At 43.6% G+C, this 493,954-nt stretch overlaps 6 protein-coding genes, 1 long non-coding RNA gene, 1 other non-coding gene and 2 pseudogenes across 23 annotated transcripts in view; 5 read left to right on the forward strand and 5 right to left on the reverse strand.

The window, feature by feature from the left end:
• Positions 1-72,304, forward strand: part of LOC115174867 (protein 4.1) — a 104,655-nt gene extending 32,351 nt beyond the window's left edge. Inside the window, exons 1-23 of one of the 12 annotated variants that reach the window (XM_029733833.1) lie at positions 6,118-6,285; positions 11,824-12,392; positions 13,183-13,413; positions 36,309-36,413; positions 38,257-38,299; positions 45,702-45,777; positions 48,701-48,919; positions 50,118-50,205; positions 51,374-51,526; positions 51,844-51,941; positions 54,112-54,284; positions 56,664-56,761; positions 59,148-59,201; positions 59,336-59,368; positions 59,958-60,020; positions 63,678-63,836; positions 65,517-65,579; positions 65,876-66,574; positions 67,660-67,788; positions 67,885-67,983; positions 68,640-68,720; positions 69,437-69,552; positions 71,219-72,304. In XM_029733833.1, the coding sequence (XP_029589693.1) occupies positions 11,838-12,392; positions 13,183-13,413; positions 36,309-36,413; positions 38,257-38,299; positions 45,702-45,777; positions 48,701-48,919; positions 50,118-50,205; positions 51,374-51,526; positions 51,844-51,941; positions 54,112-54,284; positions 56,664-56,761; positions 59,148-59,201; positions 59,336-59,368; positions 59,958-60,020; positions 63,678-63,836; positions 65,517-65,579; positions 65,876-66,574; positions 67,660-67,788; positions 67,885-67,983; positions 68,640-68,720; positions 69,437-69,544 (3,327 nt within the window). In that variant the 5' untranslated portion in view covers positions 6,118-6,285; positions 11,824-11,837 and the 3' untranslated portion in view covers positions 69,545-69,552; positions 71,219-72,304. Of the gene's footprint in view, positions 1-6,117; positions 6,286-11,823; positions 12,393-13,182; positions 13,414-36,308; positions 36,414-38,256; positions 38,300-45,701; positions 45,778-48,700; positions 48,920-50,117; positions 50,206-51,373; positions 51,527-51,843; positions 51,942-54,111; positions 54,285-56,663; positions 56,762-59,147; positions 59,202-59,335; positions 59,369-59,957; positions 60,021-63,677; positions 63,837-65,516; positions 65,580-65,875; positions 66,575-67,659; positions 67,789-67,884; positions 67,984-68,639; positions 68,721-69,436; positions 69,553-70,804; positions 70,935-71,218 lie in introns of those variants that run through there. The other 11 variants (XR_003871875.1, XM_029733831.1, XM_029733832.1 and 8 more) reach the window with 11 other exon arrangements.
• LOC115174869 (uncharacterized) lies at positions 71,691-73,565 on the reverse strand. Its single transcript, XR_003871876.1, has 2 exons — positions 73,397-73,565; positions 71,691-72,902 (listed from the first exon to the last, which is right to left on the reverse strand). It is a non-coding gene; the product is annotated as an uncharacterized LOC115174869 (long non-coding RNA).
• Positions 73,566-112,326: 38,761 nt separating this feature from the next.
• On the reverse strand, positions 112,327-123,465 carry LOC115174870 (transmembrane protein 200A-like). Of its 2 annotated transcripts, none has more exons than XM_029733844.1 (2): positions 123,053-123,465; positions 112,327-115,341 (listed from the first exon to the last, which is right to left on the reverse strand). In XM_029733844.1, the coding sequence occupies exon 2, from the start codon at positions 115,319-115,321 to the stop codon at positions 113,822-113,824; it is 1,500 nt and encodes a 499-aa protein (XP_029589704.1). In that variant the 5' UTR covers positions 115,322-115,341; positions 123,053-123,465; the 3' UTR covers positions 112,327-113,821. The 2 variants fall into 2 exon arrangements, with proteins under 2 accessions (XP_029589704.1, XP_029589703.1); XM_029733843.1 differs by lacking the exon at positions 123,053-123,465 and adding an exon at positions 122,582-123,035.
• Positions 123,466-127,407: 3,942 nt separating this feature from the next.
• Positions 127,408-127,480, forward strand: trnaa-ugc (transfer RNA alanine (anticodon UGC)). The gene has a single exon. It is a non-coding gene; the product is annotated as a tRNA-Ala (tRNA).
• Positions 127,481-160,340: 32,860 nt separating this feature from the next.
• LOC115174871 (lethal(3)malignant brain tumor-like protein 3) lies at positions 160,341-201,091 on the reverse strand. 2 transcript variants are annotated; one of them, XM_029733846.1, is made up of 22 exons: positions 200,827-201,091; positions 199,092-199,216; positions 197,303-197,414; positions 194,392-194,557; positions 193,223-193,370; positions 192,527-192,611; positions 192,168-192,262; positions 191,761-191,865; positions 191,273-191,408; positions 190,524-190,615; positions 189,672-189,823; positions 187,606-187,682; positions 185,821-185,906; positions 185,556-185,666; positions 181,812-181,926; positions 179,461-179,563; positions 177,553-177,708; positions 177,112-177,213; positions 171,831-171,922; positions 164,561-164,718; positions 164,406-164,468; positions 160,341-161,265 (listed from the first exon to the last, which is right to left on the reverse strand). In XM_029733846.1, exons 2-22 carry the CDS (start codon positions 199,197-199,199, stop codon positions 161,122-161,124), a joined length of 2,406 nt encoding a protein of 801 aa, XP_029589706.1. In that variant the 5' UTR covers positions 199,200-199,216; positions 200,827-201,091; the 3' UTR covers positions 160,341-161,121. The 2 variants fall into 2 exon arrangements, with proteins under 2 accessions (XP_029589706.1, XP_029589705.1); XM_029733845.1 differs by having other exon boundaries at positions 164,561-164,721; positions 200,827-201,090.
• A 2,149-nt stretch (positions 201,092-203,240) lies between these two features.
• tmem244 (transmembrane protein 244) lies at positions 203,241-206,531 on the forward strand. Its single transcript, XM_029733847.1, has 6 exons — positions 203,241-203,801; positions 204,200-204,285; positions 204,580-204,656; positions 204,789-204,914; positions 205,615-205,659; positions 205,834-206,531. Exons 1-6 carry the CDS (start codon positions 203,697-203,699, stop codon positions 205,929-205,931), a joined length of 537 nt encoding a protein of 178 aa, XP_029589707.1. The 5' UTR covers positions 203,241-203,696; the 3' UTR covers positions 205,932-206,531.
• A 2,586-nt stretch (positions 206,532-209,117) lies between these two features.
• LOC115174873 (rho GTPase-activating protein 18) lies at positions 209,118-273,821 on the forward strand. Its single transcript, XM_029733848.1, has 15 exons — positions 209,118-209,369; positions 250,890-251,092; positions 255,108-255,331; positions 255,686-255,746; positions 262,963-263,129; positions 266,036-266,201; positions 266,900-266,991; positions 267,193-267,270; positions 267,510-267,669; positions 268,039-268,121; positions 268,222-268,428; positions 268,539-268,685; positions 269,168-269,295; positions 269,623-269,678; positions 271,439-273,821. The coding sequence occupies exons 1-15, from the start codon at positions 209,230-209,232 to the stop codon at positions 271,531-271,533; spliced, it is 2,007 nt and encodes a 668-aa protein (XP_029589708.1). The 5' UTR covers positions 209,118-209,229; the 3' UTR covers positions 271,534-273,821.
• Positions 273,822-273,906: 85 nt separating this feature from the next.
• Positions 273,907-275,756, reverse strand: LOC115174874 (enoyl-[acyl-carrier-protein] reductase, mitochondrial-like). Of its 3 annotated transcripts, none has more exons than XM_029733851.1 (4): positions 274,936-275,756; positions 274,539-274,585; positions 274,189-274,261; positions 273,907-274,100 (listed from the first exon to the last, which is right to left on the reverse strand). In XM_029733851.1, exons 1-4 carry the CDS (start codon positions 274,958-274,960, stop codon positions 273,940-273,942), a joined length of 306 nt encoding a protein of 101 aa, XP_029589711.1. In that variant the 5' UTR covers positions 274,961-275,756; the 3' UTR covers positions 273,907-273,939. The 3 variants fall into 3 exon arrangements, 2 of the variants coding, with proteins under 2 accessions (XP_029589711.1, XP_029589709.1); XR_003871877.1 differs by having other exon boundaries at positions 273,935-274,100; positions 274,539-274,610; XM_029733849.1 differs by having other exon boundaries at positions 274,539-275,756.
• Positions 275,757-276,775: 1,019 nt separating this feature from the next.
• Positions 276,776-436,163, reverse strand: LOC115174404 (laminin subunit alpha-2-like; annotated as a pseudogene).
• A 27,401-nt stretch (positions 436,164-463,564) lies between these two features.
• LOC115174405 (vesicular inhibitory amino acid transporter-like) lies at positions 463,565-469,150 on the forward strand (annotated as a pseudogene).
• Positions 469,151-493,954: the final 24,804 nt, after the last annotated feature.

Below are 493,954 nucleotides of genomic sequence, written 5' to 3' on the forward strand. Positions count from 1 at the left end.
TCTTCTGGGTTAGGGTTTAGCCAGGGTAGGCCGTCATTTGTAAATAAGAATTTTGTCACGGTATCTCTGTGCATTCAAATTGGCAACAATAAAATTAAATTGTGTTTGTTGTCCATTGCTTAGGCCTGCCTGCCCATACCATAACCCCACCGCCACCATGGGACACTCTGTTCACAATGTTGACATCAGCAAACCACTCGCGCACACGACGCGATACATGTCTGCAGTTGTGAGGCCGGTTGGATGTACTGCCAAATTCTTTAAAACAACCGAGGCGGCTTATGGTAGAAAAATGTGTATTAAATGCTCTGGTAACAGCTCTGGTGGACATAACTGCAGTCAGCATGCCAATTGCACGCTCCCTCAACTTGAGACATCTGTGGTATTGTGTTGTGACACAACTGTACATTTTAGTGGCCTTTTATTGTCCCCAGCACAAGGTGCACCTGTGCAATGATCATGCTGTTTAACCAGCTTCTTGACATGCTGCACCTGTCAGATGGATGGATTATTTTGGCAAAGGAGAAGTGCTCACTAACAGGGATGTGAACAAATATTTTTGAGGAACTTTTTGTATGGAGCATTTCTTGGGTCTTTTTATTTCAGCTTATGGAACATGGGACCAACACTTTGCATGTTGCGTTTTATATTCTTGTTCAGTATAGTATTACAAACAAGAAGTTAGTCTGAAAGCGCCATTCGGCTCAGTTGGTTGCTTCCTCCCCCTCCCTCACGCCTTGCTCCCGTTTCTCACTCACAGTACAGTACACAAACTGCAAGGCCCCTCTGCCTGCTGTCCCTCGGGCTGTATCAGCTAAGGTTAATAAAGTAGCTTACAAATGGACTGTTCTGCTGCTTCCCTCACTCGGACCCGACTACGTCTATACGGAACTGATCGTCCTCGGGTCCGTTCGGAACAGGTCTCTATTTTGTAAAATGTATTTGTCCGGGTGGGAAAGCCCCAGGTCCATTGTGGAACGGGTACAACTTTTTAGACCTCTACTTGAGGTCCAACATAACAATCCCTGTCACAACAGACAATGCCAGGAACCTATGAATGATGTCACAGAAACTGGACTTGGGCCACAAATAAAATGATTTTTTTGTATTTTGCCAAATAAACAACAATTACCTACAGTAACTGTTGGAATTTCATTTTTCTGCTGTACTGTAACTGAACCGTGACCCAAAAACCACAATACTTACCCAACCGTGGGTTTGGTGAACCATTAAACCCCTATTGAATAGGTCAGGAGCCAAACATGTAACCTAAGTAGGGAGGAAAGTTAATTATTTAGGCTATATTATTAGCCTATTTCAAGGTTCTAGCCTACAAAGAAATAATTTGAAGCATTTGCGAGTGCAACACATTAGGCTGGCAGAAGCCTAAAAATAATAATCCACCCCCAGAAAGACAAGTCATGAAACTCCTGTCAATTTGGTAAAAGCCTATGTTCTATCAGTGGGTAAAATAAAACATTTCTACATGATTTAACTTCTAAGTGGTCGGTCTGTGAAAATCAGGAAATCGTGTAGGAACGTGGCATAGGTACAAAATTCTCGTCACTGGAGATGGTGTCATCCCCTATCACATTTTAATAACGCTTTTACAACAATGACCTGCACTCCAGATTGTCAATTCAGCCAATAGATGGTATGTATGTACGTACTTGTTTAGAATGCATCCATCCGTTTTAGATCATCTTGATAAAGTATATATTTCGCTTAGATGTGCTAAACCTAAACTATTAAACAAACTCAATTATTCAACTGTTTCTCGTCCAAGTACCATGTCGCGATGCACCCTGTATGTCTCTAATCTGTTTCCCACAAAGGAGGCGATAGGAATCCCATTGGGCAATGAATGGAGAAACTACACACCCAACTGACAGTCGACGCGTTGCATTCACTTTGTCATGCTGCGTCACGCGGTTGCTAAGCTAATCGTCACGTTATCCCTTCTCAAAGTCGGGGTATGATTCAAGAAACCTGCCTAATTTCCTCAAGTACGTAGTGTCCCGATTCCAAAGCTAAACTCAGCAAAAAAAGTCCTCACTGTCAACTGCGTTTATTTTCATCAAACTTAACGTGTAAATATTTGCATGAACATAAGGTTCGATTCAACAACTGAGACGTAAACTGAACAAGTTCCACAGACATGTGACTAACAGAAATGGCATAATGTGTCCCTGAACAAAGTGTGGGTCAAAATCAAAAGTAACAGTCAGTATCTGGTGTGGCCACCAGCTGCATTAAGTACTCCAGTGCATCTCCTCCTCATGGACTGCACCAGATTTTCCAGGTCTTGTTGTGAGATGTTACCCCACTCTTCCACCAAGGCACCTGCAAGTTCCCGGACATTTCTAGGGGGAATGGCCCTAGCCCTCACCCTCCGATCCAACAAGTCCCAGACGTGCTCAATGGGATTGAGATCCGGGCTCTTTGCTGGCCATGGCACAACACTGACATTCCTGTCTTGCAGGAAATCACGCACAGTCAAGCAGTATGGCTGGTGGCATTGTCAGGCTGGAGGGTCATGTCAGGATGAACCTGCAGGAAGGGTACCACATGAGGGAGGAGGATGTCTTCCCTGTAACACACATCGTTGAGATTGCCTGCAATGACAACAAGCTCAGTCCGATGATGCTGTGACACGCCGCCCCAGACCACGACGGACCCTCCACCTCCAAATCGATCCCGCTCCAGAGTACAGGCCTCGGTGTAATGCTAATTTCTTCGATGATAAACGCAAATCCAACTATCACCCCTGGTGAGACAAAACTGCGACTTGTCAGTGAAGAGCACTTTTCGCCAGTCCTGTCTGGTCCAGCAACGGTGGGTTTGTGCCGATAGGCGACGGTGATGTCTGGTGAGGACCTGCCTTACAACAGGCCTACAAGCCGTCAGCCCAGCCTCTCTCAGCCTGTTGTGGACAGTCTGAGCACTGATGGAGGGATTGTGCGTTCCTGGTGTAACTCGGGCAGTTGTTGCCATCCTGTACCTGTCCTGCAGGTGTGATGTACCGATCCTGTGCAGGTGTTACACATGGTCTGCAACTGTGAGGACGATCAGCTGTCCGTCCTGTCTCCCTGTAGCGCTGTCTTAGGCGTCTCACAGTATGGACATTGTAATTTATTGCCCTGGCCACATCTGCAGTCCTCATGCGTCCTTGCAGCATGCCTAAGGCACATTCACACAGATGAGCAGGGACCCTGGGCATCTTTCTTTTGGTGTTTGTCAGAGTCAATAGAAAGGCCTCTTTAGTGTCCTAAGTTTTCATAACTGTGACCTTAATTGCCTACCATCTGGAAGCTGTTAGTGTCTTAACGATCGTTCCACAGGTGCATGTTCATTAATTGTTTATGGTTCATTGTTTCCTATGCTTGTTCTGTGTTTAAACCCTTTACAATGAATATCTGAAGTTATTTGGATTTTTACGAATTGTCTTTTGAAAGACACGGTCCTGAAAAAGGGACGTTTCTTTTTTTGCTGAGTTAATATTACAGAGAAGTACATTTTCTCACATCTTGGAAAAAGCTGGCAATGTTGTACTTATTGTAAACGAAATTTGTGCTAATGTTCTTTTTTTTTTTAGCTAGCTCCCAATTGATTCCCATTCACTCCTTGATTTAGAGCGTTCTTTGTCCCAGAATTGCCCAGAATGCACTACGCGGTCCATTGATGAAGCATGGACAATGTAAATAATACGATTCTAATGGAGTTTCCCTTCTCCTCAAAAGTATCTCTTTGGGTAAGAAATGTAATTTGCGCAGCGAGAGCGAGTGAGCGCATTGCATTCTGGGTTTTGTAGTAGACTTGAGCTGCAACAGATTTCTAAAAACGTTTCTACCAACCTTGTTATAACGGCAAAATGAAAATTGTTCAATTCGTTTTCCTCACATTTTTACTGTTAATCATAGGAGTTTGGGGTGGATTATCCCTTTTAAGCGCTCAGCATTTAATCAACACTTCATTGTATTAAATCATAGTCTAAATTGCACATATAGGCTGTGAATTAGTGCCTTTCACTTTTAGAAACACTAGTTTGGCCAGAGTTATGTGATGGTGCCTGGAGAGCAGGCCAGCAGTGGAGGATACCCTCTCTGCGCTTCCGGAGCCGTTCGGGACACTCCGGCCAGCCTGGGTAGGGATGCAGTTTTTGTATTTCTCTATAGCTAGGCCTAAACGTTTTGTGCAAAATAACCCTGTCAAAACAGAAAGCTCCGTGAAAGAGCTAATATGTCAGTCCTATTGGGCCAAAATCAGTGATACCCTATTGTATAGATAATAGAATAAAAATGAACTAAACTTTTAAGAGATCAGATATAAAAAATAAATACTTTGCTACAATGAAACACTTAGCTAGCTACCCACCTTGTTTCTTTATGTTATGTGCACGTACTACACCTTTTGGGATATGTGTCTTTTCAGATTCCACAATGATTCTTTAGTTGTGGACACTACATCACCGCACTCCCTCTCATGCTCTTGGTCCTCATCTTGTAAGTCACCTTGATGTGCACCTGTTTTTATCCCTTAAAAAAAAAAAAATGTTTTAAAGAAAATATTTACCAAACTCCATGACAATACAAAAGCATGCTGAGCCGGGCATGCCCGGAGTTCATTAAATGAGCAGTACTGGAGTGAAATTGGAGCGGGTAAGAAGGCTGACGCTCCAGCCTTTGGGTAACTCGCTCCAATCTCCAGTCAAATTTGTCTCTCTCCGCTCCAGCTCCGCTCACATACTCGGGTCTGAACTCTAGAGCGACATTGATTCAAACAGGCTTTTATCCTGCCGTTGAGACCCTTGCTGTGTGTGTCACTGCCGAGGTAAGTGTGATATGCATGCACAACTGTGAACTTCCTGTTGCTATAGCAACTCTCCTAAATCCCAGATAAAGTTTGGTTTAGACGTGGTACAAAATAAATGCTTCAGTTCTGGAACTTGTGGCTTTTTGCTCTTCCCCGTATCCATTTAACAGCCAAACTCATTGTTTGACCTCCAATAAAGAAATCTGTACTTGGTGTGCTTCGATACAGTCGCCAAAGGCTTCAGAGGAAAGATGAAATGTACACTTCGTGCCATGAGACCCGGGGAAATGAACATCTTTGTCTGTGGTATTTTCATCCTTTGTGGCGTCTGGACATTCCTCTTAGTTTAATCCTGTGGTGACCTTCCCAATGATGGGGCTGTGGCTTCGGCACGACACACAGCTTTGATCTCTCTTGGGACATGGACCCCTTCATAGTGCACACTTTGAGGATACCGACTCTTCAGAGTGCCCCTCCAAAAGTGCTCCATTCTCTGGTGTATTACTGTACCATGTTGGACACATGGCTATTAACTCCCACTATCGTGTGTACTGTAGATCCAGCTGTTTCACTGTACATTGAAATGACTTGAGGCCTTCCATCTGTCACCCAATGTTTTCAAGTTTATTAGTTGGATGTACAGGATACTCATTGTATATATCTTCCAACTAAAAACAGCTTCCTTCTCGACAATGCAACAACAATAAGAAATGATACAAGATAAGAATACGAACATAAAGTAAATGGCAGTAGAATAGAAAAATGTTTGCATAAGTATAAATTAATAGAAGTATAATGTGTGATGTTAGCACTAATACTGGGATAAAGCTTTGGCAAAGTAATTTAGGGCAGCGCCTGCTTACACCATTAGAATAATAGAATTAGAGAACTTTTGATTCTTGTACTGTAAGCCTCTTGTGCTGAGAATAGGCCTACCTCTTGTCTACGCTCTGGAATGGTGTGTAAAACTGGATCGTTTGAGGACTGGCTCCTCAGTTCTTTAAACTCCAGTCATTTAGGTTAGATGGGCGTCAAACCACAGTGGGTCCGCATGTTAAAGCTTGTGGTTAGTTATCTTCTGCTGCACAGAGCTGGTTTGAGACTCTTATTAAACTAGCTTTGGATTGAAGTGTCCCCTGAGGAGACAGGAGAGGACACTACTGACGAGGAGAGAGATCCCTGAATGCAAGTGTCCACTAACAACCCCTCTCTTGGCACATGCACAGCAGGGGTGGGGTCTGCCTCCTTCGTTCACTCTCTCCCTCCTCCCTCCCCATTATCTCTCTCTGTCACGTTTGGCTCCCTCTCTCTCAGCCTCATTCTTCTCTCTGGCTCTGTCTGTCCCCCTGAGTTTGGTGCTGAGTGCGGTAATGACCGCAGCGTGTAGAGCAGGAAGCTGATCAGCTGGAATAGAGCACAGGAAGGTGACAAGAAAGGAAAGTCTGAGTTGGACATCAGAGGGGAGAGATCACGGTAAGGCGCTACTTAGTGCTCGCACCACAGCTGTGCACTGGCTTACTGTACTGAGGCTACTGCTCTGAGGCTGAGGTGGCTGGCTAATAGTCAATGCAGTTCATCATCCGTTCACTTTGATAGAATATTAGTTCAGCTGATTTGAGTTTAGCCGGACACAGTGCTCAGGACGCAGCCATTCCAGGAACTTGTGGTTCATAAGGTTGAGTAGATATGGGGATAAACCAAATATTTTGCTTTGTAATTTGAAAATAATTTCCTGGCAATTTGACTTTAGCTAGTCAATGTACCCGCTTTTAATGAGTTTTGATTGGACTAATCAGTGTGGGGCGTTGTCTTGGTTGTTGTTGCAGTGACATCCTTGTTTTCCCAAGCACATCATTGTCAGGTTGTGTTTGTGTGTGGTTAAGACTTGAGTATTCCTTATGCATGTGTGCTCTGTTGGTGATAGAAAATTCCCCATGTGGTATTGTCACAAAGCGAGGAGATGCGAGGGCGTTTCTTTCAATCGCTTGATACACAGAAACACAACACCGTGCTACAATAAAACAGCTAACCTGTGTCTAAAGATGAAACCGAATGGCAGCAATGGAAGCCATGGCAGCTTTTTCATAGTATTCTAGTGCCACTATTGGGGGATGTCATTTTTATTGGAGGCTGGGGTGGAGTCGTGGGATAAAGGGGAAATGAAAGCCTGCTTGTCGCAGATCCTTTCGAAGCTGCAGCATTCCCGGTACGATATGCATCGTAGGGCGCAGACACTAGGCAAAACAATCGCCAGCCAGCCAGTACAGCAGCACGCTTAGCTGCAGACTGCTCTCTGCACTACCTAGACTATAAGGATTTTCACATTGAACAGTACAATAATGACAAACACACTGCAGTCAATTGGGAATGACCAGAGAGATTGTTTATCACAAACCACGTTTCCATCCAAGTAAAGTCAGAGTATAAAAATTATAAAAAAATCACGACAGCTGTGATGGAAACAGGACGTTTTTGGTACAATTGTATAAATGCCAACAATTTGTTTATCCGACGTGTGGGATCTTTTTGTGTCGGTAAAATGTAGTATGTGAGAGATTGCGGTGGAAACAGTTTGAGCAAATATTGATAAGAACCATCATACCGAAGTAAACTTGAAATCACACAATGATATGGTGTATGTGTGTGGTCCTCCCACTACGACTCGAAACTATGCAGTTTTATTAGGCTTCAAATGAAATAAGGGCTGAACTTCACAGGGTGGTGAAAGTGCACGGTGAGTAAGCTTGATACTCCTTTCCAGGAAATATTGATGGTCTTATTCTGGTGACATAATGATCAACGCTTGACTGCCCTTGATAAATACAAATATGCTCACTCTTATCCATAATCTCATGTAGACAAGACTACCCACACTGTATCTGCGAGTTGTTGGCTAGAGCGCACGTGCCAAGATCAGAGTAGGCACATTTGCTATTTAACGCGGTAGAGTTGAAAATTCAATGGAAACACATGGCACTTTTTTTCCGTAAATGAAAACACAATAAAAAAAGGTCATTTTATGTGCACTTTGTCATTACACACTGATTTTTATCTACAGCAAGTCCATTTGGTGGAGAAACACCATTGGTGAGGAAAATATCTTTATGCAGATTTTTTTAATATTCTCAATTGGATGGAAACCTAGCTAGAGACTGTCACAGTGAGTGTCTGTAACAAGATACAATAATTTCCTTATTGTATACATGTTGTCTGTGCAGTCGGTGTACACTTAATTGTTCAAACGTACCTAATTAGTGTAATGAAGCGATAGGCTTTTGTGGTGAAGGGTTTGATACGACTGGAGATAAGCCAAGTCCCTCATCACTCAACACCTCCATGTAGCCTACACTTGAGCTGGATGTGTACAGCAAACACACACACGCACACGCTTAAAATACATCTGACTGTCACACCCACAGTTCTCCTAGGGTAACTGATGATTATATAGACGATGTAAACCGAGACGCATGTTTTTACAAGCAAAAACACTTTTCTATGACTTCTGGTCTATTGTGTCTACTGGATTATGTCTGTGATGGTATGAGTTTATTAAAGAAAAGATCTGATGGCATGAGATTGGAGCATATCAGTCACATCTCTTTCTATAGAGACACCATTTAGTTTTTTGCTGACAAGGACCTTGATTGGTTCTGACAGGCTGTGTTGTTTCACAAACTCCCATGATGTGCAAGCGTTTGCAGATTTGTGATTTAGCCTGCACACTGCTGGGGTGGCCAGGCCATAATGCCACTGAATGGCCGAGCTAGTCACTCCCCTGTGGCAAGGTTGAGTTTTGAACCTGCAGGCTATAGTATTAAACATAATATTCTATTTCAGGTCATCTCTGTTGTGATTTCATATTCCAGGCTGAGCCTGCCCTACATTTCAAGGGGCATTATTCACAGTGAATTGATGTTTAAACTCAAAATAGTATTTTTTTGATTAGATTAGGCCTAGATGTAGCCTATTTCTTTAGAATAGATTGTGATTTATAGGTCAAATTTGAACAATTTGATGTGATGCTGTGTAGGCCTAGGCTAGTCTTCATTTGTTTCTGTATGTGTGTCCTAAATGTAGCCCACACATCAGTGAGGAAACAGTGTCCATTACGATGCCATTCATTGGGTTAAGTTTCTCACGGTTGATGCATGTCATCAACACAGTTTACTTTTTGGGCTCTGTCATTTTATTTGTTGCAGAGGTCTTTTACTTCAGTTTAACTTCATTAAGACTAATCTGATCTGAAGAAGCCCGAAATATGTCCTAGCCAGTTCATTCCGTTACATTTTGATACCAATGTGTCCCTCGCCCCTTTTAATTATTGCTAGAATAATACTAGAATGTCCTTTCCTTGGTTACATTTTCAACCGTTCCCCTGAGTCTTCTCAGTTGCTGCCTTCCTTAATTCCTGTGTCAATGTTGTCACATGACCTGCTATAAAATTTGCAGAACCCCAAAAATGACCATAAAATGGCTGCTCTCCCTCAACCCAGTGGCCAGTCATGTGTGAGGGACCATTTTCTATTTATAAATCCCCCTGCGTGTTGCCTAGTGTATCTATATGTAGCTAGCTAAGGTTAATCTCTTTTACAAAAAACAATATTTTCAATACAATCACATTTATCAGGAGAAAGGAAATAAACTGATTTAGTCAGGGTAGATGATTTAAGTGAATTCGTCTCTATGGAGACTGGCTGAGTCATTGCTCTAACCTGCAGCACTTTGTCCATTTCATTTCAGAGGGTAGAGTTGAAGTTGGAAGTTTACATACACCTTAGCCAAATACATTTAAACTCAGTTTTTCACAATTCCTGACATTTAATCCTAGTACAAATTCCCTGTCATAGGTCAGTTAGGATCACCACTTTATTTTAAGAATGTGAAATGTCAGAATAATAGTAGAGTGATTTTATTTCAGCTTTTATATCACTTTCCCAGTGGGTCAGAAATTTACATGCACTCAATTAGTATTTGGTAGCATTGCCTTTAAATTGTTTAACTTGGGTCCAATGTTTTGGGAAGCCTTCCACAACTTTCCCACAATAAGTTGGGTGAATTTTGGCCCATTCCTCCTAACAGAGCTGGTGTAACTGAGTCAGGTTTGTAGGCCTCCTTGCTTGCACATGCTTTTTCAGTTCTGCCCACAAATGTTCTATAGGATTGAGGTCAGGGCTTTGTGATGGCTACTCCAATACCTTGACTTTGTTGTCCTTAAGCCATATTGCCACAACTTTGGAAGTATGCTTGCGGTCATTGTCCATTTGGAAGACCCATTTGCGACCAAGCTTTAACTTCCTGACTGATGTCTTGATGTTGCTTCAATATATCCACATAATTTTTCATCCTCATGATGCTATCTATTTTGTGAAGTGCACCAGTCCCTCCTGCACCAAAGCACCCCCAAAACATGATGCTGCCACCCCCATGCTTCACGGTTGGGATGGTGTTCTTTTGCTTGCCAGCCTCCCCCTTTTTCCTCCAAACATAATGATGGTCATTATGGCCAAACGGGTCTATTTTTGTTTCATCAGACCAGAGGACATTTCTCCAAATAGTACGATCTTTGTCCACATGTGCAGTTGCAAACCGTAGTCTGGCTTTTTTTTATGGCGGTTTTGGAGCAGTGGCTTCTTCCTTGCTGAGCGGCCTTTCAGGTTATGTCGATATAGGACTTGTTTTACTGTGGATATAGACACTTTTGTACCCATTTCCTCCAGCATTTTCACAAGGTCCTTTGCTGTTGTTCTGGGATTGATTTGCACTTTTCGCACCAATGTACGTTCATCTCTAGGAGACGGAACACGTCTCCTTCCTGAGCGGTATGATGGCTGCGTGGTCCCATGGTGTTTATACTTGCGTCCTATTGTTTGTACAGATGAACGTGGTACCTTCAGGCTTTTGGAAATTGCTCCCAAGGATGAACCAGACTTGTGGAGGTCTACAATTTTTTTTTATTTTTTTATTTTTTTTTATTTTTTTTTAGGTCCTGGCTGATATCTTTTGATTTTCCCATGATGTCAAGCAAAGAGGCACTGAGTTTGAAGGTAGGCCTTGAAATACATCCAAAGATACACCTCCAATTGACTCAAATGATGTCAATTAGCCTATCAGAAGCTTCTAAAGCCATGACATTTTCTGGAATTTGCCAAGCTGTTTAAAGGCACAGTCAACTTAGTGTATGTCAACTTCTGACCCACTGGAATTGTGATGCAGTGAATTATAAGTGAAATAATCTGACTGTAAACAATTGTTGGAAAAATGACTTGTCATGCACAAAGTAGATGTCCTTACCGCCTTGCCAAAACTATAGTTCACAAGAAATTTGTGGAGTGGTTGAAAAACGAGTTTTAATGACTCCAACCTAAGTGTATGTGAACTTCCGACTTCACCTGTATGTCCTTCTCTCTGGAACATGACGCTTCCAACACAATCTGTCGGATTCACATTCTCCAAGAAACTCCTAACACCATTATCCAGATTCTCGGCTCTGTCATTCCATGATTTTATTTTGAGCTGTGCCCTTTTCTGTGAAACGGGGAGGGGTGTGGCAAACCTGAATCTCTCAACTTTTGATTCCTGTTGTCATGTTGAGTAAGTGCGCTGTGCAGTGCTGCGTCCTTGTCACTGATATTTGGGTTGAAACCTAGTTCTGCCTGTGGCTACTGCTCTTCTCTGGTGGGGGATGCAGTTAACAGTTAGCTCCTTAGCAACCAGCCATCGATGGCCACTGCACATGCCATTTTAGTAAGCTCCAATATTTATGTCAGTGAAATCTGTCAAAATGAATCACGGCTGACAAACGTACAGCTGATATTATTGCGTCGTCTTTGTTTTATCAGTTGTGTTGCATGATAAGAAAAATAACGTGTAGAATTGATTTACACTTTGACCTACCTGCAACATGACATCTACACCCGTTTGCTAATAGACTATCATATGTACTCACATCACTTGCTGTGTTATCTTCTCCTGGTTAAACTCTGTTTCCTATCTCTCTTTCTCTGTGTGAAGTGTGACTGGGGACCATGACGACAGAGGTAGGATCTGAAACGGAGGTGAAAAAAGAGCCGGAGAAGGCGGAGGAGCAGCCTGCAGAACCTGAACCACCAGCCACCAACCAGACAGACGAGGTCAAGGCCGTTGAGGCCGCCGAGCAGTCCAACAAAAGCCCCGCTCTGGCCACAGACTCAGCAGAGGCAAAGGAGAACCAGGAGGAGGCCCAGCCTACCGACAACGCCACAGGACCGGAGGGAGAGGACCCCTCAGCCTCATCACCAGCTTCAGAGAAGAAGGGCATCTCCAGGTTCCTCCCTCCATGGCTTAAGAGGCAAAAGTCTCAGAGCGCGGTGGGACCCAAAGAGAGCCAGGCGACGCCCAAGGAAGAGGGAGATGTGGTCCTGGTGAAGGAGGAGGGTGAGAAGGCGGAGCAGGCCAAAGCAGAGCAGACATCATCGACCACAGCAGCTGAGCCACAGGTTGAAGAAGAGCAAGTGAACGGCGAGGCGGAGCAGGAACAGAAAGAGGAAGTGAATTCAGAGGAACAAGAGGAGAATCATTCCACTGGCAGTGCAGAAACTCGGGTATGCTAGCCTATATTCGCCATATAAATACTCTACACACCCCTTACTGTCTCTCCATTATCTTTGCATTATTTTTTCAATTAAACTATTCTCAGATTTAGACGGATTCCTGGCAGGTGAGAACCCAGATTACTATGTTTACTGTAGCTTTACTTATCGAGATGGTCTGCTTCTCTGCTGGTTTGCTGACAGTAGTGTGTCATAGTTGAATTTGCAGTCACACAACCTGATTCAACCACAGCAAGCCAGCAGAGAAGCAGACCATCTCAATCCACTAGAGCTCTCTGCCAAGGTTCATCCTTTGCAACCCTGAGGTTAGGAGTTATGCGTTATAAACAATGTCTGTTGATACAGTATTATTCAACAGTCACAGAGAAGGTACGGCTCTGTTAGTATAGAGATGTTGCATGTTCTCCATATTGGTCCTTTATAGATATTATTTAATAAGACGTTATGTTGGATCCCTGCAAGCTATTATGCTGCAGGAGAAACATCTCATTGTGCTTGTCGATATTCCAGCCAAACCCAAGCCCTTGTCCATGTTAAAACATTTTATCCACCCGATGACATCATCTGCGGTGATCAGGCCAATGGAAAACACGAGTTCTGCTGGTTAAAAGTGGTGTGTACTGCGATAAAAGTTACACTCATCGTTCTCACAGAGCTGTGCCAACAATCTATGGCACTAAGCAGAACTAGGCTACTCTTTGACAAATTACTGACAAAATGGCCTGCATGGATTTAAAGGGTTGTTCTGTCTCTGATTCTCCTCTTGGTGATTTGTGTCTAGCCTGCTAAGGAGGAGAAAGCATCAGAGAAATCTCAGGAGAAGAGTGCAGCGGAGGAGGAGAAAAAAGAAACAGAGGAAGGAGGAGAGGAGAAGAAAGACCAGGAAGAGAGCTTGAAGCCCGAGGAAGGACGTTATTTTATCAAGTCGCCACTGAAACTGACCAAGAAGGTGAAGCTGGTGATGTGTCATGTGACCATGCTGGATGGAAGCCAGTTCCCCTGTGAGGTGGAGGTGAGTGTCTTTAGTCTCTCCCATTGTTCTAAGCAAAGTAACACGCTCTATATCAAAGTCCAGATCCTGGACGAGACCCCAAATATAATAGTTTCTGATCACGTCAGATCGTATGTGACCGACCGCCTTGATTCGGTCTTATGTTGCAAAATTTGAAATTGTTTTTTTACATTAGATAAAAGTAGAGACTCAGAGCTAGAAAATGGTATATCATACACTGCAGTTGCGGAACAATGGGAAAGTAATTCTGCTTTGAAAGTTGAGAAACTTGCAACCCCACTTTTGAGAAAATGCCCCTTTAATGTTTTGGTACCTACTGGTGAGCTCTTCTTTGTCTCCACCCATTCAGCATCGTTCACACCCTCTTAAGACTTAGTCCCACCCATCTCTATGGATTCACATGTGAGGCCATGTGGTAAACACATAGTGACGTGCGACATATGCCTAGTTTCCTGTAATGAGTCGCATATCGTTGAACATTGGTGATAGAAGTCAGACCAGGCGTTTACTATAGTGTATATTGTGAGGAGGCCCAAGGTTATTTTGAAGCTTGTGGTAATTGCCTTTTTTCTATTTTTCAGAGGAAAAAATAGCCTACCTTTTTAACCCCGTGTTCTGACAGATTAATTGCCTAGTTCACATGTCAAACTCATTCCACTCAGGGCCTGCGGGTTTTCACTCCTCTCTTGTACTTGATTGATGAATTAAGGTCACTGATTATTAAGGAACTCTTCTCATCTAGTTGTCTAAGTCAGGCGTTCCCAAACGTTTTCACTCAGGCCCCCCTTCCAGCATTGGAGAACATCCTGCGCCCCCCACATCTATTTCTATGTGCACAAGCACTGTTCATCACACAAACAGTTCACACCCTTATTGTTGGTGGAGAGACAATTTTGCACGTTTAAAGATTAAATTCTGCAATTTTTTCAATGGGTACAGAGATCATTTAGCAGATTTAAAGTAACATTTTTTGCAATTTATATACATTTTGCCATGTCTCGTGATATTTGAGTGACTCAAACATTACAACAATCTATGGGCTAAAAAATGTTAGCTGACATGGATTAGTTGATTTTGGACATTTCTGACAAGTTCTAAATAGCTCTCTAAGGTATACAATGACTAACATGACGAGAAACAGATGATGCACTACCCAATTACAACTTTCAAGAGTAAGTTGAAGCCGGACTGAGTTTCTCGGGGTGCGCCCCACCATTTGGGAACCACAGGAACTGTGAAATAAAATAAAAAACCTCTGGTCTAGGTCTTAATTGAAAGGGAAAAACCTAAAACCAGCAGACACTAGGCCCTCCATGGAATGAGGTTGACACCCCTGGCTGAGTTGTATCTCTGCGCTAAGAAGATTCAGAACCATTGTCAGATTTACTTAGTATTGTCCCAAGAGAACAGTGCAGTGCACCCATCCCCTGGCTGTATTGGAGCTATCCACAGCACTGCAGCCTCTCCTTATTCGATTTACCTCATTACGATAATGTTGTTTAGTGCAGGAAGAGGAGTATAATCCTGTTGAATAGATTGCCAGGTTTTCATGTCAGGCCCATTTTGTTATTTCCTCCCATGCTACTGGTGGACCCTGGGGCTATTTATAGCTCCTCTGCTGTGTGCTGCTGCTTCTGCAGATGATCTCAACAGGACATCAACCTGTAAACACAGAGGAGAGGAGGTGACTGGGTGATTCTCACCAAACTGGCATTTCACAACAAACAAATATATATGTGTGTGTGTGTGTGTGTGTGTGTGTGTGTGTGTGTGTGTGTGTGTGTGTGTGTGTGTGTTATTTATTTTTTGTTACTTTACAGCCTTATTCTAGAATTGCTGAGGATTTTTATTTAATCAATCTACACACAATACCCCATAATGACAAAGCGAAAAAACAGGTTTTTGTAGAAATGTTTGCAAATGTATTAAAAATAAACATACCTTATTTACATAAATATTCAGACCCTTTGCTATGAGGCTTGAATTTGAGCTCAGATGCATCCTGTTTCCATTGATCATCCTTGATGTTTCTAAAACTTGATTGGAGTCCACCTGTGGTAAATTCAATTAATTGGACATGATTTAGAAAGGCACACATCTGTCTATTTAAGGTCCCACAGTGCATGTCAGAGCAAAAACCAAGCCATGAGGTCAAAGGTATTGTCCGTAGAGCTCCGAGACTGGATTATGTCAAGGCACAGATCTGGGGAAAGGTACCAACAAATTTCTGCAGCGTTGAAGGTCCGCAAGAACACAGTGACCTCCATCATTCTTAAATGGAAGAAGTTTGGAACCACCTAGACTCTCCTTAGAGCTCGTCACTCGGCCAAACTTAGCAATCGGGGGAGAAGGGCCTTGGTCAGGGAGGTGACCAAGAACCCGAGTGTCACTCTGGCAGAGCTCCAGAGTTCCTCTGTGGAGATGGGAGAACCTTCCAGAAGGACAACCATCTATGCAGCACTCTACCAATTAGGCCTTTATGGTAGAGTGGCCAGACGGAAGCCACTCTTCAGTAAAAGGCACATGACAGCCTGCTTGGAGTTTGCCAAAAGGCACCTAAAGGACTGTCAGACTATGCGAAACAAGATTCTCTGGTCTGATGAAACCATAATTCGACTCTTTAGCCTGAATGCCAAGCATCACATCTGATGGAAACCTGCCACCATCCCTACGGTAAAGCATGGTGGTGGCAGCATCAAGCTGTGGGGGTGTTTATCAGCGGCAGGGACTGGTAGACTAGTCAGGATCAAGGGACTGATGAATGGAGCAAAGTACAGAGATCCTTGACGAAAACCTGCTCCAGTGCGCTCAGGACCACAGACTCTGAAAAACCCTTGAATGAGTAGGTGTGTCCTAACTTTTGACTGGTACTGTAAATTAGCAAAAATTTCTACAAACCAGTTTTTGTCATCATGGGGTATTGTGTGTAGATTGGGGGGGTGGGGGGCAATTTAATCAATTTTAGAGTAAGGCTGTAACGTAACAATATGTGGAAAAAGTCAAGGGGTGTGAATACTTTCCCAAGCCACTGTAACATTTTTTAGAACCTATCCATCGTAATTCCTCTTGGATCACTCATATTAGGATCTGTATTTTTCTATTTCATAATTGTTTTTTGATCAGATATTTTGCGTTTTACCACAATTTCCACAACTACAATGCAAAAATGGTAATTACCACCGTTTTTCAGTCCAAAAAATAAATAAACTAATCAATTTCAAAACATTTTGCTCACCTAATAGAAAGGCTTGAGTTAAACACAACACTGCAAACAGATATATAAACATTTTCAGATATTTCTCAACCATTTTTTTTTTCAAAATTACTTGTTGTGTTCATGTTATTTTACTGTACACATTTGGATATTGTGCTTTTTGTTCTCTATCAGATATCTCCTAAATATTGGTGCATTAAGGTAATGATAAGCACATTTCGGAGATGAGAATGCTTGTTTCAGTAATTAATGTTGCGTTGTTTGCCATTAAAACTACTGAGCTCTATTAGAGATTCAGTAACCCAATACATCATCAAACTGTCATTTGTTAATCCTAAATGACTTGAATTTTACTAAAAATCACCCTTTATTTTGGCATAAGTACTATATTTACATGCATGTATTTTCAATGTCAAAAGTGGACTTAAGCATAAAAAAAAAACGAATTTCTCCAATGTCTTTACAGCCACTATTAGTATGTTAGGAAGTGGTTATTTATGATTTTAAGGTATTTTAGATGTGAGTTCTGGTGGGCCTTTGCACTTCAGCAATCAAAGGGATGGTGGGGTGCTCAACAACTTTGACAAAGTTGGAGCACTCCAAAAAAAGCTGAGATTTATTTTGATGTCTTCCACGAGACAGCTTGACAACGAAACGTCATTCACCTACTCGCATCCTGTATAATGGATTATAGTGAGCAAAAATACATCACAGCTTCTTGACTTCTCCAACTCCTCCTTTCTACCTTGAATTCGACTTTTGGATGTTTTTGGTAAGCAATTATGTATTTTAAGAGTATATCTATCTAAATTGAATGGTATCCTATGGGCACATGGCATAACATGATATGCCTATAAAGTATCTAAATATGTGGGGATATTGACAAACCTGTCTTGGGCTCTCAAACTACAGTATAGTTAAGTGCTAAAATGGGTACAATTGTCAAAATGGGGGATATCCTCTAAGTGGCAGGGTTGTTTACTTAAACACAAACTCCAGATGGTGGCTTTAAGTAAATTAAATGGTTTAAACACCCATATTTCTTAACAACCCCTACTTTATCAAATAACTGTTTTACAAAACATCTATACAGTATATAAATAATTAAAGCTACCAGCACACCTATTGACTACATTAGAATTAGCTTATTATCATTACATTAAGTTTCGCATTACCAAAACCAACCTAAAAATTGCTGTAATGAGAAATTTGTGTTTCGGTAATGTCCTTAGCGCAATCTGGAAGTAATAGGAGAACGCAATGACGAGACCACACCACTAAAGCCCTTTTCATGCCTTTTTATTTAACTAGGCAAGTCAGTTAAGAACAAATTCTTATTTACAATCACTGCCTAAACCGGCCAAACCCAGACGACGCTGGACCAATTGTGCGCTGCCCTATGGCACTCCCAATCACGGACGGTAGTGATCCAGCCTGGATTTGAACAAGGTACTATAGTGACGCCTCTTGCACTGAGATGCAGTGCCTTAGACCGCTGCGCCACTCGGGAGAACCATTAAGGTAATGATTCTGAAAGTTTTTCCCATTTTGAGCTTTTTAGTAATTTCGCTAATGAGAAGGTCAAGTGTTGTAAAGGGGGCATTTGAGAAGGCTTAAGTGAAGAAATTTAACTTGTTCTCCTCTAGATGATAAGTGGGTCATTAAATATATATATATTTTTTATAAACGATTAAAGTGTTTACAGCAACTTCAAAAAGTCTTAATGTAACGAGAAACATGTCCAGACAATATTATACGTAATAAAGAGTTTGCTGTAAACTTCAACCAGTATACTATTTTTATGATTTATTGAAAGTTACGTTTTTCTAAAGTAAAATTACCTGCAAATTTAATCTGGACACATTTCGGTAATGTGAATTTGGGTTGGAAATGCACAAAATTCAGGTGAATATGTAACATTGATTTAAAAGATAACTGTGCCATAAACTAGGCATCTTAGTCTTCAGAATGACAGTTGATTGTTGCAGATGCATCATGTTGTTCCAACTCAATTTGCAACTGTCTTGGTTAAAACTGGTTTCATGATATTCACTCAACTATCTAGGGCACAGAGACAGGAACATCAGGGTGATGAGATTTAACCGTTTAGCTGACTCTGCTTCTCTCAGGGACCATGACAACCCAAGTGACGTTGCTAATACTGTATTTGGTAGGTCTAAATCTCAGCCGGATTAAAGGATTTATTGTTGATTTAGGCCCATCTCTGGAATGCAGTAAATTATGATTATTTCACTTTTGGTCTTGAGCCAGGTAATCATTAGCATGGTTGCTTAGTAAATTCTGGTGTGCCCTGTAAGAGGTAGGATAGAGAGGCTGAACACATCAAGGCAGCCAGTCTTGGCTCAATAAATGGCTCTCACCGTCACTGCATGGTATAGCTGTTATTATTGGACAGGTTTGTGACTGAATTCTATATCACTCTAGCCTGCATCTCAAATCAGTTATTTTTCAAACATTTTTTCTGTTTGATGAGATCATGTATTGTTTCTCCAGCTCCACATATCAGATGGTTTTACTCATTATTGTAATGTCAGTATACAGTACCAGTCAAAAGTTTGGACGTCTACCCATTCAAGGGTTTTTCTTTATTTTTACTATTTTTTACATTTGTAGAATAATAGTGAAGACGTCAAAACTATGAAATAACACACATGAAATCATGTAGTAAACACAAAAGTATTCAACAAATCAAATTTATATTTGAGATTCTTCAAAGTAGCCACCCTTTCCCTTTGACAGCTTGGCACACTCTTGGCATTCTCTCAACCAGCTTCATGAGGTTGTCACATATAACAGATGTCTTGTTAAAAGTTAATTTGTCGAATTTCTTAATGCGTTTGAGCCAGTAAGTTGTGTTGTGACACGGTAGGGGTGGTATACAGAAGATAGCCCTATTTGGTAGAAGACCAAGTCTATTAGAACAAGAACAGCTCAAATAAGCAAAGAGAAATGACAGTCCATTACTTAATGACATGAAGGTCGGTTAATCTGGAAAATTCCAAGAGCTTTTTAAGTTTCTTCAAGTGCAGTTGCAAACAGGAAAGGAAGACCCAGAGTTACCTCTGATGCAGAGGATAAGTTCATGTAGAGTTACCAGCCTCAGAAATTGAAGCCCAAATAAATGCTTCGCAGAGTTCAAGTAACAGGCATCTCAACATCAACTGTTCAAAGGAGACTGCGTGAATATGGCCTTCATGGTTGAATTTCTGCAAAGAAACCACAACTAAAGGACACCAATAAGAAGAAGAGACTTGCGTGGGCCAAGAAATACGAGAAATTGACATTAGACCGGTGGAAATCTGTCAATTTTTGGTTTCAACCGCTATGTCTTTGTGAGACACAGAGTAGGTGAACAGATGATCTCTGCATGTGTAGTTCCCACCGTAAAGCACGGAGGTGGCGTGATGGTGCTTTGCTGGTGACACGGTCTGTGATTTATTTAGATTTCAAGGCACACTTAACCAGCATGGCTACCACAGCATTCTGCAGCGCTGGTTTGCACTTAGTCCCACTGTCATTTGTTTTTCCAACAGGACAATGATCCAAAACACACATCCAGCCATTCCTCTTGAAGCTGGTTGAGTGCGTACCAAGAGTGTGCAAAGCTGTCGTCAAAGCAAAGGGTGGCTACTTTGAAGAATCAAAAATCAAAAAATATTTTTTGGTTAACACTTTTTTTGGTCCATACAGTTGAAGTCGGAGGTTTACATACACCTTAGCCAAATACATTTAAACTCAGTTTAACAATTCCAGACATTTAATCCTAGTAAAAATTCCCTGTCTTAGGTCAGTTAGGTTCACCACTTTATTTTAAGAATGTGAAATGCCAGAATAATAGTAGAGAGAATATTTATTTCAGCTTTTATTTCTTTCATCGCATTCCCAATGCGTCAGAAGTTTACATGCTACCAAATACTAATTGAGTGTATTGCCTTTAAATTGTTTAACTTGGGTCAAACGTTTCAGGGAGCCTTCCACAAGCTTCCCACAATATGTTCGGTGAATTTTGGTCCATTCCTCTTGACAGAGCTGGTGTAACGGTCAGGTTTGTAGGCCTCCTTGCTCGCACACGCTTTTTCAGTTCTGCCCACAACTTTTCTATAGGATTGAAGTCAGGGCTTTGTGATGGTCACTCCAATACCTTGACTTTGTTGTCCTGAAGCCATTTTGCCACAACTTTGGAAGTATCCTTGGGGTCATTGTCCAATTGGAAGACCCATTTGTGACCAAGCTTTAACTTCCTGACTGATATCTTGAGATGTTGCTTCAATATATCCACATAATTTTCTGACTTCATGATGCCATCTATTTTGTGAAGTGCACCAGTCCCTCCTGCAGCAAAGCACCCCCACAACATGATGCTGCCACCCCCGTGCTTCACGGTTGGCATGGTATTCTTCAGCTTGCAAGCCTCCCCCCTTTTCCTCCAAACATAACGATGGTCATTATGGCCAAACAGGTCTATTTTTGTTTCATCAGACCAGAAGACATTTCTCCAAAAAGTAGGATCTTTGTCTCCATGTGCAGTTGCAAACCGTAGTCTGGCTTTTTTATGCCGGTTTTGGAGCAGTGGCTTTTCTGAGCAGCCTTTCAGGTTATGTTGATATAGAACTAGTTTTACTGTGGATATAGCTACTTTTGTACCTGTTTCCTCCAGCATCTTCACAAGGTCCTTTGCTGTTGTTCTGGGATTGATTTGCACTTTTCGCACCAAAGTACGTTCATCTCTAGGAGACAACAGAACACCGTTCCTTCATGAGCGGTATGACGGCTGCGTGGTCCCATGGTGTTTATAGTTGCGTACTATTGTTTGTACAGATGAACATGGTACCTTCAGGCATTTGGAAATTGCTCCCAAGGACTAACCAGACTTGTGGAGATCTCCAATTTGTTTTCCTGAGGTCTTGGCTGAATTCTTTTGATTTTCCCATGATGTCAAGCAAAGAGGCACAGTTTGAAGGTAGGCCTTGAAACACATCCACAGGTACACCTCCAATTGACTCAGGCTAATTGACATCATTTATCAGAAGCTTCTAAAGCCATGACATCATTTTCTGGAATTTTCCAAGCTGTTTAAAGACACAGTCAACTTAGTGTATGTAAACTTCTGACTTGAACTGTATGTGCTATTACACAGTTCTGATGTCTTCACTATTATTCTACAATGTAGAAAATAGTAAAAATAAAGAAAAACCCTCGAATGAGTACGTGTCCCAACTTTTGACTGGTACTGTACAGGTGAATTAGCTTTCACTACATTGGACCTTAGCTCAAGTTAAGTCTGGCTCCATTTGGCTTCTTCCATGGGTTTTAATGATGTGGGCTATCATCTGGCATGGCTGTATAATGATCAGTGTTGTGTGTCTAGGGCTAGGAGATCATTGGACTGGACTGGGCCTGTGTCTGGTGGAGGGCTGGATGCCCTCTCTCTCTGGTCCTCGGATGCACATGAAGCCTGAGTATGGGTGGGAGTAATGTGGTGCAATGCACAGGTTCCCAAACTTTTTCACTCCGGTCCCCGTTCCAACATTGGGGAACATCTTGCGAGTGCGCCCCACATCTTGTGCACTGTACATAACCCAAACTGTTCACTCCTCTTGTTGGAAAGAACATTTTGCAGGTTTATGTCCTGCAACTCTGTTTTGTCGTAGGCGCAAAGACAATTTTGCAGTTTTAAAGCAACTTTTCTTGCAATTCCATACATTTTGTCATGTCTAATGTGTGTTCATGTTATATTTTTTTTAATGATTCGAACATTACAACAATCTATGTGGGTAAACCTAGTGAAAAAAGGTTAGCTGACATGAGCTAATTGATCTTGAAATTTATGACACTCCACAGTTTGGGAACCACTTATGTTTTGCACTACTGGGGTAAGCGCTCATACTGATGGAAGTGGGTAAAAGATCAGCCAATGAGCTGATTGAGAGGACCGGCCCTTAACCCCTGACCTTGACGTAGGGATTGGGGCGGGTGACACCCCTGCCCAAGCCCCAGGGCCTGGCTGGGGTAAAAGCAGGGTGGACGGTGGGGGCTCGTCTGGTGTTCACGTCTGGTTCTCTGAAGCCTACCACGGGCAGGGCAGATTAGCGGGGGGTCCTGCGCCCCCCACAGATTAAACCTGTAGCATCTGCTGTCCCCCGCAGACACATGGCAAACCAACCCTCCCTGACTGCAAACTCATAACCAGTCATCATATCCTCCAGTCAGTCAGCCAGTTATGTCTACATATAAAAGAATAAAGGACTAGGAAGAGGGAGAAGTGACAGAGGGCAGTGATCCAATGATCCACTCAGTAGGATAGATGGAGCTTCTTTATTCATAATTACAAGTCAAGTGTTAGAGCTAGTTGGTAGCGGTTGTTGAAGTCTACCTCACCAGGCTCTGATCTGTTATGTTATTGCTTTTGACTGTCTCATTGGTTATTCATGTGTAGGCTAGTCATTTTACTATCCTAGAGGCTAGAGAGGGTTGCACTGTGTGATCGACAGTGTTAATGGTGGATCCCAGGGCCGCTGAACATGCGTTTTGCGATGGAGGTATGGTTTGTGAATGGGGTCCAACACTAATTGCACAGTGCTGTTTGAACAGAGACAGCTTTGTTCGCAGTTTCAGAAAAGCTGAGGCATCAGTACATGCCATTGTTGGGGAGTATTCAGCCAGAAGACAGTGGCAAATTTATAATGAGACTGCAGTGGAGGAATTACATCTATCTGGGAGCGTTTAGAAAATGAATGAGGACAACAAAGCGTTCCAGAGATTAACCTTAATTTTTGGGGGAGAAGCAAAGCAAGCGCCAACACTAACCCTCAGTGGAAAACAATTGCATGTCTCATGTTAACACACTAGGGTCGCTTCAGACATTCTCAACAGTCTCCCTTTGAAAAAATTATTTATAGGCTGCTCTTCTCGTTGTTTAGTTCCTTAATCGTCACTCAACTGCTAGCTAATGTCAATGCAAAATGAGGGCTCTAACTCTTAAAAACACTAGCACAGCCTGAGTTTACTCTCTCTCTGACTCCAAGGTACTCTCTAATCTCTCTACCCTGAGAAGTTGTGCAGAATGGAGCCTGCTGGAACTCTCTGAGGCTCTCCGGGTCTCTCTACCCGCCCTCCCCGTCTCTGCTGGGCTGTGTAGCACCCAGGCCAGGCAGACCGAGCCCATTAGAACTCAGTGGGGCATTGAGGTGTCTCTGGGAGACTGCAGCCTCGGCGGCACCCTCCTCTTCCCCCCTTCTCCTCCCTCCCCCTCTTTCCTTTTCCTCTCTCCTCCTCTTGCCCCTAATCAGTCTCTCTCCCTCTGGGGGTCTGGGCTTCAGGGTGGATCCACTGGTGGGATGGGCCTGGGGTGTGCGTCTGTCATCCAGAGGGATCATCGTGTGTGTGTTATGGGCATGAGGTGCCATTGGGCACGACTCTGATTATCCAATCCTTCATTCTCCTGTCGCCTACTTTATTGATCTTCCATCAATCAACCCTTTCGGTAATGTCAGTGTACTGGAAAATAATATTCATGCATATCTAAAGAGGACTAGCCTATAAATGAATCTCCGCTCACTCTGTAGTACCGGCGAGAGAGCTAATGCATTAGACTCAAGCTATCTTAGAAACACAGTGCTCTGGTACTACACACTACACATGATTCTCAATCACTCTGACAAAGCCCTGCAACTCAAGGTACAGTATATCCTTGTCCTCACGCATACAGTATTTTCCCTTGCGTTGTGAGTGCCTTGCAATATAAGAGTGATGAAACCTCCGTACCTTCAGGCTCTGATCAGGCCCTACACCCAAACAAGGGCACTGCGTTCATCCACCTCTGGCCTGCTCGCCTCCCTACCTCTGAAGAAGCACAGCTCCCGCTCAGCCCAGTCAAAACTGTTCGCTGCTCTGGCACCCCAATGGTGGAACAAGCTCCCTCACGACGCCAGGACAGCGGAGTCAATCACCACCTTCCGGAGACACCTGAAACACCACCTCTTTAAGGAATACCTGGGATAGGATAAAGTAATCCTTCTACCCCCCCCCCCCCCCCCCCCCGAAAGATTTAGATGCACTATTGTAAAGTGGTTGTTCCACTGGATATCTTAAGGTGATTTGTAAGTCGCTCTGGATAAGAGCGTCTGCTAAATGACTTAAATGTAAATGTAATGAAACCATAATATGTTGTGTGTCAACAAACCGTAATGGCGTCTGGGGCTCATTAGAGAGGAGAGGCACAGTCAGTGAGTGCAGCAACACGGTCCTCTCTTCTTCAGCCAGTGGTGTGGCTCTGTGCAGTACAATGTTGCCTCCACTGCGCTTTGCTTGGCTACAGACTCCTGCTGCATTATTTAGCCATCCAGCTCATCGAGCATTAGGGCTCCAGTCCCGATGGATACATTTGAGTCTAATCTGCTGTAACAGCCCAGAGCTCTGGGGATCCAGAGAGACCAGCCTCGCCATCACACAACACACCTCTCTGCAGATAGAAACCAAAAGGCTTTTAAGGGTGTTTGAGTTATTGTCTGTCACATTCTCTCCTTGCCCCACAATTTTCTAGATGTTTCTATGTATGAATTTGATTCTCATCGTTTTGGAGAAGAAGAGGTGGAGTGTTTTCCAGCTGATTCTCTAAAAGCCTATGGGAAATTATAAAACTGCATCTGGATATCAGGGTTCTTGACTTCCAGCCATGGACAGACGGAGTCACATACTCCCCTCTGTCTCTCCCCCACCCTGTCCCTCTCTCCCACCCGGTCTCTAATTCCCCAGAGATGGAACCGTCCCTTCTCTGATTGAAAAACAATATCCAGACCATCAGGAATGCTCCCATAAAGCCAAATGAGTAGAAAGCCTGTGTGGATTCCCAGTGTTTAGAGGCCTCGATTTTTGGCCAAATCTGTCATTTGTTTAGTAGGGCAATGTGTAGGCCTACTTTGGTACTGTTTTTTTTATGGTGCAAATCTGAAAAGGCCTTATGAGAGGTGTACCCTGTGAGTGCCCTTATAGAAATCATAGGGCTGGGAATTGCCAGGGACCTCATGTAACGTAGGTGCCAATACGATATGTATTGTGATTCTCACGATTCTATATGTTTTGCGATTCGATGTTCCAAACATATTGCTCACAATATTCACTCACCACCTCGTTCACAAAAATGGATTGCTCCTACAGACAGTGAGAGACAGGCAATGAGGCATTCAGTTACTGTTCAATTGAATGTTAGAATGGGCAAAACCAATAACCTAAGTGACTTTGAGTGTGGTATGATCGTCGGTGCCAGGCGCGCTGGATCCAGTATCTCAGAAGCGGCCACACTCTTGGGCTTTTCACATTTACTGAAAAATAGTGCGACACCCAAAACACGTCCAGATAGCAGCAGTCCTGTGGGCGAAAACAGCTCATTGAGAGGTGGAAGGAGAATAGCAAGAATCGTGCAAGCTAACAGGTGGGCCACAAACAGACAAATAATGGTGCAGTACAACAGTGGAGTGCAGAACAGCATCTCAGAACTCCCAACTCGTCGAACATTGTTACGAATGGGCTATTGCAGCAGACGACCACCTGGGTTCCACGACTATCAGCTAAAAACAAGAAGCCGCCGCTCCAGTGGGCACGTGATCACCAACACTGGAAAATTGAGGAGTGGAAAATCATCACCTGAAAGATGACAGCGAGTTCAGTTTACTTGAGTGGCCTGCACAGTCCCCAGACCTCAACCCAATAGAACATCTTTGGGATGAGATGGAACGGGCTGTTCGCAGCAGGAATGTACCTCTGCAGCAACTGCGGGATGCCATCGCGTCAGCGTGGACCAAGATCCCTGTGAAACGTTTCCGACACCTTGTTGAATGCCCTGAAGAATTCTGGCGGTTCAGGAGGCAAAGGGGGGTCCGACCCAGTACTAGATGTTTGTACCTAATAGACACTCACTAGTCAGTTTATCTGCTGCACAGAGACGAGAAAATTAGTTTGATCAGTCATTGAAATTAAAGTGCTGAAAAGATATTGGCCCCCTATTTAAAAAGATAGAAAACAAACTATGAAAGAAAAATTTGGTGCAGGTACAGACAATTATCACAAATATTGCGATATTGTCAAAAAGAATATCCCAATATGTAACTATCAAATATGATTATATATATTTTTTAAATACCGTCGCTAAGCAGGGATACAAACATCACTTTTGGTGATATTCGCCGTTTTGATCTCAAAATAGGCCACCCGTGTGAATCTTGTCGATCCAAAGTCTGTTTCTCAAATCGAAGTCATTGACTGAGCACAGAATGCGCCCCTACGCGTTCTACAACGCTATAGGCCTACTACTCTATCGTGATACTTTGCCTGGTATCGCATCACTAGTCCAATTTTGGTATCGTAACGACATACAAATAAGCACAGTTTCTTGCTCTTTACACAGGTTTTTTGTGTTTCCGTGCAGGAAAAATGTCACCTTTTTAGTCCTTCACCAGTTGGCATCCCTGACTAAAATCCTGCTGTAAAGATTCACTCTTGCAAATCAACTAGCCTGCGAACGTTATCCCTACCAGCCTGCGAATGTTACATTAGCACTGAATGAGTCAGCCAGTTGCTATCAACACCTAGCTTACAGCGGCATTCAAGTAAACCAATGTTTTTGAAATACGTCAAAGAATATATCAAAGAATGTTAGTTATATGCAGTTATCTTAGCTAGCCAGCCAGCAAAAAAAAGCTATCCAGCTAACATTAGCTATTTAGCCAACTAACGTTAGCTATTAGCCTAGCCAACCAGCACGGCTATGGTCAGCATGCTCGAGCCTAACTACTGGAGACCAATAGAACACAACTAAAACATAATCCCAGCTCAAAAGAGCAGAATCTTACAGATGGTAAGAGTCTGTGAAAATCTAATAGCTATAGCGCGAAAAATCCTAAATAAATTCTAGATGTCAGCTAGCATGTTAGCACTAAGCCAAGGTCGGACATGTTACCAATCTCCCGTAGCCTACTTCAGAGAACATGCCGAAAAGTTGACATAACAGAAAGGTGAACAGACGAGGTACCATCATTACACAATTAGAGCCAGCAGGTTTGATCTTTCTCTTGTTTTGAGCCCATAGCAAGAAGGCACCAGAGCATACAGTGCTAACGGTTTCCCACTAGATAACACAGCCACAAAGTCAGTAAAGAGCATAAGGTGTAGCTAACGTTAGCCAGCTTGATATATCTACGAGCTACCATACAAACAGTATTGAATTTTTTTAAATACAGATCAACAATTTACATTCTGACATGCTGACCGGACACGTCACGTGCACGAGCATCGCAAAATAAATGTAGAAATCCATGTTATTCACTTATTGCACCCACACTGCTCACTCGTGCGCGCCAACGAGCGTCTGCGTTGCCAAGGGCTAAAATAGAACTCCTTTCTATTTGTGACGCAGATCGCGCTGCAAGTCCTGCCTCTCCCATCTCCTCATTGGTTTATAGAAGCAGGTACCCACGTGCCATCTCCTCATTGGTTATACCCACGTGGGTGATTGAAAGACGAAGTGTTTTGCCGGATGTTGTGGTAATACTATGAAAGTGTAGATGCCAATCACCATATAAGTTCAAAAATGAAAAAGCCTGGAAGGAGGAGAGATGACTAGATACGATTCGGTTGGCCGTTTTATGTGTGGATTAATTATCGGAGTAGAGGACCTTGTGCATTTCAGGTAAAATAATAACTCAATGTTTATATACCAGGATAACTTAGCTAGCAACAGCAAGCTAGCTAAATAGGACAAATTAGCTAGCAAGTGCAAGCTAACTAGCTAAATTGCCATACATGTTTAATGCTTTTCGACCTGTCCCCAAATTAATGTCATTGGTTCAGAGTTTGTTTTGATATTTTAACCTGCATGTCGTGATCACGTTTGGTGTAGGGGGACAAAATACATTTATGCATGATGGCGCACGCGCGCAGCTGGTTTGGGTTCCGTGTTACATCATACAAAACAGAACGCAGGTATTAACGAGAAAATACTGAAACAAACAAATCTAAAGAAAATAAACAATTCTAGTGCAATTGTAATCACTCTGAAAAAAAATTGTAATGATTTAGGAAAATGTTATTCTTGTTATTGTTCACTAGGGTTAATGTTTTAATTAAATAGTTAAATTCAATCAAAAAGAAATGCAATTTTGGTATAGAATTTTGGTTTGTGTATGAAGTATTTGGCAACAAGAAATTCACAATCATTTCAGTGGTCTTGTTATCATTGCAATAGTAACATATATCTTTCATGTCAAAAACATAATGGTAAATAAGTATTTTTGCAAGGTTTTCCCAAAAATTCGGACAAATTTACATTCAAAGAACAAATGAGACAGATCCTCACCTTTTTTCACAAAAAACGCAGATATCATCAATAGCCACAAATTTGGATATCATAGAATTACGTGGAAATATCTTATGTAAAATTTTGAAGTGCACTTCCTTAACTTTGTTTGGTATACAATATTTGTAAGGCCTTAACCATGCATATTCCCAGACAATGTCATTAATAAGCATGTTACAGAAAAACTTTCCTCTCGGTGTAAGTTGGTTTTGTGAATTAAGAATTTGTCTTATATATTTATTACAACAAGATTTCTCAAGTAATCCCACGCCTTCCAGTCTGAGTTTTGGATAAACTTTGTGATCATTACCAAAGCTAAGATGATGAGTTTTCATTAGTGTAGTTAGACCACTGGGAACGGCTTTGATCACAGAAATAAACTCTCTGAAAGGTATTGGAAACTCTTTCAATGTTATAAATTGTTCATATGTGAGAATATTACCCTTGTTGTCGAAAACATCAAGAACAAAGTCAATATTTCTCTCATGCCAGCTGGGGTAGAACAATGACTTATTCCTTACGGTTATGTCTGAATTATTCCACAAAAGAGCTTTGTGGGGAAAAATTGTGCAGGAAATGTATTTTCCAGGCCATTAAAGCTTGTTGGTGAAACCTAGCCAATTTAGCAAGTAATCTTTCAGGAATATAATTACATTTTCATTAAAAACTGAAGACCTCCCAACTTATTAAACACATTATTTGGAATGAAATACCATATTGAATCAGTATTGATCAAACATCTTTTCAACCAGTTTATCTTGAAATTGTTATTTATGTTAACAAAATCCAACACTTCTAGACCGCCTTCAACTCTTTTGTTCGAAAGGACTGACTTTTTTAGTTTGAGACTTATATTTTCAGATGAAGTCAAGAAATGTCTTATTGGTCTCTACAAGTAGCAGGATTTACACATAACGATAATGAGGGGTACACAAAACGAGACAGTCCCTCTGCCTTGGACAGAAGTACTCTCCCAAGTATAGAAAGATCTCTTTGTAGCCAATTATTGAATATACTTTTGGTTTTCTTAATTTTAGGAGAGAAATTCAAATGTCTGACTAAATGGTTTTTTGACAGATGTATTCTTAAATATTTAACACAGTCCTTTCCAGGAATATTTTCTATTTCTTGATCATCAGAGTCAAATCAACATAATATTTCACATTTAGAAAGATTCAGCTTTAATCCTAATGCAATAGAAAATGCAGTTATAGCATTAAGGGCATGGGAGACCTGGTCTTTGTCTCTTAAGAGTAGTATCATCAGCCAGTTGGGAAATTTTGATTTCTTTGTTAAAAATGGTTAAGCCATACAAACGTGCATTATTCATAATATCTAGAGATAGAAGTTCCACAACCAAAATGAAAAAAAAAAAAAGCGAAATTGGGCATCCCTGTCATACACTTCTGTTGATACTAAATCTTTTGGAAGTATTAAGGTTTAGTAACACACAACTATTTATATCTTTGGAAAACATGTGAATTACTTTATCAACTTTTTGGATTTGGTGAAAATGTTAAGAGACCTAAAGTGATTCTTGTTTAATTGTGTCAAAGGCTTTACAGAAGTTCAAAAATAAGACAACCACATCTGAGTCAATTGCATCTGAATAATCTATAAGGTCCAAGACTAAACGAATGTTAGACCTTATGTGACGGCCCTTCATAAATCCTGTTTGAGTCTCATTTATAATGGTATCTATTCCTTTCTTTATTCTTTTTGCATAAACCAAAGCAATCAATTTGTAATCAATATTTAAAGTAATTGGTCTCCAATTGTCAATCAGAGAAGGGTCTTATCGGGCTTCGGAATCAATGAAATAAGGCTCTGTTTCATAGTGGAGACCATTTCCCCACTTTTAATGCAATCTTGAAACATAAAAAATCGGGTCTTCTAGTAACTCCCAAAACTGTCTATAGAATTCAACTGACAGGCCATCAGGGCCAGGTGATTTCCCTTTTTTCATTGAATTCAGAGCCTCTCTAATTTCTTCAATTGACACAGGTGAATTGCAAACTGAGTGGAAATAATCCTCAATTACAGCTTTCACAACCATCTTCCTGAAATTGAGAGCTGTAAAGATTTTCATAAAAGAAATTGACAAATGATGATATTGTAATGGGATCTTTGCATAAAACATCGTCAATTTTGAGTGCAGTTATACATTTTCTTTTGTTTCTCTTTTCAACTGCAAAGAAGTAACTAATGTTTATTTCCCCCTCAATCCATTTTGCTCTTGACCTTACAAAGGCACCCTTTGCCAGATCCGTGTAAAGCTGTTGTAATTCTAGTTGTAAAGACTTGAATACAGACTCCTCTTCTTCAGATTGTCTTTCTTTAGAAAACTGTCAAGCTTGCTCATCTCTTTTTCTCTAAGGTTCTTTAATTGCATCAGCTCTTTGGCACGTTTAATGGCTACCACTCTGACTTTATATTTAAAAAATTACCATCTACTTCCATGACCCAAGTCTTTTCTTGCAAAAATATCTTTAGCTAACGAATTTATGTTTTCAATGAGAGTAGTATCTTTAAGAAGTGTTTAATTTCCAATATCCTCAAGTACCTTTTGATTTTTTTTAGTAGCTTGTAAATTCAGAAAAGGGAGTGATGATCAGAAAAGGGAGCCAACTGATCTACATCTATAACAAATTGTAACAAAAAAGGGGAAATTGGGAATAAATCTATTCTAGATTTACTTGACAGTTTTGTTGGACCAGGTATAACCCTTGGCATCCGGATTGAAATAACGCCAGGCAGATGCATCAGGTGTTTCATTAAAATCCCCTGAAATAATTAGAAAGGCCTCTGAGTATTTGTTGCATAAATCCTGCACTTTCTTGGTAAAAAAGGTCTTATTAGGAGCGTGTGAGTTATGTCCATATACATTACAAATGATGGAAATAGCATTGTCAAATTTAACAGTTACTATGACCCATCTCCCGTATTGTGAAGATGTGGATTCTAGAACGTCACCTTTAAACTTGTGAATAAGTATCAAAACACCAGCAGAATGATTTGATCCATGACTGAAATAGGCCTTATCTCCCCATTTGTGCTTTCCAAAATTTCAAATCACTTTCACCTGAATTAGTTTCCTGAAGGACAAAATCTGTGTTACTGTGTTTACAATATAAAAATAAAGCTTTACTTTTTGTAAGATTTCTCAAATCCCTAGCATTCAGACTAATGATATCGAGTGAATTGATAAACTCCTGCATTAAAAAAAGAAAGAACACAAATTAGATAACACAAGTAGTAATGTGAACAATAAAACAAACAGTGAACCTTGAGAGGATTACTCCAACGGAAAACTACGCTCGGCTGAGGTAGCGGTGGTTAACAGAATAACAAATATATTTACTTGGCAAGTGTTCATCAGTTGTAGTTCGAACGGTACATTTGTTCGTGGCAGTACCTTAACTGTACTCTTGGTAGTACTCACAGTTCCAATTTGGTTAATGTCAACCGAGTTACCCAGTAATCATTCTTCCTTCGATAAACGCGTGTGGGCCGTTGAACCCAGGCTTCTTTCCCTCTTGTCATGCGTTCTGTATAAGCGGCCACAGTTTCTCTCTGGCAGCCTGATCATGCGGTATCAGAGCTTCTTTGATGCGGAGCTTCTTCTCGTCCAGAAACTTGTTACCCTTGGCCATTTTCCAGATGATGTCCCTGTAATGGCGCTTAGTTAAGTGCAAGATGATATTGCGAGGGGGTCCATCAGATCTTCGTTTCCCAAGTCGATGTACCACATCAATCACGTCTCTTAGCTTGTCTGATGCACGGAGCCACTTTTCTTAGGATATTAATGACTGCTTCTCTAATATCCTCTCCATTTACCTCTTTTACACCTTGGATTTTCAGATTCCACCTGCGAGAGTACCTTTTGAAGTTCAGCTACATTCTCATACAGCTCATTATTTTGGGATTGCATTTTCTTCAACTCATTCTCTAGGAATGTTACCTTTTCCTTGTTCTCGCTCACAATTTTGTGTAGCCGATTGACAGTTTCCGACAAATTATCGATCTTCTTTGATGTTTCTTCGGTAGCCTGCTCTATGATGGACACTTTGGAGAGCGTGGCGTCTTATTTAGTGGACAGAGACTGGAATGCAGAGAAAAGTTCAGACATGGAAATGTCGTCTTTTACTTTTTTCACTGGTGGATTTTTAAATGGTCTGAGGTAAAGAGGTTGCAAGGATTTCATCCTGGTCAGTTTTGTTCTCTCTCTTGCTTGAGTTCACGGTTTCTTGTGTATCCATGCTGCTCTGGTTCTCGCTGAGACTAGCTAGCATGTCTGCCGTCTTCTGTGAGACTTGGATATTTCGTCTACTCTTGTCTTTCTGTCGTGTTCTTCCCATTCAACTTGATAAAAACTAACTCTAAACTTATCCCATGTCCCTAAAACAAGTTATAGTTACTTTCTTTCAACATTAATAGCCAATATTAGACTTAACCACCTAACCCTCAATGTTGCTTTGAAGAGTGAGAAAACACTCCTTCTCACAGCGACGCCATCTTGACTTTTCTACCATACAAACTCTGTAGCACAGAGTAGATCATCCATATGATGTTGAGAAATAGTGCATTGTGGGTAGTTCCGAAGATATCCGGAAATAAGTTAAATATAAAAAAAATACAAAATAACTGTAGTTATAGGTAACGAGCGTGACTACAACTACGTTACTAAGTCATTCACCTCACTGTGTTACTTTTGGTGAGTAAAAACTGCTTCCTACCCTTAACCATGTGCTCTGTTAAATCATTAGCAGACAGCCCAGGCCTTTTGCTTGTTCCAACCTGCCAATTTCAATTAGGCTGCAGCCCTGCACCCAGCTCTAACCCATCTCCCCTTGGCCTGCTAGTCCTCCTCACTGGGTGTATTGTTGGCTGTGCCACTGTGTTACTCTATGGGCTGGTTCAGTATGACGATGGAACATGGCACTGTATGCATCATCTCCTGCACCGCTGCATTATTGAACACACTTTTAGTGTGTTTACAGGGCAACTCGCTAGCATTCATAATTCGACCACTCATTTACTGTAATGTGCCAAAGCATGACTTTATGTTTCCAAAGAAGATTTCTGGTGCTCTGTCTACACTCTTGGTAAGTCAAAGCTTGGTGCACAGGTATAGGAAATGTACACACAAATACTGACGTAAAACATACGCAAACTCGCTTGACGTGTGATTGCAAATGAGGTAATGCTCTATGCTCCTTCCGAGGCTGAAGCTGACAGGGCAAAACCCTTGGTCCTGAAGTGCCCTCTGTTAGCATGTTAATGACTGAGCTAATTGACCTGCACTGTAGAGCGCTGGCCAATGGAAGAATCCTAATGAGGCAAGCTAGTAGTTCGCTAGCGTAGCATTGGCCTAGCTACACCTTTTTGACGGGTAGCTTCAGTCCATAGAGACCCATAGTGGATGATCTGCCTCTCATGCACAAGTTTGTTTCCATGGAGCATTGTCCTGGTTACGACAGCCCTCAGGAAGGAGCATTTCTCTCACCAACACTGGGGATTAGGGTCATGTGTGTTTACCTCACCTCCAGTTGAACATAGCGTAAATAACGCTGTGATTTAAAAAAAAAAAATGTTTTTAAGGCTGTAAGAGACAGTGTTAGCCTATTTGGATGGAATGTTCAGTATACGACCTGAAGTATTTTATGAAGCCTTTTGTCTGTGGCTCTGTACTATTACACCCACCAATGAGATTGGGTTGCTTTTCTTGTTCCAATGAGATGTAGCCATCAAACATATTTTATTGGGAATTACATGACATTGAGCAGGAGGCAGTAATTCATATCAGGACTAGTCTGCTTGTGCTGCGGTCTCTCTCTGTTGGACACAATTATCAGCCTAGGGCACAGACAGTTCCATTGCATTTGCACCGTAACCCAAGATTCAATTTGAAGCATCTGAAATCTCTTGCCTAATGGGCAAACTGACATTGTTTTTTTGTTTTTTTTTACAGTGCTGCCTAATGCACTCCAAGGCAATGGCTTCTGCATGATCAGTAGTAAACATGTGTAAAATCCATTTTGTTCTGTGCCAACAATACTTAACGACTGTTGACCAGTCAGCACTAAAGTGCTTTAGTAGTAGAAAGAGCTGGCCCTGAACATTTGTCTTACCCATCAGCCTTGTTTGTTATATTTAACTTATCTAACCAGGCAAGTCAATTAAGAACATATTCTTATTTACAATGTAAATAAAAATTCAACTGCGTTCCTGTTCTGATTGATCAATATGTAGCTCAGAGGGACGTGCCATGGCAGAAGATGCAAGGTCATGTGTAAAGAGGTTTATTTGAAACCAAAGGCAAAACCTTAGACACACACACACAACTCAGAATCCACCTGGTGCCAACTTATGTCTCTCAGGGCTGCTCTCCTCTGGCTACCAGCATGTTGCTGCCTCTCAGCAGATAGTCTGCACACACACTCAACATACTATCTAATGTAACAGTGTCTGTTGTCATAGAGAGGGGAAATTTAAGAGGCATTCAATAAGCCTCAACAGTGTCTTTCTCTGAAGTGGCTGATACCAGCATACCTTAAATGTCTCGACTCTCCCAAGGAGGAGAAACACAAATGCACAGCATTCTTTATTTCCCCCCCTATCCCCCTCTGTCTAGAATGCAGTGTCATTGTTTTTTGTGGACTTATTATGGTTATTGTTCCTTCTGTCTGAGGCAATGTGTTACGCCGAGGAGGTAGTGTGTGGTAGAGTTTGTCCCCTTTGTCCACACTGCAATTCATCTCAAATTGCTCCCTCATTCCACGAGTGTCAAAGGACCAATATGCAGTGATCATGCAGTTCATGGGCTTCTGTGGGGATTTTTCTGTAATGCCCATACTGTGTCTAGTTCTGCTGTGCAGGCGAATACAGGACCAGCTGAAGAGAGCTGCCAAGCTGTCCCAAACTGCTGCATGTTTGTCTGTCTGCAGGGCAAATGTCAGCTCACACCCAAGAGATGCCCCGGGGTAGTGCATTCTCTAGAGTTTCTGACACTTTCCACACACAACCAGCTGTTGCATTCATGAGCCACATAAATCAACCTCCACGTAAATTAACCCTGCCGAAACGAACTGTGAAAGATTGTGTAATTTAAGGTTTTGTAAGGGTGTTTTCCGTTAAATGAAATGCATGAGGAATGATGGGTGGTAGAAATATTTATCCTGAGTCCAGTTCTCTAAATAATCTGCCTCGCTGAGGTTGTAGGTCGTTATTTCTAAATGTCAACTGTTATTTCTAATTGATGATTCATGTAATGGTTTTCATTCTCTTCTCTTTGTTCTTCCCTCTCTGCAGAAACGGGCCAAAGGCCAGTACCTGTTTCTCAAAGTGTGTGAAGCCCTGAACCTACTGGAGAAGGACTACTTTGGGTTGAGTTACAAAGACAACGCTGACCAGACGGTAAAGTATTTTTTTGTACCACATTCTTGTACAGTAAGAGGCTTTTCCAGAACAGCAAACGCATTACAAAATACAAACTCCTCTTGTACATAAAGCCTTCAATCAATTTTTTTTTAATGTTTTGTTTCTGAAGTACCAGTACTACTGTAGGCCTAACTACTTCATAACATGTATCATATAACAACCTTCTCACCTAATGGCACAGATGTTTTTGCAATTATGTCCTAAACGTTTTATATTGTTTCTCTGCTACAATAGCAACAATGACTAATGGCTTGACTTGTAACTGATACCACATAATATTCCTCAAGATCAATATGCGTTCTTTTAGAAATTCTAAACCTTCAGCGGGCCTGATAGACCATATAATTGATCGTTTTAACAAAGGCCTGAATGAACAAACAGGGATTCTTACCTGTGATGGATGATAAAGTACTTCCCTGTGTTTTAAGTCCACCCCATCCTCACAGGATGTCTGAAGTGTGCAGTAAACCTCCAGAGAACCCAGATATGCCTCCAGGGAATAACAGCCGTTATTTTCCATATCTGTGTCGACACGGTTTATTGGAGAGAGCTGCAATATCACTGGTTGGAGACAACGAGGCTCCGCTCACAAACTTCAGTCCAAACTGACTCTGCTCTTGCCCACTGCCAAGCAGGCCTGGTTTAAATAAGGGTTTGGGTCAATTTAATTTAAATTCAGAAAGTAAACCAAATTCCAATTCAAAATGGGCTGAATTTGTCATTTCAGTGTACTTCCTGAATTGAAATGGAATTGATCCCAATACTGGTTCAAATACTATTTTAATTGCACTTTTGGGACTTATGTTGGTTCCATTGCAACAGCCAATCAATCAAGCACACCTTAATATTTGAAATAATTTCAAATAGTAATTGAACCCAGGCTTTGTTCACAGACCGTATCCTCCTCACATGATCAGTAATGTACATTTACATTTTAGTCATTTAGCAGACGCTCTCATCCAGAGCGACTTACAGTAGTGAATGCATACATTTTTATATTTTTTTCCCCCCGTACTGGTCCCCCGTTGGAATCGAACCCACAACCCTGGCGTTGCAATCACCATGCTCTACCAACTGAGCCACACGACATCTTATGGCTTTGGGCCTGGATGTTAAACTCTCCCCTGCACACTGTAATTGGAGCTTAATGACAGACAGTCAACACGCTCCACAGTCTCTGCAGGCTCCAGATCAGTCAGTGAGGGAGACTGTTGGGAGCGAGAACAGCATATTTGCAGTGGGGCTAAATGCTGAGTTTTGTTCCACTTTGAACTGGAAACTGTAGGCTAGCCATGGGGGTGGAGACGTGGGAAGAGGCTAGGCTGTGAAGTTTAGTGGAATGTGTTTTCATCGTGTGTGTTTGTTTGTTTATATGAAAGTGGTGTGCTGAAGTTCAGGGATCAGACCAGTAATGACCACCATGGCTAGTTTTGTTGTCTGTGGTCTGAATTGGTGCTAAATTGAGAGTTATGTTCTTTACAGCAGCTTTGTGCCAAATGCTACCTTCTGTCTTGTTTTTGATTCAACTTTTCTTGACATACCTGATCTACTAAAGTACCTGAGAAGGGAAATAAAAAGGAAGGCCTAGTGTATTTGGATTAGAAACTATGTTTAGGTGGTAGAGTCTGGCCAAGTAGTTCATTGCAATATGAGTGTTTTTAGAATCCAAATCCCAGCTCATTATTCTAACATGTGTGGCCAATCACCATGGTTACTCAACAGGGAAAATATGAAGTCTGTGATTAATTGGTAGAAGTGTGTTAGAATTTTTGTCTACTTGTTAATACCACAGCTAATATCTCCTTATTCTCTTCTATAGTGCTGGCTGGACCCTACAAAGGAGATCAAACGTCAGATCTGCAGTAAGTTGTGTCTTTTTAACCTTTTGAAACTTTCTGTATGAAGTGTCTCATTAACCTTTTAGTGACCCCTTAACACGCGAATCCCGTTAGCGGGATTGATTTGACAACAGCGAGTGAAAAATCAGAGCGCCAAATTCAAAACAGCAAAAATCTCATAATTAAAATTTCTCACACATACAAGTATTATACACCATTTTAAAGATAAGATTCTCCTTAATCTAACCACATTGTCCGATTTCAAAAAGGCTTTACGGCGAAAGCAAAACATTAGATTATGTTAGGACACCACTTAAACAAGAAAAGCCACACAGCCATTTTCCAAGCAACTAGATGCATCACAAATACCAGAAATACAGCAAAAATATTCACAAACCTTTGATCTTCATCAGATGGCACTCATAGGACTTCATGTTACACAATACATGTATGTTTTGCTCAATAAAGTTCAAATTTATATCCAAAACCCCATTCTACATTGGCGCGTAATGTTCAGAAATGTTTTCCCTCCAAACCCTACGGTGAATGAGCACAATGAGCACACATATTACAGAAATACTCATCATAAACTTTGATCAATATAGAAGTGTTATGCACAGAATTATAGATACACTTCTCCTAAATGTAACCGCTTTGTCAGATTTCAAAAAAGGTTCACGGCGAAAGCACAATTTGCAATAATCTGAGTACAGCCCAGAAGACACCAACAACAAGCAAACAGAAACCCGCCATTTTGGAATCAATAAAACTAAGATATTACATTATAAATATTCACTTACCTTTGATTATCTTCATCAGAAGGCACTCTTAGGAACCCCAGCTCCACAATAAATGTTCGATAAAGATTATGTCCAAATACATCCATTTTGTTTGCACGTTAGGTTCACTATCCAAATCCATGCATGCTTACTCAGTCCAGACGAAAAGTCAAAGTTATACTACAGTTTGTAGAAACATGTCAAACGATGTATAGAATCAATCTTTAGGTTGTTTTTAATATATCTTCAATAAAATTCCAACCGGACCTATCCGTTCTCTTTAGGAGTGAATATGAACTCAGCTCGCTTCCAAGTCCTTGCGCGTGACTGAGCCCATGCCTTATAATGGGACACCTACTTCCTTGGGCTGTTATTCCTATCAAATTCACCATAGAATCTTCAAACAACGTTCTAAAGACTGTTGACATCTAGTGGAAGCTTTAGGAAGTGCAAAATTAACCCTAAGTCACTGTATACTGTAAAGGCAATCACTTGAAAGAACTACAACTCAGATTTCCCACTTCCTGGTTGGATTCTCAGGTTTTTGCCTGCCATATGAGTTCTGTTATACTCACAGACACCATTCAAACAGTTTTAGAAACTTCAAGTGTTTTCTATCCAAATCTACTAATAATATGCATATCCTACCTCCTGGTCCCGAATAGCAGGCAGTTTATTTTGGGTACGTTTTTCATCCGGCCGTGAAAATACTGCCCCCTATCCCTAAGAGGTTTTAAGTAACATGGCCACCGGAGTTCACACTAATTGGCTTTACAGTACATACCAACCTAATGAAAGGCTTCCACACTATAGCCTATAATTTCCCCTAACAAAGCACCCCTATCCCCCAAGTCTATTCCAGTAGAACTAATAACTAATGTTACTGTTGCCATTTACTGGATTTTGAGCAGATACGTTATTTATCTTCTCCTTTTGTGACCTGCTCTTTTCACATCTGGTAACTGGATTGCAGTAATTCTGGATGGGGCTGTTGGGGATGTGTTTGGGATGACGTGTGGGGGGAGGCTGCTCACCCGTCCCCAGTCTGATACTTCCAGAGCACTTAGCACTGCCAGTAACACACAGACACGCGTTTATAAACACACAGACTGTATGCCCCGGAGGGAATTCACTCTAGCCATGGGAACGGCAGCTCCGAGCGGAGGTACTTTCCTGTCCAGGGCCTGGGATGCGTTACCCTACTGTTAGTCTACAGCGGACCAAAACTGGCCTCTTTCTCTCTCCTTAACTTGATGTATCCGTTAACATCATGATCAGGGTCGCTGGGCTGGCCTGGTCCCTCCTTCAGTGGAGAGAAAGGGAATGGGATCCTCCCTCTGAAAGATGCAGCAGTCAAGGCTGCTTCATGTGTTGTACCCCTGCCTGGTGCAATAAAGACCCATTGTGCTGCCTGGTAGTGATTTTAATGTGTTATTATCCAAACTCACATCTGCAGGTCACCCAGGACCCAGTCACTGCACCAAGCCAGGCACAGCCATGCTTATTAGTGCCTTTTGGTTGTTCTGTTTTTTTTTTAGTTTTCTGTTTTCTTCTTCCTGGCTGTCCAGCAGCCAAAGCTATGCCTATTTTCTAGACTTATCTCTCTTGTTTGAACCGCTTTAACACCTTGCGTCAATGAGTGAGATACAGATGCCCTATACCTGTCTGTCAGCCACAGTTTGCTCTCTGTGAGATAGTCAAAGGATCTGGAGCACTTTCTGAGAAGTGAGACTACTGACTTGACTGATTCTGGTCTGTAGGCAGGCAGAGTTCACTACCAAGTCTGTAACTGAGATCACTAGGGGTTTATGGTCACTGACTGCCCGTGGGATCCAGGGAAATGGTAGATATTGGGACACTCCATTTTCTTTGAAGGCGGTGTAGCGCCTATTTCTCAATGCCAGAAACGCATATAATAGTAACTTGGAGAACCCCAAGAAAACATTCCCAAATTAAACTCTTTTAAATCAATTGTTATAATATTGTTCTAAACGTTGGGTTTGAGGTTTTCTCCAAATCATCTCTAGCCTCACATGGTGAATTAAAAACGTACATAAAGTAGGATCAATTTGAAAATGAGACGGGCGAATTGGGTGTCTACTCGTCAGTCTGTGGGGCACATTTCATCCCTGACAACTTCCAGGGCTATCAACAATGGAAGGATGACATTAACAAGAAGTTGCTTTTCAAAGTGGATGCTGTCCCTACCACTGTGGCTCTAAAGCAGTTCACTTCTATGCCAGTGATAATGCTCACGGCTGTTTGAGAAAATCTAGCAAGCTTGCTTACCTCTATGGTCTATGGAGTTTTCTATAAGATCTGCCGAGTGCTGGCTCTGCTGAAATGCCATGCTGCGGCCATGGCTTCGGCCATGGATCCGATCACAGATCAGGTGGCGTCTCGGAGAAGCCACGGAGCCATGCTTTCTTTGGAGGGGTGGATTTTAGGATCAATGTGGTCACAGTTGCTTCTTGTTGAAGTGGCAGCAGATAACGTTAGCTTGCTATAGCTAGCTATCCTCTACCTACATTTTTTTATTAATTTAAGCTAGTCATTCTTTCACCATAACAATATTCTCTCTTGAACGGAGTTCCTCGAGTTTCCCAGCCGTAGCCTGCGTAGGCTATATGCCTGTGCTTGAAATCAACAAAGGTAGGCATAAAAGTATTGTTTGCAAAAATGTATTATTGGCAATGGCAGCTAAACTTATTCTAGCGACCCGCACAGACAGCTGTGTGTTATGCTGTTCGTTTGTTGTGTTGTTCTTACCAGTAACCAGTGTTGGCAGGGTCCGACATGCTAGTCAACCTACTATCTGCCAACCATGGGAATGCCTGGAAAGTTCTGGTACCGAGCATCCTTGTGGTTGGTGGAGCACTGCAAGTTTAAGACCATGCTTAGCCATTGTTCTCTCTCAAGTTTTGTCTTAACAAGATATAGTCAGTGTTGTTTTATACTGGGATCCTTGATTTATTTGGTGTGGGCTTCGGCCAAACAGTAGCTTATTTTGAGTTGTTAATAAACGGGGAATTCGTGAACTCAAACCTCTGTCTGGACATTTGTCATGATCTAGCCAGGTCAAATGCTGATGCTCCAGATACTCAACTAGTCTAAAGAAGGCCCGTTTTATTGCTTCTTTAATCAGAACAGCAGTTTTCAGCTGTGCTTTCATAATTGCAAAAGGGTTTTCTAATGATCAATTAGCCTTTTAAAATGATAAACTTGGATTAGCTAACACAACGTGCCATTGGAACACAGGAGTGATGGTTGCTGATAATGGGCCTCTGTACACCTATGTAGATACTCCATAAAAAATCTGCCATTTCCAGCTACAATAGCTATTTACAACATTAACAATGTCTACACTGTATTTCTGATACATTTGATATTATTTTAATGGACAAAAAATGTGCTTTTCTTTCAAAAACCAGGACATTTCTAAGTGACCCCAAACTTTGTAGTCCATCTTTTTTTAATGAATCACATTTTTATTTGGCGTGCCCCCGAACGGCATTGCGCGTTCCCCTGGGGGTATTGCTGCTTGTGGATATGATTCTATGATATGGCTCTCCCCTCCCAATTCCATTTCATGCAAGCTGCTGTGCCTGTGTGCCCTGTAATAGCACTCTATGGTGTGTGTGACTGGGGAATGGAGGCTAGCCTATCACATGAATTGAGGCCTCAGCTCAGACCCATTTATCTTCAGCCTGTGACTCAGACTGGAACGTTTCAAGGATAATTGAAAATCACAAAACAGGCCAGAGATGAGGGGGAGACTGAAATCCCTTGTGCCCATGTCACACCACCACAGCTGACTTCGAAGGTCATCTTTATAAAAACGCTTACTTTGTACGAGTCTGCCCATGAATGCTCACTTAGAAAATTACCCTGATTTCCAAAGCTGTTTCTGTGCTAGTTTTTTGCTCTCGATTTTTGTCCATTCACACCTGAAATACTACACCTAATCAGACCGTTGAAGATACTGTTCTGCACAGTTTTTCTACTGCTCACACACACCAAGAAAGCACTATGTTCTTGGACAGATCCTCACGTTTAAGTGCATCAGTCTTTAAACTGCTCCTTGCTTCCTCAAACGGTCACTGACCTCTCCACTCGGTCTGGCCATAGGACAATGGCTACAATATGACCACAGTTGTAACAGGAGAGGAACAGTGGCAGTTTAGTTTGTGGGGTCATTTTTGGAATTCCTCTTTAATAACATATCCTGTATCTCATGCCCGCACTAAGCATGTGTGAATTTGGCATGGTTTTCCTTCTTGTGTTTTGTAGATTTAAAAAGAGAGCATTGTTTTGTATGATTTTCTATGAATTCTCGATGTTGTGCAGACTTGAAAAGAGAAGTGAATTCCTCCCCAAATGTAATTTATTCCGCACAGTCAATGGAATTCCTTCCTTGCCTGGCTCTTCTTCCCTATGTTCCTTCTCACGAGGCCTAGGGTTCTGGGAAGAAGGAAAAGCGGAGCCATTCAGTTTTGCAGCAAAACAAATGGCCCCCATGGAATCCCTGTATGATTACTCTGTTCCAGCATACTGTCCAGACCAGACCAGTTAAACTCACTCGCCTGCAGCTGGACAGAAAGGACATTACTCTCGCTCTCCACTGATGAGCAGACACAGAAAACCACTTTTTATTATTTCACTATCCCTTTTCTGGACGAAAAAGCCTGAATTCCTCATATGTTTTGGAACATACATTTCAGGGAAAGAGAGTGGGAAGACCATTAAGTCTTATGTCAGGACACGATGGATATTTGTTGTAAATTGAGCCATTGCATAACATCATGTCTCCCACCCAGAGGGTGAGACTGTCATCATCATCCATCTCTTCTCTCCCCGGGTGTAATCAGGCTAGCGCTACCCCCCGACCCACCTCTCTCTTTCTCTCTTAGCTAGCGGTTGCTAGGTGACAGCCAGCCCTACCCTAATGCTGACGAGGCTCTAGGCATCGCCACATCAAGCCAGTGGTCTGTGACTGGACACACACACAGAGATGAGTAGGTAGTGTGTATTAGCACTGCTAATCCTGTCTCATCTCACATGGCGGCTCTCTTATCGCTGACAACAAAGTATAACATGGAGCCCTGCAAAGGGTTCTTAAGCCCATCTGGCCCCCATCTGACCCCAACACTAGTAGTCTCTATAAAAAGTAGGCTACTACTAGAAAGTTGATTGCTTACCGTAATTTCCGGACTATTAAGCGCACCGGAATATAAGCCGCACCCACTGAATTGAAAAAAATATATATTATTTTGAACATAAATAAGCCGCACATGTCTATAAGCCGCAGGTGCCTACCGGTACATTGAAACAAATGAACTTTACACAGGCTTTAACGAAACACGGCTTGTAACAAAAATAAATAGGCTTTAACGAAACACGGCTTGTAACAAAAAATAAAAAAAATAGCAGTAAGCTTTAGTTGTCTTTTTACACTGAGTCAATTCCTCACGCTGCTGTTTCCAACGTCTTATCATCGACTCATTAAGACCAAGCTCCCGTGCAGCAGCTCTATTTCCTTTTCCAACAGCCAGATCAATCGCCTTCAACTTGAAAGCTGCATCATATGCATTTCTCCGTGTCTTTGCCATGAGGAGGGTGACAAAATGACTACCGTAATCAGAATGATGGGAAGTTTGAGAACGCTCGATTTAATCTAAACAGTAAACAAAAAAGTTGTTTGACCTTAACCCGTTCGGCAATTTCATTGGTCTAATGAAAGCTTCATGCCGCCAAAAAACTGAGCACGTCACAGAATGTGTTTTTTTGGAGAGAAAAAAAATTGAAAGCGGGAAAAATCCATATATTAGCCGCGTCATTGTTTAAGCCGCGATGTTCAAAGCGCGGGAAAAAAGTTGCGGCTTATAGTCCGGAATATACGGTATGTAAAACGTGAATCCATATCATGATTTAGTTGAAGATTTGACGTTGATTTTAAAAACCCTTTTGTGGGAGTTGTTGAATGTGTGGTTCTGAAATGTTCTCTGCTAGCTGGTTGAATCCAAATGTCTATTTTACTGATAAAATCCCCCCAGCGTTTCTAATTATGAATACTCAAAATGGAAAAGGAGTGTAATTTTAAAGGCCTTGTTTCTACTCTGCCATTTTAGATTGTCTCTGTGCACGACCAAATCAAAACGACTCTCCTCAGGCTGGCCCATGTCTTTCCAGGCTTGATAAAACTTCCACTTCAAAGCCTCTCCTCGCGGGTCTTAGCTGTTGTGTAATTGCTTACAGCTGCGCCTTCCCGGTGTGTTCTCTTCCTCTTTCCATCTCCTTTGCCCCCTCTCCCCCCCGTCTCTGATTTCTCTCCCCCACCACACCCATACTCCTTACGGACAGTCGATGAGCACAGCTGTTCGAGCAAGGATGTGTTCTTGGCACATCTGGCTCGGGAAGATTCCACCATCGCTTGTTTTTCTTTGTTGGTTATTTGACACTAAACGCATAATTGCCTTCCTCTACATACAGTACAAACGCTCACCCAAATTCTTAGCCGGAGTCTCTTCTTCTAGGCTTGAACACGTGTCCTGGCGCCTCAGAGGAATGTATAATATGTTGTGTTATGATAATGAAGAATGTATTTCCTTTAGTCTTTAAATCAGACGAGTCCTGTTCTCTCTCCACAGATACCTCCTGGCAGTTAGCGTTCAATGTCAAGTTCTACCCTCCTGATCCATCCCAGCTGACCGAGGATATTACCAGGTATTGTACTATCCGTTTCATAAGGAAACAAAGGTCAAACAGCCACTCCTTTTGATTGTGCATTTGATTGTTTGGCTTTATTATGTTAGTCATGTAGCAATGAAATGATCTGCCCAGTTGTGCAAACACAGAATGTATGTATGCTAGAGGTTGACCGATTTATGATTTTTCAACGCCGATACCGATTATTGGAGGGCCGGAAAAAAGGCCGCTTACCGATTTAATCGTCCGATTATTTTATTTATAATAATGACAATTACAACAATACTGAATGAACACTTATTTTAACTTAATATAATACATCAATAAAATCTATTTAGCCGCAAATAAATAATGAAACTTGTTCAATTTGGTTTAAATAATGAAAAAACTAAGTGTTGGAGAAGAAAGTATAAAAGTGCATTATGTGCCATGTAAGAAAGCTAACGTTTAAGTGCCTTGCTCAGAACATGAAAACATATGAAAGCTGGTGGTTCCTTTTACATGAGTCTTCAATATTCCCAGGTAAGAAGTTTTAGGTTGTAGTTATTCTAGGAATTATAGGACTATTTCTCTCTCTCTACGATTTGTATTTCATATACCTTTGACTATTGTATGTTCTTATAGGCACTTTAGTATTGCCAGTGTAACAGTATAGCTTCCGTCCCTCTCCTCGCTCCTACCTGGGCTCGAACCAGGAACACATCGACAACAGCCACTCTCGAAGCAGCGTTACCCATGCAGAGCAAGGGGAAACAACTACTCCAAGTCTCAGAACGAGTGACGTTTGAAACGCTATTAGCTAGCCATTTCACATCGGTTACACCAGCCTCATCTTGGGAGTTGATAGGCTTGAAGTCATAAACGGCGCAATGCATTGCGAAGGGCTGCTGGCAAATGCACGAAAGTGCTATTTTGAATGAACGCTTACGAGCCTGCTGGTGCCTACCACCGCTCATTCAGACGGCTCTATCAAATCATAGACTTAATTATAACATAATAACACACAGAAACACGAGCCTTAGGTCATTAATATGGTCGAATCCGGAAACCATCACGTTTATTCTTTCAGTGAAATATGTAACCGTTCTGTATTTTACCTAACGGATGGCATCCATAAGTCTAAATGTTCCTGTTACATTGCACAACCTCCAATGTTATGTCATAATTACGTAAAATTCTGGCAAATTAGTTCGCAACGAGCCAGGCGGCCCAAACTGTTGCATATACCCTTATTCTGCGTGCAAGGAACGCAAGAGAACTGACACAAATTCACCTGGTTAATATTGCCTGCTAACCTAGATTTCTTTTAGCTAAATATGCAGGTTTAAAAATAAATACTTCTACGTTTTGATTTTAAGATAGTCATTGATGTTTATAGTTAGGTACAGTCGTGCAACGATTGTGCTTTTTTTCGCAAATGCGCTTTTGTTAAATCATCCCCCGTTTGGCGAAGTCGGCTGTCTTTGTTAGGAAGAAATAGTCTTCACAGTTCGCAACGAGCCAGGCGGCCAAAACTGCTTCATATACCCTGACTCTGTTTGCAAGAGAAGTGACACATTTTCACTAGTTAAAAGAAATTCATGTTAGCAGGCAATATTAACTAAATATGCAGGTTTAAAAATTGATGTTTATAGTTAGGTACACGTCGGAGCAAAGACAGTCCTTTTTCGCAAATGCGCACCACATCGATTATATGCAACGCAGGACTGGCTAGATAAACTAGTAATATCATCAACCATGTGTAGTTAACTAGTGATTATGATTGATTGATTGTTTTTTATAAGATTAATGCTAGCTAGCAACTTACTTTGGCTTCTTTCTGCATTCGCGTAACATGCAGGCTCCTCGTGGAGTGTAACGTAAAGCAGGTGGTTAGAGCGTTGGACTAGTTAACCATAAGGTTGCATCCCCAAGCTGACAAGGTAAAAATCTGTCGTTCTGCCCCTGAACAAGGCAGTTAACCCACCGTTCCTAGGCCGTCATTGAAAATAAGAATGTGTTCTTTAACTGACTTGCCTAGTTAAATAAAGGTCTTATTTTTGGTGGCCAAAAATACCGGTTACCAATTGTTATGAAAACTTGAAATTGGCCCTAATTAATCGGCCATTCCGATTAATCGGTCGACCTCTAATGTATGCCCGGAGCAGTCAAAACCTACAGTCTGTTAAAAGGTTGCATTCACACTATTTTGACATCTTTCCACAGTATTTTGTACTCAGGAAATGTAAATAGTTGTTACGGTATGTACAGTACATGTTACTGATTTTCTGCCAGCATGCACACAACTAACACATAAGCAAGCACTGTTATTCACTGTACAACTGTGAATATATAACCCTCTAATCCAGTAAAGGGAGGTGTACTACTGTGCTGCGCAGTAGTTGCACACTGCAGCAGCAACATGCAGTAGACCGCTGGTCGATAAGGTCAGAAGAGCAGAGCACGGAGGGGAGATGTCCGTGTCTTCCCCCAGTGTCTCATCACACTCGGGTCTGAGCCCTCAGCGGGATCACTCTGGTCACTCCCTAATCTAACGTAGAATGCCCTCTTTGATCAGCACCCGTCAAAAGGTTACAGCAATATCGAATGCAGTGGAGCTGTCTTCACCCTCCAGAGTTTAGTTTCAGCACAGCCCCAGATTCAAGGTCACAGGCAATCATCTCACACACCTACCTCTTTTTTTTCTTTGTGTGCCGTTACCACACACGCTATTTCTGCTGTTGTGAGTCTGCAGGCTGCTGGTGTACTATAAGGCACAGGAAACCGCCCTCACACATACCCCTTTCACTTACTGAATGTCAGATCTGAAGTAGTGGGTTAGTGTCATGATAAACATACAGACCAAGTGTACAAAATCTACTTCATGCCCTTTGATTCCATCTCGCTCGCCTCTCTTTCTCACTCTTTCTTCCCCTCCTCCCATCTCTCCATCTACCTATAGATATCTCCTGTGCCTTCAGCTCCGGCAGGACATAGCTTCGGGGCGTTTGCCCTGCTCCTTCGTCACCCACTCTCTGCTGGGTTCCTACTCCCTGCAGGCCGAGCTGGGAGACCACGACCCCGATGAGCAACGCCTCGACTACATCAGCGACTTCCAGTTTGCCCCCTCACAGACTAAGGAGATGGAGGAGAAGGTGGTGGAGCTCCACAAAACTCACAGGTCAGGGCCGTGTGGTGTTAAAGGGATAGGTCAGAGAACTATCCCTTTAAAGCAAGCAAGAGGAAGTGACACTCAAATCGCATTTTATTGGTCACATACACATGGTTAGCAGATGTTAATACTTGTGCTTCTAGTTCCGACTATGAAGTAATATCTAACAAGTAATCTACCAAATTCACAACAACTACCTTATACACACAAATGTAAAGTGATGAATAGAATATGTACATATAAATATATGGATGAGCGATGGCGTGCGGCATAGGAAAGATGGTATAGAATAATGTAAGATTTGTAAACATTATTAAAGTGCCGTTATTTAAGGTGACTAGTGATACCTTTATTAAGTCTATTTATTTACGTGGCTAGAGATTTGGGTCAGTATGTTGGTAGCAGCCTCTCTGTGTTAGTGATGACTGTTTAACAGTCTGATGGCCTTGAGATAGAAGCTGTTTTTCAGTCTCTCGGTCCCAGCTTTGATGCACCTGTACTGACCTCGCCTTCTGGATGATAGCGGAGTGAACAGGCAGGGGCTTGGGTGGTTGTTGTCCTTGATGATCTTTTTGGTCTTCCTGGCAGGTAATTTGGCAGGTAGTTTGCCCCCGGTGATGCGTTGTGCAGACCTCACTACCCTCTGGAGAGCCTAGCGGTTGAGGGCGGTGCAATTGCCGTACCAGGCGGTGATACAGCCTGACAGGATGCTCTCGATTGTGCATCTGTAAAAGTTTGTGGGTTTTTGGTGACATGACAAATTTCTTCAGCCTCCTGAGGTTGATGAGGCGCTGTTGCGCCTTCTTCACCATGCTGTCTGTGTGGGTGGACCATTTCAGTTTGTCTGTGACGTGTACACCGAGGAACTTAAAACTTTACAACTTCTCCACTACTGTCCCGTTGATGTGGATGGGGGGGTGCTTCCTCTGCTGTTTCCTGTAGTCCACAATCATCCCCTCTTCTGACACTGACATTGAAGTCCTCACTGAAGGGGCCTCTTTAAAACCACCCGGCTTTGGGGACAGGGGAAAGACACCTGTGTAGAAATTAGATTGAAAATGACCCCTGTCCTGTACTAAACCCTGTGATTATCATATTTTGAATTCCTTGTTTTCAGCACCTGCCATTTATCTATTGATTTATCATTGACTTGAACTTTTCACCTCTGTTTGTTTTGGATTGTTCTTTGTTTTGTCTACCATTCTAGGGGGATGACTCCTGCTCAAGCAGATACCCAGTTCTTAGAAAATGCCAAGAAGTTGTCGATGTACGGTGTCGATCTCCACCATGCCAAGGTGACTGACACACGGCCCCAGGCACTGGGTTTGAAATGTCCAATCCAACCAGAAATTATGTTTAAGAAATCACTCCTGTATACATTTTTTTGGAAATACATTTTTGATATTTATAAAATGCCCTGTGATGAGAAAATGTCAACCTCATAGCCGTAAAAAATATGATTGAACTGTAAGTTCTTAACAAGGAGGCATAGCCTACTGGTCACTATCCAAACTTAGTTTGTCAAGAAACTGTTCTCCTATGCTCCATTCTTTGTGTATGGAAGTCTGTTGAAACGCCTGTGAGAGCACACAGGACTCAGGGAGGCTCCTTTGATGTAGTGTGCAGTGAGGGGAAGAAAGAGGCAGGCAGAAAACACAAAGCCAAAGCAGAAGTGCATCAGCTGTACAAATACATGTGGTGGAGCCGGAGCTCTTTTCACTGGGCCGTCTGCATGGGAACAGCCCTGTGGAATGAACCCTTCTCTCTCCCGGTGGACTGAACATGGGTTGAAAATACTCCCAGAAATGTTCTGTTGGTCTAGAGCACAGAGGGGTATGGCGAGCGAAGGGGACCGCGAGCGAGGAGGAGAGAGAGAGAGAGAGAGGGGGTGGGGGTGGTCTGTGACCTCTTAGTGCAGATCCCAACTGTCATAAATCAGTGAGAAAAGTGCATGTCAGGCCCTTATGTCCTCTCTCTCTCTTTCGGTAGGTAGACAGCCACGTACAAGGGTTGTGTGGAGAAGCATGTCATGGCCATGTGGAGTGAGAGGGGGTGGTTAAAAACCATGCATTGGTGTCTAATAGTTGCCATGCCCATCAGCGGCAATGGATTTTCCTCCTCGTTTTACAGTTGAATACACAAATCAATAGCCACTCAGTATCAAACTATCCATATGTCCCGGACTTAAAAGACCCTTTATGGCGTCATGCAAGTTCGATAACAACATTACCATTGAGTGGGATGAGTGGTTATGGTGGGATGATTGAATATCCAGCCTTATTCAATTGTATGTAATATGTAATCTTATTCCATTGTGAGCCTTGGCAATATTATAAATCTTCTGGACTGAAATCTGAGAACGTTGTCTGTTCTCTATCTATGTTGTCTGTACTGTTGCAAACGTGACTATGTTCATTATACTTTGCTGAACTGTTGCTTTGGCTGTTGTCTTTGTGTCTGAAGGACTCTGAGGGAGTGGACATCATGTTGGGAGTGTGTGCCAATGGCCTGCTAATCTACAAAGACCGACTCCGGATAAACCGCTTTGCCTGGCCAAAAATCCTCAAGATCTCCTACAAACGTAGCAACTTCTATATCAAAATCAGGCCGGGAGAGGTACAGAACTGCACCGCCCTCAGAGGAAAAACAAGACATTTCCACATTTTACTCTTGTCCTTTCCAAAACCCACTCCAGAGATCAGCTGTAGGAAAGAGACTGTCATTGAGCCAAATACTGACAATGTTAGGACATGGTTTGATTGTGGAGATGGAAATGCTGACATTTAGGTATTTCTTTCTCAAGGCCCAATTCAAACTAGTTTTGTGGAGGGGGGGGGGGGTTGGTCCATACCTCGTTTTTTGTGGAGCATATGTTTTCTAACTTGGCTACTTCTAGTACTCGGGGGAACTCATCTATATACTCTGTCTTCCAGACGGAGCAGTTTGAGAGCACCGTGGGCTTCAAGCTGCCCAACCACCGCTCTGCCAAGAGGGTCTGGAAGGTCTGCGTGGAGAATCACACCTTCTTCAGGTAACAATCACACTCTCAGCCCCCATGTCAATGACACCAACATAGGTTTAACCTCAAACTCACTGCATCAGACTTGTTAGGTCCTCTGAAGTCTGTTGTTTTTGAATGATTGCACCTTTCATTAAAGTGTTCTGTTCTACCTTGCAACTTTATCTATAGGCCCTTTCTAACCTGTTGACTGTGAAATATGTGTATAAGCTAACACAGTTAGTCCAAGCCCATGTCAGTGGAGAGTGTTAAATGGTCCCCAACCCTATGCACTTATTTGTTCAGGCAGCTTCTCTGTCTGAGGCTTAAAGCCATGGCCATTGTCATGCGCTTAAACTCTCTCTTTAGCTTCCACTCTGCAGGGCTGTATCATTAAGGAAGCAAGTGTCCCTAGTTTTTGCCTCAGCCAACACCATCTTCAGATTAGCCTTGACGTCGGTAGCCCTGCCCCCTGGTAAACAATGTATGATTCTTTTCAAGTCTAATATTGTGGGTAATGGAGTCGCCAATAACTAGGGTTTTCAATTTGTCAGAGCTAATGGTGGGAGGCTTCGGCAGCTCAGACCCCGTAACAGGTGGAGGAGAGAGCTGAGAAGCCTCAGCCTCTGACTCCGACTCATTGCTTTGTGGCGAAAACCAGTTGAAAGTTTCTATCGGCTGAATGATCGACACCGATTGAGCGTGCCGACAATATTTATTTCCAGAAGCTGTGGGGACTGCAGGGGGATTAACACTACCTGTATTTATTGGTGGCACAGATGAGAGTTTGATGAAATACTTAAAAGTAAAAAGCAAAAAAAGTTTGGCAGGTAGCCAAGTAGCAACAAACGGTACAGCAGTATGGAGACAATGCGGAAGTGTGTTCCATCACTTAATAAATCCCACCTGCTGCGCCTCGCATTATTTGACCGTTCTTAAGAGGATTGTCGGCACACGCCAAATTGAAACCAGATACAGCATGGAGATCCTCGGCTGTTTAATCGAGTTCTGTTATTCTTGGCACGGACAACGAGGAGGGGAGCCACAGCCTCAACAAACACAAAGCAAAATCACTCACTGCCTTGCCTTCAACCCAACCAGTAATATCCCAAAGCCCTGTAGCGCCCCTCTTTCTCCTCTCATTCAGATCCTCTGTGTGCTAAAGCAACTCCTAGTAATGACTGTCCTTAATCTGTCAAATTTGAATTTCAAACACCGCCATCCACTTTAATGGTCTTGTACACTGATATCAATACCAATGAGGGCTTTTAAATTGTCCCGCTTATTAGCAATTTGGTCCAAAGAGCGGATTTTCTTGGACTGTGTTGTGAGGGCATGATGTCATGACAGACCCAGGCCGTCCCTGGGATGGAGAAGTCATGCTGGGATGCTGAGATCATAATGGGATCCCCAGACACCCTGACATCCCAGCAGCACACCTAGGGCCAGTGTGTTTAAATGGGGTTGAAATCAGCCTTGGCCTGCATGCCCCTGGGTTAAACAACAGAACAGAGCTCTTCCTAGTCTGCCTGTATAACAGCAGAGAGCAGAGCCTTGGAGAGGACCCCAGTATGGCTTAACTTGACACCACTAGAAAGATGCCAGAGACATCTGGACCCCCCCCCCAGCCTGCCGCTCCCTCAGGCTGGGCACATACGTGTGTGTGTGATGTCTGAGTGAGGGGCCCTGCAAAGCAAATGGGGGGAGATGGGTGGACAGGAAAGCCCTGTTTCCATGGGAGATTAAGGATAGGGGCAGGGACGATTTTGAATATCTAGCCCCAAACACAGCTGTTACACAGAGCCAGCGAAGGAGAATAGGAGACCACTTACTGTTCGCCGCCCAGAGTTTGACAGGGTTTACAACTCATGTTCACTTACGGTCGCTGACAAACAATGAGACTATTGAACGGATCCCTTTTACCTAGATTTTCATGACTCATCCATAATCTCTCTATTTACACACAGAGATAGCTAGGATTATCACTTCCGTCTCAGTGGTTAGCCTAGGTCACAGGCAGGACATTTTTATTTTTTTATGATAAAAAAAATATAGTACTCTTTATATAGCCTCACTGTCATTCAGTAAACTGAAATAACATATCCACATGGAGTTTACACACTGCACCAAATACTGTATATGATACAGTATTTGTTTGTTTTCAGAATAGTTTCATCTTATTTTGGTCCTATTCTCGTTCCAGGTTGATGACTCCAGAAGCGCCCGCTAAAGCCAAGTTCCTCACACTGGGCTCCAAGTTCCGCTACAGTGGGCGGACCCAGGCCCAAACACGACAGGCCAGCACCCTCATCGACAGGCCGGCACCCTACTTTGAGCGCACCTCCAGCAAGCGCATCTCACGAAGCCTGGATGGAGGTAGGCAGTGGCACTAGACAACACACACACAGTTGGGATTTGGGTTGATGTGTTGTTATGCCCAGTGCCCACTACCTTGGACTATGGGCAGCGCTGGTATTCTGGTAATGAGTACAGTATGAGTCAGTTAGCTGTCTCTGCAGGCGAGGAGATGAGTGTTACTCAGTGGAGCATAGCCTCTGATCCTGGCCTACACTAGCAGCAGGTCTCTTTGTGATCATGAGAGGGTTCTCATTCAGTCAGCTTAGTGCAGACAACATAGGGGGGCCGTCACAGAACCACAGGCTACCTCAGCCTTGCCATCAAAGAGACATTTAGATAAACTGCTGAAGAAACACTCCCAAAACAGCAAGCAAGAGAAGTAGAGAAAGTAACAAAGGACCCGCAGGATCAGAGGAAAACCATTACCGTGAGATGTACAGAAACGGCCCCGTTCAGATGTCACACGGAACAACGCTCATCAACATGCCTCAGCATGCATTCTGTTCCCCCGCCAACCATTAAAGTTTAGAGGGAACAAACCACTATCCTCCTAGTTTTAGTCAGCTCAAACTGTCTGGTGAGCTGAACTATGCTGGTCTTGCATTTAGTCAAACATGTTACAATGACTGGGGATGAACATTCCTATAGCCTACTATGAGGCTATTTCTCTCTTCCAAGTGTTTTTGGAAGAACCATTTTGCAGTGTCCTGTACAACGTCAGCCAGTGTTTAGCTGTAGGCATGACATATTCCCTCACTGTCATTGCTATTGGCTATATACAGGAAATGGCTCCAACATCTGTTTCCCTTTGTTGGAACTTTGGGAAGGACTGTGGGTGAAACTTGACTCATTCTTCTTGACCAGGGGATTTCAATGTGTTTCTATGGCTAGACCCGGGCTGTATACATTACATTGTACATTTAACATGGGAAAGAAACAGTGGCACTAAAACGTTAACAAGCATGAAGGATGTTCTCAGGCCAAGGCCCTTGTGAATTTGTAAGCCTATGTTCCACCATAAAAGCATTCTAGAAATTGCTCTGAGCAAAACCTAGTGTCTTTGCGTGACATGGGGAATTAGACTAAATTACAGTAATACTGGACTGGCCCGGCTGCTATGCAGATTAAATGCAGGTGATGGTGTAGCTGAAAGTGAAGTAGTAATTAAATGGCGAAGCTTGAAAATGTACAGTGCCTCTTCTGACAAAGATTAGTGTGTTATATTGACTGTTCAGTTTTTTGCTTCCAACGTCAGCAGCACAAATCTAGGAGGAGAATCCTAGATGAACATGAGTCACCAAAGGAATGCTGATCTCCATACTTTACGTTGCCATGAATAGCCTACAATAACATTTAGCAAGATGAGGGCTTTCGCCTTTCTTCCCCCTCTGTCTAGCTTGTAAACTAGGATAACTCAATCAAATACCCCATGTGTACTATGGCCGGGCCATTCATTATTAAAGGGTTACTCGACTCAATCCAGCTGTGGGCTAACCTGGCCTGCTCTGGAATCCCTTTTCTTTGCTTCCTCACTCCTTCTTTCCCCTCCTGTATGTAGGGCCTCTCTGAGCCTCTTGATCATTCATCAGCCCAATGCAGTGTACTATTAATTCCCTCGCCTTCCTCTGTAGTAGAGGCATAAATAAGAAGAGGGCGGGAGGGAACCATTTTGTTTTCCGTCTGGCAAGCCGTGGAGACTTCGCTCTCTCTGCTCTGGCCCCTGACTAGGCCCCCTAGAGCTTCAGATACAGTCACAGCAGGTGTGAGACTGGGACTCTGAATGAGACGGGGCTTGCTGAGGAGAATTTGGTCCTGGTCTCTGGATAAATCCCTCCCTCCCCTCCCAACACATGGCACAACAATACAGGGAGTGGCGGCAGTGCTGTGGGTGGCATGGTCAGTTACTGATGATATCAGGTTCCATATCAAACCCTTACTACTAAACCTCAAGAATCCATGACTACACCACACCGCTGTGTGTGTTGGCACTGCTAAATACACTACTGTACACTACGGCTAGCATGACATGTCAATCATTACTGTAGTTTCACATAGACCGAGCATTTAGCCAAAGAACTGATCCTGTGTAATTTCTCTAACCTCTTTCCATCTGAATAGCTATTGGACATAGGCATTTGCTATACCAAAACAAATAGCCATGACTGGTATGTACTATGAATCCATGCAATTATGGTCTTATCTCCTCCACAATAGGCGGTTACATTTTATTTGTATTTTTTTCATATGGTCCAGATTAAACTGTGCTCTGGGGTTAGAGCGCCCTCTGCTGGCCAGGCGTTGACATTAGCATGATGTGCTGAATTGTGCATAAATGAATGGAGAATATTAATGTTATATAAAGCTTGGATATGTGTCGTCTTGTCTGTGCCCCTTCAGCTCCAGTGATCAACGTGATCGAGGCCCAGGACTCGGCCCCCACCCCTGTGGGGAACGGCAGGGAGCCTGGCCTGGAACTCTCCTCTGACTCCTCCAAGGTGAGAGAGGAGGGAACGGGATGATTTAACTCAATCTCTTGTCTTTCAAGGAAGAACCAAACATCAGACATCCTGTTGTTGAATTGGAAATGAGTAGTCTGTCTGACTAATGCCTAATGATTTTGTCTCAAAGAAACTCAATTCATTGTCTACTGTCTAGCTTAGGATGGGAGGGAGCTTCTTGTTCTGTTTGTTAGATTTATTGACTTAATCTTGGTTTTGTCACCCCCCTACTGTAGCACTGTGGAGTTGAATTAGCCAGAGATATAGGATGACATTCTGAACTGTCTGAACTTGCTCGGCGAATGTTGTCCTGCCATGGTCAGGGAAGATTTCTGGTTCTCTGGGGGGTTTACCTAGAAGTAAAAATTAAGGGGACAGGGCTTAAAAGTAATAGTTTTGAATTCAAATTGAATGAGAACAACCGGAGTATAACTGTGCTGTATCTCTAACTCAATCACAAAGACCTTCCTGTTTTTGAGTTCCTTTAGATTCTTCCCCTTCCTGTCATCTACTCTGACTTCTCTCTGCATCTGTCCACTAGTGTTCTCAGTTCTGATCCTGTTCTTGTAGAATGAGCTTGACCCTCCTCCCCCAGCTCCTCCCCCTGACCTTTGACCCCTGACCTCTCACTGCCCCCACTACGTGACCTCTTGTCTGCACCCGTGTTACTCTGCTGCACCCCTGACCTGACACGTCTCACTAATGGTGTTTCTTTCTCCCCTCTTTTCCTGCGCACACTTTCCTCGTACCGTTTTATCATTTTTCACACACATTTGTTTCTTCTTCTCTTGGTTGTGATTATTGCTTGTGTTTTTCCTCCTCACCGCTTCCTTCCCCGCATGGTGTCTACATGTGGCCTTCTTTCTCTTTCTCTTTCTCTGTATGGGGGAAACAACGGGTTAATCAGTCAATCTTCATGTTCCCCCTGTCCTTATCCTCCTCCAACTCATCCCTCCCTCCCATCCTGGACACCATCTCTGAGCTAGACGTTCTGTCTGACATCTCGGAGGACGACCCCCTGTCCTGGGGCCAGCTAGATGGGGACGGGGACTACCCGGGTATTTGGGATCCTGATTTTACCCCCCAGCAGCATGCAGACAGTTTGGCTGCAACAGGGCACTACCATCACCAGCCTCTAGAAGCCTTTCCTCCTCCCTCCCCCCTGGCCTGTAGCTCAGAGCCCCAGGAAGGGTCACCCGTCCAGGCCAAGGATGCGGCTCAGTCCAGTCTGGGTTTCTCCCTGCTGGGGATGTTGATGGGCCTGGGCCTCCTGCCCTTCTCTCTGCTGGACGAGGATGGCTACCTCTGCTTTCCCAGCCTGCCCCAGGACTGTGCTGCCTGCTTGATCCCCTCAGGGCTGCAGCGCTACCTGCCCCTCTCCTCCCCCTCCCTGGTGCCCTCATTCATGTTCATCTTGGCTTTGCTGCTGTCTGCCTCCCAATCCCTGGCTCTGGCCTTCCTCCTGCCCCTGGCCCTGGCCCTGTCGCTCTGCTACCTGGAGCATAAGGCACCTGTCCCCGCTCATGCCTCTGTGGCCACACCCTGCTCAGATACACACACCGACACACACACTTCCCTGCTGCAGGAAGAGCTGTGTGACCCCGCTGCCTAAATGTCACCATCTCACCACCCCCCTGCTTCTGTCAGCTCCTCCCACCCCTCACCGTAGCCAGCACGTGTTTGTTCTGCACTCCCTCCATCCCCATTACGTTTCACTCTCCCTTTTCCTTTCTTAAAACCCTTGATTTTCTGTATAAAATGACTAAATAGAATTTAAATCTTTCGCTATTCTTTAGAGATCTTAAATGAGTTCTTAAGAACTAATCACACTTATTGTACCAGTATTGGCTGCTCTGTCATAAAAATAATTTAAACCTTTTTAGTCCAAAATGATATTTCTTAATCCTGTGTCCCCATCTGTTTGGCTGTAAATGCCTTAGTCATAAACAGGTAGATTAACAGTGTGTATATATAGCTCTTTTTTCAAGTTAGTTTTGCCCTATAAGGACGTCATTGCCTGTTGCACCCCCTGTCCCGTTCAGTGTTATTAGTCGCCATTTAGTACACCAGAGTTTCTGACATTTAGTACACCAGAGTTTCTGACATTTAGGCAACAATAAGAAACATAAAGTAGGTAATGACAGATGATGCAAAACAGTTGAATCAGCTCTACACAGAAAAATGACCAGTATCCCGAGGCCAGCATGTGCATCGCCCCCATCTCATGTCTCACTCTCATGTGGGCAGAGCCTGGGCGCTCCTCCCTCTGTCACATGGCATGGCACCGTTAGGTGGTGCTGCTGGGAATCAGGCTTTCTCATCATCCATTTCACTTTTTCTTTTCCCCGACAAAAAAAACATTCCCACTACAAAAACCACGCAGGTAGAGGAGGAGCCTAGCGAAGGGGCGGCGGCCACACCTACTGAAGGCACTGAGGTCTGTGAGGGCAGTGGGCATTTTTACCATCATACTGCACCTTTTAAGATTATTTGTAATACAGTGTATATACACGGAGCTCTGGGCAGTGCAGGTATCAAACTAACATGTCCTTTTCTCCTGGGTGCTCACAGATGAAAAGAGATGAGCCAGACTCCTCCCAGCAGGTTGATTGATTAACTGTGATTGGTTGTTTGATGGTGAATTTGTCAATAGATCATCTGGGCTTTTTTACATCTTTCGCTGCTCTTTATTTTGTAACCTGCGTTTCACTTATCCTGCAGGAATGTATGCTTTGTTTTTGGTTTCTTTGTGCTGCTGCCACTGTGATCTGTGACGTGTATGGTTTTTCTCAACACACTGCTGTTCAACCACACGCCACCACAGCTGAACATGCTGAGGATAGGACATTGTTCTGGATAGGACATTGTTCTGGATAGGCTTGCCTTAGCTGCAGCATTCTACGGATTAACACCCAAATAAGCTCTACCTTGTGAGGAGTAAATATTCTCTATCTGTACAGTATTCTAGTTAATCACTACACAGCTAAGGTGACGTGTGGTTTAGACAGGGCCCATCCTGGTCTGCCCTGACCAGTAGTGGACGTCCAGTGTAGTTCTGTCCCAGTCTCCACAGCCTCTGCTCTGAAGTGGAACTGTCCTGACTGCACAGGTTCTCACCTCTGGGCGCTTGGGCATTTTATTTCCTTTTTTTATGTATTTTTCACAAATGCGTCTTCATTTTTTGATTCCACAGAGCGGAAAGTTGAGAGTGCAGGGGGAAAATATATATGTCAGACATAGCAATTTAATGTTGGAGGTTGGTATGACTGTGATAACTATTGGCCCGTAACTAAAGGGAATCAAAGCCCAAGCCTGTGTCCTTTCTCTTGGCTCTTGTCCCAGGCTGTCTTCTCCAGTCTACCTTTCACTCTCAGGCTCTGTGTATCTCTGTGTGTGTGTTTGAACACCATTGCATGATTTTGCATGTGGGATGGGGTGCATGTCTGACCAAACAGGGTTTGTGGTTTATTGGGGCGACGGGGAGCGCTGATGAACGCTCAACCTCTCCTGTTATTGATTTGAAAATTGTTTTGGATATTTAGTATTTTCCGGTGATGTGTTTTTAACAGGACTAATGTTTCCCTAACCCAATAAGGGATTTTCCTGCTCTGGTTTGCTTGATTTGAGTTGTGAATTTGTAATGGTGTGATAACAAACTAAACCTACCCAGAGTGTTCTCTAATCTCACACATTAGAAACGTGGAACTGTCATTAGTGCCCTTTAAAATCGTGTAATTACCAGAATGTCTTTTTACAAAATGGTCTGTAGTGTCGGGAAACGGTTTGGCCTATTATTATGACCCTCTATGGAAAGATGAGACTCTCACGAACACGATTGTGTCTTGGGGCTCGTCTGAAGTCGGCACAGCCGATCTGCCAACATTGGTCTGTAGCGTCTGAACAGTTTGAGCAACAACTACCATGTGGAAAGGTGAGACTCTCACAAACACGCCCACAGGCCTGACAAGACTTGTCTGAATATCCTTCGATACTAGTTGAAAACATTTATGGAAGTACAGTACCAGTCAAAAGTTTGGACATACCTACTCATTCAAGGGTTTTTCTTTATTTTTACTATTTTCTACATTGTGGAATAATAGTGAAGACCTCAAAACTATGAAATAACACATGGAATCATGTAACCAAAAAAGTGTTAAAGAAATCACATCTATTTTAGATTCTTCAAAGTAGCCACCCTTTGCCTTGATGACAGCTTTGCACACTCTTGGCATTCTCTCAACCAGCTTCATGAGGAATGCTTTTCCAACAGTCTTGAAGGAGTTCACAAACACATATATGTTGAGCACTTGTTGGCTGCTTTTCCTTCACTCTGCAGTCCAACTCATCCAAAACCATCAATTGGGTTGAGCTTGGGTGATTGTGGAGGCCAGGTCATCTGATGCAGCATTCCATCACTCCTTGGTCAAATAGCTCTTACACAGCCTGGAGGTGTGTTGGGTCATTGTCCTGTTGAAAAACAAATGATATTCCAACTAAGCGCAAACCAGATGGGATGGTGTATTGCTGCAGAATGATGTGGTAGCCCTGCTGGTTAAGTGTGCCTTGAATTCTAAATAAATCACAGTGTCACCAGCAAAGCACCATCACACCACCACCTCAATGCTTCAGTGGGAACCACACATACGGAAATCATCCGTTTACCTAATCGATGTTTCGAAAAAACACGGCGGTTGGAACCAAAAATGTCAAATTTGGAGTCATCAGACCAAAGGACAGATTTCCACCGGTCTAATGTCCATTGCTCATGTTTCTTGGCCCAAGCAAGTCTCTTCTTCTTATCGGTGTCCTTTAGTAATGGTTTCTTTGAAGCAATTAGACCATGAAGGCCTAATTCACTCAATCTCCTCTGAAAGGGAAAAGGGGATACCTACTCAGTTGTACAACTGAATGCGTTCAACTTCCGCATTTAACCCAACCCCTCTGAATCAGACAGTTGATGTGTGTGTTACTTGACCCTGTGAAGCATTTATTTGGGCTGCAATTTCTGAGGCTGGTACCTCTAATGAACTTATCCTCTGCAGCAGAGGTAACTCTGGGTCTTCCTTTCCTGTGGCGGTCCTCATGAGAGCCAGTTTCATCATAGCGCTTTTTGCGACTGCACTTGAAGAAACTTCTTTACATTTTCCAGATTGACTGACCATGTCTTAAAGTTATGGTCTGTTGTTTCTCTTGGCTTATTTGAGTTGCTCTTTCCATAATATGGACTTGGTCTTTTACCAAATAGGGATATCTTCTGTATATCACCCCTACCTTGTCACAACACAACTAATTGGCTCAAATGCATTAAGAATGAAAGAAATTCCACAAATTAACTTTTAACAAGGCACACCCGTTAATTGAAATGTATTCCAGATGACTACCTCATGAAGCTGGTTGAGAGAATCCCAACAGTGTGCAAAGCTGTCATCAAGGCAAAGGGTGGCTACTTTGAAGAATCTCAAATATAAAATATATTTTGATTTAACACTTGGTTACTTTTTGAATTCTTCACTATTATTCTACAATGTAGAAAATAGTAAAAATAAAGAAAAATCCTAGAATGAGTAAATGTGTGAACTTTTGATTGGGTACTGTATATATGGCGAGTGTTTTGTGGCCAAAAATAAGGGGTAAGTGTGTGTGCACTTATTTTGTTTCCTGATCTTTCAAATCTCTCAGATATACAGTACTGTTCTACAATGTAGAACATAGTAAAAAATAAAGAAAAACCCTTGAATGAGGTGTGCCCAAACGTTTGACTGGTACTGTAGGACACACTTCCTTTAGTCCCCAGAATAGATCTATCTGTTCCATGTATGTAATGAATGTTATTCAATTTAGTTTGTATGGGCTAATGGCAATAAGGCCAAAATACATTTGATCCCTTGAGGGGTCTACAAATTCTAAATCAAATGATCCTTGGTGTGACCTTGAAACATTTCTGTATAGCTTACAGGGCTTAGACTGTTATGGCTTAAATGGCACTTACTATATGACCTTGAGATCAGAAGATTGGAGAAATTTACTTAATAATTGACTCAACTCGTGGTGAGAATTGTAGATGATGAAACCAGCTTTTCAACCTTTCTGGAGTATGTTAAGTGGAAATAAGAATGATATAATTGTATGTATAGTGAAGCCGCCCCCATGTCACTTATCGCCATGGCAACAGCAGGTGCCTATGCGATGTATAATTTTACACCTGCAGACTTGTGTGACAACAAGACTAACACAGGTCAAAGTCAAGCCCTTGTTCAACTATCTCATAAAGGGAAAATGTATCCCTCTGGTTGGGTTCCACTGGCAGTTCCACGTTTTGATGTTCAGGTGTACTACTGAATTAAAGGGTTTAAACTCATAACGAAGCCTCGCCTCACTGATCCCTCTCTCATCACAACCCTTGATCAGTGTGGATGTTTTCTACATCCTCCTCTCTAAAAAGGGTCACAACAAGTTAAACCCAGAGTGCTTTCAATTCGATATTGTTATCTGATAATTAGATTGATGTCTCATTTGGGAGAGTGCGTGACCATTTGACAATAATACCCTGTACATTCTGTGGAGTGATATCGCCTCCTGGTGGCTCCTTGGGAAATGCACTCTTTACTCTGCGCTAGGTCTAAAACGGTTCACCTGTACACACACTAAAACTAACCATAAACGGCCATACACACACTAAAACTAACCATAAACGGGCAGTCAGTGAGGCTTGGCATCCATCTTGTTACTATCATGGTTTACAGACTAATGTACCTGTTGTCCGTTGTTCCCCCACCACCATGTTGTCCTCTCCACCACCATGTTGTCCTCTCCACCACCATGTTGTCCTCTCCACCACCATGTTGTCCTCTCCACCACCATGGCGTCCTCTCCCCCACCATGGCTGTGTGTGGCATCCTCCTGACACCGCTAGGACCTGGATAAGACTCAGGAGGATGTTTTGAAACATCAGGCTAGCACTAGCGAGTTAAAGCGCAGTTTTATGGAGGCCACCCCTGAGACGCGTCCCAGTCAATGGGAAAAGCGCCTCACTGCCAGCCCGGCTACCAGCCTGCGTCTGCAGGCCCAAGGGGTACGTGTCCAGCCGTGTCCTCCTGTCCCACCAGCCTGCCTGCATGTCCTCTACTCTCCTCCCTGTTTCCACCTCTCTCTGATCTGTCTCTAGTCTGCAGGGAGGCCCTGGCTCCAACCTCTGTTCCCTGGTTCTGACTCTCTCTGTTTGATTGATGTGACAGTTGGATATAGAAGTATCACACCTTTTCCCTCTTCCCCCTTCTCCCTGTGTTCCTAATTCCACTAACACTTTGTTTTTTGTAGCTACACATGTCACAATGCACCAACCAATGTTCTTTTGCGCTTTATTTTCTGTGTTCACAATTTTCTCAGCCTCTTTCTTATGTTTTGAAGTTACACTGAACATAAGGGTATATTTGCACTACTGTTGAAAATTCCTTTCTTTCTAAACTTTAATTTTCACTGCTCTATTATTTAAAAATGGCATGATTCATTCATGTGCATCGGTGTAACCGCTCCTCCTCCTTTCAGCTGGACAAGCCTCACTTTTGATTTCCTACTTCGTGTCTCCTCTTGTGATTTCCCACCCTGTGTTTCAGACCTGTGTTTGACTGTTGCGTGACGTACTGCATGCCTCTTGTCACTCTGTCTACACCCAACAAGCAGGTGATAGTGTTCACACACAGGCCTTGGGCCACGTCCTGGACCTGTGTGATAAACAGTGTGTGTGCCATGTCTTTGTGTTACAGATGTGCTGCCTCATTCCTAGAACACAAACCTCCATTATCCCTGTCTCCCTCTTTGTTTCACAGCTGAAAGCTTCTACTGTGGCACCTTTTCCAGCTTTCCTCTCTCCAGTTTCTCTGATGTCAATCTGCCACCCATAGCCACTAAAGTTTTAAGGGCACTTCTATGTCTTCTGTTGTGTTTTTTGAACTGTGTGGATTAGCTTGTGAAAGTTACAACTCGTCTTATCTCCATAAATGTGTTTGTCCAGCGTCTAACTCTGACCTCTTTGCTTTGTCATTCTCTAACCCGCTTAGAGGAAATTACCTCCATTTTATTCAGTAAATTTGCCTGCGAGTCTGGTCTGGTAGACCCTGGCTGTAGCACCATTAAGAGAGCAGCAGAGGGCGCTGGCGCTGTATTCTCTAGCCCAATGGCCTCAGCTTCACTCACTGCCCAGGTGATCCTCAGTACAGATCAAATAAAACCATGCGACAACTAATGTATTGTCCATTGTTCCTTCTCTCTGCTGCTGTAGCAAGTTCATGACCAGTCCAGACCACCACACAAAATCAAAGTGATGGCTGAATTTAGTGTATACACATTATTGTGACAAGATGTGTCATTAGCTTGGCAATGCACAATATGATGCAAATATAATTATTTGCAGATTACCTAATTTTGTACACAAGCTGTAAGAGTGCAAAAAAGGCTGGCCATAAACTTTAATATTTTCTTGACATTTAATTATCTTCTGTCATTCGCCTCTTCTTGTTCTGAATGTTTGTGTTCGGACTTCTTTAAGTGCTCTGAGTGTTACTACACTATGTGTTTATATAGAACTGTTAAAAGTTCCCTTACAGATGGGTAATGAGATGGTAATGTTTGTGCATGGCAGAGTCTCTCCCTCCTAACCCGCTCAGAGGGGAACCTGTACAGTGCTATAGTAGCTAACCCTAGTGATTCCTGATGCCATGCTGATGTGTGAGTGACCGTTGCCTTTGTTCCACAGAGGAGCCCCCCACCCACAACCCAGGATCCTCTCCCTGACCTCACAGTGGACACGGTCTCTAAGGTGGTCCCCCCCCCCCCATCTAACACACCCACCTTCTGCTTTCTCTCCCCCACACATATTCTTAACTGCCAGCTCATCGGTTGTTTTATTCCAGACATCTCTTCTTCCATCCATCCATATCTCTCTGTTTGCTGGTTGCCATTACGCTGGCTGTTCTTCATCTGTTGCCATTTCCATCCCTCCTTATGTTTGTTGCGTTGTATTTTTTTAGTTGGTGGTGTTGTCCATTGTTGGGTTGTGTGGTCATCTTTTATTTTTTTCTCTCTTCCGTTTGTTGTTTTTGTTCTCTGGTTTAGAGTTCAGATGACAAAGAGAAATCAGACAAGACAACGTTGCAGGCAGCAGAGGTTGAGATAGAAGAGACAGTAGTTGTCGAGGAGATCAGGGTGGCACCCAAAGGCTCCGTCATCATCACCACCCCCGAGGTGGTGGTCACCCCTGTCGCCATGGAGACAGAGGTCGAGAAGCCCAAAGAGGATGTGATGGAGGAAGTGATAGAGGAAGTGAAGGAAGAAGTTAATGAGGAGCAGAAGAGGCCTGTGAGCGTGTCCTCGGACAGCCACAGTGAGAGCGAGGAGGAGGCAGGGGAGTACCACTCCCAGGTCACTGTCAGCGCCTCAGTAGACCAGATCAAAGAAGAGCCTGAGGAAGAGGAGGAGGAGGAGGAAGCGGAAGACCATGAAGAACCAGAGCAAGTCGCAGAGCCCGAACCACTCCCAGAGGTTAAGGTAGAGGCCATGCCTTCCCCTGCAGTAGTGGAAGAAACCCCTATGGCAGAGCCAGAGACGGCCCTTGTGGCCGATGCCCTCGCCGAGGAGGAGAGCACCGAGGACATCCTGGTTACCCCCGACGAGGCCCTTAACGGGCATGCTGAGGACCAGTCTGCCCTGGTGGCTGTGGAAGAAGAAGAAGAAGAAGAGGAGGAGCCCAGAATCAACGGGGACGCGTCTCACGCTGAGACGGAGCGCATTCCTCAGGTTATTTGTTGCTCTGAGGTAAATGAATGACTGCGGCCTCACAGAGCTGCGTAGTACTGAGCCGTGCACACTTCTGACCTTCACCTCCCCTCCTACCTACCTACTACATACCTAGCTTACCTACTGTACCTACACACCTACCTGCTGCCTCTGTCTGTCCGTGCTTCTCTCGCTTAGCACCTGAGCGTCATAGCAATGGGCAGCTATCTGAAGGCCTTTCACTTGCACAGCGGTCGCTTGGGCTATTTTTCGAAGCAAGTTGAATGTTGATAAGTGATAATCGTAAGAAATAATGGCTAATATCCCCCAGCAGCAGCACCAGCCATTGTGGATCTGTGCCAAAGTGCTGCCCTCCTCTACTGTCAATCTGCACCCCCCGGACTACTTCACTGTAATCATTACCAAATCAGTGCAGCACGTTTCTGTTGGGGTTTTATTTTGACTCTGCGTACTGTGTCCCTTCATACATTATACATACTGTGAGCACTGTATTGGTCGGCCCTATGTTTGAACGCACTGGCAGAAATGGAGCTGAGAATTGCATGGTAATGAAGGTGTTGTTGTGCACTGCATGTTGTGTTTGTGTTACAGCAGGTGGATTGTGTCTCCTCCTCTGTATAGGGTCTTTATCTGTAAGTGCTTGGGTGAGATGCGTTATTGCTTGGTCGTTGGCATTAATTGGGTTTAGTCACCAACGTGACTGTCTTCAAGGACTCGTCCTCCCAACCACTTAAATGTCACAATGTTCATTTGTGGGCACGTCAATGTATGTCTGTGTCAAGCTGTTGGTAGCCTGTGGCAAAGATCAAAGCAAAAATGCATCGTACAATTACAAAAACCTCTGTATATTATTTGCCTTTTTTGCATTTTCAGTTGGTAACTTAGCTGGCATGCGCTTTGTTGCATGGTTACGCCGAAGAGATTGTAGTTTATAGTTCTGAGTTTTTGTAAAGTTCATTTGCAGCCTTTGCAATAGTTCTGTTCCTTCTACTTTAGCGTTTGTGCTGTTTTTGCCTTGCCTTTGCATGTGGTATTTGGGTAGTGAAGTGGACCAGCATGGAGTGTGTGTGTCTGTCCTGACTATCTCCCTCCTTGCCCCCAAGCCACCTGTGGTGAAGACCGAGATGGTGACCATCTCAGACACGTTTGCGGCCCAAAAGACTGAGATTGCCACTAAGGAGGTTCCCATCGTGCACACAGAGACAAAGACCATCACTTATGAGGCTGCACAGGTAAGACCACTCTTTAGATAGATAGACAACCACCGCTATATAGCTAGTGTTCAGCAGGGTAACATGATGCTCAACCTGGCTCTGTTTGTTCTCCAGCTGGACGGCAGTGGAGACGGTGAACCAGGCATTCTCATGACCGCCCAAACCATTACCTCTGAGTCGCTGTGCACCACCACCACCACACACATCACCAAGGTAAACACACCACAAAGTTAACCACACACACACACACACACATCACCACGGTTACGACACACTTCACCATGGCAATGACACACTTCACCATGGCAACCACACACGTTGCCATGGTAACCTCCAAGCCGTATCGGTCACCATGGTAACGGCCCGGCTCTCCCTGGTCCATTGTGTAAACACCATGGTATGAAAACTGTTGCAGGGAGGACTGGATTCCCATCTGGCAGCATTATTCAGTGTAATCTGTGTGCAAATGAAGAGCAGCCTGCTCTGTAGTGTCGATGCTTGGGGCTGTGACTGGCACCTACCCAGCCCAGGCATCATTCCTCTGTTGTGACTTGATGCCGACTCCTAGATGCCAAGCGCCTGGCTTAAGCAGACACCTGACAGCAGCTGCACTGCTGGACAGTGTTACTAGCAGACTGCTGAAGAACTCTGGTTTTCCTCTGCTCTCATTTATACACATAGCTGGGGATGTTTTCTCTTTAATCCTCCCCCCTGGGAGCACACATGTCCAGAAGGAGATACTTCCAAGATTGGAAGATTTGAATTTGATGAAATTCAGCTCAGTGCATAATGTAAGCCTCCTGGTGGATTTGTTGTTTTACTAGTACAATATGTCTGTGCACTTATCCTGAACATCTGGCTGTTTGCAGACATTAAAAGGCGGTCTCTCAGAAACCAGGATCGAGAAGCGCATTGTCATCACCGGAGACTCAGACATCGACCACGATCAGGTGAGCATCAGTCAGTCACACCAATCAAACACGCCCTCTGGTGGGAACCAATTACACAGTACACCACAGCAGCTTGTACTACTGAATGGAAGTTGTCGGCCTAATACATTTGTCACTTTTGTCCATTTAGTGAACATTTTTACTTAATATGGGAATGAAATGAGAATCTGTCATATTTATCTATCCTATGCCATACTACCAACTGCAACCAATAGCTCGCTCATATTGTGTAGTGAATGTATCAGCTGAAAGAGTTGCATCGATTCCTGTTACAAGACCCAGCTCTCTGATTTATTGTGTCAAGAGTTAGTCTTTTACCTCCCTCCGTATGAGAGCGCTGCTGATTTGTTCTGTTCTCTGGTCATTAAACTAAAGAGTACAGCAGACTGATACACTCCATACAGAAGTCCCTGTAGAACGGACAAATATTTACAGCAACATGCGTTTCCACAGTAGAAGGTCACCCCAAAGGGACAAGCAGGGGCAGACTACCAAGTCATGCTTTCCATATCCTCCTCAACCCCTCCCATCATTTGTCCTCTCATTTGATGATTTGCAGATTTTTTTGTTGCCACCACTACTTTTCTCATCTGTGTCCATAGTGCCTCCATTTTGTTTGTTTTCTGTTCCTTTGTGCTCCATTATTTCCGTTAATGCCATCGTCTCCCTTTCCTTTTGGGTGTGTTGTTGCTGGGGCGTGTTGCCACCCTGGATAGGCCTTGGCCCAGGCTATAAAGGAAGCCAAAGAGCAGCACCCTGACATGTCAGTGACCCGGGTGGTGGTCCACAAAGAGACAGAGCTGGCCGAGGAGGGCGAGGACTGAGGCGCCAGGTAAGGCCCAAGGGTGTGGTGATTAGAGGGGTATAGAGTGAGGGAGGCGTCCCTCTGCTCTGACTCTACAGTAGCCCTACAAGCCCAAACAGACAGCACATCAGCTGGAAATAAGTCCCCCACAGGGTGGAACTGTCTGTCTCCTTGTCTTTGAGTTCTTCATCTTCTCTGTTAACTCTCCGGTTGCTGTGTCTGCATTTATGACTGGGCTATTTTGGTATGAAATGTCACAATTCATACAAAATGTCAGAAAACCAAACATCTGCAGATGTATCATTTTGTCTGAGCAAAATATTTTGTTTTACTTGCTTCGCTAACCTTGTGACATCACTGTCTGTATTCTAACAAGCACAGTGCTGGCAGACTGTGGCACCACACTCCACCAGACAGATGACACTTCATACACATTGGAACAGCAGATTAATGACTATGCTAATTAATTGGTGTAAGGGAGGAGAAAACAAATATTCCCTGTAGGTTGTTAGCTTGAAAGCCCTTTACAATAGCTCTTTCATCAGTCACTCAACTTTGTCAACCATTGGACAGGAAACCATTATAATCCATTGAGGTCTAAAAAAGCTTGGATCAAGCCCAGAGAATTGTTTTGAAAACACCTCAATTACTTCAGTCTCAAAGCAGTATCTATGGCTCATCAAATATGAGTCAGAAGTAGGTCCATACAATAGGATAAAATGTACCCACAGCAAAGCAGAGGCTCTGAGCCAATTGATTGGGACAGTGGATCCATGGGTGCTGGGTGGATCATATGCCTTCATTACTTTGGTATTACTCTGTATAAACTAGCTCATTGCTCTGCCTCCACCCTATCCATATAACGGTATATCCACGGGTCGTTTGGCAAGCTCAGACAGCCCATCATGCCAGTTGTCCGATGCACAGCGATTTGTTTACATTACAGTAAAGCTTTGGTTTACAATCCATCTCCATGTGGAGCCTGCTCTGCACTTCAGCAACGCAATAATTGCCAACAGGAAAGTGGACTGATAAAAGTAGTCAATTTATTTCCACTTCAGAGGTGGCCCAGATAGAGCCCCATCCAGAGCCAGCCAGCCCAGCCCAAGCGTTAGTTCTGTGCCTCTCCAGTTCTGCTGAATTGGGGGGAAATGAGCAAGACTGCGGTGGTTGCTGAGAGTAGAGTAACACTTTGATTGGTGAAGCGGCATGTGTAACCTTCTGTGAGAATGCTGCGGCAGCTGTTGTCAGATCATCAAGTGCTTTTGTCTCGCTGTAGTCTCCCTCCTCTCTACCTACCTGGCATGACGTGAGAGATACCTCTCTCATCAAAAGACTTTGAAGCAGGCGATGGAGTACTAGCTGGTTTGGGTTTGCCCCAAGGAGATGGTGGCTTTAAATCCCAGTAGGCAAGTATCTAATGAAAATCAAATTTATGCTGTTTTAGCACTAAAGCTCAGGATTTGGCCACTTTCAGTGAAGCAGATGAATTCTTCCTAATTAAATTAGAAAATAGTAGATATGATCAACTGTATAATCACTGTTAATCAGTGCAAGGCAGTGGCATTACCATACCAAGCTATTTTAGGTTCTATCAAATAGAGCTCTAGACACAGCTTTAAATTACTCCAGTTGGTGGTAGACTCATTCAGGTTGAAGAGAATATTCATCCCTCTCTCCTTGTCTTTCTCAGAGCTGAAGAGCCTGTGAAGTTCATACATGGATGTTTGAGAAACTCCTGTCATCTCCCAAACCGAGGGTCAACCTGGTGAGAAGACAAGGTGAAGACAACCCAGAGGCTGAACTCCTATGTGTCTGTGTGTTTCATCGCACGCCTTCCTTTTTTTATCACTCAGAAGAGAACCACTTAGCTAACATTTGTAGTGCGTTTTTATTCTTGTGCTTTTTGCTAAAAGAAGAAAAAATGGCTATCATTATTAAAACCAGATAGGATTTATCAAGTGGTCATTTTTATTGTTGAGTAGTATTCACATTCCTAGTATGTACAGACAGCTGGTGTTATGAGAAAGTACATTTCAATATCTAGCTTCCTGGATTCATGCATCTTTATGTGGACAGGAAGTAAGACTAGGTGGATATATTAGCTTTGGACCTAGTCTTGTTCCATGTTGTCTTAGAGCCAGATGTTTATCAGTTTTTTTTGGGGGGGGGGGGAAGAAGAGCACATTAATTTAATTGGGGGAGTTTCCAAGGGACCAGCAAAGGGTGAAGCACTGTGTCATTTTGTACATTGCAATACAGTGCCAACACATGTTCTTCTCTATGCAGTCAAAACTGAAGCATTCCATTAAAGTGCAGGTGCTTTTCCAATACCTCCCTCAGAAGAAAAAAAAATGTAAAAAATAAAAAGCTTGGAAACTTTTTGTTTTCTGTGACTTTCTGGCATCATTAATCATAAATATATTTGTAGAATTTTTTTTGTCTTTTAAACTTTTTTTGTATTTATCTGTAAACTGATTTACTGTAGATGTTGAGGTGTTTGCCCCTTTTAAATATTTTTAATATATTTCAGAGGTTTTTTGACAGCTAAAAGAAACACAATTGCCACCATTTTAATATTTTACCTGTAGATAAAAGAGATGGCTGCCTAGTGTTCTCTGCAGTCTGACCAACCCCACCAAACCCAATGACGGCATCAATTAGCTCTTTGTTTATAGCAGATCATCTTAGATATTCAGCAGCTTGAAAATTGTTTTCCCCCTCCACCACAGACACCTAACCCTCTGTGTTACACTGAAATAAACATTTGTTATTCTCTAATTGGATGACTTTGGTTCCTTTTTACACAACACCCTTCAGCAGCCAAACATCTGAGTTCTTGCTTTCATTCTAGTTGAACCACAAAAAACAGACCATCCTCAAAAAAGTTTTCATTGCTTTAGAGGAGGCTCTGATCTTTTTACAGAAGCTCATTGTGGACTTTTGTGTTATGTGACCTATCAACCATAGGGAATTGTCCGAAAAGAACTTGAACAATTCTTAGAAATAATTGAATACTGATGGTACAATAAACAATGATTTTAGTAATAAAATATGCACATTCTCTGCATTCCAACAGTTTGTAAACAGTGATTTTGAATTCCATATTATCCTTTGCAGGTTGTTGCTTCACTCTGTGTCTTAGCTGGTGTTTTACCCATGATCTGGAGGTGGATAGTAATTGTATTCAGCATCTCCATCCCCTGTGCTCTCCATGTGACACTATTGTGCCTGCATGTCCTGTGAGTTCTCAGAGGTCTGTACTGTACCCAGCAGGGGGCCATCCACAGTTCCCCTTCTCAGGTGTACATCCTGTCGTCTCTGCCTGGGTGAGGCCATGTCCCTGGGGTAAGGTGCTGAAGACAACTCTGCCTCTGCTGATTATAAAGGAAGGAGAGTGTGTGTGTGTGTGTGTGGTCACATCCTCTGTCTGTAGCCAGCCATCTTTGAAAGCTGTGAGGTCAGCCCTGCTGAGAGGCAGAGCTCCATCAGTAATACCATCAATAATGAAGTGGAGAAAATATCGACAGGTGACTGAGCCTTTAAGGCCAGCTCCACACTAAGCTTCTTTCCAAAGACTTAGTTCTCTCAGATGGGAACATTTCTCAAAATGGTGTTTTTGTATGTTTGAAAAGTATGACTGTTTCTATGCTAATGCAGCTGTAATTCAGTAATATGCAGCAGGTCAAATCATACCGGGTTTACACAGGCTGGTTGTCCAGTAACAATATGCTACAAGTAAGATGTTACAGATAGTCAATATCTTTATATCATGTAATTGTATATTGTCTAATTTTAGATCACTGACATTGTCCAAAATCACTAATTTGTTAACTATTATTACAGACCGAGCAGAGTGCAGTTTAAGTACCTTCAGCTTCCAGTTCAGGTAAACAATGATCTGTTACAGCAGCAGAATGACAGGCAGGAAGACCCCAACCCACAGCAGCCATCCAGAGACCTCCCAGAGAACCTCTGACAAACACCAAGCTAGACATACTGATGGTGGTGTCTGGTGAGGGTGAGGCCTTTGGCCCTGTGGCACGCTGCTGTAGAAATACCACTTGTGATTTGGACTTTGTTCTGTTTAAACAACCCAGTGATTACTAAGATTTACTACTGCCTAGTTAATAGTTTACCCAGCCCTGGTGCTGGGTGGCCAATCCAGACGTTAACTCCTGTTATCCTGCTATGATGTCATAAACAGTCTCCACTTTGGATAATTATCATTTCTCTGGGAAAGTATGAAGGGTTTGATGGACATGTCTGGTCTGTTGACGTAAACTGGATATTTGAGAGATTGTAATTGGCCGAACAGAGATTTTGAGTGAAGCTGTTGTTGGAAGGTTTTCTGTGTGAATGTCTATTGATTGGTTTGTTTAGTTGTAGTACATGTGATAGAAATAGATTGACTTTGCTATTATACTGATATCTGACTGTTCAAGTCTCTATACTTCTCCCAAACAGTTACTTATTCAGAATACAATTGAAATCAGAATTGCTAACAGATCACTGCCGTTTGTCTTCCAAATCCCCAAGCTATTTCCAGTTGTTTATATATAGGATTTAAATGGATATTGACTTATTATAAACAGGTGATGTTCCCTAACTTTCATTATTGGCACGATAAGCACTGTTTGCTTCGCGAAACAGGCTTTACTCTCCGCTGCGTCTTTGAACTTAATTAATTTCGGCTATCGAATGCTGTCAATATGCGGTGTGTTTCATGAATAAACATGAGATAATGTTCCCTGAACACTAAAGATATAAAGCCTCTGCTTGATATGATTAGAGGAAGGATTTACAACACTTAATGAGCAATTCTGAACCCAATTTACCCCCCCCTGGGATTGCATTTCATTTTCAATAAGGGGTTCAAGATTACAACCAATTGTTCTGTGTAGGAAGAATGTTATACTGCTTCATCTGGCCAAGTAATGTTCAATTCTTTGCCGTTTGGTTATTTACTTATCCAGTTATTCAAATGAGCCTTTGGGGTTACTGCGATTAAAAAGCCTTTTTCTCAATCATCTGCATATAAGGCCCTTTCTGAGGCTCTCGTTTTTGTGGTTTCTTGTTCATTTGCATAGAGTGAGAAATCCATCAGATGAATCTTTGATCTGCTTTGTGTAATTAATCCCTTGACCATAGCAACAACCGTCACCGCTCAGCTATCAGTTTGCGGGACAGACGCTTTGACCGCTAATTTTGACTTCCAACCATCATGATCAATGAATTAGAATGTCTCCTTCTCCCATTTGATCATTAGCTTATTTTGGCAACAAAGACATTTTGCTCTGCCAGGCATCATTGTTTCTTGGGGATTTCTATAGCAACTAAAGATAAAATCAATTTTGATATCATGGATGGTTAGTCCTTGCATCCATTGCTCTGTCTATGAATTTGAGTGTGGCTACATTTCTCCAGACCCATCTCTCAGCTTTTTCCCAAAACAGAGTATCTGCTTTATTTATTCAATTAAGGATTCTAGCTTTAAGGAATTTTCTGTCTCACTTGCTCTCATGTTCTCCGGAGAGGGGATGTGCTTAACATACAATCACTGTGCTTATTATTGGATACAGAGGTAGAATATTCAATGGCATTCAGCATTGTGGGTGGCTTTTCTATGGGTCCTAGGTCTTGCTATATCATACTAAGAGAATACACCTCCAGCTTGACTTTAGACACCATACCTCCGAGATTAGGTGCGGGTGTGATCTCAATTAAATAGAGTAGGCTATAGCCAATGTATACATGGGCGGAGAAGCACGGGACAGGTTATCTTTCCAAGGAAATGTACTTCCTAAATAGGCCTATGATTAGACTATAGTTTACTACATTGCCTAGAAATAGGCCTAAATATTGATCAACAACTATTCTGTCTGAAAATCATCCCACTCCTAAAAGGTAGGCTATACATATAGCTCAAGAGAAAGTGCAAGTCTCTCCAACTCTGCTCTCTTCAAACTACATCTAGCATATTGGCATCACTCTCCTTCTTGGTCAAACAGCCCTTACACAGCCTGGAGGTGTGTTGGGTCATTGTCCTGTTGAAAAATAAACAATAGTCCCACTAAGCCCAAACCAGATGGGATGGCGTATCGCTGAAGACTGTTGTGGTAGCCCTGCTGGTTAAGTGTGCCTTGAGTTCTAAATAGATCAGTTTCACCAGCAAAGCAACATCACACCACCTCCTCTATGCTTTATGGTGGGAACAACACATGTGGAGATCATCCGTTCACCTACTCTGCGTCTCACAAAGACACAGCGGTCTAATGTCCATTGCTTGTGTTTCTTGGCCCAAGCAAGTCGCTTCTTCTTATTGGTGTCCTTTAGTAGTGGTTTCTTTGCAGCAATTCCACCATGAAGGCCTGATTCACGCAGTCTCCTCTGAACAGTTGATGTTGAGATGTGTCTGTTACTCTATGAAGCATTTATTTGGGCTGCAATCTGAGGTGATTTTAACTATAATGAACTTATCCTCTACAGCAGAAGTCACTCTGGGTCTTCCTTTCCTGTGGTGGTCCTCATGAGAGCCAGCTTCATCATAGTGCTTGGTTTTTGCAACTCCACTTGAAGAAATGTTCAAAGTTCTTGACATTTTCTGAATTTGACTGACCTTCATGTCTTAAAGTAATGATGGACTGTTGTTTCTCTTTGCTTATTTGAGCTGTTCTTGCCATAATATTAACTTGGTCTTTTACCAAGTCGGGCTATCTTCTGTGTACCACCCCTACCTTGTCGCAACACAACTGATTGGCACAAACGCATTAGGAAGGAAAGAAATTCCACAAATTAACTTTTAACAAGGCACACCTGTTAATTCAAATGGATTCCAGGTGACTAACTTATGATGCTGGTTGAAAAAATGCCAAGTGTGTGCAAGGCTGTCATCAAGGCAAAGGGTGGCTACTTTGAAGAATCTCAAATATATTTTGATTTGTTGAACACTTTTTTGGTTACTAAAATGATTCCATATGTGTTATTTCATAGTTTTGATGTCTTCACTATTATTCTACAATATAGAAAGTTGTAAAAAAGAAAGAAAAACCCTGGAATGAGTAGGTGTGTCCAAACATTTGACTGGTACTGTATATACAGTATTAATTCCTGTAGATTACACTAGATTTATATTTCATGGTTTGATTCCGCCCGTCAGTGGTAGAAGAGAGTGCCGCATAATCATTGTTTGCTCTTCAAACACTGCTCTACCGTCAAACAGTGCTCTACCGTACGATTTAATGAGCCTGTTTTGTTTTTATGTTGAGCAATGTGAGGTCAACAGGTAATTATTTTTCACAATGATTACACTTTAAAACTAAACTATTACAATGTTCTGCTATACAGTGCCTTCAGAAAGTATTCATACCTCTTTGCTTATTCCACATTTTGTTGTGTTACGACCTGAATTCAACATTTATTTGACACACAATACCCCATAATGACAAAGTGAATATGTTTTTATACATTTTTGCACATTTATTGAACATTTAATACAGAAATGTCTAATTTATAAGTTTTCACACCCCTGAGTCAATACGTGTTAGAATCTCTTGTGGCAGCGATTACAGTTGTTTGTCTTTCTGGGTAAGTCTCTAAAAGCTTTGCACACCTGGATTGTACAATATTTGCACATCATTTTTTTTAAATCGTCAAGCTCTGTCAAGTTGGTCATTGCTAGACAGCCATTTTCAGGTCTTGCCATATTTTTATGCCGATTTTAAGTCAGAACTGTAACTAGGCTACTCAGGAACATTTAATGTCGTCTTGGTAAGCAACTCCAATGTAGATTTGGCCTTGCGTTTTAGGTTATTGTCCTGCTGAAAGGTGAATGTCTGTGTCTGTTGGAATGCAGACTGAACTAGGTTTTCCTCTAGGATTTTGCCTGTGCATATCTCTATTCTGTTTATTTTTATCCCAAAAACTCCCTAGTCCTTGCTGATGACAAGCATACCCATAAAAAGACACAGCCACCAAAATGCTTGAAAATATGAAGTTTGTCGTGGAAAATTGCAAGATTATGTTATATTGCTCGTATTGCATATGTTTATGTGATATACGTGTCTATTAGAATGTATTTCTAATAGACTAGTGTTGGCAGTTGCATTTCTTCCCTCAGCTGGGGCTCAGTCACTTGGGGCCCAGAGAGGGGAGAGGTCAGGCTTGTCTTTCATATATCCCTGGTGCTATGCAGAATATCAGAAAGGGAAGAGGACAGGATGGAATATTGTCTTCATATGTGAATGTATCTGTTAAACCATGTGAAGGGATGGCGTGATTAATGGGGAACCTATTACTTGTCTCCACAATGTCTGTGCGCAAGTCACTCCCTCCTTTGGCATTGGGGGGAGGTGTATGGCAGTGTCTGGAACCATTGTATGTCCTCTCTGATGTTGCACTTATCCTGGGATAGTGTATGACCTAGAGGCTCACTCCCCTCAGTGAGCTTGTCCAGGAGTGGGGTCAAGGGGGGGTTTACTTGAGATGGGAGTATCTAGAGTTGACAATTGATTTATGCCATTGGATGAGATGGTGTTTTTGTGCTATGAAGTACCAGGAACGGGATTAGAACCTCGTCTTAGGGACCAAACTGAAAGATAATTTATAGCGAATGCTATCTGGCTATGGGATACTCCTCTCTCAAGTAAAAGTCTTTCTTTGGGAACTGTTCCTAAGATCTGTGGTTCGTCATGTAGGTTGAGAGGGGTGTATCTTGGCTATAAAAGATCTTTGTACTTTTGTGTCGTCACTTTCAATGGTTCATTAGAAATGGCGCATCATTGAAAGTCAGTGCTATTTCAAAGCTCTTATTATTAAAGATGTAGTTTAAGTATAAAACTGACTGGTGTGTGAAGTTTGTAACTCTCATTTGGTAATGCAGAAATGAACCACCACAAGTGGTACTCAGATGTGTTGTATTGGATTTGCCCCAAACATAATGCTTTGCATTTAGGACATAAAGTTCTCTTATATTTTTGCCACACTTTCTACAGTTTTTGCAAACAGGATGCATTTGTTTGATATATAAAGACTTCCTTCTTTTCACTCTGTCATTTAGGTCAGCATTGTGAGTATCTACAATGTTGTTGATCCATCTTCAGTTTTCTCCTATCACAACCATTAAACTCTAACTGTTTAAAAGTCACCAAAGTGTAATTAATAACTTCACCATGCTCAAAAGGATATTCAATGTCTTATTTTTTTATTTTTACCAACAGGTGCCCTTATTTGCGAGGCATTGGAAAAACTCCCTGGTCTTTGTGGTTGAATCTATGTTTGAAATTCAATGCTTGACTGAGGGACCTTTATAGATAATTGTACTGTACTTTCCCACATTTTGTTACATTACAGCCTTATTCTAAAATTGATTCTATTGTTTTTTTTCCCTCATCAATCTACACACAATAACCCATAATGACAAAGCAAAAATGTATAATAAAAAAAAAAATGAAATATCACATTTACATAAGTATTCAGACCCTTTACTCAGTACTTTGTCAATGCACCTTTGGCAGCGATTACAGTCTTGAGTCTTCTTGAGTATGACGCTACAAGCTTGGCAAACCTGTATTTGGGGAGTTTCTCACATTCTTCTCTGCAGATCCTCTCAAGCTCTGTCAGGTTGGATGGGGAGCGACGCTGCACCGCTATTTTCAGGTCTCTCCAGAGATGTTCAATCGGGTTCAAGTCTGGGCCCTGGCTGGGCCACTCAAGGACATTCAGAGACTTGTCCCAAAGCCACTCCTGTGTTGTCTTGGCTGTGTGCTTAGGGTTGTTGTCCTATTGGAAGGTGAACCTTCGCCCCCAGTCTGAGGTCCTGAGCGCTCTGGAGCAGGTTTTCATCAAGGATCTCTCTGTACTTTGCTCTTTTCATCTTTCCCTTGATCCTGACAAGCCTCCCATTTCCTTACTCTGAAAAACATCCCCACAGCCTGATGCTGCCACCAGCATGCTTCACCATAGGGATGGTGCCAGGTTTCCTCCAGACGTGGTGCTTGGCATTCAGGCCAAAGAGTTGAATCTTGGTTTCATCAGACCAGAGAATCTTGTTTCTCATGGTCTGAGAGTCTTTAGGTGCCTTTTGGCACACTCCAAGCGGGCTGTCATGTGCCTTTTACTGAAGAGTGGCTTCCGTCTGGCCACTCTACCATAAAGGCCTAATTGGTGGAGTGCTGCAGAGATGGTTGTCCTTCTGGAAGGTTCTCCAATCTTCACAGAGGAACTCTGGAGCTCTGTCAGAGTGATCATTGGGTTCTTGGTCACCTCCCTGACCAAGGCCCTTCTCCCCCGATTGCTCAGTTTGGCTGGGCGTCCAGCTCTAGGAAGAGTCTTGGTGGTTCCAAACTTCTTCCAGTTAAGAATTATTATTATGGGGGCTGAGTCACTGGCTTACTGGTGTTCTTCCATGCCGTCCCTGGGAGGGGTGCGTCACTTGAGTGGGTTGAGTCACTGACGTGGTCTTCCTGTCTGGGTTGGCGCCCCCCCTTGGGCTGTGCCGTGGCGGAGATCTTTGTGGGCTATACTCGGCCTTGTCCCGGGATGGTATGTTGGTGGTTGGAGATATCCCTCCAGTGGTGTGGAGGCTGTGCTTTGGAAAAGTGGGTGGGGTTATATCCTACCTGTTTGGCCCTGTCCGGGAGTTTCATCGGATGGGGCCACAGTGTCTCCTGACCCCTCCTGTCTCAGCCTCCAGTATTTATGCTGCAGTAGTTTGTGTCGGGGGGCTAGGGTCAGTCTGTCACATCTGGAGTATTTCTCTTGTCTTTTCCGGTGTCCTGTGTGAATTTAAATATGCTCTCTCTAATTCTCCCTTTCTCTTTCTTTCTCTCTCTCGGAGGACCTGAGCCCTAGGACCATACCTCAGGACTACCTGGCTTGATGACTCCTTGCTGTCCCCAGTTCACCTGGCCGTGCTGCTGCTCCAGTTCCAACTGTTCTGCCTGCAGCTATGGAACCCTGACCTGTTCGCCGGACGTGCTACCTGTCCCAGACCTGTTGTCCCAGACCTGCTGGAACCCTGACCTATTCACCAGACGTGCTACCTGTCCCAGACCTGCTGTTTTCAACTCTCTAGAGACAGCAGGAGCGGTAGAGATACTCTCAAAGATCGGCTATGAAAACCAACTGACACTTACTCTTGTATTACTGACTTGTTGCACCCTTGACATTTGAACATCTAGGCCATGTGCTGTTATAATCTCCACCCGGCACAGCCAGAAGAGGACTGGCCACCCCTCATAGCCTGGTTCCTCTCTAGGTTTCTTCCTAGGTTTTGGCCTTTCTAGGGAGTTTTTCCTAGCCACCGTGCTTCTACACCTGCATTGCTTGCTGTTTGGGGTTTTAGGCTGGGTTTCTGTACAGCACTTTGTGATATCAGCTGATGTAAGAAGGGCTATATAAATACATTTGATTTGATTTGATTGAGGCCATTGTTTTTGGGGACCTTCAGTGCTGCAGACATTTTTTGGTACCCTTCCCCAGATCTGTGCCTCGACACAATCCTGTCTTGTAGCTTTACGGACAATTCCTTCTACCTCATGGCTTGGTTTTTGCTCTGACATGCACTGTCAATTGTGGGACCTTATATAGACAGGTCTGTGCCTTTCCAAATCATGATCAATCAATTGAATTTACCACAGGTGGACTCCAAGTTGTAGAAACATCTCAAGGATGATAAATGGAAACAAGATGCTCCGGAGTTCAATTTCGAGTCTCATTGCAAAGGGTCTGAATACTAATGTAAATAAGGTATTTCTGTTTTATATTTGTAATACATTTGCAAAACGCATTATGGGGTATTGTCTAGAGGTCGGCCGATTTATGATTTTTCAACGCCGATACCGATTATTGGAGGACCAAAGATGCCGATTAATCGGCCGATTATTATTATGCTTTTTTTTATATGTGTGTGTGTGTGTGTGTGTGTGTGTGTATATACACACACACACACACACAAAGTTCTGAAGTGACAACGATACTGAAGAGTCTGCTTAGGAGACATACTCTCAACTGTTTGAATAATAAAAATAGGGTTTAAGTTACCTGTGATGAATGCTGAAAACAAAAACTGTAATTTCTATATGCAGGAAATCCTATTTTAATAATGGGCATGGTAAGAATTGACTACCAAAGTGCGAGTCATAATTCCCATGACACCTTCTAGCAAAATCTGAAAAGCGGTTCCTTCATTTATTCCATAGGATATTTTTAGATTCACTTAAAATAAGGTCTGTGTTTGGTTTTAGATTCACTTAAAATAAGGTCTGTGTTTGGTTTAGGCTTACACCACCTTGCTTACACCACCACATTTTATAACTGTGTAGATATCCATAGGATATAACTCTGATAAATATAAGCAAAGATACATTTTTTTGTAGAGTGGATTTATGAAAATATGTTGACAAACGTTACCTAGTGAGATTTACACGGGTATCAAAACGCCGAGGCGGTTTAAGCACAAAACACAGACCTTATTTGAAGTAGATCAAGACATTCTCTATGGAAGACATGAACGGTAAAATAACGAAGGAACCCCTTTCAAGTTCAGCCGCAAGTTGTTACAGGAATTATGACGCGGCGACTATTTCTCTCTAAACCATATACCTTTGACTATTACGAGCCTGCTGCTGCCTACCACCGCTCAGTCAGACTGCTCTATCAAATATCAAATTATAGACTTAACTATAATATAATAAACCTTAGGTCATTAATATGGTCAAATCCGGAAACTATCATCTCGAAAACATTATTATTTCTGTGACATACGGAACCGTTCCGTATTTTATCTAACGGGTGGCATCCATAAGTCAAAATATTCCTGGTACATCGCACAACCTACAATGTTATTTCATAGTTCCGTAAAATTCTGGCAAATTAGTTCGCAACGAGCCAGATTCTGTATACCCTGATTCTGCGTGCAACGAACGCAAGAGAACTGACACAATTTCACCTGGTTAATATTGCCTGCTAAAAATATATACTTCTGTGTATTGATTTTAAGAAAGACATTGATGTTTATGGTTAGGTACAGTCGTGCAACGATTGTGCTTTTTTTCGCAAAAGAGCTTTTGTTAAATCATCCCCGTTTGGCGAAGTCGGCTGTCTTTGTTAGGAAGAATCGTCTTCACAGTTCGCAAAGAGCCAGGCGGCCCAAACTGCTGCATATACCCTGACTCTGTTTGCAAGTGACACATTTTCCCTAGTTAAAAGAAATTCATGTTAGCAGGCAATATTAACTAAATATGCAGGTTTAAAAATATATACTTGTGTATTGATTTTAAGAAAGGCATTGATGTTTATGGTTAGGTACACGTCGGAGCAAAGACAGTCCTTTTTCACGAATGCGCACCGCATCGATTATATGCAAAGCAGGACAGGCTAGATAAACTAGTAATATCATCAACCATGTGTAGTTAACTAGTGATTATGATTGATTGATTGTTTTTTTATAAGATAAGTTTAATGCTCGCTAGCAACTTACCTTGGCAACGTAAAGCAGGTGGTTAGAGCGTTGGGCTAGTTAACGTAAGGTTGCATCCCCAAGCTGACAAGGTAAAAATCTGTCGTTCTGCCCCTGAACAAGGCAGTTAACCCACCCTTCCTAGGCCGTCATTGAAAATAAGAATGTGTTCTTTAACTGACTTGCCTAGTTAAATAAAGGTTTAAAAAACACATTAAAAAAAATATATAATAAATCGGCAAATCGGTGGCCAAAAATACCGATTACCGATTGTTATGAAAACTTGAAATCGGCCCCAATTAATCGGCCATTCCGATTAATCGGTCAACCTCTATTGTCTATAGATTGCTGAGGATTTTTTATTTAATCCGTTTTAGAATAACGCTGTAACGTGACAAAATGTGGGAAAAGTCAAGGGTTAGGAGTACTTTCCGAAAGCACTGTAAGTGGGGTACAGAGATGAGTTAGTCATTCCAAAATCATGTTAGACACTATTATTGCACACAGAGTGAGTCCATGCATTTTATTAAACTCATTTTGCTCCTAAACTTATTTAGGCTTGCCTTAAGAAAGAGATTGAGTACTTATTGACTCAAGACATTTCAGCTTTTCATTTTTAATTAAGTTGTAAACATTTTGTGGAAAGTCAAGGGGTGTGAATACTTTCTGAAGGCACAGTATAGGCATTGCAGTGGGTGTCTTGGAGACATTGTTATAAAGTACATCTGTCTGTGAAGAGCTGTTTTAGCCCAGGGTTGGAAGGGATGGCAGTTGAGATTTGGTTCTAATTAGTAGGCTGCTCTTTTGCATTGGGCAGGGTGTTATTGCTGCAATTTTATATTATGGCTTGTTTGAAACCTTTGTGTAAACGGTGTTCCTGAAAACAAGGCTGTGCTGCCAGCTGCTTCAATAGGGTTTGAATGACGCACATTTTTCCATTCTTTCAGCGTGCCAATTAGCCAGGCCCTGAAAGGTTTTTGAGCACGACAAAAGGAGGAGAACAAATAGCAAGTGCTCCAATTAATTTATACTAGCTGTGTTTCTGTTCTGTCCATCAGCCCTGCTGGCTGGTAGGCTCATCTTTGTGGGCTCTCCCAATCTCTCCCAAATGGAGCACAGCCAGACACTGGAAGAAGACAGAATCAGACAGGGCACTGAAAATCTAGGATGAGGCACACCTTCCTATCTGAGGATCATAACATGTTTATCTATTAACTAGTTACTTTGGTAGTACTCCTGGCTTGTTCTCATTTACCAGAGCCTGCAGCTCTCAACCATGTATAGTACATTTGGAGTGTTTACACAGCTGCTTGTGTGATTATACATCCATTTGAAGGAAAGCGAGAGGGAACGGACAGAGAGGGATTCATTATGGAGAAATATAGTTACAGCAGGTGGTGTTCTCTGCAGTAGAAGGTTTGAGTAAAAGTGTTTGACCTCTGCCCTCTGTGTTATCACTCCTCATAGCGAGCCTCTGTACCTTATTGATGGTGTGTGTGTGAACGGCTCTTCTAACCTGTCCCTGATAAACATGTACCTTTCTCTCTCCCTTGAGGTCTCATTAGTTTACGGGATGCATTTAAACCTGTTTTTCATTCTGTAGAAGCTGCAAAGTTGTATATACCATTGTACAAAATATACCAGAATACAAACATGGGTGTAAAATACAGTTCGTTTAAAGATGAGAGAGTGATGTTTTGTGTTGGACACAGGGGACAGTAGGATAATGATTTCTACTTTCATTACTTTGTGTTGGTGAGTAACGGCCTAGACCCAAACAGAATACTTATCAACCATCATTTGATATCATTTTAGTATTTTGTTAATGGATTGTACCTAAGGACTTTCTGTTTTCCCACTTCTGTAAACACTGTTGTATGAGTGAAGCACACTGATACAGTAGGCTGCTTCCGGACTATTCCCTCCCACGTGGGTTATGATAAAACTGTTATGTGTATTTCATTATGATTTGTCTTTAATCGATCTTGTGGTACATCTTTCTGAATGTGATTATGGAGCAATAATATATTCTGACCATCACATGTCATTGGAGTATATCTGTTATCTCGGGCATTTTACAATATATTCATGAAAACGCACTACTTACATTTTTGGGAAAATCTCCCATTTATGTGTAACAAAGCAAAGCAAATCAAAATTCCTGTAGTGTTTTGAAATGCTTGAGGAAACAATGCCTGGTTTTGTTGGGTAACTATGGAAACAGTGCTGGTGTGTAATTGTGACAGAGTTCTAAGCCTGTAGCATATTGTAATTGCAGGAATGATGCATTTAGAGCAACTGTTTGTATTGTAGGCTACAGAGGTGAACTGGCCAGGGGTGTAGTTGATGGCGTTTAGCATTCCGCTGTTTTGTGTTTGGAATAGTAATTCAGCATCTAGACATCTGTGTTTAGTGTGTACAGCCCCTCGATCACCCAAACCCTGGTGGTCTATCGTCCTAAAATAGTTTCATCCTAATGGAACATTTAATTACTGTTGGTCATTCTACATACCATTACAGTACGCACATTTTTCTTATCATAGTACACTACTTTACATAGTTGCATGTACATAGATTGTTTAGCAAATCTAATGATACTGTATGTGTACAAGCTGCAGGACAATCTCCTCTCTGTGGAAAGAAAAACCTGTTAGTGGAGAAGCCCACAGCCTTCCTTTAACCCTCAGGAACAGTCTGCTTTTTGGGTCATAGAGGAAACTCACTAAATATATGTGTTTTTGCCCTCATGAAATGATTACATGCACTATCTTGGCACTGAGAAATGCCAAGTTGTGGGCATGGAGGAAAATCTCATCTGGCCATTTAGAGGATTTGTTTAAAACAACGTGACGTGAGAATTAGGATATCATCTTTTCACTAAGCAAAGATGTGATTGAGACTCATGGCAGTCTTTTTAATTTCATGCCCTAAGACTATATGTTTGACTGAATATAGTCTTATGTTGAAGGGAAATGACACAAGGGCAGGGGTGTTATGGCAACAAAAGGGTTCTGTCCAATGGGAGCCAGCAAGCTACATGACATTGTCACTGTAACAGCTAAATGTTTTGCATAAGCATGGCACATGCTGTAGATTTAGTGACATACAGCTTGACCTCGGTGTAATTGCTATTCCTGACTCCTTTTCTCCTCCTCTTCTCTGAAGAAGAAAGGGATGGTTTCTTTAATACAGCCCATCTGCCATCATATCTGGGACAACATGGGAATTTGTTTGCCTGCTTTGAGGTGAAATATGTTTCATTTTCCAGCCTTTCTAAGTGCCCTGTAACATGAATTGAGAGAGCCATGTATTTTAACTTGTAGCTACAGTAGAGAGCTTAGCTGTCAGAAGGGGATTATTGGGAAAGTAGGGTAAAGTATGGAAACAGTATTACAGAGCTATTGTGTGATGTTAAAGGCTCTAGGGACCACATTTACAGTACAAAACTTTTCTCACTGGTTCCATGTTTACATCTGAGGTTTTCAGAACGGGATAAAAAAGATGTTGACTACAAAAGCACAGTATATAACTGTGAAGGTAAAGAGACTTAATGGAGCCGACTTTAGAGTGAATGAAAACAGCTTCAAGGTCATACTTGATTACGAACACTTAGCACATCTTCATGTAAATGTATGTCTGTTCTGTGTTTATTCTGCTTGTAGAGAACTGTCTGGTCAAACTGTAACTTTCCTTTGAATGCTGTTTTTGACTGTGTACTTTATACCAGTCGTTGCCAGGGAACAGCATTTAGTGGTTAGAACGCAGCTGATCCCACAGGACTGAAGTGTTTTTGGATGGAGGCTGTCTGTCTGTTCCAGGCTGGAGTCTGGGTCTGCTAGGGAAAAGCTGTGGAGAATGTTCCTACTGTATCAGCAGTAGCAGCAGAACATATTCCCTTACTGACTCTACCTGACATGTAATAGCCTAACCCAGATACAGCCTGCCTTCAGGATCTGTCTCAATCTTTGACTTAAAATCTAAGATTAATTTGTTCAGTATACTGTATCCCTCAACTTCTGTCTGAAATGTCTGAATATGCATTGAGATTGTCAATTAAAAGTTGTTAGGTAACTTAATGATTCGCTGTGAATGTGGCATCACAGATTTTCTTGTGCTCTTTTGTAGATTTGTATTCTTCCTATTTGGCAGTGTTTTGTGTTACTGCTTGATTGGTGTCAAGGATTAGAAGGAGATTCCACTCTCTGTAGAAACTTGTTTTTCCATGGTTGGTGTAGCAACCCAATAAATTCATCAGCATGTAATGTGTGGGAGGTTGATTAGAATTCCATCATTGGTCCTGCAATAACATGTGAACTGAAAATACTGTTTTCTCAAATGAACCATGTCCTCAACTTGTTCTGGTTTACGACACGGGGGACCAGTACGGATTATTTTTTTTAAATGTATAAAATGTATGTATTCACTACTGTAAGTCGCTCTGGATAAGCGCGTCTGGTAAATGACTAAAATGTAAAATGTAATATCCAGTGTCATGCATCCCATACTGGTGTACTGACAAGCTCCATCGTCGCAACATCACCAGCTGTGTTGAGTGGCAAGTCTACTGTATGTTGTACTGTATGTTTGTTCACAATGAAAGATGATTTACTGTATCTGTCCTGTATGTACACTAACAGGTTGATGAGCTGGCCACAAAGTGGGCTTCAGACCAAGACCAAGGGAGCACACCAGTCACTTACACCTTGGTATCATGGCCTTTTGGTAGACTCATCTGTCTTTCATCTGCGGCACTTCACTTCACTGATGAGAATGGCCTTTTCATTAAAGCAGATTGCTGTGAAGTCCCCGCAGCTATTTCCCCTGTCAGAAACTTTTGTGTGTGGATTTTTGTATGGTACTGTTACTTGACAGTATAAAAGGTGTGAAGTGGATGGGTTGGCATGTCCACATTCTGAACTACATTTGGAAACTGTTTCAGACACTGAGAGCTACAGTAGTTGGGTGCTACACCTTTTATGGCATAGACAAGCGGATCATTTTCTGACATTGCTCTAGATTGATATCAACATTAATGATTTACTGTTAATTAGATGTTTATGGAAACGTTATAACAACTATCAGTGATTCACCACCTGCTTGACACTTGCCCTTTGTGAGCGTAGAATAACAGTAGCACCTGTTGACTTTCCTGTCTTTTGTTCTAAAGAGACGGTCTTTTCTCAGAGTGGCATAGTAGTACAGGCTGGAAGCTTCATTCCCTCTGGAGCCCACCACTCATCAAAACATTCTGGAAGCGATGATCTATAACGTATAAACTCTAGACTGAAATAGACCCAGTGCCTCCTGCTGCTTCTCCCCTCCCTCTTCTTGTGGCTGTAGCCCACACATTGGTCCTAATGACTCCAGAGCCAAGCCAGATTACTACCTGTCGCCACTATAGGCTTTAATTACAGTGTATTTCCTGGTAAGACCGACACCCCGGAGGTGAGGATTGGTTTAGGGCCAGGCGTCTTATTCTCATCAGCCTCAATCAACACTCCGCTTCATTTTCACTCAGTGCAAAGATTAATCTTATTAGATATCATCCATTCAAAATCCATGATCTTTGGTTTGTTGTTTTTTAAGGTGGTGACATTTTCACTCTAACGAGTATTCATACACACCTTTAGGGTTGATTTTCAAATGGATTGCAGACAATGAATACCCTCATCGAATGGCATCAACCTATTGATACAGTACTGCATTTTTAACATTGTACATGTAATTATAATTACATGGGAAAGGTGCTATATAATATCAAATCATGAATCAAGGAAATCTAAGACCAAAGGGATGTTGGTTCATGAGGTCAATAATGTTCTTACTAAATGATGGGACAGACCAGATGGTTGAAGACTAGAGCTGTGTTCGAATATTGATACATTCTCCAAAATTCTAAGTATCAGGGATGCAAACTAGTCACCTTTCGGCGGAATTCGCCGTTTTGAATCCAAAATAGGTGACCTACGTGGTTCGTGTAGCATTCTATTATAAAGGCTGTCATGGCTAACTGCAATATTAGTGTATTGTTTTTTCTCAAGACGTGTGTCATTTGCAGTAAAGTCTAGGCAACAAATAACATTGGATTGCTTTCAATACATTTTTTAGCTGTGAGTTAGGTTCACATGAACCACTTGTTATTTTACACACAGAGACTGATCATGTAGATCATATTCTTTGTTGTTTATTTAGTTAAAACTTGTATTTCCCCAGCAGGGTTTTTTTTTCTTCATGTTTCATTGAGAAAAAAAAAAGTGTCACCTTTTTGGGCCCTCAACAGTTTGCATCCCTGAAGTATACAAGCAGTGGACACTTTCTGTGCTTTTAGGGCCCATAATACAATTCTTCAGAAAATAGGTGTGGCTTCACAACTTTTTTCTGACGAGGGCAGATACAAATGTAAGTACAACTAGTAAATATTCATTGCTTTAACTAATTATGACAAATGTTTAAAAAATTGTTGAGCAATGTAATAAAAAAAAGTAATGACTTTTCAAACAAGTTGTTAGCTAAGCTACTAGTCTTACGAACCGCATAGCATATCATTACAGCAGTTGCTTGTATGCACCGGTATGTTAGCTAGCTACATAACGTTAGTTGGCTACTAATACATCGAACTTGGCAGTATTTTAACTATTACATAGTTGTATATGGTATGTCTGTCTTGAGTGCATCTCTTGCCGAGTTGAGCCATATAGGTTTTAACATAGGAATGGACACAAATAATGAAACATCAAATCCAGATGGAGGAAAACATTTATTGACTTGATTATTCATGTCATTCTTAGCTTAGGGAAGTGGTATAGTCGTTGTGCTTTCTCAATGGACATTGTTAATGAAGTCTCATGATTTCTAGTTGGTAATTTCTTATGCTTACAAACTAGCAAGATGTTGCATAGCAACAGCATCTACTTCCGGTAGACAGGCGAAGCGCTAGTACAATCAACTGAAAGGATGCTGTTGGTTTACAGTATACTGAAAAATGAACAAATAGTATGTAGTATATACTCATTAAGTATGTAGTATACAGTATGTTAGTATGGGTATTCGAACACCGCTTAGGCATTAGGAGTAAGGGGAAGACTACGCTTTTAGTTCAGGTGTTCTGAGACTGAGACAGCTTGTCTCAGCTGAGAGAGAGGAAGAGTTGATTGTATTATCAAGGGGAGAATCTCAATTGCATACTCCTCGCATCCTCTTTCCTCGCCGCCTCAAAACCCATTAGAGAAGGTCAGAGGGGAGGGACCAATGACTTTCTCATCCAATGGGTTTTGAGAAGGAAGCTAGGAAAGAGGACGCGTGGAGTATACAATTGAGATTCTCCCTATGTGTCAGTGCAGCCATGGTATTTCCTGTGTGTAGCAGAGCTCACAACAAAGGCTGTCTAAGATGCAGGACACTGATCTATATCGCCAAGAGATTCCCTTTGTTCTGACCTGACATCCTTTAATAAGAATGCTATATATAACCAATGCTATTCAATCTGACTGGAAGTCATTATTGTAAAACATACGTATGTTTTTAATCTATATCCAATAACCAGTAATCAGTAATAATAAATGCATGTGAAACTCTGTGTATTCTCTGTGTAATGGAACAAAGACTTATTAAAACAGAATAAGATACTGTATCACCCTGATGCCACAGTGCAGCAGAGTACGGCAATCAGACACACATGGCTTCAGTAATTTCTACATTTATTTCATGATGTTATGCTGAACAGGATGAGGGCATTCAACTGGTGTGGAGTAGGAGGAGAAAAAATCAATTTAGCTCATTTCCACTGCGTTCCTGCCTGCGGTCTGTAATATGCTTAAAAATGCTGAAGCAAAATCTGTCTCATTATTGTATGAAATGGGGAGATAAAAAATACCCAGGATCATTGGCAATTAATCTGCCAATTGCGTGTGATGGCGGGGCTTTTAGCTGACACAATTTCTATGGAGACGGAGGATGTATCGGGCAGGGGTGCATACTTGGGCTGTCTTTGCATAAGGTGGCCAGTCAGTATCAATCCTCCGTAGGTACCTCAGGTTTAGGGACTACAAAGGGAAACCCCCACAGTGGGCAGCCAATCTCCATTTCTGCAGGAATCCAACAGTACCCACTCAGAGTTCCATTGGGTGTTTGTGACGTTAATGTCTGATTGTGTAGTGGTGTATGTTAAAACCAGTTCTATTCTCTCTTAAGAATTTGACTTCTTGAAATATCACATCAAACTGGCGGTGTTTAAGACCACAGCAGAAATGCTACAACATGTACTATACAGACAACATGGCTGTGAATCACAATACCCATTTTTTGTGACCAAACCAACGATTTGCTCAGATACCCTGGACGGATGATGATGATGAATCACATTTGTATTGTAACTGAATCTCATTAGGGAACGAGGGCTGGTTGAAGACAATGAGAAACAATTGGTTTCACCATGTTCAACCAAATAATAATTCCATACTGTCTCCGTAGAGAGGCGCTATATGTGACCTTGTGATACTACAGTATGTAGTGCAATATCGTCATTCCAATGGGACACGCAGTTGCAGATGGCCGGTGCGCATTCTGACGTGAAACAATGGTATGTACTGTCTATTATCTAAGTGTTGCCCAACACTTTAGTTTTACATTGTTTACGTAGAGAAAAGGTCAGGCTGTCAGGATGTCTGTTAGACCTGTTCTGTACCCCGCTCCACTTCTCAAACCTCCAGCTGTTTCTACATTACCACAGCACACTCAGTACTCTCCGCTACTACTGTACAGTACATACCATGAATGAGCTAGATCTACCACCGTTTTCACTGTAACTGAATATCATGTAACCATCTTTCTGAAGATAAAATATCTCCGAACAACAGCAGGCCTATTAGCACCAGCGCTAACACCCCTAGAGGTGAGATCAAACAGGGTTGAGAAATGTACTAGCAGATACTATGAGGACAATGTTGAGGAGCAGGTTGCCATGGGGATATGGTCTCTCCAGCTCTCAGAAGGAAATCAGTGCATTTTTTTCACAACAGCCCTCATCTTTTCAGACATCTGGCCTGCTGGCCTGGCTTTACTGTGTGAAGTTACACAGCTGTGTCTGTAGAGCTACCGCTTCTGTGGAATCAGTTACTGTGAATGACATTTTTATTACATGTCTCTTATTCGAAGAGTAGGAGGATATCTCTGCACTCTGGGAAACCCTGGTTTATTATTTACAATATCATGTAGTCATCATCTGAATGTAATAGCAACAACAACATCACCACTAAGTTACTCTCCCTAGTCCATATTTCCTGTTTGATAGGCGTAATGTTTTCTTGTTCTATTTTAACATCTGATTATTGTAACCTTATTACTGGTTCATACTTGGTCTCCCCAGCAAAATATAATGTTATTAGTCGCATACACATATTTTCCAGATTTTATAGCAGGTGCAGCGAACGTTTACAGTTGAAGTCGGAAGTTTACATGCACTTAGGTTGGAGTCATTAAAACTCGTTTTTTAACCACTCCACAAATTTCTTGTTTACAAACTATAGTTTTGGCAAGTTGGTTAGGACATCTACTTTGTGCATGACACAAGTAATTTTTCCAACAATTGTTTACAGACAGATTATTTCACTTATAATTTACTGTATCACAATTCCAGTGGGTCAGAAGTTTAAGTTGACTGTGCCTTTAAACAGTTTGGAAAATTCCAGAAAATGATGTCATGACTTTAGAAGCTTCTGATAGACTAATTGACATCATTTGAGTCAATTGGAGTTGTACCTGTGGATGTATTTCAAGGCCTACCTTCAAATGTAGTGCCTCTTTGCTTGACAGCAGGGAAAATCAAAAGAAATCAGCCAAGACCTCAGAAATAAAATTGTAGACATCCACAAGTCTGGTTCATCCTTGGGATGAAGACTACTGTTTGCAACTGCACATGGGGACAAAGATTGTACTTTTTGGAGAAATGTCCTTTGGTCTGATGAAACAAAAATAGAACTGTTCGGCCATAATGACCATCGTTATGTTTGGAGGAAAAAGGGGGATACTTGCAAGTCGAAGAACACCATCCCAACCGTGAAGCACGGGGGTGGCAGCATCATGTTGTGGGGGTGCTTTGCTGCAGGAGGGACTGGTGCACTTCACAAAATAGATGGCATCATGAAGTCAGAAAATTATGTGGATATATTGAAGCAACATCTCAAGACATCAGTTAGGAAGTTAAAGCTTGGTCGCAAATGGGTCTTCCAAATGGACAATGACCCCAAGCATACTTCTAAAGTTGTGGGAAAATGGCTTAAGGACAACAAAGTCAAAGTATTGGCGTGGCCATCACAAAGCCCTGACCTCAATCCTATAGAAAATTTGTGGGCAGAACTGAAAAATCGTGTACGAGCAAGGAGGCCTACAAACCTGACTCAGTTGCACCAGCTCTGTCAGGAGGAATGGGCCAAAATTCACCCAACTTATTGTGGGAAGCTTGTGGAAGGCTACCCGAAACCTTTGACCCAAGTTAAACAATTTAAAGGCAATGCTACCAAATAATAATTGAGTGTATGTAAACTTCTGACCCACTGGGAATGTGATGAAAGAAACAAAAGCTGAAATAAATCATTCTCTCTACTATAATTCTGACATTTCACATTCTTAAAATAAAGTGGTGGTCCTAACTGACCTAAAACAGGCAATTTTTACTAGGATTAAATGTCATGAATTGTGAAAAACTGAGTTTAAATGTATTTGGCTAAGGTGTATGTAAACTTCCGACTCCAACTGTATAAGAAATCCCGCTACGCCATCCGACGAACCGTCAAAACAGGCAATTTGTCAGTACGGGACCAAGATAGAATCCTACTACACTGTCTCTGACGCTCGTCGGATGTGTCAGTGCTTGCAAATTGTCACGGATTACAAAGGGAAACCCAGCCGCAAGCTGTCCAGTGACGCGAGCCTACCAGACTAGCTAAATACCTTTTATCCTTGCTTCGAGGCTAGCAACACTGAACCATGCATGAGAGCACCAGCTGTAGCCGATTTGAGTAAAAATTTAAACAGGTTAACATTCACAAGGCCGCAGGGCCAGACGGATTACAGCTGGCACTGTCTTCACTGACATTTTCAACCTCTCCCTGACCCAGTCTGTAATACCTACATGTTTCAAGCAGACCACCATAGTCCCTGTGCCCAAGAACGCCAAGTTAACCTGTCTAAATGACTATCGCCCCATAGCACTCACATCTGTAGCCATGAAATGCTTTGAAAGGCTGGTCTTGGCTCACATCAACACCATCATCGCAGACACCCTGGACACACTCCAATTTGCATACCGCCCCAACATATCCACAGATGACGCAATCTCTATTGCACTCCACACTGCCCTTTCCCATCTAGAAAAAAAGGAACACCTACATGAAATTGCTGTTCATTGACTACATCTCAGCGTTCAACACCATTTAGCCCTCCAAGCTCATCACTAAGCTAAGGACCCTGGGTTAAACACCTCCCTCTGCAACTGGATCCTGGACTTCCTTACCGGCCTCCCCCAGGTGGTGAGGGTAGGCAACAATACATCTGCCACGCTGAGCCTCAATACTGGGGCCCCTCAGGGGTGCGGGCTTAGTCCCCTCGTGCACTCCCTGTAAACCCAGAATTCCGTGGCTGCACACACCTCCAACACCATCATTAAGTTTTCAGATGGCACAACAGTGGTAGGCCTGATCACCGACAATGATGAGACTGTCTACAGGGAGGAAGTCAGAGACCTGGCAGTGTGGTGCCAGGACAACAACCTTTCCCTCAACGTTGAGCTGATCGTGGACTACAGGATACGGCAGGCCGTGCACGCCCCCATCCTTGTCGACAGGGCTGTAGTGGAGCAGGTCAAGCGCTTCAAGTTTCTCGGTGTCCACATCACTAAGGAATTATCATGGTCCAGACACACCTCCGAAGGCCGAAAAGATTTGTCATGGGCCTCGAGATCCTCAAAGTTCTAAAGCTGCACCATTGAGAGCATCTTGACTAGCTGGATCACCGCTTGTTATGGCAACTGCTTGGCATCTGACCGTAAGGCGCTACAGAGGGTAGTGCCCTCCAGGCGGTGTCAAAAAAAATGTATTTGTAAACACTACAGCTACCCAAGTCGTAGACTGTTTTCTCTGCTACCGTACGCCAAGTGGTACACCAAGTCTGAATCAACAGGAACCTGAACAGCTTCTACCCCCAAGCCATAAGACTGCTAAATAGTTCATCCGGGTAGCTATTGGTTAACTATTTAACTATTTGTATTTACCCTTTTTGCACTAACTGTTTTGACTATCCTGTTGCCTAGACTCTTTATCCCTACCTATAAGTACATATCTACCTCAATTACCTCATACCCCAGCATATCGGATTGGTACTGGTACCCCTTTTATATAGCCAAGTTATCATTACTCAATGTGTATTTATTACTCATGTTATTATTTCTCTCTTTTTCTCTCTCTCTGCATTGCTGGGAAGGGCAGAATATCAGAACCTGCGATGTCAGAATCCAGAACATAAATATATATGTATATGATGTTGTGTATAGACATTATGGACTGTATATGAATAGAAAAAGTGGCCTCCCGAGTGGCGCAGGGGTCTAAGGCTGTACCACTAGAGATCCTGGTTCGAGTCCAGGCTCTGTCGCACCCGGCTGCAACCAGGAGACCCATGGGGCGACCCACAATTGGCCCAGCATCGTTCGGGTTAGGGGAGGGTTTGGCCGGCAGGGATGTGGCTCCCTGTGGCTCAGTTGGTAGAGCATGGTGTTTGCAACGCCAGCATGGTGTGTGCAACGCCAGGGTTGTGGGTTCGATTACCATGGGGCGCCAGTACAAAAAATAAAAAATAAAAATAAAAATGCATAAAATGAAATGTATGCATTCACTACTGTAAGTCGCTCTGGATAAGAGCGTCTGCTAAATGACTAAAATGTAAATGTAATGTTCTTGTCCCATCTTGCACTAGCGACTCCTGTGGCGGCCAGGTGCAATGCACGCTGACATGGTCGCCAGGTGCATAGTGTTTCCTCCGACACATTGGTGCGACTGGCTTCCCGGGTTAAGCTGGCATTGTGTCAAGTAGCAGTGCTGCTTGAGTGGGTTGTGTTTCAGAGGATGCACGGCTCTCGACCTTTGCCTCTCCCGGGTCCGTACGGGAGTTGGGGCAAAACGGTAACTACCAATTGGATGTCATGAAATTGGGTAATTAAAAAAAAAAAAAATTAAATTAAATGTATTGAAAAAAAGTGTGTACAATAGTAGTTATATAATAGTTATATAGTAGTTATAGCCAGTCTAAGTACTTAGTCTATCAGCCTCTCCATATTTAGCTTGGAGTCTGTGATTTGGCATACTGAGCAACCTACATGTGGCTTGACAAACATGTTTATCACCGCTATCCTTCTCCACACCCAGCATGCAATGCAGCCAGCCAGGGAGTAAAGGAAGTTAGGAGGGCTGGGGCTGAGCAGCCTGGCCTAAAAAGGACAGCTTTCGCTATTCGGCCAAGTCGTAGTCCAGAAGAAATAGTTCTCCAGGCCACGACGTACGGATGAGTCAACCCCTTTCAAAAGACATGAAGAGAAAACAATGTAAATACATGTTATTACTTTTTATTTGTATTCTCATATGTACTGTATTTTAATAGGAAGCTGTAAAGGGGATTTTCAGGTGAACAAAAAGGAGAGTGGTCATTGATAATATAAAACAAATCTATCGAGTTTATTACAAGAATTCAGGGAGAACACCTCCAAAGCAGAAGCAAAGAAAATGTCTAACCACACAGCACCAAATGTTCTGTAAACACCAGCCCGAGAGGCTTGAAGGTAGTCACAACATCAGCTGCTGCAGAATCACTCAGTGTCACAGATACATTATCAGTGTGACCTCAGCCCAGCCTGGCGTCAACTTTAACCACAACATTCAAAATTGGCAGACATTTGATAATGGCAGTTAAACAGGTCAAAGGTAGGATATTTTTACATGTCTTCATTATTGTGGGGAACCGCAGAGGGACACTAAATGTTATCATTATGTTCAAGTACATTGAAAGCATTGCACAGAAGGCTTTAAGGAGGTCCTCGTACACTTCTTTACGGTTATCGTCCCAGACTTGCACCATGTTGCCTGTACCTTTTTTGTGAATATAGAGTGTTTTTATTCGGTGGCAGTTCTGGAGGCCATAATACCAGTCAAATGTTTTTTCATAGCTGTTTGTGACATTTATAGAAAGCCTCATCTTACACACCACCAGCCCCTAGTTGGAGTTGAATAACTGACTCATGACATACAGTATAACAGAAAGCTTTGTGTGTGTGTGTGTGTGTGTGTGTGCGTGTGTGCGTGTGTGCGTGTGTGCGTGTGTGCGTGCGTGCCTCACGTCTCTATGTGTGTGTGCATTTGCTTTTGTGGGTGCGTATTTAGACCACACATTATCAAAACCCACACACTGTGTGCTGTCCTTTTTAATAGTGGGGGCTTCAACTTTTGAGAAGGACTAACAAAGAGGATTAGTGGTCCACCTATCAGGATTATATATTTTTAATTTAGTTCAATTTGCGACAGCTTTTTGGTGGACACTACCAATGTCCAGTCCTCTTGCTCCAAACCACTGTAAGCCAAATCATTTTCACAAGGCAGTGTCATGATTGATTCCAACCTTTGGATATTGGTCTCTGACGCTTGATAAATACTTCCCATAAAGTCCTTATAGGTGGTTTGACTTTAAAGAGACAACAATTGTATCAATCACAGTTGGCTACATTCATGTCTCATCAGGAATAAGTGATGCAGGGAAAATAAATGGTGGAAGTTACTGGCATTTAGGATTTTATGGTCCAAAATGTTTTTACTTCATGTACACCTGTGCTGTTACATGAATCTTGCTGTTTGCCACTCCGACATCAGCAACAATGCTGCAAAATACAAATTTGATGTCCCCCCTGTCATGAATAACCCTAACCCTAACCCATTTTTCTGACCAGGCGAAATCATGTAGCAGCATCATTACTATATACAATTAGTAAAGGGTTGTTTAATCTCATCTAAATAACCAAAAGGTTCAATATAGGAGCACAAGTAAAAAAAAATCTAAGGGTGTAGAGCAATTATAATTTCAACAGGCAATACATGTGGGAGATAATTTGGTAAATTGAAGAAATGCAATATTCATATCTAACCCCCAGTGGCAGCCTGCTTCTCTTTATTCAGTTCTCATTGTCACATTTGATTGCATTAGAATTAAAACTATACAAACAAAGCATTAATTTAAATATGAAAGGCACCTTGCCACAGTTATATGAAAAGATTTGTAATAGCTTTTGCGACCAAGAACCCGGAGAAATTTCAATGTAGGGTGTCTGTAGAACGTTGACACAGCACACCTCACAGAGCTAGCGAAGGCACACGGGGATAGGCTGTCTAGGGGCAAACAGTACAGATACTATTGAACAATTGACTTTATGGACAAAAACTGGGGACTTAACCTTGATGCACACAGACATTTTAAAGATGCTTTTAAGAGTTGTACTTTCACCCCAAGTAAACAACTGTACATTAAATAGAATATTCATATTTGCTCAAGGTAAACAAACATAAAACACACTGTTTATATCCTCAATAGTCAAATGAGAATTTGTCTGGTAAAATTAGAATTGTTCAACTTTCCCCTGCTCTTACAGAAACACACCAGAAAATGGATTTGTGTTTGGCTGATGGATTCAGGGAATGAGAGAGATAGGAATACAATGGTTGAGAGATATTTTTGGACATTTTTGATAGAATGCGAAACAGTTGCTTTCTGAGTAAATCATTTTAGTCACTGGCTAGTGTACATAATTCATTCATTTGAGCTGGTAACATCTATTGACATATTAATGTCATTATGATGCACAGCTGAATTAATAAAGAAGAGAGGACTGTTGTAAAGCTGCCAAGGCCAACAGAGGGAGGTTTAAACTAAACTGTGCTCTCTCTCTCTCAACAGTGTTGACTGTTTAATTATTGACTATATACAGTACCAGTGAAAAGTTTGGACACACCTACACATTCAAGGGTTTTTCTTTATTTTTTATTATTTTCTACATTGTAGAATAATAGTGAAGACCTGAACTATGAAATAACACATATGGAATCATGTAGTAACCAAACAACTGTTAAACAAATCTAAATATATTTTATATTTGAGATTCTTTAAAGTAGCCACCCTTTGCCTTGATGACAGCTTTGCACACTCTTGGCATTCTCTCAACCAGCTTCACCTGGAATGCTTTTCCAACAGTCTTGAAGGAGTTCCCACATATGCTGATCACTTGTTGGCTGCTTTTTCATCACTCTGTGGTCCAACTCATCCCAAACCATCTCAATTGGGTTGAGGTTGGGTGATTGTGGAGGCCAGGTCATCTGATGCAGCACTCCATCACTCTCCTTCTTGGTCAAATAGCCTTTACACAGCCTGGAGGTGTGTTGGGTCATTGTCCTGTTGAAAAACTAATTATAGTCCCACTAAGCACAAACCAGATGGGATGGCGTATCGCTGAAGAATGCTAAGGTAGCCATGCTGGTTAAGTGTGCCTTGAATTCTAAAGAAATCACTGACAGTGTTAACAGCAAAGCACACCTCCTGCTCCGTGCTCACAGTGGGAACTACACATGTGAAGATCATCCGTTCACCTACTCTGTGTCTCACAAAGACACGGCAGTTGGAACCAAAAATCTCAAATTTGGAGTCATCAGACCAAAGGACAGATTTCCACCGGTCTAATGTCCAATGCTTGTGTTTCTTGGCCCAAGCAAGTCTCTTCTTCTTATCGGTGTCCTTTATAGTGGTTTCTTTGCAGTAATTCAACCATGAAGTCCAGAATCATGAAGTCCTGGGCTCCAGAGTGGCGCAGCGGTCTAAGGCACTGCATCTCAGTGCAAGAGCTGTCACTATAGTACCTTGTTCAAATCCAGGCTGTATCATATCCGGGTGAGATTGGGAGTCCCATAGGGCGGCACACAATTAGCCCTGGGTCGTCCGGGTTTGGCCGGAGTAGGCCATCATTGTAAATAAGAATTTGTTCTTAACTGACTTGCCTAGTTAAATAAATAAAACATTCATTCAGTCTCCTCTGAACAGTTGATGTTGAGATGTGTTTGTTACTTGAACTCTGTGAAGCATTTATTTGGGCTGCAATTTCTGAGGCTGGTAACTCTAATGAAATTACCCTCTGCAGCAGATGGTCGTCCTTACCTGTGGCGGTCATCATGAGAGCCAAGTTCATCATAGCGCTTGATGGTTTTTGCGACTGCACTTCTTGAAGTTCTTGAAATTTTCCGGATTGACTGACCTTCATGTCTTAAAGTAATGATGGACTGTCGTTTCTCTTTGCTTATTTGAGCTGTTCTTGACATAATATGGACTTGGTATTTTACCAAATAGGGCTATCTTCTCTATACCACCCCTACATTGTCACAACACAACTGATTGGCTCAAACACAGTAAGAAGGAAAGAAATTCCACAAATTAACTTTTAATAAGGCACACCTGTTATTTGAAATGAATTCCTGGTGACTACTTTATGAAGCTGGTTGAGAGAATGCAAAGGGTGGCTACTACTTTGAAGAATCTCAAATCTCAAATATATTTGTATTTATTTACTTTTTTGGTTACTACATGATTCCATATGTGTTATTTCATAGTTGTGAAGTCTTCACTATTATTCAACAATATAGAAAATAGTAAAAATAAAGAAAAACCCTGTGTGTCCAAACTTTTGACTGGTACTGTACATTTAAATGGATTGTAGAGGCCAATTTATTATATGGTTATTAAAAAGCTTGCTTTATTTTCTCAAGCTCTCCTCTATGAACATGTTGATGACTTAGCTGTAAGTAAATGGATGAAATTAGTATTTTAGGGCATAAATAAGGAGTTTATTATGCACTAGTATGTACTAAATGTTTGTTTATTATTGGAATGAATCACACTGAAAATAGTTTTTGTGTGTAGTGTGTCTCCTGAGATATTCAGGGTCAGGGACATATTTTAAGTTGTTTGAGTAAGTGATTGTGTGTTGATCTCCACTCAATTATTAATAAGAGGGACCTGAGTAATTCAGAGATTTGACGTTGAAATAAAGTGTATAACAAGCACCACTTGCAGGAGGGATAACAGTGCCGGCAAAGTGGACACATTATGGCAATCAGTGACAGCAATGGAACAGTTACCATGAGAGCTGTGTCAGGTCTTTCTCTCTAAATGTTCACAAATAGTTTCACAAATATGTCTATCACCAGACACTTTAAAATGTACATGTCTTTCTCAGACAATTAAAGGTGACTTAAAAAGCCTTTGCTGTACAATGCAGCCATTCTTGTTGAGCATAATCCACCTTGTTTTAGCCACCTTCTCAAATCGCATGAAATAGATGTTAAATAGCAGTGTCTTTGCTTGTACAAGAGGGAATGAGGTTAACCAATAGGATCTCTGCAACGCTCCGCATTGACGTGCACAGTAAGGCCTATTTCTTTAATGAGGAAGATGAATGGAATGACAGGGTGGGATGATTAGAGCTAGGGATGGAGGAGGAGTAGGAGGAGGAGCGTGTAGCTGGAGAGAGATTCTCTGGGTGCCCTTCGGGTGTTCCCTTCAAGCAGGAATAATTTAATTGCCTGATTAAGAGGAATTGGCGGAGGGGAGTCAGAGCATGGGTCCCCTATGGTCAGATGTGTGGGCAGTACTGGCAGGATATTGTGCAGTACTGCAGTACTGGCAGGATATTGAAGGAAGGAATGGGCCTCAGCTTGAACTCTCCCAGTCTACATTATTCTGTACTCGATAGCCAAACAATGCAGCAGGCCTCAGCAAATGTCATTATATTCATATGATGGGCTGAGGCTGGAATAGGACCACTTTTCACAGGCCCCGTTAACTGTGGCTGTTCTAAAAGTATCCTTCGAAGAATGACTAGGTACAGAATGCCGGCGAAAATTGTTCTGCCAATAGACATGCTCCTTAAAGCTTCTCTTGAATACTGCAACATGCAAACACTCTCCATATTTGTTTAGCCATCCATTTCTCCCCATATTCTCTCTCGGATGTGTCTGCATGTTATTAAAAAGTGTGTGGAGCATGAGTAGCTGGCCGTGAAGTCTTTCCAATTGAATGAACAACAAACACTATCTCACTCTAATTCACTCACTGTATTAATCCAAACATACTGTCATGGCCGGCTCCAGAACGAATCAATTGATTTCTATAGGTTTTTTTAAACGGGACCTCCTGTGTGTATGCGTTTGCTGCAACTCTATACTCAGCTAGGCCTATTGCCACGTGTGCTGCCCACATTTCTGGATTCCCAAGATGTAATCGGCATAGGCCTCTGCACTTGTGATTTGAAACAATCCACAGCTATTTTTTAAAAAGTGGCTAAGTCAAGCTCTCTGCTAAAATATTTTCAATGATTTTTATTTAGACAGGAGTAATTATATAATTTTGGCAAAACATCAATTTACTATTTTTTTTACCCTTATTTTACCAGCTAAGTTGACTGAGGACATTCTAGTTTCAGCAAAGACCTGGAGAATAGTTACAGGGGGGAGGAAGGGGGGTGAATGAGGCAATGGGAAGATTTAGGAACCTTAGATATAATGATATTCCAGTTAAACAAGTGAGCATCACACTCATAGTGTTGTAGACAACGTTACCATCTCACTGAAAAATCACACCCTGTGCAAACAGTGGTATGTGATGGGTTTGACTGTGTGCTGCTCAGACCTTAGTGAGGGACTGATTCAGCTTCACGGTTTCAGACAACCTACACGCCCCCTCTTTACCAGTGATCACAATGCCTTAATTTCCCAGAAGGCTAGGAGGGTGCTGCGCTCTACCCTTTAATGGACTGCTCAGAGGATATTCAGGATTAAGATAAATCTCTCATTCTCATACTGACATTGGTGACGGCAGACACACTATGTATTCATTTCCCTCTTACAGACAAACTAGATATATTTTGTATCAGGTTACTATTTCTGTATTCCATACTGTAGAGAATGTAACTTTACTGACATGGGCCCTGACCTTACAACCAAACTTTTGAACCGTTCAAACTATCACTTGACGACTGCCACTGTAAGTGGCAAATGTTACACAAATAAATATTTCAAACTTTTTAGCACTAATACCAAATACCTATTTAAATTTTATAGGACAAAAGTGTTGTTGCATTCCAAATAAGGCTCACTAACATGTCTAGTATTCCATCCAGGTAAATCACATACATTCTTTGAATCAGAGGAAAGAAAATGAAATGCCAAAGACATTATCTAACTGTTTCTATTGTAGCCTACTATTTCTACTTTAACTGCGTCTGCATTTTATCCTGGTTCAAAAGACGACATGAGAACCAACCTATTACGAAGCCAGACAGGTCCAGAAATAGTACATTGCTTTACACCAACATTACGGGCTTGATTGTTTAAGTTGCAGAAAGCATAGACTATGAACAATAAAGCAAAAAGAAGGTAACAGAGAGAAGCTAGTTCCAGAACAAACGTATGTGCCCATTACGTCAAAAAAGCTGACGGGATTAAAGATAGGGAATATAAACAGAGATGTCTACATACATTTTGTTGCTGTGAACAATACATACTGGAAGATCTCTGAATCATTCATGTAACCCACTCACTCTGCAACAGTTTCATAAAGTGCATGGTGGCACATCCTTTATACCATGCCTTCACATCCTTAGATAGAAGTGACATCACATACTTGGCTTTAAATTTGACAGTTCACAAGTTATTTCTTATTTGTATTTATTATGGATCCCCATTAGCTGCTGCCAAGGCAGCAGCTACTCTTCCTGGGGTCCGGCAAAGTTAAGGCAGTTGTACAATTTAAAAAAACAACAACATTACAATACATTCATTACAGAATTCACAACACACTGTGTGTGCCCTCAGGCCATTATTGATTGTCATTGTTACCGTGCTCATGCATAACAATATGAACACATCAGTGGCCACTGACAAAGAAGTCACTCAAGCCTCCCTGAAGACCATTATGTAGTCAAACTGTGCTCTTACAGACCTTTTCTCAATCAATACAGTATTTAAAAGCAGTATGAAATATTACTTTGCCTATAATAATGATCATTCTCTTGGATCGATCAAGCACACGTTAACACATTTTCCTGAAACACGACTTGACCTCTGAATTTAGAGATGCCTTCAGAATGGGGCAGGAGGATGGGTCAAACTATGTCACTGCAGAAGTGGGCAGAGATTGGTTTAGAATGTAAAGCAGGACCTACCCTAGCTCTTGATCTGTTGGGAGAGTTACAGTATCTGTCTGAAGGATTTTTTTCTCCCCTTTTTAAATGTCTGAAAGAATCCAACATTTTCCTCAGACCTTATGACGTTGCTGCAAGGTCTGGGTTTCCGAGACTATGACCCAACACCATCAGTTCAGTGTGGACAGGACTGGACAGATCTAGCTAGACATACTCAGGTTTTTATGAAATTGGCCAGCTTCAGTTAGCTTCACATTCCAGCTCAGGCTCCATCCATGTTACAAAGGTAGATATTGATCATGCAACCGTCGCTTACTCGAGGCGTGCTTGTAACTATCCGTTCATGTTGAACATGGATAGTCGAACGCCAAACTCTTCATTGAGACAATGCCGAAACATCAATCCATTGGCGAGTCAGTGCCACATTTACATTTTTGCCAAAATCTAAATGAAAGAAGAAGAAAAAACTGCAAAATGGGCTATTAGAAGTGCCATCTTTCTTACGCAAATTGTTTCTTTGGTGTGCTTATCAATGCACAATACACAACTCCAACTCCAGTGAAAAAGCTTTTGGACATCAGAACAGCTATCACTAACCTCCATTTGGATGAGGATTTCTACTTCAATGAGTCGGAGGCATATTGATTATCCTGGAACAGGCGCAAGTCCCCGACACTTGAAGAAGGAGGAGACAGCGCTATATAGTGGAGACTATGTCGGAGAGTGGATAAATCCCTTTTACCCTCCATTCTATTGGCGAACGTGCAATCACTGGAGAAAAAAATGGATGAGCTCCATTCGAGACTATCGTAACAACGTAATCTGAAGGACTGTAATATCCTATGTTTTTCCAAGTCGTGGCTGAACAATATAAATCTAGCTGGTTTTTCTATACATCGACAGGACAGAACAGCTGCGTCGGGAAGCTCAGAGGGTGTGGGTGTTTCTTTGTTAGCAACAGCTGGTGCGTGATGTCTAATATTGAGGAAGTCTCGAGGTTCTGCTCGCTTGAGTTAGAATACCACATGATAAGCTATAGACCACACTATTTACTAAGAGAGTTTATATTTTTCAGAGCTGTCTATTTACCACCACAATGCTGGCACTATGACTGCACTCAATGAGCTGTAAGGGCCATAAGCAAACAAGAAAATGCTCACCCAGAGGTGGTGCTCCTAGTGGCCGGTGACTTTAATGCAGGAAAACTGAAATCAGTTTAACCTAATTTCTACCGGCATGTCACCTGTGTAACTAGAGGTGAAAAAAACTCTAGATCACCTTTACTTCAAACACAGACGCATACAAAGCTCTCCCTCGTCCCCCATTTGGCAAATCTGACCACAACTCTATCCTCCTGATTCCTGCTTACAAGCCAAAACTCAAACAGGAAGTAACAGTGATAATCTCAATATGGAAGTGGTCCGATGAAATGGATGCTAAGCTACAAGACTGTTTCACTAGCACAGACTGGAATATGTTTCGGGATTCATCCAATGACATTGAGGAGTATACCACATCAGTCATCGGCTTCATTAATAAGTGGATCAACAATGTTGTCCCCACAGTGACTGTACGTAGAGTTGAAGTCGGAAGTTTACATACACTTAGGTTGGAGTCATTAAAACTTGTTTTTCAAACACTCCATCAATTTCTTGTTAACACACTATAGTTTTGGCATTTCGGTTAGGACATCTACTTTGCATGACACAAGTAATTTTTCCAACAATTGTTTAAAGACAGATTATTTCACTTATAATTCACTGTATCACAATTCCAGTGGGTCAGAAGTTTACATTCACTAAGTTGACTGTGCCTTTAAACAGCTTGGACATTTCCAGAAAATGATGTCATTGCTTTAGAAGCTTCTGATAGGCTAATTGACATCATTTGAGTCAATTGGAGGTGTACCTGTGGATGTATTTCAAGGCCTACCTTCAAATTCAGTGCCTCTTTGCTTGACATTATGGGAACATCAAAAGAAATCAGCCAAGACCTCAGAAAAAAACTTGTAGACCTCCACAAGTCTGGTTCATCCTTGGGAGCAATTTCCAAATGCCTGAAGGTACCACGTTCATCTGTACAAACAATAGTACGCAAGTATAAACACCATGGGACCCCACAGCCGTCATACCGCTCAGGAAGGAACGGTGTTCTGTCTCCTAGAGATGAACGTACTTTGGTGCGAAAAGTGCAAATCAATCCCAGAACAACAGAAAAGGACCTTGTGAAGATGCTGGAGGAAACAGTTACAAAAGTATCTATATCCACAGTAAAACGAGTCCTATATCAACATAACCTGAAAGGCCGCTCAGCATGGAAGAAGCCACTGCTCCAAAACCGCCATAAAAAAAGCCAGACTATGGTTTGCAACTGCACATGGGGACGAAGATCGTACTTTTTGGAGAAATGTCCTCTGGTCTGATGAAACAAAAATATAACTGTTTAGCCATAATGACCATCGTTATGTTTGGAGGAAAAATGGGAGGCTGGCAAGCCGAAGAACACCATCCCAACTGTGAAGCACGGGGGTGGCAGCATCATGTTGTGGGGGTGCTTTGCTGCAGGAGGGACTGGTGCACTTCAAAATAGATGGCATCATGAGGTCGGAAAATTATGTGGATATATTGAAGCAACATCTCAAGACATCAGTCAGGAAGTTAAAGCTTGGTCGCAAATGGGTCTTTCAAATGGACAATGACCCCAAGCATACTTCCAAAGTTCTGGCAAAATGGCTTAAGGACAACAAAGTCAAAGTATTGGAGTGGCCATCACAAAGCCCTGACCTCAATCCTATAGAAAATATGTGTGTAGAACTGGAAAAAAAAGCATGTGCGAGCAAGGAGGCCTACAAACCTGACTCAGTTACACCAGCTCTGTCAGGACGAATGGGCAAAAATTACCCACATTTATTGTGGGAAGCTTGTGGAAGGCTACCCGAAACGTTTGATCCAAGTTAAACAATTTAATGCTACCAAATACTTATTGAATGTATGTAAACTTCTGACCCACTGGGAATGTGATGAAAGAAACAAAAGCTGAAATAAATCATTCTCTCTACTATTATTCTGACATTTCACATTCTTAAAATAAAGTGGTGATCCTCAGCCTCCAGTATTTATGCTGCAGTAGTTTATGTGTCGGGGGGCTATGGTCAGTCTGTCACATCTGGAGTATTTCTCTTGTCTTTTCCGGTGTCCTGTGTGAATTGAAATATGCTCTCTCTAATTCTCTCTTTCTCTTTCTTTCTTTCTCTCTCTCGAAGGACCTGAGCCCTAGGACCATGCCTCAGGACTACCTGGCTTGATGACTCCTTGCTGTCCCCAGTTCACCAGGCCGTGCTGCTGCTCCAATTCCAACTGTTCTGCCTGCAGCTATGGAACCCTGACCTGTTCACCGGACGTGCTACCTGTCCCCGACCTGTTGTCCCAGACCTGCTGGAACCCTGACCCATTCACCGGATGTGCTACCTGTCCCAGACCTGCTGTTTTCAACTCTCTAGAGACAGCAGGAGCGGTAGAGATACTCTCAAAGATCGGCTATGAAAAAGCCAACTGACCCTTACTCTTGTGTTACTGACTTGTTGCACCCTCGACAACTACTATGATTATTATTATTTGACAATGCTGGTCATTTATGAACATTTGAACATCTAGGCCATGTGCTGTTATAATCTCCACCCGGCACAGCCAGAAGAGGACTGGCCACCCCTCATAGCCTGGTTCCTCTCTAGGTTTCTTCCTAGGTTTTGGCCTTTCTAGGGAGTTTTTCCTTGCCACCGTGCTTCTACACCTGCATTGCTTGCTGTTTGGGGTTTTAGGCTGGGTTTCTGTACAGCACTTTGAGATATCAGCTGATGTAAGAAGGGCTATATAAATACATTTGATTTGATTTGATCCTAACTGACCTAAGACAGGGAATTATTACTCGGATTAAATGTCAGGAATTGTGAAAACTGAGTTTAAACCTATTTGGCTAAGGTGTAGGTAAACTTCCAACTTCAACTGTACATGGAATATCTGCATTGACCCTTCTTGCACTAATTTCTTTTTGACTCATCACATACTCTGCTCTTACTATTTATTGGATATCCTGTTGCCTAGTCACTTTATCCCTACCTACAGTGCATTCGGAAAGGATTCAGTATTTTACTTTTTCCACATTTTGTTACGTTACAGCTTTTTCCTAAAATTGAACACAGTGGCCTACATCATTATTAAATGGTAGAAGTTTAGAACCACCTAGACTGTTCTAGAGCTGTCCGCCGGGCTATACTAAGCAATCGGGGGAGAAGGGCCTTGGTCAGGGAGGTGACCAAGAACCCAATGATCACTCTGACAGAGCTCCAGAGTTCCTATGTGGAGATGGTTGTCCGTCTGGAAGGTTCTCCCATCTCTGCAGCACTCCACCAATCAGGCCTTTGTGGTAGAGTGGCCAGACGGAAGCCACTCTTCAGTAAAAGGCTCTGATCAGGCCCTACACCCAAACAAGGGCACTGCGTTCATCCACCTCTGGCCTGCTCGCCTCCCTACCTCTGAGGAAGCACAGTTCCCGCTCAGCCCAGTCAAAACTGTTCGCTGCTCTGGCACCCCAATGGTGGAACAAGCTCCCTCACGACGCCAGGACAGCGGAGTCAATCACCACCTTCCGTAGACACCTGAAACCCCACCTCTTTAAGGAATACCTGGGATAGGATAAAGTAATCCTTCTAACCCCCCCCCCCCCCTTAAAAGATTTAGATGCACTATTGTAAAGTGGTTGTTCCACTGGATATCATAAGGTGAATGCACCAATTTGTAAGTCGCTCTGGATAAGAGCGTCTGCTAAATGACTTAAATGTAAATGTAAAGGACTCTCAGACCCCTGAAGGACTCTCAGACCATGGAGAAACAAGATTCTCTGGTCTGATGAAACCAAGATTGAACTCTATGGCCTGAATGCCAAGTGTCACGTCTTGGGGAAACCAGGCACCGCTCATCACCTGGCCAATACCATCCCTACGGTGAAGCATGGTAGTGGCAGCATCATGCTGTGGGGATATTTTTCAGGGTCTGGGAGACTAGTCAGGATCAAGGGAAGAATGAACAGAGCAAAGTACAGAGAGATCCTTGAGGAAAATCTATTCCAGAGTGCTCAGGACCTCAGACTGGGGCGAAGGTTCACCTTCCAACAGGACAACGACCCTAACCACATAGCCAAGACAACACAGGAGTGGCTTCGGGGCAAGTCTCTGAATGTCCTTGAGTGGCCCAGCCGGAGGCCAGACTTGAACCCGATCGAACATCTCTGTAGAGACCTGAAAATAGTTGTGCAGCGACGCTCCCCATCGAACCTGACAGAGATTCTCAGGGTCTGCAGAGAAGAATGGGAGAAACTCCCCAAATACAGGTTTGCCAAGCTTGTAGATTCATACCCAAGAAGACTTGAGGCTGTAATTGCTGACAAAGGTGCATCAACAAAGTACTGAATAAAAGTGATATTGTAAATGTGATATTTCAGCTTTATATAGCCAAGTTATCATTACTTGAGAGCATCCTGAGTGGTTGCATCACCGCCTGGTATGGTAACAGCTCGGCCTCCGACCGCAAGGCACTACAGAGGGTTGTGCGCACGGCCCAGTACATCACCGTGGCCAAGCTTTCTGCCATCCAGGAGCTCTATACTAGGTGGTGTCAGAGGAAGGCCCTAAAAATTGTCAAAGACTCCAGCCACCCTAGTCATAGACTGTTTTCTCTGCTACCACATGGCAAGTGACACCGGAGCATCAGGTCTAGGTCCAAGAGGCTTCTAAACAGTTTCTACCCCCAAGCCATAAGACTACTGAACATCTAATCAAATGGCACCCCAGACTATTTGCATTGCCCCCCCCTTTCACTGCTGCAACTCTGTTATTATCTATGCATAAGTCACTTTAATAACTCTACCTACATGTATATATATTACCTCAATTACCATGACTAACTGGTGCCCACGCACATTGACTCTGTACCTGTACCCCCTGTATATAGCCTCGCTATTGTTATTTTACTGCTGCTCTTTAATTATTTGTTACTTTTATTTATTTTTCTTAAAACTGCATTGTTGGTTAAGGGCTTGTACGTAAGCATTTCACTGTAAAGTCTACACCTGTTGTATTCGGCGCATGTGACAAATAAAATGTGATTTGATTTGTTCCTTGTGTTATTTTTCTATTTATTCGTTATTATTTTTTTATTTTTACTACAATACATTTTTTGGGGGGCATTGTTGGGAAGGGCCCATAAGTAAACTGTTGTTTACGACGAATGTGACAAATACATTTTGGTTTGTTTTGTTGTTTAAGCCGCAATGTTTTTTGCTTTTATACTAACTCCAAAGATGGCCTCAGTCAAACTTTATCTTCCTTGTCAAATCCAAAACTATCTCCAACTTTATCTGTATTTTTTTTCTGTTTAGGATGAGGATCAGAGCCGGAGCTGTGTGGACTGTAGCCTATATACTGTAGGCAAGGAACTTCTATAAAAATAGTCTAAATCAAAACAAATGGTACTCTTTATTACTTTGCAAGTATGAATATTTACTACTTAAGAATATCAGAGGATTGATTAGTCAGTGCTTCATCCATACGATACTACCTTGTTTGTAAGTGGTTTGTGGGAAGATGAAACTTTATGAATAACCTACCCAGGCTCAGAGAGCATAACAATGACGGACCAAATCGGCAAGGCAGAGGCTGTATTGTTGAAGACTATGAGAGACTAATTTGACTTTTTTTTTTAAACAGGACTACCTTTTATAGATACACAAAAAGGGCAGTAACTTGAACAAAATAAATTCTCATAAAAGAAAATGATCAAATGAAATCCAATGTCTTTCCAAATGATATAAAATAATATACACTGCTCAAAAAAATTAAGGGAACACTTAAACAACACAATGTAACTCCAAGTCAATCACACTTCTGTGAAATCAAACTGTCCACTTAGGAAGCAACACTGATAGACAATAAATTTCACATGCTGTTGTGCAAGACACTCCCAATAAAGGAGTGGTTCTGCAGGTGGACCACAGACCACTTCTCAGTTCCTATGCTTCCTGGCTGATGTTTTGGTCACTTTTGAATGCTGGCGGTGCTTTCACTCTAGTGGTAGCATGAGACGGAGTCTACAACCCACACAAGTGGCTCAGGTAGTGCAGCTCATCCAGGATGGCACATCAATGCGAGCTGTGGCAAGAAGGTTTGCTGTGTCTGTCAGCGTAGTGTCCAGAGCATGGAGGCACAGATGAAAGCAGGTTCACACTGAGTACGTAACAGACGTGACAGATTCTGGAGACGCCGTGGAGAACGTTCTGCTGCCTGCAACATCCTCCAGCATGACCGGTTTGGCGGTGGGTCAGTCATGGTGTGGGGTGGCATTTCTTTGGGGGGCTGCACAGCCCTCCATGTGCTCGCCAGAGGTAGCCTGACTGCCATTAGGTACCGAGATGAGATCCTCAGACACCTTGTGAGACCATATGCTGGTGCAGTTGGCCCTGGGTTCCTCCTAATGCAAGACAATGCTAGACCTCATGTGGCTGGAGTGTGTCAGCAGTTCCTGCAAGAGGAAGGCATTGATGCTATGGACTGGCCCGCCCGTTCCCCAGACCTGAATCCAATTGAGCACATCTGGGACATCATGTCTCGCTCCATCCACCAACGCCACGTTGCACCACAGACTGTCCAGGAGTTGGCGGATGCTTTAGTCCAGGTCTGGGAGGAGATCCCTCAGGAGACCATCGCCACCTCATCAGGAGCATGCCCAGGCGTTGTAGGGAGGTCATACAGGCACGTGGAGGCCACACACACTACTGAGCCTCATTTTGACTTGTTTTAAGGACATTACATCAAAGTTGGATCAGCCTGTAGTGTGGTTTTCCACTTTAATTTTGAATGTGACTCCAAATCCAGACCTCCATGGGTTGATAAATTGGATTTCCATTGATTATTTTTGTGTGATTTTGTTGTCAGCACATTCAACTATGTAAAGAAAAAAGTATTTCATAAGATTATTTAATTCATTCAGATCTAGGATGTGTTATTTTAGTGTTCCCTTAATTTTTTTGAGCAGTATATATTTGTATATTCATTTGATTAGGATCTCTGGTATCTGATGCCAATGGCAACAGCTAGTCTTAATTCATTTCAGCGAATTGAGAACGTAAAAATATTTATCAGATCCTGACCATTCATATAGCACAGTTTCTGCTGTTCATGTTGACAATATGCAATCCTTGTTTAAATATCATGCTTCCTGGAAGTCACATATGTCTTGGTTGACTCCCCCTCCAGATTGAACCCTCTTATGAGTCTCCTCTCTATTCTGGCAGCTCCCAACTTGGTACTCCCAGAGTTCCTATTGTTCAATATGGGAATGCTATTTACTTCCTTGATAAAGGGAGGACAGTTTCCCTTCTCAACAGACTCAAAGTTTGTGGGTTGAGAAGGAACATTTTTGAAGAATGTCTCGGTTCATTCACCTTGAGAATTCAGTGGACGAAATGAACATCAGAATAACAGACAGGAACTGAGATACTCTGTACTGTTCGACACAGACTTTGTGCAATTATGTTTGTGTTTAAAATGCATGTACTAAGGCCAGGTGACATACTTTTCTGTGAATACATAGCGGATTTTCATAAGGCTGGCGAGAAAAAGTATAGGCTATCATAAAAGACAAATGTTACTCACTGAAAAGCTTAATTTTATTCTGAGAAATGGGTAAACTACATTTACAGGTTAACTCTTTTATTTAAATAGTATTTGTAGAGAACATTACATTATTAAAAGCTCCATAGCAAAATATCTAGCCAACTCTGGTTCGTACACTGACCAGTTTAAACAAACAAAACTGCCTGTTGCAACAATGCAAAGACGAGAAAAATAAACCACATTTTAGTCGTATTGATTTCTGTACCAAGTTCACCTTGAACCTAATTTCAACATTTTGTACAAATTGATTTGATCTGCAATAATCTCACCGTGTGTGACACAGCCCCTCTTTCTTTAGACTCATTGCAAACAGACGGACTACCTGAGCGCGTCATCCCAAAACAACATGTAATCACACTTACAATTAACTATTCAACACTGACAGTGAACAGCTTGAATTGTGATTTGTATTGCAGAAGGATCATGTCACACAAAGAAACACCATTGTTAGAGTTAGGTCCAAGTAGTGGACCATTTACAGTCTGGTCTCAGATCGGTTTGTGCTGTCTTGCCAACTCCTACAGATGTCGAATCTTAATTTGATCAATCATTTGTTGCTGAGAATTTTTCTGCCTAGCAGGAAATACAAACTTGTAGTATATTCAAGGTTTAAAAAGGCTTCTAAAGTTACCAATGTCCACTTTAAAATGTCAGATTTGATTTGCCCTACTGAAAAATGTATCAACCCCTACAAAAAAAATGGCCATTAATTATAATGCACATTTCCTGGTACTGCAAGAATATTTCCTGCTGTAGCTAACTGGCTCAAATTAAGATCCTACATCTGTATGGTCATTTTTGCAAGACAATACAAACATCTGGGACCAGGCTTTGTAAGAGTTTAAAACCTGGTCTCCGAGCTCCCTCGTTTCATAGTGTTGCTCATGAACTGCTCATCATGTTCAAAGCTGAGGTTATTGTGAGACCTGGAGATCATGAGCAGTTTCTCTTTCTTGGTGTAATCCCGTTTGACTGCTACCTGGGGCAGCTGCAGTCTGTCCATAGGATCCTCCTTGTTCTCCAGCTTCATGTAGCCTTTACTGTTGCTGCGGTCCAGTCGGGGCCAGCTGGGATGTTTCCTCTGCTCTGGCTTCACTGTCAGGGTAGTGGGCCTTCGATCCAGGTCCAGAGACTTGGAGTGAGAAGACAGCATGTGGAGGGAGTTGTTGGAGCCAAAGTCCTTCCGGGCCGCCCCGGGGGACAGGTAGCTCCCACTGGCAGAACCTGGGGACAGAGAGCTACGAGAGGACACAGTGTGGGACTCTGTGGCCGAGTTGCTCCTGAGGAGCATGACACCAGGGGGTTTGTAAGCTTTGGCGATGTCCGCCGGGACAGGCACAGCCAGGGAAAGGGACTGCATAGAGGCGGGTCTGGACCTAACCCTCATGTGCTCCAAGTCCTCTGTAATGTTGTCCATGTCAGGCTCATCGATCACACAGTTGTTGAGCTTAATGACAGGCAGGGTAAAAGCGCTGATGGAGGACGAGACGATGGACCTGGTCTGGCATCTCTTGGGGAAGTTGCTCTTCTCATGGCGACTGCCTTCATGCTGCAAGCCAAAGATGGAGCCAGAGCGCTCTCTGCAGAATGAAGGAAGGAGGCCATGCCCCCCTTTGGCCTCGTTGAGAAGACCCTCCTCGTTCTCCGTAGAGCTGGTCCTGCGTGACACCCTCACGTCGTTCCCCACACCGGGGAACCCGAGCAGGGTGTTAGCAGCTAGCTTGGAGGCACACTGGTTCTCATAGGTCCTGACCTCATGCTCCCCATATGGGCCTGAGTAGGCCCCGTTCATGTACTTGTGCTCTTTGATCCGCAGGCTGTGGATGTCGATGACGGTGGAGTACATGTCTCTCATGTGGATCACCTTGGTCTCCCGGTCCCTGTTTTCATGCAGGATGGCATTAGCACAGATGAAGATGAAGATACCAATACCCATGGTGAACGGCCCCAGCATCTTCATCTTCTCAGAGTGCAGGTGCTGCTCAAAAAACTGGATCAGCTTACCGCCCTGCTCCTGGGTCACCCTGGTGTCATTGGTGGATAGCTTGGTGTTGGCTGTTACAAGGGGATCTGTGTGTGGCCAGTAGCCCAGCACGGCCATGGCAACACCCACCATCAGGATCAACACACCCAGGATGAGGAAGAGCCCAGAGGCAGAGTAGAGGCGGATTTTTCCCCTGACCACCACCACGTCGGCCCGGGTTTTACGCCTGGCCTTCCTCTTCTCCTGGATCTCTCCTGGGCCTGGGGACTGGATGGGCAGGTGGTGCTGGGAGCGGGCAGAGTCCTGCCTCTTCAGTGCAGCAAGATGGCCTGTGATCACTCCCCCAGCTGAAATCATCACTACAGCCGTCTATGGCCCTGTAAAGACAAACAGAGAGGGGGAGTGAGAGGCATCTGGTATGTTTATGGATGTCTGTTCTCTGATTGCTGGCACTGTCTTCCTGGTAATCCCACAGTGGGAAGCAGAGCACCATTGACCTTGGGGTGGCTCCATCAAGCTGGGAACAGCATCTGCAGTTAACTGCTCTCATGCTTGCTTTGGTAATTACGACTGATGACAATTATGTTCTAATATTTGTTCTAGTCACAGCTCATAGGAAACAATTAATTTGGCAATCTGGTGTTTTTCCTCTCTAAAAACGAAGGTGGGTATTTTTGGAAACCAAATGATGATAGAAATGGCTAAATGCATTGTTTGTGAGCAGAAGACTCCAAAGTTAACTGTAATACAGCACTGCCTTTTCTGTTCCAGCTGTGTGGGTCTCTGTCACTCTGCTCTCACTTACACACACACTCAGTCCCATTTATGCCATCTAAACTCAGCAAAAAAAGAACCGTCCCTTTTTCAGGACCCAGTCTTTCAAAGATAATTTGTAAAAACCCAAATAACTTCACTGTTAAGGGTTTAAACACCGTTTACCATGCTTGTTCAATTAACCATAAACAATTAATGAACATGCACCTATGGAACGGTCGTTAAGACACTAACAGCTTAGAGGCGGTAGGCAATTAAGGTCACAGTTATGAAAATGTAGGACACTAAAGAGGCCTTTCTACTGACTCTGAAAAAACATCAAAAGAAAGATGTCCAGGGTCCCTGCTCATCTGCGTGAATGTGCCTTAGGCAGGCTGCAAGGAGGCATGAGGACTACAGATGTGGCCAGGGCAATAAATTGCAATGTCTGTACTGAGAGGCCTAAGACAGCGCTACAGGACGGACAGCTGATCGTCCTCTGTTGCAGACCATGTGTAACACCTGCACAGGATCGGTACATCTGAACATCACACCTGCAGGACAGGTACAGGATGGCAACAACTGCCCGAGTTACACCAGGAACGCACAATCCCTCCATCAGTGCTCAGACTGTCTGCAATAGGCTGAGAGAGGCTGGACTGAGGGCTTGTAGGCCTGTTGTAAGTCAGGTTCTCACCAGACATCACCGGCAACAACGTTGCCTATGGGCACAAACCCACCGTTGCTGGACCAGACAGGACTGGCAAAAAGTGCTCTTCACTGCCGTGTCGTGGTGTTGTCTCAACAGGGGTGATGGTCGGATTCGAATGAAGTTACGAGGCCTGTACTCTGGAGCGGGATCTATTTGGAGGTGGAGGTTCCATCATGATCTGGGGCCGTGTGTCACAGCATCATCAGACTGAGCTTGTCATTGCAGGCAATCTCAATGCTATACGTTACAGGGAAGACATCTTCCTCCCTCATGTGGTACCCTTCCTGCAGGCTCATCCTGACATGACCCTCCAGCATGACAATGCCGCCAGCCATACTGCTCGTTCTGTGCGTGATTTCCTGCAAGACAGGAATGTCAGTGTTCTGCCATGGCCAGCGAAGAGCCCAGATCTCAATCCCATTGAGCACGTCTGGGACCTGTTGGATTGCAGGGTGAGGGCTAGAGCCATTCCCCCCAGAAATGTCCTGGAACTTGCAGGTGCCTTGGTGGAAGAGTGGGGTAACAGCTCACAGCAAGAACTGGCAAATATGGTGCAGTCCATGAGGAGGAGATGCACTGCAGTACCTAATGCAGCTAGTGGCCACACCAGATACTGACTGTTACTTTTGATTTTGACCCCTCCCCCCCTTTGTTCAGGGACACATTATTCCATTTCTGTTAGTCACATGTCTGTGGAACTTGTTCAGCTTGTGTCTCTGTTGATTCTTATGTTCATCCAAATATTTACAAATGTTAAGTTTGCTGAAAATAAATGCAGTTGAGAGAGGACATTTATTTGTTATCTCAGGATGATCATCTAATTTCATAATAAAAGGGGTTTTAAAACTAAGATGCTGTTACTTAGTCCTTTTGCAGAGATCTTCAATTAAAGACTGTAGAATTGATTATGACAGTCTTAATGGAGATGATTCAGAAGTGGTCTTTAACTATTTTACAGTAAAAATCCACCCTCAGCATGCACAAGCAGCACTGGTCAGTATTCAGCAGTACATTCATGGGTGGTCTGACTTCCATATTTCAACATTTGCCAATGGAGCACCATACCTTAAGAGAAATATGTTATATTTTTCAGAAGGGTAGTCTCATATTTTATTTCACCTTTAGTTAACCAGGTAGGACAGTTGACAAGTTCTCATTTACAACTGCAACCTGGCCAAGATAAAGCAAAGCGACAGTTACATGGGATAAGCAAACATACAGTCAATAACACAATACACAAATCTATATACAGTGTGTGCAAATCTAGTAAGATTAGGTAGGTAAGGCAATAAATAGGGCATAGTGGTGAAATAATTATTTTAGCATTAACACTGGAGTGATAGATGTGCAAGTAGAGATACTGGGGTGCAAAAGAGCAAAAATAAATAACATGGTATCCAATAAAACACCTTAAAAGTTCCAACAATCAGGCTGAAGTCAGGAGAGGTGTAGTAACATGGTGCTTTACCAACAGGTGTGTGGAGTGAATCATTAACAATCTCTGTCAGCACTAACAGGATGTACTGCAGTGTGGACAAGTTGTCATGTTTACACACCATACTCACAACACGGAGAGAGTATGTCCCAGAACCAAACTATAGCTCTATGTTATGCAGGGATGAGCAGGTGAACCCAAGTGCAGACTCAGACAAGGAGACGGATAAAGTAACCAAGGTATTTAATGAAAAGCAGGGGTGAGATGGGGTGCAGGCCAGGGGGAGCTCGGGCAGGTCGCAGGGAACCAGGAACTGAGGGGAGTAGGGGCAGGGTAAGCAGGTCCGGAGCGGAATCCAAGGAAGCAGTAGAGCGGGGATCCAGGGCAGGGACGCAAGACTGATGAGACAAGGGACTGGCGACAGGGACCATAGTCAGAGCGGACAGAACTGTAGCGGAGAGAAAAGCAGCGTCAGGCTAGGGAAAACCGGCACCAGATGATAACAAGAGCTATGCAGGAACAAATGGCTTGAATTTCAGACTGACTGAGCAGAGGGTACACTCTGGAAGTGGCAGGGCTGAGTATTTGTAGAGGTCTTGATTATGGAACAGGTTGCAGCTGGTGGGGATCGGCTCTGACTCCAGCACACCTCTCCACTCACACAATCAGATACACCCACACACAGAGAGAGAGGGAGAGAGCACTGGGGGAGTGGCGGCAGGTTAGGGAGACATAAGATGAGAAGTAGAGGGTGTGGCAGGGGCAGATGTAACACTCTAAAGGGATAGCATTACAGTGCCTATAGAAAGTCTACACCCCCTTGATTTCTTTTCACATTTTGCTGCCTTACATTTTTTTTTATCTAAAAAGCAATTAAATTAGATGTTTTTCCTACAGATCTACACAATCTACACATGTTCAAAGTGAATAAATAACTGAAATATCATAATTGATTAAATATCATAATCATAAAGTCTCCACCTGCCTGAGTTAATACTTGGTTGAAGGACCCTTGGCAGCCATTAGAGACAGCATTTTCATAAAAACTCTAACTCTGCACGACTCTTAGGGCAACATACTTCACCGAACAGTTTATTAGGTACACCCATCTAGACACATCAGAAAATCTGCTTAAAAAAAGAGGTTTAAATATAACTATCCATCAATGATCCCCAACAACTTTCACTGAACCTAAGCAATTTTGACTAAAACTATGGATATAAAATTGCCTAAGAGTTGTGCAAAGTTGGAAGAATCTTAATGAAAATGATTCACAGCTTAAATGGCTGCCAAATTTGCTTCCACCAAGTGTTAATTAAGGGGGGTGGAGACTTATCCATCTATGATATTCTTTCTGTTTTTTTGTGTTTGGAAAATGTTCTATAACTTTCTTTCACTTTAAAATGTGGAGTAGGTTGTGTAGATCTGTAGGGGGAAAAATCAAATTCAATCCCTTTTTAGATTCAATTTTAAGGCTGCAAAATGTGAAAAAAAGGAGGTGGAGCCTTTCTATAGGCATTGAAGATACAGTGTTGCTTGAAAGTATGTGAACCCCTTATTCGATTACAGATTTTTTTGTTTAACCATGAAATCTTCATTTAATCAGAACCAGTCTTTTTGATCTGACATAACAGGTTAATATTTACCAATTCTTTATGTTGGTGTAGAGGAAATCATGTGTGTAGTAGGAAAACAACATTAAAAAGGAATTAGTGCAGGTGTAAAAATAAGTGAACCCCAAGTTCCATTGGTTAAATCAAGTAGGTAAGTGGAATCAGGTGGTTAAATAATTGTGTACCAAATGAACCAATCAAAGGAGAGATCGTTAGGAAAGAGTTTGGATGGGACTCTGATAAATAGAGATAAGACACCTGGTCAGTTTGGTGTTACCCATCCAGGTGAATGCAAAGCACACCATGTGGAGAGGAAATTAGATATCAGGATGAGGGTAGTGAGAACACATCAGTCTGGGAAAGGCTATAAAATAATCTCAAAAAGATTGAGCTCCATCAGTCCACTGTGAGGCAAATAATTTACAAATGGAGAGCATTTAACATGACAGCAACTCGGCCTAGAAGTGGACGCTCTTCCAAAGTATACCCGAGAACAATAATAAATCAGGTAAGAGCCAACCCAAAAATAAGATCTGGAGATTTGCAGACCTCCCTTGCTGCATCTCAGGTAACTGAGCATGCTTCAACAACAATAAGAAGAACAGAAGGTTGCTAGGAAGAAGCCTAGCAACCCTCAACCCTCGCAACCCTCACTGCTGTCAAAAATAACCAAACTGCCCGTCTTAACTTTGCCAAAGACCACCTGGACAAATTTGAAGATTTCTGGAAGTCCATTCTCTGGACCGATGAGTCCAAAATGGACCTTTTTAGTCAATCAACACCACTATGTTTGGCGAAAACACAACACTGCCTACCACCAAAATAACCTTATCGCAACAGTCAAGCATGGTGGTGGGAATGTCGAGATCTGGAGCTGCTTTTCCTCCTCTGGACCTGGACAACTCCACATCATTAAGGGAACCATGAATTCTGAGGTATACCAGGAGATTCTTGAACAGAACGTTAGGCCATCAGTCAAGGAGCTAAAGCTGGGCCGGAAATGGGACTTCCAACAAGACAACGACCCAAAGCATTCAAGCAAATCTACCAAAGAATGGCTCAGGAGAAAGAAGATTTGTGTTTTGGGTTTGCAAAGTTAAAGTCCTGACCTAAAACCAATTGAGATGGTGTCGCAGGACCTGAAGCGGGCAGTTCATGCCAGACACCCCTCAAACCTCACTCAATTGGCTGAGTTCTATAAGGAGGAGTGGGCAAAAATCCCTCAAAACAGATGTCAGAGACTGATTACTGGCTATAGGAGACGTTTACTCTAAGTTATCGCTGCTAGTGGAGGTGCCACAAGCTATTGACTGAAGTGGTTCACATTTTTGCACACATCAAATCTGAGTTTCTGTTAAATAAACCACTTTTGTTAAATAAACAATGAAAATGTATATTTTTGTTTCTGTCATTTACTTGGAATGTCTTTATTACAAATTGGGAATTAGATAAGGATTCTATGTTTATTTTAATATTTTATAGCAAAATAATGACCAGCCCTGTAGGGTTCACATACTTTCAAGCAGCACTGTATATCCAAGTACATACCTCAAGGCACTGCCTTATTAGCTTAAGGTCAATGCACATGATTGCATGGTGAAAATACTAGATGTCATAATATTCGGATCTAGAAAAAGGTATTATTCCCTTGCAGACGGAGAGGAGACTCCTGGGCGAATGCATGACAGTTGTATGACCTGCTTCTCTGACTGCAGCCCCATACCCAGTACCCAGTACCCACCCCCAGCATTAGGTCTATGAGCAGGTGTGGGCGGTGTAACCTTTTGCTGTTGGCTTATCTAAAGTTCTCTATTAAATACCAGGATGAGCAGGGGGTGGATGGTAGCAATAAAGAAGAGAGTGCAGTTCCTATCAACTTTATTTTCTTATATTTAACAATGTGTTTAGAACATAGAACATTTCTTGAATGCCATGGTTTTGCTCTGTTTTCGAAAAACACAAACAGGAAATGAAATAAGAATATGATGCCCTGTGAGGCTATCATAATGATTAACATCAGTGGACATAAAAAGACTTAGGGACCAGTGAAAGATAAGACTGAATAGATGAAAAACAGACTTGTGCTGTCAGTGAATATACATTTATGTTCAGTGATGAGAACAAAACGTTGTCTTCCCAGATTGAAATAATGTGTCAAACCTGAGATAACCAAAATTAACATATTATCAGAAATGCCCTTGCTATTTTGGCAAAGGATTTTTTGACTGCAGCCATGGCAGATGAGACAAGGAGGAGGACCATGGTCAGGTCATTATTGGTGTGGTCGGGGGAGGGGTTGTTCCAGACACAGTGCATAATGTGTGAATAGTGGATACCATGGAATCTTGTGACACTTGGTTGTTCTAAGAGTGAGGAGAGAGCGAGAGAGAGCAGATATATCCTAAGTATGTAACAACGGTTACACTGCAGCCTACTTCCTATGTAAACTACCATTACACTTATTGTGGTAAGAAACATGTTATGTATTACAAATCCTGTTGTATAGAGAGAGGTATGTTGCCAAGAAAACTCCACGATGATGATAGTCAAATGTGTCAGTAACTTCTAGACAGACGCGAGTGTGTGCGTGGGTGGGCGCTGTTATGGGATCGCTGGTTCCAGGAAAAGGAATAATTTGGACAGTAATTCAATACACAATAATATTATCAATCATAACTACATGTTCGCGTGCAGGATATGCTGCGATATATGTAAAATCTCAAAACACCAGACCAATGTAATATTTGCAGATATCTTCCCATTTTCATAAAAAAAACGCCTATAGCTCGAATAGGGCATAAATAGTAAATGGTTTAAAACAGCTATGAATAATAGGCTGTGGTAAAACGATGAGAAGGAATTTTGAATTCGCCAGTTGTATGATAGAAGATTAAAGTTGAGAAATCAAAGTGATGAGAAGATATAAATTATATTTGATACGAGCGCAATTGCTCCATGATTCTATCCAGTCTATGGATTCGATTGAGAAAAGCATCTGTTGGTTTAAATGAAGGTTGAAATAGAACCAAGCATATCATCTTTACTTTATTGGAGAAGAGGCCATCTAGGCCAATTCATTATTCCTAAAAAATAATGTTACTTACCTGTAAACGAGGGTGCTTCTCTGTAGCTAATGTTATTTGTCCATTACGCATAGGAAAATATAACATAAGCCATGTTTCTCAACACTCATGTTTGACTTGCTATGTCTGTTTGTATTCCCATTACATTTATAATCGGATGCCGACACGAAAAATAATACACTTCCAAAGAAACAAGAATTCGTTATTTCGCTCCATTTCCTAAACGCGCACCCGGACTGTTGGCCACACGACTGTATAAACTGCTCCAAGCTGCCTGACGCGCGGAGAATGACTATTGTTTTGCTTTTAACCGTCTCAACTTGTTGTCACTGATGCCCGGTGATCCACATACAGTCGGCTCATAAACTTCAGTTTCATGTCCAGAATATAATCAAATATGTTTTCAGTTTAGCCTACTAACTTTCGAGTTGGCTTTGGCAGAAAATCTGCACAGAAACATGTTTTTACATTTCTTATGAAGAACATGCATACTTAAAAGTCTTCACATCTGGGGGAAAAGCACTGTCCACTTCATAATCCTTTTGGAGTAGAACCAAGATGTATTATCATGTCCACTTTCTATTCCTCCATCGAATGGTAGCTTGTAGATAAACCTATTCTGCAGCATCTTCAAGATAGAGATGGTCCCTTCAACTCGGAATAATGCATTACTGGGGATGGTAGACTAGGCAAGCTTTGTACTCCCAGGTGATGCTTCACTATAAGTGACGCACAGTGAGACGACAAAAAAATAAACAAAATAAATCATATTTAAATAATTTATGCTTGGAGAAGTCAATGCATCTGAATAGAATATTACCATAGTAGTGTCCAATGCTTCCAATGCAAAGACAGGTTGAGTTAAACCAAGTCCTATGAGGATGGGCATTTATGAACACAATCATTAGGCCTATATATAATGAGATACTGTATGATAATATACCTCCCACTGAATAAAGAGGAAACACAATCCCTGTTCATACTGCCTACATGCTGTGATGTGTAAGCACCCTTGGAGTAAACAACCAACTGTAGTTTATTTTAGCAGGAGCAATTATAGGGTTAAAAAAACAAAGATCAGTATTGAAAGTTGCAGATGTTTTAATCTCTGTCATTTCCTGTGTTTATGCAATGCATATCTGGCTCAATGTGATACCAAAAAACAACATTTTGACAGGGGGCTTGAGGGGCTATAGGGCTTAGGTGGCTGGGTTTCTATATTACATTCCTCTACTGTGATACTGTCAAAAAAAACAGGCATATTTTCTAATTTGAAATGGGACTAACCCAACTTCTTGTATTGTTAGGTTCCACTTCAGCCTTTGGGGTTGAGGGGTTGAGAAGGGTTGACGAGGGGCTGGGTTAGGTCCCACTACTACGCCTGTTCTCTGTCTCCCCACACCTCTGATCCTTGTTAGGAATTCTCAAGGCTTGTTAAATGGGGAGATTGACAGTATGGGGACCTTGATGTTCTGGGTTTTCCAATTGCTCTAAGAGGGAGTGGTCGGTGAACTACGTCAAGGCCCATGTGAGAAATGAGTTGGGCTGTGTCTCAAATAGTACCCTATTCCCTACATAGTGCACTACTTTAAACCAGAGCTCGATGGGCCCTGATCAAAAGTAAGGCGTTATATAGGGAATAGAGTGCCATTTGAGACGCGTAACCTATTTCTATGGAATTTACTGGGGAGGAACTCTGCTGTCGAACTGAGGACACTTTTCTAAGTGTGACAGCCTCAGCTGCTTGTAGTCACATCCCACTGCATAACTGACTAATAACGTGAGTGATGCAGCCAGACTAGTGAGTCTCAGCGAGGGGGAGAAAACAGATTTCAGCCATGCACGTCCTGAGATCTGGATCCACTCCAGCTGTGTCACAGTTGTTGTAAGAGACGGACCAAGGCGCAGCGTGTGTTGAGGTCCACATATTTATTTGACGTGAAACGTCTTCTACAAAACAACTAATAAGCAACAAAACGTGACTACATGGTGCAACAAGCACAAAACCAAACAATATCCCACAAACACAAGTGGGAGAAATGGCTACCTAAATATGATCTCCAATTAGAGGCAACGATTACCAGCTGCCTCTAATTGGGAACCATACAAAACACAAACATAGAAATATTGAACTAGAACACCCCCTAATCACGCCCTGACCTACTACACCATAGAGAACCAAGGACTCTCTATGGTCAGGGCGTGACAAGCTGTAATACGTTATGATGTACTGCATGACACGTGTGACAAATGTGCACATGTACAGCACTATATTTACTGTCTCTCGTGTGTAAATTCACCATCTTGAACCATATTCAATTAACCATATTATGAAGAGGAGTATCTCAGTTTTATGCAGAAAAGCTGCTGCATTGTGTCAGGGATGTCTTAATAAAAGTGGTCTGTCTATTTTTTCTAGGATATCTTACAACTCAATTTGATGGATCATTATCTTCTGTTGATGGCTCAGAAGAATCAAGTTCATTGTGTTCATTTTCTTGAGCTCTCAGTCAGTATATCCCTCAAAGCCTTTTCCAGATCAGTGATGGTGTATGATGTATGCAGAGTTGGGGAGTAACTGATTACTTGTAAAAAACAAACTGTAACTAATCAAATCTGCATTTTTTTGGGCGGTCACATGCGCCAAATACAACAGCTTTAGACTTTACAGTGAAATGCTTACTTACGAGCACGTTCCAAACAATGCAGAGCTAAAAGGTAAGGAAAATATTTGCTAAATAAAAAAGAAGAAAGTAAAAACAATAATGGGGCTATATGCAAGGAGCACCAGTACCGAGTCAATGTGCAGGGGAACGTAGCAGCAGCGTATGTGAAGAGTGTGAAAGTGTGTCTATGTGTCAGTCAGTGTGTGTGTGTGTGTATGTGTGTGTGTTTTGTGAGTGTGTGTGAGCTTCTGCAGTGTGTGTGTGTGTTGGAGTGTCACTGTAGTTTGTGTTAGTGCCTGAGTAGAGTAAAGTTAGTGTGCATAGGTGTGCATAATAGTAAAGGGGGTCAATGTAAATAGTCCAGGTAGCCATTTCATTAACTGTTCAGCAATCTTACGGCTTGAGGGTAGAAGCTATTCAGGAGCCTTTTAGTCCCAGACTTGGTGCTCCGGTATTGCTTGCCATGCGGTAGCAGAGAGAACAGTCTATGACTTGGGTTGATGGAGTCTTTGACAATTTTTTGGTCCTTCCTCTGAAATCGCCTGGTATAGAGGTCCTGGATAGCAGAGAGTTCAGCCACAGTGATGTACTTGGCCGTACGCACTACCCTCTGTAGCGCCTTGTGGTCAAATGCCAAGCAGTTTCCATACCAAGCAGTGACACTTTTTCAATGGTGCAGCTGTATAACTGTTTGAGGATCTGAGGGCCCATGATAAATATTTTTTTGCCTCCTGAGCAGGAATAGGCATTGTCGTGCCCTCTTCAAGACTGTGTTGGTGTGTTAGGACCATGATAGTGGCTCAGTTGGTAGAGCATGGTGTTTGTAACGCCAGGGTTGTGGGTTCGATTCCCATGGGGGACCAGTATGGAGAAACTGAGAAAAAAAGTATGAAATGTATGCATTCACAGTCGCTCTGGATAAGAGCGTCTGCTAAATGACTAAAATGTAAATGATAGGTCCTTAGTGATGTAGACAATGAGGAACTTGAAGCCCTCGACCCTCTCCACTACAGCCCCATCAATGTGAATGGTGGCATGCTTGGCCCTCTGTTTCCTGTAGTCCACGATAAGCTCCTTTGTCTTTCCCACGTTGAGGGAGAGGTTGTTGTCCTGGCACCACACTGCCAAGTGTCTGACACTGCCAGGTCTCAGACCTGTCTCATTGTCGTCCGTGATCATGCCTACCACTGTTGTGTCGTTTGCAAACCTACTGATGGTGTTGGAGTCATACGTGACCAAGAAGTTGTGGGTGAACAGGGAGTACAAGAGGGGACTGAGCATGCACCCCTGAGGGGCCCCTGTGTTCAAATCAAATGTATTTATATAGCCCTTCTTACATCAACTGATATATCAAAGTGCTGTACAGAAACCCAGCCTAAAACCCCAAACAGCAAGCAATGCAGGTGTAGAAGCACGGTGACTAGGAAAAACTCCCTAGAAAGGCCAAAACCTAGGAAGAAACCTAGAGAGGAACCAGGCTTTGAGGGGTGGCCAGTCCTCTTCTGGCTGTGCCTGGTGGAGATTATAACAGAACATGTCCAAGATGTTCAAATGTTCATAGATGACCAGCATGGTTAAATAATAGTAATCAGAGTGAACAGGTCAGGGTTCCATAGCCACAGGCAGAACAGTTGAAACTGGAGCATCAGCACAGCCAGGTGGACTGGGGACAACAAGGAGTCATCGTGCCTGGTAGTCCTGAGGCATGGTCCTAGGGCTCAGGTCCTCCAAGAGAAAGAAAGAAAGAGAGAATTAGAGAGAGCATACTTAAATTCACACAGGACACCGGATAAGACAGGAGAAATACTCAAGATATAACAGACTGACCCTAGCCCCCCGACACATAAACTACTGCAGCATAAATACTGGAGGCTGAGACAGGAGGGGTCAGGAGACACTGTGGCCCCATCCGATGATACCCCCAGACAGGGCCAAACAGGCAGGATATAACCCCACCCACTTTGCCAAAGCACAGCCCCCACACCACTAGAGGGGTATCTTCAACCACCAACTTACCATCCTGAGACAAGGCCGAGTATACCCCACAAAGATCTCTGTCACGGCACAACCCAAGGATGGGCGCCAACCCAGACAAGAAGACCACGTCAGTGACTCAACCCACTCAAGTGACGCACCCCTCCTAGGGACAGCATGGAAGAGCACCAGTAAGCCAGTGACTCAGCCCCTGTAGCTCAGTTGGTAGAGCATGGTGTTTGCAACGCCAGGGTTGTGGGTTCGATTCCCACGGGGGTCCAGCACAGAAAAAAAATGTATGAAATGTATGCATTCACTACTGTAAGTCGCTCTGGATAAGAGCGTCTGCTAAATGACTAAAATGTAAATGTAAATGTAATAGGGTTAGAGGCAGAGAATCCCAGTGGAGAGAGGGGAACCGGCCAGGCAGAGACAGCAAGGGTGGTTCATTGCTCCAGTGCCTTTCCGTTCACCTTCACACTCCTGGGCCAGACTACACTCAATCATAGGACCTACTGAAGAGATGAGTCTTTAATAAAGACTTAAAGGTTAAGACCGAGTCTGCGTCTCTCACATGGGTAGGCAGACCATTCCATAAAAATGGAGCTCTATAGGAGAAAGCCCTGCCTCCAGCTGTTTGCTTAGAAATTCTAGGGACAATTAGGAGGCCTGCGTCTTGTGACCGTAGTGTACGTGTATGTCGGACCAAATCGGAATGATAGGTAGGAGCAAGCCCTTGTAATGCTTTGTAGGTTAGCAGTAAAACCTTGAAATCAGCCCTTGCCTTAACAGGAAGCCAGTGTAGGGAGGCTACCACTGGAGTAATATGATCACATTTTTTGGTTCTAGTCAGGATTCTAGCAGCCGTATTTAGCGCTAACTGAAGTTTATTTAGTGCTTTATCCGGGTAGCCGGATAGTAGAGCATTGCAGTAGTCTAACCTAGAAGTAACAAAAGCATGGATAATTTTTCTGCATCATTTTTGGACAGAAAAGTTCAGATTTTTGCAATGTTACGTAAATGGAAAAAATGCTGTCTTTGAAACAGTCTTGATATGTTCGTCAAAAGAGAGATCAGGGTCCAGAGTAACGCCGAGGTACTTCACAGTTTTATTTGAGACGACTGTACAACCATCAAGATTGTCAGATTCAACAGAAGATCTCTTTGTTTCTTGGGACCTAGAACAAGCATCTCTGTTTTGTCCGAGTTTAAAAGTAGAAAGTTTGCAGCCATCCACTTCCTTATGTCTGAAACACAGGCTTCCAACGAGGGCAATTTTGGGGCTTCACCATGTTTCATTGAAATGTACAGCTGTGTGTCATCCGCATAGCAGTAAAAGTTAACATTATGTTTTCGAATGACATCCCCAAGAGGTAAACTATATAGTGAAAACAATAGTGGTCCCAAAACGGAACCTTGAGGAACACCAAAATGTACAGTTGATTTGTCAGAGGACAAACCATTCACAGAGACAAACTGATATCTTTCTGACAGATAAGATCTAAACCAGGCCAGAACCTGTCCATGTAGACCAATTTGGGTTTCCAATCTCTGCAAAAGAATGTGGTTATCGATGGTATCAAAAGCAGCACTAAGGTCTAGGAGCACGAGGACAGATGCAGAGCCTTGGTCTGACACCATTAAAAGGTCATTTACCACCTTCACGAGTGCAGTTTTAGTGGTATGTGTCACACCCTGATGTGTTTCACCTGTCCTTGTTATTGTCTCCAGGTGTCGCTTGTTTTCCCCAGTGTATTTATCCCTGTGTTTCCTGTCTCTCTGTGCCAGTTCGTGTTGTATGTCCAAGTCAACCAGCGTTTTTTTCCCGTTCTCCTGCTTTTGCTATTTCTCCTTCTTCTAGTCCTCCTGGTTTTGACCCTTGCCTGTTTCTGGACTCTGTACCCGCCTGCCTGACCATTCTGCCTGCCTTAACCTCGAACCTGCCTGCCACTCTGTACCTCCTGGACTCTGATCTGGTTTTGACCTTTTGCCTGTCCACGACCATTCACTTGCCTACTCCTTTTTGGATTATTAAACATCTAAGACTCCAACCATATGCCTCTTGTGTCTGCATCTGGGTCTCGCCTTGAGTTATGAGAGTTATGATGGGTCTAAAACCAGACTGAAGCATTTTGTATACATTGTTTGCCTTCAGGAAGGCAGTGAGTTGGTCAAGGTTTTTCTTGGTCAAGGTTTGGCTTTATTACTGCCACTTTTAGTGAGTTTGGTACACATCCGGTGGATAGGGAGCCGTTTATTATGTTCAACATAGGAGGGCCAAGCACAGGAAGCAGCTCTTTCAGTAGTTTAGTTGGAATAGGGTCCAGTATGCAGCTTGAAGGTTTAGAGGCCATTATTATTTTCATCATTGTGTCAAGAGATATAGTACTAAAACACTTGAGTGTCTCCCTTGATCCTAGGTCCTGGCAGAGTTGTGCAGACTCAGGACAACTGAGCTTTGGAGAAATATGCAGATTTAAAGAGGAGTCCGTAATTTGCTTTCTAATGATCATGATCTTTTCCTCAAAGAAGTTCATGAATTTATTACTGCTGAAGTGAAAGCCATCCTCTCTTGGGGAATGCTGCTTTTTAGTTAGCTTTGCGACAGTATCAAAAATACATTTCGGATTGTTCTTATTTTCCTCAATTAAAGTTGGAAAAAATAGGATGATCGAGTAGCAGTGAGGGCTCTTCGATACTGCATGGTACTGTCTTTCCAAGCTAGTCAGAATACTTCCAGTTTGGTGTGGAGCCATATCCGTTCCAATTTTCTGGAAGCTTGCTTCAGAGCTTAGGTATTTTCTGTATACCAGGGAGCTAGTTTCTTATGACAAATGTTTTTTGTTTTTAGGGGTGCGACTGCATCTAGGGTATTGCGCAAGGTTAAATTGATTTCCTCAGTTAGGTGGTTAACTGATTTTTGTCCTCTGACGTCCTTGGGTAGGCAGAGGGCATCAAGGAATCTTTGGGTTGTCTGAGAATTTATAGCATGACTTTTGATGACCCTGGTTGGGGTCTAAGCAGATTATTTGTTGCAATTGCAAGGACCTAATAGTTCAGGATTATGAGGAAAAACATTAAGATCCACAACATTTATTCCATGGGACAAAACTAGGTCCAGAGTATGACTGTGACAGTGAGTAGGTCCGGAGACATGTTGGACAAAACCCACTGAGTCGATGATGGCTCCGAAAGCCTTTTGGATTGGGTCTGTAGACATTTCCATGTGAATATTAAAGTCACCAAAAATGTGAATATTATCTGCTATGACTACAAGGTCCGATAGGAATTCAGGGAACGCAGTGAGGAACGCTGTATATGGCCCAGGAGGCCTGTAAACAGTAGCTATAAAAAGTGATTGAGTAGGCTGCATAGATTTCATGACTAGAAGCTCAAAACACAAAAACGGCAGGTTTTTTTGTAAATTGGAATTTGCTTTCAGAAATGTTAGCAACACCTCCGCCTTTGCGGGATGTGCGGGGGATATGGTCACTAGTGTAACCAGGAGGGGAGGCCTCATTTAACACAATAAATTAATCAGGCTTAAGCCATTGTTCAGTCAGGCCACAAGATTATGATCAGTGATTAGTTAATTACTATAACTGCCTTGGAAGTGAGGGATTTAACATTGAGTAGCCCTATTTTGAGATGTGAGGTATCACAATCTCTTTCAATAATGGCAGGAATGGAGGAGGTCTTTATTCTAGTGAGATTGCTAAGGCGAACACCGCCATGTTTAGTTTTGCCCAACCTAGGTCGAGGCACAGACACGGTCTCAATGGGGATAGCTGAGCTGACTACACTGATTGTTCTAGTGGCAGACTCCACTAAGCTGGCAGGCTGGCTAACAGCGTGCTGCCAGTCCTGCCTGCACCCTATCTCATTGTGAAGCTAGAGGAGTTAGATAAGATCACCCCTCATTTCATTGTGGAGCTAGGGGAGTTAGAGCCCTGTCTATGTTCGTAGATAAGATGAGAGCACCCCTCCAGCTAGGATGGAGACCGTCACTCCTCAACAGGCCAGGCTTGGTCCTGCTTGTGGGTGAGTCCCAGAAAGAGGGCCAATTATCTACAAATTCTATCTTTTGGGAGGGGCAGAAAACAGTTTTCAACCAGCGATTGAGTTGTGAGACTTTGCTGTAGAGCTCATCACTCCCCCTAACTGGGAGGGGGCCAGAGACAATTACTCAATGCCGACACATCTTGCTAGCTGATTTACACGCTGAAGCTATGTTGCGCTTGGTGACCTCTGACTGTTTCATCCTAACATCGTTGGTGCCGACGTGGATATCAATATCCCTATACTCTCTACACTCGCCAGTTTTAGCTTTAGCCAGCACCATCTTCAGATTAGCCTTAAAGTCGGTAGCCCTGCCCCCTGGTAAACAGTGTATGATCGCTGGATGATTCGTTTTAAGTCTAATACTGTGGGTAATGGAGTCGCCAATGACTAGGGTTTTCAATTTGTCAGAGCTAATGGTGGGAGGCTTCGACATCTCAGACCCCGTAACGGGAGGAGTAGAGACCAGAGAAGGCTCGGCCTCTGACTCCGACTCGCTGCTTTATGGGGAGAACCGGTTGAAAGTTTCTGTCGGCTGAATGAGCGACATCGGTTGAGCATTCCTACAGCATTTCTCTCCAGAAGCCATGAGAAAGTTGTCCGGCTGCGGGTACCGTGCGAGGGGATTTATACTACTATCTGTACTTACTGGTGGCACAGACGCTGTTTCATCCTTCCCTACACTGAAATTACCCTTGCCTAACGATTGCGTCTGAAGCTGGGCTTGAAGCACAGCTATCCTTGCCATAAGGCGATCGTTCTCCTGTATATTATGAGTACAGCGACTGCAATTAGAAGGCATCATGTTAATGTTACTACTTAGCTTCGGCTGGTGGAGGTCCTGACGAACCATGTCCAGATAAAGCGTCTGGAGTGAAAAAGTTGAATGAAAAAAAGTTGAGTGAGGGAAAAACGAAAAATATAAACGGTAATTAAAAAGTAAAAACCGTAAATTTGTCAGGTAGCAAAGTAAGGTTAGCAACAAAACACACAGCAGCACGTAAACAAGTCTGCAAGTTGTGACCGGAGGGTCAGCATGGCGGATGTGTTGTAGCCTACCCTCACCACCTGGGAGAGGCCCATCAGAAAGTCCAGGATCCAGTTGCAGAGAGAAGTGTTCAGTCCCAAAGTCCTTAGCTTAGTGATGAGCTTGGAGGGCACAATGGTGTTGAACTCTGAGCTGTAGTCAATGAACAGCTTTCTCATTCTGGTTGTTCCACTGGATATCATAAGGTGAATGCACCAATTTGTAAGTCGCTCTGGATAAGAGCGTCTGCTAAATGACTTAAATGTAATGTAAATGTAAGTGTAGGTGTTCCTTTTGTCCAGGTGGGAAAGGGCTGTGTGGAGTGGAATAGAGATTGCGTCTTGTGTGGATCTGTTGGGGCGGTATGCGAATTGGAGTTGGTCCAGCATTTCTGGGATGATGGTGTTGATGTGAGCCATGACCAGCCTTTCAAAGCATTTCATGACTACAGATGTGAGTGCTACGGGGCGATAGTCATTTAGACAGGTAACCTTGGCGTTCTTGGGCACAGGCACTATGGTTGTTTGCTTGAAATATGTACTGTAAGTATTACAGACTGGGTAAGGGAGAGGTTGAAAATGTCAGTTGCTTACCTCAAAGCCAGCATAGAAGGTATTTAGCTAGTCTGGGTGGCAGGTAGCCGAGTGGTTAGAGTGTTGGGCCTGTAACCGAAAGGTTGCTGGATTGAATCCCTGAGCTGACAAGGTAAAAATCTGTTCCCCCGGGCGCCGAAGATGTGGATGTCGATTATGGCAGACCCCCGCACCTCTCTGATTCAGAGGGGCTGGGTTAAATGCGGAAGACACATTTCAGTTGAATGCATTCAGTTGTACAACTGACTAGGTATCCCCCTTTCCCTAGGCTCACGCCACTGGGCAGCACCCGGTCAGGTTTCCCTTTGTAATCTGTGATAGGTTGCAAGCCCTGCCACATATGACGAGTGTCAGAGCCGGTGTGGTAGGATTCTATCTTAGTTCTGTATTGATATTTTGCCTGTTTAATGGTTTGTCGGAGGGCGTAGCGGATTTCTTATGAGCATCTGGATTAATGTCCCGCTCCTTGAAAACAGCAGCTCTAGTCCTTAGCTCAGTGCAGATGCTGCCTGTAATTCATGACTTCTGGTTGGGATATGCACGTACGGTCACTGTGGGGATGAGGTTGCCGATGCACTTATTAATGAAGCCGGTGACAGATGTGGTAAACTCTTCAATGCCATCGGATGAATCCCGGAACATATTCCAGTTTGTGTTAGCGAAAAAGTCCTGTAGCTTAGCATCTGCTTCATTTGACGACTTCCATATTGAGATTGTCACTGTTACTTCCTGTTTGAGTTTTTGCTTGTAAGCAGGAATCAGAAGGATAGAGTTATGGTCAGATTTTCCAAAAGGAGGGCGAGGCAGAGCTTTGTATGCGATGTAAGTTGCACAGGTGACATGCTGGTAGAAATGAGGTAAAACAGATTTCAGTTTTCTTTCATTAAAATCACCGGCCAATAGGCGCGCCGCCTCTGGATGAGCATTTTCTCGTTTGCTTATGACCCTATGCAGCTTGTTGAGTGCGGTCTTAGTGCCAGCATCAGGTTGTGGTAATAAATAGACAGCTACGAAAAATACAGATGAAAGCTCTCTTGGTAAATAATATGGTCTACAGCTTATCATGAGGTATTCTAACTCAGGCGAGCAGAACCTCAAGACGTTCTTAATATTAGATGATCACGCTCCAGATGTTGTTGACAAAGAGACAAACACCTCCTCCCCCTGATCTTACCGGAATCTGCCGCTCTGTCCTGCCGATACATAGAAAACCAGCTAAATGTACAGTTCAACCATGTCCTTATACAGCCATGACACCGAGAAGCATAGTATATTACAGTTCTTAATGTCACGTTGATAGGTTAGTCTCAAACAGAGCTCGTCCAGTTTCTTCTCTAGCGACTGCACATTTGCCAATAGAACAGAGGGTAGAGGCGATTTATTCACTCACCACTGTTGTCTCATCAAGGTGCCAGAGTGCCGGCCTCTATAGCGCCGCATTCTCCTTCTACATGTGTCTTGGATATCGGCCTGGTCCAAGATAATCAATATGTCTTTTGCCTCCGACTCATTGAAGTTGAAGTCCTCGTCCAAATTGAGGTTCGTGATAGCTGTTCTGATGTCCAGAAACTCTTTTTGGTCAGGAAACAATGTCAGAAACATTATTACAAAAAAGGTAAGATTAGTGCAAAAAATACACAAAATAGCACAATTGGTCAGGAGCCTGTAAAATGACTGCATTCCAAAGCAGCACCATTCTTCAGTTACGTTACAGACATTTTTTTTGTAATCAGATTACAAATACTTTTGAAAAAATAGATGATTACTTCTTGGATTACTTTTAAATTCAGAAAGTATTTTTTGAAGGGGAAAAAATACGTTATGACACCTTTCTGTTTTCTCAATGACATTCAATTCAGCATTGAAAAAGGGTGCAAGCTTAAATTTCTTATTTATTCTTCTGATGCCTGTTAAAGGGAAAGTAATCCAAAAGTAACGTAAAGTAATCAGTTTACGTTACTGAGTTTAGGTAACCCAAAAGTTACATTACTGATTACAATTTTGGACAGGTAACTGTAACAGATTACATTTAGAAAGTAGCCTACCTAACCCTGGATGTATGGCATCATTTAGGATGCCACGTAGTTTAATTGTGCAAGTGACTGTAATGGTGTGTGAATACATTTTGTCATATATTTTATCTGCATATTGATCAAACATTACAATTACCATGTTCTAATGTTTATAATTACCATGTAATGTTTACAATTACCATGTTGTAAACATTACAATTACCAAGTGAATCCTCCTTGTGTATGCTTCACATGTACATAGTGGCTTACATACTGGTGTCTTGAATGTGATAAATTTAAGACATTAGATGCTGAACAAAACCTATTTAAGAGAAAATTGTGAAATATGTCTTAAAAAAAATGCAGTATTCTGGATTCTCGACCTGGATTCAGCCCTCCACAGTTCCAAATAGAATGCAATGCTTACAGTTCCAAAATCCAGACTCGTGATAAAAATGCAACAACATCCATATTGGAACAGAAAAGTACTTCTCGCGACCTCTAAACAGTGTGCATGTTTTGTTTTTCCTTGACTAAACACAGGTCACGTTATTTTATAGATCATATGGAGTAGATTAACTGGACGGGGACCTATTGGTCAAGTGTCACTAACTAAATTATTGTGAGTCAGAGAGGTTCAGGAGAGGGGAAAGTGCATCACCCTGCTTAACAGAGGATTTTGATGAGGAATCAAAATGGCAGCATCCAGCTAGTTGCTAATTCAAATCCCGGGTCCGACAGGATAAATCTGGTGGGAAGTGAGCTGGAAACCGGAGGGTTGCTGAAATCAGTGAACAAGGCACTTAACCTATAACAAATTTAGGTTGGATCTTGTGTGCAATAGACCAATAAAGTGACAGTCTCCACAGGTGTATTTCCTAATTAGTCACATTCTGCAGGCCGTGTAGGTGTGATCTTAAAACACCTTCGTCTCTAAAGATAGATTACCCTTCTCAATTAACATTTCACACAAAGAAAACTCACTGACCTGACTTATATATAAATAGAATATAATGAGGACTGGGTGAATCTTGTGAAGATAAACGTCTGGCCTGGATTCAGTCAATATTTGATTGACAGTAGTTTGCCATCATTCCTCTCTGTTCTGTAAAGAAGGCTGGGGAAGCTAAAGCTTGATTCTGAGTCATATTTTACCCAGGCAACTTCTTTGAATACACTGTGGACACTGAGTAACTGTTGAGTGATGGGTTGTATTGTGAATCTAAAGGATGTTGTATACTCTTCATGGTCTTGGAGGTATCAGTATGGTTCTCTCTGTTGAATAAACTGTATAGATACCACATACCATTATAAGAAGGTCTAATCATGAAATGTGATATCCTCATGGTTTTATTTTATTCACTGTCTTATACAAAACAAATCAGGAAATGTTTCTAATTAAGCCAATGATATATCTGACAAATCTGTTTACTACTAGTTCTGATCAGCATGACTCATGAGGATCATGCCTTGAGGAAGACTCGCTTGAGCAAACACCAATGATCATCCTAGCCTCCGTGTTGTATTTTCCTCCAGCTACAGTTGCCTCATATCCCCGTAGAGTGCATCTCCTCCCCTCTTCTCCTCCCTTCACTCCCCCTCTCTTCTCTTTGTACAGTAGGTCAAGCTCGAGGCCAGTTTCCTCAATAATGCTTGGTATAAAGGAGACTCCTAAAGGTCAGGGCTGTTGAACTAGAAGGTGAACAGACAGGCTGAATACAATTAGCAAAGGACAAAAAGAGATTTAAACCCTCTGCACCATACATTTTGTATAGTTGGTGGACGTGAAATCTAATTTGCTATTGTGCAAACCTCAGTTACAATGATTCTGTTTATATTAGGTTGTACAAATGTAGAAACATTCTGTTGACAGTGAAGAAGCAATGTATTCACTATAAGAAATATCACACAGAGCATTATGTCAGATGCTCCAAGTCTGAGAACAAAACACACATTTTCCCATTTTCCCTGTTCAAAGTGAAGAGTTTTTACTGAGCTTTCTCATTGTACTACAAGCTGGTACCACATGCTTTCAGGGTAGCCTACATGTATTTGATCTGGCTAATATAGTAAGATGGGTAGTCGTCTAGACCTAACTGGGGAATCTGTGGTCCATCACAGACCGACTCTCCATAGCACGCTGTCAGCTCCAGTTACAGCAGAAGAACTAGCCTGTCTCTCTGGGAAATGTTGGGCTAACAGATACTGACTCACTCTTTGAGAGCTCCAATGGAAACTTGGCTATTTTTATTCGCAAAACTTCAAAAGTCATACTTTCCATACTGTTATCAAAGTGTTTACTGGCAAGTCCATTCTTAACTCGACTAGAGTTAGTCGTAAATTCACGTACTTGGCACTGAGGCTGAGCAGATTTGAGATGTAGCATGGAGCTAAATGGACAAACAACCTTGGCTCAATCACGAACAAGCTAATAGTCATGAAATACTGATCCCCTCAAACATGGTTATAAAACACAAAATATCAGTGTTCTAGCCCTTCCATTGCTTATCAGCAGTCTTAGTCTGGAGGACACTTGAACAATAGACCGCCATACAGATGCAGTGGCAGGCACTGATAGATTGTGCCAGGTTCTAATGTCACTTTCTCTGAAATAAGACATGGCCAAGGTCCAAAAAGTAGTCACTTGTGTAGCTCCATTGTGTCACCACCACAAATTAACATTGTGACGTGTTTAACATAAAGATAGACCATTACTGAATAAATAAGAGATATCTTTGAACTTTGTCTTTCAGCAGATCTCTGTGATTTCATTATAAAATATAAATATTATTGGAGGAAAGCATGTTTAGACACATACTGTATGCACACCCGCCTGTACAGGCACACAAGCACGCACACACATACATGGCATTGATGCCCATCTAAAACACGGAGAACCAGATATGGTGTCTCCATGGTAACGATGATGCTGGTTGCTGTGGCAGCATGGCAGGAAAACATGAGTTAGTTGAAGACCTCAGACAAAGAAAAGCTGTGATTCACACAAACGTATGCTCTGATGCTGAAAAGCGTAGTCTGCCCTGCAATTACTCTAGTCATTTAGATTGAATAATGTGATGTCTTAACATCAAGACGTTCATTAATCTCACTTTGTTTAAATGACATCTGCAACTAGAATATCTTCATTTATTCTGTGTAGATGTAAAGACATTGTGAGTGCTTAAAGTAACCGTGTGCCATAGAGTTATATTATGTTGCTGTGTGGATCATGAGGTCTTATCTATGTTAGTGGGTTTCAAAATGTTTTCTAAACATATACCAAACTACCAACTTACAAATATTTAGGCATAGATGAGTATGCTCCAAATGCCAAAGGCTGGAATTAAATTGACTCTTATTATGTGTAAAATATAATCATAATTTAAGAGACAATTCTTAAATTGGTTACAATGCAAACAGTCAGTATATTTGCCTTGTAGTGTAGGCTATGTTTGCCTCTGTCATTATCCTGGTCATGCATGCATAGACTTGCCCTGGCACTGGTCAGGGGCTCCCAAAGCGACTGCCTAACAGGCTGAGGAAGGTAATAGTGTGGAACATCCGCTCCATCATCAAGGGACAACAGAACTGTAGGCAGCAATAAGCACACACTGGGTCCCTTTCACTGATGTGACTTGAAATAAATCAGAGATGACTTGGAGACAACTGATAAAGCTATACAGATGTAGGATCTTAATTTGAGGCCCTTTGCTACAGCAGGAAAATAATCCTGCAGCAACAGGACATTTGAATTATTTTGTGGATTATAATCAATAGATTTTTTTGTAGGGGTTCATACATGTTTTGTTATGACTAATCAAGTCTGAAATTTTCAAGTGAAAATTACAAACCTATTTTTGTTGTTGTAATTTTACCCCATTTTTCTTGACATCCAATTGCGATCCAATTACGATCTTGTCTCAATGCTGCAACTCGCCAACGGGCTCAGAAGAGGCGAAGGTCGAATCATGCGTCCTCCGAAACATGACTCACCAAGCTGCGCTTCTTAACACCTGCTCGCTTAACCCGGAAGCCAGGTGCACCAATGTGTCGGAGGAAACACAGTTCAACCGACGACAGAAGTCAGCCTGCAGGCGCTTGGTCTGCCACAAGGAGTCGCTAGAGCGCAATGAGCCAAGTAAAGCCCCAGGCTGTAGCGAGGCCGCAACATTGCGCAGCAGTAACTTTGACTGCTGCGCCAATCGTGAGGCCCCTAGAAGCCTTTTTAAACCCCAAATACACAAGTTTGTTTTCCTGCTTTGAAGGAAAATTCTCAGCAACAAAAGAGTGAAATTAAAATCCTACATCTTTAGGTTGTCAGATTTGGCTGCTGTTTCCTGTGTTGCACTATTGGGAGAAGAACTCTGAAGAACTTTGAAGACACGTGATAAGGACAGGCTAGGCCAGTCTAATTAAGCCATATAGTTTTATAATTCTCCCTCTCCTCCTCCTCTCTCCCCCCTTCTCCCCAATCTTTACCCTGGCTTGGATTTGAAGCTGAACTTGGATTGTGGGTATGCATTCTTCTTTTCAGACTAATTTGGTTTAATCCTTGGTAAAGTTAGGATCTTCACCCTGGCTAATCAAAAACTGACATCTGGGCTCAACAGCATCCGTCTATTATGTTTCTGGACCTACTCACTGCCACAGTCATACTCTGGACCTAGTTTTGTCCCGTGGAATAAATAATGTGGATCTTAATGTTTTTCCTCATAATCCAGGACTATCGTACCACCAATTTATTACATTTGCAATCGCAACAAATAATCTGCTTAGACCCCAACCAAGGATCATCAAAAGCCGGGCTATAAATTCCTGGGCAACCAAAAGATTCTTAGATACCCTTCCAGACTCCCTCCACCTACCCAAGGACTTCGGAGTACAAAAATCGGTTAACCACCTGAGGAACTAAATTTAACCTTGCGTAATACACTAGATGCAGTCGCACCCCTAAAAACAAAAAACATTTGTCATAAGAAACTAGCTCCCTGGTATAAAGAAAATACCCGAACCCTGAAGCAAGCTTCCAGGAAATTGGAACGGTAAAGGCGCTCCATCAAACTGGAAGTCTTTTACTACTAGCTTGGAAAGACAGGACCGTACAATTTCGAAGGGCCCTCACTGCTGCTCGATCATCCTATTTTTCCAACTTAATTGAGGAGAATAAGAACAATCCAAAATATATTTGATACTGTTGCAAAGCTAAATAAAAAGCTTTCCCCAAGATAGGATGGCTTTCACTTCAGCAGTGATAAATTCATGCACTTCTTTGACGAAAAGATCATGATCATTAGAAAGCAAATTACGGACTCCAAAGCTCAGTTGTCCTGAGTCTGCACAACACTGCCAGGACCTAGGATCAAGGGAGACACTCAAGTTGTTTAATCCTATATCTCATGACACATTCATGAAAATAGTAATGGCCTCTAAACCTTCAAGCTGCATACTGGACCCTATTCCAACTAAACTACTGAAAGAGCTGCTTCCTGTGCTTGGCCCTCCTATGTTGAACATAATAAACGGCTCCCTATCCACCGGATGTGTACCAAACTCACTAAAAGTGGCAGTAATAAAGCCAAACCATGACCATCTCACTGCCTTCCTGAAGGCAAACAATGTATACGAAATGCTTCAGTCTGGTTTTAGACCCCATCATAACTCTCATAACTCAAGGCGAGACCCAGATGCAGACACAAGAGGCATATGGTTAGAGTCTTAGATGTTTAATAATCCAAAAAGGAGTAGGCAAGTGAATGGTCGTGGACAGGCAAAAGGTCAAAACCAGATCAGAGTCCAGGAGGTACAGAGTGGCAGGCAGGTTCGAGGTTAAGGCAGGCAGAATGGTCAGGCAGGCGGGTACAGAGTCCAGAAACAGGCAAGGGTCAAAACCAGGAGGACTAGAAGAAGGAGAAATAGCAAAAGTAGGAGAACAGGAAAAAACACTGGTTGACTTGGACATACAACATGAACTGGCACAGAGAGACAGGAAACACAGGGATAAATACACTGGGGAAAACAAGCGACACCTGGAGACAATAACAAGGACAGGTGAAACAGATCAGGCTGTGACACATAGCACTGAAACTGCACTCGTGAAGGTGGTAAATTACCTTTTAATGGCGTCAGACCAAGGCTCTGCATCTGTCCTCATGCTCCTAGACCTTAGTGCTGTCTTTGACACCATCAATCAGGACATTCTTTTGGAGAGATTGGAAACCCAAATTGGTCTACACGGACAAGTTCTGGCCTGGTTTAGATCTTATCTGTCGGAAAGATATCAGTTTGTCCCTGTGGATGGTTTGTTTATTGACAAATCAACTGTACGTTTCGGTGTTCCTCAAGGATCCGTTTTAGGACCACTATTGTTTTCACTATATACAGTTGAAGTCGGAAGTTTACATACACTTAGGTCATTAAAACTCGTTTTTCAACCACTCCACAAATTTCTTGTTAACAAACTATAGTTTTGACAAGTCGGTTAGGACATCTACTTTGTGCATGACACAAATAATTTTTCCAACAATTGTTTACAGACAGATTATTTCACTTATAATTCACTGTATCACAATTCCAGTGGGTCAGAAGTTTACATACACTAAGTTGACTGTGCCTTTAAACAGCTTGGAAAATTCCAGAAAATGATGTCATGGCTTTAGAAGCTTCTGATTGACTCAAATGATGTCAATTAGCCTATTGGAGGTGTACCTGTGGATGTATTTCAAGGCCTACCTTAAAACTCAGTGCCTTTTGCTTGACATCATGGGAAAATCAAAAGAAATCAGCCAATACCTCAGAAAAAAATTGTAGACCTCCACAAGTCTGGTTCATCCTTTGGAGCAGTTTCCAAACGCCTGAAGGTACCACGTTCATCTGTATAAAAAATAGTACGCAAGTATAAACACTATGGGACCTCGCAGTCATCATACCGCTCAGGAAGGAGACGCGTTCTGTCTCCTAGAAATGAACGTACTTTGGTGCGAAAAGTGCAAATCAATCCCAGAACAACAGTAAAGGACCTTGTGAAGGTGCTGGAGGAAACAGGTTCAAAAGTATCGATATCCACAGTAAAACGAGTCCTATAGTGACATAACCTGAAAGGCCGCTCAGCAAGGAAGAAGCCACTGCTCCAAAACCGCCATAAAAAAAGCCAGACTATGGTTTGCAACTGCACATGGGGACAAAGATCGTACTTTTGAGAAATTTCCTCCGGTCTGATGAAACAAAAATAGAGCTGTTTGGCCATAATGACCATCGTTATGTTTGGAGGAAAAAAAGTGGGGGCTTGCAAGTCGAAGAACACCATCCCAACCGTGAAGCACGGGGGTGGCAGCATCATGTTGTGGGGGTGCTTTGCTGCAGGAGGGACTGGTGCACTTCACAAAATAGATGGCATCATGAGGTCGGAAAATTATGTGGAAATATTGAAGCAACATCTCAAGACATCTGTCAGGAAGTTAAAGCTTGGTCGCAAATGGGTCTTCCAAATGGACAATGACCACAAGCATACTTCCAAAGTTGTGGCAAAATGGCTTAAGGACAACAAAGTCAAAGTATTGGCCATCACAAAGCCCTGATCTCAATCCTATATAAAATTTGTGGGCAGAACTGAAGAAGCTTATGCGAGCAAGGAGGCCTACAAACCTGACTCAGTTACACCAGCTCTGTGTGACGTTTGTCATTAAGATGGGACCAATGCGCAGCGGGAATGTGTATGCTCATCATCTTGTTTATTGAGAAGAAAACTAAACAAAACACTTAATACAAAAACAACGACGAGAAAACAGTCCTGTGAGACAAACAGCTACACTTGGAACAACTACCCACAAAAACCCATGAAAAAACACCCCTACTAAATAGGACCTTCAATTAGAGGCAACGAGAAACAGCTGCCTCCAATTTAAGGTCAAACCAATAAACTAAGCATAGAAATAGATCAACTAGACACAGACATAGAAATAGACTAACATAGAACATTGCTCAACAAACACCGAAACACATTAAACAAACACCCCCTGCCACGTCCTGACCAAACTACAATAACAAATAACCTCTTTACTGGTCAGGACGTGACACTCTGTCAGGAGGAATGGGCCAAAATTCCCCCAACTTATTGTGGGAATCTTGTGGAAGGCTACCCAAAACGTTTGATCCAAAATAAACAATTTAAAGGCTTTGCTACCAAATACTAATTGAGTATATGTAAACGTCTGACCCACTGGGAATGTGATGAAAGAAATAAAAGCTGAAATAAATCATTCTCTCTACTATTATTCTGACATTTCACATTATTAAAATAAAGTGGTGATCCTAACTGATATTAAACAGGGAATTTTTACTTGGATTAAATGTCAGGAATTGTGAAAAACTAAATGTATTTGACTAGGGTGTTGTAACGGCCGTCTGAAAGAGTAGACCATGGCGCAGCGTGGATAGTGCTCATCATGTATTTATTTCTGGTGAACACTTAAACAAAACCGACAGCCAAACAGTTCTGTCAGGTAATACTCACGAAACAGAAAATAACCACCCACAAAACCCAAAGGAATACAGGCTATCTAAGTATGGCTCCCAATCAGCGACAACGATGTACAGCTGTCCCTGATTGAGAGCCATACCAGGCCAAAACAAAGAAATACAAAAACATAGAAAAAAGGACATAGAATGCCCACCCTAGTCACACCCTGGCCTAACCAAAATAGAGAATAAAACCCTCTCTATGGCCAGGGCGTGACAGGTGTATGTAAACTTCCGACTTCAACTGTACACTACCGTTTAAAAGTTTGGTGTCACTTAGAAATGTCCTTGTTTTTTAAAGAAAAACAACTTTTTGTCCATTAAAATAACATCAAGTTGATCATAAATACAGTGTTGACATTGTTAATGTTGTAAATGACTATTATAGCTGGAAACGGCTGATTTTTATGGAATATCTACATAGGCATACAGAGGCCCATTGTCAGCAACAATCACTCCTGTGTTCCAATGGCACGTTGTGTTAGCTAATCCAAGTTTATCATTTTAAACGGCTAATTGATCATAAGAAAAAAAATTGCAATTACGTTAGCACAGCTGAAAACTGTTCTGATTAAATAAGCAATAAAACTGGCCTTCTTTAGACTAGTTGAGTGTCTGGAGCATCCGCATTTGTGTGTTCGATTACAGGCTCAAAATGGCCAGAAACAAAGAACTTTCTTCTGAATCTCATCAGTTTATTCTTGTTCTGAGAGATGAAGGCTATTCCATGTGAGAAATTGCCAAGAAACTGAAGATTTCGTACAACGCTGTGTTCTACTCCCTTCACAGAACAGCGCAAACTGGCTCTAACCAGAATAGAAAGAGGAGTGGGAGGCCCCGGTGCACAACTGAGCAAGAGGACAATTACATTAGCCTGTCTAGTTTGAGAAACAGACACCTCACAAGTCCTCAACTGGCAGCTTCATTAAATAGTACCCGCAAAACACCAGTCTCAACGTCAACAGTAAAGAGGCGACTCCGGGATGCTGGCCTTCTAGGAAGTTTCTCTGTTCAGTGTCTATGTTCTTTTCCCCATCTTAATCTTTTTTTTTATTGGCCAGTCTGAGATATGGCTTTTTCTTTGCAACTCTGCCTAGAAGGCCAACATCCCGGAGTCGCCTCTTCACTGTTGACGTTGAATCTAGTGTTTTGCGGGTACTATTTAATGAAGCTGCCAGTTGAGGACTTGTGAGGCGTCTGTTTCTCAAACTAGACACTCTAATGTACTTGTCCTCTTGCTCAGTTGTGCCATGGGGCCTCCCACTCCTCTTTCTATTCTGGTTAGAGCCAGTTTGTGCTGTTACTCTGGACCCTGATTTCTCTTCTGATGAGCATATCAAGATTATTTTAGGGACTGCTTTTTTCATTCTTCGTAACATTGCAAAAATCTGAAACTTTCTGTCCAAAAATGATGTCAGCCTTGTCTCAGGGTAGTAAGTTGGTGGTTTGAAGATATCCCTCTAGTGGTGTGGGGGCTGTGCTTTGGCAAGTGGGTGGGGTTATATCCTGCCTGGTTGTTCTGCCTGCGGCTATGGAACCCTGACCTGTTCACCAGATGTGCTACCTTGTCCCGGACCTGCTGTTTTCGACTCTCTCTCTCTACCGCACCTGCTGTCTCTAACTCTGAATGCTCGGCTATGAAAAGCCAACTGACATTTACTCCTGAGGTGCTGACCTGTTGCACCCTCTACAACCACTGTGATTATTATTTGACCCTGCTGGTCATCTATGAACGTTTGAACACCTTGACCATATCCTGTTACAATCTCAATCCGGCACAGCCAGAAGAGGACTGGCCACCCATCAGAGCCTGGTTCCTCTCTAGGTTTCTTCCTTGGTTCCTGCCTTTCTAGGGAGTTTTTGCTAGCCACTGTGCTTCTACATCTGCATTGCTTGCTGTTTGGGGTTTTAGGCTGGGTTTCTGTATAGTACTTTGTGACATTGGATGATGTAAAAAAGGGCTTTATAAATAAATGTGATTGATTGTTTGATATTACAAAGATAATTGCTGATGCAATTAGTCAGTCTGCTGTGTGAGAGCATGACCTATTTTCACTGTAGCTCTAAGGCCAAGTGTTTCTGGAAGGGGGGGGGGGGTTGAGGATTAGCTGTGTGTGTGGGCTAACTGGGTTTCTCCAGCTGTTGGATCATAAGGTGCTCCACAGGAAATCCCAGAACTCCATTCACAACATTCTATGAGGAAATGTTTGTACGGGTCATTACACCATGTGGGAAACTATTTAGAATGTAGGTTATAAGCTGGTGCTTGATTTGAACATACTTTAAAATCTATGCCAGCCTCTTTAAAATATGCCCTAAGTTCTTCTAGCCAATGCAGCAAGAAAAGTGGGCTGAAAATGACAGCACACAAGTTGAGCATAAATTATTTAATGACACCAATTGAACCATCTATTATAATGAGTCAGGATCAATTGTTCATGATAATATTGTATCAGTCACAACAATATGAAAAATGTTGGCTCTCTGCTACCCTACTCTTTTCCAAAATTGAAAGAGGCAATCATGAGATGACTTGCTCATTAGATTCAGTCACATAATAATCATCTGAAATGTATCCTTAGGAACAGAAATCAGAAATAGCTATGATGAGTGATAATTGCATTTCACATCTGATCGTCTCAGTCAGGGCCAAGAGTGGTTATTTTACATTTGGATTCATTATCAGTCAAGTTCATGGATTGTTTTGTGTCTGAGGGCACATGTCAAAATATTCAAGCGGTGTTATAACAATATCGCACTTTGCCCGATCTGTTATAACAATCTAGCACATTGCCCTATCTGTAATTTGCATTGTGCCCTAGCTATCAAATCAAAGTGTATTGTTCTCGTGCAAAGGTGTTAGCTCCAACAGTGCCGTAGAATGTCTTGCAAATACAAAACAACAATGAATCAATAAATAACAATCCAAAGTAGATGTATATTAGAGTGAGCATGTGTGAGAATCCAGAATATAGTATATGTGGGGTATATAGAGCCCCACAGTGGAGGTGTCATACTACCCATACAACTTAGTGGTCAAACAGGGAAATGGTTCCAATGGTATTTTCTAACCACTAATTTTGGGGGATTTTAGAAATTCTTAATTCTTTAGAGTCTAAGATGTGTGTGTGTGTGTGGGGGCGGCACATGGTTTTCATAGAGTGGTCATAATAGTTTGTAGGTCAAACCACAGGAGAGCCCTGGTATAGACAGTATATCATTTGGGAAATATAATGGTATGCACAGTATATACTACTGTACATACACAGTGAGTAAACAACATTATATAAGCAGAATATGAGGTGACCAGCATTCAATGACTCTATATACACGTGGCATTAGTCTCCAGGTGCAGGGCTGAGTACCGGGTAGCCGGCTAGTGATGGCTGTTCAACAGTCTGATGGCCTGGTGACAGAAGCCATTTCTCAGTCTCTCGGTCCAGGCTCTGATGCACCTTATATCTGTCTTCTAGATGGTAGCAGAGTGAACAACAGACCATGGTTCGGGTGGCTGAGGTCCTTAATGAATGTCTTGGCCTTCCTTTGACACAGAGTGCTGTAAATGTCCTGGATGGCAGGCAGTGTGCCCCTGGTGATGCGTTGGGCTTTCCGCTCCACCCTCTGAAGAGTCATGCGTAGGTGTGTAGTGCTGGGGGCGCACGAGGCGAGGCACTCCCTCACTTTTTTCAATTTGAGAATACGCAAAAAATGTATTCTGATCAATTCTAAATAAATTATATTTAATTACCACAAAAATTCCATGAACAACGATTGAATGACAAACCAAATAAACATGTAGGCTACAGCAGCCTGCAGGTAGGTAAATGGGGGTTTCTTCCCTGTCTTCTCTCTGGTAGTGGAGAATAATGAAGAACTGTAGGCTACACTGTGGAGGCCTGTTGGAGGCTTGGCCAATCAGAACGTAAAAAAATAACAATCAAAATTCACCTTGTCTGCCTTGATGTTCATAAAACTCCACCAACCCCACTCTTGCGCAGTGGAACCCAGAAAGATATGTGACCACTTGATTACTACGACACCCTCCTGCCGAGGACATCCAAACCAGAGTAGCCACTGCAAAGCCCAAGAGACTTTAGCTCTGTTCTTTTATAACCATGAAGGGAGCTCCAGTCATTTAAAGAACATTCATCAAGTTCTGTTACCTACGCCTAATAGTCCTACTCAATAGTCCTACTTATTATTATTATTACAAATGAAATATTATCACTACTCACAATGGTGCTAGTTTAGTAAAGTTGAATCTATGTCTCGCAAGATCACATAATGATAAATTAGTATTTTACATAACAGAACTGAATATAATAGCATAGCATAGTAGGCTTATAACGTTACTGTTATGTCACATCCTGATCTGTTTCACCTGTCTTTGTGCTTGTCTCCAACCCCTCCAGGTGTCGCCCATCTTCCCCATTATCCCCAGTGTATTTATACCTGTGTTCTCTGTTGCCAATTTGTTTTGTTTTGTCAAGCCTACCAGCGGTTTTCCCGTGCTCCTCTCTTTCTCTAGTTCCTGTTTTCTAGTTTTCATGGTTTTGACCATTCTGTCTGCCCTGACCCTGAGCCTGCCTGATGTTCTGTACCTTTCGGACTCTGCTCTGGATTACTGACCTATGCTTGCCCATGACCTGTCTTTCGCCTGCCCCCTGTTTTTGTAATAAACTTTTGTTACTTCAAGACTTTCTGTATCTGTGTCTTCTCCTGAGCTTTGACAGTTACACCGAAAACACCTCATTTCTAATGAGATTTTAGGATAGTTAGCTGAAGCTGAATTTCAATATTTTTTTAATCATGAGCCAAAACTCAACAGAGCCACTAGGCGGGATATAGGCTTTGATTGAAACAAAATACAATAAAGGCTAATAGTTTGTTAACACCATCTGCTCTCAGTCACTCACAAAACAGTAATTCAAGAAGATCAAAATGCATAGGCTATTCCTATAAAACAGAATGAGATAAATCAAATGATCATTCACGACTGACAGTGATGATTGCCTATTTTGAAATTAGGGAGCATAACTGGGTGTTTGAGGGTATTAAAGATATAACCTTTTCTTGAGACAATATGTGTGGGCATAGGCAGACATTGCAATTGGAGGATGCATTTTATGCATATTCTACACTGACCAAAAATATAAACACAACATGCAACAAATTCAAAGATTTTACTAAGTTACAGTTAGTTCATACAAGGAAATCAGTCAATTGAATTAAAATCCTTAGGCCTAATCTAGGGATTTCACATGACTGGGAATACGGATATGCATCTGTTGGTCACAGATACCTAAAAAAAAGGTAGACGTGTGGATCAGACTACCAGTGAGTATCTGGTGTGACCATTTGCCTCATGCAGCGCATATATCAGGCTGTTGATTGTGGCCTGTGGAATGTTGTCCCACTCCTCTTCAATGGCTGTGCGAAGATGCGAGATATTGGCGGGAACTGGAACATGCCGTCGTACACGTCGATCCAGTGCATCCCAAACATGCTCAATGGGAGACATGTCTGGTGAGTATGCAGGCCATGTAAGAACTGGGACATTTTCCGCTTCCAGGAATTGTGTACAAATCCTTGCGACATGAGGCCGTACATTATCATGCACTACAATGGCACTACAATGGGCCTCAGGACCTCCTCACGGTATCTCTGTGCATTCAGATTGGCATCAATAAAATGCAATTGTGTTCGTTGTCCGTAGTTTATGCCTGCCCATAGCACAATCCCACCGCTACCATGGACACTCTGTTCACAACGTTGACATCAGCAAACCGCTCGCCCACATACACTTGGTCTGAAGTTGTGAGGCCGGTTGGATGTACTGACAAATTCCTTAAAACGACGTTGGAGGCGGCATATGGCAGAGAAATTAACATTTAATTATCTGGCAACAGCTCTGGTGGACATTCCTGCAGTCAGCATGCCAATTGCACGCTCCATCAAAACTTGAGACATCTGTGGCATTGTGTTGTGTTACAAAACTGCACATTTTAGAGTGGCCTTTTATTGCCCCCAGAACAAGGTGCACCTGTGTAATGATCATGCTGTGTAATCAGCTTCTTCATATGCCACACCTGTTAGGTGGATGGATTATCTTCGCAAAGGAGAAATGCTCACTAACAGGGATGTAAACAAATTTGGGCACACAATTTGAGAGAAATAAGCTTTTTGTGCATATGGAACATTTCTGGGATATTTTGTATCAGGTCATGAAACATGGGACCAACACTTTACACGTTGCATTCATATTTTTGTTCAGTGTTGTTTTTATTCAGTGTATTTTTAACAAGGTGAGATTAACTTTTTAGTGCAAAGTGTAAGAATAGGCCTACATGTGAAATCAGTCATTGACACACACATGGTGGCATAGTAGGAACATCGGAATGAGTTCAAATCCCAGGTGAGGACATATTAAATAATAATTACTGTATGCATAAACATACACAATGTAATCATGCATGTCAACTATGTAAGTTGATGCCGGCAGCCTCGTATAGGGATACCTGATCAGAGGATATCCCCTTGGAGACGAAGCCATTCCCCAAACTATTTAATAAAATATCACAAGCCTGTACTCGATTGAAATGTAAGTTATGAAAGCTCAATCAGGAAGGCTGATCTGAATGCTTGTTTAACTTCATCCTGTAAGCATAACATAATTCACTTGTTTTCCTATTCTAATGGGAATAGTGGGAATGAATAGAAAGGTATCATCAGCATAGCACCCACCTTGTTTCTTTTCCCTCTTTCCTGTTAGCCATGTGTGGAATGTCATTCACCTATTTACCTTACAGCCTATAAGCACGGCACAATAATGCACATTTCTCATGCTTGCTGTTTAACCTGTTATGGCTAGGGGGCAGTATTTTCACGGACGGATAAAAAACGTACCCGATTTAATCTGATTATTACTCCTGCCCAGAAACTAGAATATGCATATAATTATTAGCTTTGGATAGAAAACACTCCAAAGTTTCTAAAACTGTTTGAATGGTGTCTGTGAGTATAACATAACTCATTTGGCAGGCCAAAACCTGAGAAGATTCTGTACAGGAAGTACCCTGTCTGACCATTTCTTGCCCTTCTTGATTATCTCTATCCATTACAGGGGATCTCTGCTGTTACGTGACACTTCCTACGGCTCCCATGGGATCTCAGAAGGCGGCAAAAAGCTGAATCGTGGCTTTGCAGGCTCTGGCTGAAAAAAAGTAGCGCGTTTGGATAGTGGCCAGTCACAGTACTATGAAACTCAGGCTCGTGCACGAGGGAATCCCATGCTTTTATTTTCTCTCTCTTTGTACGTATACACGCTTTCCCGGTCGGAATATTATCGCTTTTTTACGAGAAAAGTGGCATAAAAATTTATTTTAAACAGCGGTTGACATGCTTCGAAGTACGGTAATGGAATATTTAGAAATCTTTTGTCACGAAATGCGCCATGCTCGTGACCCTTATTTACACTTCGGATAGTGTCTTGAACGCACGAACAAAACGCCGCTGTTTGGATATAACTATGGATTATTTTGGACCAAACCAACATTTGTTATTGAAGTAGAAGTCCTGGGAGTGCATTCTGACGAAGAACACCAAAGGTAATCAAACTTTTCTAATAGTAAATCGGAGTTTGGTGAAGGCTAAACTTGCTGGGTGTCTAAATAGCTAGCTCTGTGATGCCGGGCTATCTACTGAGAATATTGCAAAATGTGCTTTCACCGAAAAGCTATTTTAAAATCGTACATATCGAGTGCATAGAGGAGTTCTGTATCTATAATTCTTAAAATAATTGTTATGTTTTTTGTGAACGTTTATCGTGAGTAATTTAGTAAATTCACCAGAAGTTTGCGGGGGGTATGCTAGTTCTGAACGTCACATGCTAATGTAAAAAAGCTGGTTTTTGATATAAATATGAACTTGATTGAACAAAACATGCATGCATTGTATAACATAATGTCCTAGGGTTGTCATCTGATGAAGATCATCAAAGGTTAGTGCTGCATTTAGCTGTGGTTTTGTTTTTTGTGACATTATATGCTAGCTTGAAAAATGGGTGTCTGATTATTTCTGGCTGGGTACTCTGCTGACATAATCTAATGTTTTGCTTTCGCTGTAAAGCCTTTTTGAAATCGGACAGTGTGGTTAGATTAACGAGAGTCTTGTCTTTAAAATGCTGTAAAATAGTCATATGTTTGAAAAATTGAAGTTTTCGGATTTTAGAAGAGTTTGTATTTCGCGCCACGCCCATCATTGGATATTGGAGCAGGTGTTCCGCTAGCGGAACGTCTAGATGTAAGAGGTTTTAAACTATGGGCTCATCACTCTTGTAATGATCGCCTTCCTCTCTCTCAACCAATGGGTATAAATCTTGGGATGTATTTATATATTAACTTACCCTTGTTCTCTCACTTGTTGTTTTTCAGAAAAAGTTTTTGACAACCATCCACCTCCCCATCACCAGCAGCTATAATAACCTTAAGGCTCATCGGTGAAACTCCTTTCCCCCAGCGGAGGGTTTCGATGCCAGCAGCCCCGCATAGGGCTACCTGCCATCACATCATCTGGCTCCGAGGATCATCCGTCAGAGAACAGGCCATTCCCCTAACTATTTAATAGAATGTCATATTGCATTCCATATTTGTTCATTCAGTTAAGCCTGTGCTCAATTGAAGTGGGTCTAGGGTGTTGGGCAAGGTGGAGGTGATATGGTCCTTGACTAGCCTCTCAAAGCATTTCATGATGACAGAGGTGAGTGCTATGGGGCGATAGTCATTTAGTTCAGTTACCTTAGCTTGCTTGGGTACAGGAAGAATGGTGGACATATTGAAGCAAGTGGGGACAACAGACTGGGATAGGGAGATGTTGAATATGTCTATTAACACTCCAGCCAGCTGGTCTGCGCATGCACTGAGTACGCGGCTTGGCTTGCTGTCCAGAGCCAGCAGCCTTGAGAGGGTTAACACGCTTAAAAGTTCTGCTCACGTCAACAACAGAGACAACATGCGTCTGAGCTATGTTGGTTTATTCATATGCATATGTTTATTCATATTCATATGCATTCATAATCTCGTAAGCCTGTGAGCTTGTTATCTTAATTAAGTGGAAAAATAGTCCCCAAAAGTCACAATAAATATTCACAAGGCAAAAATAGATGCCAGCTTCAGCCTGAAATGTCCAAAAGATGCCAACAACTGAAATGCTCTGGCTGCAGAGGTACTGGAGACAAGTGACTCACTGTTTTTCTATAGCTAGCTGCCTTTTGTAGGGTAATATTACATATTCCCCTTATAGCTAGTCCTCTGGACCCAACCTAATCTAGACTCCTCCATGCTTTCCTTAGCACCACCAAACATTGAATTGAGGTAAATCATGAGAATAATCAGGAACCATATCTGTTGCAATGCGTATTCATATTTCCCAATGCTGTTGAAAACATCTTTATGCTTTGCAGTAAATAATACATTTTATATCTGCAATATTGTGTGAGACAAAACAAATCAAAGACGATGATTCCTTAACGAAGATTTCATCTTAGAGTTGTACTTTCAGGGGATTTAGAAGAATGGAGCAGAGACACAATGATCAAACAACAGTTGTCAGATGTTCATGTAATAACAAATACTAGAAAATAAAAGATTGTGTTGAACCATGCAAAAATTAAAGGTATTTACTTTCACTGCATGACAATAGAACAAGTAAATGATGTTTCCATTCTTAGGCTGATTATTCTGACAAGGTGACAGGAGAAAAAAATAACACGGTGTGACAGGATGTGAAAATTATTTGCAATTAGCTAAATAACAGATGCATACTATTCTGTTACTGAAGACTTCAACAAATCCAAAGTGGGTTTAGTGTACACTGAAAGTACAACTTGAGACAGCGGTAACACCTGGGACACAAGTAGACAAGGCAGCCTTAGTGTACTTCTCATTGTATTTATTTGTGAATCAATACAGGTGGAATAAAGGTTTCATCATTATTAAGCTGCAAAAAGCTGCAAGCTCTTTTCCCATTTACATTGCATTGCATAATTCTATACACAGCAGTCTCAGTCACTGGTGTGACAAGAAAGAAAAAGCATTATTAAATCAATAAAAGCAAAACATAAACCAACATTTTCTCTGTAGGCTTCAGTAAAGAGCATTGAAAATAGAAATGGCATATTACAGCCAACTTTTTTCAAGGGCACTAAGTATGCTCTTTGAGATGATCAGCAATGTATCCATTCAATTATATTTAGTGATTGCTTTAAATGCAAGTTCTCAGTGCATTCGGAAATTATTCATACCCCTTGACTTTTTCCACATTTTGTTTCGTTACAGCCTTTTTCTATAATGGATTAGATCGTTTTTTCCCCTCATCAAAAAAAAATCCAAGATGGCACAGCAGTAAGAGGTTTTTGTTTTTCGTCCTATGTCAATATTGTCTTTTTCAGTTTTTTTTTATACATTTCAATCTCTTTTTTCCATTTTCGAAATAAATATACATTCCTGCAACCCGCCTCACCCAATGTGACCTTATAGACCTTATAACTGTAACCTCCATCAAAGGCTAGCCAGCTAATTAGCTACTAGCTATTTAGTCATTGTTAGCCTCTGCTAGCGGTCTTTACCATTAGCCCGGATAATACCTGCCAGTCTGCACAGCGCGATACCAGCCCTGATCATATCGGACTGCTCTTTTCAAATACATCACCGGATTCCTGCCACAATCTCTGGAGCTATTGTGACTAACGCCCTTGTCCAGAAGCATGCGCCAGTTAGCCCGTCTCCTGACTAGCAAACTAAGTACACCAACTACAACAATTCTCTTGCCAATTGGACTGGACCCTTTGTCGACACGGAGCCCTGCCGATCCATCATGACTGGACTGCTGGTCTAGTGACGTAACTCGGCCGATGGGCTCTCAACCGGCCTCTGCGTCGTGGATGTTTGGTGATGATCCATCTGCTAGCCCCGGCCTGCTAGCTCCCTGAATGCTGTGTCTCCCGCTCGCTCAACATAGTAATCGACTACCGAACTGTTCCTTGTCTCATCTAGTGCTGCTCATTGGAACCTATGATCACTCGGCTACACAGCCGATAACTACTGGACTGTCCATTAACACGAACCGGAACCCCCAACAGAAGCTAGCCAGCTAACTAGCCAGCTAACTAGCTACTAGTCAGTTAGCCACTGCTAGCGGTCATCAGCTAACCTTAGCCCGGTCAATTCCTGCCAGTCTGCACAGCACGATTGAACCCAGAGCATACCGGACTGCTTTTTCTCCACCAAATCTCCATATCTCCAGATTCCTACTGCAAGCTCTGAACCTTTTCACCTGGATCAGCGCAGCTAGCTAGCTGCTATCTGAGTGGCTACTCCTGGCTAACGTCTCTGTCCCGAAGCAAGCACCAGTTAGCCGGGAACTAGCCTCGTGCTAGCGGCTAGCTGAAGAGGTCCATCAGCCACTCCTTGGGCTACAATACCTATTTTGCCAATTGGCCTGGACCCCTTTTACTGCCGACACGGAGCCCTGCCGATCCATCACGACTGGTCTGCCGATGTAACTGTCCGAGGGGGCTACAACAGACTCTTCCGCCGTGACGTCCCCCTAAGGCCCTTCTGCTAGCCCTGGACCGCTAGCTATCTGAATTGCCGTGTCTCCAGCTCGCCTAGCTACTCACTGGTCCCTATGACCACTCGGCTACGCATGCCTCTCCCTAATGTCAATATGCCTTGTCAATTGCTGTTTTGGTTAGTGATTATTGTCTTATTTCACTGTAGAGCCTCCAGCCCTGCTCAATATGCCTTAGCTAGCCCTTTTGTTCCACCTCCCACACATGTGCTGACCTCACCTGGTCTAAATGATGTCTCTAGAGACAAAACATCTCTCATCGTCACTCAATGCCAAGGTTTACCTCCACTGTATTCACATCCTACCATACCTTTGTCTGTACATTATGCCTTGAATCTATTCTTCCGCGCCCAGAAACCTGCTCCTTTTACTCTCTGTTCCGAACGCACTAGATGACCAGTTCTTATAGCCTTTAGCCGCACCCTTACCCTACTCCTCCTCTGTTCCTCTGGTGATGTAGAGGTTAATCCAGGCCCTGTAGCCCCCAGCACCACTCCCATTCCCCAGGCGCTCTCATTTGTTGACTTCTGTAACCGTAAAAGCCTTGGTTTCATGCATGTTAACGTTAGAAGCCTCCTCCCTAAGTTTGTTTTATTCACTGCTTTAGCACACTCTGCCAACCTGGATGTCCTAGCCGTGTCTGAATCCTGGCTTAGGAAGGCCACCAAAAATCCAGATATTTTCCGACAAGATAGAACTGCCAAAGGGGGCGGAGTTGCAATCTACTGCAGTGATAGCCTGCAGAGTTCTGTCATACTATCCAGGTCTTTGCCCAAACAATTCGAGCTTCTACTTCTAAAAATCCACATTTCCAGAAACAAGTCTCTCACCGTTGCCGCTTCAGCCCCCAGCTGTGCCCTGGACACCATATGTGAATTGATTTCCCCCCATCTATCTTCAGAGCTCGTACTGTTAGGTGACCTAAACTGGGACATGCTTAACACGCCGTCCGTCCTACAATCTAAGCTAGATGCCCTCAATCTCACACAAATTATCAATGAACCAACCAGGTACAACCCCAAATCCGTAAACACGGGCACCCTCATAGATATCATCCTGACCAACCTGCCCTCTAAATACACCTCTGCTGTCTTCAACCAAGATCTCAGCGATCACTGCCTCAATGCCTGCGTCCGTAATGGGTCTACGGTCAAACAACCACACCTCATCACTGTCAAACGCTCCCTAAAACGCTTCAGCGAGCAGGCCTTTCTAATCGTCCTGGCCCGAGTATCCTGGAAGGATATTGACCTCATTCCGTCAGTAGAGGATGCCTGGTTATTCTTTAAAAGTGCCTTCCTCACCATCTTAAATAAGCATGCCCCATTCAATTTTCTTTTAAACAGGAACAGATATAGCCCTTGGTTCACTCCAGACCTGACTGCCCTTGACCAGCACAAAAACATCCTGTGGTGTACTGCATTAGCATTGAACAGCCCCCGTGATATGCAACTTTTCAGGGAAGTTAGGAACCAATATACACAGGCAGTTAGGAAAGCTGAGGCTAGCATTTTCAAACAGAAATTTGCATCCTGTAGCACAAATTCCCAAAAGTTCTGGGACACTGTAAAGACCATGGAGAATAAGAGCACCTCCTCCCAGCTGCCCACTGCACTGAGGCTAGGAAACACTGTCACCACCGATAAATCCATGATAATTGTGAATTTCAATAAGCATTTTTCTACGGCTGGCCTTGCTTTCCACCTGGCTACCCCTACCCCGGTCAACAGCCCTGCACCCCCCACAGTAACTTGCCCAAGCCCCTACAAATCAGCTGGGCTAGACAATCTGGACCCTCTCTTTCTAAAATTATCCGCCGCAATTGTTGCAGCCCCTATTACTAGCCTGGTCAACCTCTCGTTCGTATCGTCTGAGATCCCCAAAGATTGGAAAGCTGCCGCCGTCAACCCCCTCTTCAAAGGGGGAGACACTCTAGACCAAAACTGTTACAGACCTATATATATATATATTCTACTCTGCCTTTCTAAGGTCTTCGAAAGCCAAGTTAACAAACAGATCACAGACTATTTCGAATCCCACTGTACCTTCTTCGCTATACAATCTGGTTTCCAAAGCTGGTCATGGGTGCACCTCAGCCACGCTCAAGGTCCTAAACGATATCATAACCGCCATCGATACAAGACAATACTGTGCAGCCGTATTCATCGACCTGGCCAAGGCTTTCGACACTGTAAATCACCACATTCTTATCGGCAGACTCAACAGCCTTGGTTTCTCAAATGACTGCCTCGCCTGGTTCACCAACTACTTCTCAGACAGAGTTCAGTGTGTCAAATCGGAGGGCCTGTTGATCGGACCTCTGGCAGTCTCTATGGGGGTGCCACAGGGTTAAATTCTCGGGCCGACTCTTTTCTCTGTGTACATCAATGATGTCGCTCTTGCTGCTGGTGATTCTCTGATCCACCTCTACTCAGACGACACCATTCTGTATACTTCTGGCCCTTCTTTGGATACTGTGTTAACTAACTTCCAGAGGAGCTTCAATGCCATACAAGTCTCCTTCCGTGGCCTCCAACTGCTCTTAAATGCAAGTAAAACTATATGCATGCTCTTCAAACGATCGCTGCCCGCACCTACCCGCCCGTCCAGCATCACTACTCTGGACAGTTCTGACTGAGAATATGTGGACAACTACAAATACCTAGGTGTCTGGTTAGACAGTAAACTCTCCTTCCAGACTCACATTAAGCATCTCCAATCCAAAATGAAATCTAGAATCGGCCTCCTATTTTGCAACAAAGCATCCTTCACTCATGCTGCCAAACATACCCTCGTAAAACTGACTATCCTACTGGTCATTTACAAATTAGCCTCCAACACTCTACTCAGCAAATTGGATGCAGTCTATCACAGTGCCATCCGTTTTGTCACCAAAGCCCCATATATTACCCACCACTGTGACCTGTATGCTCTCGTTGGCTGGCCCTCGCTTCATATTCGTCGCCAAACCCACTGGCTCCAGGTCATCTATAAGTCTTTGCTAGGTAAATCCCTGCGTTGTCTTGGCTCACTGGTCACCATAGCAGCACCCACCCATAGCACACACTCCAGCAGGTATATTTCCCTGGTCACCCCCAAAGCCAATTCCTCCCTTGCTGCCTTTCCTTCCCGTTGTCTGCTGCCAATGACTTGAGCGAATTGCAAAAATCACTGAAGCTGGAGACTCATATCTCCCTCACTAACTTTACGCATCAGCTGTCAGAGCAGCTCAATGATCATTGCACCTGTACATAGCCTGTCTACCCAACTACCTCACCCCCATATTATTATTTTGTTGTTGTTGCTCCTTTGCACCCCAGTATCTCGACTTGCACATTCATCTTCTGCACACCTGTCACTCTAGTGTTAATTGCTAAATTACTTCGCCACAACGGCCTATTTATTGCCTTACCTCCCCAATCTTACCTCATTTGCACACACTGTATATAGATTTTTTTCTATTGTGTTATTGACTGTACATTTGTTTATTCCATGTGTAACTCTGTGTTGTTGTTGTTTGTGTCGCACTGCTTTGTTTTATCCTGGCCAGGTCGCAGTTGTAAATGAGAACTTGTTCTCAACTGGCCTACCTGGTTAAGTAAAGGTGAAATAAAAAATAAATCTACGCACAATGCCCCATAATGACAAAGCAAAAACAGGTTTTTAGACATTTTTGCAAATTTATAATAAAACAACAACTGAAATATGACATTTACATAAATATTCAGACCCTTTACTCAGTACTTTGTTAAAGCACCTTTGGCAGTGATTACAGCCAGTCTTATTGGGTATGACGCTACAAGTTTGGCACACTTGTATTTGGGGAGTTTCTCCCATTCTTCTCTGCAGATCCTCTCAAGCGCTGTCAGATTGGATGGGGAGCGTCACTGCATAGCTATTTTCAGGTCTCTCCAGAGATGTTCGATCGGGTTCAAGTCCGGGCTCTGGCTGGGCCACTCAAGGACATTCAGAGACTTGTCCCGAAGCCACTCCTGCGTTGTCTTGGCTGCTTAGGGTCGTTGTCCTGTTAGAAGGTGAACGTTCGCCCCAGTCTGAGGTCGTGAGCGCTCTAGAGCAGGTTTTCATCAAGGATCTCTCTGTACTTTGCTCTTTTCATCTTTCCCTCGATCCTGACTAGCCTTCCATTCCCTGACGCTGAAAAACATCCCCACAGCATGATGCTGCCACCACAAATCACCGTAGGGATGGTGCCAGGTTTCCTGCAGAATGTGACACTTGGCATTCAGGCCAAAGAGTTCAATCTTAGTTTCATCAGACCAGAGAAGCTTGCTTCTCATTGTCTGAGTATCCTTTAGGTGCCTTCTGGCAATCTCCAAGCGGGCTGTCATGTGCCTTTTACTGAGAAGTGGCTTCCGTCTGGCCACTCTACCATAAAGGCCTGATTGGTGAAGTGCTGCAGAGATGGTTGTCTTTCTGGGAGGTTCTCCCATCTTCACAGAGGAACTCTGGTGCTCTGTCAGAGTGACCATCGGGTTCTTGGTCACATCCCTGACCAAGGCACTTCTCCCCGTTTGCTCAGTTTGGCCAGGCGGCCAGCTCTAGGAAGAGTCTTGGTGGTTCCAAACTTCTTCCATTTAAGAATGATGGAGGCCACTGTGTTCTTGGGCAACTTCAATTCTGCAGAAATGTTTTGGTAACTTTCCCCAGATCTGTGCCTAGACACAATCCTGTCTCGGAGCTCTATAGACAATTCCTTCGACCTCATGGCTTGGTTTTTTGCTCTGACATGCACTGTCAACTGTGGAACCTTATATGTACAGATGTGTGCCTTTCCATATCATGTCCAATCAATTGAATGTACCACAGGTGGACTCCAATCAAGTTGTACAAACATCTCAATGAGAGTCAATGGAAACAGGATGCACCTGAGCTCAATTTCGAGTCTCATAGTAAAGGGTCTGAATACTTATGTAAATAAGGTATTTCTGTTTTTTATACATTTGCAAACATTTGTAAAAACCTGTTTTCAATTTGTCATTATGGGGTATTGTGTGTAGACTGACGAGGAATCTAGACACAATCATCAATTTTAGATTAAGGCTGTAACGTAACATAATGTGGAAAAAGTCAAGGGGTCTGAATGCCACCCGAATGCACTGTAAATAAACAATAGTGAACAACAGTCCACGTAAAGAAATACCATTGTCTATATGGACTTTTAGATTGAATTAATTCAACCAAACCCCTTCCCCAGGGTTAGTACCTTAAAGTAAACAGACACTTGTCACTGCTTCATAGGGTCTGAACAGTACTGATGAGGACATGACTGTACAATACACAGGAGAAAACAGACCAAGGTGACCCATGTTGGTCTTTATACAGGTACTGTATATGGCTATCCATAAAGCATAATAGGTGGGTGCATTTACCAAAGGGAAATTAAATGCAGGGCCTGATGGCTTGTTTTACAGTCTGGTGCCTGTTAGTTTGGTGAATTAATAAAAATCCCTTTCTCCTCTCAGTTATACAGCCACCCCAGCAGTCAGACAGAAGTAACAAGGATAAAAAAGCATGAGGACTTTCTCATGAATGTATTCATTTCTCTGTGCCACTCACCTGGGGAATCACTGAGCTTCCATTCTCAGTTAGAATCTCTCTGACCTGCATGACATCAGCATCCCAGAGAAACCGGAACAGCTAAAGCCCTGTGCAGATGGGACTTTCTACACGATGAAAATGTCAGAGTTGCTGATTGTGATGCACTAAAGGAAATCTGACGCATTTGTTCTACATTTCCAGTTGTAGTTTTTAGGTAGAACGAGCATCCTCGTGGCACCACCCCAACACTAATATAAAAAGAGCCTATACTGTACAATAATATTACACATAATAGACTGATGATTGAAAATGACATTTCTCAAATGAGTCAATCACATTGGAGATTCGCAGTATGCAATATGGCTGTCTTAAAAAAAATATAACTTGTGCAATTCACATGTGCATTCAGTTTGCATGAGATACATCTCTGGGAAGAAGAATGGTTCTTTGTGCTTCACATCCTTATCTGTAGACCTCCTTCTCCTGGCTCTGCTCTGCTCAGGGTAAAAATAGTGGCCTCCGACCTTCGTTAGAGCTCATTACATGCCGATTCCTCTGCCGTCTTGAACATCAAGATGGAGTTGTAGATTTTTATGGCTGGACCCAGCTTGATGCTCATGATCCTCACTAGGTCAACCTGAGTCAACAGAAGGAAGGCTTCACCATCTATTTGCTGGACAAAAACATATGAGGGAGGGAAGAGTTAGCGAAGTCTCACGTTTGAAAATGTCCACCATCAAAGCGCTTTCCTAATGAACATTTTTGCCCAAGGAATATGTTTCACTTTCAACCTCCAAAAACATGCAGCTTAGACATAGCGGTGAATAAAGAATTAACTTCAAAGCCAAGGGTTTTTAAGGATTCTCCACCATGAGGGTAATACAAATGACCATGGCTCATTAGAGGGGGTGTTATTCAGGGGTTGAGTCATATTCTACATTTAACAAGCTGTCGTAATATCGCCCGCTATTAACACTGACAGAATGGCTTAACATGAACATCATTCTATGAGAAGTTAGATTTCTTATGTTTAATTACTTGGATAATCTGTAGAGAATACCTAAATAGGCCTAATTGAGTTTTTGCCTTACACCACAGGCCTCTGGGACAATCCAATTTCTTTTAAAGGGGCAAACAGTAGATGCCTCATCCATTTTTTGACATATACATTGAAGCATATAACTTATAAATGCGTCATGAGCTTAGTTTAAATGTTGTACCCCACCAGAAGCCAAAATATAACCTTGTTTTACTCTAATATTTGTAAATGTATATAAAGTATGGCCAAGTGAAAAGAAAAATGGTGAGGTGTGGTGGTACTTTGATTTTTGTTTTGCATACTTTTAAAAATTACAATATTTCAAGAATAAAGTTGAAATAAAATGTGGCACTATTTCGAGAATAAAGTGGTAATATTTCACACACACACACACACACACACACACACACACACACACACACACACACACACACACACACACACACACACACACACACACACACACACACACACACACACACACACACACACACACACGGTATCCCCAAAGCAATACCATTCTAACGGCCATGGTGCGTTTTCAGACTACGAAGAGACATGGAGTTGCATGCAGACATGGCGCCCTTCGATTTTCTCTACAATGTTATCCTCAATCCCCTGCGTATGTCAACACCGTGCATAGTACATTTGAGAGAGTAACAGCTAGGTCAGCAGCCTATATGTCGAAACGAAAGGTTAGTTTACAAATGTGTGCGTAATGGCATGGTGTTTTATGTAGGCTACACTTCCAATGAAGTAGCCTCATAGGACTAGGCTTATTATCTTGTGAATGTAGGTCACAGATTGCGTGGAGAGGGATTGTGCGTCCTGTCAAGCTCAAGGGCGGCCCCCAAACCCCTGTCAAAGACCTTGCCATGGAGCAGGGGGAAAGCATAAAGCCCCATCTGGATAAAGCCCCATCTGAGACAGTCATTTGACGTTCCATTGTCATAGCTTAACAGCCAACAGGCCTAGGCACTAGCCTCTACTAGGTGAACAAGTGGTAGCCTATGTTAGCGTTATAACTGAGACAAATAGACTATAACGGAGACGGTGCTCTTGTTGTGGGATAACCTATGCATCCTTCATTCCTCCCATCATATAGGGAGACCGATAGATGAATATATTCAAACAGTGCCTCAGATGAGCTGGTTTGCGCATGTAGGAGTGGTCCTTGTGTTGCCTCTCCTCCCACAGACACTTACGTAAAACCCCTGGTTAATTTTTCATTCTTCCCGCAGCCGTTGGATAGGCACATCATTTACTTTCACTTGCCCACTGTAACATACGATTAGCCTAGGGTACTCAATCTATTAGGTCGCTATAGTTTTATAATGGGCTGCAAAATAGTGGTTTTGTAGCGAATTTGGAGAGCAGTTTGACATGGGACATACACACGCATAGTCCCCAGTCTCCAGGATCCCAAGATAATATGTTTTATTGGGTGTGCTCATGTAGCCAACTAGCGTATAGCCGTTAGAAGGATAGTTGCCATAAGGGGGAAATACTACTGTTAGTAAAGCACCATGGATAAGGTCATTAATAGTTGCCATTATGCAAAAACATTTTTGCAAAATGTTCGCCTAGGGTACGCAGCAGAACGTCGTAGCGAATTTCGGAGGTCAGACTGACTTTTTTGTTTGTGTCATAACACTCCATGGTCGTTAGAAGAGTCTATATCTATAGTCTGAAATTGACAGGGGAAACTTGGTGAGTGAGTGCGAGCTAATAGATCATGTGCAGTGACGCCTGTTTGAATGAGTGTATTAGATCATTGGATTGATAAGCGTGAGTGTGCAGTGACGCCTGTTTGAATGAATGTATTAGAGCATTAGATTGATGGCCATTTGTTTGTTTTGCCCCTACTTTTTAGCGCCCACACACACACACACCTGCATACACACACACAACCCGCCCGTCTCTGTATGTAACAACGGTTCCTCCTTCTGAAAAGAATCTGTGGCACAACCTTTTCCAGGTCCTAATACTTATAATAATTATGATTATTACGTGCTTCTTACTAAAGCTAATTCTAAAGTATAGTTTCACCAGGTAATCTACAGTAACTAAGACATTTCAATGGTGGCGTGCACAGCATTAGGGAGCCAAGGAGACATGCACTTAACCAAATCCCCTACGTTAATCTTGAAATATAACAGAGACTTTATTCTAAAAATGTTTACTTTATTTGCAAAATATTGGCACCTTATTCTCTAAATATTGCCATTTCATTCTCTAAATATTGGCACTTTATTCTCAAAACATTGGCACTTTTTTAAAGTACTAGCATGCAAAGAATAATAATTCAAGTACCATCACCGTCACTGTTTATTTGATTAATATTGTGATGCTCCAAATGTAATACATTTAAACTCTATATCTGACATGGTACAGGTGTCTTCTTTTTTAAGTCCATAACCATGGGTGTGAGGTGTGTACTTTTGTTTCAAAGTAGATTTGTTTAGGACTGCCAAGAAACACTCTGTGTGACCCTGATTTAGCCCTCTGCAGTAAAAGTTTCAACTCTGAGGCAGACGCAGATGTGGAGACCACAGAGCGATATTGTGGAGGTAATGCATCTGATGAAACCAAAATGGGATCTTTATAATCCCACAAGCAGACAGTAAATGGGAAGTCCTTTTCCCAGAAGTCAGTGTGTGTGTGTGTGTGTGTGTGTGTGTGTGTGTGTGTGTGTGTGTGTGTGTGTGTGTGTGTGTGTGTGTGTATGTATCAGTGGTCAGTGAGTTAAAAACTGTACTGTACTGAAACTGTACCTCATCTCTGAAAGTGTGCACGTGTTCGTTACAGCCTGGAAGACCTTGGATGAACTCAATCACCTGTAACACATTGAACATCATGGTTAGTACAGTTATCCAAATTATCCAGACAGTTATTTAGACTGCAAGAAACAATGTAAGTTATCCAGTACCTCCTCCACTGTCCACACAGCCACTTTGCTTGAAGTGATGCCAGCCACAGTGGGTAGCAGCTTGCTGTGCTGGTCCCAGCAGAAAGGAGTGCTGCTGGGGGATGGCGAGGTGCATGGCATGAACACTGACTGGTGAAGGGCTTCCTGTAGTGTTAGCTCTACTGTATGGAAAGAGAAGAAAATAAACATACAAAACCTTGAATGAATGAACTTAATTTTAAACAGCAAGGGATCTGTTGCTGTGGCTACCTGTAGATGAACTGCTTGATATTAAATCAGCAAAAGCGATCTGATGGAAGTATCTAGAAATGCTAGAAGAAACAGAATGCAGATGCTTGATGCTCACTCCTAACCATATTAGGAACCAGGGGCAAACAGTCTAATCAGATAGTGGGTTAATGCTGACTGTTACTTTGCTCCAGGCATAAACACATCTTTGAGCATCTTCCAACGTTTATTTCCTAAAATGTATAATTGGTAGTGACAATTCAAGTGAAGCAAAATATTTGGATGTTTTGAGAGTAATTCTAAAGTTTGATGGAACATAAAGATAAATGTTGCCTCAGGAGGAACTAATCTACTGTAGCAAGAGAGGGAGGACCACTTAGAAAGGTTTCAGCCAATAGCAAAGGCCACAGTCACAAACGGATGGGTCATAACTCTTTAGTACGAATTGAATGACAGTTGTGACACCGCAACTTCCTGTTACTTTACTTTGGTGGATGGAGAAAACTAACAACAAAGCACTCAAGGACATTATTATTCATGTTTCAGGGAAATGGGAAGTATTTTTTGGAAGAGTCTTCACTCGCCATTCTGCTGAGTAAATACCGTTGAGACACGGGGTGTTATATATGAAAATGCATGTTAGAGAATGACCACTACTCATTAAATCTATAATATACAGTGAGGTCCAAAATGTAAATTTAATTACATTATATTGTATGCTCCAAAAAATTGGGAAATATTTTTAATTTAATTTTATATTAATACAATTGCTCAGAGAAAGAGATTCTGTATAACAAGTGATACTTTTTTCTCAAAAGGTAGGGCTCAAAATTATTGACACCCCTGTTTTCAATACCTCACCTTGCGAGGATAACGGAACTAAGCCTTTTTCTAAAATGTTTTATGAGTTGGAGAACACATTGGAAAGGATCTTAGCAGTGGCGCCTCACCCATTAAGGCGTTAGGGACGGCACCCCACTTGTGTTAAATTGTTAACAAATATATTATATCATTCATGGATTATATTTTAAAATGCTGATAAAAGTGTGGTAAACGTTTACATTTTCCTCTTTCAAAAATATATTGTTTAAAACAAGCTGTTCAGTTACCTACTACTCAGCCCCTCAGTAGTGCTGAGTGATTAGTGGTTTTTGAGGTCGGTACGGTTTTGATTCGATTATTGAAAAAATAAATAATTTCGGTTTAGATTTTTTTATACATTAAATGCATTATGAAATCGAGCTTTTTAACAAAAATTCCAAACCCCAAAATAATGAGAATTCAATTTCCAAAACATTGAAAATATTGCATTGTCTCTGTCAGGTCCACATTGGGTAGACATAAATAGAAAAATAGGAAATTATTATGAAATACTAAAATATTTCAGTTGTGTATATAACTTAGTTTTTATTTAATAACTTCATTATTTTTCATTCCTTAAAAACATCATCGCATCTCTGCTCATGCAGTAGCAGTCTGCCAGCTAAACCTAATGTTATCTATGTGCTCCCCATACTGTACTGTCTTTAGTCATCCTATTTAGCTAGCCTGCCTAAGTACTGTAGCCTACAGTATGCTGCATGGATGTCTGATTAAATAATTGTACTCGTTTTTCATAGTAGATAAGGCATACTTTCACGAACTGTCTCTGTCCCTCTCGTTGTTGTGTTCTGTACATTCCTCTATCGTGCGGTCTGTGTGGATATCTAACCTAACTTGGCAGGCGTAAAAGTGTATCCATCCAGAGATCTAGAGTACCAGTCAAAAGTTTGCACACACCTACTCATTCAAGGGTTTTCCTTATTTTCACTATTTTCTACATTATAGAATAATAGTGAAGACATCAAAACTATGAAATAACACATATGGAATCATGTAGTAACCAAAAAAGTGTTAAAAAAATCTAAATATATTTTATATTTCAGATTCTTCAAAGTAGCCACCCTTTTCCTTGATGACAGCTTTGCACACTTTTGGCATTCTCTCAACCAGCTTCATGAGGTAGTCACCTGGAATGCATTTTCCAACAGTCTTGAAGGAATTCCCACATATGCTGAGCACTTGTTGGCTGCTACAGGAATGAGTAGGTGTGTCTACTTTTGACTGGTACTGTATATATAATGATGAGATGCTCATGTCTCCGGGACCTAACAATGGGAGTCGTTGTCGAACTAAGTTGAATATTTGCTAAAATGAAAACTACAACTCCCTTAAGCCCAGCATCCCACAAAATTCTTGCCTTGATTTCAGTCATAAATTATTTAATTTCTCTCTAGCGAAACGCCGCATTGGGCTCACTAAAACCCCTGAACTAAATGGAATTAAAGTTGAACCAACGTTGGTCAATTAGTTGTTTAAAACCAGAAAAAACGAAATGTCGGTTAATCGCTCAGCACTACCCCTGTGATTCTGCCAGCAGCAACAGCTCCGCGTGCGCATAGGCCCGGCGAACATTGTTTGGATTGTTTTACCAGCCATTTGCTATGAGGGGGAACTGCCCCAATGAAATCACAGGATTTCATAGCATAAATTATAACAGCACAAAGTAAATGGATCGTCCTGGGGCCCTCAAATGTGGACTCAGTCAAAACTTCTGGGTCTGCTCTAGTCTCCCTCCCAATGAGTCTCCTGCACCAGATGGCTTGAGGTACAGATGGTGCTAAAACTAAAAGCAAATTGTAATTAAATAAATAATCATAACAGTCATCGGAGTCTGGGACCTGATAAACCGGACATCTACATCCAACAAGAGTCGAAGGACAGAGAGATACACTAGCTCGAACCTTCTCATCGTGGATCTGGTAGGACAAAAAAGCATGACAGTGGCTGGCCAATTCCCCCCATGGTATTCAGGTGACAGGGCGACATGTTTTGTGGACTTAAACAGCATAAAACTGGGTGTATCACAAAGCATGATCAAATGAATTAGCCAGCTACAATACATTTTTAGAAACATTGAGAAATAGTTTGGTAAATTCTGGGGTCAAATTAACCAGTTATCTACCTTTGATAAGCAGCTAGCTAGCTATAGCTAGCTTGCTAGCTAGTTAGCTCCCATTCCAAATTCAAGTCTTTCTACACTAATATCTGACTAACTCAGAAATATTAAAGTTGTTTCAGAATGAAACTAGCTAGCGCATCATGCTTTGTGACATGTTAGCTAGCTATCCCCAGTTAGATAATGTATTTTCACTTATTGCATCTGCATTCTTGTTGAGTTCTCCCAGGTGCACCCGTTAGTTCGTGAGCTGGCTGCTCGTTCTAAATAGTATAATTGTCACGTCCTGACCAGCAGAGGGAGCCATTGTATTAGTTTTGGTCAGGACGTGGCAGGGGTTTTGTGTGTTAAGTGTTGTGTTGGTGATTGGACTCCCAATTGAAGGCAGGTGTGTTGAGTTGCCTTTGATTGGGAGTCCTATATAGTAGTGTGTGTTTTTCTTTGGGGTTGTGGGTAGTTGTTCTTGCATTGCGTTTTGTGTGCCTGCAAGACTGTTCCTGTCGTGTGTATTGTTTTTGTCCGGTGGATGCTTTACTCTTTTTTTTAATTAAAATATGAGTATCCACATTCCCGCTGCGCCTTGGTCCATTCTTGAAGACAGTTGTTACAGAACTACCCACCACAAAAGGACCAAGCAGCGGAAGAGGAAGGAGCATCGGGTGGATGAATGGACATGGGAGGACATCCTGGATGGCAAGGGATCCTACACCTGGGAAGAGATCCTGGCCGGAAGGGATCGCCTCCCATGGGAACAGGTGGAGGCACTGAGAAGAGCGGAGGCAGCAGGAAAAGGGAGCGAACGTTATGCTGGAACACGGCTGGGGAGGAAGCCGGAGAGGCACCCCCAATAAAAAAAATTTGGGGGGGCACACGGGTAGTTTGGCCAGGCCAAGGAAGAGCCGTAAGCCAGCTACCCGTGATTACAGGGAGGTGCGTATGAGGTGGAGGGCGCCATGTTTCACTGAGGTACGCACCATCTCGTCTATACATACGCACAGCCCAGTCCACCCTGTACCCGCGTCCCGCATGTGCCAGGGCGAGGTGAGCATCGAGCCGGAAGGGGTGATGCCAACCCTGCGCTCAAGACCGCCAGTGCGCCTCTACGGTCCGGTGTTTCCCGCTATACGCACTAGCATGGAGGTGCGTGTCTGCAGGCTGGCACGTCCAGTACCAGCCCCATGCATCAGGCTGTCTAGTGCGTCAGCCCAGCCTCGCCAGTCAAGAGTCGCCAGAGCTGCCCGCCAGTCAAGAGTCGCCAGAGCTGCCCGCCAGTCAAGAGTCGCCAGAGCCGCCCGCCAGTCAAGAGTCGCCAGAGCCGCCCGCTAGTCAGGAGCTGCCAGAGTGGCCCGACTGCCCGGAGCTGCCAGAGTGGCCCGACTGCCCGGAGCAGCCAGAGTGGCCCGACTGCCCGGAGCAGCCAGAGTGGCCCGACTGCCCGGAGCTGCCAGAGTGGCTCGACTGCCCGGATCAGTTAGAGTGGCTTGTCTGCCCGGCCCAGCCCGAGTGGCCCGCCTGCCCGGATCTGCCAGAGTGGCCCGCCTGCCCGGATCTGCCAGGGTGCCCCGCCTGTCCTTTTTTTGTGTTTTCTTTTGTAAGGTGCATTCCGGGGTCTGCACCTTGAAGGGGGGGGGTACTGTCACGTCCTGACCAGCAGAGGGAGCAATTGTATTAGTTTTGGTCAGGACGTGGCAGGGGTTTTGTGTGTTAAGTGTTGTGTTGGTGATTGGACTCCAATTGAAGGCAGGTGTGTTGAGTTGCCTTTGATTGGGAGTCCTATAGTTGTTCTTGCATTGCGTTTTGTGTGCCTGCAAGACTGTTCCTGTCGTGTGTATTGTTTTTGTCCGGTGGATGCTTTACTCTTTTTTTAAAATTAAAATATGAGTATCCACATTCCCGCTGCGCCTTGGTCCATTCTTGAAGACAATAATTACAATAATCTAATCTGTTCAAAACAGTGGCAGCATATGCAGCATTTGTCATTCGGTTTTTGACATGCAAAAGTGAAATGTATTTATGCTGTTGTTCAAATGCACAAATCACTTATATATCTTCTCAAAGAAACTATCGGTAGTTCGAAAACTTGGCATCATATTTTTGTCATGCTGCTTTGTTGACTACTCCAACGACCCCGCGCCCCTGGTATTTAGCCAATCAGCGGCCACCACTGGATCTTAGATCATTCCTCCATACAGAATCATTCCAAAGCCTTGCTATCCTTCGTCTGCGCTTATGGACTGCCCTCTTCAATTTAAACCATAAGTTTTCAATGAGTTTCAAGTCCAGAGACTGATGCAAAATGTTGATTTTCTGTCGAATTAACCATTTCTTTGTGTAATTTGATGTGTGCTCGGGGTTATTTTGTTGCTGGAAGATCCACTTGCAGCCAGGATTCAGCCTCCTGGCAGAGGCAACCAGGTTTTTGGCTAAAATGTCCTAGTACTGGGTAAAGTTGATGATGCCTTAACCATAACAAGAGCCCCAGGACCAATGGAAGCAAAATAGCCCCATAACATCCACCACCATTTAGTAGGTAGGGGTAGGTATGTGGTATAGGGTTATTTTCTGCTCATGCATTCTAATTGAGACTGCAAACCCACCACTGGAGCGCGTGGTTAAGGAGCTCTATTTTCATGTCATCTGACCAAAGCACCGGTTCCAATCCATGTGCCAATGCCGCTTACTAAACTCAAAAATACATATGTTGGATGACATGAAATACAGCTATTTGGCCAAGCACACCAGGGGTGGGTTTGGCGTCGAAATGAGAATGCTGCCTAAATTTGTTTTGTGTGTAAAAAAAAGATTTTGAAAGAAATAGCGCCCCTTGTGTGCACTGCCGGTAATACCATATACCACGGTATGGTACAGTAATGGTATGAAGGTATGAAAATCTGAACCGCCCAACCCTAACGAAAACGAATTCTGTCTGTCTTTGTATTCAAATAATATTTGCTTCCAGCTTGCTAGCCTTTGATAAGTTTTGACTATAAACTTGAAATATTGTTAATTATCAGGTATTCTATTGAAATATTGAGAGCCATAGTCTGGTTTCTACACCAGAAGTTAATGGTTATCTGTAGGAGGAATGTATATGGTGGAGGCAATTAAGCTTGGAAAGTATTGAGTAAAGGAAAAGCAATCACGTGTGCAGGCATTGATAAGGGTGGAGAGATGTGGTTTAGTGAGGAATGGGGGGCTGAGGTCAGGTCAGGTAAGTTTATTGCCCGCATCACTTAACTTCCTGCCTAGCAATAAAGATGTCATGTTTAGAGAGAAGGAAGAGATTCCAACCAAATTGGGGTATATATACTAACACTGGTGGAAATATGTCTTTGCCTTTTTCAGTTGTTCGATCCTTTGGGTGAATAAACTTGGTTGGAGCTTTTATAGTGTCCGTCAGTTTCTTACTCTGTTATTTAGAACCTAACACCTTCTATCCCTTCAGAAGAGTGAGAACTCACAAAGACACAAAGGACCAGAGCAGAGCCTTTGATGCTCTGACACAGGGACGTCACACAAATAACCCTGAATCCAGAGACTGTATTGTAGGAGTGAGTCATTCCTATTGCTTTAAGGTTATGTTCACACTACACTACAAGGACTGCTTTGGTATGCGGTGCAGTTTGGTTTAATTTGGAGAGGATGTGAATATTGGAATTTTGCTCAATAAATGAACTGAAACCAAAGGAGCTAGGACAAGAAACAAGATATATTATCTGTGCCAAAGACATAAACATTTACATAATTACACTGTGTAAAACTGTTTTGATAGCTTGTGCCTAGCTCTGGCAAGAGAGTAAGGGGAGAGAAATCCCAAGAGGTGTACACATTCAGCATAGTAAAAGACAGAGGAAGTGATGTAATTCTGGATTAATCTACATTACTGATTCATACTGTGAAGGAAGGCACGGGGTAAGATGAGTGGGAGGCGATAGATCAGACTATATTGGGGAAACACTGTGCAGTGATGCTCTTGATATCCTTTTAATGATAAGAACATCTCCAGTGGGAAGAATATAATGTTATTTAGAGACAGTTCAGTACCTTTGGTTTCAATTATGCATGGCACCTCACTCTTCAACTCCTCGTCCTCCACCAGCTCCTCTACCTTCTTCTGCTTGCAAGGCCGCCCAACCCTGGAAGAGAGAAGGGGGTCAATAGAGACACCCAAACAGGGCAGTCTTGCAGGAACTGGGATCACACAATTTGGAAAAACATTTTTCATGACATACTGAGTTATTACTTAATTAATTATCACAGTACATTCCAAGATGTTCTAATACCTTCACTACTCCTGGGGTGAAAATGAAAACAACCACTTTCTCTATGCAAATACCATTACTCAACATTTTAACAATCAACATTTTTTTATGAACATTTTAAGAATAAAGTGAAGTTTTTGGTGAATTTCATGTTAGCCTATATAAATCAAGCTGCCCACATATTCCACATATCAGTTCTCTGAAATGCCAACAGTTCTGTGGCCATGCTTGTGGAGTAGAAATACTGTACATTTATAGTGAAATGGGATTGAGTGCATATTAGTGTAAATACCTGCTGGTAATGACATTAAAGTGTTTTTACAAGAGAAACACAGCATTATGTCATTTATTTATATATTACTTTAAACCTGAGGCAAACAGTGCATGATGGATTTGGTAGTGTATGCTTGAGGAGTAATTTCTACTACTAGGCCTTACATAACCACAATGAAAGGAGGGCAACTGGAGGGCAGGCATTAGTCAGATGACAGTTTGACAAAGGTTGGGGAAGTTGATGTAGAGAGGCTTGGTAAGTAGAGCAATCTTTAATTCTACTACCGTGACTCTGCGGCTCTCTGTGTGGGCTCTCTGTGTAGCTCTCTGTGTGGGCTCTCTGTGTGGGCTCTCTGTGTGGGCTCTCTGTGTGGGCTCTCTGTGTGGGCTCTCTGTGTGGGCTCTCTGTGTGGCTCTCTGTGTGAAAATAGATAGGTGCTGATCTTAGCCCATGAACATTAAACTCTCAAGTCCAGAAAAAAGCACTTAAAGAAATAACCTAAATTGTGTATCGGTCACTTGAAGGAGGACGTGTACACTCATTATTAGGTACACCACCCCGTTCATGAAAATGGATCACTCCTACACAGTGAGTCACGTGGCCGTGGCTTGCTATATAAAGCAGGCAGACAGGCATCGAGGCATTCAGTTACTGTTCGATTGAACGTTAGAATGGGCAAAATTTGTGACCTAAACAACTTTGAGCATAATATGATCATCGGCGCCAGACACGCCGGATCCAGTTCCTCAGAAAGGTTCGTCCTGGGCTTTTCAAGCACAATAGTGTATAGGGCTGTCCCCAACAAAAAAAAGTTTAAAATCTTGGTCGACCAAGAGTCGTCTGTTCGATTGAGCGGAAAAAAATTAAACATGTATTTTTCCATATATACTGTAGACACACCCTATGTGTTTGAATAAAATTAACTAAATGCACTGAACTTGTCTGATACTTTAAGAGCACTACTTGATGAAATAATTAAGACACAAATGACTCAAGAGGGAGCCTGATGGCCACGCTGTGTTAATCTTTTTTACAGCCATTTTGTTTCTCTGAAATCCATTTGTTTAGAAAAAACATTCCCTATTTGCTCAACCCTTGCTCTCTTTATGTGAAACAAGTATGCATCGCATGCATGTGACCAATAGGGCCTGACATACTGAATAGCTTATCATAATAGCCTAGTGGTTAGAGTGTTGGGCCAGTAGCCGAAAGGTTGCTGGATCGAATCCAAGAGCTGATGAGGTAAAAATCTGTCATTCTGAACAAGGCAGTTAACCCACTGTTCCCCGGTAGGCTGTCATTGTAAATAATAATTTGTTCTTAACAGGCTTGCCTAGTTAATAAAAAAATAATAATCACATCAATAAATTGGTTATAACAAACTCTGAATGCCATAACACATGTGACAGCAAAATTGATGCAGAGGATGGGAAATAGGAACTTGAAATGGGCGAATGTTTACTGGTTGCCCAGGAGGGAAAGGGGAAGTCAGATGTATTTGACTTAGTTGTGGAAAATACTGTAGATCATGCAAGCGCACTGTGTGAGTATTATGTGTGCCAAACAGATGCTGTTAGATTACAATATTATATTGTTTCTGACCATTTGGAACAGTGTAAACAACACTAAATTGTGTACCAGTGTCTGTTCTAACCAAAACACTTTTTGTATAAAGCAAAGACAAAAAACAGTTACATGCATTCGTGAATTGCGGTTTATTTATGGTTTAGGCTAATTATTCAGCTCCCTTATTTTATGCTCGATTGCATATCAAAGCATGAATGATTTGTATGCTGTGTGATTTTTATTTTTATTTATTTATTTCACCTTTATTTAACCAGGTAGGCAAGTTGAGAACAAGTTGTAATTTACAATTGCGACCTGGCCAAGATAAAGCAAAGCAGTTCGACAACATACAAAAACACAGAGTTACACATGGAGTAAAACAACATACAATCAATGATGCAGAAGAAAAAAATGATGACATGAACAAATGATTGATTGATACATTAGCTCAGCAGTTCCCAAACTAGGGGTTGCGACGCAATGTGGGGTCGCCTGATGTGAAAATGGGGTTGCGGGAGAAAAACATTTATATACAAAAAATACTATATATTATAAAATCGTCTTTGTATCTCAAAATCATTGCCATATGGATAACCTTAACAATCTAAATGAAAATTACTCAAATATAAAAGATAAAATTCAACCAGAGAGTGCCCTTAGATCATGGGAAAAGGCTGCACTTGACCGTTGCACTTGAATTATTCCCACAGTGTGTCACAACGTCCACAGAAGGTGGCGCCACTCCCCGGTCGGGCAGCACTCGGCGGTCGTCGTCACAGGCCTACTAGCTGCCACCGATCCATGTTTCATGTGTTTGATAGTTATGTCTGTTTTGTGCGCACCTGTTTCGTGTTTATAATTAGTGGGAGGGTATGTAGTTTGTCAGTTTCTTGTTTGGGGTTGTGCGGGATTGTTTCGTGTCTGCTGTTGTAGGTTGAGGAATTTATTTTCCTGTCATTTTTATATCTTAACGTTTAGGCGTTAAGGTTGCTGGGCTGCGTCCCGAATATTTTAGAAGACTGTGTTTGTCTTCCGTTATTGGAATTTTCCCTGCCTTTTCGGCTTTATATTTTGGACTGGTTTTTCCCTTTATTAAAATACTACGTGTTTCACGTACCTGAGTCTCCTGCGCCTGACTTCACCCCTTCCTGCAGAACTATCTTATGACACAGTGAATGGCTAGGCCTGTTACACAATGAAACCACACACTATTGCAGAGACTTTGATATTACTGGCCGCAATTGATATGGTGAAAACAATGTGTGGGGAGACAGAGGCACACAAACACATCAATACCTTTGTCAGATTACATTGTTAAACAAAGAATTTATGCTATTACGAGCAATCAAGAGGAGACTGACTGAATGACTCAAAAACTCCCCAGCTTATGCTCTTATGTTAGCTGTGAGGACCGAGATGCACATGCATTGACTTTAGGTCACTATACATGTCGGGGGATGTTATTCACAAGGACATATTGTTCTGTCTCACGATTCCTGAGAATGAAACAGCACAGGGGATGTTCAGTGTGCTGCATGGCTATATTGATGAAAAATTGATTAATCATGTGACCGAATGCATTCACGGGTCACTACGGAAGAGTTTTGGTTCTTGACTCAAAGGGAATTCCCTCTGATCATGCAACTCAGAATTCCAACTCGGGAACTCAGGCCTCTTTCTAGAGCCCCAACCTTCTAGAGCCCCAACCTTCTGACCTGAAGATCACTGACATCATGATTTGACCTAGTATTTTCAGTTCCCAGTTATCTTGAAAGCACCATAAAACTCACAGTACCCTTTGCCAGCTCATATCTGTGTGAAGCTGGATTCGGTGCTATCGTTTGCATTAAAACCAAATACCGATCCAGGTTGAAAGTGACAGCAGAGATGAGGTGTTTACTGTCGACCACGCCCACTAACTTTGAGAAGATCAAGCTCACCCATCTCATTAGTGGTGGTGAGATAAGATACATTATGTCAGACTAATTTGCAATTCACTGTCATACCATCACATACTTTTAATGTGGGGCTGAGTTGAATAGACCGTCAGAAATACTGTTTTAATGTTGACTGGCATAGCCCCAAATCAAAAAGTTAATTATAGAATTTTTTTTTACATGGTTGGGGTTTGCGAGAATTTTCAGATATCAAAATGGGGTTGTGGGCAAAAAAAGTTAGGGAACCCCTGCAGTAGCCTATATATTGAAATATAGGCCTAAGAAGGTTACGGTATTAAGACTAAACAGGAAGCGCTCTTAGGCCTACAGCTCGGTGCTGGTTATACAAGGCTGCGTGCATATTATGTGTGACTAACATGTGTTGTTAGATCACAATGTTTGGAACAGGGTAAACAACACTAAAACATTTAAAAGTAATACCAGTCTGTTCTAATGGGGAAAAAGCCTTTATTACAGCATAGCAAAGATTTTAAACAGCCACATTTGTGAAATTGCTTTATCCTACAGTTTGTGGTTGAGTGAGGCTTGGTGTTCTCAACACCAATATGCTGGTTAACTTTGCTATTATGCACATACAGAAGCAACATGCAGTACCAGTCAAAAGTTTGGACACACATTCCAGTTAATTTTTTAAAACTATTTTCTACATTGTAGAATAATAGTGAAGACATCAAAATGCATGTAGTAACCAGAAAAGTGAATGAGTAGGTGTGTCCAAACATTTGACTGGTACTGTACAGGGAAAGGCACCAATTCAACGGCAAACTGAAGATTATGTTTCAGAACCGCGGACAGTGACTGCTATCCAACGCGTAATAAATGTTATAAAATATTATATTTATTAGTGTTGCACCATTATTCTTACATAATATAACCATATAAAAAAATTGGGGGGGGGGGCATTTTTATTTTGTATTGTATTTTACTGCCCTTTTCTCCCCAATTTTGTGATATCCAATTGCGATCCAATCACGATCTTGTCTCATCACTGCAACTCCCCAACAGGCTTGGGAGAAGTGAAGATTGAGTCATGTCTCGCAGATTTCACACAAACATCAGAAATTCACAAGCTAGTCACAACCTGTTACGTGACTAGCAAATCAGGTCCTCCACAGTCCTATCAAGAGTCCAACACTGGGCCGGCAGGCAGGCAGGCAGTAATAACACAGTACAGTCTCACACCACTCCACCATCAGATTTAATGCAAGGTCTGGCAGCCATTCCGGAGAGCAGGGCTATTCACATGCATTGTAAGGACCACTCACCTCCTCTTGGGCTCTGTGCCGGCGGGTTTCGCCATGCCGCCGCCAGCCATCTCACCCCTGCCAGGCTTTTCCAGGTGATTTGTGTTGGCGCTTAAGTGCTTGCTAAGAAATTGTCAGAGAGAGGAATTGCTTTTAAGTTGTGCAGAAAGAACATCCATAATAAGAGAGACATGGCTGGCGGGGAACTGTTAAGAATGTTGAGTCACTTCAGACAGAAATAGATGAGGGCTGTTCACACTTATTTGGGTGTTAAGCCGCTAAAATGCTTGAAGGAATTTGGAAATTCAGTTATATTTCAAAATATGAAGCTACACGATGATAGCTTCAGCCAAACTCAGGAATTATATATTTTTCCCCCTACAACATCTGTCTCAGTCTGTCTGGGAATGTTGATTAGTTAAGAGCATTCTGAGCGTTTTCTGGTTACTAATTGGTCCTTACTCTGCAGTGAGAGCTAGAGCTGGGTGGTTCTCTGGGTTGGGTTCTGCCCGTCGGGGTCGGCCCAGTCCTCCTGACCCTGGCATCTCACCACTCAGACGGTCTGGCAGCACTGAGTCCTTGTTGATGTTGATGTCAGAGTATGGGCATCCCACCGCACTGCAAATCAGAACACGGACATTATTACAAATGACTGATTTAAGAAAAAGGACTTTGTGTAATAACAACTTCATAATAGGACTTCATTATAAATTAATAAGGTATTAATAACATATGTCACCGTCAGACAAGATATGATTTCACACATTAATGTTCTTGGGGACAGAATCAATAAAAGCAGTAATAAATCGTGAGAATAAGGAAGCTGTCTCACAATGAGAGCTTGTCACAGACTCTCTTTCCTGTCTAATCGGGCAAAAGATGATGTTGCCATAAAACATGTAAGTTTACATAGTTCCAAGTACTTCTGAATAGTCACTGCAGTAAACCAAAGAATTCTGAGTCGCTGGGGTTGACGTAATTAATTCCAGGGTGATGAATCTCAATTTGGAAGCATTACATTTGCTGCAGACAATAGCAGTGTGCAGACTGTGACTACCTCATTACAGTGCATTATCACCTCCCACCTGTGTAATGTACAACTTCTCATTAACTTTGGGGGAAACATACTTTAACTCCACTAAAAAGGAAATATATAAACAACATATTTGCATATACATGGGGGTATGGATGGTTGAGTAACTGCGACCACTTACTGACGAGAGGAGAGAAATTGAAGCGTTTCTCCCATTCTCCTCTAATCCCTCTCTCATTCCTCCCTGGCCACTGTCACACATTTTTATTAAAATGAGGATCTTTCCCATTATTTCCGTCCATAGCAAGCTGTGGCGCTACCTGTTTAATATGCCAGGTTAGCCCACAAATACTGATAAAGTGCCCTTCATTCCATAGATACATTTTAATAAACTATATTATGTACTCAGACTCCAAGGTTTATCAGCTTACATTACAGATACTGAACCACGGTACAGTGTCCCCATTAAAAAGTGACTCTACAGCAGTATCTATGACCTCAGGTAACTATATAATGTAGGACTTAAATGTCAGAGTCATATTGCCTTTTCTGCAAATATTTTTCTGCTCACATTAGTAGATATACTACACCTGGAGGGGTATATGCTGTAAGAAAGCCAGCTGATGCAGATGCATCATTGTAGGTGTATGGAGAGTGGAGATGTGGTTTCTTAGGAGAAAAGGGAAAGAATGGTGATGAATACTGATGGGAGAGAGTGACACTCATCCGCTTACACGGCTGTGCTTCTAGCTCCACACAGCCAATTATACAGCCTATATACAGCCTCACCTCAAAGGCTTACAGGTACGTGTCGATCATGTGCAATACCAATACTGTTGACATCCAGACCTAACACAGCTGCTGTAGGCATATATTGGGTGTCTTTTGCATTACGGATGTCTATGGTACAATATCCGCTAATACATGTAACCGGTGTATCAATGAGCAAGTTTGACCATTCACCGGCCAGTAGTGATATGAAACCTGTTGGTGTTATTTGTATTTTTTTATTTTTTATTTAAACTTTATTTAACTTGGCAAATCAGTTAAGAACAAATTATTATTTACAATAACGGCCTACCCCGGCCAAACTCTACCCCGGACGACGTTGGGCCAATTGTGCGCCACCCTATGCGACTCCCAATCACGGCCGGTTGTGATACAGCCTGGAATCAAACCAGGGTCTGTAGTGACGCCTCTAGCACTGAGATGCATTGCCTTAGACCGCTCGGGAGCACTATAAGTGTCAATTTCCAGTAGATGGTAGTTTTAATCCTGGCCAGCCAGATTGAGTGCTGTGAGAGAGAGAGAGAGAGAGAAAGAGAGAGAGAGAGCACCTGTGGTGGCCAGAGTAGCGGGCTCCTTTGATGTGGCCCACACCTTTACACCCTGGGGTGGGACATCCGCCCTGCCCTGACGACTCAAACAGCTCCTGTGGACCTTGGGATGAGGAGTGGGGGAGATATTACATTCGGATCTACAGTACCAGTCAAAGGTTTTTCTTTATTTTTACTATTTTCTACATTGCAGAATAATAGTGAAGACATCAAAACTATGAAATAACACATATGGAATCATGTAGTAAGCAAAAAAGTGTTAAACAAATCTAAATATATTTTATATTTGAGATACTTCAAAGTAGCCACCTTTTGCCTTAATGACAGCTTTGCACAGTCTTGGCATTCTCTCAACCAGTTTCATGAGGCAGTCACCTGGAATGCATTTCAATTAACAGGTGTGCCTTGCTAAAAGTGAATTTGTGGAATTTCTTTCCTTCTTAATGTGTTTGAGCCAATCAGTTGTGTTGTGACAAGGTATGGGTGGTATACAGAAGATAGCCCTGTTTGGTAAATAACCAAGTCCATATTATGGCAAGAACAGCTCAAATAAGCAAAGAGAAATTACAGTCCATCATTACTTTAAGACATGAAGGTTAGTCAATCCTGAAAATGTCAAGAACTTTCAAAGTTTCTTCAAGTGCAGTTGCAAAAACCATCAAGCGCTATGATGAAACTGGCTCTCATGAGGACCGCCACAGGAAAGGAAGACCCAGAGTTACCTCAGCTGCAGAGAATAAGTTCATTAGTTACCAACCTCAGAAATTGCAAACCAAATAAATGCTTCACAGAGTTCAAGTAACAAACACATCTCAACATCAACTGTTCAGAGGAGACTGTGTAAATCAGGACACCAATAAGAAGAAGAGATTTGCTTGGGCCATGAAAAACAAGCAATGGATATTAGACCGGTGGAAATCTGTGCTTTGGTCTGATGAGTCCAAATTTTAGATTTTTGGTTCCAACCGCCGTGTCTTTGTGAGACGCAAAGTAGGTGAACAGATGATCTCCGCATGTGTACTTCCCACTGTGAAGCATGGAGGAGAAGGTGTGATCTGTGGGGGTGTTTTGCTGGTGACAGTGTCAGTGATTTATTTAGATTTCAAAGCACACTTAACCAGCATGGCTACCACAGCATTCTGCAGCGATACGCCATCCCATTTGCGCTTAGTGGGACTATCACAGGACTTCCAGGCTGTGTAAGGGCTATTTGACCAAGAAGGAGAGTGATGTAGTGCTGCATCAGATGACCTGGCCTCAACAATCACCTGACCTCAACCCAATTGAGATGGTTTGGGATGAGTTGGACTGCAGAGTGAAGGAAAAGCAGCCAACAAGTGCTCAGCATATGTGAGAATTTCTTCAAGACTTTTGGACAAACAGGCCAGGTAAAGCTGGTTGAGAGAATGCCAAGAGTGTGTAAAGCTGTCATCAAGGCCAAGGGTGGCTACTTTGAAGAATCTAAAATATCAAATATATAGATTTGTTTAACTCTTTTCTGGTTACTAGATGATTCCATATGTGTTATTTCATAGTTTTGATGTCTTCACTATTATTCTACAATGTAGAAAATAGTAAAAATAAAGAAAAATCATTGAATGAGTATGTGTGTCCAAACTTTTGATTGGTACTGTACCTAGTGAGACATTATTCACAACGTGACTTCAGGCAAACCATCCTAGAATAATGTTACAACATCTATTGCATTCATGTATTGCTAATGTGCAGTACAGTGTCCACATTAGGATAGCCTCAGAGTCACAAGGAGTAGGTGTCAACCTCAACTAATGAGAGCCATGCAGGTAGAGAAAAAGCAGATATTTCCCTGGATCTGTCCTTATGACACGAGTGAGCTGCCATGTGAAGCAGTAGCTCTCTCTCTGAGAAACCAGCTCTGTACTCTGAAATATGACGGCAGCATCGACTTCTCCACTCCACGTTTCCATGGACACCATTACACAGGGAGAAATGATCAGGAAGGGGAAGGGGAGGCAGAGGGAAGTTCATTGTTCTGCTCCCAGCATCCTCTGGGTAAAATACAGGATATTGACCACAGAGAGAGGCAGGACTCAGGAGCCATCAAACATCTTGAGTTATTTTGAGCAATTCTTTTCACAAACAAGGCTTCAACTACTTCTTAAATATAATGACGGCAGATCAGATTAAAACAATGCAAAGATGGAACCGTCTTTTCAGGGAAAGCATATTACGCCATTTAGGATGGAATGGGATGAGAAATAGCAGCATCAATGGAGGCCTGGCTCGAAGTGTGTCTGCTAGGAACCGTAGGTCTTGAACTGAGGCAGGGAGCTGGACATGAATAGATTAGGATGAGTCATAAAGCCACTCACTGATCGGGGGCTGGAGGGGGTGGCCAGTCTTAGCACACCAGCCCGCAGGGTGGATGTCTGGACTGTCTGTGTCCACCCAGTAGTCATACTCATCCGTCCAGCCATCAAAATGGATCTAAAGGAACACACAAACCAAGGACAAACAGTCACAGTAAAATAGCTAAATATAGAAATGTGGGGAAAAGAGATTGTCAAAACCATGGTAGACATGATAAGAACATGTCTTGGAGGTAGGAAGCTGAATTACTGATTGCACCAGTCTACCTGACAAGTATTGTCTCTGACTGAAGCCCCTGGAGCTGCCTCTTACAGCTGGCTAGCCCTGCTATCTATGTGAGGCAGACACACAGCCTAGTTGATCACTATCTCTCCCTCAGTTCTGATTCACACTCCTGACAATGAGAGTGTGCTTCACAGTGTGGGGCAAACAAGAGGAGACAGGAGCACACCAGGGAGTTGTGGAAAGGCAGACCCTCCTAGTCTACAGCCTTCTTCCCTCCCTGGCTGAACACCCCTATTACTGTTATACAGTTGAAGACAACATGAAATATGAAGCAAGTGATGGTTTACAGAGGAACTGAGAAGAGGAAGCAGTAAGATAACGCATGTAATTGTTGAAGGACAATGAGAGCATGAAATGCATGTAGTGTTGGTTTGTGTGTGAGTGATAGTGATGGTGGGGATGGAAGGAGATTTAGAGAACACTGCCTTGGAATGGTGGTGGTGGAATGGAAGATAGAAGTCAGGACAGAGGTCCAGATCACATCTAAAGGCTTGTATATAAATGGAGGAGTGAAAGTAGAGTACAGTTTAGGGGTTAGGATTGATTTAATATATTTGTGTGTGAGTGTGGGGGGAGGTAGATCAGCTTTAATGTTGTTGATACGTCTTGGGTTCTATCAATTTCACTGTTTGCATAATTTCTAATTCCCCTTACTTATGTATTTTCCCCAACCTTATCGCCCCTCTCTTGACTGGAGTAAACTAACTGATAACAATACTTCAACTTGTAGCTATTTTCGCTCACATGTACGGTACATGTAGTTGAATAATTATACATCTATTCCTAATTTCCTCATTCTGCAAGTTCTGAATGTTCACCCACAGCGGGTAAATCCACCATTCATTGTGATCTTAACTCCGACCCTCCGATGTCCACAGTCTAGCCCATCTTTCCCAGTATAATACCATTTTGTTATTTCCTTTTGCAATACATCCCTCCATTTGACTGTGATGTGTTATGAGGGTCCTGAACCTCCCTATTTGTAACATTTCTGACGATATTGCCCTAAAAATAAATACTTTACAGAAGAGTAATGATATTTCACATTGACTGATCGCATTTTTTCAGATCCCCTAACAATACAGTTTGCAGGCCCATCTGAACCCTGATATTATGACATGACAACCATTCCTGGCATAACAACCATAACAACTATTCCCCCAAAAGCGAGCTGCCAATGGGCAGTACCAGAACACATGTTCTATTGATTCTGTTTCCTTGTGGCAGAGTCTGCACAATGCTGACTGTTCAATGCCCCATATATTGAGCATTCTTTTTGTAGCAAGGATTTTATATAATAGCTTAAATTGAAATGAATGCCTGCTCTTTCCATGACATAGACTGACCAGGTGAATCCAGGGGAAAAGGGGGGGTTAGTTGCTTGTGTGACATAATTTTACCGTCCTTGTTTACAATGTTCTTCATAAATATTATACCCGTCTTGTAAATGTTTTCCAAGAAAATGGTTGTTTTCTCTATCAGCACAGTGGAGTTTAGCCATATTATTTGCTGTAATATTTGATCTGCCTTTCCTGGAGGATGAAATTGAAATTGTAGCCAAATCTTTATGGCTTAATTTAAAAGGGAGGATACTTAAACAGGGATCCATTGTCAATAAACTGAAAATGTATGGTTTTAATCTGCAAAAAGGAAAAGAGCCCACTCTTAAGCATAGGATGGGCCTCTCTTAGTAACCAGTTTGGATTTAGATATCATTTTTGACTAATGGAGGCTTTAAGAGAGAGGTTTAATGCCTTAATATTGAATAGTTTTAACCTTCCAAACTCATGCTTGTTTTATAAATATGCCTGTTTAACTTTATCTGGTTTTCAATTCCAAATAAAAATAAATATTTTGTCTTGCGTGATTTGAAAAAGGATTCTCCTGGAGTCGGTAGATCCATGAATAAATATGTAAACTGAGAATGAATCAGAGAATGAATCAGGGTAATCTTCCAGTAGGTGGACAGGTAGGGGTTAGGACTTTATAAACCTGAGGGACTGTATAGAGTAGAGATATGCTATGAAGGGTTATTTTTGCTCAATGGACAGAAGGGTTTAGACAGAGATGACTGAACAGTATAGACATAAGTAAGGCTGAGGTAAAGGCATTGTCATACTGTAGGGCCGGAGAGCAGGGGAAAGAAAGACTGCTCTATGGCCCATCAGCAGGAGCAGCAGGTTAGAGAAGAGGAGAGAGGGATGAGAGAAGAAGGGGGAGCTGACACTACTGCCCTCTGCGGATAGATACCTGTCCTGCACTAATGTCCCAGCACAATGCAATCCCCTCATGACTCCCCCCAGGCAGCCGGCTGGCCACTGACACTGACACTGACCTACTGTTCACTTCAGAGTTCATGGAACGTGAAGCTTATAGTGATCCTCAAAATTATCTCACGGAGGAAGTCAGGAAGGTGTTCATTTGACACCACTCGAGTTCCCGAGCGGTCTAAGGCACTGCATCTCAGTGCAAGAAGCGTCACTATAGTACCTAGTTCGAATCCAGGCTGTATCACATCCGGCCGTGATTGGGAGTCCCATAGGGTGGCGCACAATTGGCCCAGCATCGTCCGGGTTTGGCCGGAGTAGGGCGTCATTGTAAATGAGAATTTGTTCTTGACTGACTTGCCTAGTTAAATAAAACAAATTACATAAAAAATGTACTGGGACAATGGGATGTGACAATGCCAGGGACTTGAATAATTTTTCGATTCATTCCCAATGCAGTACATCAGTGCATTTCACGTATTTGCCATATACAGGACACTTTCATTTCCTTCCAACTTTCTATGTGAAATTCCTTTACATTTTTTCAAGACAAATTTTGAAATATAGGCGCTATACAGGGCTCGGATTAGGCATATAATTCTGTAATCTAAGATTATACTCTTTCAAATCTAAAAAGTTACATACTGTAGTTCACAGTGCAGATGAGTGATGTAATGGCTAATCGTCCTGTACAGCTGAACTGAACCACACAAAACACCTGGTGAACCTCATCTCCAGGTCTGAGCTACAAACTAGTGATAGGAGGAAGGGAGCATTCAAAGTTATTGACACAGATAGAAGTGTTGCTACAGCTGAGTGACACTGCCATTCTGAATGAATCCAGTGTGGAGTGCAGATACTGTAGATACCGGTAGACACAGGGGTCAGATAGACACAGATAGATAATGATAGACACAGTGACAGGAGTCATATAAACACAGATAAATAATGATAGACAGTGAGAGGAGTCAGATAGATCATTGTGTCTCACATCTCTCCTTGGGGACCCCCAGACATTTCACTATTTTGTTTTAGCCCTGAACTAGCCCTCCTGATTCACCTACTCATTGGCTTGATGATTAGTTGACAAGTTGAATCAGGTGTGCAAGCTCTGGAATAGATCAAACACATGGAAGGGCTGGGTGCGCGTCCTAAGGAGAGGTTTACAGTAGATAGAGAGTAATATGTTCTCACTTTGATCCTGTGGTCCTCAGTGTCTACCACGGTGGCCACTCTGACAAGCATGGGGTTCCTCTTGTCCACCGTCTCCAGCTTCATGAGTGGCAGGAAGGTGTGGGGGGGTTTCTGTAGAGGGAGAGGGGGGTGTGAGGCCGCATGTCATATGTCACTCTGCAGCAGGCAGACAGCCAGCTAGGCTACTCTAGTAAATTGTGTTTGGATGTGGATGGGGGGGCTGCCACATCGTCTTACGGCCGAGGATAGAGAGAGACAGCCTCACCCCTTTGAAAGCCCTGGCAGGGGCCGGTGATGAGTTGGTCTCCTCCAGATACTTTCCCCAGGAGAAATCCTTGACACTGGGGTAACCTAGAGCAAGGGAAAAGATTGATCCAGATTGAGCATGTTATTACTATATGCTATATTATGTAGTGTGTGGGCGGGCGGGTAAAGTCCCTTGTGCTATCTGGTACTCGAAACCATCTGTCTACTCCACAGTGGAATAACATCATTTATAGATCAGATCATCTGTTTGGAAACTTTTCATGTGTTTTTTTTACTCTAACACGGAACCCAAACCGGCTGCCCGCGAGTGCCATCGTGCATAAATTAATTTTGTCCCCCCACACCAAACGTGATCATGACATGCAGGTTAAAATATCAAAACCAACTCTGAAGCAATGACATTAATTTGGGGACAGGTCGAAAAGCATTAAACATGTATGGCAATTTAGCTAGTTAGCTTGCACTTGCTAGCTAATTTGTCCTATTTAGCTAGCTTGCTGTTGCTAGCTAATTTGTCCTGGGATATAAACATTGAGTTGTTATTTTACCTGAAATGCGCAAGGTCCTCTACTCCAACAATTAATACACACATAAAACGGCCAACCGAATCATTTATAGTCATCTCTCCTCCTTCCAGGCTTTTTCATCTTTGAACTTATATGGTGATTGGCATATACACTTTCATAGTATTACCATGACAACCGGCAAAACACTTCGTCTTTCAATCACCCACGTGGGTATAACCAATGAGGATATGGCACGTGGGTACCTGCTTCTATAAACCAATGAGGAGATGGGAGAGGCAGGACTTGCAGCGCGATCTGCATCACAAATAGAAAGGAGTTCTATTTTAGCCCTTGGTAATGCAGACGCTCCTTGGTGCGCGCGAGCAGTGTGGGTGCAATAATTGAATAACATGCATTTCTAAATGTATTTTGCGACGCTCGCGCACACAACGTGTCCGGTCTGGTCAGCATGTAACTTGCGGTCTGGTCAGCATGTAACAGACCAGACACGTCGCATGCGTGAGCATCGCAAAATAAATGTAGAAATCCTTGTTATTCAATTATTGCACCCACACTGCTCGTGCGCGCCAACAAACGTAAGTGATGCCAAGGGCTAAAATAGAACTCCTTTCTATTTCTGAAGCAGATCGCGCTGCAAGTCCTGCCTCTCCCATCTCCTCATTGGTTTATAGAAGCAGGTACCCACGTGCCATATCCTCATTGGTTATACCCACGTGGGTGATTGAAAGACGAAGTGTTTTGCCGGTTGTCGTGGTAATACTATGAAAGTGTATATGCCAATCACCATATAAGTTCAAAGATGAAAAAGCCTGGAAGGAGGAGAGATGACTAGAAACGATTTGGTTGGCCGTTTTATGTGTAGATTAATTGTCGGAGTAGAGGACCTTGTGCATTTCAGGTAAAATAACAACTCAATGTTTATATACCAGGATAAATTAGCTAGCAACAGCAAGCTAGCTAAATAGGACAAATTAGCTAGCAAGTGCAAGCTAACTAGCTAAATTGCCATACATGTTTAATGCTTTTCGACCTGTCCCCAAATTAATGTAATTGGTTCAGAGTTTGTTTTGATATTTTAACCTGCGTGTCGTGATCACGTTTGGTGTAGGGGGACAAAATACATTTATCACGATGGCGCACGCGCAGCCGGTTTGGGTTCCGTGTATAACTGTATGGTCAGTCATCATTACACACTATATCCTGGTATCATCAGGACAAATAGTGGCAATAATGATTGACAGGAGTTAGTATGTCACCTGGAGGGGTCGTGAGAATCCTGTCGTTGTCTTGACACCAGCCCACTGGGTGGATGTAGGGACTGGTTGCATCACACCTACAGAAGAGCAGGAGAAGAACAGTGGTAAAAATGCCATCAGCTCACCAGTGTCAAATTTCCCCCTTTCCTATTGCTTTGGCGGCAGGTAGCCTAGCCATTAAGAGGGAAAGGGAATATTTAGTCAGTTACACAACTGAATGCATTCAAGCGAAATGTGTCTTCCACATTCAACCCAACCCCTCTGAATCAGAGAGGTGCAGGGGGCCGCCTTAATCGACGTCATCGGCACACGAGGAGCAGTTGTTGGGGGTTAACTACCTTGCTCAAGGGTAGAACAGCAGATTTTTTTTAAACTTGCCAGCTCGGGATTCAAACCAGCGACCTTTCGGTTACTGGCCTAACACTCTTAACCACTAGGCTACCTGCCATTCGGCCAGAAACTGAAAGGTTGGGTTAAATGTGGAACGCATTCAGTTGTGCAACTGACTAGGTATCCCCCTTTCCCCCTGTCTCCATAAACTGTTAAGACATGAAGTTTATGATATGAATCCCCACTGTTATGAGTGATTGAATGAGGATCATGTTAATGACTGAGAATACAGACAGAGGAATAGATCAATTGACAATGTGACAGAGTCTGACCCACTGTGGCGTGCATTTGGCCATGATGGCATGTTATGCAACATACACTTTGATGTATCGGGACAGTCAGGGTGAGAAACTACACTTCTCTCACAGCTTCCTACGAATACTTCTCTGCGCGACAAACATCAGTAGGACAACATTCACCCATCACTGAATGATGGAGGGCACATCATTGACCTGATGAGTAGCATTGTTTAGGTGCAACTACAGGTATTAATACTGTTATGATGCCGTTATTGCATCGGCATTGCTGGATAAATTGCAAGGGGCTTGCAAATCTGTTTAGTATATTGCAACCCTCCTTACTTGTCCAATAGGCTGTTACTGAAATATCTTTGGAGAGTTAAACTGTTTACTATTTCACCATGTACTCAACATACTGTAAAGCCAATCCCTATTGTGGTGTGCCAGTGCGGAATAATCTCAGTAGTGCAATGGGCTTTTACTAGTCCTGTATTAGTAGACCGATTTATAGATATCGTCAGCACAGGAAACCAGAAAAATCTGCATCGCCGCACTCCCCCCAGTGTCCTACTCTCTTGCCAGGCCAGGATTGAGCAGAGTGGAGTGGTTTAGCTGCTCTCTGGCCCAAGCTGTGATGTTGGAGTGGCCTGTGACTGGCTGTGACTGGCTGATGTGATACGTAGTGACACCACGTGTGAGAAAGTCATCTCCCTGGATGAGTCTGCTCCTACCTTAGCCGCTCTGGGCTCTACTCTTTCTCTAACTCCTCTCCTCCTTGACATTTATTGACGATCATCCATCATTCATCCAATACAAGCTCCTGCATCATGCAGATGGAGACTTCCTCCTGGCTGGCAATCTAAATCCACAGCTGGGAGAGGTCAGAGTGGGCACAAATCGACAGTAACGACTGTAACCACACACGCAGTTCTCAGTCAGAAAAAGACACCCAATGGTGACAATCAACAAGGGTTGGAGTGATGAAAACTGAGAGGGGAAACGGAAGCATTAAGAATTGTGAGAGCCAAACAAATGCAATAAAAAACCAATAAAAGGGGGAAAAAATAAGACTAAATAATTGTGAGAAAAGTGATGTGCGTGCCAGTGTTAAAATAATAATTCATGGTACAGACATTTTTGTCTTCCAAATCTGAAAGCAATAATGCAGATTCAAGTGATGTAGCATGTTTGCTTGAGTAAAATATGAATAATAAACACTTGGGTAAGAGGCAATGATTTTCTCCTCCGAGACACAAACCTTCTGTTTTAATAATCTAGCACCATCTAGTGCCCAATTCTGCAACAAGCTAAACCAACACAGACTCCAAAGCAATATGATTATGATATGACATCAGTTAACACAAATCACTGCTGATGATGATACAGTGCTTTGATTTTGAGTACTGAAGGAAATGTAATCACAAAGTTAGACATTACCAGAAGTCATAGCTCTCATCCCAGTTATCAAAGTGCACCAGGAATCGACTGTCCACCATGTCTGTTACTGTGGCAACACAGATGAAGGAGGGGTTCTTCTTGTCAATGGCCTCCAGCTTCATCCCAATTCTGAATCCTAAAGGGGTGACAGTCTGGAAAATATACATAGGACAGTTACTCAGAGGCAAAGGTTACTTCATCCATAACCCTACAGATATAGGATCTTAATTTGATCACCCTGTTGCAGGATAACTTTCCTGCAATGCATGACATTTTAAACTTGCAGTGTATTCTGAAGGCTTCTGAAGTTTGTAATTTCCACTTACAAATGTCAGACTTATGAAAAAATGTATCAACCCCTATAAAAAAAGTAAATTAATTATAATCCACATAATAATTCACATTTCCTGTTGCTGCAGGATTATTTTCCTGCTGTAGAAAACCGCACCTGTACTTTAAACCCTTTAAACTGCACATGCATCTGCGTCAAATATATGTTGAATGGGCTGATGTCAAGTACTGTACGTCAATGATTGATGTGTAGTCTTAACTAAACAGTTGTACCTAGTGGTGGTAAAACAGTACTATTAAAGCAATATGAAAGTGGACACATTGAGATTTTGTGTCAGAGAATTTCGGATAGAGCAAATGCTTTTTAAATGGGATTCATCTGTTGCCGGATGAATGACAACGGAGATGATTGACAAAAAATGAATGCAACTCGTCCGAAAATAGTTTACTTGAGTTGTACTTCTGACAGTCAAAAATGGACAATGATGTATGTCGATTTCATTTGTGTTCATGCATCTGAGTGTGTCCCCGGCCTAATCTAGGTCTGTAGGCTTCTCTTACCGTGTTCTGATTCTCAAACAGGGCCTTGGGAGCTGCCTGGGCTTTGCTCTGTTTGATGTATGACGACCAGCCGAACTCCTCATCCTTCATACCTGTCCATCCATAGAGAAATGACAAGGATTATATTCACATTTCCATAAAGAACTGGGGGGAAATTATTTTACTCCTAATTAAATTTTGCTGGTTACATTTCAAGTATGCTAGTAATTATACATAAAAGTCATATAAATAAAATCTTTGTGTTTTCAAAATAGTTTAGAACTGTTTTCCAGTTTTCCTGTTGCCATGGGTAACCTGCTTGCACACCTGCTTGTCAAAGTATACCCACTATAACCATCCCTAAATGACTAGTCTCACATACAGATGTAGGATATTCATTTGATCACCCTGTTGCAGGAGAACTTTCCTGCAATGCAAGACATTTAAAACATGTAGTGTATTTGAGGTAAAAAATTCTGAAGTTTGTAATTTCTACTTGATTTTCCCTTAAAAAAAATTATCAACCCCTACAAAAATGGCCACTAATTATAATAATAATAATAATAATTCAAATTTCCTGTTGAAGCAAACTGGCTCAAATTAAAACTGGTGAGCAATAAATCAAATACAGCAGTAAGGAAATACTAATGAGAAGAAGATGAGGAAGTCCTAAAGTAACAGTTTGAAAATATCCCATCCAAAATGACAAGCAATCCAGACATTATTATCTTTTCCAGGTGGATATCTGTCAAAGGTAGCATGTCTCTTACCTTTGGGGGGGTGCAGCTTGTGTCCCGTTTTCTCACACCATCCCACAGGGTGGATGTCTGCAGAGTTGGAATTCACCCAGAAGTCATAGCAGTCCAAGTTCTTGTCAAAGTGAAGCCGTATTCGGTGTCCTGAAACCTAAACATGGAAGAAGCATTAAGCATCTTTATACCTAACATGGTAATCCTGTGTTTGCTACACAGAGATGAAGTAGCAGCATACTGACCAGACGTGCACATGATGCCAAAGTAGAAAAGTAGACATAATTCAAAACCAAACAAGCATTTATGGTCGTATAAATACTGTAATTTGCTAAATGCCATTGCATAGCAACACATACAGTACATGTTAGTGAACACAACTATTGCTATGCACTGGAACAAGAACAATGCAGACTTTGCTTCAGATCTTCCCAAAGCTGAAGATATCCATGCCATGAGTTTAGACTCCTCTGAGAGGGCAGCGATGATGAGTCAAGGTGAGAGGTTACCTCAGCTACAGTGAGCACACAGTACATGGAGGGATGTTCTGGGTCCACACCCTCCAGCCTCATCCCCACCCGGAATCCATTCTTACTCTGGGGGAAGGCCTGGTGCTGAAAGGAAAATGGGACATATTCGTTTAAAAGACATATTCCCAGACTTCTGTAGAATAAATAATGAACTTAACAGTGTTGCTGTAGGCAAAGAATAATATGATTAATGAGTTGAATAAATTAACTCTAAACATGCAGGACCCAATGTAGGCCTCGATGTGAAATTGCATATAAACGTTGAATGACAAAAAAAGGAGAAATAGGAAAAAACTAGAATGACTCGAAGGAAACAGAGAATGATAATGGGTTAGACCTCAGTTAATAACCAATTCTAGACAGGCCTGGGGGGTATGATAGCTCACCTCTTTGAACAGTTTAGTGGGGGCAGCGATGGCTTTGTCCTGCTCCAGATAGGAAGCCCAACACCAAGACTTCTTCTTCCCTCCATATGGAACAGCTGCCATAAATAATGATTTGATTGTAACGAGTAATAAATTAAATTACATACAGTTTGTGTGTGTGCAATGGCAGTGATTATATGAATATAGTGATTTGGAAATAGCGAGAAGATTCTGTCCCAAGAGACAGTCCCAAATGGCACCCGATCCCCTATATAGTGCTCTACCTTTGATCAGGCCCCATAGTGCACTACATAGGGAATAGGGTGCCATTTGGGACACACCCCTCACAGGTGTCCCTTCCACTGCCTGTTTCTACTTACTGTGTCTCAGAAGGGCTGCATCCCCCCTCCGCTTCCTCCTGCCTCGCGGAGCTCCACGCGTCGTCTTCCTGCTGTCTTTCTCCTCCTGTTTGATGCACAAACAGCAGGATTTACACACTAGAACACTATAATATTCAGGAACATTCTAATAAGACTAAGAATACTCACAAATACAGTATAGACTAGAGCAATGTGATATGTTGGTGCAGGCAATCAGGACAGTGTTTATGAGGTAGTATCGAAATCATTCTGAATTTGTGTATACATTGAAATGTTTCCATTTTGAAACATTAATGATAAATCAGAGACTATCAGCGAGTTTTCAGCACCAATCAGGTCACAGAATTTTGTGAGAGGTATTCATTTAGTATGAGTTACGACACCTTGGCAGTAAAAGACATGTAAGGCTAATGTATCATCCCTCACAATCTTGTGCAATCTGGAGTGATGCAAAAAATGTACAGACAGAGCTCTGGAACTATTTGTCTATAGCATCTTTAAATCACATAAGCAATATCTACAAAATGTGATGAAATATCAAGAAATATCAGTAAATGTCTTAATGTTGGGAGTGATTTAGTAGGTACCCAATTTCTGTAAAAGTGAGGGGGGGAGCATGGATAAGAATTCCGGATAACAACATTGGTAAAAAAAACTAAAAATCCAATATTCCTTGAAGTATAAAGTAATACTGACATAGTCCTCATCATGGTCCTCAGGCAGGACCTCTGTGGTGTCCATCTTGTCAGCTAGGCTCTCCTTGTACTGCTGCAGAGGTCTCTTACAGCTGACCCCCACCACCTCCCCATTGCTCTTAGACACCTCTTTCTTCAGCTTCAGCTCACTGCAGTGGAAAGAACATAGAGTACCAGTGATTTAGAAACTAGAAGGTTTCTAAAAGGTTATGCAAAAAGGATTATCATTGTTAAAAACTATAGTTTCAGTAATAACTCCACTGGCAAATTTTTCTGTCAAAATATCTAAAGTATGACCAGCACAAAACAGTGTTCATTCACGGCAAATAATTGAAGTCAAAAATGTAAATGAGGACCACATGTATTTCATATTCATAACGCATTGCGCCTACATTGACTTATTCCTGGTGACAGCTGCCTATGAATAATCGTATCATCATCAGCTATAAATGGTCACAATCAAAAAACATTTTTTATTGTAATCTAACTCAAAATATTTCTAATTAAGTGTAATTAACTATTTATTATAGGATGCATAGGCAGTATTTTCCTTTCTCTGTTGCCATGGCAGTAGTAAATCCACAGAGGGAATACCACTTTAAGATGGAACGTTCTGCTGGCAGCTTCTCCTCCTATAAGACAATGGATACATGGGGCCCACGGCAATGCAGCACTGGTTCTCTCTCTCCAGCTCAGAGCATGCATTAGCATCACAACCAGTCTTTACATTAACTAACGGATCGATTATTCCTGGCTTCCACTCTGCATAGAATGGCTGGCCCCAAAAACATTTTAGGAGGGAGACTCATTGATTTTTTTAAGCATATGAAGGATGTTTATAGTTGTTCATATGAGCAAATTGAGAAAGAGAAAATATGATACCAGTAAAAAAAAATCTATATTGGTGTTTCAAAATAGTTTGAACATGATAATTTGGCATCAGTGTATATCAACATTGACTATGTGAGTCTCTCACCACTATTATTTCAGTGTACTGTACATAAGGGAAAGTCATTACAAAAGGAATAATGTCAAAAGTGCAATAAACACCAGTTCAACTACCAGAAAGTAGCATAATATTTTCCCACAGCATCAGGCAGAAACTGCAGTTAGGACCAGACCAGACCCCCTGGACCCTAATAAATCTCTAGTCCTCCCCAGCCCACTCACTCCTGCTGGTCCTGCTGCAGACAGCGCTCGCTGCAGTGAAGGCAGTCAGACAGGAAGTCCACGGGGGAGCCCTTCCTCTGGCAGCGCACACACACCAGGCCTCTCTGGGCCCACTGACCCTCCTGCCTCTCCTCTTTCACCGCCACACACGCACTGTCTGAGAGGGCTGGGGAGGAGAGAGAGAGAGAGAGAGAGAGAGAGAGAGAGAGAGAGAGAGAGAGAGAGTCGCAAAGTCATCCTCACCCATCTCCTGTGTGGCTAATGAAACGTTTCTAAGCTCAGGGTCAATAAGAACAGGGTAATGGAATAATGTCAAAGGATCCTAAAAAATTGTCAAATACTCCAGTCACCCAAGTCATATGCACCGCAAGCGGTACCGGAGCGCCAAGTCTAGGAGCAAAAGACAGCTTCTACCCCGAAGCCATAAGACTGCTGAACAACTAATCAAATGGCCACCTGGACTATTTACATTGACCCTCCCCTCCTTTGTTTTTACACTGCTGCTACTTGCTGTTTATTTTCTATGAATAGTCACTTTACAAATTACCTTGACTAACCTGTACCCCCGCACATTGACTCGGTACCAGTACCCCCTGTATATAGCCATGGAAATGTTTTGTGTTACTTTTTGAATGATTTGATTTATTTTTTACTTTAGTTTATTTAGTAAATATTTTATTAACTATATTTCTTGAACTGCATTGTTGGTTAAGGGCTTGTAAGTAAGCATTTCACTGTAAGGTCTACACCTGTGGTATTCAGCGCATGTGACAAATAAAATTTGATTTGATACCCTATTTGATATTTTTTAACAACAATATAGCCACAAGCTAAACTAACACATACATTAATGGCATTTGAAATGTCATCTAATCAGAAACGCTCAAATAGATAGCTGACAGCTGACCACTTTTAATGATCATGATTCATCACTTTCTTAGCTTTGAGCTCAATTTAACTGATTCTCAAACCTATAAGGTTAGACACAATTATGACAATGTAATATTCTAGAAAATGCATATATCAGAGGTATCCTAAACTAAAAGATGAAAGCATTTTTCAGACAGCACAGTTACCTGATGTAATTACAGTGAGGGAAAAAAGTATTTGATCCCCTGCTGATTTTGTACATTTGTCCACTGACAAAGAAATGATCAGTCTATAATTATAATGGTAGGTTTATTTGAACAGTGAGAGACAAAATAACAACAAAAACATCCAGAAAAACGCATGTCAAAAATGTTATAAATTGATTTGCATTTTAATGAGGGTTATAAGTATTTGACCCCTCTGCAAAACATGACTTAGTACTTGGTGGCAAAACCCTTGTTGGCAATCACAGAGGTCAGACGTTTCTTGCAGATGGCCACCAGGTTTGCACACATCTCAGGAGGGATTTTGTCACACTCCTCTTTGCAGATGTTCTCCAAGTCATTAAGGTTTCAAGGCTGACGTTTGGCAACTCGAACATTCAGCTCCCTCCACAGAATTTCTATGGGATTAAGGTCTGGAGACTGGCTAGGCCACTCCAGGACCTTAATGTGCTTCTTCTTGAGCCACTCCTTTGTTGCCTTGGCCGTGTGTTTTGGGTCATTGTCATGCTGGAATACCCATCCACGACCCATTTTCAATGCCCTGGCTGAGGGAAGGAGGTTCTCACCCAAGATTTGACGGTACATTGCCCTGTCCATCGTCCCTTTGATGCGATGAAGTTGTCCTGACCCCTTAGCAGAAAAACACCCCCAAAGCATAATGCTAAAGAGCTCCATTTTGGTCTCATCTGACCACAACACTTTCACCCAGTTGTCCTCTGAATCATTCAGATGTTCATTGGCAAACTTCAGACGGGCATGTATATGTGCTTTCTTGAGCAGGGGGACCTTGCGGCCCTGCAGGATTTCAGTCCTTCACGGCGTAGTGTGCTACCAAATGTTTTCTTGGTGACTATGGTCCCAGCTGCCTTGAGATCATTGACAAGATCCTCCCGTGTAGTTCTGGGCTGATTCCTCACCGTTCTCATGATCATTGCAACTCCATGAGGTGAGATCTTGCATGGAGCCCCTGGCCGAGGGAGATTGACAGTTCTTTTGTGTTTCTTACATTTACGAATAATCGCACCAACTGTTGTCACCTTCTCACCAAGCTGCTTGGCGATGGTCTTGTAGCCCATTCCAGCCTTGTGTAGGTCTACAATCTTGTCCCTGAATCCTTGGAGAGCTCTTTGGTCTTGGCCATGGTGGAGAGTTTGGAATCTGATTGATTGATTGCTTCTGTGGACAGGTGTCTTTCATACAGGTAACAAGATGAGATTAGGAGCACTCACTTTAAGAGTGTGCTCCTAATCTCAGCTCGTTACCTGTATAAAAGACACCTGGGAGCCAGAAATCTTTCTAATTGAGAGGTGGTCAAATACTTATTTCCCTCATTAAAATGCAAATCAATTTATAACATTTTTGACATGCGTTTTTCAGGATTTTTTTGTTGTTATTCTGTCTCTCACTATTCAAATAAACCTACCATTAAAATTATAGACTGATCATTTCTTTGTCAGTGGGCAAACGTACAAAATCAGCAGGGGATCAAATACTTTTTTCCCTCACTGTATCTGGTGTTGTGAATAGTCATAAAAACAACGCCACCCCTACTGATGTAAAGTCGTTTCTTGAAGACTGTGTATGTGGTACGTGATAAGGTAGTGAAAAATCGTCAGTTAAACATGCCTACTTGAAAGAGGAAGATGAAAGAGTAAATATATGCACATCCCACCAGGTCAGGTGCTAGAGAGACAGGTGCATATTATGTAAGATCCCAATGTGGATACAAACACTGTACATGTGTAGGCTTACATCTCACAAATATATCCCTGTTGGGAGCATATCAAAGTTGTGTACATTGAACCATGCCATCTTACCCTCCTGAGCAGTGGGCACTGCCCATGTAGTGGTGGCATGAGACTTCTTCACCCTCTCATCATCTCCCTCCTCCGTTAGGACCTCCAAGACTCCAAACTCATTCACCTTAAACTGATAAACATAACACACACACGTGAGGAGTAATTATATTTAGATGAATACTGTGATTAGGGCAATGCGACATGGTCATGAAAAACTAAAATGAATTATGATTTTTACAATTTATGATGTATACAATTATATATAACATTGCATTTGTCATTACAAAAACGGCTCATTTAATTTCATTATAATGTTTCCTTTTTCTGCTAGGTATAATACAAATATTTACAGTACCAGTCAAAAGTTTGGACATACCAACTAATTTATTTTTTTACATTGTAGAATAATAGTGAAGCCATCAAAACTATGAAATAACACATATGGAATCATGTAGTAACCAAAAAAGTGTTAAACAAATTCTTCAGAATAGCCACTCTTTGCCTTGATGACAGCTTTGCACACTCTTGGCATTCTCTCAACCAGCTTCATGAGGTAATCACCTGGAATATATTTCAATTAACAGGGTGCCTTATTTAAAGTTCATTTGTGGAATTTCTTTCCTTCTTAATGCGTTTCAGCCAATAAGTTGTGTTGTGACAAGGTAGGGGTGGAATATAGAAGATAGCCCTGTTTGGTAAAAGACCAAGCCCATATTATGGCAAGAACAGCTCAAATAGGCACAGTGAAATGACAGTCCATCATTATTTTAAGACATGAAGGTCAGTCAATCCGGATATTTCAAGAACTTTGAAAGTTTCTTCAAGTGCAGTCGTAAAAACCATCAACCACTATGATGACACCGTCTTTAATGAGGACCGCCACAAGAAAGGAAGACACAGAGTTACCTCTACTGCAGAGGATAAGTTCATTAGAGTTACCAGCCTCAGAAATTGCAGCCAAAATAAATGTTTCACAGAGGTCAAGAAACAGACACATCTCAACATCAACTGTTCAGAGGAGACTGCGTGAATCAGGCCTTCATGGTCGAATTGCTGCAAAGAAACCACTACTAAAGGACACCAATATGAAGAAAAGACTTGCATGGGCCAAGAAACACAAACAATGGACATTAGACTGGTGGAGTCCAAATTTGAGATTTTTAGTTCCAACCGCTGTGTCTTTGTGAGACGCAGAGTAGATGAACAGATGATCCCTGCATGTGTGGTTCCCACCGTGAAGCATGGAGGAGGAGGTGTGATGGTGTGGGGGTGCTTTGCTGGTGACACAGTCATGATTTATTTCGAATTCAAGGCACACTTAACCAGCATGGCTACTACAGCATTCTGCAGCGATACACAATCCGCTCTGGTTTGAGCTTAGTGGGACTATCATTTGTTTTTTAACAGGACAATGACCCAACACACCTTCAGGCTGTGTAAGGGCTATTTGACCAAGAAGGAGAGTGGTGGAGTGCTGCATCAGATGACCTGGCCTCCACAAGCACCCGACCTCAACCCAACTGAGATGGTTTGGGATAAGTTGAACCGCAGAGTGAAGGTAAAGCAGCTAACAAGTGCTCAGCATATATGGGAACTCCTTCAATACTGTTGGAAAAGCATTCCAGGTGAAGCTGGTTGAGAGAATGCCAAGAGTGTGCAAAGCTTTCAATGTAGAAAATAGTTAAAATAAAGAAAAACCCTTGAATGAGTAGGTGTGTCCAAACTTTTGACTGGTACTAATATATATATATATATATATATATATATATATATATAGAACCTTTTTGGCTATTGTGGGGATCTGTACCTTTAGCTCACTCCCAGGTAAGGTTCCAACACCATCACTCCAGTCCATGGCACCATACACGTCAAAGTCAGGGGTTACTGCATTTGTGATGTTTGTAGACTCATCCATATTAAAAATAGTGATATCTGAAATAGACAATGATAGATGAAGCCAAGCCAGACAATAAATAATGCACTGCAGAATAAATATGTCATAGGCCTACTAAATCTACATAAACTGACTTTAAAAGGCTTTTTATAACATTAGCTAACTAAAGTGCAACTTAAATGAAATGAAGAAAAACAAAGTGACGTTCCACAGAGCCGATTGGCAACAATGTTTCAAAAACATTTCACAGAGCTGCTTTGCAACAATGTTTCACTATTGTCGAAACGTAACAGCGGAAGCCATGTGATTGGAACTCGATGACGTGCATCAACCACTAGAGGTCATTGCTGACAACATTAAGACGACTGCGTTTGAAACTTTCAGACCCTATTCAACAATGAAATCACTGAACAAAAAATCGAGACGAAAATGTCTAATGTATTTTATAGAAAATATGAATTATTGATAGTTTATGCAATATGATGCATCAATATTGCTGTCTTTCAAATACAATTCCTGACATTGGGGTAGGGCAGAGGCTATCATTTATGTTTTATGTATGCGCCTATAAGCTATAGACATTCACGCAGTTACAGTAGCCTATATCAACAGCAAATCGTTTACAGTCATTTATGAAATTGCAATATGAAAGTAACTTCAAATTGACGCAAGCATATAATTTAATTAACAACCAAAACTATTTGAAGGATTACTCCTATCTGCTAAGCGTCAAAATTGCATCGTATGCGGGAATACTTTTTGAATGATCCAAAAATATTATTACAAAGGAAAATTCCGCATGTTGACTGTGCACATATTATTCCCCATGTGTGTTAGATTTTATCATCAGATGGTCACTACCGGTTATGAGCGTTATTCATATTTATTTCGAGCTCTTTGAGTCAAATAGTTTTTATTACGAGTGGGATTAAATTATTCGGTTGGGCGCAACCAGTTCGCATTTCCTTTGTGTTCCAACTAGGAGTGTTACAGGTATGTAGTGATGTCCCTTAGCAAGACGCCCAACATGCATTGTATCAGATCTAAACACTTTTCTTTGCTCTGATACTATTTAATGTGTTTTAAAGGCAGTTTCCCAAAATGGCGGAGCTGGAATATACTCTATATAATTCTCACCGGCAGGCCTGCAGACTCGTTGCACTACAACAAAAATTATATTTAACTGCCTTGACAGGTTTTTGGAAGGAAATGGTGATATAAATATTTTAGTCCAAATCGCTTGTCAAGCGCACAGTTCCTCCTTTCCACATCCATAACCGGGAATTACACTGAAGCGCATTATTCTTGAAAGAGTACAATATACCATTATTATATACGTCTCCAAGAGACAAGAAATGTAGCGCAACATATTTTCTATCGATTGCAGTAATTTTCGACGCAACTTTTGTTACAATTTTAGAACGCAATAGATTGACGCTTTACATTAAACCTCTTCCTGGCTGATATTATTGATGACACGTCCAGTCGTTTTGTACTTTATTGCTAAGTTTTGGTCAAATTCCGTCGCAATGAACCTCTCACGAAAGTATTAGACTACACAATAGATCACTAATTACAATAAGACATAATTTCTTGCATTAACTGTTTTATCCTAAAGTACATTTGTTTTAATTTGTCTGTTTCTTACCCAAATTCTCCCACGAGTACTGACAAATTGCCCAGGCAGCCGTCAATGCGCATGAGCGTGGCTCTGAGCGAGTGCTTGCAGTGAGTGCCCCAGCTAGACTGAAGAACACATGATGGCAATATCGAAAGTTTTAGCTGGTTGAGTAACAAAATATTTATAGATTTAACCATTATTTGTCGCATAACGTTGCCATCGAAATAAAAGCACCAGCAAATGATTATTGATGCGTTGTGGATATTTGGAGAATGAAATATGCGATAATGGGAATACAAGAGCACGAATACCATGTTACTAAAAATACAACCCAGTGTGCTTGTCGACAGTGAAACGGGGTGACTTGCGAAATAGCACAAAGAACGTCAGAAAACGTTTCACTACCGACATTGTGTTGTATCCTAGTACGTAGTGCGCCATCAACACATTTTCAATTTTGTGCTTAGGTTTATAGTACGCAGCAAGCTCGTTTTCGTTGCATTTGATATACTAAAATGAATCTGTGCTTGTGAGTCCTGTGCAGAAACCATGCAAATATTGATGTACAACGTTTCTTTATGTCATGCTATAGTTCCATTACTATATACAAATTGGCTCAACTTGATGTAGTAACATCAAAATGAAAAACACTAATAGGCTGTATCCATGGCCTACTTTTTTAATTCAAATACCTTTATTGGACTTCTAGTTAGTTTATCTAGAGTTGTTCCAATAAAAGTAGCAGTACATAATAGAACACATAACGTTAGAGTAGAATACATTATGTATGACTTTCATCAGTAATGGCTGTCTAGAGACAAATGTACAGTAACTATCTCTGCAGATTTGTAGTCAATCATGCTTATCATTACCAATGCATGCAGTTATAAAAAAATGTATGATCATGAGTATGACTACTTTTTCTATAAAATCTTTCATGCTTTGTCATCAGATTATTATGGGCTGCTTTGTGAGAGCATGTCTGGCTAATGCATACTGCATTGGGTGTTAATGCTGTTGCATATCACCATAGTGTACATTTCATTTGATACTTATGGAGCTCAATTCATGGAATGTGCATATTGGAATGGCATGCGGGCAAAGATTTCATTGGGAGCCCTTTCTTGCATATGACTGAGTATTTAACTTAAGACATGCTTTGTGTTGGTGATCTGTCTCTTCTCTAATGCATGATTGGCGTCACCGCACAATCCACTCACTGTATAGAACATTAGTGATTAGTGAGTTACAGTGTCACTAATTCGCTAAAAAGAAAAGAAGCTCAAATGATGCTGTGCTGATGATGCTGTGCTGAGGGTGATTGTCAAAAGACATACTGAAGACTGGGTTTATGACTGGGATAATGATTTAAGTGCTTAGGACTTGTTTGCTTTCCCTCAAAGTTCTGTCATGGTTTTAACAACCGTGTAGCAGGAGCCTGTTCAATGTCTCAACTCTAAACATTCAAGAATATGTCCAGTTTTACAGAGATCACATGTAGTAGCACACACACACACACACACACACACACACACACACACACACACACACACACACACACACACACACACACACACACACACACACACACACACACACAGCAGATTCTCCAGTGTTAAATCAACACTGTAGAGTGTTACATTTAACATTGTTCCAGTGTCTATACAGTCCACACTTTTCAGTGTTAAATTAACACATTGCTAAGTGTAAAGTCTTATTGGCATATTTCCCAGTGTGCCTTTCCTATTGAGTGAATTGTAAAGTTACAACCCATGACTGTATTTGTTAGTGACAGTGACATGGTTGTTGCATTCATTCATTTTCAGTCTTATGGACTTCACCAAGTGAGATCCTAAACGAATATGTTATCATTAAATTGTAATTATTTAAGACAATACAATAAATATTTCATAATGCCTTATTTTGAGGGCCTAGTTGTAACCTAATACAGTGACCTGAAACTCATGCTGGCTTGCAAAGTGATCTGTAATTCCTATTGGAATACAGCTAGACTGTGAATATCCAACATTTGGAATTTGTATTCACCTGCAACCTGTATTCAGAATGACTGCCTGGATTGGGAAGACTAAAATATGAGACTACCTAAAGCATCTAAACTAGAACAACCATTTCAGTAACTGGTGTAATAAGTCCAAGTAACAGATTGGATTAGTTTATTTTTTTTACATTTTATATTTGAGTAGCATAAGATTAATAAATCAATCACTATACATGAAAAGCATAGATATTGAATCAAACTGTTCTAAAAATCAACCTGCAATAGAGCTCAACTCTTATTATTAATGTCAACACTCTGGTTATTTTACACCAATGAGTGTTAAATTAACACTTACAGAGTTAACTTCACTCCTGAATCAACCATAGAAAAGTTACACTGAAAAATCTACACTAGGTAACACTGGCCAATTTGCTGTGCAGTATACTGTAGATCAACTAGCCAGAGAAGCAGAGAATTCCACTCTTCTAAAGAAGTGTGTGACCTATTTACATTTAATTTACTCAGAGTCATGTCTGGCTTGCCTCCTGGTGCTCCAGCAGCTGTTACAGTATATACACCCCAACAGGCCTACACCACACATTAATAGCTTAAAAAATAATACCGTCCAGTGAATATGTATGCAGTGACATCACAGTGATGTGAAGAGAGGTTGGTTGTCACCCCACTCAGGTGTATTTCTAGCCACTGTGTGTTGGTGATGCTGTAGAAGTGGTTTGGGCCTTGGGGCGTGCTTTATCCAGCCTGGATTGAGACAGGAAGCTTTTTGCGTGTGTGTAATCCCATTAACCATTAAGACCAGCCCTCATCCCCTGGTGTGTTTGCTCTACTGTAGGCGGCCTTCTAGCGTCTTCACTGATAAAAGAAAAGGCGGCTATTCATGTTGTTGGACTACTGTTGCAGGTGTTGTGGGTATTGTGGGTCTACTCTGAAGCGCTATGGACCAACATCAGTCAAGATCAAGACCAACATCAGTGAAACATGGGTAAAGGCCTTGGACTTCAGTTTTGGATACCACAGGAAATGTAGTAGTAGAGAACTACAGGAGGTGTACATGTTTACCAGTGTCTACTTAGTGTGGCACTGTGTACATAGGTGCTTCTGTAGTTTTGGCAACACAGCTCACTATTCAAGTTAGAGCATTTGGTATAGAATTCTAATACCTTTCATTGAAATGACTGAACCTATCTGAGTTCAGTTTATGCAAGTATTTCAGTCCGAAACTTTCTAAATGGCCTTCCTTTTTTTGTAGATTTGTGGCAACAGCAATGATCAAATGAATCCATATTATTATGGATCATATTTGAGGTTTTATTAAGAATGACCATCTGACATTTTGAGGGTCTTGTGTGACGGAGTCTGATGTGATGTTATGTATTACAGATTGTTCTCCAGAACTTGCTGATGTGCATAATATCCTTCTATGCTGTTTACTACATAGTGGTCAGTCTCTGCATTGGTATTCTCAGGTGAGTCTAAAATAATAAATCTTTTCCACAATATTAAAATGAAGTATATCCTGTCTTTCATATAGTTTCATTGTCATATGTTGTGGTACATGATTGACGTGTACTTCCTGTCTCATGAACACAGAAACTACCCACAAAAAAATGCACAGTGTCTGCATGGAACTCTCATTCTGGTTTCTGCCAAAAAGCATCACAATATGTCTCCAGTGCAACCTCACACATTTACTGTAACTACAGTTAACAGCAAATATACCATTTATGACCCAAGTTTCTCATTATTCATCATCTCTGCAGGGTACATGAGGTTGACAGCCTTTTAGCACCCTTTGACTACACAACACAGCCATCATGGCAAAGTCCAAAATACCTAGGTGAGTTGATCGAAGACTGCTTTATTCTTGTTATTCAGTAGTTAGCAACATCACTTTTTACTTCCTTGAATTCTGTGTGTTCATGTTGGTAAGCATGTTGGCTGAGGTGTGTAGTTTGTATTTCCTGCATAGTGACAGTGATCTCCATGGAGCTGACCTATCTTTTGGGAGGCCTGATATTTGCGTGGATTGTCGAGGAGTGGGTGTGGGACTACGCCATCACAGTCACACTAATCCACATCGTTCTGACGGTAGCAGGTAAGCAGCAAGAGAGTGAGGCAAGGGGACAAGAATCTCATTGTCCAAGGTTTCATAAATGTATGCTTTTCTGAACAAACCTGATATCACTCAAACCATCAACGACTTGTACTTGGCATATTTACTCTTTAGTCGAACGGTTATTACAAGTATGTACATATGGTCTAATCACTGCCTTGTGTATATGCAGCTGTCTACTTTGTGTTTAAATCTGTGTCAAGCACCATGCTTCAAGAGTCCCTCTTTCTATTGGTTAACATCAATTAATGTCGCTACTGTATAGCAACCAGTCCTATAGTGTGATGGTGTCTGTCTGTCTGGTGCTGCCTGTGCTCTACAGTAAAGCCAGGTTTGATAATAGCAAACACATCAATGACTCCACATGAATCTACTTCCCACCTAAGACACACTTTTTAGTAGATGTTTTAGTACCAGTTTCAGTATCTGCTAATGAATTAGATTCAAATAACAAACAATGTCAATGTTAATCCTATCATTGATTTGCTGGGATTTCAATCTACTGTAGGTTATGTTATTCAAGGTTGTAAGGCCACTTTAGTATAAACAGGCTTGTCAGAAGAACATCATGATCATACAGTTTCACAAGCTGACAGAAAGCTTGATTTGATGTATTAGTTTATTTAATATGGTTGAATATGTGTCATATTCAATTACTATCCTGTCTGTTTCTTTCATCCAGTTATGTCTGATTTCCCGTCAACAAAACATTATTGGATTGCCCTTGGTAAGGAATCATACTTGATTTCAGGCAATTTGGAGCCAATAAAAACATGATTTGTTGTTATATACACAGTATTTTGATCATCACATGAATTAGTCGTTATACATTTATTTTGCAAGTGATTCAATACTTGATGCATTCAAATAGGTCTATCCTTTAAATCCACTTGTGTCACAGGTTCTGGATTGGTGATGATGATTTTCGGAGGCCAACTTGTAGCATACAAGCTTTTCAGGAATAATTTTGTGTATCCGGATGAGCTCCAAAATTTCTAAGAAAAACATTTAGCTTTTCTTCTACAAAATGATGGCGGGTCAAATATTTTTTTATATTCAGTTTTTTTGTACTACACAACTTTGGTACTCTGTAAATCCACACATTATATTTTGCAATTAAAGGTTGTTTGGAAGGAATTGTTGAGAATATTAAACACTTCTTACCAACAATGTTCTTGTTTTTGTGTATCTTGTTGGAAATAATAAGGAATCATTTACTCTTTTTAGAGATGAAATAAACACAAGTGTTATTGCTGTGTTATTAACAAAGTGATACTACTGTAACAAAGTGTTATTACTGTGTTATTACTGTAACAAAGTGTTATTACTGTAACAAAGTGTTATTACTATATCAAAGTGTTATTACTGTAACAAAGTGTTATTACTGTAACAAAGTGTTATTACTGTGTTATTACTGTAACAAAGTGTTATTACTGTGTTATTACTGTAACAAAGTGTTATTACTGTAACAAAGTGTTATTACTGTGTTATTACTGTAACAAAGTGTTATTACTGTGTTATTACTGTAACAAAGTGTTATTACTGTAACAAAGTGTTATTACTGTGCTATTACTTTAACAAAGTGTTATTACTGTATTATTACTGCAACAAAGTGTTATTACATTGACATTTTAGTAATTTAGCAGACACTCTTATCCAGAGCGACTTACAGGAGCAATTAGGGTTAAAACAAAGTGGTATTAGTGTCTTATAACACATTACCTAATTAAAACACTAAGGAACCTTAGGGATAGCACAGTGGTGATTGTTATTAAGCCTGAGCATCTGTTGTCTGTTAAAGCCCTTGGGATTAAGCATGCTTAGAATTACTGAGGCAGTAGCGAGCAGTCAGTCAGTCGCTCCTCCTTACTATTTTGAGTGGTGTCATTTTAGTACTGAAGCGCACATCCACCTCTTGAACGGGTCAGTCTGCTGATCATTACAGTCTGCAATACTGACCCTAGTCACAGTTGTAATCCCAGTGACCCCACATTTACACAGACACACCCCAGACAGTGAAGTAAATCAAAGACTGGAAGTCAACTAAAAGAATTGAAAAGCTACAACAGGAAGTATATCTACCCATAATATGGTTGATCTGCTAAATGTTAGTAATTTAGCAGTCACTCTTATCCATGAGCAATTAGGGTTAAATGAAGGACACAGGCAGATTTGTCACCTAGAGGGATTTGAACCAGCATCCTTTTGATTACTGGCTCAATGCTCTTAACCCCTAGGCTACCTGCCACACCAACTAGTTTCACTCCATTCTTGTACCTGCGGGTGTAGATTTCACCTTGGTAAGAGCTTTGCTCAGATCATAGTGTCCACACCTTTCCAGATGGATTGAGATAGGGCGTTATTCATCTAATATAAAATGTATATAAGGGTTAAAGTCTTAAGTAACATGCCAAGAACATAAATGTTTCTCTTTAGTGAATTGACACAAGGTTTTGTTATATGCCTACTTGTATTTCAAACACTTGATCAGAGTAATAGTAGTATTAGTAGTACTTATTAGGATCCCCAGTTAGCTGCTGCTGAGGCAGCGGATAGTCTTCCTGGGGTCCAAACAGGAATCAAAACATAACAAATAAAATACATAATATACATAATACACAGTACATAGCACTCACTACATGTGCCAGGAGAGATTGAAATGCATGTTATTGACATTCGCCCTCTGTGTACATCACAGTGCAATATGTGCTGCTCTGTCCTGGAAGAACTGCAATTTGCCTATGTCCGTCATTGCCGCACCTGACCACATAACTGGGCAGTAGTCCAGATGCGACAAAACTAGGGCCTGTAGGACCTGTCTGCTTGACTTAGATGTCAAGAAAGCAGAGCAACGTGTTATAATGGACAAACCTCTTTACCAGCAGTAGATTTAGCAGTAGACTTACCAGCAGATCCATTTTCTAATCTGACTATGACTATGAAGCCACGATAAGCACAAAATACATGGCATAATTCGTAATCCGAAAGGTCAACTGCCTGACCAGTCCTAGCCAAACAGTCCATGTGTGATGACTGGTACCAGAGGTATACAGTCATTACCATGTAAAATTCAATACCAACAGTAACACTTCATTTAACCTACTGTGATATTATTTTAAGTTAGTTTGCTTAGTTTAGTAGCTATTAAGTATTCAATTGCGATTAATACTGCCCACATTTTGTTCTATTCACTCCCACTGATAGCCGTTATCGCAGCAATGAACCCAGATCGTTTTTGAGCATCATTACCAGTGATTCGAAAACAAAGGGATTTCCTCTGCTGCACCCAACAGACACAGAACATGTTGTAACCGAGCACCAGATGGCAGTATAGAGGTAGCCCACTAACTTACTGTATTATGGGAGGACTTTATTGTAATGGCCAATGCTGCTCAGATGTCAAACCTATGAGGCGTGTTGGAGCTGGTCTGATAACTTATCACACCAGGAGAAAGGTCTTCCGATTCAGCCTGCCAGGCTAATACATATTTACTAATTGATTGGAACAGAATGTAACAGTTTGTAAGTGTATAATGCCTAATGCCTTTTTATAATACATAATGCCTTTTTCTTCTGGCACGCACAAGAGCCCCCACATAGTTCCTTAATTAAGATATTCTAATTGGGAATATGGACATTTACATAAATCACACAAAATACACAAATTAAATAAGTGTTGTACTGCAGTTATTACAGCATTACTACACAGCTATAAGAGCAAGATAATGCAGGCTTAAAAGCCATGAATCCATAACACTAGGCAATAGTCACAGAGGACCTCAGATCAATATCAGGATCAGAATGGTGAATTCCAATTCACAAAGTACAGGTGGAATGAAAGGGAATACTTCATTATATAGCATTGTAATGCATCATGAATCATGATTACTATCAATGTAGGCCAAGGATGAGCTATAACATACAGTAACTTGGAATATTAGAGCAGTAAAACATGATTGTGCTGTTTTCAGGTCAGTGCCCTGTTACTTGACAAATGAATGCCCCAGGTAGGATATTAATAGTGCTGGGGCCAATTGCTGGTGGACCATATAAAGTAAGTAGATAAGATAGAAGGCTGGGACAAGAAAAAAAGTGATCTTTCATAGGCTCATAGGAGTGGCTCAGCCCAAATTACACGACTCAGCGGCATTCTGGGCGGTGCTTTCAGGCAGCTGTTGATTATCCATGTTATCGGGGAGGCAGTGAGTGAGCTCATTGAAACAGCTCCCCTCTCACACACAGCGTTACTACCCCTAGAGCTGTGTACATTCTAAGTTACCTGCGAACTGCAACAATAATGCAGCATGAGTCGCGCAACATGAATCGCCAGCAGGACGCCAAGGGAGTAATCTTGACCGGGTATTTTAGCAATAGTGAAGTTTTACCTCCCGCCTCGGGTGTCAATAATGCTGAAGAGACCGAGTCTTCATCGTTGAGGTGAGCGGATAGTCTTTTATTGAACATAGCGTACTGTATGTAACATTGCCGCTTGAATAGTAACGAGAGGTGCAGTTGCCTAGCATCTTCTCTTTTTAGTCAGCTATGGCTACCAGTTGTCCGGCTTGTAATCTGACCTCTAACAGAACACCCAGTAGCCTTCAAGCCACCGCTGACTTTTCCATGTGTTGATACATTGTTTTCTATGATGGATATTTGAAATCGAATGAGTTCATAGACTAAACAAGCAGTAACGATACACCCGAGTGTATGACAAGGCAAGCAATATAAATACCAAGTAATTATGCCAAAATTCGACTGTCCACAACCACACTTTTTTTTATTAGACTACAGAAAACTTTAGAGCAAGCTCTTATAGAATATATACTGAACACACATATAAACGCAATATGAAACAATTTCAACGATTTTACTGAGTTACAGTTCAAATAAGGAAATCAGTTAATTGAAATAAATTCATTAGGCCCTAATCTAGGATTTCACATGACTTGGCAGGGGCACAGCTATGGGTGGGCCTGGAAGGGCAGAGGCCCACCCACTTGGGAGAAAGACCCACCCACTGGGGAGCCAGGCCCAGCCAATCAGAATTAGTTTCCTCCCAGTATAGGGCTTTATTACAGATAGAAATACTCCGGGTGGCTGGTCGCAGATGATCCCGCAGGTGAAGAAGCCAGATGTGGAGGTCCTGGGCTGGCGTGGTGACACGTGGTCTGCGGTTGTGAGCTGGACATACTGCCAAATTATCTAAAACGATGTTGGAGGCAGCTTATGGTAGAGAAATTAACATTACATTCTCTGCAGCTCTGGTGGACATTCCTGCAGTCAGCATGCCAATTGCAAGCTCCCTCAAAACTTCAGATAACAATGGCATTGTGTTGTGTGACAAAACTGCACATTTTAGAGTGCCTTTTATTGTCCCCAGCACAAGGTTCACCTGTGTAATGATCATGTTGTTTAATCAGCTACTTAATATACCACACCTGTCAGGTGGATGGATTACCTTGGCAAAAGAGAAATGCTCACTAACAGGGATGTAAACAAATTTGTGTGCACAATTTGAGAGAAGTAAGATTTTGTGCGCATGGAACATTTCTGGGATCTTTTATTTCAGCTCATGAAACATCGGACCAACACTTTACATGTTGCGTTTATATTTTTGTTCAGTATATATAATTTTTTGTTACACAAACATTGTTTTTTCTGCAAATGTTTAAATGACAATATCAAACTCCACGCATAGGCTACAGAGGACATACACACACACACACACACACACACACACAAACCTAAACCTAACCCACATTTTTTTTGCCATTTTTCTCCCCAATTTCGTGGTAGTTACAGTCTTGTCTCATCGCTGCAACTCCCATACGGACTCAGGAGAGGCAAAGGTCAAGAGCCGTGCATCCTCCGAAACAAAACCCAACCAAGCCACACTGCTTCTTGACACAATGCCCACTTAACCCAGAAGCCAGCTGCATTAATGTGTCAGAGGAAACACTGTACACCTGGCAACCGTGTCAGTGTGCACTACGCCTGGCCCTCCACAGGAGGCGCTAGTGTGCGATGGGACAAGGACGTCCCTGCTGGCCAAACCCTCCCCTTACCCGGACGACGCTGGGCCAATTGTGTGCTGCCCCATGGGTCTCCCAGTCGTAGCTGGCTGCAAAAGAGCCTGGACTCGAACCCAAAGCCTCTAGTAGCACTGCGATGCAGTGCCTTAGACCACTGCGCCACTCGGGAGGCCCCTCTAACCCTAATTCTAACCCTAAACCTAACCCCTAAACTCAAAATAACCTTTGTCCTCGTGGGGACGTGGGAAATGTGTTTTATTTGTCATATGCACATGGTAAACACAATCCAATGAAATGCATACTTGCAGGTTCATTCTCAACAATGCAACAACAATAAGAACTAATAAAATATAAGAATACGAACATAATGGCTCAGTAGAATAGAATAAGCATTTAAGCATAAGATTAATACACGAAAGCACACTTTATAGAACAATATTTACACGTGTCAAAGAAAGGGGAGATTGGGGGGATAGTGTTTAAAGGCCCAGGGCAATCAAAAATGTGATTTCCTGGGTTTATACACTGCTCAAAAAAATAAAGGGAACACTTAAACAACACAATGTAACTCCAAGTCAATCACACTTCTGGGAAATCAAACTGTCCACTTAGGAAGCAACACTGATTGACAATAAATTTCACATGCTGTTGTGCAAATGGAATAGACAACAGGTGGAAATTATAGGCAATTAGCAAGACACCCCCAATAAAGGAGTGGTTCTGCAGGTGGGGACCACAGACCACTTCTCAGTTCCTATGCTTCCTGGCTGATGTTTTGGTCACTTTTGAATGCTGGCGGTGCTTTCACTCTAGTGGTAGCATGAGACGGAGTCTACAACCCACACAAGTGGCTCAGGTAGTGCAGCTCATCCAGGATGGCACATCAATGCGAGCTGTGGCAAGAAGGTTTGCTGTGTCTGTCAGCGTAGTGTCCAGAGCATGAAGGCGCTGCCAGGAGACAGGCCAGTACATCAGGAGACGTGGAGGAGGCCGTAGGAGGGCAACAACCCAGCAGCAGGACCGCTACCTCTGCCTTTGTGCAAGGAGGAGCAGGAGGAGAACTGCCAGAGCCCTGCAAAATGACCTCCAGCAGGCCACAAATGTGCATGTGTCTGCTCAAACGGTCAGAAACAGACTCCATGAGGGTGGTATGAGGGCCCGACGTCCACAGGTGGGGGTTGTGCTTACAGCCCAACACCGTGCAGGACGTTTGGCATTTGCCAGAGAACACCAAGATTGGCAAATTCGCCACTGGCGCCCTGTGCTCTTCACAGATGAAGCAGGTTCACACTGAGCACATGTGACAGACGTGACAGAGTCTGGAGACGCCGTGGAGAACGTTCTGCTGCCTGCAACATCCTCCAGCATGACCGGTTTGGCGGTGGGTCAGTCATGGTGTGGGGTGGCATTTCTTTGGGGGGCCGCACAGCCCTCCATGGGCTCGCCAGAGGTAGCCTGACTGCCATTAGATACCGAGATGAGATCCTCAGACCCCTTGTGAGACCATATGCTGGTGCGGTTGGCCCTGGTTTCCTCCTAATGCAAGACAATGCTAGACCTCATGTGGTTGGAGTGTGTCAGCAGTTCCTGCAAGAGGAAGGCATTGATGCTATGGACTGGCCCGCCCGTTCCCCAGACCTGAATCCAATTGAGCACATCTGGGACATCATGTCTCGCTCCATCCACCAACGCCACGTTGCACCACAGACTGTCCAGGAGTTGGCGGATGCTTTAGTCCAGGTCTGGGAGGAGATCCCTCAGGAGACCATCCGCCACCTCATCAGGAGCATGCCCAGGCGTTGTAGGGAGGTCATACAGGCACGTGGAGGCCACACACACTACTGAGCCTCATTTTGACTTGTTTTAAGGACATTACATCAAAGTTGGATCAGTCTGTAGTGTGGTTTTCCACTTTAATTTTGAGTGTGACTCCAAATCCAGACCTCCATGGGTTGATAAATTGGATTTCCATTGATTATTTTTGTGTGATTTTGTTGTCAGCACATTCAACTATGTAAAGAAAAAAGTATTTCATAAGATTATTTAATTCATTCAGATCTAGGATGTGTTATTTTAGTGTTCCCTTTATTTTTTGGAACAGTGTATTTCCACTCTCAGAGGTTGGAATAATACTGGGATTATAAAAATGATGGCGATTTTAGTGTAAGAGCTGTTTGAGCTGTTTTGCTGGGATGGAGTTTTAGCCTGCCTGCTGACATCACTAATAAAAAAGAGAGTTTCAAACCTCTCTGCCAATAACAGCTAGTTTTCATTTTCACTTCCCCACTTACACCACTCCCAGACAGTCGTAACAAAATTCTTGCTTGATAAATTGCTCTTTGCTAAGAAGCAATTTTTTTTTACCATTACTTATTATTTTTAAATCACAGTAATGTACTTAATTGTTACCCAGAAATGATTTGATATTGAGATAAAGACGGCTGCATCGAACCTTTAAATTGTGCAGTATTAGCAATAGTCAATATGATTCTGTCAGCAGCAATTGTGGTGTGTGTGTGTGTGTGTATATGTGTGCTAAAGTGTGGAGAGTCAGTGCAAAGGGTCAGTCCAGTTCAAGTGTTCAGCCGTCTGATGGCTTGTAGATAGAAACTGTGTCTGAGCCTGTTGGTATCAGACCTCAGTCAGTGTCTACCCAACAGTAAGTGGGTAGATGTTCCCTGTATGTTCCCTGTAATCCATGGCTTCTGGTTGGGATATGTAAGTACGGTCACTGTGGGGATGATGTCGTCGATGCTCTTATTGATGAAGCCGGTGACTGAGGTGGTATACTCCTCAATGTCATTGGATGAATCCTGGAACATATTCCAGTCTGTGCTAGCAAAACAGTCTTGTAGCGTAGCATCCGTGTCTCCTGACCACTTCCGCATTGAGCGTGGCAATTCGAAGATTTTAAGTTTGATAGAGGATTTAAGTTTGCCTGCATTAAAGTCCCTGGCCACTAGGAGTGCCGCTTCTGGATGAGCATTTTCTTCTTTGCTTATGGCCTTATACAGCTCGTTGAGTGCTGTCTTAGTGCCAGCATTGGTTTGTGGTGGTAAATAGACGGCTACGAATAATATAGATAAAAACTCTCTTGGTAGATAGTGTGGTCTACAGCTTATCATGAGGTACTCTATCTCAGGCGAGCAATACCTCGAGACTTCTTTAATGTTAGAAATCGCGCACCAGCTGTTATTTACAAATAGACACATACCCCCACCCCTTGTCTTACTAGACATAGCTTCTCTGTCCTACTGATGCATGGAATACCCAGCCAGCTCTTTAGTATCCATGCCGTCATTCAGCCACGACTCAGTGAAACATAAGATATTACAGTTTTTAATGTCCCATTGGTTAGGATAGTCTTAATTGTAGATCATCCGTTTTATTTTCCAGTGATTGCATGTTGGCCAATAGTACGGATGATAGTGGAGGTTTACTCACTCGCCTACGAATTCTCAGAAGGTAGCTTGACCTCTGCTCCCTTTTCTCTGTCTTTTCTTCACGCAAATGATGGGGGTTTGGGCCTGGTCTCGAGAAAGCAGTATATCCTTCGCGTCAGACTCGTTTCAGAAAAGATCATCTTTGTCTAGTTTGCAGTGAGTTATCATTGTTCTTATGTCCAGAAGCTCATTTCAGTCATAGGAGACGGTAGCAGCAACATTATGTACAAAATAAGTTACAAACGACGTGAAAAAAACCAACAAAATAGCACAGTTGGTTAGGAGCCCGTAAAATGCAAGCCATCCCCTCCGGTGCCATTATTATTTTACTGATGTGGACGGAGAGGTTTTTGTCCTGGCAACACAATGCCAATTCACTTATCTCCTCCCTATAGGCTGACTCGTCGTTGTTGGTTATCAGGTCTACAACCGTGATGTCATCAGCAAATGTCATTGAGTTGTCATGCAAAACCATGCAGTTGTTGTCATGGTGTACAGCAGAGGGCTTAGGACTCACCCCTGTGGGGACTCCTGTGTTAAGAGTCAGTATGGAGGAGGTGTTGTTGCCAATCCTTCCAACCTGTGGTCTGCCTGTCAGGAAGTCCAGGATCCAGTTGCAGAGGGTAGTGTCGTCCAGTAGTGATGCGCGCGTTGACTCATGGCGGGTTGAATAAAGAGAAAACAATTGCATAAATGTATATTTCTTGTGCAATTTTATATCTATAGGCTACATTGAGGATTTTCTTTCATTATTTTAGGCTATCTGGCATTAGTGCGTAAGCCTAAGCTTTAGGGTCTAACTGTATGCGTGCCAAATAGCCTACATGCCAATCGCCAAAAGCTTTTGGAAATGGCCAGAAAAAGGTAACGTCGATCCAAGGGACAATGTCATAATTTAATTCAATAAGAGAAAAGCTGTGAAATGGAGAGTTGAAAATAAAGAGAAGGGAGGGGCAGAGAGGAAAGATTTGGTGTTATTGCATTTTCTCCCCGGTCCCTAAACATCTTTGCACCACGAAAGAAGCAGAGATGACTGAGTGAACTTTACAGATGTCAACTAAATCAAATCACATTTTATTTGTCACATACACATGTTTAGCAGATTATTGCGGTTGTAGAGAAATGTTTGTGTTTCTAGCTCCAACAGTGCAGTAATATCTAACAATTAACTACAATACACATAATACACACAATTTAAAAGTAAAAGAATGGAATTAAGGAATGTATAAATAAATAAATATTATGATGAGCAATGTCGGAGTGGCATAGACTAAATACAGTAGAATCGAATACAGTATATACATATGAGGTGAGTAAATCAAAAATATGTAAACATTATTCAAGTGACTAGTGATTTCAAGTCTATGTATATGGGGAAGCAGCCTCTAGGGTGCAGGGTTACGTAACTGTGTGGAAGTCGCCTAGTGATGGCTATTTAACAATCTGATGGCCTTGAGATAGAAGCTGTTTTTCAGTCTCTCAGTCCCAGCTTTGATGCACCTGTACTGACTTTGCCTTACTCATGGTAGCGGGGTGAACAGGCAGTGGCTCGGGTGTTTTGTTGTCCTTGATAATCTTCTTGGCCTTCCTGTGACATCGGTGTCCTGGAGGGCAGGTAGTTTGCTGCAGGTGATGCGTTGGGCAGACCACACCACCCTCTGGAGACTAGATTAAAGAAATAATTTTATTGATTTATGACATTCTGGTAAGCAAGGGTTCTCTGTGGCTCAGTTGGTAGAGAATGTTGTTTGCAACGCCAGCATGGTGTGTGCAACGCCAGGGTTGTGGGTTCGATTCCCACGGGGGGCCAGTACAAAAAAAAAAAAAAAAGTATGAAATGTATGCACTCACTAGCAAGTCGCTAGCAAAAAAAAACAGGCACCTTCTATCAAAAAAATATTTCAGTTGTTCTGACTGTAGCCTTCAGCACATTTTCTATATTTGCGGGTTAGGGTCAGGTTCGGGCCTCAGATTTTCACTTTATCACTGGCCAGTAGCGGAAGAGTTATTAGCAATTGCGGGCGGCTGCAGGTGAACAAACCGCTGACCGGCACACCACTAGTGTCCATACCCAGGGCTCTGAGCTTGGAGGGAACAACAGTGTTGAACCGTAGTCAATGAACAGCATTCTCACATAGGTGTTCCTCTTGTCAAGATGTGTTAGGGCCGTGTAAATAGCGATTGAAATGGCATCTTCCGTGGATCGGTTGGAGCAGTAGGCAAATTGGAGTGTGTCCAGTGTGCCTGGCATGCTGTCATTGATGTGGGCCATGACCAGCCTCTCGACACACTTCATGATGACAGGGGTGAGTGCAGCGGGGCGATAGTCATTTGGGCGTGTCACCTTAGTTTTTCTTGGGCACTGGGACGATGGTGGTCTTCTTGACCCAAGTGGGGACTACAGCCTGGGGACAGGTTGAAGATATCAGAGAAGACACCCACCAGCTGGTCACCGCACACTCTGAGGACGTGGCCAGAGATGCCACCTGGGCCGGTGGCTTTGTGAGTATTCACTCTTGAGAGTTTTCCTCACGTCCGCCTCAGAGAGCGAATACACCTGGTCATCCGGAGCAGTGAGAGCCTTTCTGGAGGGCTCGTTATTATCTGCTTGGATGCGAGCATAGAATGTGTTAAGCTCTTCTGGGAGGGATGCTTCGATGGGCACCACACAGCTAGATTTGCCTTTGTAGTTCGTGATAGCCTGTAGTCCTCGGCACATGCGTTCCGAGTCTGAGTTGTCGAACATCGATTACATTTTGAGTTTGTATTGTCTTTTTGCATCCATAATATTTTTGGGGCGTAGCTTGTACCTGCTTGGCTTGTATGTGTCACAAGCCACCAAGTATCTAGTGTTCGTTCTGCTGACATTGAATGCCACAGTACAGGCTCCAGCAATGTACGGATTTCTCTGTTTATCCAAGGTTTTTGGTTGCGGCACATTATGTCCGGATTGTTATTGTGGGTACAACATCATCAACACATTTCCTAATGAAGCCTGTGACTGACAATGGTTATTCCTCAATGTTGATGGATGAGTCCTGGTTGGATGAATCTTTGAACATATTCCTATCAGTATTCTCAAAACAGTCCTGCAGCATTGAGTCTGCCTCCGCTGTTCAGTGCCTCACTATTCTCTGTGTTGGTGGCTCCCTCTTGAGTTGCTGCTTGTAGGCGAGGAGTAGGAACAGAGATACATGATCTGGTTGGCCAAAGTGGGGGCAGGGGCGGCTTTGTACGAGTCACAGATGTTTGCGTAGACATGGTCTAGCAACCTGCAGCCACCTGTAGGTAGCTGGTAAGACATGTTTCTATAGATTACCACAGTATGACTCATACCCATAAAACCTTGCGGTCAAACAGGGAAATGGTTCCAATCGTTTTTCCATAAATTTTTCCCATATGGGTTTTTAAAAACACAATAAGGGTAGTGTTCTGTGTAGGCTTACCCTGGCGTGACGTTTTGATAACCGGGTAAATCTCTCTAGGACAAGATTCATTTTATCAATATATACGCTTGTATTTAACCCCCCTAAATGAAATGCTAATTAGCTGCTAATATGGCTATCATAAAGAACTAAAAATGCCATGATGATCTGGACGAGACTGCCAAATCAAGGCAAAGGTAAGAATCTCTGGATTAACTCTTTATTAGCTAAATGTAGAAATTAACAAATTGGCTACATTTTTTAAATGGACAATTCTGTGAACTGTCTTGTGCAAGTTTAAAATGTACACAATACCTGTTAGCGAAGGTGTCAGCTAGAGATGACGTGCAGGAGCTTGCAGGGATTTGAAGTCTTGCATGATGTCTACTTTGATGCTAAATAGCATTTTCGAATAGAGCCAAATGTATTGATAAAAGTCGCTTTGTCCTAGAGAAACCTCTAGGTTTTATGGGTATTATGACACCTCCACTGTGTGTCTATAGAGAATACCAGAACACTGCAATTTCCTGTAGTGAAAATCCATGACATTCTAGTAGGGATGCACGATATATCGGTGAACATATCGGAATCGGCCGATATTAGCTAAAAATGCCGACATCAGCCCGATGTCTAGTTTAATGCCGATGTGTAAAACCGATGTCAAAGTTGACGTGCATACCTATATAACATATTTTTTTGCGCTACACGTGCAACACAGAATTCCTAACCTAGCCTACAATGTCTGCTGTGTGGACCGAGCAGTCAGCAAGTCGAGCAGTCATTTGAAAGAGTAAGAACATTTCAGCGAGACAACTCAAAGGCGAAATCCATTAACGCCAAGACAATGGAATTCATTGCCCTTGACAATCAACCGTTCTCTGTTGTGGGTGATGTTGGCTTTCGACAACTGGTCGAGTACCGGTACACACTACCAAGTGCGCTATTTTTCAGATGTTGCCCTACCGGAGTTACACAGTAATAGCGTCACTGCTATTAGCTTCACGACTGACATTTGGACCAGCGATATCAGCCCCATGAGCATGCTGAGTCTGACAGAACAGTGGGTCATCGAGGATTTTGTACTGAGGAAAGTCGTATTGCATGCTCGTGAATATGCTGGATGTCATACCACTGCTGCCATTTCAATGGCATTTGAGAACATGTTTGAAACTTGGAAACATGAACACACTAGCTAGCTCCATTCGATCAACTGACTTGAGAAATAAGCTCATCAACTGTGCCTGCAGCAGACGTGATATCCTCTGTCATGGCATTGAAACGCCTGCTCAACATAACTGCCAACACAGGCTGTGAACAAGCGATTCGGTGGCATTCTCTCTTTACTGTGTCACCATGCTCGATGCTATGTACAAGGACCGCTTCTTCGATGCAGACAAGAAACAGGGTTCACGTGAAATGTTACATACACAGCTGGACGAGATGGAAATGGACACAGTGACAGTGCGCACCGAGGAAGAGAGGCCACAGACAAACAGAAATCCTGGTTGAGAATGAAACGACTAAACAAATGAACAACGAAACAGCACAGCAAGTAAGTGAAAGAAATAGGTTTTGATTATGTTTCAACAAAATAACTTTTTGGTGTGTGTGTGTGTGGTGTGTGTGTAACCTTTATTTAACTAGGCAAGTCAATTAAGAACAAATTCTTATTTACAATGACGGCCTACCCCGGCCAAACCCGGACGACACTGTGCCAATTGTGCGCCGTCCTATGGAACTCTCAATCACTGTTGGATGTGATACAGCATGGATTCGAACCAGGGACTGTATTGACACCTCTTGCACTGAGATGCAGTGCCTTAGACCGCAGCATCCATGTGTGTGTGTTAGCTATTTAACTGTACTAGAATGCATAAAAGGTCGCTAAAATTTTAAATATCAGTTATCGGCATTGGTACCATTTCTTTTGGGGGGGCAAGGAAGATATCGGATATCGGTATCGTCCAAAAAATGTCATTTCGCTACATTCTAGTGATACTTCCCACAATCCAGAAGCAGCTACCTGAGGCTAACTCTCTGGTAATACATGTTGGTTCGAATGACATTAAACAGGGTCGCTCCAAATGCCTGAAACAAGACTTTATGGACCTGATAGGAGCTGCAAAGTATGTAGGCAAGCAGCTACTTATCTCGGGTCTGCTACCCTCAATAGGCCGTGGGTTTAACCACTTCAGCAGACTCCTCCAAATGCACAACTGGCTGAATACTGTACCACAGTGAAAGTGGCTTTCATTGACAATTTTGACTGGTTTTGGAAGCTAGTGGATTGTTTCAATGAAGACGGAATACACCCAAACGGGAATGGAGCACAGCGGCTCTTTTTGAACATAGCACAGCCCAAGCCCCCAGGTAATTCCCGTTATTACTACTCAGTCCCGTGCACGGTCAGCCAGAAATTCTCTCAATTCTAGGGGTGTTAAAATCTGAAATCTAAATCCTGTTGAGCTACTTCCCCTGATAGTACCATTTGCTCTGCCAGTCTTCCCCCTACTTAGACTGTACACTCTCCGGCAGACTTTAAAACATGGCTCGGGCTTGGGCTGATACACATGAATGTACAAAGTATGTTGGACATTTGGGGTCCGGGATACAAATCGCAACATTTTAGTGTGCTCTGAAACATGGTTAAAAGCTCTGTTGATCCATTACACTTCATGATTATAATGTTTACAGATGTGATAGGCCAAAGAAGGGTGGCGGTGTAGCAATTTATGTCAAAAAGAACTTTAAGGGGGGCGTTTTCTCGGTGCTCCGATCCAGGGCGAACAATTTACTATTAATACTTGACGAACACCTCCCACACCGTGTTCATATTGTAACGTTTCATTTGGAATCTAACCCAATTTACTAATGTCTTTTTTTTCTGACATTTTTGGCCTTTTAATCGTAAAATGTCGAGACAACAATGGCTGCGGGCCACAAAGGAGCAGGCTTCTACTGAAGCCTTGGGCTCACCTGACACGGACTCTGATCCCCCCGACCTAGCCATGGTAATGGCGGCTATCATTAAATCTGAACAGAATGGCTAAGGTGGAGTCATTATCTGCTGACCTATCCACACAAATAGCTATTCTCGACACCGAGGTCAACATAAAGATCGACTCCGTTAACCTGTTATGGATAGGGGGCAGTATTTTCACGGCCGGATAAAAAACGTACCCGGTTTAATCTGATTATTACTCCTGCCCAGAAACTAGAATATGCATATAATTATTAGCTTTGGATAGAAAACACTCCAAAGTTTCTAAAACTGTTTGAATGGTGTCTGTGAGTATAACAGAACTCATATGGCAGGCAAATACCTGAGAAGATTCCTTACAGGAAGTGCCCTCTCTGACCATTTCTTGGCCTTCTACAATCTCTTTATTGAAAACTGAGGATCTCTGCTGTAACGTGACACTTCCTACAGCTCCCATAGGCTCTCAGAAGGCGGCAGAACGGTGAATGATGACTTTGCAGCCCATTGCTGAAAAACAGTAGCGCATTTGGATAGTGGTCGATCAGAGAACAATGAGACTGGGGGCGTGTGCACGAGCCGACACCATGTTTTTATTTTTTCGTCTTTGAACGAAAACAGGGTTTCCCGGTCGGAATATTATCGCTTTTTTATGAGAAAAATCGCATAAAAATTGATTTTAAACAGCGGTTGACATGCTTCGAAGTACGGTAATGGAATATTTAGAATTGTTTTGTCACGAAACGCGTCGGGCGCGTCACCCTTCGGATAGTGTCTTGAACGCACGAACAAAACAGAGGATATTTGAACATAACTATGGATTATTTTGAACCAAACCAACATTTGTTATTGAAGTAGAAGTCCTGGGAGTGCATTCTGACGAAGAACAGCAAAGGTAATTCAATTTTTCTTATAGTAAATCTGAATTTGGTGAGGGCCAAACTTGGTGGGTGTCAAAATAGCTAGCCCGTGATGGCGAGCTATCTACTCAGAATATTGAAAAATGTGCTTTTGCCGAAAAGCTATTTTAAAATTGGACATAGCGATTGCATAAAAGAGTTCTGAATCTATAATTCTTAAAATAATTTATGTTTTTTGTGAACGTTTATCGTGAGTAATTTAGTAAATTCACCGGAAGTTTGCGGTGGGTATGCTAGTTCTGAACGTCACATGCTAATGTAAAAAGCTGGTTTTTGATATAAATATGAACTTGATTGAACAAAACATGCATGTATTGTATAACATAATGTCCTAGGAGTGTCATCTGATGAAGATCATCAAAGGTTAGTGCTGCATTTAGCTGTGGTTTGGGTTTATGTGACATTGTATGCTAGCTTGAAAAATGGGTGTCTGATTATTTCTGGCTGGGTACTCTGCTGACATAATCTAATGTTTTGCTTTCATTGTAAAGCCTTTTTGAAATCGGACAGTGTGGTTAGATTATCGAGAGTCTTGTCTTTAAAATGGTGTAAAATAGTCATATGTTTGAGAAATTGAAGTAATAGCATTTCTAAGGTATTTGAAAATCGCGCAACGGGATTCCACTGGCTGTTGAGTAGGTGGGACAATTTCGTCCCACATACCCTAGAGAGGTTAACTAGAAAGTCGGGGCACCACGGAAGAATGTTTATAGAGCCGTTATCTTCCGAATAAACTCTTAAAATACTTAGTAATATTTTACATCGATAGCCGTCATCTTAATCATCTTATTTTCAGTCTCATAATGAAAGTTGTAAATTCTTGGTTATCTTCACGAACCCTGGCTAACAAGTTGAATCAGCAATACAAAATTGGGTTTAATTATTTATTTACTAAATACCTAAACTAATCACACAGAATTACATATACACAGAATACAAATGATGTCATACAGAAAACGTCCCTGGTGGACGGAGCCGACATTTGTTAGACAAAGGAAGGGGGTTGGCTTAAATGAAAGAGCGGGAAGACTTAGGAACAAAGAAACAGCAGCTATGCTATCGTAAATACATTATCTTATGCATTCTAAATTACCGCCCATTTGGAAAAGGAAAATGCAATAAATATTTACTCTGAGCTGCGCTTCGGTATATTGGTCGTAGATGCTGGCCGGGTTGGCCAACAGATCTTCCTGTCCTCGGAAGAATGTCAATGGTGGTAAAGTGGATACGTGGTGGTATCTTTGTCTGTGGTTGTTAGACTGGTTCCGTCGTCCGTCCTTTCCTAGCTCACGTCTACAGCGGCCGCTGCTAACTCAATGGCAAGGAAGTATCACTTCTGTAGTGAATAAGCTCAAAGTTCATACCATTCGCCACCAAAGCTCACGCCGAGGTTGGCTTAGTTCTATACTTGACGTGTGTCCTTCAAACGTAGAGGCTGCAGACCTCACGTACTGGAACATGTGGTTATCTTTTTGTCAAAGGCTTATATAGTGGAGAGGGAGAAGGATGTGTTTCATCGTTTATAACCCCTGTCTATTCACAGAGGCGGGCCACTGATCAAGCAGGGCACTTTCCTTTTCCCGTGTGGCTCAGTTGGTAGAGCATGGTGTTTGCCACGCCAGGGTTGTGGGTTCGATTCCCACGGGGGACCAGTACGGAGAAAAAAATGTATGAAATGTGTGCATTCACTACTGTAAGTCGCTCTGGATAAGAGTGTCTGCTAAATGACTAAAAATGTAAATGTAAAATGTTATGAAAACCCAATTCTCTCATTTGGAAGCTAAAATTACATTTAATCTCCTAACAAACAATTTCAATATCAAACATTTCAATTGCATAACAATTCCATGTGACTCTGATAACTAGAGGGTGTATACTTTCCCAGGTACAGATTATGTCATCCTGTCATCAGTCATAATGTCTCAGATGACAACCAAACTGACATCCATACTCATTACGTTCCAAAGCATATTTCCAACTGGTTTTATTACCAAAATATGGTTCCTTTTCCACATTTGTTTGATGTTCCCAGACTCTCTATATTTAACACAGGCTATTCAACAGTCCTTCAGTAGGGTCAGAAAGAGAGGGGAAGGGAGAAAGGTATTTATGGGGGGGTCATAAACCTTACCCACAGGCCAACGTCATGACACTGTGTATATATATATATATATACACACACACGTTTTAAGTCATCCCAAGTGGATGGGGTTGGTCGGGGGGAACATATACCTATACCTCCTTTTTTATATATTGATTTACTATCCTTCAAATATGCATATTGCATAAGATACCTTGGATGGCTGAGGTGGTTCCCTCCAGAATCCCTTTCCCTAGGTGTAAACTTGATTATGTTCCCCCTGGATAGAGCTCTCCTGAGGTTCAGTTTAACATGGTAGCATTTTGCTCTAGATTAGGAGAGGTAGATGCAGCCTTCCAACAGGGGAAGGCCAGCATAGAGGTCCAAGGTTTTAGTGTTCCTGTTGTATTCGGCGCATGTGACAAATAAAATGTGATTTTTTTTCTTTATATTTTATTACCCTGACCTTTCAGCACACTGGCCATGTGATTATACTAACATTCATTTCTGATTACTATGATTACTATGGCTAACTCACATACTCTAGGCTCCACATGCTTATCAGCTTGAACGTGAAAGGAATTAACCAGGTGGTCAAGCGTAGCCGAGTGTATGCTCATCTTAAGTATTTAAGTCCGAACACTGTTTTTCTCCAACAGACCTATCTCTGGTCCAGCGACCATGGTAAACTAAAGAGAGGATGGGTAGACCAAATATTTCACTCCAACTTTGGTGCTAAGGCCAGAGGGGCAGCCGTCCTTATCAGAAAAGGCACCCCGTTTGTCTCCTCCGAAGTAATTTCAGATACTAATGGAAGATATATTACAGTGATGGTGAAATTGTTTAGCACACAGGTTATTCTGGCTAACCTCTATGGTCCTAATTTGGATGACGCTCAATTTTTCTTTGACCTCATCGCAACACTTCCCGACCTTAATTCTCGTCATCTGATATTGGGTGGAGATTTCAATTGTGTATTGCATCCAAGTCTAGACAGATCCAGACCGAAGTCCAACAACGTAACTTCAAAATCAGGCGCAGTAATAAACTCATTTCTAGAATCCTATAATTTGTCTGATCCATGGAGGAGGAGCAATCCCACTGCTAAACGGTACACCTTTTTTTCTCCAGTCCACCTCTCATACTCTAGAATTGACTTTTTCCTTTTGTAACTGATAACCAATATCACAGCATTGTTATCTCAGACCATAGCCCTGTCCAGCTAGATATCCGCTTTCCGGACCGTACTGTGTCACAACGCGCGTGACGACTTGACCCACTACTACTATCCTGTAGTGCCTTTAAAAAATACATATCAACTGCACCCCTGACGTGTCTCACTCTACTGTGTGGGAGTCGTTAAAAGCATATCTAAGGGTCCAAATTATTTTATACACAGCGTATGACAACAAACAGCACACAAAACGCTTATCGGAGCTTTCTCAACTCAATCTAAATGTGGACAACAGATATGCCTCTTCTCCGACTCCTGAACTCTACAAAGAGAGACTGCTACACCAATCGGAATTTGACAATCTTTCCACCAAACAAATGGAGCAGCTGCTGTTTAAGTTGAGGCAAAAATCCTATGAACACGGAGAGAAAGCTGGCAAGTTGTTATCTCACCAGCTTCGACAATATGCTGCTAGCAGCACCATACCTGAAATCTGTGTTGCAGCTGATTTAATTTCTACCAATCCCAAAGAAATCAATTTAAGCAATTCTATTCTGCTCTTTACTCGTCAGAGGCTCTTCCTGACACATCTCATATGCATGCATTTCTAGACAATCTGGACATCCCCTGTCTCAATTCAGATGAACAAACCAAAATGGATGCCTCAATAAGTGATGATGAAGCTACTCTGGCAATCCAGTCCATGCAGAGCCGTAAAGCCCCTGGGCCTGATGGCTTCCCTATTGAATTTTATAAAGCATTCTCCTCTAAATTATCCCCTATCCTCAGCTCAATGTACAATGAAATCCTTTCTAGTCAGAAACTGCCACAGACACTTACCCAGGCGACTATTTCGGTTTTGCTTAAAAAAGACAAGAATTCCCTAGACTGTGGCTCATACCGCCCTATAAGCCTTTTGTGTTGCGATTATAAAATTCTCACTAAGGTCCTCTCTTGCCGTTTAGAGACAGTGATGCCTAATATAATTAACTCTGCCTACCTGAGATAAATCCGGTTTGGTCAATCTTTCTATAATATGCGCAGGTTATTTAATGTTCTTTATTCTGCCCACTCAACTCTACAGCCAGAGGTCGTCATCTCTCTTGATGCTGAGAAGGCTTTCAACCGGGTTGAGTGGGAATATCTATTTACAGTACTAGAGAGATTTGGGTTTGGCCCGTCATTCCTTTCCTGGATTAAGATGTTGTACTCATCCCCAGTGGCTTCTGTTTGCACCAACAATGTTACCTCCAGCTACTTCCATTTCCATTTACATTTTAGTCATTTAGCAGACGCTCTTATCCAGAGCGACTTACAGTAGTGAATGCATACATTTCATACATTTTTTTTTTTTTTTTTTTTTTTTTTTTTTTTTTCCCTGTGCTGGCCCCCCGTGGGAATCGAACCCACAACCCTGGTGTTGCAAACACCATGCTCTACCAACTGAGCTACAGGGAAGGCTTCCCTCTCCACAGGGGGGCCAGGCAGGGTTGCTGTTTATCCCCTTTCCTTTTTGATATGGCTATTGAACCTCTTGCTGTAACCCTGCGGGCGGAGGAGAGGATTTAGGGAATACTAAGGGGCGACATGCCTCACAAGGTGTCCTTATATGCAGAGGATCTTCTTTTATACATCTCTAACCCTGTGGAGTCTATACCCTATCTCTTGGACATGCTACAAGGTTTTGGGACATTCTCTGGTTATAAGTTAAACCTAACAAAAAGTGTGCTCCTCCCCGTTAAACATTTAGCAGAAGGAATTGGGTATGCCGATTTCAAATGTAAGGTGGAGCATCAGGTCTTTACTTATTTGGGGATAAAGGTCAAACACTCATTTAAGGCTGTTTGAACAAACACTTCTGGAGTGCACTAAGCAGGATTTCATAAGGTAGTCGTCTCTTCCCATTTCATTAACAGGTCGCATTAATTCTGTTAAGATGACTGTACTTCCTTGGCATTTGTACTTGTTCCAAATGATTCCCATTTTTCTGCCAAAGTCGATGTTCAAACAACTGGACAGCTACATTTCCAGCTTCATTTAGAATAAGTCAAATCCATGAATGAGAAATGTATATCTAGAGAGACCTAACCCCGCAGGCGGGCTGGGCCTTCCCAATGTTTTACACTCCTACTGGTCAGCAAATATATCTAAATGTGTTTATTGGGTTTCTATATTTGAAAACAAGGATGGTCCAGCCTGGGCCATCATGGAGATACAGTCAAGCCTTCCAACTTCTCTGGTCTCGCTTCTGTGCTCCCCAATGCCCATGAACCTTGGCACCCATGTTTTGAACCCCATTGTTAAGAACTCCCTTAAAATCTGGTCCCAATTCCGAAGTCACTTTAGCCTTAAACAAGCAAGTGGCTTCTCTCCATTAACATCTAATCATCTCTTCCCAGCATCGCAGATTGACACGACATTCCAGTTCTGGCATAGGAACGGTCTGGTGTTTTTTGTGACCTATTTGTTGATAACACATTAATCTCATTCGATACTCTGAGGGTTGACCATAATATTCTCAATACCCACTTTTTTAGATACCTGCAAAATCGCAGCTTTGCCAAAAAACATTTCCCTTCATTTCCACTCGAGCATAGTAAGTGTCCAGTCGAGTGGTGCTTAGATCTTAACCCTTATCTGAAGGGCACAATCTCCAGATTATACGACATAATACAGAACATTAATCCGCCTTCCTTTGCAAATACAATATCTGCATGGGAGCAAGACATAGGTGGCGAACTACAAGATTATATATGCCAACAAACTATTGAGCTTATCCACACATCATAATTTTGTATAAGGCATGGGCTTATACAGTTTATGGTTTTGCACCATGTCCATTACTCAAATGACGGATTGGCAACAATATAACCAAATGTTGACCCCAAGTGTTTGAGATGCCACTAGAGTCCAGTGACTGTGGGACACATGTTTTGGTCATGCCAATCTTTGAGTGGCCTCTGGGACCCCATTTTTGAGGCATTCTCACATATGTGTAATACAACTGTTAGCCCCAACATGGTCACTGCCATTTTTGGGGTACTTCCCCTAGACCAGAATGCTCGCCGCCTTGTCCTCTTTCACTGGAAGTCTGCAAAGGCGCCCTTCTTAATGCAGTGGGTTAAGGAGGTGATGTCATCTCTGCCCCTGGAGAAGGTTAGATACACTGTACATGGGTCCCAACAAAAGTTTGACTTAACCTGGTCCTCATAAATAAACTCAGCAAAAAAAGAAACATCCCTTTTTCAGGACCCTGTCTTTCAAAGATAATTTGTAAAAATCCAAATAACTTCACAGATCTTCATTGTAAAGGGTTTAAACACTGTTTCCCATGCTTATTCAATGAACCATAAACAATTAATGAACATGCACCTGTGCAACGGTCGTTAAGACACTAACAGCTTCCAGACGGTAGGCAATTAAGGTCACAGTTATGAAAACTTAGGACACTAAAGAGGCCTTTCTTCTGACTCTGAAAAACACCAAAAGAAAGATGCCCAGGGTCCCTGCTCATCTGCGTGATCGTGCCTTAGGCATGCTGCAAGGAGGCACGAGGACTGCAGATGTGGCCAGGGCAATAAATTGCAATGTCCGTACTGTGAGACGCCTAAGACAGAGCTACAGGGAGACAGGATGGACAGCTGATTGTCCTCGCAGGGGCAGACCATGTGTGACAACACCTGCACAGGATCGGTACATCCGAACATCACACCTGTGGGACAGGTACAGGATGGCAACAACAACTGCCTGAGTTACACCAGGAACGCACAATCCCTCCATTAGTGCTCAGACTGTCTTCAATAGGTTGAGAGAGGCTGGACTGAGGGCTTGTAGGCCTGTTGTAAGGCAGGTTCTCACCAGACATCACCGGCAACAACGTTGCCTATGGGCACAAACCCACCGTTGCTGGACCAGACAGGACTGGCAAAAAGTGCTCTTCACTGACGAGTTGCGGTTTTGTCTCACCAAGGGTGACGGTCGGATTCGTGTTTATCATCGAAGGAATGAGCGTTACACCAAGGCCTGTACTCTGGTCTGGGGCGGTGTGTCACAGCATCATCGGACTGAGCTTGTTGTTATTGCAGGCAATCTCAACGCTGTGCGTTACAGGGAAGACATCCTCCTCCCTCATGTGGTACCCTTCCCGCAGGCTCATTCTGACATGACCCTCCAGCATGACAATGCCACCAGCCATACTGCTCGTTCTGTGCGTGATTTCCTGCAAGACAGGAATGTCAGTGTTCTGCCATGGTCAGCGAAGAGCCCGGATCTCAATCCCATTGAGCACGCCTGGGACCTGTTGGATCGGAGGGTGAGGGCTAGGGCCATTCCCCCCAGAAATGTCTGGGAACTTGCAGGTGCCTTGGTGGAAGAGTGGGGTAACATCTCAGCAAGAACTGGCAAATCTGGTGCAGTCCATGAGGAGAGATGCATTGCAGTACTTAATGCAGCTGGTGGCCACACCAGATACTGACTGTTACTTTTGATTTTGACCCCCCCTTTGTTCAGGAACACATTTTTCAATTTCTGTTAGTCACATGTCTGTGGAACTTGTTCAGTTTAATTCTCAGTTGTTGAATCTTATGTTCATACAAATATTTACACATGTTAAGTTTGCTAAAAATAAACACAGTTGAGAGGACGTTTCTTTTTTTGCTGAGTTTATAATAAGTGGAGAGCCTTTCTTACTTTGTCTAACTTTGTATAGTTTGGTAAGCAGTCTTGTCTGTCTAGTGGCCATTTGTGCTGATAAGAATTTTATTTAACTTTTTTTCCATTGTTTTTGTTTCTATTACTTTTTGTTTCTGTTTTTCTTTCCTATTTAGCTTACTTTTATAGATGCCTTGGCGGGTGGGTGGTTTGGAGGGAGAAAGTGGAGGGTGGGAGGGAGTGAAGGGTTGGAGGGAGAGGTAGGTGATGGATGGATGGGAGAATGAGGGTTTGGGGTTGTACTGTTTTTGTTGTTATATCTGAAAATCTATAAATAAAGTAAAAAAATAAAACTTTAAGGCGACCCAATCTCTCAATGACTCGCTTCCGAAGCATTTTGAGCTACTACACAGTTATACATGTTGTTATTTGCCAGAATGTTAATTTCTATGCTGCAGGGACCAATGGCCCCCTCTCTGCCACAGGAGGAGCAATCAATACTGTCTCTGAACCACTCGCCCCATTCATAGCCTCTGAAATAGTGATATTGGAGGATCTGAATCTCGATTGGCTTACACCCTCGTCTGATTGTCTTAAACCTTGTGTAGTCATTTGTAACATTCTGTATACTCCCCTTGTCCTAAGGGTAAAAAATGACCCGCCTTCACTAAACCCCTAAAATAAAGCAGCTTAATTGAATATTAAACCCAAATCTATTTTGCATGAAGAAATAACCTGTCATTCATCACAAACTTTGTGAATATCTTGGTTTTCCCTCTTCACAATGCAGAAAGACTGCATTTAATCAGTGGACATCACTCGTTTTTATTACAACACACCTGTCATGATAGTTTTCTTTACTAAAGTAGAGCTCATCACTAAGCTAAGGAACCTGGGACTAAACACCTCCCTCTGCAACTGGATCCTGAACTTCCTGACGGGCCGCCCCCAGGTGGTGAGGGTATGTAACAACACATCTGTCATGCTGATCCTCAACACTGGAGCTCCCCAGGGGTGCATGCTCAGTCCCCTCCTGTACTCCCTGTTCACCCACGACTGCATGGCCAGGCACGACTCCATCACCATCATTAAGTTTGCAGACGACACAACAGTGGTAGGCCTGATCACCGACAACGACGAGACAGCCTATAGGGAGGTGGTCAGAGACCTGGCCGGGTGGTGCCAGAATAACAACCTATCGCTCAACGTAACCAAGACTAAGGAGATGATTGTGGACTACAGGAAAAGTAGGACCGAGCACGCCCCCATTCTCATCGACGGGGCTGTAGTGGAGCAGGTTGAGAGCTGCAAGTTCCTTGGTGTCCACATCAACAACAAACTAGAATGGTTCAAACACACCAAGACAGTCATGAAGAGGGCACGACAACGCTATTCCCCCTCAGGAAACTAAAAAGATTTGGCATGGATCCTGAGATCCTCAAAAGGTTCTACAGCTGCAACAATATCGAGAGCATCCTGACCAGTTGCATCACTGCCTGGTACGGTATTTGCTCGGCCTCCGACCGCAAGGCACTTCAGAGGGTAGTGCGTACGGCCCAGTACATCACTGGGGCAAAGCTGCCTGCCATCCAAGACCTCTACACCAGGCGGTGTCAGAGGAAGGCCCTAAAAATTGTCAAAGAACCCAGCCACCCCAGTCATAGACTGTTCTCTCTACTACCGTATGGTAAGCGTTACCGGAGTGTCAAGTCTAGCACAAAAAGGCTTCTCAACAAGACTCCTGAACAGGTAACCAAATGGTTACCCGGACTATTTGCATTGTGTGCGCCCCCAACCCCTCTTTTACACTGCTGCTACTCTCTGTTTATCATATATGCATAGTCACTTTAACTATACATTCATGTACATACTACCTCAATTGGCCCGACCAACCAGTGTCTGTATATAGCCTTGCTACTGTTAATTTCAAATGTCTTTTTACTGTTGTTTTATTTCTTTATGTACACACACACACATACCTTTTTCGCACTATTGGTTAGATCCTGTAAGTAAGCATTTCACTGTAAGGTCTACTACACCTGTTGTATTCGGCGCACGTGACAAATAAACTTTGATTTGGTTTATTATTATTATTATTGCTAAAGGTACTGCATAGGTGTAAACAATTTTTTTAGCAAGGGATAGCACTTGTATATCCTAAGAAAGTAGCAGAAATGTGCAGAATATGGTTTTGAATGCATTTTATTGAAGGGAAACAACAGTCTTGAGCTTTTTTGGCAACATAGTGATATATTCTTATATACTGTACAATGAGGAATTCAACTACAAAATACTAGTCTTCTCCTATTTGTTGAACCATTGCCCACACCCACAAGGTGTGTAAACAACAACAACAATGAATAAGAATAAGATAATAGATACAAAACAAAAATGTTAAGAACATAAATCAATCAACTCTAATTAGCACATGTAGGACAGTATGCAAGTGTGTATGCATAGACTTTGTAGATGTATTTCTCACATGTGCAGCACATAGTATTTGTTTTACAGTCCTTCTTTGGGTGGCAGAATTGGCATCTCCTCCTCTTGCCTGCCCCAGCTGCAGCCTCAGGTGGATCAGGACAAGATTCATCCGCCTGAACAGCTTTCACAAGCGCTGCAGAGGCTGCTGTGCAGGGAAGGCGCTCCCTTCTCTGAATACGTGGGGTTACGAGTGCCTTTCCCAGCTGCTCCAGGAACACCCTCCTCTTGTTCCGTTTATCAGGCATCCAGGTAGGGTTGATCTTGTTCCATATCATGAAGGCATTGTATGAGGACACATCAATGATGTTATGGAAGATGACCAGGGGCCAGCGGGCAGTCATCCTCCTGCAGCTGTAAGTTCCAATCACTTTGTCCAGGTTGTCCGTGCCTCCTTTGTTGTGGTTGTAGTCCAGGATTATGGCTGGCTTCCTGTCCTCACGATCACTGCTCTCAACCGTTTTGTGCAGTGTGCTTAGGAGGACCACATTATTGTTCATCTTTGGAGGTAAGAAACTAGAGTGGTGGTGGGGGTGAAGGCAAACTTTGATGAAGGCCCCTCTCCCCCTTGCGAGGGATGCAGGGGGGGAGCACAGGCTTGTTCTTTCTAACTGCCAACCATGGTGATCTTCCTCTTCAGGAGCTGCTAGCTGAGTTCATAAGAGGTGAAGAGATTGTCAGACGTGACATTGTGCCCTCTAAGTCCATCTGTCATATCAGGCACAACCCGCATCCCCTGGTTTTTCTCCGGGGCTCCACTGGTCGGCTTCCCTGTGTAGTCTTGCATCTTCCAAGCGTAGCTGAATTGTGTCTTACAGGCCACCCATATCTTGATGCCATACTTTGCTGGCTTGCTGGGCATATACTGCCGGAAAGGACAGGGACCTTTTGACAAAAGAGATTACTATCAGTAATTAGTATCGGTCACAGAAAACAATCACATAAATCAATGATATTACATTTACATTTTACATTTACGTCATTTAGCAGACGCTCTTATCCAGAGCGACTTACAAATATTACAGCAATACATAATAAAATTAACAGTGGAAATCACTTATATTACAGATATGAAAATAAAAATGTACCTCTGAATGGAACCAGTTGCTCATCCACTGTTACTTCAGGCCCAGGGCTGTAGAGGTATGGCAGATGCTCCACCCACTTCTCCCAGACCTCTCTTATGGCCGCCAGTTTGTCTCTCACACGTCTTGCAGTTCTTGACTCACGGTTATCAAATCGTACCATTCTTGAGAAAGTGGGAAATACTTTCAGTGGCATCATGGCACAGAAAATGCTCTTCCACTCTCTGCATCCCAGAGACTACATGTAGCCTTGCCTCGGGACCTATACTCACCCGCTAAGATTAATTTGCTGTTCTTTGACAAAAATGTCTCTTTCAGCTTGGGGGATTTCTTCTTCGTCTGAAGATGATGCATCATGCTCTGGGTTGTATTCTTCTTCAGATACCTCCTCCTCTTCTAAATAATTATTCTCTTGTTCCTCCTGGACATCTGAAAAAAATCATATCTACGACCTGTTGGGCACTGAAACCTGCACTCATGACTTCACCAAAGAGAGAAATGGGGGGACTGTTATCTGCAGCACCGTTTATAGCCTCTGACTGCATTCCCCATTAGTAAACAATGCTTTCAAGAAATGTTTATTTTATTTTCTGAAATGTTGTTTATTTTGTCTGTGAATTTGAGTCGTGTGGGGTCATGGAGGGGAGATGCTGCACATGCACAAGAACGTTTTAGTTTTGTCTGAGTTCAATCAGTAGCACACAATCTCAGTGTGTGTGTTTGTGTGTCTTTGTGGTGTGTAAATTATTTTATAACTGCCGGGTCAAAAATGACCCTAAGACAATCTTTGTACCCTGGTGGTGTACAGCTTTCATTGAAGTATGAACAAAGGCGATGTTTAACTTTTTCTAATGTTGCGGTCACTCTAGGAAAAGTATTCAAATTTCAAGGTGAAAAAATATCATTTAGGGTGTTTTCTCTGCTGTTAAACTTAGTGACGGGTCATTTTTGACCCTTAAGACAACACAAGGGTTAAATCAGCATATATTGATCTGAACTGATTTCAGAGCCCACTCATTTGAATGTAAAAAGTCCTGCTAAATCAACTCTGATTGATCTCATACTTACAAATAACCCTCATAAATAGTCAACTAGCAGTGTTTTGATATGGACCTCAGTGATCACTGTCCCATAGTCTATGTCAGAAACACAAGTTGTCTAAAACTAAACCACGCCTTGTTATTAAAATAAACTTTAAACACTTCCATGAGCAAGGGTTCTTACATTACCTTTACCATTCAGGCTTACTTGGTGTTAATGACAGTCTGGATGTGGAACTTGCCCTTTAACAATTCTCTAGTATGTTTATCTCTGTATCTGATTAACATGCTTCTATGAAGAGATTAAGAATTAAAGATGGAGCCAACCCTTGGTCAATGCCTGAACTTGCTGAGTTAATTCAGCTAAGGAAGAAAGCTTGGTCTGAAACAAGACACACTGATAGCTCTGCTAACTAGCTCACCTTCAGACAACTTTAGCTTCCATAAAAATAACTAAATCAATCTATTTCATTAATTCCATTCCTGACCCTTGTGACTATTCAGCTATGTTTTGGAAGGCTATTCAATTGCTAAAAAGAAGCAGCCACACCTCTCTACCCAATGAGGTTCTTTTTAACTCCAATACTATAACAGGCTGATACTGAAACAATACAATTTCAGTAACAATACTGAAATAACTGAAGCGTTTAACCAAAATTGTATTGCAGCAGGCCATTTATTTCAAAGGGGAAATAGCAGCAATAAGGACAACTCTGAAAAGACTGTTCATGATACAAGCTCATCTCTAATACACCCCTGTTTAATCACAGACTTGCCTGCTACTTTTTTCACTATCCAAGATGGCGTAGCAGTCAGACGTCTTTGTCCTTCGTCTTCTCGTGTCCCATGTATATATATATATTTACTTTTCTTTCTAAAAACTCAACCTCAAAACACTCTCCTGCAACCTGCCTCACCAATTTAAAAAAAAAAGTATTATTTACCTCAAATCTGAAATCCTCAACAGAAGCTAGCCAGAGGTTAGCCAGAGGTTGGCCAGTTCACTGGCTAACGTTGGAGTTCAGCTAGCCAAGGTTGGCGGTCATCAGCTATCCCTTAACTCGAAAAGCTATCGCCAGTTTTGTACAGCGCGACTCAGACCAGAGCATACCGGACCTATTTTCTCTCCATATCCCCGGATATCTACCGCAGGCTCTGGACATTTACACCTGGATCTTGCAGCTAGCTAGCTGCTACCCGAGTGACTATTGGCTAACGTCGGTCCCAGAGCTAACATCAATTATTCCGGCGCTAGCCAGCTGAAGAGTTCCATCAGCCACTCCTGGGCTACAATCACCTATCCGGACCCGTTTTACTGCCGATGCGGAGCCCCATCGGGCCTTCACGACTGGACTACCGACGTTATCTGCCCGAGGGAGTTATCCAACTGGCCCCTCCGTCGCGACGTAACCTGAACGCCCATCTGCGGCCTGCTAATCGTTAGCTGTCTTATCGGCTGCTATCTGAATAGGTCTATCGGACAATTTTCTTGGGGCACTATAACTATAACTATTTTGCCAATTGGACTGGTTCCCCCTACCACACGGAACCCCACTAATCTACAGACGGAAACGCACGAGGTGGCTAAAAACAGACCTCCCTCCATCTTCTGCCAGCTTGCTACTTATGGCCCTTCTAGCTGTCTGAATCTCACGGGACCCTTATGATCACTCGGCTAAGCATGCCTCTCCTTAATGTCAATATGCCTTGTCCATTGCTGTTCTGGTTAGTGTTTATTGGCTTATTTCACTGTAGAGCCTCTAGCCCTGCTCATTATACCTTATCCAACCTTTCAGTCCCACCACCCACACATGCTATGACATCTTCTGGTTTCAATGCTGTTTCTAGAGACAATATCTCTCTCATCATCACTCAATGCCTAGGTTTACCTCCACTGTATTCACATCCTACCATACCTTTGTCTGTACATTATACCTTGAAGCTATTTTATTGCCCCCAGAAACCTGCGCCTTTTACTCTCTATTCTGGATGTCATAGACAACCAATTCTCATAGCTTTTAGCCGTACCCTTATTCTACTCCTCCTCTGTTCCTCTGGTGATGTAGAGGTGAATCCAGGCCCTGCAGTGCCTAGCTCCACTCCTATTCCCCAGGCGCTCTCTTTTGATGACTTCTGTAACCGTAATAGCCTTGGTTTCATGCATGTTAACATTAGAAGCCTTCTATCTAAGTTTGATTTATTCACTGCTTTAGCACACTCTGCCAACCCGGATGTCCTAGCTGTGTCTGAATCCTGGCTTAGGAAGTCCTCCAAAAACTCTGAAATCTTCATCCCTAACTACAACATTTTCAGACAAGATAGAACGGCCAAAGGGGGCGGTGTTGCAATCTACTGCAGAGATAGCCTGCAGAGTTCTGTCCTACTATCCAGGTCTGTACCCAAACAATTTGAACTTCTACTTTTAAAAATCCATCTCTCTAAAAACAAGTCTCACCGTTGCCGCCTGCTATAGCCCACCCTCTTCCCCCAGCTGTACTCTGGACACCATATGTGAACTGATTGCCCCCCCATCTATCTTCAGAGCTCGTGCTGCTAGGTGACCTAAACTGGGACATGCTTAACACCCCAGCCATCCTACAATCTAAGCTTGATGCCCTCAATCTCACACAAATTATCAATGAACCTACCAGGTACCACCCCAAAGCCGTAAACACGGGCACCCTCATAGATATCATCCTAACCAACTTGCCCTCTAAATACATCTCTGCTGTTTTCAACCAAGATCTCAGCGATCACTGCCTCATTGCCTGCATCCGTAATGGGTCAGCGATCAAACGACCTCCACTCATCACTGTCAAACGCTCCCTGAAACATTTCAGCGAGCAAGCCTTTCTAATCGACCTGGCCCGGGTATCCTGGAAGGATATTGACCTCATCCCGTCAGTAGAGGATGCCTGGTTATTTAAAAAAAATGCCTTCCTCACCATCTTAAATAAGCATGCCCCATTCAAGAAATTTAGAACCAGGAACAGATATAGCCCTTGGTTCTCTCCAGACCTGACTGCCCTTAACCAACACAAAAACATCCTGTGGCGTTCTGCATTAGCATCGAACAGCCCCCGTGATATGCAACTTTTCAGGGAAGTTAGAAACCAATATACACAGGCAGTTAGAAAAGCCAAGGCTAGCTTTTTCAAGCAGAAATTTGCTTCCTGCAACACAAACTCAAAAAAGTTCTGGGACACTGTAAAGTCCATGGAGAATAAGAACACCTCCTCCCAGCTGCCCACTGCACTGAGGATAGGAAACTCTGTCACCTCTGATAAATCCTCTATAATTGAGAATTTCAATAAGCATTTTTCTACGGCTGGCCATGCTTTCCACTTGGCTACCCCTACCGCGGTCAACAGCGCTGCACCCCCCACAGCTACTCACCCAAGCCTTCCCCATTTCTCCTTCTCCCAAATCCAGTCAGCTGATGTTCTGAAAGAGCTGCAAAATCTGGACCCCTACAAATCAGCCGGGCTAGACAATCTGGACCCTTTCTTTCTAAAATGATCTGCCGAAATTGTTGCAACTCCTATTACCAGTCTGTTCAAACTCTCTTTCGTGTCGTCTGAGATTCCAAAAGATTGGAAAGCAGCTGCTGTCATCCCCCTCTTCAAAGGAGGGGACACTCTTGACCCAAACTGCTACAGACCTATATCTATCATACCCTGCCTTTCTAAGGTCTTCGATAGCCAAGTCAACAAACAAATTACCGACCATTTTGAATCCCACCGCACCTTCTCCGCTATGCAATCTGGTTTCAGAGCTGGTCATGGGTGCACCTCAGCCACGCTCAAGGTCCTAAACGATATCGTAACCGCCATCGATGATAAACAATACTGTGCTGCCGTATTCATTGACCTGGTCAAGGCTTTCGACTCTGTCAATCACCACATCCTCATCGGCAGACTCGATATTCTTGGTTTCTCAAATGATTGCCTCGCCTGGTTCACCAACTACTTCTCTGATAGAGTTCAATGTGTCAAATCGGATGGCCTGTTGTCCGGGCCACTTGTAGTCTCTATGGGGGTGCCACAGGGTTCAATTCTTGGGCCAACTCTTTTCTCTGTATACATCAATGATGTCGCTCTTGCTGTTGGTGAGTCTCTGATCCACCTCTACGCAGACGACACCATTCTGTATACTTCTGGCCCTTCTTTGGACACTGTGTTAACAACTCCAGACGAGCTTCAATGCCATTACAACTCTCCTTCCGTGGCCTCCAACTGCTCTTAAATACAAGTAAAACTAAATGCATGCTCTTCAACCGATCGCTGCCCGCACCTGCCCGCTCGTCCAGCATCACTACTCTGGACGGTTCTTACTTAGAATATGTGGACAACTAAAAATACCTAGGTGTCTGGTTAGACTGTAAGCTCTCCTTCCAGACTCACATCAAACATCTCCAATCCAAAGTTAAATCTAGAATTGGCTTCCTATTTCGCAACAAAGCATCCTTCACTAATGCTGCCAAACATACCCTCGTAAAACTGACCATCCTACCGATCCTCGACTTCGGCGATGTCATTTACAAAATAGCCTCCAATACCCTACTCAATAAACTGGATGCAGTCTATCACAGTGCCATCCGTTTTGTCACCAAAGCCCCATATACTACCCACCACTGCGACCTGTATGCTCTTGTTGGCTGGCCCTCGCTTCATACTCGTCACCAAACCCACTGGCTCCAGGTCATCTACAAGACCCTGCTAGGTAAAGTCCCCCCTTATCTCAGCTCACTGGTCACCGTAGCAGCACCCACCTGTAGCACACACTCCAGCAGGTATATCTCTCTGGTCACCCCCAAAGCCAATTCATCCTTTGGCCGTCTCTCCTTCCAGTTCTCTGCTGCCAATGACTGGAACGAACTACAAAAATCTCTGAAACTGGAAACACTTATCTCCCTCAGTAGCTTTAAGCACCAACTGTCAGAGCAGCTCACAGATCACTGCACCTGTACATAGCCCATCTATAAATAGCCCAAACAACTACCTCTTCCCCTACTGTATTTATTTATTTATTTTGCTCCTTTGCACCAGAGTATTTGTACTTTGCACACTCATCTACTGTCAAATCTACCATTCCAGTGTTTTAATTGCTATATTGTATTTACTTCGCCACCATGGCCTATTTATTGCCTTTACCTCCCTTATCTCACCTCATTTGCTCACATTGTATATAGACTTATTTTTCTACTGTATTATTGACTGTAGGTTTGTTTTACTCCATGTGTAACTCTGTGTTGTTGTGTCGAACTGCTTTCCTTTATCTTGGCCAGGTCGCAGTTGTAAATGAGAACTTGTTCTCAACTTGCCTACCTGGTGAAATAAAATAAAAAATAAAATAAAAAATGTCACAACTAGGGAAGTTCTGGATGCTCTCTTAATTATTGATGTAATAAAATCCTCTTGGGCAGACATGCTTGACCTGTGTCTTCTACGGCTTCCTGCATCTCTGATTGTGGAGCCTTAGACACATTTTGTATCTATCCATTCTCTTGGGTATTATTCCTAAGGTGTGGAAGGTGGCCCTTGTTCTCCCACTCCACAAAGGTGGTGAGCCCTGCGATCTTAATAATTATCGCCCAATTTTAAAACGTTCATGTCTAGCGGAAATATTAGAACTCTTGATACGTTCTCAACAGCGGTCCTTTTTTAGATGGAAAATGTATTCTGAATGCTCACCAGTCAGGCTTTAGGCCAGGACATCAATGTCATAGTTATTCATAAATTACATAGTTAACACACTATACAGGAAACATCACTGCTCTGCCCTCTGATTCAGAGGTTAAATGCGGAAGACACATTTCAGTTGAATATATTCAGATGGACAACTGACTAGGTATCCCCATTTCCCTTTATATTGATATGTGGAAAACATTCAATACAGTTGATCATGCACTCTTGCTATGGAGACTATCCAACATTTTTCTAGACCAAGCGGCCTGCCGCTGGTTAAAGAAATGACCTGCACGACAGAAGTCAATGTACAGTATGTCTGCTGATGGCGTTCTTTTAAAGGTCCCAAACAGTCATTCTGATTACCATGTAAAATAGCCTTTTGAGTGGCTAAAATATCTCCCATAATATTTTATGGGGATAGAAATGTATTCTTTTTCATCGAAAAATAACTTTTTCTCTCATGGCTAACTACCAGGAAGTTTGAAAAGACGGACATTCATCAGGTTGATGTGACTGACAACTCTTTGAAATGCCTATGTCAAGTAACTTGGATGCAGTGTTGCAGCAAAATAATTTCAAGTAAATTTGGTAATGCACAAATCAAATCATCAAATCAAATTTTATTGGTCACCCACACATGGTTAGCAGATATTAATGCGAGTGTAGCGAAATGCTCGTGCTTCTAGTTCCAACCATGCAGTAATATCTAACAAGTAATCTAACAATTTCACAACAACTACCTTTATAGGAATGAATAAGAATATGTACATATAAATATATGGATGAGCGATGGCCGAACGGCATAGGCAAGATGGTATAGAGTACAGGATATACATATGAGATGAGTAATGTAGGGTATGTAAACATTATATAAAGTGGCATTGTTTAAAGTGACTAGTGATACATTTATTACATCCAATTTGTAATTATTAAAGTGGCTAGAGATTTGAGTCAGTATGTTGGCAGCAGCCACTCAATGTTAGTGATGGCTGTTTAACAGTCTGATGGCCTTGAGATGGAAGCTGTTTTTCAGTCTCTCGGTCCCAGCTTTGATGCACCTGTACTGACCTCGCCTTCTGGATGATAGCGGGGGGAACAGGCAGTGGCTCGGGTGGTTTTTGTTCTTGATGATCTTTTTGGCCTTCCTGTGACATCAGGTGGTGTAGGTGTACTGGAGGGCAGGTAGTTTGCCCCCGGTGATGCGTTGTGCATACCTCACTACCGTCTGAAGAGCCTTGCGGTTGTGGGCGGAGCAGTTGCCGTATCAGGCGGTGATACAGCCCGACAGGATGCTCTCGATTGTGCATCTGTAAAAGTTTGAACGTTTATGCGTGACAAGCCAAATTTCATCAGCCTTCTGAGGTTGAAGAGGCGCTGTTGCGCCTTCTTCACCACGCTGTCTGTGTGGGTGGACCGTTTCAGTTTGTCCGTGATGTGTACGCCGAGGAACTTAAAACTTTCCACCTTCTCCACTACTGTCCCGTCGATGTGGATAGGGAGGGTGCTCCCTCTGCTGTTTCCTGAAGTCTACAATCATCTCCTTTGTTTTGTTGACGTTGAGTGTGAGGTTATTTTCCTGACACCACACTCCGAGGGCCCTCACCTCCTCCCTGTAGGCCGTCTCATCGTTGTCGGTAATCAAGCCTTCCACTGTAGTGTCGTCTGCAAACTTGATGATTTGAGTTGTAGGCGTGCATGGCCACGCGGTCATGGGTGAACAGGGAGTACAGGAGAGGGCTGACAACGCACCCTTGTGGGGCCCCAGTGTCGAGGATGGAGATGATGTTTCCTACCCTAGTCCCCTCATTATAAGTATCTAGGTATTTGGATTGATGATAAGCGGTCCTTTAAAACACACATTGATAAACTGACTAAAAAGTTGAGAGTAAAGATTGGTTTCTTGAAAATAGGAGGAAGATTTTTCAAGCGACACTTCTCCCAGTAATTGACTATGGCGACTCAACAGTACATGCACGGGTCAGCCTCTGTGTTAAAACCTATAGATTCAGTCTACCACTCCGCATTGATTTTATCACTAGTGATAATTTCCGTATTCATCATTGTCTCTTATATAGTTTTGTTGGCTGGGAGTCTCTGACTACCAGAAGAGAGTATCATTGTCTCTTATATAGTTTTGATGACTGGGAGTCTCTGACTACCAGAAGAGAGTATCATTGTCTCTTATATAGTTTTGATGACTGGGAGTCTCTGACTACCAGAAGAGAGTATCATTGTCTCTTATATAGTTTTGATGACTGGGAGTCTCTGACTACCAGAAGAGAGTATCATTGTCTCTTGTATAGTTTTGATGACTGGGAGTCTCTGACTACCAGAAGAGAGTATCATTGTCTCTTATATAGTTTTGATGACTGGGAGTCTCTGACTACCAGAAGAGAGTATCATTGTCTCTTATATAGTTTTGTTGGCTGGGATTCTCTGACTACCAGAAGAGAGTATCATTGTCTCTTATATAGTTTTGATGACTGGGAGTCTCTGACTACCAGAAGAGAGTATCATTGTCTCTTATATAGTTTTGATGACTGGGAGTCTCTGACTACCAGAAGAGAGTATCATTGTCTCTTATATAGTTTTGATGACTGGGAGTCTCTGACTACCAGAAGAGAGTATCATTGTCTCTTATATAGTTTTGATGACTGGGATTCTCTGACTACCAGAAGAGAGTATCATTGTCTCTTATATAGTTTTGATGACTGGGAGTCTCTGACTACCAGAAGAGAGTATCATTGTCTCTTATATAGTTTTGATGACTGGGAGTCTCTGACTACCAGAAGAGAGTATCATTGTCTCTTATATAGTTTTGATGACTGGGAGTCTCTGACTACCAGAAGAGAGTATCATTGTCTCTTATATAGTTTTGATGACTGGGAGTCTCTGACTACCAGAAGAGAGTATCATTGTCTCTTATATAGTTTTGATGACTGGGAGTCTCTGACTACCAGAAGAGAGTATCATTGTCTCTTATATAGTTTTGATGACTGGGAGTCTCTGACTACCAGAAGAGAGTATCATTGTCTCTTATATAGTTTTGATGACTGGGAGTCTCTGACTACCAGAAGAGAGTATCATTGTCTCTTATATAGTTTTGATGACTGGGAGTCTCTGACTACCAGAAGAGAGTATCATTGTCTCTTATATAGTTTTGATGACTGGGAGTCTCTGACTACCAGAAGAGAGTATCATTGTCTCTTATATAGTTTTGATGACTGGGAGTCTCTGACTACCAGAAGAGAGTATCATTGTCTCTTATATAGTTTTGATGACTGGGATTCTCTGACTACCAGAAGGGCCCAACATTGACTATTATTCGTATATAAAGCAGTTCTCCAGAATATCCCATACTACCTCACCTCACTTCTAAATTGGAAATCTAGTAATTATAAGACTCAAGACTGGTTGGTACTAGAGGTTCCACATGTCTCCTCTGAGTTAGGGAAGACTGCTTTCAGTTACTATGCCCTTCAGTCCTGGAATGTCTGACTTGCCTGACTTGTTTGTCTCATGTGCCAGTTCAGTTGGTCTTGCATCTGTTCTTCTGCATGGGAACAGAAAGAAAAGACAAAAGGACTGACTGCAAGGTGCGCAGGTAGCAGGTAGCCTAGTGGTTAGAGTGTTGGGCCAGTAATCGAAAGGTTGCTGGATCGAATCCCTGAACTGACAAGGTAGAAATCTGTCGTTCTGCCCCTGAACAAGGCAGGTAACCCACTGTTCCCCGGTAGGCCGTCATTGTAAATAAGAATTTGTTTTTAACTAACTTGCCTAGTTAAATAAAAAGTTGTGGTCAATGAATGTTGTTCAGTTTGTTGGAATAATAGCCTACAGTTAAAAGTTCAACAAGAGACTTTGTCACCAGGTTACTGAGTCATTCTGGTCTTACAGTATGAACAAGTCATGTAGACCAATAGAAACGGCGGAGTACATCACTTTTAATTATTTGATAACATAACAGTTTGTGTACACAAGTACAAAGAACGTGATATACAGATATGTGTTGGCGCTTTGTGTTATGGGGATGTGTGAAACTTGTGAAACTTACTCCTCAGCCTGAACTGTCCCCATTTGCGCAGCTGAATGTTAACTTTTCAGTGGCACCAACTGGTAAGACCGATGCTTCAGGAGAGCGGTCACATGTGCTAGCAAGGGAGAGGTCCTGGGTTTTGAGCCTTGTGGGAGCTGAATCAGGAGGAAGTGGTAGTCGCTAAGCAAGCAGTGTGATGTCCTTTACATTTTTTTTTCTTACTGTTTACATGTTCTATGGATGATGCATGAATCAATAATTGATCAAGTCCTTTGGAATTCTTTACATAATGTGGTGGGTCAGGTTATTATACCAAATCAAAGCCAGCATTATGTTAGTTGATAACTCCAATTGGAGTTTCTAATGTTCAAAACAGCAGGGTTAGTGGGTTCAAGTCAAGTGCCAATGAACAGCCTGTGTTATGATTATTTCCTTCGAATCAGGTGAGCATCTGAGTTTAATATGAATGAGATATAATATTAACTCAGGGACCACCTGTCTTAAAATACCTCCAGCAATGTAAACATGAGTCAGCGCACAGAATCAGCATGTTTTATCATCATAGTGTTATTGCCGCTGTTTGTGGTTTTATCGTTTTTACATTGACACAGCAGCACTCTCTTTACATTTCCTGTTGTTCCCTGGTGTTGGAGATTAGTAAAGATTATTCTTACTTGTGTCTCTTTTTACATCCTTTAAAGGGGAAATCTGCCGTTCATCAATAAACCAAGCAGCCGCACCACCACCTTTTTGGGTAAACTGCTTAGGGATGGGGCTGGAGGAATGTAACTACTCTCAGATTCATAGACGGGGCTATGGATGCAAGGACTGACCATACATGAAATCAAAATGATAGTTTTGACTAGGGTTGCACATTTTGGGGAATATTCAGAGGTGGAAACTTTCCGTGGGAATTGACGGGAACATATGGAAATATATGCAAAATAATATAAATACCATTTAAATGTAGATCTTTGTTGCATTGGATATATTTACCATATCATATGGAGACAGAAACATAAACCTTTTACCTTATCATAAGTAGACATAATTGCAAATGATTAAATCCTTCCAATATAAATAAAAAAAACAATTTAGTTACGAATTGAACTTTAACTCTTCACATGGGATGATTTCACTGAACAACAAAAGAAAGGGAATATTGAATGATCCCCAATGATCCATCGCATCTCCCAAAAATGTTTTCAACATACATCTGTAAAATGATAGTCTAGAAACTAAAGCTTTGGTTGTCTTCCTCTCAGGCTTCCATGTGTTCTCCCTGGACCTCCTCAATGTCCACCTCTTGAACATCAGACTCTGAGGCCTCATCTTCACTGTCGCTTTTCAACCTTGTTGAGAATGGCTTGTTGTCAGGCCCAAAAAGCCTCAAATTTGCCTGGATGGCCACCAATTTTTCAACCCTTGTATTGCTCAGCCTGTTGCATGCTTTGGTGTGTGTGTTTCCAAACAAGGACCAGTTGCGCTCTGAGGCGGCTGATGTTGGTAGGATTTGGAGGATGATGGTGGCAACAGGGGAAAGAGACTCAGATCCACAAAGTCACTTCCATCAGGTGGCTGATGAGATATGTTGGCACGACTGCCATATTGCATCTCCATCCCAAAGCCCTTGCTTGGAAGTGTACTTCTTCAGACTGCCAAGAACCTTGCCCTCATCCAGGCCAATGTGGCGAGACACGGTAGTGATGATACCATAGGCCTTGTTGATCTCTGCACCAGACAGGATGCTCTTGCCAGAATACTTGGGGTCCAATATGTACGCTGCGGCGTGTATGGGCTTCAGGCAGAAGTTTTCATGCTTTTTGATGTAATTCAGAACTGCAGTTTCCTCTGCTTGGAGCAACAGTGAAGTGGGCAGGGCAGTACAGATTTATTCTCTTAAATTATCTTACCTTCTGAACATCAGACAGGATGGCATTGTCTCCCTCAATCCGTGCAATGGATAGTGCTATAGGTTTCAGGAGTTTCAGGCTGCTTACCACTCTCTCCCAAAATACATCATCCAGGAGGATCCTCTTGGAGACTCCTTCCCTTCCAGGAGACTGTCAAACATGATGACAACACCACCCCAACGGGTGTTGCTAGGCAGCTTCAATGTGGTGCTCTTATTCTTCTCACTTTGCTTGGTGAGGTAGATTGCTGCTAAAATGTGATGACCCTTCACATACCTAACCATTTCCTTGCCTCTCTTGTAGAGTATCCATTGTTTTCAGTGCCATGATGTACTTGAGGAGCAGATTCAATGCATGAGCAGCACAGCCAATGGGTGTGATGGGAGGGTTGGACTCCTCCACTTTAGACCAATACCTTCTGTGTTCCAAGGTCATTGATGACTGCCTTCAGCTCATCTGCAATGTAGAGACTGGTGTTTCTGTTGTCCCTTGTGTCTGTGCTCTTGTAGAATACTGTTTGAGGGGTGGAGATGATGTCGTTAATTATTCCTTGCCCACGAACATTCGACCACCCATCAGAGATGATTGCAAAACTTTCTGCTTTCTCTATGATTTGCTTGACATTCACTTCAACTCTGTTGAACTCTGCATCCAGCAAATGAGTAGATAAATCATGTCTAGTTGGAGGGGTGTATGCTGGTCGAGGGAACATTCAGAAATCTCTTCCATTACACATTGCCTGTGAGCATCAGAGGTGAACCAGTTGCATACACAGCCCGAGCAAGACATTCATCAGCATTTCTCTGATGTTTCTCCATTGAGTCAAAAGAACGTATGATTCCAGGAGGACCATGAGCTGTTGCTATCGATAAGGTGCCTGATTCATCATTTTCACCTCAAACAGAAGTAGAGGGACTTTTGTCAGCGGTTGCTTGTTGTGAGCGCTGAGGGAACTTTATGCACTTGGCCAGATGATTCTGCATCTTTGTTGCATTCTTCACATATGATTTTGCACAGTATTTGCAAATGTACACAGCTTTTTCTTCTACATTAGCTGCAGTGAAATGTCTCCACACATCAGATAGTGCCCGTGGCATTTTCCTGTAAAGATTAGAAAAAGATGAGTAAAGAAAAACAAGTACAATTCCATGTACAGATAAATAGTTAAGCAGTTAGATTAAACAACTCCTTTGTAAGATGCATGTTTTAAAATGAATCATGTATGGAAACTGTATGTCATATAAAATATATTCACCCCACCGAATATTGTAATCAAAACTTACCAGAAAGCATGTAGTCCTTGGCTCAGACAGTATAGTAGTGTGAGCTCAATAGCATCTCGTTAGTGTGCAAGATCTTGAGAATCAGCTGTACATGTGATGGAAGAGTGCACTGCACATGGGATGGAAGAATACACTGTGCATGCAGAGGGTTGCAATTCCATTGAATTGGGGATAGTTTAACCAAAATATGCCACAAGACCTAGAATTGCCTTGTGTATCCCACAAAAAATAGATTCACTGTTATAAGCTCGCTTTTTTGATGACTTTAAGCAAAATTCCCCAAATTCCCGGGCTAAACTTCCCATGGAAAAATTCCGTAAATCTACCGGAAAGGATCCGACCCTTTGCAACCCTAGTTTTAACCATGTTGTGAAGGTGTACAGTGTTTGTTTACAATTTACAAACAATGGAGTTAAACAACATATTTTATATTTCTGATGGGGTTAAACAGACTGTAGTTAACTGGTACTGGTAGTGTTTGAGGAATTACAAAGGAATACAATCAAGCAATTATTTTTACACAAAAGTACATACAGTATCTCAAAACCCAACCTCCCAGAACCCATCACTGGGGGCTTTCCCATGCAGTCTGTCCAATACAGGTTTGCCTCAATTCTTTGGAACTGTTTCCATGGTGCATCCATTCACTAGGTACTACAGTATTTGCCCCCACATGTTATCAGTAGTAAACCCAGCCAATTCTCCAGTCTTCTGGAAATGAGATGTCCTCTGAGAGTGTACACTACAGAAGAGTGGAGGGCCAGACAGATAAAACCCCAGCAGTAACATTCCATGTCTCTGGGGTTGTCGCAGTAACCAACAGGCATAGGCCCTTGTATTAGCAGTAGTAGATGTTTGAAATGTGTAATATGAGTTAAGTGAAACTTGATTGCTAGTGCATGTGATTGATAGTACTGTAATTCCCTGTTTCCATGCTAAAGCATGCATTTTCTGTCACTACGTAGAAATACTTTTTTACTACACAGTCTCAGATTGAGTAAACCTCGGAGGGGACAGTATACCTGTGTGCCTCTAACCTGACCTGTACTGTCAGATCTTCAGTATGACTGTATTACTATGGCTCCTCCCATTTGTGTCTGTATGCAAAATGACCAGGCCAAACACTAGAGAAAGACTAAATTGTTTCCCCCTTTGTCCTTCTGCACTGGCAGTTTGTAAATCTTGGAGCCAGCAAAATAGCTGACCTTTCAATGGAATGGGGCTGGCTGTGGGATAACGTTGGTGCTGTTTGCATTGTTGGGATACTTGGTTTCCTTCCTGGTCATCTTGAGAGGTTGTGTTCAAACCTTGCATCATTTCTCTTAATGGGGGAGATGCCATTTATATTTCTGTCTTGGGATGGAATACTGACTAACAGTGAAACACATTCCTCTTTCTCGCTGCATTTTCTGGTGGTTGTTGTGTTTATTAAAATGCCCCTCTAAACCAAATATGTGTGCTGTGTTTTGGGTTGTTCCCCATAAAAGGTAATTACAGGCTGAACATTTGAATAAAAAACGTTACAGCACTTATTCTTTTAAAGTTTAAACATGGTGGAAATATTAAAGAAAACTAGAAAGCAAATAGACAGAGCAATTGCTTTGTGAGAGCATTTCCCCACCACTCTCTGAATTTCAGATTTGTGCAAGTATGTTATTTATCCAGGGCCAGAAATGTCAGGTATTACTGATATCCTGTCCAGTGGCTAGGAGGGAGCTGATATTCATTTGACCACCTCCACAGACCTTTAGGTGAGACCTAACAGCCGTACAGGCCTGCAGCTCATTTGTCTTCCGTCCTGTTTATGACAATTCACTGCAAGAAAGACTGTATACCTCACAGCCGTGACGAACACTAAGCTGGAATTATCTTGGCTAATTTGTATTGAGGTCATCACATATTTCTCCTTGCATGCTGACACCTTGGTAGTGTAAAACAAACCTTACTCCTGACTGCTGCATTTAAGCCAAGGTGTAACCTGGCATGACCCAGATTGACTGTGTTTAGTATCGAGTGTATAAAGCAGCAGCAGTCATGGGGAGGCAGGGTAGCCTAGTGGTTAGAGCGTTGGACTAGTTACCGAAAGGTTGCAAGTTTGAATCCCCGAGCTGACAAGTTACAAATCTGTCATTCTTCCCCTGAACAAGGCAGTTAACCCACTGTTCCTAGGCCATCATGGAAAATAAGAATTTGTTCTTAACTGAGTTGCCTAGTTAAATAAAGGAAAAAAAAGGAATGTAAAACTGCTGCGGTTTGATAAAACATTTGCCACTCTAGGTGTCCCTTTAAGTGCAACCACTAGAGATTATAGGGGGAGGGGAGGTTAGCCGCTCTCTGATGCCCATCAGGAGTCCTCTTCAGTGTTTCCCCTTGGAATTTTTCAGCAGAGGTGGCAAAGTAAGCATGAGGGGCGTGGCCAATGGCGCGGTCTCTGACCAAACATTTTAGAGACCGTCCTCTAGGCCGCAGAGCCAAAAATGTTAGTTTTAAAGCTAGTTTCTTACAATTATACACATTTGCCATGGGGCTGAGAGACATAATGGCAGTTATAAAGTTAATTTCCTGCAATTCTACAAATTTTGCCATGGTTTATGCTGTGTTCTTATGCTATATGAGTAACTCAATCATTCTAACAAAACCAGCGTTCATCGTGTGGTCATTTGTAAAAAGCCTAGGAGTTAAGAGGAATGGTTTTAGTTTTGCTGATGATCTTTTTTTTAAATATATATATATAGCTCCATTGTCTTTTATACATACTTTATATTTGTTTTTAGACGTTTAATTTTACCATAAATGTTTCCCCTATATTCATTTTTTTTTAAATCATATATTTTGGCCCACCTCTGCTAAATGAATATAGGGGAAACATTGCCACTTCCTCTGGGTTCAATAGAATGATGTTCATTCTATTTCTATGGTTTACTCGCTCCTGGCATCTGGAGCCCTGGAGCAAGCCAAGCCTTCACCAAGTCAACACAAACAATCATGTAGTATCCTTAAAGATGGAATCCGCATTAGTACGAATTAGCGCCACTGTCCGCCCCACGGTCGTTGTTATTAAAAAAAAGTGTATATATATATATATATATATATGTGTGTATATATATATATGAAAAAAACTGTACATACAGTATACTGCTTTTTATTCAAATCAAAGTTTATTTGTCACATGCGCTGAATACAACAGGTGTAGACCTTACAGTGAAATGCTTATTGCATGTGCAATTTAAAAAAATACTGTGTTCGTTGTTTGCTGTAACTGTGTTGTTTTAATATCGCAAACGGATGTGGCTGTTTCACCAGTAAGGATTACAGCTTTAGACTACTAACTTGGCATTTTGTAATAGGTTAATATAGGGGCTGGTCCTGGGCCAGCTAACAAGCAGCTAAGAAGCAGCTAACAGCAGGGGTGCACAGAGCTACGTGTTTTAGTGTGACTCGGTCAGAGGAAAACATTTCTGCATTGAATGACTGAAATTAGTTAAACCTTCACGTTCATGCTAAACTAACTTCTATGTGGAAAATACAACCATATGTGACAACACAGCATTCATAGAGTTGCAATTAAAAAATATTTACCGGACAACCACAGTTGGTTTTCTCAGAGTTCAGATTGGAAATTCAACACATTGTTGTATGGTATGGCTTGTAGTTTTCATAACTCACTTGAACCCTAATAAAATTCACACTGAACTAGTCCTCATACTTTGTCCCTCTTTCTTCCTCAGTCGCAGGACAGGCCGCTACAGTGTCCAGAGCCGGCTCAAAAATGCCTCAGGAAAGCCCCCATACCACCGCTGTAACTCCCAGGACTCGCTGGACGAGCTGTTCATGGATGAATACTGGACGGAGGTGGAGAACATCACCCTTAGCAGCGAGGGAAAGGGGGATGCAGAGCCACAGGAGGAGGTGCAGCTGAAGGTGCCTGATGGTATGGAGCTCTACACTATAGCAGGAGTATTCATTGAAGTAGAGATGAGATGGGGTTGTCATAGTGGAAGGACTATATGCCCTGCTGCTTCAAAGTAACATTTTAGACCAACCTGCTGAAACAAGACCGAATGAGAGTGACGAGCGGAGAAATAATAATAAATACATATTTTTTCATTATGCCCAGCTTACGAGGCCACTTGATGCAATTGCCTCTTCTGCCTAACGGTAAGTCCGCCAGTGAGTATGTACTATGTACATTAGAAATATAATGAATTCATTCTATTTCTATGGTACAGTATATGACTTGTGATTTACCTAGATCACTGTCTGAAAGGATTCCTTTAGTAGAGCACATACAGTACATACTGGTCTGTTGTAATGACATATTGATAACTGTTAACTGCCTGTAATGATAACTGCCTGTTACACTATGAAACCACACACTATTGCAGAGACTTTCATATTACCAGCCGCAATTGATATGGTGAAAACAATGTGTGGGGAGACAGATGCACACAAACTCACATCAATACCTTTGTCAGATAACATTGTTAAACAAATAATTTATGCTATTTCTAGCAATCAAGAGGAAAGTCTGACTGAACGACTCAAAATCCCCAGTTTATGATCTCCAAATGGACGTTAGCTGTGAGGGCCGAGATGCCCATGCATTTACCTTTGTTCGCAATAAATGTTGGGGGATTTTTTTGCTTTGAGAGAGGAACTGTCATTCACAATGGATGTAATGAAAATGAAATGTCTCCTTGCCTATGTAGCAGACATACAGTATTTGGGAACGAACTGAACGCAAGCATGCAGGGGAAATACAAAAACATTCTACAGATGATCAGTGGATTCAGAGGAAAGAATTCTTATTGGCGAGAATTTTTCGAAAGCCAACCATGCCCCCTTCCCTCAGCTGTGCATGTTTCTAACAGAAAACAGCGTCAGTAAGTGTCCCACACGAGTGAACACTGCTCACCTCCAATGCTTGGAAGACCGCTTTGGGATTACTTTCCAATCCGTTTGAATGGCTCAGTTGACATGCCGTTAAGTGAAGTCAAACAGCTGATCGAGCTGTCATGTGACTGCATGCTGCAGACAACACATTCACGTGTCACTAAGGAAGAATTTTGGTTCCTGTCTCAAAGGGAATATCCTGCTGTCTCCCGTTTAGCATTAAAACTCATGGTACCCTTCAGCGTATATGTCACGGGTGTCGTAGGGTAGAGACCAAGACGCAGCGGGAAAATGTACACATCTTTTTTATTTAGGTGAAGAAGGAAAACACAAACGTATTCAAAACAAAACGAACTTGACAGTCTTGTCAGGCAAACAGCTAAACAAGAACAATCTCCCACAAAATTCCATGAAAAACAAACTCCTAATTATAGGACCCTCAATCAGAGGCAACAATAACCAGCTGCCTCCAATTGAAGGGCTAACCCCAATTAACTAAACATAGAACTACAAAAGACTAGATAGAACAATGACTATGTTAGTATATTTCTATGTTCTAACAAACCCCGGACTAATAAATCAAATAACCCTCTACCTAAACACATACACAAAACACCCCCTGCCATGTCCTGACCAAACTACAATAACAAATAACCCTCATACTGGTCAGGACGTGACAGTACCCCCCCCCCCCCAAAAGGTGCAGACCCCGGATGCACCTCACACAAATAACCAAAATAAACCCCCAAAACAAAATAAATCCCAAAACTAAAGGGAGGGAAGGGAGGGTGGCTGCCGTCACCGACGACTCCTGTGCTACACCCCCCCCCCTCCCCAAACCTCCTACATTGGAGGTGGCTTAGGCTCAGGCCTTAATCCCTTACCTGACCAAACCACCCCCACTGCATATCTTTGCCAGAGGCCAGTCACTGAAGACCCTGGACTGTCCTCTGGGAGCTCTGGACTGTAGGCTGACTCTGGGAGCTCCAGACTGTAGGCCGTCTCACTCGGTTCCGGACTGTAGGCCGTCTCACTCAGTTCCGGACTGTAGGCCGTCTCACTCGGTTCCGGACTGTAGGCCGTCTCACTCGGTTCTGGACTGTAGGCCGTCTCACTCGGTTCCGGACTGTAGGCCGTCTCACTCGGTTCTGGACTGCACACTGTCGCCGGACACTCTGGACGGGGCACTGTCGTCGGACACTCTGGACGGGGCACTGTCGTCGGACACTCTGGACGGGGCACTGTCGTCGGACACTCTGGACGGGGCACTGTCGTCGGACACTCTGGACGGGGCACTGTCGTCGGACACTCTGGACGGGGCACTGTCGTCGGACACTCTGGACGGGGCACTGTCTCCGGACACTCTGGACGGGGCACTGTCTCCGGACACTCTGGACGGGGCACTGTCGCCGGACACTCTGGACGGGGCACTGTCGTCGGAAGCTCGGGACTGGGCTGACGCACTGGAAGCCTAATGCGTGGGGCTGGTAGTGTAGGTAGCAGACTGGGGACACGCACCTCAAGGCTAGTGCGAGGAGCAGGAACAGGCCGAGTTGGACTGGGCTGACGCACTGGAAGCCTGGTGCGTGGTGCTGGTACCGGATGTGCCAGACTGAAGACATGCACCTCAGGGCTAGTGCGAGGAGCAGGAACAGGACGAGTTGGACTGGGCTGAACCACTGGAAGCCTGGTGCGTGGTGCTGGTTTAGGAGACGCCAGACTATGGATACGCACCTCAGGGTCAGCACGAGAAGCAGGAACTGGATATACCGGGCCATGAGTAAGTACTGGAGGTCTGGAGCGCACCTCTTGCACAACCCGTCCTGGCTGGATGGAAATAGCAGCCCTGCACAAGCGGACTGCTGGTACAGGGCGAACTGGGCTTTCCTCCCATGTCCATGATTCCCGACTGTCCTTCTGTTGCTGCTTCCTCCGCTGCTTGGTCCGTAGTTGGTGGGAGATTCTGTCACGGGTGTCGTAGGGTAGAGACCAAGACGCAGCGGGAAAATGTACACTCATCTTCTTTTTTATTTAGGTGAAGAAGGAAAACACATAAACGTATACAAAACAAAACGAACTTGGCAGTCTTGTCAGGCAAACAGCTAAACAAGAACAATCTCCCACAAAATCCCATGAAAAACAAACTCCTAATTATAGGACCCTCAATCAGAGGCAACAATAACCAGCTGCCTCCAAATGAAGGTCCAACCCCAATTAACTAAACATAGAACTACAAAAGACTAGATAGAACAATGACTATGTTAGTATATTTCTAACAAACCCCGGACTAATAAATCAAATAACCCTCTACCTAAACACATACACAAAACACCCCCTGCCACGTCCTGACCAAACTACAATAACAAATAACCCCTATACTGGTCAGGACGTGACAGTATATCTGTGTGTAGCTGGTTTCAGTGCTCTCGTCTGCGTTAAAACCAAATGTCGATCCAGGTTGAATGTGACCGCGTTGATGACGTGAGTACTGTCAACCGCGCCCCCTGACTTTGAGAAGCTCCGACAAAACAGTCATCAAGCACAACTATTTCATTAGTGGTGGTGAGATAAGACATATTCCGTCAGACTAATTTGCAATTGACGGTCATAGCCCCACATTAAAAGTATGTGATGGTGAGTTGAAGACAATCAGAAATACTGTTAGAATGTTTTTTCAATTGACTGTCATAGCCCCCCGCCAAAATTAACATTGGCTGTTAATTACATATGGTTCACATGGGTTGCCAGATTTTTTTGATCAAAATGGGGTCGTGGGACAAAAAAAGTTTGGGAACCCCTGGAGTAAGGGGTTAGGAGTGAGACATCCTTCCCTGTTTCATGTCCTTGTTTGTTTCTATTCCCACTCCTCGGTACAGAGAAATTGCATAATATAATAGTAATTACACAGAAATAATATATGAATTAGTTTGTTTCTTTATTATTCAGTCTTTAGACCTAGACTTTACCATTAACATACTACAGCTCTTTTGGTGTATCATCAACTAATAAGACTCAACCTAACTGAACTTGTGCATCTGTCTGTCTGTCTGTAGAGGGGGAACAGGAGAAGGCATGGCTGACTGAGGCAGGGCTGGCCACTCTGTTTGACGAGTCAGCGTCGGACCCCGAGGACATGATGGGGCTGTTGTTCACACTGACGCGCACACAGGCTGCCGCCGTAGAGAAACGTTTTGAAACCATCAGGAAGAGGAACAAGCACCACCACATACCTGATGTCAGAGACATCTTCAAACTCCCAGGCACACTGGAGTCAAAGGTCAGCCTACCACAGGTCCTGTTAACACGCACAAACCTGGTTTTAGAACTCAGTCATGCCTGAGATGCTTCACTGCAGAAAGAACCCATTGACTTGTTTACCACAGTCAGTTAACATCATTACTAATCACATGGAGATTGTCTGTTAATGGACACCAGAATGTGAGGTAATAGGTAACTGGATATCTTATCCTAATGAGAGTCTTGTCTTTAGTCTGTTCACAATTGGTAATAGAAACATATCGACTTTCTACAATATCAGCAGTTACATAAACTTGTTTGATTCATTAATTGTGCAAAACAAGCTATATTGAATTCTGATGAGAGCCTGTTTTTGTTCTGTATTATGTTGCAGGAGGATGAAGCAAAGTCAACAGAGAGAAGTGAAAACGGAAAAAGGAATATTACGACAGATGGTATGTACCACAAGTTCTAGTATCAAATCAAAATCAAATCAAATTTATTTATATAGCCCTTCGTACATCAGCTGAAATCTCAAAGTGCTGTACAGAAACCCAGCCTAAAACCCCAAACAGCAAGCAATGCATGTGAAAGAAGCACGGTGGCTGGGAAAAACTCCCTAGGAAAAACTCCTGAGAAAGGCCAAAAACCTAGGAAGAAACCTAGAGAGGAACCAGGCTATGAGGGGTGGCCAGTCCTCTTCTGGCTGTGCCGGGTGGATATTATAACAGAACATGGTCAAGATGTTAAAATGTTCGTAAATGACCAGCATGGTCAAATAATAATAATCATAGTAATTGTCGAGGGTGCAACAAGCACGTCCGGTGAACAGGTCAGGGTTCCGTAGCCGCAGGCAGAACAGTTGAAACTGGAGCAGCAGCATGGCCAGGTGGACTGGGGACAGCAAGGAGTCATCATGCCAGGTAGTCCTGAGGCATGGTCCTAGGGCTCAGGTCCTCCGAGAGAAAGAAAGAAAGAGAGAAAGAGAGAATTAGAGAGAGCATATTTACATTCACACAGGACACCGGATAAGACAAGAGAATACTCCAGATGTAACAGACTGACCCTAGCCCCCCGACACATAAACTACTGCAGCATAAATACTGGAGGCTGAGACAGGAGGGATCAGAAGACACTGTGGCCCCATCCGATGATACCCCCGGACAGGGCCAAACAGGCAGGATATAACCCCACCCACTTTGCCAAAGCACAGCCCCCACACCACTAGAGGGATATCTACAACCACCAACTTACCGTCCGAAGACAAGGCCGAGTATAGCCCACAAAGATCTCCGCCACGGCACAACCCAAGGGGGGGGCGCCAACCCAAACAGGAAGACCACGTCAGTGGCTCAACCTACTCAAGTGACGCACCCCTCCCATGGACGGCATGGAAGAACACCAGTAAGTCAGTGACTCAGCCCCTGTAAAAGGGTTAGAGGCAGAGAATCCCAGTGGGAAGAGGGGAACCGACAAGGCAGAGAAAGCAAGGGCGGTTCGTTGCTCCAGCCTTTCCGTTCACCTTCACACTCCTGGGCCAGACTATACTTAATCATAGGACCTACTGAAGAGATAAGTCTTCAGTAAAGACTTAAAGGTTGAGACTGAGTCTGCGTTTCTCACATGGGTAGGCAGACCATTCCATAAAAATGGAGCTCTATAGGAGAAAGCCCTACCTCCAGCCGTTTGCTTAGAAATTCTAGGGACAATTAGGAGGCCTGCGTCTTGTGACCGTAGCGTACGTGTAGGTATGTACGGCAGGACCAAATCGGAAAGATAGGTAGGAGCAAGCCCATGTAATGCTTTGTAGGTTAGCAGTAAAACCTTGAAATCAGCCCTTGCCTTAACAGGAAGCCAGTGTAGGGAGGCTAGCACTGGAGTAATATGATCAAATTTTTTGGTTCTAGTCAGGATTCTAGCAGCCGTATTTAGCACTAACTGAAGTTTGTTTAGTGCTTTATCCGGGTAGCCGGAAAGTAGAGCATTGCAGTAGTCGAGCCTAGAAGTAACAAAAGCATGGATTAATTTTTCTGCGTCATTTTTGGACAGAAAGTTTCTGATTTTTGCAATGTTACGTAGATGGAAAAAAGCTGTCCTTGAAGCAGTCTTGATATGTTCTTCAAAAGAGAGATCAGGGTCCAGAGTAACGCCGAGGTCCTTCACAGTTTTATTTGAGACGACTGTACAACCATCCAGATTAATTGTCAGATTCAACAGAAGATCTCTTTGTTTCTTGGGACCTAGGACAAGCATCTCTGTTTTGTCCGAGTTTAAAAGTAGAAAATTTGCAGCCATCCACTTCCTTATGTCTGAAACACAGGCTTCTAGCGAGGGCAATTTTGGGGCTTCACCATGTTTCATTGAAATGTACAGCTGTGTGTCGTCCGCATAGCAGTGAAATTTAACATTATGTTTTCGAATGACATCCCCAAGAGGTAAAATATATAGTGAAAACAATAGTGGTCCTAGAACGGAACCTTGAGGAACACCGAAATTTACAATTGATTTGTCAGAGGACGAACCATTCACAGAGACAAACTGATATCTTTCCGACAGATAAGATCTAAACCAGGCCAGAACTTGTCCATGTAGACCAATTTGGGTTTCCAATCTCTCCAAAAGAATGTGGTGATCGATGGTATCAAAAGCGGCACTAAGATCTAGGAGCATGAGGACAGATGCAGAGCCTCGGTCTGACGTCGTTAAAAGGTCATTTACCACCTTCACAAGTGCAGTCTCAGTGCTATGATGGGGTCTAAAACCAGACTGAAGCGTTTCGTATACATTGTTTGTCTTCAGGAAGGCAGTGAGTTGCTGCGCAACAACGTTTTCTAAAATTTTTGAGAGGAATGGAAGATTCGATATAGGCCGATAGTTTTTTATAATTTCTGGGTCAAGATTCGGCTTTTTCAAGAGAGGCTTTATTACTGCCACTTTTAGTGAGCTTGGTACACATCCGGTGGATAGAGAGCCGTTTATTATGTTCAACATAGGAGGGCCAAGCACAGGAAGCAGCTCTTTCAGTAGTTTAGTTGGAATAGGGTCCAGTATGCAGCTTGAGGGTTTGGAGGCCATGATTATTTTCATCATTATGTCAAGAGATATAGTACTAAAACACTTTAGTATCTCCCTTGATCCTAGGTCCTGGCAGAGTTGTGCAGACTCAGGACAATGGAGCCCTGGAGGAATACCCAGATTTAAAGAGGAGTCCGTAATTTGCTTTCTAATGATCATGATCTTTTCCTCAAAGAAGTTCATAAATTTATTACTGCTGAAGTGAAAGCCATCCTCCATTTGCGAATGCTGCTTTTTAGTTAGCTTTGCGACAGTGTCAAAAAGAAATTTCGTATTGTTCTTATTTTCCTCAATTAAATTGGAAAAATAGGATGATCGTGCAGCAGTGAGGGCTCTTCGATACTGCACGGTACTGTCTTTCCAAGCTAGTCGGAAGACTTCCAGTTTAGTGTGGCGCCATTTCCGTTCCAATTTTCTGGAAGCTTGCTTCAGAGCTCGTGTATTTTCTGTATACCAGGGAGCTAGTTTCTTATGACAGATGTTTTTAATTTTTAGGGGTGCAACTGCATCTAGGGTATTGCGCAAGGTTAAATTGAGTTTCTCGGTTAGGTGGTTAACTGATTCTTGTCCTCTGACGTCCTTGGGTAGGCAGAGGGAGTCTGGAAGGGCATCAAGGAATCTTTGGGTTGTCTGAGAATTTATAGCACGACTTTTAATCTTCCTTGGTTGGGGTCTGAGCAGATTATTTGTTGCAATTGTAAACGCAATAAAATGGTGGTCCGATAATCCAGGATTATGAAGAAAAACATTAAGATCCACAACATTTATTCCATGGGACAAAACTAGGTCCAGAGTATGACTGTGGCAGTGAGTAGGTCCAGAGACATGTTGGACAAAACCCACTGAGTCGATGATGGCTCCGAAAGCCTTTTGGAGTGGGTCTGTGGACTTTTCCATGTGAATGTTAAAGTCACCAAAAATTAGAATATTATCTGCTATGACTACAAGATCCGATAGGAATTCAGGGAACTCAGTAAGGAACACTGCATATGGCCCAGGAGGCCTGTAAACAGTAGCTATAAAAAGTGATTGAGTAGGCTGCATAGATTTCATGACTAGAAGTTCAAAAGACGAAAACGTCATTGTTTTTTTTTTTTGTAAATTGAAATTTGCTATCGTAAATGTTAGCAACACCTCCGCCTTTGCCGGATGCACGGGGGGTATGGTCACTAATGTAACCAGGGGGTGAGGCCTCATTTAACACAGTAAATTCATCAGGCTTAAGCCATGTTTCAGTCAGGCCAATCACATCAAGATTATGATCAATGATTAGTTCATTGACTATAACTGCCTTGGAAGTGAGGGATCTAACATTAAGTAACCCAATTTTGAGATGTGAAGTATCACAATCTCTTTCAATAATGGCAGGAATGGAGGAGGTCTTTATACTAGTAAGATTACTGAAGCGAACACCGCCATTTTTAATTTTGCCCAACCTAGATCGAGGCACAGACACGGTCTCAATGGGGAAAGCTGAGCTGACTACGCTAACTGTGCTAGTGGCAGACTCCACTAAGCTGGCAGGCTGGCTAACAGCCTGTTGCCTGGCCTGCACCCTATTTCATTGTGGAGCTAGAGGAGTTAGAGCCCTGTCTATGTTCGTAGATAAGATGAGAGCACCCCTCCAGCTAGGATGGAGTTCGTCACTCCTCAGCAGGCCAGGCTTGGTCCTGTTTGTGGGTGAATCCCAGAAAGAGGGCCAGTTATCTACAAATTCTATCTTTTGGGAGGGGCAGAAAACAGTTTTCATCCAGCGATTGAGTTGTGAGACTCTGCTGTAGAGCTCATCACTCCCCCTAACTGGGAGGGGGCCAGAGACAATTAATCAATGCCGACACATCTTTCTAGCTGATTTACATGCTGAAGCTATGTTGCGCTTGGTGACCTCTGACTGTTTCATCCTAACATCGTTGGTGCCGACGTGGATAACAATATCTCTATACTCTCTACACTCGCCAGTTTTAGCTTTAGCCAGCACCGTCTTTAGATTAGCCTTAACGTCGGTAGCCCTGCCCCCTGGTAAACAGTGTATGATCGCTGGATGATTAGTTTTAAGTCTAATACTGCGGGTAATGGAGTCGCCAATGACTAGGGTTTTCAATTTGTCAGAGCTAATGGTGGGAGCCGTCGGCGTCTCAGACCCCACAACGGGAGGAGCAGAGACCAGAGAAGTCTCGGCCTCCGACTCCGACTCGCTTAACGGGGAGAACCGGTTGAAAGTTTCTGTTGGCTGAATAAGCGACACCGGTTGAGCATTCCTACAGCGTTTCCCTCCAGACGCCATGAGAAAGATGTCCGGCTGTGGGGACCGTGCGAGGGGGTTTATACTAAAGTTACTATCTGTACTTGCTGGTGGCACAGACGCTGTTTCATCCTTTCCTACACTGAAATGACCCTTGCCTAACGATTGCGTCTGAAGCTGGGCTTGCAGCACAGCTATCCTTGCCGTAAGGCGATCGTTCTCCTGTATATTATGAGTACAACGACTGCAATTAGAAGGCATCATGTTAATGTTACTTAGCTTCGGCTGTTTGAAGTCCTGACGAACCATGTCCAGATAAAACCTCCGGGGTAGGAAAGTTGAATGAAAAAAAAGTTGAGTGAGGGAAAAAGTAAAAATATACGGTAATGAAAAAGTAAAAACCGTCAGGTAGCAAAGTAAAAACGGCAACAAAAATGCACAGCAGCGTAAACAAGTCTACATGTCAATTTCATCATGTAAAAACTGGCACACTGGCAATATTTGAGGTGTGTCCTTAAAAACAAGCGCAAAAGTGAACATTTCATGCAGCACTAAAGGGAAGTTTTAAGACCCCCAAAAAGCAGGTCCTAACGGGAATGCAGTTGATAATGGCATTGATTTTGAGAGAGGCAGCGCAGCCTGTCCAGCCGTGACGCTCAGTGCCCATTGAAAGAGAGGTGTGTCTTTTGTGCTGGTGAATCTCTTATTTTCAAAACATAAAAAACTATTGTTTTCCCCCCATTTCGTTTATGAGGCAATAAGGCCCTTCATCTACTTCCCCAGAGTCAGATGAACTCGTGGATACCATTTAGAGGTAGTTTCGCTAGCCAATGCTAACTAGCATTTGCACAATGATTGGAAGTCTATGGGTATCTGCTAGCATGCTAGTAGATATTTATAGACGTCCAGTCATCCACAAGTTCACCTGACTCTGGGGAAGTAGATAAAGGGACTAATTGCCAAAATCACAAAGTATCCCTTTAATCAAGGCTGGTTTCACATCGGTGCATCTTTTTATTATGTTGTATTGTCACATACACCAGATAGGGGCCGTGAAATGTGTTGTTTTACGGGGTCAGTCATAGTTGTTCGGAGCAAATGAAGGTTAAATGCCTTGCTCAAGGACACATAGACAGATTTTTATCCTTGTCGGCTCCGGGTATTCGAACCAGAGACCTTTCAGTTACTGACACAACGGTCTAACTAGGCTACCTGCCATTCCATTAGCCAAGTTTGGAGTAAAGGGGTCTTGAATGGTCTACTGAGAGTGCCTTGAAATATTTTGGAGGTTTTTGCCGTCATGCTTTTTCATGATTCACAATACACATACCTGCATACTTCATTTTGCTTGTTCAAGTAGGCTATCCATCCCCATTTTCAAAGAGCACCCCTCATCCGATTACCAAAGACATGATCCTCCAAACTATTCAGTCCTATAATGCCATATCAACGGCAGATTATTTTGAGAATGTGCCTCGCACATAGGTAACGATACGATTGACAGGAGTGTAGTATTTTGTAAAGTCGTGCAAATGTTATGCGTAAAGACATTTAGGCCTACGTGTGCACACAGTGCCATGGAACAAGAGATGCGATTTATGATATCATGCTTCTGACCCCATCCTATTTAGAAATGTTGTTGTTTTAAAAAACAGATGGCTTGTTTTTCATTTGATTAAAAACCAGTTATAGCCTCCCCTCAATGAAGGCAGTTATTTTGTCCTGCCAAATGCATTCGCCAAATAGCAGCATATCAATAAAGGGTTGAAATAAGACTGCTTTGAAATAAAATATGAATCACCAAAGCTTTATTAAAAGATCAAGTTTGGAAGCAGCAAAACAGTGAGCGGACCTCCCCTTTTTATCATTATTTTAGCCTGCACTCGTTATTAATTTGGATGTTCGTAAAAGCCTCCATAGTCTACCTTAATATTATATGCCCACGGGGAGCAATTATGGTGCCTGTAACGGTATTTTGACATAGTCTATATTAAAACAAGTTGTTGTTTCATTGTTTGGGGTTTTAGGCTGGGTTTCTGTACAGCACTTTGAGATATCAGCTGATGTAAGAAGGGCTATATAAATAAATTTGATTTGATTCAAATTGTATTATAATTATTTGCTATCTTTTTTTAAGTCTTATAAATAGTGAATTCAATCTAGCTTATTGACAACGTTTGTAATGTCCATGGCTCAGATTCGTGTGTGTGTGTGTGTGTGTGGTTACAATCCCCCAGTAAATCACTGAACCATAATAAGGGAAACCTCAGGGCAACAAATAATGTGTGTGAAACGTAACATATTAGGGCCATTTAGTGGTTAGATTTGGCTCATCTCTATGTGTGTGTGTCCAGGTCAGGTGGTGGGGCAAGGGAATGGGGCTGGCCCTTCTGAGCAGAGTGTGTCTGAACCTGAGACTGACATCAACCTAGAGCTGTCCTTCTCTGATCAGGCCCTCAGCTATAAGGAGGGCTCAAAGGCCAGCAGTGAGGCTCTGACGGACACAGACGATAAGCTATCTGTGAGTAAACATTAACACCACCACACAGATTGACTGAGCCTCTCAGCTTTAGTAAAGTTTACATGTCAAAACAGGAAGTGTCACTCGTCAAAAATATAAACACAACATGTAAAGTGTTGATCCCATGTTTCATGAGCTGAAATAAAAAATCCCAGAAATGTTCCGTATGCACAAAAAGCTTATTTCTCTCATATTTTGTGCACACATTTGTTTACATCCCTGTTAGTGAGCATTTCTCCTTTGCCAGGACAATCCATCCACCTGACAGGTGTGGCATATCAATAAGCTGATTAAGCAGCATGATCATTACACTGGTGCACCTTGTAATGGGGACAATAAAAGGCCACTCTAAAATGTGCAGTTTTGTCACACAACACAATGCCAAAGATGTCTCAAGTTGAGGGAATGTCCACCAGAGCTGTTGCCAGATAATGTAATGTTAATTTCTCTACCATAAGCCGCCTCCAACGTCGTTTTAGAGAATTTGACAGTACGTCCAACCGCCCTCACAACCACAGACCATGTGTGTGGCGTCATGTGGGCGAGTGGTTTGTTGATCTCAATGTTGTGACAAAGTGCCCCATGGTGGTGGCAGGGTTATAGTATGGGCAGGCATAAGCTACGGACAACAAACACAATTGCATTTTATCGAGTGGCAATTTGAATGCACAAAAATACCGTGGCGAGATCCTGAGGCCCATTATGAGGTACATTTTTTTAAAGGTATCTGTGACCAATAGATGCGTGTCTGTATTCCTAGTCATGTGAAATCCATTGATTAGGGCCTCATTTATTTATTTCAATTGACTGATTTCCTCATATGAACTGTAACTCAGTAAAATCTTTGAAATTGTTGCATGTTGCATTTATATTTTTGTTCAGTATAATTAACATAATGAACAATTCCCATTGAAATCCGTCTGTTTAAACTAGAGATATCATTTTTTTTGTATGGGCTGCGTCTCAATCCACCGCATTCGCCTACAGTGCCATCAGAAAGTATTCATACTCCTTGACTTATTTCACATTTTGTTGTATACAGCCTGAATTCAAAATTGATTAAATAGATTTTTTCTCAACTATCTACACACAGTACCCCATAATCACAAAGTGAAAACAAGTTTATATAAATTTAAAAAAAAATTGAAAATGAAATACAAAAATATCTAATTTACATAAGAATTCACACCCCGTAGTCAATAATTATTGATTACACTCGAAGAGCTTTATTCTTTTCAAAATTCTTAAAGCTCTGTCAAATGGTTGTTGATCATTGCTAGACAACCACTTTCAGGTCTTGCCATAGATTTTCAAGTAGATTTAAGTCAAAACTGTAACTCAGCCACTCAGAAACATTCACTGTCTTCTTAGTAAACAACTAGTGTAGATTTGGCCTTGTGTTTTCGGTTATTGTCCTGCTGAAAGGTGAATTCATCTCTCAGTGTCTGGTGGAAAGCAGACTGAACCAGGTTTTCCTCTAGGATTTTGCCAGTACTTACTCCATTCTGTTTTTTAAAATACTGAAACTCCCCAATCCTTAATGATTACAAGCATACACATAACATGATGCAGCCACCACTATGCTTGAAGATATGAAGATATTTGTGTTTTATTGGACATTCCCCAAACATAACACTTTGTATTGATACACCATCCAAAGTGTAATTAATAACTTCACCATGCTCAAAGGGATATTCAGTGTCTATTTCTTTTATCTGCCAATAGGTGCCCTTCTTTGTGTGGCATTGCAAAACCTCCCCGGTCTTTGTGGTTGAATCTGTGTTTGAAATTCACTGCTCGACTGAGGGACCTTACAGATAATTGTATGTGTGGGGTACAGAGATGAAATGGTCATTCAAAATCATGTTAAGCACTATTATTACACACAGAATGAGTCCATGCAACTTATTATGTAACTTGTTAAGCGAATGTTTACTCCTGAACTTATTTAAGGTTGCCATAACAAAAAGGATGCATGCTTATTGAATCAAGATATTTGTTTGGATTTTTAATTAATTTGTAATTCATGTAATTTATACATTATAATTCATTTGTAAACATTTCTGAACAAAACATAATTTCACTTTAACTATAGGGTATTGTGTGTAGGCCAGTGACAAAGAAATCTATTTTAAATTCAGGATGTAGCACAACAAAATGTGGAAAGATACTTCCTGAAGGCACAGCCTTACGCATCCGCGGTAGAAAGTGGCAGAGCTACAGCGGTGTTTGTCAGACCAGGAGACATCCTGAAAATCGGTCCTCTCACGAAAACGAATGTAGCGTCCCAACTAATATGACCACTGTATGGAAAGATGAGACTCTCATGAACACGATGGTGTTCTCCGTTTTGCCCAGGACTCCCATGAGCCCCATGGGACTCATCTGAAGTCTGTACCGCCGATGTGCCAACTTCTGTCTGTAGCATCCGAACCGTTTGGGCTACAAACGAATGAACTCTCAGCAACACGATGGTGTTCTCCGTTTGTTCTACTACCCTCACAGGCGTCACGGGAATCGTCTGAATGTAACCCGGTATTGGTTTAAAAAATGATTGGAAGTATGGAACTAGTTTTTTGCCCAAAGTTTGTCAACAACAACAACAACAAAAAATCCTGAGCTTTCTTATATCTTGTTTCTTATATCCCCCCTCCGCTTGTGTACTAGTGTAAGTTTTATATGACATTGAATGCTGCCGTTTGCACAGATGATCAATCAGGACCTTTGAGTACTTTTTGTCTAATACATTTCACAGTCCAAACTATTCTAGCCTACTTGTGCATTTTAGTCTCTGGCTCTAGGGACACCTGGTGGTGAAATTAAAGTATAACCACAGATACTCAAATTATGTTGGGTTTGCTAACTTGCCTATGTTAACCTCTGCTTCTCTCTTCTCTGTGTGACAGAACTTCAAGCTAAGCAGAGACAAGACTGGGCTGACCAAGATGGGGGACCTGTCCCCTCAGGATATGAAGAAGGTGCACCGCCTGGTACTGATAGAGATGACCGCTCTGTTTGACACGACAGGCATCGACCTCAAGGCCCACAAAGCAGTCAAACTCAAGGTCAAAGGTGAGCCAGTATGCTACGAATGTTAGCATGGAAGTACTATATAACAGTATATCTAAGTGCCCTAATAACTATCCCATTTTGAGCTATAGTTCGAATCAGAGTTTGATTATTTGTTACATTGTATTTTTTTCATTTGGTCCGGTTGGTTTCACATTGCCAAATGTCAAACAAACTAAAATGCCTAAACAAAACCATGTGTTCATGCAGGTAATTTGTTTATTGGAGAAAAATGCTCACGTTAAATCCATCTACGATTATCAAGAAGCATAACTTGTGTGTCCCAAACTTCATAGGCCTAGTAGGTTTTCCAACAACATATGGGAGGAAACAGCACAATAGCCATAAATGCGCTGCTACTCACATAATGTTTCAGGTATATGAAGTTATTTAATCCAATGCTCGCATTCAAGCAACCAATAATACCTGTGGTTCTTTCCCTGTATTTGGTCTGGACTGTGTTCTCACCTGTAGCGAAACGCACCACGATACGAATGGACCCCCCTTTTTGAGCGAACCATGGTGTATTGTTTAGTGCGCTCCCGAGTGTGGATAGAGTGTTCACACCTGTCCAAACAAACCCAACTAAGGGGGAAAACACGCCAGGGTTTGGAAAAAACGCTCCAAACCAATTTGGTGTGAAAGCCCCCTTAGTCTCAGGAAGCTCTGATGAAATGATGTTTGTTGTGTCTGTGTTCTAGAGTCTGGCCTGTTTGGAGTTCCCCTGGCCACCCTATTGGAGCAGGACCAGAGGAGACAGCCAGGGACCAAGGTGCCAATCATACTGCAGAGGGTGAGCAGCACAACCTCTCAGTAACACAGTCAGGGATCCTGGTTCACTTTAATCTGATCCCGGTTCACATTAATCATACAGTATGTCTAAATGTGTGCCCTGCTGTAGAACTCTCTGCAGTTTGCTGTAGTGGTGATGGTATTCTCATATGTGCTGTTGATTTGGTGGTTAACGCTTATAAGAGTTTTCTATTGTTCCCAGCTCATCTTTCACATAGAAGAGGAGGGTCTGGACACAGAGGGGCTTCTACGGATACCCGGATCAGCCACAAGAGTCAAGGTCATTGTTCATCATTGTTGATAGATGTACTCATGGTTTATGCCTATACGGTGTCTGGGAAAGGATTTGCATGCTGTAAAATCAGCATAATGTAGCTATAGAGAAATGAACATTTGGCTAACGGAAGGGCTAGTGTGGTGACAGACTGTGTGGAATTTATGATGAGTGTTGTACTGTAGGCCTATGTGATGAAGCCTATAATGTATGTGTGTATATTAACATATGTGTCCTGCTGGCAGGCGGTGCATGTTGAGCTGGAGGGGAAGTTCTATGAGGGCCTGTTCTCATGGGAGAGTCTGAAGCAGCACGATGCAGCCAGCCTGCTCAAGCTCTTCATCAGGGAGCTGCCCCACCCACTGCTCACTGTGGAGTACCTCAGTGCTTTCATGGCAGTGCTCAGTCAGTCCCATTATATACTGCACTACATTATGCACCAGACTTTCCTTATGCTACACACTTTCTCACAATGGTGCACTATATGTATACTCCACAGGAGGCTGCTGAGGGAAGAACGGCTCATGATAATAGCCGGACCGGCACAAATAGAATGGTATCAAACACCTGCATGTTGGATGTATTTAATACCATTCCACTAATTCCGCTCCAGCAATTACCACGAGCCCGTTCTCCCCAATTAAGGTGCCACCAACCTCCTGTGGTATACTCGTTCACAAATGTAGCTTGATTCGCTTTGAGTTTTATCATATGTTGAGTTATGGGTTAGTAAACCAATCCGTTGTGGTTGTGAATTGCTGGCTTGCCTTACAGAACTGCCCACTAAGAAGCAACAGCTGCAGGCTCTCAACTTAGTGGTTCTGCTTCTTCCAGAGTCCAGCCGTGATGTACTGAAGGTAGATAGAACTGCTTTCTCTGTGCTAGTTCTCTAGCCAATACAGTGTAGACTCATGGTGTCTGTTGGACACATTGTAATGTATCTTATGATGGTTTCAGGCGCTGATGGAGTTCCTTCAGAGGGTCATAGATCACAAAGAGCAGAACAAGATGACCTTGAACAACGTTGCCGTGGTGATGGCTCCAAACATCTTCATGTTTAAAGGCTTCCGCAACAAGATCAGTATGCAGCAGGAATTATCCATGGCCACAGAGACCGCCAACATTGTTCGACTGCTCATCCGATACCAAAACCTGCTCTGGACGGTACACTCTAATCTTCTACCTTTTTCACATAGATACTTTATAGGCTTACTGTAGTTGAAATTGTACTTTGGTACCATATTTGTAATGTTATTATACATTTTTCACTTCAGATTCCTAAATTCATAATGAACCAAGTCAGGAAACAAAACACGGAGAACCAGAAGAAAATTAGCAAAGACCGTGCCATGAGGAAACTCTTAAAGAAGATTGCTTATGACCGAGAGAAACCCGAAAAACAGGAGAAACCCCCCTCAGAGGTGAGAGCAGCAGAAAACAAAGGAGGACGTCTGTCTAGCACCTGTGTATGGTAACTGAAAAGCAGTTATGGCTGAGGGAACACCCATGCTCCTGAGTGAATCAAGAGGATAATATGTGAATGACTCAACTCAAATGCCTTCTGCACTTCCTGGTTCGACTGAGTTTAAAGGGAATGGCTCCCCTGTGACGCCTAGTGGACATATATAGAATTGCAATGTTTTTGTTTGAAAAATTACTTAATAATGAAGAAACTGCATAATGGTTAATATGGATTTATAATGAAATTGAATAATTTAAAATAGAATTTGAATACCTTCAAAGGATATTGATATTGAAGTGCAATTTTCAAGAAACGCTTGATATGTTGTATAATAATATAGCTGCTGTACAGTTTGTATTGGTGTAGTATGAAGTACAGTAGCTACACTATAGTGTGTACACTATGATGGTTAGCGGAGACATGTCTGTTGTCTATCCTTAGGTGGACAGTAGCTCTCAGGGCTTCATCAGGGTCCAGGCCCCTCAGTTCTCTAAGGTCTCCATGGCTGTCCAGTTGACTGAAGAGCTGCAGGCGTCTGACGTCCTCAGCCACTTCCTCAGCCAGAAGAGGTGAGACCAACACCCCTCCCTCTCCCCTGTCCCCATCCTCCCAGGGAAACTACTGTCACGCCCGTCATACCCCAAAGGATTGCATTCTGAGTGCAGCAAAATTACAGTACAGAGACATTTACACCATGTGTGTGGTATAACTGAGCAGCCAATGGAGACTGTTATTTCTGCTCCAACTCAGTTCAGTGGCACTGCATGGCTCAGATTTCCCCACATCTGTTACAACAAACCTAAAATGTCATAGCTCTGACATTGTATTGGAATGTCACTCTATATTTGTAACATGGGTTTTTATTTATCCCTCACCATGTCGTCTGTGTGTTCTAGCTCTGTGTCTGTGAAGAGAGAAGCCCTGTGCCTTTATGAAATAGGAGGCAATATCAGTAAGTATTCCATAGTGGTGTGCAAAGTCATTCAACACACAAACCATCTCAAACACACTGAGTGTACAGACTGACCAGGTGAACCCAGGTGAAAGCTATGATCCCTTGTTGATGTCACTTGTTAAATCCACTTCAAGCAGTGTAGATTAAGGGGAGGAGACAAGTTAAAGAAGGATTTTTAGGCTTGTAGACAATTGTTTATTTTTACTATTTTCTACATTGTAGAATAATAGTTAAGACATCAAAACTATGGAATAATGTAGTAACCAAAAAAGTGTTAAACAAATCAAAATGTATTTGATATTTTAGATTATTCAAAGTAGCCACTCTTTGCCTTGATGACAGCTTTGCACACTCTTGGCATTATCTCAACCAGCTTCACCTGGAATGCTTTTCCAACAGTCTTGAAGGAGTTCCCACATATGCTGAGCACATGTTGGCTGCTTTTCCTTCACTCTGCGGTCCAACTCATCCCAAACCATCTCAATTGGGTTGAGCTTGGGTGTTTGTGGAGGCCAGGTCATCTGATGCAGCACTCCACCACTCTCCTTCTTTGTCAAATAGCCCTTACACAGCCTGAAGGTGTGTTGGGTCATTGTCCTGTTGAAAAACAAATGATAGTCCCACCAAGCTCAAACCAGATGGGATGGCGTATCACTGCAAAAAGCTGTTGTTGCCATGCTGTTTAAGTGTGCCTTGAATTATAAATAAATCACAGACAGTGTCACCAGCAAAGCACCCACACACCATCACACCTCCTCCATGCTTCACGGTGGGAACCACACATGCGGAGATCATCCGTTCACCCGCTCTGCTTCTCACACAGACATGGCGGTTGGAACAAGATTTCCACCGGTCTAATGTCCATCGCTTGTGTTTCTTGACCCAAGCAAGTCTCTTCTTCGTTTTGGTGTCATTTAGTAGTGGTTTCTTTGCAGCAATTCGACCATGAAGGCCTGATTCACGCAGCCTCCTCTGAACAGTTGATGTTGAGATGCGTCTGTTACTTGAACTCTGTGAAGCATTTATTTGGGCTGTAATTTCTGAGGCTGGTAAGTAATGAACTTATCCTCTGCAGCAGAGGTAACTCTGGGTATTCCTTTCCTGTGGCGGTCCTCATGAGAGCCAGTTTCATCATCCCGCTTCATGGTTTTTGCAACTGCACTTGAAGAAACTTTCAAAGTTCTTGAAATTTTCCGGATTGACTGACCTTGATGCCTTAAAGTTTCTCTTTGCTCATTTCAGCTGTTCTTGCCAGAATATGGACTTGGTCTTTTACCAAATAGGGTTATCTTCTGTATACCACCCCTACCTTGTCACAACACAACTGATTGGCTCAAACGCATTAAGAAGGAAAGAAATTCCACAAATTAACTTTTAACAAGGCACACCTGTTAATTGAAATGCATTCCAGTTGACTACCTCATGAAGTTGGTTGAGAGAATGCCAAGAGCGTGCAAAGCTGTCATCAGGGCAAAGGGTGGCTACTTTGAAGAATATCAAATGTAAAATATATTTTGACTTGTTTAACACATGATTCCATATGTGTTATTTCATTGTTTTGATGTCTTCGCTATTATTCTGCAATGCAGAAAATAACAAAATAAAGAAAAATCCTGGACTATTGACTGGTACTTAAAAAAAACAAGATATGTCAACATGCTACAGTAGACTGTATTCAGACCATATTCAAAGCGTCACCTTCCCAATATGTCAGACAGTACCTGATTAGTTCTTTGCTGTGTGTTGTTCCTGAACAGAGGAGCGCTGTCTGGATGAGGATACCTATATGAAAGACCTGTTGGAGCTGAACCCCAGTGCAAAGTGGGTCATCAAGTGGGTCATCCAGAGATAGGATGCTCACACCCTGCCAGCCATATCTTAAAGGTCCAATGCAGCCATTTATTATCTCAATATCAAATAATTTCTGGGTAACAAATAAAGTACCTTACTGTGATTGTTTTCCATTAAAATGGTAAAAAAGAAACAAAAATTAGCTTATTTGCAAAGGGCAATTTCTCAAGCATGAATTTTGATAGGGCTGTCGGGTCTGAGTGAGTGGCCTAATTGCATGATGGGAGGGATATGTAACCTGATAACTAGCTGTGATTGGCAGAGAGGTTTGAAACTTATACCGCCTGGTGCTGTCGCTAGGCAGGCCTCACTCCATCCCACTGAAACAGGCTGAAATTTCAGGCGGTCTTTTCAAATGGCTCTTACACTAAAAGGGCATTATCATAATTATTCCAACCTCATAGTGTGGAAATATACATTCACTGTCCAGTTTATTAGGTACACCCATCTAGTACCTGGTCGGACCCCCCTTTGCTTCCAGAACAGCCTGAATTCTTTGTGGCGTGGTTTCTACAAGGTGTGGCGTTCAAACGTTGCTCAATTGGTATCATGGGTTCTAATGTGTGCCAGGAAAACATTCACCACACCATTACACCACCGGCACTAGCCTCTACCGTTGACACCAGGCAGGATGGGTCCATGGACTTATGCTGCTAACGCCAAATCCTGATTCTGCCATCAGCATGATGCAACCGGAACTGGGATTCATCAGAGCAGGCAATGTTTTTCCACTCCTCAATTGTCCACTGGAGCTGCTTTATGTTTTTAGCTAATAGGCGTGGAACCCGATGTGGTCGTCTGCTGCAATAGCCCATCCGTGACAAGGACCGACGAGTTTCGAGATGCCGTTCTGCACACCACTGTTGTACTGCACTGTTATTTGCCTGTTTATGGCCCACCTGCTTGCGCGATTCTTGCCGTTCTCCTTCAACCTCTCATCAACAAGCTGTTTTCACCCACAGGACTGCCGTTGACTGGATGTTTTTTTCGCATCATTCTTGGTTAACCCTAGACACTGTCGTGCGTGAAAAGCCCAGGAGGCCCGGCCGTTTCTGAGATACTGGAATCGGCGCGCCTGACACCGATGATCATACCATGCTCAAAGTCCCTTAGCTCACAAATGTTTCCCATCCTAACGTTCAATTGAACCGTAACTGAATGCCTCGATGACTTTCTGCCTGCTTTATATAGCAAGCCACAGCCACGTGTCAAATTGTCTATTGGTGCGATGCATCTTTGTGAACGGGCTATTGTACCTAATAAACTGTCCGGTGAGTGTATATACAACACAGGAAATCACGTTTTTGAGTGCACTGAGCCTTTAAAGGATAACGGATGGGGGTAACGTTAAGGCTGACCACTGGACCCAGCGGGACCGGTATTACAGAAGTGTTAAAGTTGTTGTCCTTTGTGGTGCTGTAGTTTAGAATACAGTTTAAGTAGATGAGGGCTCTTCCTCTGAAATGGATGCCCTGTGGTGTGTTAGGTCCACATGTGTACAGGGTACTTACTGTTTGGGATAAAGCACTCCCCTAATTGACATGTATGCTACTAGAAGTCCAACTGTCAAGAGCTTGAGGAGTTGAGGAGAGCCACTGAACAGTAATCTGTGGTGGTAATGATCAATACAGTAAATGCCCCAAACCAAGAAAACAACAGTTGAGGAAACATTATATTGTAATGGATTGCTTCTTTACTGTGCAGCTTATTCTCCATTGTAAGATAATTAAAACGTAGCATACAGGCCTCCCCAAACTACCAGGGTCGATTCTATTCTATTTCAGTTTCAGTCAATTCAGGAAGTACCCTGACATTCCAATTCTCTTCAATGCTTTTCAATTGGGAAAAATTGGAATTGGAATTTGGTTTACTTTCTTAATTGGCTAGAATTTAAATGGAATTGACCTCAACCCTGCTAGCTAAAATTGTGTCCATATGAATATGTGTTGGGTACATGTGTTGGGTAGAACCGGTTCTCAAGCTGTGGTCCTAAGCTAGCATTCCAGGTCGCTTCCTAATAACATTAACATGTGTAGTTGTCAAAAGGTACTTTCGATGGAGGGATCAGTTTTGAATAATGCAATGTATGTCCGATCATTTCAATTCAGAAAACATGAATAACAATATTTCAGATATGTACTGTATTTTATACACTTTATACACTCTACCTGCCCTTTATGTTGTTCTTGATACTGTGAATATGACTTGAAAGATGTCCCATTTGATGTTGTTATACTGCTTCTGAAATGACCACTAAACTTTTTGTAAATAAATGTGTAATTGCTCCTATTTAGTGTGTAATGTTCTCATTTATACACAATAAAATACATTAAAAACAACAATAATAGAAAATCAAAGGGAACACATTTTTCCCAAAGGAGAATATTGTGTTCTGTTTTGCTTGTGCCTACATGAGTAGTCCATGTTTCCTTTGATGGGCTTGTACGGTGGCCAGGAGGGCTTGGCTGTAGTGGTGGAAGGGGACTTGGACAAACTGAGGTGGCTGGTGCTGGGTAGACTTTACTAGGCCACACACAGAGGTCACCATGGCCTGTAGCCGCCTCACATCTGCAGGGGACACACAGAGAGACACGACACCACATGGTCATATTTTGAAAGTCAAAAGAAAAGAGTGAGCTTTGCGCAGCATGCTAACCTTTACTGTTGTTCCTTTTCCACGGTGCCATCCAGAATACTTGTAATGTGATGTTCTTAAAAATAAGAGATTTCTGTTGGAGACCCAAAGAAAACAGAAATGTCAAGGGTATACTGTAAGCAAGGTTACATTTAGTAGTCTACAATTTACAGGACAATTTGTGAATCATTTGAGATTATGTTGAACATGAAAACAAATGTGAACTCTGCCTGGGGGGGTTATGCGCAAACATCTGAGGGCACAAAGTACATTGGAGAATGTTGAATTCAAACACCTTTTTCTTGCAATCTAGAGACATTATTCAAAATTCAATGTAAAAAAGGTTTATTTTTCTGCATATCTAAGCATACCTCTTGAGCTATCTGTATCCTCCTGACTGCCTCTGTCCTCCATGTACCTTTAAACAGAACCCCACCAAAACACTGCCACACAATGATGTCCACAACACAAATACAACAAGCAGTTTGAGATGTAAATGCTAATGCCGGGTGGAGATTATAAGAGTACATGGCTATTTAGGCCAGATCGTTCTTCAAGACGTTCAAAGATGACCAGCAGAGTCAACAGTTCAACACCTCAGGAGTAAAATCAATTGGCTTTTCATAGCTGAGCATTCAGAGGTCGAGAGAGGTAGAGAATGAGAGCGGTCAAGAGAGAGATCGAAAGAGAGAGTTGTTCTTACTTTGAGCTATGCTATCATGTGCGCTCCAGCTCGAATCCACACACATTTAAGACATCATACCTTACCTGATTGGGTCATGGTGATGTCCATGCTGTCTGTACACCAGTGCTGAGCTGGAGTGGAGCTGCTGTAGAGCTCCAGGGTGGTTCTCCTCTCTCTCTGCCCCTTAATGATCTTCCAGAGCTGCTTGAGTAACAGAGGGCAGTACTTGTAGACCTTGTACGTGACTCCACTTGGTCCAGGAGCTGAGCTAGACCTTGCCCTCTTCACAACTTCCTGTACTTCTTTCAGGAGTAGCTCCCTGTTGTCAAACTCTGTGACTGGTGCTGGTGATTGTATCAAGATGTTACACTGCCCCAACTCCTGCTCCTTGTCACTGTATGTGCTCTGGATGTGCTGGTCAATCTCCTCTTTGGAACAAGCCAGGTTCGCACTGAGCTTCTGTCCTAGTAGCTGCTTTGTGAAACCAAAGGGATTGGCTATAAAGGCAGTTCGCTTCCTGGCTCATTCTTTCTGCCATCTTCTATGCCATTCAGCCCTACGCATCTTTCTCAAGATGCTCCTCACTGGCCTCCTTGTGCTGTTTCTTTGTTTCTTGAGGACCTTCAGTTCCTGCCTGATCTTGTGGATTTTTGCAGCTCTCTAGTTCCTGGTGTACATTGTTCTCATAGGCTTCTGCTCCACTGCGCCAAACCTTTCTGCTGCTAGATTGTTATAGTTTGTAGCCTCCTGTCTGCGTCTCCGTTTGTTGTTGCGTCCAGCACCTTGTCTGTATCCTCGATGAACTGTTACCACACTTGTCTTGCAGGTTTGTGGCCACTTGATGCAAACCTTCTCTGATGATCTTTCAGGAGGGACTTGTTGCAATGCATGGAGGCTCTGGGCTCTGTGGGGTAACTCCGGGCCTGGCTCCTCCTGCTTTTCACCAGGTTTGCTACCTGTGTGTTGTGTTGCTACTTTCCCCTCCAAATATTTAATCCAGAATTAATGAATCTTTGGGCCTTGGGCATTCTTGCAGATCTTTCCACATACACATTCCATGCTTGTAGTCGGTTCTCCGTTTCCATGCGTTTCCATGCCCTGGGGTGTTTCTCAATACAGCTCATAAGAATGAAATTAATCAGAAAAGATAGTTGTTATAGCGCTGAAGACAATTGTAGAGCTGAATTAAGCATTCATACATCATGGTATTATTACAAGAAACAAATGCACTTCCCAATAAAATTACAAACATATCTGTTGCTTAGCATTTTATTTTCACAATTCTTCCCATTTCAGTTCACTGTTTGCTGCATATATATTAGACATAGCCTACTGTAGAATAGACATCAAATAAAGTGTGTGTACCAGATTGACAGTAAGTGTTTCTTGCTTCAGAAGGTTAGGAAGAGCAGCAAACTAAGGCAGTTCCTTGGAGGAAATGTTGCAAGACGAATCTATTGGATATGAAGCAGATGGCAATCCTCCAGATCCCGAGTGTAAGTTAAAGGCCATGGTTTGATATTGTGATAAAGACAATACAATTATTTGATTGCCTTCAAAGCATGTGTTTCAAAATGCTGTTTGTTGTTACAGAGTACAAATTCCAACCACAACATACATACGTTATGCTACATCACATGTAGTTTAGACAGACAGACACAGGTGGCTTAGGACAATAAGGATAATAGTAGAGGATCTATAGTCCTTTAAATGGACCATGATTTTATACTATGTCTTCCTAAAGGTTCCACTCACTTGTATTGTATACTTCACACTCTAAAAAGCAATCTAAACCCTTGGTATAAAGCTGGTTGGCCCGCTGATCCAGAATGAGGAAGAAGTTACAGTCCTGTAAGTTGTGTTTCCATGTGTTTTGGTGCTGCTGCTGTACCTCTGGCAGTGACAGGCTTTGGTAGTCTGTGTTTAGGCTGCATTGGCTGGGCAGGTGAGGGGTTGAACCCCCTTGAACTCCAGGCCCTTGTTGAATTGAACCTCCAACACTTTGGATGCCTATGTTATCTTCAGATTGCGCATGCAGCCTTTGAATGAAGTGCTGGTAGTCAGGCCAAACTGCTTGAGCCCCTCTGGAAAAGAGATAAAAGACAACGGTTGATTTATAACTGTAATTTTCTGCACCATTAAACAAATTCATGAATCTATTTCATAAGTCAGGAAGCGGATGACTGCTGGAGGTTATAACTTTGATTATCTACTGAGGTTTAGATAGGAAGTAAATCACAAACATCTTCAACGTTGTAGTGAAGCATGGTTTGGCACAACTTTAAGGTCCCACACATTATCCAGGGTCATGTTCAGGAGTTAGTATGTAACCTGATTCCAGAGGCATGTCTGTTCTACATGATGTTCTACATGATACAGTTCTAACTGAATGTTTAATGTTCCACAACGGTACCTCTACTGAACATGTCCCAGGTGCCTCTACTGAACATGTCCCAGGTGCCTCTACTGAACATGTCCCAGGTGCCTCTACTGAACATGTCCCAGGTGCCTCTACTGAACATGTCCCAGGTGCCTCTACTGAACACGTCCCAGGTGCCTCTACTGAACATGTCCCAGGTTGCTCTACTGAACACGTCCCAGGGGTGATATGCTTGGTGAGTGCTGTCGTATCATGTACCTGTCCCAGATGTCAGCGGTGTTGGACCTGGCGTTGGGGCTCTCTGCTTCCTCCTTCCTGCCATCCACAATGATCTCCAGCCTATGGTGGAGCTTGTGGGCAGTGACTGAGTGCCACTGACCGTCACAGAGGCCTGCCTCTGCTTCAGGCTGGTACTCGGCTGTGAATCGGCCCACCCAGTTGTCCACGTGGAACAGCAGCTAGGAAAGGGAGAAGACATACTTTACTCAGAATACACCTGACTTGTCCAATAGGCAGTTTGTCACAAAACATGACTGTTATTTATGAACAACCATGATTCTCTTGAAACCCATTATTGAATTTATACAGTACAATAGCTTTGCACACTCATGATTGTTGTTAGGCTTACAGAAGAGAGTGTATAGTCTGGTTAGAATGAAATCTATGTGGGACAACAAAGCTGGATTGTATAGCATTGCATTTTATTGTATTGTAGTGCATGTTTGTGTGTACCTTTCCGCCGTGCAGTACGATGCCCAGGCCCTCCATCTTGGTGTCCACCTGGCTGCTGACCGCCAGCGGAACCCCGTTGCTCCAGGGCATACGGAACTCCAGCTCCAGAGACACGTCCAGACCCACCCTGTAGGAACCCACTGGACCAGAGGAAGGGAGATACAGGGGACAGTCAGAACTGATACCACAAATCCCATGAGATTGAATAATAAGTTATCTATTTTTATTTCACTTTTATTTTGACAAGGAGTCATTATACTGTCATAAAACTTAGATCTGTGAAACTTTGGTGTACAAGGAGTTATTATATTTTGTGATTGATAGGATATATTGCATTGTGGGGTCAGGAGTTTTTCCTGACCAGGATCTTATAGTTATGTTACTATAGCCTGGTCAGGAAAACTCCAGGATCTTATAGTTATGTTACTATAGCCTGGTCAGGAAAACCCCAGCACCTTATAGTTATGTTACTATAGCCTGGTCAGGAAAACCCCAGTACCTTATAGTTATGTTACTATAGCCTGGTCAGGAAAACCCCAGCACCTTATAGTTATGTTACTATAGCCTGGTCAGGAAAACCCCAGGATCTTATAGTTATGTTACTATAGCCTGGTCAGGAAAACCCCAGGATCTTATAGCTATGTAACTATAGCCTGGTCAGGAAAACCCCAGCACCTTATAGTTATGTTACTATAGCCTGGTCAGGAAAACCCCAGTACCTTATAGTTATGTTACTATAGCCTGGTCAGGAAAACCCCTGTACCTTATAGTTATGTTACTATAGCCTGGTCAGGAAAACCCCAGTACCTTATAGTTATGTTACTATAGCCTGGTCAGGAAAACCCCAGTACCTTATAGTTATGTTACTATAGCCTGGTCAGGAAAACCCCAGTATGTTACTACGGCCTGGAGTTCTTCCTATAGTTACGTTCTGACACTCAAAACTTAGAACTATACCTGCTTTAACATATTCAGTGCCATCGAAGTAGGTTCCCTTCTCAGTGCTGATGAAACAGCTGCCCGCTTGGTGGCTGGAGGTGGGTGTGTCCATGTCCAACACAATACCCAGCATCTTAAAGTTCCTGATGCAGCCATTGATACTATACTAGACCTAGAAGAACACAACACACCTTTAACTATGCTATAACATATGACTTTACACTGAGAAGTTTAATTTACTGTTGAATCTATCCCATAAATTGTAAATGATTACTTCCAACATCAACCCTTTCAACTTATCATATGTGTGTATAAGGCTTTGTGTTTTACTTCCTACATATTAAATGTGAGGAAGCGTGTATGAACGTACTGGTCCGATCCTCTTGGTAGTGTAGTTGACAGGTAGGCCACCTATGTACAGCATGCCAACCACATCCAGGATGTCAGCCTTCTTGGGGCTGGTGGTGTGCTTGGAGTAGCAGTTGTCTATCACCAGTACACATCTCAGTTTCTCTCTCCCCATCCGGATCTGAGACAGCAGAAAGGGAAAGATTCAGGGGTAAATAAGGACAATAACAATACATATCTTTAATACATGATGGAAATAAAGAGTTGTAGTTCCTGATTACTTTGTTTGCCTCCTGTTTTGGTCAATGAACTAGTCAAATAGAAAATGTGGTTTTGTAGTTGTGTCATTGTGACACAGTATTTAGCTGTCTGCTCTCACTATCTAAACTCACTCAGACAGTGAAATAGAACTGATGGTAACTGCCAACAGACTGTACACCATGCTAAATTACTATTATGATTGTTTCCCCGGCTGGCTCGAGAGGTACATTAGGTGATCCCAGACCTTGTGCCAGTGTCCGTCGTTGATGATGCGTGGCACGCTGACGGAGGTGTTGCCGTGGCCCAGGTCGTAGCCGAGGTGGGCCATGCCCTTCTTCACCTGAATGGTGGCGAAGTCAGCGTGGTTGATCCTCGGCATGTAGAACACCAGGCCTGACTCTACTGTGGTCCACAGCTCGAACTCTATGATTAGCCTGTAAGCAAACAGATTCACAACAGTCAGTCCGATATGATATTTACAGAACTGACTATTACACATGATCTAGAAAAGAAAGGTCTCATTGGGACTTTTCAAAGCAATGAAAACTCTACATACCTGTTCTTGACCTTTGTGTCATCAAATTCAAATTCAACATGGCTGTTTTTGGAGAAGCCAAACTGGTTATTTTCAGAGACCACTGGAGATGCCTCGGCAACACGGGAGGCTTGTAGGGGACAGGGTAGTAGCAGTTGTCTTAAACAATTCATATTAGCTGACATGATCTCCTTCAAAGAGTGCATTAAAAACACAAAGCAAACATTCATTTTAATATGAATATAGTTGACCTGCTTTCTGTTTCTAGATGAAGTGCTATTCTAACATGCCAATAGATGGTGCTATTGAAAAAGACATGGATTTGCTATTGAGGCTATCAGAAAATGTACATTTGTTTTTGCAAGGCCAACATCTGAATCACTTATTTTGTTCTGTTCAGAACATGAAGATGTCTCTATTCCTCTGACCTTGCATTATACAGTACATCTCTCTCAATGTAGAATGGTCCTTTCTTTCTATATTCTTGTTGAGCCACGAAGGTTCCCATTGCTTAAAGGGGAATTTATTTTACTCTGCATACCCTTATTTCACACTGAAAACAGTACAGCATATATCATATATAGCCTGTTTATAAAGCAGAACTACTGCAACCATATTGATTTACTTAAAAATAAATGATCTTCTAAGAAAATCCCTTTGAAAGTCAAATGTCTTCTGGCAATACTACGAATATGGACATAGAAAGTTTGTGCATGTATATTTCACGAGCAACACATCCTCACACAGAGGGCTTGGCGTTGAAGGTCTATGGCTGAAATCCATTAAAATGAAGGTTCCACAGACACACGTCTGATGTCACTGATGTCATGAATGGCGAAAGTCAGCACAGCAGGTAGCTAGAGGAACAGTGCTAAGAAAAATATTACAGTATGATTACCGAAATGCACATCAGTTCTACAAGAAAATATTGTACTACCAATGGCACTACCACTGTAGCAATCTATTCATTTGCCTACAATGATACATACCATGGAGATATATCAAGAGAATATTTGAAGAAATACAGCTGGTGTTGGCCAATGCAAGGCAGCTTGGTTAGCAGAGAATGAATGAGTCTGGAAGGATGGATGAGAGAGAGCGAGAGACAAACAGAGAGACATAGCGAAGAGGACAGCAAGATCGAGACGGAGAGAGGACAGAGAGAGAGAGAGCGAGGAGGACAGAGACAGAGAGGAGGAAAGGGAGAGAGAGAGAGAGGAGTACAGAGAGACAGAAAGAGAGAGAGAGAGAGCAAGAAGGACAGAGCGAGGACAGAGAGAGTACTGCTACAGTACCTCAGCTGTCAGCCAGAGAGGATAGATGGAGCTATGAGAAAGAGCCCTGTCAACACTGCAGCTTTACCTATAAAGCAGACCTAATGGATTGGAAAACGGCCCATTCTTTATTCCAGCCACATCACCTCTCTGATGGTGTATTTAGACTCAGGGCCAACCGGTCTGTCTGGCTGAGCTGTGCTGGGGACAGATGACAGCTCTTTATGGGGATAATATATCACTCCATCATAGGCTGGGAACTTAGTCCTATAATGTGACTTTTTTTGTCTTTTACTCCCTGGTACCCATAGGAGTGGGACCTACAGTGGGAGATGAGAGGGTCTGTCTGGTGTCGGGGTGGGTGGTGGAGCCTCAGGTTGGACCGTCTGGGACACATCTTCTTCCTTGGCCTTCTCTTCCTCACCAGGCTCTTCCTCTTGGAGGGGAAGCGGGGGAGGGGCCAGGTTGTTACACTGGCCGATCTCTGCGTTCTCAAAGGCCACGGGCTGGGAGAAGTCTGTGAGGCTGTAGGGCATGCACAAGCAAACAAACACACACATGGATGTGCACACACAAATACACACATACACACACAAATACACACACACACACACAGAGAGAGAGAAAGAAAGTGTGTTAATGGGTGATGATGTGTAATCAGTTGAATTATGAACATGGTTATCACAGAGGATAGCCCCATTAAAGCCAACTAAATATGGGTGAACTGTGTTTAGTCCACTGGGAAGCGATAGAGAGCCCTGAGCCTAATGATAGGAATGTATTATCATCCATAGACAAAAACAGTCAAAACAGGTCAAGGTGTCAAATGACTGCATTTACAACCTGTTTAACCTGTCTGGGCAAGGGGGCAGTATTTTCACGGCCGGATGAAAAACGTACCCAATTTAAACAGGTTACTACTCTGGCCCAGAAACTAGAATATGCATATTATTAGTAGATTTGGATAGAAAACACTCTGAAGTTTCTAAAACTGTTTCAATGGTGTCTGTGAGTATAACATAACTCATATGGCAGGCAAAAACCATCCAAGCTGGAAAGTCTGAGAATTGTAGTTCTTCTTTTGATTCTCTATCGAAACTACAGTGTCTGTGGGGGACGTTGCACTTCCTAAGGTTTCCATTGGCTGTCAACAGCCTTCAGAAAGTAGTTTGACCATTCTCCTGTCACTGGGCAGATAATAGGAGCTCAGTTTCTGAGTGGACTGCCTGGCAACAAAGGGATTGGATATGCTCGGTCCCGCGAGCACGCCCCTCCTTCTTTTTCTTCTTGAATGAATATGCTATTGTCCGGTTGGAATATTATCGCAATTTTACGTTAAAAATACCATAAAGATTGATTTTTAACAGCGTTTGACATGCTTCTAAGTACGGTAATGTAACATTTTGACTTTTCGTCTCTGGTTCCGCACTCGCGCGTTATGCCTTTGGATAAGTGATCTGTACTCATGAACAAAACGGAGGATTTTGTACATAAATATGGGTTATTTCGAACAAAAACAACATTTCTTGTGGAAGTAGCAGTCCTGGGAGTGCATTCTGATGAAGATCAGCAAAGGTAAGAGAATATTTCTAATACTAATTCTAAGTTTAGTGGGCCCCGAACTTGGCGGGTGTCTGAATAGCTCGTGATGGCTGAGCTATGTACTCAGAATATTGAAAAATGTGCTTTCTCAGTAAAGCTATTTTAAAATCTGACACTGCGGTTGCATCCAGGAGTAGTCCATCTATAATTCTTTAAATAATAGTTATATATTTTGTCAACGTTTATGATGAGTATTTTTGTAAATTGATGTGCACATTCACTGGACGTTTTGGTGGGAATACATTTTCTGAACATCACGCTCCAATGTAAAATGCTGTTTTTGGATATAAATATGAACTTTATCGAACAAAACATACATGTATTGTGTAACATAATGTCCTAGGAGTGTCATCTGATGAAGATTGTCAAAGGTTAGTGCTTCATTTAGCTTTGTTTTGGGGCTTTTTGACACATGTCCTTGCTTGGAAAATGGCTGTGTGATTATTTTTGTCTATGTACTCTCCTAACATAATCTAATGTTTTGCTTTCGCTGTAAAGCCTTTTTGAAATTGGACAATGTGGTTACATCAAGGAGAAGTGTATCTTTAAAATGGTGTAAAATAGTTGTATGTTTGAGAAAGTTGAATTATGACATTTTGTTGTTTTTGAATTTGCCGCCCTGATATTTCACTGGCTGTGTGCCGCAGGTGTCTCGCTAGCGTCCCACGTAGCCCATAGAAGTTAACTGGGAGAAACCAACGCATCATGAAACAGCTCACAAATACTTCACATTTACAACACTTCTCACATAGCCTTCCATTAATAACATCTACTAATAATGAGCCAATATCTATGATCAGGATAATGAATCGTTATATGGAGATAGTAGGGAGATAATAGGCGCTGCTGAGAGATGTACATGGTAATGATCATGAGGTTCCAGATGCAGCCTTCGAAGGGGACGTTGGATTTCTGGGAGCTGAGCTCTACGTCAGAGGGGATACCCCCGATGAACAGTCTCTTGACGCCCATTAGCTGGTCGTTGGAAAGGGCCTGCTCCTTCTTCCGCTTCTCATCCACCTGGACTGCAAATGACCTGGACAGAGACACGCAGGACAGTGAGACATTTTGAGCCAGCTCTGTGTAGAGACAGCTAAAAACGAATGGCTTGAAACTAGTTAATTAAGACACAAGTTATTGTGCAATGTGAGGCTGTTCAGTGTATAGCAATGTGTGTGTGTGTGTGTGTGTGTGTGTGTATGTGTGTGATCTTACCTGCCGCCCAATCTCTTCCGTTGTGCAGGATGCCCTGGTCAGGCTTGCGGACCACCTTGCGTGGGCTGTGGCTGCCTGTAAACACCAGCACCTCCAGGGCCCCCTTGTTCAGCAACACAGCCAAGAAGGGCTGCAGGGGGCAGGGGAGAAGAGAGGGTGCGTGAGGGGGGACCACCCAATCTAAATGACCAACACCACCTCAGCACAGACTCAGGGACACAGGGTTATACAGAAAATCAATACATAAACACACTCAGTGCATAAAGCCATTGCTTAGAAGACACAATCTGGAGCAAGTCAGGACAGGCTTCATACAATATGGAGCAAGTCAGGGCAGGCTTCATACAATATGGAGCAAGTCAGGACAGGCTTCATACAATCTGGAGCAAGTCAGGGCAGGCTTCATACAATATGGGGCAAGTCAGGACAGGCTTCATTCAATCTGGAGCAAGTCAGGACAGGCTTCATACAATCTGGAGCAAGTCAGGACAGGCTTCATACAATATGGAGCAAGTCAGGACAGGCTTCATTCAATCTGGAGCAAGTCAGGGAAGGTTTCATACAATATGGGGCAAGTCAGGACAGGCTTCATTCAATCTGGAGCAAGTCAGGACAGGCTCCATACAATATGGAGCAAGTCAGGACAGGCTTCATACAATATGGGGCAAGTCAGGACAGGCTTCATTCAATCTGGAGCAAGTCAGGACAGGCTTCATACAATCTGGAGCAAGTCAGGACAGGCTTCATACAATATGGAGCAAGTCAGGACAGGCTTCATACAATCTGGAGCAAGTCAGGACAGGCTTCATACAATATGGAGCAAGTCAGGACAGGCTTCATACAATCTGGAGCCTTGAGTGTTCAAAGACAATAAGAACTTTTTGCCCAGAAACATTAAGAAAAATATGTTCAATAATGATGAAACCTCAGATACTTTGAGAAAGGAAGTCAACTTTATATAATTGCATACCGATATGCTTTTCAACCCTGAGGGCCTGTAGCGTTTATGTAAGTCCTCCATTTCTCTACACGCCTTGATTGGATTCTGTTTGGGCAGAGCTTCAAAGAAAGCACAGCCCTCTCTGAAACATACTAGACGAGAAGTAGATAGATTTAAGTGCCTCTTGTTATGATTAAATTCTCTGTAATCAGTCCAGCGAGATGGTGAGCACATCCCACCACAGCGTTGGAACTGCAGCATGCACAGGGGGAGTTTGCCTGGGGAGAGTGAGGGAGAGTGAGGGAGAGTGAGGGGAAGTGCTACTGCTACAATAACTATGGTCTGATTCAGCACGCGTTCCCCCTGTCCCCTGCGCAAATTGACAGAATGAACGACGAGGACACAGAGACAGATGAGGCCGACATGTACTCATTCGAAATGACACTCACTTAATTTACTAGGTCTAATGATTTTTAAAGGTGACGGTCTGGACCTTTACCAAGGGTCATCGTTAAATTGGACGTGATCCATCAGAGGGCTGTTGTATAATGTATTTCTTACTAACGACACTTGCAGGGAGAATGTTAGAGGTTAAACCCACTATAATTTCCTGCAGCCACAGGCACTAATTGATGTGGTGGTCTGCAGATGAAGAGAAGGAGAGATGGAGAGAGAGATGAAGGGTGCCCTAACAGAGACGTAGAAAGTCATATTTTAATCAAAACTGTCATCGCAAATCTACCAGCCTTTAGCCCTCTGTGAAAGATTATCAATTTTTGTTTGCTGTCGGGTGAAAGTATAATCATTAAACCTCACAGGCAATCCATCTCTTTTATAGTTCATTTAATAAGGAGCCTCGCACACAGCAGGAGTTGATTATCAATGTGCTGTTAGTTTTTCAAAGCAAATCAGCCAGACAGCACAGTGCTCCTTATTCAATTACAGGAACCAAGAAACACCTCCAACAGCCATTCCAGTTCTACTGGGTAATAGGATCCAATGACTTATAAAGAACAAGGAGGTGACATTATAGAGGACTTGGTGCTGTGTTAGAATGCTTTGATAGCTGTAACACTGAAGTGAGTGTTTATATATATGTGTGTGTGTGTGTGTGTGTGTGTGTGTGTGTGTGTGTGTGTGTGTGTGTGTGTGTGTGTGTGTACAGTATATGTATGCATGGGTGCACGAGTGTATGTGTGTGTGTATGCGTGTATGCATGTGTGTGTCTCATCCACCTCCTCTTACCTCCCCAGACTGCCTGTGTCTCCTCTTGGGGAGTTGGAACTGGGAGCTGGTCCCATTGGTGCCCCCACTGCCAAACAGGATGATGCCCTTGTCACTCTTGGTTGCGAAGGACAGGCTGATCTCCGTACCAGCGTCAAAGGACATGGACTTCAGTTCCACGTGGCCTGGCTTGGAGAAGCTCACTGTATGGAGGTTCTGTTAGCGAGAGAGAGACCAGTCATGATATTCATTCACAGCACAATCAATTGCAAGTCATCAGTAATTGGCAGAGTTCTTTTTATTATCTGAATACTGTATAATAGTACAATATAGTATAACGCTGTGTTGTTTTGTTTATAATGTCCATATCAATTTCAGAGTTATATCGAACATAATAATAAACCTTGTCTGTTAGAGTATAGTTTGTTAGCACAGTATGCATTTTCAGATGCATCATCAGGGATTGACACAGGGTCCACAACAAATGGATGTAGGCCTACTGAAGTGAGCGTGAAATCTTGTGAACATTTTACAAACACAACTGAACACAACTGAGACGTACAAGCCAGCCGTTGCTAAATTAAAAATGACTTCTCCCACTCAATTCTTTGCTACACTCTTTTACATTCTGTGTCTGTGGTGTGAATGTGTGTATAAATATTCTCCCCTAACTAAAATAAAAATTTCAGAAGCAGCGATTTCTCTGTTATTTATATGCCTCACTCGTTTTTACTATTCTTATTTTTCCGTAAAATGTTTGGCCATATTTCATGAGTGTGCCTGTACCTCTGAATAATTAAAGGAGTGATGAAAAGAAGAGTGAGATGAAAGAGGAGTGCTAAACTGACCTCTACAGAGCAGCCTTTGGTCAGGCCGGTGTAGTCGGAGCTGCTCAGCAGGTTACAGGGGGTTCTGGAAACCTCAATGTCTCTCATACAGCCAGCATACCTCTTCTTGGTAACATCTGACCTGTAAAGAGAAGAGAGAGTTGTCTCAATTGCAATTTGGACTTCCATTCTGTTCATTGTGGAAGCGCTGTCCTAGTTTTAGGAGCCAATGACTATGTGAGATAAACACCAAACGAACATAATAACTGCATTCATTCTAAATGAATAAAGTCAGGTTTCTGTTTTAAGAACAATTATTTGGTATACCTTTAATCTGGGGTTATTCAAAAGTTATGAACCTTTATCTGAACAATGGAATACAGGTGTGTGTATATGAGTAAGGTTACCGTATCCTTAGTGACAAAGTACATGAGCATGGAGTCGGTGGAGAAGGAGTGGAACTTGAACATGACGGTGGAGACGTTGGGGTTCATCTGGTGGGCCGGCTCACAGCAGCGTAGACCTCCCCATCAGACTGTACCGTCCCCTCCGTGTCTGATGGCTGGGGGCTGTGCAAACACACCCAAACACTCAGCAACAATCAAATCAACAGGTGTAGTTCACCTTACCGTGAAACGCTTACTCACAAGCCTTTAACTAACAATGCAGATCAAGAAATAGAGATAAGAAAATATTTACTAAATAAACGAAAGTAAAAAATAAAATAAAGAGTAACACAATAAAATAACGTGGCTATGCACAGGGGGTACCGGTACCGAGTCAATGTGTGGGGGTACAGGTTAGTTGAGGAAGTGAAATTTTAGTACATCAAAGATTGTATGGTGAACTTTAGAGTGAAAGGTTTCTGAAAGTATATGAGATCTTTTAAAAAAGTGAATCAAGCCCATACACTATAAGAGTGTATTCAATGTGATATGATCATACAGACCAGACCTACTTAACCACACATCCCTTGCAGTCTCCTTCTCTCTCTCTGTAGTTCCACAGGCCGATAGGTTTGTTGTCCAGGTATGTCACTCCCAAACACCCGGAGAAAGTAGTGGTTTTGACCACGTCCGCTTTCTACAAGACAAACAACGAAACACATAGGGAATACCATTGTAACTACCAAAATAGAAATGGGTAAAAATGACTAAATGGCTCCGTGATAAACTACAGTATGACAAAGTGATATCAGCTCCCTTCACACTGCCCAATATGCCACCGACAAACAGGTAGGCATTCTGGTCCACATCCAGGATAGTTTAGCTTTCAGGGGAGGTGCCACTCTTAGAGGTGGGCATGATGCCAGCTCTGGGACCCTCCAGTGCATGGACAGAGATGGTGCCATTAATGCCATTCCTGGGACCAAAACAGAAATTATCAGACGAGAAGTCTGATTTTTGAATAAGAAGCTTACCTGGCACAATCAATGCTAAAATATGAATGAATGAATAAATGAACTGATAGACAAATCTCTCTATCCCTGTATAATCTTTGCTCTGAAAAATATCTGGTATAGAAAATTAAAAAACAATGGTATTCTACCGTGAGGCCTCGATGCGATGCCAGTTGCTGTAGTTTATAGTCGTGTCAGGGTACTCCACCTTACCCACTCCGGAGCCCACATCCCACAGGAAGTTGACCTTACCCTTACGCATCTTAATTGCCAGGAAGTCAATTTAGAGGCAGACAGATGATGAGCCAATAAGATGCAGCACTGCAATCTCCTATCTGATAACATTACAGGTCCATTACTATTCTGTCTCTCTTGGTTGCTGTAGTGTAGTGTAGGTAGCACAGTGCAGGAGAACAGAGCAGGACACATTAGAATAAGATACTGGGGAAGAATCACAGGCAAATCAAGAGATGAACAACAGCAGTGTGATTTCCCCAGGGAAATCAGTGATGAAGACAGATTAAATAGTCCGGTTTGAACTGGCGGCTAATTGCTGTGGTTGCTGTGGTTGTTGTTGCAGTACATAGAGGCAATATCACCTACTCTCTCCTGGGGATCACACAGGGAAACAAATAACCTTTTATTATTTTCTCTCTGACTTTAAGATAATTGGTATTTATCTAGTATGTTGGGAAGTAACCACTGGTGGAATGATTTCAAATGAATTGGCCAACAACACATTACACATCCCAGAATAGAGATGAGCCAAATCTAAACACTAAATGGCCCTAATATGTTACGTTTCACACACATTATTTGTTGCCCTGAGGTTTCCCTTATTATAGTTCAGTGATTTACTGGGGGATTGTATCCACACACACACACACACACACACACACACACACACACACACACACACACACACACACACACACACACACACACACACACACACACACACACACACACACACACACACACACAAAAGGTGACTAACATCCCAGTGTGGTGCTATGTCCTCTGACTCACACATTTGGCACTGCCCAGGTAGAAGAGTCGGTTATCAGGGGAGGTGGTCTTCACATTCACACTGATGGTGTTGTAGCAACCCTTCTTGATTTCTGGTCCATATGCACGGACACAGTCTCCCCCGGAGGACACAGACACTTTAATCACATGGATCACCAGACAGAGAGCACTTAAAAAGCCCACGGAATGCTCAGGGATCTTCTATTGGATGTGTCTGTTTCCACTGAATCCGTAGATGCCCGCTGTTAGTCTGTGAGGTGGATGGAAGCTGAGCTACAGCGGTGTTTGTAACATCTGTAAAGCAATGATTGTATGCTGTAAAGTCTGACCGATTTTAGCTACAAACTGTTATGATCCCATTCTGAATATGTTAGACTCTCAGGAACACCGATATGTTTTGCTCTACGATGCTCACAAGCTAATAGCAATGAAAAGGCCCAAGGAACACTCAGAAAAACACAAGTATGTAGTGACAGAAGTAAAGTACAAGGTCCTTTAAGGCAAGAGAAACAATTTGTTATTTTCACTTTTGTAAAAAAAAAAGCCTTGACATTGATTGAATTTTTCTTTTTTGAACATGTGAACCACAGGGTAAAGCTGGGTGGAGGAATTTACAGGGACTTTAGGAAGAACCAACTATGTGTGACTGAACTCTCCTAGAACGAGTTGTGAATCGGGATTTCTGTGATGACACAATGGCACAATTAGCAGAATGGCCATCTTAAAAGCCACTGATAACAGCCGTGAGAACAGGGGAAGTTGAGAACGAGAGAGAGGGATGGAGAGGAGGAGTGTGACTCACAGAGTTGGCCTGCTTGCGCGCCTGGTTGATCAACTCTTTAATCTGGGAGATATTTTTCTTCAGGTTGTCCTGTAGCTCCTGGATGGGCTTCAGTTTCTCCAGCAGTCTGTCTGCCTTGTCTTTCAGGTCCTTCACCTTGGGCCTCGCTGCATGGACTGATAGACACACACGGGCACGCACACACGCACACACCACGCATGCAGAAGCAGACACACACACGCAAGCACACACCCACACAGGCAGACAGAAACACACACACAGGCACGAACAAACACACTCGCGTAAGGACACACACAGGCTCACGTGCGCACGCACACACGCACACACACACCACACACACACACACACACAGGGAAGAGACATCAGTCTAAAAACATCACTCTTCCTTATTAACTACTGTAGCATGTTCACAGCCACTGCTTTCTGTGAGCCAGGCCTATTAGTCAGAGATCAGCGGAGAGAAGGCGGCATCTTAATCACTTATTTAGAAGCATCAAAGGTAAAGAGCTGAAAGCTGTTATGAGAAGAAAGATTGCTATGCATTCAAGAAGGCCCTGACAAAGGCCATGCAGCCGAAACGCGTCAGATTTTTAAAACTTTGTTTCTATTGAACATGCCATACAAATAAAGGCATTTTAATTAATTATATGAAGAGTGTATTGGTCCTCCTTTCTTTTTGACATACTTATAGCTGTTGGGGTTCAAAAGAAAAATGGGACAGTATCACATCCTGACCATAGTAAGATGTGATTTTCTATGGTAGAGTAGGTCAGGGCGTGACAGGGGGTGTTTTGTGTTTTTCTATGTTTTCTATTTCTATGTTTAAGTTCTAGTTTTTCTATTTCTATGTTGTTTTGGGGGGGTGGGTTGATCTCCAATTGGAGGCAGCTGGTCCTCGTTACCTCTGATTGGAAATCATATTTAAGTAGTGTTTTTTTTTCTTGGGTTTTGTGGGTGATTATATTTTGAGTAGTGTTTGTTTCTCTCTGCGGCACGGTTTGTTGTTTTGTAAATTCGGTTGTTTGTGTTTTGCAAAGTTTCACGGATTTAATAAAATGTGGAACTACAACCACGCTGCACTTTGGTCCGATCCTTTTGACAGCCGTGACAGACAGAAAGAAAGAATATGTGAGATACAGAATTATACAATGTCATTGTCACAACGTCCACAGAAGGTGGAGCCACTCCCCGGTCGGGCAGCACTCGGCGGTCGTCGTCGCCGGCCTACTAACTGCCATCGATCCATGTTTCATGTGTTTGTTAGCTATGTCTGTTTTATGCGCACCTGTTTCTTGTTTGTAATTAGTGGGAGGGTATTTAGTTTGTCAGTTTCTTGTTTGGGGTTGTGCAGGATTGTTTCGTGTCTGCTGTTGTAAGTTGGGGAATTTATTTTTCTGTCCATTTTTATGTCTTAGCGTTTAGGCGTTAGGGTTGCTGGGCTGCGTCCCGAATTATTTTAGAAGACTGTGTTAGTCTTCCTTTATTGGTATTTGCCCTGCCTTTTCGGCTTGATATTTTTGGACTGATTTTTCCCTTCATTAAATTACTGTGTTTCACGCGCCTGACTTCACCCCTTCCTTCAGAACTATTCTATGATAGTCATTGTGTGAGACAAACGTGCCAGAGTAATACAGGTTTGGAAAAAAATAAAAAAAGATGCATTTTGAGTCAGTCAGCTCATGATATGGCACAGATAATAATTTCATATACAGGAGATACTGTAGCTAAGGCTTGACTACCCTTAAGAACTACAACACCCAGAAGATCTTACTGTTTTTCCTCAGGATCCTGGATCATGTTAGCCTTGTTGACGTCATTCTCCAGCTTGCTGTTCCTCTGCAGGCCCATCAGGTTCATGTCTCTCATTCTGGCCAGCACATTGTTGGCTGTGTCGTTGGCATCTCCTGCCTTGGACTTGGTGGCCTGTAGCTTAGCTGCTGTATCTGGATGATACAGTATGTACTCATTTTATCTTGAAAGCAATAATCAAAGTCTTACTGTAAATCAGAGAGAGAATGGTAATCCAACATGTTATGGACTATAGAAGGTAGTCAGTCATACATGACTTACAGAAACCTTTCTGTAAACTGCTGCTCACCTTTCAGATGTTTCTACGGCACCCTACAGCCTGTCTGTCAGTTTCCTCAGTGACTGATACCTTCCCATATTTAACCTGGATTGTGCTGCTTTGACATCTTTCATGTTGGATCTATAAGCATTTCGCTACACCCGCAATAACATCTGCTAAATAAGTATACAGGTATGTGACCAATAACATCTGCTAAACACGTATACAGGTATGTGACCAATAACATCTGCTAAACACGTATACAGCTTTGTGACCAATAACACCTGCTAAACACGTATACAGGTATGTGACCAATAACATCTGCTAAACACGTATACAGGTATGTGACCAGTAACATCTGCTAAACACGTATACAGGTATGTGACCAATAACACCTGCTAAACACGTATACAGGTATGTGACCAATAACACCTGCTAAACACGTATACAGGTATGTGACCAATAACATCTGCTAAACAAGTATACAGGTATGTGACCAATAACATCTGCTAAACACATATACAGGTATGTGACCAATAACATCTGCTAAACACGTATACAGGTATGTGACCAATAACATCTGCTAAACACGTATACAGGTATGTGACCAATAACATCTGCTAAACACGTATACAGGTATGTGACCAATAACACCTGCTAAACACGTATACAGGTATGTGACCAATAACATCTGCTAAACAAGTATACAGGTATGTGACCAATAACATCTGCTAAAAACATATACAGGTATGTGATCAGTAACACCTGCTAAACAAGTATACAGGTATGTGACCAATAACACTTGCTAAACACGTATACAGGTATGTGACCAATAACATCTGCTAAACACGTATACAGGTATGTGACCAATAACATCTGCTAAACACATATACAGGCATGTGACCAATAACACTTGCTAAACACGTATACAGGTATGTGACCAATAACATTTGCTAAACACATATACAGGTATGTGACCAATAACATCTGCTAAACACGTATACAGGTATGTGACCAATAACATCTGCCAAACACGTATACAGGTATGTGACCAATAACATCTGCTAAACATGTACAGTGGGGCAAAAAAGTATTTAGTCAGCCACCAATTGTGCAAGTTCTCCCACTTAAAAAGACGAGAGAGGCCTGTAACTTTCATCATAGGTACACGTCAACTATGACAGACAAAAGGAGGGAAAAAATCCAGAAAATCACATTGTAGGATTTTTTATGAATTTATTTGCTAATTATGGTGGAAAATAAGTATTTGGTCACCTACAAACAAGCAAGATTTCTGGCTCTCACAGACCTGTAACTTCTTTAAGAGGCTCCTCTGTCCTCCACTTGTTACCTGTATTAATGGCACCTGTTTGAACTTGTTATCAGTATAAAAGACACCTGTCCACAACCTCAAACAGTCACACTCCAAACTCCACTATGGCCAAGACCAAAGAGCTGTCAAAGGACACCAGAAACAAAATTGTAGACCTGCACCAGGCTGGGAAGACTGAATCTGCAATAGGTAAGCAGCTTGGTTTGAAGAAATCAACTGTGGGAGCAATTATTAGGAAATGGAAGACATACAAGACCACTGATAATCTCCCTCGATCTGGGGCTCCACGCAAGATCTCACCCGTGGGGTCAAAATGATCACAAGAACGGTGAGCAAAAATCCCAGAACCACAAGGGGGGACCTAGTGAATGACCTGCAGAGAGCTGGGACCAAAGTAACAAAGCCTACCATCAGTAACACACTACGCCGCCAGGGACTCAAATCCTGCAGTGCCAGACGTGTCCCCCTGCTTAAGCCAATACATGTCCAGGCCCGTCTGAAGTTTGCTAGAGAGCATTTGGATGATCCAGAAGAGGATTGGGAGAATGTCATATGGTCAGATGAAACCAAAATATAACTTTTTGGTAAAAACTCAACTCGTCGTGTTTGGAGGACAAAGAATGCTGAGTTGCATCCAAAGAACACCATACCGACTGTGAAGCATGGGGGTGGAAACATCATATATAAACACGTATACAGATATGTGACCAATAAAATGTGATTTGATTTGAGGATGTCCTCTAACCCAATACCTACACCACTATACTACTATCCATCTGCTCTGGTCCCACATCCTGGGCTCAGCCTGATACATTTCTCCAGCAACATCAATGAGAAATATTTAACTTCTTCCTTTAAAACAAAAGTCATTTTATAGTGTTGTTTGTGTGCTTACCATTGGGGATTGCATTCAGCTTCCCTAATGTATTGTCGAGATCTTTCAGCAAGCCCTTGTTCTTCAAGCCACCAGCTGTCACCCGGGCCTGGAGACTGCCCACACTCTCAGCATTCTCTGAAACACAAAGACCGCACCCTCCGCTTGGTTAGGAAACAGTCCTCAGAAAACACAGTTCTTTGAAATATTTCTGCCGTTTATCATCACAGTTAGTGGGTGTTGTAGGGGGGGGACGGGACTGGGTTTACCGTTCACATCACTCCCTAACTTATTGGCTTCGTTCCACAGTTGAACGCTCCTCTGAACAGAGTTCCTGGCGTTATTCTTCAAAGAGCCTTTAGGTCCTGAGGCCTGTGTGTGTGTGTGTGTGTGTGTGTGTGTGTGTGTGTGTGTGTGTGTGTGTGTGTGTGTGTGTGTGTGTGTGTGTGTGTGTGTGTGTGTGTGTGTGTGTGTGTGTGTGTGTGTGTGTGCGCACCAAGAATGTAAGTGTGATTATCAGAATAAGGCATTCTACAGTGACGGAAGAAACATACAGTGGTACTACGTACTCCTGGGTACTGCACAATGTACAAACAGTACACATGCTGATTAATATTCCTCATAGAGAGAACCCCAGGTAAATACAGCTCTGTTTCTTAGAGTTTTCATCATAACTGAATATATTAAAGTACATCAGTTAATAATAAAATACCAACACAGTTTGGAAAACGACCGTAGTCTTTTTCAACATTGTATTAATCATGTGTGGAGTATAAAGCAGTGTTTTTTAACAGAGGACACACGGGCTGAGGAGATTTTCCACAGAGGGGACCAATGTACCCACTCAGACTTCTGAGCTTCTCCCTCTCTCCTTTAGAGAGAAGAAGAGAAGAAGAAAGAGAGGGGGAAAAGGTTTCTCTTCACCTCCGCTGGCTCCTGCTGCAGGAGGGAGAGTCACGATAATAAGGACGACAGCGCTGGGACTTTGATCTCTACAGCGTGACAAATGGAAATGAATAAGGAAATGCAAAAACGTTTGAACGCCAAATCTCTGCTGCTCAGCACATTAGAGACAGAGGTCCTCTTTGAATCCTTACACGCACACACTCTCACACTCTCACTCTCACACACACACACGGTAAAGGGGTGATGTGTGTGTAGGTGTGTGTGTGTGCATGCTCTCACCAGCTGAAGGGCCTCTGTCCCGCGTGCCCTGGCCTGCTTTGCCTCTTTGTCAGCCTCCTCGATGAAGTCCTTGATGTTGCTGTTGAATGCTGCCGTGGTGTCAAAGGACAGGTTCTTGGCTTCCGCCAGGATGCTGTGAGGAGGCAGCAAGAGACTTGGTTAGAACACCATCCAACACATGAACAAAATATTCAAGAACAACAATTACATTCAATCCACCATATCATTATAACAGAGGTACAGCAATCAAAACTACTACCCATCTGATGTATGTGTGTCTGTCTGTGTGTCTGTCTGCCTGTCCCGTACCTGTCCAGGATGCAGAGGACTCGTTGAGCTGGGCAGCATGGTTCTTAGCGTCCTGCAGCAGGTCAGTCAGGGTGTGGTCACTCAGGCCCTTGGTCAGACGGCTCACCCTGTAGTCCAGGTGCTCATGGAGAGAACCCAGCTCACGCTCCATCTCCTCCAGATCCTACACAGAAGAGAGAGAAAGAGGAAGAGAAAGAGAAAGAGAGAGAGACAGACAGACAGAAAGACAAATAGAGCAGGAGAGCAACACAGACAGACAGAAAAACAAACAGAAAGAGAGAGAGAGAAAGAAAGAAAGAGGGAGAGAGATGAAGCTGAACCCCTGGCTTGATGCAGGTGGGACATATGTACAAATAAAGGCCTGGGCGGGAAAAGTTCAAGTCCAATAGTGCTCCAGGCAACATCTGTCTGACATCATAAAAGCATTCCAACAGAGTAAAAGTGTCTTCCTCTCCCAATGACTGGGGCTTGACAGGTCTGACTGGAGTTTAAGATGTGTGTGAGTGTGTGTGGTGTCTAGAGACTACCTCAATCTCCTTATTGATGTTGTCTGAGAGCCCGTTGGCTTCAGCCAGAATGCGTTCTCTGTCTTCCAGCACGTCTTCAGTTCCTTTCTTCACTGAGCTCAAAGAATCCCTCTTTCTCTGCAAGCAGACCAGACAACACAATCAGCCCAACTAACTTTACAGAAACTACAACACAAAACTGTGTATATACCGTAACTGGGAATAGACACCACTACCCATTATCAAAAGGGTGTGTGTGTGTGTGTGTGTGTGTGTGTGTGTGTGTACAAGCTGCTGACCTCCAGGGCAGTGAGGTTGCGCTGGTTCTGTCCAGACAGGGCCCCAGGCTCCCTGCTCTTCCCCTGGGCATCCTTCAGCAGGGCCTGGGCCTCCTCCAGCTTGGCCCGGTGGTCACCCATCTCTGTCACCTCAGCCTTCAGGTCCTCCGTAGCCTGGTGAGGGTCCCCAAAGAGACGCTTCACCTTCTGGTACAGGGCCTCTGCCAGTCTGGAGAGCGAGAGTGGAGGGGGGAATGAGAAGGAGGGAAGAGAAAAAGAGAGAGGGAAGAAGAGAGGGAAAAAGAAGGGGGTGGAGAAAAAGAGACAGAGAGATAAAGAGAGAACGATGGGGAAAGAGAAAGGGGAAGATCAGAGTACTGTATAGCGTGAGGAGGAGAGGAACATGTTCTTTCTCTCTCCTTTCTTTCTTCTTCTCCTCCATCTGTGGATCAGACCAGCCACTAGATGTCCCTCTTTCTTTTTGCATGACTCATCCAGGCTTCAGCCAGAAGGAAACATGAGTAAACTGGTTTGATTAGAATGAATAATATTCCTCATACACACACCTCAGGCAACTTTTAATTAGTTCATTAAGGTTTCACATAAGAAAAGTAAACTTCCTTCATTCAGTTGAGATTTGCTTGGCCGCGAAATTATTTGTAGAATATTTTTAAAAACTGTGAATCAATAAATATGCAAATAAAAAAATTACTACAGTACACAAATATGTTTTTAAATAGATCACCTCTTTGTTTACTGTATGAAAGCATTCATTTAGCTGTGATTAAAGTGGCCCAGGCAAAGCAGGGGATACCTTCCTAAAAATATGAGGTGTGTGGTGTGACCTGTGTCCTGCATATGTGGTGCGACCTGTGTGCTGCAGTGGAGGCTGTTGAGGGGAGGACGGCTCATAATAATGTCTGGAACGGAGAACATGGAATGATATCTAACACATGAAAACCATGTTTGATACCATTACACTAATTCCGCTCCAGACAATACCACAAGCCCGTCCTCCCCAATTAAGGTGCCACCAACCTCCTGTGGTGTGCTGCTATGCTTGGATACACTAGTCCCATCCCTGTGTGAACCATAATAGACTGACATTATAGTCTGTGATCTGATGTTGACTAGAGGTTGGTATCTGGGGTTGACCAGTCAGGCCTTACCCCAGCTCCTCCTCTGAGATGTGGTTCTTGCCTCCCAGCTGACGTTTGCAGAGCTCGGCTACCATGGTCTCAATCTCCTGGTGCATCTCATTCAGGCTCTTCTCTGGAGCTCCGTTCCTGCCCAGAGTCTCATTCAGCTCTGTAGCCTTGACTTTCAGAGCTGGAGGTTAGAGGACATGGGGAAGTCATTGTAATTTTTACACGAAAGCAGGAACACGCACACACACTGCCGTAAGGCACAATTTTCTATTTCCTGACACTCTGTCCTATACTGTCACCTCTAGCTGAAAGGCTGAGAACAGAATGTGTTATAAATCAAACAGTGTTTGATACATGTCTCCTCTCATCAAAACCCAGGTTTTTATCCTGCTGCTGCCATGATGACCATGAGAGAGAGAGAAAGAGAGAGAGAGAGAGAGAGAGAAGAGGAGAGAGAGGGGGAGAGAGAGAGAGAGAGAGAGAGAGGGAGAGAGAGAGAGGGGAGAGAGAGAGAGAGAGAGAGAGAGAGAGAGAGAGGGGAGAGGGGAGAGGAGGGGGGGAGAGAGGGGAGAGAGAGCAAGAGAGAGAGAGAGAGAGAGAGAGAGAGAGGGGGGGAGAGAGAGAGAGAAGAGAGAGAAGGGATCTGAGAGGGCTGTGCGTCTGTTTGCTATGCTGCTAACGTAAAAAAAACATGCCGAATGCACACTGGCCTCTAAACAACCCAAGGGCCAGTTAGTTAGTACAGGAAGTGTGTATTACTACACTACACTAGACGCCATCATCAGCAAAGAGCTCATCTTCGTATGCGTGTTATTTGCGTACAGCCAAGCCTTTGTGTGTGTGTTCGTAGAGCACAGAGGGATGAGCTACAGAAGCAGCTAGCGAGCGCCCAGATTAGATGAGTTGCTCAAAGGCAAGACAGAACAAAGTGGATCACAACAAAAGCACTTTTTACTTTCCATTCAATGGCGATGGAGGCTTCTTAAAAGTTGATTCAAAGACATTCAAATTCTGCTTGGCAGACCAATGTACTGTAATCAAATGAATGTGGTCTTTGAAATCTAAACCCAATCAGTTCAAAAGAAACGGAGAGAGAAGTTGCTCCAATTGGGTTCTAATTTGAATATAAATCATCAAATTGAAAATGAGGCTTAATTGGATGCATTCCCTACATTCCTGAACAGTTCAAACGTAAACACTTAATGTAATTACAAAGACAAAATATATACCTATTAAAGGCGCGGAATAATTACATAGCATGTTTCAATGGCAATTAAACACTTAAATGTTTGGTGGATTGCATAATCAGATTGTCTCCTTTACGAATACATCAGCATGAAAAAACAGTCCAGTCTCTTCCTTAATGCTTTAACAAGACGCTCTATGTGATCACAAATCTCTGTGAGGAAGTCAAGGGAGACATGCTCTGTGCATCCCACTTTGAGTGTGTTCTTTTTTGGAAATCTTTCAGAAAATACTATTTTTATGTAAACGAGGATGGCATCACTGAAGTCAGTCATTGCCTACAATCAGTAGACATGTAAATAGCCCATTTGAACCAGTCCAATCCTCTAATGGGTTAGAGACTGTGTTTGAGGTTCAGTGAAAGTTTGTGTGTGTGTGTGTGTTGCGTTTTGTTTGACAATGTGTGTGTTTGTGTGTGCATGTGGTTTTTGTGTACATTCCTTTGAATGTGTGTGTATGTGTGTCTGTGTATCTGCGCATGCGCGTGTATGTGCCGTATGGTTCTGGCAGTGCCAGTCCCACCTGCTGTAGCATGTACAGTTGAAGTTCAGTAGCATGCACAGTTGAAGTTTACATACACTTAGGTTGCAGTCGTAAAAACTCGTTTTTCAACCACTCCACACATTTCTTGTTAACAAACTATAGTTTTGGTAAGTCGGTTTGTGCACGACACAAGTCATTTTTCCAACAATTGCTTACAGACAGATTAGTTCACTTATAATTCACTGTATCACAATTCCAGTGGGTCAGAAGTTTACATACACTAAGTTGACTGTGCCTTAAAATAGTTTGGAAAATTCCAGAAAAGGATGACATGGCTTTGGAAGCTTATGATAGGCTAATTTACATAATTTGAGTCAATTGGAGGTGTACCTGTGGATGTGTTTCAAGGCCTACCTTCAAACTCAGTGCCTCTTTGCTTGACATCATGGGAAAATCAAAAGATATCAGCCAAGACGTCAGAAAGAAAAATGTAGACCTCCACAAGTCTGGTTCATTCTTGGGAGCAATTTCCAAATACCTGAAGGTACCATGTTCATCTGTACAAACAGTAGTATGCAACTATAAACACCATGTGACCACGCAGCCATCATACCGCTCAGGAAGGAGACGCGTTCTGTCTCCTAGAGATGAACATACAATGGTGCGAAAAGTGCAAATCAATCCCAGAACAACAGCAAAGGACCTTGTGAAGATGCTGGAGGAAACAGGTACAAAAGTATCTATATCCACAGTAAAACTAGTCATATATCGACATATCCTGAAAGGCCGCTCAGCAAGGAAGAAGCCACTGCTCCAAAACCGCCATAAAAAAGCCAGACTACGGTTTGCAACTGCACATGGGGACAAAGATCGTACTTTTTGTAGAAATTTCCTCTGGTCTGATAAAACAAAAATAGAACTGTTTGGCCATAATGACCATTGTTATGTTTGGAGGAAAAGGGGGAGGCTTGCAAGCCGAAGAACACCATCCCAACTGTGAATCACGGGGGTGGCAGCATCATGTTGTGGGGGTGCTTTGCTGCAGGAGGGACTGGTGCACTTCACAAAATAGATAGCATCATGAAGAGGATAATTATGTGGATATATTGAAGCAACATATAAAGACATCAGTCATGAAGTTAAAGCTTGGTCGCAAATGGGTCTTCCAAATGGCCAATGACCCCAAGCATACTTCCAAAGTTGTGGCAAAATGGCTTAAGGACAACAAAGTCAAGGTGTTGGAGTGGCCATCACAAAGCCCTGACCTCAATTCTATAGAACATTTGTGGGCAGAACTGAAAAAGCGTGTGCGAGCAAGGAGGCCTACAAACCTGACTCAGTTACACCAGCTTTGTCAGGAGGAATTGGACAAAATGCATCCAACTTATTGTGGGAAGCTTGTGGAAGGCTAACCAAAACATTTGACCCAAGTTAAACAATTTAAAGGCAATGCTACCAAATACTAATTGAGTGCATGTAAACATCTGACCCACTGGGAATGTGATGAAAGAAATACAAGCTGAAATAAATAATTCTCTCTGCTATTATTCTGACATTTCACATTCTTAAAATAAAGTGGTGATCCTAACTGACCTAAGACAGGGAATTTTAACTAGTATTAAATGTCAGGAATTGTGAAAAACTGAGTTTAAATGTATTTGGCTAAGGTGTATGTGAACTTCTGACTTCAACTGTAGCAGGGATGGTCCATGCTGGCGAGGCTGGGGGAGAAAGGTTCCCTGCTGACACTAATCATGTCACCCACGGTGAGGAGCCACAACGTGCCAGCCCACTCTGATTATACCGCCTTCTCCAGACCCCATCCTCCATCCCTATTAATTAGGCCTTTACATGGCAACACCGCTCCAGCGTTCTACACCGACCAGGCCCTTTATTAACAGAATCATCTTCCAATTTCAACCCAGTAGAAAATGTTACAAAACAATGGAGTGTAATCACAGAGCAGAGAACACAGCACTGAGCCCAGACACTGATTCCCACAACATCCTGACCCTCTGGCCTTTACGACACTGAATCAGTGCTCTGCAGCATTACAGCAGGAATGTCATTTAGATGTACTAGTTTATGGGAGAATCTTATCTTATATGAATGTAGACAAATGTTCTGTACCTTCTGCAGCCAGTAGGTTGTTCTTGACGAATAGTTCCAGGTCTTTGTCTCTTTTGTGGATTCTCTCAGCATCGTTGCCTGTTTGCTCGCCGTCTGCCGACACTTTGGTCACCTGGGAGAGAACACACACACACATTCAATCAGTTGGACGGACAAACCAATCCAGGATGGGCCAGTGTTCAGAGTGTTCATTCAAGATGCACAATTCCCACTGGGCACACGCTGGTTGAATCAACGTTTTTTTATATTGTCAGTTCAATGAAATTATGTTAAACCAACGTTGAATAGATGTTAAATTGTGTTTATACCGCTGCTACTTTCTGTTGTTATCATCTATGCATAGTCACTTTAATAACTCTACCTACATGTACATATTACCTCAACTAACCGGTGCCCCGCACATTGACTCTGTACCGGTACCCCCTGTATATAGTCTCGCTACTGTTATTTTATTGCAGCTCTTTAATTACTTGTTTATTTTTATTTCTTATTCTTATCCATATTTTTTTAACTGCATTGTTGATTAGGGGTTCGTAAGTAAGCATTTCACTGTAAGGTGAAATGTTGTATTCGGCGCATGTGTCTATTACAACTTGATTTGAAATGGTGCCTAGTGTGTTAACTGCACGTTTCCAATCCGGAATCCTGTGGCCCCCAATGGTCTAAGGGACAGCCTCATAGTGACTGGTCCAAAAAATCTATTTCATAACCAGCAGTCAGAGTTGATTTAGACCATTCATAAATGCTAAATCAAGGTCAATAGCTAAGTACTGTTCCTGACTGTGTGTTCGAATCAAAAGAGACAACCTAGGACATACACAAAGAACCAATGTCAATGAAAATATATGGATTTCTTACAATAACCAAGGCTTCAAAAGAAAAGATAAATCTTTGTTTTGCAGCGAGGTACAAAACAACAAGGTCAGGACTATATAATGAGTGAATCACAAAATGGACTAGCTGTGCTTACGTAACAGACTAGGACTAAATCAAACAACCTAACAGAGTGGTCTTGATTAAATATCAATGTCAGAATGTGTTTTCTTGTCAGAGAAATGAGAAGCAGAGATGTCTTATAGACAGTGGGTTGTTTTGGTAACAGAGTTCTATCCAATGATCTTTCTGCAACAGAACATTCTACAGTACCAGCCAAAAGTTTGGACACACCTACTCATTCCAGAGTTTTTCTTTATTTTTACTATTTTCTACATTGTAGAATAATAGTGAAGACTTCAAAACTATGAAATAACACATATGGAATCATGTAATAACCAAAAAAGTGTTAAACATATCAAAATATATTTTATATTTGAAATTCTTCAAAGTAGCCTTGATGACAGCTTTGCACACTTTTGGCATTCTCTCAACCAGCTTCATGAGGTAGTCACCTGGAATGCATTTCAATTAACAGGTGGGCCTTGTTAAAAGTTAATTTGTGGAATTTCTTTCCTTCTTGATGTGTTTGAACCAATCAGTTGTGTTGTGACAAGGTGGGGGTGGTATACAGAAGATAGCTCTATTTGGTAAAAAACCAAGTCCATATTATGGCAAGAACAGCTCAAAACAAGCAAAGAGGAATGACAGTCCATCATTACTTTAAGACATGAAGGTCAGTCAATACGTAACATTTCAAGAACTTTGAAAGTTTCTTCAAATGCAGTTGCAAAACCCTCAAGCACCATGATGATACTGGCTCTCATGAGGACCGCCACAGGAAAGGAAGACCCAGAGTTACCTCTGCTGCAGAGGATACGTTCATTAGAGTTAACTGCACCTCAGATTGCTGCCCAAATAAATAAATGCTTCATAGAGTTCAAGTAAAAGACACATCTCAAAATCAACTGTTCAGAGGAGACTGCGTGAATCAGGCCTTCATGGTCAAATTGCTGTAAAGAAACCACTACTAAAGGACACCAATAAGAAGAGACTTGCTTGGGCCAAGAAACACAACTAATGGACATTAGACCGGTGGAAATCTGTTCTTTGGTCTGATGAGTCCAAATGTTTGATTTTTGGTGCCAACCGCCGTGTCTTTGTGAGATGCAGAGTAGGTGAACGGATGATCTCTGCATGTGTGGTTCCCACTGTGAAGCACGGAGGAGGAGGTGTGATGGTGTGGGGGTGCTTTGCTGGTGACACTGTCAGTGATTTATTTCAAATTCAAGGCACACTTAACCAGCATGGCTACCACAGCATTCTGCAGCGATACGCCATCCCATCTGGTTTGCGCTTATTGGGACTATCAATTGTTTTTTAACAGGACAATAACCGAAAACACACCTCCAGGCAGTGCAAGGGCTATTTGACCAGTAGGTTGTCACCAGGCTACCTAGGTTACATCCGGCCAGCTGCAGGTGCCTCTCCAGCGAATTCTGTGGCGAGAACATGTGCTGTGGGGGAGACACACACACATACACACGCAGAGGGGAGAGAGTCAGAGTGGGGCACTGTGCCGAAAGGTCATCTACCATTAAATCACCACAGGTCTGGCAGGCGAGGTGTGTGTGAGCAGAACCTCAATTCCCTGTGTTTAACTTTGCACCCCAGCCCAATTCATCAGTGTTATGCCAGTAGGCCCCCTGCCATATATCTCCTCACAGACTTACAAGCAGCAGAGCACCAGCGACTGTAAAAGGGCATCTAGCTCAGTGGACTCTAAAAGCCCAGCCTGAGCCAATGATCTGGCTTTCCACAAGAGGGGAGCAATCAAGTGATGTCTTCATTGGCCCCCTCAGGATGCCCTTTAGTAATAATCTGCATCTTTGTTGTGTCTTATATCTCCAGTTCCATCTCCTCTGCTTTCCCAGGATTTGGGGAAAATTCACTCTTGTTATGAAAACCGCTTGTTATCAATACGTTTAAAGGCTGCTGTGTGTGTAATATATCACTGTTACAGATTGTGGTGATTGTGTCTTTGTTCTTGTATGAGAGGGAGAGGTTGCTAAACGGAATGGAGCTATGGTGTCGTCTGGAGGGGATTTGATGCGTGTTTGAAGCTGCTGTGTGTGACGGGCTCTACGTCTCCCACAGAGACACTAACAGCTGAGAGATATTAACACAGCACCTTGTCCAGGTGGGTAACTTAATCACGACTGATTCTGTTCATCTTAGCAAAATCCAAGCTTTTTCTTTTTATATACCAGCTTAGTATCTTTATCTTTAAAATCTAATAATCATATAATTGTTTTATACAGAAATAATGTAGTACTCTCTTTGGAGAGAACACTAAGGGAATTGTTTGAGTGCCTTCTATTCACCTTGAGTTACTCTGTCATGTTCTCAAACTAGTTGAGGACTTTGTATGGCAGTGGTAGAGAGGTGGTAAGGTTGATACTGGTGATGATTTGATGCAATCTTTGCATATCACTAATGAGGAGCCCAGAACAGTCTATATCGCATGCTATAACACACACACACACACACACACACACACACACACACACACACACACACACACACACACACACACACACACACACACACACACACACACACACACACACACACACACACACACACACACACACACGCCACCCTACTGGGGGTCAAGGGGTCAACCCCAAGGGCATGGGGGTGCTAATGGTAGCTTGTTGCTTGGCAACATCTCTACCAGGGTGGCATTACTGTATTTACAAGGGCGACTGTGTTGCCACCCGAGGAGGGGGCACAGCCTGAGAGAAGTGCTTTTCAATGTGATGGACATGGTGGAACGGGTTGAGCTACAGGTCATTCCTCCTTCACCTTGTTTAGTTTAGTTTCATACCATTCCCCCCCACACACCAGTGCTCCCTCAAAAGACACAATCGCTCTTTGAAAACACTTCAAGATCGCCGTCCTTCGTCCTCTATTCTTTAGGCTTTGGAGAATCCTGGAGTTTTTTTGCTGGTTTGAGATTAAACAGGAGCGGCACCGGTGAAGGGATCTCGAGCGTGAAATTTAACATAGAGTGTGAAGCGGCTTTTGGCAGCCCATTATGAGTGTTCAACATGCCACAAGCAATAGGAAAGCAAAACACACACTTGCGGGCACAGTACACACACACACACAAAAAACAAACCATGTGTAGACTTGTCATGTCCTTCCAGTTTCTCCTGAAGAAATGAACATGTTTTTTACAGACCCGCTGTTACATAGGAAGGCCTGACAATCCACACAGAAAGAGGGCACACATCCTGCGAGTGTGAGAGTTTGTGATAAAACAGTCAAATGCACACACTGCATGAAATACATGCACAAGATCACACACCAGTCCAATTCCTGTTACCATCCTCAAAGGCAAGACAATGTGCAGCCAATCAGTTTCACTTGAATCATTTAACATGCAGTCTCAAACAAATTACAGTAATTAAAGAGCAAACAATGTTCAGTGAAACAAGGCTGCTACTTCTTTTTTCCAAATGAAGGTTTGACAGTGTTCTTTACTTCATCTTATTTTTTTACAGAAATAGTGTGGCTGCCATCTTTGTTTACTTTGTGGATTGGAGCTTCTTCGCATGCAGTTGGGGTATAATGATTTGTCTGCCATGTTTTGGCCTTCTCCAGTGGCAAATGATCAGGGTAATTACAAGGGCTTTCCACAGATGGAAGGAGGAGTTGGTTAAAAGTATCTTTCATCTTTCCTTTTCTCCAGATTCACCGCAGTCTTATTTTTGCAATGCTATCGAAATGTCGAATTTCCTGCGTCTCTTTTCCAGGGTCGTATTCATTAGTCGCATTACTCCAAAAAGAAAACATTTTGTAACAAAAACTACAGTTTCTATTGGACGAATGGGTCCCTCCGTATTTTGTTCCGTTTGCTTCCTAGAGTAAACGGTATACGGGTTATTTTTGCATTTTTGCATGTTTTGCAACGGAATCCGACTAATGAATACACCCCAGGTTGAGAATCCTAAAGTGGAGGAAGAATGGCGCCAAGCAAGCTCAAACCTGCATCTCTCAAATATAGACCTACGTCTTCCAAATATAAACTTGGTCCTCGCAAATATAAAAAAACAACTGATGCTGAGTACTTTTTTTCTCTTGTTAATAGTGACCATAGAGGGATTGACACGGAGTTTGAAGGAGTTGAAGAGAATGAGGATGAAGTATTAAATTAAGGAGCGGCTTCGGTGTCTGAAGAGTGGGAAGACCTGTCCACGATGATTCTTTGTTGACTGGAGTACGGTTGAAGGTAAAAAAAAAGTAAATCATGGGGTTATCTGACCCATAAGATGTTTTGATTTGGAGTTTCTCCCTTCTCGGGCAATGTTATGATATGTTAGCTACCCATTTAAAGCATTCATGCCTACTGTGCTGCAGGGATTTCGCTGCCAGATATTTGGTCATGTAGCATCAGTTCGTAGGAAGGAGCAGCCTAGATGTGCCAGATGTGAGGGTTTTCATTTTGTGGAGACATGCCTGGAGGACAAACCCAGTCAGTGTAGTAACTCCAAAGGTAATCATGAAGCCAGGTCTTTAGAGTGCCCGGTAAAAGTGAAACAGATACAGGTAACTAAAGTCAGAATAGGACATGGTGTTACATTAGGTATGTACTGCAGTGAAAATGGTTGGGGTGGACTGGGAGAGAATGCACTCCCCGCCGCTGTTACAGAAGGACCAACGGCAAGAGTGAATGTTCCCATTACAACTTGAGGTCCCCAGAAAATGTGCTTTGACAAATCTAGGTTCCTGGCTTCATCACGATGGTTGTGACTTGTGCTGTGCAAGTAGAACACAGGAAATGTTTATGGAATTTTTTTTGGAAGTTCGAGACATATCTGTGAACCTACAGGAAATGTTGCCAGTAGAAGTGCTGGTCTCCCAGGCCCGGGGAAGGATCTATCTGTATTATGGATAGTGGGATAGGGGTGGGTACTGATTATGTAGTTTAGGGTGGGTTTTAGTTATTTTGGTTTCTTCCAATATATATTTATGTTCATCTGAGTGAGTCTTGTACTCATACAGTACCTGTGAGAGGCATCAATACACTTAAAAATCCACTAGAAGAAGAAGACTACTTTCACCCGCTATTGCGCCGCCGCCCTAACAAGCAACACACTTTTTGCGGCTTGCCTTGCACCAATCAAGGAAAGGAATGAGGCCTACCTAGCTAGCTAATTTCCTGCCGTTTGACGATGAACTCTTCACGACAAATTACGGTAATATAATGTTCAGTAAAATGTTGCGATTAAAAATGATTTATTTATTTTTCTCACCAATTTTAATCTTGACTCATCGCTGCAACTGCCCAAAGGGTAGGCGAAGGTCGAGTCATGCATCCCCCAAAACATAACCCATCAAACTGTGCTTCTTAACACCCACCCGCTTGACCCAGAAGCCAGCCGCACTAATGTGTCGGAGGAAACAGCGTTCAACTGACGACCGAGGTCAGCCTGCAGGTGCCTGCCTACCACAAGAGAGCGATGAGCGAAGTAAAGCCCCCCAGCCAAACTCTCCCCTAACCCGGACGACGCTGGGCCAATTGTGTGCTGCCCTAGGGTCTCCCGATCACGGCCGGTTGTGACACTCGGGAGGCCTGCCATTACATTTGGATAAACGGAAGGAGTTCCTGAGCAGCAATGTCGATTATCGACTTTAATTACGGTCCAAGAGTGTTGTTGTGGAGCACCATACAATCTGCATCCACCTCCAAAAGATGAGGCATGATCATTGAGGTATAAAAGAACTGGAGACTGCTTCCAAGATGGACGCCCGTTGTTTTTTAACGTAATCTACTCACGTTCACATACGCAGTTTCGTGGTCGCTGGCATCTGCTTTACAGAGCCGATAACTCCTGCGAACTAGCGCTCAGTGCGCATTGTAGCAAGCGTGAGCAGCGATGACATCATCACGTCATCCAGAAGCATGGCAGACATTGGATGAATACTAAATGTTCATATCTTCGGCTGTGAGTGATGGAAAAAACGGCCTTGAAGACAATTACTGGAATAATTCAATGGATATTTTTGTCACAAAGGTGATAACGAAAGTGTCTTTTTAGGAATTTTTAAATTGTACTTCTCTGTGGGGCCATCTATGGGATTGTCCTTTTAGCCTCGGCTTCAGCTAAATTGCAGTACCAAAAGTGAGCACAGTGGAAAGCGTACTTCCAGGCCAGAACCCTGGCCCCCTGGGCATGATCCCTTCGGCTTTGGCTCAAAGGAAACATTTGGAGGAAATGCACAAAACAACTGTCATGACTGCACGGCTGACAATGGCTGACAATCACCAGACCCTCTCCCATCCACAAAGGGAGAGAGGAGGGAACTGTGGGGGTTTTGACATCTTCACACACTGGTCGTAAATTCTATGCAGCAGAGAACTCTTGCGCCTTAGTATCAACCAAAGGAATGTCTTCATCTCCAGAAGACTTTTGCAGCCCAAAAACTCTAACGTTCAAAAAGTGGATAATGAAACAATAGTTCTATCATAAAGAATGTGGGAAATGGTCAGTGGGGAGATGTAGAAAACAAATGTCATATTGCTTTTCATTTTGTGATGTTATTAAAAACTGCATGGACCAAATACTGTAACTTGGAATGGATACCCCCTTTATATGTCACGTTTCCATCCAATACGTTGTGCATAGGATATGAAACATTATGAAGATATTTCTGTTAAGATAGGAATGTGATTTTAGGAGTCATAAGAGATAACTTCTAATCATATCCTTTGCACATTAAGTAGCCACGCCCCGAGTGAGGTCAGAAGAGCGTGTCAGATGGACGGAGCCATCCCCTTTGGCCAGAGTGCTTAAAAGGACTGGCTAAGAATGAACATATTAGACCAGAAATCCGTGAGACCGTGGTCCACATGTTGAAATGGTTAGAAACTCGGGAACTCTCAACACGAGGTGAAGAAAATGAAATTACCAGACCAGGACACCGCCAGTCTGCAAATGTGTGTGTAAAGTGGTTTGGAACTTTGACTATCTACCCAAGGAAGAGGAGAAGAAAACTCCCCTCTCAGACAATCACTGGTACGGCTGTTCTTAGGAAACAGCCCATTGGACACTGGACAACTAAGAAGGACATTGTGACCTCTGGTGGACAATCAGAGCATGTACTGTACAAGTGGCCCACAGGAAAGGCTCACCGAAACAACTTTCCAAGAGGGCTTGGTTCCGACCGAGATAAACGATGAACGAACGGCATTCAACGCGTAAATACATTAATTATTTTCTTTTTCCAAACAGGTGGCGGTTCGCGTATAAGGTATATGATTAATGTGAGGACAGTCCAAAAATGTATCCACGATAAATGTACCTTTTTCTCTATTTCTCTATTCTCACCACCCCCTTCTCCATCGCTGTGTAATAAGCCGTCATATCTTGTCAGTACACTAGGGACCTTTGTCTCATGTAAGTGTGTATGTGTATTCTGTGTTATTATTTAGTTAGCTAGTAAATAAATCATTAAACAAATTTTGTGTAGTGCTGAATCAAAAGTAAAGCTGGGGTTCTTGCGGTTCCAAGGAGTATGCGACGTTCCGAATGAGACTGATATGAGGTACTGATTAATAAGTGACTGTTATCAATATATAAATTATATATCTTTGTAACGGCCGTCGTCAGATTGAGACCAAGGTGCAGCGGAGGATGTGTTCATATTAAGGATTTTAATAAACGAATGAACACTATACAAAAAGAAAACACGACAAGGAATGACATTCACCCACAAACCCCAAAGGGAAAACAGGCTGCCTATGTATGACTCTCAATCAGCAACAACGATCTACAGCTGTTCCTGATTGAGAGCCATACACGGCCGAAACAAATTAAACCACCAACATAGAAAATGAACATAGATCGCCCACCCATGTCACACCCTGGCCTAACCAAAAATAGAGGAAAAAACCCTCTCTGTGGCCAGGGCTTTACAGTACCTCCCCCCCCCAAAGGTGCGGACTCCGGCTACAAAACCTGACTCTAAAGGGTCCGGGTGGGCCTTCCTACGGCGGCGGCTCTGGTGCGGGACGTGGACCCCGCTCCACCCTCGGATTGTCCCACTTAGGTGGCGACCCTGGCTGCGCCGGAGGACTGGTGGGCGACTCTGCCTGCGCCCGGATGGCGGGCGACTCTGGCTGCGCCCAGCTGGCGGGCGACTCTGGCTGCGCCCGGCTGGCAGGCGACTCTGGCTGCGCCCGGCTGGCAGGCGACTCTGGCGGCTCCGGACAGGCGGGTGGCTCTGTCGGCTCCGGACAGGCGGGCGGGTCTGGCGGCTCCGGACTGGCTCTGGGCGCAGGCACAGGATTCACCAGGCTGGGGAGACATGCAGGAGGCCTGGTTCTGGGCGCAGGCACAGGACTCACCAGGCTGGGGAGACATGCAGGAGGCCTGGTTCTGTTTAATTCGGGAGATGGTAACTCGTTAAACAACTTCTTCCATGGTGCCCCAAATCCTAATGTGAGAGAGACCGGAGGGGGGGTGAACCATTCCATGCACCAGAGGTGACCGCAGAGGGCACACTGCTGGTCGGTGCTGGGGAGGTTTTCCAGGTAGTCGAGGTGGTAGGCGGAACACTGGAGGTACATCTCAGGTGAGTAGGCACACGACTCACCCAGACCCCCCTGTTGCTCACATGTGGTTATCTATAGGATTTCCGGGGTTTTCTCCGCATTCCCAGCATAAGGCGCTAGTAGATTCAGCCGCAGCTGGGAACTTTATTGATCGGTCCTTGGCCCATATATTAGGGATTCCTATTGTTCCCGTTGATGTTCCCTTCCCTGTACAAGCCCTAGATAGTCGTCCGTTGGGGTCAGGGCTGATTAGGGAGGTCACAGCTCCCATTGCTATGTCTCTTTCTGATTGACGCTCCTGCATTTCCCGTTGTGTTGAGTCTTCCCTGGTTGGCTTCTCATGATCCTATTATTTCGTGGCAACAGAGGGTTCTCAAGGGATGGTCCTGTCAGTGTTCAGGGAGGTGTTTAGGTGTTTCCTTAGGTGCCACTACGGTGGAAAGTCCAAACCAGGTTTCCACCATGCACATTCCTCCCGAATATGCCGATTTGGCAATCGCCTTCTGTAAAAGGAAGGCGACTCAATTACCACCCCATCGACCGGGGGATTGTGCGATAGGAGTCACTTCCCAGGAGTCACGTGTATCCTCTGTCACAGGAGGAGACGGCGGCTATGGAAACATATGTCGTTGAATCTCTTTGACAGGGATACATTCGGCCCTCCATTTCACCCGTCTCCTCGAGTTTCTTTTTTGTGAAGAAGAAGGATGGAGGTTTACGCCCGTGCATTGACTTTCAAGGTTTGAACCAGATTACTGTCAAATACAGTTATCCGCTGCCTCTTATCGCCAGTATGACAGAGTCATTGCTCGGGGCGCGCTTCTTCACAAAATTGGACCTCAGGAGCGCGTACAACCTGGTGCGTATCAAGGGAGGGGATGAGTGGAAGACGGCATTTAGCACTACTTCTGGGCACTATGAGTACCTCGTCATGCCGTATGGGTTAATGAATGCTCCATCCGTCTTCCAATCATTTGTGGATGAGATCTTCAGGGACCTGCACGGGCGGGGTGTAGTGGTGAATATAGATGATATTCTAATATACTCCACTACCCGCGCTGAGCATGTGTCCCTTGTTCGAATGGTTCTTGGTCGACTGTTGGAGCATGACCTTTACGTCAAGGCGGAGAAATGTCTGTTCTTTCAACAGTCCGTCTCCTTCCTTGGGTACCGTTTGTCCGCGTCAGGGGTGGAGATGAGACTGACCACATTTCAGCCGTGCGTAATTGGCCGACTCCAACCACGGTAAAGGAGGTGCAGCGGTTTTTAGGGTTTGCCAACTACTACCGGAGGTTTATCCGGGGTTTTGGCTCCCATTATCTCCTTACTGAAGGGGGGACCGGTGCGATTGCGGTCATCGGCTGAGGCGGACAGAGCTTTTGGTAACCTGAAGGCTCTGTTTACCACGGCTCCAGTGCTGGCGCATCCTGATCCTGTCACGGGCTGGCTCGAGAAAACAACAGGAGAGGTAGAGTCAGGCGCAGGAGACAGAGAGTTCTCGACCACACTTCTTTATTAAAAAACAACTGGATGTGGTCGCCAAAAGTATAGGGGCGCAGCCCTTAAATGATTCTGCGGTGGTGTACAAACAATGAAAATAAGCCACAAGCAGAGGGAAAAAACCCCAGTACACGTTCCTCTAGCACAAAACCCCGGACAAGCAACACAATCACGTACAAACACATACATCCTACGCTAACCTAAATAACCCCCCCTTTCTAATGACTAACCCAAAACAGGTGCGTGCCTACCTAGACCTAACCAAACGAAAGTGAAACAAAAAGGGATCGATGGCAGCTAGTAGGTCGGCGACGACGACCGCCGAGCCCCGCCCGGCCGAGGAGGGGCACCACCATCCGTCACTGTCGTGACAGTACTCCCCCCCTGACGCGCGGCTCCCGCAGCGCGCCGTCGCCGGCCTCGAGGACGCCCCGGAGGGCGAGGCGCAGGGCAATCCGGATGGAGGCTGTGGAACTCCCGGATGAGCGCTGGGTCCAGTATGTCCTCCACCGGTACCCAGCACATCTCCTCCGGGCCGTACCCCTCCCAGTCCACGAGGTACTGCAGGCCCCTCGCCCGGCGTCTGGAGTCCAAGATGGATCGGACTGTGTACGCCGGGGCCCCCCCGATGTCCAGGGGGGGTGGAGGGACCTCCCGTACCTCATTTTCCTGCAGCGGACCAGCTACCACCGGCCTGAGGAGAGACACATGAAACGAGGGGTTAATACAATAATAAGAAGGAAGTTGTAATCTGTAACACACCTCGTTTATTATCCTCAGGACTTTAAATGGCCCCACAAACCACGGACCCAGCTTCCGGCAGGGCAGGCGGAGGGGCAGGTTCCGGGTCGAGAGCCAGACTCTCTCCCCTGGGGTGAACACGGGGGCCTCGCTGCGGTGCCGGTCAGCGCTCGCTTTTTGTCGCTCCCTGGCTCGTTCCAGGGATTCCTGCAATGCTTTCCAGGTCTCCCTTGAGCGCTGCACCCATTCCTCCACCGCAGGGGCCTCCGTCTGGCTCTGATGCCATGGCCCCAGGACCGGCTGATAACCCAACACACATTGGAATGGTGACATGTTGGTGGAGGAGTGGCGCAAAGAGTTCTGAGCCATTTCGGCCCATGGCACGAACCTTGCCCACTCCCCTGGCCGGTCCTGGCAGTAGGACCGCAGGAACCTGCCCACCTCCTGGTTTACCCTTTCCACCTGCCCATTACTTTCGGGGTGAAACCCCGAGGTCAGACTGACCGAAGCCCCCAGCCGCTCCATAAACGCCCGCCACACTCGGGACGTGAACTGGGGGCCTCGATCTGAGACGATATCCTCGGGCACCCCGTAGTGCCGGAAGACGTGGGTGAATAAGGCTTCCGCGGTCTGCAGGGCCGTAGGAAGACCGGGTAACGGAATCAGACGGCAGGACTTAGAAAACTGGTCCACAACGACCAGGATCGTAGTGTTGCCCTGAGACGGCGGGAGATCGGTCAAGAAATCCACCGCCAGGTGGGACCATGGTCGTTGTGGAACCGGGAGGGGTTGTAATTTCCCTCTAGGCAGGTGCCTGGGAGCCTTACTCTGAGCGCACACCGAACAGGAGGAGACATAGTGCCTCACGTCCCTCACCAAGGTGGGCCACCAGTATCTCCCACTAAGACCACGCACTGTCCGCTCAACCCCTGGGTGACCCGAGGAGGGAAGCGTGTGAGCCCACCAAATCAGCCGATCGCGAACACCGAGCGGAACGTACTTACGACCCACTGGACACTGCGGAGGAGTAGGCTCCGTCCGTAACGCCCGCTCGATGTCCGCGTCCACCTCCCAGACCACCGGTGCCACCAGGCAGGAGGCTGGAAGGATGGGCGTGGGATCGGTGGACCGTTCCTCGGCGTCATGGAGACGAGACAGTGCGTCGGCCTTAGTGTTCCGGGAACCTGGGATATACGAGATGTTAAACCGAAATCTCGTAAAGAACATCGCCCACCTGGCTTGACGCGGGTTCAGTCTCCTCGCCGCCCGGATGTACTCCAGATTGCGGTGGTCAGTCCAGATGAGAAAAGGGTGACGCGCCCCCTCAAGCCAATGTCTCCACACCTTCAAGGCTCTGACCACAGCCAACAGCTCCCTGTCCCCCACATCATAGTTACGCTCCGCCGGACTCAACTTCCTAGAGAAGAAGGCGCAGGGGCGGAGCTTGGGGGGGGCGCCCGAGCGCTGGGACAGCACGGCTCCTACCCCAGCGTCGGACGCGTCCACCTCCACTATGAAGGGCAAAGAGGGGTCCGGGTGCGCCAGCACCGGAGCGTCGGTGAACAAAACCTTCAGACGACTAAAGGCCCTGTCCGCCTCTGCGGACCACTGCAACCGCACCGGGCCCCCCTTCAACAGTGAGGTAATGGGAGCCGCCACCTGCCCAAAGCCCCGGATAAACCTCCGGTAGTAATTGGCAAATCCCAAAAACCGCTGCACTTCCTTCACCGTGGTGGGAGTCGGCCAATTACGCACGGCTGAGACGCGGTCACATTCCATCACTACCCCTGATGAGGAAATGCGATACCCCAAGAAAGAGACGGCTGGTTTGGAAAACTCACATTTCTCAGCCTTGACGTATAGGTCATGCTCCACCAGTCGCCCAAGCACTTTACGCACCAGAGACACATGCTCGGCGCGTGTAGCGGAGTAGACCAGAATGTCATCGATGTACACCACTACACCCTGACCGAGCAGGTCCCGGAGAATCTCGTCCACAAAGGATTGAAAGACTGCGGGAGCATTCTTTAACCCATACGGCATGACGAGGTACTCATAATGGCCAGATGTGGTACTAAATGCAGTTTTCCACTCGTCCCCTCCTCGGATACGCACCAGATTATATGCGTTCCTGAGATCCAATTTCGTGAAGAAGCGCGCCCCGTGAAATGACTCCATCGCCGAGGCGATGAGAGGTAGTGGGTAACTGAAACCCACTGTGATGGCATTTAGACCTCTATAGTCAATGCACGGGCGCAGACCTCCCTCCTTCTTCTTCACGAAAAAGAAGCTCGAGGAGACGGGTGAGTGAGATGGCCGAATGTATCCCTGCCTCAAGGATTCAGTGACGTATGTCTCCATAGCCGCTGTCTCCTCCTGAGACAGGGGATAAACGTGACTACGAGGAAGGGCAGCGCCCACCTGGAGGTTTATCGCACAGTCTCCTCGTCGATGAGGTGGTAATTGGGTCGCCTTCGTTTTACTGAAGGCGATAGCCAAATCGGCATACTCTGAGGGAATGCGCACGGTGGAGACTTGGTCTGGACTCTCCACCGTAGTCGCACCGATGGAAACTCCTATGCACCTGCCCGAGCACTCATTTGACCACCCCTTAAGAGCCCTCTGTCCCCACGAAATCTTAGGGTTGTGAGTGGCTAGCCAGGGAATCCCTAGAACCACTGGAAACGCTGGGGAATCGATGAGGAAAAGACTAATCCGCTCCTCATGACCCCCCTGCATTACCATGATCAGAGGTACAGTGAGCTCCCTGACCAGCCCTGACCCTAGTGGTCGACTGTCTAGGGCGTGCACGGGGAAGGGTTGGTCCAACTGGACCAGGGGAATCCCTAACTTAGCCGCGACCCCACGGTCCATAAAACTCCCTGCAGCGCCTGAATCGACTAGCGCCTTAAACCGGGAGTGAGGGGAGAAACAAGGAAATGACACTGACACATACATGTGACGTACAGGGGGCTCTGGGTGAGGCTGGTGCTTACTCACCTGAGGTGTCAAAGGAGCGCTCTGCCTGCCGTCTGGACTCCTAGGGGAGTCTCCCCAGCACCGGTCCACAGTGTGCCCTCTGCTACCACATGAGGTGCAGGAGCGACCTCCCCCTCCAGTCTTCCTGGCTGCTACCCCCCCTATCTCCATAGGCGTGGGAGCAGGAGGGCTGGAGGGTGGAATGAGCAGGGCCCGGGTCGGACGTCCGCGGGCGGCCAGCAGATTGTCCAGTCGGATGGACAGATCCACCAGTTGGTCCAGTGTGTGGGTCGTGTCCCGACAGGCTAATTCCCGGCGGACGTCCTCCCTCAAACTACAATGGTAGTGATCTATAAGGGCCCTCTCATTCCACCCTGCTCCCGCGGCCAGGGTCCGGAACTCGAGAGCGAAATCCTGCGCGCTCCTCGTCTCCTGCCTCAGGTGAAACAGCCGCTCACCCGCCGCTCTCCCCTCCGGGGGATGATCGAATACTGCCCGAAAGCGGTGGGTGAACTCTGGGTAGTTGTCCCTGGCTGAGTCCGGACTGTCCCACACGGCGTTTGCCCATTCCAGGGCCTTACCCGTGAGACAGGAGACGAGGACGCTGACGCTCTCCTCCCCCGAGGGAGGGGGACGAACGGTCGCCAGGTATAACTCCAACTGGAGTAAGAAGCCCTTACACCCAGCGGCCGTTCCATCGTACTCCCTGGGGGGAGCGAGTTTCACCCCACTGGTACTGGGGGCTGTGGGTGCTGGGGGGGGCGCAGGCTGTTGGACTGCCGCGTTCGGGGGGCCGAGAGCGCGTCGGTCCCAGCTCTCCAGGCGCGCCAACACCTGATCCATGGCGTTCCCCAGCCGGTGGAGCAGGGTAGAGTGTTGGTCCACGGTTTCCTCCATGGACATGGCTGGCGCTGAAGCTCCTGCTGACTCCATTACGTTGAGGTACGTGATTTCTGTCACGGGCTGGCTTCGAGAAAACAACAGGAGAGGTAGAGTCAGGCGCAGGAGACAGAGAGTTCTCGACCACACTTCTTTATTAAAAAAACAACTGGATGTGGTCGCCAAAAGTATAGGGGCGCAGCCCTTAAATGATTCTGCGGTGGTGTACAAACAATGAAAATAAGCCACAAGCAGAGGGAAAATACCCCAGTACACGTTCCTCTAGCACAAAACCCCGGACAAGCAACACAATCACGTACAAACACATACATCCTACGCTAACCTAAATAACCCCCCTTTCTAATGACTAACCCAAAACAGGTGCGTGCCTACCTAGACCTAACCAAACGAAAGTGAAACAAAAAGGGATCGATGGCAGCTAGTAGGTCGGCGACGACGACTGCCGAGCCCCGCCCGGCCGAGGAGGGGCGCCACCATCCGTCACTGTCGTGACAGATCCCTCCTTAGCGTTCATAGTTGAGGTGGACGCATCCGAGGCTGTAATAGGGGCTGTGCTATCTCAGCGCTCGGGTAAACCACCAAAACTCCGCCCCTGTGCTTTCTTTTCGAAGAAGCTCAGCCCGGCGGAGCGAAACTATGATGTGGGGGATAGGGAGTTGTTAGCTGTTGTCGGGGCTCTGAAAGCGTGGAGACATTACCACCGAAATCTGGAGTATATTCGGGCAGCGAGGAGACTGAACCCTCGCCAGGCTAGGTGGGCCATGTTTTTCACACGCTTTGTTTTCACTCTTTCCTACAAACCAGGTTCCCAGAACGTCAAGGCAGACGCACTGTCCCGGCTGTATGATACAGAGGAGCGGTCCACAGAGCCCACTCCCATAATTCCAGCTTCATGCCTGGTGGCACTGGTGGTATGAGAGGTGGACGCGGACATCGAACGGGCGTCACGTGCAGAACCCACTCCCTCCCAGTGTCCCGTTGGAATCATGTACGTGCCGTTTGATGTTCGCGATCGTTTGATCTGTTGGGCCCACACGTCACCCTCCTCTGGTCATCCTGGCATCGGTCGGACGGTGCGCTGCCTTACGGGGAAGTACTGGTGGCCCACGTTAGCCAAGGACGTGAGGGTTTATGTCTCCTCCTGTTCGGTATGCGCACAGTGCAAGGCACCTAGACATCTGCCCAGAGGGAAATTACAACCCCTTCCCATTCCGCAACGACCTTGGTCACACCTATCGGTCGATTTCGTGACGGATCTCCCCCCGTCACGGGGTAACACCACGATCCTGGTCGATGTGGATCGGTTTTCTAAGTCCTGCTGTTTCCTTCCTTTGCCCGGTCTCCCTACGGCTCTACAGACTGCGGAGGCCCTATTCACCCATGTATTCCGGCACTACGGGGTGCCAGAGGATATAGTGTCTGATCGGGGTCCCCAATTTACGTCTAGAGTATGGAGGGCGTTTATGGAACGCCTGGGGGTCTCGGTCAGCCTTACCTTAGGATTCCACCCCGAAAGTAACGGGCAGGTGGAAAGAGTCAACCAAGAGGTGGGTAGGTTTCTGCGGTCCTATTGCCAGGACCGGCCGGGAGAGTGGGCATCGTTTATCCCCTGGGCAGAGATGGCCCAAAATTCCCTACGCCACTCTTCCACTAACCTTACCCCTTTTCAGTGTGTGCTAGGGTATCAGCCGGTCCTGGCACCATGGACTCAGAGCCAGATCAAGGCTCCTGCGGTGGATGAATGGTTTCGGCACTGGGAGGAGACATGGAACGCTGCCCATGTACGTCTTCAACGAGACATCAGGCGGCAAAAGGCGAGTGCCGACAGCCACCGCAGTGAGGCCCCGGATTATGCACCGGGGGATCGGGTCTGGCTCTCGACCCGAAACCTGCCCCTTCACCTGCCCTGCCGGAAGCTGGGTCCGCGGTTTGTGGAGCCATTTAAAGTCCTGAGGAGATTGAACGAGGTTTGTTATAGGTTACAACTCCCCCCTGATTATCATATTAACCCCTCGTTCCATGTGTCTCCTCAGGCCAGTGGTGGCTGGTCCGCTCCAGCAGTCTGAGGTACGGGAGGTTCCTCTGCCCCCTCTGGACATCGAGGGGGCCCCGGCGTATACAGTACGAGCCATTATGGACTCCAGACGTCGGGCGAGGGGCCTTCAGTACCTCGTGGAGTGGGAGGGGTACGGCCCGGAGGAGCGAAGCTGTGTACCGGCGGAAGACATCCTGGACCCGTCGTTAATCCAGGATTTTCACCGCTTCCGTCCGGATCGCCCTGCTCCCCGTCCTCCGGGTCGTCCCCGAGGCCGGTGTCGGCGCGCTGCTGGAGCCGCGCGTCAGGAGGGGGGTACTGTCACGACTCCCGCCGAAGTCGGCCCCTCTCCTTGTTCGGGCGGCGTTCGGCGGTCGACGTCACTGGCTTACTAGTTGCCACCGATCGATGTTTCACTGTTCGTTTGGTTTTGTCTTTATTGTGTACACCTGTTTTTGATTTGATTATTTAAACCTCTGCATTTCCTGTTTGTCTTGTCGGTGATTGTTTCCTGTTTTGTGTGGTTGGAGGTGTTTCTCCGAACTATGTATTTTTCTATGAGAAGATTTGTTGATATTTTGAGTAAACACGTTTGTTTACATTTATCCCTGTGTCCTGCGCCTGACTCCTCTACTTCTCTAAAGAAAACCATTACATAATGAGTTAATTGTTACATAAATATTGTTAAATAAATAACAGTCATCAGATTAACGAAAGTCAAGTCACGACACAGCTAAACATGAAAAAACAATGATACGCAACATGCAACAATTTAAACGATTTTACTGAGCTACAGTTCATATAAGGAAATCAGCCAACTTAAATAAACAAATGAGGCCCTAATCTATGGATTTCATATGACTGGGAATACAGATATACATCTGTTGATTACAGATACCTTAACCTCTCTGGGGTATGTGGGACGATTTCGTCCCACCTACGTAACAGCCACTTCAATCCAGTGGCGCGATTTTTGAATCGTTAGAAATGCTATAACTTCAATTTCTCAAACATATGACTATTTCACAGCTATTTAAAGACAAGAATCTCGTTAATCTAACCCCACTGTCCGATTTCAAAAAGGCTTTACAACAAAAGCAAAACATTAGATTATGTTAGCAGAGTACCCAGCCAGAAAAAATCTGACACCCATTTTTCAAGCTAGCATATCATGTCACATAAACCCAAACCACAGCTAAATGCAGCACTAACCTTTTATAATCTTCATCAGATGACACACCTAGGACATTGTGTTATACAATACATGCATGTCTGTTCAATCAAGTTCATATTTATATCAAAAACCAGCTTTTTACATTAGCATGTGACGTTCAGAAAAAGCATAACCACCGCAAACTTCCGGTGAATTTACTAACAGTTTGCTAAATTACTCACGATAAACGTTCACAAAAAGCATAACAATTATTTTAAGAATTATAGATACATTACCCCTCTATGCACTCGATATGTCCGATTTTAAAATAGCTTTTCGGATGAAGCACATTTTGCAATAATCTAAGTACATAGCCCGGCATTACAGGGCTAGCTATTTAGATACCCACCCAGTTCAGCCTCCACCAAAATCACATTTCCTATAAGAAAAATGTTCTTACCTTGCTTGTTCTTCATCAGAATACACTGCCAGGACTTCTACTTCAATAACAAATGTTGGTTTGGTCCCAAATAATCCATCGTTATATTCCAACAGCGACGTTTTGTTCGTGAGTTCTAGACACTATCAGAATGCTTCCTCACGGTCCCGCGCATGGCGCGTTGGCTTGTCAAAAATGTCTAAATATTCCATTACCGTACTTCGAAGCATGTCAACCGCTGTTTAAAACAAATTTTTATGCCATTTATGTCGTAGAGAAGTGATAATATTCCGACCGGGAGTATGCATTGAGCCTAAACAGCCGAATAAAATTTCTCCTCAGAAGCGACTCATGCACGCGCATCATTGAAAGGTCCTCCGAGCATCCACTTACAAAAGGCGATAATATGTTTCAACCTGAGGTTCCCTCGTAAACCTTCAGTTATTTCGCGGGCTCTGAGAGCCTATTGGAGCCCTGGGAATTGTCACGTTACAGCTAAGATCCTTACTTTTCAATAAAAAGAGGTAAGACGCACGACTCCTTGTCAGACAGGGTACTTCCTGCTTGAAGCCTTGTCAGGTTTTTGCCTGCCATAGGAGTTCTGTTATACTCACAGACACCATTCAAACAGTTTTAGAAAATTCAGAGTGTTTTCTATCCAAACCTGAACAATAATATGCATATTCTAGCTTCTGAGTTGGTGTAGGAGGCAGTTAAAAATGGGAACATATTTTTTCCAAAATTCTCAATACTGCCCCCTATACCAAACAGGTTCCTTAAAAAAAAATTACCTCACAATGGGCCTCAGGATCTCGTCATGGTATCTCTGTGCATTCAAATTGCACTCTGTTTACAACATTGACATCAGCAAACCGCTCGCCCACACAACGCCATATATGTGGTCTGCGGTTGTGAGGCTGGTTGGATGTATTGCCAAATCTCTAAAATGACGTTGGAGGTGGCTTATGGTAGAGAAATTAACATTAAATGATCTAGCTCTGGTGGACATTCCTGCAGTCAGCATGCCAATTGCACACTCCCTCAAAACTTGAGACATCTGTGGCATTGTGTTGTGTGACAAAACTGCACATTCTAGTGGCTTTTTATTGTCCCCAGCACAAGGTGCACCTATGTAGTGATATCTGCTTATTGATATGCCACACCTGTCAGGTGGATGGATTGTCTTGGCAATGGAGAAAAATGCTCACTAACAGGGATGTTAACAAATTCGTGCACAACATTTGCAAGAAATAAGCATTTTGTGGAACAGTTCTGGGAGCTTTTATTTCAGCTCATGAAACATGGAATCAACACTTTACATGTAACGTTTAATAGACACAACCTATAGAGGAGCACCCGATTCCTGAAAGGTGGCTTGACTATGACGTAAAGAAGAGAAGGCAACGCTCGGTAGCTAGGCAAGTCGGGTATGGAGATAACATGTAAACACAGATCTAGCTAGGTAGCTAGGTAGCTAGCAGTCAAGTGGGATATGTAGGCTTATAAATACATAATACAGCCTATAGTACCGTCTCCAATATTAACCATGAAATCACTACAAAGTTGTTTGAATTCAATAAACCTAAATGTCAAGAGCAAGGAAAGGGCAATTATGTTATTCCTCAAGTAGATAGGCAGTTTTACAACCGTCCCCAAAGCAATTTTCTTCCACTTAAGACTCACAACAAAGGTGATATAGGGGTCTAAAATCTAAAATAGGATTAGTCTACAATATTGAACGAACATAAAAAACAACAAAGAGAGCTCTACTCAGAAACCTTGATGATTTTCTGTACTAGTAGTTTTGTGTGTGTGTGTATTGAAAACAGTGCATTAGTAAGTTATATTAGTGTGCGTACACATGATCCCAGAGGGCCCACATACATGCCTCTCCATGCACTGAATACAGGTGCGTCCAGTGGCCCAGGGGTGGCAGCGGCACTGGCCTGAGCGGAGGTCACACGGTTGGGGCCATGCCCCGTACGTGTCACACTTACACTGCTCACACTTCCCGCCTGGGGCACGGGGGTCGCTGTGGTAACCCGTGGCACATCTAGAGGAGCGGAAACCATGTTTAGAGTAGATAACTAACAGGAAGTGATGTTCTGTTAGCAATGTGGGATAGCAAGGTCACTGATGAGGTGAGTTCAGTTACAAAACGATTCACAAAGAGCCTCGTGGGTTTTGTATGTTCAGTAGAGAGTTCTTACCTCTCACAGTACTTTCCCACATGGCCCTCAGGGCAGGCAGCACAGTGGTAGTCATTCAATCCCTCTGTCACACAGGAAGGGCTGAAACTAAGAGAAAGAGAGCTCCATATGAGAACTGATTTTATTTTACAGTAGTAGAGCCATTCAACTGTGCCTCTGTGACTTACTTGTTATCATAGTTGGTGAGGGGGCAGGCACAGGGCTTGCAGTCGCCGGGTCTGCCCCTCACTACACCATAGTATTCTGGGGCACAGCGCTCACACCTGTCCCCCTCTGTGTTGTGCTGGCAGTTCTGTAGAGAAAACACACTAATATCATATCCACATTCACAACCATTCACTCTGATGGATGATTCACTTAAAATGAATTCACACCTTCAGAATCTAACTAAACTAAACCCAGTGGTTGTCGGGGTGGAGGGTGGATGTGTCTTAACTGTTGTTTTGAAGTGAGGGCCCTTCCAGAGCCTGAGCTTGGGGCCCTCCCTGTCAGCCCAGGGCCGTTTTCCTTTCCTCTCCTCTATCCACCGCTCTGCTCTGAGAAAAACTGCCAAACTGCCAATTCAGAGCAGCACCACTAATCAGTCAGCAGAAGTTGCGGCCTACTGAGCCGGGGTATTCAAAAGACTTTCATTAACTTCCTGTGTACCTCAATTACCCAAATTACGCTGTACAAACCCATTTAACATTTTCAATTTGCCGGCTCCGTAAAAATGCAAATTATATTGTTATTAGCACAAATGCAAATGAAAGCTGGGATTGAGTTTCAGTTCCAGCCCATAACATGCTCTAGGGGATGATTTGGGAAGCAGAGAAAAAGGTTGGTTTTATCTTGACCAAAGGACCAAAGGACCTTATGGGCACATTATGCTCTGTATTAAACGACATGGACTGCTCTCTAGCACAACGTTCTTGTTAGTATTTACCAGTCAAATCTATTCCAGACACTACACTATGTTCTACTTCCTGGTGCCACTGGACTATGTAGCCTATCAACTGGCTTCTGAACAAATGTGCTGATCCTCTACTCTTATGGGTGTAGTCACAGGGCAGCCTGCCAACTATTGCCAACGGCACCGTCCTCCTCAGATCACAGAGACGTTGTAAAGCACTTACCTGGCAGATGGATGTCTCCGGGTCACAGGCCTCACTGTGCCCGTTGCACTGGCACTGCACACAGCTCCCGATGTCCGCTCTGGAGGCCGCGCAACCGCTGCGGGCAGACGGTACAACCCAGCCACACATTCCTGCCGATGGGCGAAACCCAGACAGACGGTTACCGGTTGGGCTGTTACACAACCCCCCCCCGCTGCCGCCCCCCTGCTCGTGGGAGTCCTGGGCTCCTATGGAGCTCCAACGAGACATCCTCACTGAGAATTAATCGGGTCAATTTGAGGCGCCATCTGTTCCCCGCAAACACGTTAAACGCCTGTTTAAAAATACTTTATTAACTATGTGACAGCTTCAAATTATTGCCATCTGTCTGGTTTTCTTACAGCCACCTTTATGAGGGATCCAGTAGGAGACACATCAGTAACACTCAGGTCTGGATGGAGGTTGTCGTAGTAACACAACAAAGTTCATTAGGAGTGGAGTAGAGACGCACTAAAGAATGGGGGAGCATTCAAGGTGTCTGGGCGGAGGTGTGATAAAGAGGGGGAGAGCTAGCAGTTTTGATGAGAAGGATGTGATCTGTTTCTAACAGGTGTTTCAACCTGACTCCACGGCTGTGGCTCTGATTGGACCGTGACACACACACACACACACACACACACACACACACACACACACACACACACACACACACACACACACACACACACACAGCCCTGTCTGATGGATGACCCTGTCGCCACGGCTGATGGTCTGATGGGAGACACAGACACACAGGACAGGCCGGAGTAGCCCAGGGGGCAGTCACACTTCTCTATCTGGTGAGCCCACTCCCTCTCCACGGACGGCCTTCCCTCCTCTACCACCTCCATAGAAATCTCAGAGATCCTGGGTATAGTGGAGAGAGAGAGGGAGAGAGAGAAAGGAAGAGAAAGGGAGAAAGAGACAGCCATGTGAGCCAATGGCAACAATCCAAAGCTTTTCCATGGACATTCTGCATTCTCTTCTCTATGCTTGAAATATCCGATTATGCTATTGCCCCTAGTTCATTACATGGATTGAACAGGTCAGTGTTGAAGGCAGAGGGTGATCCATGATAACATGACATGATTAAGCTTACAGTGATACTGAAATGAAGAGTGTAGAGTAAACAGTCAATGCCTGAGCTCTCTATCAGGGGTTGTCTCAGTTTAGCCCATTATGTGTTCAGAGACAGAGAGGAGAGCTCACCTGCTATGTCTCATCATGTTCCCATGGGAAGTCTTAATGAGGACGTAGTCAACATAAAACAGCACGTCCATGAAGTCCTCGCGTGTCATGGCCTTCTTGTCTTCGTACTTCTACTCGTTTTGAAAAACAAAACATGTTCATAACATCACTTCAGTGTCAATTTATCATTACTGTATCTTTAGAGGTTAAAATCTTGCTTTGAAAAGCTATTAGGAAAAAGACAAAAGATGCATTGGCATGGCATCCATCACAAAGGCCCATAATTGTTTTAACAACACAAGCGAGTTTTAGTGTCAAATGGATAATAACTGCATTTTCAGAGGTTAGGAAACAGTAATGACAACAAGAGATCCAGCATGTAAGCCCAGGTCCTTACCTCTGTCATGTTGATCTCATGGCGGGTAAGTTGTCCAATCTGCAGTCCCTGCATGTGGCGGACCATCACCTTGTCTCTGTTGGACACTCCCTTTATGATGACCTGGGGTTTGTAGGAGGTGCGGCCTGTCTCGTCACGCCCCTCAAAGTAGATGGCGTACTTCAGCTTGCCGCCGTAGGCTGTGATCTAAAGAGGAGAAACCATCCAAATAACTTGTTAGTACAATACCCATCTCTGAACTCCTGATAAGTGCAAGTTGGATAGTGTTTTAAAGCAGCAATGTTCACCAGTTCTCAATTCAAACACATTAATCAGTCCCAAGCAATTATACAGTATGTCAGCGGTCGATTGTACACTTTTTATCAACTTCTTAAATCATTTTGAGAGGAGGGTGCCCTCACCATGGACGCCTGGAACTGTTCAGGCAGTCTCCAGTAGTAGGGTTCGGTCAACTTCTGGGTGACCAGGTCAGCGTTAGCGATGATCTCTGGGTGCTGGAAGGTCACTCCACGTGTTGTCTCCTGCTGGTTGTCATTGTCCACTAGGGGCAGCTTGGTCTGCTCTGGCTTCAGGGACAACTGTAGCAACACAGAGACAACAAAGAAACAGCATCACTTATGTCACACAAAATACACAGATAATGGGTTGTATTTGAGAAGGTCTTTTCCAAGGATTTGAAGTGGATTATGCAAGGGTATTTCAAAAGAAAAACAGCCTCTGTGACATTGGACAACTCTATTCTCCAATACCACACCAGGACTCAGCCTCTCATATAGTTGTAGATTAAAATGCATTTCACATCCTGAGGCCAGAGACATGTTTCACTGGGCAAATAGAGCATGAATATCTTGAAGAAGCCACTCCTGTACAGTAGGCTATGCCTCTGAGGCCCCTGTTTTAAAGACGTTCTCCAGCGATTTGCGAACTTTTACTGTTAAAAAGCGATATCCCAAGTATAAATACAGTCAAGTAAACACACTAAAGGGTAAAAAATAAATGTTTTGAGCAAAATAGTGTTTTTAGACTTTCTCCTCTCCACTCCCATCTAAATATCTAGCGTAGGGCTCACTAAAGGCTCCAGAGAGGCCGGGCTGTGCCCCTCACCTCACCATGCAATCACACGACTCACTGACTTAGAGAAAATCTCCTGCCTTCCAATAAATGAGGGAGAGGATTCTCAACTGGCTTTCTTTTTACTCTTAGTCTTATAGCAAACAAACTTAGATTAACTTTGGGATGGCAACCTTTATTTAATTTGTTTGTCGTTTCCATTTATATGAAAGAAGGGTCCCTCTGCCAATGTCCTCAGCCACGGTCTCCATGGATACAGCGGGCGGAGAGTTATCAGGTCTGTGGCGCTCTGGCAGGAAATCCTTATTAAAACAAACATGGAAGCTGCAGCTCCCAGACTTTGCCTGCTTTCAAGCCCCCTATACCTCCCTGGTACCAGGCTAGCCTCCTGTTTGTGCCTGGTCTGCCTGGTTCTCTCGACGTTCTCTCGACGTCCCATAAATTACAGCAAAATAAGATGAGGAATAAATACCTGGCCGGGAATGAAGAATGGAGGAGAACCACTCTCATGTAAATATAAATACAAACTGTTGCTTGAAAATAAATGTTGTTGTTTTATCATTACATTTTTGTCATTTAGCAGACACTCTTATCCAGAGTGAGTGAATACATTTTTGTACTGGTCCCTCTTGGGAATCAAACACACAACCCTGGCATTGCAAGCACCATGCTCTACCAACTGAGTCACACAGTACACATATTTCAAGATATGTGTGTGTGTGTGTGCATGCGCGTGTGCATGTTGCGTGTTGTGTGATGTATTTGAGTGCACACACAGTAACTGTATGCTTGTGTACGAATACTGTACCTCAGTCTGTGCCTGTGAGTGGGTGGACTTGCATGTGATGGGGGATGCATGTGCCCACACGGTACATGTGTGCTCTGTGTGCATTTCTGTCACATTTCTTCATGACTCGACTTACCCACATGCGGATGAGGCCCTGTGCAGTTGCTGGTCATACCGAAGCAGTAACACTGACTGCAGCCCAGTGGGTTCCTGGTGCTCAGGCCAAACGTCCCCAACGTACACTTGTCACACTTCAAACCCTGTATATTTGCCTGGGACACAACACACAAACACTCAGCAATAAGACTGCTATTTGCAGTCCTAAATGGCTGGTCATTATTGTCAAATACATAGCAGGGACAGTATTATTGCAGTTTGCAGTAGAGTACACATAAGACCTGAATACAAAACACATCTGAATAGATTTGCAAACATATTACAGGCCTAGGGAGATATCTGATTTAAGACAGAGCCAAGCTATAAATAACCGTGACAGTAATTTCTTGTTCTCTTCACCTTACCCTGCTCTATATTGATCAAAGAAGATTCTATTCAGAAGAATACCAAGGCAGCCATTTGAATAGGTACAGTAGGTGCATTTCAAAGGGGCTCACATGTCACTGAGGAGGAATGATAAGGGGCATACCCCCACATACAGCAGACACAAACAGTGACAGTCCTGATAAGGGTGTATTTTATAGGAAACGTTTCCCTTCGATCTTATCTGATGCTTCCCTAGTTAGTACACTCCTAAAGCAGGGAGAACTGAGAAGCCACATTCATAACAGACATTAAATGTAAAGATGTTTTGTTTACACACCAGTCTGTAAAGAGGATGCTATGGTAGGGGTGTAGAAATCCGTTGATGGCAGGCCAGCAAAAATGTAGGTGGGCCAAAATTTGGCCACTCAAATTATCATTAAAACAAAGCCTACCATATAACCTACTGTAATCGATCGCACACAACAAATCATCTAACGTGTGATTTCGCATTACAGACCAAATAGTCTTGTAAGCATACGTAAATCCATTACTCTTTAACATGCAACTCACATAGACCTACAATAATAATAAACCATACCCCTATAGTTAATAGACTAGAACATAATGCCCTGATATATCATTCATGATCAAAGTGGACAACACTGGTCACCAACCTTTTCTTAGTCAAGATCACTTTGAGTCAAAATGCAAGCAGAGTGCAATTCTCTGCTGGGCGCGGGAGATCAAGTCCGCCTACAATGTATTGTGTGATATCAATTAAATGATCAATAGCATACAGGGCAAAGTGCTATTTCCAATTAGCACTTTCATTCCTAAAAATGATAGGCTATTTACATTGACTTGATTCTTCTCCATGTAGGCTTACTCCTTATTATTAATAACGTAGAGCCTTATATTTCAAAACTCGAGTCTCAAGTTTGGCTATATTAAAACACTGGTAATAGGTCAGTTGTTGTAGCCTATTACTTGCGAGGCACGTCAGAGCATAAATTGACATTTTAATTTGAACTGATGGACTGATAATCATGTCTCAGTGGAGGGACCGAGAGAGTGCGAGTCGAAGTGGAGAAGCATGTTTCATGATTTCTAAAAGTGTTGAATTGGGTGCTGGTCCTTGTCTCTGAATGTACTGAAACACTTCTTTAAGGCCCTCCATTAGAGCAATATAATCACAGATTGAGGGCAAAATCTCTGATTTCAAATAACTCTTTCTTCTACACACAAAGAAAAAAGTATCTTAAAATAATTTAACAGTGAGCTTTGTTTGGCCATTTTACTTCTTTTTGCTAGCCAAGTTGGCTAATGACTCTTAGCTAGCTAGCTATCAATGAGTAGCCTACAACGTGGAGCCTAGCCTATGCCTACTGTTTAATGCACATGGTATCAGTGCATGTGCCAGAACCAGCCCATGATTTTGATATTGCTAAGTTATTAAAAAAAAAAGAAAATGGGGGGGGAGGGGGGGGGTTAATAATCAAATATAATTCAAATTCATTACATAGGCCTATTAGGAAATATCTTTTAAAAACAGCACTAGATTGTTTGTATAATGTCCTTATGTATCCTGAAAGACATTTGCCAAATAAAATGTGTGTACAAACATTAAGAACACCTTCCTAATATTGAGTTGAACCCCCTGCTTTTCCCCTCAGAACAGCCTCAAATTGCTGGGAAAACGACTCTACAAGGTGTTGAAGCGTTCCACAGGGATGCTGGCCCATGTTGACTCCAATGCTTCCCAAATTTGTGTCAAGTTGGCTGGATGTCCCCGTTCAAAGGCACTTAAATCTTTTGTTCCCCATTCAAAGGAACTTAAATATTTTGTTTTGCCCATTCACTCTCTGAATGGCACATAGTCGGAAGTTTACATACACTTAGGTTGCAGTCATAAAACTCGTTTTTCAACCACTCCACAAATTTCTTGTTAACAAACTATAGTTTTGGCAAGTAGGGTAGGACATCTACTTTGTGCATGACACAAGTCATTTTCCCAACAATAGTTCACAGACAGATAATTTCACTTACAATTCACTGTATCACAATTCCAGTGGGTCAGAAGTTTACATACACTAAGTTGACTGTGCCTTTAAACAGCTTGGAAAATTCCAGAAAATGATGTCATGGCTTTAGAAGCTTCTGAAAGGCTAATTGACATCATTTGAGTCAATTGGAGGTGTACCTGTGGATGTATTTCAAGGCCTACCTTCAAACTTAGTGCCTCTTTGCTTGACATCATGGGAACATCAAAAGAAATCAGCCAAGACCTCAGAAAAAGAATTGTAGACCTCGACAAGTCTGGTTCATCCTTGGGAGCAATTTCAAAATGCCTGAAGGTACCACATTCATCTGTACAAACAATAGTACGCAAGTATAAACACCATGGGACCACGCAGCCTTCATACCGCTCAAGAAGAAAACGAGTTCTGTCTCCTAGAGATGAACGTACTTTGGTGCGAAAAGTGTAAATCAATCCCAGAACAACAGCAAAGGACCCTGTGAAGATGCTGGAGGAAACAGGTACAAAAGTATCTATATCCACAGTAAAACAAGTCCTATATCGACATAACCTGAAAGGCCGCTCAGTAAGGAAGAAGCCACTGCTCCAAAACTGCCATAAAAAAAGCCAGACTAGGATTGGCAACTGCACATAGGGACAAAGATCGTACTTTTTGGAGAAATTTCCTCTGGTCTGATGAAACAAAAATAGAACTGTTTGGCCAGAATGACCATCGTTATGTTTGGAGGAAAAAGGGGGAGGCTTGCAAGCCGAAGAACACCATCCCAACCGTGAAGCACGGGGGTGGCAGCATCATTTTGTGGGGGTGCTTTGCTGCACTGGTGCACTTCACAAAATAGATGGTATCATTAGGAGGGAAAATTATGTGGATATATTGAAGCAACATCTCAAGACATCAGTCAGGAAGTTAAAGCTTGGTCGCAAATGGGTCTTCCAAATGGCCAATGACCCCAAGCATACTTCCAAAGTTGTGGCAAAATGGCTTAAGGACAACAAAGTCAAGGTATTGTAGTGGCCATCACAAAGCCCTGACCTCAATCCTATAGAACATTTGTGGGCAGAACTGAAAAAGCGTGTGCAAGCAAGGAGGCCTACAAACCTGACTCAGTTACACCAGCTCTGTCAGGAGGAATGGGCCAAAATGTACCTAACTTGTGGGAAGCTTGTGGAAGGCTACCCGAAACATTTGACCCAAGTTAAACAATTTAAAGGCAATGCTACCAAATACTAATTGAGTGTATGTAAACCTCTAACCCACTCGGAATGTGGTGAAAGAAATACAAGCTGAAAAAAATTATTTCACATTCTTAAAATAAAGTGGTGATACTATCTGACCTAAGACAGAGAATTCTTACTCGGATTAAATGCCAGGAATTGTGAAAAACTGAGTTTAAATGTATTTGGCTAAGGTGTATGTAAACTTCCGACTTCAACTGTATACACAATCTATGTCTCAATTGTCTCAAGGCTTAAAAAATCTTCTTTAACCTGTCTCCTCCCCTTCATCTACAAGTGGCATCAATAAGGGATCATAGCCTTCACCTAGATTCACCTGGTCAGTCTATGTCATGGAAGGATGTACACTTAGTGTGTATCCCTTTAGTTGTCCCACCCCTTTCTTACTGCTTGCTATGAATTCTATCTGATGGTGTATGCATGATTAGGCCAGTGCTTGACTTGGACTGAAATAGGTGCCGGTACTCATTTTGGCTGCCGGTACCATTTACATTTAGGTCCAGGAACTCCTCAATACTTTTGAGTTAATATTCTATAGGAGATGTAGGAACTCAAGCAGAAGAACATTTGAGGTGCCAGTACTCAGTTCCTGTGAGCTCCTGCCCAAGTCAAGTACTGTGCTAAGGTAAAAAGACAAATAATGTCCCGTTTGAAACACTGACAAGTACAGCAAAACAAATAAATATATATTATATATTATATTTTTGGGCCTCAATCTGATTAGGTGAGCCTGGTTCCCCAGTGGGTGGACATGCGCCCACCTAGGCCCAACCGTGCCTTCGCCCCTGTGCTAAGGATGCCAGCAATTCTATTGCTATGGCTTCATGTAACACACAGAGCCATGCCACCCCTCCAGCCGCAGTTGTCCATCTATCCGTCCATCACCGTGACCTTCACTAACGTCCCCCAGACCCTATCAACCTCTTCCCTCTATCCCTCCATCCCTTCATCCCAGTAGTCTAAAATAAACAGTCAGCAAGGAAAGACACACACACACACACACACTAAACAGCACAACAAGAGACCCAACAACACACAGTCTTCTCCTCTTCAAATGTCACTTTTACTTCAGAGTCGAAAGTAGCTTTTTACATCTCTCTGTCTGTCTCTCTCTCTCTCTCTGTTAATGAGGGTCATCACCTCCCATCGCTGGCACTGCGTGACAGCCTGTCACTGCACTGTCACCCTGAGGCAGGGAGCTGGGATGGCAACGCCTGCCTGCCTGGCGCTAGCTGATCTGAATGCCCCCCCCACACGTCAGGTCTATTTCCATCTCACACTCCCTCCCACACACAGACGCTGCGCTGCCTGCCAAAACCTGGCGACAGGCCCCGTGCTGAGCCCAGATAGGGAAGGTACTAGGTAGATGCGGAGAGCTAGAGTGCTGCTGTTGAGATATAGGCTATATGGAGAAATCTGCTATAGTCACGCTAATGTGACATTAACAGGTAATTGCAGTTAGAGGCTTAACATCACGCCTAGTAACGCTATAGAACTCCTACTTCAAAAACAGATAATATTATTTCAGTGCTGGCTAGACATCAGGGAGATGCCAGGAGAGTTGGCTTTGGTTTCTTTTGGGATAATTTCAATGTAGGTGATTGCTGTCACTTATTTGGAAAACTCTGATGCAATCACCTGACAAAGCATCCTGTGATGACTATTCTAAGTGATCGATAGATAGAAAATAGAGTAGACTACAATCAACTGATGGTAGTCGGTTACCTTGCAGCTGCATTGTCCAGTCCTGTCTACACAGGCGCAAACATCCTGGTCTGCATCACAGGTTTGGATGTCCGAAACAGCCACGTTGCAGTTGCAGGAAATACATTGAGGGAAGTCCCGGTAGCCCAACCTACACTCACTGCACTTCTTTCCGTGACACTGTTCCCGGCACAAGCAGCAACCTGTGTTGGGGTTACACTGCTGGGTCAATGAGCCCACCTGGTTACAGCCACAGGCCTGTGGAGGAGAGTGTCAGGTATTCATAATCAATATACCATTAGATGAATCAATACCCAGTCACAAAGGGTTAATCCATCAGCTAAACATTCCACAAACTTTCCACAAGCCAGACCGAACCAGTGTGGAGGCGGGCAGGTGAGATAAGGTGAGGTAAATTTAGGGCTGTGGCGGTTATGACATTTTGTCAGCCAGTTATTGTCATGCAAAATGCTGCCGGTCTCATTGTAATTGACCGTTAATTAACATAAACACGTTTAGCATCTCCAGGCCTCCACACATCCAAGCCGCTGATTCGTCCCTTTGGAACATCGACATTTTAAAAAGTCTAATTAATCAATGTAATATATACCATCACAATAAATCCATTACTTATTTTAGTCAGGTCTGAAGAAACATATGAAGAAAATGTATTTCAGAAGATCAGAATACATGCCATAGGCTGCAGATTTGTTCATTTAGCTGACACGATATGCTTATAAGTCCTGTGCCATTATTTAATTTTATATGATTTTATAATAAGGAGAATATAATTGAACGATAAAATAGGAAGGATAGTTTTCCCATTATGGAGAGAGTGCTCATATGAAGTGGCTATGTTGAGAGTAAAAGTAATCATTTGAAACACTAGATTTAGAGTTATTTGGCAACTTTTGTTGTGAATGATACAAACCTTATAATGTCTTAGAAATCATTACATATACGGTCTTCCCTGTAGCTCAGTTGGTAGAGCATGGTGTTTGCAATGCCAGGGTTGTGGGTTCGATTCCCACGGGCGGCCAGTACAACAACAAAAACATGTATGAAATGTATGCATTCACTACTGTAAGTCGCTCTGGATAAGAAATTCTGCTAAATGACTAAAATGTAAATGTAATGTCTGCATGATGCGACTGTAGGGTATTGATGATTTGAGAAAGTACCAAAGAAAGCTTGCCTCAGGCTGCACAGCTGTTGTCTCATCAAGTGATCATATTTTCACCCATCAGACTATTCTCAATTTAATCCCCTCTTTACTAATATGTAAACTTAGTTTAGATTTAGAATGGCCCATTAATCAAATGGGCAGGAACAGGGACAGGGGAAGAAGACATGTCATCTGTATGCACTGGAACAGCTAATGGAGGCCACACATTTTGTAGGCTATTTCGGTTTTATAGCGGAGCATGTGCTTAATATGAGCAGCTGAGAAATAAATATAAGGACACTTTTTTCAATCCATGCATCAACCACTGTTTGAGAAGCATGCTCTCGCTGCCCCGAAAGGTGATATTCTGCCCAAACTCTGTATGCCATGGGCTCTCCAGCATTATTCCTGCAGTTACCCAGTGCTTAATTTGGGAAACCAAGTGAAATCTGTTCGGGAACATGGATAGTAACATGTTTTCATTAAACTGATGACAGCCCCTCTGTGTGCTGGAGAAAGGAACAAAGGAGAGAGAGGAGGAGATGGAAACACATGGTGGTGAGATATTCTGTATAGCTAAAGATAACAGGTCACCCAATGAATTATGAAAATATAAAATATGCCCTATTACTAGGCTATTCAAAATCAAAGTCACTAACTGTAGGCTAACTGTAAGCTACACTGCACAATCAATGAACCAACAGCATCGCCTAGGGCTATACATTCTCTCCCAGACTCATGGATGTACATTTTGGAGCGTAGCATAAGGTAACCAGTTCATCGAGTATGCATAATAATGCAGTCCACGATTACTGTAATTTGTTTCATTTTGGAGTATAGGCTAGACCAATTATGTACCAAAGACATTTTAAATCAGGTTTGTGTTTTCCTGCCATGCCTAATATGTGGTAGGCAATGTGTTGTCAGGCTTGGGCTCATAAAACTACTGCATATGCTTAAGATCTAATATGCAAATTGGTTGTTTTGATTTAAAGCGCTGTCCATTTTGTTGTTAGGCTTTGAAACAACATCCACAATAACCATGTTTTACAGTGTTTCAACCTGCTGTTGAAGTTCTTTCTTCAAATTGATCGTCACAGTGAGGTGAGTTTTAAAAGTAGTATAGGTCTACAGTTTACGATATGTGTTTGATGTGATTTCCGATGGCATTTGCATTGATGTCAGGTCATTAGGACCTGATATTCATTAGCAAGTTGTGTACTGTCTAAGCATGTCCAGAGTGCTTACAAGGAGAATACCATGACTCAACAGTCAAGTGGAATTTTACTGCGGTCATGACTCATGACTGCCAATGTGGCGGGAATATGGTCACTGCAACAGCCCTAGGTAAGGTGTACCTTGCAGCCTGCCATGATGTCATGACCCCAGTGGTTGGGCACACATTTGTCACATCTCTCCCACACGGTGTTTGGAGGGCAGATGCACTTTCCCGCGTTGCCATCGGAATTATTTCCCACATGGGCACACTGGCATGCTGGGAAGGGGGCAGGAAAAACAGACTCTGGTCAAAACAGAACAGGCTCAGTAGTCCTACTGAAAAAACTTTCTACAAAACTTTCCATTTCAACTGTACAAGAGAAAATACCTTTTTGGTCTGAAGTTATCCAGCATTTATCATCAAGGAAAGCAGTAGTCAAACCCAAAGAAGATGTATTACTTTATTGTATTGACTGTACATCTGTTCTATCTTTACTCAGAGACAATTCTGACAAGAAAGTTATTCATAGACATCAATCAGTAAGATGGCAGTCATTTATTACGTGTGCAGCCACCCTCCTGGAAGTTGAAGTGTCCTGGAGCGCATTGGTCACACTTGGGCCCAGTGACACCAGTCTGGCACTGGTACTGGGCCGACTTGTTACAGTCAAAGGACTTGGACCTAAAGGTGTCACATTTGCTGGGGACACAGCCTCCACGGGACTGAATGTCATAGGTCTAGGGCTGGGGACAGCACAGAGATACAGAGGACATTCAGGGACTACATAGAACTGCCATAGACTGACATACAGATGTCCCACAGGAACAGGAAATGTAAATTATTGGACATTTTTGTAGGAGTTGATACATTTCTCATAAAGAAAAATCATTTCAAAGTGGAAATTAGAAACTTCAGAAGCCTTTTAAACACTCAAATACACTACAAGTTTTACATTTCCTGCATTGCAGGAAAATTCTCCTGCAACAGGGTGATCAAATTAAAATCCTACTGTACATCTGTAGGGTGTTATTACCACAGCAAACAAGTACAGCACACAGTGGCACACTGCAACACACGTGATTCAATACTTCAGACAAAGTATTCAACAACACACATCATATAATATTTATTTTTGAACATACCTTGAAGCAACAATTCAATTGATGGTGGTGACATACAAAATATTAATATTTTGCTGTGGAACGGGCATAGGAAATATCCATGTCTCACCATCAATGCAGAAACATGTGGTGAATAAGTAAATGGGCATTTTAGATGTGCAAGGTGAAGCAGCCTTGTACAGCTAATGAGGAGCCAACAGCTCATGCCTGGCTGGTAAATCTTCATTATTCTCCCTTCAACAGGAGTCAATCACCACCTTCCGGAGACACCTGAAACCCCACCTCTTTAAGGAATACCTGGGATAGGATTAAGTAATCCTTCTAACTCCCCCCCCCAAAAAAATATATAGATGTACTATTGTAAAGTGGTTGTTCCACTGGATATCATAAGGTGAATGCACCAATTTGTAAATCGCTCTGGATAAGAGTGTCTGCTAAATGACGTAAATATAAAATGTAAATGGAAGGAGTGGGGACAGCGGTAGGTAGCACATGTCCCTGGGCCCCTTCCGGGGGAGTCATATGGGAGCTCTCTCTGGGGGTGCTGGGAGTCCTGGCGGGTATGTGTCCAAAGCCCATGTGGATACAGTCGTCTCAGAGGTGGGAGCGGACATGGACGGCTGACTGATTGACAGAAAACATTAGCCACTGAGCAGCAACCAGTTATTGTGTTGGGATGACCGATATGTGTGTCTGTGTGGTAGAAGTGTCAGCTTACTCTTGTTAGCGCAGCTAAATAATAGCCCTGCTGTGTATGTAGAGTGGTTGTGTGTAGTGTGGTTAGTGTTGCATGCAATCTCACCAATCTCACTCAACATGCAGGGATTTTTTAAAACAGAGCTGCATCCATTGTAGCTTTTTACACCACCTCTAGATCAAAGAAGTTCAAAGGTATGTCATTGACTTTAATGGCGTCTGCTTAAAAGCCTTTTCTCCACATGGCTAAAGCCAGAAAGTGATGCTCAAAAGCCATGGATGACTTGTTACCAGTCATGGATATAAATCAAATCAAATCAAATTGTGTCACATACACATATTTAGCAGATGTTATTGCGGGTGTAGCAAAATGCTTGTGTTCCTAGCTCCAACAGTGCAGGAGTATCTAACAATTCACAACAACACACACAAATCTAAAAGTAAAACAATGGAATTAAGAAATATATAAATATTAGCAATGTCAGAGTGGCATTGACTAAAATACAGTAAAATAGAATACAGTATATACATATGAAATGAGTAAAGCAGTATGCAAACATTATTCAAGTGACTAGTGTTCCATTGATATATTTCATATTATACATATTACCATCCGAATGGCCACAGGTCAAGATAAAAGCATATTTATTAAATCTCTTAATCACATTATAGTCTCAACTCTATGGAATTACACGCTGGATAAATATCTGAGACATAGACCTACTTCATAATAGCAACCACAGACCAAGCAGTGGATGCTCCTCAGAGGAGGAATGGGGCCTCCTCAGTGAAATTTCATGAAAATAAAGTGAAACACAATTTATTTTTATTTTTTTACATAAAACTATACTAAATATATTGACGTCACCAAATAATTAATTAAAACACACTGTTTTGCAATGAAGGTCTACAGTAACTTCAACAGCACTCTCTGGGGTAGCACCATGGTGTAGCCGGAGGACAGCTAGCTTTTGTCCTCCTCTGGTTACATTGACTTCAATACAAAACCTAGGAGGCTTGTAGGCCTCACCCCCTTCCATAGACGTACATGGTAATTATGATCACTTCCGGAGGACATCCTCCAACCAATCAAAGCTTTGCAGTATGAACTGTCATGACGTGGCCCTCTTTGGGTATAGCGAGCACTATCCCCCTCTCTCACCACCTCTTTCTTCCCCCTACACCCAGGCTCTGTTATCGCAGGTCATAAATTCCTAGAGGAGTCTCTCTCATGGCCAGGCAGTATAGAGAGAAGGTTTCACAGGAGAACAAAGAAACCTCTTCTCCATCATAGAACTTGAGAACTCAACAATGTCCATGTTTTGGAGAATGTGTACACGGTCGGTGGAGATTCCAGCTACGACCGGTCCATTTAGTTTAATGTTTGTGAAACTCATGAGAGACAATACAGCCACATTACCATAACTCTGTCTATACAAGAGTCTCAGTTGTGAGGCTTGCATCTAATTGTTGTATAAAATGAATGAGTAAAGATTTGTGAAATTATGTAATGTGATTTAAACTGTTTAACCTTTCTGGCGCAGGAGTTTTGCTAGCGACCCACCTCGACAACATCCGGTGAAATTGCAGAGAATGAAATTCAAATGACAGAAATAGAAATATTTAACATTCATGAAAATACAAGTGTAATACATCAAAATAAAGCTTAACTTCTTGTTAATCCAGCCGCTTTGTCAGATTTCAAAAAGGCTTTACGGTGAAAGCACACCATACGATTATCTGAGGACAGCGCCCCGCATACAAAAGCATGAAAAGCATTTTTCAACCAGCCAGGTGCGCCACGAATGTCAGAAATAGCGATATAATAAAAGCCTTACCTTTGAAGATCTTCTTCTGTTGGCACTCCAAAAGGTCCCAGCTACATCACAAATTGTCCTTTTGTTCGTTAAAGTCCTTCTTTATAACCCCAAAAACTCAGTTTAGCTGGCGTGCTTCATTCACTAATCCACTGGTTTCCCTCCTTCAAAATGCATACAAAATGAATCCCAAATGTTAACAATAAACTTCTCCAAACAAGTCAAACAACGTTTATAATTAAACCTCAGCTACCCTAATACGTAAATAAACAATAAAATTTAAGACGGAGAATCGTTATTGTCTTTACCGGAGATAAACAACAAAGAACGCGCTCTCATCCACGCTCATGAAAACACTACAGCCAAAATGGGAGCCACTTAAAAAAACTACAAATTCTAGCTCATTTTTCCAAAAACAAGCCTGAAACTCTTTCTAAAGACTGTTGACATCTAGTGGAAGCTCTAGGAACTGCAATCTGGGAGGATTTCGCCTCATAATAAACATGACAGCCATTGAAAAGAGTGGTAGGCTGAAAATGATGGTTTGTCCTCGGGGTTTTGCCTACCATATCAGTTCTGTTATACTCACAGACATTATTTTAACAGTTTTAGAAACTTTAGAGTGTTTTATATACATATCTACCAATTATATGCAAATCCTAGCCTCTGGGCCTGAGTAACAGGCAGTTTACTTTGGGCACGCTTTTCATCCAGACGTCAAAATACTGCCCCCTAGCCCAAAGAGGTTAACCTCATACGGGACGGACATTCAGCGAAAAATCCGATCGCCATTAGCATAACGAAATTTAATATAAATATTTTTTCAAATATAGGACTATGTTATATCGTTTTATAGATACACCTCTCCTGAATCGAACCACGTTGTCCGATTTCAAAAAGGCTTTACAGCAAAAGCAAAACATTAGATTATGTTAGAGGAGTACATCGTAAAAGAAGCCACATAGCCATTTTCCGACCAACCACATGCATCACAAATAACCAAAAAACAGCTAAATGCAGCACTAACCTTTGACAATCTTCATCAGATGACACTCCTAGGACATCATGTTACACAATACATGCATTATTTTGTTCGATAAAGTTCATATTTATATATAAAAACAGCATTTTACATCGGCGCGTAACGTTGACTATCTATTTTCCCTCAAATGCATCTGGTGAAACAGCGCTACAATTTACTAAATTACTATTCGAAAACATTTTTAAAATGTAATATTGTCATTCTAAGATTTATAGATAAATATCTCTTGAAAGCACCTGTAATGCCAGATTTAAAAATAACTTTACTGGGTAATCACACTTTGCGATAAAAGGGGATGCGATACTCAGAAAATAGGCTAGCAATACAGGTCAGCGCCATCTTGGAACAATCGCATATCAAATCTAGTCTTGTATACTATTGTCAATAATCCCTTACCTTTGATTGTCTTCATCAGAAAGCACTTCTAGGATTCCCAGGTCCACAACTAATGTATTTTCGTTCAAAAAAGTTAATCCTTTATGTTCCAATAGCTTGTTCTTGTTAGCGCGTTCTGAAGGCTGCACCAAAAGTTCTGTCGTGCGCGGGACTACTCTTTCGAAAAAATTCATATTTTTTTTATTTAGGTTCGTTCAAACATGTCAAACGTTGTATAACATAAATCTTTAGGGCCTTTTTCAACCAGAGCTCCAATAAGATTCAAGGGGGACGATTGCATTGTCTTTCAAAACGTTTCGAAAGGGGAGGGTAGCCAGGGGCGCCGGCGTCATAATGGTGATGGCCCTCCTCATGTGACCACTTTCCACAGCGTCTCATTCAGTCAGTTTTCACAGTAGAAGGCTCAAATCACTTTGTAAAGACTGGGGACATCTAGTGGAAGCAATAGGAAGTGCTCAATGAACCATTGCTCACTGTGTGATTTACAGGCAAAGTGCTGAAGTTGAGTCTGCAATTCAGAATTCCACTTCCTGTTACGATCGGTCTCGGGGTTTTGACTGCCATATGAGTTCTGTTATACTCACAGACACCATTCAAACAGTTTTAGAAACTTTAGGGTGTTTTCTATCCACAAGTATTACTTATATGCATATCCTAGCTTCTGAGTTTGAGTAGGAGGCCGTTTAAAATGGGCACTAATTTTTTTCAAAAATCGCTGTAGCGCCCCCTATCCTAGGTGAACGATAAGAGGATAAGCTAAGGTTGTAATGGTTGTTGAAACTCTGAGACTATCGATACCGACAGAATAAGAGCAAATCTTCGATACTAATTACTAGTCTGCAGCTAGGAATTGTGTACAATTGAATGCGAAGGCCGACAACCGCCGAAACATCTATTCTCTGAAGTATCCATTCTAACCACGAAAGACGGGCGGATGAACTTCCAACAGAAAGAAGGACGATTCCAACAGAAATCACGACGACACACTGAGTGTAAATATATATATTGATTGCAATTATTCCCGAATGAGTGAGCGTTCATGTGCAAAGGATTAGCATTTCAATTGTTATAATTATCAACTGTGTAGTGTCTTTTGTCTTTCGCCCGCGTCCCAGTCCCTTTGTCTACCAAGCAGCCATACCGGTTTAGCCCACTAGGGCACATCCCCTATCATTTCCTTGTAACCATATCTACTTTGTTTGTTTGTGCATTTCTGTGATTATTTAGTTAGTTAATAAATAAATGACTGAAACAATTGATGCATGGATGATTCATAGCGAAGACTGGGTTCATGCAGATAACCAACAATTTATGACGTTTGGAATGAGACTAACATGAGGTAAAGAATAATTCATTAATTAGAAGACTAATTGATCAGATATTAAAATATCTGAAAGTTATATTAGTAAAATTATAACTTTGTAATCTGAAGATTTTCCTTGGTGCCCCGACTTCCTAGTTAATTACATTTACATGATTAGTTTAATCACGTAATAATAATTACAGAAAATTGATTTGATAAAATAACAGTCTTCAGTTTAATGATGCCAAAGATACAACAGAACTGACCTATTGTCACGTCCTGACCAGTAAAGGGGTTATTTGTTATTGTAGTTTGGTCAGGACGTGGCAGGGGTGTGTTTGTTTAGAGTGTTTCGGGGTTTGTTGGGCTATGTTCTGTTTTAAGAGGGGTGTTTGTTTAGAGTGTTTCGGGGTTTGTTGAGCTATGTTCTGTTTTGAGTGGGGTGTTTGTTTAGAGTGTTTCGGGGTTTGTTGGGCTATGTTCTGTTTTAAGAGGGGTGTTTGTTTAGAGTGTTTCGGGGTTTGTTGGGCTATGTTCTGTTTTAAGAGGGGTGTTTGTTTAGAGTGTTTCGGGGTTTGTTAGGCTATGTTCTGTTTTGAGAGGGGTGTTTGTTTAGAGTGTTTCGGGTTTGTTGGGTTATGTTCTAGTATGTCTATTTCTATGTGGTGTTTGTTGGGTTGACCTTCAATTGGAAGCAGCTGCTCCTAGTTGCTTCTAATTGAAGGTCCTATTTAAGAGGGGTGTTTGCTATGGGATTTTATGGGTAGTTGTTTCGTGTATAGCTGTATGCCTTACAAGACTGTTATCGTCGGTGTTTTTGTATACGTGTGTTTTGTTTCGGTTTTCCTTCTTTCTGCCTATTAAAAAGAAGATGAGTATACATATTCCCGCTGTGTTTTGGTCTAATCTCTACGACACCCGTGACACCTATGATTGGATGTTGTCCATCCAATCATAGGATTAGGATCAGAGAATGAACCTACTGTTTTGTATTGGGGTTTTATGTGTTGAGAAGCTTGGTGAGTTGGTGACATTATTGGATAGAGATTGAAAAGGAATAGTTTTTTGGATATTACTCAATTCAAATGAGTTTATTCAAATTACAGGAGACAGAGGAGGTATATTATAAATTATTTTCTTGGTTTTAGAACTTTATTTTTGTGCCTAGTTAGTGCAATTTAGTTCAATTTGCCTTGCTAATTTCAGTAGCCAGTAGCTAGCTACATGCTCGAGTGTGTAGTTTTCGTCGTTGAAGAACCCCTTTCATTCTCTGGGGTACACGGAAAAGGTGTGAATTAAATCCCGAGGGTCGACCTCTGCCTGAGATCAGTTTCATGAAGAAGGATGAAAAGGTGCGGGCGTTCAATACCAACGGGTATCAAATGTATAGCTGGTTAACAGGGAGCCTTTCATCAAGCCGCCTGTATTGCTGGCCTTGCCTGCTTTTTGGAATATCTGAGCCTTGGGCGAAAGGGGAGTACAGTGGCTTGAAGAACATCTATCGTTCAGCTAAACGTCAAAACAAAAGCAGGGAGCATGTAAATGCCCACATCAGATTTAAGCTTCTGCATCGATCATGACAAAGGTCTGTGTATTCAAACTGTGCAACACAACAAGAAAGTAAGAAGAAACAGGGATGTTCTCAAGCGGCTTATCAAAACCACTGCGTTTTTGGGCATGCAAGAATAGGCTTTTAGAGGACAAGACGAGAGGGAAAGTTCCGCTAACAAGGGCAACTACAAGGAGCTTGCAGAGGTAGTTGCATGTTACGATGCTTTACTTGCTGAACATATGGAACTTTCGACTGTCTTTTCTGGAATGTCGAAATCAATTCAGAATGATTTAATAGCTTCCATCGCATCATCGATTCAAAGTTTGATTAAAGAGAGAGGTTGACGCAGCTCATTCTTTCACGTGTGCTCAAGTAGGCTTTCCACATTCCTCCAGTATATATTTAGCAAAGATATTAACACATAAACACTCCTGACAGACACAAGCATAAAACAAATTACATAATTGTTGCAGCAGCCCAGGCTACACCTAAACATTAGAAATCTGACATGCTGTATGGAATGAAAACAAGACAATTTTTCAGTCTGATCAACTGAAGACTACTAATAAGAGCAGCTGCATACAGCCTATGTGCTCTGTCCATCTGGTCAGGGTAATTACTTGGTAACGTTATGTATTTATAGTGTTTGTGTGTCAGGAGAAAATGTGAACTTGATAAAATGTTGTTTATATTCTAAATTGGGCTGGCTAGGCTGCCTATATGTTTTCAATACAAAATGATTAACTGGAATGAATCAATCAACATAATAGTGAGGACAGTTGTGAGTACATGTTTTATGGCCTACAGTTGCATAGGCCTGCGTGATGCAAGCATGCATAAAGCAAGCTCAGCTCTGTGAGTTCTATTGTCTATCAGCTGTTGTCTCTGTGTCTGGGTAGAGGAAATCTGGTCTACATTTAATTCATATTGTTGGAATCGGCTAAACTTTGATCATTGAGGTAGTAAATGAATGATAGGAAATGAAAGAGACTGGGTGTTATGTCAGAAGTTAATGGTTCTCTGAAGAAAAACAGAAGGCTTTGGAATGTGTTTGATGGAGGAGAGGAGAGCGATGTGTTGATATAGGGACAACAGATGGATATCTGTGGATTAGGTGAAGGAGGGGTTGAGGTCAGGAGGTGAGGTCAGTTCCCCTTAAGGGAGTAATCAGGGTTAGTATCTGGTTACCTTCTTTTCTGTGGAGCCATAAACTGTAAGGAGGAGGAGTGTCTTAAGTAGGATGTATATAAACTGTGATGTCTGAAATGTTTTGCTGTCTGATTACAGCTGTACAGAACCTTTGGGAATGATTAAACTTGGTTAAAGCTTCTCTAGTGTCCATGAGTTATTTACTCTGAAAAATAAGAACCTAACAGTATGAACAAGTATAAGGTTGATGCAGTTTGACAGGGTGATTAGAAAAAACTGGTCCCATCACAGCCCTTATAAAAAAACTTTTTACAACTGATTAATCACTGTCATTCCTATAGGGTCCAGAGTTTTCCTGGTTAGGTTAACAGATAAGGAAAAACTCTGGGCCCCTGGGGGTAAAAATTGCCCCACCAGACTGCTTGCAGTTGTTAGTTATCATCAGGTATGTGGATGATCAGGGCTTTATTCAGGAACGTTCCTTGAGTTACTTTGATGTGTCAAGTGGGCGAGATGCGCAGTCTGTGTTTGACTTTATGCATTTTGAGATGTCTGAGTTTAACATCATGGAGAAACTTTATTGTTCAAACCTACGATGGCGCAGCTGTAATGAAATGTATCTTCTATCCAGTTCCCTGATTAAGAGGTGATGACCACTCCACTGCACTATCATTGTCAACTCTCTCCTGCGTTGAACTGAAGCCACGTCACATGTGCCCTCTCATCCACTGTCAAATTGAATGTTTCCTCTTCAAGCACTGTGAGTACCCCTATACATTTTATTGAATTACTGTATGTAGAGTCAATCACAAACACAATCACATTATTACACATCAATGATTTTACTTCTTGCTTGGACTAACTCTTTTTTGTAGCTCTTTTGTCTAACTGTGTAGTGTTATGTTATTGTTTGTCTTCCCAGTCAAATCCTGTACTGCACTGAAGTCAAGCCTCTGAACACCTCAACTCATGCCTCATACCCTCTTTCAATTACTGCTGTGATCCCTTTCCATCACTGTGTAAGTAGCCTTCTCATTCCCATTCCCCATAATATTGTACCATAAATGCCTTTATTAAATGCTTTAGGTTAAAATAATTTGTCTTTGACGATTTTTGAAACACACTTTGTCGTCTCCGTGCATTCCATGCCTATACCGTGGGTCTCCCATCCTCCACCATTTTTCAAGTTACCAGCCTCCACTGAGACTAAGGTGAAATAACTGAACTTTTAAATACGGGTTAAATTAAGATGAACCCCGTAAGGTAGACTGAATGATTAATTATCACAGCGTAAAGGGCAAGTCTTGATTAGAGGGCAATTAAATAATAATTTGCTTTTGAAGATCCAAATGCCATGCTAAGGTCTTATTTGTTGATTTCGCCTCAGCTTTTATTAATACAATCCAGCCCTCCAACTTGGCTCAGAGACTGATATACACTTTCTCATTAGATGGATGCCTGGTGCTGTGGATCCTTGATTTCCTTAGCAAAGGGACACAGCAGGTCAAGATGGGATAGTGGATGTTGGACAAGTGCACCACTAGCGTGGGATCTCCTCAAGACTGTGCACTTTCTCTGCTGTTGTACACTAATGACTGTAAAAACTCCTACCCTGGTAAACACCTGGTAACGTTTGCAGACGACACAGCACTGGTCATCCTCCAGGGTGATGAAGAGGAGCACGGGCCAGTCTTGGAGGACTTTTTGACGTGGTGTGACAACTCTCACTTAGTGCTCAATACAAAAAAGACCAAAGAGATGCTCATCGACTTTAGGAAAAAACTTCCCCACAGAATGTTGTCAAGGGGCAAGACATAAAGGTAGTGGAGGAGCAAGGGTGCAACTTTCACTGTTGAGCACCTTCAATTCTGACATTGCATTTTTGGCCCCCTTAGTTTTATTTTTGGAATCTGATACAAAACGAGGCAACGGTGTGCTTTAGGACCATACGGATGCCTCTGGGCGGTCGGTTAGGCTGTTTGGAGTGTTTATCCGACTGAATTTTTAAAAATAATAATAACAATAATTATGTCCCTCCCACTTCTAAAACCGAAGTTGTGTTGAATATAAATATCTGGGTGTTGTACTTGACCACAAGCTACAATGGGGAATGTGTACTAAGAAAGAACAGCAAAAACTCTTTTAATGTTGATCGTTTTCTATTGTCACTGTTTTACAAGTCATTAATTGAAAGTATCTTAACATATTCAATCATCTGCTGGTACGGAAATGCTAATGTCTCTCTGAGAAATATGTTAAGATTTTTTTTAGCTCTGCAAGTAGGGTGCTAGGGGTCAAGCAGATGGGTCTGGAGGTCATTTATCATATAAGAGCCTTCACAAAAGCCCACAGTACCCACAAGGTACTGATGGACCCCAGACATCCTCTTTACCAGGAATTTGAGCTTCTCCACTCGGGGCGACATTGCAGCGTACAAGGGCACAAAACAATAGGTCCAAACTATCCTTTGTCCCAGTGGCGGGCTGGCCTACAGCTAACATTGTAGTTGACAGAGTGTTCTGTTGTTTATAGTGTATAGTGGTTTATAGTGTATAGTGTACAGATGATCATTGATCGCTCATGAACATAACTTTTTCTACCAGTATTTACTGTCTGTATATGTCCTTTGTCTATCTTCCATTATGTGTTATGTATGCACAGATCCACAACAAATTTCCCCATTGGGATAATAAAGTCATTGTCTATTATCACATCGATTGAAGGGTCTTGTGGGGGCTGGATATTTCCAAGAATCCTCTATCACCTCTCTAGAATGTAGATTACAGTATGACTGTGTTTACACAGGCAGCCCAATTCTGATCTTTTCTTCAACTAATTGGTCTTTTGACCAATTAGATCAGAAAAATATGTGATGTGAAAAGATCTGATGTGATTGGTCAAAATACCAATTAGTGGAAAAAAATATCAGAATTTGGCTGCCTGTGTAAACGAAGCCTAAGTGAATGGGTCACATTGTGCATTCAAGTGTTTGTTTAGATGTACAGTCTAAAGAATACTGTTGTACATTCATACCTAACTGCATGTACAGTTGTGGCCAAAAGTTTTGAGAATGACACAAATACTAATTTCCACAAAGTTTGCTGCTTCAGTGTCTTTAGATATTTTTGTCAGATGTTACTATGGAATACTGAAGTATAATTACAAGCATTTCATAAGTGTCAAAGGCTTTTATTGACAATTACATGAAGTTGATGCAAAGAGTCAATATTTGCAGTGTTGACCTTTCTTTTTCAAGACCTCTGCAATCCGCCCTGGCAAGCTGTCAATTAACTTCTGGGCCACATCCTGACTGATGGCAGCCCATTCTTGCATAATCAATGCTTGGAGTTAGTCAGAATTTGTAGGTTTTTGTTTGTCCACCCGCCTCTTGAGGATTGACCGCAAGTTCTCAATGGGATTAAGGTCTGGGGAGTTTCCTGGCCATGGACCCAAAATATTTATGTTTTGTTCCCCGAGCCACTTAGTTATCACTTTTGTCTTATGGCAAGGGGCTCCATCATGCTGGAAAAGGCATTGTTCGTCACCAAACTGTTCCTGGATGTTTGGGAGAAGTTGCTCTTGGAGGATGTGATGGTACCATTCTTTATTCATGGCTGTGTTCTTAGGCAAAATTGTGAGTGAGCCCACTCCTTTGGCTGAGAAGCAACCCCACACATGAATGGTCTCAGGATGCTTTACTGTTGGCATGACACAGGACTGACAGTAGCGCTCACCTTGTCTTCTCCAGACAAGCATTTTTCCGGATGTCCCAAACAATCGGAAAGAGGATTCATCAGAGAAAATGACTTTACCCCAGTCCTCAGCAGTCCAATCCCTGTACCTTTTGCAGAATATCAGTCTGTCCCTGATGTTTTTCCTGGAGAGAAGTGGCTTCCTTGCTGCCCTTCTTGACACCAGGCCATCCTCCAGAAGTCTTCGCCTCACTGTGCGTGCAGATGCACCCACACCTCCCTGCTGCCATTCTTGAGCAAGCTCTGTACTGGTGGTGCCCCGATCCCGCAGCTGAATCAACTTTAGGAGAGTGTCCTGGCGCTTGCTGGACTTTATTGGGTGCCCTGAAGCCTTCTTCACAACAATTGAACCGCTCTCCTTTATTTTCTTGATGATCTGATAAATGGTTGATTTAGGTGCAATCTTACTGGCAGCGATATCCTTGCCTGTGAAGCCCTTTTTGTGCAAAGCAATGATGATGGCACATGTTTCCTTGCAGGTAACCATGGTTGACAGAGGAAGAACAATGATTCTTAAGCACCACCATCCTTTTGAAGCTTCCAGTCTGTTATTCGAACTCAATCAGCATGACAGAGCATGATCTCCAGCCTTGTCCTCGTCAACATTCACACCTGTGTTAACGAGAGAATCACTGACATGATGTCTGCTGTCCTTTTGTGGCAGGGCTGAAATGCAGTGGAAATGTTTTTTGGGGATTCAGTTCATTTGCATGGCAAAGAGGGCCTTTGCAATTAATTACAATTCATCTGAAACTCTTAATTACTTTCTGGAGTATATGCAAATTGCCATTATACAAACTGAGGCATCAGGCTTTGTTAAAATTAATATTTGTGTCATTCTCAACTTTTGGCCACGACTGTATATGTACAGGTCAGTTGAGGCTCATGAGGGGAGGACGGTTCATAATAATGGCAGGAACGGCGCGAATGGAATGGCATCAAACACATGTTTGATGTATTTGATACCATTCAACCTATTCCGCTCCAGCCGTTACCATGAGCCTGTCCTCCCCAATTAAGGTGCCACCAACGTCCTGTGGTACAGGTAACTGCCAAAATAAAGAATACAAAGTATATTGAAAGCAGCTGCTTCGACACAGGTGTGGTTCCTGAGTTAATTAAGCAATTAGCATCCCATCATGCTTAGGGTCACGTATAAAAACGCTGGGCAGGGCATTATTTTGGTTACCATGGCTATGCCCCATAGGATGACAATGCCCCCATCCACAGGGCACGAGTGGTCACTCATTGTTTTGATTATGTAACCCATATGCCAGTCACCAGATCTCAACCCAATTGATCTCTTATGGGAGATTCTGTAGCGGTGCCTGAAACAGCATTTTCCACCACCATCAATAAAACAACAAATTATGCTTCAGGATATCTACTTCCCCAGAGACGGATGAACTCGTGGATACCATTTTTATGTCTCTGCGTGAAGTTGTAAGGAAGTTTCTAACTAGCGCAAATGCTAACTAGCGTTAGTGCAATGACTGGAAATGAATAGGTATATGGTAGCATGCTAGCAGATACCTATAGACTTCACATCAAATCAAATGTTATTGGTCACATACAAGTGTTTTAGCAGATGTTATTGTGGGTGTAGCGAAATGCTTGTTTCTAGCTCTAACAGTGCAGTAATATCTAACAAGTAATATCTAACAATTTCACAACAATACACACAATACACACAAATCTAAGTAAAGGAATGGAATTAAGAAAATATTAATAATTGGACGAGCAATGTCAGAGCGGCAAAGACTAAGATACTGTACAGTAGAACAGAATACAGTATATATATATATATATATATATATATAAGATGAGTAATGCAAAATATGTAAACATTATTAAAGTGACGAGTGCTCCAATTATTAAAGTGTCCAATGATTTCAAGTCTATGTATATGTATATAGGCCTCTAATGTGCTAGTGATGGCTATTTAACAGTCTGATGGCCTTGAGATAGAAGCTGTTTTTCAGTCTCTCGGTCCCAGCTTTGATGCACCTGTACTGACATCACCTCCTGGATGATAACGGGGTGAACAGGCAGTGGCTCAGGTGGTTGTTGTCCTTGATGATCTTTTTGGCCATCCTGTAACATCATATGCTGTAGGTGTCCTGGAGGGCAGGTAGTTTGCCCCCGGTGATGCGTTCAGCAGACTGCACCACCCTCTGGAGAGCCCTGCGGTTGTGGGCGGTGCAGTTGCCATACCAGGCGGTGATACAGCTCGACAGGATGCTCTTAATTGTGCATCTGTAAAAGTTTGTGATGGTTTTAGGTGCGCTGTTGCGCCTTCTTCACCACACTGTCTCTTTGGACCATTTCAGTTTGTCATTGATGTGTATGCTGAGGAACTTGATGCTTTCCACCGTCTCCACTGCAGTCCATAGATGTAGATAGGGGGGTGCTCCCTCTGCTGTTTCCTGAAGTCCACGATCAGCTCCTTTGTTTTGTTGACGTTGAGTGAGAGGTTACTTTCCTGGCACCACACTCCCAGGGCCCTCACCTCTTCCCTGTAGGCTGTCTCGTCATTGTTGGTAATCAGGCCTACTACTGTCGTGTCGTCTGCAATCGTGATGATTGAGTTGGAAGCGTACGTGGCCAGGCAGTCATGGGTGAACAGGGAGTACAGGAGGGGGCTGAGCACGCACCCTTGTGTGGCTCCAGTGTTGAGTATCAGCAAAGTGGAGGTGTTTCCTACCTTCACCATCTGGGGGCGGCTCAGTTGCAGAGGTCAGGGTTCAGACCCAGGGCCTCAAGCTTAATGATGAGCTTGGAGTGTACTATGGTGTTGAAGGCTGAGCTATAGTCAATGAACAGCATTCTTACATAGGTATTCCTCTTGTCCAGACGGGATAGGGCAGTGTGCAGTGCGATCGCGATTGCATCGTCTGTGGATCTATTGGGGCGGTAAGCAAATTGAAGTGGGTCTAGGGTGTCAGGTAAGGTAGTGGTGATATGATCCTTGACTAGTTTCTCAAAGCACTTCATGATGACAGAAGTGAGTGCTATGGGGCCATAGTCATTTAGTTCAGTTACCTTTGCTTTCTTGGGTGCAGGAACAATGGTGGCCATCTTGAAGCTTGTGGGGACAGAAGACTAGGATAGGGAGAGATTGAATATGTCCGTAAGCACTCCAGCCAGCTGGTCTGCGCATGCTCCGAGGATGCGGTTAGGGATGCTGTCTGGGCCGGCAGCCTTACGAGGGTTAACATGCTTAAATGTCTTACTCATGTCGGCTACGGAGAAGGAGAGCCCACAGTCCTTGGTAGCGGGCCGCGTCGGTGGCACTGTGTTCTCCTCAAAGTGGGCGAAGAAAGTGTTTATCTTGTCTGGAAGCAAGACGCCGGTGTCCGCGATGTGGCTGGTTTTCCCTTTGTAGTCCGTGATTGTCTGTAGACCCTGCCACATATGTTTTGTGTCTGAGCCATTGGATTTTGACTCCACTTTGTTTCTATACTGACATTTTGCCTGTTTGATTGCCTCAAGGAGGGAATAACTACACTGTTTGTGTTCGGCCATATTCCCAGTCGCCTTGCCATGGTTTAATGCGGTGGTTCACCCTTTCAGTTTTGCACGAATGCTGCCATCTATCAATGGTTTGCGCTAATGCTAGTTAGCATTGGCTCACAAAACTACCTCTACCTTCCTTCATACTGGACGCAGAGACACAAAATGGTATCCACAAATTCATCTGACTCTGGGGAAGAAGATAAAGGGCCTCATTGCCAAAATCCCAAAGTATCCCCTTAAGAGCTTTGGGCCACTAACCAAAAGGTCGCTGGTTCGAATCACCGAGCCAACTAGGTAAAGAATATGTCGATGTGACCTTGAGCGAAGACCTTAATCCTAACTGCTCCTGTAAGTCTGCTAAATGATGTAAATATAAAATGTAGATTCTGGAGTGGTTCCTGAGACAGCATTTTCCATCAACAAAACACCAAAAGGTGGAATTTCTTGTTGAAGAATGGTGTTGCATACCTCCGATAGAGTTCCAGACACAGAATCTATTCAAAGGCACATTGAAGCTGTTCTGGCGGCACGTGATGGCCCAATGTCCTATTAAGACACTTTATGTTCACGGTTCTTTTATTTTGGCAGTTACCTGTACATATTGTACATAATAGTTAAAATACATTCATACAGTAGCCTTATAGCTAGCTCATATATGTATATAGAACTAGCTCATTACAAATATCTATTATTATGTACTGGCAGTCTCTATGGGGGTGCCACAGGGTTCAATTCTCGGGCCGACTCTTTTCTCTGTATACATCAATGATGTCGCTCTTGCTGCTGGTGATTCTTTGATCCACCTCTACGCAGACAACACCATTCTGTATACTTCTGGCCCTTCTTTGGACATTGTGTTAACAAACCTCCAGACGAGCTTCAATGCCATACAACTCTCCTTCTGTGGCCTCCAACTGCTCTTAAATGCAAGTAAAACTAAATGCATGCTCTTTAACCGATCGCTGCCTGCACCTGCCCGTCCGTCTAGCATCACTACTCTGGACGGTTCTGACTGAGAATATGTGGACAACTACAAATACCTAGGTGTCTGGTTAGACTGTAAACTCTCCTTCCAGACTCACATTAAGCATCTCCAATCCAAAATTAAATGTAGAATCAGCTTCCTATTTCACAACAAAGCATCCTTCACTCATGCTGCCAAACATACCCTCGTAAAACTGACTATCCTACCGATCCTTGACTTTGGCGATGTCATTTACAAAATAGCCTCCAACACTCTACTCAACAAATTGGATGCAGTCTATCACAGTGCCCTCCGTTTTGTCACCAAAGCCCCATATACTACCCACCACTGCGACCTGTATGCTCTTGTTGGCTGGCCCTCGCTTCATATTTGTCGCCAAACCCACTGGCTCCAGGTCATCTATAAGTCTTTGCTAGGTAAACTGGTCACCATAGCAGCACCCATCCCTCCAGCAGGTATAATTCACTGGTCACCCCCAAAGCCAACACCTCCTTTGTCCACCTTTCCTTCCAGTTCTCTGCTGCCAATGACTGGAACGAAGTGCAAAAATCACTGAAGCTGGAGACTCATATCTCCCTCACTAAATTTAAGCATCAGCTGTCAGAGTAGCTTACAAATCATTGCACCTGTACATAGCCCATCTGTAAATAGCCCACCCAACTACCTCACCCCTATATTGTTTTTACTTTTTTGCTCCTTTGCACCCCAGTATCTCTACTTGCACATTCACCTTCTGCACATCTATCACTCCAGTGTTTAATTGCTAAATTGTAATTATTTCGCCACTATGGTCTATTTATTGCCTTACCTCCCTAATCTTACTTCATTTGCACACATTGGATATAGCCTTTTCTATTGTGTCATTGACTGTACGTTTGTTTATTCCATGTGTAACTCTGTGTTTGTGTCGCACTGCTTTGCTTTTATCTCGGCCAGGTCGCAGTTGTAAATGAAAACTTGTTCTCAACTGGCCTACTTGGTTACATAAAGGTTAAATAAAAATAAATAAATAAATGTACAGTCTATCACATATGGCTATTCAGTAACAGGCGCAGGTAAAACCTAGTCTTGCTAACACCGGCCTCTCTACGTCCTTGACTTGAGACACAGCTCTCTGTAAAATCAGGTTAGGCAAAATCAAGGCAGAAAGCAAGTCTATGGATATCTGCTAGCACAATCCCCAGCTGCTTCAAGATGTCCGCTATCATCCCAGTGCCCAAGTAAGGGAAAGTAACTGAACTGAATGACTACCAACCCGTAGCACTCAGCTCCGTCATCATGAAGTGCTTCGAGAGACTAGTCAAAGATCACATCACCTCCGGCCTCCCCTACACACTCAACCCTCTCCAATTCGCCTACCGCCCTGACAGATCCACTGGTGACACAATTGCCATTGTACACTGCACACTGCCCTCAGCCATCTGGACAAAAGGAATGCACATGTGAGGATGCTGTTCATCGACTACAGCTCAGCCTTCAATACTATAGTGCCCTCTAAGCTCAACACAAAGCTCACGGCCCTGGGTCTGAACTCACGGCCCTGGGTCCTGGACTTCCTGTGCAAGGATGACATGGGTCCCATTATGCCTGTCAAAAACCAAACACTGCATTCCACAGTAAGAACCTTAAACCAACGGTCAAGCATGGTGGTGGTAGTGTGATGGTTTGGGGATGCTTTGCTGACTGGACGACTTACCTTAATAGAAGGAACCATGAATTCTGATCTGTATCAGAGAATTCTACAGGAGAATGTCAGGCCATCTGTCAGTGAGCTGAAGCTGAAGTGCTGCTGGGTCATGCAGCAAGACAATGATCCAAAACACACAATCAAGTCTACATGAAAATGGTTAAAAAGCAACACATTTCAAGTTTTAGAATGGCCTAGTCAAAGTCCAGATCTAATCCCAATTGAGATGTTGTGGCAAGACTTGAAAGAGCAGTTCATGCTTGAAAACCCACAAATATCACTGAGTTAAAGGAGTTCTGCATTGTGACACTGGCACCCTGCAGACAGACGAGAGGAGGAGGGGAGGAGATGGGTTGGATATTATCAGATTTAAAAAGGAAGAGTCTAAGTGCAGCCCCAGCCAGAGTCCTCTTAGATAAAGGTATGTGCTGTACAGTACAACCATGTCCTCTTCTGTCCTATTCCTGTGTTGTACTACTGTCTACTATCATCAACTCATACAGAGTACGCAAATCCAAAAGCTTGCAGATTGCTAGACATAGGAACACATTTGCATCGAATAACTGGCTCATTATTTACTTTAAAAAGTCCTAGTGATCTGCAGAGAAAACGCAGGCACAGGTGCTATCCTATAGGACTGGTTAGTGTGGACATCACAGATGGTTTCCTATAGGACTGGTTAGCGGGGACATCACAGATGGTTTCCTATAGGACTGGTTAGCGGGGACATCACAGATGGTTTCCTATAGGACTGGTTAGTGTGGACATCACAGATGGTTTCCTATAGGACTGGTTAGCGGGGACATCACAGATGGTTTCCTATAGGACTGGTTAGCGGGGACATCACAGATGGTTTCCTATAGGATTGGTTGGAGGGGACATCACAGATGATTTCCTATAGGACTGGTTAGCGGGGACATCACAGATGGTTTCCTATAGGACTGGTTGGAGGGGACATCACAGATGGTTTCCTAAAGGACTGGTTGGAGGGGACATCACAGATGGTTTCCTATAGGACTGGTTAGCGGGGATATCACAGATGGTTTCCTATAGGACTGGTTGGAGGGGACATCACAGATGGTTTTCTATAGGACTGGCTGGAGGGGACATCACAGATGGTTTCCTATAGGACTGGTTAGCGGGGACATCACAGATGGTTTCCTATAGGACTGGTTGGCGGGGACATCACAGATGGTTTCATATAGGACTGGTTGGCGGGGACATCACAGATGGTTTCCTATAGGACTGGTTGGCAGGGACATCACAAATGGTTTCCTAGAGGACTGGTTGGTGGGGACATCAGATGGTTTTCTAGAGGACTGGTTGGCGGAGACATCAGATGGTTTCCTATAGGACTGGTTGGCGGGGACATCACAGATGGTATCCTATAGGACTGGTTGGTGGGGTCATCAGATGATTTCTTATAGGACTGGTTAGAGTGGACATCACAGATGGTTTCCTATAGGACTGGTTGGCGTGGACATCACAGATGGTTTCCTATACGACTGGTTGGCGTGGACATCACAGATGGTTTCCTATAAGACTGGTTGGAGGGGACATCACAGATGGTTTCCTATAGGACTGGCTGGAGGGGACATCACAGATGGTTTCCTATAGGACTGGTTAGCGGGGACATCACAGATGGTTTCCTATAGGACTGGTTAGCGGGGACATCACAGATGGTTTCCTATAGGACTGGTTGGAGGGGACATCACAGATGGTTTTCTATAGGACTGGCTGGAGGGGACATCACAGATGGTTTCCTATAGGACTGGTTAGCGGGGACATCACAGATGGTTTCCTATAGGACTGGTTGGCGGAGACATCACAGATGGTTTCATATAGGACTGGTTGGCGGGGACATAACAGATGGTTTCCTATAGGACTGGTTGGCAGGGACATCACAGATGGTTTTCTAGAGGACTGGTTGGCGGAGACATCAGATGGTTTCCTATAGGACTGGTTGGCGGGGACATCACAGATGGTATCCTATAGGACTGGTTGGTGGGGTCATCAGAGGATTTCTTATAGGACTGGTTAGCGTGGACATCACAGATTGTTTCCTATAGGACTGGTCGGCGTGGACATCACAGATGGTTTCCTATAGGACTGGTTGGCGTGGACATCACAGATAGTTTCCTATAGGACTGGTTGGCGGGGACATCAGATGGTTTCCTATAGGACTGGTTGGAGTGGACATCACAGATGGTTTCCTATAGGACTGGTTGGAGTGGACATCACAGATGGTTTCCTATAGGACTGGTTGGAGTGGACATCACAGATGGTTTGCTATAGGACTGGTTGGAGTGGACATCACAGATGGTTTGCTATAGGACTGGTTGGCGGAGACATCAGATGGTTTCCTATAGGACTGGTTGGCGGGGACATCACAGATGGTATCCTATAGGACTGGTTGGTGGGGTCATCAGATGATTTCTTATAGGACTGGTTAGGTGGACATCACAGATGGTTTCCTAAAGGAATGGTCGGCGTGGACATCACAGATGGTTTCCTATAGGACTGGTTGGCGTGGACATCACAGATGGTATCCTATAGGACTGGTCGGCGTGGACATCACAGATGGTTTCCTATAGGACTGGTTGGCGTGGACATCACAGATAGTTTCCTATAGGACTGGTTGGCGGGGACATCAGATGGTTTCCTATAGGACTGGTTGGAGTGGACATCACAGATGGTTTGCTATAGGACTGGTTGGAGTGGACATCACAGATGGTTTGCTATAGGACTGGTTGGAGTGGACATCACAGATGGTTTCCTATAGGACTGGTTGGAGGGGACATCACAGATGGTTTTCTATAGGACTGGCTGGAGGGGACATCACATATGGTTTCCTATAGGACTGGCTGGAGGGGACATCACAGATGGTTTCCTATAGGACTGGTTAGCGGGGACATCACAGATGGTTTCCTATAGGACTGGTTGGCGGAGACATCACAGATGGTTTCATATAGGACTGGTTGGCGGAGACATCACAGATGGTTTCCTATAGGACTGGTTGGCAGGGACATCACAGATGGTTTCCTAGAGGACTGGTTGGTGGGGACATCAGATAGTTTTCTAGAGGACTGGTTGGCGGAGACATCAGATGGTTTCCTATAGGACTGGTTGGCGGGGACATCACAGATGGTATCCTATAGGACTGGTTGGTGGGGTCATCAGATGATTTCTTATAGGACTGGTTAGCGTGGACATCACAGATGGTTTCCTATAGGACTGGTTGGCGTGGACATCACAGATGGTATCCTATAGGACTGGTCGGCGTGGACATCCCAGATGGTTTCCTATAGGACTGGTTGGCGGGGACATCAGATGGTTTCCTATAGGACTGGTTGGAGTGGACATCACAGATGGTTTGCTATAGGACTGGTCGGCGTGGACATCCCAGATGGTTTCCTATAGGACTGGTTGGCGTGGACATCACAGATGGTTTCCTATAGGACTGGTTGGAGTGGACATCACAGATGGTTTCCTATAGGACTGGTTTGCGGGGACATCACAGATGGTTTCCTATAGGACTGGTTTGCGGGGACGTTACATTTACATTTAAGTCATTTAGCAGACGCTCTTATCCAGAGCGACTTACAAATTGGTGCATTCACCTTAAGATATCCAGTGGAACAACCACTTTACAATAGTGCATCTAAATCTTTCGGGGGGGGGGGGGGGGTAGAAGGATTACTTTATCCTATCCCAAGTATTCCTTAAAGAGGTGGGGTTTCAGGTGTCTCCGGAAGGTGGTGATTGACTCCGCTGTCCTGGCGTCGTGAGGGAGATTGTTCCACCATTGGGGTGCCAGAGCAGCGAACAGTTTTGACTGGGCTGAGCGGGAGCTGTGCTTCCTCAGAGGTAGGGAGGCGAGCAGGCCAGAGGTGGATGAACGCAGTGCCCTTGTTTGGGTGTAGGGCCTGATCAGAGCCTGAAGGTACGGAGGTGCCGTTCCCCTCACAGCTCCGTAGGCAAGCAGCATGGACTTGTAGCGGATGCGAGCTTCAACTGGAAGCCAGTGGAGAGAGCGGAGGAGCGGGGTGACGTGAGAGAATTTGGGAAGGTTGAACACCAGACGGGCTGCGGCGTTCTGGATGAGTTGTAGGGGTTTAATGGCACAGGCAGGGAGCCCAGCCAACAGCGAGTTGCAGTAATCCAGACTGGAGATGACAAGTGCCTGGACTAGGACCGGCGCCACTTCCTGTGTGAGGCAGGGTCGTACTCTGCGAATGTTGTAGAGCATGAACCTACAGGATCGGGTCACCGCCTTGATGTTAGTGGAGAACGACAGCGTGTTGTCCAGGGTCACGCCAAGGTTCTTAGCACTCTGGGAGGAGGACACAAGGGAGTTGTCAACCGTGATGGCGAGATCATGGAACGGGCAGTCCTTCCCTGGGAGGAGGAGCAGCTCCGTCTTGCCGAGGTTCAGCTTGAGGTGGTGAGCCGTCATCCACACTGATATGTCTGCCAGACATGCAGAGATGCGATTCGCCACCTGGTTATCAGAAGGGGGAAAGGAGAAGATTAATTGTGCGTCGTCTGCGTAGCAATGATAGGAGAGACCATGTGAGGATATGACCGAGCCAAGTGACTTGGTGTATAGTGAGAATAGGAGAGGGCCTAGAACAGAGCCCTGGGGGACACCAGTGGTGAGAGCATGTGGTGCGGAGACAGATTCTCGCCACGCCACCTGGTAAGAGCGACCTGTCAGGTAGGACGCAATCCAAGCGTGGGCTGCGCCGGAGATGCCCAGCTCGGAGAGGGTGGAGAGGAGGATCTGATGGTTCACGGTATCAAAGGCAGCAGATAGGTCTAGAAGGATGAGAGCAGAGGAGAGAGAGTTAGCTTTAGCAGTGCGGAGAGCCTCCGTGACACAGAGAAGAGCAGTCTCAGTTGAATGCCCAGTCTTGAAACCTGACTGATTAGGATCAAGAAGGTCATTCTGAGAGAGATAGCAGGAGAGCTGGCCAAGGACGGCACGTTCAAGAGTTTTGGAGAGAAAAGAAAGAAGGGATACTGGTCTGTAGTTGTTGATATCGGAGGGATCGAGTGTAGGTTTTTTCAGCAGGGGTGCAACTCTCGCTCTCTTGAAGACGGAAGGGACGTAGCCAGCGGTCAAGGATGAGTTGATGAGCGAGGTGAGGTAGGGGAGAAGGTCTCCGGAAATGGTCTGGAGAAGAGAGGAGGGGATAGGGTCAAGTGGGCAGGTTGTTGGGCGGCCGGCCGTCACGAGACGCGAGATTTCATCTGGAGAGAGAGGGGAGAAAGAGGTCAAAGCACAGGGTAGGGCAGTGTGAGCAGGACCAGCGGTGTCGTTTGGCTTAGCAAACGAGGATCGGATGTCATCAGCCTTCTTTTCAAAATGGTTGACGAAGTCATCCGCAGAGAGAGAGGAGGGGGGGGAGGGGGAGGAGGATTCAGGAGGGAGGAGAAGGTAGCAAAGAGCTTCCTAGGGTTAGAGGCAGATGCTTGGAATTTAGAGTGGTAGAAAGTGGCTTTAGCAGCAGAGACAGAAGAGGAAAATGTAGAGAGGAGGGCGTGAAAGGATGCCAGGTCCGCAGGGAGGCGAGTTTTCCTCCATTTCCGCTCGGCTGCCCGGAGCCCTGTTCTGTGAGCTCGCAGTGAGTCGTCGAGCCACGGCGCAGGAGTGGAGGACCGAGCCGGCCTGGAGGATAGGGGACAGAGAAAATCGAAGGATGCAGAAAGGGAGGAGAGGAGGGTTGAGGAGGCAGAATCAGGAGATAGGTTGGAGAAGGTTTGAGCAGAGGGAAGAGATGATAGGATGGAAGAGGAGAGAGTAGCGGGAGAGAGAGAGCGAAGGTTGGGACGGCGCAATACCATCCGAGTAGGGGCAGAGTGAGAAGTGTTGGATGAGAGCGAGAGGGAAAAGGATACAAGATAGTGGTCGGAGACTTGGAGGGGAGTTGCAATGAGATTAGTGGAAGAACAGCATCTAGTAAAGATGAGGTCAAGCGTATTGCCTGCCTTGTGAGTAGGGGGGGAAGGTGAGAGGGTGAGGTCAAAGGAGGAGAGGAGTGGAAAGAAGGAGGCAGAGAGGAATGAGTCAAAGGTAGACGTGGGGAGGTTAAAGTCACCCAGAACTGTGAGAGGTGAGCCATCCTCAGGGAAGGAACTTATCAAGGCATCAAGCTCATTGATGAACTCTCCAATGGAACCTGGAGGGCGATAAATGATAAGGATGTTAAGCTTGAAAGGGCTGGTAACTGTGACAGCATGGAATTCAAATGAGGAGATAGACAGATGGGTCAGGGGAGAAAGAGAGAATGTCCACTTGGGAGAGATGAGGATTCCAGTGCCACCACCCCGCTGGCTCGATGCTCTAGGGGTATGCGAGAACACGTAGGCAGACGAGGAGAGAGCAGTAGGAGTAGCAGTGTTATCTGTGGTAATCCATGTTTCCGTCAGCGCCAGGAAGTCTAGGGACTGGAGGGTAGCATAGGCTGAGATGAACTCAGCCTTGTTGGCCGCAGACCGGCAGTTTCAGAGGCTGCCGGAGACCTGGAACTCCACGTGGGTCGTGCGCGCTGGGACCACCAGGTTAGAGTGGCAGCGACCACGCGGTGTGAAGCGTTTGTATGGCCTGTGCAGAGGGGAGAGAACAGGGATAGCCAGACACATAGTTGACAAGCTACAGAAGAGGCTACGCTAATGCAAAGGAGATTGGAATGACAAGTGGACTACACGTCTCGAATGTTCAGAAAGTTAAGCTTACGTTGCGAAAATCTTATTGACTAAAGTGACGAAAATGCTAGCTAACTAACACAACACTACACTAATCAAGTCGTTCCGTTGTAATGTAATAGTTTCTACAGTGCTGCTAGTCGGTAGAGGTTGGCTATTATACAAAAGCAACTTTGTAGCTAGCTAACATAACATAACACTAATCAAGACGTTCCTTTGTAATGTATTTAGTTTCTACAATGCTGCTCGTCGGTAATAGTTGGCTGGGTATGGAACAATGGCGTCGCGGGGGACGGAAATAGCTGGCTAGCTAACCTAGCTATCCTAGCTAGCCTCGATAATTACTAAACTACACAATTATCAAGTTATGACAAAGACAGCTATGTAGCTAGCTAGCTAACACTGCACTAGTCAAATCGTTCCGTTGTAATGTAATAGTTTCTACAGTGCTGCTAGTCGGTAGAGGTTGGCTATTATACAAAAGCAACTTTGTAGCTAGCTAACATAACACTAATCAAGACGTTCCTTTGTAACGTATTTAGTTTCTACAATGCTGCTCGTCGGTAATAGTTGGCTGGGTATGGAACAATGGCGTCGCGGGGGACGGAAATAGCTGGCTAGCTAACCTAGCTATTACTAAACTACACAATTATCAAGCTATGACAAAGACAGCTATGTAGCTAGCTAGCTAACACTGCACTAGTCAAATCGTTCCGTTGTAATGTATTAGTAATTACAGCGCTGCTAGTCGGTAGCGGTTGGCTAGCTAGCGGTGTTGACTAGCTAGCAGCTAGCAGGCAGCAGTGTTGACTACGTTAGGAGGACGAAAAAATAGCTGGCCTCGATAATTACTCTAATTACTCTAAACTACACAATTATCTTTGATAGCTAAGAAAAAATTGTTCAGATCAAACAAACCAAACCGTTGTAATGTAAAGAAGTGTAATATTACCTGTGGAGCGAAGCGAAATGCGACTGCTCGCTCCGGACCGGAAGTAAATCACAGATGGTTTCCTATAGGACTGGTTGGAGGGGACATCACAGATGGTTTCCTAGAGGACTGGTTTGCGGGGACATCCCAGATGGTTTCCTATAGGACTGGTTGGCGGGGACATCACAGATGGTTTCCTATAGGACTGGTTGGAGGGGACAGCTGCTTTTGTTCGGTCTTTGTACTATACTCAGTCGCCCTAGCCCACGAAAGGTTTGCCAAAATGCCTGCATTTATTCAATGTTTACAGGTTGGAATTATTATGAGTTGTAAGATTCCTTTCTCCTCATTCTGACAGCATGGAGTCCAGATGGGATCTAGGATGGGTCAAATTTTTAATTGTGGCTGTCAGAGAGAGAGAGAGAGAGAGAGAACGGGTCAGGTTGATGGTTTCATCACACACTGAAATCGACATCAAGCTCACACTGTGCGTCAGCCACATTATGTCGCAGTGATCTGTGACAATGATCATCAACTTGTTTTTAATGAAACACTACGAGCAGTTTCCCTGCCACCATTATAGTGTCGGCAATTTGCATCAACTGCGGCCCTGTTTCTGCATTCCTAATGTTGATTACTCCATCTCCGCCCCATGCCTCACAACCACCACTTGAATCAGTTAGGACTGCCACACTATTTCCGAGAAAATGTACTTCTTCTCACCAACCTCGATAGATTTCATTCAAATGGAAGTAGTGTGTTTTGCTGCAGAGCTTTTAACCATGCAGATGATGGCAGCCATTCCATTCTCTTGTAGAATTCCTTTAGGCGTTAGGCCTAACTGCATGTTTAGCTATTGAGCTCTACCTTGTCTCTAGTTTTCATATACTATCAATAACTATCAATACCTCTATTTTCTCTATATGAACCATCTTATTGTATTGCATGTGTATTTCAAGAGTTATATATCAATAATCCATTTGGCTATAAGCTGTAATGTATTTTTAATTAACTTGGCATTATAGTCAAATGGGTTATTTTGGTAAACGGAGACTTATTAGTTATCTTCAGACATAATCAACAGAGCAGACTACACTGCAGAGAACGGGGAGGCAGATGAATGATAAACTATTATGGGCCAGGCATTGAAGTTTGTGATTCAACACAGCTTGTTTATGTGGATTTACACAGACAGTCACCACCTGCACATCTCAGTCTTCTCTCTCTCTCGCTCTCTCTCTCCATCCTAATATAACTTCTCAAAGCCAAACATTCTCAAACACACTGCTACATCTGGCAGACAGGCTGTCTGGCAGGCGGGCAGCGCTCCACTACATTAAAGCAACACCCCGCTCTTCACAGGAGACTCAGACAGTCAGACAGGAACAGGGGCTTTAACGCACTGCAGGCTCTGATACTCATGTACTTCTTATATTCACGTTGGCAGTGTTTGGCCTCGATGGCGTCCCCGTAGAACCCCTCGGCGCAGGTGTCGCAGTTGGTTCCCCCGTAGCCATCCCTACACCTCAGACAGGAGCCGGTGATGGTGTCGCAGCTCCGCCGTGAGGCCAGGTCCAGGTTACCGTTACCCCGGCAGGGCTGGCACAAGCCCCCCTTAACCACCGGCTGACCAAAGTAGCCATTGATGCATCTACAGTGACCAGAGAGGGAGCGGGAAATCAAGACTGGTGGCTAGGGCCCTGAGTATTTCCTTACCATACTGTATGAGATGACTTGGAGAAACTCTGGTGTCCTAGTTCAAGGTAAGGTAGGGTGAGGTTTTTTTTCTGACCTTGTGTCCTGACCAGGAATAACCGCAGACCGTAGTTATAGTATAGCCCATTCATGACTAATTTGAGCAGGAAGAAGTGATTGCACTGTACAGCAGTGGACTGAATGATCACTGCTCAGCTATGGGGAGAATGTGTTTCCCATAAGTAGAGTTAAAGTATAATAACGGAAATCAACATATGACCACAATGCCTCTGCTCCTTTTCAAGTCTGTAGTGAAACTGGATAATTAGCAACCACACCAAGCACGTACAGCTTTGTATGACTGCCGCTCAGTGTTTCACTTAGATGGCTTCAATAATGAAACAGTAGGCAGTTTCATTGGCAGTCAAAACACAGAGAAACAATCTGAAAAGGCAAACGTGTGAAGCCACAGACAATATCAATATTCCCCCTACCAACTCTACCAACTCTTATCTGCACTGTCCTGCTTTTCCCGCCATATATCTCCTCAGAAGTCAGTCGTGTTCTGCACTGATAAAGATATACATTCCATCTATTGCCTCCTTGTTAAATGGTTTCTACAACTCTTATCTCCACACCGCCGTTCTATCTGCATGATACCAAATGGGAAAAGTAATCATTCCATATCATGCGCAGCGGATTCCTTTAGTCGCGGAAGACTTATTAATTGAATATGTTATTGCTTCCGAATGTCTTATGTGAGAAGGAGCCATTGGCGTGGAACAGTGAGTACGTGTCTGTAATTTCATTTGAACCATCATGCGGGTGTCTTGGGGAGTAGACAGCACTAATGCAGATATCATGGCCAAACATGGGTCCGGACTAAATGGGATATCAGGCACTTTTAGTGTCCTGCTGACTGGGCAATGGACTGCTGTAAACTATACAGCACTACCTGTTGAATATGAAGACACCTAGGTCAAAGCTAGGATAACTCTGTTCTCTGTATGGGGAAGCACACACTTTAAAGGAAACCTGTCCTCATACAGAGTGAGTCCCGATCAACATATTTCATGCATCCTAGTCTGGGTGCCGAGATTCTATGCATGCAAAATGTACACTACACATATAACCTCAGAAAAAAAAGAAACGTCCCTTTTTCAGGACCCTGTCTTTCAAAGATAATTCGTAAAAATCCAAATAACTTCACAGATCTTCATTGTAAAGGGTTTAAACACTGTTTCCCATGCTTATTCAATGAACCATAAACAATTCATGAACATGCACCTGTGTATTGGTTAAGACACTAACAGCTTCCAGACGGTAGGCAATTAAGGTCACAGTTATGAAAACTTAGGACACTAAAGAGGCCTTTCTACTGACTCTGAAAAACACCAAAAGAAAGATGCCCAGGGACCCTGCTCATCTGTGTGAACGTGCCTTAGGCATGCTGCAAGGAAGCATGAGGACTGCAGATGTGGCCAGGGCAATAAATTGCAATGTCTGTACTGTGAGACGCCTAACACAGCGCTACAGGGAGACAGGACAGACAGCTGATCGTCCTCAGTGGCAGACCACGTGTAACAACACCTGCACAGGATCGGTACATCTGAACATCACACCTGCGGGACAGGTACAGGATGTCAACAACAACTGCCCGAGTTACACCAGGAACGCACAATCCCTCCATCAGTGCTGACTGTCCGCAATTTAAAAAAAAGAAATACAAATTATTTCACATTTATTTAACCAGGTAGGCCAGTTGAGAACAAGTTCTCATTTACAACTGCGACCTGGCCAAGATAAAGCAAAGCAGTGCAACAAAAACAACAACACAGAGTTGGGATAAACAAACGTACAGTCAATAACACAATAGAAAAATCTGTATACAGTGTGTGCAAATGAAGTAAGGAGGTAAGGCAATAAATAGGCCAATAGTGGTGAAGTAAATACAATTTAGCAATTTACACTAGAGTGATATATGTGCAGATGAGGATGTGCAAGTAGAAATACTGGTGTGCAAAAGAGCAGAAAAACAAAAACAACTATGGGGATGAGGTAGGTAGTTGGTTGGATGGGCTATTTACAGATGGGCTGTGTACAGCTGCAGCGATTGTTAAGCTGTTCTGACATCTGACCCTTAAAGTGGAGATATAAGTCTCCAACTTCAGTGATTTTTGCAATACGTTCCAGTCATTGGCAGCAGAGAACTGTAAGGAAAGGCGGCCAAAGGAGGTGTTGGCTTTGGGGATGACCAGTGAAATATACCTGCTGGAGCGTGTGTTACGGATGGGTGTTGCTATGGTGACCAGTGTGTTGAGATAAGATGGAGCTATACTTAGCAAAGACTTATAGATGACCTGCAGCCAGTGGGTTTGGCGACGAATATGTAGCGAGGACCAGGTAATGAGAACATACAGGTTGCAGTGCTGGGTAGTATATGGGGCTTTGGTGACAAAACGGATGGCACTGTGATAGACTGCATCCAATTTGCTGAGTAGAGTGTTGGAGGCTAATTTGTAAATTACATCGCCGAAGTCAAGGATCGGTAGGATAGTCAGTTTTACGAGGGTAAGTTTGGCAGCATGAGAGAAGGAGGCTTTGTTTTTGCAAAATAGGAAGCCGATTCTAGATTTAACTTTGGATTGAAGATGCTTAATGTGAGTCTGGAAGGAGAGTTTACAGTCTAGCCAGACACCTAGATATTTATAGTTGTCCACAAGTCAGAACCGTCCAGAGTAGTGATGCTAGTGGGCGGGTGCAGCAATCGGTTGAAGAGCATGCATTTAGTTTTACTAGAATTAGAGAGCAGTTGGAGGCCACGGATGGAGTGTTGTATGTTGAAGCTCGTTTGGAGGTTTGTTAACATAGTGTCCAAAGAAGGGCCAGATGTATACAGAATGGTGTCATCTGCGTAGAGGTGAATCAAAGAATCACCCGCAGCAAGAGTGACATCATTGATATATACAGAGAAAAGAGTCGGCCCAAGAATTGAACCCTGTAGCACCCCCATAGAGACTGCCAGAGGTCCGGACAACAGGCCCTCCGATTTGACACACTGAACTCTATCTGAGAAGTAGTTACTGAACCAGGTGAGGCAGTCATTAGAGAAACCTGTTGAGAAAGGCTGTTGAGTCTGCTGATAAGAATACGTTGAATGACGAAGATGGCTGCACAGTACTGTCTTTTATCGATGGCGGTTATGATATCGTTTACGACCTTGAGCGTCCACAATAGGCTGAGACTGTCCACAATAGGCCGAGAGAGGCTGGACTGGGGGCTTGTAGGCCTATTGTAAGGCAGGTGCTCACCAGACATCACCGGCAACAACGTCGCCTATGGGCACAAACCCACCGTCGCTGGACCAGACAGGACTGGCAAAAAGTGCTCTTCACTGACGAGTCGCGGTTTTGTCTCACCAGGGGTGATGTTCAGATTCGCGTTTATTGTCATAGGAATGTGTGTAATTTCCTGTAAAACAGGAATGTCAGTGTTCTGCCATGGCCAGCAAAGAGCCCGGATCTCAATCCCATTGAGCACGTCTGGGACTTGTTGGATCGGAGGGTGAGGGCTAGGGCCATTCCCCCCAGAAATGTCCGGGAACTTGCAGGTGCCTTGGTGGAAGAGTGGGGTAACATCTCACAGCAAGAACTGGCAAGTCTGGTGTAGTCCATGAGGAAGAGATGCACTGCAGTACTTAATGCAGCTGGTGGCCACACCAGATACGGACTGTAACTTTTGATTTTGACTCCCCCTTTGTTCAGGGACACATTATTCCATTTCTGTTAGTCACATGTCTGTGGAACTTGTACAGTTTGTTTCAGTTGTTGAATCTTGTTATGTTCATAGAAATATTTACACATGCTAAGTTTACTGAAAATAAACGCAGTTGACAGTGAGAAGACGTTTCTTTTTTTGCTGAGTTTACATCCCTGCATGCTTGTAACTTCAGGCAAACATGGAGCAAGATGGCTGGGACGCTACACCACATGGCTTGATAGGTACTTTGGATAGGGGAATGGCCTGTTTCGTTTCTGAGCAGTGAGTTATGGAGCCTTCTTGTTTATAGAAATCTATGGAAATATGAAACAGAACATTTTGATTTCTTAATATATACTGTACATTGAACATGGTTTCACCTATAATTCATATTTTGACAAAGATCTATCAAATAGAACTGTATATCTAACTTTATCTCATGATCTAGGTAGGCTTAATATCCACTAAGAATGGGGCTGTGGTTCCTGGGAGCTGTGGGGCTGTGGTTCCTGGGAGAGGGTACACTCTTAGAAAAATGGTTCCAAAAGGGTGGAACCCTTTTTGGTTGCAGGTAGAACCCTTTTGGGTTTTTGTAGAACCATCTGTGGAAAGGGTTTTACATTGAACCCAAACGGGTTCTACCTGGAACCAAAAATGATTATTGAAAGGGTTCTCCTATGGGGACAGCCAAAGAACCCTTTTAGGTTCTAGATAGTACCTTTTTTTCAGAGTGTATGGTCGAGGGTGAGGGGTCCACATGGCACCGTCTGACACCCATTAACTCTCCCAGGCAACCTGGCAGCCTTGCTCTCTCAGACAAACAAGAAGGGTCTGTCTTAAACACTGATGTTTCCCGCCAGGTGTCTGTCTTCCCCATCTATAAATACCTCCTCAGCTCTTGCTCTTGGCCCCAAGCAGCCCCCTTTAAAAAAGGAAACATTCTCACCCCAACCTGACAACACACACCGCTCTATCTGACAGATCCTGGTGGATCAGGTACCCATGCCCACCCGCAGACAAGCTATACATAAACTCTAATGTCTCCGAGAGCTCAGAGACTCAGACAGAGAAGAGGCACAGGTTTGGAGGTCTGTGTCTATGTATCGAAAGCAGTGTCTATATATCTTTCCAACTGCCAAGATACTGTTGTGTATTCTCATCGACAGCTTCCATGTGTTCTCCTACCCACTCAGATCAACTTCCCTAAAATTTGAAGTGAAACCTCTTTCCCTGCTCTCTGGATAGACTTTTCCCCCCAAAATCAATAACCTTATTACTGGCAACTCTGCACTTGACTGAATGTACTCCTGGCCCCTGCAGTATGGCTTCCCATCGGGGTAGAGACCTCTTCACACGCCTCTTTTAGCTCCGACTGCCAATTTGTTTTCAGGGGTTGCAGTAGTTTGACAGTGCTGAGGTGATAGCTATTATTACCAACTAACCCTCCTTGGTCCTGCAGCAGAGCGTCCCTTGTTATCAGGCAGACAGTGCTCCACTTCCAGGGTTCAGTTCACTCTCACTATACTAGAGAGAGGTACTGTAGGTCCAGATGTGAAGAGGGACATTCTGAGAGCACACCTCTGTAACGTCCTTCACTTCACCGGCTCTCTCAGAGACCTGGGCCCCAGGCCCCCTGTTTTAGGCAGCCATGATAGATGAGGCCCCATCCTGTCTGTCAGCAGCCTAAATGGGCTTGTGTCCCCACATATGACCCGCAGGACCCAAATCCCTCCTTGCCCCACCTGGACTCTCTCGCTTTATAGTTCAAGAGCAGAGCAGTGCAGGCATCTCCCAGGCAGCGTGGCACAGGGATGGCAAGCATGCCCACAGCAGCCTGTCTCCATCTGTCAGAGAGCATGGGTCATAGAGAGGGGTGCCGCCTCACCCCCATCTCAGCCCTGCAGCAGCAAACCCACACCCACCACACAGCAATTAGAAATACTGCACCAACCATCCATCCCTCTGTCCCCACAGAGCATGAGATAGAAAGAGGGAGAGAGAGAAAAATAGAGAAAGAGAGGCAGAGAAATGTATGTATTTATGATGCAAATGAAATCAAAAGACCTCAGAAGAGATATGTGGGCATCGACTGCAAAGTGATCAATCTTCCCGCTGCTCCAGAGAGGATGGTCCTTTGTCTACTGACGCCTCTGGGAAAGATCCCAGCGCTTTGAAACATCAACTGAACCCCTCTGCAGCCTCTACACTTTTATGAGTGGCTTTCATAGCCACACAGTACCATATGGCAACTGAAATCAACAGACAAACCAGAAAAGACCACAGTGGCATATGGGTCTGCTATTGACATGCATGTGTATTGAATAACTATAAAATCCACTAGCCACCGGTGACAGACCAATACATCATCTAAAACTGCCAATAGTCATGAGCATAATCAAATCAGAAGTGATCCATATATAATTACATTAAATATGATTTAGACTAATTTAGGTCTATCTATAACCTATTGACATGGCTTCCTGTTTGGTTTTGATTTAGCAGAGCATAAAATAGGCCTACATACAGGTAACTACCAAAATAAAGGAAACACTAACATAAAGCGTCTTAATAAGACATTGGGCCACCACGAGCCAGAACAGCTTTAATGCAACTTGTCATAGATTCTACATGTGTCTGGAACTCTATTGGGATGCAACTCCATTCTTTCACTAGAAATAAATTCCATAATTTGGTGTTTTGTAGGTATTGGAAAACGCGGTCTCAGGCACCGTTCCAGAATCACCCATAAGCATTCAATTGGGTTGAGATCTGGTGGCTAAGACGGCCATGGCATATGGTTTACATCGTTTTCATGCACATCAAACCATTCAGTGACCACTCGTGCCCTGTGGATGGGGGCATTGTCATCCTATGGGGGCATAGCAATGGTAGCCACAATAATGTCTTGCCCAGCATTTTTATACAGTACATGACTCTAAGCATGATGGGATGTTAATTGACTCAGGAACTTAATTAACACAGGAACCACACCTGTGTGAATGCACCTGCTTTAAATATACTTTGTATCCCTCATTTACTCAAGTGTTTTCCTTTATAACCTATATACAGACATACAAAAAGATGCTTAGACATTCCCATTTCATTTCTAAGTGAGAAACGATTACAACCCATTGGAAAAGCAGGTCATCTACCAATACCAAACAGCAGCACAAAGCTAACAAAAGGTCCCTGAACAGCTCAAGTCAACTGGATTAAGGCTGTGATATAATTGTGCCTACAAAGGTTAACTCCCTTTGTCTGTGGGTACAGAGGCCTGGGCCACTCACTTGTCACAGCGTGCTCCCGTGTACCCCGGCTGCCATCGGTCACATATCAGCTCCCCTCGCAGGCCCACATGGCAGGTGGGGCTGAAACGACAATGTTTTTCAGCAATAGAAACAGGGAGTAGAAGAAAAAGAAAATAAGCTTGTATCAACAACCCCATCGTTCCACCCCCACAAACACAACAACATCACTGAGTTGAAAAAGAGGGAGAGTCCAGCTCCTGTCCTCCTCCTGATCCCAAAGATAGAGAGACGAGTTGAGCTGGCTGGGCTGGCTGTTGTGTCAGGTTCCAGGTTCCTGACTGAGGTCTGATTGAATGAGTGGTCTATTTCAGACAGCACTGGATCCCAGGACCAGGAACAATGGGGGGGCTAGTTCTACCGCTATGGTGACTAAGGATTAGAGTCATGATGAGAAAATAAAAGCTATTATAAGACGATAATGCATTACAGATAGAGGTCAGTGTGGCTAGATAAAGGTTCTGATTAAGTGCCGTATTAACCTATTTCCATATGACAAGTGATGACACACTTGTTGGACGAAATGTTGAAGGGACAGGCGCAGGGCTGGCGTTCTTTCGGCGTTCCCTTGTTAGCTTCCCCATAGAATCCAGGGATGCATTCATCACAGTGGAATCCGGTGGTGTGGTCAGTACAGCCCTGGGAATGTACAGTAGGTTATTTAGGTTTATAGGGTTAAATTATAGCAAATTAATGAATCCATTCTTTAAAGGGCCAATCCGCAGTTGCTACATACATTTTATGACTTATAAATTAATGATATGTACCCATTGGTTCTTGAAGAATATATCTTATAAAAGCCTCATGAACTCAGTTTAACTGTTGTACCCCATCAGAACCCAAAATATAAACTTGTTTTACTCCAATATTTGTAAAGAACATAAATGTGTAACAAACCCTATATAGCCACAAATAAATCTCTGTGATATCATGGAGTCCTTGTATCCATAGATCTGGCCAGGAAGCGGTTGGAACCTGGATGAACAATTAACAAAATTTGGTAAAATCTACAAAGAAACCCAAAGTTTCTCTCCATAGTGTCTGTCTGACAGGGATGGTCCGGTGAATAACTGACCGAGACTTTGTGAGCCTGATGTTGCCAAATTAAACGTAATGCATTTCCCCACAGATTGGCATTAACCCAAACTCTGGTAATGCACCGCTAATAAAATAAGAGCTGTTTTTTTCAGCTCCACGCCTCGTCAGCCCCAATAAAGACTAAACGCTCTTGAGTCAATTGCAGATGTCTACTCAGCATAATCACCAGAATAGAGAAGATTTCTTGATTACGGGGGGAGGGATGGGCACGCAGTTTAGTGTATGCGCACGCACAAGTGTGTGTGTGTGTTTTAGTGTGTAAATGTGTGAGTTTGTGTATTGGCTCTACCTATAAACCCCAGACGTGCTTGGCACAGAGCCGTAGAGCCTATCTCCGTTAAAATGACCAATCTCTTGTGGGATAAATAGTGAGAGCCTTTATAGATGCCAGTCAGAAAGGCACACTCTACCTAGCAGGAGAAAGCACACTCTACCTAGCAGGAGGAAAGCACACCCTACCCAGCAGAAGGAGGGCAAACTCAACCTACAGTAGCAGGAGGGGGGCAAACTCAACCTACAGTGGCAGGAGGGGGGCAAACTCAACCTACAGTGGCAGGAGGGGGGCAAACTCAACCTACAGTAGCAGGAGGAGGGTACACTCTACCTGCAGTAGCAGGAGGAGGGCACACTCTACCTACAGTAGCAGGAGGAGGGCACACTCTACCTGCAGTAGCAGGAGGAGGGCACACTCTACCTGCAGTAGCAGGAGGAGGATACACTCTACCTACAGTAGCAGGAGGAGGGCACACTCTACCTACAGTAGCAGGAGGAGGGAACTGCCGGTCTGCGGCCAACAAGGCTGAGTTCATCTCAGCCTATGCTACCCTCCAGTCCCTAGACTTCCTGGCGCTGACGGAAACATGGATCACCACAGATAACACTGCTACTCCTACTGCTCTCTCCTCGTCTGGCCACGTGTTCTCGCATACCCCTAGAGCATCGAGCCAGCGGGGTGGTGGCACTGGAATCCTCATCTCTCCCAAGTGGACATTCTCTCTTTCTCCCCTGACCCATCTGTCTATCTCCTCATTTGAATTCCATGCTGTCACAGTTACCAGCCCTTTCAAGCTTAACATCCTCATCATTTATCGCCCTCCAGGTTCCCTTGGAGAGTTCATCAATGAGCTTGACGCCTTGATAAGTTCCTTCCCTGAGGATGGCTCACCTCTAACAGTTCTGGGTGACTTTAACCTCCCCACGTCTACCTTCGACCCATTCCTCTCTGCCTCCTTCTTTCCACTCCTCTCCTCTTTTGACCTCACCCTCTCACCTTCCCCCCCTACTCACAAGGCAGGCAATACGCTTGACCTCATCTTTACTAGATGCTGTTCTTCCACTAATCTCATTGCAACTCCTCTCCAAGACTCCGACCACTACCTTGTATCCTTTTCCCTCTCGCTCTCATCAAAAACTTCTCACTCTGCCCCTACTCGGATGGTATTGCGCCGTCCCAACCTTCGCTCTCTCTCTCCTGCTACTCTCTCCTCTTCCATCCTATCATCTCTTCCCTCTGCTCAAACCTTCTCCAACCTATCTCCTGATTTTGCCTCCTCAACCCTCCTCTCCTCCCTCTCTGCATCCTTTGATTTTCTCTGTCCCCTATCCTCCAGGCCGGCTCGGTCCTCCCCTCCTGCTCCGTGGCTCGACGACTCACTGCGAGCTCACAGAACAGGGCTCCGGGCAGCCGAGCGGAAATGGAGGAAAACTCGCCTCCCTGCGGACCTCGCATCCTTTCACTCCCTCCTCTCTACATTTTCCTCTTCTGTCTCTGCTGCTAAAGCCACTTTCTACCACTCTAAATTCCAAGCATCTGCCTCTAACCCTAGGAAGCTTTTTGCTACCTTCTCCTCCCTCCTGAATCCTCCTCCCCCTCACCCCCCCCCCCCTCCTCCCTCACTGCGGATGACTTCGTCAACCATTTTGAAAAGAAGGTTGACGACATCCGATCCTCGTTTGCTAAGTCAAGCGACACCGCTGGTCCTGCTCACACTGCCCTACCCTGTGCTTTGACCTCTTTCTCCCCTCTCTCTCCAGATGAAATCTCGCGTCTTGTGACGGCCGGCCGCCCAACAACCTGCCCACTTGACCCTATCCCCTCCTCTCTTCTCCAGACCATTTCCGGAGACCTTCTCCCCTACCTCACCTCGCTCATCAACTCATCCTTGACCGCTGGCTACGTCCCTTCCGTCTTCAAGAGAGCGACAGTTGCACCCCTTCTGAAAAAACCTACACTAGATCCCTCCGATGTCATCAACTACAGACCAGTATCCCTTCTTTCTTTTCTCTCCAAAACTCTTGAACGTGCCGTCCTTGGCCAGCTCTCCTGCTATCTCTCTCAGAATGACCTTCTTGATCCTAATCAGTCAGGTTTCAAGACTGGGCATTCAACTGAGACTGCTCTTCTCTGTGTCACGGAGGCTCTCCGCACTGCTAAAGCTAACTCTCTCTCCTCTGCTCTCATCCTTCTAGACCTATCTGCTGCCTTTGATACTGTGAACCATCAGATCCTCCTCTCCACCCTCTCCGAGCTGGGCATCTCCGGCGCGGCCCACGCTTGGATTGCGTCCTACCTGACAGGTCGCTCCTACCAGGTGGCGTGGCGAGAAGCTGTCTCCGCACCACGTGCTCTCACCACTGGTGTCCCCCAGGGCTCTGTTCTAGGCCCTCTCCTATTCTCGCTATACACCAAGTCACTTGGCTCTGTCATATCCTCACACGGTCTCTCCTATCATTGCTATGCAGACGACACACAATTAATCTTCTCCTTTCCCCCTTCTGACAACCAGGTGGCGAATCGCATCTCTGCATGTCTGGCAGACATATCAGTGTGGATGACGGATCACCACCTCAAGCTGAACCTCGGCAAGACGGAGCTGCTCTTCCTCCCGGGGAAGGACTGCCCGTTCCATGATCTCGCCATCACGGTTGACAACTCCCTTGTGTCCTCCTCCCAGAGTGCTAAGAACCTTGGCGTGATCCTGGACAACACCCTGTCGTTCTCCACTAACATCAAGGCGGTGACCCGATCCTGTAGGTTCATGCTCTACAACATTCGCAGAGTACGACCCTGCCTCACACAGGAAGCGGCGCAGGTCCTAATCCAGGCACTTGTCATCTCCCGTCTGGATTACTGCAACTCGCTGTTGGCTGGGCTCCCTGCCTGTGCCATCAAACCCCTACAACTCATCCAGAACGCCGCAGCCCGTCTGGTGTTCAACCTTCCCAAGTTCTCTCACGTCACCCCGCTCCTCCGCTCTCTCCACTGGCTTCCAGTTGAAGCTCGCATCCGCTACAAGACCATGGTGCTTGCCTACGGAGCTGTGAGGGGAACGGCACCTCCGTACCTTCAGGCTCTGATCAGGCCCTACACCCAAACAAGGGCACTGCGTTCATCCACCTCTGGCCTGCTCGCCTCCCTACCTCTGAGGAAGCACAGTTCCCGCTCAGCCCAGTCAAAACTGTTCGCCGCTCTGGCACCCCAATGGTGGAACAATCTCCCTCACGATGCCAGGACAGCGGAGTCAATCACCACCTTCCGGAGACACCTGAAACCCCACCTCTTTAAGGAATACCTGGGATAGGATAAAGTAATCCTTCTAACCCCCCCCCCCTTTAAAGGATTTAGATGCACTATTGTAAAGTGTTTGTTCTACTGGATATTATAGGTGAATGCACCAATTTGTAAGTCGCTCTGGATAAGAGCGTCTGCTAAATGACTTAAATGTAAATGTAAATGTAAATGAGGGCACACTCTACCTACAGTAGCAGGAGGAGGGCACACTCTACCTGCAGTATCAGGAGGAGGGCACACTCTACCTGCAGTAGCAGGAGGAGGGCACACTCTACCTACAGTAGCAGGAGGAGGACACACTCTACCTGCAGTAGCAGGAGGAGGGCACACTCTACCTGCAGTAGCAGGAGGAGGGCACACTCTACCTACAGTAGCAGGAGGAGGGCACACTCTACCTGCAGTAGCAGGAGGAGGGCACACTCTACCTGCAGTAGCAGGAGGAGGGCACACTCTACCTACAGTAGCAGAAGGAGGGCACACTCTACCTACAGTAGCAGGAGGAGGGCACTCTACCTGCAGTAGCAGGAGGAGGGCACACTCTACCTACAGTAGCAGGAGGAGGGCACACTCTACCTACAGTAGCAGGAGGAGGGCACTCTACCTGCAATATCAGGAGGAGGGCAAACTCTACCTGCAGTAGCAGGAGGAGGGCACACTCTACCTACAGTAGCAGGAGGAGGGCACACTCTACCTGCAGTAGCAGGAGGAGGGCACACTCTACCTACAGTAGCAGGAGGAGGGCACACTCTACCTGCAGTAGCAGGAGGAGGGCACACTCTACCTACAGTAGCAGGAGGAGGGCACACTCTACCTACAGTAGCAGGAGGAGGGCACTCTACCTGCAGTAGCAGGAGGAGGGCACACTCTACCTACAGTAGCAGGAGGAGGGCACACTCTACCTACAGTAGCAGGAAGAGGGCACACTCTACCTGCAGTAGCAGGAAGAGGGCACACTCTACCTACAGTAGCAGGAGGAGGGCACACTCTACCTACAGTAGCAGGAGGAGGGCACACTCTACCTACAGTAGCAGGAGGAGGATACACTCTACCTGCAGTAGCAGGAGGAGGGCACACTCTATCTACAGTAGCAGGAGGGGGGACACTACCTAGCAGGAGCAGGGCACCCTCTACCTAGCAGGAGGAGGGCACACTCTACCTAGCAGGAGGAGGGCACCCTCTACCTAGCAGGAGGAGGGCACTCTACCTAGGGCACAGTCTACCTAGCAGGAGGAGGGCACCCTCTACCTAGCAGGAGGAGGGCACTCTACCTAGCAGGAGCAGGGCACACTACCTAGCAGGAGCAGGGCACACTACCTAGCAGGAGGAGGGCACTCTACCTAGGAGGAGGAGGGCACTCTACCTAGGAGGAGCAGGGCACACTACCTAGCAGGAGCAGGGCACACTACCTAGCAGGAGCAGGGCACTCTACCTAGGAGGAGCAGGGCACTCTACCTAGGAGGAGCAGGGCACTCTACCTAGGAGGAGGAGGACACACTACCTAGGAGGAGCAGGGCACTCTACCTAGGAGGAGGAGGGCACACTCAACCAGGGTTTAACTCAACATCATGGCATCATTCGCAGGCACCAACCGGCCTTGGAGGAGACAGCGGTAGGTCTCAGGAGAGTAGTCGATCGTAGACACCACACCTGACACAGGAACGCTCCTAACCTACAGAAGTAACAAATACCTTACGCATTCACAGGAATGGTGTAACGCCCTGGCCATAGAGAGGGGTTTTTGTTCTTTATTTTGGTTAGGCCAGGGTGTTACATTGGGTGGGCGTTCTATGTTCCTTTTTCTATGTTTTTGTATTTCTTTGTTTTGGGCTGAGTAGGGTTCCTAATCAGAGGCAGCTGTCTATCGTTGTCTCTGATTAGGAATCATACTTAGGCAGCCTGTTTTCCTTTGGGGTTTTGTGGGTAGTTGTTTTCTGTCTTGTGTGTGTTCACCTGGCAGAACTGTTGGCTTTCGTTTTCCCTGTTTGTTTTTGAAGTGTCTCATTAAAAATCATTATGACCATTTACCACGCTGCATCTTGGTCCCCTCTTCCAGACGATCGTTACAGAACTACCCACCACAACTGGATCAAGCAGCGTGCTCGGGAGGAGATGGACACCTGGTCTCGTCAGGAGTGGCTGGGGAGGAAAGACTGGACATGGGGCCAGGTGATCGAAAGATATCGGAGCCTACCCGGGAAGAAAGAGAGGCAGCCCCAAAACATTTTTTGGGGGGGGCACACGGGTAGTTCGGCTGGACCAGGGGTGAGGCCTGAGTCAACTACCCATGCTTTTCAGGTGCCTGCCTCTCGCACTCTCTCTCCAGTACGTCCTGTTCCTGCTCCCCGCACTAGCCTGAAGGTGTGTGTTACTAGTCTGGCATCTCCAAAGCCAGTCCCACGCATCAGGCCTACAATGCGCATTCCCTGTCCAGAGCCGCCCGCCAGTCCAGAGCCGCCAGAGCCGCCCGCCAGTCCGGAGCCGTCAGAGCCGCCCGCCAGTCCGGAGCCGCCAGAGCCGCCCGCCAGTCCGGAGCCGCAAGAGCCGCCCGCCAGTCCGGAGCCGCCAGAGCCGCCCGCCAGTCCAGAGCCGCCCGCCTGTCCGGAGCCGCCAGAGCCGCCCGCCAGCCTGGTGAGTCCTGTGCCTGCGCCCAGGGCCAGGCCTCCTTCATGTCTCCCCAGCCTGGTGAGTCCTGTGCCTGTGCCCAGGGCCAGGCCTCCTTCATGTCTCCCCAGCCTGGTGAATCCTGGGCCAGAGCAGCCAGAGCCGCCCGCCAGCCCGGAGCCGCCGGTGCCGCCAGAGCTGCCCGCCAGCCTGGTGAGTCCTGTGCCTGCACCCAGGGCCAGGCCTCCTTCATGTCTCCCCAGCCTGGTGAGTCCCGTGCCTGCGCCCAGGGCCTCCTTCATGTCTCCCCAGCCTGGTGAATCCTGGGCCAGAGCCGCCAGAGCCGCTCGCCAGCCCGGAGCCGCCGGGACCGCCAGCCAGCCCGGAGCCGCCCGCCAGCCCGGACCGCCGGAGCCGCCAGGGTCGCCCGCCAGCCGGGCGCAGCCAGGGTTGGTCGCCAGCCGGGCGCAGCCAGGGTTGCCCGCCAGTCCTCCGGCGCAGCTAGGGACGCCACCTAAGTGGCCAAAGCCAAGGGTGGAGTGGGGTCCACGTCCCGCACCCGAGCCGCCGCTGTAGGAAAGCCCACGCGGACCCTCCCCTTCAGAGTCAGGTTTTGCGGCCGGAGTCCGCACCTTTGGGGGGGGGGGGGGGGTACTGTAACGCCCTGGCCATAGATAGTGCTTTTTTGTTCTTTATTTTGGTTAGGCCAGGGTGTTACATTGGGTGGGCGTTCTATGTTCCTTTTTCTATGTTTTTGTATTTCTTTGTTTTGGGCTGAGTAGGGTTCCTAATCATAGGCAGCTGTCTATCGTTGTCTCTGATTAGGAATCATACTTAGGCAGCCTGTTTTCCTTTGGGGTTTTGTGGATAGTTGTTTTCTGTCTCGTTTGTGTTTGCACCTGACAGTATTGTTTGGCTGTCGGTTTTCTTGTTTTTTGTATAGTGTTCTTTCGTCATTAATAAATTCCTGAAGATGAACACTAACTCCGCTGCACCTTGGTCTACTCTCTCTTCAGACAGCCGTTACAAATGGCTAACTATTGAAATTCCTTCTGTCCTACCGGTTTAGGTAAAACAGCCTTTAGTTTTTATGCACTGCATACTTTGTAGTACATTTCTGAATATCCTATGATTGGACTAGTGCCTTTCTGTATTTTAGGGCATTGGTAAATCTTTTCAGGTGAATGTATGTGTTTTTTATCGTTTGTATTTTTGTATTGTTGTATTTCTCATGTTCATGCCTTTATTTATGTATCACTGCTTCCTTATCATTTATGTATTTTGTATTTGGTGCATTTTTGTGAAATACAGACTTTGGTCTCAATAGGACTTCCCTGCTTAAATAATGGTTTAAATAAATACAAATAAATAAATAAACATCCCATCAACATCTCCCCTCCAATTGCTCATAGCCTATATATAATAAAACATCCCATCACTGTTCTAGCAGACTGTCTGTTTTTATACTGAAGCAGGTCTAGTCTGATGTCTGAAGGTAGCGTCGAGGCAGTGTGGGGCATCTGCCAGGGGAAGCTGAGAGAGGTGAGGGTATACAGATGTCAGAGAGCGCTAGCTAGCTGTCAGAATGTGGACAGACAGACAGCTGAGGCTGGCCTCCGGCCCCGTGGACACAGCCATCCACACAACTCAAGTCTATCTGAGCACAGAGTCATGAAAAAACTCCACAGGCTACAGGCTGAGATCTGTCTCTACCTCTAAAGCCCTGATCATAACACAGGCTGAGATGAAAAGAGGGAGCAGAAAGTCAATACGATAGCAAAGTTGATCCTGGTTAGGTGGAATGCAGTTCTGAGATCTCAACAGCCTGTGACTGACAGGAACTAGTCCCTGTGTGTTAGATAGTCAATGTAAAACAGAAAAAAATGTGTGTGTTATAAGAGGATTATTCTAGCCAATTGAAATGTGAAAATACAGTGTAGAAGGTCCGGTTTAGTGATCAACATCTTTCCTCATCCCCCCCCCCCACCCCTACTTACTAAGCATTGTCGAGTGATGTCATCACATTGTGTGGCATGGCCGTGGCAGTCGCAGGGTTCACAAACTCCTTGGAAAACACTGCTATTAACCCTGCGATGCCCAGACGAACACATCTGCAACACAAACAGTCACCAAGGAATATCATTATTAGACAATGAAAATACGAGTACAGAATCTTGACAGTTTAAAGATACCAATTTGTAGATCAATAAAAAGCCAACAATGTAAAAACAAATCAACTGTCTCCAAGCTACAGGGGAAAAAACAAAATAAATACATGAAAAAAAAATTGGAGTTTAATTGTCTCGCCTCATAAGTTGTTTACGGTTTGTAATTAGTCCTACAAAGACGTAATGCATCAATGTTGCTGAACCAAGTGCTTTGGAGAGAAAACTGTAACATCATTCTGTCAGTTTAGAAATGCATCAGGAAAAGTAAGACTACATTTGAATTTGAAATGCTACATTCAGATCTTCAACCCAACTAATTTAAACACATCTTCAGTGAATTTTAAATGAATAGCATTAATTGGGGTAAGCAACTTGAGGTAAAACAATGACTGTTTTTATCTGAGTAGGTACACACACAAATCCAAAAGCAAAACATTAATCTGAATTTCAAGTAGGAGAACGGGGCATTGCACAAGCGTCACAATAGCATTGAAAATAAATGCCTTTCTCTGTCATTTTGTCAACTCTCCGTTGATACTGTGTTGTTCAATGCTCTCGTGGACACAGATCGGACACAACACACTGTCAGGCATCGCTCCACAAATGCTCTCATAAGGCTAAAAACAACAAGACAGAATGACAACAATAACAAACATGCTCTGTGTTTCGTCTCGCTCTGCACTTTCCCTCTATACTGACTTTGTTGTTAACAAGAAGTGCTACCCTGTTATACCTCTGCAGAGAGGAAGAAAGAGAAGGGCCAATGTAGGAGAAGGTGAAAACACTCACAATAATTAACGAAATACTTGTTGAGTTGAAGCAATGTCTACATACAGGAAGAGCATAATGGTGAGCATAGAACAGCCAGGATGTTTTTCTCAAGGGATAAGGACAGAGACAAAGCACAAGAGAAAAGCACGAAGGACCTAAAAACCAACACATACTGTATAAATAGATAGATAGATATTAGACCCCTTGGCATTGGGTGAAGAGAGTATAAAACAATCACCAATACACATACTATGAGGATTTACCTCCGCTTTACCCTTTCTAGAAAGGTTATGCTGTTGGATTTGGGGATATGAAACCTCAGATAGCATTTTTCTTAGTTCTCCGGGCGTTTAATGGTTTTGCTGAGGGAGAAAGGATTAGTACTGAGCCGGGAGCCCTGCACACTTCACAGAATGCCACCGCTGTTATTCATTGAGGTCACATCTAGCGCTCCCTCCCTCTCCATCACCTATAAAGACTTGATGATAACCGTGCATTCTATTTCATTCCCCCACTACCTCCCCCGCACACACACATTTGCTTGAGTCAGCACAAAATGCCACATGCCGAAATCAATACCCATCGCATTTTTTAATAGAAAAGACCGTTTTTAACCGAGACTACAGATTGCTGCAATAGCAAAAACTTCTTTGTATTTGTACCTGTACGCCAGCTTCTCTTTACACTTACAAGTCACCTACGGACACACTCGCGTAAGCATGCACACACACACATCCAAACTGACAAACACTTTACAATTAGCGGAAGTGACAACGACACACGAGCAGAGCCACTCTCACACAACCACTTTTCTCTTCATTTTTTTGCTGCCCTGAGGAAAACGTTAAAAAAACAAGTGAAATTATAACTGTGATTTACTTCACAAGACATTCCACCATATCCTGGAGGACAGTGAACATTGGCCATCTTCTGGAAAACTCACTGGCCACCTCCAGACTGACAGAATGGAGCCTGGTCAGGACAGGATAGACACACCAACAGCACAAGAGCATTATTAGAAAAGTGGTGGTTTATGGCAACATAAAAATAATCCAGTTCACACTAAATCAACTGTTGTAAAACATGACCACAGAACACAAAAACAAAGATTTAATAATGCCAAGCATCTCTCCAATATGTCCTGCCAGACCTCATAACGATGCCCTCTTTAACATACAGATAACATCAACCACAGAAAACCCCAGCTGATTTTGGCTTCTTGTGCCAAAGAGCAGATGCAGGATCAGATGCATTGTGGAACAGAACAGAACTGAACAGAACAGATCAGAACAGGATCAGATGCATTGTGGAACAGAGCAGAACAGATCAGAACAGAACAGAACAGATCAGAACAGGATCAGATGCACTGTGGAACAAAACAGAGGAGGGTGCAGTGTGTATGGTTACCTGTAGATGGCGACCTGCTCATTGCTGTGTGAGGCTCTGATGAGGAGGCTGCTCACATTAGTTAGAGCCATCATGAAGTCCCTCATGCTGACAGGCAGGCCTGTCTCCTGATTCTCAAAGTGGTCAGGGTAGAGCACAATCATCTTTGTGCTCTCCGAAAAAGGGTACACCGACAGACTGAATTGACTGTCAATCATTTTTATCCCGCTGCCCTGCAAGGAAGGAAAATGTTGGTCTTGTTGCTGAAATGTTTTTTATTGAACACACACAAGAAGGGTGTATAGGTACTGTCCCTTGTAGAAAATACCAGTATGTAATTATTTTATAAACATAAAAGAACAGACAGATACAAAAACACCCAGTTACAGGTAAAAAAATAAATGATACAATGATTCAATTTTCTATCTTTTTCCGCCCCTCGTTTGAGAGACAGCATCCAAGTTGGTGCATGTATTTTGTCGCCACATGCCAGAATGCTAAGTCTTGGCTCTGGCTGTCAATATTGGCCATAAATGGAGCATGGGTGTCACATATGAATAATACTCTATTCTGAGACACCATGAATAGCTAAATTGTATAAAGAGTGACATTTGCTAATATGAAACTTGTCTTTGTCCAGATTGTCCATCGACTCAATAATTGTGTGAGGTATTGTCAATGTAAGCATAGTAATTTATGTGTAGGTGTGAGCTCGAAGGAAATAGAGAAATCTGTGTGTGTGTTTGTGTGTGAGAGAGGGAGAGAGAGAGAGAGAGAGAGAGAGAGAGAGAGAGAGAGAGAGAGAGAGAGAGAGAAAGATGGAGTAGAGGGGGAGTCAGTGACTGCTGATAGAGTACAGCTAATGGAAGCATTGCCAGGTAAACTTTAAGGGTAAAGTCTTTAAACACACTGGTGGGAATCATCAGGGAGGAGTATCAGATGTTATTCATCCCGCCTGCTTATTTACTATTCCAGTGGCTGTTGGGAAATGACAATTTATGGGCAACGGCCACTTTGGAGTCTACATGCAAAGCAGGGTTTAACTATCAATAATGACGTGTCATACATCCAGGCTCCTCCCCTATCTCACATAGGACAAGTGCTCTCCTCTCTGCAATATATGAATAAAACCCAGTGACTGAGCTTAGGTGTCTGTCATCTGACACTAATGTGGCTGGCAATCTCTCCCTCAGACTCATAATTCAAACAGTCATGTACGAACACCAGTATAACAAATACACACTGAAGCTGAAGAGGGATCTCTCTGACCAACCTCCTCAAAAATCATCCACCAAATCAGTAAACATAGCATATTTTGGATTGAAAAAGGTTGACATTGAGTTGTTAGAAGAGCATTTGATCACTGATTGCACTAGAGACCAGGCTCTCTTGCTGGTTTTCAGATCCTCTGGATAAACTCATTATTCAGGATAAACTCAAAGGATGTAATCATGATCTGAGTTCTCCAGCTTTTGTGAAGAGGGCAAGAGGACATACATATCAATGTCACATCGCATTTGTGTGGCTGCGTCTGGGTTTTGAATGCCATCATCTGTATGTGTGTGCGTGACTGTGTGTGTGTCCATGAATTTGTGTGTGTGTGTGTGTGTGTGTGTGTGTGTATCCCTTCATTCAGAGCACAGGGAGAAAACCTCAACACATTCCTCATGGATCACACACAGAAATAAAAGACAGCGAATGAATCCTATCACGGCACTCGGCTGACTGAAGATGACAACGACGACAGATGAACCGCTGGTCCACGATGGAGGGTCAATAAAAGGACACCTCGCTAGCGTAATAGCCCAAGACGACAGAGAGAACGGACGACAGAGAGAACGGACGACAGCGAAAGAGTGTGTGTTGCGCATCGCTCCCAAGGTCACCGCCGGTCATCTCCTCCATGTCAGGATTGATGAAGCAACACTAAAAGAAATAATGTAATTGCTTCGCACACCGCTTCGGCAAAGTTGTGTGAGTGACAATAAAACACAGTGGGGAGCAGATAATGAAGCAGGCCTTTTGTCAGAGCAGCGTGCGATTGGGACCCACATACCTATATTAATCAAGCGAAACAAATCCTTTTTTTGGGACAATCGGATAGGCATCAGAAAGATAGAGATTATGTGAGATACACTATATATACACAAAGTATGTGGACACCCCTTCAAATTAGTGGATTTGGCTATTTCAGCCACACCCGTTGCTGACAGGTGTATAAAACCGAGCACACAGCCATGCAATCTCCATAGACAATCATTGGCAGTAGAATGGCCTTACTGAAGAGCTCAGTGACTTTCAACGTGGCACCGTCATAGAATGTCACCTTTCCAACAGGTCAGTTCGTCATATTTCTGCCCTGCTAGAGCTGCCCCGGTCAACTGTAAGTGCTCTTATTGTGAAGTGGAAACGTCTAGCAGCAACAAAGACTTAGCCATGAAGTGGTAGTCCACACAAGCACACAGAACGGGACAGCCGAGTGCTAAAAATAGTCTGTAACACTCACTACCGAGTTCCAAACTGCCTCTGGAAGCAACGTCAGCACAAGAACTGTTTCCATGGCCGAGCAGCCGCACAAAAGCCTAAGGTCACCATGTGCAATGCCAAGCGTCAGCTGGAGTGGTGTAAAGCTCGTCGCCATTGGACTCTGCAGCAGTGGAAACGCATTCTCTGGAGTGATGAATCAAGCTTCACCATCTGGTTTGCCCCAATGCTAGGCCCCTTAGTTCCAGTGAAGGTAAATCTTAACGCTACAGCGTACAATGACATTCTAGATGATTCTGTGCTTCCAACTTTGTGGCACCAGTTTGGGGAAGGCCTTTTTCTGTTTCAGCATGACAATGCCCCCGTACACAAAGTGAAGTCCATATAGAACTGGTTTGTCAAGATCGGTGTAGAAGAACTTGACTTGCCTGCACAGAACCCTGACCTCAACCCCATTGAACACTTTTGGGATGAAATGGAACGCCAACTGTGAGCCAGGCCTAACCTCCCAACATCAGTGGCCCAACCTCACTTGAATGAATGGAAGCAAGCACCCGCAGCAATGTTCCAACATCTAGTGGAAAGCCTTCCCAGAAGAGTGGAGGCTGTTATAGCAGCAAATGTGGGACCAAATCCATATTAATGCCCATGATTTTGGAATGAGATGTTCGATGAGCAGATGTCCATATACTTTTCGTCATGTAGTGTATCTTCTGAGCGCTGCACAAACGAATGCAGAGGCATGTTATAGTATGGAGCTAGACCAACTGACTAGATGCAAACCTCTCTGGGGACCACTATATGTTCATGTTAATGAACAGTGTTTGTTATACGGTTATATTATAAAAAATATACATGCATCCATTGCTGTGATGTTGGATGATACAGCTTCGTCAACAGAGCGCTTGTAAAAAGCATTAAAGTCTACTGAGTAACATCCTCCATGATTCATTTGATGAAGAATCCTCACTTCGAAGAACTCATTCTTGTCTTATTCTCAAGCTTGTATCGATTTCGGTAAACAACTCTGTGGATATCCAAACATACATTTTGTCTCGCACTATTCCACCCTAGCCTTCTTCTCTGAGTAACCTCTTCATAAGTTACCCTGTGTGAAAAAGATAGAGCTCTGCCATGGGGACCAGCAGGAACGTGTAAGACAACTGCATATGGGACACAAAAAGAATGCAGCACTACTAAGTTGAGCTCATTTTTGGAGGATCAGCTAATGACAGACAGATGCTGTCTAATACCTAGGAGCACATACAGACACAGAGATGTGTACGCACACACTGAACACACACACACACACAGAATTCACAACACATAGTTTATTGCCAAACCTTTTTTTCATGAAACCAGACATATCATTCAGACATGTCTGGCGTGAACTTCAACAAAAGATAAAAGGATCTTTAGAACTACAGAGGGACATGTCTCATGATCAGTCTGGGCCAATCAGGTTGAACATTACTTGGACCAACATTCTCTATTTTAGCACTTGCTCTATGAATGAGTTATTGTTGGCACCTAACCTAATGTACAGTGCCTTCGGGAAGTATTCAGATCCCTTGACTATTCCACATTTAGTTACGTTACAGCCATATTCTAAAATGGATTAAATTGTTTTTTCCCTCATCAAGACAATAATGACAAAACAAAAACAGTTTTTTTTAAAATGTTTGCTATTTCATAAATGAACTAAAATGTCACATTTACATAAGTACTCAGACCCTTTACTCAGTACTTTGTTGAAGCACCTTTGGCAGCGATGACAGTCTTGATGTCACGTCCTGACCAGTGAAACGGGTCATTTGCCATAGTAGAATGGTGAGGGCGTGGCAGGGTGGTTGTTTTGTGGCAGGGGGGTTGTTTTGGGGTTTGGGTTTGTTTCCAGGGGAATGTGTTCTAGTTTTCATTTTCTATGTTTCGTTTTCCAGGTTTGGCCGAGTATGGTTTCCAATCAGAGGCAGGTGTCTTTCGTTGTCTCTGATTGGAAGTCATACTTAGGCAGCCTGTTTTCCTTTGGGTTTTGTGGGTGGTTGTTTTTTCGTATTGTTAGTACCTTACGGTACTGTCGCTTGTTTATTTTGTTTAAGTGTTCTCTCATAAATAAAAGAAGACGAGCACTCAACACGCTGCGCCTTGGTCTGTCCCTTTCGACGCTCGTGACACTTGAGTCTTCTTGGGTATGACGCTACAAGCTTGGCACACATTGCTCATGGCTTGGTTTAATTTTCAACCTCTCCCTGTCTGAGTGTGTAATACCAACATGTTTAAAGCAAACCACCATAGTCCCTGTGCCCTAGAACACTAAGGTAACCTGCCTAAATGACTACCGACCCGTAGTACTCACGTCTGTAGCCATGAAATGCTTTGAAAGGCTGGTCATGGCTCACATCAACACCATTATCCCAGAAAACCTAGACTCACTGCAATTTGCATACCCCACCAACAGATCCACAGATGATGCAATCTCTATTGCACTCCACACTGCCCTTTCCCACCTGGACAAAAGGAACACCTATGTGAGAATGCTATTCATTGACTACAGCTCAGCGTTCAACACCATAGTGCCCTCAAAGCTCATCACTAAGCTAAGGACCCTGGGACTAAACACCTCCCTCTGCAACTGGATCCTAGACTTCCTGACGGGCCTCCCCCAGGTGGTAAGGGTAGGTAACAACACATCCGCCACGCTGATCCTCAACACGAGGGCACCTCAGGGGTGGGTGCTCAGTCCCCTCCTGTACTCCCTGTTCACTCATGACTGCACGGCCAGGCACAACTCCAACACCATCATTAAGTCTGCTGATGACACAACAGTGGTAGGCCTGATCACCGACAACGATGAGACAGCCTATAGGGAGGAGGCCAGAGACCTGACCGTGTGGTGCAAGGACAACAACCTCTCCCTCAGCGTGATCAAGATAAAGGAGATGATTGTGGACTACAGGAAAAGGAGGACCGAGCTCACCCCCATTCTCATCGATGGGGCTGCAGTGGAGCAGGTTGAGAGCTTCAAGTTCCTTGGCGTCCACATCACCAACAAACTAACATGGTCCAAGCACACCAAGACAGTCATGAAGAGGGCATGACAAAACCTATTCCCCCTCAGGAGACTGAAAAGATTTGGCATGGGTCCTCAGATCCTCAAAAGGTTCTACAGCTGCACCATCGAGAGCATCCTGACTGGTTGCATCACTGCCTGGTATGGCAACTGCTCGGCCTCCGACCGCAAGGCACTACAGAGGGTAGTGTGCACGGCTCAGAACATCACTGGAGCCAAGCTTCCTGCCATCCAGGACCTCTATACCAGGCGGTGTCAGAGGAAGGCCCTAAGAATTGTCAAAGACTCCAGCCACCCTAGTCATAGACTTCTCTCTGCTACTGCACGGCAGTGGTACCGGAGCACCAAGTCTTGGTCCAAGAGGCTTCTAAACCGCTTCTACGCCCAAGCCATAAGACTCCTGAAGAGCTAATCAAATGGCTACCCAGCCTATTTTCACCCCCCCCCCCCCATGCTGCTGCTACTACTCTCTGTTATTATCTATGCATAGCCCCTTTAATAACCCTACCTGCATGTACATATTTACCTCAATTACCTCGACACCAGTGCCCCCGCACATTGACACATTGAGTCTGTACAAGTACCCCCTATATATAGCCCCACTATTGTTATTTACTACTGCTCTTTAATTATTCTTTTTTTTTATCTCATACTTTTTTTTTGGGGGGGGGGGGATTTTCTTAAAACTGCATTGTTGGTTAAGGGCTTGTAAGTAAACATTTCACTGTAAGGTCCACACCTGTTATATTTGGCGCATGTGACAAATACAATTTGATTTGATTTGACACCAGTATTTGGGGACTTTCTCTAATTCTTCTCTGAAGATCCTCTCAAGCTCTGTCAGGTTGAATTGGAAGCGTTGCTATTTTCAGGTCTCTTCAGAGATGTTCGATCGGGTTCAAGTCCGGGCTCTGGCTGGGCCACTCAATGACATTCAGAGACATATCCCGAAGCCACTCCTGCATTGTCTTGGCTGTGTGCTTAGGGTCATTGTCCTGTTGGAAGGTGAACGTTCGCCCAAGTATGAGGTCCTGAGCGCTCTGGAGCAGGTTTTCATCAAGCATCTCTCTGTACTTTGCTCCGTTCATCTTTCGCTCGATCCTGACCAGTCTCCCAGGCCCTGCCACTGAAAAACATCCCGCACAGCATGATGCTGCCACCACCATGCTTCACTGTAGGGATGGTGCCAGGTTTCTTCCAGACATGACGCTTGGCATTAAGGCCAAAGAAGCTTGTTTCTCATTGTCTGAGTGTCCTTTAGGTGCCTTTTGGCCAACTCCAAGCGGGCTGTCATGTGCCTTTTACTGAGGAGTGGCTTCCATCTGGCCACTCTACCATAAAGGCCTGATTGATGGAGTGCTGCAGAGAGGGTTGTCCTTCTGGAAGGTTCTCCCATCTCCACAGAGGAACTCTAGAGTTCTGTCAGAGTGACCGTCAGGTTCTTGGTCACCTCCCTGACCAAGGCCCTTCTCCCCCAGCTGCTCAGTTTGGCCAAGCGGCCAGCTCTAGGAAGAGTCTTGGTGGTTCCAAGCTTCTTCCATTTAAGAATTATGGAGGCCACGGTGTTCTTAAGCACCTTCAATACTGCAGACATTTTTTCCCCAGATCTGTGCCCCGACACAATCCTGTATCGGAGCACTACGGACAATTCCTTCAACCTCATGGCTTGGTTTCTGCTCTGACATGCACTGTCAACTGTGGGACCTTTCCTAATCATGTCCATTCAAGTGAATTTACCAAGTTGTAGAAACATCTCAAGGATGATCAATGGAACAGGATGCACATGAGCTCAATTTCGAATCTCATAGAAAAGGGTCTGAATGCTTGTAAATAATTATGTAAATAAGTTATGTTTTTTATTTTTAATACATTTGCAAAAAAACAATGCCACAGATGTCTCAAGCAGTTGGCTTGCTGACTGCAGGATTGTCCACCAGACCTGTTGCCAGATAATTTAATGATAATTTCTCTACCATAAGCCGCCAACATCGTTTTAGAGAATTTACGAGAATTAACATCCAACCGCAGACCACATGTAACCACGTCAGCCCAGGACTCCACATCCGGCTTCTTCACCTGCAGGATCATCTGAGACCAGCCACCCAGACAGCTGATGAAACTGTGAGTTTGCACAACCAAATAATTTCTGCACAAACTGTCAGAAACCGTCTTAGGGAAGTTCATCTGCATGCTCGATGTCCTCACAAGGGTCTTGACCTGACTGCATTTCGACGTCGTAACCAACTTCAGTGTTCAAATGCTTACCTCCGGTGGCCAATGGCACGCTGGAGAAGCGTGCTCTTCACGGATGATTTCCGCTTTCAACTGTACTGGGCAGATGGCAGATGGCAGACAGCGTGTATAGCATTGTATGGGTGAGTGGTCTGCTGATGTCAATGTTGTGAATAGAGTGCCCCATGGTGGTAGTGGGGTTATGGTATGGGCAGGCATAAGCTACGGACAATGAACACAATTGCATTTTATTGATGTAAGTTTGAATGCCCAGTGATACCGTGACGAGATCCTGAGGCCCATTGTCGTGCCATTCATCCGCTGCCATCACCTTGTGTTTCAGCATGATAATGCACGGCCCCATGTTTCAAGGATCCGTCCTGGAATCTGAAAATGTCCAAGTTCTTCCATGGCCTGCATACTCACTAGTCATTTCACCCATTGAGCATGTTTGGGATGCACTGGATCGACATTTACGACCGCACGTTACAGTTCCCGTCAATATCCAGCAACTTCGCACAGCCTTTGAAGAGGAGTGGGACAACATTCCACAGACTACAATAAGCAGCCTGATCAACTCTATGCGATGGAGATGTGTATTGCTACTTGAGACAATTGGTGGTCACACCAGATAGTGACTGGTTTTCTGATCCACGCCCTACCTTTTTTTAAGGTATCTGTGACCAACAGACGCATATATCTGTATTCCCAATCATGTGAAATCCATAGATTAGGGCCTAATGAATTCATTTCATCTGACTTATTTTCTGATATGAACTGTAACTAAGTACCATTTTTGAAATGTTCCATGTTGCATTTATATTTTTGTTCAGTGTAGTTGTATGTCCATGCTTATGAGGCTATGTACACTTACCCCTGATGTCCTGGTCTTTCTCCCCTGCGTCATATGAAACTCAAATCATATGAGACTTCCTCCAAAGGCGGAGAGCTGTAAACAAACACAAGTCAACATTTTAAATAACCTGTCACATTACAATATGCTAACTTGCACTGCATAGAAGAAAAAGGTTTACTTCCATCAAAGGAACTTTTACAATGTAATAGCATGTAAAGACAAGGACTGACAATAGGCATGCAGTACATGTATAGTGAGGGTTATAGGAGTTATTGTATTAGTAAACCGGGATATAAAGTTGAAAATGATCAAGAGTCCCCTTTAAATCCCAGTGGAGTATGAAATGACCCAACACCACCAACAAATCTCCACACCTCTTCGGTGACATTACGAGCATTGTGTAATGAGCGTTAAGGGACAGGTTTTATAGTGACACACTTCCATGCCTGGGAGTAATACTGAAGAGGCTGTACTAGCCAGATGCATTACAAACAGCTTTTAAACAAAGATCCTTAAAGATGGACACAGTTTTACAGGCACTGGGCTCTTGAAGATTAGGATGTCTAGTTGCCACAACTAGGAGTGTGTGATTGTTCGAATGATGACTGCATTCCCAAAATGTCTGTCTGGAACAGTTGAGCACACATTCTCAGATCTAGGACAGCCTATCCTCCCCCGCCTCCTTTGGATTTTTCTATCTGTCTTTGTTCTCTCTCTATGTTTCCTATGTTCTCCTCTGGCTGCTCCAGCTCCCCAAACAAAGCAGACATGTGTGTTGTGTTTTTCCTGCTAGAAAGGGGCCCTCTCATCTTGTTGCTATTGAGCCGCTCTATCTCCTGGCCCCCTGCTGAGGCTATAACAGGGAGCTCTGGGGGTGCTGATGTGTTCAATGAAAAGGCCCTGTTGTTTTCCGACCATGGAGAACCTTTGACTAAGACCTGGAGGGCAAATCACTTCTCACACATCACTTATCAGAGGGGCCCCGAGTTTTCACTGACCATGTGACCTGCCTGGTCTGTAATAGTTTGTCCAGGTCAGATCATGTGGCCTGCCTAGTCTGTAACAGTTTGTCCAGGTCAGATCATGTGACCTACCTAGTCTCTAACAGTTTGTCCAGGTCAGATCATGTGACCTACCTAGTCTGTAACAGTTTGTCCAAGTCAGATCATGTGACCTGCCTAGTCTGTAACAGTTTGTCCAGGTCAGAGCATGTGACCTACCTAGGCTGTAACTCTGTCCATAACAGTTTGTCCAGGACAGATCATGTGGTCAGGGAAATCTCAGGGCCTTACCAGCACCTTCATCCCCCTGGTTAGGAGACCAGCAACAGCAGTGTGCCACATGCACCAGAGCCAGAGCTCTTTTAATGTGTGTTTTGGCATCATTTGTTTTGGCATCGTTGATGTCTATGCATGTATTATTGGGATATGACTCATGCACAGCTGTGCAGACAACCAACATAGATTAATAAAAATGTTCCCGTTGTAACCAACCATGGTTCACTGGCAAAATTAATGCAGAGAAGCGTTGAAATACAGCATTATTTGTTTGTATACAGGAAGCGAGATAAACAAGGGCTAAAGTGAGTCATGTACAGACTGCAGGTTCTAATATAATGTCATGACAACCTCTTAACTCACAGAAATCCAGTTCACACTGAGAACACCTCAACCTTTGTGGAACAAAGGGGCTGGTCTATGAAGGTGAAGTGCATTGTGGGTGGGAGGAGCAGGGAAAATCTAACCTTTTGTTAAGGAGCAACAACAAGCGTCAGACACACCACTAATGAGACAGATCTAATCCTCTTGTTAGTAGCATCAAAAACACTCTTATCAGGACACTCACATCAATAAACCATCTATATCGCAGTAGGATCTCTTTGTCCAGGATAAAATTGTATATCTCACAATCCTACTGGAGCACCATGGCTGATTCTGAACAATGATAAAAATGTGTATTTTGCTACATGAGGACACATTGAGTTATTGGACAAATAAAGAGAGGCCTGTGAAGAGAGGACTCTGGAGTTAGGATCCACTTTTATAGATCACAGGGGAGGCCGTGTTAGGACAGAGACAGAAAGCCAGAGCGGCTAGCCATCCCACACCAAATATGCCCAGAGAGACAGAGAGATAGAGAGTGGTAGAGAGAGCAAGAAGGGGGTGATCAAGGCCCACATTTCAGAAAGTAAACAACAGACCTTCGATCCATCCACTGGGTTCTTAAAACAAGTCTCATCATGACACCAGGATCCTCACATCTTCTCCCCTATTACGAGCCCAGGGCCTTAGCTCTGTTGACTTTAATATCCAGGAAGCATCAATGTGTGTTTTCCCACCGGCCACTCACAGGACAGCTACAAAGAGTGGGCTCTGCTCAGAGCCTCTGACTGCCTCCAAAATGTGGTCCTGTTTTGTTTGTGCATAGTGGGTGATGGTGGGGATCCAAAATAGGGCTTGGAAACACTCACATCTGGGTAACACTTTTACTGGCCCGAATGAGACGGTACAAAGTGAACACATCTGGGACAAAGGCTAATGCTGCCTCAAAAGCTGCAAGAATTTCCCTGCTTGTTTGTCCATCTGTAACCATGTGTTTGTGTTGCTGTGCTTTATGGAAACATTTCCACCATGTTTTTGGGAAGTATTTGGGATAAATCATTAGAACTAAGAAATGTACTAAAACGGTTGGAGTATCATTCAAATATTTGGCAAGTACTATATAAGCAAACACACAGCATCTGACAATTACATTTTTGTCATTTAGCAGACCCTCTTATCCAGAGCGACTGGAGTGCATACATTTTTGTCCTGGTCCCCCGTGGGAATAAAACCTACAACTAAGTTGTTTCTAAGCAACCAATATGTATATAATAGAGCTCTATCAAAGCCAAAAATGCAATATTTGTATCAACAAAAGATGATCTACTCCAGTGTCCGCTGAATGAGGAGGAAACTTTGGAGGCTTCCTTGTTGCACTTCATTGGGCATTTACGTAAGTGGCATAGCCTGGGAGTAAAGCTGTGTGTTCCCTGCAGCCTCTCCCCCTGCAGTGTGGAGGGAATAGAGGCCCAATCACAGAGTGTTAACTACAGCATGCAGTCTGGAGCTGCAGTCTGGGACAGGCTGGGAGAGGCTAAATATCCTCCTTTCTACTTTCAAGTGGGACAGAGGAGCACTGTGACTACTCAAAGCTTTGATAGCATCCTATAAGTGGCACTCTCTCAGTCTCTAGTCTATAGGTCCCCAGAAAAGTCTACCTCACACAACCAAGGAAGCCAAACACACATAGTAAATAAATACGTTCATATGGGTAAAACAATCACTGGCACCCACCCATGCATATTCTTCTGTGCGCTGGTTCTCTCTGCGCAGGCTGCTCTGTCGGCCTTGTCAATCTGAAGACGAGTGGTAATGGCTCCGTTCCTCACTGGGAGAAAGTGCTGAAGTGTGTACTCAGGCAAGCGCTGTCGAGATGGGTTCATTTATCATCATAATAGTCTATTACCCGTGATAGGGCACAACTCAGTGAAGAGGCAGCTTCAGTAATTGGTGCTATTCCTTTCACTTTGCTCGGCCAGGGAAGGCAAGGAGGCAGCCCTCGGCACCGGGGCAATAGTCAATCAACACGTGGAGATTTCTGAAGAGAAAAGTTCATCTGCGATTTTTATGCAGGTTTATGGGTTTTACTGTCTCCTGTAAATCTGTCACCATCAGAGGTGGACGTGGTCAGGAAGTACTTACAAAATTTGGCAACAATTAAGTTGCAACTTTTTTGCTGATTGTCGAACAAGTGAATGTATACAGTGCCTTCAGAAAAGTATTCATACATGTAGCCCTTGATTTATTCCACATTTTGTTGTGTTACAGCCTGAATTCAAAATGGATTACATAGATTTTTTTCTCAACCATCTACACAGTATACCCCATAATGACAAAGTATACATACAGAAATATCTAATTTACATAAGTACATAAGTATTGCTAGACAGCCATGTTCAAGTCTTGCCATAGATTTGTAAGCCGATTTAAGTCAAAACTGTAACTAGGCCACTCAGTAACATTCAATGTTGTCTTGGTAAGCAACTCCAGTGTACATTTGACCTTGTGTTTTAGGTTATTGTCCTGCTGAAAAGTGAATTTGTCCCCCAGTGTCTGTGGGAAAACAGACTGAACCAGGTTTTCTCTAGGATTTTGCCTATGCTTAGCTCTGTTCCATTTCTTTTATCCTGAAAAACTCCCTAGTCCTAGCCAATGACAAGCATACCCATAACATGATGCAGCCACCTCCATGCTTGAACATATTGAAGAGTGGTACTCAGTGATGTGTTGTGTTGGATTTGCCCCTAAAATAACGCTTTGTATTCAGGACACAAAGTTAATTACTTTGCCACATTTTTGCAGGTTACTTTAGTGCCTTATTGCAAACAGGATACATGTTTTGGAATATTTTTTATTCTGCACAGGCTTCCTTCTTTTCACTATCTAATTTAGGTTAGTATTGTGGAGTAACTACAATGTTGTTGATCCATTGTCCATTTACTCCTATCACAGCCATTAAACTCTGTAACTGTGTTAAAGTCACAACTGGCCTTATGGTGAAATCTCTGAGCAGTTTCCTTCCTCTTCAGCAATGCCTGTATCTTTGTAGTGACTGGGCCTATTGATACACAATCCAAAGTGTAAGTAATAACTTCACCATGCTCAAAGGGATATTCAGATAATTGAATATGTGAGGTACAGAGATGAAGTAGTTGTTGAAAAATCATGTTAAACACTATTATTGCATACAGAGTCCAATAACTTATTATGTGACTTGTTAAGCACATTTTTACTCCTGAACTTATTTAGGCTTGCCATAACAAAGAGGTTGAATACTTATTGACAAGACATTTCAGCTTTTAATTTTTAATTAATTTATACACATTTTGAAAAAAATAATTCCACTTTAACATTATGGGGTATTGTGTGACTTTCTGAAGGCACTGTAGCTGTAATTTCTCTTTTGAGGGGGACTAGATTGTATTCATTTAATTCTAATCATTGTGTGGTGGTATTCTGATCGGTGTTACCTCAATCTCCAGAACTCTAACTCAACAATGATACAAACTCTATTGGGAGAGGTAAGGACATAGTAAATCGCAACAAGCCTCCCCCACATATATACCAAACATAAAGCCCAAAACTGTCAGTCATCCTTTGCCATGTCATACAGAATTCGACTCATGAGCAGTCATAGACGTTGGTAGGAACTGGAACGAAATTCAACAATTTCTCTTTTTCATTAGAAATGAGTCCCTTTTAATGCACTTTTACAATTCTGATAATTCATGGGATGAAACATGGCACCACGGATGTACAGGAGTAATTGTGTTGGGCTTTGAGCGCCACGCTAGCATGAGATAATTCTCTGCTTCAGTGTCTGATTCTTTCACTGAAATCCTGCTCGACTGCCACACATACACACGTTAGTTCGCTACTGTGGACCCCTATATAAAGCTTGTAATGACGTGCCTTTTTGACATTAGGGAGAGCAGAGTAAACCCTGATGCCTGAAGACTTTTGTTAGAGAAAAATACATTATTACAGAGTTCATGGAGCGAAGCATTGTTTTCCCCCAGAATGCACTGCGGGGGAATAGAATGTGTTAGAGACAATGGGATGGGAAGACATGCAAAGCCTATGAGGAGAAAAGATAAGAAACTAATATTCAAACAATATACAAAAAGCCCTTGCATAAACTCCATAAATAAATAGTACAACTTCAGAGTACAAAAGTACATAATCTGTCAAAAGACACAATGAATGCAACAGAAGACCACAACAGTTGTGTTATACTTCAGTACAGCAGAGCCCAGAGCATCCTTGTATATTGACAATGTAAGAGTGCACAATACAGTTGTGTGTGTGCACGTTTGAGTGTATGTGAGAGAGAAAGAGGGCTGTTGTGTGCGGACATTGTTGCCCAGGTACCCTCCAGGCACGCTTCAGTAGTAGACAGCAGGAAGGTGTCTCCTGGCCTCCTGGTTATTAATGCTGAGTGTCTGAGGCCAGTCTCTGTCTCTGCTTGGGGCAGGCCACACCTTCCCCTCCCCATCCGTCGCTGTCAGGGACCAGCCAGCCATGGATGTCTCCTGAACAGAATCACACCAGATAGGATTGAAATATTCATCAATGAACACAGAGCGCTTGTGACTGGTTATGACATATGTTATGTCCTTGTTATGACAGTGTTATGTAGCCCTTACTCTATTTATTTCACCTTTATTTAACCAGGAAAAGCCCATTAAGACACAGAGTCTCTTTTGCACAGGAGAGCTGGCCAAGAGGGCAGCAGCATATAATGGAGGATGACTTGTAGCATGGTATCCCTCACAAGGTTACGGAATTGTCCCTTCAAATACTGAAACATTCTGCTTCTAGTTTTACAATGCAGTAGGACTGCATTGTCTACAGATTGCCATCAACTGTTCTTAAAACAATGACAATCCCAAAACACTCATTTGCCATTTTTTCCCCTCCAATGAACACAGAGATGACTCTTCCTGGGTCGAGACAAATATAGAAAAATAAATTCCACAGTCAGATTTTGGTTGAGATATTTTTCTGTGATTTATATTCTATGTGCGAGGCAGAGGGAAATACATCATGGTTTGACACCCCTCGTGTTCCCTCTTCCTTAAATCACCATGAACACTCCTGTCTGGCAGCCTGCGATTTATACAAGACATTTCCCCTTGCCAGCCTATGATCATGTCATTTTTTTTACATGTTTTTTCTCTTCCCTCTCATTTTTTTTCTAGATCTGCCAAGTGAGTATCCTGAACCGTATAATGTAGTACATTTGCTGCCTAGTTGCCTTGTTTTCTAGATTAACCTTGTAATTGATAAGAAAGTGTATTATGTGGTCCTGACGATTATCTGTTTGTGTGTGTGTGTGTGTGTGTGTGTATATGTGTGTGTGTGTGTGTGTGTGTGTGTGTGTGTGTGTGTGTGTGTGTGTGTGTGTGTGTGTGTGTGTGTGTGTGTGTGTGTGTGTGTGTGTATAGCAGGCTGAAATAGCAGTTGGCCTGAGAGGCCTGTCATTAGGATGGAGAGGTACAGGTTCATTAGGATGGAGAGGTACAGGTTCATTAGGATGGAGAGGTACAGGTTCATTAGAGGACAAAGAGGTACAGTTTCATTAGGATGTAGAGGTACAGGTTCATTAGGATGTAGAGGTACAGGTTCATTAGGATGTAGAGGTACAGGTTCATTAGGATGGAGAGGTACAGGTTCATTAGAGGACAAAGAGGTACAGGTTCATTAGGATGGAGAGGTACAGGTTCATTAGGACAAAGAGGTACATGTTCATTAGAGGACAAAGAGGTACATGTTCATTAGAGGACAAAGAGGTACAGGTTCATTAGGATGTAGAGGTACAGGTTCATTAGGATGGAGAGGTACAGATGCATTAGGATGGAGAGGTACATGCTCATTAGAGGACAAAGAGGTACAGGTTCATTAGGATGTAGAGGTACAGGTTCATTAGGATGTAGAGGTACAGGTTCATTAGGATGGAGAGGTACAGGTTCATTAGGATGGAGAGGTACATGTTTATTAGAGGATAAACAGGTACAGGTTCATTAGGATGGAGAGGTACAGGTTCATTAGAGGATAAAGAGGTACAGGTTCATTAGGACGGAGAGGTACAGATTCATTAGGATGGAGAGGTACAGATTCATTAGGATGGAGAGGTACATGTTCATTAGGATAAATAGGTACAGGTTCATAAGAGGACAAAGAGGAACAGGTTCATTAGGATGGAGAGGAACAGGTTCATTAGGACAAAGAGGTACAGGTTCATTAGAGGACAAAGAGGTACAGGTTCATTAGGATGGAGAGGTACAGGTTCATTAGGATAAAGAGGTACAGGTTCATTAGGATAAAGAGGTACAGGTTCATTAGGATAAAGAGGTACAGGTTCATTGAGGGCCCAGGCTGATTAACTGTTCCATAGATAATGACAACGGCTGATTCCTTTGTGTCATTACAGGTTGAAAATGGTCTTCTCCACAAACAGATTAAATTTACACCCTTATACACACCTCCCCCACCCCACATATACACACAGTGATTAAAGCGAACGGTGGATTGAAGGGAGAACTCAAGGTCAGGTTAATTGCAGAGACAGATGCCTAGCTGTCTGTCACATGCAGTATTACACAGTAAATCAGGCCCTGTAATCCAGTGACAGGCCTGTCTTTACTGCCCTCCCCCATTTTTTTTTTTTTACATTTTAGTAATTTAGCAGACACTCTTATCCAGAGAGACTTACAGGAGCAACTAGGGTTAAATGCCTTGCTCAAGGGCACATCAACATATTTTTCACCTTGTCGGCTCAGGGATTCGAACCGGAGACATTTCGATTACTGTCCCAACACTCTAACTGCTAGGCTACATGCCGCCCCCTTGCTTGTCTACACTCATACACCCCACAGCAACCCCTGTTTATCCACAATCACCCTCTGCAGATCATCAACCTCTGACCCTCGCCCACCTAATCCTGTCAACGTGTCAGTGTGTTGTGCGCTATAAATCAGCCTGTATTTATTATGGATGTGTGTGTGTGTGGGGCTATGCCTCGTTCCTCCACCTGCACTCCACCTTGTCATCAGCCCAGCCCTCAGCACCCTGATTTAATAAGACCGGCTAGGAGAGACTTAACTCGGCAGGCAGCGCAACACCAGGCAGGAGGCACTAATGAGTTGCGTTAGTGGGGGGAAATGAGAGAGTGAGGCCTGGCGTAGTCTTTTACATTACTGTAGGTCCAGTGGGAGTCGGAGCAGTTGCTAGCTACGCCGGAACAGTAGCACTTCTCTCAGCCGCGGAGACGCTCGCCCAGGAGATGGTAGAAACCCAGCTTGCAGTGGTCACAGTTTTCCCCCTCCACGTTTTCCTGGAAGATATACACACACACACACACACACACACACACACACACACACACACACACACACACACACACACACACACACACACACACACACACACACACACACACACACACACACACACACACACACAGAGCATCTGGATGAGGAGGATGTGCTATACAAGCACTCACACACTGTGACAGACCACACACCCCTGGGACAGACGTTCCCTCTCTCCCAATATCACATAGTAGATAAAAGCAATTAAATAACTAACTAATGTGAAAACATTGAGCTGATGCCGTTAACATTTTATAAAGTATGACTACCACACATTGAGAGAAACTCTCCTAACAAACATAATCTGTAAACTGGTGGTGATAGTTGTTTTCTGGTTGAATCTTAGATTATTAATCATTGCATGCACTGACAGATAAACACTTGGCAAAATCAACACTTTTATATGCCATCATCCCTGAGTTTCTGTCAACAAATCGCAACGGACATTCATTTTGCATGCCCACACAGCCAAAGCCTGGTTTCTGTAGCTTTGAGTGGCTAGATACTTTATCTCACCTGGGGAAAAGAAAGAGGACATGAAAGCATTACCCGTTACATGGCCAATTCAAATCCCCTGTGGATTGCCTTTTTTTCTTACCATGTTTGTGTATTGTAAATAGTGTCTTCATGTGTCATAGTCAGTCTTTTATTGCAGTGGTTCCCAAACTGCGAGGGGTCAGCTTTCAACTTGGACTCCTTGTCATGGTAGTTATTGCATACCTTACAGAGCTTGTCAAAAATGTCCAGATAGCTATTGTTGTAATTTCTTTGTCACTCAAATATCACATGATAATGCCGCCGATGGATAGGGCTGCCGTGCTTCAAGCTCTTAGGAAACTTTGCAGTATTTTGTTTTTTGTGTTATTTCTTATATTATTAGCCTAGGAAATTGTTTGTGTTATTACATACAGCCGGGAAGAACTTCTGGATATCAGATATCAGAACGGCGATAACACACCAGGATTACCAGCATTACGACCAGGAATACGACTTTCCCGAACCAGATCCTTTGTTCGTATCCCCCAGGGCAATTGAACTGATTCCAGAGGCTGTTCCAAAACTCATCCGAAGGAAAAGAGGCACTCGGAACTGACTTTTAGTCCGACTCAAGAGGTGCGCACACCACCCACTGCTTGTTCTCAGTCTCTGGATAATAAAGTTCACGAGTTCAGGGAAAAGATTTCCATCCAGAGAGACATCAGGGATTGTAACATCCTCTGTTTCACGGAAACATGGCTTTCTCGGGATATACTGTCTGAGTCCGTTCAGCCAGTTGGGTTCTCAGTTCATCGCGCAGACAGGAATAAATATCTCTCTGGGAAGAAGAAGGGCGGAGGTGTATGTTTCATGATTAACTACTCATGGTCTGATTGTGATAACATACAGGAACTCAAGTCCTTTTGTTCACCTGAAGAAAAATAAAATCAAATGCCGACCGTATTACCTCCCAAGAGAATTCTCTTCGGTTATAGTCACAGCCGTATATATTTCCCCTCAAGCCAATACCACAACAGTGTCACGTCCTGACCAGCAGAGGGAGCAATTCTATTAGTTTTGGTCAGGACGTGGCAGAAATTTTGTGTTACGTGTGAGTTGATTGTTGGACTCCCAATTGAAGGCAGGTGTGTTGAGTTGCCTTTGATTGGGAGTCCTATATAGTAGTGTGTGTTTTTCCTTGGGGTTGTGGGTAGTTGTTTTTGCATTGCGTTTTGTGTGCCCGCAAAACTATTCCTGTCGTGTTTATTGTTTTTTGTCCTGTGGATGCTTTACTCGTGTTGATTAAAAATATGAGTATCCACATTCCCGCTGCGCCTTGGTCCATTCCTGACGACAGTCCTTACAAACAGCCCTTAAAGAACTTCACTGAACTTTATGCAAACTGGAAACCACATATCCTGAGGCCGCATTTATTGTAGCTGTGGATTTTTACAAAGTAAATTTGAAGAAAACATTAGCGAAGTTTATCAACACATTGACTGTCGTACTCATGCTGCTAAAACACACGACCACTGCTATTCCAACTTCCAGGATGCCTACAAGGCCCTCCCCCGCCCTCCCTTTGGAAAATCTGATCTAACCTCGATTTTGCTCCTCCCTTCCTATAGGCAGAAAGTCAAACAGGAAGTACCCGTGCTAAAGACTATTCAACACTGGTTTGACCAATCGGAATCCACACTTCAAGATTGTTTTGATCACGTGGACTGGGATATGTGCCGGGTAGCCTCCAAGAACAAAATAGACAAATATACTGATATGGTGACAGAGTATATCAGGAAGTGTATAGGAGAAATTGTACCCACTGTAACTATTAAAACCTACCCTAACCAGAAACCGTGAATAGACGGCAGCATTCGCGCAAAATTGAAAGCGTGAACCATCGCATTTAATCATGGCAAGGTGACTTATTGACGAATACAAACAGTGTAGTTATTCCCTCAGTAAGGCAATCAAACAGGCAAAACGTCAGTATACAGACAAAGTGGAGTCGCAATTTATCGGCTCAGACACGAGAAGTATGTGGCAGGGTCTACAGACAATCACGGACTACAAAGGGAAAACCAGCCACGTCGCGGACACCGACGTCTTGCTTCCGGACAAGTTAAACACCTTCTTCGCTTTGAGGATAACACAGTGCCACCGACGTGGCCCGCTACCAAGGACTATGGGCTCTCCTTCTGTGTGGCCGGCTTGAGTAAGACATTTAAGCGTGTTAACCCTCGCAAGGCTGCCAGCCCAGACAGCAACCTAGCCTCGTCCTTAGAGCATGCGCAGACCAGCTGGCTGGAGTGTATACGGACATATTCAATCTCTCCCTATCCCAGTCTGTTGTCCCCACATGCTTCAAGATGTCCACCATTGTTCCTGTACACAAGAAAACAAATGTAACTGAACTAAATGACTATCGCCCCATAGCACTCACTTCTGTCATCATGAAGTGCTTTGAGAGACTAGTCTAGGATCATATCACCTCTACCTTACCTGACACCCTAGACCCACTTCAATTTGCTTACCGCCCCAACAGATCCACAGACGAAGCAATCGCCATCGCACTGCACACTGTCCTATCCCATCTGGACAAGAGGAATACCTAAATAAGAAGTACCCCCCAAGCTGGTCATTAAGCTCGAGGTCCTGGGTCTGTACCCCGCCCTGTGCAACTGGGTCCTGGACTTCTTTACGGCTGCCCCATGGTGCTGAAGTTAGAAAAAAACACCACTTCGCTGATCCTCAACACTGGGGCCCCACAAGGATGCGGGCTCAGCCCCCTCCTGTACTCCCTGTTCACCCATGACTGCATGGCCACGCACACCTCAAACTCAATCATCAAGTTTGCAGACGATAGAACAGTAGTAGGCCTGATTACCAACAATGACGAGACAGCCTACAGGGAGGAGGTGAGGGCCCTGGGAGTGTGGTGCCAGGAAAATAACCTCTCACCCAACGTCAACAAAACAAAAGGAGCTGATCATGGACTTCAGGAAACAGCAGAGGGAGCACCCCGCTATCCACATTGACGGACTGCAGTGGAGAAGGTGGAAAGCTTCAAGTTTGGCGTACACATCACTGACAAACTGAAATGGTCCACCCACACAGACAGTGTGGTGAAGAAGGTGCAACAGCGCCTCTTCAATCTCAAGAGGCTGAAGAAATTTGGCTTGTCACCTAAAACCCTGTCGGGCTGTATCACCGCCAGGTATGGCAACTGCTCCGCCCGCAAGCGCAGGGCTCTCCAGAGGGTGGTGCGGTCTGCACAACGCATCATTGGAAGCAAACTATCTGCCCTCCAGGACACCTACAGCACCCAATGTCACAGGAAGGCCAAAAAGATCACCAAGGAAAACAACCACCCAAGCCACTGCCTGTTCACCCCGCTATCATCAAGAAGCCGAGGTCAGTACAGGTGTATCTAAGCTGGGAATGAGAGAATGAAAAACAGCTTCTGTCTCAAGGCCATCAGACTGTTAAATAGCCATCGCTAGCACATTAGAGGCTGCTGCCCTATAGATAGACTTGAAATCACTGGCCACTTTAATAATTGGAACACTAGTCACTTTAATAATGTTTACATATTTTGCATTACTCATCTCATACTGTATTCTGTCCTATTCTACTATATCGTAGTCTATGCCGCTCTTGAAATATAATTTCCTTTAATTTCCAAATGTTTTATTCCATTTGTTTAAATGTGGAAGACACATTTCAGTTGAATGCATTCAGTTGTACAACTGACTAGATATCCCCCTTTCCCTTTCCTTTCACTTTAACAGGTCTGGGAGATAAACAGCTTTCATCAGTCTCTCTGTCCCAGCTTTGATACACCTGTACTGTCTCCTCCTAGATGGTAACAGGGTGAACAGGCTGTGACTCGGGTTGCTGAGGTCCTTGATTATCTTCTTGACCTTCCTGTGACACCAGGTGCTGTAGATGTCCTGAAGGGCAGGCCGTATGCCCCCGATGATACGTTGGGCTGACAGCACCACCTTCTGGAGAGCCCTGCGGTTGCGGACGGTGCAATGGCCGTTCCAAGCAGTGATACCGCCCGACAGGATGCTCTCAATGGTGCATCTGTAGAAGTTTCTGAGGGTCTTCAGCCTCCTGAGATTGAAGAGGCACTGTCACTTCCTCTTCACCACACTGTCTGTGTGAAGGGACCTACTTTTGATCTCTCCACTGTGGCCCCGTCGATGTGGATGGGGGCGTGCTCTCTCTGCTGTCTCCTGTAGTTCATGATCAGTTCCTTCGTTTTGTTGACGTTGAGGGAGAGGTTATTTTCCAGGCACCACTCCGCCAAAGCTCTCACCTCCTCCCTGTAGGCTGTCTCGTCATTGTTGGTAATCAAGATGTTAGAGTTTGTCGAAGATAAATACACAACGCAGAGACAGAGGACGAGTGGTAAAGAGGACAAGAGTCAATAGAGTACTAACGATCAATGGAAATAATGTTTTTTCTGTAATAGGGAATTATGGATCAATGGTTCAGAGACATGGGAGGAATATGTCTTCTGAAATAGGATACTTGTTATTTGGCCATTGGCTCGTTTTATTGCAAGGAATTCTAATTGGTCAACCACAGGCTAGGACTGGGTTATAAAACTACATGCTGTTCCTTTGTTCTGTGGAGAGAGAACCATTGAGAGAGTCACTAAGAGAGCATCACTGATGACAGTGGAGAATGACCATCTACCTCCCTGTATGATTTGTCCTCTTCGAATTAACCTATTTTCCTCCCCCTAACTTTCTTTGGGGTTTGTGTTATTGAAGAGTAACATAATCAATCAGTACGTTATTCTCCAGCTCCGCTTTGTCATCAAAATCGACAACCTTGTAATGAGTGACATGTATCCATCGTGATTTTCCCTGGACTTTTACTGCTGACCTTGTTATAAGCAAACCTGATAAGGACCTTCCCATTTTGGCCCTAATGTGTCTCTATAAACCCATCAGAGAGCTGATCCAAAACAACTCTCAACAGTCGTGTTCAAGTAATGTGGTATCTGTAGGATACATCAGAGTAGCTGGATTACATGGTGTCTTTTCAACTATACCCATGTCCCATAGATCTTTAATCACTACTTTAGAGCGTCCTTAGCTTCCTTGCTAATGGGATATTGTTTTGTGCAAGGTGAGGCAACACCTGTCAAGCACACTGGTTTCATATCCAAAGATCCACACTCATTTTTCTTCGTGGTCCAAAGAGGATAGTTCTGAACTGTAGATCCTTGCAGTTACCTAGTTTGCCACGTCACCTTTCCTTCAGAAATGTTCAATGTAGAGTCAAGTTGCATAATAACATCGAGGCCTAAAATAGTTCGTTCAAATGAGCCTATCCACACCCCTGCATCAATCTTTATTGGGCCAATAGAAATTGATAATGGTTTTTTTTTTTTTCATATCTGTCTCCTCCCCAATCCTGTTGCTCTCATCATCTTGCACGTGTAGAGAGGACATATATGTTTTGCATAAGATATGGGTAATACAGTGACTTCAGCACCCATATCTACAAAGAAATCTACTGCAAAGTTGTTAACATTTCATGTTCACATATATTCCATCCGATTTCATATGTACACTAGCTGAGATGGGACGTAAGAGGGGGTCTATTAGTTTCCCTCAACAGCATCCAGCAAACTCTGCTGCTGAGCCGGAGAGAGCTTCTTATATTTCTGCATCAGTATTGTGTCGTTGGGGCTGTTGTCTTGATTCCATTTCCCTTAGACGGACCCTGCTTCTCCTGGCCATTCCTCATAACAACACATTTTCTTTTCCGAAATTCTCGTTGCCAGGGACTCGAAATCCCGCAATAATGACATACACCAGGTTTCTACTCTGCTGAACAAATAATGTTGTTGGTTTCACTCGGAACCTGCACATCTCTGATAACAGCCGGTTTATTATGTTGATTGATGTCTCTGTCCAGTAGTGACAACCTGTTGAGGATGTCACCGTAGTTTTGTTCTTCCCAATCATTAGTTGTGGAAACATACGTTTTTTGCAAATCACCATGTATGGATTGCGTCAGCTGATGAGTGATTGCCCCATTTTTGGAGGAATTGAGTTTATCTTCATCTTCCATGTCAGGTAACCCACTGTGTTTAACCACCTCTGCTCTAAATCTTTCTTCAAATTCAACAAATGGTTCTTTCGGTTTTTGAACACATTTGGTTATCTCTCCCCAGTTGGTAGTTGCATTGGTCAGACCCTTAATAAGGAAAACATGTATGGATCTCCAACCATCGGCCACATCTTGCTCTTCACCACCCACAGCTCTATAAACCTTGTCTTCAAGTTCACCATGTTGTCACGGCCCCTCTGCAGTGCAGGGGCCATTCCTCCTGCAGGCAGAGGAGGGTCGTTAGTGATTGGAGCTGGCGTGATTGGAGCCACCTGGGCTCAGGGTATTTAAACTGCTTCACTAACCACTCATCTCTCTCTCTGCTCCTCCAGGTATGATCCTGTTTTGTTTGTTCCTTTGTAGCTTTACGTAGTTTCCACTCAGTCATGTTCACACACACAGATTCATGCATCCCTGCACTTTACATACACCCTACATTATGACATTTCCACACCTCATTCCTTTTTCTTTGTTTAAAGTTAATAGTTTTTGGTTTACAATAAAGAACCTTGATTGGCCTATACCTGTTGTTCATGTCCCCTCATTTTTGCCACAGGCTATGAGCCGGCCTGTGACAATGTTCACTGACGTTCAAAACAAAGTCTAATAACTGTAACCCATCATAAGGACGTAAATTGTAGAGTTTCTTATAACATTTCAAATGGTCCGTTTTCATACCCACATCTCTGGGATGTTTCAAAGTTTTCGACCATTCATCCAACTGTTTTGGAGATGCTGTGTAACGGGTGTCGTAAGGATTGGACCAAGGTGCAGCGGGAACGTGTATACTCATCTTCTTTTTAATGTGAAGAAGGAAAAACAAACAAATCACGTATACAAAACAAACAAACGACACTAACAGTCCTGTCAGGTGCTCAGACACTAAACAGGAGACAACTACCCACAAAATCCCACAGAAAAACACCTCTCTTAAATAGGACCTTCAATTAGAAGCAACTAGGAGCAGCTGCTTCTAATTGAAGGTCAACCCCATTAACTAAACATAGAACTAGACATACTAGATAAACATAGAAATATACTAACATAGAACATAGCCCAACAAACCCCGAAACACTCTAAACAAACACCCCTCTTACATAATAACATAACCCAACAAACCCCAAACCACATAAAACAAACACCCCCTGCCACGTCCTGACAAAACTACAATAACAAATAAACCCTTTACTGGTCAGAACGTGACATGCTGATTTATGTGTGATTACGGTCACCGGAGGTTTGTCTTTACCACCTTTTACAGCCTGTGTTCTGATTGGCCTAAGACATCGTTCATCACAGCTGTCAGTATCTATTGACTCAAAGCCAGCCAGTGCTAACCAGATGCTTGAAACCCAATCATCTTTGCGCAACTCAGCCTGAGGGTAAGGGTCCTCCACACGTTGGAGCCAAGGTTGGTGTTACGACACTTGCCTGTAATTGTTGAATCTCTTCTTTCAAGGTTTTGATTTCTACACCAAGAGCTTTCAAACTTTCTTTATCTCTCTGCAATGTCCTGTCATGATTCTCCAGAGAGAATTTCTCATCCAGTTTTCTTACTTCGGCTAATACAGTTAAAGACCATTGTGTCTTTGTCAAGGACATTACTGTATTATTTTTTTTTCTTATCTCTTGCCTACACTTCTCTACTTTGAAATAGTTCATCATAACACTAGAGAGTGAATTTAAAATATTTTTCATGCTCACATCCGGAGGAGCTGTCCCGCCTTTTTCCAGAGTGGTTTTCTCACTTAAGAATGGCATTATATTAACTTCAAAAGTTGTATAATATATATCTCTATGTTTATATACAGTTGAAGTCAGAAGTTTACATACACTTAGGTTGGAGCCATTAAAACTCGTTTTTCAACCACAGTTTTGGCAAGTCGGTAAGGACATCTACTTTGTGCATGACACAAGTCATTTTTCCAACAATTGTTTACAGACAGATTATTTCACTTATAATTCAATATATCACAATTGCAGTGGGTCAGAGGTTCACATACACTAAGTTCACTGTGCCTTTAAACAGCTTGGAAAATTCCATAAAATGATGTATTGGCTTTTGATAGGCTAATTGACACAATTTGAGTCAATTGGAAGTGTACCTATGGATGTATTTCAAGGCCTATCTTCAAACTCAGTGCCTCTTTGCTTGACATCGTGGGAAATCCAAAGAAATCTACCAAGACCTCAGAAAAACACTTGTAGACCTCCATTACTGGTTCATCCTTGGGAGCAATTTCCAAACGCCTGAAGGTACCAGGTTCATCTGTACAAAAAATAGTATGCAAGTATAAAACCCATGGGACCACGCAGCCGTCATACCACTCAGGAATGAGACGCGTTCTATCTCCTAGAAATTAATGTACTTTGGTGCGAAAAGTGCAAATCCATCCCAGAACAGCAAAGAGGAAACGGGTACAAAAGTATCTATATCCACTGTAAAACGGGTCCTATTTCGACATAACCTGAAAGGCCGCTCAGCAAGGAAGAAGCCACTGCTCCAAAACCGCCATAAAAAAGCCAGACTACGGTCATGGGGACAAAGATCGTACTTTTTGGAGAAATGTCCTCTGGTCTGATGAAACAATATAACTGTTTGGCCATAATGACCATTGTTATGTTGGGAGGAAAAAGGGGGCGGCTTGCAAGCCGAAGAACACCATCCCAACTGTGAAGAACGGGGGTGGCAGCATCATGTTGTGGGGGTGCTTTGCTGCAGGAGGGACTGGTGCACTTCACAAAATAGATGACATCATGAGGTAGGAAAATTATGTGGATATATTGAAGCAACATCTCAAGACATCAGTCAGGAAGTTAAAGCTTGGTCGCAAATGGGTCTTCCAAATGGACAATGACCCCAAGCATACTTCCAAAGTTGTGGAAAAATGGCTTAAGGACAACAAAGGCAAGGTATTGGAGTGGCCATCACAAAGCCCTGACCTCAATCCTATAGAATATTTGTGGGCAGAACTGAACAAGCGTGTGCGAGCAAGGAGGCCTACAAACCTGACTCAGTTACACCAGCTCTGTCAGGAGGAATGGGACAAAATTCACCCAACTTATTGTGGGAAGCTTGTGGAAGGATAACTGAAACGTTTGACCCAAGTTAAACAATTTAAAGGCAATGCTACCAAATACTAATTGAGTGCATGTAAACTTCTGACCTACTACAAATGTGATGAAAGAAATAAAAGCTGAAATAAATCATTCTCTCTACTATTATTCTGACATTTCATATTCTTAAAATAAAGTGGTGATCCTAACTGACCTAAGACAGGGAATTTTTACTCGGATTAAATGTCAGGAATTGTGAAACTGAGTTTAAATGTATTTGGCTAAGGTGTATGTAAACTTCCGACTTCAACTGTATTTATTTAAACCCAATATATATATATTTTTTTAAGGACTCAAACCTTTTCTGGAACACAAGTTGTCTCTGTAGGGCCTGGCTACCCATAAAACATATCTTCACTTCAAGAAGCTTGTTCAAGACTTACATTAACCACACATGTAAAACTTGCTACTCAACTAGCAACTCACTTCTATGCAACAAGAAGGTTCCACAAAAATAAAGGATTCTAACCTTTTAATAGAGGACTTGAACCCCTATAATAGAGAACAAAGACAAAGGCCTCAAACCTTTTCATGGAGAACAAAGGAAGTCTGTAATAGAACAAAGGACTTTTACATCACAGATACATATCACTCATTGCATGCACCTATTTTAACCTGACTTGGTTCTTTTAAAATGTTATTGGTCTAAACTCACCCAGCAATTATGCCATCAATCAGGAGATTAAGATTTGACTCCCTTGTGGGGTGCACTCAGCCTTCTCTCTTAATTCTGGATAAACACACAGTTGATATGTTTTCGGGTCACGGCACCAAATGTTAGCAATTTATGTTACTCTTCAATAACACAAACCCCAAAGCAGATCAGGGGGAGGAGAATAGGTTTATTTGAAGAGGACAAATCATAAAGGGAGGTAGATGGTCATTCTCCACTGTCCTCAGTGATGCTCTCTCAGTGATTCTCTCCAGTGGTTCTCTCTCCACAGAACAAAGAAACACCATGTAGTTTTATCACCCAGCCCTAGCCTGTGGTTGACCAATTAGACTTTCATGCGATAAAATTAGCCAATGGCCAAATAACAAGTATCCTATTTCAGAAGACATATTCCTCCCATGACTCTAAACCATTAATCAATAATTCCCTATTACAGAAAAAACACAATTTCCATTGATCGTTAGTACTCTATTGACTCTCGTCCTCTTTACCACTCGTCCTCTGTCTCTGCGTTGTGTAGTTATCTTCGACATATTCTTACAAAGCCTACCACTTAATTTTTGAGTTGGAGATGTGCGTGGCCACGTAGTCATGGGTGAACAGTACAGGAGGGGGCCCCCGCACCCCTGTGGGGCCCCCGTGTTGATAATCACGTGGCGGAGGTGTTGTTGCTGTCCTTTACCACTTGGGGTAAGCCCATCAGGAAGTCCAGGACCCAGTTGCACAGGGAGGGGTTCAGACCCAGGGCCCCGAGCTTAGTGATGAGCTTGGAGGGCACTATGGTTTTGAAGGCTGCGCTATAGTTGATGAACAGCATTCTTACATAGGTATTTCTCTTGTCCAGGTGGGATAAAGCAGTGTGCAGTGCAATGGCAATTGTGTCATCCATGGATCTGTTGGGGTGGTATGCAAATTGTAGTGGGTCTAGTTTGTCGGTTAAGGTGGAGATGATATGGTCCTTAACTAGCCTCTCAAAGCACTTCATGATGACAGAAGTGAGTGTTACGGGGCAATAGTAATTTAGTTCAGTTACCTTTGCTTTCTTGGGTACAGGAACAATGGTGGACATATTGATGCAAGTGGGGACAACATACTGGGATAGGGAGAGATTGAATATGTCCGTATACACTCCAGCCAGCTGGTCTGCACATGTTCTGAGGACACGGCTTGGGATGGCGTCTGGGCCGGCGGCCTAACGAGGGTTAACACACTTAAATTTCTTAATCATGTCAGGCACAGAGAACGAGAGCACACAGACCTCGTGAGCGGAGGGGGCCCGCTTCGGCGGCTCAATGTTGTTTTCCTTGAAGCGGGCGACGAAAGTGTTCAGCTGATCCGGGAGTGAGGTGTCAGTGTCCGCGACGTGGCTGGCTTTCTCTTTGTAATCGGTGATTGTTTGGAGTCCCAGCCACAGAAATCAATGTAATATACACCATCAAAATAAATACATAATTTATTTTAGCCAGGTCTAAAGAAACATGGTATGATTTTATTTTTCTTCAGAAAACAGAATATGATTTAACCTACTGTATGTTATCTGGCTATGCGCCAAGTCATTGGCTGTAGGCTTGTTCATTTAGCAGACAAGTACTGGTACTGGTACTCCCTGTATATACAGTGCATTCGGAAAGTATTCAGACCCCTTGACTTTTTCCACATTTTGTAACGTTACAGCCTTATTCTAAAATGTATTCTTTGTTGAAGCACCTTTGGCAGTGATTACAGCCTCGAGTCTTCTTGGGTACGATGCTACAAGCTTGGCACACCTGTATTTGGGGAGTTTCTCCAATTCTTCTCTGCAGATCCTCTCAAGCTCTGTCTGGTTAGATGGGGAGCGTCGCTGCACAGCTATTTTCAGATCTCTCTGGAGAGGTTCGATCGGGTTCAAGTCCTGGCTTTGGCTGGGCCACTCAATAAATTTTCAGAGAGTAGTCCCGAAACCACTCCTGTGTTGTCTTGGCTGTGTGCTTAGAGTCGTTGTCCTGATGGAAGGTAAACCTTCTGTTATGAGAGATTTCTGCTTGAGTGTAAATTATTAAATAATTCTACCCTGAATTTAGGGATATGGTCTACATAGCCTGGAGAATGAGTAACTAAAGGGTTAAGCATAAATCTCATGAGATTGAGGAAGGAGAGGAGAGAAATGGGGGTCTGTGTGTTTGAGTAAACATTAAGAACTCTTAAACTGTGGTTGACCTGACCCTCCAGGTTTCCCTGATCTCAGAGTACTAAAAATGTCAGCAGGATCAGGAGTTACGGTGTTGAGAGTTCTGAGGTTGAGGACAATTAACTCTTGATGTTAGTGTGTAATGTGTGTGCGTAAATGAGGAGCCTGGTATATAATGATGTTCTGTAAAATGGACGGCAGAACGTTCTCTGAATAAACTGTACAGATCTTTTGCAGAAAGCCCTTGACTAATTATTATTAACCCAGGGTCTTACAAACCTTGGGGATTAGTCATGGCCTATTGATTGGTAATTAATAGCATTGGGATTTGAAAATTCCCATATCACCTTCGCCCCAGTCTGAGGTCCTGAGTGGTCTTGAGTAGGTTATCATCAAGGATCTCTCTGTACTTTGCTCCGTTCATCTTTCTCTCGATCCTGACTAGTCTCTCAGTCCCTGCCACTGAAAAGCATCCCCACAGCATGATGCTGCCACCACCATGCTTCATCATAGGGATGGTGCCAAGTTTCCTCCAGATGTGATGCTTGGCATTCAGGCCAGAGTTCAATCTCGGATTCATCAGACCAGAGAATCTTGTTTCAATGGGCCCAGTCCTTTAGGTGTCTTTTGGTAAACTCCAAGTGGGCTGTCATGTGCCTTTTACTGAGGAGTGTCTTCCGTCTTGCCACTCTACCATAAATGCCTGATTGGTGGAGTGCTGCAGAGATAGTTGTCCTTCTGGAAGGTTCTCCCATCTCCACAGAGGAACTCTCAACACCCATTGAATATGGCCGGTGTCAGTAAACGTTGGAAATAAAAGCTTAAATTGTTGCCAGCATCACAGTTGCAGTCACCAACACTCTGGATAACATAAAAACAGCCTAACCAGCTCTGCTAGGGCGAGTAAAATGGTCAGTGTGCTGTTCTCTCATTTGTGTCTGGAAGTAGCTAGCCAAAGTTAGCCAGTTAGCTTGGGTGCTTGACTGCTGTTGTTGTTAGGACAGAACGCTCGGATCAACCCTTAAAGAGATGGGTGGGGCTAAAGCTTAAGAGGGTGTGAACGATGCTGAATAGGTGTAGGCAAAGAAGAGCTCTCCGGTAGGTACCAAAACATTCAAAGGCCATTTTCTCAAAGTGAGGTTACAAGTTTATCAACTTTCAAAGCAGAATTACTTCCCCATTGTTTTGCCAGAAGTTGTTTGTGTTCATGCACTCCTCAATTAGTGTCAGCTGCTTGCTGTTGTACTGTGCTTTTTTGGTTCTGAGTGTACATTTATAGAGTTTTAAAGTCTCACTGTAACGAAGGCGTAATTCACCATTATTTGGGTCTCTGTGCTTTTGGTTGGATAGTGTTTTAAGTTTTTTCCTTATAATTTTACAATCTGCATCAAACCAGTTGTCATCTATGGTCTTTTTTTTAATCAATTTCAGTTGTGCTTCTTTTGCTGTTTGCCTGAATATATAGTTTGTTTTTACGGTGAGATTGATGCCTTCTTTACTGTGAGTGAATGTGGTGTCCAGAAAGTTATCTAAGAGCGTTTGGATATTTTGGTTACCGGTTGCGTTCAAATCAAATCAAATTTGATTTGTCACATACACATGGTTAGCAGGTGTTAATGCAAGTGTAGCGAAATGCTTGTGCTTCCAGTTCCTAGTTCCGACCATGCAGTAATATCTAACAAGTAATCTACCAATTCTACAACAACTACCTTTTACACACAAGTGTAAAGGAATGAATACGAATATGTACATAAAAATATATAAATGAGTGATGGCCGAACGGCATAGGCAAGATGTAATAGATGGTATGGAGTACAGTATATACATATGAGATGAGTATTGTAGGGTATGAAAACATATAAAGCAGCATTGTTTAAGGTGGCTAGTGATACATTACATCAGGATGGCAAGATGCAGTAGAAGGTATAGAGTACAGTATATACATATGAGATGAGTAATGTAGGTTATGAAAACATTATATAAAGTGGCATTATTTAAAGTGGCTAGTGATACATCAAGATGGCAAGATGCAGTAGATGGTATGGCGTACAGTATATACATATGAGATGAATAATGTAGGTTATGTAAACATTATCTAATATAAATAATATAAAGTGGCAAGTGATAAATTGATTACATAAATTTTCCCATTATTAAAGTGGCTTGAGTTGAGTCAGTATGTTGGCAGCAGCCACTCAATGTTAGTGATGGCTGTTAAACAGTCTGATGGCCTTGAGATTGAAGCTGTTTTTCAGTCTCTCGGTTCCAGCTTTAATGCACCTGTACTGACCTCGCCTTCTGGATGTTAGCGGGGTGAACAGGCAGTGGCTCGGGTGGTTACTGTCCTTGATGATCTTTTTGGCCTTCCTGTGACATCGGGTGGTGTAGGTGTCCTGGAGGGCAGGTAGTTTGCACCCGGTGCTGCGTTGTGCAGACCTCACTACCCTCTGGAGAGCCTTCCGGTTATGGGCGAAGCAGCTGCCGTACCAGGTGGTGATACAGCCCGACAGGATGCTCTCGATTGTGCATCTGTAAAAGTTTGTGAATGTTTTTGGTGACAAGACTAATTTCTTCAGCCTCCTGAGATTGAAGAGGCGCCGCTGCGCCTTCTTCACCACGCTGTCTGTGTTGGTGGACCATTTCAGTTTGTCCGTGATGTGTACGCCGAGGAACTTAAAACTCTCCAACCTCTCCACTACTGTCCCGTCAATGTAGATAGGGGGCTGCTCCCTCTGCTGTTTCCTGAAGTCCACGATCATCTCTTTTGTTTTGTTGACATTGAGTGCGAGGTTATTTTCCTGACACCACACTCCGAGGGCCCTCAATTCCTCCCTGTAGGCCGTCTCGTCGTTGTTGGTAATCAAGCCTACCACTGTAGTGTCGTCTGAAAACTTGATGATTGAGTTGGATGTGTGTATGGTATTCTTCTGTGCTGTTTGGGGCCATCTGTATGAATTCCTGATGTTGTACAGCTTACTGGGCTGTGAATGTGTGGTTGTTTCCATGTCTGTTCTTTTGAGGAACTGTCATGACTTCCGCCAAACTCGGTTCCTCTCCTTGTTCGGGCGGTGCTTGGCAGTCGACGTTGCCGATCTTCTAGCCATCGCCGATCCACTTTTCATTTTCCATTGGTTTTTTATTTGTTTCCCACACACCTGGTTTTCATTTCCCAATTACTGGTCATGTATTTAACCCTCAGTTTATTTAACCCTATGTCTTTGTGTGTGATTGTTTATTGTTAAGGTGGGTACGTTTCCGGCTGTTTTTTTCCAGGTGCTGTTTTCACCCGTGTTTTGTGGAAACCGTTATTGTTTGCACATTGGTATTGTTACTTTGTGCTGTTTTCTCAAGTAAAGTGCGTTGTTCACTCATCTCTGCTCTCCTGCGCCTGACTTCATGCACCAGCTACACCCATCACCTGACAGAATCACACACCCCAGTCGTCATGGAGTCAGCAGGAGCAGGTACCCCTGTTATTGGGGTCGAGGAGCGCGTCCGGGAGCAAGCGGCGATGCTCCATCATCTCGGCGCCACCATGGATCGTGTCCTACAGACTATGGATCGCTGGGAGAGAAAGGGAGGTCCTCCAGCACCTCCGCCAGTGCAACCAAGGTCTCCACTACTTGCCCCTCTTTCACCCGGTCCCAGTGGGATTTGTCTGGCCCTCCCTAGGGAGTATGATGGGACGGCTGCACAATGTCAGGGTTTCCTATGACAACTAGAGCTCTACCTAGCAACCGTTCACCCGGAGCCTTCGGACCGAGAGAGGGTGTCCTCCCTTGTCTCATGCCTCTCAGGGAGAGCCCTGGAGTGGGCCAACGCCGTGTGGGGAGAAGGAGATGCGGCACTGGACCACTTCGAAGATTTCACCCGCCCCTTCCGGGCAGTCTTCGACCACCCGCCTGAGGGTAGAGCGGCGGGTGAAAGTCTCGTACATCTGAGGAAAGGGACGAGGAGCGCCCAGGAGTTTGCTCTGGACTTCCGGACCCTGGCCGCTGGCGTGGGATGGAACGACAGGGCCCTGATCGACCACTACCATTGCAGTTTGCGCGAGGACGTCCGTCGGGAGTTGGCCTGCAGGGACACCACCCTCACTTTCGATCAGCTGGTGGACCTGTCCATTCGGTTGGATAACCTGCTGGCTACCTCGGACGTCCAGATCGGGGTCTGTCGGTTCCATCCCCCAGCACCACCGCTCCGACGCCCATGGAGCTGGGAGGTGCTGCGCTTAGGGAGACCGGAGGAGGTTCCGTTTCCTGCACCATCTGTGGCCGCAGAGGGTACACTGCTGGTCGGTGCTGGGGAGGTTCCTCTTGGAGTCGAGGCAGCAGGCAGGGCACTCTCGCGTCACCGCAGGAGTGGCGGCACCATGCTCAAATCTCACCCAGAGCTCTCTGTTTCCCACATGTTTTTGACGAGCGCATAAGGCGCTCGTCAATTCAGGCGCAGCTGGGAATTTCATTGACAGATCATTTGCCCTGGATATGCCCTTCCCAGTTCACGCCCTAGACAGTCGACCATTAGGGTCCGGGTTGATTAGGGAGGTCACCACGCCCCTGGGCATGGTGACACAGGAGGGTCATAAGGAGAGAATCAGTCTCTTCCTTATTGATTCTCCTGCATTTCCCGTGGTGCTAGGCCTACCCTGGTTAATCTGTCATGATCCCACTGTTTCGTGGCAACGGAGGGCTCTCACGGGGTGATCACAAGAGTGCTCGGGGAGGTGTTTAGGGTTTTCTGTTGGTGCTACTACGGTGGAAAGTCCAGACCAGGTCTCCACCGTGTGCATTCCCCCTGAATATGCCGATTTGGCTCTCGACTTCTGTAAGAAGAAGGCGACTCAATTACCACCCCATCGACAGGGGGATTGTGCGATAAATCTCCTGGTAGATGCCGCACTTCCCAGGAGTCACGTGTATCCCCTGTCACAAGCAGAGGCGGCGGCTATGGAGACATATGTATCTGAATTCCTGCATCAGGGGAACATTCGGTCTTCCACTTCACCCGCCTCCTCAAGTTTCTTTTTTGTGAAGAACAAGGAGGGAGGTCTGTGCCCGTGTATTGACTATCGAGGTCTAAATCAAATCACGGTGAGGTACAGTTACCCACTACCTCTCATCGCCACGGCGATTGAGTCAATGCACGGGGCACGCTTTTGCACGAAACTAGATCTCAGGAGCGCGTACCACCTGGTGCGTATCCGGGAGGGAGACAAGTGGAATACGGCGTTCAGTACCATCTCAGGGCATTATGAGTACCTCGTCATGCCATACGGGTTGATGAATGCGCCATCAGTTTTCCAAGCCTTTATAGACAAGATTTTCAGGGACCTGCACGGGCAGGGTGTAGTGGTGTATATTGATGACATTCTGATATACTCCGCTACATGCGCCGAGCATGTGTCCCTGTGCGCAGGGTGCTTGGACGATTGTTGGAGCATGACCTGTATGTCGGCTCCCGTGCTGGCCCATCCGGATCCTTCTTTGGCATTCATAGTGGAGGTAGACGTGTCCGAGGCTGGGATAAGAGCCGTGCTCTCTCAGCGCTCGGGCATGCCACCGAAGTTCCACCCCTGTGCTTTCTTCTCGAAGAAACTCAGCCCAGCGGAGCGGAACTATGATGTGGGGGACCGGGAGTTGTTGGCTGTGGTGAAAGCCTTGAAGGCATGGAGACATTGGCTTGAGGGGGCTAAACACCCTTTTCTCACCTGGACTGACCACTGCAACCTGGATTACATCCGGGCAGTGAGGAGACTGAATCCTCGTCAGGCAAGGTGGGCCATGTTTTTTACCCGTTTTGTGTTTACATTTTGGGAACCTGGTCTGTAGGACAGTGTAAAGGCAGACGCATTGTCCTGGCTGTATGACACAGAGGATCATACTCCCATACTCCCGGCCTCCAGCCTGGTAGCGCCGGTCGTGTGGGAGCTGGATGCAGACATTGAGCAGGCGTTACGTACAGACCCCGCTCCCCTCCAGTGTCCAGCTGGGCGTCTGTACGTTCCGTCTGCTGTCCGCGACCGGCTGATCTATTGGGCCCACATGTCACCCTCCTCTGGTCATCCTGGTATCGGTCGGACAGTGCACTGTCTTAGTGGGAAGTACTGGTGGCCCACTTTGGGACGTGAGGGTTTATGTTTCCTCCTGCTTGGTGTGCGCCCAGTGCAAGGCTCCTAAGCACCTGCCACAGAGGTAAGTTACAACCCTTACCCGTTCGCACCCATTGGTAGATTTCCTGATCGATCTTCCTCCGTCATGTGTGCGCGTTTAGTGCAGTTTAGTGCAGATGTATTGAAGGAGCTGTTTAATCTCACTCAATCCTACAGGGTTCTCCTGTCCTCCGACGACCTCTGCGTAGCTGTGCTGGTCCTGCTGTTGGGCCCTGTGGAGTGGAGGGGGGCCAGGTCTGGGCCGGGGGGCTTCCTCTCTGATCTGGTAGAGGTGGTGGTCTGGGGTAATAGGCTGGGTGGGGCCTTGAGGGTGCTTGTGGGTCTTTGGTGGTGCAGTGGTCTCTGGGTGGTCCTCTGTCCAGTTTGGCATGGGGTGTTTGTCTACCAAGTCCTTTAGAGACTTGGCAAACATCCCTACTGTCTGCTTCCTCAGGTGGGAGTGGTTGTGCAGATGCTCTGGGGTGATGAGCAACGTGCACGTTTGGGAGTAGGCTACACCCCCTGGTGATGTCAGCGTTGACACACACTCACGAGTTTCTGCTCTAGTCCTGGACACACACACACTCTCTCTCTCTCTCTCTCTCTCTCTCTCTCTCTCTCTCTCTCTCTCTCTCTCACTCACTCACTCACTCACTCACTCACTCACTCACTCACTCACTCACTCACTCACTCACTCACTCACACTCTCTCTCTCTCTCTCTCTCTCTCTCTCTCTCTCATATTAAGTGGGAGAAAAGTTTCAGTAGCATCTGACTCAGCTGGAGACACAACAAAATGCAATATTTGACTGCACATCCTCCCCCCAGCTCAATAATTAGACCAATAGAGAGCAAAGTTCACCGGTGCTCCTTGACATCCCTGCGGTGAGATGGTATAATTGGCTAGTGAAAGACTGAAACTTGCCCAGGGTATGACATGTGTATGACATGAGTGTGCACAATAGCAGTGGAGGAAGTAGCCGGCTAACTTGAACACAAAATTATAAGTCAAATTCTATGCTGGAGCAATTAGTGAGAAGTCCACCCCTGACACTGAATGGATTGGTTCTGGTAGTGTGGGTGGATAGGAAGAAGGGAGGATTATTATTGTTTTTAAACATGTGCATGCTTTTTCCTCAGACAAAACAAAAGCTGATTCAAAAGGGGTGTGGCAGAGTTTTAACTGTTCCGCGAGGGACTCAAGTAGGATACGGAAGACTATCCTCGATGAAAGGTGGCTATCGAGGAGGGGAAGACACTGTTCCATCTGCCTACAAACAAATTGACATCTCCTCGACCACTCATCGGTTTCCGGGTAACAGAGGAGTGAAGACAGAGGAGAGAGGGTGGAGGATGGACTTTTGCCCTAATGAGAAAAGGCCAGAGAGATGGGGGTGGAGGAGGAGAGAGTGGCCTACCTTGCAGACACAGGGCAGCTGGCAGGGGTCCTTGTTTAGGCTTCCATCTAGACTGCAGTTACAGCGGACACAGTTGGGGTAGCCACTGTAGCCGAAAGCACACCTGTCACACTGTTGTCCCCCGTAACCCTGCTTACAGTGGCAGGATCCAGCCGTGAGGTCTGTGGGACCAGACAGGGGGAGAGGCTTCAGCAATAAACATATGGCAGCTAGATCAGTGTAGAGAGGAGAACTGTGGTGGGTGGTTAAGTAGTAGCATACCTCCTTCAGCCTGGGACTGGTCTGGGACACATGCTGGGGAGCCTGCTGGGTCACAGGATCAGGGCTGACACGGGTCTAAGCTCTCTGGACTCACCTGGAGGGAACAGGGGAGCGGGAGACTCAGGCCAGGAAAAACTCTTAACCCTAGTCATGATACAAAGCTATAGATACAAAGTGAGATTGCTATTTATTATTTACTAATATGCGCTTCAGTCATTGCTTGGATCCCAGTCAACTGGGATCAACAGTACCAGTACATACACCAGTGGTTCTGTAGTAGCCATCAGCACAGGTCTGGCATATACCACGGCTATGACAAAAATGTATTTTTACTGCTCTAATTAGGTTGGAAACCTGTTTATAATAGCAGTAAGGCATCTCAGGGGTTTGTGGTATATGGCCAATATACCACAGCTAAGGCCTGCAACGAGAACAGCCCTTAGCTGTGGTATGTTGGCCATATACCACACCCCGTCGGGCCTTATTGCTTAAGTTTATCACTGTGTGGTCTTACTCTCACAGGCGTGATGAGTTAGGAAGGTCCCAGCCATCCAGGGTTTCTGCTTGTAGCGGGGCAACAGGGGTCACAGTTCTCTCCACACGTGTTGTGTTCACACTCACAACTGAATTTCTGACAGTGGATCAAATGACGCCATGTTGCAGTGTCATCAATTGGAGCACAACTGGAGCACACTTCACACGAGGGCTGCAGGTTAATAAGTATTGTTTCCCTTTGATATTACTATCAAACGGTACATGAACTGTGCCCATGGAGAGAAAATCTTGCTCACTGTATGATTACAGTGTAGAGAAGGGGCCATAGAGAATGTAAGTTGACTGACATACCTTGGTCTGGTTGTTCAGGGGACAGGCTTTAGCATGATCATAGCAGCTACACATCCCTCCAACTGAAATGTCTTTGATAGAGTAGTAATACTGGAAATACAACAAAAAAAAACAAGTTGAGAAAAATGGAGATCACTGGCATAAATATTTCTATCATATACTGGCTACTTCTACAAAGCTACAGCACAGTCTTATTCAAAGACACTCATTGGTATTCAGTGTTTATTTCTGAGAGAGTGAGAGATAATTTCATCCACAATTTCATAATTTATGTCCCTTTGGTATGACTAAATTGAACAGTATTTTGTAAATGATAAATTCCTCGCTCAATATAAGCCCTGCAATCTGTCCGGTAATTATGTGTCACACAGGAGCTCACTGGGTGACTGATTGTGTAGGCCAAAGTCAACACATGATGAGGTGGATGTTGCTCAGAAAGGAACAGATTTCTTAATTATAGCCATTTTTAATTAAGACCCATCTGTCTGGTGAGCACAATGTAATCAACATGCCGCCATGGCCATTTCACCACTGGTGCTGGGTAGAAAGGAATACAGTAGCGGCTCACAGATAGAATACATGATGCTATATGAAAGTGATCGTGATGCGTGGTCATCAACACGTTGCTTCGTTCTTACCCGCCTGGTCACGATTGGATCGACGTCGCGGGGATCGTTTAAGGCCAGGGTCATGAGGTTGACGTTGAGGGTTCTGATTCGCTGGAACTGTAGGCGGATGTAGCGTGCAGAGGTGAAGTTCAGTAAGGTTGGGGAGGGGTCATCGGCACTCGGCCTTCCATTGATCAGAGAGGTGTGGATCTATGCCCCAGGTGCAAATTGTGAGAGACAAAGCACCGAATGGTATGGATTCTTAGTAAGTTATACAGGAAAAGGGAGATCTTTAGTGACCTCTATTCAAGCTTTTCCTACACATATTTAACAAATACTGAATTCAATCTCTACTCAGCAAATCCATAAAACAGCCCCATAACAACATTTACAGCACTCTATTGCTGTGGTAAGAAAAAAATACATTATTAATGGACCTAGTAAGAAAAAAAGTGATTTGGTTGCAGCTATGAAGGGTTAACCGTGTCTGGTTGCTAATTAAGGCTGTGTGGTTAGCTTGGTTGTTTTTGAAGAAGTCGGAGAGAGTGACATTTCAATATAAGATCTGCTATGCTTTGACACCCGCCTACGACTCATTAGGATTTCGCTGTGATCACGCTTTACGCGTTCTGTCACTATCTAAAAGGAGCTGGCTGACAGGAGCTCCTGATTGTCTGAGCAGAGCTGGGGGGGGGGGGGGGGGGGGGGGGGGGGTGGCGCTATGGACTGCACTGCTTCAATACTGTCAGTGAGAGCAGACTGTGCGATCAGTTCTCACAATTAAAAGGAGTTGCTCTGATACACAGCTGATCAAGGCAGTGTTGGTGTTTGTGGAGTGAGCGTGTGTTGATGTGTGTGTATGCATTTCTGTATTCTTATTTGTGAGGTAGGCTTTCCTTATCCAAATCCTCAATGAAAACAAATATGGAAACCAGCACACCAGGTAATAAAATGTGCCATGTGCCTAGACTGTATGCCTAACTTGTAAACAAGATGTATAATGTTAAAACCTCTTAGAGATCCCTTATATCCCATTCCTGCTCGAATCCCGTTAACGGGATTGATTTGACAACATCCAGTGAAATTGCAGCGCGCCAAATTCAAGAACAGAAATACTCATAATAAGAATTCATATAACATACAAGTGTTATACATCAAAATACAGCTTCACTTCTTGTTAATCCTGCCGCAGTGTCAGATTTCAAAAAGGCTTTACGGCGAAAGCAGACCATGCAATTATATCTACTTTAAAAATGAGTCCCTGTAACTCCCGAGTGGCGCAGCGGTCTAAGGCATTGCATTTAGAGGCGTCACTACAGACCCTTGTTCGATTCCGGGCTGTATCACAACCGACCTTGATTGGGAGTCCCATATGGCAGCGCACAATTAGCCCAGCGTCGTCTGGGTTAGGATTTGGCCGGGATAGGCTGTCATTGTAAATAAGAATTTGTTCTTAACTGACTTGCCTAGTTAAATAAAGGATAGATAAGAGTAGCTGTTACGCCACTGCTGACCCCTATGTCCTTTCAGTGACGCTATATGCTGACACTTGACCTCTCCATTCTCCAGGGGTTGGATTTTGGAGTAGAAAGAGGTGCAGATGACCTCATCGTCGCGGGTGTAAGATGGCAGTCCGGTGCGGGGCAGAATGTTGAAGCGGGTGAGGCACTCGGTGTCCGTGATGGTGTAGTACTGCCAGGGGGGAAAAGGTCACCCCGTCCAGAGAACGCTCCAGCGCCCAGTTACCTGGCCTGGGGGAGTTGGCAGCCTTCAGGATCCTATATGCTATCTGGTACACCTTAGAGGGAAGTAGAATTCACATATAACTCAGAAGCTTAGCTTAAATAATTAATTGAATCTTGAAAGTCCATTCATTTTTTTATGTGTTCTTTTTTGTAACTTTTTTTTTGTAAATATTAATATCTTATTTTAAATATATAAATATATTTTTATTGTTTATTATTTTCTTTTGAAAGTCCTTCCTTTGCGTCCTGTGAATGTATAGGCCCCGAGATTCATATGAGAAGTTTCATATTCAGGTTAAGAAAACACATCTGCTCGTTCAATACGACACTGACACATTCATAGACAAGTGTAAGTCAGCTCAGTCATGTTTGATAGGAAAACCAGAGACAGTAAAATAAATAATCCTGTCAGGGAGCATGGTCAAGATTATCCTTATGAAGTCTCCACTCCTGTACAGTATTCTCTACAATATGGAGTCCTTTCTTTTACGTTTCCAATGGAACAACTTATGTACATGCTTTATCTCCGTCCTGGTACATTCAGAGACAGCCAAAGCTGATCTGCCCTCAGGTACTCCACCACTGAATAGCTGAAAAGACTAGATCATGGAAATAAAAGACTGGATCATGGGAATACATACAATACTGTACCCTCGAAGGACACGTGAATTTCATCAAGCAGTAAATGACAGCTCCTCTAGAAAAACGAGAAGCACAGGGGAAAGGCGACATTCCACCTTATTTGACAAAACACACAGCTCTTTTGTCTCTGACTTCTTCTTGTTAATATGTCTCCCAACGACTCAGAAAAATAAACGACCATGGCACAATCAACATAAAAAATGACTCACGGTTTGCCTCTCATCTACAGTAGATAACGGTGTAGCGTTTCGGTGTTTACAATAGAGAGAGCGCCACTCAACCCAGTACTCATCCCCTGCACTGAAACCCAATAGGATTCTGTCCAGGTAGCAGGGGAAATCTCACAAAGCCTCATTGTTTCCTTGATTCAGATGAAGCAGGAAAGCAGGAAGGCTGGCTGATGGTGTCCTCACACAGCGTAAGGGATAGGTGGGGGGGATGTTTTCCTTAATGTGCGTCCTACCTGACAGGTCGCTCCTACCAGGTGGCGTGGCGAGAATCCGTCTCCGCACCACGTGCTCTCACCACTGGTGTCCCCCAGGGCTCAGTTCTAGGCCCTCTCCTATTCTCGCTATACACCAAGTCACTTGGCTCTGTCATATCCTCACATGGTCTCTCCTATCATTGCTACGCAGACGACACACAATTAATCTTCTCCTTTCCCCCTTCTGATAACCAGGTGGCGAATCGCATCTCTGCATGTCTGGCAGACATATCAGTGTGTATGACGGATCACCACCTCAAGCTGAACCTTGGCAAGACGGAGCTGCTCTTCCTCCCGGGGAAGGACTGCCCGTTCCATGATCTCGCCATCACGGTTGACAACTCCATTGTGTCCTCCTCCCAGAGTGCTAAGAGCCTTGGCGTGACCCTGGACAACACCCTGTCATTCTCCGCTAACATCAAGGCAGTGACCCAATCCTGTAGGTTCATGCTCTACAACATTCGCAGAGTACAACCCTGCCTTACACAGGAAGCGGCGCAGGTCCTAATCATCTCCCGTCTGGATTACTGCAACTCCCTGTTGGCGGGGCTCCCTGCCTGTGCCATTAAACCCCTACAACTCATCCAGAACGCCGCAGCCCATCTGGTGTTCAACCTTCCCAAGTTCTCTCACGTCACCCCGCTCCTCCGCACACTCCACTGGCTTCCAGTTGAAGCTCGCATCTGCTACAAGACCATGGTGCTTGCCTACGGAGCTGTGAGGGGAACGGCACCTCCATACCTTCAGGCTCTGATCAGTCCCTACACCCAAAGAAGGGCACTGCGTTCATCCACCTCTGGCCTGCTCGCCTCCCTACCTCTGCGGAAGCACAGTTCCCGCTCAGCCCAGTCAAAACTGTTCGCTGCTCTGGCACCCCAATGGTGGAACAAGCTCCCTCACGACGCCAGGACAGTGGAGTCAATCACCACCTTCCGGAGACACCTGAAAACCCACCTCTTTAAGGAATACCTGGGATAGGATAAAGTAATCCTTCTAACCCTCCCCCCTACCACCCCCCCCCCCCCAAAAGATATAGATGTCCTATTGTAAAGTGGTTGTTCCACTGGATATCATAAGGTGATTGCAAGAGTCAACGCCTGCTTTGCTGCAATTCTTTGCTGCTACTTACTAATCTCTAAGCATTAGTCACATTGACAGCCTTTGAAATAGTTGTGGGTAATTTTAAACATAGCAACAACAACAACAAAAATCACCCGATTTGGGAGATATTTGTTTGTTTGCACATATTCTTTGTTTTGATCAAAAATTAAGTCAGAGGAGGTTTGCTGTTCCTAAAAATCTTCAGTCACTATAAAGAATCTGAATGTAGAGCATACATGACAAGGGAATAGCAGTAGTGTGTAAAGTAAAGTAGAAGTAAAACTTGGAAAACAGCAAAATAGAAAGGTCAGGTCTTGGTTCTGTGATAGATAACCTGCAAACGTCAACCATTTAAATTACTCTGCCCGAGCTAAAGAATTGAATGAAGATAACTGAGCGTAGGGAGACTATTTTCCAACTATCACAGAAGTGATAAAGAATATCCATTAAACCATCTCTTTAATTACTTTGAAATGAGGCCTATGATGCCAGAGAATTTTGAGGCGATATCTATACTATAGGTCCATTTTTATTTAAATCCACAAAGATGTAGGCTAGCTTTAGCTACAGATAAAGCTAGGTCGCGTCACTGTCATTCTCAACAGGAGGTTGAGGTGCCAGAGGTCCATGGTGTGGGTTTGTTCTGTGTGCCCAAAGGTGCAAAGAATAATCCCTACAATACGTAGCTAACACCTGATTTGCATTTCAAACTAAGTCCAGACCCACTCACTGACAAAACACCTCCATGTCTACAAATAGCATACCAAGTATCTGTCATGTAGAGTATGTGATTAGTTAGCTGTCATATATAATATAATTCAAACATGACCTCTGTGCTCACGTCCTGTGTATGAATAACACGTTTTTTCTCTGACTTAGACATACAGCATGATCGAAGGATGTCTATCTGGATTTCATATTTTTTATTTGGGTTTTTTCATATTATCAGACACAAAAACATACCAAAATGTTCCATAGTATTTATGCTCCTGATCAGATCTCCATCGGAGAGTCTGCGCTAAAGCCTTTGGAACATCAACTAATAACTGATTGGACCACGTCAGTCAAACTGGGCAAAAATACAGGGCATAATGACTACAATTCACAGTCTAATCGAAAAGTGGCCCAGACGCCAAGACACACACACACACACACACACACACACACACACACACACACACACACACACACACACACACACACACCTCCAACAGTGTCTGTCATTATTCAGATTTCCACTCCAGCAGGGGCTCCTGGATAACGAGGGGGAAATGAGAGCGCTGATGTCACGGGCGATAACGATACGTTCACACACATCACCAACAGCGCCAGTAGCACAAACTCATTTACCGCAGGAGATGACAGCAAGCACAGTGACTGGCCGCCGGGGAAATGTGCCTGAATGGAGCACAAATAGGATTACATTTTACAGGACACTGATGGCGAAAACACTTTGCATACAGGCCCATGGACAAAACTAGCCCAGCCATGAGAGAGGGAGTGACAGAACTTAATAGGGAGTTGTTCCTTGCCACTGTGCTTCTGCTTCCTTGCCCTTTGGGCTCTAGGCCGGGTTACTGTAAATACCTTTGTGACAAATGTTGTTGTAAAAAGGGCCATAAAGGCAAAACACAAATTGGATGTTGGGTGTTTACTGTTGGAATCAGTGGATATCAATTAAATTATTCTCAATCAATGTCTACTGCATGCAACTACTGATTAATCCATATTCATGGTGAAATAGCAATAGTAGAACCTTGGTAAATAACCCTCATTATAAACTGGGTGGTTCGAGCCCTGACTGCTGATTGGCTAAATGCTGTGGTATATCAGACCATATACCATGTGTTTGACAAAAAAAAAAATATTTACTGGTCTAATTATGTTGGTAACCAGTTTATAATAGCAATAAGACACCTCGAGGGTTTGTGGTACAGTATATGGTCAATATACCATGGCTAAGAGCTGTATCCAGGTACTCCGCGTTGCGTTGTGCCTTTAGCCATGGTATATTGGCCATATACCACATCTCCTCAGGCCTTATTGCTTAAATATGCCATTATATTAAAAAAATGTTGAACAGATGGATTTGCTGAGGGGGAAAGCTATTTCCAAGAAGTAGGCCTATTATCTCAGCAATTGTTTACTCTTAATGTCATATGGGACATTACATAATTGTTTTACTTAAATCTAATCTCCTTGAAACTCCCTAATCTGCCAAACATTTTGAGCTGGGACAATGTGTATAGTTAAAGTGATTCCATCACCGTGGTGACAGGCCGGACAGAGATGAGCATGGCAAAATTAGAATTGCAAAATTGCTGCCTCGACACTTCTTGTGTCAGATTTCAATCGCTAATTAAACATGGGCAGGTATGATTTATGGATGCTTGATGCCCTCAGTGAGACTCTACCGCTCAGATGCAGTATTTGGGTCAATTCCACATGTTTATTACAGTTGAAGTCGGAAGTTTACATACACTTATGTTGGAGTCAATAAACTTGTTTTTCAACTACTCCACACATTTCTTGTTAAGAATAGTTTTGGCAAGTCGGTTAGGATATCTACTTTGTGCATGACACAAGTCATTTTTCCAACAATTGTTTACAGACAGATTATTTCACTTATAATTCACTGCATCACAATTTCAGTGGGTCAGAAAATTCCAGAAAATTATGTCATGGCTTTATAAGCTTCTGATAGGCTAATTGACATAATTTGAGTCAAATGGAGGTGTACCTGTGGATGTATTTCAAGACCTACCTTCAAACTCAGTGCCTCTTTGCTTGACGTCATGGGAAAATCAAAATAAATCAGACCTCCACAAGTCTGGTTCATCCTTGGGAGCAATTTCCAAACGCCTGAAGGTACCACGTTCATCTGTACAAACAATAGTACACAAGTATAAACACCATGGGATGACGCAGTCCTACCGCTCAGGATGGTGACGCGTTCTGCCTCCTAGAGATAAACGTACTTTGGTGCGAAAAGTGAAAATCAATCCCAGAACAACAGCAAAGGACCTTGTGAAGATGCAAAAGTATCTGTATCCACAGTAAAACGAGTCCTATATCGACATAACCTGAAAGGCCGCTCAGCAAGGAAGAAGCCACTGCTCCAAAACCGCCATAAAAAGCCAGACTACGGTTTGCAACTGCACATGGGGACAAGGATCGTACTTTTTGGAGAAATGTCCTCTGGTCTGATGAAACAAAAATAGAACTGTTTGGCCATAATGACCATCGTTATGTTTGGAGGAAAAAGGGGGAGGCTTGCAAGTCGAAGAACATCATCCCAACCGTGAAGAACCGGGGTGGCAGCATCATGTTGTGGGGGTGCTTTGCTGCAGGAGGGACTGGTGCACTTCACAAAATAGATGGCATCATGAGGTAGGAAATTTATGTGGATATATTGTTTAACTTGGGTCAAATGTTTTGGGTAGCCTTCCACAAGCTTCCCACAATAAGTTGGGTGAATTTTGTCCCATTCCTCCTGACAGAGCTGGTGTAACTGAGTCAGGTTTCTAGGCCTCCTTGCACGCACACGCTTTTTCAGTTCTGCCCACAAATTTTCTATGGGATTGAGGTCAGGGCTTTGTGATGGCCACTCCAATACCTTGACTTTTGCCACAACTTTGGAAGTATGCTTGGGGTCATTGTCCATTTGGAAGACTCATTTGCGACCAAGCTTTAACTTCCTGACTGATGTCTTGAGATGTTGCTTCAATTTAAAGGCAATGCTACCAAATACTAATTGAGTGCATGTAAACTTCTGACCCACTGGGAATGTGATGAAAGAAATAAAATCTGAAATAAATAATGCTCTCTGCTATTATTCTGACATTTCACATTCTTAAAATAAAGTGGTGATCCTAACTGACCTAAAACAGGGAATTTTTACTAGGATTAAATGTCAGGAATTGTGAAAAACTGAGTTTAAATGTATTTGGCTAAGTTGTATGTACACTTCCGACTTCAACTGTACATCCATAATTTGAGGTGTGTCCCAAATAGGGGTTGACTATGTCCCAAAAAGCTCCCTATTCCTTTTATAGTGCACTACTTTTGAACATGACCCATAGGGCTCTAGTCAAATGTAGAGCACTATGTAGGGAATAAGGTGCCATTTGGGACGCATTTCAGGCCTCCATGAACCAACTAAGCAGTGTAGGCTAGAGTCCAGGGAGCAGGCAGCACAGATATCAGAGAGACTGACGGGCCAGACAGACAGACAGACCTTGTTCAGTGATTACACAAGTCTCTCAGAAAGGTCATTGCTCTGTAAATGCTTTTAGACAATAATTATCGGCGAAGAGGTCTTATTGTCTGGAAGAAAAGAGAAGAAATGGACTCGTCATCATTTATCTTGTCTCCATTCCATAATGAGACTTTCATTTTTCTGGTAATTTCAGGTCTGACTGAAAGGACATTTTTGTTAATTTACATTTAGCTTGTCATTGTGGGCACTCCTGATATGAAATACTATACATTCCCACCATATTAGTACACCATTAGGGAGAGACAATGATTGAGTCCACATTTTCCTCATCCACATCTTACAACTGCATGCCTGGTGAGTAATTAGCCATGTAAGAATAGGCCTGAACATGACCATGTTATAAGCAGATTCGTACTCCTTATTGTGAATCAATTGGAAATGCTTTATTTTAATGATTTCTCTCATAAATCGTAGAAAAACTATTAAACTGCGTAATCAAGAGGGCAACTTTAATCATTTAATGCTCTATAAGCAACGTTTCTTCATTAGCAGGCTCCTTACAGTTTCCATGGTTTCTAACTAGCAATGAAATGTCAGAAATAAGTAGCCTATGATTGAGAGTGTTCAATCATCTGATATCCAGCAGCTCTTAAGTGACAAGTCACACGCTAACTCATTGCTCCTATCTTCAAACACTGTCTCCTTAATTATAATGCTTTGTTTCATCTCATTGTTATTCCTAGAGCACCACCCGATTGAATATGCCATCGATGGGACTAACAGACGATGGCAGAGCCCCAGCATTAAGAACGGCATGGACTACCATTACGTCACTATCACTCTGGATTTACAGCAGGTAGGCCCAGATATGTTAGTGCTGTATAGCTAACTCCTCTGGTCGTTGTCTGGCATGACAATAACCATAGGAGTTGGCAAGATGGCACCAACAGATCTGGGACCAGGCTCACTGTAAATCCTATTGAAACTGTAAAGCCACTTGTCAGCCAACTTCCCAGACCCGGTACACAGTGTAGCCTAATTTACTTGGCAGCCTTATGTGACACATACACGTTTGTTTAGTCTGGTTTGGATAGAGTGTTTGTAAAGATGCTGGCTGTAGACTTTGAAATGCTATGAGATATTATGTGTAACTCATCATGTGAGATGCACAAGTGGCTGGGAAAAGGGTTGTTGTAGTTGAACTCTGTGTAACCCCCATGGCTGTGTGACTATCTGAAAAAAACAGTTATGGATTTCAAGCTCTCTCAGGAGAGGAACAGTACCACTGAATCACACCAACATTAGTTTTGTTTCCATATTCCCTCTGTCAATTACTTGACATGAAAAATAAATGAAAAGTTTCATACAAATATTTTCTTGGACACTGACACTACAGCTATCACTTTCTAAAATGGATCATTTTTTCTTACCAGCAACTCGCCCACTTCTTTGCACTCTTGCTCAACACAATATCTCAGTTGCAGTGAAAATGGGCTTTAGACTAAGAGTGCAGCCATCCTTAGAACAGTTTGAGATGAACCGTAGCGGAAACATAGCATGAAGGTAGTTGTCACGGGTATGTAGGGCAGGAGGAAGGAGCAGAGTCAAATGCAGGATGTGATAGTTCAGTAGGCCGAAGTTTAATGGCACTCAACACGCTAGGTGTATCAACAACACAGAGATCGCAGAAAACCCCAAAAGGGAAACAGGTAATCCAGATGAAGAGGCGAAAATACGCACGGGGCGCAGCCCGGCTTAAATCGAAACTCCAAATAATAAAATGCTGGAGCAACATACAAAGTACAACCACACTGCCCGCTGACAATCAAAAATAATCCCGCACAACACACAACACCCACAGGAACAAACTAAATACCCCCCCCACTAATGACAGCGACGAAAACAGGTGCGGACTTAGACAGACAAAACACAACGAACACAGAAACATAGATCGGTGGCAGCTAGTAGACCGGCGACGATGACCGCTGAGCGCCGCCCAGCCGAGGAGGGGCACAATTCTCTGTGGATACTGTGACAGTACCCCTCCCCTGACGCACGGCTCCCGCAGCACGCCGACGCCGGCCTCGGGGTCGACCGGTCCGGACGGAGACGATGGAACTCCTGGAGCATAGTGGGATCCAAAATGTCCCTCACCGGAACCCAGCACCTCTCCTCTGGGCCGTACCCCTCCCAGTCCACGAGGTACTGCAGGCCCCCTACTCGATGCCGGGAGTCCAGGATGGCCCGGACTGTGTACGCCGGGGCCCCCCCGATGTCCAGGGGGGGCGGAGGGACCTCCCGCACCTCAGCGTCCTGCAGTGGACCAGCTACCACCAGCCTGAGGAGAGACACATGAAACGAGGGGTTAATACGGTAATATGAAGGGAGTTGTAACCTATAACACACCTCGTTTATTCTCCTCAGGACTTTGAACAGCCCCACAAATCGAGGACCCAGCTTCCGGCAGGGCAGGCGGAGGGGCAGGTTCCGGGTCGAGAGCCAGACTCTATCCCCCGGATGATACACGGGGGCCTCACTACGGCGGCGGTCAGCGCTCTCCTTCTGTCGCCTGATAGCCCGCTTCAGGCACTCCTGGACAGCACTCCAGGTCTCCTGAGAGCGCTGTACCCATTCCTCCACCGCAGGAGCTTCCGTCTGGCTCTGCTGCCAGGGCACCAGGACCGGCTGATAACCTAATACGATTTGAAAAGGTGACAGGTTAGTCGAGGAGTGGCTTTGAGAGTTCTGGGCCATTTCGGCCCATGGCACGAACCTCGCCCACTCCCCTGGCCGGTCCTGGGAGTACGACCGCAGAAACCTGCCCACATCCTGGTTGATGCGTTCTACCTGCCCATTACTTTCAGGGTGGAAAACCGAGGTCAGGCTGACCGAGACCCCCAGCCTCTCCATAAACGACTTCCACACTCTGGAAGTGAACTGGGGACCCCGATCAGATACAATGTCCTCGGGCACCCCGTAGTGCCGGAAGACATTGGTGAATAGGGCCTCCGCGGTCTGTAGGGCCGTAGGAAGACCGGGCAATGGGAGCAGACGGCAGGACTTCGAGAACCGATCCACAACAACCAGGATCGTCGTGTTCCCCTGAGATGGCGGGAGATCCGTTAGGAAATCCACCGAGAGGTGAGACCAAGGTTGCTGTGGAACGGGGAGGGGCTGTAATTTCCCTCGAGGCAGGTGCCTAGGAGCCTTGCACTGGGCGCACACCGAACAGGAAGAGACATAGTGTCTTACATCCTCAGCCAAGGTGGGCCACCAGTACTTCCCTTTCAGGCCTCACACTGTCCGTTCCACCCCAGGATGACCCGAGGAGGGTAAGGTGTGGGCCCATCGGATCAGGCGATCGCGAACACCAATCGGAACGAACTTCAGACCCGCGGGACATTGGGGCGGAGTGGGTTCTGACTGAACCGCCCGCTCGATGTCCGCATCCACCTCCTATACTACCGGCGCCACTAGACAGGACGCAGGGAGTATGGGAGCGGGATCGATGGTCCTCTCCTCGGTGTCATAGAGACGTGACAGTGCGTTGGCCTTCTGGTTCCGAGAACCCGGAATGTATGAAAGGGTGAACTGGAACCTAGTAAAGAACATAGCCCACCTGGCTTGACGAGGATTCAGTCTCCTCGCTGCCCGGATGTACTCCAGGTTACGGTGGTTGGTCCAGATGAGAAAAGGGTGACGTGCCCCCTCAAGCCAATGTCTCCACATTGTCAAAGCCTTGACCACGGCTAACAACTCCCTGTCCCCCACATCGTAGTTGCGCTCCGCCGGGCTTAGCTTCCTAGAAAAGAAAGCACAGGGGCGGAGCTTCAGAGGAGCGCCCGAACGCTGCGACAGAACTGCTCCTACCCCAGCCTCGGACGCGTCCACCTCCACTACGAATGGCAAAGAGGGATCAGGATGCACCAGCACCGGAGCGTCAGTAAACAGAACCTTCAGATGACGGAAGGCCCTGTCCGCCTCCGTCGACCACCGCAGCCACACCGGACCCCCCTTCAGCAGTGAGGTAATGGGAGCTGCCACCTGACCAAAACCCCGGATAAACCTCCGGTAATAATTGGCGAACCCCAAAAACCGTTGCACCTCCTTCACCGTGGTAGGGGTAGGCCAATTTCGCACAGCCGTAACGCGGTCACATTCCATCACCACCCCTGTGGTGGAAATGCGATATCCTAGGAAAGAGACGGCTTGTTTGGAGAACTCACATTTCTCAGCCTTGACGTATAGGTTATGCTCCAGCAGCCGCCCAAGCACTCTGCGCACCAAAGCCACATGCTCGGCGCGGGTGGCGGAGTAAATCAAGATGTCATCGATGTACACCACCACACCCTGTCCGAGCATGTCTCGGAGAACCTCGTCCACAAAGGATTGGAAGACAGCGGGAGCATTTTTTAGCCCATACGGCATGACAAGGTACTCATAATGGCCAGATGTGGTACTAAATGCGGTTTTCCACTCGTCTCCCCCTCGGATATGCACCAGATTATACGCGCTCCTGAGATCTAGTTTGGTGAAGAAGCGCGCCCCGTGGAATGACTCCACTGCCGTAGCAATGAGAGGTAGTGGGTAACTGAACCCCACTGTGATGGAATTTAGACCTCTATAGTCAATGCACGGGCGCAGGCCTCCCTCCTTCTTCTTCACAAAAAAGAAACTCGAGGAGACGGGTGATTTAGATGGCCGAATGTATCCCTGTCTCAAGGACTCAGTGACGTATGTTTCCATAGCCACCGTCTCCTCCTGAGACAGAGGATACACATGGCTCTTAGGAAGGACCGCGTCAGCTTGGAGGTTTATCGCACAATCCCCCTGTCGATGGGGTGGTAATTGAGTCGCCTTCGTTTTACTGAAGGCGATAGCCAAATCGGCATATTCAGAAGGAAGAGACTTGGTCTGGACTCTCCACCGTAGTTGCACCGATGGAAACTCCTACACACCTACCTGAGCACTCCCTCGACCACCCCTTAAGAGCCCTCTGTCTCCACGAAATCTGAGGGTTGTGAGTGGCTAACCAGGGGATTCCCAGTACCACCGGAAACGCCGGGGAGTCGATGAGGTATAGGCTGATACGTTCCACATGACCCCCCCACGTCGTCATAACCAGTGGCACAGTAACCTCCCCCACTTCGCCGGACCCTAGCGGTCGACTATCTAGGGCGTGCACAGGGAAGGGGTGGTCCAGCTGAACCAGGGGAATCCCTAACCTATTAGTGACCCCACGGTCCATAAAACTCCCAGCTGCACCTGAATCGACTAGTGCCTTATACTGGGAGTGAGGGGAGAAATCGGGAAAACAAACGGAAGTGTACATGTGGTTGACAGGGGGCTCTGGGTGTGTATGGTGCTGACTCACCTGGGGGGTCGATGTAGTGCTCTGCCTGCCCTCCGGACTCCTGGGTGGACCCCTCCAGCACCGGTCCGCAGTGTGTCCTCTGCGTCCACAGTGGGTGCAGGAGAGGCCCCCCCTCCGGTCTTCCTCGGAGCAGCTCCTCCTATCTCCATGGGCAGTGGAGCAGGAGGGCTGGGAGGTGGAATGAACAGACCCCGACTAGAACGTCCCCGGGTAGCCAGCAGGTGGTCCAGTCTGATGGACAAATCCACCAGCTGGTCGAGGGTGATGGCGTGGTCCCTACAAGCCAGCTCCCGGCGGACATCCTCATTGAGACTGCAGCGATAGTGATCCATCAGGGCCCGCTCATTCCACCCCGATCCCGCGACGAGAGTCCGGAACACCAGGGCGAAGTCCTGAGCGCTCCTCGTCCCCTGTCTCAAATGGAACAGCCGTTCACCCGCCACCTTGCCCTCCGGGGGATGATCAAATACCGCCCGGAAGCGACGGGTGAATTCCGGGTAGTCGCCCCGAGCCGAGTCTGGGCCCTCCCAGACCGCGTTGGCCCATTCCAGGGCTCTACCCGTAAGACAGGAGACGAGGACACTCACTCTCTCCTCGTCGGAGGGAGAGGGGCGGACGGTCGCCAGGTACAGTTCTATCTGGAGCAAAAACCCCTTACACCCAGCGGCCGTCCCATCAAATTCCCTCGGTGGCGTAATCCGAATCCCGATCGAGCCCACTTCAGGGGGTGTTGGTAGGGGCGCCGGCTGAGCAACCGGAGCAGGTCTGGTGGGGGAGGTACCTCTCTCCCAGCTCTCCAGTCGGGCCAGTACTTGGTCCATCGCCGAGCCCAGGCGGTGGAGGAGGCTGGCGTGCTGCGACACCTGCTCAGCTACTGAAGGCGCTTCAGCTCCTGCTGACTCCATAATAGTTTCTGTGGTGCGGGATTCTGTCACGGGTATGTAGGGCAGGAGGAAGGAGCAGAGTCAAATGCAGGATGTGATAGTTCAGTAGGCCGAAGTTTAATGGCACTCAACACGCTAGGTGTATCAACAACACAGAGATCGCAGAAAACCCCAAAAGGGAAACAGGTAATCCAGATGAAGAGGCGAAAATACGCACGGGGCGCAGCCCGGCTTAAATCGATACTCCAAATAATAAAATGCTGGAGCAACATACAAAGTACAACCACACTGCCCGCTGACAATCAAAAATAATCCCGCACAACACACAACACCCACAGGAACAAACTAAATACCCCCCCCCCCCCCCCCCACTAATGACAGAAACGAAAACAGGTGCGGACTTAGACAGACAAACACAACGAACACAGAAACATAGATCGGTGGCAGCTAGTAGACCGGCGACGACGACCGCCGAGTGCCGCCCGGCTGAGGAGGGGCACCATTTTCTGTGGATACTGTGACAGTAGTTGTGTTTATGCCCACAATCATTATTTAAATTGGCACACTTGACAGGGTGTCTGGACTGCTGATTTCTTCCTTGTGTACCCTTCAAGCATGTGTGTTCCGTAAGAGACTGTACATCCTCATATCAGCATGATATACCTGATATCTCTGTAATGACTCCCCTACTATTGACCTACAACAGGAAATTATTCAAACTCTCTGGAGACTCTCTGAATACAATACAGTAGTGTGCTGGATCTCTGTGACTTCTGGGTTCAAGGGCTGGTAGTGTGTGTGTGTGTGTGTGTGTGTGTGTGTGCGTGCGTGCGTGCGTGCGTGTGCGTGTGTGTGTGTGTGTGTGTGTGTGTGCGTCTGTTCATGTGTGTGTGTGTGTGTGTGTGTGTGTGTGTGTGTGTGTGTGTGTGTGTGTGTGTGTGTGCTTGCATGTGAGAGAGCAAGAGAGAGAGAGGAACAAAAAGAGGGGGGATCCTGAGGCTAGACTGTGATTAGTTTGGTAGGGGGTATGGTAACTCAGCCTTGGGACATCCATACCACAAACCCTAACCTTAACCCTTACCCTAACCTTAACCCTTAAATAACCCTAACCTTAACCATTTAAATTTCCACGTCAAATGGGGAGTTGCATGAGTTGGACGTCCCAAAGATACTGGACAGCAAGGACCCAGGCCAGTGTGACAAGTCTGACTCAGAGTTCAGCGAGAGGAAAATGAGTCTCAGCCGGTATGAGAATACATAGTAGAGCCATGTTCTATAAGGTTTATACCCACAGTCTCCCCTAGCTCATGGTACTGTAGAGGGAGGGAGGGAGGGAGGGAGGCTAGGGAGGGAGGGAGGGAGGGAGGGAGGCTAGGGAGGGAGGGAGGGAGGGAGGGAGGGAGGGAGGGAGGGAGGGACAGCATCCTTCATACATACAGAACTGTTGATGTCAAGCATTGGCAGAAATACGACCCCAACGGTAGAGATTTCCAATCTGGGAATGGTAGGAATAGCTGAGACATCATGTCACAATCAAGGCCGGTGTTTGATGCATCTCTGCCACTCCATTAAAAAAAAAACAGACATAAACCGCCACAACGGTTTCTGCTTTCAAATTAAATACAGTATGGGGCCGTTAGTTCAGAGGAGTTTCAATGGGAACGTAGATGAAAAATATCCAAGGGGGAGTGGATAGAAGGGAGCCGTACTTGGTTCTGAGATAGTGAGAGCGAGAGGAGGAGCGTGAGAGAGAGAGAGAGAGAGAGAGAGAGAGAGAGAGAGATTCATGTTGTCCACTGTTCTGTTATGCATCTGTATGGCGAACTCTGACTGAGTCTATATCAAAGACTGGGCCCATTGCTCCAAAATGGCTCCCAGCTGTTCCTCCAGATGTCCAGGCCAAATGAACTGTGAAGAACATCTGAAATCCAAGTCAAGCTGCAGAAAATAAAGTTTTACGGATGCCTATGAGGAACTCTATGGTGCGAGTAACGCTGACATTCACCGACCGATGAAGATCTATTTCTAATAACACTGGCCTAACTGTTATAGGTCAGATTATAAAGTATTATGGTACCGTACAACCTCAAAAAAATACACCGTATCCCATGACTTCTTGAACTGGAAGCAATATTTGGTTAATGTCCGTCTGCATCTTTATACTGTGAGTTTCTCCTCACTCACCAAGCCAATAACCCAGCCTGTTTAATATACAGTGTCTAGCTCCATTTGCAGAACCACATTCAACACAGCAGGGACTATTTGCTGTTAATTAGAGTGGAGCAGTTGTCTAAAAGCGTAGGAGTGAATATCAGTAAAGAAGCAAGGCATTTGACTAGGATTAAAGAGACATGAAATCATTGCTTTCATGAGGCTGATACTTACATGGGGACCTTAGAAGATACAACAGAGCTCTGAATATGGAAGGTTAATACAGAAAGACCCTCCTACATTCTATTTTTTATTTTTTTATTTGCTCTGCACTGGGGTCAAGATTTCAAATTCTCATCAGAGGCACAGAGGGAGGAACAATCAAGGAATAAGAAAGTACTATCATCAGCTATTATCATACTTTACATTATTTCTGGATAATGACCCATCTTTAGAAACCCCAAAATGAGTGTTACGAAAATGTCAATGTAAGGCTAAGTACCTCACACTGGTATCACACTGGCCTTTTTAACTGACACAAGGTGTATTTGAGGCATAAATGTTCAGACAATTGTGTCCCAAATACAGATGTTGGATCTCAATTTGATCACTCTTTTGTTGCTGAGAATTGTCTTGCAAACTTGTAGTATATTTGAGTTTTAAAAAGGCTTCTAAAGATTGCAATTTACATTTAGAAATTTCAGACTGTGTTTGCCTTAACAAAAAAATAGATCAACCCCTACAAAAATGTCCATTAATTATAATCCACATAATAATTCACATTTCCTGTTGCTGCAGGAATATTTTCCTGCTTTAGCAAACTAGCTCAAATTAAGATCCTACATCTGTACTGCTTCTCTATTTATTTCTAATATTGTTAAGCCGAACAGGCTGTGTGTACTACAAGGATATCTGCTGCTGCTATTGTATACACATATTTTATTGAATAAGGAGGGGGTGGGTTTTGATTGTGGGCCTGTGTTTGGTATGTGAAGTATGGATGACAAGGCTGGGTTCATTCTTTCCCTCCGTGCTTTCTCCAGCCTCCAATCAATACTACTGTGGATGGCGCTCCCATTCATATCATGCTTCTGCTGATTGTTCATTCAAGTTGATAAAACTAATTCATGCCAACTCCTCAGCCAGGGTTGTCTGCAGTCATGCCCCAGATTCTTAGAAAGAGATGGATCTTTGGCTCCTATCAGCTAACAGTTTTCCCAGTGTGGTTCCTTTCCCTGCATTCAAAATGAATGTCTGTCTGGCCTACATGTTCAAAACTCTGACAGCCCCAATGTCAAAAATAAACAAGCATACAGCACTATCGGTGTATTTGAAAGATTCCAGTTTGTTTTGAAACATCTGCTTCACATTTAGAATACTCAGTTGATATATGCAACATTACTTGCTTATAATGCCTCATAAACATAGTTCATGTCATCCAGTCATTTCATCCAGTATACAAGGAAAATACACAGTTTATAACAACATATAAGCTTAGGCCTATAGGCTACTTCGGGACTCCTGCTCTCCAAGATAGTGAGCAGTTAAAACTCATGGAACAGTGATGAAGGCCCTGCTCTGACATATGCCAGCAGACAGTTTAGTTGTCCTTGAGATCCGTGTTCACATTAGAGACTTTAATCCTGATGTTTAATGTGTCTGGCAAAAAAAATTGACAGAGCGCATCTTAAAGGGGTCACGCAGCAGCCCATTGAATGATACAGCAACATTTATTTTTCATCTTGCCTGCATTCATCATCATGGCAGGGTGCACCTTTACACGCTACATTATATCTGCTCAATGCCAAAGCCCAGTGGCGTGGCACTCAATCACTCCTTTAGGTGGGTCACCTGTCCAGCCCTGCAACAGCTAGTCTCAAACGGGTGTGTGTGTGTGTGTGTGTGTGTGTGTGTGTGTGTGTGTGTGTGTGTGTGTGTGTGTGTGTGTGTGTGTGTGTGTGTGTGTGTGTGTGTGTACTCTCCAACACGCATCAGTCTCACACTGCACGCATACTGCAGGAGATCGATACAGGCCTGACACCAGGACAGCATCACCACGACAACCCCAAAGATGGATACATATTCTCAAATAGGAATCCAACTAAAACAGCCATCCATAACATGAAATACACATTTGTGCATGAATGGTGATGGCTTGCAAAGCCCACTGTGACATGTGGATTAATGAAACTCAAAGTGGCTACCGGTAAGTAACCTTGTTTTTTTGTTGAAACTATTGATAAAAAAAACATTCCATTAGCTATTGTTTATCCCTTTCTTCTTTTTAAGGGCTGGAAGTGTATTCACGTCCCACATGAGGTGATGAGGGATTGAGAGCCACCAGACAATTATGGAACAGTTAAGACCTCTGTAATGCAATCTTAAGAGGGAGGAGAGGGGGTTAGAGCCCCCACCACTGACTAGCGGGCTTTAATGAAACAACATGCCGTTTCCCTAGTAACTACATCTGTGGACATGCACTAAGAAATGAATGACTTCCTTAATAGAGGATAATGATACTTGTAATTTGCAATTTTTTTCATTTTAGCAATCAGTAATTCATTAGCGTCTTAAAAAGCTGGGTTCAGACAGAGACGGCAAGAGTGGGAGAGAAAATATGAGGCGGACAGTCAGACAGACAGGAAGCCTGACAGAGCATGATGTTATACTGTAGAAGGCACTTCCACATGTCCTGAAGTGCTCTAGGATTACACTGAAAACACAGATCCTCTCTGTTCCTAGACTATCAACGAGCAGGAAACACATTGTATTCTTTTTCATCATCATCACCATCTAAATTATCGTTATTTCAGCAAATAGTAGCTGTAATAGCCAAAACAAATTCAGTTCACAAGACATTCTATGATCTGAATTGCTGTTTGATTCCAAAATGAATAAAATTAATTTTTTTTTTAAAACACAACATGAATCCAACATGGTATCAATGAAGGTGAGCTGCCTGAACCGTGAGTGACATCTGAGGGCTTTCAAATGCCTGCTGCACTTCAAGAAGAAAATCCACTCATGATGCATTCAATCAATGTTTGATTCATTGCCTTGAACAATGCACTGTCACCGGATCTAAGATTCATCATAGTCAAGGTTGCATCATAACACAACATAAACATCAATCACCGGCCAGTCAAATAAACCCACTCTTCTTCTAGGAATACAAATAGGAAAGGACAGAGCACTCAGAGATGTCTTTATTGAAAATGTATTTAACTGTTTTAGAATAATTTCTCTCTTTATAAATGGAGTCATTGTAATCATGAGAATAGCATAATGTTGTTGTGTTTGCAGATGTAGGATTTTTATTTGATCACCCTGTTGCAGGAGAACTTTGCTGAAAGTTTGTTATTCTTAAGTTTGTATTTGCACTTTGAAATTTCAGACATGATTTTTCCTTACAACCTCTCCAAAAATGTAAATTAATTATAATCCACATTTCCTGTTGCTGCAAACTGGCTCAATTGAAGATACTGCATCTATAACCACTCATTAGCTACATTCCTTTACAGGTGTTGTGTAGGTGGGACTGGTTAGAGCATTTTTTCACAAAATGTCCTCATCCTCCAATAGAACAAACTAATGTATAAAAAGTTTAATTTTCCTATCTTTATGCAGGCAAAAATGTGTTGTCTAGCAACATTTTCAAGTTCACATCAGACCATAAATTGATCATTACTACGTATTTCAAATAAAACAAATGTTGTATGGAAGTGTGAGTGTTTATGTCCATGATACATATAGACCCAGACCAAATGCTTTGCTGATGAGGTTCACAAGCTAACCTCAGACTTATAAACGGAAAGCAACTTGTTTAGACCTTAGTCTAGGAGAAAACATGCAGTCCAAGCAGGTCAAGACTGTTCATGAGACTGCAAAAGACCCTCAGGGCAGACAAATGGACAACACACACACACACGCATCCATAGCAATTGTGCACTCGCTCACACATGCAAGCACACACAAACATCTCAGTATGATCCCAATGTACAGTATTGGAGAGGGTACAACTGGGAAGCTCCATGAGTTGTTTCAGTGGGTTCTCGTGGTCATTACTTTTAATCCGCTCTTTCACTAACTGAAACATAATTCTCTTAAATTACACACTGACATTTTATTTCATTTGATATCAAATAAAGAGGAGCAGTCAACCTGTAACACTGCCGTCATTTGTCAATATGAAAAGCCATTTCACTTGACATTGACGGAAGCACAGAGTAATTTCTGTTAAATTGGCACTGCTCAAATGCCATGAGAAAAAAACATTCAGGTTATTCAGCGAAATCTAGAGTGTGCTCAGAGCTGAAAAATAAAGATTTCCTTTAAATCAAACCATACCCAAAAAATCACAAAGGATTTGTCGGACCCAAGTGCATACCACACAGCTAAATATATCTATTTGAAATTCATGCAATTTCAAAGAGTTTAATATGGATCTTAAGACAGAGCTAGAGCATACGCTCAGCTCTCAAATGCTCAAATGCTCCCCCTCCTACGGACCTGAAACAAAATATCAAGATCCTGATGGAAGATTAAGACTTATAATACAGTCTTATTTTATACACAGTAACAGGCATTTTTTTACAAATCAAATCCTCTTGAATTAGATAAAAACAGAGATTTGAAGGAAACAACTGATAAATAAGTGCAACAAAATGATTTGATATGAGCTCATAACGGTGCCGACGTGACGTTCCACCAACTGTGATTCTATTGCAACTGCCATCAGGCGCTACATCACTGACAGAGAGAACTCTCTCCAGACTCCCATGCTACATCAAATCCCTCTTATGTATCAGAACATACAAACACTAACTGTGACAATAGTTCTTCTCTTAGACATCATGTCTGAAACTGATCCTGTCTGAAAAGTCATAAGCAAGGGCCCGGTGACAATCCAAACAACGCAGACATTTTCCCAGTCCCCCCTACTCCCGATCGCCCCTCAAGACTGGGGCCCACTGGAATGTCCTCAGACAGATGTGTATTTTCCCTACAGCCCTGAGACAACACTACCCACAGTCCTTGTCAGTAACACCACAATCCTAAAATCCTCTGAATGCCTTATCTCCGTCACCCACTAGTATTGGACAATACTAAAACAGGTAGGTCACCCACGTCCCTCCCTCCATCCCTCCTCTTGGTACCTTGCCCTAGCTGCTCCTCTCCTCTCCATCCCTGTCCCCTCCACAGTAAGTGGTCACTGTGATTTAGCGTGGTGCGGCCCAGTCACCGGTAAATCTCCCGTGAAGCAGCCTGATGTGTCCGGCTGTAGGATCCCCAGGGTGATTTAACATGGTAACCATCCCAGTTTCATTTGGACTGAAGCACTTCCTCATGACCAGCCCAGCCAAGGCCAAATCAAACACATGCCAATGCTCCTTACATGTTTATAAAAGGGGATAATTGTCCCTTTGCTGATTTACAATGTAAATTTGGGTGTACAATAAAAGTGACTCCAAAATGTCACAATACACTTACCATTCATTTTAACTGGGAACAACATAATCTGAAACGCAACCAAAACAAACCGCAAAAGCATCCAAGAAGTTTGTAGTCACTTTTACCCAAACATCTTCATTCATTCCAATGGATGTTCGTTTTTTTGTTTTTTTATTCATTTCAAATGAGAGGGATCGTACTTACATACAAATGCTAATGGAATATAAAACATGAAAAATAACAAATAGGCACACGTTTTCATACCCAACCAAATTTCTACATGACAAATGAGAAAGATTGTGCAGAAATTCCCAGGCCACTCAACCTGCAGTCTCTGCTGCTCTGTTCTGGAGAGCTCGTTTCCTACTGCAGTTTGGTGCATTTTCCTGATGGAAATTAACAATATGCTGTAAACTGCAATAAAGTGCTGGTTTAACTGCAAGTGGAGATGCTGCGAGTCACATTTCACATATTTCATTTGACAGTTCTTTTGCAAATTTGGATTGGTTTTTGCCCATAAAATGTTTTAGTTCATAAAAGCGACCAGACAGCCTTTATGGCAAGTTCTTCTCATTAAACAAGAAAATTAAGGAAAATATTACAATAGAACATCTCATCTCTCTAAATACCATTTAGTTTAAAGCGTTGAACACTGAAGTTAAATGACTGACTCCTAGCTACTTGACTGTATTGCTTCCAGAGCAGTGTGCATGGACCTGCAGCAGCTCGACGGCCCAGCCTTGTGCTCCGATGCTTTGAGGTGGAGGGTTCGGGCCCCTGGATGGAACACCTGCCAAAGTGCACTTAAGTGAGGATGATCCCCACCCCACCCCACCTCCAGCTCTTGCCCAGTGAAAGTCCAGCTATCTAAATGGGAAACAGAATGTGTAGGAATGTGCCTTCGCTCCTCGCCCCTGGTTAGGCCATAGATAATAATGCCAAATTCCCAGACACATACATTATATATATATATATATATATATATATATATATATATATATATATATATATATATATATACATCTCACACTCAAACTCTCACAAAGTAAGGGTGGAAGAGGACAGAGTTTTAGTTTCCTGGGGATTGGAAGGTGTGGTGTGCGCGATGGCTTCTCAGCCTAGCGTGGAGGAGACGCTGTCGTTACGGCATGGATTCAGGTGTGTTCCTGAGAATGGAGTTAAGGTGGAGGAGGTTCTGCTGGGTAGGCTCATTGCTAGTGGGATATTTGTAAGGGGTGGTGCCAATTTCTCCTCTTTCCCTTTGACCAGGGTGGTAGTCGCAAATTTGCCTCCGTTTATTACGGATGATCAAATCAGGAAAGAGCTGTGTCGTTTTGATAAGTTTGCTAGTGGTTTTCGTGTACTGTCGGCAGGTTCAGGCAGATGCCGTTAAAGCATGTTGCTTTGTTCAGGAGGCAAGTGTTCATGTTTCTGAATAACAATGAGCAACAGCTAAGTTTGCATTTTAAAGTGATACATGGGTAGGGGCTCTAAGCAGGTTTTGCCAGCACACGGTGTTTTGAGTGTGGGGATTTGGGACATAAGAACTTTGCGTGCCGACATAAAGGCCATAGACAAGGTGAGGGTACAAGCGCCAGTGGGGAAAATTGAGGTCAACGTGCAGAGGGCAATGAGACGCAGGCAGCAGAGGCTGGGCCTAGTCATGCCAGGGAGGGTGGTGTAGATGAGGCTGGGCCTAGTCAGGCTAGAGATGGTGGGGTAGCTAAGGCTGGGCCTAGTCAGGCTACAGATGGTGGTGTAGATGTGGCTGGGCCTAGTCAGGCTACAGATGGTGATGTAGATGAGGCTGGGCCTAGTCAGGTTATGGACGGTGGTGTAGATGAGACTGAGCCTAGTCAGGTTATGGATGGTGGTGTAGATGAGGCTGGGCCTAGTCAGGTTATGCTAGTGGATGAGGAGAGTATAGTGGGGAAGTGTAAGAGACTAGGCTAGGGGGAGAAGGAGGGTGTCAAGCGGAAAAGGAAAAAGGGGGAGAAGAAAGAAGTTGGGAGGGGAGAGGCTTGTGTGGTCAAAGGCACCAAGGAACCTTTGCCTGGTTCTGGGGGGAGACCCTGATCAGAGAGGAAGGGCAGGTGGTCAGGATGGGAGATGGAGATGAGGAGGAAAGTGAGGTTTAGGAAGAGGATGATGAGGAGGCCTTTTTTCAGACTCCTCCTCAATGTGTCCGGAGCTGACAGCCAGTCAAGCAGAGGGGTCAAAGTATACGTTGAGGGAACTGACAAGGTTCCTGAATGAGACCAAGGGGAAAAAAGTTCATCTTGAGGATTTTTATTCTCATCTGAGAAAGTTTGTAAGATCATTACAACATGCAATGAAAAATGAGGGGCATGGTGTCCTCTCACCCAGGAAACGGTTTAGGTTGAGGAAGTGGGTCACAACAGTGCGTAAAGGTCTACCTTCAGACACTGTTAAGATGTATAGTTTCTTTCTGGCACTGGGGCTTTTTGAGCTTTGCTATTGGTCTCTTTCTTTGTTGGCTTTTCTCCCATTTCTTATGGAGAGTCTTTGGGTCTTTGGATCCATATAAATGGAGCCAGAGATGCGGGAAAGAGGAGTGTGTTGGGTGAATATGTAAAACTAAAAAAAGAACAGGTGTTTCTGCAGGAGACGCATAGTGATGTGGTGAATGAAGTTGATTGGGGGTTCTGGTGGAAAGGGGCAAGTGTGTTGAGCCATGGGACAAATTTTAGTGCAGGGGTGGCAGTCGTTTTTGTACCGAGTCTGTCTGTAAAAATGTGCTCCTCAAAGGAGGTGTGTAGGGGTAGGCTGCTTATTGTGAAAGCAGAAATTAACAACATGAGTTTTGTCTTTAGAAATGTGTATGTGCCTAACACACCTAGAGAGAAGGGTGTTCTATTTGGGTGTCTTAGACAGGAACTCTCACAGGTAGCGCCTGAGGAGACGCTGGTGGTCCGCGGGGACTGGATCTGTACAATGGATTTTACAAAAGACAGAAATGGGGAGGAGCCTCATTCAGGGTCAGTGGAAGTGTTATGGGACATCATTAATCAGTTCGACCAAGTGGATGTTTGGAGAACTAAACATCCTGACACAAGATAGTATACACAGGTGAAGGTCTTTGGGGCTAGGGTGAGTGCAGCCCGACTTGATCGTCCAGGAATCAGAGCAATAGACTGTTGGGCGCTACCATCCCCCCGGTGGGGTTTTCGGATCACCACATAACCATGGCTCGGCTGTCTATTTCACCAGGGCCTCGGCATGCATCCTATTGGAAGTTTAACCTAAAGCTCTTGCAAGATGCCAATTTTTGCTCAGGTTTCCAGATTTTTTGGGAAGGGTGGAGGCTTCAAAGAGAGGAGTATGAGTCTGAGTCAATGGTGGGATGTGGGGAAAGTCCAAATTCGGCTTTACTGTCGACAGTATACAGCTCTCTCATCCTCAGAGGCTAGGAGAGTATTGGGGGAACTCAAGCGTAGTATTAGTGAGATGGAGGTGTCGGTTCCTTGTTCCTTGTCAATAATTGGCTTATTGGTGAAATCAGCAGTCAGACAATATTGTCTTTAAGTAAATCAATCAAACCTTTATTAATGCAATTGCAGACAGAAGTTAACAATGGAAACACAGCATGTACAGTTGAAGTCGGAAATTTACATACACCTTAACAATTGTTGGAAAAATGACTTGTGTCATGCACAAAGTAGATGTCCTAACCAACTTGCCAAAATTATAGTTTGTTAATGTCACGACTCCCACCGAAGGTGGCTCCCCCTCCTGCTCGGGTGGCGCTCGGCGGTCGTCGTCACCGGCCTACTAGCTGCCACTGATTCCTTTTTGTTTTCCCCCCTTTCCATTATTGTTTGCACCTGTTCTGTGTTGGGGTGATTAGCGGGGCTATATTAGCCAGTAGGCCCGCCTGCTCTTTGTGCGGGATTGTTTCTATGTATGCTGTGCTTGGTGACACGCTGATCTTGTATTTTGCCTTAGTGCGTGTGTTTGCGCCAACAGTGTTTTGTCCCCTGTGTTTGGGGCACTTTGTTTTGTGTGCGCCTATTTCGCTGTTTGGGGTGGCTTGTGTTTTAGCCGTTGTGCTCATTAAAGCCACTACCCTGTATCGCTGCTTCCTGCATTTGATTCCTCGCCAGCACGACACCCAAGCCTTACAGAATCCCGCACCACTATGGAGTCAGCAGGAGCAGCTGCCAACCCCCTTCCCTCGATGGAGGAACGCGTGCTCCACCACACCTCAGTCCTCCATCGGATTGGATCCGCGATGGACCAAATGATGGAGAGGATGGACCGATGGGAGAGGAGTGGTCTCCTCTCTCCACCTCCGGCTCCTCCCACTCAGCCACATCCACCTCCCACTGCGTCTGGCTCCGGCGCGCTGCGTCTTGCGCTCCCGAGGGAGTATGATGGAGCGGCGGCTGGGTGCCAGGGATTTCTGCTCCAGCTCGAGCTGTACCTGGCCACCGTAAGACCTGCTCCCTCGGGGGAGGAGAGTGTGAGTGTCCTCGTTTCCTGCCTGACGGGCCAAGCTCTGGAGTGGGCGAACGCTGTCTGGAATGGTCCGGACTCAGCAAGGGATCACTATCTGGAGTTCACCCGCCGCTTTCGGGCCGTGTTCGACCACCCTCCGGAGGGACGAGCGGCGGGTGAGCGGCTGTTCCACCTCAGGCAGGAAACGAGGAGCGCGCAGGACTTCGCGCTGGAGTTCAGGACCTTGGCTGCTGGGGCGGGGTGGAACGACAGGGCCCTGATAGACCATTACAGGTGTAGTCTCCGGGCGGACGTCCGCAGGGAGCTAGCTTGTCAGGACACCGCTCTCTCCCTCGACGAGTTGATCGACATGTCCATCCAACTGGACAATCTGCTGGCTGCCCGCGGGCGTTCGGAAAGGGTCCTGTCCGTTCCACTTCCGTGCACTCCCACCCCTACTCCCATGGAGTTAGGGGGGGCCGTGCCGAGGGGTACCAGAGGAGGTGGCTCCTCCTGCACCAGCTGTGGTCGGAGAGGACACACGGCCGACCGGTGCTGGAGGAGTCAGTCTGGGAGTCGAGAGGGCAGGCAGAACACTTCTCGGTCACCTCAGGTGAGTCAGCACCAAACTCACCCAGAACCCCCTGTTGGTCACATGTTCGTATTAATTTTGTTTTCTGATTTTTCTCCATCTTCCCAGCATAAGGCGCTCGTCGATTCAGGCGCAGCTGGGAACTTTATGGATTGTGGACTCGCCATCAAGCTGGGCATTCCGCTAGTGCGATAGATCCCCCCTTCCCCGTGCACTCCCTAGATAGCCGGCCATTAGGGTCAGGGCTGGTCAGGGAGGGCACGGTTCCACTGGACATGGGGACGCAGGGGAATCATAAGGAACGGATTAGTCTCTTCCTTATCGATTTGCCTGCGTTTCCGGTGGTGCTGGGGGTTCCCTGGCTGGCTGATCACAATCCCCGGATTTCGTGGAAACAGGGGGTTCTCCAGGGGTGGTCAGAGTAGTGTTCAGGGAGGTGTATAGGAGTTTCCATAAGTGACACGTCGGTGGAGAGTCCAGACCAGGTTTCCACCGTGCGCATTCCCCCTGAATACGCTGATTTGGCGATCGTTTTTTGTAAAAAGAGGGCAACCAAATTACCACCTCAGCGACAGGAGGATTGTGTGATTGATCTCCAGGTTAACGCTGAACTTCCCAAGAGTCACGTGTACCTATTGTCACAGGAGGAGACGGTGGCTATGGAGACATATGTCACGGAATCTCTGGGACAAGGGTACATTCGGCCCTCCATTTCACCCGTCTCCTCGAGTTTCTTTTTTGTGAAGAAAAAGGAGGGAGGTCTGCGTCCGTGCATTGATTACAGAGGTCTAAATGCTATCACAGTGGGGTTTAGTTACCCGCTACCTCTCATCGCCACGGCGGTGGAATCATTTCACGGAGCAAGATTCTTCACAAAACTGGACCTCAGGAGCGCGTATAACCTGGTGCGTATTAAGGATGGAGTCGAGCGGAAAACCGCATTTAGTACCACATCGGGCCATTATGAGTACCTCGTCATGCCATATGGGTTAAAGAATGCTCCAGCCATCTTTCAATCCTTTGTAGACAAGATTCTCAGGGACCTGCACGGGCAAGGCGTGGTTGTCTATATCGATGATATTCTGATATATTCCGCCACCCGCGCCGCGCATGTGTCCCTGGTGCGCAAGGTGCTTGGGACACTGCTGGAGCATGACCTATACGTCAAGGCTGAGAAGTGTGTGTTCTCCAAACGAGCCGTCTCCTTCCTGGGTAATCGCATTTCCACCACGGGGGTGGTGACGGAGTGTGACCGCATTAAGGCCGTGCGTAATTGGCCGACTCCAACCACGGTGAAGGAGGTGCAACGGTTCTTAGGGTTTGCCAATTACTACCGGAGGTGTATCCGGGGTTTTGGCCAGGTAGCGGCTCCCATTACCTCACTGCTGAAGGGGGGCCGGTGCATTTGCGATGGTCGACTGAGGTGGCCGGAGCCTTCAAAAAGTTGAAGGTGCTGTTGGCGCACCCGGACCCCTCTCTAGCATTCATAGTGGAGGTGGACGCATCCGAGGCTGGGGTGGGTGCCGTGCTATCACAGCACTCGGGTACGCCACCGAAACTCCGCCCCTGCGCTTTCTTTTCGAAGAAGCTCAGTTCGGCGGAGCGCAACTGTGATGTGGGGGACAGGGAGTTGCTAGCGGTGGTAAAAGCCCTGAGGGTGTGGAGACACTGGCTTGAGGGGGCTAAGCACGCCTTTCTCATCTGGACCAACCATCAGAATCTGGAGTATATCCGGGCAGCTAGGAGACTGAATCCGCGTCAGGCAAGGTGGGCCATGTTCTTCACCCATTTCAGATTTACTATTTCCTATAGACCAGTCTCCCTGAACACGAGGGCCGACGCGCTGTCCCGTCTCTATGACACTGAGGACCGGGCCATCGATCCTACTCCCATCATTCCAGCTTCTAGGCTGGTGGCACCGGTGGTATGGGAGGTGGACTCGGACATCGAGCGGGCGTTAAGGGTGGAACCTGCGCCTTCACAGTGTCCTGTGGGTCGCATTTACGTGCCACTCGGTGTCCGTGATCAATTGATTCGGTGGGCCCACACACTACCCTCTTCGGGTCATCCTGGTGTGGCGAGAACAGTGCGGGGTCTCAAGGGGAAGTACTGGTGACCAACCTTGGCTAAGGACGTTAGGTTCTACGTCTCTTCCTGTTCGGTGTGCGCCCAGAGTAAGGCTCCTAGGCATCTCCCGAGAGGGAAGTACAGCCCCTCCCCGTTCCACAACGGCCATGGTCTCACCTGTCAGTAGACTTCCTGACAGATCTCCCCCCGTCTCAGGGGAGCACTATGGTCCTGGTTGTTGTGGATCGGTTTTCAAAGTCCTGCTGTCTCCTCCCTTTGCCCGGTCTCCCTACGGCCCTGCAGACTGTGGAGGCCCTATTTACCCACGTCTTCCGGCACTACGGGGTGCCGGAGGACATTGTCTCTGATCGAGGTTACCAGTTCACGTCCAGGATATGGAAGGCGTTTATTGAGCGTCTGGGGGTCTCGGTCAGCTTGACCTCCGGTTATCACCCCGAGAGTAATGGGCAGGCGGAGAGGGTGAACCAGGAGGTGGGCAGGTTTCTGCGGTCGTATTGCCAGGACCGGCCAGGGGAGTGGGTGAGGTACATTCCATGGGCGGAGTTGGCCCAGGACTCACTTCGTCACTCCTCCACTAACCTGTCACCCTTTCAGTGTGTTTTGGGTTACCAGCCGGTCCTGGCACCATGGCACCAGAGCCAGACCGAGGCTCCTGCGGTGGAGGAATGGGTGCAGCGCTCCAAGGAGACCTGGAGAGCCATCCAGGAATCCCTTAAGCAAGCCAGTGAACAGCAGAAGAGGAGTGCTGACTGCCACTGCAGTGAGGCCCCCGTGTTCGCACCGGGGGACAGGGTCTGGCTCTCGACCCGGAACCTGCCCCTCCGTTTGCCCTGCCGGAAGCTGGGGCCGCAGTGTGTGAGGCCCTTCAAAGTCCTGAGGAGGATAAACAAGGTGTGTTATAGGTTACAACTCCCTTCCTATTACCGTATTAACCCCTCGTTTCATGTGTCTCTTCTCAGGCCGGTGGTAGCTGGTCCCCTGCAGGAAGGTGAGGTGCCGGAGGTCCAGGTTAAAGCAAAGGGAGCACAAGAGCTAGGTTCTCCATGCTCAAGGAGACGGACGCTCTCAGCTGGCGGGTTACCTCTGTGGTGGGGGATATGCGGGAGCAGACTGTGGAGTTTTATACTAAGTTGTACAGGGCAGAACTGTGTGATCCTATGTGTGCTCAGGTCTTGTTTTCAGAACTCCCTAAGCTCTCTCTGGCACATAGGGATGAAATGGACATTCCTCTGTTGTATAACCCAGATGTCCCCTGGCCGTGCACCGGGGGTCGATAGACTCTCAGTGGAGTTTTACAAAAAAATTCAGGGGAATAATTGGACGTGACTTCTTTTGCATATTGCGTGAATGCATCGGGGTAGGAGAGTTACCGATGAGCTGCCGCCAGGTGGCTCTGACTCTCCAGCCCAAAAAAGGGACTTGTGTGAACTTAAGAACTGGAGGCCTGTGGCATTGCTCTGTGCGGACTACAAGATATTTGCCAAGGTCCTCTCTACAGACTGAAGTCCCATCTGGACTCTATAGTACACAAGGACCAAACATATTGTGTACATATTGTGTTCCGGGACGCTCAATCACGGACAACTTGTTCTTAATCGAGAGGTTGTAATGTGAACTTTGGACTGGTCTCTTTAGATCAAGAGATGGCTTTTGATAGAGTGGACCATGAGTATCTGTTTAATGTGATATCTGTTTTGGGGTTTGGGGAAAGGTTTTTGGCCAGTGTGAAGATGTATGCTGGGGCGTCATGTATGGTCAAGGTGGGAGGGTGCCTCAGTAGACCAGTCTGGGTGAGACGGGGAATTAGACAAGGATGCAGTTATATACACTAGCCATTGAGCCTTATTTGGGCCTGCTACGCAAGAGACTGCAAGGAGTGTGCTGGACAGGCATGGGTGTGTTGACAGGCATAGCAGTGTCAGCATATGCAGATTACGTTTCTGTGATGGTCAGGGATGGTCAGGATATGCAGGCACTAGAGACTAGTCTGAAGGTGTACAAGGGAGCTTCGTCAGCTAAGGTAAACTGGGGCAAGAGCAAAGCCCTGTTATGTGGGGCATGGGGGAATAAGGCCCCTCCTCTGCTTTCAGGGGGTTTGCCATGGGGTTGTGAAGGTCTTAAAATGTTGGGGGTGTACCTGGGCTGGGCTCGCAGACCTGCAACGCAAGCTGGTGGACTTTTTCAGGTCGGGCCATCACTGGCTGAGGGCGGCAGTGTTGTACATGACCGTCAACGAAGGAGGACAGGGCCTGGTGGAACTGGAGAGCAGGAAACCAGCATGCGCGCTGCTGAGGAGAGCTGGCGGATTAGGGTTGGACCGGCAGCTGTTCCTCATGAAGCTGGAGAGGCTGAGTACAGCAGGTCTCTCAGACTTTTACTCTGCAATGCTGAGGGCCTGGCAGCTGCTAAGGCCCACACAAGAAGGGCGTATGGAGCCTGGGCTGTGGGAGGAGCCTATCTACCACAACCCAGCCATCCCTTTGAGATTGATTCAATCGGCCACCCTGCAGAGGCAACTGATGGCAGCGGGTTTACTAAGGCTGAGTGACCTGCGACTGCTTGGAGAGGAGGGGTGGAAAACCCCAGAAGTCCTGCCACAACAAACAGGAATAATGTCTCTTAGGCTGCTGGAAAGATTCCTGGAGGAGGTCCAGGAGGCACTGTCTGAGCCAGTAAGGGGGTGTTTGAGCGGGCAAAGGGGGAGGGACCACCAATGTTTCCGCCACTGCAGATGACGGCAGAGACTGGGGACTGGCAAGGGGGTCTGGAGGACTTGTTAGAACCTGGGGGAGTTTGAAGGGGTGGGAGGTAAAGCCCTCTACAACCTCTGCATTAAGGTAAGGAACATTAGGAGCCTAACAGGAGTGAAGGCACATCAGTGGCAGAGGGTATATGGGGTGGAGAGTATGGTCGGTTTTAGATAGAGGGGGCTCTACAAAGCCCCAGTACCAAAGAGGTCAGGGGACCTCCAGTGGAGAGTTCTACATTTAGCCCTGGCCGCTAACAGCTGGTTGGCACGGGTCGACCCAGGAGTTGGGCAGGGGTGTCCTTTCTGTGTTATGAGAGAAACTGTGATTCATGTGTTTTCTGTGTGCACCAGGTTAATACCATTAATGTCTCTGTTGGAATGTCTGTGTGAGAGATTGGGAGTGGGTTTTACTGTTGGGATGTTTATAATGGGGTACAGGTATTCAAATAAGGAGAAGGCCAAATGTGTTTTGTTGAATTTTCTGTTTGCTCAGGCAAAGTTGGCTATTTGGCTAACAAGGAGGAACAGGGTCAAAGGTGGGGGGATGACAGACCCTTTACTATTGTTTAATGGGATGGTCTCTGCTTGCCTTGAATTTGAGTTCTATAAAATGATCAAAAGTGTGGAGATGTTTCAGGAGGTATGGTGTGTCGGGGGTGCTGTCTGTACAGCTGAGGAAGATGTTTTGGATATACGGTTGTAGAAGTAGTGCGGTTTTGGTTGTTTTGTAACATGGGGTAGAGGGCAAGGTGAGTATGGTACATGTATGCTGTACAGGATATATTTTGGTGTTTTATTTTAAGGGGGGGTTTAATGAAATGAGAATGTTTCATTAAAGAAAGACAAAAAGTCAAATCCCTCTCTCAGGTATTGAGTGAAGATGGGTGAGAAGAACATTTTTTTGCAATTTTGAATTCAAGCTGTAACACAACAAAATGTGCAATAAGTCAAGGGGTATGAATACTTTTTGAAGGCGCTGTACCTGTACCTTAAGGCCCTGTTTGTAATTTAGTCATATTATACCATTACTAGTTAATTGGATATTTTTTTATTATCAAACATTAGTGTCAAATTGACAAGTCGGTGGCGTTTTCTGTGTACAATAATAGTGTGTGTAGTATGCTGTTGATAGGTAGAAGTATATTAATGCTGAAATTGTACTGTTTCCAGTAAAGGGACATTGAACAAGACAAAGTAATTTCTTAATTTCTTAGTTTTAGATTACAAGGAGCCCACAGAATAGGATAAAGCATGACGGTGTAGTAAAAGACAGACTGCCTGCTATCATGTGGGTGGTGCTATTGCATCGTCTTGTTGAGCCTAGTCTGCATCCCAAATGGCACTCCTAGGGCTCTGGTCAAAAGATGTCCACTATATAACAAATAGGGTGTCATTTGGGACGCATACATAGATTCAATTAAGACCAAACTAAAGTGAGAAATAAGTATGAAAGGACAGTGTTCTAAGTGAACAGCCTATAATCAAAGACTGCTTTCAGATCAACACAGATACATTTTCGTCTCATAGCTCCGAAATATCAAATAACAACTAATCCAATAATTACAGCAGTAATGGATGTTATTAAGGTTAGAATATCACAACTCTAGAATGATTGAACATTTAACCAGTTTAAATGCATGTTGTCAGTCTAAATAGTCTAAATAGTCAGCAGTTGAGTTGGTAGCAGAGAGGGAAATAAGGCTTAACATGCTGTCACAAAAAAGGCATCCCGTTAGTAAATGTGTAAGTTTGCTTGTTTCTCAAATACTTATTTAATCTTGGCAATCATGTAAATGTGATATTTATAGCTTTCCCAAAAGAAATACGACTGGCGATATTTTAAAGCTCTAAATCACAGGAAAGTGAAGCCAAAAAGGAATGGCTATGATTCAATGCCATGCGTTACCTAATGGCAGCAGTCATTAAAAATATAGGAAGACATTTTTATATTCAATTGGCTGCTAGGGAAAGATTCCTGCTGAAGCCCTTCCTCCTATTACAAATTAAGGCAGCGTGAGAATGGGGCCCCACGGTGCAATGCATGTTATAAATATGTTAAAAGCCCATTCCACTTGTCAAGGTGCTATTTGTTTCCAATGAATCATAGCTAAGCACCTTCAACAGACATCTCAATAACACCTTATTTGCTGGTTCAGCAATACGTATAATGGGAAACAAATGGAAATGGGATTCAAGCATACCCTGGAGGAGAGGGTTCGCCCGTGCTCACAGTCGCACCTCTCAGACGACAGGCTCAGGGAAGCCAAATAGCCATTAGTTTGGGGGGCTGATGTGGGACTTAAGGCATCAGCATGCTTCAGTTCAGCTGGCGCCTAGCCAAACTCGGGTAGCCGAACCAAATGGGTGTGCTCGCATACTCCATATTAATAAGAGCCGCTTGAAAAATTCGAAAAAAGCGGCAATAGTAATGTTTGTCCATTTTGAGACGTCGTAGCCAGTATACACTTCCTCAAAATAGTAAGAATTCATTTTTACTGAAGAGATCTTAGTTGCACAATTTCCATTTTTTTCAATGAAAACATGTGCAGGAAAAAAAATCCCTACTGTAGACAAATCACAGGCAAAGTGAGCGTAGACTTTGGCTCCGAACTTCAGTTTGCGGGCAGATTTTTTTTTTGTGAGCCCGAAAAGCCCCCAAAAAACTCACCGAACTCCAAAAACGTCACAAAATGTTGTAATAATATATGCAGGAAGTCTACTGATGTCACGTCCTGACCAGTTTAGGTATTATTTGTATTGTAGTTTGGTCAGGACGTGGCAGAGGGTATTTGTTTTGGTTGGTTCGGGGTGGTTGGTTGTGTTTAGTGTGTGTGATTTGTTAGTTCTGGGTGTTGGGTATGTTCTAGGTTGTATTTTCTACGTTCTGTCTAGTTTAGTTTTTCTATGTTTAGGTTTGGGTGTGGACTCTTAATTGGAGGTAGGTGTTTCTATTTTCCTCTGATTGAGAGTCCTATATATAGGTATGTGTTTGGGGTTGTTAATTGTGGGTAGTTGTATTTCGCACTGCTGTTATTATTTAGCCTGTGAAACTGTCGGTCTGTCGTTCTCTGTTTTCTTGTTTTTCTCGTGTTCACAATAAATAATATGATGAACATGCAACCCGCTGCGCCTTGGTCCTCTCTCTCCTATGACAGCCGTTACAACTGAACTGTTTTGGCTGGGATGCATGCGGACACCTTTAATCTCCTCTGCACAGAGGAAACACAGGCAGACCAGTGTGGAAACGAATCCAAATGCAGAGAGAAGGAGGAGAGGAAGAGACTACATACAGACCTCTGGCTAAATCAAGGATCTCTGTGATACTTCAGTATACTTCCTCATGACATTGTCTGTACAATATGTTGTGGGTTCTACGCTCATATTTATCACAGTCTGCTTTCAGCTGGAGTCATTTTTCGAAGGACCAAAAGTCTACATAGAGCCCATTGAAAGGAGGCTTGAAGGAGATCCCATGTTGTTTACAGTTGGGACAACTTAATGCACACATTAGCTGTATAAGCCAAGCTTGATGGTGTAATACCACTGTGTGTAATATTTCCCCTGAGACACGGCTGACTATGGGGGTAGGCTGATGCATGGGAACTATGGGTCTGATATCAGAGTCCACAATGCCAGTACACAAGGAAGAAGAAAATGACCAAAACATGATGCAGATATGTCTGTATAATGCACCTTGTGACAGATAAAGGATAACATCTGGTGTCGCAGGGATTGTGTACACTGTGAGAAAAAAGGGTTCCAAAAGGGTTCTTTGACTGTCCCCATTGGATATCCCTTTTTGGTTACAGGTAGAACCCTTTTGAGTTCCATGTAAAAAGGGTTCTACATGGAACCAAATAGGTTTCTTCAAAGGGTTCTCTGATGGGGACACCCAAAGAACCCTTTTAGGTTTTAGAAAGCAACTTTCTTTCTAAAAGTGTAATCATCTACTTTTAAAGTAAGATATGTTAATTCATGTGAATTGAAATATAGACTATAACATGGTTTAGACTAGTACACCAGATGACTAAGTACTGACTTAGCAAAGTCACATTGCACATAGTTTGAAAACATTTTTTTGAGAAAGTGAATTGAGGAAAATGAGTACAGACAGCCCTAAAATCAAACCCCCTTCTGAAGAACAGAGTTAAGAGTTAGTTGTTGACTGCTGGCAATACTTTGTGAAGTTGCTCTCTAAACAAGCTGACCACAGGTTTCAAATGTGACAAGAGAATGCATTTAGTGCAATACAAGTGGTCAAGTAATTGGAAGCTGAGAAAACATCCGAGGAATCTCCTGTTCAAGCTTCCTAGAAGTGTGAGAATTTACTTTGTCTATTATGCACATTTAGGAAGGAATATGCATTTGCAACTTCATTAGGCTAAATGATGTGGAGGAAATGAGGAACTGCAGGCTCAATTGGTAGCCTTGCCAATAACAAACCCCCATCTCCCTTCTGTAGCTTCTGACACCAGAAACGTAGGCATTAAATCCAATAGACCAATAGAAGACTAGGATGCTGTCATTACTGAAGCCATTAGATAATAGATAAGTCATATGACGACTAGCGTCTGCTGATGCAGGATTCAAGGGAATGTTGAGTGGAACGTCTCAGTCTCACACTTCCCTTTTAATGAACGTTCTTCCTATGTACAGCGGCTTCAGAAAGTATTCATACCCCTTGACTTATTCCACATTTTGTTTTGTTACAGCTTGAATTCAAAATATATTAAAAAAACTAAATAAATGCACAATACCCCATAATGACAAAGTGAAAAAATTTTTTTTGAAAGTTTGGCAAATTTATTGAAAATGAAATACTATCACACATTAAACTCTGTAACTGTTTTAAGGTCACTATTGGCCTCATGGTGAAACCCCTGAGCGGGTTTCCTTCCTCTCCGGCAACGGAGATAGGAAGGACGCTTGTATCTTCGTAGTGACAGAGTAAGTCTATGCAACTTTGCTATGCAAATGTTTACTCCTGAAGTTATTTAGGTTTGCTTTAACAACGGGGTTGAATACTTATTGACTCAAGACATTTCAGCTTTTAATTTTGTATTAATTTGTAAAAATTTCTAAAAACATAATTCCACCTTGACATTATGGGGTATTATGTGTAGGCCAGTCACACAAAATCTCCAATTAATCAATTTTAAATGCAGGCTATAGCACAACAAAATGTGGAAAAAGTCAAGGGTTTGAATACTTTCTGAAGGCACTGTACCTCCTGTCTGGTCACAGCCAGGCCTGAGAATGTCACCTGTGAATAGTTTACTCCCAAGACATCGTCCAATCATATCCTAGCCCCAAAAATCCCCGGAGGTCATATATCTATTTCAGGGGGTGTGAATGGTCAGACCCCTTCACCAAAAGAACATATCCGCTCCACAGTCCACACAGACACTATTCATATTTCATTTGCTCCTGCCTGGTAACATTTACTCTGTAGCCTGCTCCAGTGTGGCTCACCCAGCATATGTATAATGGAAAATACGACACCCAACACAATAAGAATTAAATGTTTACCAAACATTTATTGTGTCCCATCTATCTTGTGATGCATTATGAATTCAATCATATTGGCTGTGGCTTTGTTTGTAATGTAGTAATCTTAGAGGTGAGTGTGGTTGCCTGGCTGATCAGACGTGCAGAGCTTTGTGGTATTTTCACAAAGTAAAGACACACAGTGTGCACTGGATAGGCCCTGGATAGGCCCTGTTAGGGGTCATGGCCACGATTTATGCATATAGGGGAAACAGAGAGAGAGTAAGGGAAAAAGGTAGAGGTACAAACAAATGGAGAGAGAATGACAGAGAGATGAAGAACAGAGAGAGAGATCGAGCGAGAGCGAGAGAGAAAGAGAGAGTGAGGAAGATGAGTGATAGAGCGAGAGAGCGAGAGCGCTGGCAGGGCTCCTGCAGAGACCAAAGGGTGCAACGAGAGGTCGGCCTTCCATCACTTAGTCAGGACAGACAGGCCAACATCACATGAGAGCAGTGTCTCAGTGCAGCTGCTGAGTGGGGAGTATGCCATGAGGTGCATATGCTGCATATGGGGCCCATGCGTGAGGCAGTAGTAGCCAAAAGGTTATAGGTTCAAGTCCTGGCTACAGGTCCTGTGATGTGTTTAGTAGTGTCCTTCTGCAAGTTTAATAATCTGACTTGTTTACCATACAGAGCTCTATTGGATGCGACTCTGGGACACAGAATTTTCAGCATGCATGAAGAGCTATACACATATGCAAATGTTTTAAACAAAACAACCATTGAAACAGTCAGACTATTGTAAATACATGATTAACATGTTTTATAGTCTCATTACCAGGCAATTTACACTCACAATGATTTTTTCATTAACAATAGCTGTATGTCTAGAAATATACAGTGCCGTTTCATGAACAAGGCCCTTCTTCCTATGCATTTCTTCTTTTGCTATATTATGCTCCAAACATTTTGTCCTCAAACCAAATGGACAGCCATTCATGTTTCTGAAAGACAGCAATTTCAAATGAATGCCAAAGCACCCACAGCTATTTTATTAGCATCCTTTCATCAGTATTTACTAAGACTAAGTCAGACTAGAGTTTTCATTGTTGTTGTGGCAGAATTAAGTATTGATTTTATACTCAAAGTATTCCACACAGTTTGGAAACACAGCTCTGCAGAGCCATGTACATAATGACCACAAAAATACATTTCTATTTCACCAGTAAACGTTATATTTTTCAGTCATAATGGGAATGAAGACAAACAAACAGAAAAAGTGAAAAGTAGTCCCAGTGACATTATTCTACTGCTGGTGGCCTGCCAAACAGGGATGTTACAGGGAAAAATATGTTTTATTGTCACATACACCAGATAGGTGCAGTGAAATGTGTTGTTTTTACAGGGTCATCTAGAAGAAAAAGAAACGCACACCTATTAAGGCGAGGTGCTGGCTAGCGGAGTAGAAAACTGGAAAATAAGGGAGAGCCGCACACTCTAGGAGCTCAGATGCAAAAATGTAAAATCCAACGTTTCGACAGCCAAGCTGTCTTCATCAGGGTATGATGTTTTTACGGGGTCAGCCAAAGTAATACAGATCCCCCAGAGCAAATTGCCTTGCTCGAAGGCACATCAACAGAGTTGTCACCTTGGGTATTCAAACCAGCAACCTTTCAGTCTTTGGCCCAATACTCTAAACGCTAGGCTACCTGCCACGCTAAGAAGCTACAGTATCACAGAGTAGCACAGACCTGAGAAACCTTACATATCTGTTTCAGTAGCTTCTCTCCCTCATGTTGAAGGGGCTTATGTTGTTGTTTTGCATATCATCATCCATCCAGTATTACCATCTGGACAGCCATGGAGCCCCCACTAAACATCTGTTGGGCTGATTTGGTGATGCTCTAAATGACCACAGCATTGGAAGAGAGACACACCTCAGTCTGCTTAGCTCTGTTATAAAATACTCCTGACAAATGGGATCATCATGATGATGACACACATCCATGTAATGTCTTCTCCTTCCTGTGCCCATCTTTAGAATACAGGACGAGATAGCACTATTTTTGCTTATCACCTGCCTAAATTTAGAGTCGTCCCCCCCCCCCCGTGCTTTGGATTCTGTTAACAAACACAGTGACACCTGTTAACAGACACGTGTCCCTTGCCTTTGACAGGAAAGGATACAGATCCTGCCTACCTCTGACCTGGAAAAAAGCCACTGAACAAAGCTCTATGTGATAAAGAAGAGGGACAAGTCTGTCATACACGGACACAAGGCACAAACCTACAGTGACAGGGAATGATTACATTTCAACACAACACCCTTAGTGACAGACTAAAAAAGAAAATGGTTTGTAAGTAGACAGCATCAATTTCCTATCAAAGCTGAAATGAGGGAAAAGCTCTAACTTCAGAGAGGATCTTTACAATCCATCTCTAAACTTAGATGACACCAACTGATATCTCTGATATAATCCCTTTCTGTTTTGACAGCCATTTCTGTGGGCTCACAGCTGGCAGCTGCCCAAACATGAATATTCTAGAGAGATTCTAGAATTATTCTTTACACGGTGATCAAATCCCTTAGCTGACAAGGTACAAATCTGTCGTTCTGCCCCTGAACAAGGCAGTTAACCCACTGTTCCTAGGCCATCATTGAAAATAAGAATTTGTTCTTAACTGACTTGCCTAGTTAAATGAAGGTAAAATCTTCTGTTCATTTTCTATTATTCTCTGCCAATACCAATATTTTCAGGTAATTTATTAAAATGATTTTAATTTGTCTGCTTTATGAAAGGACTAGAATAAACTCTACATAAACAGCCAATCTTGGCAAGGAATATGTGTGTACTAACGACGGAGAAGAAAATCAATCAAACGTATTTATAAAGCCCTTTTTACATCAGCCGATGTCACAAAGTTGTAATGAATACTCAGGGAGAAAAAGGTGTAGGTTCATGCGCAGAGCGCGGTAGGTGTTTATTTCACCTTCACAGAAGGCAGGAATCGTGGTCAATGGTCATACACAGGTAGGCAAACAGGTAGGTAAATCAAATCTAAGACTGAAGGCTAAAACTGGTTCTCACAAACGAGCTAGGAAAAGGCTTAGTAGACTAAAAACGATCAATACCTCACAAAGGCACAAACAGAATGAACTGAACTAAATAAGGAGCTGATGAGACCAGTTGAGTAACTAACACAGGTGAAATCAATGAACAAAAATGAAAGACAGGGCTACGTTCAAAAACACAATGAAACAGAACACAAGGTTGACTAAGAAAATAAATACAGAACCTTACAAAAGTGCTGTACAGAAACCCATCCTAAAACCCCAAACAGCAAGCAATGCAGATGTAGAAGCACGAAAAATAAAATAAAAGTATTGGACCAGCCTAAAACTAATTCACAAGTCACAAAGAAATATCTTAGATTGTGAGTAAAGCAATTACTTGGCAAATGATCCACTCACCCATTTACTGAGCTCGGCTGCATTGCCATAGCAACGCTACAAGTGGAAAAAGTACCCCTGGTTGGGAACCACTGATCTATTGTTCCCTCAGGTGTTAAGTCTAACTGCCATAGTTGAACCAAGGGCAGCTATTTGAGTTGCAACAAATGTAAGTTATTTGCCCAAAAACACTCAACTGTTATCATATCTTGTGGTTTAAAAATAGAAATTACAGCTTACAAATTCAGTGGGACCCTATCAGGCCCTCTGCAGAGACCAGACAGTCATTGCACGATGGACTAATTATTCACCTTAAAAGCCGGAAGGGATTATCCTTTGTAACAGCCTGTCAATAGCCCTCATAATGTCTCACCTGTTAGACCATTTAAATGTCAGGGAGAGCCAATTTAGCCTCTCAGGTTCATGTTGAGTGCAGTGGTTAAAATCACCACCTGGGAGGCGGGATGGAACTTGACCAATGCCATTCAGGTAATCTAGATTTTAGACTTCTCACCTTAGGAAGGATGCTTCTCTATCTTTATGTTGTGTGTGGTTTTCCCACTCTCAAGAAATGTTTGTGGAAGATAATGAATGTTAGAAAGTGCACTGCAGGAGCATTACCGGTATTGTGTTGTTGTTGTTGATGTTGTTGTTGTGCCTAGAGGATGCATTGGGAATATATTTAATGGAAGAAACAGAAGAGCTGAGAATAATCCTTTGTAAAATGTTTGTAAACAAGGCCATTTTAATAACTACAGCATCATTTTAGTATGTAAATAAATGTGCATTTCAGCAGTTTTTCCCCTATTCGTATTTCTATGCCAGAGTATGATTATTGAAAAGCTGTTCACAACTTCATCTGTTCAGATATTACCTTGTCATACGATCATCATAATCCTCAACACCATGTACTTTTCCAACAACACTAATTACCCTGTGTCCTACTGTCTGCCCTGACTCTATCTATGTAGTGCATCTACATATTTACTCAGAATCACAATATAAACAGAGTTTGTTTACTTAGCTACATTGTTCTGCGTTGCGATTTGACTTGAAGCCAGATTGTGCTCAGACTATCCAATTAGGAGTTTGTTGCCAGATTAGATTGTTGTGTTAATGTTGTGTACTGATTAGTCTAGAGTACATGAAGAAATCCTCCTCTAATGTGTGTCAGTTTTCAAACAACTGTGTCTCTGGCAAAGATCTGTAATTTACACTCTCCTTGGTGATGACTCACACTTTATTAGAGAAATCACTGCATGTTCCCACTCTACCTGTTGTTCATTTGTTTTTTCCATTCTCCTAGGGTATGTTTGTTCTGGGGCTGCCTTACGCTCTCCTTCAGAGTGGCTACCAAGGATTGCTTCTGTTCCTTCTCGCTGCAGTCATCTACAACTACACAGGTAAGATCCTTGCATCCTGCCTTTACAAGGACAACGAGGAGTGCCAGCCCATACGAGTGCAGGACACCTACGAGGACATCGCCAACGCCTGCTGAAAGTGCCCCCTGCTGGGCGGCCAGGTGGTGAACGTAACACAGGTCGTTGAGCTGATGATGTATCCTCTACCTGGTGCTCAGCACCAACATCACGTGTCACAGCTTCTCCTTCCTACCCCTGGCCCTGCCGCCTGGACCGTGGTGACCTTCCTGACCCTGGTGCCCTGGATGTTGATCCGGGACCTGAGGGTGGTCATGGTTTCCAGACTCAGACTGCTTTGCTCCCTGGCCGAGTTCCTTATCACCTTCATTGTAGTAGCTTACTGCCTGAACCAAGCCTACCGCTGGTCCTGGAGGAGGATGGTCCTCTTGGTGGACTTTGAGAGGTTCCTGGTGACTGTGGAGGTCATCATCTTCAGCTACACCTCCCAGATCTTCCTGCCCACCCTGGAGGGAAGCATGGAGGACAAGGGGGACCTTTCCTACATGATGAGCTGGACACACTCCCTGGCTTGTGTGTTGAAGACCACCATCTCTGTGCTGGCCTTCCTCACCTGGGGGCGAAGATATCAAAGAGGTGATAACTGATAACCTTCCCACTGGAGTACGCATAGTGGTCAACCTGTGTCTCCTGGCTAAGGCCCTCTTCTCATACCCCCTACCCTTCTACACTATGGCTGAGGTCCTCCAGAGCAGTGTTCTGAGGCTGGAAGTGGCGCCAGGCGGAGTGGAGACAGGGACTCTGGTTCTGCAGGGCTGTCTCCTGTTGACCATCCTCATGGCTCTCTACATGCCCCACTTGTCCCTGCTCATGGGGCTGACGAGCAGCGTGATGGGGGCGGCCATGACCTTCGTCCTGCCATCTCTCTTCCACCTGCAGCTCAAATGGACTACCATGAGCTGCAGGCTCAAGGCCCTGAACCTTCTCATCTTAACTCTGGGATCTCTGTGTAGTTTATCGAGGGTGGTTTGCTCCATCAAGGGAATGATTCAGTCTATTAGGGGGGGGACCCGGGTGGGCGCCTCACCCTCGGTGGAGGCTCTGGCCCCGGGCGTGTTTCTCCCCCTGCCTCCACCCTAGCCCTACCCCTCTGGCCCGGACTGGACCACTGTGGAGCGGCATGCTCAGGCTCCGGAGCGGAGCCGTCGACCGGAACATGATTGGGCACCGGTGGACCAGACACGGGCCGTGCCGGACTGTGGACACGCACCGTGGGCTTGGTGCGGGGAACAGGAACGGGCCGGACAGGACTGTGGACACGCACCGTGGGCTTGGTGCGGGGAACAGGAACGGGCCGGACAGGACTGTGGACACGCACCGTGGGCTTGGTGCGGGGAACAGGGACGGGCCGGACAGGACTGTGGACACGCACCGTGGGCTTGGTGCGGGGAACAGGGATGGGCCGGACAGGACTGGGGACACGCACCACTAACCTGGTGCGGGGAGCAGGGACGGGCCGGACAGGACTGGGGACACGCACCACTAACCTGGTGCGGGGAGCAGGGACGGGCCGGGCCGGACTGGGGACACGCACCACTAACCTGGTGCGGGGAGCAGGGACGGGCCGGACAGGACTGGGGACACGCACCACTAACCTGGTGCGGGGAGCAGGGACGGGCCGGACAGGACTGGGGACACGCACCACTGACTTGGTGTGGGGAGCAGGGACGGGCCGGACCGGACTGGGGACACGCACCACTGACTTGGTGCGGGGAGCAGGGACGGGCCAGACAGGACTGGGGACACGCACCACTAACCTGGTGCGGGGAGCAGGGACGGGCCGGACAGGACTGGGGACACGCACCACTAACCTGGTGCGGGGAGCAGGGACGGGCAGGACTGGGGACACGCACCACTAACCTGGTGCGGGGAGCAGGGACGGGCCAGACAGGACTGTGAACACGTACTGGTGACCTGAAGCGTGGAGCCGGTTTAGCCACTCGTCCTGGCTGGATGCCCATCCTAGCACGGCATGTGCTGGGCATGTCCACCGGACGCACTGGGCTGTGCGGGCGCACTGGCGACACAGCGCGCAACTATGCATACCATGGCTTGGTGCGGGGAGCAGGGTGCGGGGAGCAGGGACGGGCCGGACAGGACTGGGGACACGCACCGTGGGCTTGGTGCGGGGAACAGGAACGGGCCAGACAGGACTGTGAACACGCACTGGTGACCTGAAGCGTGGAGCCGGTTTAGCCACTCGTCCTGGCTGGATGCCCATCCTAGCACGGCATGTGCTGGGCATGTCCACCGGACGCACCGGGCTGTGCGGGCGCACTGGCGACACACCGCGCAACTCAGCATACCATGGCTCCTCCTCCAGATCTTCCCTCTGCAGGTCCTCAATCAAACGCCTCATCTCCTTCTCTTCCTCCGCCGTCATCCCCCACGAGAGCAGTGGTCTGGGCTCTTCCTCTGCCCTTCCGGACCACCCCATTAGCCCCCCCCAAAAATTTTCTTGGGGCTGTTTTCCGGGCCTCCTCGACCGCCGCCTGCGACTCCGTCTACCGGCTGGCTTTTCCTCCTCGACCTGGGAGTCCGTCCGCCAGGGTCCTTTCCCCGACATGATCTCCTCCCAGGTCCAGAACTCCTTTCCCTCGCGAGCCCATCTCTCGCGCTCCTTTGCCTCCCGCTGCTTGGTCCTGGTTCGGTGGGTTGTTCTGTAACGATTGTCGTCGGGAGACGAGGAAGCGGACCAAAACGCAGCTGGGAGCGAATACATGTTTATTTAACACACTAGAATTAAACATGTACACAAAATCAAGGAAAAACTGCCAATACGTTACGTGCTCAAATAACGAGACAACAACCCACAAACATCGTGGGGGAAAAGGAACTTAAATGTGATTCCCAATCAGACTTCACAAGCGACAGCTGTCTGATTGGGAAATCACCCCCGAGCCCAACATAGAAATAAAACACAAAGAAAGGCTATAACCAAAACATAGAAAATAAAGCATAGAAATGCCACACCCTGACCAAAATAGCAGAGTTCACCTGGTCAGGGCGTGACAATGGTCCCCTATTTAATTTCCCTGTATCAATGTTCTGGAACCTGCAAGTACATCTAAGGCACAGATATTATATGTATGATAGTATGATACCAAGCCATTGTTTGTGTGTTTGACTTTAATTGAGTTGATTTGAGGGATTGACACCAAGGCATCTTTTAAATTAAAGACGTGATTGGAAATGGTGGTAAACGATCTAGTGTGAGCAGCAGAGGAGGCTAGTGGAAGGAGCTATAGGAAGACAGGCCCATTGTAATGGCTGGAATAGAATTAATGGAACGCTATCAAACACATCAAACACATAGAAACCACATGTTTGACTCTGTTCCATTTATTCCATTCCAGCCATTACAATGAGCACGTCCTCCATAGCTCTTCCGACCAGCCTCCTCTGGTGAGCAGATGTTTGCTCTGCTGCTTATCATGGCAAAGTCATTATGATTCCTCCCTTACAAGTTTTGTTGTCTATAGCATAATTCACAATCTGTTGTTAATTACTATTACACTTGAAACAAAAAAATATGGCAATGAATATTAAGTACTTGTGTAGGAAAATATATATTTACAACAGTATCTCAGACTATTAGAATGTTCTTGTTTATCTGTTTTACAGACAATATGGGAAATACTGTAATTGCATTGTAAAGACACATTTCTAATTGATAAGATATTAAATGTAACAGTTTTCGCAAAGGATTTGCAGAAATACAATACATTTTAAAGGATATTAAATGTAATCTAAGCCTTTAATCCAAAGAGACTGGCATGTGGAAATCAAAGTAATCAATAATGGTGAGCGCAAATATAGGCCTATTTTCTGTCAAAAGGACAGATCATCAATGTCAGTTGCAGCCGACCAATCAAAACTGTTGCTTAAGTATGTTTAGATTTCGTGTTTACCAGTTAGCTAGCTATATTATGCTAACGTTAGCTAGCTATCATCTCTAGCTTGGTAGTGGAGTGCATGCAATTAGTAGCCTAGACATCACTAGGGCAGTTGAATCATTTCGGGCAGTTAGTGTAGATTTTATCTTTGGGGGTTTCAAAAGCTTTGTTTTATCTGGGTTGTATTCATTTGACACACAAGGTAGCACTAGAAAAACCTTTAACCTGTTGCAAAACATTTTACTGTTAACTCTAGGAACCAATCGGATGCAAATGAAACAGGGCGGGACCTACATGAATTTGTTCAATAGAAACTCAGAGATGATGTGCCTCGTGTTTTGTGGGGAAAGCGCCCCCTGTGGCCACGGCCCCTAAAGTGTATGAAAAGATATCGATATCAAATGGAAAAATGCTAATTATATCAATAGGGTCTTTCCATATCAGTGCCCATTGCTACTAAATAGTATAATTAATCTGTACTTAGCATGCATAACAACCATGATCTCATCTCAGTAAATAGTTGGAGGACTGGAAAAACATGATTCTAGTTTCTAATGTTTCCATACTTTCACGCTCTATAAATGAAGCATAATTATGCTGTTGGAGCATAATTATATGTGTTGTTTAACTGTTGTTTATCTCTGTTTGTGGAGGAGAAGATCACCTCATCTTAAACCAAGTGAAGTGAAATATATCTCTCATCATTATAATTATCTCATGGCATAATTCTGTGAGTATGTGCATACCTCTAATGTGTTGTCTATACTATCTTTGATTCTAATCGAGAGATAACTATGGGTACTAATTCTAATCTGCTCTCTAAAGTCCTGAGTCTTGATTCCTAAAAATATTGAAAAACTAGAGCAATTGGTGTTTAAGGCGTATTGTCTGAGAGCTGAGAGGAAATCTGAATAATAACAGACTATTTCTGCCAGTCCTCCGCTCCCAGACTTGTTTCGTCTTGGTACACCTCTCCAAGGACCGTGCTTGGCAGACACAGGGAGATTCAGGTAGACCTTACTGTTACTGTTACCCATATAACACATAGTGAGTCAAAGCTTAAAACTCAGGGTCCTTTTCATACAAGAGGGAAATCCAGGGTTTCAGTAAGAATTATTAAAACATATCGTACGTACTGCATTTCTACATTTCTACATACAAGTGTAAAATGTGTAATAAATATGAGGTAGTCCAAGCTTTCTTTTGAAATCTAATATATTTAATATATACTGCTCAAAAAAATAAAGGGAACACTAAAATAACACATCCTAGATCTGAATGAATGAAATAATCTTATTAAATACTTTTTTTATTAAATAATTTTTCTTTACATAGTTGAATGTGCTGACAACAAAATCACACAAAAATAATCAATGGAAATCCAATTTATCAACCCATGGAGGTCTGGATTTGGAGTCACACTCAAAATTAAAGTGGAAAACCACACTACAGGCTGATCCAACTTTGATGTAATGTCCTTAAAACAAGTCAAAATGAGGCTCAGTAGTGTGTGTGGCCTCCACGTGCCTGTATGACCTCCCTACAACGCCTGGGCATGCTCCTGATGAGGTGGCGGATGGTCTCCTGAGGGATTTCCTCCCAGACCTGGACTAAAGCATCCGCCAACTCCTGGACAGTCTGTGGTGCAACGTGGCGTTGGTGAATGGAGCGAGACATGATGTCCCAGATGTACTCAATTGGATTCAGGTCTGGGGAACGGGCGGGCCGGTCCATAGCATCAATGCCTTCCTCTTGCAGGAACTGCTGACACACTCCAGCCACATGAGGTCTAGCATTGTCTTGCATTAGGAGGAACCCAGGGCCAACCGCACCAGCATATGGTCTCACAAGGGGCCTGAGGATCTCATCTCGGTACCTAATGGCAGTCAGGCTACCTCTGGCGAGCACATGGAGGGCTGTGTGGCCCCCCAAAGAAATGCCACCCCACACCATGACTGACCCACCGCCAAACCGGTCATGCTGGAGGATGTTGCAGGCAGCAGAACGTTCTCCACGGCGTCTCCAGACTCTGTCACGTCTGTCACGTGCTCAGTGTGAACCTGCTTTCATCTGTGAAGAGCACAGGGCACCAGTGGCGAATTTGCCAATCTTGGTGTTCTCTGGCAAATGCCAAACGTCCTGCACGGTGTTGGGCTGTAAGCACAACCCCCACCTGTGGACATCGGGCCCTCATACCACCCTCATGGAGTTGGTTTCTTACCATTTGAGCAGACACATGCACATGTGTGGCCTGCTGGAGGTCATTTTGCAGGGCTCTGGCAGTGCTCCTCCTGCTCCTCCTTGCACAAAGGCGGAGGAGCGGTCCTGCTGCTGGGTTGTTGCCCTCCTACGGCCTCCTCCACGTCTCCTGATGTACTGGCCTGTCTCCTGGTAGCGCCTCCATGCTCTGGACACTACGCTGACAGACACAGCAAACCTTCTTGCCACAGCTCGCATTGATGTGCCATCCTGGATGAGCTGCACCACCTGAGCCACTTGTGTGGGTTGTAGACTCCGTCTCATGCTACCACTAGAGTGAAAGCACCGCCAGCATTCAAAAGTGACCAAAACATCAGCCAGGAAGCATAAGAACTGAGATGTGGTCTGTGGTCACCACCTGCCGAACCACTCCTTTATTGGGGGTGTCTTGCTAATTGCCTATAATTTCCACCTGTTGTCTATTCCATTTGCACAACAGCATGCGAAATGTATTGTCAATCAGTGTTGCTTCCTAAGTGGACAGTTTGATTTCACAGAAGTGTGATTGACCTGGAGTTACATTGTGTTGTTTATGTGTTCCCTTTATTTTTTTGAGCAGTGTATAATACACTTTACATAAGCACTCATGTTCTCGTCTATCTAGGCTAATGAGAGATCCCTGCCCAGCACTAAATGAAGTTAGGTGGAAGGCAGATTTAATCTACAGTACTTTCACATTTACTTTGTCTTGAAATACCTGAAGATCATTGTGAATTCTGTCTCTGTGAACCATGAAAGATGGGAAATGTGACAGAGAAAAACACTATTTTTGCTGTATTGTTGCTTAGAGCTGTTGTGGTCTTTCCACCTTCTTACTGCTTATTTAATTCCTTCAGATTTCTGTAGGTAACCTTTTGATCCATGCAATTTCCTTTCAGCTTATTTGCATGAACATTAGCAAGTGCTGCCACTGAATAGCATGACATGAAGCAAAGGGATACTCAAACTTGGATGGACAATTTATAACATAAGTCTATACAATCATGTTCCATGTTGTCTGCATGATTTGTTTCCCACCTCCCTCTCTTCCACCCACTATCTCTTCACAGTTTGTGTCTGTTGAATCCCATCCTCTGCTAAGTCTGTCACTCAATCACTTCCTATTCCAGAGAAAAGAGAAGAGACAGAAGTATTCTGATATGCTGAACAAAATAAAATCAATTTCTAGTATTGTATCTATTTGAAACAATGAACATTAGACATACAATTTGGATAATGTGTTGGGTTGTTTTGTTGTTTGTGTTAGTCCAGTTATTTAAATGGGTATACAAATATGAGTTGAGAGTGTCTCCATAGGGTTTTGGCTCAGGGGTGTTTGGTCAGTTTTCCTGTAGTAACATTATCATCATCAATCCAGGGCAACTCATCTGGCCTTTTGAATGTATATCATCCTAAACCAGTATGTGCACAAATGCTCAGACAGATTTGCATCATTGGCAGACAGCTCCAGGGCTCTTGCTGGAGACAAATCCACAGCACTAAATTCAGTGTACATGGCAAAGTGCCTGAAAGCCTACATCCACTGCTTTTGATTTGAGTTTTTTGCCCTTCCACCACAGTACCTCTACCGGGCTGCCCACACAGTGGTACCATTAAATGCCAGACAGGTTACCAAATTATCCTTGCATCCATGTGATGCGGTGTGATTAGGGGAGCAACCCGGTTGTGGAGGGCTCTGCAGAGGGAGATTAGGGGACCTGTGAAGCAGGAGGAAATGTCAAGAAGTGGCTTGTTGGAGCTGCCACGTCTCAGCTGCTCTCAGAGCTGCGATTTATTCCTAAAGCTGTCTGAAAGGCCCCTCACGCAGCGTGGCTATAGGCCACCACATGGGCTCCGGACCCTCCACTTCAGTTCACGGTAGTTTTGGCCAGAACTAGAGAGCACAAGGGAAATAGGGTCCAGTAATTACATATACTTTTTTTTGCAGGGTACAATACAATAATACTGAGGTAGTAGTAGTACTTTAATCTATGTTAAAAATAAACTAATAATGATAACCAAGAACTTGAAAACTAAATGTACAAAATGTACATCATTAATAGTTATTTGCTGGCTATATGGGTACATGAAATTTGAATACTTCAGAGTATGATGTATTGTTTGTTTTCTTGTTGCTGTGACAACAGAGTGGACCACCAAATCTATATTTTTCTGTCTTATTAACTCAAAGTTGCTCAAGTCCGTATGAAGAGACATTCGATTAGGGTATTACTATTATAATTACTGAGCAAACTCCCATAGTGTAACACATGAATTATAACATACTAAACATGTAACTCACAAACCCATGATTCTGGGTGATTCTGAGTGTTTTCCTGAGAAGCAGGGAATTGCAGCTGAATTATTTCCAAATAATTCCAAATAATTCAAAGATATGGTCAGATTTTTAAGGAAGACCATTTTACTATTACTGAGTAAAGGCAACAAATTATAATAATGTAATAATGGCCTCTAAAATATTTCCATATAGCAATGTAGGATACGTCGTAAACAATGGTTTTCCATCAGGCAATGGTTTTCCATTAACATTCTGCATGTTGCCTTGTGAAAAACAGAACTGTGAGCAGCGTCGTTAATCGATTAGTTAGGCATTGGTTTCTGTATAATCTGGAGAGGTCCCCGAGGACTGGAAATGACGACAGGCTTATGTGTGCTGGCATTGTTTTGTCCTGATACACTGGCCTTTCCCAAAGAGTTGGTACAGCTGGCATAACAGCAACTATTGAAAACAACTATTGAAAACAGCTCAACGAAACATGAGATTTCACCAATTGCTTCTGAACATGGATCCTTGTCAAGAGGCGTAGTAATGAGATCTTGGGACCGACACTCCAACAGAGGGCACCAGGCCTCATTGTAACTCCAGTCCAATACCCCTCACTATGCACACACTGTGAACCAATTATCTGGATGTGCAGTTTAGAGCAAATTAATAGTATGTTTTCAAGAGACTGCATTAACCCAGTTGTAAGGTATCGATTGGGGTCCCTGACCAAAGAAAGGGGGAGAGCATGGGAGGGCTGTTTTCAATTCACCCCCTCTTGGCTGCATCTCTTTCAATTCCGCTTCAATCTGCAGACGTAATGAGGCCATTAAGGGCCGTCAACTCCACAGCCCACACTATTGTTTTCTCATTGGACAACGCTTTTAGAGCAGGATGTATTTCAGTTGGGCCCTGAACCTGTAGGAGCTCTGTCTGTTCTGAACTAATCTAACATAGCTGGCGTAAAAGAAACACCTGAAACTAAATCCCATACATACTGGTCTTGACAAGAAGAAAAAAAACAGTTATCTTCTGCACTGTTCAACTAATCCAGTAAACGTGGAGGAGGAGTTAAGATGTGTCGCCTTGTTAACGTCCAAAAGTGGATGTCGCTTCACAGGCTCTCTTTCCATTTCCCCTGAAAACTGGAACATCCAGTTGTCGGGGATTCGGCAAAGGCTAGTTCTGAACCAGATATTGGATTTTTTTCATCATCTGGTATGTAATAAAAGGGGCCAGCGAAAGGCAGAGGTGATCTGAAACCACATAATCAACATCTGTTGGTCTGGCATGTCTGAATCCAGCCGGTCGGTCATTCCCCTGAACACCCAATCTAAGTTAGAGTGAAAAAGGAAGTCAAGAGTAATGCATACATTGAGCAATAGGTTTGATACCATCAAAAAACATCCCAAAATGTATCTGACACAGATCTGATGACGCTGTATTTTTCAGGGTCTTTGTATATTTGAGCCAATTCTGCAATTAGAGATATTGGAAGCAGCAGATGTCAGAGTTGTGTTGGAGCATGGTGGAGCCTAACACCCTGGTGTCACAGCAGGACCAGGAGGGACACATGTGGCCCGTCTGTCTGTTGTCTGAGGGCTGCAGTGGGTCTGTGTCCCAAATTGCACCCCAAAGGACCATAGGGCTCCAGTCAAAAGTAATGCACTACTGTATATAGGGAATAGGGTGCCATTTGGGATGCATCCCAGGTCTCCACTGCAGCTCAGTGACCCTGAGGTGATTATCCTCTCTCTGTGCCAGCCAGGAGGATGGGCTGGGTGGCTCCAACCCTGCCAGGGGTTTTCTACATTGGCACAGTCAGACACAGGCTGCTGCTGTACCCGCTCAGCCTACACTCCTACCATGACATCCTAATAATACCTCACAGCGGTGATGATAATACTAACTGTATATTGGCATGGACTTTAATAAAGTGAAAATAGTACTGTGATGTAATGTCTCTGCCATTATTGGTAAGTGAGCTTACTCACGGATATTTGAATTCTACATCCAATATAATATTCAAAAGGATCAGTACTGTGCTAATGGTAGTAGATTCTTCCTGATTCAGCACTTTCAGTTATTCGTATAACTGCAATAATACACTGAGTATACCAAACATTAGGAACACCTTCCTAATATTGAGTTGCACCAGCCCTTTTGCCCTCAGAACAGTTTCAATTCGTCGGGGCATGGAGTCTACAAGGTGTCGAAAGTGTTCCACCAGGATGCAGGCCCATGTCGACTCCAATGCTTCCCACAGTTGTGTCAAATTGGCTGGATGTCCTTTGGGCGGTGGACCATTCTTGATACACACAGGAAACAGTTGAGCGTGAAAAACCCAGCAGCGTTGCAGTTCTTGACACAAACCGGTGCACCTGGCACCTACTACCATAACCCGTTCAAAGGCACTTAAATATGTTATCTTGCCCATTCACCCATTGAATGGCACACATGCACAATCTATGTCTCAATTGTCTCAAGGCTTAAAAATCCTTCTTTAACTTGTTATGGATAGGGGGCAGTATTTTCACTGCCGGATAAAAAACGTACCCGATTTAATCTGATTATTACTCCTGCCCAGAAGCTAGAATATGCATATAATTATTAGCTTTGGATAGAAAACACTCAAAAGTTTCTAAAACTGTTTGAATGGTGTCTGTGAGTATAACAGAACTCATTTGGCAGGCCAAAACCTGAGAAGACTCCAAACAAGAAGCGCCCTCTCTGACTATTTCTTGGCCTTCTTGATCATCTCTATCCAAAACAGGGGATCTCTGCTGTAACGTGACATTTTCTAACGCTCCCATAGGCTCTCAGAAGGCGCCAGAACGTTGAATGATGACTTTGCAGGCCATGGCTGAAAAACAGTAGCGCATTTGGATAGTGGTCGATCTGAGAACAATGAGACTGGGGGCGCGTGCACGAGCCGACTCCATGTTTTTATTTTTTCGTCTTTGAACAAAAACAGGGTTTCCCGGTCGGAATATTATCGCTTTTTTACGAGAAAAATGGCATAAAAATGGATTTTAAACAGCGTTTGGCATGCTTCGAAGTACGGTAATGGAATATTTTGAAATTTTTTGTCACGAAATGCGCCGGACGCGTCACCCTTCTTTACCCTTCGGATAGTGTCTTGAACGCACGAACAAAACGCCACTATTTGGATATAGCTATGGATTATTTGGAACCAAACCAACATTTGTTATTGAAGTAGAAGTCCTGGGAGTGCATTCTGACGAAGAACAGCAAAGGTAATCCAATTTTTCTTTTAGTAAATCTGAGTTTGGTGAGGGCCAAACTTGGTGGGTGTCAAAATAGCTATAATAGCTAAAATAACGGTCGGGCTATCTACTCAGAATATTGCAAAATGTGCTTTCACCGAAAAGCTATTTTAAAATCAGACACTGCGATTGCATAAAGGAGTTCTGTATCTATAATTCTTAAAATAATTGTTATGTTTTTTGTGAACGTTTATCGTGAGTAATTTAGTAAATTCACCGGAAGTGTTCGGTGGGAATGCTAGTTCTGAACGTCACATGCTAATGTAAAAAGCTGGTTTTTGATATAAATATGAACTTGAATGAACAAAACATGCATGTATTATATAACATAATGTCCTAGGAGTGTCATCTGATGAAGATCATCAAAGGTTAGTGCTGCATTTAGCTGTGGTTTTGTTTTTTGTGACATTATATGCTAGCTTGAAAAATGGGTGTCTGATTATTTCTGGCTGGGTACTCTGCTGACATAATCTAATGTTTTGCTTTCGCTGTAAAGCCTTTTTGAAATCGGACAGTGTGGTTAGATAAAGGAGAGTCTTCTCTTTAAAATGGTGTAAAATAGTCATATGTTTGAAAAATTGAAGTTTTGGGATTTTTGAGGAATTTGTAATTCGCGCCATGCCAATCATTGGATATTGGAGCAGGTGTTCCGCTAGCGGAAGGTCTAGATGTAAGAGGTTTTAACCTGTCTCCTCCCCTTCATCTACACTGATTGAAGTGGATTTAACAAGTGACATCAATAAGGGATCATAGTTTTCACCTGGATTCACCTGGTCAGTCTATGTCATGGAAAGAGCTGGTGTCCTTAATGTTTTGTATCAATCCATCAACTCAGGCCATAATGTATATTCTCTTAATAGCACACATGCAGATTACAGGGCCCTTAAAGGATTCTTTAAAAAGTAACTGTCCTATCCAAATGTTATTTGCAGTTTACACCAACAAGTTAAACCGCAGCATTTGACTAACTGAAATGCCAACCAGGAAAACAGGGCTTGTACTCACTCCAATAATGCCCTCCGCCGAGAGAAATGGCGGCTAGAGCTCATATCACGATCAAACCTGGGGCGTATTGTGTGAAACAGAATATAACCCAAGGGGGAGAAACATTAATGGTGCCAAGATGAATCCCTGTAATGTTTGATGAGAGTGAAAAACAAACAATTATTCAATGGAGAAAAAAACTACAGCTTGAAATCATGTGACATTAGAGTATTTCACAGTGTTTGGGATTGCTGAGTTATTCCAGAGTGTTGAGTGGAAAATAAACAATAGATGCATTCTGGTGTTGAAAACAAAAGCCTCTCAGCTGTATACATTCCGTTTTGTTCATTTCACCAGAGCAAATTGCAAGGCATGGAGCAGATTTCAATGCTATTCAACCTCTTAACTAAGGCATTTTAGTGTGTGTGTGGGTATAATTAAGGAGAAATTACTGATTATGATGAATTCTGTTATGATGGCAGCAAAATGCTGGCTCCCACTCTGTTTGTAAATATGCATTGGTAGATTATAGACAATTTGTTTCTATTGAATTCTGAGCCAAGTTAAGCTCGTGAAAATGGAACGTAACTCCCTTTTTTTGCACTTTTCTCACTACATGTATTCTGACCTCGAACTTAAGCATGAGAATAGCATGCTATTCACTCGCTTTTCATTTGAGGTGGAGATCAAAGAAATGAAGGTGTGTCTACAGATATGCCGTATTCTGACTTTGACTTAATTCCCTCTCAATTCCAACACCTTTACCCGCGAGGAAACCCTTGTCACGCCCTGACCGTAGAGATCCTTATTATTATTATCTATGTTTGGTTAGGTCAGGGTGTGACTCGGGTGGGGAAGGCTATGTTTTTTGTTTCTTTGTTTTTGGGCCAGTGTGGTTCCCAATCAGAGGCAGCTGTCTATCGTTGTCTCTGATTGGGAATCATACTTAGGCAGCCTGTTTTCCACCTGTGTTTGTGGGAGGTTGTTTTCTGTTTAGCATTCTGAGTCTGACAGAACTGTTCGCTTTCGTTTTGTTTCTTTTGGTAAGTCTTGTTTGAGTGTTTCTTGAATAAAGTATCATGAACACTTACCACGCTGCGCCTTGGTCCACTTCTCCTTCTAACGACGAGCATTACAACCATGAAAAAGGTTGAGCGTTCCAAGTTGAAAAATCGTATTTTTTTCTGATAGAAATAACCGCATTCTCCATGCACTGTAATTTATAAATCGATAAGAGCTATTGATAAGAGCTAGGTAAATAAGTAATCCATTTGGAGAAGGGGATTGTAAATACAAAGAGCAATTGTTTTAGATGATTTTTCCTTATGATCCCTGGAGAATGCGAAACCAGTCATGTGGAAACAAACATGTATTGCGGCCCCTTTTCCACAGTGATGTAGGCTATAAGTATAGCTGTGCCGTTATATAAATATATATATTATTGTTTGGCAACTTTCAGGATGAATCAAACCACTGTCATTTTTATTCATCAATATATTTAGTGCGTAAAGCCTCTCCAAACCAATTGTTTTATGAGTCATACATACTTTCCGAACCCTAATATGTGCCTAAATAATCTACAAGATCAGAGTATTTTTCAAATCCTTTGGTGCTGAAACTGAGAAAAATATGCATATCTTTAGATGGCTTCCTTTCATTGATCCCGAATATTCTGAAGCCTTTCGCTTTATGTATTCTAGTGAGTCTGTCGTCAACATTGTAATTAAAGTTACACCGTATTTAAAGGGATGGCTTAAGATAAATGTACTGAAAACTCTGTTGAATGAAAACTCCACAAGAAAATATGTTGGCCAGCAAGCGAGAGGGTTTTCATATTTAATTACATGTATTCTGCCTGCACAAAGGAATCGCGCCTACATTAGGTAAGTCTGAATATGAGAAGCGCATGCATAAGGTAAGTCTGAATACGAGAAGAGCCTGTATAAGGTAAGTCTGAAAATGAGAAGTGCGTAGGAAAGACATACATTTCTGAAGTCTGATTCGGCCCCCATATGCAAGCTATTCCATGCAACTACAGTGCTGGAATGTGCATTCCCTCCCTATTGTGCTAATGTAGCTATTCCCTGTCATTTATATTATACAACACTATCATGTAGTCTTTGTGTTACAGTAACAGAAAAACTATTGAATACCAATCACCTTGCGGGGTTTCAACTTTAATTTAATCATACCCTTGTGGGATGTTTTCTTGAACTGTAGGGCCTACAAGTTTTAAAAAGAGAAAATAGGTACAGTCGCATGGATTTTCAGAACATGCCAAATCCATTTAGTATGACGTTTCTATATGTTGAAGAACACATGTTGTATCACCTAAAGCCAACCCAACCTGCCACTGGATGATAATCTGATATTAAAAGGTTACATGCACTCTACTCACTAGCTTCAGATAAGAGACTGTAAAAGAAGAATAGGAGACAGAAATAACACTTTAATTTGTTACTTTAAAGGGCTTTTCATTATCACCTTCATTAGACACACACTCATTTTGTCATCATTCTAGTTTCTGGGATGATAATTGCATGACTAGTTAATTATTACAAAATCAAAAGAGAATAGGGCAAATTACATTTCAAAGTATGATTAAAACAGGAAACCTGCCCCTGGTTTCAGCCTTGAGAACACAGTTGGCACAAGGGTTATGTGGGCATTTGGCATTTTTTCAGTGTGCTCTCAGCCCTTAAATATGCCCCATGGCATTCCTAGTTAATGATTTGCCAAGAGTTGGAGCCACTCTCCTGCTTATTTTCATTGAAGTTCAGTTTGATCATATTTGTTATTCCTGTGTTCAGGAATTGCTAGGCACCGTTTTTAATTTACTGAACAAGCAATCTGATAAAGGAAGGCAGCAATAATCAGCAATCTTATTAACATGACTGTGTAGCTTTATCGTAATCGAGTTATGAACACAGCCAAACCAATCATACTCACAAATGGAATTAGCAGAGTTTAAATGTTGATATAATTGGATTGTGATTTCAACTTTCTGTTGCCAACCTTTTAATCAATAAGCAATCTGACATTTTGTCATAACTCATTAAAATGGGGATCCCATAATAATTAGGCTACTATACCATCAACAGAGAAAAAAGAAAATAATGCATAAATAATCAACCTATGAAATGCCCAGCAGGTCCTTTAACTGACAATGTTACAGTAGACATACAATGCATTCGGAAAAGTATTCAGACCCCTTTACTTTTTCCCCATTTTGTTACATCACAGCCTTATTCGAAAACTGATTAAATTATTTATTTCCCCCTCATCAATCTACACACAATAACCCATAATGACAAAGCAAAAATAGGTTTTTAGAAATGTTTGCAAATGTATATAAAAACAAAAAAATGAAATACCCTATTTACGTAAGTATTCAGACCCTTTACTCAGTACTTTGTTGAAGCACCTTAGGCATCGATTACAGCCTTGAGTCTTCTTGGGTATGACGCTGCAAGCTTGGCACACCTGTGTTTAAGGAGTTTCTCCAGTTCTTCTCTGCAGATCCTCTCAAGCTCTGTCAGGTTGGATGGGGAGCGTCGCTGCACAGCTATTTTCAGGTCTCTCCAGTGATGTTCAATCGGGTTCAAGTCCGGGCTCAGGCTGGGCCACTCGAGGACATTCAGAGACTTGTCCCGAAGCCACTCCTGCATCGGCTTATGGTTGTTGTCCTGTTGGAAGTTGAACCTTCACCCCAGTCTGAGGTCCTAAGCGCTCAGGAGCAGGTTTTCATCAAGGATCTCTCTGTACTTTGCTCCGTTCATCTTTCCCTCGATCCTGACTAGTCTCCCAGTCCCTGCCACTGAAAAACATCCCCACAGCATGCTGCCACCACCATGCTTCACCGTAGGGATGTTGCCAGGTTTTCCCCAGACATGACGCTTGGCATTCAGGCCAAAGACTTGAATCTTGATTTCTCATGGTCTGAGAATCCTTTAGGTGCCTTTCGGCAAACTCCAAGTCGGCTGTCATGTGCCATTTACTGTGGAGTGGCTTCGTCTGGCCACTCTACCATAAAGGACTGATTGGTGAAGTGCTGCAGAGATGGTTGTCCTTCTGGAAGGTTCTCCCATCTCCACAGAGAAACTCTGGAGCTCTGTCAGAGAGATCATCGGGTTCTTGGTTACCTCCCTGACCAAGGCCCTTCTCCCCCGATTGCTTAGTTTGCCCGGGCGACCAGCTCTAGGAATAGTCTTGGTGGTTCCAATCTTCCTCTATTTAAGAATGATGGAGGCCACTGTGTTCTTGGGGACCTTCAATGCTGCATAAATGTTTTGGTACCCTTCCCCAGATCTGTGCCTCGACATAATCCTGTCTCGGAGCTCTACGGACAATTCCTTCGACCTCATGGCTTGGTTTTGGAAACAGGATTCACCTGAGCTCAAATTCTGAATCTCATAGCAAAGGGTCTGAATACTTATGTAAATAAGGTATTTATGTTCTTTAATTTTATTACATTTGCTAAAATTTAAAAAATCCTGTTTTCACTTTTATTAATTTTAGAATAAGGCTGTAAAGTTTCAAAATGTGGAAAAGGGGAAGGGGTCTGAATACTTTCCGAATGCACTGCACAGATCAACCAGGGACATATAATTCCTTTGACTTCATTAGGAACAATTAATTAATATTCACATCGAATAGGGAATAGTCAGGATTCATTCTGTATTTAGAAGTGTTGTTGTACTAGATAGAGACCATATATTGAGTGTCTTGGTCTTGTCTCATTGTAGGATACATTTGTACTTTGTACTTGGTCTTGACTAGGTCTTGGAGAGTTAGGACTCCTAATTTTTCGGAGACCAGCGGAGTAAAAAGCTCATAACTATCAGCTTTCATTCAGTCAGCGCATGAAACCGCTTCTCCAGGCCAAATAAACTTGAAACATTAACACAGTATTTTAACAGCCTTTATATCTATTATAGACATGTTCATGCAGTGGCGAAGCTATAGGCCTTCACTGTGTGACAGGTTTGTCATTCTGAAAGGACAGCAACCGTACAGTGCACTCATGTAGGAGAGTGCACTTTCTGTAAAACACAAAGAGACAGTGGTGTAGTGGAGGCTATGCGTAGGTATAAACCGTATAACCACTTCTCTTTTCAGTAGGCATTGCTTATGCTCACTTCTGAATCCCTACCGATGCGTATCAAAGTAGTGTAGTGGAGGTATAGGATTTATCAATTATGGAAGACAATAGAGAAATCATGCACAAAGCAGTCTACACAATCGCAAAGCACGTGAAACATATTCACATGCGCGCTGCACACATAGTTTCAAAGGAATATAATCTGCAAGCAGCAAGTGTGCAGCTTTCAACTTGTTTTGGCATGGAGCAGCTCACAGAAGAATGACATCGGCAGTTATTCAGGGCAGGTGAGAGCTCCACCTGTTCAGCTAAAAAAAAATATACCTTTCAAAAGTTTGGGGTCACTTAGAAGTTTCTTTGAAAAGCCAATTTTTTGGCCATTAAAATAACATCAAATTGATCAGAAATACAGTGTAGTCATTGTTAATGTTGTAAATGACTATTATAGCTGGAAACGGCAGATGTTTTATGGAATACCTACATCGGCGTACAGAGGCCCATTATCAGCAACCATCACTCCTGTGTTCCAATGGCACGTTGTGTTAGCTAATCCAAGTTTATCATTTTAAAAGGCTAATTGATCATTAGAAAACCCTTTCGCAATTATGTTAGCACAGCTGAAAACGGTTGTCCTGATTAAAGAAGCAATAAAACTGTCCTTCTTTAGACTAGTTGAGTATCCAGAGCATCAGCATTTGTGGGTTCGATTACAGGCTCAAAATGGCCAGAAATTAAGAACTTTCTTCTGAAACTTGTCAGTCTATTCTTGTTCTGAGAAATGAAGGCTATTCCATGCAAGAAATTGCCAAGAAACTGAAGATCTCGTACAACGCTGTGTACTACTCCCTTCAAAGAACAGCGCAAACTGGCTCTAACCAGAATAGAAAGAGGAGTGGGAGGCCCCGATGCACAACTGAGCAAGAGGACAAGTACATTAGAGTGTCTAGTTTGAGAAACAGACGCCTCACAAGTCCTCAACTGGCAGCTTCATTAAATAGTACCCGCAAAACACCAGTCTCAATGTCAACAGTGAAGAGGCGACTCCGGGATGCTGGCCTTCTAGCCAGAGTTCCTCTGTCCAGTGTCTGTGTTCTTTTGCCCATCTTAATCTTTTCTTTATATTGGCCAGTCTGAGACATGGCTTTTTCTTTGCAACACTACCTAGAAGGCCAGCATCCCGGAGTCGCCTCTTCAGCCCTCTTTCTAGAGCTCCGACCTGAAGATCACTGATGTCGTGATTCAAGTTCCCAGTTGTCTTAAAAGCACCATAAATCCAGAGAATGCCAGACTTTGATGACAAAGTTTGATGACAAAATTTGCCCACAGGGACCGCCGCCCTACCTTCCTGTTCAAGGGAGCAGAGCACAATAAGATGGGTCCTAAATGTATTGTATGCTGCTCTATAAATGATGTAATATGCCAGGGAGATATGTATACTGTAGCTAAGAAAGTAATACAAAGTGTATGTTGTGTAGTAAGCTGTTAGAAGCCCATGTGCCTCACCCTAATAATAATAGCTAGCTAGCTAGCTGCTAGGAGGATGTCATGTCATGCCATTGGAGGAGTGGGTTAGTGACTGACTTTTCCCCCTCATATCGTTTTTTGGTGGCTATACACAGCAAGAGACGCAGGTGTCATTTGGTTAGCTAGCAAGAACTTGACTGTTATCCAGTTGGCATATCTCTTGCATTCTCAGATTCACTCTGGCTATATACTCAGATTTCAGAGCACTCTCATCTGTGTGCTTGAGCGCAGAACAACTGATGAGTTTACGAAAGCGCAACACCCGCTGAATATGACCGGTGTCAATAAATGTGGTGAAAAAAAGTAATAGTTAGTCAAGAATGCTCTAGATAACATGTAAACAGCCTAACCAGCTCTACTACGGCGAGTACAATTGTCAGAGTGAGGTGTTGTCTCATTTGTGTCTGGAAGTAGCTAGCTAGCAAACTAGACAACTTTAGCCCACATAGCTTGTGTGCTTGGTTGGGACAAGCATGCATTGGCAGGCAAGCTGCAGAAGGACGAGTAGACTACAATTGCCCATCATTTATCAGTGCAATTTTTACAGCCAACTAGCTGAAAAAGTTTGAGAGCGTTTATCTAATGTTCCTTTGTTAGATTTGAGCTTGTCTTGGTCTGGCTTGCGTTAGTTGTTGATCTTGATATTGTTGATGTGCATAACTGAAGGAAATAACCTACCTTTTCATGTTTGTTTGATCAATAGGACTGTTAAGTTCCTAAATGTAAGAGGACTCCCGTGGTGTTTGCATATTTGCAGAAATCTATTCAGGAGTATTTTGTGGATTTTGGTGAATGCGTTCTAATGATCTAAAGTCGCACTGTTGCAACTGCCTGTAAACACACAGTCCAGTTCAAAATGAATGATGGCAGGCCCGTGTGGCAAATGGCTTGTTTGTATAAAGGCCTACCCAGCTAGCACAGTGGATCTGGGCCGATTCCGGCTGAGAGTCGGGGCGCTCGGCTGAGAGGCCGGGGTGCTCGGCTTACTTATGGCTAGGATGTGGGGATTGAGCTCGTACCAATTCCGGTGTGAGTTATCTGGCCCAAATGTATTACTTGGGTCTCGGGCCGATTGGGGCTACTCTCTGGCAGATGATTATATGGGCTGCTTTATAAAATTAACATTTCATTATTTATTTATTTTTCCCATATATTCTCATTGTTTCAGTGATAAAAAAAATACAAATAACATTTAAATGAATTTCTTTAAGAGTCCTGTTTAAGTAGTATTTTAGTATTTTGATACTTTGTGCAAGGCAATTGATAAGCATTAAAAACTTTATGGATGGCACATCCCACAGCGGTCTAAGACACTCCATCGCAGTGCGTTGCTACACATGCTAGTTCGATACCCGTGCCTGCCGTGACCGGGAGACCCATGAGGCGACGCACAATTGGCCCAGCGTTGTCCGAGTTAGGGGAGGGTTCAGCCGGCCAGGATGTCATTGTCCCATCGCGCTGTAGTGACTCCTGTAGCGGGCCAGGCGCATGCACACTGACACGTGGTCACCAGGTGTACCGTGTTTCCTCCGACATAACAATTTTTTGGGTGGATGGGTATAATTTGTATGAATAAAATGTAAAATAGTAATATTTAAAATTACTAAATTGGGTAATTTTGCATAGATTTATTCAAATTTGCATCGGGCCAGATTTTGGTAAAGTCGGTTGAATTCCGGTAGACGGAAACAGCCCGATGTACTTGGGCCGATTCTGGGCAGTCATTCATTTTGATTCCGGCTGAGTCCGACACCCGATTCCGGGCCAATTCAGTCATTTCTGGCCCCCTGGAAGAGGGCTGTACCCTTTCCTCATTACTAGCTGGGTACTGTAGCTCTGATTGGTTATAGCGCACCGGTCTGTGTAGACTCCAGTCCTGGACAAGACAGATGTTTTTATTCTGTTTTATTTCCTGCAGTGTCTATTAATTGTCCAAACGCACATCGCTATAGAATTTTCACAAATGCCTTAGTAACGTAATTCCCAAACATTCTAAGAATTTATGAAAACGTGAAAATGACCATATCTAAGTTGTCACTTGTCAGGTTTTTATTTTTAAAGTGTCATATTCTTCCTGGGAGTGTATATGAACAGATTTTAATAAGATTTCATGTTGCTAAAATGCTGTCAGTTCCACTTTAAATGCAACAATGTTTCACACACGTAAGTTATTTTCAAAGAGATGGCTAACAACAGTAAGCATGCTGCAATAAAAAAACACAGTTCCACTCACCAGATGATGATCATTTAAAACTTAACTTGTTGAAAATTATTCTTCAAAAGGGAGAAGCTAACAAATTAGCGACAACATCCAATTTGATAACACCTGCTGCAGCCGCTGCAAACTAGCCAACAACAAAAGCTAGCTAGCTAGACCATGGGAAAACTCCTGCTCGCTATTGCGCAGTGTGACTTGATGGCCTTCAAGAAGGCAGAGGTTTCCATATGTTTTTGTAAAAATGGTCCTTCCCAGTCGCGGTCTTGACTCGGACTCTGTATGTGACCAATAAAATTTCATTTGATTTGATTCGATTTGCTCCGTTCTTGGTCTTGAATCAGTCTCGCTTTAAGTGGTCTCGAAAACAACACTGGTATTTACATTATTATAGTGAGGGACAAAGTGTAAACTATATATGTGCAGTGTTGTGCTTCTTACTTACCTTAATGAAGGTAACTGAGAATGTATTGTAGTAGTTCTTACACTCTTTTAGAGGCTTGTGGTTGATATTTGGAGTGATCAGAATTCCAATTATGCAGGATAGGAAATAGAGCTGGCCATTTTTTGCGTAAGATCACTCTCACTGCTATTACTCAATATGTTTTTCTGGCATTATTAATTGCACTTGTCACACTCCACCAATTCCATGTGAATGGTCTCATTCCTGATATGTGGTCATGGTGATGAAACTCTAATTTAGAAACAGTTATATTCTTGAATATTAGAATATAGAAGCTGCATTTAAAAGAGAATCAGCTACAGCTTTTGAAAGGACTAGTTGAGATCATTAACAATGTGAACATGAGAACTGTGGACAGTTGGACTGCTCCTTATAGAGAGGCATTGGAGGAAACCTTGGACTTTTCCAGTATAATGTGGGATCTCTTCTGGAAGAACACAATCTTTCTGGGTGCTGCACTGGACTGGGGTAATGAGCGTTAGCTGTGGCTATGGTCAGGTTTATAGATGCAAAAGCATATTCTAGTGTGACTCCTTCACACAGTTTGATTATCTGATCAGCATTTATATTCTCTGTAAAGTAATGCTGTTTAATCAATTCTGTATGATTAAAGGTTTGGTCATGAAGTGTGCTATCTGTGACGCTGTCCACTGTCGATGGAAATCAATACAAGAGCAGAGAGCTAACAACTTATCTCAGCATCAAATGACCTGCCAATGCTATAGGCCCGTCTTGGTCAGTTCCTCCAGTCCTCCGTGCTGTGGATTGTGTGAAGATATCCCACTGGGCACACACTGGTTGAATCAACGTTGTTCCTACGTCATTTCAACAAAATTAAGTGGAACCAACGTGAAATACATGTTGAATTGACGTCTGTGCTCAGTGGGATAGGAACACATTGTAATGTATATAAGCATCGTGATAATGTTATTTCAGGCAATTCGTCTGAGCATCATCACAGACACATCCATTACAAGATCAGCTGGTCATTGTTATTCACCATCAGCTGTGCCAATTGGCAGATAGGATACAGGAACTGGATTTCTCTTATGACACCATTCTGCATCAGAGAGATTGACACCGCTGACATACAAGAATTACAGGAAACGAACTACAAAGGACAACTCTCCCAACTTTTGGAATGCTAGATCAATATCAAATGCAATTAAAAGGCAAACTAAAAAGAGACAAAGCACGTTACACACACCAATATATCAAGGGTAGAGCAAAGAGTATGCTTTGTCTAGTTCGATAAATTGTATACAATAAAGTCAAGGGCATATAGGCCTAGTAAGATCATGTATTTTTGGAAGTGGAAAGGAATTTTGGCCAGGAATTCCATTGTTGCCGTAAAGTCTGGTACCACTACAGGCGAGAGCATTTACAACTGTTTTAATAAACCTTGTTTTTTAAAAATAATTTAGCACATTTATGCCGCCGCAATCATTTCTGAGAATGTTAGATTATGCTTTAGAGATACAGATTAATTTAGATCTGAGCTAGGGTTGCAATCACAGGGTCATACCACAGCTCCATTAATTACATTGATAAAGGGAAGCTTGACACAGAGACATATAAAGGGACACAACAGGCCTTTGTGTTCTTACTCTCTTTTAGCTTCTGTGACAATGTTAGTCTTCTTTATTACTCCTATGTGTACCTGTCAGCCAGGTCTCCTCCTGGGGGTTCTTGGAGACTTGGATCAAGTGTGATTGATGATACATACAGTGGCTTGGTTTTCATTACGAAACAGAGAGGTGGCTGAAGTCATTTCAGGAGACCTGCCATTGAGGATATGAGGTTGTCCACTCATACTTGTACATTGCTAGAAGTGAAGGAGAGAGGCTTCACAAAAATGTTGGTTAAATTAAAAAACGTTCCATGATCCTTTATCCAATTACATATTTATAAGTCTAATTAATTACTCACTTGACAGCACTGAGTAACACTCCACATCAGAAAAATGTATTCTAAAACAATCGACACATTCAGTACTTATCTGCAATAACCAGCGACTATTGGAGATTTAATTGAGAGGGCTTGGTTTTTGCTGTAGCACCTGGCTACCACAGTGTCTGATTCCCAGTTTCTATGCCTGTGTTATTTCCTCCAGGGCTCAGTTGTGGGGTATATAACTCTGTTCATGGTCCAACTTCGCCCCAAGGCCCCCTGTCTGTGGCCACGACTGTGCACACCACACTGAGCCAACACCAAGGGCCTTTACTACACCTCCAACAGCAGGATGTTTTCTCCATTCCCCTGGGTGATGAAATGTACTATACGCACCTACAGTTGAAGTCGGAAGTTTACATACACCTTAGCCAAATACATTTAAACTCAGTTTTACACAATCCCTGACATTTAATCCTAGTAAAAATTCCCTGTCTTAGATCAGTTAGGATCACCACTTTATTTTAAGAATGTGGAACGTCAGGATAATAGTAGAGATAATGATTTATTTCAGATTTAGTTTCTTTCATCACATTCCCAGAGGATCAGAAGTTTACATACACTCAATTAGTATTTGGTAGCATTGCCATTAAATTGTTTAACTTGGGGCATAACGTTTCGTGTAGCCTTCCACAAGCTTCCCACAATAAGTTGGGTGAATTTTGTCCCATTCCTCCTGACAGAGCTGGTGTAACTGAGTCAGGTTTGTAGGCCTCTTTGCTCGCAGACGCTTTTTCAGTTCTGCACACAAATTTTCTATGGGATTGAGGTCAGGGCTTTGTGATGGCCACTCCAACACCTTGACTTTGTTGTCCTTAAGCCATTTTGCCACAACTTTGGAAGTATGCTTGGGGTCATTGTCCATTTTGAAGACACCTGACTTGAAAACTTCCTGACTGATGTCTTGAGATGTTGCTTCAATATATTCACATACATTTCCTACCTCATGATGCCATCTATTTTGTGAAGTGCACCAGTTCCTCCAGCAGCAAAGCACCCCTACAACATGATGCTGCCACCCCCGTGCTTCACAGTTGGGATGGTGTTCTTCGACTTGCAAGCCCCCCTTTTTCCTCCAAATATAACGATGGTCATTATGGCCAAACAGTTATATTTTTGTTTTATCAGACCAGAGGACATTTCTCCAAAAAGTACGATCTTTGTCCCCATGTGCAGTTGCAAACCGTAGCCTGGCTTTTTTATGGTGGTTTTGGAGCAGTGGCTTCTTCCTTGCTGAGCGGCTTTTCAGGTTATGTCGATATAGGACCCGTTTTACTGTGGAAATAGATTATTTTGTGCCTGTTACCTCCAGCATCTTCACAGGGTCCTTTGCTGTTGTTCTGGGATTGATTTGCACTTTTTGCACCAAAGTACGTTCATCTCTAGGAGACAGAATGCGTCTCCTTCCTGTCACGTCCTGACCATAGAAAGCTTTTATTTTCTATGGTAGAGTAGGTTAGGGCGTGACAGGGGGTTTTGTCTAGTTTATTTATGTCTATGTGGGGTTCTAGTTTCTGTATTTCTATGTAGTTTTTTGGGGGAATGATCTCCAATTAGAGGCAGCTGGTCATCGTTGTCTCTAATTGGGGATCATATTTAAGTTGTTGTTTTTCCCACTAGGTTTGGTGGGAGATTATTTTGAGTAAGTGTATGTTGCACCTCTTCGTCACGGTTTGTTGTTTTGTTTATTTGTTTATTTGTATGTCTTGCATAGTTTCACAGTTTAAATAAAATGTGGAACGATACACACGCTGCGCCTTGGTCTCCTTCATCATATGACAAACGTGACACTTCCTGAGCAGTTTGACAGCTGCGTGGTCCCATGGTGTTTATACTTGCGCACTATTGTTTGTACAGGTGAACGTGGTACCTTCAGGCATTTGGAAATTGATCCCAAGGATGATCCAGACTTATGGAGGTGTACAATTTTTTTTCTGAGGTCTTGGCTGATTTCTTTTGATTTTCCAATTATATCAAGCAAAGAGGCACTGAGTTTGAAGGTAGGCCTTGAAATACCTCCACAGGTACACCTCCAATTGACTCAAATGATGTCAATTAGCTTATCAGAAGCTTCTAAAGCCATGACTTAATCTTCTGGAATTTTACAAGCTGTTTAAAGGCACAGTCAACTTAGTTTAAGTAAACTTCTGACCCACTGGAATTGTGATACAGCGAATTTTAAGTGAAATAATCTGTCTGTAAACAATTGTTGGAAAAATTACTTGTGTCATGCACAAAGTAGATGTCCTAACCGACTTACCAAAATTGTAGTTAGTTAATTAACAAGAAATTTGTGGAGTGGTTGAAAAACGAGTTTTAATGACTCCAACCTAAATGTTTGTAAACTTCAGACTTCAACTGTAAGTGTAGACTTCCTTAGAAATTCAACAGCACCAACAACACCATGTTGTTAAGATAAACATCTTGATCCTTTGACTAGTGTTTGTTCATTGCCTCAAAACATGATCTTATGTTGCTGTGAAAACATATTACATATCTGTGACAAATTTGACGTATTTGCATGACATATTGGTGCTTGGTAAAATGTCTCCAAACATGATACGGTACAGTACATGCTGTGTATGTTCCAGGGTAGATATGTTTAACAGACACCTCATTTAAGCTCATCATGGGGTGGCAGGTAGCCTAGTGGTTATAGCGTTGAACTAGTAACCGAAAGGTTGCAAGATCGAAATCCCTGAGCTGACAAGATAAATCTGTCGTTCTGCCCCTGTAACGGGCGGCGATACTCCCCAGCCTGTCTCCAGGGTCCCGTTCCGTCCAAAATCTCCTCCCAAGTCCATGACTCCTGATCCCTCTGCTCCTCCATACCACGCTGCTTGGTCCGTTGGTGGTGGGTAGTTCTGTAACAGTATTCGTCATCTGAAGGGGAAGAATCATCGGACCAAAATGCAGCGTGGTAAGTGTTCATGCTTTCTTTAATAAACTGAACACTAAAACAGAAATAACAAAGAGAAGAACCGAAACAGTTTTGCAACGTAAGGTGCAAAACACTAAACAGAAATTAACTACCCACAAAAACCCTGTGGAAAAAGGCTACCTAAGTATGGTTCCCAATCAGAGACAACGATAGACAGCTGTCCCTGATTGAGAACCATACCCGGCCAAAACAAAGAAATACACAAAACACAGAAAAGGGCACATAGAATGCCTACCCTAGTCACACCCTGGCCTAACCAAAATAGAGAACAAAACCCTTTCTATGGCCAGGGCGTGACAGCCCCTGAACAAGGCAGTTAACCAGTTAACCACTGTTCCTAGGCTGTCATTGAAAATAAGAATTTGTTCTTAACTGACTTGCCTAGTTAAATGAAGGTTCAATTTTAAATGGGTCACACTGCTTTCCCCTCTCCTTGGATGTCTGAACACACCAGTCAGTCACTGTAATAGAACATTAAAGACTTGTTCAGCAAGTCTATGGGGAGTAATGAATCATCCCTATGCTGTATACATGTATACACCTTTTAAGACATTTGTCATTTTTATGTACATGTTCATGAAGTGTGTGCCTGCATGCATACGCTAGCGTGTCTGTGTGTTTGTGCTGTCTCAACCACTATGTCATCCTTAAAATGCACATGCTTGGTCATAGTGCTTACCTGCCACGTAATCATAAGGATTGGGTATGAAAGCATCAGAATGTAAACAAAAGCAATGTAAAAAGACAACAAACACTGATATGAAACAAGATTACTTTAGAGATGAAACAAACACGACAAACGCCAAAAGGAAATGAATATAATTAAGATTGATGTTGAAAAAATGGTTGGCATTGACATATCTTTTCTTCATAAACACTGTTATTGCTGCAGTGGGAGCTGGGAGTATTTATGTTTCCGTATCAAAGTCTTACAGTTGGACTGCTTTGGTGCGACTCTGGAGGCTCCGGTTTTTAATCAGTTCAGTCACATTATTGTTTATTATTTATTGTTATATAAAAGGAATTTTACTTTACTCCAAATTATCATAAATACAATACAACAAATGTATACATTCAACTCATTGTCAACTCATTGATGATGTGCTGAAATGCCTTGTGGTATTTCAGGGGGAGAATTCTATGATACTGTATTGTGTTGTGTATAACATATTGTGACATTCTGAAGGGTGTGGTCTGCTGTGCTCATCCAGCCATGCATTCTGTACACATCATGCTTGAAAACAGTGGTTCACATCGCCATGAGCATGCATCTCAGTCTGGAAAATAAAACAAGCCCATTGAAATGCACCATGTGATGTCAAACAAAGCAGTAACCATCCAAATCTCTTGAATATCTTCACAGAAATAGAGTAGCCTGCCCATATTTGCTGTTTTTCAGCTAGTCTTAAGACTACGTACAGCTGAACTACCTGTAAATACTCATTAATACCGTCCTTTTACTATTTATTTCATGTCAATTAATTGATTGAAAAGTCAAACATTAGCCTATATTTGCTTGCTGACTGGATGTGAAATCATTTAATCTATGACTGCCCGTCTGAATTTTCCTAGCGAGGAAAATAGCAATTTTAATGAGCATGGCCTACCTACAGCCCTCTAGAACTCTACACTCTTTCTATCAAAAGGGATGTTTGAAGAGTGGGTTTATGTTTCTTTCCCTTTTATTTAGTGAATACCGAGGCCTGACCTGCAACCTTGAGCACCGTTAACACATTCACTGTGTTGTTTACTTGGCTCTTTCTTTCTTTTCCCCGTTCTCTCCATTTCAAACTTTGTCTCGATTCGTCAGTCCAAATAGGTTTCCTCTGTGTGTTTCAGAAAGAGCAAAGCAGGGTTATTTGATAAGTGTTGCAAGGCAAGAGCAGAGCAGAGCTGACTATGCTGTCCAAACATTTTTGACACCTGAGTTTGGCACCTTCCAAAGGCTCTTCGGCCCACCCACCCTTCGCAGGGAGATGCAGAAGCAGCCTTTGATCTCAGCTGTTTACATGGCAGCCAGGCCTGCTTCTCAAACCCTCACTGAAGAGTCAGTGAGTCTCATTGGAGCAGAGCTGAACTGAGCATCAAGTATGGTAAGCCTAGTCTGACAGACTCACAGACTCACAGTCCATGGTGTATAATTATAAGCCCAGATCAAATACAATCAGGTTACATTTCCTCTCTCCTTACATCTCTCTATCATGTCACGATCAGACTGACTTGACACCCATGAAGGCATGAAGGCAGCAAATTGTCAACAGTCATCCTAAAGTCTCCTAAAAGGGACCCATACATAGAGATAAGTACTTCCTATGAATTAATGGGAGAGTAAAGTAAATTGCTGCTGTTGAGTGATTGGTATGTTACTGTAATCAGGGATTTCGAGGTTTGATATCTGCTTAATCTGCAACGCATATTTACAATTCAATTAAAGTCCCTATAGTGTCTACAGAGGGATTCTATTAAGTTATTACAAGTAAACTACCCTGTC

Source organism: Salmo trutta, chromosome 35 (assembly GCF_901001165.1).
Source record: "Salmo trutta chromosome 35, fSalTru1.1, whole genome shotgun sequence".
Classification (NCBI taxonomy): Eukaryota; Metazoa; Chordata; class Actinopteri; order Salmoniformes; family Salmonidae; genus Salmo; species Salmo trutta.

What these genes read in the sequence shown, in the direction of transcription:
- LOC115174874 (XM_029733849.1), bottom strand. Translation starts at nt 274,697, where the DNA reads ATGTACTCTTATAATCTCCACCCGGCATTAGCATTTACATCTCAAACT. An exon ending in GGATACAGATAGCTCAAGAG is followed by an intron (nt 274,262 to 274,538) that starts GTATGCTTAGAT and finishes GGTCTCCAACAG; the next exon opens with AAATCTCTTATTTTTAAGAA. An exon ending in GAAAAGGAACAACAGTAAAG is followed by an intron (nt 274,101 to 274,188) that starts GTTAGCATGCTG and finishes TGTCCCCTGCAG; the next exon opens with ATGTGAGGCGGCTACAGGCC.
- tmem244 (XM_029733847.1), top strand. Translation starts at nt 203,697, where the DNA reads ATGTTGTTGGACTACTGTTGCAGGTGTTGTGGGTATTGTGGGTCTACT. An exon ending in CCAACATCAGTGAAACATGG is followed by an intron (nt 203,802 to 204,199) that starts GTAAAGGCCTTG and finishes TATGTATTACAG; the next exon opens with ATTGTTCTCCAGAACTTGCT. An exon ending in CTCTGCATTGGTATTCTCAG is followed by an intron (nt 204,286 to 204,579) that starts GTGAGTCTAAAA and finishes TCATCTCTGCAG; the next exon opens with GGTACATGAGGTTGACAGCC.
- LOC115174870 (XM_029733844.1), bottom strand. Translation starts at nt 115,321, where the DNA reads ATGATTTCAGCTGGGGGAGTGATCACAGGCCATCTTGCTGCACTGAAG.
- LOC115174873 (XM_029733848.1), top strand. Translation starts at nt 209,230, where the DNA reads ATGCAGCATGAGTCGCGCAACATGAATCGCCAGCAGGACGCCAAGGGA. An exon ending in ACACAGACGATAAGCTATCT is followed by an intron (nt 263,130 to 266,035) that starts GTGAGTAAACAT and finishes TCTGTGTGACAG; the next exon opens with AACTTCAAGCTAAGCAGAGA. An exon ending in TGCCAATCATACTGCAGAGG is followed by an intron (nt 266,992 to 267,192) that starts GTGAGCAGCACA and finishes TATTGTTCCCAG; the next exon opens with CTCATCTTTCACATAGAAGA.
- LOC115174871 (XM_029733845.1), bottom strand. Translation starts at nt 199,199, where the DNA reads ATGGATGAGTCTACAAACATCACAAATGCAGTAACCCCTGACTTTGAC. An exon ending in AGGACCATGATGAGGACTAT is followed by an intron (nt 192,612 to 193,222) that starts GTCAGTATTACT and finishes TGCATCAAACAG; the next exon opens with GAGGAGAAAGACAGCAGGAA. An exon ending in CTGAGGACCACAGGATCAAA is followed by an intron (nt 181,927 to 185,555) that starts GTGAGAACATAT and finishes GTGTTCCTTTAG; the next exon opens with ATCCATTTTGATGGCTGGAC.